The sequence below is a fragment of the Pleurodeles waltl genome, chromosome 5 (genome assembly GCF_031143425.1).
Source record: "Pleurodeles waltl isolate 20211129_DDA chromosome 5, aPleWal1.hap1.20221129, whole genome shotgun sequence".
Lineage (NCBI taxonomy): Eukaryota > Metazoa > Chordata > Amphibia > Caudata > Salamandridae > Pleurodeles > Pleurodeles waltl.
The window spans coordinates 76300814-76877529 of NC_090444.1; the positions used below are offsets into that span (position 1 = coordinate 76300814).

At 46.3% G+C, this 576716-nt stretch overlaps 2 protein-coding genes across 2 annotated transcripts; one reads left to right on the top strand and one right to left on the bottom strand.

The window, feature by feature from the left end:
* The first annotated feature begins 111355 nt into the window (after nt 1-111355).
* LOC138295370 (cGMP-dependent protein kinase 2-like) lies at nt 111356-367867 on the top strand. The gene is made up of 21 exons (XM_069233613.1): nt 111356-111462; nt 240645-240764; nt 244387-244516; nt 249722-249888; nt 251195-251308; nt 264577-264682; nt 268688-268751; nt 270313-270390; nt 271670-271758; nt 274990-275055; nt 290719-290766; nt 292763-292816; nt 300552-300678; nt 316218-316360; nt 317901-317990; nt 323755-323896; nt 325894-326057; nt 346414-346533; nt 355536-355598; nt 358902-358977; nt 364805-367867. The coding sequence occupies exons 2-21, from the start codon at nt 240647-240649 to the stop codon at nt 364889-364891; spliced, it is 2046 nt and encodes a 681-aa protein (XP_069089714.1). The 5' UTR covers nt 111356-111462; nt 240645-240646; the 3' UTR covers nt 364892-367867.
* Nucleotides 367868-526764: 158897 nt separating this feature from the next.
* On the bottom strand, nt 526765-559447 carry LOC138296989 (EMILIN-1-like). Its single transcript, XM_069236506.1, has 5 exons — nt 559300-559447; nt 536800-536817; nt 535499-535516; nt 530731-530865; nt 526765-527965 (listed from the first exon to the last, which is right to left on the bottom strand). The coding sequence occupies exons 1-5, from the start codon at nt 559445-559447 to the stop codon at nt 527637-527639; spliced, it is 648 nt and encodes a 215-aa protein (XP_069092607.1). The 3' UTR covers nt 526765-527636.
* Nucleotides 559448-576716: the final 17269 nt, after the last annotated feature.

Here is a 576716-nt window from a genome sequence, read left to right on the forward strand (position 1 = left end):
TAAGAGTCCAGTCTATTTGTATGACAGGTGCATTGTCCAAGGGGGCATAGGAAGGGGAGCAATGGCAGTTCAAGGTGGACAGGGTGACAGAGTGGGACACAAGGGTGACAATCAGGTGAGTCTCATTTCCTGGCGGGGGTCTTGGCAAGTGTCTCTGGCTTCTGCCTGGATCACAGGGAACGTTTGCGGGGTCATTCTCCTTCTTCAGGGGAAGGGGGGCTGGTGGCCTGTTGGTCCTGTGGTGGGGCATCCTGTCCACTAGCGGCAGCGGAGGTGGAGGGCTATTCAGTGGTTTGGCTAGTGTTAGGGGCCTGGTGGTGTGCCACTGCCTCCCTCATACTGTTGGCCATGTCTGCCAGCACCCCTGCAATGGAGACCAGGGTGGTGTTGATGTCCTTCAAGTCCTCCCTGATCCCCAGGTACTGTCCCTCCTGCAGCCGCATGTTCTCCTAGAACTTTTCCAGAATCTATCCCAGTGTATCCTGGGAATGTTGGTATGCTCCCAGGATCATGGTGAGTGCCTCCTGGAGGGTCGGTTCCCTGGGATTGTCCTCCCTGTTGCACAGCAGTCCTCTCAGCTTCCCTGTTGTCCTGTGCCTCTGTCCCCTGAACTGTGTGCCCACTGCCACTGACTCAAGGTCCCTGATTGTCCTGTGTTTGTGGGATGCCCTGGGGTCCCTTTAGTGGTGGACACTCTGCTGATTGACGTGTCCTGGGGACAGAGGTATGGGCCTGCTGGGTGGCTGCTGTGGTGGTGTTTCCTGAGGGGGAGGTGCTGTGGTGGTGTGTGAGTGTGCCTGGGTAACCGACTGTCCGGAGATCCCAGATGGGCCAGGTTGGTCATCCAGATCCAGGCGACCAGAGCTGCTGTCATCACCGTGGGCCTCTTCTGTGGGGGGACTGGATTTTGCTGGCACCTCTTCGCCGGTGACATTGGCAGAGTTACCTGTGGAGATGTAAATGAAGTGTTATTGTTTCTGTGTGTGACATATTGTGCATGGGTGTGTTGCCCTCTTTGGTTGAATTTGCCCTGGCAGCTTTTCCTTGTGTGAGTTGTTATGTGGTGGGGTAGGTGATTCTCTCTAGTGTGCATACTGTGGTGGCAGGTGTCCATGCAGGTCTGTAAGGGGTGTCCATGCATTGGTGTTGCATGCAGGTCTTGGCATTGCGATGAGTGGGTTGTGATGGTGGGGTGTGTGGTGGTGGAGGAGTGATGGGAGTGAGGGTGAGGTATGTGATGGCATGTAGGTAGGGGGGTGGTAGTAATAGAGAGTTGACTTACCAGAGTCCAGTCCTCCTGCTACTCCTGCCAGGCCCTCAGGATGCATGATTGCCAAGACTTGCTCCTTGTTGTTAGTTGTGGGGGAGGGGTGGAGGTCCACCGCCAGTCCTCTGTATAGCTAGTTGGTGTCTTGCTGCAATGGAACGTACCTTCCCCCAAAGGTCGTTCCACCTCTTCATGATGTCATCCCTTGTTCTCGGGTGCTGTCCCACAGCATTGACCCTGTCCACGATCCTCCGCCATAGCTCCATCTTCCTAGCAATGGATATCTGCTGCACCTGTGATCCAAATAGCAGCGGCTCTACACAGATGATTTCCTCCACAATGAACATTAGCTCCTCCTCAGAGAACCTGGGGTGTTGTTGTGGTGCCATGACTGTGGTGTGAGTGGTGTGGGTGTGTAGGGTAATGTGTTGGGGTGATGTGTTGTGAGGTGCGTGGGTGGTGTATAGGTGATGGTGGAATGTGGCTCTGGTTGTGTGGGTGCTCTTGCTGTCTCTCTGCTGGCAATGGTTAGTAGTCGTAAAGGGTTATGGGTAATGTGGGTGTGTGTTTTATAGTGGTGTGGGTGTGTGGGTGTGGTGTGTGTATAGGTGTCAGGTGTGTGTTGTTTGAATTGACCGATGTAGTGTTGTTTCGTTAGGTTTTGTGTATTTTGAGCACGGCGGTATGTACCGCCAATGGTTTACCGCCATTGAATGTCCGCCGTGGTGATTCGTGGGTCACAATGTTGTGAGCGTAGTTCTGTTGGTGTAACGGTGTGGGTTTGGATACCGCCAGTTTATCACTGACCTTTGGGCTGGCGGACATGTGTGTGTGGCTGTATAGTGACAGATTGGTATGTGTGTGTCATAATATAGTTGGCGGATATCCGCGGCGGCAGAGGTATGTTGGCGGCAGTCGGCATGGCGGTAAGTGGAATTTACCACCAATGTCATAATGAGGGCCTTTGTGTCCTATGAGTGCTGAGGAGACCAAGGTTGCCAGGCCTCCCTCTGCGTGACCATATTTACTGGAACTCGTTGCTGGGTTGTGAAAGGCGGTGTACCCAGACACCGCAATTGGCTCTAAGCTCCAGGTTTCCTGAAGTAGGATGATGCCATAATCCTGGAGAAATGACTGCGCTAATGGGTCTTGTAATATTGATTCAATGTCGTGGACATTCCATGAGCAGATGTTGACGTATGGACTGAGTGAGCGCTGGCCCCCGGGCTTTTGACCGTAGTCAGGGACGATTTTGGGAGATAGGGGGCTGGAGCTCTTTGGAAGCCCAAAGAATGTGGCCTATGCCTGTTTCACCAACATGCTTCACTACCATTAGATTTTCCATGGCCAATGCAATTGTGTCTGCTCCTGTTGCCCCTCTTAGTATTGATTTGTTGCGGTGCATTAGAGCCCGCAGTGGGCCTGGGTATCGAGGGTGATCTACTTGTCGCAGTTCGATGCCCCATGAATGAAAGGTGCCAGAAAATGAGACCAGTGGATGTACTAGGCCTGCCGTAGTCCATGTAGTAAGTGTGGCCTCTTCGTTGCTCCTTAGTGGGTAAAGTTTAAATTTGACGGAAAGTAGGTCTGCCGATGAGACATGGGATAGATCTCTTATTTTCCCTATCCGTTTTAAGATGTTTTCTCTGTTGAGGATGTCCAAATTCCCCTCTGACCTAAAGTGTGGAATGATGTGACGGGTGTTGGAACCACCACTGAACTTTCCCTACAAGGGATCAGTGGGGGTCCATTAGGACACACTGCTAGGTGATGCTGGGGTGATTGGTTTAACTGCAAACTGATGCTGGGTAAGCTGATCACTTTCACTCTTTGTTCCTCCTTCTCCTGATTGGTATAATCTGTTGTTATGGACTGTCGAACTATTGGACTACGGGGCTCTGCGCTTGTGGAGAGGCGCGCTAGGATGCATTCTGTGTGGGCTGGCTTTTTCCTACCTGGCGTGCAGGTCAGATCTGCCTCTTTCTCCTCGGTGATTTTTCTTTTCGCCAATTGTCCAAAAGTGGTGCTTTGAGCCTAACTGCTCTGACCCCCATCGGCAGAGGGTGTAAATGAATTTAGGGAACTTGGACCGAAGTTGGGCCATTCCTTTACAGTTGTCATCTGTTTAAGGTCTGGTGGGGAGGATGATTTTGCACTGGTATTACTAGTATTAGGCGCAGCTGACTGATTCTGTTGCGAGAAAAATTGCCAAATGCTTTTCTGCTTATCCGTTCTTGCTTTTTTCCGTGCTTTCCTTTGCTTCTTCTTTTCCCTTTTTGATTTTGGTGGCGTTGGGCTTTGTTAGGCGCTGTGGAGGGCGTTCACCTCTGTTGTTATGGTGGTACTTGTACTTTTGCGGTTTTTCTCTGAGTTGTGAACTCCTTCCTTTGAGCGGGTCGGAGACCTTCCGGGTTCTGTGTGCCCTGATGACTGTGGGGATTTTAACATTGGTTCCCTTGGCGACTGATCCATGAGCGTGGTCTTTGCTTCTTGTTCGTCAAATTCTGCGACTCAGAACCTTCCCCTTATGTTTAGGGCCTGGGTCCTGACTTCCATAGGTATTTCATTGAGGATAGGGGCGATGACCTGAGACTTGTTCCCCGAGGGAATGCAATCGCACATAACTTGCTGAACATCGTTGTGCTTTTGGTCTCTGAGAACCAGATCATTGAGTGCCATGATGTTGAGTAAGTCGACTTGGATATCTTTGTTTGTCTGCCTGATGCTTTATTGCAACTGCCATGACATCAAGCTTCGACAAAAGAGAGCCCCATGTGTTGACTGGCACCTCCATTTGTAGCCGAGAATTTTGTGTGCCATCCTGGAATGGGTTTAAAGAAAGTACAGTGTTTGTGGATTCCACTTCTTGCTTTTGGATGGTTTCTAGGGGAAAGCTGGTAATTTCCTGCACCATACTGACCTTCTCCCAGAGTGAGTCCATATCCAAGGGATTCTTTGGGGGGTGGTTGTAGGAGCTGATGTGGTCCGGGTGGATTGGATCCTTCCTTGTGCCTGGACTTGGGGACTGCTCCTCCCAGCTACTAAAATCCAAGACTGAGGTGAACAATGGAGCAACCGCTCTGTCGGATGCGGCCTTCAGACTCCCTGCTGTAAGAGGGTAGTGTACATTTTGGTTATTACTAGGAACTGACCATTCAAGCTCTTGCAGTTTAGTAGTTTGACTTGTGGGGGAGAGGACCGTTTCGGATTCTTTCTCTGAGTTCGTCCCTGATGCTGAGGCTATTGGTTCTGTTAGTTCTTTGGTTCCTGCGAACCTGGGTGCCAGGCGGTTAAAAAGTCTGTGATTTTGTACCCCACTTTTTTTGCTGGTGGTGCTGAAGAAGATTTGGAAGCATTCTCCCTCTGTTCCATGAGCTGATCTCCTTCGTATGAGCGCTGACGGTGAATTCGTTGGGGAACTTTGCCTTCTTCTGTTTTTGTGGCCGTTTCCTCCTGCCATTGAGTCCCCCCGGGGCTTGCCAGATTGCATTGCTCTTGCCTGCTAGATCAAGAGTTGAGGGATCAGCGGCGGTAGACGTCAACTGTGAACTTGTTGGAACTTTCAGATTCTGTTCCTTGGGAGGACAAGACCGCTGCTTCGGCACACGTACGAACGTACGGATTTGGTCCACTCCTGTTGGTTCTGAGGTTGGGATATGGAGATATTGACGGCTTTTAACCAGCGAATAACTGGAAAGAAGACTCAAAGGAGGCATCCGGGCGGGGGGTACCAGTGGGTCTCACTAGGGGAATCACAAGCCGCACCCAGACCTAGCTGGGCCGCTTCTGTGATTCCCCAGGGCTCGCACTCAGCAATGGCTGGCCACAGCCGCTGTGCTCAACTAGCCCCCTCGGGCACCTCCACGCCTAATTTGTTTGGAGTCCTAGCTTCCTGGTGCTGACTGTAGCATTGTATGCACCGCTGCAGGACTGTTGAGGCTTTCCCTTTTCCTCCGCTATCCTTTGGGATAGGAGCGAGGGGGTGTGGTGCAATTTGGCAGTGAATTTTGGGGCCTCCCTGGTGGTCTAGGGAGTTGGCCCGACAACCCCTCCTGCAGGGGATGTGGGGAGCATGAGAAAAAAAACAGGGGGCAAGGTCCAAGGTCCAAAGAGGGTCCAATAAATAGGCCGGCTGGGGCAGGTGATAAAACCTTTAAAAGAATTAAGGCAAGTTTACCTCCCCCGCTGCTACCGCTGTGCAGCTGTTGGAGCTGATTGTGCAGCTGTGCTGTTGTGGGAACGCCGTCTAGAGGTTAGGTCCATGGAAAAGGACCTCCAACATAATTTTTCTTTTGGAGTCCTTGGCATGCGTTTCCCAAGGGGCCCGATCTCGAATTAAGGGTGGGCGACCTTGTTTTGACTCAACCAATTTCCTTGACGTAAGTGACTGATCTGTAAGCCTAAAATTTGGGTTTTCTCTTTACTTCTATTTTTGATTGTATTTTTGTACTAATTGGAGAAGAAGTATTGTTGTTTGGTCCTGATGAAGCGTCAATGGATCCTGTTGGACCGGAAGACGCGAAACATGTTGACCCTAGTTTAGAGGTACCTCAATTGTCGTAGTCCTCTGTGGGTTTTTGCTCTTTGAAAGTGATTGAGCATTACACTCAATTCATGACTTTCATGGTCATTTTTTAATCCTGGTCTTCATTCCCTGACTGAACTGATTAAAATTTTGATGGATTTTTTGGGATGAATAACCAATTTTATTTTCATAGTTCTGTTTCTCTCCACCAGTGCTGGTGCCTGAATGCAGGCACTTGTGTCTTCATAATTAAAACCGATTAGCTATAACAAATTTAATACGGTTAAGAGCCCCCGTCCAGGGATCCCGTCAGGTGTTGAAGCGCCGGCCTGGCGTGGAGCATTCCCGATGATGATGCCAGTCATCCAATGTGATGCTTGAGGGTTTCTGCTCCTGAGACATCAGGTCTCCTAGAATGTTAGTATAGTTTGGAACAGTGTACCTTTCGTTTATATCAGCTGTTGTGCCATGCCCCTCTGCACCTCCCTGTGCCCTGAGCTCTGTGCCGCTCCAAAGGCTGTGTTGGGTTGTATTGGGCGGGGCAGGGCTGGGCGGATTGAATCTCGCGGATCGGGCAGTCAGGGCGGTCGGGGTGGTCAGGCGGGGGTGGGCCGGGTTGGCAGGACAGCCTGGCCCAGCCTGGAAATAACCCCCTCTGGTTCCCTCTGATCCACCGTCAAACGCCGCCGGTGCCGATGCTGTGCCGGTGCTGCGCTCCTCCCGGTTCCTCACGGCTCAGCTGAGCTCAGCGGAGCAGAGATCCTCTCGGCAATCGGCTCCTCTGCTTGCGTTCTCGCTGCATCCTCGCTGCTCTGAATCACACAGTCAAACAGTTTATGATACTGAGCACCAAGTAAGCTTCAATAAACTGAATTGCGTTACCCTAACTCGACATGCGAAGCACTTGGCATGACTGCTTTTCACAAAACATAGTAAAATTATTAAAGTGTTGGCATGCATTACTTTTCTATCTGAATACTACAAGGGACTATTTGAGACCCTTGGGGTTGCACAACCACATTTTCCTGAACATCGCGATCAGGGCAACAGGATACTCAGGAAATGAAGCATGTGACCTACATGCAGTGTCCTAGATAGATTGAGCCATAAAGTAGACAGTGTAGTGTTCCTGCTGAGGCCTGCATTTTGTAACCACCTGTGGTCCAAGCCAGCTTCAGAGGACCAGCAGTTGCTGGTTGACTTCTGATGGAGAGTTGCTAGAGGTACCACTTTCCAGGGAAAAAATAACAGCCATTTGATGTTGTTTTAGGAGTTTGCAAAGGCCCGGGCTTGATACTAAATAGGACTTCAAACAAAAATTTATGTATTCATTTGTAACATACATTTTCTGCCTTTGTTTATTTTAATTTCTAGTCAGGGATCATTAACACGGCTCTAGAATGCATTTAAAAGTGCTCTCTGTTTATATTTGTTGTTTGAAGTATGTGCGGATAAGCACTAGAAATACAGGCTTTAGGTGATTTGCTTATTTTTGTACCAACTGGGACATTAAAATACCAGTAGCTCTGGTAGGAAGCTGGCCAGGTGGCAACCCTAACAGTAGCTTGCCCGGAGGCATCTGCGGCCTTGGTGGGCACATGAGGCCTCATACTTGCAAACTGGCCAGATTCAGCCGGTAGACTCCCAATTTCTGAAGCCAAAAAATGACTTTATTTTGGCTGTCTCATGCCTAAAATTGTCTCTGCCTCAATAGAAGTCAATGAGGGAAATACATTCTCCCGAATATTTTTTTAAAGCCTCTCACTTTCTTCTTCTAAAATGTTGGCATGTATGCAGAAACAACATAAGGGTTTTGTGCACCCCTGCATGAATGATACAAGCTTCATGAGCAGGGAGTCAGCCTTGCTGTACCAAAGGGCAGGGTAGGAGGCAATGCACCCAGTTTCACATTCCACACTTCAAGAGGAACCAATACAATGGTAAGAGGAGCAAATCTGCTATCCTGCACATCCATAGCATTTTACTGCATACACTTTTTGAGCTGTTTCCTAGCAATCTGATGGGTGAGGGCCTTATTTAGAGCTGGCTGATGGGGTTCCTCTTTCACAAATGTGATGGATATCCCTCCTGCCGTATTATGATTCCATTGTATCCTACGGAAACTGTAATACAGAGGACAGAGTAACCCATCCGCAAAGATCTAAACCAGTCACTTAGTCACAATTCTCTGTCTCTGAAACAGTCTATTATGGCCATTTGATCGGCCTGGGAAGCCACAGCGGTATTCTGACCTGAGGCAGATGGCCGGACACCTCTTCTAGGAGTCAACTTCACTGCAGCATTTGAAGCGGCAGGAACTTTCGCTCTAGAGATAAAAAAGCAGTGTCTTAGCACACAAGGCATGCAGTCTACCTCCTTCTCCTTCTTTCCCAGGAACAGGCAAATTGCACTGTGTTGAAGGGCATCCAGGATTTCATTACAAGACCGGAGGCTACCATTATACATTAATCTTTTAAATGCCACTCCACAGCAGCACTTGAAAGTATATTACATCATAAAGAAAGATAATCTAGAAAGGAGCCATAGCAGCACATGAAAGGTCCATGAATAGAACAATCGTCCTCTTTTGAATGCTGCTCTTTAACAAGATAAGTAGCACTTTATTCTCCTTCATTAGAGAGTATTACTAACAACTTCTTTTTTACTATCCTACTATATTTATTTGCCTTGGGACAGCTACATTCTTCGTGTTAGATTCCAATTTATAGAGACATCGCAGAGCAAATCTCCCTGACACTAATAGTTTTATCACATATTACAAAAGAAACCTAATAATTACCTGTTTTGCCATGACAGGCCAACTTGAGGCACAACGCGTCTTTTACACAGGGCCATGGCTGACTCGATCCAAACCATGTCTGCCGGGCTGCAGCTTCGAGAGTTGTTTGCGCTGAGCTGCGGCTCCGACTCACCTTGGAGATTTCTTTGCTTCCCATATTAGCACATATGCACTTTGATGTACACCTGCTCTCACTGGTTTCATTTTTACGAGGCCACGGGCAGGCACCCGGTTTCCTTTTTTACGAGGCCTCAGGCCTCTGTCATAGGGGGTGCATACTTTGAGAAAAGCTTTGGCCAAAGGCGATTCTCTCACGAGATCGCTGCCATCTTGCTTTGGGCATAAACCCTGTAGGAGGCTCGCCTGGTTTGTAGTGCGTACCAAAGGTACTTACACCTTTTACCAGGTCCGGTATTCCCTTATTAGTGAAATGTAGACAGTGTCTAGAACCCAGGCTGTCTAGGGTTAGCTGTAGCTGAGCAGCCAAGGCTTCATGTAGATGAGGCATACAACATCTCTGCCAAAATTTTACTTATGGATTTAGCAGCTCTAGACCTGACACAATTGATAACTGGTCCCAGTCATCTCAGAGGCCATACAATTGATCTGGTCTTTAGCAATCCTCCAAATCTATCAGCTCAGGAGGCCCCTCTTCCCTTGATCTGGTCCGATCATTTTTTAGTTGCACTCACGCTTCCCAAATCTCCTCCTCCAATCCACCAACCCCCTAGTAGGTTAATGGTACGCCAGTGGTCAAAGTTGAACAGTAAGGATTGGATGGACACCCTAGAAAACCTGCGTTTCTCCCCCTCTTTTTTTGAGCCTTATACAGCAGACAGTTTTGATAAGTGGATCTCCAAGTCCCTAGACATTATTGTACCAACTAAGACTATTCACAGGACTGCCCGCCAAAAGAAATCACCTTGGTTCTCTCCTCATCTGCTGCATTTAAAAAAAGAATGTATGCGGATGGAGAGAAAGTGGAGGAAGACTTACGACCATGTCTCGAAAATGGGTTACGGGAATGCAATTAGATCCTTCCATACGGAAATTAAGGTTGCGCAGGCATAATTTTATACCTCTCGGATAGAACAGTCCTCCCATTCCCCTAGAGAGATCTTTCTAATTTTTAAGGAAATGACTCAGTCTCCCTCCCCCGGTAATGTAACAGAAGGCTCTAAGGAACACAGTAATGAATTAGCCTGTTTCTTCCAAAAGAACATTTCTGACATTCAGACAAATTTCTCTAGCAATTCCTTGTATGAGGCTAAGTTAGCCCCTCATGTTGATTCCCAGTCTTCTAGAGCCTTACTCTCAGTTTTTTATTCCATGAGGGAAGACTTGGTAGGTAATTACCTTTGCTCGATAAAATCTGGATCTCCTTTCGACCCGTCCCCCCATCCATCTTAGCCTTTCGATCGGATGTTATAACGCCTGTGCTAACCAATGTTCTTAATGACTCTCTTTCTCTTGGGCATCTACCACAACACTGGAAACATGCTGTCGTCAAGCGCCTACTAAAAAAACCTAGTCTCAATACAACACTACTCTGTAACTACAGACCAATTGCTCTTCTCGCTATAGCATCAAAATAATCGAGAAACACATTAACAATCAAGTGTCAGGCTTTCTTGAGGAGCATAATCTTCTTCATAATACTCAAATGGGATTCAGACTACAACACAGCATGGAAACTGCCCTGCTGGCTGTTACTGAAGACACTCGACAACGCCTAGATGTGGGTGAGACTGTACGACGAAACAACGACTTCAAAAACAACTACTGCCTTAACAACGAGGTCGGAACACCGACCTCGTTGCTACTACTAATGATTTTACCACGAATGCCTTAACAACGATATTTCGTTGTAAAGGCATTCCTGATAAAATCATTAGCAATAGGCACCATTCACCCTACATCCCTCACCCCACCCCCCCAACCCCACCCCAAAACCTAAAACCCCCTGACCCCCACCCACTCCCCAAAACCAAAAAACGCCCCACCCCCCAAACCCCACCCCAAAACCTAAAACCCCCTGACCCCCCACCCACTCCCCAAAACCAAAAACGCCCCACCCCCCCAACCCCACCCTAAAACCTAAAACACCCTGACCCCCCACCCACTCCCCAAAACCAAAAATGCCCCACCCCCCCAACCCCACCCTAAAACCCCCTGACCCCCCACCCACTCCCCAAAACCAAAAACGCCCCACCCCCCCCAACCCCACCCCAAAACCTAAAACCCCCTGACCCCCCACCCCCTCCCCAAAACCTAAACCCACCACTTACCTTCGCCAACTCACTTCTTTGTACCTTAACCACGCATGTTCGTTGTTCAGAACATACGTAGTTAAGGCACAAAAAAACAGAGTCGTGGTTAAAAAAAGCATTGTTGCGATTTCGTTAACCACGACTTTCGGGAAAAAAAAGTCATAAAAAAGGATGTTTCCTGCGGGTGAATATGCAGCAATCATTCTACTTGACGTGAGTGCCGCTTTTGACACTGTGGATGATAACATCCTACTTCACAGAATTTCTCAAATAGGAATTGAGGGTACCAGCCTTAAATGGTTTTACTCTTATTTGAGTCAAAGGATTTTTCAAGTCCTTGATCGGACATACTTTTCTAACATTTTTCCACTCTCCTGTGGGGTTCCACAGGGCTTGTCTTTGAGCACTACACTTTTAATATTTATATGGCCTCTTTGGCAAAGATTGTGGAACCCCACGGTCTATCCCTTGTGTTCTTTGCCGATGATACCCAATTGGTCTTCTCTTTTTCCACCAACACCAATTCAGAACAGGCTACTTTATCATCTTGTCTATCGGACGTTGCCAGCGGACAACAAGCTTAAGCACAATGACAAGAAAACAGAGGTTATGTTGTAGGGAACTTATACCTCTTCAAGTCCCCTGCTCCTGTCCCAGTAGGATTAAAATACCTCCCCCCGCCTAAAGACAATATAAAAAGTTTAGGCTTTTGGCTGGACTCCCGCCTTACGATGGAATGTCACTCGAAAAAACTTGCAGCCACCTGTTTTAGTCTGTTAAGGACTCTCAGGAAAATATTTACATTCCTCCCCTTTCTGGCTAAAAGACTTATCGTTCAGGCTCTTATATTGTCACGTCTAGATTATGGGAATGTTCTATTTATGAACTCTCCATCCTATGTCTTAAAGAGATTGCAGGTGGTACAAAATGCTACTGCCCGCCTACTGATGGACATTCCCAGATATCATTCTGCCAAAGCAGCTCTGGCCTCTCTCCATTGGCTTCCCATTGAACAACATGTTAATTTTAAAGCCATGTGTTTTGTTCATCGGGCACTTCATAAAAAGGGTCCGGCCTTTCTTAGGCAGATCATAACTCCCAATATTCCTCAAAGATCACTTAGGTCCTCAACTGCTTCTTTAATTAACATCTGTTGTCTCAAGAAAGCAAGATGGGGAGGCAGTTCCTTTGCTTTTAAAGCAGCCAATCCATGGAATTCCTCCCACTGGAACTCTGCTTAGTGAACTCGGAACTTTCTTTTCGTTAAAATTTGAAGACTTTACTGTTCCCTCTATAGTTTTTCAGCTTTCTCTTTTTTTCTTCTTCTTCTTTTGCCTGTTTAATGGTCCTGCATCAGCGCTGGGAAGCCTCCGGGCAGCCATGCTGTAGAGAAATGCCTCCCTTGGCATGATTACCCCCTAACCTTTTGCCTTTTGTTGATGCCAGTTATGATTGGAAGTGTGCTGGGACCCTTCTAACCAGGCCCCAGCACCAATAGCCACCCTCAAGGACAGTAGCCATTGGCTACTGACCCCTGACCTAAACACACCACTAAATTTGGTATTTAGGGGCGACCCTGAACCCAAGAAATCAGATTCCTGCTACCTGAAGAAAGAAGAAGCACTGCTGACCTGAAAGCCCCGCAGAGACGACAGAGACGACAACTGACTTGGCCCCAGCCCTACCGGCCTGTGTCCAGACTCATAGAACCTGCACAGCGACGCATCCAGGGGGACCAGCAACCTCTGAGGACTCAGAGGAGTGCCCTGCACCCAAAGGACCAAGAACCTCCTGAGAACAGCAGCACTGTTCAGAAACTGCAAAAACTTTGCAACTTTGAAACATCTTTAAAGAGACTCTCCCTTCCCGCCAGAAGCTTGAGTCTTGACACTCTGCACCCGTCCCCCCTGGCTCGAGTCCAGGACAACAAACACCGCTGGGAGGACTCCCAGGCGACTCCGACAACGTGGAGACCCTGAGTCGACCTCGTTGCACCCCCACGGCGACGCCTGCATAGAGGATCCAGAGGCTCCCCCTGACTGCGACTGCCTGTAAAACAAAGGAATCCGACACCTGGACCAAGCACTGCACCCTCAGCCCCAAGGACCGAGAGGAACCATCTACCAGTGCAGGAGTGACCAGCAGGTCGCCCTCATCCTAGCACAGTCAGTGGCTGGCCCGAGAAGCCCCCTTGTGCCCTGCCTGCATCACCTAAGTGACCCCCGGGTCCCTCCATTACTTTCTATGGTAAACCTGACACCTGCTTTGCACACTGCACCCAGCCGCCCCTGTGCAGCTGAAGGTGTGTTTTGTGTGTGTCCCCCCCAGTGCTCTACAAAACCCCACTGGTCTGCTCCCAGAGGACGCAGGTACTTACCTGCTAGCAGACTGGAACCAGAGCACCCCTGTTCTTCATAGGTGTCTATGTGTTTTGGGCCCTCCTTTGACCTCTGCACCTGACCGGCCCTGTGTTGCTGGTGCTGTGGCTTTGGGGTTGCCTTGAACCTCCAACGGTGGGCTGCCTATGCCCAGAAGACTGACTGTGTATGTGCTTTACTTACCTGCAAAAACTAACCAAACTTACCTCCCCCAGGAACTGTTGATTTTTGCACTGTGTCCACTTTTAAAATAGCTTATTACCATTTCAACCAAAACTGTGTATACTAGCTACTGTTTTAAATCTAAGTTCTATACTTACCTGTGTGAGGTACCTTGCATTTTATGTACTTACCTCATATCTTGTGGTTCTAAAATAAATTAAGAAAATATATTTTTCTTTATAAAACCTATTGGCCTGGAGTTAAGTCGTTGAGTGTGTTTTCCTCATTTATTGCCTGTGTGTGTACAACAAATGCTTAACACTGCCCTCTGATAAGCCTACTGCTCGACCACACTACCACAAAATAGAGCATTAGAATTATCTCTTTTTGCCACTATCTTACCTCTAAGGGAACCCTTGGACTCTGTGCATGCTACCTCTTACTTTGAGATAGTATATACAGAGCCAACTTCCTACACATGCGCTCTATAAATCCTAATAATAATAATAATAATAATAATAATAATAATAATAATAATATCTAGGAGACATGCAAAGCTCTTGCAATACCACTGTAGTCACACAGTACTTACACACATGAAAGAAAATACTCAGTGGTGACACAATGCCAAAAATACCTTTGAGACTATACTCCCTTAGGAGGTAAGTAATATACACAGCCTATTCACTAGAATGCAGAAATAGCTGTAAAAACAGTTAGAAAACAGTGCAAATACCACCTAGGCAAGTGTATTGTGTAGAGGGGCACTGGGAGTGTACGAAAACACGAAAGGTAAGTAATAGAACCCACTCCAGAGCCCAGAGCCCAGGAAAACAGGAGTACATCACAGTAAGTTTCCTAGAACACACAAGCAATCGTGATAGAAGATTATGCAAGAACCAAAAGAGACTGCAAGACACCAACAATGGATTCTTGGACCTGAAGACCTGTGGAAGAAGGGGACCAAGTCCAAGAAGCACTGAAGAGTCAAGGGAGAACAGGAGCCTCTGCTAACCCGGATTACAGTGCAAAAGAACCACCGGTGAAGAAGAACAATAAGCACTGCACCCAAGAAGATGGATGCGGATTCCTGGTTAGTGCAGCTGATGTCCCATGCCGGATGGATGATTGGGGTCTGGTTTGCGTCATTGGATTCTGCCAATAAGCCTTGGCACACGCAAAGCTCACGGTTAGCGTAAAATGGTGCTGCCCGGGACCAGGAGGGACCTCGTAGCCTCTACCCAGGAGAGGGAGACAGAGGGGGCTCTTAGCAACTCAGAGAGCCCTCAGAAGACTGTGCAGCACACACAGGAGCCCCACAGCACAATCAGGAAGCTGTGCATCGCAGGAAGGAGTGCTGGGGGCCAGAGCTGTGCTGTCCATGAAGAACTTTGTGGAAGGTTGCACACAAGCTTGGCAACTGCAAATCATGCAGTGCATGGGGGTACTATCTTGCGTGGGGAGGCAAGCTCTTACCTCCACCAAAGTTGGACAGCTGGACCTTAGGACTGTCGCGACAACTTCAGTTCACCACCCGTGTTGCTGGATCCATGCACTTCATCAGGAGAGTAGACCCACACCACCGGTCGTTGCTGCAGTGGGGTGCCTGTTGAAGCAGGGAAGTGACTCCTTCACTTAAAGGGAGATTCCTTCATTCTTCTGGTGCATGCTGAAGGCAAGCAGTCCTCAGAGGATGCACGACCTGGAAACAGTTGCAGTTGCTGGCAGGAGCTGAAGATACAATGTTGCAGAAGTTGTCTTTGCTTCTTTGTTGCAGTTTGTAGAGTTCCTGAAGGGTCCAGATGCAGTTTCGTCAGTAGAAGGTGAAGTAAAGGATGCAGAGGATTCCTGCTGGAGTCTTGCAATCCGAATCTGAGGAAACACCCAGGAGAGAGTCCCTAAATAGCCCTGAAAGGGGGATTGGTCAGCTACACAGGTAAGCACCTATCAGGGGAGGGCTCTGATGTCACCTGCTGGAACTGGCCACTCAGATGCTCCTAGAGTGCCCCTCCACCTTGGAATCCAAGATGGCACAACCCAGGGACACTCTGGAGGAGCTCTGGGCACCACCCCTGGGATGGTGATGGACAGGGGAGTAGTCACTCTCCTTTTCTTTGTCCAGTTTCATGCCAGAGCAGGGACTAGGGGTCCCTGAACGGTGTAGACTTGATTATGCAAGGAGGTCACCATCTGTGCCCTTCAAAGTATTTCCAGAGGCTCTGGGAGGCTACCCCTCCCATGCCTGTAACACCTATTTCCAAAGGGAGAGGGTGTAACACCCCTCTCCCAAAGGAAATGCTTTGTTTTGCCTTCCTGGGCTTGAGCTGCTCAAGCAACAAGAGGGCAGAAACCTGTCTGTGAGGTGGCAGCAGCTGGGGCTGCCTGGAAAACCTCAGAAGGCTGGTATGGCAGTACTTGGGGTCCAATGTGGAGCCCCCAGAGTGCATGGAATTGTAAAACCAATACTAGAATCAGTATTGGGGTACAATTCCCAGATGTTAGACACCTTACATGGTCATATTTGTAATTACCATTGTGAAGCTGGACATAGGTATTGACCTATGTCCAGTGCACACGTAAAATGGCGTCCCCGCACTCACGAAGTCCGGGAAAATGGTCCTCAACGACGTGGGGCACCTCTGCTAGTGCAGGGGTGCCCTCACACACAGGTACTCTGCACCCAGCCTTCAGGGTTGGAAGGCCTGACATATAAGTGATTTATGAGTGACATGGTGCAGTGCAAATGGCTGTGAAATGGTGCATGCACCATTTCACACAGGCTGCAATGGCAGTCCTGTAGAAGCCTTTGCATGGGCTCCCTATGGGTAGACAAAGTAATGCTGCAGCCCATAGGGATCCCAAGGAACCCTAATTGCTTGGGTGCCTAAGTACCATATACTAGGGACTTATAAGGGGGCACCAGTATACCAATTTGGGATGAAATACCGGGTTACCAGTTTGTAGTGACAAATTTGAGAGGAGAGAGAGCATAAGCACCAGGGTCCTGGTTAGCAGGATCCCAGTGACACAGTCAAACACACTGACATCCGGCAGAAATTGGGGGTATCATGCCAAAAAGAGGATACTTCCTACAAACCCATTATCTTTCTATTATCTGCATGAGCGTGCAGTGGAGATACTGTCCAAACGTACAGTTGACGGATACAGTATATCCCAAATCAGCTGCTACTGGTATTTCTCTTCAGAATCATTATGCATTTCATATTTTCTCCTCTATCTCGCCCACATTTGAACAAAGTGAATTATTTTGGGGGCATTGCCAGCAGGATGGCAGACTAGATGTGCCCAAGTGAAGCTCCGGTCGGGACTACTATAAACCTGCATTGATCCGGAACCCCTGCCGATAATTGACCGCCCCCAAATGCCCTAAACTTGACCCTTCTGCACTCAAGGCATGATTCTGAAGCTGTGCCAGGCCAGGCACCTGCAGATCTGGTGAAACAGTCTACAGTAGGGATGGGCTGCACTGGGCGTGCAGGATGACACCCGCCCGACCATAACACCTGTAGCGGAGCATTCCTGCCTAGGTTCCGATGGACCAACGCATCGATCTTGCCCATTGTGACGCTGGGTAGCCTTACATAGCTTGGATCAGAGGTGACACTCTACTGCGGAGCTGGAGCAACAGGCCAGGACGGCCGCCAAACGAGGGTGGCGTCTGACGTCTCTGGAGAACGGAGGTGAGTGAATGCATTGATGGCGAGGCGGCAGCCTGGGGCCCAAGGAACTGTGCTCACCCCCTCTTCCACTCGTGGACAAAGTGAACTGAGAGGGTGGTGGTGAGTGATGGGGAAAGGAGTGAAAACAGATCCTGGAGTGAGAAACAAGAGAATACACCCCTCCCAGCACATGAGCAGGACAGAGCTGGCCCTGCTCTTCTAGAGGGAGCGGTGACTCCCGCAGGGGCCCGGCCTGCCGCCACAGAGGAGAAAACGCCCTGTGTGTGAGACACCTGATCGAGAGGGGGTGGGCTTGCCCCAGGGAGGATGAGAACAGAGCGAGAAAGCCGAGATAAAGTGCGACCTCCTCTTTCAAAGAATGCCAGCTACCAGAGAGGTGGCCATCAGCGTCGTCTGCCCTGTGGCAAAGCTCATAGAGCTGCAGGTTCAGGACATTGGTGGACAAGATGCACTTATCAGTGCTATTCCATGAAAGGACTACAATTCCCATGTTTTTAGAGGCAGCAGCCATCTTGGGGTGTGGCAGGCCTATAAAGCCCAGCCACACCCAAGCACGTTGCTCACCATTTTGAAGACTCTGATGCAGTCAGACCTCGTGGGGGATTCTCTGAAGGAGAGCAGAGTTCCTGCATGGCAGAGTGGCATCCGATCGAAGTATCCTTGTTTCAATGGTGAATTAAAAAAAAACGAGTAGTTCGTACTCGTAGCGGTAAGGCCTTGATGACTTCAATTTTGGAGGAAGTCATTGCTTACAGATGTAAAGCGCTCTAGGCACGGCAATTCAAGCGCTTCAGTCCACAGGTGTAAAGCGCTCTTGGCAGGATAATTCAGGCGCTTCAGTCCACATATGTAAAGCGCTCTTAGCACGATAATTCAGGCGCTTCAGTCCACATATGTAACGCGCTCTTGGCACAATAATTCAGGCTCTTCATTCCACATATGTAAAGCGCTCTTGGCACGGCAGTTCAGGCGCTTCAGTCCACAGGTGTAAAGCTCTCTTGGCACGACAATTCAGGCGCTTCAGTCCACAGGTGTAAAGCGCCCTTGGCACGACAATTCAGGCGCTCCAGTCCACAGATGTAAAGCACTCTTGGCACGACAATTCAGGCGCTCCAGTCCACAGATGTAAAGCACTCTTGCACGACGATTCTGGCGCTTCAGTCCACAGATGTAAAGCGCTCTTGGCAGTGCAGTTCAGGCGCTTCAGTCCACAGGTGTAAAGCGCTCTTGGCACGACAATTCAGGCGCTTCAGTCCACAGATGTAAAGCGCTCTTGGCACGGCAATTCAAGCGCTTCAGTCCATAGGTGTAAAACGCTCTTGGCACGGCAATTCAAGTGCTTCAGTTCACAGATGAAAAGCGCTCTTGGCACAGCAATCAAAGCGCTTCAATCCACAGGAGTAAAAGGTTTTTAGTACAACAATCAAAGTGATTCAGGTCACATAAGTAAAGCGCTTCAAGTTCAATGAGTAAAAACTTTTTGGCCTTTATAGTTGTGAATGTGAAAGTATTTCTGGAGATAAGCAAATCATAGTTTTCATTGTTTTTTGGAAAGCATAATATGTAAAAAGCATATTTAATTCTTTGAGATTTTCTAGGTCATGATCAAAGGTTTATGTTATAAATGCATAGATGTTACAGGATTGATATTCTGAGTATAATCATAGTCCAAAGCTCTTGCCATCTCTTGATTCTGAGGTCGTAGTTTATTCTTGTTCCATGATGATCATAGTCTAAAGCTCTTGCCATCTCTTGGTTCTGAGGTCGTAGTTTATTCTTGTTCCATGATTCAAAGAAGGGGCTTTGCCCTCACTTCAAAAGGGGTCTCCATCAGATATCGGAGACGCATTTGAGTCAAGAGTCTATAGATGAGTTATATTTCTATGAATGAGTTGTTCTAACTTTTTCTTTTCAGATCTCTCTCCCTGCTGTTCCCTACCTAATTCCCTTCCCCTGACTGGCTTCATCATAACTCTGTGCTGTAATAGCTTTCTGAGTTGGTGACGCCGGGAGGTGGGCCTTTTGTTCAGCAACGTGCAGATCCCGAGGAAAGGACACGGTGACAGAATAGTGAGCCCACGAGTTTTATACCTTCCTCTTGGTCTGTACGTGAGCTACGCAAAACGGCCACCCTAGATACCCTCATGCAAGTAGTCACTGAGATGCAAAGGGATTTGACAGACTCAAAAAATGCTGCAGCTGATTTAGTTAATAAAGTAACTCAGTTACAGAGTAAGGTGGATGGTTCTGAATCTGAGTCTCGTCCTATGCCTTCAGCACCTACTAACATAGCTGTGAACATGCCGACACAGATTCCTTTAGGTGCACCAGAGAGATTTTCTGGGGACCCCAATAAGGTTCAAATTTTTCTCACACAGGTGGAACTACATTTTCTGTGTCGGCCTAGTGCCTTTCCGGACGCACAATCTAGAATTGCATTCCTTATATCATATCTGAATGGTGATGCAGCTATTGGGCAGTGCCATTAGTCCGATTAGACAGTCCTCTTTTATATAACTGGCATTGTTTTGTAGAGGAATTTGTAAAGGTTTTTGACAGGCACGCAATAACTATGTCTGCAGACAAAGAGATACTAGAATTACGTCAAGAAAACAAAGACCTGATAACGTTTTTGTCAAACTTCAACCGGTTAGTAGTGGAAACCGCGTGGCCTGTGGAAAAAAGGTCAGCAGTATTTTATCAAGGGCTAAAAGACGAACTAAAAGATGTATTGGCCCAAGTTGAACCACAACCAGAAAGTTGCACTGATTTAATCAATCTAACCCTACGGATAGATCACAGGCTTTCTGAAAGAAAAGGAGCAAGGAAAAAATGGGAAAAAACTAATTGGCGAATGGAAAGTTCCAGACACCTTCAATTATCTTCAGATCCCATGATAGAACAGATGGATATCGGAACTGTCCGCCCACCACTGACCAAGAGGAGAAAGACATGCGACGAAAAAATGGTCAGTGTCTGTATTGTGGAAAAAAGGGTAATTTTGTAAAAGAATGTCAAAAGAAACCCAGAGGTAAAATTGATCCAACATTTGTGACTAAGAAAAAGATAGCGGTTGCTTTGGAAAATTCACAGGAAAACTAAAGTGCCCAAGAAAAAATGAAGGGGACCTCTTGTGCAAATTGACAATCCCTTCAGTGTGCTCTTGTACAAATCATTATGTCAAACATTTTCGAATTTTAATACAAATGACTGTGCAGGGAAAAAGACATAATGTACAAGTTCTAATTGATTCAGGGGCAACAGGAATTTTTGTGGACCAACAAACTGCACTAGACTTGCATATACCCAGTGTCAAGAAAAAGGTCCCAGAAGTTGTGTATGCAGTTGATGGAAGTGAGTTGGCAGGAGGTCCCGTTACTAAACAAACCTCACGAATACAAATGATTTGCAAAGATGATGAGAATCAGCACCACTATGAGATAATTTGCTTTGATATAATCCAAGCACCTCAATATGGTTTTATCTTAGGAATGCCATGGTTAATGTTACATAATCCATGCAAAGACTGGCGCAACCAGGTTTTGCATTTTTCTTCTTGTACAAAGAAATGTTTTCAATCAAGATGAAACAAAGAAGGAAATCTTCAACACTCTATTGCTACTGCAGTTGAGAAGAAAATTGATCTGCCATCCCAGTATTCAGAATATTCTGATGTTTTCAGTGAAAAGAAAGCAAGCTCATTACCACCTCACAGGCCGTACTATTGTCAGATCGACCTTGTACCTGGCGCCAGTATACCAAATTGTAGAATCTATGCAATATCAGAGAAAGAAAATCAAGTCCCAAGAGAATACCTTGATCAATGTTTAGCCAACAAGCTAATTCGGCCATCACGATCTCCATCGGCTTCTCCACTGTTTTTCGTACCTGAGGCCTTGTATTGACTTTAGAGCGATAAATAAGATCACAGTTAAAAATAAATATCCACTACCTTGTTAGACCAGGTAAAATCTGCCGTTATCTATACCAAACTTGACTTACGAGGTGCTTATCACCTAGTTCGAATTTGAGAGGGAGATGAGTGGAAGATGGCTTTTAAGACTTGTTATGGCCTCTTTGAGTATCTAGTGATGTCGTTCGGTCTATGTAATGCCCCAGCAGCCTTTCAATATTTCCTAAACGATGTTCTGAGAGAATATCTAGACATCTTTGTCATCGTTTATATTGATGATATATTAATTTATTCAAATTCTGAAGATATACACGAAGAACATGTTAAAAAGGTATTAAAAACTCTACAAAAACATAATTTGTTTCGTAAGCTAAGTAAATGTGAATTCCATACCAAAGAAGTTGAATTTCTAGGAGTCATTTTAACACCTGACGGCATGCAAATGACTGAAATTAAAATTCAAGCTGTATCCGAATGGCCCACACCAAAATCAGTACGTGATATTCAATGTTTTTTGGGTTTTGCGAATTTCTATCGATGCTTCATCCATCACTTCTCCCAAAAGGTGGCACCAGTCACCAAATTGCTAAGGAAAAAGGCCGTATTCAACTGGTCCCAAGAGACAGAGGAAGCATTTCAAGATTTAAGAAAGGCCTTTACTACTGCTCCCATTCTAGCTCACCCTAATGTGGAGGAACCATTCATCGTGGAAGCAGATGCATCTGATGTTGCTGTTGGGGCCATCCTGTCTCAACGTCATCGAGAAACTGGACAATTACACCTGATAGCATATGCATCAAGGAAATTGAATGAAGCAGAACAGAATTACACCATAGCAGAAAAAGAATTACTAGCAATTCGTAATGCTTTTAAAGAATGGAGACATTATCTATTGGGAGCGAAACACACCATAACTGTATATTCTGATCATAGAAATTTACAATTTATGAGTTCTGACAGACTACTAACTCCTAGACAACTAAGATGGATGCTATTCTTTGCAGAATTTGCTTTCATAGTGACTTTTAGACCAGGAGTAGATAATCGTAAGGCCGATGCATTATCTAGACAAGATTCTTCAATCACACTTACTGAACAAAAACCCATGCCTATTATAACGCCTTCAAAAGTGTTGTGCTTAGTAACTGCCGAGAAATTATTTGATCTCATTCGTAATCATTTTCACATTACTAAGTGGCAAGAGTGGCTACAACAAGACACCAAGAGGTCTATTCAACAAGGCTTACTTCTACATGAATCTCGAGTATTCCTGCCTACTGAGGAGTTAAGAGAGACAGCTTTTCATTGGTTACACAGTCATCCTCTGGCAGGTCACCCAGGTCCTCAAAAAACAATAGAACTCATGAAAAGGTATTTTCGGTGGCCTACATTCGTTCATGACCTTAAGCAAATGCTACAATCATGTGAAGTATGTGCAAGATGCAAAAGCTAACATAGCAAGCCCAAAGGTCTCCTGATACCCCTACCCATTCCCAATCATCCATGGGAACATTTCTCTATGGATTTCATTACTGGTCTTCCTCAAATAAAACAATTTACAACCATTTTAGTGGTAGTAGACAGTCTTACCAAGTATGCTCACTTCATTGCCTGTAGAGGACTCCCAACTTCTGACACCTTAGCGACTATCATCTTAGAAAATATAGTTTGTCTTCATGGACTCCCAAGAGTTATCCTCTCTGATAGAGGGACACAATTTTCTGCATGTTTTTGGCAACAATGGTGCAAAGCTTTACGAATTGATTCAACTTTGTCTACTAGTTATCATCCACAAACAGATGGTCAAACAGAGAGACTAAACCAAACTCTGAAACAATATTTGCGATGTTATGCAACAAAGTCTCCTAAAACCTGGCTGGATCTTTTGTGGCTTGCAGAACTGGCTTATAATAACTCTCACCACTCTTCAATAAACTAAACTCCTTTCTATGGTTTATATGGGCGTCATCCGCACATTTTACCAGTTACGTTACCTGCCTATAGACTCAAACCACTCCAGCAGACATGGACATGCTAACACACATGAAAAAGGTACACTCACAATTGCAAACAAATCTTCATCAAGCAAAGAAAAAATATAAAATGCAATATGACAATAAACACCAGCCTGGTCCTCAATATACAAACAAAGATAGAGTATGGTTTTCCACGAAAAACTTTGTATTAAAAAATAAAAATATGTTTCATCCAAAGTTCATAGGGCCCTATGAAGTACTAAGACAAGTAAAACCAGTAATATATTAGCTAAAATTACCAGCGTCTTTGAAAATTCATCCGGTGTTTCACACTTCGCTTCTTAAACCTGCTTCTTCCTCAAGCGTCACATAACCTGCTCCTCTATTAGTCCAAGGTCATTGGGAGTATGAGGTGTGATCTATTTTAGACTCTAAATACAGGGGTCTTCCCTTTGGTACTTGGTGTCCTGGAAAGGATACGGACCGGAAAATGACTCTTGGGAACCTGCAAGACATGTTCATGCACCACGTTTGGTGCGACGATTTCACCTCCTTCATCCTGGTAAACCGGGCTCTGGACCGCGCTTGAGAGAAGGGTGTAATGTCAGGAATAAGACGATGCGTGATCCAGGTCCCGCCCGAAACTCCGCTGCGCGGCTCTGCAGCGCTTTCTGCGCACCTCTTGTCATCCCCTCTTGCTCCAAAGGTGGCCATCAGCGTCGTCTTCCCTGTAGCAAAGCTCATAGAGCTGCAGGTTCAGGACATTGGTGGACAAGTTGCACTTATCAGTGCTATTCCATGAAAGGACTACAATTCCCATGTTTTTAGAGGCAGCAGCCATCTTGGAGTGTGGCAGGCCTATAAAGCCCAGCCACACCCAAGCACGTTGCTCACCATTTTGAAGACTCCGATGCAGTCAGACCTCGTGGGGGATTCTCTGAAGGAAAGCAGAGTTCCTGCATGGCAGAGTGGCATCCGATCGAAGTATCTTTGTTTCCATGGTGAATTTAAAAAAAACGAGTAGGTCGTACTCGTAGCGGTAAGGCCTTGATGACTTCAATTTTGGAGGAAGTCATTACTTACAGATGTAAAGCGCTCTAGGCACGGCAATTCAAACTCTTCAGTCTACAGGTGTAAAGCGCTCTTGGCACGATAATTCAGGCACTTCAGTCCACATATGTAAAGCGCTCTTGGCACAATAATTCAGGCGCTTCAGTCCACATATGTAACGCGCTCTTGGCACGATAATTCAGGCGCTTCAGTCCACATATGTAAAGCGCTCTTGGCACAGCAGTTCAGGCGCTTCAGTCCACAGGTGTAAAGCGTTCTTGGCACGACAATTCAGGCGCTTCAGTCCACAGGTGTAAAGCGCTCTTGGCACAACAATTCAGGCGCTCCAGTCCACAGATGTAAAGCGCTCTTGGCACGACAATTCAGGCGCTCCAGTCCACAGATGTAAAGCGCTCTTGGCACGACAATTCAGGCGCTTCAGTCCACAGATGTAAAGCACTCTTGGCACGGCAGTTTAGGCGCTTCAGTCCACAGGTGTAAAGCACTCTTGGCACGACAATTCAGGCGCTCCAGTCCACAGATGTAAAGCACTCTTGGCAGGACAATTCAGGCGCTTCAGTCCACAAATGTAAAGCGCTCTTGGCACGGCAATTCAAGCGCTTCAGTCCATAGGTGTAAAACGTTCTTGGCACGGCAATTCAAGCGCTTCAGTTCACAGATGAAAAGCGACGATTTCACCTCCTTCATCCTGGTAAACCGGGCCCTGGACCGCGCTTGGGAGAGGGGTGTAATGTCAGGAATAAGACCATGCGTGGTCCAGGTCCCGCCCGAAACTCTGCTGCGCGGCTCTGCAGCGCTTTCTGCGCACCTCTTGTCATCCCCTCTTGCTCCAAAGGTGGCCATCAGCGTCGTCTTCCCTGTAGCAAAGCTCATAGAGCTGCAGGTTCAGGACATTGGTGGACAAGATGCACTTATCAGTGCTATTCCATGAAAGGACTACAATTCCCATGTTTTTAGAGGCAGCAGCCATCTTGGAGTGTGGCAGGCCTATAAAGCCCAGCCACACCCAAGCACGTTGCTCACCATTTTGAAGACTCCGATGCAGTCAGACCTCGTGGGGGATTCTCTGAAGGATAGCAGAGTTCCTGCATGGCAGAGTGGCATCCGATCGAAGTATCTTTGTTTCCATGGTGAATTTAAAAAAAACGAGTAGGTCGTACTCGTAGCGGTAAGGCCTTGATGACTTAAATTTTGGAGGAAGTCATTACTTACAGATGTAAAGCGCTCTAGGCACGGCAATTCAAGCGCTTCAGTCTACAGGTGTAAAGCGCTCTTGGCACGATAATTCAGGCACTTCAGTCCACATATGTAAAGCGCTCTTGGCACAATAATTCAGGCGCTTCAGTCCACATATGTAATGCGCTCTGGGCACGATAATTCAGGCGCTTCAGTCCACATATGTAAAGCGCTCTTGGCACAGCAGTTCAGGCGCTTCAGTCCACAGGTGTAAAGCGTTCTTGGCACGACAATTCAGGCACTTCAGTCCACAGGTGTAAAGCGCTCTTGGCACAACAATTCAGGCGCTCCATTCTACAGATGTAAAGCGATCTTGGCACGACAATTCAGGCGCTCCAGTCCACAGATGTAAGGCACTCTTGGCACGACAATTCAGGCGCTTCAGTCCACAGATGTAAAGCACTCTTGGCACAGCAGTTAAGGCGCTTCAGTCCACAGGTGTAAAGCGCTCTTGGCACGACAATTCAGGCGCTCCAGTCCACAGAGGTAAAGCACTCTTGGCACGACAATTCAGGCGCTTCAGTCCACAAATGTAAAGCGCTCTTGGCACGGCAATTCAATCGCTTCAGTTCACAGATGAAAAGCGCTCTTGGCACGGCAATCAAAGCGCTTCAATCCACAGGAATAAAAGGTTTTTAGTACAACAATCAAAGTGATTCAGGTCACATAAGTAAAGCGCTTCAAGTTCAATGAGTAAAAAGTTTTGGCCTTTATAGTTGTGAATGTTAAAGTATTTCTGGAGATAGGCAAATCATAGTTTTCATTGTTTTTTGGAAAGCATAATATGTGAAAAGCATACTTAATTCTTTGAGATTTTCTAGGTCATGATCAAAGGTTTATGTTATAAATGCATAGATGTTACAGGATTGATATTCTGAGTATAATCATAGTCCAAAGCTCTTGCCATCTCTTGATTCTGAGGTCGTAGTTTATTCTTGTTCCATTATGATCATAGTCTAAAGCTCTTGCCATCTCTTGGTTCTGAGGTCGTAATTTATTCTTGTTCCATGATTTAAAGAAGGGGCTTTGCCCTCATTTCAAAAGGGGTCTCCATCAGATATCGGAGACGCATTTGAGTCGAGTCTATTGATGAGTTATATTTCTATGAATGAGTAAATGCATATTTGTTCTAACCTTTTCTTTTCAGATCTCTCTCCCTGCTGTTCCCTACCTAATTCCCTTCCCCCGACTGGCTTCATCATAACTCTGTGCTGTAATAGCTTTCTGAGTTGGTGACGCCGGGAGGTGGGCCTTTTGTTCAGCAACGTGCAGATCCCGAGGAAAGGACACGGTGACAAATATCCTTGAATTCATAAGGTACTGGCTAAGGATCACCTTCTCAGAGGGTGCATTCTCGACTTGCTTTATTAAAGAAAGAGCTCACAGGGCATTGGCAGCCCAGCCTGTGCCTGGCACCCCACCAAGAGCAATAATAGCACAATTTCTCAATTTCCACGAAAGGGACATGCTACTGAGAGAAGCCAGATGAATGGGAAAAATTACATATGAATACTCCAAGATTATGTTCTTTCCAGACTAGTCACGTGACGTGCAGAAGCAGCTTAGATCATTCGATGCTGTAAAGGCCAAGCTTTGCACTATGCAACTGAAATATATGTTACACTCTTCCCTGCCAAATTAAAAGTCATATTTAAAGACAAGTCATACTTCTTCATCACCACAATGGAAGCATGGGAGTGGATAGAGGAAAGGCCACAACTCCAGGGGCACAGTGATGAACTAGAAGATACATGAATAAACAGAGGGGGGGGGTGATAAATACCCGGCGAAGAAAGTAGGCCAACCTCTCCGGAATCCTACACTTAAAGGTTTACCTGTAATACCTGGAGGACAACCCCACCATTGCATGGTCCCGGGGGAACCTGGAGATGTAGGATTGGTGTGGATGACAGAGTGCTGCTTGCATTGTGTGAATGTAAGAGACAGCCCTGATACGATTTATCTCTGTACATTAGTAGTGCAGAGTTTCTTGACTGAAAGACTGGGATAAAGGGCCTTCAGTGTGAGTAAGTGTGTGGCACGTTTGGATGGAAAGAGGCTGGTAACTGGAGTGGTTGACCCAATATTGACTAATGCTCCCCAATATTAGTTTGGACTTTAGAGCGAATGTGAAAGTGTGAGTGATTGTCGTAGGTTAGATGTTTTGGGCATATAAATTCAAAAGTTAGGTTGGGGTGGGCTACAGATCTCTCAGGCCTCGTCCTGCAACGTAGCTATTTCGTAAGTTATGAGAGTGAATGCGTGTGGGAGGGCGTGAGGCAGGGAGGGAAGAGTTTCGTTTATGACATTAGTCCTTAGTTATAAATGGTTAAAACAGCAGAGAACACACTTAATTTTGCTGGAAACATTCTATGTGATAATGTTGTACATCAATTCACAAAATGGTAGACATGCTGTGTGATAGTGAATCGACCCACAGCTACCGTTCCATTCTTACGCGGAACGTAAATGGACTGGGTAGCAAAATCAAGAGGGGACTAGTAGCAAACTACATCCGACACATAAAACCTGATATAGTCCTCCTTCAAGAAACACATCTTCAAGGGACTAACTGTCAATTTCTTGTCCGAGGGTCATATACTCTTTGGCGCGTGCAGGGTACACATCGGGATCTTGGGGAGTTGCGATCTTGATTAGCAAGACACCTCCGTTTCACGTACAGAGAAAATGGGTCGACTAAGAGGGGTCTTATGTGGAAGTCCAGGGCCTCTGGGGTAGACAGAGTGCCACCATTGTTAGCCTATATGCACCCGAGCCTCTAATAGCCCACTCTCCACAAGGTGGCTGGAATCCTACTGGAGGCCACTTCCTCCCTTCATATCCTTGGGGAAGATTTTATTGATGTAATGTCCCTGGGGATGGATAGGTTCAGGGCTTCACCAGTAACAAATAAGATCACACCACTAGCCCGATTCGTGGAATCCCTGTGTGTTGTGGACCTATGGCGCCGTCAACACCCAGGAGAGAGAACCTACGCCTATTATTCCAGGACCCACAAAACCTCATCTAGATTAGACCATACATTCACCCCAGCAGGTGAGGAGGGAGCGATATTCCGGGTAGACTGTCTGGCTAGGGGCCTCTCAGACCACTCCCCACTATTGATCACGGTGAGAAAGAAACCCCGTAGGAAAGGCAGGGATTGGCGTATGAATGCCTGGGAGCCGCAAGATGAGGCAACTTTGAAGGAGATTCGAGTAGACTCTGAGCTTTATTTTGCAGAGAACCGGGACTCAGTGAATTTGGCGGTGGTCCTATGGGAATCATATAAAGCAGTGATAAGAGATAGAGTCCAAAACATTATTGCATATAAAAGGAAAAAGACAGTGAGTGACCTCGACGAGCCATAGTACTGCATCCTAGTGGCAGAAGATGTCCATGCAAAAGCATTGAACCCTAGAGCAAACCGAATACTTGAAACCCTCCGAGAAGAATAGAAAGTGCTGGTGACTGACGACGTGCACAAACAGATATTGGCGGTCCAACATCACCTCTAGGAGACATGAGATATGACAGGCAAACTGTTTGTCTGGTTGGATTGCTGTGAAAGAGAGAATCCAGGAGCACATTCTATCGAAGGAGCACGGGGTATCTTATAGAAATGGATGAAGATATAGCAAGAGCATTCACAACTTATTATGAGGCCCTTTATAAGGCACGCCACCTAGATCAACTTCAAATTGAGGGCTGCTTGACAGGCATAGCACTGCCAACCCTTCCTGCTGACGATAGAGAAACCTTAGAATCAGAGATTTCCCTGGCAGAAGTCCAGACAGCAGTAACCCACTTAAACTCAGGCAAGACTACAGACCTGAATAGGCTCCCGGCTAAGTTCATTAAAAAACAGGCGGACATTGTAGTCCCTCATTTTTTATGCCTGTACCAGCGTGCCTGTGAGGATAACATCCTCCCGCCCGACCTCCGCAGAGCCACCATAGTGGTTATTAATAAGGAGGGTAAACCACCCACTCAGGGTCGATCTTACTAACCAATTTCCTTATTTAATATCCAAACAAAAATACTGGCCACTGTGTTGGCTAATAGACTAATGAATATCATCACCCCCTTAGTCCACAAGGACCAATCAAGGTCAACCAGAGGCACCTATTCCTTTCAATTGATGCCAAAAGGCCTTTGATGGCGTACACTGGCCTTTCATGATGCAAGCTTTAGGGGAAATGGGATTTGAACCCCAATTTTTGAAATGGGTAAGCCTTCTCTACACGGGCCCTACAGCTGCGGTAAAGGTCAACGGAATACTTTCCATGGAATTCCCCCTAGAGAGGGGAGCCTGACAAGGTTGCCCCCATCACTTCTCCTGTTTGCCGTGGTACTGGAGCCCCTGGCCTGTGTAATATACAGTCTACCACAGATTTGGGGGTTTGGCCACACAGAGTCACCAAATACTCAAGAAAGAATTTTGTTAAATGCTGATAACATCATCCTCTATCTCACTCACCCTCAGGACTCATTACGCATAGTATTTCAAGTCTTTGATCGATACGGGGAGCACTCCAGATATACATTAATTGGGAAAAGTCAGTGGGATCTATGCCACATGGCATCAAGAGAGAAGTAGGAGGCACAATGTGCGCAGAATGCTCAAGGGTTTCCTGGCAAATGCAGAATGGTGGAAAGCACTCCCTCTTACACTCATGGGCAGAGCCACAATGTTTAAAATGATTACCCTCCCATGTTCCGCAGAACACCTATTATCGGTTTCCTGATGAGGTATTTATTAAGATTGATGAAGTTCTACGAAAATTACTATGGAAAAATGCTGACCCCTGAATAGCCCTCTGAACCTTGCAATGCAACCCATATAATGGAGGTATAGCCCTTCCAGATGTCCGGGCATATTATTGGGCCTCACAACTATTCTTCATAAACGATTGGGGACATATAGAGGGTGACCACCCACCCTATGCATTGGAAAGCTTCTAGTTTCAAACGCACTCTTATCACCACTATCTCTATGGGGGCAGTGGTAGGGTCCGCCTGTTACTTGCCACACAAGTCACCCTTGAGGCTAGGAATAAAGCAACCAAAAGCTTATGTTGGGCAAAGAGATTAACTCGCAAAACTCCACTATGGGTAGGGAGTAGTTTTAAAGAAATTGGGAAACTGAGGGGTTTTGCTGCGTGGGACCGCATAGGCATCTCGAAGCTCATGATTTACTGAAGGAAGGCACCCTGATGCCTTTCTAATCCCTATAAGCAGAATATCAACTTAGTAATACGCAACACTATAGATATTTTCAGCTTAGCCATGCATGAAAGTAGAGAGTATACCCTCAGATCTTCCAGAATATGCACCCCTGGGGGGAAGATTACTACAGGAAGCGATACAAGTAAAAGCAGTGTCCACTATATACAAAAACATCAATAAAAATATGCCCAACACCCTTCAAAAACTAAGAAATGAATGCGAGAACGACCTGGGAGAACTAGATCTAGACTGGGAGGCGGCCCTAATAGTCCAGTGAAAAGTAGCGATCAAATCACGGTTGAGGCTTATTGAACTTAAATCCCTACACCGAGTGTACAATGACAGGGGGCAACTATTCAAAATAGGTAGAGCCCGTCACCAGAATGTTTGAGATGTAGGAAGCAGATGGGAGACCTCTTCCATACACTCTGGATGTGTCCAGAAATACACACCTACTGGGATTAATTTGGAAATGGGCACTATATTGGGAACAAGGATGCAAGAGGACCAAAAGTATATTTTATTGGCCATCCTCAATGACATAGATCTTCTCCATCACAAACTAATATTCTGCAATCTGGGCTTGATATTAGCATAAAGGGACCTAGCGAAACATTGGGGTGTCCCTGAGACACAGGGGAAATGGGTATGGTCCTTTGTATGGAGGCAAGGGATGGCCACCTACAAGAGCAAAGGCTGCCCACGCAAATTTAACAAAATATGAGGTGACTGGATAGAATATTATGGTTTAACTACACAGGATGCAACTCAAGACATGAAGCCCGATTAGACCAACTCACCATCTGGGTTTGTGTCAACAATGTCATGTGGCTATATGTTGTCTATATGTTGTCTGTATGTATAACAATTATAAAGCCACCTGCAGTACAAATGTTCTCCCGCTGCTTTCTAATTTTTGTTCTGGGCACCTGTTGGTGCACTGTTTGTTACAGTCTACAAAATGCAATAATTTGTTAATTTTTTTATTTTTTAATTATTTAGTATTCTGCTCTTCCTAACTATTCGGATACCTTTCAAATACCTTTTCCAAAATCCCTTTTCTGAAATGAATCTTGTTTTAAAAAATCTATGAGCTTTATTTAGCATCACTTAAAATGACTGATCAAGCAAGGGACTGCCTTGTGATGCCCAAAGGCAATATTAATGAAGAAATAATTGAGACGTTAATACAGTATGAGATGCGTACATGCGTACCCAAAACTATTAACCAGGTGTTGACCAAAAAAAGACATAGCAAAGGTTCTAACTATGAGAGTTGGTCCTTTTCAGAAGCTGAGTCTAATCCCACAGACAAAGGAGGAAAAAAGAAAAGGAAAACCAAAGACCTGGAGAAACAGCCTATGGGGCTCATTATGACATTGGCAGTAAATACCGCCTACCGCCGCAGTGATGGTCGCCAACATACTGCCACGGCGGCTACCGTCTGGCCACCATATTATGTGCACTGCCTGACTTCCGCCACAATAAGGGTGGAAATCCGGAAGTGCCAATGCTGCTAACACCATCACTTCCCCGCCAGAAGGACTCCGCCAGCTGTATTATGACCAGTAATATTGCCTGGCGTTGTTCGGCTGGCGGGGCACTGCTGGTGGTAGCAGCGCCCCTTCCCGTTCCCTGCCGGACGACCTCCTCGCCGGATAAGGTAAGTCGGGCGTCCGACAAGGGAGGGGAATGGGAGGTTGGGGGGTGTTGTGTGTGTGTCTGAGTGTGTGCATAAATGTGTGAGTGTGTGTGTGAATGCGTCTGTGTATGCTGTGTTGTTTGTGTGGTTGTATGCGTGTGAGTGAATGCGTGTAAGAATGGTGAAGTGATTGCGTGTCTGCATGTCAGTGTGATTGTGTGTAAGAATGTGTATGAGTATGTCTGGAAGTATGCGTGTATGAATGTGAGTATGCCAGGGTGTGTATGAATGCGTGTATGCCAGTGTAAGTGAATAGGTGTATGCGTGGTGCGTGTGGTGCGTGTATGCGGGGAGGAGGGGTGTGGGGTGAGGGGCGCTGTGACTGTAGTGGGGGTGGGGGGAGGGGGGGGTGATGTGTGTGTGTGTGGCTGTGGAGGGGGGGTTAGTTGTGTGTGCGTGTCTGCGGGTGTGTGTGTGTATGGGGTGTGTGTGTGTGTGTGAATGTATCAGAGGGGGTAGGGGGGTGAATGAATGGATCGGAGGGGGTGGGGGTTGAGTGAGTGGATCGGAGGGGGGTTAGTTTGTGTATCGGGTGGGGGGTGAGTTTGGATGAAGGAGGGTTGGGGGGCGTCAGGTGAGTTGTGGGGGGTGTGGGGGATCTGCCTACCGGTGACAGGGAAGGAATTCTCTGTTACCGGTAGAGCCTACCGCCATGTGCCCAGTGCTCATACCGCCATTCAAGCAATTTTTCTAGGCCCCTTGCACTACTGTGCTCTACAGAGGATAAAAGCAAGAGCTCTCTGTTCAGGTTTATGGTATGGGGAAAAGGTTTCATTAGATCAAGCGGCATGGACAGAACTAACTTGTTGGCGTGCCAATTTAGATGCCTGGAACAGTCAAGCAATATTTGATTGTTCTCTGGATTTTGTTCTAGAATCAGAAGCAAGTATGACTGGCTGGGGTGCACGTTTGGGTGTACAGGAGACTGGTGGATTATGGTCAAACACAGAGAGACTACATCATATAAACTATCTAGAATTGACTGCAGGACTTTACGCTCCCATGAGTTTCAAACATTGCTTGCAGGGCAGAGCAGTTTTATTGAAAATGGACAATATCTCTGCTGCAGCTTACATAAATTGATTAGGAGGTACCAAATCCATGGTTCTGGCAATTTTAGTGAGGAAGCTTTGGCTTTTCTGTCTAGAACACACGTTCAGCTTGAAGGCAGAATATTTGCCTGGGAAGGCGAATGTTTCTGTGGATTGAAATTCAAGGTTTTTAATGGACTACAGCGATTGGAAACTCAACAAGGAATTTTCAGGAAATGATTCCAAGTTTGGGGTCCACTAGAGATAGATCTATCTGCGAGCAGACTGACTTTTCAACTGAAGAAATGCTACAGTTGGATGGCAGGCCTGGGTGCTCTGGCGGTGAATGCATTCCTTCGAAGGTTAAAGATGTGAACACATATGCGTTTCCACCCTTTGCAGTGATCGAGAGAGTTCTTCAGAAAGTGAGACAGGAGAAATACTCCCTTATTGCAATAACTCTGTTTTGGGTCTCACAAGAATGGTTTCCAATGACTTTAGAACTTGCTTGCGACATTCCATTTTTTCTACCTTCCACAGAGGGTCTGTTGAAAGACGCATATGGAAGGGAACACCCTCTGGTCCAGACAGGGACTTTGAACCTTCTTGCATGGATGGTGTCAGGCTATCTTCTGACTTTTCAGGCCCTTCAGGAAGAGTTGTAGAGCTCCTCAGGAATCCTGGGCTCCAGGGACCCAATGCAGATATAAAGGAATATGGAAAATCTGGATACCTTGGTGTTTAGAAAGGGACTGGGATCCTGTGGAGGCTCCTGTAGTTGAGGTGGTTAACTTTCTGGTACATTAATTTTATAGGGGGTCTGAGTTACAGGACTATTAATTGTTACAGATCTGCTATATCTGCTGGTCACAGTATGGTTAATGGTAGGAGTGTACGGAAGAATGTTTCGGTTTGTCGTGTTCTTAAGAGCATCAGGTTAAAAAGACCCCCCAGACCGAAATAACAAACTTTGTGGGATTTTAATTTGATACCTACCATGTTTTCTGGTAGACCAGGTAATAGATATTTAAAACCAAAGAAACTTACCATGAAGCTTGCATCCTTACTATGCTTAACATTGGAGGTGAGTAATAAAATGTAATACCCCTTTGGGGTCACCTTTGATATTATTAAAAGAACAAAGACTATGGGTCTGATTATGAATTTGGCCATCTGTCAACCGCCATGGCAGCGGTCGGACCACTGTTGGGTTGGTAGTTGCAGTGCCGTATTACAAGTCATGCGGGCCTAGGGAGCAAAGACCGCTGTGGTCCCACCGGCACGGCCAGGCAGCACAAACCTCCATGGTCATGAGGCACCACAAACAGGCCGGAGGAGACAGTGTTTCTGCCGGACACATAATGAGGTTGCACACCGCCAATGTGACCGTGGAGGTCCAACCATGTGTCAGCAGCTTTAAACGGACAGTATAAAGGGAGACACTCACCTGCTGCAGCCTCACACATCCGCTGCCACTATGGAGCCAATCACACACGTCCTTCCGCTGTTGTTGATCATCAATGGAGTACAAAACCGATGCTGACGTGGGCGCAACTGACCATATGTATACACACCTACCTGTGTTATTAACCCTAACAACAGATCATTGGGCCGTCATCCACATCATATGGGGGCCACGCTATGGGCACCAAGTACACATCTCATTGTGTCCCGATTCAGAATTAAACACAAAGAAGGACACATGCACAGTTACAATATGCCCCCTTTGGGGAGGTTACTCACACTGCACATCAACACTACACAAAAACACACGTCCACTCATCGCAGGCACAGGGATAGAGAAAGCTACACAACATTGTCTCATTCAACACCAACAACACACCAACATCACATTAACAAATACAACTCATACACTCACATTCCTCACAGGCCATTGACTGTTGTCACATACAACACACTTATGTATGGATGTGTCATGGAACACAGACGCCACTCCCATTAAGCAGTCCTTCAATAGACACACACATCACAGCACAATGGCATGCACAATAGACAGAGACACTATGCTAACAATACCTGCAAAATAGGGATGGGGCATCAGGAGCACCCAGGGAAGGAGGCTGCACTGGGACACATATCACTTTGCACAGGCCCCTCAAACAACATTTGTACAGGAAATGGCCCTACATGTGTCACAGGGACAAACAGTACTAGACCCAAATGATATGCCTATCTGCACAATGTGGAAGTGCAAGTCAACAAAGTACATTAAACTCCAACTGCATGGGACATACATCTACAGGAACTAGCTGCAAGGTACACACAGCTAAATGCACACATGCACACTCAAATGCATACAAAGCTAGTAAAATTGAACACTGTCCATGTCTTCACAAACAAACCTCTAGCTAACAAACATTAGATGATACCCATAATCCTTAACAGGGGGGCAAGTCTAACACCATGCATGCTCACATTGGACAACACAAGATGAAATACTTACCATAACAAACAGTACACAATGCTATGACACCACCATTGCATTTACACCCACATATCCATACAGTAAACATATACCTTTGTCTTGGGTGACACCAGCACTGCCATGAAATCAGATACTGCAAACAGCTGCAAATGGATCAACAAGCAGGCTGAAACACACCCAACCGTAGGCACACAACATAAGTTACTCAGGAACAACTTTAAGGTAGAAAAGGAATTGCAGCACAAATGTGTACCCAAAACCAAACAACTCTTTGGGTTTAGTAACTAGTGGAGAGGATAAGTACAAGGCCATTGGCCAGTCCATTAAAATTTTCCGCAATAGCACAGTGTTGTGCCAAAACGTGACTCTCAATTTCCAGGGAACTCCACAGGAAGTGGCATCAAGGGGGTAGGCAGGCACCTCAGGGATCATCCCTGGGGGGGGGGGGGGTGTTCTGATTTATGAGTGGGGGTTGGACTTGGGCTTGGGAGGGGTGGTCTGCTTTTTGGGAGGGGCAGGATTTTTAAGAGGGAGAGGTATGGGTGCTTGCAGGAGGGGCAGGGGAGGCCTTGGAGGTAGAAGGGATGGGCTGGATGGTGAGTGCTGGTCTCTTGTGTTTGGACGTGGTGGAGGGAACAGGGCAAAGGTTAAGGTAAAACGTCGGTAGGGGATCAGTGAGTGGTTGTCTGCTGTGTTGGTGTGAATGTCGTGGGTGCGTGCTTCTGGGAGCTATGCTTGTGTTTGTGTAATGTCTGTTGGTTGGGTGAGTGTGTGTTTTTTTTGTGTGTCTTGGGGGTCTGGGAGGTAGAGGTGCTGGGGGATCTAGTGGTGGATGTATATGTGGCTGTTGGGGTAGTGACTGCTGGTATGCTGGATGTGGTGGATGTATCTGTGTTTGCAGTTCTGGTGTCTGTGGGTGTGGTGCTTGTGGTGGATGTCTGGGGGTCTGCTGGGGTGGTATCTGTGGGTATGATGGGTGTGGTGGGTGTGTCACTGACTGCTGGTGTGGTACCTGTGGGTATGCTGGATGCTGTGTGTGTGATGCTGGGTGTGGTGGGGGTGCCTAGGGAAGTTGTGACTGTTGTTGTGTCTGGGGGTGGCTGTTGTTTGCTTGCGTGCCAGTGTGTTTTGTGGTGTTGTGCTCCTTTTGTGTGTTGATGTGGATGCATGTAGATCTGTCTGTGTTCTTTGGGTAGGTAGGGGAAGGGGAGATTTGGATTGGGAAGAGGGAGGTGGAGGGGGGGTAGAAGGTGGGGAGTGATTGGCTACTGTCAGTGTGGAGGCCAGAGCCTGAAAATATCTCTGTAGGCCAGACATTGCACCATGAATGCCTTCCAGGAATGCACTGGTCTATTGTAGCTGACTTGCCAATCCCTGGATGGCATTCGCAATGGCTGACAAACCCACAGAGATACTTCTCGGGAGGTCAATAGCCTCCTCACGGAGCACAACAGGGGTAACAGGTGCTGGTGCAGAGGTGCTTGCGACAAAGGAGATGTCCACACTCTGGGTGAGAAGGCACAGCCAACTTGATGGGGAGTAACAGGAAGGGCGGTGATAGAAGTGGGGTGGCAGAAAAGGATGTATAGGGATGTCCTGATGGGTCTGCAACCACTAGGGAATGTCCAGTGCAGGAAGAATCCAATGATAATGATGATGATGTCGTGGTCTCCCCCATGGCACTCCCCTTGCCCTCCAGGCCACTGGGTCCCTCTCTGTCGGTGGTGTCTTGACCCAAGGTCCTGTGGCCATATGCTTCCCCACTCACCTGTGCACTATCTGCTTTGCTTGCCGGTGCTGATGCTGCAAATACAAAGACAAATAGGGGTCATCACATGTCCATTATCACACTTGAACAACAGCTGTGATTAGCAAACAATACCATGAGGTCAAGTAGGCCCCAGCAACAAACTCCACCTAACTGGCCCATACGTGTGCCATACCATATGCATGCATGCCATCTGAACTGTCAACAGTTGTTCACAGGAAAATCAGGATCTCAGACAACTACAGTTGCATGAAGTTGTGCAATCACAATAACCATTCAACCATTAGGAGACACCCTCCCCCTCAAAGATTTGCCCCATGGAGCAGACCTCAGTTACCTGTTGGCATACAATAGTAGGCCAATGCAAAATGCATTTCTACAGATCTTACACAAGGTCATGCACACAACTATTTATCACATACATGATGACCCAACATTAAGAAATGATGATACAAAATCATGCAATATTGATGACAACAGTACAATATTCTGGAGAAGGTGACATTAAAATACCAATGTCACACTGGAAACATATCAACATTGCACACTTCACCAAGTGATATTTGTCCAAATAGAGCATGGACGCAGTATTAATGTTGCTCAGATAATCCCCACATGTGGCATGGAAATAGACACTGTAGACATCATGTGCAATATGTCAGGGAGAGATGTCCCCAAAATACACAACCCAATGAATCAGGAAGCCTCCTGGTAATCAACACTAATGCCTGGCACCCCTTAAAATGACATACTATGAGTGCATCAGTAGAAGCCATTAGTCATTTGTATGTTGGAGAGACACAGAGATTTGCAAGTACTTGTAGAAGGCTCTTAACATGTTGCCCAATGGGAACCTACATCGCTGTCCACATTTTGGTCAAGCAAACCCAGATGTCTGTCTGTGGATGAACGCCTGTATCCAAACACATGTGTTTTCAACAAAATTGCAAATCACTCCATGGTGCATGCCAACAGTCCGTACAGAAACCTTACCTGTTACACATGTGCAGTGCACTTTCCCACAAAATGCCACATCAAGGGCATGGATAGTCATAATGTGGCTCAAAACTCTGGGCCTACCTGTCATGTCCCTCATTGCTACTGCATTTGTACATGCCAAATGACATGCTATGACATGTGAGGGAATATGTCATCCAATAAACAATGGTGACACGCTCCTGTATGTGGCACGACATGAAATGTATCCCCATTGTAAATGTACTATTTCACAAACAATGTGCCATGCACATATATGTGATGGAATACAGACATCATCCCATCAACATAGGTAGGCCATGCATGAAACTACAGCTCACAAATGGTTTCTAAAGAGGGACACATGCTGACATGTAGGCGCAAGGAATGTTGGCAACAGTGATGACACATACATCATGGCAATGGACATTCCCCCCTAACCAAGGGAAAGATGTGATGTATAGCTGCATCCAAAGAACAATGTAAGCCCTGTTGCATGTGTGTTGGACATTTTCACAGTACATACTGCAGCGAGGCACAGCACCCATCATGTGCTGAAGACAACTAGCCTCTGGGTGGCAGGTGCCTACATGCACATTTACCCAGACACATGAGAGAGGACAGTGATCCATCACCTACTTACCTTTGGCCTGGAAGATTTAGGAGTAGTGGTCTGTTGCATAAAAATTACACCAACTACAACAACAAACAGTACTTGATTGATCAATGTACACAATCATATGTCATCCCTGCAAAGCAAGTGGTTTGTGGATTCCACCCAGTTGTGCCCTAGGCCCCTGGGCCAATAGGCAAGGCACATCAGTATACAACACATGACGGGTCTACACAAACAATCACTCATCTACTGTGTGACACATGGCTCATCCCTAATTGTCAGGGGGAGCTGTCAGAACCTAACTCAATCACTTGTCAATGGGACAGGCAGGAATATGCCCTGTACTCACCCCCGTGTGGCTGCTGTGCTGCCCTCAAATGCCCAACATGCTCCAGATAGGCCACTGCCAGAATGCGGGTCATTAGGGGGGGTCATGCTCTGAAGGCACCCCGCCCACGTTGGGAGGACATCCCCACCTGGGCCTCTGCGATCTTCCGGGCCCAGGTTCTCAGGTCCTCTCATCTTTTTCTGCAGTGGGTGCTCTGCCAGCTGTGGACCCCCAGCGCCCACACCTCCTTGGCAATGGCTCTCCATATTCCCTTCTTTTGATGGGCGTTGACCAGTATGGATGCAAAAGACAAATCAAGAGATCATGTTCACAAGTTTCATCACAAATGGTTGAGTCACATACATGGCAGTAGCATCAAGCTAGAACTTTCATATTTGTCAATACTCCCCAAGTGTGACATGTACAAGCCAAATAGTACAGGGACATGATTAACATAAATAAATTTCTCAATTGGCAGACTAACTACCCTGCTCAGGCCCTACAATGACTAAACAAGCTTACTTACTTCATGTGAGCCATGCTTTAGCAACCTGATGGAGATGTGAGCCACTATGAGCCACATCACACCTCTGTGGTTTCTGAAGGGTAAACTCCTTAGGCATGAATGGACCAACACATTCACAGTATGTGAGAATGACTCCCTGCATACAGTCCTTACAGGCTACTGCCAAAGTACAAACTTAAACATTACACATCGGTAACAATAAAGGGACTGGCATTGTGGGTAAAGAAAGTTTCTACCCTGTCCATGTCATGGTCATGTGGACTAACAAATGCAGACTCATGCCACTTCAGGTGGTGGGGATCTGTGGTATGTACCTGTACCACAGAACACTCCTTCGGACATATGTGTCCATCCTACAGAGATAGCATCCAACAAACAAAGACATGTGTTGTACAGTTTCTGCTATGTGACCAAGCTAATGAATCACATATCATGGCCTCCCAGGAATCAACACACTGTCTGCACTGTGGGACTGTCATTTATGCACTAAGCCTGCAAAGTATAAATTAAACCTGTGGGAAGGTGCCAACAGGCTGTGGGAGTAAGGGACCTGTCATGAGTCAAAGACACACATTGACAATGATGCTAAGTGCACACGTGGACTAGATTAGTAACTTACCATTGGACCTAACCCAATTCTAATCAAAGAAATGAGGCATTTGGGCATGATTTTACACCAGAACCTCATATTGCCCAGCATATGCTGGGTTATAAGGAGTGGCCACAGTGCCACAGTTGCATAGCCACAGTGACTCCATCCCCAGCCTAGACTAAGACCCATACTGGAAGATACATGTGACAGGCCCTGGTCTCTGCAGGCTGAGCAGACAGACCCTACATGACACTACATCCTCATCACTTCCATGCATGACAGTACATCCTGTAGCCAACAGCAAATTGGCATGTAGTGTATGTGGCAATATGAAAGGCAGAGTGAGCCATGCTATGCCTTCCAAAGAACAGTTTAGCAAAGGCATATGTGTAAGGAAATCACTGTGGCATCATATACATTGCTCACATTACTCACAACTAACTCATTCAACATGCATACTCAGCACATGCTGTCATGCACATACATATTGTAGGACATTTACAACAATAATGAGGAAAGAGATGTCATTGGATTGCAGTAATGATACCTCACTGAGTTGTGTACACTCAACACAAGGAGGATCTAAGAACCCAAAAAGTCCACACAACACAATGTGAATGAGCTTTACATATGGCACTGGCCACCAATACCTGTACATTGTAAGTCCCATTGATCCCACGCAGACTGCACCTACAGGCACATGAATAGTCACCCTGGTACACATGGGCACATTCTAGCCTGTGAGGAGGTGAAAGGATGGTGAAGTACAGAGAAAACTGTGCATATGAGGTACTTACCTGCTCCTCGGACGCACCCTAGAGCTGTTCATACAGGGGTAGGACCTCGTTCACTAGCCAGTCCAGCTCCTCTGGAGAGAAGGCGGGGGCTCTGTCGCCTGCTGGACATGACATGATTGTTCCCAGAAATGTACACAGCAGCTCAGGTAGGGGATGTCTTGCTGGCAGCAGTGTCAGGAATCTAGTGAGTGATTCTGCAGAACATGGCAGTCACGTCCACCACCTAAGCAGTCATCACCGCCGGCGGACACGGCCATAGGCCCGCAACCACCACTGGCAACAATGTTAGCCTATGGCTGTGTCTGCCAAGGTTGCAACCGCCTACCGCCATAATGACTCCCGGAGTAGGTCAGGCAGCCGCCATTTTAGAGGCCCGAAATGCGGTATTGGGCTTCAAAACTCAGTCACACCTCCCAAAATGTTGTTTTGAGCTCACAAGCATGCTTATCCTGTCTTGTTATGTAAGTCCTTCTACTCAAACACCATTGTAGAATGTTACAGGGCATAGATGGCATTTAACAGTGGGACGCAGTCCACCACTGTTGAAGTTCATTTTTGCGGTCAGGATATTCAGTAACATTTTGAGGGGCACATATTTGAGTTTGGTCCAGATTTATGTTGTGGACACATGTGGGGGAAAACCATGGGGGTCACATGTGACCCTTGTGTTATTAGCAGCTGTGATGTGTACTGGTTGCCATGTCTATCCCTTCTAAAATGCCTTGTCACATGATATCATCATGCATCATGTATGTAGCTGGGGGCACAATGACTAATGTTAGAACTCATTTCTTGTCATACATAGGTACCCAGGGAGAGTGAGGATGTGACAACCACCTGCCTACCGTCCATTGCCAGGCCTTCAGAACATGGAAGAACACATCATCCTCCTGTATCGTCTGAATCGGCAGAAAATAGTGGACTTATGTTCTCAGTTGGAGCTAGATCTGATGCCAGCTATTAGTTATCCAACCAGCATACCACTCATTGTACAAGTCATGTCAGTTTTCCACTTCCTAGCCATAGGGCCCTTCCAACATACAGTGGCCTTGTCAGCCAGCATGTCCTATGTTCAGTCTGGTGTTGAAGGATGTTCTCTCAGCAATGTTGAAACACCTGGACAGCTATACCCAGTTTCCCCGATGTTAGTATTTTGCCCATGTGAAGGCTGACTTTTATGGTTTTGTATGCCTCCCACATGTGGGAGATGGCACACAAGTTGGCTTGGTCCCACTACATGCCAATGAACAAGTATACTACCACAGAAAGAACTTCCATTTATCAATGTGCAAGTTGTCTGTTTGGCGGATCTATACATTTCACAAATCGGTGCCCATTATCCAGGTTCAGTCCATGATTCATTCATAATGCAGAACAACACTATACCCCAGCTGATGTCACAACTGTATCCAAAAAGGGCCTGGCTGGTTAGTAAGTAACATATGTCCTGTTTGTCTGTGTGAAATGTCTGGTGCTACAATCCTGAAAAGAGGGACTCATTGTTGCACATTTGTCCCATTCCTTAACAGGAGACTCTGCATATACAAACCATCCTTGGTTGTTGACGCCGATAAGGAATCTAACAACTCCAGGGGAAGTCCGCTTCAACGAGGCCCCTGGAAGAACACACATGCAGTGGAGCGGGCTTTTGGGCTCCTGAAGGCCAGATTTAGGTGTCTGGACTGGATAGGTGGAGCCCTCCTCTACTCATCCGGAAAAATGTGTCAGATCACTGTGGCATGCTGCGTGCTCCACAACATTGCACTGTGGAAGAATATCCCGTACATCCCAGAGGAGGGGGAGCCTGCAGTGCACCGAGGGAGACTCATGAAATGCCAACTGAGAATGATAGTGGTGAAAAGTAAAAAGCTGACTTGTGGGAAGATCTCATCAATAGCTACTTTTCTTGAGTGTAAGTATGTCATGTGGCGTAATGACTGTGACTGTAAGAGGAACTGTAGTTGTTAGAAAGTATGGAGTAGAGAGTTTTGGCAACAACTGGGGAGCTATTACACTGCAATATTCATTGAAAGGATGCTTGAATGGTTAGCCTTTGACATATCCCCACCTTGATGTAGCTACTTTGTTTGTTTCAGTCTCATTGCAATGTAGTTTCCTTTCCAGCTGCTTGCCACATGATTTGTGTAATAGGAATTATTTCAAGCCTATACGCCTTGTTTTGTCTTTGTACAGGTGCCTTCACCATGACATCCTCATGTGGGCATTTCAGAGTTGTGACATTGGCAGGTATCTGATGTAGTTCCGACATAGGAAGTGGACCTGGATTGTTCCAGGTAATGAAGGTCACAGATTTGGGGTGTATGAGACCTTTGCCAAGGCAGCTTGAACAGTGTTTGGTCAGAAGTGCACTTTGTGCTGAGTTGGGCCTGATTGCATCATGTGTGTGATCATGTGGTCATGAAATAAGTTGTCATCAAGTGCAAGCAAGGCATTCACCCTTCACATAGGCTAAACACTCTTCTTGTATGACCTGTATGTAGCTAGCTGTAGATGTGTTTCATCATTGGAGGCCGCTTGTGCCACAACACTAACATGTGTCGTACTATCAGATGCATGGTTATTGGATTATGATGGACCTGTGATCAGGGACTATTGTACTGCCCTCTGTCTGTACCTTGGTTTATGTGATGGTGGATTACTCTGGTGTGGTATGTGATAAGGTTCAAGCTGGTGAGACCATTTACTTTTCTGTTTGCGTATTCTATACAACATTGTCTAACAAGGCCCTTACTTCCAAGATCTGGGGGGCTGCACCTTGGTATATGTACTGTGAGGGGGCATTGCCACCTCCTGGAGTAGAGGGTAAAACCCGAAACCTCGGGCTGTCAGGGGAGTGTCCCAGGGGGACAGTAGAAGGTAATACGTAATCGCGCATAAGGGAGCAGACCGGCGTACAGGAGGAGGCGCGTGAGGAGGAGAAGCCGAAGGACGCACGAGAGAGGAGAGAGCCGGAGGAAGCGCGAGGAGAGAGACGGCCGGAGGAGATGCAAGAAGAGAGAGAGCAGGAGGAGGCACGAGAGAAGGAAGAGCCAGAGGAGGCGCACGAGGAGGAAGAGCCGGAAGAGAAGGGAACCAAGTTCACAGGACCAGAAGCCCGCCACGTCCCTGGAGGGATGTGGCTTTCCAAGGTATTTCCCTGTTTATGGGATAGGACAACACCATTCTGTAGGAGGGGAGGGACAGAAGGAGAGAGTGTGGGAATCGAGGAAGGAAAGCCCACCCGAGACAGGAGTGAGACTGAGTTACGAGACCCAGCCCACAACACCGAGGTGATGCTGGGCGTATGCAGGTTGATTTGGCACAGGACACAAAAACACAAATAAAAACAATATCACCAATGTCACAGTGCATGACCTCTTCCTTTCCACACACACACAAAATCCCCTCCCCCCTCCTTTGCATGCTTAGAAAAGAGTGTAGAGGAAAAAAGAATTACACTTATCTAAAATTGGTTCCTTTGTTTTTTTTATCTCCATTGGCCTGGCTGCTGAGACACAATGAAAACCGGAAGAGAACCTGGAAGGAAGTAAAAGAGATGTATAAGTGAAGGACAACTTATCAGAAGTCTTCTCCCTCCCCCAGAAGGGACGAACAGCCTATACACAAGAGCTTAACGTTGACCGATATTATTATTGAACCAAAGATAATGAGACTGTTGTGAGAAAACCAAAAGAGAGAGTTGGAATAAAGTAGATTTCGGTGCACAGAAAGAACTCTGACTGGCGTATATATATATATATATATATATATATATATATATATATATATATATATATATATATAGGTATATATTGCATAAGGCGTATAGAGGAGGGACCTCCCTGGACACTCCGTTACATGTACCTTGACACAATATGAGTCAGCAATTCTTGGCTATGACAATCTAAACATATGGACAGCCTATGTGCTGTACAGTGAAATAAAATGTTTGCTGTGACCAGACACTTGTAGCAATGTGTTTGTGTGTGTTTGTAAGTGATCCTTAGCCGGATACTGTACCTCTAACATATCCCCCTTGCATTAGTATCTTGTCTCTTCCTCATGTGCTTCACATGGTCTTACATCTCTACATAGACAAATGTGGAATAGAAGCAAGCAGACATTCACTTTGTGATAGGTGGATTTATTGACAATGTGTGCATAAAATATTATTGGGGCATGGTTGAAAAGAACAGTGAAGGGTTCAGTCATGGTGGATGACATCATTAGAGTAGATGCCACACCACTGGAAGTCCAACGTCCAGTGTACTCCTCCCATTGGAAATGAAAGGTGGTTGAAGAACATTCAACTTAGTGAACATGTGGCACACAAAGGAGGCCCTTTAGGAAAAGAGGTCACTTGCTGGCAGTGGTGGGTGTCTTGCTATCCTCACCTCCTGGAGTCTTTGCTGGACATCTCTGCTTGGAGGCGGGGTGGGTGTGGATTTGCTGCCACACAAGCAGGGGTGTCTGGGGCACGTTCTTCCCCTGACAGGGCCTCCCTTCCAGTGGCTGGCACTGATGAAGGCTGGTGTTGCTGCTCCTAAGGAAAGGGTAGAATGTTGTTGACGATCCCTGACCCTTGTACTGTTAATGTCATCCCCCTGTTAGGGAGGCTATGATGGTATTGTGAGCCTCCCACCGCTCACGCATATCCCCATGGATGTCCCTCTGCAGTTGCTTGATCTCCATGAGTTCTGCAAGTACCTGGCCCATCACACCTTGGGACTCCTGATAGACTCCAAAAACATGGATGTTTGTGTCCTGGCCAGGAGCATCCCCAGTGGCCTCACCCCGTTGCCCCACAGGATCCCTCCCACGCACCCTACCCTCACGGGCCTGTGCTCTTGCCACAGGGTGTCCCCTCCCACTGGTTCCAGGACCATCATTGTCCAAGGTGTTGTGCTGTGACTCAGGATCCTGGACTGGGGGGTACAAGATGGTAAACACTGTCCTAAGGACACATATTGGGGGGCGAATGGCAGCTTGTGATGTTAAGGTAACCAGGATGGGAGGTGTTGATGTGAGCACAGCGAGACTCACTGTTGGGGTCTGACCAGTTTGTGCAGATGGGCCAGGCCCGTCCTCCATGCCCAAATGTCTAGGAGTGTCTTCTTCACTGAGGGCTTCATCCAGGGGGGTAGTTGAAGTCTCTTATATGGCCTCTGTGTGCCCAGTGACAGGTCAATCTGTTGATGTGAAACATACAAAGTTACTGGTTGCATTGTGACATATACCTCCAAACGTTTACAGTGACATTTTGCGAAGACCTTGTTCTTAGTTGCATTGCAGGTTATCCTATTGTGACAGGTATCCATGGTATTGTTTGTATTGACCTGACATTTGTGAAACATGCCAATTCCATTTAAGTTAAGCAGCTGCTGAAATGTGCAGGTAATTAGCACTTGGGAGGATGGGCTGAGAATTACATCTTGCCACCAGTGCAGGCAAAACAGTGGCTAAGCAAAATGTGGCTTTGACCATTTTGAGGCCTAGTTGATTGTCATACAGGCAGACCCAGGACTTTGTTACAGATGTGATTGAAGTAATCATGTGACCAGTGCTTTGTGATTGTGTCTACTGCCAATACCATTCTGGTAATGCATCTTGAGGTCTTTGAGATCCTTGTTCTGCACACAAGGTCAGGTGTCCTTCCTGTCCTCAATATTTTCATCTTGGGTCAGCATGTCAAGATGGAGCTTGGTAGCCAGACACATTTCTGAGCTGAGCATGATTTTTATCTTCGTCACTCCCAGGTGAGTAAACTTCAATTGAGAGTTAGCAGGCAAGGGTTTTTGGACAAGTGACCACTGTTCTGGTGTTTGGAGTCACTTAAACGGTGCCTCCTTGGAGTTGTAGTCAGGCCACTCTCTCTACTTCCCAACACTTGACAATTGGTATGCTCCCAGGTGAGAACACTTTCTTTGAGAGTTCACTAACAGCTGCATTGGGGCAAGTGCACACTGGGCTGGTGATTGGAGTTACAGGAACAGGCCCTCGTGGGAGTTGCAGTCATGTTACTCCTGTGCTACACATAGTATACAAATGTTATCCTCCCAGGTGAGTACACTTCAATTGGAAGTTAACAAACAAGGGTATTTGGAGGTGAGGACAAAGGGCTGGCTGAGTGAAGTAACAGTAATAGTGCCTCCTGGCCTTAGCAGTCATGTCAGTCCCTCTACTACACACATTATGCATACGTTATCCTCCCAGATGAGTACACTACAATTGGGAGTTAACAAACAAGGGTATTTGGAGAAGGAAACACTGTGCTGGTGGTTTGAGCGACAGTAACAGTGCCTGCTGGGAGTTGTAGTCATGTCAGTCCCTGCACTGCACACACTTGACAAATGTTATCCTCCCAGGTGGGTACACTCCAATTTAGAGTTTAAAACAAGGGTATTTGGTGAAGAATACACTGGCCTGGTGTTTGGAGTTGTAGAACAGTGCCTGCTGGGAGTTGTAGTCATGTAACTCCCTGTAATACACAGATGTTATCCCCCAGTTGAGTACACTACAATTGTGAGTTTACAAATAAGGGTATTTGGTGAAGAGGGCACACGGCTGGCTGAGTGGATTAACAGTAACAGTGCCTCCTGGCCTTGGCAGTCATATATGTCACTGTACTACACACACTTGACAAATGTTGTCCTCCCAGGTGGGTACACTACATTTGGGAGTTCACAAACAAGGATGTTTGGTGAAGGATACACTGGTCTGGTGTTTGGAGTTGTAGAACAGTGCCTGCCTAGAGTTGTAGTCATGTAACTCCCTGTAATACACATATGTTATCCCCCAGGTGGGTACACCACATTTGGGAGTTCACAAACATGGGTATTTGGAGAAGGATAAACTTGTCTGATGTTTGGAGTTGTAGAACAGTACCTGCTGGGAGTTGTATTTATGTAACTCCCTGTAATACACACACTATACACAATTGCTATCTCCCCAGATGAGTACACTTCAATTATGAGATGCCAGACACAGGATTTTGGACAGGTGGGCACTGGGCTGGTGAGTGGAGTGTTAGTGAATGTGGCAAGAGGTGAGCAATGAGCATGCACGGCACAGCATTTTGGTGAAATTTGTAGTGTTGTGTCTTACCAGACACCAATCCCACAGGTATTCCTGTCAAGCCCTTAGGATGCAGGATAGCCAAGACCTTCTCCTTCCAGGCAAACGGTTGTAATGGGGCACTGGGAGGGCTGCTGCCAGTCTTCTTGGCCTGCAGATTGTGTCTGGAGACCAGGGAATGGACCTTGCCCCTGGGGTCATTCCACCTTTTCCTAATGTCCTTCCTTGTGTGCAGGGTGGTGCCTACAGCATTGACTGTGGCTGTCCTGTCCCACATTTCCATTTTCCTACTGAGAGTTGTGTGCTGTACTTGGGCTCCAAACAATTGTGGCTCTCCTCTTATGATTTCATCCACCATGACTCTTAACTCTTCATCTGTGAAACGCAGATTTTTTTAACATGACCTGGTGGAAAAAAAAATACAAATGGGTGACAGTGACTTACTAAAGGGGGGTGGTGCAAAAGGGTGTGACTGTATGAAACTGTGTTCAAGGTGTTCTATGGGATGGTGGTGAAAAAATGGTCGTACACAAAGGGAGAGTATAAGGGAGTAAGAAAAGGCACCCATCGTACTCGACTCCCCAAACACAATACTAAGTCACAAAAGAGAGTACAGGGTTTTTTGGAAATATAAATGGATTGGAAGTGTGCTAATTGCGTCACCATGCCAGTCCTAAGTCTCAACTAGAGATACAACGCGGGGTGGTTCACAGTCTGTGGAGGGAGATTTCCTTTACGGACTAGGTGGTCTCACACACTATATAGTGTCATGCTTCATCATATGACCACCTAGCCCCACCCAGGTAGGGCAATACCACCTGGGCGGACTCAACCTCGCTGTTAAAGGAACAGGAGGGAGTGCGTAAATTTAGTTAGATTTCTGGAAAGATAGGGATCCAGCTATGCTATGGGAATAAAAACACCTACTCAGATACCAGGGTGAGTTTTAATAGAAGGTTCTGTGTGGTGTGTTTAAAAGGAATGGGAGACCAGTGTGAGAACAATGACTCACAAGGTCACCTATCTAGCCGACATGTTTCTGCCCTTGTGATTGAGCTATGGAGGGTCTCTGGGCATTCATCAGGGCGTTGGATCCCTGTAGCGGATGCTAATAGCGCGCTGCAGTTTAATTCGCAATAGGAAAAAACGTGGGAAGGGAAGGAAGGGCCTACCTTAGCCAAGGGAATACCTGGGGAGAACCTATGGTAAATACAATAACAGACCAAAATTGGCAGTGAGAAAGATAATTCACGGCAAACCACGGCACACGTGACAAAATATCATGCATAACACAATAGTAATGATTGCAGGTAGAACGGTCGCAGCAATGCAGGTTATGCGCGGCGATCGGTAGGTCAGGGAAGACAAATCCTTACCCTAACAATAAAGGCTACTAGCCTCTGGTATCCTGGAGAGGGAGCGTCCCCTTATAGTCAGACTCTAGGGTTATAAAGGGGAGAGAGCAGAAAGGGAGTAAAGAAGAAAAATTATATATGAGAGAATAGGGATAAGACAGGGAAAAAAGAGAAAAGAAAAGGAGAAGAGAGGAAAAAAAGAAAGAAGAAGAAAAAGAAGAAGAAGATGAAGAAAAAAGAAAGAAGGAGGAAGGAAAAGAGAAGGAAAGAGAAGGGGGAACAAAAGGGAAAAAAGGGGGAAAGAAAAGAGAGGGAGGGAACAAAAGGGGGTGGGGGCAAAAGAATAAGAGGGCTGTAAAGCAAACGTGGAAAGGAAATTAAAGAGAAAGAAAGAGAAAAAAAGAAAAAAGGAGAAAGGAAGAAAAGAAAGAAAGAAAAAGAAGAAGGAAAAGGAAGAAAAAAGGAGAAGAAGAAAGAAGACAAGGGGAGACAGTTATTGGAGAAAGAAAGGAGGGCAAATAGACAGAAGAGCAGAAAAGAAAAGAAGAGAAGAAATTCTTATCTGTGTATCCATCGATGGTAGACTCACTGCATCAAAGGTGGGCGCTCGCTGTGCGCCTATACCGACCTCTCTGTCAGGACCGCTTGGGTAAAGTGACCTGAAAGTGGTTGGTTTATATAGTACTCATAATGGGGATAAATTGCCTGCAGCTGTAGATAATCACCGTCGCGGCCCGGGGGCCGGAAGTAATACGAGCTGTGAACGTTTTGTGCACCGGACTGGCTTGTGGTCCCTTCGGAGGTGCCGAGACCCGGAAATGGTCGTAAATGGCCCACGGAGTGTGGGGCACTTGTTAATGGCGTAATCACACAAGACCAAGCCCCCTCCGCGAGGGCCGAGGTTGCCGCGGTCAATGACCGCGGCTCTGTGAAAGCCCTGTGAGGGCGGGGGCGCGATCCCGCTAAGGCTGCCGGGAATTGTAGTTCCCGTGCAGCCATGCTGGTCGCCGTCACTCGTAAGCCGGGAAAAGAAGTGTCCCGGCTGCGTGTGAGGCTCGAGAGAGAAAAAGGGGTAACAAAGAGAGAAGGAGGGGGGGGGGGAGGGGGGTTGGTTGGAAGGTGAAGGGGTGAGAAAGGGAGAGGGGTGAAGGGGTGAAAAAAGGGAGAGGGGTGGGGGATGTGTATTCAAAAATTGTATTAAAAATAATAAAAATAATAAAAATAATAATAATAATAAAAATAAGAATAAAAATTAATAAGAAGGAGTGGGAGTGGGGGAGTGTAGGACAGAAGGGGATGAGAGAAAGAGGGGGAAAAAAGGGGAGAGGAGGACACAGTGAGTAAAAAAGGGGGAGGAAGGAAACGGCAGGGAACAAAGAAGAGCAACGGGGAAGGGGGAAAAAAAGGGGGGGGGGAAGAACAGGGGGAAGGAGGATTTCAAGGAGAGACTGCAGGTCGATAAGGAGAAAGGAGGGGAAGGGTGGAGAAAAAGAAGAAGGGAAACGTATGGGCGAGAGATAAAGACAAAGGGAGGAAAAAGGAACAGAGGGGAAGAGAAAGGAGTTGAGAGGCGGGGAGGGGAAGCAGCTCCGCCAGCGATGTGAGAGGGAGGTGGGGAAACAAGAAGGGGGTTCTAATTGTGAAGAGAGAACCACGGTATCTCGTCATTCAATCCAGCCATGTCGGTATGCAATCTCCAGATCCAGCGTTGTTCTGCCCTAAAAAGTTTATCGGACAAGCTGGGGGTAGAAGGAGAGAATTGTTCCAGGACCGTCCAAGACAAGTCATCTGGAGAGTGGTTTCTTTGTAGGAAATGGCTAGTGAGCTTCGTTGCATCTCGTTTGCACCTAATCGTGCTTCTATGTTCGCAAATTCTGGTGCTCACTTTCCTCGTAGTCATACCCACATACTTAAGTAGGCAAGGGCATTTGATTAAATAAACTACGTTTTTGCTGTTGCAATTTGTCAGCGATTTTTGCACCCATGGAGTTTTAAGGTCAAGATCGATGGTGGTGGATCTATGAGTGAAAGGGCAAACGCTGCAGTTGCCGCAAGGGTAATGGCCAGCGGGGGGAGGCATTTGCCATAGTGTAGTCTGTGTGGACCCTCGCTTCTCCATTGGTCTAGTGTGGACCACCATGTCCCGTATGCTAGTTGCTCTCTTAAATGCGTGCAATGGTGGTTCAAAAGGTAATCCGCCTGATGTCAAGACTTTCCAATTTTCTCTAATGATCTTCTGGATTTCATTGGAAAGGGGATTGAAGGTAGTGACACATACGATTTTATCCAAACTTGGTTTCTGTTCTCGGGGCTGGAGCAACAGGTCTCTGTGATTGTTACGTGCCCGTTTTTTGGCCCTATTAATCAAATGTGTGGGATAATCCTTGGTGTGTAGCTTGGTAGACAATTTCTCTGCATGTTTGCGGTAATCGGTGACGGATGAGCAGTTCCGTCTTAACCGGAGGAACTGTCCAACCGGAAGGTTATCTCGTAGGGCTCGTGGATGGAAGCTCTGGTATTGTAATAGATTGTTGCAGTCTGTTGGTTTATAATAAACTTCAGTCGCTAATCCGCCGTCTTGTTCAAAGATTAGTAGATCAAGGAAAGGTAGTTTATTGTCACCTATGTTCATGGTGAAGGTTAAAAACGGGTTGGCCCCGTTGAGCCAGATAGCGAATGCCTGGGCTTCTTCTTTACTACCGGTCCATATTAACAATACATCATCGATGTATCGCTTCCAGAGTTTAATCTGATCTCGGTGAAAAAATGGTGCCTAGTATCTGTGCAGTGTGGGGAAACGTTGCTCTGTCTTGCTGGGTCTTGCTGTGAAAATACAGAGGATTGTGGTGTGTGAAGGGGTGTGTTTTATGGTCCCCTTTGCTGGTTTGTCCAGTGTGTTAATGTGTGTCAGCTGTGTTGTTTTCAAATCCATCCAATCTACCCAATCCATCAAATGTACCACTGTGTATTACTTTGGTGTCCGTGAACCACCATAGGTGCCTCCACTGTGACTTTGGGCTTTAATACGGTCAGTGGTTGATCGCTGTGCTGTCGGGGCTAGAGGTCGGACTGCCTATTTCCAGGTCTCTGGGCCACTGCTGGTCTGCCTTTTTTGGTTGGCGGTCGGCAGTCCTACCTGTGTCACTTGTAATACAGCGCTCTGTAAGACTGTCAACATGGCAGTCTTTTTCAGACTGCCAACATGGTGGACTAGTGTTCCGACAGCCAGACTCGTAATGAGACCCTATGTCTGATACCATCTTTTATCCAAGATTTGATGCATGCAGGAAATTGTGTGTAGTTGATTGCATGAGGGAATATGATTTCTGTATGATTAAGTTTCGACCTGATGGTGTAAATCAATTATTGATCTCTTGTGTGAAACCCTTTCAAGTGATCACCACAGTAACAATTGCTAAATGGGTAAAATGTATAATGCCACAAGCTGGTGTTGATTTACAAAACTTTTGTGCACATTCGTTGAGAAGCGCTATGGCTAGCCAATCCTTTTAGAAAGGTAGAAGATTGGAGGACATTATCAATGTGGCCGATTGGTCTAATGCTGGTACATTTGCTAAACATTATTGTAAACCTATCAAAAACATGCCTGATGTGGTACTAGAAGGCTACCAAGATGCATAATGGTAGCCTCTGGGCATGTAATGAAATAGTGATTCTCAAAGTTTTAATGTCAAAAGAATCTGAATGTCATTAAAGAGGCTAACATTATTCCTCCCTCACCGCCTAGATAATAAGTTTAAATTAAAAAAAAAAAGAAAAAAGAAAAATGTTTACATTGAAATAAAAGGAAGTTAAATATTACTCATTTGGCATTCAAAATAGTATATGTATACTTTTAGTTATAGAAAGCTATTGAACTATGATAATTGTTTATGATATATACTTTCTTTGGTTCGATTGATCTACCAATTTTCTTTCAGATAATTCACAGTATTTTGGCTCTTCTGAATTTGTTTTTCATTTTGGTATTTTCCTATGTACTGTCTTCACAGAGAAAGAAGACCAAGTTTAGTTAAACAAGTTTCACATTTTGAAAGAGGGTGATTGTTCTATTCATGGACCTTATATGTGCTGCTATGGCTCCATTCTAGATTAACTTTCTTTATGATGTAATATACTTTCAAGTGCTGCTGTGGAGTGGCATTAAAAAGATTAATGCATAATGTTAGCCTCCGCGTCTTTAATGAAATTCAGATTCTCTTGACATTAAAACTTTGAGAATCGCTAATCCTGGCCATGGTCGTGTCCTGTTTGTTGGCTAGTGCGCAGGAATATCTTACTATAAAAATGTGAACTTACTACTTGGCTTACAGGGCCATCTTTTATTCCGAAAGAGTGGCCCCTGGTGCCATTCCCCACATGAACACATGCAGAAGGGATTCAATCAAATCTAAGTGCATCTTCTTTGAGCTACTGCTTAGTCATATGGTATTGCACATCCCATAGCATTCACAGAGCCTCTTGTTCCACGGTGTTGGTAGGCAGTAACACAAATCTGCTTCAGTGCTGTAGTCAGAGGTGACCGCTCACTCTCCCTGACCATCTCTCTCTTCTTTTCCCACCCTCTCAGTCCCCTAAACGTCTCCCTCATGTTCAGGAAGAAGTGAGACCCACTCAGAAAAGACTACACTGATTCACTGCGGAGACCCATTAGACTAATCTCCTCAACCTGAGATGTATATAGAAAGACCTGTATTCCACTATTAGAAATCACTGCAGCCAAGCATTATCCTAGACACAGGATCAGTAGCCACACGTTAAAAGGTGGTTCACTTAACCTCATCTCCAGTAGAGATGATTACACAGCTTGTGAGGAACTTTAATAAACATCACTTAGCACAGCTAAGGGGTTGATTTAGAATTTTGTGGACAAGGTACTCCATTGCAAATGCAACAGACCATCCTGTTTGCCAAACTTTTGAATCTGGCGGCCTCATTTGTAGATGTGTGGACCGTAAGCTTTCCGTTGACGGAGCCCCCATTGGCTATGTCAATAGAAAACTTCCCACGATAGCCCAAAAAAGTAGGGGCTGTTGGAAGAAGGGCCTTAGGACTTCTGCCCCTATTTAGATGTGTGATGTGATGTCCTTTTTTTCTGTCTTTGTTTTTACCTGTCTGACAGAAATAAAATAATTGCTCCCACACCTTGGGAGAAAACTCCATGGGTGGGGGAGTGTTTTTTCCTAAAACAAGCTCCAACTTTGAGAGTTTGTTTTTTAAATACATAAAATGTTAAAAGATTTGTGGATGGGCATCAGAACCAACGGCCACCATACACCAAACTTTGTACTTGGAAGGACATCACAGTAACAGTAGTTCTTTTCAACATACACAGATGACCGCTGAGCTAGCAGTCATCTTTAATTTGCCAGACAGTAGCCCATCAGGGTGGTGGAAGTAATGTCCTCTACCATCCTGACAGACTATTCTCCTATTCTCCGTCTATCAATCTCTAAATCGGCTCCTATGTGCCTAGTGCAGCAACCATACTGGGCCAGTCAGAAATGTTGAAATGAGCAATCGGATGACACAGAGCTGTTGAACATTTAACCTTACATTTTTTTTGCATCCTTCCTGACTTTTCTCTGATAAACATTGGACACAGGTTGAGCAACAACAGAGTAATCCTGCCAGACCATATCACGTTGGAATAGACATTGTCACTGGCTGAGCCTTCAGAGAGTGATTGAGTATATGCACATGAAAGACTGAGTGCCACCACTGAGAATATGTGTTGGTCTCTGTGATTTTCTATAAGGTGATGATTCTGTGCAATGCAAGGCAAAACATATGTAGAGCTTGATTTGAAGTTTACTTAGGTAGGCTTTGGCTGCTACAGTGAGGGTCATTCTCATAAAGCAGATGATGGAGAATGAGAGTGGACTTTGTGAACTGAAGAGACAACCATCTCCCAGAAAGAGTGTAGAACATGTGAATGATATGTTTGAAAGTTGTTACTGGAATGGCATTTCCATTAACTTCTGGAGATGGCAAGGACTTTTACCCAGACAATAAACATTGTCTGCATCATAGAGTGTGATTTGAAGCATTTATGTAGCCTGAGTTGCAGTTTGACTGTCCACATTTAGGTCTTTCAGGGAGTTCCATTTATGATAATTACAGAGGTTGGCTACTGAAAGACTGGAGTAATGTTTTTGTTAAACATAATTTCCCTTTACTGACCTGATCGTTACATATTGTAATTGTATTTATATAGCGCTTACTACCCCTGACAAGACGTCGAAGCACTTTTCAGTGCGTAGCATGCTACTCGGAACCCAAAAGAATTAGTGGTGGATTAGTAAAGGGAAATAAGAGTGTAGTATTAGTATAGAAAAATATTAGTTAATTTGAGTGGTGGACATGCAAGTCTCATAGTCGGATTGAATAGGATAATGGAGATATAGAAGAGGGAGCAACCCAGAAGTGTTAATTGGGAGATCATAGTAGCAAGATGATGTTTGGGATGAGTAACAAAGAGATGGAGGAAGGAACAGTCTTTAGGAAATCTGGTCTTCAATCTCACACAATATCACTCACTACCTGTCACTTGACTCTCACTCAACTTCACTCACACACACATGCTTACACATATAGACACACTTGCTCACACACATGCATGCTGTCTCTCACTTAAGCACACTCCCACCTAAGCACTCATACAACACACATTTTAAACTATTTTTACTTACTACACCTCCACCAAAGGTTCTAAGTGTGCTCCATTTTTTAATTACACTAATAGTGAATAATGTAGTATTATTCACAATTAGTATAGTGTAAAACTGCAAACAATAATGAATGTGCAGCCATTCCTGTGTACTTAGCACTGATTTCGACACCTCTGAAATCTGGGGTCACAAAGGCAGTCCCAGGGTTTGCAATGAGCAAGCCAGGGGTCGTTCCTGCGACCCCTAGCAACCCTTAAATGACATGCATGGTACAAAAAACTCATTGTTTTTCATGTTAACCTTGAAGTTAGTTTGCAAAATAGGACTCATGTGATTAGTAATAGAGTTTAAACCTTCATTTTCAGGAAGAACTTCCAGAGAGACATTGTTGTCTTAGATTTGCGATGCAAAGAAACGTTGGTTCAAAAAGACATTAACAAAAAGGTTACAAGATATGGGATATGTCAAAAAGAGCTGGCGATAGGTAACTCTCTACAAGTGGCCATGAATATAACACTCCCTCACTTCATGATCTCTATGTACTCAGTTAATACATTTGGATTATTTGTGTTTACCTAAAAAACTATCTCTATGTGTTAAATTTGTGTCTTCTAAACCATTATATTTGATAGTTAATTCTTTACTCTTAGTTGTGGGTGAATCTCATCAAACTCGTGAGATTAAACACAACAGCGAAACAACTAATATTATTGATATCAATAGTAAGAAAACAATGTATAATTTCGGGCAGCATTTCTGTTTATTGGTTGCCATGCTCCTTCTGCAAAACACTAAGGGAAAAAGTGAAAAATCAGAAAGATCTAACCACTGCAAAATCAAAACAAAAACGCAAAATAACTTTTTTTTAAAAGAATTTCAGTATTTCTCTACATATTCTCCATATATTGGAAGTTCAGAGAAAAATGTAATTTTGGTCTGGATACCTCGGTTACAAAATAAAACAGACCTAACTATAAACATGTTGTGCACAAAAATATCAAAATCTTAAAAGGGAATAATTTAATCACAAAACAGTATTTTACTTCATTAAAAGTCAGTCATTAAATTCACAGTAGTTCTTCTTTAAACATATATTGGCAGCAGCCTGTTTGATCATAAACTTCCACATTGTCACCTTCATCTTCTGGCTAAGGTCTTTGAAGTAGGTCAATTCAGTAGTTGAATTCTTTCTATTTGGCACCCTCCCTCAACAATCCTTTTTACTACTGGCTTCTCACTTTCACTATGGTCAGAGTCTCTTTCCTCTTCTTGTTCTGCCTCTTTTCTTATTGTTCCTGGTCTCTGAACTTTCTTGTACACATTTTTTTCTACCTCTGTCATGCTGAGACAACTTGTCTCCTTTATGCACATTGAGTTTCTTCTTGACTTTCAACAACCCCTCTGGATTCAAACACAAGCTTGACACTGAATCCATGGTTGTTGCTGGCACTTCTTCATCTGCAGTTTTCACTCTTTTCATGTGAGATGTATGGATCCACTCTGGCAAGCTGCCACACTTAAGAGGAGTGTTTGTCACAAGAATAACCTGATAGGGGGCCTTCCATCTGTGTTCCAAGATTGTGTTTGGACATGCTTCTTCACTATCACTCAGTCACCAGGCTGAAGGGTGCGGCACAATCCTTTCCTTAGTGATGGTGTTGGCAGATTCATCTGATGTGGTAGAGAATGCACAGCATCCGGCAGACTTTTTCAGTAATCTAGAACAATTTCATCACACTAATAGACATAAGTTCAGATGTCAGAACGCATGAAATCTTTGTGGCTCTACCCATCAGGACCTTGTGTGAAGAGAGACCTGATCTTCTGCTCTTCTTACACTCATTAGCACAAGACGAAGTGCGTCTGGCCATTTCAAAGACATTTAGGCACATACTGTCATCAGTTTGGACTTTAGCGTGCCATTCACTTTCTCAACAACTCCTGATATTTCTGGACTGTAGCTTAAATGGAACATTTGCTCAGTTTACAAAGCTGTGCACAATAGGTCTATGAGTTCATTTTTTGAAATGAGTACCTTTATCTGAGTCTGAACAAGTTGGCAAACTAAACCTAGGAAATAATTTCCTCATCAATAGTTTGGCTGCTGTGATGCTATCACCCCTCCTAGTTGGGTAGGCTTATACCCACTGAGAGACTAAACGTACTACTACAAGGACGTACCTAAGACCATTATGAAATGGTATTTTCAAGAAATCCAAGTGTACTCTGGTGAAAGGACCTTAAGACTCGCCTTTGTGACTCATACTTACTATGGTCCTTTTCCCTGGATTGCTTTCCTCACATGTAACACATGTTGGCATAAATCTAATGTAGGATTCTGCCAGCATTTATTAAACAATCTTACCATAGTGGCATGGCCAATATGAGTTAGACCGTGAATCGCCTACTCATAGGAAATTACACAGAATCAGGAAGTATGTACTGTTTTTCAGTTGTCACTCAAATATCACTTTGATCTTTTGTGCGACCTGCCATTTCTGACCTCTTTTCTCATTATTTGATGCTTCCACTTGGAGTGCTTTTTGTTCACTCAATGTTTGAATTTGTGTCTCTATAAAGCAATTCACACTTTCGTTTTCAGGTTTACTTTGCTCTTGTTCATTCAAATGAATCATGGGTGATTCGAGGGAGTAGTACTTACTTACTTCTCATCATACCTGATCCCAAGTGCCATTATATCAGAGCCTGATTATGCCACTGAAATGCCTATACGCAGTTGCAATGTTTCTGATAAATTTAGAAAGTATGTCTCATTTCAAATTGGACTATCAGAAGAAGTCATAAAACCCCTTTGTGACACAACTGCCCAAATTCATAGACCACACCAACACCATACTGGCTGTCAGTGTCAATTGTTATCCTCAATCCAATCTGCTAAATCACATGCTGTTGTAAGTGCAATCAGTTATTCGATTTGTGCTGAAGTTACGTCAGACAAGTATGATGCTTCCATGATATCTGATATAGTGCAAACTGCATGTGCCGCCCTTTATGCACCATAATGGTCTCTCTGACAAGAACCACCCATAAATAGCATCTGCTCATCCTGTTCAAGTGGAACATCAAGTATGTCAGGTCTTGGCATGGTGCACAATTCTGTCAAAACAATGCAAGTGTGGTCAGTCCCCATCATTTTCATAATTTTCATCATCTTTATTCGTGATTGGCAAAAAAAACGTACAGGATTCAGAGAATTACATCCTCTGATTGAAATGTTGTCAGATACCAAAATGATTGCTCATATTTATTAAGACACCTATTTGTCAGCTGCTGAGCTCATCAGCTAGTCAGCGAAATCCTAAATGAAGGAGGGACTAACACAATAAGTGTATAACCCATTACAATTCCCTCACTGTTTTCAATTGCAAGACAAATTGCTGCAACTGTTTTTAGATGCCACCATGAGGTCAGCAATATATTTGCACCAGCACTGAGTTACAGAGCAGTTGCAGTCTTTCTTTAGGATCTGTCTAAAATGTCAGGGGCACTCTCTATAACCTTGTTGGATACAACAGAAAACAAAGACTTCATTGTGAAATCTGAAAGCAAAGAAATTTTGGTTTTCTTGATAAAGAGGAATAGAGAAGAACACTTGCGACATGTTGATGACTATGTACTATTCTGCATTTATAGGAATCTCTAACAAAATCAAACCAGGACTCTGGACCATAGGACAGCATGGAACTACAATTTTGTTAATCTTTCTCAAGTCTTGGACCTCCCTCCATTTTCCACTCATTTTTTATATGCTCATCACATGAAAGTTGCATGGACTATTCAGCACTTCTCTTATAATTCCATGTTTTTATCATTTGTATTTTTTCCAATTATAGTTGACAGCCAAATACAGAAAAGATAAACAAAACTAACATACAACACATTGGTAGTACACTTATACTCAATATTCAGAAAAAAACATATACATGTAAAGCACACAAGAGTAGCAAATATAAAATCATGGTACATACATAGGTAATTTTTGTCTCTTCAGGCAATTCATGCGCTGGGTCAGGGGGAGACCTCCCAATCCCCACAGAATTTCCTGTTTAATCATTTTTTTTTACCATAGGCTTCATTGCCTCCTGTGCTTCCTGGGTGAGCTTGCATGGGGGGTTTGAGGGTAAAGCACGTTTAGTTTTATTGTACTCTTCACTGGCCTTGCATGCTTGATTAGTACTAGCTCCTTGGCTATAAAATCCCATGCTTTCTCTTTCACTATGTGTCTTACATCAGGAGGCAAATCATATTTTATGAGAACTGGGAACAAATGGACTCCAGACTCTTCTTTAATTTTACAGGGTAGGTCTTCATCTTGGGTTTGAATTGTGACACCATCTGGCATGTACAGTAAGTAACACAATTAATTTTACAAAGGAGAACTCTACCTAATAGTTTTACAGAACTCATATCACATATTATGAACTCATGATAATTTTTGAATTGTCCAATTTTTAAAGGGACATTGGCTGAGAATGGATTTGTAATTTGCCAATAACTTATACCAACAACTTGAATTTGTTTTTCTGAAAGGAGCAGGTTTGGAACCCTGATCGAATGAACATGGAGCGTGTAGCACTTACATCAATGTTATGTTATTTTATGTTGATTTGTAGAGGGCGCTATTCACCCGTGAGGGTGTCTGAGTGTGTGAGCAAGAGTGAAGGCATGTGGTTCCTGCAAGGTTATAAGAATGACCAGGCCTTCATCTTCTTGGGGAACTCAAGAAATGAGGAAGAAGGTTTGATGTGCTGTGGGAATTTGTTCCAAGTTTTAGGGGCGATGTAGGAAAATGAGCCCCCTCCTACTTTGCTTTTGTGACTGCAGGGGGTGCGTGGGAGTGAGAGTGAGCCTGAAAGTAGGTGTCTGGCTGGCTGGTGAAAATGTAGTTGTCTGCACAGTGCTGTGTAAGGCATTGTATGTAAGTATGAGGGGTTTGTATTGGCTGCGCTTGTGGATGGGAGGCAGTGGAGCTCTCTGAGATGAGGTGAGCTGTGGGTGCGATGTGCAAGGTTGAAGATAAGTTTTACGGCGGCGTTCTGAATGGTCTGGAGTCTGTTTGTGTGTGAGCTTCTTAGAGATTCCAGTATAGACTGCATTGCCGCAGTAGAGTCTGCTAGTGATGAGTGCCTCAGTGATGGTTCATCAGGCTTTCTGTGGCAGCCACTGAAAGTTCTTTCATAGAATGCAGAGGATGTGGAAGCAGGCAGTGCTCATTGCAATCAGGAATCATACTGAGTAGCCATTCAACTAACCATCTTCATTTCGGCCATTCTGGACTGACTCTAGGACAGCACCAAGCATGCAAACTTCTCCCCACCTCAAGCCTGTGAATTAGTCACATTTGCTGAAAGTTGTGAAAAGTCATCATCCATCAAGGTAAGGATTCTGCTGAATAACATGCATTTTATTTCAGGCATTTGGTTGTATGACTGGAGGCAGCTGGGCTAGGATCATTGACTGATGATGTTGTGGTCCACATTGAGCTAACTGTTTTGGACTTTGTTGCATTTGGGGAACAAAATCATTCTGAATTTGATATGGATTTGATCAGCATTCCTGTTTTCAGTGACCAAGATGACCACAATAATGGCAGGGAGTAGTCTTTTTCAGCATGTTAATGCTTGCAATCACTCCATTTGAGCCATTCATAAAACCCCTACTACAAAGTTTTGGAACAAAATGTGCATCGGAAAACTGCTTCCTTGTACATTCACACTCTGCATATCAGAATTTGCACAACTAACAAAACCAGAATCAAAACCCTAATCTATTTGCTAATTTCTAATGCCTCTCTGAAAATGCTTTGTCTGAGGAATCATCAGTTATTCTGAATTCCTCTGCTTTGCCTCAAAGCAGTTTGGTATTTCATCACTACTCCTACAGCCAACACATCATGCTCTGATAAAGATGAGATTTAAGCTCCGAACGCAAACCCAAAGCAAAAGCCAAAACAAAATCTTTGCTTTCTTTTTTAGGGTCCTTGACTCCACTAAACTTTCTATAAATCTGCATAAGCCTCTCATAATTTACATGTACTGACTCTTTTGGCTCTTCAGTTACTCTCATAATTTTTTACCAATTCACTACTTTCTCTGGAATTTTTTGCTTCAAGTGCGCAATCACTTGTTTGAACTAATCCAAGTCCAAAGCAGCTAGACTATTATGAGGAAGTTTCCTCGGAGGCTACGACTGCTTCACATTCTACCCAGAAATTGTTTGAAATCACAATTTCAAATAACATGTTCAAATCATCCCAAAGCACTTTTGAGATTGTCACTAATCTATCCACTTCCATTTACAACTTTTCTAATTCTTTCCTATGCTTTGGAAGGTTTGTTGTAAATACAAGAAGATCAGACTTCTGCCAAGGAACATACACATAATCACCTCTATGTATTTCTCACAAAGAAAACTCAGCCACAACCATTTCTTTTTCAGGCTCATTCACATGTTTCTTTCTCTGTGTTTGTCTTTTTGTGCCTAGTCTTTAGGCCACATTCCCAATTGATCTCTATGTTTCTTTCAGTTAATCCATTCCATGGTATGATTTGCTAATACTTTAATATGCCACTGTGGAGACAATAACTAATTTCTTCAATATCATTTTTGGTTATATACATTCTATAGGTTTCACATCAATCGTTTTGTCTTGGACAAATCAGTGCCACATTCTTCTACCAGTTTTTTTAAGCCTCTTATATACATCATGCATACAAACAGAGCTGGTTTTCTGCTCAGGTGTGTCAGTTCATCTTCATTATATCCAGTTAATCTATCTAAAGTAATAGTACCTCGCAAAATGTCTCCATGTTCAGTTTTTAGCTTGTAAATATCAACCTTGTTTCTTGCTGATTTTCACATATCAACAGTAGGTGTAGTAGCTACAACAGACACAGTAGGCACAGAGGGCACAGTAACAGACCATTACAATTAATAGCATTCAGCCCTGCTATTCTATTCCTAGGAGCTGTTAGAGTTTCTAGCAACGTATGTATATCAGTGCCAGCTGCACCAGGATTTTCTACTCTTACATGTAGGGAAAGGTGCTCTACAAGTCTCGATCTCTGATGATCATCATACAGAGAATGTCTTAAGTCTAATAAATCATCCAGAAATATATCCTCCTCATCTGACTTATTGTTAATATTTTGTTTTCTTTAATTTCAACAGTCCCATTAACATTTGTATTTTTGTCAGTATCACTCACTATTGCACGGAACACACGCAAATCCAGCAATGTGTCCTCTCTCCATGGCCTTTCTTGCATGCCCCATCTCGATATTAGCCAATGTCTCACTCCATCTTTATCTTAGCTTTTCATTCTTTTTTATTTTTCTCCATCGCAACACAAGCCTGTTCATTCACTGCCTCAAACTGTACAAGTTTAGGATGAGGCTTTCTCTTCAGCATTTTCAGCCTCAAATAATCAAGCTTTCTCACACTAAAGGTACCCTTTGATTTAAATTGCATGTTCTTGGCATCAGAAGTAATCCTAATCTATTCTATTATTTTAACCACATGCAGGAATGAAGACCTGAATTCAGCATTATTTCATAGGCGGAAGAATCTTCAGGAGAATTCTTCTCTCCTTCCAAAATGCTTTCTCAGTGTAGAACCTATTCTCTCTCAAGATGATTCATAACAAATCACAGAAAATACACAACACAATCCAACAATCCCAGAGCGGCTATGGAAAAGTCGACCAATCATAGCATCCAACCAATAACAGCGCAACTCAATGTGATGTCTCTCTAATCCAGCGCCAATTCTCAATGACAGTCAAGCAATTATATTGTGATTCTCCGTGACCGTGGCAAAAAGCCACTTACAGCGCAATTCACTAGAATTAAATGCTTTTCAGACCACAAACACAAATACACAAACAGACAAAATCATTGCTTCACCTAAACGGTGAAAGCAAGATGAATAAATCAATTTCACTTGGAGAGGAAATAATATCTTTCAGCACAATTAATCACACTACACTCCAATCTATCCCACTCCACTCCATTTTACCCCAATCTACCTCACTCTATTCCACCCAGTCTCCCCCAATTCACTCCACGTCAATATATCCCACTCCACTCCCATCTACCCCACTCCACTGTAATCTACCCCAATCTACCCCACACTGCCCCAATCAACTCCATTCCAAACTACACCACCCCACTCCACTCCAATTTTACTGTTTGCACTCTACTCCAATCTACCCGACTCCACTCCAATCTATTTCACTCAAATCCACCCCACTCCAATCTACCCCTCTCCACTCCAAACTACCCCACTTTAGTCTACCCCACACCACTTCACTCCAATGTGCCCCTATCCATTCCAATCTAGCCCAATTTAACCCACTCCAATCTACCATAATCTGCCCCACTCCAATCTACCCCCTCTACACAGTCCACTCCAATTTACTCCAATCTATCGTACTTCAATCCACCCCAATCTACCTCAAACTAACCCACTCCACTCCTCTCCAATGTACACCACTCCACTCTACCCAATCTACCTCCACTCTACTTTACCCCAATCTATCCCAGGCCACTCCAATCTACCCCACTCCACTCCAGTCTACCCCACTCTACTCCAATATACCCGACTCCACCCTACCCCACCTCAATCTACCCTATTCCAATGTACCCCACTCTACCCCATTCCAATTTACCCCATTCTAATATAGACCACTCCAATCTATCCCAATCTTCATCACTTCACTCTAGTCCACTCCAATCTACCGAAATCTACCCCACTCCAATTTACCCTAATCTACCACACTCCACTACATTCTACCCCAATCCACCTTACTCCACCCCACTCTTCTCAGTTCAACCCCACTCCACCCCATCCAACCATCTTCACTGCAATCTACCCCACCCCATGCCACTCCAATCTACCCCACTCAACTACAGTGTGCCCCACCGAATCTACCCCACTACACCCAATCCGTCCCTATCTACTTAATCCACCCCACTTTACCCCAATCCAATCTAGCCTTCCCACTCCATCCTATTCCCATCTACCCACTCCCATCTACCCAACTCCATCTTCCCACTCCAATCTACTTCACTTTAATCTACCTCATGCCACTCCACTCTAATATAACCAATTCCACCACACTTTGCTACAGTTTACCCCACTCCACTCCAATCTACCCCACTCCAAACTACCCTATTCCAATCTACCCCACTCCACCCCACTCCAATCTACCACACCCTACCCACTCCAATCTATCCCACTCTACTGCAACTGACCCCAATGTACCCCACTACACTCTAACCTACCCTCCACTCCAATCTACCCCAATCTACCCTACACCACTCTAAACTATCCCACTCCATTTCATTCTACCCCATACAAACCCAATCTACCCCACTCCACCATAATCTACCCCAATCCACCCCATTCCACTCAATCCACCCTACTCCTATCTACCCCACCCACTCTATACCACTCCACTTCATTCTACCCCAATCTACCATACTCCACTCCAATCTACCCCAATATACCCCACTTTCCTCCACTCTACTCCAATCGACCCCACTCCACTCCGCTCTAGCCCAATTTACCCCACTCCACTCCACTTCAATCTACCCCATTCTACTCCAATCTATACTACCCCACTCCAATCTACCCCAGTCTTCCCCACTTCGCTCCAATCTACCCCACTCTCCAATTTACCCCACTCCACTAAACTTTACCCCACTACCCCAACCTGCCCCATCTCACCCCACTCTAAACCACCCCACGCTAATCCACATCACCCCACTCAAATATACCCTGCTCCACCTCTAATCTACCCAATCTACCACCATCTACTGCAAGTCACCCCACATCAAACTACCCTACCTCACTCTACCCCATGCCAATATACCCAGATCCAATCTACCCCACTTCAATCTACCCAGCTCCAATCTATCCCACTCCAATCTACCCCACTTTACTCGATTCCAATCTACTCTACTCTTCCCCACTTCACTCCAATATAACCCCAGTCTACCCCACTCCACCCAACTCCTTTCCAATCTACCCCACTCCACCCCAATCCATCCCACTCCCATCTACCTCAATCTACCACACTCCAATCTACCCCACTCTACTCTACCACAATCTACCCCACTCCACCCCAATCTACCCCACTCCACCTCTTTCTAATCCACTGCACCCCAGTCTACCTCTTTCCACTACAATCTACCCCATTCTACCCCAGTCTATCTCAGTCCACTCCAATATATCCCAATCTAACCCTCTCCACTCTGCCCCATTCCACTCCAATCTACCTCCGCTCCTCTCCACTCCAATCTACTCCATTTCACTTCAGTCCAGTCTACCCTATTTAATTCCACTCCAATTTACCTCAATTCACCCCACTTCACTCCACCCCAATCTACCCAATCTACCCCACTTCACTCCGATCTACCCCACTACACTCCCGTCTACACCAATGTACCCCACTACACTCCTCTCAAATCTACCTCACTCCATTTCAAAGTCCCCTCCACTCCAATTTACCCCCTCCAATTCAATCTACCTTACTCCAGTCAACCCCAGTCTCCCCCACTCTCCCCCACTCCACTCCTCTTCAATCTACCCCACTCCACTCCACTCTACTCCAACCCACCCACTCCACTCCAATCTACTCCACTTAACTCCACTCCAATCTACCACACTCCACCCCAATCCAGCCCACTCCACAACAGTATACCCCACTTAATTCTACCCAAATCCAATGTACCACACTCCACTTCAATCTACCCCATTCCACCCGAACTTCCACTCCAATCCAATCTACCCTACTTCACTTCAATCTGCCCTAATCTCCCCATTCGATTTCTCTCAAATCTACCCCACTCCACTCTACCCCAATCTGCCCCATTCTTCTCTACCCCCCTACACTCCAGTCTACCCCATTTCACTCCTTTCCAATCTACCCTAATCTACCGCAGTCCAATCTACCTCACTTCACTCCAATCTACCCCATCAACCCCTCTTCTCCCCACTCCAATCTACCGCACTCCACCCCACCTAAATCTGCCCCACTCAATCTACCCCACCCACTCTACTTCACTCCAATCTACCCCCTCCAATGTACTGCAATCTACCCCACTCTACTCTAGTCCATTTTAATCTACCCCACTCCAATTGAATTTTCCCCATTCTACATCACTCCACTCTACTCTACCCAACCTACCCCACTCCAGTCCACTCTACCCCAATCTACCCTACTCTACTCCACTCTCCCCTACCTACCCCACTTCATTCCATTCTACCCCACTCCACTCCAATGTACCGCACTCAATGCTACTACAATCTACCCCACTCCACGCCAGTCTATACCATTCCATACTCCAAATCTACCGCAATCCACCCCACTCTACCCTAATCCACCCCACTCTACCCCATTCCAATTTACCCCATCCCACTCTACCCCACTCTCATCTACCCCATTCCAATCTACCCCACTCCAGTCACCTACACTGCCATCTACCTCTGTCCAGTCCACTCCACTCCACTCCAGTCTATCCCAATGTGCCCCACTCCACTCCAGTTTACCCCACTCCAATCTAACCCAATCTACCCCACTTACCACAATCTACCCATCTACTCCACTCCAAACTACCCTACTCCTATCTACCCCACTCCATCCCACTCCAATCTACTCCAACCAACCCACTTCACTTAAATGTACCCCAGTCTACCCCACTCCTCTCAGTGTACCCCAATCAACCCACTCTAGTCCATTCTACCCCAGTCTACCCCAATCCACTCCACTCTACCATAGTCTACCCCACTCTACTCTAATCTACCCCACTCCTCTCCAATCTACCCTACTCTACCCACTCCAATCTACCCCACTGCAATCTATCCCAATGCGTCAGACTCCACTCCATTCTAATCTACCCAACTCCATTCCAATCTACCCCATTCCTCCCTAATCTACCCCACTCCACCCTACTCAACCCTACTCCAATCTAGGTCACTCTTTTACCTCTAGCAAAATCTACTCCGCCCCATTCTGTACCATTCTATTCCAGTCTCCCCCACTCCAGTCCTCTCCAGTGTACTCCAATCTACCCCACTCCACTACAATCTACCCCAATAAAACCCCCCCACTCTGCCCCAGTCTACCCTACTTCCCTCCTCTCTACCTCAATCTACCCTACTCCACTCTAGTCTACCCCACTTCACTCCAATCTACCCCACTTGAATCAATCCCAATCGAATATATTCCACACCACGCTAATCTAGCCCAACCTACCCCACTCCACTCCAGTATACCTCATGCCACTCCAATCTAACACACTCAACTCACATCTACCCCGCTCTACCCCAATCTATCCCACTTCACCTCAATCTACCCTACTCCATTATACCCTAATCCACCACAACCCATCCCATCCCACCCCACTCCAATCTGCCCCACCCTACTGCATCCCATTCCAATCTACCCACGCCACCTCATTCATTTCTACCCCACTCCACTCCAGGCTATCCCACTCCATCCCCACTTACCTGTATCTACTGTGCTATAACCTACTTCACTCCAGCACAAACTAGCCCACTCCACCGCTTCTAACCCACTCCACCCCACCCCAATCTACCCCATTCCACCCCAATCTGCCCTACTGTCTCCATCTACCCCAATCTACCTCACTCCACTTCAGTCAATGTACCGCAGTCTACCCCACTTCACTCCAATCTGCCCCATCCACTTCCCACTTCACTCCACTCCACTCTACCCCACTCCAATCTACCTCATTCCACTGAACTAATCTCTAACCCACTATAATCTGCCCCAATCCACCTCCCTCCACTCCACTCTAATCTGCCCCTTTCCACTCAACTCCATCTCAGTTTACCGCTCTCCACTTCAATCTACCCCTCTACACCTCAATCTACTGGACTCCAAACTATCCCACTCTAATCTACCATACTCCACTCCAATCTACCCCACTCTACTCCAAACTCCACTCCAATCTACTTAACTCCACTCCAATCTACCGATTCTGATCCAATCTACCCCACTCCAATCTAACACACTCCACCTCTCTCCAATCTACCCCATGCTGTCCAATTCAAATCTACTGCACTCCAATCTACCACACGTCACTCCAATATGTCCACTCCACTGCAACCCACCCAAATCTACCCCACTTCACCCAAATCTATTCCACTCCACTCCAATCTACCTCATTCCACTCCGATATACACCACTCCATGACAATCCACCCCAGTCTATCCTAATTTACGCCAATCTATTCCAATCCATCCCAATCCATCCATTCCAACCTACTCCATTCCCCTCTACCCCACCCCTATCTACCCAACTCCATTCTACTCCACTTCAATCTACGCCACTCCAATCTATCCCATTCCATCTACCCCACTCCACTTCACTTCAATCTACCCCAGTCCAACCCAGTGTACTCCAATCTGCCCCAGTCTACCCCAATCCACTCTATTCTACCCCAGTCCCCTCCAATATACACCACTCCTCCCCAGTCTGTCCTGCTCTACTCTATTCTACCCCAATATACCCTACTTCACCCCAATCTACCCCACTCCACCCTATTCTAACCCACAGTATCCAAATCTACCCCAGTTTACACCTCTACCCCAATTTACCCAACTGCACACCACTCCAATCTATGCCAGTCTACACTACTCCACTCTACTCCAATCTACCCCATTTCATTCCACTACAGTCTACCCCACTCCACTCTACCCCAGTCCACCCCACTCCAATCTACTTAATCTCTCCCAATCTACCCCACTCAACTCTAACCTTCCAGATTCTAACCCACTCAAATCTACCCAACTCAATCCATCCCACTCCAGTCTACCACACTCCACTCCAATCTACCCACTCTACCTTTACTCCAGCCTAGCTCAATTCACTCCTATCTACCCCACTCCTCTCCAACCTACACCAATCTACCCCACTCCACTCAATCCATCCCGCTCCAGTGTACCCCAATGTACTCCACCCTACCAAACCCCACTCCACTAGCCATACTGAAGGGCAGCCACACTGGTGTACACCATTGCTAAAACACATTTCCAAAGCAAATAGTTCTGCATATGAGAGACCTATTTGCTTTGCCAATGCTTGTTTATAACAGCGAAAGGAAAAGCTTCTGACGATTCTTACCATCAAGGGGAAGGAGCAAAAGGTACTTTGTGGCTTTATTAGCCTTCCATATGGCCACAGGGTAGTTGGTTTCTTCACCACTATTTCTGTGTAGACTTTTTGTAAAACTTACTTTGATGGACATCAGATGCTACATTTGTGGCAGGTACAACGTATGTTTTGGGGAAAAAGAAATTGTTGGTATCTCTGTTTATTCTTAGTTGCAGTGATTGGTTCTTTTTGAGTAAGTAAGAACACCATTGGGAACACTGGGTGTTCTGCTGTAGCCTTACTATCATGGGAGTCAATTCACCAAAAGGCCAGGGGTAATGGAAGTGACATCACACACCATTTGACCTTTACTTTGACTCCCACACATATGCTTACACATACACACACATTCACTCTCTCTCCCATAAACAGACCCGCAAGCATGCATACAGCACACATTCAAAAGCATTTTTACTCACCTTAGCGTCCAGGTAGAGTCATAGGCCCTCATTCTAACCCCGGCGGTCTCAGACCGCCGGGGCCAGGGTCGGCGGGAGCACCGCCGACAGACCGGCAGTGCCCCGCAGGGCATTCTGACCGCGGCGGTTTGGCCGCGGTCAGAAAGGGTAAACCGGCGGTCTCCCGCCGGTTTACCGCTGCCCTATGAATCCCCCATGGCGGCGCACTCGCCAGGAACAGGATGGCGGTAGGGGGTGCCGCGGGGCCCCTGGGGGCCCCACAAAGTATTTCAGTGTCTGCCTAGCAGACACTGAAATACGTGACGGGTGCAACTGCACCCGTCGCACCTTCCCACTCCGCCGGCTCAATTCTGAGCCGGCATCTTAGTGGGAAGGTTGATTTGCCCTGGGCTGGCGGGCGGTCTTTTGGCGGCCGCCCGCCAGCCCAGGGCAAATCCCAAAATACCCTCAGCGGTCTTTCGACCGCGGAGCGGTATTTTGGTGGGGGAACTTCGGCGGGCGGCCTCCGCCGCCCGCCGAAGTTAGAATCACCCCCATAGTCTTCTTAATTATAATCCTTTTTTATACACTAGTAGTGAATTATAACAGTCACTATTTGTGTAATAAAAAATTAAAAGAAATCCAGGAACATGAAGCTTCTCTGCCCCTGTATTTCAGGCACTGATTTTGGTCCCTCTGAGGCCAGGGGTCACAGGCACAAGCCAGGGGTCGCAGCTGCGACCCCTAAATGACGTCCATGATTACTATTAGGGCCTGATTACGAGTGGGACGGAATAACGGGTTTGGTTGAATTTAATGCATTCAATAATTGTTGGAGGTGTTAGAAATCTCAACCTTTAATACATTTCGGCAGGACAAACCTTCCAAAATATAAGGAGAGAGTATTTACAGTATCATGGGTTAAACACCAAAGTCCATGTTATTCCCCAAAAACATATAAAATGGTTTTTTTTGTTATTGTTATTTATCACCTATACCCATTACGAGGCCTTACTGTTGCATTTCCTGCAGTATCTTTGGCTCTGCCACTGGCGTGTTTTTCTTGAGCCCCTGATTCCTTCCTATGGGTGTGGTGTCCCTCTGTTGAGCCTTCCTCCTAGGTTTGCCCCTTGGGTGGTGAGGGCATGCTTCAGGCGTGGCCATTTTTGCCTCCTAAAACCATATATATTCTTTATCTTTACAGCTCATGGTGACTTGCTTGGTAATTACGCCGCCACATTCAGCAGGTGTTTCTCTAATCTGTTGTTTAATAAGACGAGGTGGAGCAGAAGGGGGGAACACTCATATTGGTCCTACGCAAGTTAATGAACAACAGTGCATTGTAAATGTCTACTCTTATCTATTGTGTGAAGTGTGTGAATATAAATCTTGGTGTGTTTAGAATATTGATAAGGGAACCTGACTCTGTCTCTAGGCACACATTGTCCATGTACAAGCCATGAACAACAAAGGGTCTGAGTTTGATCTGGGTGGATGGAACACCGTCACAAACGGTATGGTTAACCACCCGCCGTATTACGTTCTCCGTAGGCTAATATGGGTTCAGAATACAGCAGACAGGATATCTCTCACGTTTGAGATGGAGTATTCCCCTCCGCCAAGATCTAAATAGGCGCTAAGTTTGCCATTGCTAATACGTAATGACCTGGAGAGTAAGCATTCCATAATGAAGCTGTGTTGTTCTGTATGTAGCTTGACTCAAGTCATATTTCAAAAAGCCACATCAATATTGAATTACTTTCCTAGGTCTAAGTTGGCCTTGCTGAGGAGGGTGCTGTCAGACATTGGAAGGTGTGGCTGGTGCAAATCCGAACAAGGCTCAGCCATTGAGGGTTTCATACCTCGTGGATGTGTAATGTGCAGCAGTGGAATCAAGTCAAACTCAAATCACACAGATTTTTAACTGATTCGTTTTTCAGTGAATCGTCAAGCTTTTTGGGTCTTTGACTTCAAGTTAGAGTACACCTTAATTTTGTCTCTGACTGTGTAATTATTTTACATACACTTTTGGAAAGTAAGAGCTAGGGTTCAGACCCCTCAAAAAGGCAGATTTATTGATGAAACCAGATTACATTTCTTTGCATAGTAATGTACCGCCCAATATAACAATATGTAATTAACCTACTCACACTATTGATGGGTTGATGCCGAGGACCCACATTCAGTCTCAAATTTATAATTTTTTCATGCAGCACAATGCAGCACGCCACCTTGCTGCGCTGTGCTGCGTGAAAGGGAGAGAGAAAAGACAGAAATGCAGCATGTTTATACAGAGCATGCCTGTCCTTTCCTAGTGATGGCGCACTATTGACTGCCTAACACCAACATAGGCACCTTTGGGACACAAAAACAATACTCAGAGGCTATGTGTGTTGCAGAATGCAGCACACATAGAAAGAGGAAAAATCAAAAAGAAATAAATATGTTTCTCCTCGTTACGCATCACCTGGGGGGATGTAGCATTTTGACGCATTCCCAGGTTTACTACTAATGGCAAATCTAGGAATGCACCAGAATCCATGAGTGGATACGTGGAAACACCCACACTCTGCCCATAGAACCGCTTTCTGCCGCAGAGTACGTAAGGCATCGATCGATTTATACTGCCTTGTGTTACTCCAGATTTGCAGGGCAAATTGGTTGTGCAGTCTTGCGTGGCTTGATAAATCTCACTTGGGTTTTGCGTCGCCCTTGAAGCCCATTGCGTGGCACACAGGTGATGCAAAACCTTGATAAATCTGGCCCTCAGCCACTAAAATCTGCCTCATGATACAGCGGATCCTGCAAACAGAAACAGCGAACCAGGACATTGATAGGACTCAGTGTGTCAAGTGATGACTTCAGTGAGGGAAGACCTAGTGGTTTATCATTCCCAGGTCAGGCACCTCTGTGTTCAGAGCTGATGAATTTGTCGCACGGAGACAGGGATCTGAAAAAATATTCCTCTGGATCATTCAGCTGTTGCGTCGACAGGAGAGGGGTCAATGACAATAACTTATCTCCTACTGAGAAGCAAACAAAGAAATACATATTTGAGACCAGCAGAGCACCCTGTGCACTCAACCCTCCAAAAATACCAGCGTTCACGTCTTTTTCACACATGGAAAGCCCCAAGGTTTGCATCGTTGTTACGGGCTTCAACCATCACCTTAACATGGCTTCCTTTGGTGCAGAAGAGGTGTAGACATGGCGTGGATGGCATGGTAAGGGGGTCTGGCTATGTTTCAGATGCATTATGGTCAGCGGTTGATCTGGGAGGGACACGGCTTGGCTCTGTATGGGCTGCCGTCTCCTTTTAAAGGATTAGGAATCCAAATGAGAAAGATTCAAACAGTAGACACCAGAGCCAAGATGATATCTTATCTAATTATATCTCTTCTAGAAGAGAATAAGGTGGTCATTCCAACCTCGGCGGTAAAAGGCGCTTACCGCCAGACAGAAGACCGCCATAACACCGCCGCGGTCGCGGTAAACCGCCACGGTCATTCTGACCCACACTAGGCAAACCGCTAAAATACCGCCATCCACAAAAGTCCGCCACACCAAAGTTCAGCGATAAACTGGCGATGACCAAACCTCCACCGTCACGCCAACAGAAATACGCCCATGCCATTACGACCCACGAATCCACGCGGCGGTCTTTCAACCGCGGTATTCTATTGGCGGTACACACCGCCGCGGTCGAAATACACATACACCTACAAAACACTACCACATTGGACAATTCGAAATACACACACCTGATACACATACACACACCACTCCCACACACCCAATACATTATAAAACACACACCCACATCACCCACAAACCCTTACGACCAGAAATTTCGAACGAAGACCAGAGAGAGACACCACAATCTACAAACAAGCATCCACAGGCACACAATACCAATACCCACAGAACTTCCACGCACCTCACACAACACACCACTAAATAGCACCCCACCTATCACTACACACTCCACCCCACACATCATCCACACCACCCCATGGCACCTCAAAGACACCCCAGGTTCTCAGATGCTGAACTCAGGGTCATGGTGGAGGAAATCCTACGAGTAGAGCCCCAGCTGTTCGGGACACAGGTGCAGCACACCACCATTGCCAGGAAGATGGAGCTATGGAGCAGAATAGTCGACAGGGTCAACGCTGTGGGACAGCACCCAAGAAATCGGGATGACATCAGGAAGAGGTGGAACGACCTATGGGGGAAGGTGCGTTCCATGGTATCAAGGCACAACATCGCGGTACAGAGGACTGGCGGCGGACCCCCACCTCCTCCCCCCGAATTTACAACATGGGAGGAGCAAGTCTTGAACATCCTGCATCCTGAGGGCCTCGCTGGAGTATCTGGAGGAATGGACTCTGGTAAGTCTCATCTTCACTACTTCATCCCCCCCACCCCACCTGCATGCCAACTCATACCCCCACCCTCACCCCCTTCACAACTACTACTTGCAAATGTCTCACCATCACAACCCACCCATCCCAAAACTTAGCCCTGCATGCGGCCCCAAAGCATGGACACCCATCACCAAAGCATGCCCAATGCACGTACCCATCACCCCCCACCCCCAAAACACCGTCACAACAGCCCCCACAAAGGAATGCCAGCACTGGGGTACACGGGCACCCACCCATTGCACGCCATTGGCACACACAGAAGCAATAACCATACGTTTATACCCCTGCAGGACCCGAACGCCAGGTCACCGCGCAGGAGGGTCCACAAATGTCCCCTCCACCCCCAGAAGAGGCCCACAGTGATGACAGCAGCTCTATCTCCCTGGATCTAGATGACCAGCCCAGTCCATCGGGGACCTCTGGACAGTCGGTTCCCCTCAGACAGGCACAGGCCACAGCAGACCTTCCCCCCTCTGGGAACACCAGCACAGCACCCACCCTGCGGGCCCATACCTCTGTCCCCAGGACACGTCAATCAGCGGTGTGTCCACCACTACAGGGAACCCAGGCTAACCCACCACACCAACAACAACAGGGACCTGGGGGCAGTGGTAGTGAGCACACGGTCCAGGGGACGGAGGCCCAAGGAAACAGGGGAACTGGGAGGGCAGCTGTGCGACAGGGGGTGGACAGGCCTAGGGAACCCACTCTCCACGAGGCCCTCTCCTCCATCATGGGAGCATACCACCACTCCCAGGAGACGATGGCGACGGTCCTGGCCAGGTTTCAGGAAATCCAGCTTCTGCAGGAACAACAGTATATGGGGTTCAGGGAGGAACTGAGAAACATCAGTACCGCCATGGGTACCATCGTAGTGGCCCTGAATGAGTTACCACATTGCGGACCACTGTGGCACCTCAAAGGGCCCCTGACACTAGCATGGATCAAGAACTGGCTACCACCTCCGCCGGCGCTAGTGGACAGGAGGCCCCGACAGAAGACCAACAGGCCACCAGAACCCCACCCCCTGCAGAAGGAGAACCACCCCGCAAGCGGGCCCTGAGATCCAGGAAGAAGACAGAGTAACATGTCAAGACCCCCGCCAGCAAAGGATACCGCCCTGATTGTCATCCCACTGTCCCACATTGTCACCCTGTCCAACCTTAAACTGCCCCTGCTCCACTTCCCACAGGCATTTGGACAATGCACCTGTGAACCTGATAGTCTGGACTCTACCATGGACAATCCTCCACCATCACCCATCACCGATTTGCAACCACCCATCCAAATTAGAGCACTTGAATAAACACACTTATTGCACATAAACAATCTGGAGTCTGTCTGTGATTTTAACAAATGCATTAGACATGACAGTGCCAAAATTGTTATTCACATTGTGATGCCAAAAAACCGCTGTCACACAGCTGTAGTCCATGGGGAAACTAAGCAGATGTCACGCAGTGGGGTCCACAGCTCTGAAAACGGAAGGGAAAGTCACAACACAGTTACCATACACTGGGGGAAAAAGTCAGACAGTAGAGAGGTAGGAGTCTTTAAGTAAATGTAATATGCCGGTGTCTACTCTTACCTGTGTGTCACTGAAAGTATTGCTCTATTACTGTGTTCCTGTTATCTATGTCGTCCTCTTCGGCTTCCTCTTCTTCACTCTCCACAGGCTCCACAGCTGCTACAACACCACCATCTGGACCATCCTCCTGCAGAAAAGGCACATGGCGGCGCAAAGCCAGGTTGTGAAGCATACAGCAGGCCACGATGATCTGGCACACCTTCTTTGGTGAGTACATTAGGGATCCACCTGTCATATGGAGGCACCTGAACCTGGCCTTCAGGAGGCCAAAGGTGCGTTCGATCACCCTCCTAGTCCGCCCATGGGCCTCATTGTAGCGTTCCTCTGCCCTGGTCCTGGGATTCCTCACTGGGGTCGATAGCAGGGAAAGGTTGGGGTAACCAGAGTCCCCTAATAGCCACACACGGTGCCTCTGGAGTTGCCCCATCACATACGGGATGCTGCTATTGCGCAGGATGTAGGCGTCATGCACAGAGCCAGGGAACTTGGCATTAACATGTGAGATGTACTGGTCTGCCAAACAGACCATCTGTACATTCATCAAATGATAACTTTTCCTGTTCCTGTACACCTGTTCACTTTCTCTGGGGGGTACCAAAGCCACATGGGTCCCATCAATGGCACCTATGATGTTGGGGATATGTCCAAGGGCATAGAAGTCACCCTTCACTGTAGGCAAATCCCCCACCTCAGGGAAAACGATGTAGCTCCGCATGTGTTTGAGCAGGGCAGACAACACTCTGGACAACGCCTCGGAAAACATAGGTTGAGACATCCCTGATGATATGGCCACTGTTGTTTGAAATGACCCACTTGCTAAGAAATGGAGTACTGACAGCACCTGCACTAGAGGGGGGATCCCTGTGGGTTGGCAGATGGGTGACATCAGGTTTGCCTCCAGCTGGGCACACAGTTCATGTATAGTGGCTCGGTCAAGCCTGTATGTCAGAGTGACATGCCGTTCCTCCATTGTCGACAGGTCCACCAGCGGTCTGTACACGGGAAGATTCCTCCATCTCCTCGCATTGCCAAGCGGACGGTGCCTAGGAAGGACAACAGCGAGCACAGAGTCAATCAACCCACAGGTACGTTCCCACAGCTTGCACACAACACGATTCACTATGCATTGAATGGTGTGTATGAGTGTTGAGGAAAGGCCTAGGTATGTGTGACGCAGTAGAAATTAAGCCATGTGGGCCCTTGAAATGGCGGCTGCCTGATCTGTGAAGTGTGACAATGGGATGTGAGGTCAATGCGCTGGCGTGGCACACCGTGGCGGTAGGCGGTCGAAGACCGCAGCGCAAAGCCGCATTGGTTCACATTGAATCCTATGGGTTTCAGGAGCCAATGACGATGTGCGCCGGCAGTCGCGGTACGCACCGCCGCAGTACGCACCGCCGCGGGCGTGACCGCCATTTTCTATCAGCTTAATCACTCGATACCTGATCTTCCACAGGAGAGGACCTACACTGCAAGTGCTGCTGTGACCTCGGTCTGGAAGAGACAATGGCTGCTGCGACTGGGGAAAGGGCCTCTGCCTTCACTTCTGAAGAATTGGAGAAACTCGTGGATGGGGTCCTCCCCCAGTATGCGCTACTCTACGGTCCTCCAGACCAACAGGTAAGTACACTGGGACCATGCTTTGTGGGCAATGCCTGGGTTGAGTCGGGTGGATGAAAGATGGTGGGGAGGGGAGCGATTGAGTCATGCATCAGACGACAGATGAGAGCATGTGCCACATGGCAAGGGTGGGGATGGGGGGCCACTCACATCGAGCATGCAGAAGGTGATGACAATTTTTCTCTCCCTGTACATGTCACATAGGTCAGCGCCCACCAGAAAATCGCGATTTGGCGTGCCATCGCCAAGGACGTCCGGACCCTGGGGGTCCACAACAGACGGGGCACCCACTGCCGGAAGAGGTGGGAGGACATCCGCCGCGGGAGCAGGAAGACGCCGGAGGCTCTGCTGGGGATGGCCTCCCAACGTAGGAGGGGTGTCAGTCGTCAATTGACCCCCCTGATGTCCCGGATCCTGGCGGTGGCCTACCCCGATTTGGATGGGCGCGTGAGGACATCACAGCAGACACAAGGGGGTGAGTACAGTCTCATTCTGGTGACTTTGCGTGCAGTGGAGGTGTCTGGGTGGGGGAGGAGGGCTGTGGGTCTCCCTAGGCCAGGGCGAATTCTGTAGGCTAGGCCCCTCCGTAAGGCATGGCCCTGTGCCCCCGCCCCCCACCTCTGTAGGGGGCCAAGTTCAGGTATCCATGGCCCTGTGTCATCTATGTGTGCAGTTGTCGTCGATAGGCTTGTAGGCCATGTCCCACGGATTGCGTAGTGGACCCCAAGTGCGCAGCGTAGTGCAGGGGGCTTCTGTGTCTGTCTTGTCCGCCAACTGTAGCGGTAATCCATGCACTCAACATGTCTTTATTTCCCCCCCCCCCCTTTTTTGTGGTCTTCCTGTTCATGTGTGCATCAGCATCATCAGGCGGAGGAGAAGTGGCATCGGAGCACGAGGGAGCTGCATCTCACATGGCCATGGCGGGCCATGCAACTGAGTCGGATTTCACCAGTGAGACGGAGGGCGAGGGGAGCTCCACAGCGGGGACTCGTGCTGATGTCAGTGGCAGCGACTCGTCCTCTGAAGGGAGCTCCCTTGTGGTGGTGGCAACATCCGTGCCCCTCGCAACAACAGGTACAGCCGCCACCCAGCGCACCAGCACCGCCCTCCCAGCAGCCCCTCAGCCTTCGCCCCGTGCCCGCTCACCCAGGAAGGTGGGCATCTCCTTCGCCCCAGGCACCTCAGGCCCTGCCCCAGTCACCCCTGCTGCCCTCACTGAGGAGGTCATTGACCTCCTGAGGACCATCATTGTTGGGCAGTCTACTCTTTTGAATGCCATCCAGGGTGTAGAAAGAGAGGTGCACCGGAGTTATGCATACCTGGAGGGCATTCATTCGGGTCAGGCTGCCCATCAGCGATCGTTCAACGCTCTGGCCTCAGCACTGACGGCAGGAATTGTCCCTGTCTCTAGCCTCCCCCCTCCAACTTCCTCCACCCAGACCCAATCCCCAGTACCTCTGCCTATCCCAGACACACCATCAGACCAGCCTGCACACACCTCAACGCCCAAGGGAAGCTCATCCAGACATAAGCACCACACATCACACAAGCATTCACACAAGAAACATCCACATGCAGACATACCAACAGCCACTACCTCCACTGTGTCCCCTTCCTCCTTGTCTCCCTCCTCCCTCCCTGTGACGTCTCCACTCACATTTGCATGCACAACATCTTCAGCCACTACGTCCATCACCAGCACACCCACCAGAACACTCCGCACACGTGCAGTCACCACCCCCACTACCATTTACACGTCCCCTGTGTCCTCTCCCAGTGTGTCGGTCACCCCCTCTTCCAAACCACACAAACGCAAGCAGCCACCCACCCAACAGCCATCCACCTCACGACAGCCTCCAGCCCAAGTACCTGCACCCAAAGACACCAGACTTCACACTCCTACAACCACATCCTCTTCCTCCACTCCCATACCCACTACACCTACCCGTCACTCTCTTTCCAAATTGCTTTTCCTTGCCAACCTTAACCTCTTTCCAACAACTCCCCCACCCCGTCCATCTCATAAGACTGCAATCAGCACCTCAGCCACCACCAAACCAGGACCTATCAGGACTGTTGTCCAAGGACTGTGGAGTCCCCCACCCTCAAGGGCAACAACTCCGGCGAGGAGCCAAGGCACCGCCAGCCCACCCCCGGAAAAGCACCCAAAAGTTAGCAGTGCCCGGCGCGAGAGGCCACGGACACCAGGGACCAAAATCCCTACCCTGGCTCCGTCTGGAAGTGGGGTGCCACCTGCCACACCACCAAAGGTGTCAGAGGGCCACAGACGACCAGGGAAGGGTGGGAAGGGCAGCACGCCCGACAAGTCCGGCAGCACGCCAGCTGCCCAGGAGTCCCCCACCAGCCCCCTCCCAGGTGTGCAGGAGGACACCCAGAGGCCCGGTACGGCAGCCCAGGAGGGCCCCGCAAGCCAACGGACAGATGGGCAGGAAGGCCCTGCCAGCCACATGCCAGGTGGCGAGTGACACCCATGCCTGGGCCGGAACCGCTGAACTGGGCCCTTTCAAACAAGCACCGCTGAACTGGGCACCGCCGTCTCAAGCACCGCTGAACAGGGCACCGCCGTCTCAAGCACCGCTGAACTGGGCACCGCCGTCTCAAGCACCGCTGAACTGGGCACCGCCATCTCAAGAACCGCTCCGCTGGGCACCGCCGTCTCAAGCACCGCTGAACAGGGCACCGCCGTCTCAAGCACCGCTGAACAGGGCCCTTTCAAACAAGCACCGCTGAACTGGGCACCGCCATCTCAAGAACCGCTCCTCTGGGCACCGCCGTCTCAAGCACCGCTGAACAGGGCACCGCCGTCTCAAGCATCGCTGAACTGGTCACCGCCATCTCAAGAACCGCTCCGCTGGGCACCGCCGTCTTAAGAACCGCTGAACTGGGCCCTTCATCTCAAACACCGCTGACCTGGGCCCTTCATCTCAAGCACCGCTGAACTGGGCACTGCCGTCTCAAGCACCACTGAACTGGGCACCGCCGTCTCAAGCACCGCTGAACTGGTCACCGCCGTCTCAAGCACCACTGAACTGGGCACCGCCATCTCAAGAACTGCTACGCTGGGCACCGCCGTCTCAAGCACCGCTGAACAGGGCACCGCCGTCTCAAGCACCGCTGAACAGGGCCCTTTCAAACAAGCACCGCTGAACTGGGCTCCCCCATCTCAAGAACCGCTCCGCTGGGCACCGCCGTCTCAAGAACCGCTGAACTGGGCTCTTCATCTCAAGCACCGCTGAACTGGGCCCTTCATCTCAAGGACCGCTGAACTGGGCACCGCCGTCTCAAGCACCGCTGAACTGGGCACCGCCGTCTCAAGCACCGCTGAACTGGGCACTGCCCTCTCAAGCACCGCTGAACTGGGCACTGCCCTCTCAAGCACCGCTGAACTGGGCACCGTCATCTCAAGAACCGCTCCGCTGGGCACCGCCGTCTCAAGCACCGCTGAACAGGGCACCGCCGTCTCAAGCACCGCTGAACAGGGCCCTTTCAAACAAGCACCGCTGAACTGGGCACCGCCATCTCAAGAACCGCTCCGCTGGGCACCGCCGTCTCAAGAACCGCTGAACTGGGCCCTTCATCTCAAGCACCGCTGAACTGGGCCCTTCATCTCAATCACCGCTCCGCTGGGCACCGCCGTCTCAAGCACCGCTGAACAGGCCACCGCCGTCTCAAGCACCGCTGAACAGGGCCCTATCAATCAAGCACCGCTGAACTGGGCCCTTTCAAACAAGCACCGCTAAACTGGGCACCGCCATCTCAAGAACCGCTCCGCTGGGCACCGCCGTCTCAAGCACTGCTCCGCTGGGCCCTTCATCTCAAGCACCGCTCCGCTGGGCCCTTCATCTCAAGCACCGCTCCGCTGGGCCCTTCATCTCAAGCACCGCTCCGCTGGGCACCGCCGTCTCAAGCACCGCTGAACAGGGCACCGCCGTCTCAAGCACCGCTGAACTGGGCACCGCCGTCTCAAGCACCGCTGAACTGGGCACCGCCGTCCCAAGCACCGCTGAACTGGGCACCGCCATCTCAAGAACCGCTCCGCTGGGCACCGCCGTCTCAAGCACCGCTGAACAGCGCACCGCCGTCTCAAGCACCGCTGAACTGGGCCCTTTCAAACAAGCACCGCTGAACTGGGTACCGCCATCTCAAGAACCGCTCCGCTGGGCACCGCCGTCTCAAGCATCGCTCCGCTGGGCCCTTCATCTCAAGCACCGCTCCGCTGGGCCCTTCATCTCAAGCACCGCTCTGCTGGGCCCTTCATCTCAAGCACCGCTCCGCTGGGCACCGCCGTCTCAAGAACAGCTGAACTGGGCCCTTCATCTCAAGCACCGCTGAACTGGGCCCTTCATCTCAAGCAGCGCTGGCCCAGTGGCGGAAGGGGCAGGCCCGCATCTGTGTCGGGCAGGGCTGCACGAGGCACTCTGGGCACTAGTCCCCCTCCAGTACCAGTGGAGGCTGTTATCCACTTGAGAGACTGTGGCTTTGCACTCCCCAGGATGGTACAGTGGGCAAGCCACCCACTGTAGAGACTTGAGAGACTGTGGCTTTGCACTCCCCAGGATGGCACAGTGGGCAACCCACCCACTGTAGAGACTTGAGAGACTGTGGCTTTGCACTCCCCAGGATATGGCAGTGGGCAAGCCACCCACTGTAGAGACTTGAGAGACTGTGGCTTTGCACTCCCCAGGATGGCACAGTGGGCAACCCACCCACTGTAGAGACTTGTGAGACTGTGGCTTTGCACTCCCCAGGATGGGACAGTGGCCATGGAGGCCCCTTGTGGATCTGGCGTTGTGTACTCATGTGGCTGAGGTGCTCCCCCTTCCCTTCCCCCTGAGGTGCCTGTAGTTTTTCTATCTGATGCCCCTGCAGTGTTCTCTCCGTTGGTGTCAGGTATCTTGTGTGGGCCTTGCCCATGTGATTTGGGCCCAGTGGTCCACGGACAATGACAGCTAGAATTATCGGACTTTTAATATTTATGTATATATTAGTTTTAAATGTGTGATATTTTTATAAGGCAATAATACAATATATTCGACTGTTTATGATCTATTCCTTTTGTCTTTGCATTCTTTCGGGGGGTTTGTGGGTTGTAACAGTGATGTATTGCTATGCATTGATGTGTGTGTTGTAGTGGGTGGGGGTGGGGGTGTCGCGTATGTGTGTCCCCGTAATATTTTCTCTTCCCCCCTCCCCTGTGTCGTAGGTGCAATACTCACCGTTGTCTTCTGCGCCGGCGTTCGTGCTCCTGGTAGAGGAGCAGGAATACAATAGCTGGTAGGATGTGTAATTCGGGTTCCATGCTGTCCAGATTCCTCGTGGGGTGTATGGAGGTGAGCGTTTTCGGTTTGAAATGTCTGTTTCCGCCGTGTTTTTATCGGCGGGGCTACCGCCCCAGAAAAGGTGATGGATTGGTGGGTTGTGATAGGGTGGGCGGTACATTGTCTCCCGCCTGTCTGCTGGCGGTGACCGCCGCGCTGTTTGTTTGTCCCGCCGTGGCGGTCGGAGTGTTAAAGTGGTGGTCTCTGTTGGCGGTTTCCGCCAGGGTCGGAATTCCATTGTTTTAACCGCCAGCCTGTTGGCGGGTTAGCCGCCGCTTTAACACCGACCACCAGGGTTGGAATGACCACCTAAGTGATTTGGGATATTGTATTTTGTTCAAATCCAGTGGATTTGTTTGTTTGTAAAGTGCATGAACATGAAATCTAAAAGGTTTCAAGCCACTGAGCACAAATTTCTACATGTGCTTCCTAATAGAAATGACCAGGAAACAAATACGCGTTGACCTTTTTCTTGAAATGAACAAAATATGACTACATCAACAAACCTTGAGTCAATTTATTCAGACTACTTAGTCTAAGGCCAAGAAAGGTCCATTGGCCAGCATTTGTTGGAGGAAACAGCATTGAGAGCAATTTTCAGGTCTGACCTGCTAGACAGTGCATGTACTGTCTGTTGCGAGACATATTTTAGCTAGGCTTAGAGCACACCCATTACTTACCATTGGTTGACTATGTCAATTTCATTTTTTTGCCTTTAATTCATTAGCATATGTGGGCTTTTCTTCTTCTTCTCTCACTTTTACAGTCGCTACTTTTATTTTGTTTAAGTAAGCACTTCACAAGAGTGCACATGTTTTTCAGCTGTCTCCCTAGTATGTTTCTCATCTCCTCTCTTCATTTTGTGATGCAATTGACCTGCTTCCTTCACTCACGTTGCTTTCTCACCAGTGCGTTACTACCCCATACCAGCTCCAACTGCTGTCTCTCTCTATTACCTTTTGATTTTCTCCCCACCCTTTGTGCTCCAGGTTGCTCTCCCTCTCGTCTGTTTGCTCCCCACCATATTGCTTCCCCCACTCATGCCCCCTGTTTTGTTTTCAGGCCCCTTTCGTTACTTCGGGCCATATGTACGAACACATTTTCCCATTGACACAGAATGGGAAAAACCCTTTGCTACATCTGGCCCTTCATCCCTCGACTGTCAGCCATGTTGCTTCTCAGCCCCCCCAACCCCGGTCTGAGTTGTTTCCCCTCCTTTGGCTTTGCCCTGTGTTGCTTCTGTACCCCTTGCTCGTGTCGCTTCAGCCAGGGCTTTAAGTGGGCCGGGTCCTGCCGGTGCTGAGGACTGGCAGTGCTGAGACGGATCCCGATCGGGCTCGCTCCATTTCGGGCTCTCTCCATTTTTGCCCTCACCCTCAGGGTGCAAAAAAAATCTTAAAGCGGCAGCAGTTAGCACCCCCGCGCTGCCTTTGATGTAACTTCAAAGAGACTCGTGATAGTTCATTCATAGTCTCATCTTTTCAGAACTGAAGCTTTTTCAATATTTTATACAACGAAGCCATTATTGTTGAATATTTATCTTATGCAGCTATCAGTTAACAAGAGCAATAGTCCTGGCTTGTTTTAGGTGTAATGTCAGTTGTAATATATATCTGGATGCAATCACAGAAGGATGCAGAAAAATACCAGTCGCATGGCACACTACATTAAGCACAGATTTTTAGCTTATTTGTTTTTATGCTACACCCTTTATCATACAGATCACTCCCCTTTGAGAGACCCACCATTTTGTTTCATCCCACTTAAAGCCCTGGCTTCAGTCTCCAACAGTTTTCGCAAAAGAAAAAACTATTTCCTGCATTTGTTGTTTTATTTGCCCATTTGAGTGGGATCGGCAAATGCAAAGAGGAAAAAGTGGCCTTATTATTTTGTACAAAACGACAAAATAGGGTTATTTTATTTGGCCATGCTGCACAAAATCGGGGATGGTTTACAGCATAGCTAAAAACCATCAACAAAGCCAGTAGACCCCTGATGAAGCTGAAATGAAGGTTTTACATTTATTAGCGCTTAAACGTAGTGTTGAAATAATCATGTGTGACTTTAACCGAACTAATAAAGATTGTACGGGGACAAAATGTGCCCTTAGAGTAGTTTGCCAACATTTATAAGCGTGCTTTATATAACGTGGTGTATTAGAATTGCACTAATCTGACATAATCATAAACGTGTGCTACGATTTGCTTGCTTGAAATGCTTTAGCTTAGCATAACTTTAGTGCAGGCTTCGGCCTAGTCGCCTGGTCTCACGGTTTAGATGCTCGTATTTTTTTCAAGGTGCTATTAAACGTGTATTTTTGCTTGAAGCTGTACTTTTCCACTGAGACCGTTCACATGCTTATCTTAAAGTTTCGTGCCAGCCTGGCATATTTTCTCTTTACTCCAAGGTCGATCTGCAGGTGCGGACAATGGAAGCTCTGAAAGTGAGTTAATTGGTATAAAATGTTGCAACTTGCGTACCCATCTCCAAGGATAATGTATGCTTAAGTAAAAGCTTGAGAACTGTCGTTTTTGATTGGACAATTTGAAGCTAACCTATGAACCCTCCAATGGAAGACCCTACTGGATTTGAACTGTTGTCTATAAAAACCAGGTGCACGAGAAGAAATTAGATCATTACGGCCATTACTGGACATCCCGCCATTTTGCAGACTTCGTAGCTATTATGGTCCACTTTGCTGCGACGCCATTTTGAGAGATACTTTGATGCTTTCTCTAATCGAGAGAAAGAGACTTTAAATGATTCTTGCCCTAGAGACTTTAACTTTGATCCCTTTGCATGAAGTAGTAGTTTTATTTTGCCGCCGTGAGGCAATTGCCCCGTCCACCCCTGCCCCTTTGCCCCGTCCCATGCTGATCGAGAAACGGTACCTGTGAGACGAAGACTTCCTTGTATGCTGATCGTAATTGGTAAATATGAAAGGAAATTGTACAATTGCATTGTGTTTCTTTTTAGGTAACCAACTGCTGATTTTTGACAAGATCCCTAGTTAGGAGTTTTTCCCAAATTAATGTTGCTAAATTGTTTTTGCATGAAGTCCCACATGCCGATGCTAATTTGAGGTTAGACGAGGATTCCATATGTCGCACGATGCAATTTGAGATCTTGCTATGCTGACTAAATGTATGCAATTAGCTCTTTACAGATTATCGTATTAGTGATTTGCATTGCTATTATCGAATGTCTTGTTATTCAAATGCTGCATAGATTGCACTTGTTTCGCCGCTATGGACAGCTATTAATGTTCATTTATGTTTATCATTTGGTGTTGAGACACATTTATATTGTGCTAGCTTTGTTAATATAGGGAAATAAATTCACTAACTTTGCAATAAACTGGTGTGGTTATTCCTGACTGAAAGGTCAGGGTTCGCCGAAATGTATTCTGGATTGATTGTTAAGTGTTATGTTGAGCAGGGTATTGCTTATGTTCGTTATTGATTCTTGATTTAATTAAATTGATCGATATAGAGTACGGAGAGTTCCACTTAGTCAAAAGATTCATCGGCCTAAAGAGCGTCCGAATACAGGTAAAATTACTAGTACGGACCGCTCTATCAGTAGATGGTAGCAGAGGACGGTTTCGCCTTTTGGGACCCTGTACTCTTAAAGTACATGGTGTTGAATTAACGGTTTCGACTTTTGAGATCCCACTCGAGAAGTTGAATTAGATTTTTCTTGGATAAAACTGATTGACAGAATGATGATGGGCTAGGTCCACCGCGACTTTCCCGGGATCTCGGAGCTTGCGAATGAACCGAATGGAGGTGTGGAATCGGCGTTGGCGGTACTAGTGACGGTATGAGTGAAGTTAGGGTTTTGCGCTTGCACAGCTTATTGCCGCAGGGTGTGTGAAGAGGTTGTGAGGAATTTTTTTCCTTTTTTTAGAGGATAGCGGAGGTGCGACTCCGAGTGTAGAAGTAGGGAAGTCGTCGAACTTCATAGAAATAGCGGAGGTGCGACTCCGAGTGTGAGAGTAGGGAAGTCGTCGAACTTCATGTGCGTGTGGCGCTTTGTGCATAAAAAGGTCCACATGGTTGTTGTTGTTGAGACGGGCCCTGCGAGGTCAAGAGACTCCGGAGTATGTTGATCCATGTTGTGGTCTGGGCGGTTTAGTAGGTTGATCGGGCGTGGTCAACGAGTCGGTACGTGTGTTAAGGGAGTGAAAGGAACTTCGACTTCGGGCTTTGACAAGATTCTAAGTGCACTAGAATAGATCATTGACAAGTTGAGAGTAGGTCTGCGGGTCAGATTTGCTTGCGAACGTGGGGACCGAGAAAGACGGAATAGCGGCCGAGGCTAGTGAAAAGTCCCTAAGGTCCTGAAGCGACTGTGTTACCCTTCCTGTAGTAAACCGACAGATCTGTTTTATTTTTGGTAGCTCGCGATACATGCAAGAAGTTGTTACGAGAGGAGCTGAGTGAAGGAGGACTAGCCGCGAGGCTTTGTCAGCCGCAGTGTGTGTGAGTGTGACGTCACTAGGAGCCGCGCTGGGATAGGTTGGTTGGAGAGAAGGGTCGCGCACGGATTGGACGCAGTCCGTGGGGCTCGATTGGAAGGGGAAAGGCAGGCGAAGAGTATTCCGGGAATTAAAGTCACCTATTGATTACAAACTTTGTGAAATAAAAGACGAGAAAATGAAATTCTTTAAAGCATTCAGGAGTGCGATGAAGGGGGAGTCTTACATTAAAGCGAGCGTAGGAGAGGAGACGCCGCCCGAAGGTACACCAGCTTACATTGTAATGGAGGAAAAAGGGGTAGCTCCGTGCCTTTGGCTAAAGCAATGGCACAAGCTGACAGAGAAGCATGGGAGCGTAGCGTTCCCGATTCATGGGACATTCAATATAAGGATCCTAGAGAATTTGAGATTCACGATGTACGACATGAAGGTACCTCCAAGGCCAGCACAGTTTGAGGCTCTAGCAATTTGGGAACTGATGGCTAGACAGCAACAGCAAAATAAGTTCGAGAACAGGATAAGGAAGGTAGAAAAGACACTAGCGGACGCTAGGTGGGATAATGCACAGAAGGTGTGGAGGTCAGATGTATTACAGGGGATAAAATTGTTTCCCGCAATTACTAAGGAAGAAGAGGAGACAGGTAAGAAAGCCACCTGTAAGACAGACAGGAAGTGTTCCAAGGATAAAGAGGACGAGGAAAAGTTGAGAAGAGAAGAGGAGTTAGAGGATGAGGAGTTAATAATGCAATTGCTGAATGACCGTCCACCACCTTATGCGGAGAGTGGACAAGGTCCAAGTACCAGTTCTGCCCCTCCGGCATCGGTACAGAACAGTGAAAGTCAGAATTCAGGAGCTTCATCGGGATCTAAGGACCCGAGTCTACTGTTCACCCCGCAAATACCGCAGGTTAGGAGAATATATCCAGATGTGCCCATGTTGAAACCAGCAGAAAATTATCAGCCGCAGGTGCCAGGGTACTACAGCAGTGACAACGGTACAGGAATGATTCTAGATCCAACCGTAAGGGGAGTACAGAATGGTCACAATCCAACAATGGCACAAGCTGAATCAACTCAGTTTCTGATGCCTCAAAAGCAGATGCAGGGGGGAACAGCACATGCTCAGATGACGGGGAGTCAGATGGGCATGCCGGCAATGATGACCCATGGTGTGGGAATGAACATGCCTCAGAACATGGGGAATGGACAAAACCCAGATGCGATATCACTACCCATTACTGTAGGTCCGCCGGTACCTCTGTACAGTCAGCCTAATCTAGGTATGAGCGGTCAGGGATCAATGCTGCAGAATGGGACAGAAAGGAGGTGCATAGAAAACACTCCAGGGATAACTCCGATAGCGGCTCAGCCAACAGGATCTGGGACCCTGATGGAGTTTAGTCCCATATGTGCTCAGTCGACACTGGTGAGGTCGAGTCCCCCACTGATAATACCTCTGTCATCGAACACTGAAAAGTTGCTGCAACCATCAATGGCAGTCGATGTGAACGCTACACTGATGGGGTTGAATGCGCAACAGCTGACACAATGGTTCAACAGTCTAAATTCCACACAAAGCTCGGACAGTGGGAAGGGAGAAGATTATGTGAATAGGATGAGGTTGAACATGGAAGCACAAGAATTGGTGGAAGGGACTATGGGTGTGAATAGGTTAGAGTCCTACTCGGAGGAAGAGCTGAGGTATCTATGTCCCAGGATAACAAAAGAAGTGAACAAGGTACACAAAAGCTTGCAAGAAGTAGCTGACAAAAACGGGGTTGATATAGACAAGATGAAACACTTGAGCAGGAGCTATAGGTTGGATTTTGGGACCACAGATTTTGAACACATGAGGTCAGCAGGCATGAAGGCGCACCTTAGAGAATTGCTGCAGAGTGCACAAGTGTGGAGGTGCTTAGACAAGTGGGAAAGCAGATGGGTAAAGAGGAAGGAAAAGAGGAGGGACAGTGCTACAGAGCTCAACGAGAAAAGACCACAGAGTAGCGAGGCAGTAACCATGTTACCAATGAGGGAGACAGCAGGGGGAAAATTAATACATGTACCATGGCACAGAAGCGACATTCAGTCATTTACGGATGATTTTCCCAAACTGAGAGAGAAGCCGATTGAATGGTATCAACAGACTGACAGGTTTGTGAAGCTTGCAAAATGTCTTTGGGAAGACCTGAACACTCTCTTTGAGATTGTAGTTCCAGCAGATTTGTGGGAGGATTGCAAAAGAGCTGTAGGTTGGCCGACAAGTGAACCAGAAAGAGACAGGGAGACGGGTGCACCATCACCTATGGTGATGAGCTTGTACTACAAGGTGATTGAGCATTTGAAGACGAAGGTTGCCGCGAAAAATGTGATTTGGCAGAAGATTGATCGAACGGCCCAAGAAGCTAAAGAGTCGATTCATAGTTACTATGAGAGATTGTTGAAGGCGTTTAAGAACTACAGTGGCACAGAGACAATAGAGGCGAAGGACATGCTTCATTTTGTGTTTAGATTTGTGGAAAGGTTGAGACCAGAGATAAGCCAGATGATAAAGTCGCATTTGATTTGTTGGCAGTCGAAACCGATTGATGAGGTGTTGAATTATGCGAAATACTGTAGCGACGAAATTGAAGTGAAACAGAAAAAGTTGAAAGAAAAGGTGAGGATGATGCAACTTAAAGCAGCTCAGACAGGTCTGCAAGGTTTGCAAGGGATGCAAGGGTTCCAACAGCAGGTACCGCAACCGCAGCCGCAGTTGCAGGGAAATATGATGTTTCAGCCACAGGGCAGAGGCAGAGCAAGAGGAGGTTTTGTGAATAATGGTCCGGATTTGAACACTGTTGTGACTGGTGTGCAAGCAATGAAGAAGGTGATGCCGTGTCGCGTGTGCGGAATTGTCGGTCATTGGAAACGCGAGTGCCCGATGGTGGTGCAGGAAGGTGCAAGTGCAGGTGCAGGTGTTGGTCAGCAAAACAATGATGTCAATGCATTTCAGACAATGAGAGGACCGAAAATGAGAGGTCCAAACCCAAATTTTCAGACCGTAAATCAGTTGCAGGGATTACAACCTATGCAGCCGCAGCAGATGCAGATGCCTCGTATGCAGATGACGCAAATGCAGCCAATGCAACAGCAGTTACCCATGGTACCTAATCAGCAAATGCAAATACCTTTGGCACCAATGAGTCAGCAGCAAGTGATGGTTCCTCCACAGGTCTCGGGTCAGGTAATGAGTACAAATGGCACAGTACAACAGTTCCCACTACACAGTGAGAGTGGAATAAACAATGTATGGGAGAGTGAAAGTTCAGAAGAAGAAGGAGATTGTGTGCTTGCAGCATCCTTGGAAGTTGATCAAAAGGGTCCGTACGTAGAGGGAAGAGTAATGGGTCATCGTGTTTCATTCTTGGTTGACACAGGAGCCACACGTTCGACTGTTAAGAGCAGTGAAGTACCAAATTTGCCCCTCTCAGGGAGGACAGTTCAAGTGGTGGGAGTAGCAAACAGGCACCTGACGAACCCAATAACTGATCCGGTACCAGTCAGCATCGGTAACTATCAAGGGGTGCATCAGTTTGTGGTATGTGACTCAAGCCCGATAGCACTATTAGGGAGAGACCTATTGTGCAAATTGGGTTGTTCGATAATGTGTTCGAACGAAGGAATAACAATCCAGACGAGCAGTGATGGGGAAGAAGAGGACAGTGTAGAGGGGGATGAGATGGAAACTGTCGATGAAGAGTATCCTCTGATTTGCCTTTTCCCGATGATAACTGAAGAGGATATTCCAGCCGAATTACGGGAAACAGTCGGAAAGGAAGTGTGGGATATGACAGGGAAAGAGGTGGGATTGATGAAAGGAGTGGAACCAGTGAAAGTGACTGTAAAGCCCAATGCAATCTTTCCCCAGACCCCACAATACCACATGGCACAAGATACCCTCATGAAAGTTGCCCAACTTATTGACGAATTTGTAAAGCAGGGAGTACTGAAAGAAGTGTTGAGCAGTCCATGTAATTCACCAATAATGGGACTAATAAAGCCAAGTGGAAAGGTCCGACTTGTGCAGGACTTGAGGAAAATAAATGACATCATAGTCAAGTGTTGCCCTGTCGTACCAAATCCAGCTGTGATAATGTTTCAAGTCCCTTGCGATGCCGAATGGTTCTCAGTCATTGACTTGTCACAGGCATTCTTTTCCGTACCTCTTCATGAGGACAGCCAATTCCTCTTTTGTTTCAAATTCCTAGACAGAGTGTACAGTTGGTGTCGAATTCCTCAAGGGTTCTCTGAGTCACCGTCAATCTTCAATCAGATTCTAAAGAAAGATTTGGAAGCATTAGAATTGCCATTCGAGTCAACCCTAGTACAGTACATCGATGACTTACTGATCGCATCAAAGACAGAAAGTGGCTGCACAGCCGATACCATTGCTCTGTTGAACCATTTGGGAAGGAATGGACACAAGGTGTCTCCTTCCAAATTGCAGTTCTGTCAGAAGAAGGTGAAATACTTGGGTCACCAGATAGAGAAAGGGTCACGGAGAATAATGAAGGAAAGAATAACAAGTGTACTTCAAATGAGTCCACCCAAGACAAGGAGGGAGGTGAGGAAGTTTTTGGGAATGGTGGGCTACTGTCGCCAGTGGATTCCCAACTTCTCGACTCTAGCAAAGCCTTTACTGAAACTGACCCAGAAGGATGCCTTGGATCAAATTGAACTGAAAGGAGATGAGATGGATGCTTTTGTTGAATTGAAAGAATGCATGTGCAGGGCTCCAGCTTTAGGTATGCCTGATTACACAAAGCCTTTCACATTGTTTTGTCATGAACGTGATGCATGTTCTTTGTCTGTCTTGACTCAAGCCCATGGTGGCGTAAACAGACCAGTAGCGTATTTTTCAGCTACTTTGGATCCGGTCGCAGCAGCACTTCCAGGGTGTTTGCGCGCCGTAGTAGCAGTTGGCATCAGCCTCACTCAGAGTGAAGGAATAGTGATGGGACACCCAGTAACAGTCATGGTCCCTCACTCAGTTGAGATACTTTTGACCCGCTCCCGAACGCAACACATGACCGGAGCAAGACTCACAAGGTATGAAACGATAATTCTGGGCTCACCGAACGTGCAGCTGAAAAGGTGCACTACGTTGAATCCAGCAACTTTGCTCCCTGGAGAAAATGTTGAAATTGAGAACGCTGAAGACGTCGAGCATGACTGCCTTCAGGTGACTGAATTTTGCACAAAACCTCGACCTGACATTAAGGACACTAAGCTTGATGAAAATGACCAAATTGTTTTTGTTGATGGTTCATGTCTAAGAGATGGGATGGGAATTTTAAAAGCAGGATATGCTGTATGTACTGTAACAGGTGTCTTGGAAGCGGGATGGCTTCAAGGAGTCTATTCTGCACAAGTAGCAGAACTTGTAGCCCTTACAAGAGCATGTCAACTGTCTGCATTGATGAAAGTCACCATTTACACTGATAGTCAGTACGGGTTTGGGATTGTGCACGACTTTGGACAACTATGGTCACAGAGAGGTTTCCTGACTTCTTCAGGATCCCCAGTGAAAAATGGGGAAAGAATAAGGGAATTGTTACACGCCATTCAAATGCCAGCCGAAGTTGCAGTGGTAAAGTGTAGTGCTCATACGAAAGGACAGGACTATGTTTCTCTGGGAAATGCATATGCGGATCAAGTCGCAAGATTTTGTGCCTTGAACTGTATATTACTCAGAGATGAATGGAATTCGATAAGTGAGCCAGAACTCGAACCAGCTGAAGCATTTGCCTTGAAGGTTGTAGATACAATCGATGAATTAAAAGCATTGCAGAATAACGTCAGGGAGGATGAGAGAGATTCCTGGATTAAATCACAGTGTATAAAGAGACCAGATGAGTTATGGGTTTCAAATGAGGGAAAATTTGTTTTGCCAAACAGTCTCTTATCACAGCTTGCGCGGTTCTATCATGGGCAAGCTCACCTAGGGAGAGATGCCTTGATAAGATTGTTCAAAACTGATTGGTTTAACCCCAGATTTCGTCAAGCTGCAGAGGCAGTTTGCCATCGATGTGTCACTTGCCAGCAGATGAACCCAGGAAAGGGAACAGTTGTGAACGCCAGCCACATTGGCAGGGCCAGTGGGCCATTTAGTCGAATGCAGATAGATTTCATTGAGATGCCTGTGCATGGAGGTCTGAAGTATGTGTTGGTGATTGTGTGCATTTTTAGTCACTGGATTGAGGCATACCCCACACGTAGAAATGACAGCCTTACAGTTGCAAAGCTATTGTTGAGAGAGTTGATACCACGTTTCGGATTCCCGATCTCTTTAGAATCAGATAGGGGAAGTCACTTCAATAACGAGGTGATAAAGTTACTTTGCGAAGCGCTGAACATTGAGCAAAAACTGCATTGTAGCTATCGCCCTGAAGCATCAGGACTGGTGGAGCAGATGAATGGTACACTGAAATCGAGAATGGCGAAAATATGTGCATCGACAAATTTGAAATGGCCTGACGCATTGCCCTTGGCCCTAATGTCAATGAGAAACACCCCTGATAGAAAGACTGGATTGTCTCCGCATGAAATTCTCATGGGCAGGGCTATGAGACTTCCTGCAGTTCCCGCAAACGCGCTTTTGAATATCACAGATGATATGGTGTTAGACTACTGCAAGGGTCTGGCTGACGTGGTTCGCTCTTTCTCTCACCAGGTGGAAGCAACCACCTTGCCACCGATCCAAGGTCCAGGACACGCACTGAAAGCAGGTGACTGGGTCGTGGTAAAGAAGCACGTGAGGAAGTCGTGTTTGGAACCCCGTTGGAAAGGCCCTTTCCAAGTGATCCTGACGACAACTACCGCTGTGAAGTGTGCGGGGGTTCCCAACTGGATTCACGCCAGTCACACAAAGAAGGTGTCCCACAGATGAGGAAGTTGAAGCGCTAAAACTGCCAGTGCCTGATAAAACAGTGCTGAGTGCTGAGACAGAACAAAACTGAACTGAACTGAACTGAAAGAGAACAGGCAGAAGCAGGAGAGAGAGAGATATTATTGGAGGGCGAAGAGTCCGACTCACTTGGGGACTCACTTGGGGAAGACCAAGGAGAAAGTTCAGACAGCGACGAAGAAGCTGAAGGTGACAAAGAGCCTGAAGCAGCTGAGGGTAGCTAAGAGCCTGAAGCAGCTGAAGGTGACAAAGAGCCTGAAGCAGCTGAAAGTGATACAGAGCCTGACGAAAGTAACGGTGACGAAGGGCTCGAAAAGGGTGAAAAAGCAGGAGAGCCTGATCAGAGGAGGGCTTTCCCAGAAGCAGACGATACAGGAAAAGAAAAAGAGAACGTGATCGATTCCCCAGAAGGAGGGGACAAGGCAGAACAGAACGCAAAGGTTCAAGCTTCTACAGAAAAGGTCGCAGGTCGATCAAATGGACATGGTGCAAAGAGGAGACTAAGTATATCACCAGTAAAACAAAGGACTGGAGAAGGTTTGAACGACGGAGAAAGGCCAAAAGTGAAAGAGAAAAGAAAGGAAGTGTCTGTCGTGGTACCAACCTCAAGTGAAGGAAAAGACTTGGCCAAAGAGGAAAGTACCAGCGAGGCAGAATCGAAAAGAGAAGCAAAATTGAAAAGGAAAAGGATACCGAACAGAAGATATTCCGGTCCTGAATGGGCATATGCAGTCAATGATGATTGGACTGACGAATTTGTATCTCTAAGCATCGAGAACGAAGAAGAAGAGATACCAATAGAAAAGAAAAGTTTTATGAACTCTGTTGATTGAAAGGGTGATAAACGATATCGCTTGCTACAATCTAACGTGAAAACAAACAACCAGCTGAGACATTGTTAAACCGGATGAGACATTTGCTAAACCGATAAAGACTGAGTTATTGCCGAATTGAGACAAATGCTGCTAACCGATAAGTGACTGGCCTCTTGAAGAAGACTGTGTGAACATTGCGCTCGTTCAGCTTTGTAACTGAATTGCTAAATAGTTTCTTTATAGGTGCTTCTAGCTCTCTGATTCTATACAGATCATGACGCAAAACAGTAGAAAGAAATATTGTAGATATGTGTGTATAGGCTTAATAATTGCATGTGTACTAATAATAATGGCAATAGTGCTTGGAATGCATGGTAAGGGTGAGAATGAGAAAATTGATGCTTCTACTTTTGCTCCTGTCACTGTCACTGAACTAACCGCATTGAAAAGATTAGAAATAGATGAGAGACTCTTGCATGATAAGAAGGAACTTTCGTATAATGTTTTCTATTGCTTGCTAACAGAATATGTTGAGACTATGGATGCGAAAGATTGTTATGTGTGTACACAGATACCGACATCAGTAAAGGAAGGGGTGACATATCACCACATGCCCCTTACATACGGGATTACATGTAGTATAGTAATGTCTAGATTTTATGGTCAAACTAACATACAGTATTTTTACTCGAATTATGATGTTACCTTTGCATATGTTCCTATAATAGCGCAGCTAAGCCAGATTGCTAAAGATTGGGATGCTAAAATAATGAGGGAATTTTTCGAGCCAATGCAACCTTTTGAAACGGCTCACGCTCATAGGGAAAACCTTACCTGCTCGCTCTCTGCAGTAGAAATAAGCTTTTTAGATCGCACAGATGATAGAAGGGCACAAATGAATGCGAAATTAGAAAAGGAGCTACATAAGAGGACTTCAGTAGATAATTATGATTTTGCTGCAATAAAGACACAAGGGTGAATAGCTTTAGATGCTTGGCATGTAGGGAAATTTTGTATATATCGAGGTGAATCTTATTATGATAACATTTTTGTAGGAGCGAGTGAGTGTAAACATACGTTTATCTTTAAGGCCAAATGGACATTCATGATGAACGGACTTGACCCTGTCATTCCAGGTGTATATTACATTTGTGGGTATAATGCCTATTATCGTCTTCCAAAGGGATGGTGGGGGAGATGTTATTTGGGTATAGTGTTCCCAAAGGTTTATCAACTGGATGACCTATCGATGATTCAAAAGACATCTGGATCCCATCGTATCCAGAAAAGAGAGACCGCAGCTGCTGTGGTAGGAGATATATTTGGAGCCATGATTCCTTCATTGGGAGTTGTGCTGAATTCCATCAAAATAAGAAAGTTGTCTACTATAGTGGATAACATGTTGACAAAGTTTTCAGGTGCTATAATCCTGATAGATGCTGAACTTGCAGCGGAAAGAGCTATGACTCTTCAAAATAGGCTTGCTTTAGACATTCTTTTAGCAAAGGATGGCGGTGTTTGCAAAATGCTTGGTGCACGACACTGTTGTACTTATATTCCAGACAATAGTGTGAAAATTAAAACTATGCTTGCTAATCTAACAAAAGAAAGTGCAGATTTGAAGGAATTGAAAGAACCGGGAGTGTGGGAGAAGGTTGGAAAAGGACTTGCTTCAGTGGGACATTGGATTGGGGGAATTTGGAATGGAATATTACTAAAAATAATAGAGGGAATATTAATTGTAGTGATTTGCGTATTTGGAATTTGGGGAATAAAAAGGGAAATAATAATGATTATGGAAAGAATTAAAAGAAGAAAGGAAGAGAAAATAATGAAAAGAATGGCAGAAGAATACAAAGCGACAACTAGGGGAACTAAAAGGAAAAGAGAACTGACAGAATTTTAATGGAATAAAATTAGTGGGCATGATTTGGTGTGATGACAAGTAGTCATCAGAGGAGGGATTGATGAAGCTGAAATGAAGGTTTTACATTTATTAGCGCTTAAACGTAGTGTTGAAATAATCATGTGTGACTTTAACCGAACTAATAAAGATTGTACGGGGACAAAATGTGCCCTTAGAGTAGTTTGCCAACATTTATAAGCGTGCTTTATATAACGTGGTGTATTAGAATTGCACTAATCCGACATAATCATAAACGTGTGCTACGATTTGCTTGCTTGAAATGCTTTAGCTTAGCATAACTTTAGTGCAGGCTTCGGCCTAGTCGCCTGGTCTCACGGTTTAGATGCTCGTATTTTTTTCAAGGTGCTATTAAACGTGTATTTTTGCTTGAAGCTGTACTTTTCCACTGAGACCGTTCACATGCTTATCTTAAAGTTTCGTGCCAGCCTGGCATATTTTCTCTTTACTCCAAGGTCGATCTGCAGGTGCAGACAATGGAAGCTCTGAAAGTGAGTTAATTGGTATAAAATGTTGCAACTTGCGTACCCATCTCCAAGGATAATGTATGCTTAAGTAAAAGCTTGAGAACTGTCGTTTTTGATTGGACAATTTGAAGCTAACCTATGAACCCTCCAATGGAAGACCCTACTGGATTTGAACTGTTGTCTATAAAAACCAGGTGCACGAGAAGAAATTAGATCATTACGGCCATTACTGGACATCCCGCCATTTTGCAGACTTCGTAGCTATTATGGCCCACTTTGCTGCGACGCCATTTTGAGAGATACTTTGATGCTTTCTCTAATCGAGAGAAAGAGACTTTAAATGATTCTTGCCCTAGAGACTTTAACTTTGATCCCTTTGCATGAAGTAGTAGTTTTATTTTGCCGCCATGAGGCAATTGCCCCGTCCACCCCTGCCCCTTTGCCCCGTCCCATGCTAATCGAGAAACGGTACCTGTGAGACGAAGACTTCCTTGATTGCTGATCGTAATTGGTAAATATGAAAGGAAATTGTACAATTGCATTGTGTTTCTTTTTAGGTAACCAACTGCTGATTTTTGACAAGATCCCTAGTTAGGAGTTTTTCCCAAATTAATGTTGCTAAATTGTTTTTGCATGAAGTCCCACATGCCAATGCTAATTTGAGGTTAGACGAGGATTCCATATGTCGCACGATGCAATTTGAGATCTTGCTATGCTGACTAAATGTATGCAATTAGCTCTTTACAGATTATCGTATTAGTGATTTGCATTGCTATTATCGAATGTCTTGTTATTCAAATGCTGCATAGATTGCACTTGTTTCGCCGCTATGGACAGCTATTAATGTTCATTTATGTTTATCATTTGGTGTTGAGACACATTTATATTGTGCTAGCTTTGTTAATATAGGGAAATAAATTCACTAACTTTGCAATAAACTGGTGTGGTTATTCCTGACTGAAAGGTCAGGGTTCGCCGAAATGTATTCTGGATTGATTGTTAAGTGTTATGTTGAGCAGGGTATTGCTTATGTTCGTTATTGATTCTTGATTTAATGAAATTGATCGATATAGAGTACGGAGAGTTCCACTTAGTCAAAAGATTCATCGGCCTAAAGAGCGTCCGAATGCAGGTAAAATTACTAGTACGGACCGCTCTATTACCCCCAAGGCGAGACTCATTGTCTGTGCCCGTGCTTGTCTCTAGAGGCTACCAGGGCCCTCATTAGGGAAGTTCCCTGCAGCCTGGCTCCTGCAGATCCCTGGTAGGAACTTCCTGCTCCCTCTCTGGAGTTACCCTCCAGCAGGACTTCTTGTTTCTCTCCTGCAGGATCTCTTACCTTTCTGAAGTGTCTCTGAGGTTACCCTCCTGCCGGATTTCTAGTTTCTCTCCTGCAGGCTCTCTTGCCCTTCCTAAGGCTGTCTGAGGTTACCCTCCCGCAGGAAATCTAGTTTCTCTCCTGCAGGCTCTCTTACCCTTCCGAAGGCTTTATGGGGTTACCCTCCAGCTGCATTTTTAGTTTCTCCCTTCAGGCTGTCTTACCCTCCTGGAGGCTCTCTGAGGTTACCCTCCAGCAGCATTTTTTATTTCCCCCTGCAGGCTCTCTTACCCTGCCAAAGGCTCTTTGAGGTTACCCTCCTGCAGGATTTCTAATTTCTCTCCTGCAGGCTCTCTTACCTTTCTGAAACCTCTCTGAGGCTACCCTCCAGCAAGATTTCGAGTTTCTCTCCTGCAGGCTCTCTTACCCTTCCGAAGCCTCTCTGAGGTTACCCTCCAGCAGCATTTTTAGTTTCTCTCCTGCGGGCTCTCTTATCCTTCTGAAGGCTCTCTGGGGTTAACCTCCCGCAGCATTTTTAGTTTCTCCCTGCAGGTTCTCTTCCCCTGCCGAAGACTCTCTGAGGTTACCCTCCAGCAGCATTTTTAGTTTCTCCCTTCAGGCTCTCTTTCCCTTCCGAAGACTCCGTGGAGTTACCCTCCTGCAGGATTTCCAGTTTCTCCCTGCAGGCTCTCTTTTACCCTTCCGAAGGCTCTCTGAGGTTACCCTCCAGCAGCATTTTTAGTTTCTCACTGCAGGCTCTCTTACCCTTCCGAAGGCTCTTTGAGGTTACCCTCCAGCAGGATTGCTAGTTTCTCTCCTGCAGGCTCTCTTACCCTTCTGAAGGCTCTCTGAGGTTGCCCTCCTGCAGGATTTCACGTTTCTCTACGGCAGGCTCTCTTACCCTTCCACGGGCTTTCTGAGGTTACCTTCCAGCAGCATGTTTAGTTTCTCCCTTCAGGCTCTCTTTCCCTTCCGAAGACTCTCTGGGGTTACCCTCCTGCAGGATTTGTAGTATCTCTCCTGCAGGCTCTATTACCCTTTCGAAGGCTCTCTGGGGTTACCCTCCTGCAGGATTTCTTGTTTCTCTCCTGCAGGCTCTCTTAACCTTCCGAAGGCTCTCTGGGGTTACCCTCCAGCAGGAATTTCTAGTTTCTCTCCTGCAGGCTCTCTTACCCTTCTGAAGGCTCTCTGGGGTTACCCTCCAGCAGCATTTTTAGTTTCTCTCCTGCGGGCTCTCTTACCCTTCTGAAGGCTCTCTGGGGTTACCCTCCAGCAGCATTTTTAGTTTCTCCCTTCAGGCTCTCTTTCCCTTCCGAAGACTCTCTGGAGTTACCCTCCTGCTGGATTTCTAGTTTCTCCCTGCAGGCTCTCTTGCCCTTCCGAATGCTCTCTGAGGTTACCCTACTGCAGGATTTCTAGTTTTTCTCCTGCAGGCTCTCTTTTAGCCTTCCGAAGGCTCTCTGGGGTCACCCTCCAGCAGCATTTTTAGTTTCTCACTGCAGGCTCCCTTACCCTTCCGAAGGCTCTCTGAGGTTACCCTCCTGCAGGATTTCTAGTTTTTCTCCTGCAGGCTCCCTTACCCTTCCGAAGGCTCTCTGGGGTCACCCTCCAGCAGCATTTTTAGTTACTCACTGCAGGCTCCCTTACCCTTCCGAAGGCTCTTTGAGGTTACCCTCTAGCAGGATTTCTAGTTTCTCTCCTGCAGGCTCTCTTACCCTTCTGAAGGCTCTCTGAGGTTGCCCTCCTGCAGGATTTCCCGTTTCTCTCCTGCAGGCTCTCTTACCCTTCCAAAGGCTCTCTGAGGTTACCCTCCAGCAGGATTTCTAGTTTCTCTCCTGCAGGCTCTCTTACCCTTCTGAAGGCTCTCTGGGGTTACCCTCCTGCAGGATTTCTCGTTTTTCTCCTGCAGGCTCTCTTACCCTTCCGAAGGCTCTATGAGATTACCCTCCTGCAGGATTTCCAGCTTTTCTCCTGCAGCCTCTTTGAGGTTACCCTCCTGCAGGCTGCCTTCCTGCACTCTCAGGCAGGTTTTATCTTCATTTGTGCCACGCAAGCCTCACGGTTACCAGTCTTAAGAGTATCCACTATGAGTCTCGTGCGCATCTGTGCTGCCTGGCCGGTGGTACCCTCCTGCACACACCTTAGACTTACTCACTTCCTACTTGGTGGCGCAAACTGTACAGGCGGCTCAGCATTGCAGTCATGTTGTTACCTCTCTGTAGGTGTTATAGGCCTTAATTCAAGCATGGGAAATGGGCCCCTACTCCCAGTTGGGTGGTACAGTAATTAATGGAGTACTGATGGGCTCCTAAAGCTCCGGAACTCCAGTGCCACTGCACCTGCTGCACTCTTGACAGCTCTGCCCTTCTTAGCCCTGAGTTCCCTTCCATGCTCTAAATGCTGCCACTATGTGTGATTGTCCTTCCTGCAGTAAAGCGCTTTGTAAATAAAGAGAAACAGCCCAGGCACTGGTTACTGGCAGCAGAGCCCTCCCAGTGATCGTTTTACTCCCTTATTAGCTGAGCATTCCTTGAAAGAGTTCTCGCCCTCATATGAAAGAGAATGGAGACATGCGGAGAAGTCCTTTCACACTCCTCTCAAAACGGAGAAGGGTAATAGTCCTCTTAAATGTAGTGCAGCTTTCTCTAGAAGACAACTAGAAAAAGTGGGGTTCTGAAAATACTGCTTATTCTCTCAGTAAATTAATCAATCAACCAGGATTTATAAAGCGCAGCAAATCACCCATGAGGGTCTCAAGGCGCTGGAGTTGATAGCTGCTTCGTGGTGCTCTGTTCATTTGAACAGCCGTGTCTTGCGTCCTCTTCTGAATTCCCGGAGCGATGTGGCGTTCCTGAGGTGCAGGGGAGGTTGTTCCAGGCTTTGGCTGCCAGGTGAGGGAAGGAGCGTCCTCTGCTGTTGGATCGGCGGATACGGGGGGTGTCTGCAGGGAAAAGGGAGATGGATGGCATGGATCTGGTTGGTTAGTGGAAGATCATTTGTTAGTTGATGTATGCTGGTCCTTCGTTGTGCAGAGCTTTATACGCGTGGGTCAGCGTCTTGAACTAGCATCTCTTCTGGATCGGGAGCCAGTGTAGCTTCTTGAGGTGCGGCGTGATGCGAGTGTGAGAAAGTAGCCTCTTTCTAGCCTTGTTACCCCCACTTTTGGCCTGTTTGTGAGTGTATGTTTTCAGTATGTTTGTTATGTGTCACTGGGACCCTGCTAGTCAGGACCCCAGTGCTCATAAGTTTGTGGCCTATATGTATGTGTTCCCTGTGTAGTGCCTAACTGTCTCACTGAGGCTCTGCTAATCAGAACCTCAGTGGTTATGCTCTCTCATTTCTTTCAAATTGTCACTAACAGGCTAGTGACCAATTTTACCAATTTACATTGGCTTACTGGAACACCCTTATAATTCCCTAGTATATGGTACTAAGGTACTCAGGGTATTGGGGTTCCAGGAGATCCCTATGGGCTGCAGCATTTCTTTTGCCACCCATAGGGAGCTCTGACAATTCTTACACAGGCCTGCCACTGCAGCCTGAGTGAAATAACGTTCATGTTATTTCACAGCCATTTTACACTGCACTTAAGTAACTTATAAGTCACCTATATGTCTAACCTTTACCTGGTAAAGGTTAGGTGCAAAGTTACTTAGTGTGTGGGCACCCTGGCACTAGCCAAGGTGCCCCCACATTGTTCAGGGCCAATTCCCCGGACTTTGTGAGTGCGGGGACACCATTACACGCGTGCACTACATATAGGTCACTACCTATATGTAGCTTCACAATGGTAACTCCGAATATGGCCATGTAACATGTCTATGATCATGGAATTGCCCCCTCTATGCCATCCTGGCATAGTTGGCACAATCCCATGATCCCAGTGGTCTGTAGCACAGACCCTGGTACTGCCAAACTGCCCTTCCTGGGGTTTCACTGCAGCTGCTGCTGCTGCCAACCCCTCAGACAGGCATCTGCCCTCCTGGGGTCCAGCCAGGCCTGGCCCAGGATGGCAGAACAAAGAACTTCCTCTGAGAGAGGGTGTGACACCCTCTCCCTTTGGAAAATGGTGTGAAGGCAGGGGAGGAGTAGCCTCCCCCAGCCTCTGGAAATGCTTTGTTGGGCACAGAGGTGCCCAATTCTGCATAAGCCAGTCTACACCGGTTCAGGGGACCCCTTAGCCCTGCTCTGGCACGAAACTGGATAAAGGAAAGGGGAGTGACCACTCCCCTGACCTGCACCTCCCCTGGGAGGTGTCCAGAGCTCCTCCAGTGTGCTCCAGACCTCTGCCATCTTGGAAACAGAGGTGCTGCTGGCACACTGGACTGCTCTGAGTGGCCAGTGCCACCAGGTGACGTCAGAGACTCCTTCTGATAGGCTCCTTCAGGTGTTAGTAGCCTATCCTCTCTCCTAGGTAGCCAAACCCTCTTTTCTGGCTATTTAGGGTCTCTGTCTCTGGGGAAATTTAGATAATGAATGCATGAGCTCAGCCGAGTTCCTCTGCATCTCTCTCTTCACCTTCTGATAAGGAATCGACTGCTGACCGCGCTGGAAGCCTGCAAAACTGCAACATAGTAGCAAAGACGACTACTGCAACTCTGTAACGCTGATCCTGCCGCCTTCTCGACTGTTTTCCTGCTTGTGTATGCTGTGGGGGTAGCCTGCCTCCTCTCTGCACCAGAAGCTCCGAAGAAATCTCCCGTGGGTCGACGGAATCTTCCCCCTGCAACCGCAGGCACCAAAAAGCTGCATTACCGGTCCCTTGGGTCTCCTCTCAGCACGAAGAGCGAGGTCCCTCGAATCCAGCGACTCTGTCCAAGTGACCCCCACAGTCCAGTGACTCTTCAGTCCAAGTTTGGTGGAGGTAAGTCCTTGCCTCACCTCGCTGGGCTGCATTGCTGGGAACCGCGACTTTTGCAGCTACTCCGGCCCCTGTGCACTTCCGGCGGAAATCCTTTGTGCACAGCCAAGCCTGGGTCCACGGCACTCTAACCTGCATTGCACGACTTTCTAAGTTGGTCTCCGGCGACGTGGGACTCCTTTGTGCAACTTCGGCGAGCACCGTTTCACGCATCCTCGTAGTGCCTGTTTCTGGCACTTCTCCGGGTGGTACCTGCTTCAGAGAGGGCTCCTTGTTTTGATCGACGTCCCCTCTCTCTCCTGGTCCCATTTGCGACCTCCTGGTCCCTCCAGGGCCACAGCAGCGTCCAAAAACGCTAAGTGCACGATTTGCAGCTAGCAAGGCTTGTTGGCGTTCTTTCGGCGGGAAAACACTTCTGCACGACTCTCCACGGCGAGAGGGATCCGTCCACCAAAGGGGAAGTCTCTAGCCCTTTTTGTTCCTGCAGAAACCGCAGCTTCTTCTGTCCAGTAGAAGCTTCTTTGCACCCGCAGCTGGCATTTCCTGGGCATCTGCCCATCTCCGACTTGCTTGTGACTTTTGGACTTGGTCCCCTTGTTCCACAGGTACCCTAGATTGGAAATCCACAGTTGTTGCATTGTTGGTTTGTGTGTTTCCTGCATTATTCCTCTAACACGACTTCTTTGTCCTTAGGGGAACTTTAGTGCACTTTGCACTCACTTTTCAGGGTCTTGGGGAGGGTTATTTTTCTAACTCTCACTATTTTCTAATAGTCCCAGCGACCCTCTACAAGGTCACATAGGTTTGGGGTCCATTTGTGGTTCGCATTCCACTTTTGGAGTATATGGTTTGTGTTGCCCCTATCCCTATGTTTCCCCATTGCATCCTATTGTAACTATACATTGTTTGCACTGTTTTCTAAGACTATACTGCATATTTTTGCTATTGTGTGTATATATCTTGTGTATATTTCCTATCCTCTCACTGAGGGTACACTCTAAGATACTTTGGCATATTGTCATAAAAATAAAGTACCTTTATTTTTAGTATAACTGTGTATTGTGTTTTCTTATGATATTGTGCATATGACACTAAGTGGTACTGTAGTAGCTTCACACGTCTCCTAGTTCAGCCTAAGCTGCTCTGCTAAGCTACCATTATCTATCAGCCTAAGCTGCTAGACACCCTATACACTAATAAGGGATAACTGGGCCTGGTGCAAGGTGCAAGTACCCCTTGGTACTCACTACAAGCCAGTCCAGCCTCCTACAGCGAGTCCGTCTAGCCGCTGAGTTTTTAATTGCCTGTAGTCTCTTCTGGATGTGCGGTGATTCCTATGTAGAGTCTTACCATAGTCCAGCCTGCTGGTGACGAGGGCTTGAGTGACGGTCCTTCTGGTGTTGACTGGGAGCATCTTGAAGAGGTTATAATAGGGAGCATGAGTAGTGTGCGGAAACAGGCGGACGAGACTGCGTTTACCTGTTTGTGCATAGATAACTTTCCGTCCAAGATGGTGCCGAGGTGCAGGACCCTGCTTGAGACATGCTAATATTCTTCTAACGAGAGTAGGGCATCCTTCCTAGACACAGCGTTTACTCCCTAGGAGCCTGTCTGCAACGGTGTTGGTGTGTTGAGAAGTGCTGATGTCAGTCCAGTGCTTAATTTGTGCTTGTTGTTTCCGGTGCTGAGCACCGGCACTTATTTTTGAGGGCCGGTGCTTATTCTTCGCTCCCAAGAATTTGCTGTGGGCAAAAGACACATATGGGAAAGACGGAGGAAGGGAAAAACGAAAAAGCGTCACAAAAGGAGAAAGTATAAAGCTGCAAGAGTGAGCGGAAGGGGCAAGGAGTGGCTTCATATGGATTGAAGACCCTTGACCCGAGGGTAGGTCGCTCCTCCTGCCGCTGCAGCTCCACCAGCCCAGGCTCCTGAAACTTCCCAGCAAGTCCTGCTAAAAAACAGTAAGTACTCCCCCCGCCCAGCCCCGCGCTACTCACCTCTTCTCCTGTACCCCTGTCTTCTGCCTTCCGCTCTCCCCTCCTACCTCTCTCCGCACCTCCACTGTCCTTCTTTCCTTCGCTCTCTGCTCCTCTTCTGCAGCCCTCTTGCTGCGTGTTCTGCTCTTCCTCGACCCCGCTCCTCTTTCTCACTGTGTTCTCTTCCTGCTTCTTTTTTCATCTGTGGTCTTCATCTGTGTCCTTCTTCTGTGTTCTTCATCTGTGTTCTTCATCTGTGTACTTCATCGGTGTTTCTTCTTTCTCCTCTGCACCGCGACCTGCGTGTGCTTTCTTCTTTCTTCATCTGTGTTCTTCATCTATGTTTCTTCTTTCTCCTCTGCACCCCGTCCTGCGTGTTCTCTCTTCTTCTGTCCTTCTTCCGTGTCCTTCATCTGTGTACTTCATCTGTGTTTCTTCTTTCTCCTCTGCACCGCGACCTGCGTGTGCTTTCTTCTTTCTTCATCTGTGTTGTTCTTTCTTCCGTGCACCCCGTCCTGCCTGTTCTCTCTTCTTCTTTGTCCTTCTTCTGTGTTCTTCATCTGTGTTCTTCGTATCCTCTGCTTCTCAGGTCTCTCCTCTTCTGCCTGACTCCTCTTCCTTGACTCTTCTCTCCTCCTCTTCTTTACCCTTCTTCTTGGCTCTTCTCTCTTCTGTTCTTCTGTTCTTGACTCCTCTCTCCTCTTCTTCTTTACCCTTCTTCTTGGCTCTTCTGGTCTTCTGTTCTTGACTCTTCTCTCTTCTGGTCTTCTGTTCTTGACTCTTCTTTCTTCTGTTCTTGACTCTTCTTTCTTCTGTTCTTGACTCTTCTCTCTTCTGTTCTTCTGTTCTTGACTCTTCTCTCCTCTGTTCTTCTGTTCCTGACTCTTCTCTCTGTCCTTCCTTACTCCCCTCCACCTCTGTAACCCCCCTCCCCTATCTTTCTTCCTTACTCCCCTCCACCTTTAACCCCCCCTCCCATATCTTCTCTACCCTCCCCTCTACCTGACCCCCCCACCCTCCGCTTTCCCGCCACCACCTCCTGCTCGGCCCGCCTCCCCTGCTCCCATTCGTCACCCCCCTCCCGCCCCCTGCCCCCAGCTGACCCTTCCTCCCCCCCCTCCTCCCTCTTATGGCGGCTGCTGCACGGCAGCGCCGCTGGCGCGCCAAAGGCAAGCCCGTCTGCGCCCGTCCGCGCCTGGACCGCACCCAGCGCCACGACCCCTGGCCCCCAGCACTCCTAAACCCCGCAGCACCGCTACGACCTCATCACCCTCCACGCCCTCAACTGGGGGCGCTCCAGCACCTGCTTCCAAGCCAACCCGAAACGTACCCACGGACCCTTCGCATGTCACACCTGCAAACTCACCTTCCACCGCGAAACCACCACGCCCGCCAGCCCACGCGCCAACAACCACCTCAAATGCATCCTGATCAACGCACGCTCCGTCCACAAGCACGCCGTTGAACTATGGGACCTCCTGGACTCCACCGCACCGGACGTTGCCTTCATCACTGAGACCTGGATGAACGCCTCTTCGGCCCCCGACATCGCCATAGCCATCCCCGACGGCTACAAGATCTCCAGGAGAGACCGCACCAACCAAGTAGAGGGAGGAATCGCCATCGTCTTCAAGGACTCCATCAACGTCACCACCTCCACCGAAGACACCCCCCTCGCCGCCGAACACCTGCACTTCCAGATCCACACCGACCCCAGGACCACCCTCAGAGGAACTCTCATCTACAGACCCCCTGGACCACGCGCCCTCTTCAGCGACTCTATCACTGACTTCATCTCCCCGCATGCCCTTGCCTCACCGGACTACATCCTCCGCGGTGACCTCAACTTCCACCTGGAACAGCTTGTCTCCACTCTCAGCGACAACCAACCCACCTTCTCCACCGACCCCAAAGACGCAGCCCTCAGCCTCACGCATTGGATCACCAACTGCGCAGACAACCTCGCTCCCCTCAGACACCTCCCAAGACAGACCAACACCAAAAAACCTCTCTGGTTCACAGACACCCTAAAGGAATCTAAAAGAAACTGCCGCACCCTCGAGAAAGCCTGGCGCAAGGACCACACCGCAGATAACATGGCTGCCCTCAAGAACGCTACCCGCGAACACCACCAACTGATCCGCGCCACCAAAAGAAATTCCTTCACAGACAGACTGGACAAGAACACTCACAACAGCAAAGAACTCTGCAACATTGTCAAAGAGCTCTCCAACCCTAACGCCAATGCCAACGCCATCACGCCCTCACAAGACCTCTGCAACTCCCTCGCCACCTTCTTCCATCGTAAGATCACCGACCTACACAACAGCTTCAGACACCAGACCCAGCCAACCACCACAGAACCTACAACCCCAGCCATCACCCTCAACGCCTGGACTCACATCAACACGGAAGAGACCAAAGCCACCATGAACTCCATCCACTCCGGTGCCCCCTCAGACCCCTGCCCACACTTCATCTTCAACAAAGCCGACGACATCATCGCCCCGCATCTCCAGACCATCATCAACAGCTCGTTTGCTTCTGCCACCTTCCCCGAGAGCTGGAAACACGCAGAAGTCAACGCCCTACTGAAGAAACCTACAGCGGACCCCAGCGACCTGAAGAACTTCCGCCCCATCTCGCTCCTCCCCTTCCCTGCCAAAGTCATAGAGAAGACCGTCAACAAGCAACTTACCAACTTCCTTGAAGACAACAACCTACTCGACCCCTCTCAGTCCGGATTCCGAGCCAATCACAGCACAGAAACCACCCTCATCTCAGTCACAGACGACATCAGAACTCTGATGGACAACGGAGCAACAGTCACCCTCATCCTCCTCGACCTCTCGGCTGCCTTCGACACCGTCTACCACCGAACCCTAATATCCCGCCTCCGCTCCACCGGGATCCAAGGACAGGCCCTGGACTGGATCACCTTCTTCCTCTCCAACCGCTCCCAAAGAGTCTACCTCCCACCTTTCCGCTCAGACCCCACCGAGATCATCTGCGGCGTCCCACAAGGCTCCTCGCTCAGCCCGACTCTCTTCAATGTCTACATGAGCCCCCTCGCTGACATCGTACGCAAACACAACATCAACATCACCTCCTACGCCGACGACACTCAGCTGATACTTTCCCTCACCAAAGACCCCACCAGCGCCAAGACCAACCTGCAAGATGGAATGAAAGACGTCGCAGAATGGATGAAACTCAGCCGTCTGAAACTGAACTCAGACAAAACGGAAGTCCTCATCCTCGGAAACACCCCGACCGCCTGGGACGACTCCTGGTGGCCCACTGCCCTTGGCACCGCACCAACCTCCTCAGACCATGCATGCAACCTCGGTTTCATCCTGGACCCACTTCTCACCATGACCAAACAAGTCAACGTCGTATCATCCTCCTGCTTCCTCACCCTCCGCATGCTCCGAAAGATCTTCCGTTGGATCCCCGCCGACACCAGAAAGACCGTGACCCACGCCCTCGTCACGAGCCGCCTGGACTACGGCAACACCCTATACGCAGGAACCACCGCTAAACTCCAGAAACGTCTGCAACGAATTCAAAACGCCTCCGCCCGCCTCATCCTCGACATACCCCGCCACAGCCACATGTCCGCCCACCTGAGACACCTGCACTGGCTTCCCGTCAACAAAAGGATCACCTTCCGACTCCTCACCCACGCACACAAAGCCCTCCACAACAAGGGACCCGAATACCTCAACCGCCGCCTCAGTTTCTAGACACCCACCCGTCAACTTCGCTCCGCCAACCTCGCTCTCGCCGCCGTCCCCCGCATCCGCCGCACCACGGCAGGTGGGAAATCCTTCTCCTACCTGGCGGCCAAGACATGGAATTCCCTCCCCACCAACCTCAGGACCACCCAGGACCACCTCGCATTCCGGAGGCAACTCAAGACCTGGCTCTTCGAGCAGCAGTAACCCCATCCCCCTAGCGCCTTGAGACCCGCACGGGTGAGTAGCGCGCTTTATAAATGTTTATGATTTGATTTGATTTGATTGAAGAGGCCCGAGATGGCTTCAGGATTACGAAGCCTCAGTATTTATTCTGTGTTCGCACAATTAATTGCAGCAGCCGAGTGTTTAACAGGAGGGCTTTGGGCACCGGCACCTTTTTATTTACAAATTAAGCACTGTGCCTCTCAATAGTGCAGCAGGAGCAGTGGCACTGAGGCCCAGCGGGTTTCAGGAGCCCATTGCAGTCCAGTTGTATCAGTTTGTTTACTTCCGAACCAGAGGATGGGGTGACATTTCCCTGCATCCATTAGGCCCCTGGCACTATGGCGGTGCCCCTAATCATACCTGTTTGACAAGCGCGCGTTCTTGGGACTTCCCTCTGAAACTGAAGACGAGCTGGCAGTGCCAGCCCCCTCTGATCCATAGACCAGGAGAGAGGGCAGCTGGCAGTGAACCCGGAAGTCGGCACCAGCCGGTGGCATATCTCTCCCATCGCCTCCAGGCGCCCTGTGACTCATGTAGTTAATAAGTGACTCTGAGAGGATGTGTTTTTCGACAGACAATGAGGCCCGTCAGTCTTTGATCCAGCCTAGGTGCTCAGCGGACCAGCGCTTGTTCTCTGAAAGTAGTCTTCTTGGCGCTGGACGAGAAGAGCACGAGCTCTCGCCCCGCTTCCAGGGCTGGGCTGAGGTAGGTGGTGATATACATACATATATGCTCAACCTTTCATGGTAACATGTTGTAGGCTCGTGGGCACTTGTGCCCGAGGGGGTGCGAGGCTTCTTTTATAAAAATGATGTCAGGTTACCAGAGCGAAAAGTCGGGGAAAAGAAGGGGTGCTAGGGCCAGGCCTATTTTAACATGCCTGCTGTCACCGTTTAGCAATAATGTCATATTTCACTGCACATATTTAACCCTTTGTACTCATGTTCTGTTAGTGACTACAGTACAGGTTTAATTCGGTTCAGTTGGCATGACAGATATGCTTTTTCAAACTGGACAATGTTTCTTAAAAACAGCAAGTTACATATGAAAAGGAAAGAGAAGATATTCATTTATGTAAGTCAAAATGTTGGATTTTAATGAAAGCTCCCTTCCTCCTTGCCTAAGATGCATATTCTGTCTGTATATTTTGGGGGTTTTGCAGTTGCTCTCTGCAATGTTCAGCTACCAAAAGACCACTTTTTGAAATTAGAATATTCAGGTTTTGTTTGCCATTCATTGGACAATGCTAATTAAATAAAGGGAAACACCAAAGCTGAACAGCATTTTATGATGTTTGCATAATTTTAAGACATTTTTATAGTTAAAGGCTGATTACTTTCTGAGAAAATAATCAGAATTCTAAACTAATGTTCTAGGTACCCCGTTGCTTGAACTCCACAAATCGTTGTATTAGGGCGATTCCACATTTTGTGAAACTTTATTCACCAGTATGATATAATACTTGTATACTATGAGCTTTGGGTGCGTGGACAACCAGCACACGTGATAAGAAAGTCTATGTGATGTTAGCAATCAAATGTTCTGGTACAAACCTTTCCCCTCCTTGAACGCTATGAAGTGGTTACAAAGTGGCATAGGCGCTATGCAAGAACCCCCAATAAAATCAATGACAATAAAATGTTATGTTCTCATGAGTTCATATAGCGCCCCACGCATCATTGGGCAGCTTCATGGTGCTTGTCCAATGTGGTGTTGAGGAGATCCTGACAACTGCCCAATAGTTCAACAGTGGTCAGTCACCCATCAGGCTTGAAACCTCTCTCCTGTGGGTCTCAAGCAGGGGGATGGTGGGGATGTTGTCTTTCTTAGCGCTCATATACAAAATGAGGTATTTTAAAATTTGATGTTCACAGAGACGTACAAATAGACCACAGGTGGCAGGTCTTACTCTCATGCGGAGTGTGGGGGAGGGGAGTAGCTTAATCAATGAGATTCGGGGTTGCACATCTCAAATTTCCCAAATAAAAAAGCAGTGGGGCGCAAGGTGGAGGGGGAGAGGACCAAGGTCTGGGGTGGACTGTTTTCAGGAGGAACAGGGTCTGTACTTATTTACATTAGGTGGCATCTGTCTAGAGAGGCACAGTGGGTGAAAACCAATGGATTGGAATGCTTCCCGAGAGCTTGCCAATGGTTGGACTATTTGCAAGCATTCGTCCCATACCTGTTAGGTGTTTGCCAGTAGTGTGCCCGGAAACACCTTGAGGCCGGAGCAGCTTTGCAAGCCTACTACTGCTAATGTCTGCAACGTAAAAAAAATAGTGCATTTGCTACCATTCAAGGAGTACTTCTACAAGTACAGATTTACTACTTTTTTTGGTAAACCAGCCACTACATACGTTTATGAACCTGATTAAAAAAATTAACAAGTTAACACTTCCTAGTGAAATGAGAACAATGAAAAATATTGACACAGACGTAGCAGACCCGACTAAGCACCCCCCAGGCCCACTGCCAATCCAAGAATACATGTGAGGGGTGTCCCACCCCAAAAACACCTGCTGAAGCTACGCTACTGGCTATTCCTGGGCCTGGTAGTTCTCCCTGGTAAATCATGACTACGGTCACGTACAACACAACGGACTGAAGTCCTTGCCCTAGGATCATATACAACACAATGGACTGAAGTCCTTGCCCTAGGATCACGTACAACACAACGGACTGAAGTCCTTGCCCTAGGATCACATACAACACAACGGACCGAAGTCCTTGCCCTAGGATCACGTACAACACAATGGACTAAAGTCCTTGCCCTAGGATCATGTTCAACACAACGGACTGAAGTCCTTGCCCTAGGATCACGTACAACACAACAGACTGAAGTCCTTGCCCTAGGATCACGTACAACACAATGGACTGAAGTCCTTGCCCTAGGATCACTTATTTGAAATGTAATTTCACTGCACACATTCTTCTTCTTTTCTGCTACAAGAAGCATCAATGGTAGAGTTGTCCAATTGGTGCATGTGTGCAGGACTTCATGTTTTGGGGTACCAAGTCTGAGTCTCAAAAAAGAGGCGGTGGGCAGACAAATTACCAGGGCGAGCCGAGCCAGAGCTGAACCATGGGTCAGACTTGGCTCCAAGAGTACATGCACAAGCCGAACCATGAAAACAATTGGCAAGCATATCATGCAACGAACATAACCTAAAAATACAATACAATCTCTTCAAATTGTAAAAAGTTCAACATACAGAAGCATTTCACTTTAGTGCATCAGATTATATGACTCCGTTAAAAGTGAAAGTTTTTAGAAATGTTCATGGCTCGCTCCCCAAACAACAATACCATTAGTGAGTTAAGAGGCAATTCAGCAGTCATGTAAACTCTAAACTAGGCCTGAATTCTTATTATAGATGGGGCAACATCAGAGTTTATTAAGTCAAACATCCTGAACTCAGGTATTCAAAAGTGGGCTCCTATGTCATATTACAGAAAAAGGAGGCTCTGTGAAATAAAATATTTGCCTATGATAGCATAACTTGGATAAACCGGGAAGCTGGTGTTGATTTCAGGTTATCTGATTTCACATTTTGAAATTCAGCCACCAGATGGGTATCTCTGTCTCTCTCTCCTGTTTACATCATGGGCCGATATTTTGTCTTTCATTCTTGGCTCAGGACAAGAAAACCTGAGACAGAGATGGCAGGCCTGACTCAGAGACCCCAGACCCAAGTACCAAGCCAAGAATGCATTTATTTGAGGGGGGGGAGGGAGGGCTCCACACTCTAAACAGCCCCCCTCAAGTTATGCCCCTGATCACATGTGAATCTGAACATGAACTTGTCCATTACTGTGCCACAGAAAGCTACAGCATGCCGACCTGTTTGTCATGGTGGCAGGGGATGCATGTCTGTCAGTGACTGTAACAGAGTACCTGTCTGTCAGTGACTGTAACAGGATACATGTCTGTCAGTTACCGTGAATCAGAATGCCAATCAGTTCCCATGTTAGAAGATGCACGCCTGCCATTTACTGTGGACCAGGATTCCTGCCTTTCAAGAACTGTGGTACACAGTGCCAGCCTGCGAGTTACTGTGCCACAGACAAATGCTTACCCGTCAGTTACTGGGATACAGAAAACCTGACTGTTAGCTCTTTGGCTAGTTACTACTTGTCTGTCAGTTACCGTAGTGCAGAATGCCTCCCTGCGAGTTACTATGGTATAGGATGCCTCCCTGCCAGTTACTGTGGTAGAGAATGCCTACCTGTCAGTTACTGTGGTGCAGAATATCTCCCTGTCAGTTACTGTGGTGCAGAATGCCTACCTGTCAGTTACTGTGGTGCAGAATATCTCCCTGTCAGTTACTGTGGTGCAGAATGCCTACCTGTCAGTTACTATGGTACAGAATGTCTCCCTGTCCGTTACTATGGTACAGAATGTCTCCATGTCAGTTACTATGGTACAGAATGTCTCCCTATCAGTTACTATGGTACAGAATGTCTCCCTGTCCGTTACTATGGTACAGAATGTCTCCATGTCAGTTACTATGCTACAGAATGTCTCCCTCTCAGTTACTTTGGTATAGAATGTCTCCCTTTCACTTACTATGCTACAGAATGTCTCCCTGCCAGTTACTGTGGTACAGAATGTCTCCCTATCAGTTACTATGGTACAGAATGTCTCCCTGTCCGTTACTATGGTACAGAATGTCTCCATGTCAGTTACTATGGTACAGAATGTCTCCCTCTCAGTTACTTTGGTATAGAATGTCTCCCTTTCAGTTACTATGCTACAGAATGTCTCCCTGCCAGTTACTGTGGTACCAAATGTCTGCCTGTCAGTTACTGCATTACAGAGTGCCTGCCCGTCAGCTGCTGTGCCACAGAAGAATGCTTGACCCTCGGGTATTGTGGTACAGAATGCCTCCCTGTCAGTTACTATGGTACGGAATGTCTCCCTATCCGTTACTATGGTACGGAATGTCTCCCTGTCAGTTACTATGGTACAGAGGGTCTTCTTGTCAGTTAACATGGTACAGAATGTCTCCCTGTCACTTACTATGGTACAGAATGTCTCCCTGTCAGTTACTTTGGGACAGAATGTCTCTCTGTCAGTTACCATGGTACCTGCCAGTTACTGTGGTACCAAATGCCTGCCTGTCAGTTACTGGATTACAGAGTGCCTGTCTGTAAACTGCTGTGCCACAGAATATAGTACAGAATGTCTCCCTGTCAGTTACTGGGATCTACAAGGGCCAGAATCCTCTTGTGTTTGAATGTCTAGGATGGGGGTTTCTTTTTCTTGTATGCCAGCAACTCCCAGATCTTACTCTCTTTGGGCTGTGAACTGGTTGTTGATGCCACCAACTGCTTCCAGCTCTAGGTATGGGAGGTCTGGTACTGGAGGAACAGCCATAATCTCAAGTTACATTTTTAAATAAATATGTATTTTTGTCAGTATCAAGAAGTTGTTATGGAATCTGCAGTTTTTGACCACCTAAACTCAAAGTCTTGAAGAACTGTTGTTGATGGTTAGGAACATGACATAGAACTTTCTGTGGGCTCTCAAAGTTTGGCTCTGTTGTTTAGCAGCTAAAGTACTTCACAAAATATGTCTTGCCTTACAAGTAAGGGCAGGCCAAAAGTTGTCACTGCCATGGTTGGGTCCAGACGTGCTATAGCAACTCACTGCCTTCCTGGTGGGCTATAAAATGTTCAAAATGCTGCTGCCCAAACGTTTGGTAGGACACCTTGATTTCACCTGCCCACCCCTCTTTTATGCTTGTGGCATTTGCATACCTGAGCGGACAGTATTTCCTTTAAGACATTCTACATTGTCCATCATTCCATGTGTGGCCAAGCACCCTTCTTCATGACAAAGAAGCTTCACAGATATTTCCCAGGTACACACTTTGATCCAAAAACCATGTCTTACAAAAGCATTCTTAGTTTTATAAACCAAGTAAAGTCAGATGGGTATAGTATGTTTTGGCCCCATCAGACAGGTCTGTCATACTTGAATTCCATCCAAGTACTAAGTTGGACTCTTGGAAGGACTTCAAGTCTTGCATTAGTTGTTGGACCATCTTGTGAAGTCTGTTATTTTCTACTGCCCCTAAAAATATTTACTTCGGATGTCAAGATGAAATGGAACTTTTCCTGGCATCAGTGCTTACCTTCCTGCTCCAAATTTGGAATCTCCTGGAGAACCTAGGGATGGATTTCATTTTAGATGAGAATGGATTGCATGCTGTTTCCTTCAACAGGCCAACAGTTCTCTATTCATGTTAGTACCAAGCATCATAGAGTTCTAACCTTACCTATGGCCATAGTACACTAATTGCACATTATCCCCTATAACTAGGTGCACCAGGCACAAGCAGGGACAATGTGCCCTACTACTGATAATGTGCTGCCCCAAGGGTAGCCGCAAAGTAGTGCTGCCCTGGAGGCGGGCATTAGTGAATGGTTTACTGGTTGATTGAAGTAGCCAGTCCACCTTTCCACTGCAGGCACCAATAGACCTGCACTTTCAATGGTGACAGAAATCCCCCTGCAGGGAGGTGTTGTGAGTGACTGAACCAGCCTGCTAGGGGATATCTGAGGGTGGTCCATGGGATCTCCTTCCCCTTCTCCAGAGTGGTGTCCTCACGGGGCACACTCTCTGTGCACCACCTCTTTGCGGCTCTTAGTCATTGAACCTGCTGACAGACAGTTTTTTTCTCTGCCACCGTAACCCTAATATGGCAAGGGCACAAAAGCGAAATGTTCCTTCATTTGCATGGGGCCACACCCACATGCACATAAGAGAAACTTATTTCGGCTGGGCATCAGCGACATCTCTATTACAGAAGGTGCCTTGGAAGCCTCTGAGGTTCCTTGTGGAATTCTAAAGCATTCAGAGGGATGCGGAAAGCCATCACATACACCTGTTATGCCCCCAGGACTCTTCACGTAATGTGGCCCCTGGTCTCCCAGGAGCCCTCTCCTAGCCCTATTATTTCCTGGCCTTAGCCTCTCTCACCCACAAACTAACAGATCTTTCTTAGGTATTAACTTGCTTGGTTATTTGCAGAAATTGACTGACTAACAGACCTCTCTGTCTCTCACCTGCCTATCTGCAGGTCTCAGAGTCAAGTGGAGAAGGGCATGAACACAAGCGTGAATATGGAGTGTAGGTCATAGCAGCAAGAGCTGGTGCAGGCCTCTGAACCCAGGTTGAATTGTTGCAGCTATTTCTGCCAACTACCCTGTTTCGGGCCTGTGTTTAACTAGATTCTCTCTAGAAAACTAAATATATCCCTAAAAATGTGAGGGTATTTTTATAATACTTCACTGCAGGGAGTCAAATGACCCACTAACCTACTAAAACCTGAATGGCCCGTCTGAAGCAGAGCTATGCTTCACTGGACCATTCAAGGGAAAATCATTTTAATATTAGACAGGCAACTTCCAGTTAAGCCCTATTTGGAATACCCTTTAAAAGTATGAGATCCATGTGTAAATGTTGCTACCTCCAATTATTTGCCTTCAGTGAAAGGAAATTGGTAAAAATAAATGTAAATGCTTTCAAAGATGGCTGCTATTGATGTACACCAGGCTTCTTCAACAAGTAGCTTGTGAGCTACTGGTAGCTCTCCAGCTACCTGTGAGTAGCTTTCCTGTGTACAGCCCAGCCAACTGAATAAGAAGCTTAGTTAATTTAATATATGTGTGCCAAAATTGAAAAGTGTGTACCAGGTGAAAATGTGTGTATTTTTAAAAAAAATACATTTTATTGAGCCTTTAAAAACACCATAACATGTTGAAAATAACGATAACCCTGGGGTCTGAGGTGTATCAGCATTACAGATATCAGTGAAAAGTCAACAGTCATGGAATGCCCTGGATTTGTGGCTCACGATGCTGATCCCTCATCCACTGTCCCATTCAATGATCTCCACCGTAGGCTTTCATTCCCCCTCTGTGCCCTAGGGGTGCTGGGTTTGTGCATATGGACTCCTTCCTGGTATGCAGACACCCCTTCTTACTCTTTATCACCACACTGCCATGAACCCCAAATTTTTGCAAACTTTTGAGGGCATCCCTTCGCCTGATATATGGGTTCTTTGGCCTGTCTACGCTACTCCATGTTGGCCGCTCAGTAACTCACAGAAAGGATATCTGTTCTGCCCCAGTACAGAATTATATCTCTTCTGGCCACTTCGAGGGCTGTGTTGCAGAAAAGGAGCGTGTACCTATATCAGGTCAAGTTGCCCCAAATACCCAGGGAAATCAGCCAGGGGGGCCCCAATAACATGTCGACTCCTGTGTGTATTCGTGACCAAAATCCCTCACTATTGTGCAGTCCCAGATCAAGGGCCTGATTTAGAGTTTGGGAGAGGGGATTACTGCATCACAAACGTGACGGATATCCCGTCCTCCGTATTACAATTCCATTATAGCCTATGGAACTTGTGATACAGCGGATGGGATATCTACCACGTTTGTGATGAAGTAACCCCCTCTACTAAACTCTAAATCAGACCCTATGTGCATTAACGTACCATGCTGGCTGCACTCTTTCTAGCACTGATCAGGATCTATCGTGCTCATAGCGTATATCCGTATCCATGTGAAATATGCTTGATGTCGTCATTTCTGATGGACCAACCTGAACCCAGCTCAGACAGCGACTTCCCTGGGGTACCCACTTGACGCTTTCCATTCATCGTCTTCGAGACTGCCCGGATGGCTCTCCCACTTCTCCCTCAGTGCCCGCAGGGGAGGGTGACTGTTGTTAAGAAATGTAGAGTAAATCTGAGCTATAGCATGTCTATGTAGGTGGGCCCCTAGGACCATGTATTCTAACGGGTTTCCACCTCAAGTTCTTGAGCCTGGTCAACCTGGCAGGCGAAGATCGAATGGAGCTGCAGGTAGTGTAGGAATTGGCCCCATTCAAGTCATACTGCTTCTGTAGGTCTTCAAAGGACAGCCACCCCGCTTTGTTTCAAAGGTACCCTAGCTTCCGAATGCCCAGGATATCCCATTGCTATATGCCTTCTCCCAGTGCAGCTAAACTAGAGCCTTTGAGTCAGCGTTTCTGCGTTCTATCATCAAGAGGGTCATCAAGAGGGTCGAGACCTTCCTCCACTACACCTTCGGTGATAACTATTGCTTCACAAAGAGCCCACAAAGAGCCCACAAAGAGCCTTTGAGTCAGCGTGTCTGCGTTCTATCATCAAGAGGGTCATCAAGAGGGTCGAGACATTCCTCCACTACACCTTCGGTAATAACTATTGCTTCACAAAGAGCCCACAAAGAGCCTTTGAGTCAGCGTGTCTGCGTTCTGTAATCAAGAGGGTCATCTAGAGGGTCGAGACATTCCTCCACTACACCGTTGGTGATAACTATTGCCCAATAAAGGGCCCCTCAGCCTTCTCTGGGACTCGCACTAGGTGCACATGGTTTCGCCGAAATCGCACTTCGGCATCATCCAGCTCAGCTGTGAGAAAGCCCCGATCTTTTTGCAGTTTGTGAAGTTTGGTCTCATGATCTGGACTGTGGGCTGCAGCTGTGTCACTAGTGACTCCTTCTTCACCATCCTATCAGAGATCTTTTGATTTGTGCATCGCAGTCCCATGCTGAGCACCACTGCCTCTGTCTTCTGTTCCAGCGTGTCTTTAGTGTTGCAGATTACCATCAGGATTTTGGGAGTGTGGTTCTCCAGGTCCATCTTGGCCTCCGCCTTGGCCTGTGCCTCTACGATAGTTCCTCTTTTGTTGTGAACTGACCCACAATGCTTGTCCAGACCAGGCACCAGGGCCTCTCCCACATTGCTCCCCGCAGCCAGTCAACCAAGGCACAAAGCGTCAGTCTTGGATGGTTCCACAACATCCCCGGTAGGTGTATCTCATGCAGTTGAGGCGAACACTGGTGTCTCAGGCATTCACCCCCATCCTCTATGGAGACACTCCCAGTGGTCCAGGACCCCCTCCCACCATATCCCTGCTCCAGGCAGGGTATCTGATATTAAAGGAGGGAGGCCTGGTCCAATTTATCCTTGGGGCCTTCATCCTCTCACCTTGCATGGTTGCTGCTGGTAGTGCAGTGGTTAATGGGTCATCCCCATGGCCACAGTGTGACAAAGGAAGAGCCTCCTCCAGGACCCACTTTAAATAAATAGGTGAGGTGAGGATGCTGCCCCCTCCCTGAGCCACATTCAGCTGGGGAACCTCATCCCTCAGGGCCCGATGCATTTAATAAGGGGAGGGGGGCTGTGCGCCCCCTTTTAGAAATTTTAAAATGCACTGGAAACCCCATCCCTCTGGGCCATTACTCAATTAAAAGGGAGGGGACCCATCCTACACTTGTGTTTGCTTCCTCATGGCAGGAGCATTTATGAATCTTCCACCAGACGGGAGCAAACATAAAGTTTGCTCCAGTGGTCGGGAGCTTTAAAAATTCTCCCACCAGTTGGGGGCAGACTTGGAATCTGTTTTCCTGCATATGCTGATGTGGGCAGGGAAACAGATAAACAGATTGCTCCCTGTGGTATATGGCTTGGGGTTGTACAGGACAAGGGTAGAATGTTCTCTTTACTCTGCTTCTGCCTGATGTCATCTATTACATCATATAGAACGTGGAGTGTTGATTTGGATTTGAGCAGAGCTGAGAGGAGAGCAGTTGTGTTGCCCTGCTGTGGATGGGATGCTCCAATAAAGGAGCTACAACACTTACTTGAATTTACTTCTTTCATTTACAACACTGGCGACGAGGATGGGATTCGAACCCACGTGTGCAAAGCACAATGGATTAGCAATCCCATCCCATTTATGGAAAGGTTTATGTTCCTGTTAAAGGTGATAGTGTTATAAGTTGGCCTCATCAGGAGAGTTTGAGAGTCATTCTTGATCCTAATTCTCCTTCTCCTGTTATGATCAAAGAAGAATATGAAAAGACTGTACATCGAATATGTGAGATAGAGACGACGAGACAGGAGCCTTTACCTGAATTTGTTGATGAGTTTAAAGAGGCTTTCAGTAGGAAATTAGGCTGCTTGAAAAAATACACTCATCAGATAAGATTAAGAAAGGGATCTATACCCGTTACAGCTAAAGTGCGTCCAATTCCTATCTCTCTAAAAGAAGATGTGGAAAGAGAGATTAGAAGGCTGTGTGATGAGGGCATCATCGAGTCAGTGGAGTCATCGGAATGGATTTCACCTATTGTTGTAGCAAGAAAACAATCTGGTGAATTGAGGTTGTGTGTGGACTTGAGGAACCTCAATAGATGTGTTGTCAGTGACCAGTTTCCTTTACCTAACATCACCGAAATGGTTACAATGTTATCAGGTTCCAAATATTTCACAAAATTTGATTTGACCTCAGCATATCACCAGATTAGGCTACATCCGGATTCACGTGATTATACCACCTTCATCACTCCATTTGGTACTTACAGATTCATTAGGATGCCTTTTGGGTTAGTTTCAGCAGCTGCAGTGTTTCAAAGGCTTATGTACAAACGGTTTGGTTCTGAATCTGGTGTCAAGTGCTTCCAGGATGATATTTTAATAAATGGGAGCACCATGATGGAGCATGATTTGAGAGTCAGAAGGGTTCTAGTTATTCTGAGAGACCTTGGCTTGACTCTTAAACTGAAGAAATTTTATTTTAGGAGAACCGAGGTGGAATATTTAGGTCATAAAATCACTGCAGAAGGGTTGCGTCCAAAAGAAGAACTAGTAGAAAACATTTTGCATTTACGTGCTCCAGAAAAAAAGGATGACTTGTTGTCTTTCCTAGGAATGGTTGAATTTCATGCAACATTTTTACCTGATCTAGCTTCTAAAACAGTGTGCATGCGTCAACTTTAAAAAACAAATGTTGAATTCATATGGGATGAGGCTTGTCTGAAAGAATTTGAGAATATCAAAGCAGAATTATCTTCCATAGGGTGTTTGGAATCTTTTGATCCAGAAAAAAAATGTGTGATTATGACGGATGCGAGTGTGAAGAGTTTGGGAGCTGTATTATAACAAGGAATTGACAATTTTGATCGTAAGCCAATAGTGTTTTGTTCTAGAACGTTACGTGGACCAGAATTCAACTACTCCACTATTGAAAAAGAAGCTTTAAGTGTACATTGGGCAATTAATAAACTCAGAAATTTTGTGTGGGGTAGGAAATTTGAGGTTTTTACAGATCACAAACCGTTGGTGGAGGTATTTATGAAAAAAGGACTAGACTCAATTTCTGGAAGAGTTAGTAAGTGGGTAATTAGTTTACAAGATTATGACTATACAGTACATTATGTTCCAGGTTCCTATAATAGAGTTGCTGATTGTCTTTCCAGATTAAGCTCAGGAGTTGAAGAGTCCACTGATGAGAAATGTTTGAAGGATGCTTCCGTGTGCAGTTTAACTAGCAGGATAGTAGAACAAGATGAATGGAAGAAGGCTGTAATGGAAGACATGGTTTTGCAGCAGGTGTGTGAAAAAATCAGATGTGGATGGGAACATAATGCTAAGCAGAACAAGGATTTGTGTGGCTTTTGGAAAGTGAAAGATGAATTATCTGTTGAAGATGTTTTTTTGTTACAGGGTCTAAGACTAGTAGTTCCTGTGGTTTTGAGAGAAAAAATTATTAGTCTTGGGCATGAGGGACACCAAGGGATGAGCAGGACTAAAGCTAGGATTCGTCTGGATTATTGGTGGCCAGGTATGGATTTGATGGTGGAGAGAGCTGTGAGGGAGTGTGCTGATTGTTGTAACAGCGATAAAATGTACAAGACGAGAGTTCCTCCTATGTGTATAAGAGAAATGCCACAAAAACCATGGGAAATAGTGGCAGTTGACATAGTGGGACCGGTGCATGGTAGAGTTGGTACCAACTATTTGATAGTTTTGATTGACCAATTTTCCAGATGGGCAGAAATTGGTATCTGTGGCACCGCAGAGACTAAAAAAATAATTGAGTTTTTAAAAGAAATTTTTGGGCGTGAAGGTTTTCCCAACACGATTGTTACGGATAATGGTCCACAGTTTATTTCAAGAGAAATGAAGGATTTCCTTGGAAAATTTGGCATCAGGCACAAGAGATGTTCTCTTTATCACCCTGAAGGGAATGGGACAGTAGAAAGGTTCAACAGATGTGTGAAAGAATGTATACAACTGGAATGTGCGTCAAATAGATATTGGAGAGATGGTCTGAAGAGATTTCTTTATGCTTACAGGGTAACTCCACATTCCACAACGGGCAAGGTTCCTTTTGATCTCTTCAGAGGTCGAAAGGCTAATACTTCACTTGCTCCTGCATGGGTGTGTTGGAGGAAAAACAATGTCAAACAAGAGAGTATGGTGAATGTGGGAAATGAGTATGAGAGAGTAAGTGTACAGAAGAGGAAGATGTACTATGACAACAAGAAAGGCACGCATGATTATGATGTAAAGATTGGTGATCAAATTTTGGATAAGAAACCGACTTTGTGTAAAGACAAAAGTAAATTTCTGGGACCCTTTGAAGTTGTTAAGCATTTTAGGAATGCAGTGAAGATTAAGGATGGAAGAGTATGGAACCTTAATAGAGTTGTTAAATCTATAGGAAGATGTTGATAGTTAAATCTATAGGAAGATGTTGATAATGTTTTCTTAGTTACTGTTTTATTGAAGTCTTTATTTATTCTATATTTATCTATTTATTCTATATTTATTTATTTCTTTTAAGATCCTTGTATATAGTTTCCTTGGGGCTTCTTTGTAAAGAGGGAGGTGTGTGGTATACGGCTTGGGGTTGTACAGGACAAGGGTAGAATGTTCTCTTTACTCTGGTTCTGCCTGATGTCATCTATTACATCATATAGAATGTGGATTGTTGATTTGGATTTGAGCAGAGCTGAGAGGAGAGCAGTTGTGTTGCCCTGCTGTGGATGGGATGCTCCAATAAAAGACCTACAACACTTACTTGGATTTACTTCTTTCATTTACAACACTCCCGCCCAGAGGGAGCAGCATAAATAGCTCTCCCTGCGAGCAGGAGCAATGTCGGATCCTGCAGTATGCGGGGAGCTGGCTGAAGCCCCGGGGTCCACCTACATTAAACACAAGCCCTGAGGGATGGGGTCCCTGGGCCCAAAATAGGCTTGGAAGGGGGGTTGCGTGGTCCCCCTGTCCGTTAAAAAAAAATACAACCCTGGGAGATGGGGTTCCCAGGGTCTAAAGAGGCTCGGGTGGGGGAATCACTTGGCCCCTCATTCCTTTAAAATAGATAAGCCCAGTGGAATGGGGATAGGTTCCTGAAGGGATGGGGTCTCTTATTATGTATGTTTTGGCCCCTGCGGATGGGGTTCCCAGAGCCAAAGGCCAACCCTGTGCTCTGCACGCCGAAGGCTGTATGTGGTGTGGGGTTGACAGTCAGCTGGGGGTTCGGCTACAGGGCCTGGCAGCAGGCTGAGTCCTGTGACTAACTCACTGTTGTGCATGGCCAAAGACTGCGGGGTATGGCTGCCTCTGTGTGACTGCCAGCAGGGAGTTGGACGCAGGGCCATGCCCTGCGGCCAACCCTATGCTGGACGCAAGAAAAAGCCCTGCGCAGCCCGAGGTTGTCTGCTTGCAGGAAGGATGGCTGCTACTTCTTTAATACTCCGTGGTGTCTTTCTCATAAGAATTTCACTGTCTGAAAACAGTAAGCTCTCTCCATGGAGTAAACACTGTTTACAATACTCATGTTTCTGCTCATATCAGCTTCATTTCTCAATGTAGGTTCAGTAACTGTGAGAGTTTGATACTGGTAAAAGCTGCCTGTAGTAGGGCATTAATTTTGGAACAGACATTGAGTATCTAGAGAAACGTGGCTTCCTCTGAACAGCTGTATACATATTGAACACCGCGCGTAAAGAGGGTTTGCCATATATCCGTGACGTGTATGGTGCACATAACACAATGGGATTGTGTCCGTCATGCCATTAATGATGCTTCATATTATTCTGAGCTATTTTGTGCTTACTTTCTAACACCATACTAGTTTACAGTTTTATTAGTAAAGAAGCTTGGATTCTGTCATCAGTGATGTCATCAATGATGTCATCAATTATGTAATTTGAGACATCATCATTGATGTCATAAATGATGTCACAATACATGTATGTCATGAGTGATGTAATCTATGATGCCATCAATGATGTGATTTGAAATGTAATCATTGATGTCATAAATGATGTCACAGGACATGTCATGACTGATGTAATATGTGAGGTCATAAGTAGTGCATGGGGCGCAAGTTATAGTTAGTTCTGCTCCCCATAATTGGTCAATGTCTGTGTTTTTTTTAGTTCAAAACGTTAATGTTGCCACAGACATATTCACCTAACTATAACCTAACTTTAACCTTTGTTTTTTCAGTGAATAGATAGATAGATAGATTTTTTTTTTTACAGCTTGTCCCTTCCAGTGAGGTTCTGAGTCCTAACATATATTTGAGAACCTACTTGAAAGGGAAAGATTGAAAAATGAAACAAGGTTGAACGTTAACGTATAGACAAACGCTATAAGAAATAACAGGCCTCTAGCAGTTGTATTTTCTGAACTGCCTGTGTCACTTACAGATTTATAGATATTTTTAATAGGATTTTGTGTTAAAAAATAAACAATTGTTTTCTCAAAAATATTTTTGGACAGGCAAAGCTACAATCTCCTGGAATGGCCAGGCTTAGTTGGTACACCATGAATGTATTGGAATATTTCAGAGTCTATTAATTTTTCGCAAATGAGCGGTGAAGTGCATTTTTTGGTCCAAACGCTCTACTAGGATCGCTGCCACTGCCTCGGACCCCTCCTTGAGGCAGGGGGACTGCTCTCTTCACTCTCTCACTGGTTGTAATTCGAAATACAGATCCCACCCCATCACATTCAGAGATCACTGGCCCCGGTGTGCCTCCTCTGCAGAGTGAAGTGCTCTCAGCCCTCTTCTCTTCCAGTGTGCCCACCACCCTCCACTGCTCACTTCTGGTGATGTCCCACAGGTCTTCCCCATCTTCGCCCTTTCCCCTCCCCCGGGAGCAGGCCCCTCTGCTCTCTAAAGCAGGAGTGACTGCAACTTTGGCTGCAAATGGGAATATCCCCCAAAACTGCTGTTGCTGCAGTTCAAGAGGATTTTTTTCCAAGTGAAAACCAAAACCACATGTTTAATGTGTTTAAGTTTAAGTCGGTGCCTTTCATTCTCGAAAAATAGATCCTATTTCAGTAAATCTGTTTGTTTATTAGAGAAGCAAAGGAAAAAGTCTTTGTTGTGTCACATCAGGCAAGAAGGACTCTCTTTCCAAAGAACTTTATGGTCTGCTTCGTCTGCATTCTTCTTGACAGCCAGTCAAGGGCCCTTGTGTATACACACACCCCTGCATAGACACAGAACGGGGGCAGCCCTTCGGTGCATCAGGGCCAGCGTGGGAAGTTCAGCTTCAGCTAAAGGCCTGAGACTGCAGAAAACAACTTCCTGAAGCACACGTGAAACGTGCTAACTTCTGAAAATGTGTGCAAATAATAATTACTTCCGGGTGAAAGCGGGGCTCTTCTTTTCCAGGAAGAAAGATAACACTTTATCGAGAAATTTTTCTAAATGCCCTTTAGAACCTGCAAAAGGCGCTGACTTGTTTGTTAGAAAGTTATGCAAGTTACATAAAAGTTGGGCTTGTTTGTTGCAAACTAAATATCACTTTTATAAGGTGATTTTTGGTTAAATGTATAAATAGCATTGAGCAGTTTCGAAGGAGGGGATGGTTTTAGCGAAATATCAATAACTTTTGTCTCTGTGATAAGTACGTTCTCGTTTGCTAAAATGTTATAAAAGTTAAGCGGAGTTTTTAAAACGTTATTGTTTATTAAAGTTCTTTCCTTTTTGTCGCAAAATGTTCTCATCTCAGATTCGTACTGCACTTTTCCCCACAAATATTTATTTACCAAAGCAGTAGACGTTATAAGATTCAACAAACTCAATTGTTATAAAATGTCCAAATTAGTAAAATGTAACTTTCAGAGCAGAAGATCTGTGCATCACTACTTACAGCCGTGAGGGAAGTTTTAGTGCTTCATTCAGGGTATTACCGCGATGGGATAATGTTACTGCGGGGAAACAGCCTTTACAATGCTCTCTTTACCACCCATGCCATTACCACGCATGCCTTTACCACAATACCTTTACCACGCATGCCTTTACCACCCATGCCTTTACCAAGAGGTAAGTACATTTAAGATAAGTGTGTGTATATAAGTAGCTATAGTCAGGTTTGCTTTTCCCATAAACTGATAGCTTCTTGGTTTGTTAATAACTTTGGCACCGTGTGAGGAATATTCACAAAACTTTCTGGAAAAAAAAGTTCACCAACCTCAGCTTCGACCTAGAACGTTTTGGGGTCATCCGTCAAGCTGGGGTTGAGAAACAAGGGGGGGGGATCCCAAAGCAAATAATTCCCATTTATTTCCATAGATATTTTTAGACAGCACTACAGCACAAACCGCTGAACGGAAATACACCATATTCGGCAGGAAGCTATATCTGGATCCAGAAAGTCTGCATTTTGTGATTTGGTGTAAATCCATTTGGACATTTTTGAGAAACTAAGGTTTAAAATTATTTGTATATCTGGATGGTTAGGTTCGAGGGACTCTTGTGAGAGTGCCTCAAACTCAATTTTCCTTGAACCCAGTTCTATAAAATAGAGCCTTCTAATTGGCTCAGGGCGCTTTTCTTCCCTTGGACCAGTGAACTCATTCGGAAGTCAGACTCCACGTGGGAGTGAGCGGTCTGACTGACTGAAGAAAAATTTTGCTGGCAGCCGTTTCAGGACTCGCACTCCTGCTGGCAGGGAATAGATATTGCTTAAGCCCAGAGGGAGCACCCGTAAATGGCTGCTCACTCCGGGTAGGAGCAATCCTGGCTCCTACACTCACTTGCGGTTTGCGGGGCCTACAGGGGGCGGGGTGGGGGTTATATTAATAAAATGTTAAAAAGTTAAAAAAATTAGAACTTACCTGCAAGATGTGCTGCTGCGCCTCTGCCTCTTCAGCCGCAGGCAGTCACAAGCTCCCAGCCTGCCCTGCGGCCAATCCCGATGCTGCTTTAGGATTGGCTGGGAGCACCCAGCCAGGCGCTCCCAAGCAGACCGGAAGTCTATGCCTGCAATACAGTGCCGGGCTGGAGAGAGCACAGTGCGCATGTGTGTTTGGCTGGCCCGAGACCAACATATGGCCCTGGGAGATGGTGGCCCTGGGGCACAAGAATGCTAGGGGTGAGGGGCCAAATGGCCCCTCCTCTTAATGGTGTAATTGGGCCCTGAAGGATAGGATCCTTGAATCCTAATAATGTTCGGTGAGGGGGGGAGGCTGCACCCCTCCGCTCTTTATTGCATTTGCCTCTGTGGGATGGGGTGCACAGGACTATTAAGGTACAGGGAAGGGAGCCCCCCTGCCCTCTTCCCTAATAATAGAATTCAGCCCTACAGGAAGAGGTCCCCAGGGCCCATTAAGGCTCGGTGATGGGGGCTGCGTGGCACCCTCCTATTAATAATAGAATTCTGCCTGGGGCTGGGGCCCCTGATGCCTAATGAGGATTGGACGGGGGGTGCATTTCCCCCCTTTTTAATGAGATGATGGGCCTGGGTATGGGGTCCTTGGGGCCTTATAAGGCTAAGGGAGGGGGTCATGTGCCCCCCTCCCCTATTATTTGCGTTCAGCCTAGAGGGATGGGATCCCCCGGGCACCTTAAGGCTTGAGGAGGAGAGTCATGTTTCCCCCTCCCTTTTTTTTAGTAATTGGCCCCTATGGATTGTGTCCCAGGGACTCATTTGGGATCGGGGAGATGGACCAGATGCCCTTTCCGAGAAAATAACTGATTATATTTTAGTTTACATTAAAACAAAACTTAGAAATTCACTGAAAAAAGCAACGGTTAATATGACATTATAGTTCGTTAAAAATGTCAGTGCTAACGTAACACTTTGAATTAAAACTAAACAGATAAATTCACCAAAGTTTTTTTTAAACTATTTTTTTATTAAGAAACACATGCATCTGCAGGTATACAGCATTAGTCAGTATTGGTAATCGATGTGAGCATAAATCAGGTGATCCAAATTACATCACATAGGGTAATCCTCCAACAGGTATTGCATCATATTGCTTGACACTGGAACAGTGGGGGCAGCAGCTCTACAAAGAGCATAATGATTTGCAACTATCAGTACACTTTTCTACATTAACAGCTGTATGGGTCCCCCTTGCCTTCGCTAGAGATATTCTCAGGTGCTAGAAACCGCTCACACAGTCCCGCCCACACCTCTACGTCTTCCTGTAACTTATCATCGGTTCTACTGGACTTCATATGAATTTCCTCAGCCAGTGTCCACTCAGTGACATCCCTTAACAAGTGGGTCAGCACTCCCATCCAGGTAATTGCCACCCACCTTTTAGCCATAACCAGTGCCAATTGTATGTACTTGTAGGGTATTTTTTCCCCTTGGGCCTCGTCATAATACCTAGCAAGCAAAAGTGAGTTGGTCGGGTCCCAGGCAATGTTGTGGTGTGCATGAGCTCATTGACAACCTGAGACCAAAAGTCATGCACTAAGGGGCAACCCCAGGTCAAATGCAAAAAATACACCCCTTCCATGTTGCATCGAGGACAGGAGGAGAAACGTCTGGATATACTCGACTTAATCTTAGGGGGGGGTCATGTATGTGCGATGCAGGAACCAATTTGAAACGCGCAATGCTAGAGACCTTGTGGATCAATGCGCAGTGGAGCCAGAATCCACACCAGTGGTTCTCTATGGAAGGGAGCTCTGCGGAGAACCACCCACACCATCCTGTGTCATGTCCTGGCCGTCTTCTGAAACACATACGGTAGGTCCATAGGAGCCCCGGCTCCCTGCATCATCCCCACAAGTGGGTCCTCTAGGGCTACGCGCCCAGCCAGTAAATGTTTCTCCCAATTGTCATCCTCTGCAAACCATCATGCCACATGCTGCAGCACGGCAGCAAAGGAGTAAAATTCTGAACGTGGGGCCTCCAGCCCACCTTGCTCATATGTCCTCATGAGGGTTCTCCTAGCCACCCTATTTCACCCGCCCGTCCATATTAAGGACATTAGGAGTGACTCCAGCTTTTTAAATACCCATGCAGGGAGGGGCCAAAGAGAATGTTGTATGGTGTACAAACAGCGAGGAAGTAACACCAACTTTTAAATTGCAATCCTACCCATAACTGAGAGTGGCAGAGTGTTCCAAAAAGCCACAGGTGACATCAGAGATTCCAAGACCCTGCCCGTGTTATAGTGCGTTTAAGATTTGTTTGAGTATGCCACCATGATTCCCAGATAACAGAACCTATCTAACTTCCACGGAAGGCCGAAGCCCAGCTGGGGCTCCCACCAGTGCAGCAAGAAGGAACATCATTGGCTTCTTCCAGTTCAGTTGTAGACTGATGACTGTGCCAAACTCATCAAAAATGCGTAGAGGAGGACCCAGTGACTCCCTCAGGCTCCTGATGTAAAACAAGGCGTCGTCTGTATACAGCGACACCAGGTGAGTCGATTCCCTCACAGATATGCCTGATCTATGCATGTCTCTACTGATTTGTATCACCAGGGGCTCAGGAGCCACAGCGAATAGCAAAGCGGACAATGGCCAGCCCTGCCACGTTCCCTGACGCAGTTCCCATGCCTCTGAATGTAGTGGGCCAAGCTGAACTGCACTTTCGGGTTCATATACAGTAGGCAGATCCAGGCGCAAAATTTAGGACCAGAGACATTTCTTCTTAGTATTTCCAGTAGGTATGCCCAGTCCACCGTATCAAACGCTTTTTCTATATCGACAGCTACCAGTGCCATTTCCTCATGTCTTCTACCCTCTGCCTCAAGCATTATGTGTGTGAGCCGTCTGAGGTTCATCTCCGTGTTATGGCCAGGGATAAAACTGCACTGGTACTCGCGGACCAAGCTACCCACCACTGGACCCAGACCGAGGGCAATCAGCTTGAACAGGATTTTTACATCTGTGTTTAGCAATGTGACTGGGCGATATGCAACTGGGTCCAATTCATCCCCACCAGGCTTAGATATCAGGCATACCTCTTCCTCCTTTGTGGTCGGAGGTGACATTCGCTTGTCTCAGGTTTCAATAAACACTTCCAGGAGCCCCCACGTGATGGCAGCTGAGTAGGTCTGGTAAAACTCTGGCGGGGACCCGTTCCCCCCAGGGGCCTTGTGTTTGGGAAGCAGCCACAGGGCCACCCATAAATCCTTCAGTGTATAATCTTTCTAATTCTAAACGCATCTTCTATGTCACTTCGGGGAGTGCAAGTCCACCCAGAAATGCTTGTAGCCCTGACCTTGTAATCCATGGATCTCTTCTATACAGGCCTTCGAGATGAAATTTAAAGGTGTCCATGATGGTCTCACGTGTAATGCCCAGCGTACCATCCTGGGCCCTCGAGTGAACAACAGACATCACTGCCACCTTCCGTTGCAAAACCCATGCCAATAGCCTGCCTGATTTTTTCCCTTCTCTATGGAGATGTCTATACTGCTTCAGTGTATTCTTATCTAGTCTATCCCAGAGCTCCGCTATACCATACTCAATGACCGTCTCCTCTCCCCGGGCCTCCTCCTCAGACTAATCACCAGCCTGTACTCCCGCTAAGTCCACCTCCCTGTCCGCATGCTCTCTCGTTAGTTGTCTTTTCACCCTGCATGTTAATCCGATGCAATGCCCTCTCATGACTGCCTTCATGGCCTCCCACCGAGTGGCTCTGTTGGCCGTACTTCCCCAGTTACGTTCCATGTATTCCATCACTTTTTGTGCCAGAGTCTCTTTTCCCTCTACAGCAAGGAGTATTAAAGTCCCACATCCAAAGTAACAGCATGTCTAGATCATGCTCAATCAGTTCTTGCACCCCATAGTAAAACTAAAATTTGTCAGTGTTAAGTGCATATATGTTGAGGACAAAGATCGCCCGACCATCCAGCAGACGCCGCTCATGCACATAACGACCCTCTACATCTGCCTCTGAATACTGCAATGAGAAGGGGACCCCAGGTGCCTCCCAAATCAATACCCCTCTAGCATAAGTGGAGAATGAAGCATGGTAGACCTATCTCTTTCATTTCTTAGCAAGTTTACCAGCCGCTTCATCATTGAGATGTGTTTCTTGCATACAATCTATTTGGACCTTGTGGCATTTTAGAAATGATAACACTCTGTATCCTTTTGCATTGCTACCCAAAACCCACACATTCAATGTCAAAATTGTTGTAATTATCCCCCATACAAATCTGTAAAAGGAAACATACTACATTCCATGCACAACCACTGCAACCTACCAGTACACTTAGGAAAGAATACAACCAACAACACCCCAACCAATAACATTCTCCCTCCCATGAATCCATATAGAAGCAACTGATGTCTACATACATCCACCCCATGAAAGTGCCAGGACCTACACTTCTACCTAAGACCCGTCCTATTGGGACGGATTCCCTATACTCAGCTCCACCCCACTCAGGCAACTCTCCACATTATCCACTGTGAGGACAAAAGTAAAAATGGTGGATCAGAGGAGATGCTACAACAAGAGGAGGGAGACCTGCTCCATCAAAGATGGAGCACTGAAGAGGGAAGAGAGGAGAGAAAAGAAGCCAACCAGAGCAAGATACACAGAGGGGAGGAGAGAGGTGCAGGGACAGACAGGGGAGAAAGAAGCCCTTGAGTGATCAAACTGCATCAGAGAGTCATCCTACATGATGTGGTAAAGAGCAATGCTTTATGATCTCTTCCCACGAGTCCTAAATGTCCGAAGGATATGCAGCATAAAGACCCCACACTCCAGACACCCCCGACCCATGCATTGTCAACAGCAGCAGTCAGGTCCATGTAGCTTCTCATAACACAGTCAGACAGAAAACCCATTTAATTGTTCACAATTCCTCCGCGTCAATCATCAATGGCTCGTGCACCGTGTCAGTCAGAGGTCCCTCAGCTGCATCGCCATTCTGCATGGTGCAGACCTCTTCATCCATCGTACCCTGTGACTCTCCCGCCGCCAGGAGCTGCATGGATCTGTCCTCCAGTATTATTACCCTTCTGGAAAGGGGGGGCGTCCTCCTCCCAGATCCCCGCAGTCAACCATCACCTACGCCTCGGCCAGGGCACGATCCAGGCCCGCACCACCACAACCCTTTCCGGTTTTCACAGAAGGGCCGTCCCACAGCTTCAGCCACTTCCACACCTCATCAGGATGCTCGAAGAAGTGTGCCCGTCCCTGTGAGATCACTTTTAGTTTAGAAGGATAGAGAAGCATATATTTCGATTGCATAGCCCACAACTTCTGCTTTATAAGTAAGAAGGATTTGCGCTGTTCCTGGACTCTCTTAGTGTAATCCGGGTATATGGCTATCCTGTGATTCTCAAACATGGGCGTCTTCTACTCCCTTGACACACAAAGAACACAGTCTCTATCCCGGTAGTTAAGAAATTTGGCAATTATCGCTCTTTGGGGGGCACCAGGAGGTGGCGGATGGGTAAGGGCCCAATGTGCTCGCTCCACCACAAAGTGCTTCGAGAGGTCAGCCGGCGCAGCTGTTGCCGGATCCAGTCCTCCAGGAATCCTTCCACCAAGGGCCCCTCCGTCTGCTCCGGGAATCCCAGCACCTGTATGTTGTTGCGGCGGGAACACCGTTCCACATCCTCCACCCTTCACTCCACCTCTCAGGACACTGATGTCAACGTGGCCATTTTTTGTTAAAGCTGGGAGACCTCGCCCGGCAGTGTTCAGATATTACCTTCAGCTTCTGTCCCTTTGTCTGCTACCTTCCTCTGGTCAGCCTGAGGTAAGTTGACATCAATAGAGACTGTTTCTATCCTGTGTACCAGAGCCATGCCAGAGCCCTGGATAGCAGCTAATAAGTCTGCATGGGAGGAGTCCCCCGGGCAATCCAGCGAGGCACTCTGGGAAACAGCCCTGGCCTGCCATGTGATCCTCTGAGAGGGCTGTTTAAGCACAAATTATGGTATGATATTGTTAGCAGCAGAGGAGCATGCTGCTTTATCCTTGCCCATGGTCCCCGTTCCCCAGCTGGGCACACCCATTGCTTGCAGTCCATCTGCTCAACAGGGCACGCAGGGGACTGCTGAAGCCAGTGTCCTCAAATGGCACCAAAGTTCCAGGGGCCACCAGGGACCAACTTGGAGGTTGTACCTTCCTCTCACCTCAATTAGCTCTTCCACAGGCCACTAGCAAGGTCCAACCTTCAGATCACCATCCAGGGCAGTAGTGTTGTCCAGCACCCAAGCCATTCTCAGCAAGGTCCTGGCTGAGCCACCACTCAGATCTCCTTCAAGCCAGCACCAGCAATCAGTCCACTCCCAGGTGACTTACTCCGTAATGCACTATGCCCAGGCTGCAGCAGCACCACAGTTGCACTCACCCCACTTCCCATGCACCCGCCAGGGAGGCCCACTTCTTTGGCTCCGGGGCCTCCCAAACACACAGTGCCTCAGACCATCAGATATTCATGCCAGGGGCTCAGTGCACTGGGGGCCTCCTACAAGTCGCACGCCTGCTGCCATCCAACATGGAAGGGCTCAGCTGCTCCTCCCAACCGTGCGCTTTCAGTCAATGTGCAGTCACCGAGGTCGGGCCTGGGGATGCCTGGCACAGCCAGCCACATGTGCAGTTCCCAGGAAGGCATCACTACAAGGCTGCCCAGTCTGGCCGTAGCTGCTGAAACCAGATATTCAGGTCATGCATCACTGGAGGGCCCGGGGTGTCCCACTGCAACTCCCCATTGCTCACAGGAACCAACCCGCCAAGCACCGCACAAGGCTGACTCTGTACTATACCCTGCTGAAAAGTTGGCCTGGGCGGAATTCGTGGAGTTCTGCTATGCAGAACTCCTTGAAGTGCCAAAAAAGCTCTATCACGCTATGCGGAGTTCCGCAAGCACAGAGTTTGGTTAAGTCGGGCTGTTCGCATTAATTTTCAGCCCCAGGAGTTTCTCCAATGCTGTAAAATCAGCACGAACTGCATCACGTTGAGTTTCTGCCGCTAGAGTATATTTTCTACTTGAGTGGCGACCGCCCGCATTCAGAAATCTCACTTGCGCTTGCCAACATAGTGATTTTTCTTGCCTGACAGCTTAACATTGGCGAGCTGCGCAAGAGGAATAACTCCACTCTGTGATGCTTTGCAGAGTTTTTTGGAATTCCGTGCGGAGCTCGGAGTGGGCAAAACTCTGTGAACTCCACCAGCGGAGCAGAATTCTTCGCCTAACCCTACTGGAAAGCCAGATTCAATATCATGCAGAAGAGAATTAAATTCCAGAAAAAGGGTAAGTTGTCTATTAACCGCCTTTTTCAACATTTCAGCTACTCCAGGTAAAAGAGAGATAGGTCTGAAGTTGCTAAGCATCTTGGGGGTCAGCATTTGTTTTTTTTTTGGTAACAAAAGGCCTCTTTCTCCCCTCTCGGTACTATAGTGGACTCCAAAGAAGAATTAATCAACTTGTTCAGAATCTGATTATCAAGCGGTGTGGCTAGTTTCAAAATATAAGGAGAGCAGCGATCGAGGAGCGAGCCAGGTTTACAATTGGCCCACAACAGCTGTCTAGGGAGATCCAGGATGAGTCTGACTGGTGTGCTGTAAGGTCCATAGTCATCAGAGGAGGTGAGCTGTGATCCCTGCATAGAAAGCGTTGCTGCAGTTCAGTTTGCTGGAGAGGAGGGTCTGGGTGATGGTGCGTCTTGAGCTTTGGTGTAAACATTTGAGTATCTTAGGAAGCATGCGGAGCATGAAGAAGCAGGAGGAGGGGTCAGAGTTGACCTGAGTCATCAATGTTAGCTTGTTGTCCAGAATGATGCCTAGGTTCCTAGTATGGTCAGTGGGGGTAAGAGTAGGTCTGTGTTAGACCTGACAGCCTTATGGTGGTCATCCTCCAACTTTTTTCCTACCTCCCTCCACTTTCCTGACACTGTTTTTGCTGGTTTTAGGACTCTGCACAATTTACCACTGCTAACCAGTGCTAAAGTGCATATGCTCTCTCCCTTAAACATGGTAACATTGGTTCATACCCAATTGGCATATTTGATCTACTTGCAAGTCCCTAGTAAAGTGCACTACATGTGCCCAGGGCCTGTAGATTAAAGTGTCCCTTAACCATGCTTCAGGCCTGCCATTGCAAGGCCTGTGTGTGTAGTTTCACAGCTACTTCGACTTGGCATTTAAAAGTACTTGCCAAGCCTTAAACCCACATTTTTCTGCATAAGTCACCCCTAAGGTAGGCCCTAGGGCAGGGGCTCTGTAGGTAAAAGGCAGGACATATATATGTGTGCTTTATATGTCCTGGTAGTGGAAAACTCCTAAATTAATTTTCCACTACTATGAGGCCTGCTGCTCCTTTCATAGGATAACATTAGGGCTTCCCTCATATACTGTTTGAGTGGTAGATTCTGATCAGAAAGGGGTAACCAAGTCATATTTAGTATGGCCAAAATGGTAATACAAAATCCTGCTTATTGGTGAGGTTGAATTTTATATTACTATTTTAGAAATGCCACTTTTAGAAAGTGAGCATTTCTCTGCACTTAAAATCCATCTGTACCTTACAGCCTGTCTCCAATCCACGGCTGGGCTGGCTGACAGCTCCCTTGTGCATTTTACCCAGACAACCACAAACAAAGGATACTCAGTCACACCTGCACTCATCTGCATACTGAATGGGTCTTCCTGGGCTGGAAGGGTGGAGGGTCTGACACTTACATTTCAAAAGCTAGTGGCCTGCCCTCACACAATGGACTACCTAACCCCCTACTGGGACACTGGCAGACAGACCTGTACTGAAATGGGACCTTGTGCACTTCAAAACCACTCTTTGAAGTCTCCCCCACTTCAAAGGCATTTTGGGGTATATAAACTGGGTCCTTGACCCCACCAAATCAGACACTTCTGGACTTGAACCTGCAAACTGTCAAGAGGAACTGCCTGGCTGCCCAAAGGACTCATCTGGACTCCTTTGCTGTGAAGGACTGATGCCCTGCTGTTGCCCTGCTGTCCTGCTGCCATCTGACTTTTTCTGAGAAGTGCTCTCCAAGGGTCTGGATTCAGCTTGTCTCCTGTTTTCTGAAGTCTCAGGGCCAAGAAGACTTCATCTCTTCAAGGAAACTCCTTGTGCGCTGAAATTCTACGCACAGCCTGCCGGAAAGGATGCGCAGCGTGCCCTGTGACGAGGAACACAGCCGGACCGGAACGACACAGCCCGACTTCCCGAGCGAAGATCAACACAGTGCCTGCGTTGCGACAGGAAATTCAACGCATGGCCCTACCGGATCGACACACAGCCAAGCCGGAACCACACATCCCGACTTCCTGAAAGAGAATCAACGCAGCGCTTGCCGTGCAACAGAAAATGTGAAGCATCGCCTACCGGATCGACGCCACGCCTGTGACTTCTCCCCGCATGCGAGGATTTTCCCCACATCATCCCTGGGCGTCCAAAGATCCCCACATTGCAGTGAGGAACCAAGATTGCACGCCCGAAATCAACGCAAAGTCTCTTGCAGCTTGGAAAGAAACAACGCATCGTCTGTGCCATGTCGGAAAATCAACGCACACCTTATTTTTCCATGCATCTCCTCCTCTGCAGTCTCTGTGAGTGGTAATTTCGACACAAACCAGGTACTTTGTGCAAACAAGAGACAACTGTTGATTTCTAAGATTTAAAACTCTTTTTAATCTTACAAAAGTGACATCTCAACTTGTGCTTATTGAATCTTTATCGTTTTGACCTTAATTCAACCAGATAAATATCTTATATTTTTCTAAACCTGTGTGGTGTATTTTTGTGGTGTTTTCACTGTGTTACTGTATGTTTTATTGCACAAATACTTTACATATTGCCTTCTAAGTTAAACCTGACTGCTTAGTGCCAAGCTACCAGAGGGAGGGCACAGGATAATTTGGATTGTGTGTGACTTACCCTGACTAGGACTGTGGTCCCTATTTGGAAAAAGGTAAATACCTCTGCCAACTAGAGACCCCATTTCTAACAGTCTGAGTTCTGAGGGCTACCAGGATGCGTCCTCTGGGGAGTTTTTGTTTCCGAAGATCAGTACCTCTGTCTTGTCCGTGTTGAGCTTCAGGCAATTGTCCTTCATCCAGTTGGTGACATTTCTCATGCAGTTGTGAAAGTTGACCTTGGTATTGGTAGTGTCTTTGGAGAGGGAGAGGATGAGTTGTGTGTCATCGGCATAGGATATGTTGAGTCCATGGGTTTTGGCGATGCAAGCCAGAGGTGTCATATAAGAGTTGAAGAGGGTGGGGCTGAGCAAGGATCCTTGTGGTACTCCTTGTGTTCAGGGGTGATGGGGAAAGGCAGACCTTTTTGCTTTGTTCTGGTGAGGAAAGAGGCGATCCATCTGAGAGCGGCTCTTTGGATGTCTATGTTGTGCAGCCCTGTGATGAGTGTGTGGTGGGAGAGTGTACTTAAGGCTCCCGAGAGGTCTAGGAGGATCAGAGCCACAGTCTCTCCTCGGTCAAGTAGGGCTCTGATGTAATCGGTAGCCGTGATGAGAGCTGTCTCGGTTCTTTTGTTGCTGTGGAACCCGGATTGGGAGGAGCTGGGTAGGATGTTCAATTCCAGATGTGAGGAGAGTTGTTGGTTGATGACTTTTTCTAATACTTTGGTCAGGAACGGGAGCAGGGAAATTTGTCAGTAGGTGTTCAGTTTGCTGTGGTCTGCTGATGGTTTCTTTAATAGTGTGTTGACTTCTGCATGTTTCCATTCTTTGGGGAAGGTGGCTGTGGCAACCGAGGTGTTGAATAAGGTGGTGAGTATGTGGCTAATTCTGGCTTCGCCTAGGTTGAAGATGTGGTCGGTTGGGGCTCCTGAGTGGACCGAGTTCATGATGGAGGCGGTGCCCTGTGGGGCGAGCCGGCTCCATTCGGTTAGCCGTCTGTCTGTGGTGGTAGTGGGGTCATTATGTTGCTTTAAGAAGTTGGTGGCCTTTGGCTGTGGCTTGAAGTTTCTGAAGATGTTGGCGACCTTATCATGGAAGAAGTTTGCAAGGTTGTCACAGAGTTCCTGTGAGGAGTAATGTTGTTTGTTGCAGCTGAGGGGTTGGAGAATTCTTTGACATTGTTGAAGAGTTCTTTGCTGTCATTATAGCTTGATTTGAAGTGTGAGGTTAAGGCCTTTTTCTTCGATTCTCTCAACTGTGGTACAGGTTGAGGGCTTTCTTGATGGTCTTGTCAGTTGTGTCCTCCAGCTAGCCTGCTTGGTGGACCTTTTGTGGGTGTTGTTGCTGATGGGAGTGATGCTGTCAGCATAGTTGGTGATCCAATTGTTGAATGTTCTGACATTTTGATCTAGGTTGTTGGAGGAGATGGGGTGAGTAGTGTTGAGGGCGTTGATCCATATGTCCTTTGAGACTTTGCTCCAGCTGCGGTGGCAGGGGTTGGGCAAAATAGAAATGGAAGTCTGTGAGTGGGTGATGTTGAAATGGATGAGGGAGTGGTCAATCGAAGTTAGTTCTGTGTTGTGGCTGTACCTGATGTGGTCACTAGAGGTGAAAATGGGGTCTAGTGTGTGGCCTGTCTTGTGTATGGGGTTGCAGACGAGTTGGGTGAGTCCGATGTTTACCATGTTGTCGAGGAGGTTGGTAGTGTTGATGTCACTGTGGACATCGAGATGGAAGTTGAGGTCACTGATGAAAATGTAGTTGTTGGAGTCTATGGCAAGGGGGGCTATGAAGTCAACTATGAAGTTGCAGAACTTGCAGGACAGTAGGCGAGGGTACCTGATGGTGGTTTTGCTGTCTATTTGGAGTCTGACGTTGAGGTGTTCCATGGCTGTTGTGATGTTCGGCATTTGTGGTGGTGCATTGGATGGATTCCTTGTGTAACCAGGCTTGTTGATGCAGTCTCACTGGGTGATCTTGTATACTTTGATTATTGCGGTGGCGATGTCAGACGCCGAAGTGGGGTTGAGCCAGGTCTCTCTGAGGAAGAGAACATCAGGTGTGAGGGTAGAGATGAGGACACAAACCTCGGTGTGTTTAAATTGTAAGTGTGTGTTGAGAAGGGCGCATGCAAGTTGGTGTTTTTGTTTAGGTGGTGTCTGTGGTGTGTTCGGGGTGGGGCTGGTGTGTGTGCTGGTGTGTGTGCTGTGGTAGGTAAAGTGGCAGTGATGCAGGTGAAAGGTCCTACTGTGGAGCATGGGTTGGCACAGTGGCAGTGTTTGTTGTAGGGGTCTAGGGTGTAGAGTTTGGCGATGGTGTATCTGTGTAGTTGGGAGGGCCATGCGCAGGGCACGGTCCAGGTGCGGATGGGCGTGGATGGGCTCGCCTTTGATGTGCATTTGACAGGCCAGCGGTGCATTCGCACTGCGGCCTGCATTAAGCAGGTTTAAGGGTGGATGGGGCTTCTGTTGGCAGGATGTTGGCAGGCTCATGTAAACGAGCGCGCAGTCAATACTCATGTAAACGATTGTGTAATAAAAATTTATGCAAACGAGCTTGCAGTCACAGACAACATGCGCACAGGTGGACGTGAGCACAGCAGTGCCAGGGTAACAAATGCTTGTGGGGGTGAGCTGGGAGTGAAACACTTGGGGCCATCTACAGACCTGGCTATGAAAGTGTCACGGAGATGTGTTGTCTTGTACACAAATCTTCCTGCATTAGTCACGTTGTCCGTGTGACGGCAGTGCGTGTGATAGGGTGACCAGATGTTCAGAACAAAAAACCGGGACAGCCATTGACATAGAAATAGGACTGAATGTTGACACTGCACTGACTAGTGCCAACATTTAGTCCTATTTTTATGTCAGTGGTTTTTCGATATATATATACATATATATAAATATATATATATATATATATATATATATATATATATAATATATATATATATATATATATATATATACATATATATGTATACAAAACAAAGTTGTCCACAGACCTGGGAAATGTAAAGAACTCTTTGAAGGTTTTGCTGCTTTCCGAAATAAAATGCAAACTGCAACCTGTTGGGAGTGCGCTTTTTGTCCGGGGACATCTTTGTTTTGTACATGATTGACGGCCTGTCAGCCGTGAAAGCAGCACCACTGCAGATAGAAAGCAGGTCTGTGTGACTTTACTATATCATCATACACTGGAGCAACAGGATGGAACAATTTCAGCCAATCTCTGTAACTTGCCTTTGAATTCGCCTACTAAGGTTTTCAAAATGTATCTTAATGTGTGTTTGGCAAGAGCAACCTACCAAGGCAAAGATGTATATCTACTAAAACGTGCAGGACTACCTTTACCAAAATGCAATGTGCAACTCACCAGACTATTTAATGAAGGAATCAGGTGCCTGCAATTATTTGCTCAATCCAAGCATGTGGCCTGTGATCAAGGACGAGATGTCTGAAACGCGTAAGGCCTGGGACATGTAAAGAATTCTTTGAAGGTGACTGGTTTTGCTGCTTTCTGAAATAAAATGCAAACTGCAACCTGTTGGGAGTGCGCTTTTTGTCCGGGGACAACTTTGTTTTGTATATATATATATATATATATATATATATATATATATATATATATATATATATATATATATATATATACTGTATATATATGGAATATATATATTTAGTCATAAATCATTACACAGCATCAGAGAGGCAATATTTACCAGATTCTCATGGCAGGAATGACGCCGTCACCATCCATCAACTTGAAAGGTAATTTATTTTTTTATTCCATGTAGAGTACAAAGTGCATAGTGCTATTCAAACAGATATGGCAACGCGTTTTGGCCTGAGCCTTCGACTGGCCATAGAGTTAGTTGTGAAGTTAGTGTATTTAAGTCATGTGATCTCCCAACATCCACCAATTAAAATCCATGATCATTACATATCATTGAAATGGCATTTTGTAGTCAATTTTTTAACCCAAAATAGAATTTGTTTGTCTATAATGGAGATCTATTTTAAACAGAAATATTTCTTATTAAATCAAGATATACATTTAATATGATTCAAAATCTGTTACCCAGTTCTTAGTTGTATCAATATATAATTACAATTCTATTTCCTCTATCTCTGTTATTTTTCTTCCTTTACAATTATCCTTGTTTAAGTAAAGTACTAATTTCTACATAATCTCATTACACAAATCTATGAAGTGCAAAAAAAGTTGTTTTTCCATTTCAAAGATACAACTATTCTATGGCGCTATACATCAAGTTTTCAGCATATATATATATATATATATATATATATATATATATATAAAGTGTGTATCAGGACAACCATATGGAACACACCACACCATGGCTAGGGAAGTATAATTTTCATGCTACTGAAACACACACCTCCGTAGCATGAAAATTAAAGACTTCCTCGGCCACTCTGCACAGTGTTGCAATGGGACCTTTGTTATTCTATTCTCGGGTGATGGGCTCCACAGGGGTTTATTTGCCCCCCATTAAGTCCTGCTGTGCTGCCTGAATTAAGTCAGGAAGCACAGCAGGAGAGTCTTTCAAACAAAACTCTGTCTGTGGTGTCAAGAGAGGGCTGATGTGAACATGAGAGTAGGAAGCTGGCCTGGTGTGTGGTGGGTACCTATGGTTCTTACACCTCATACCATGTCCAGATATCCCCTCTTAATGAAGTGTAGGCAGTGTTTAGAAGCCAGGCTCTCTAGAGGTAGCTGTGGATGAGCAGCCAAGACTTCTTTAGGAGACAAGCAAAGCTCATGCAATACCACTGTAGTCACACAGCACTTACACACATGAAAGAAAACACTCAGTTGTACAAAAATAAAGGTATTTTATTTTTGGGACAAATCACCACAAAATACTAAGCAGGTAACCCACTCTTAGGAGGTAAGTAATACACTAAATATATACACTAGCAATCAGAAATAGGCGTAGAAAAGGTTACAAAACAGTGCAGATAGCAATAGACAATAGTGACCCTAGGGGGAGCAAAACCATATGCTAAAAAATGGAATGCGAACAAAGTACCCCCACCTAGGTAAGTAAAATGTGTAGAGGGTAGCTGGCGGTACTAGAAAATCAGAGAGGTAAGTAACACAACACCCCCCAGCGACCAGGAATGCAGGAGTAAAACACTGGATTTTCCCCGAACCATCTAAAAGGAGGAAAAGAAGAAAAAGAAGACACCCAGAGAAGACTGCAAGAAAACCAGCGGTGGATTCCTGAAGAAAGAAGACCTATGGAGAGAGGGGACCAAGTCACAGTGGAGTCCAGGAGGAGTAGGAGCTACTATCCACCCAGCTGTACTTGCAGGAGTTTGTTGAAAGTGATGAAGAACAGGTCAGCACTGCAGCCCTGGAGCTGGAGAAGAGTTCCTGATGGATGCAGATAAAGCCCCAGCTGGAAAGAAGATTGCAGATGGGTGCCGGTGCAGGAATTCCACCAACAAGCCTTGGCAAAGGCAAACTTGCAGTTAGTGGAAAAGAGGTGCTACCGGGGACCAGCAAGGCCCAGGAGGACTCAACCCAGGAGGGGGAGTCAGAGGGAACCCTCAGCATTGCAGAGAGTCCACAGGAGCAGAGCCAGCACCCACAGAAGTCCCACAGGACAGGGCCACAGGAGTCACAGAAGAAGCCCATACAGCACTACAAAAGAGGATCCCACGCTGCAGGAGAACAACACAGGATGCTGTGCTTTGCTGAATGGAGTGTTGGGGGATAGAGCTACACATCGCCTGAAGATCCCTTGGAGGAGATGCAAACAAGCCTTTGCAGCTGCAAGAGACGTGGTGCACAGGGGTACTGTCTTGCGTGGGAAGGCAAAGGCTTACCTCCACCAAAGTGGGACAGCTGGCAGAGAGGACCAATAGCAATAGAACTACTCAGAACCACCACCCGTGATGCAGGATCCATGCAGCTCAGCAGGAGAGGGGTTCCACGCAGCCAGTCGTTGCTTGTTGTTGGTGCCTGCAGTTGCAGGGGAGGGACTCCTTCACTCCAAGGGAGATTCTTTCTTCTTGTGCAGGCTGAAGAGTTGCCGTCTTCTGAGGATGCACGGCAAGGGAAATGTTGCAAAGCTGGGAGGAGCTCTGGAAACAATGTTGCTGAAGAGTTGTTTCTTCTTGGAAGCAGCTTGTCGGGTCCTGGAGTTTCCAGTCACAGTTCCGGAGGCCAGAAGTCGAAGCAGAGGTTGCAGAGGAGTCCTGCTGGAATCTTACAAGCCTAATCTGAGGACCCACCCAAGAGAGAGACCCTAAATAGCCCTGAAAGGGGGGTTGGTCACCTAACCAGGTAGGCACCTATCAGGAGGGGGCTCTGACATCACCTGCCTGGCCTCGCCTCTCAGATGCTCCCAGAGTTCCCTGCCAACCTTGGAAACGAGAAGGCAGAGCCCAGGGACCCTCTGGAGGAGCCCTGGGCACGACCCCTGGGGTGGAGATGGACAGGGGAGTGGTCACTCCCATTTCCATTGTCCAGTTTCACGCCAGAGCAGGGACTGGGGGTACCCGAACCGGTATGGACTGATGTATGCACGGACGGCACCAAAAGGGCCCTTTAAAGCAAACCAGTGGCTTGGGGAGGCTACCCCTTCCAAGTCAGTCACACCTATTTCCAAAGGGAGAGGGTGTTACCTCCTCTCCCAAAGGAAATCCTTTGTTCTGCCTTCCTGGGCTTGATCAGGTCAAGCAGCAGGAGGGCAGAAACGAGCCCCCAAAGTGCATGGAATCATACTTCCAATACTTGCAACAGTATTGGGGTCATGAGTCCGACATGTTTGATACCAAACATGCCCAGGTTCGGAGTTACCATTATGTAGCTGGACATAGGTAATGATCCGTATCCAGTACACGTGTAAAATGGTTTCCCCGCACTCACAAAGTCCAGGAAAATTGATCTGGAGTTTGTAGGGGCACCTCTGCTAGTGCAAGGGTGCCCTCACACACAGGTACCTGCACCCTGCCCTCTGGGCTGAGAGGGCCTACCAAAGGGCTGACTTATGGTGACCTTGTGTAGTGAAAATGGGTGCCTGCAACCGTTACACACAAGCTGCAATGGCAGGCCTGAAGAACACTTTGCATGGGCTCCCTATGGGTGGCAAAATAACTGCTGCAGTCCATAAGGATCCCCTGAAACCCTAATTCCCTGGATACCTAGATACCATACACTAGGGACTTACATGGGGGGACCAGTATGCCAATTGTGGGAAGAAAAGCTACATTTTAAAGGAGAGAGCAAAACTACTTGGATCCTGGTTAGCAGGAACCAAATATACACAGCCAAACATACTGACAACAGGCAGAAAATGTGGGTAACCATGGCAAGCAAGACGGCACTTTCCTACAGTGAGCCTTCGAAGCACATTGATAAATGTGCCAGCTCACCCGACCCTCTCCCAAAATCAGGACATTTGTCTATTTTTATAACAAGTGTTGGGACATCAGGACAGTCACTGGAAAATCGGGACTGTCTGGGCAAATTTGGTACGTCTGGTCAATCAATCCGTTTTTGTAAAGTGCGGCTACTCACCTGTGAGGGTCTCAAGGTGCTGAGGTGAGGTGGAGGAGGGGGGCGAGGAAGGGTGGAGCCTCATCCGAAGAGCCACGTCTTAAGGTTCTTCCTGAAGATGGTGAGCGATGGGCTTTGTCTGAGATACAGGGGTAGGTTGTTCCAGCTCTTTGCTGCAATGTAGGTGAAGGATCGTCCTTTGGCAGTGGGTTTTTTAAAGTGAGGGATAGTGGCCAGAGCCAGTTGAGCGGAACGGAGGGATCTGGCAGGGATGTAGAAGGAGCACGGTGGTTCAAGTATGCCGGTCAGACGTTATGTATGGCTTGGTACTTGTGGGTGAGTAGCTTGAAGGTGATTTCTTTTTCTATTGGGAGCCAGTGGACGGTCCGCAGGTGCTGGGATATATGTTCTTGGTGTGGGAGGTTATGGACAAGTCTGGGGGCAGAGTTCTGGATGAGTTGCAGCTTTCTGATGTTTCTTGTCGGGGAGCTGGCTTAGAGAGTGTTGCCGTAGACAAGCTTGCTTGTGACTAAGGTGTGGGTGACTGTCCTGCTGCAGTCTGCTGGGATCCATTTGAAAATTTTCCAGAGTTTGCGGAGGGTGCTCCAGCAGGAGGAGGTGACTGAGTTTACTTGTCGGGTCATAGATAGGGAGGAGTTGAGGATGATGCCTAGGTTGCAGGCGTGCTCAGTCAGTGAAGGCGAGGTGCTGAGAGACGTGGGCCACCAGGAGTCGTCCCTTGCTGAGGTAGCGTTTCCAAAAATGATGAGCTCTGTCTTGTCAGAGTTGAGCTTGAGGCAGCTTTCTCTCATCCAGGTGGCGATGGCTTCCATTTCCGAGTGGAGATTCCTTTTGGCGTGTCTGGGTCTTCGGTGAGGAAAATGATGAGTTGTGTGTCATCGGCGTATGACACGATGTCCATTCTGTGGCTTCTGACGATGGCTGTGAGTGGGGTCATGTATATGTTGAAAAGAGTTGGACTCAGAGAGGATCCTTGGGGAACTCTGCAGCTGACTCCTGTAGGTTTAGATGTGTAGGGAGGGAGCCTGACCCTCTGAGTCCTTCTGGAGAGGAAGGAGAGGATCCATTTCAGGGCTGTTCTGTGGATTCCTACGTCGTGCAGTCTGGTGCATAGTGTGCTCTGGGAGACCGTGTCGAAGGCCGCTGAGAGGTCGAGGAGTATGAGTGCTGCGGTAAGGCCGCAGTCTAGAAGTGATCGGATGTCATCACTGGCTGCAAGAAGAGTTGTCTCTGTGCTGTGGTTGCTGCGGAACCCGGACTGGGAGCTGTCCAGAGAGCTGTCGACTTCGAAGAAATTTTGTAGTTGTGTGTTGATGGCTTTCTCCAGTACTTTGGCCGGGTAGGGTAGCAGCGAGATAGGCCGGAAGTTCTTTAGTTCTGATGGGTCGGCTGAGGGTTTCTTCAGGAGGGGGCATACTTCGGCATGTTTCCTGTCCTTGGGGAAGGTGTCAGTGTTGATGGAGCAGTTTATCATGTTCCAGGGCTCCGGGCGATGGATATGCTGGCTCTGATGTAGATGTGGTGCAGGAAAGAGTCCGTGGGGGCTCTGCAGTGGGTGCTGTTCATGATGCTTTCTGTTTCCTCTGTGGTGATCCTGGATCAGCTGTGGATGGTCTGGGTGGGTTCTGAGGGAGGGGAGGGGTCAGTCGTAGGTTCTGGTGCTGGGTTGGTTTTCCAGGAGTAAGCTGTCGTAGATGTCTTGGATCTTGCGGTGGAAGAAGGTGGTGAGTTTGTCACAGAGGCCCTGCGATGAGGGATGCTGGTGGCTTCGGAGGGGGGATTTGTGAACTTGTTTATGACTGAGAAAAGTTCCTTCGTGTTGTGTGTGGAGGAGTTGATGGATTCCCAGAGTGCGTTCTTTCTTGCATTCTTGATATGTCAGCAGTGGATGACGGTTGCGGCTCTGCAGGAGGCAAGGTCTTTGCTGGTTTGGCTATTCCTCCATTTTTTTCTCTAGGCACTTGCGGGTGTGTTTGGATTCTTGGAGTTCGGTGATGAACCAGCTGGCTCTCTTTGGTATGCGCTTGGCCGATGTAAGTTTGAGGGGGGCTAGAGTGTCGCACATTTTGTGATCCATGCATAGAGATTGCACGCTGAGGTGTTGGCATCATCGGAGAGAGGTGGGAGGGATTTGGTGAGAGTTGTAGTGAGTTGCTCCCTGGTTATTTTGTTCCATTTCCTGTGGGGTGCCCTGGGGGCACGGATGTGTGAAGTGCGGTGATGGTGAAGTGTAGGCAGCGGTGGTCAGTCCAGTCTGAGGTGGAGATGGTCTCAATGGTAATCCGTTTTTTTGAGGCGAAGATGGGGTCCAGTGGGTGTCCTTCGATGTGCGTGAGTGTGGTGATCAGCTCAGAGGCCGAGGGTGGCGGGGTTGTCGAGTAGAGCTGTGGTGTTTGGATCGTTGCGGTCCTCAAGGTGGAAATTCAGGTCTCCGAGGAGGAGGTAGTCATTGGACACCAGGGCCTGGGGGTGGTGATGTCTACAATGTCGTCGATGAATGCTGGGCGGGGGCCGAGTGGTCTGTAGACCTGGGTGCCACGGATGGAGGAGTTGTGATTGTTGTGGACTAGGAAGTGAAGGTGTTCCATGGTGGTGCACTGTTCTTCTGAGTTGGCCTTGATACGCAGTGAAGATTTGTGTACGATGGCGAGTCCTCTGTCCGGGCTGGAGGGTCGGTCCCTCCTTACGATGCTGTATCTATCCGGGGTGGCGTGGCAATGTCTGGTCCCAAGGTGGGGTTGGTCCAGGTTTTGGTAAGGAAGGCAATGTCCGGTCGTTCTGTGTCGATCAAATCCCAGAGTTCAGTGGTGTGCTTGTGGAGGGAGCGGATGTTCAGGAGGACGCAGTTGATGGGGTTGTGGTGTGTCTTGTTGTTCCTGGGTGTGGGGAGTACCTTCTGCTTGTTGTGGCCGGAACTGAAGTTGCAGTTCCTGCACGAAAAAGGTCAGTGGGTGTCCTTGGGTGATGTGGTGCAGCAGTCACTGAGACGTCAGGTGTTAAGGCGGTGGAGGGTCATGGCGTCGTAATGGATGCTGGCCAGGGGATGGCTTGTTGGAGATCCAGGATTTCTGGCGCTGGTCGTGGTCCGGGCGCAGACGGGCTTGACTTTGGGGCACCAGCGGCACACCTGCCGCGCGTGCCTGCTGTGTGGCCGTCTTGCAGCCATCATTAAGAAGGGGAAAGGGCAGGGGTCCGGTCAGCAGAGAGGCGGAAGGGCAGGAAGGACACTTCGCAGGGAGGGGCCGCAGGAGCGGCGCGGGACGGAGAGGGTTAAGGAAAGGACAGAAAAAGAGAAATGCCAAAAGTAAAAATTAGTGAAAGAAAAGGCAGAAGTATAGAAGCAGGAGTAAAGAAGAGTAAAGGTGAATTAGAGAGAGAGATACTTACTTGTTGATGGCCACTAGACCACCAGGGATGAGGCGCAGGCAGGAGCCTGTGGGTGGAGGGCCTCTAAACTTGAACTGAGAGTCAGGCAGGTTCTCAGTTTGTTTCCAGGCAAGGCACAGGCAGCAGCAGCCAGAGGAGCTGGGGAGGGCAGCAGACACTGACCAGGAGGTCAGTATAGTTGACCTCTCACCACGCTGCGGCCGCCATTAAGAAGGGGAGGGTGCTGAGGGTCCGGTCAGCTGGGAGGCGGGAGGGCAGGAAAGGCGCTTCGCCGGGAGGGGTGTGGGTCCGCAGGGGCAAGAGCGGCGCGTAAGGGAGAGGGCCAAGTAAAGGACAGAAAAAGAGAAAAACCAAAAGTAAAAATGAGTGCAAGAAAAGGCAGAAGTATAGAAGCAGGAGTAAAGGAGAGATAAAGAGAGATACTTACTTGTTGATGGCTAATTGACCACCAGGGATGAGGCGCAGGCAGGAGCCTGCAGGTGAAGGAGGGCCTCGAAACTCAAACTGAGAGTCAGGCAGGCTCTCAGTTCATTCCCAGACAAGGCAGAGGCAACAGCAGCCAGAAGAGCTGGGGAGGGCAGCGTGTGACCATGTGAGTGCGATAGTGTAATGGTAGCGAGTCTGATGTGGTGAGTGTTGTGCAAAAGATGCAACAGGAATTTGTGTGAAACAGTACAAGTGTGTTAGTGAAAGTGTGATGGCAGTGAGTGTTGATGGAACATAAGGACCACTCTTTTAAAATCAGTCCCGCGATGAGCATCAGTCACAACAATTCCAATCAACACTGTAACACATTAGACGACACAGTAAGGACCAGAAATCAGGGATAAAGTTAATGATTTTATTACAAGTTAACAGTCAGGTTCATGTAAATCAGTCTCAAAAACATGCTGTAAAGATGAAGTATCACTACAGGATAACTAAATCTCCTGAAGAAAGTTAGGCGCATCAACATAAGGCATACGAGAGTTCAGTTACAGCAATACAACAAATCAACAGTAAGATTTGGTGCTCAGACAACACATTTTGATTCCCTTGACTTAGCATGAGTAAAGTCCAAAGTCATATAGCTAGGGATCCAAATTTATAAAATTCCTAAGTTTAGGGAAAATCTCAAAGTCTGAAAAATATTAAGGGAAAGAAAATTATGAAATTCCAAAAGAGGAAAGGTGTCAGCACTTCAGAAGCTCAGTCAAAAAGCTTCTCAAATCAGGAAATAAGTGTCAGGCAATCCCACGCTCTGCAAAATGACAAACTGAAGGGCTAAGGATAGAGGTCTGTACCTCTCAAAGTCCAAAGTCCAAAGTCCAAAGGGAAGGATAGAGGTCTGTACCTCTCAAAGTCCAAAGTCCAAAGTCCAAAGTCCAAAGGGAATGTGCCTCACCAACAACCTATGTGAACACTAATTAATGTCACACAAATCTTCTTGACCAGCACCCCTTGTTCACACCATCAGGGGTCCATTGTTCTCACCATTCTCACCATGTAAACTAAAACTTTCGCCATTCTCCCAGAGCAGTCCTGAGAATGATGTTGTTCTTGGACACATGTATCAATCTCGGTACATGGACTGTCATCTCATGCTCTGTCTCTCCATGTTCTTCCATCAAGGTCTCTTTCTCAAGCTCACTATTACTAAGACCATACAACATCTATTCACAAACTAGCATTTCATATGAGCATTCCTGCAATGAAAAAGTCATATAAGCAGAAAAGAAAATAGCATCTCATGGCGAAAGAAATTCAAGCCCAGTCAGGACAACTTAAATGTACAATGCAATTGTGCACATGCAAAATGCGTGTTATGGTGCACATATGACTTCAAATAAATCAGAATGTCAGTACATTAATCCTAATTAATGTCATGTTACAACATAAGTAAAAGCCATTCAAAATACATGAATATGAATACATCTAGGAACTTCATTTAAATTCAGATCTGAAGCATTAGTGCACACGGTTACATGAATGCTTCTCATTTCTAAAGTAAATACAATTGATAATATGGGGATGGTTTCCTATTCTATCTTTAAGCTACATTTTATTTAATAAGATTAAGACACACAGTGTGCATGATTTCCTAATGTTATATGTGAATACACCTCAATATTGAAGGAGAACCATTGACAGCGGCACTTCTGCTTAACTGGAACGAGCCCAAGCTGTCCAGGCTGCCTCCACTTGCTAGATTTAATCTGGGTATTGAACAAGCAATGGACACGCTAGCACCCGTAAGAATCTCTGCTTCTCGCATTAGGAAGAAACCTAATCAACCCTGGTTTTCCCAAGCCCTAAAATCTTTGCAGAGGATATACAGGCAGAAAGAGCGCTGCTGGAAACTCAGCCCTGGTGTAACCGAGAGGGCGGATCTTAAGCTGGCACTCCACAACTACTAAAAAGCCTGTCAAGTAGCTAAATCGGTTTATTTCACATGCAAAATCAATGAAGCAGCTAACTCCTCCAGAGAACTATTTAAAACTGTCAACATTCTTACCACTCCGTCAGGGTTACCCAGAGTAGAAAATTCCCAAGATTTCTGCAACAAAGTAGCTAAATTTTTTGAAGGTAAGGTGCTAGACATGTATTCCAGCTTTAGGCTGGAGAAGACATTAACTAGCCCGTCCCCACGATTGAATGTTCTTCCGCACCCGGAGGGGTCTACTAACGGGGCGCCAGACGACCCATTTTTACTTTCTCACTTTAAGATGCCCTCTTCGGAGGTTCTGTGTAAACTGCTCCGGGAAGGCAAATCGGGCTCCCCTATGGATCCCTGTCCCCCGGCTATTCTCCAATTAGTCCCAGAGTTAGTGGTTCCTATGTTGACCCCTATTTTTCAGGAAGTGCTAGCATCAGGTCTTTACCTTAGGGTTTGGAAAGAAGCTACTATCATTCCGCTAAAAAAGAAGGCAGCAGGTAAACCTGATGACCTGACGAACTTACGTCCTATAGCCCTTCTTCCCTTTGCGGCTAAAATTTTGGAAAAACACCTTAATACGGAACTGGTGGATTTCCTATCGGGTTCTAAAGGCTTGGACAACTCTCAACATGGTTTTCGGAAAGCCCACAGCACCTAATCCGCTCTCATTGCATCATCTGACACCATACGTAGACTGGTGGATAAGTGGCAGGGTGTTTTTCTGGTGTTGTTGGACTTGTCGGCAGCTTTTGACACCATTGCTCCCCATATCCTGCTAGACCGCCTGTTTCAGGTAGGTGTTAGAGACCGGGCTCTTGAATTGATTGGTTCTTTTTTATCTGATAGGCGGGCCACAGTTAGCTGTGGTGATTTTAGGTCTTCCTCCTATGTTTTGCCGTGTGGGGTTCCTCAAGGCTCTTCTCTGAGCCCGACGTTGTTTAATGTGTACGTGGCACCACTGGCGGAGTTGGTCCGCTCTTTTGGCTTCATTCCTACCTCTTATGCGGACGACACTCAAATCATTATCCCTATTGATAATGATCTTGAAGAAGTGGCTATTCGCTTTAATGCCTGTATGACAGCAGTCAGTCACTGGATGAAGTCCAACTGGTTGAAACTCAACTGCGAAAAAACTGAGGTTTTGTGCTTCGGAATTGACAGGGTTCACTGGACCTCTAGCTGGTGGCCGGAAGAGTGTGGGACGCTTCCGGTTCCACGGTCTCATTCAAGAAATTTAGGAGTAGTATTCGATGAGCATTTGTCATTTAAACCTCAGGTTAATTTGATAATTAAGTCCTGCTTGTGGACAATGAAGAAATTAAAAAAAATTCTCCCTTTTATTCCTCAGACCAGTAGAGCCACCGTCATGTTGGCCCTGGTCATTTTCAGATTGGACTATGGGAATGCGCTTTTACTTAATTTGAACAAAGAATCGTTGCATAGACTTCAGTTGATGCAGAATACTGCGGCCAGGCTGCTACTAAAATTGCCTCGTGGGGCCTCTGTTAAGAGTGGCCTTAAAGATCTACACTGGCTTCCGATTATCCATCGGCTTTCTTTTAAGGCCCTCTGCATCACTCACAAAGCGGCTCATGGGATTGGGCCTTCAGCACTAACCACCAAGCTGAAATGGCATAAGCCTAATCACTTGTTGCGTTCGGCCGGTGCCTATCAAATTCAAATTTCCCCTACTAAGAAAGTAAAATGGGGAGATAGAGCTTTTACTATCGCAGCTGCTAAAATTTGGAACTCTCTACCATTGATTATAAGGCAAGAACATAATCATTTAACTTTCAGGAAACTGGTCAAGACCTGGCTGTTTCCTCAATAAGTTTGGGAGCTCCTCTGCTTAGTTCTTCATTGCCTCACCCAGTTAGCGCTTTGATGCCCTAGGGCCGGAATGCGCTTTACAAATGCTCAATACAATACAATACAATACAATACAATTTAGAGTTCAAGTGCAACACTTTACATTAACGTCACACAGAGTATATGGTACTAAGTGCAGATACATATTGGGGGTCATTACAACTTTGGCGGGCGGCTACCGCCACCCGCCAAGCTGTAACCGCCGGGCAGCCACCAATACAGCCGCACTCCCTCGGTACCCATTTGGACATCCCCGCTGGGCCGGCGGGCGGAAACCAAGTTTCCGCCCGATGGCCCAGCGGGGATGTGGGCCGCAACATGGGAGCCGGCGGTGTTGCGGCCGTGCGACGGGTGCAGTTGCACCCGTCGCGATTTCCACATGGGGCCCCGTCAGGGGGCCCCTGCACTGCCCATGCCAGTGGCATAGGCAGTGCAGGGGCCCCACTACTCCCGTACCGCCAGCCTTTTCAGGCGGTTCATACCGCCAGAAAAAGGCTGGCGATAGGGGACTCGTAATCCCCTGGGCAGTGCGGCAAGCAGCACTGCCAAGGCGGATTATCACCGCCGGGGCAAAAGTGGAGGAATACCGCCAGCCTGTTGGCGGTGCTTCCGTCATTTTAGCCCTGGGGGTCTCGGACCGCCAGGGTCAAAATGACCCCCTTTGTGTTTAATGATGTGCAGTGGTGTAGTCAGATTTATGCGTTACCAGTGTTATGGTGTGCAGAGGGTGTAACAGTGAATGGGATGTGGTGTGCGCGATGCAGTGTGTGAGTGCTGTGGGGTCAGTGTGACTGCTGTGAGTGTGTAGTTTGATGCTGTGAGTGCAAAGGCTTCATTCACTTTGGACCTGCCTGCGTATGATGTCTGATGAGCCCTGTTTTTTAAAGATCTGGGTCAGGTAATCTGTCTATTTCAATCAGCATGGCAGGTTATCACAACCTGCAAAATGTGCTAACATTTACAAAATGTATATTTTGTGATTGAAACTGGTTTTTGGGTTTACAGCTGAGATGCCCAAGGGTCTAATATGTGTATGTATTTTGCCACTGTTAATGTCACATTGGAAACAGCTTTACAATCCGTGGTAGCTTTAACATAGATGAAAGACAGCGAAGTACTGTACAGGGTCAAAGGTCACACAGTCAACAAGTGATTCTGAGGGGGGAGTGGGCTGCTATTGCCTGGTGATTTAGTGTTCTTTAAAGAGTTTTTTTTCCTCAATGAAAGCGGGTTGGGGTTGTCCTTATGGGTGCACGGAGGTCATCCGAATTCCTGGGTGCAAAGATGGCGAAGGCCTGTTGCCTAGGATATTAAAATCAGTTAAAAACAAAACCAGTCTGCATATGTTGGCTGATGTAGGAGGTTAGCAGAAGGGTTGTGAAGGACGACAAGGCCGGTTCTTGCACAGATGGCATTGTAGGTTTGGGCCTGGTGATCAAGGACGTCTGAATGGTGCGGTGACCTTGAGATGAGCATCTGAGACGTGCAAAAAACATCATGAAAAGCCCTGTGAACCTTCTGTGAAGTGACTGCGTTGTGGCTTCAATAAATGGAGTGCGGTAACAGAGGCTTACCATCAAAACACAGGACTACAAACAACCGACCCAACTCTCAGAATGCTCATGAATTTTGGAAACACCAAATTGATACCCTTCATTTGTTCTAATATTTGTCAGTAGGTGGCGCTCCTATGCAATATATGGGCTGCCCTGTTTTTCTAAGCGGTTTCATTTGCTGCCACAGGGCCAACGTCATAAAATAAAAGAGAATAGAAAACTTTCTACCATATGCAACAAGAATTTTAGATTCTGTTGTCACAATGAAACAAGCATTTTCAATGCAACGGGTCTCGCATTTGCTCGAGTTAGAGCTATTAGCGTTGTAAAGAAAAACAACGCAGCGATGGCGCTGCGTGGAAAATAAACGGATAAAGTAGTCCGGACTCCAGGCTGAAAACATCGAGCCTCGTATGTGTTTGGTACTTTACCGGTGCTGTGTAGACGGGCTAAACACCGGAAAAGGCATGACGCATGTATGCCTTTCACAAATGAAAGCAAGAGGATTTTAAAAGGCAAGCCCACGAACCAATGTAAGTGACTGATGTGGCATGGGCGTGGTTTGAAGCCCAAAGAGAGATTACTGAATGGACTGAGCGCTTTGCGATCGCCCATAAAAAGGAACGATGGGTTGGGGGACTATAGGCGACAGAAAAAAGAGTACTGAATTAAACCACAACATAATTAAAGATGGCATAACAGATTACCTGTCCCAAAGGGAGGGATAATCCTCACTCCAGGTCATTAATGGAATCTAAAATTCTTGTCGCGTATGCTAGAAAAGTTTCTATTTTATGTCAGGACGGGAGGCTTCTGATTATGCCGGTTCAAAGCTGACTTACAACAACAGAAGAAGCGAGCACAATAGGTTTATAATGAAACGCTTTAAACACGGAGCACATGAAATATCTTCTAATCTGGAACCTAATACAAAAGCTTTACACGCCATAGCAGCACGAGCAGCCTGAGCTCCATATAGAGAGACGTCAATACCAGGTTCTGCCGTGACCCAACGGACCCAACGGGAAAGAGTCGCTGCTGAGAGTGGTATAAATGTTTTTAGAAGAGCAAGGAGCAAAGAACCCAATGGATCTATTTGACAAGATAAAGTACAATCTTCATAAACTTTTAGGCATTTGGCCACACATGATTTCTCATTATGAGGAAAGGCCAGATGATCGATAGATCTCGACATGGTCTTAGTTCTCTTGGTTATAATTCAAGAAACACCTTCAGATGAAAATAAACATCCTGCCCAATCCAGAGCTTTAACATCTGAAACTCTCTGACAGGAGACCAAGCAAAGGAGTATGGTAAATTTTACTGAACGTTGGTTCATGGATACATTTGCATTATGCGACCAGGAGTCAAAAAGGGACAGAACACAACTTACAACTCAATTCTGAGCATATCTAGGCTTGGGCAGATTAGCAACTCTAATACCTTTGAGTAGTTTGCCCACTAAAGAATGTACACCTACTGGTTTCTCATCAGTATGTTCATGACCAGCCGATTAAGCTGATCGAAAAGTATTTACTGACCTTTAACATAATACTGAAACTACACATTCAGAAAAGAAATTCAGTGTGTCTTTCAGGGCTGAGCCCACTGGATCCACATTCCATTGATGGTACCAACTCAGCAACTTCTTCCAAGCTGAAGAGTATAGTTTGTCGGTGGATGGAGGCCAAGCTTGTCATATGAAAGTGGCAGCTGATGATGAAATGCCATTGACTTGCCCATGTCTCCCGATATTTTTCAGGCCATCAGAACCAGTTGGCCTTGAAGAAGAAGGGGATGCGGTCAGCTCATCGGATCTAGTAGGAAACATGGAAAAACTGGAAGAAGAAGAGGAGGTGCGACAGACAACTCCAGAAGGGCGAGGAATCATGGCTGAGTCTTCAAATAGGGAGTGACCAGAACAATTGTGCCAACTGTCTCCCGACTTGCTCTGCAACTCTGGAAATCATAGCGAACAGAGGGAAGGCATAATTCACCTGCTTGGACCAATCCTGTAGGAAGGCATCTATTGCCAAGGCCACTGGATATTTTCTCCAGCTGTAAAACCTGTTCAGTTGACAATTCAGTTTGGATGCAAAGAGATTCATTGACACGGGCTGAACGATTGTAGAATCATCTGGAAAACTTGAGGATGGAGCTTCCAATCGCTGTAGTCCACCAGAAATCTGGATTTCTAATCTGCCACAATGTTGTCTTTGCCCAGTAGATATTTCACCATGACTGTAATCTTCTGTTGGAGACAGAAATGCCAAAACTCTTTGGCTATGTTTGCCAGGAAACGCAACCTGGTTCCACCCAGATGGTTGATGTACCTGACCGCGGACACATTGTCCATCTGAAGGAGGATGCAACAGCTGATTTTCTTAGGCGAAAGAGACTTTATTGCAAAGGACCTCGCGAGGAGCTCCAAGCAATTTATGTGCATGCCGAGTTCGTCAGAAGACCATCAACCTCTGGTAGAAAAGTCCCTGCATTTTGCTCCACTACCCTAACAACTGGGATAGGATTCTATCACGATATCAGGGATGGCACTGAAAATTGCCCTGCCGTTCCAAGTTTTCATGTGTTGAAGCCACCAATGGAGTTCGTCTTCAGCTTTTGGAGACAAAGGAACTAAACAATTGTACATCAGACTTTTCTGAAGATAATGGATCTTCAATTTCTGCAAAGCCCTGTAATGAAGGGGATCTGGAAAAACTCATCTGAATAGAAGCTAGCAGACCCACATTCTGAAATAAGGATCTCAAAGATACCGTCTGCTTGCACAAAGCTGTCTTCAACTCTCTCTTGATAGATTTCATTTTCGAGGTTGGGAGAAGTAACTGAGTCTTGACAGAATCGACTTGAAAACCTAAGAACTCCATCTGTTGAGACGAAATAATCATTGATTTTTTTAGAATTGATCACAAAGCCTAATTGTTGCAGAAGATTCATTGTCCAAGACAGATGCGTGAGCAGAAGTTCCTTCTCTTGCACCATCAAAATCATGTCGTCTAAATAGACAATTATCCTTACACCCATTTCCCTGAGATGTTCGACCACTGGTATGAGAAGTTTTGTGAACGCCCAAGAAGCTGAAAAAAAGGCAGAAGGGAACACAGAGATATTCAAACCATTTGTTCTGCCATTGGAACTGAAGACATTTACGATGGGGAGAAAAAATGGGAACTGTTAAATAGGCGTCTTTGAGATCCAGGCGCACCATCCAATTGTTCTCTAGAACCAGATCTCAAAGCAAATGAATAACTTCCATTTTGAAATTGTGGTACACCACCCACTGGCCGAACTGTCGGAGATTGAGAACAAGCTTCTGACCCCCACCTTTTTTTCTGTACTAGAAAAACATTGCTGCAAAAAACATTGAGGATGTGTTTTCGCTGGGGCAATAGCCTGTTTCATCAGGAGTTCCTGAATTTCTATGTCTATAAAATTCATATCTTGTAGGGAAAAATGGAGAGGAGAAGGACGATTGGCCTGGATCGGGACCTGTGAAAGTTTTATGTGATAACCATGTACAGTTTCCAAAACCCATACACATCTGAAGGCATCTTTGCCCAGTTTTCAACAACATGATGCAGCCTGCCTCCCGAATGGAATGCCAGAAAAAAGAGGAGTTACCTGCAGATTGGACATTGAAGGCCTGCTCGCCTCTGTTGACGTCTTTGTTATAGCATCCTCTGAAGCCCCTAGATCTTGAGGAGAAGAAGTCTGCTTGTGAGGTGTGGGTTGCCATGCTCCTCTCCAGCAGAGGCCGTAGCCTTGTTGAGGACCTTGAGGGTTGAAACGGCCCACCGGTCATCCTCGACCGTGGCCGGCTCGCCCAAAAAGGGTGTTAAAGACCTTTTTTAAAGATTTCTGGGCTTTGTCTAAAGATGCAAAAGTGTTCACAAACTTGCCAATGTCTTTGACAAAATGATCACCAAATAATTACCCATCAGCCAGCGGGCCAGCTTCTGATGTGGCTAGTTCCACCAGTTTAGGGTCAATCCGCATGAGCACTGACTTGCGACATTCAGAAGCCAAAGCACAGTTCGCATTACCATGAAGACAAACTGCCCATTGTGCCCATCCCGCCAGGATCTCCGGGTTGATAGGGGTGCCTGTATCTTGGGCATTAAGGGCCAATTCTAGGATTTCCACTAAGGGCCCAGATATATCCAGCAGTTTATCTTGACATGCCTGAAGTGCCCTATCCATGCCTTTTTTGGGATATTTAGCATATTTCTCAGGAAAGTCAGCATGCTTTGGTCAATATCCGGGGTTTGCACCATTCTGTGGAAGTCTAGTCTGGGGCATTCCATCCTTAATGTGGAGCAAACTTCTTTTTCAAAGCTCTTGTGGAGGTGCGTCTGCATATACTCCGCTATAGCAGGGACTGTGACCCAATCAGAGAACCTTTGGTGAACAATATCATCAGGGTCAAAATTGAATGGAGTTTGAGGGAGAGAATGGGAAGAACTTCGGTGGGAGGAGGAAGATGGCTTCTTCTTAGAGGGTGGTTTGCTACTATCTGACACAAGGGAAGCTGAGGAATCAGTATCGGAGTTGAAAGAGGAGTCTTGTGTGTGGGAGCATGGGTGTTTGTTGACACTATATATGCTCCAAAGAATACCCTGGAACAATTTGGAAATATCCTCCGAATGAAGCCATTGGGAAGGTTTGGGGTCAGAGGGGTGTGGGGAGGAGCCCAAAGGCAGGGAAGGGGAAGGAACAGGATCAAAACAGCCAGAAAGTTCTTCAAGGCACTTAGAAATGGGTTGCAGGACAGAAGAAAGTGCCTTATCTAAAGACCGGTGGACCAAAGAGTTGATCACTTCTACCATGCCATCATCATAGGCTTCATAGCCTTGATCCAGGGGTTTGAAGTCAGTCATCTTGAGGAGAGGAGTTAGCTCTCGCAATCAAATCCCTAGAAGGAAGCAAGGGTCCACAGGAATTCAAGAAGTGGCCCAACACCAATTATTGCTGCCCAGTAAGACTCTACTAAGCTGTGCGTCAAGGGAGCTTAAGGATCGAAAATAGGAAACAAGTCCAAAAATTTTTTGGGATGCTGTCCACCAGTAGGATAAACTGGCAAAAATATCAAAGCATCAAAATATTGAAGTTCAGGGTTTGAAAAGAGGCATGAGTGTATATATATATATATATATATATATATATATATATTTCAACTGCTCCTGCTGTTCTTCCAATGCTGGCCTTACGGAGCTGGTGCACCATTATGGGCGCAGGACCCATATTTAAATATCTCATTTTGAATTGTAGAAAAACGGCACTCCCAACAATTGCTGAATAATGAGGAGATTTATTTACAAAGCCATTCTACAAGGCTTGTCAAGCCTGGACGCATTTCGACCATAACGGTCTTTGTCAACAGCCAAAGTCATTATAACAATCTCCCCTCAACCTTTATAGCCTAGTGCATCAACATAAAAGAAATACTATGAAAATTTCATGAAGGGAGGGGAGATTGTTATAATGACTTTGGCTGTTGACAAAGACCGTTATGGTCGAAACGCGTCCAGGCTTGACAAGCCTTGTAGAATGGCTTTGTAAATAAATCTCGTCATTATTCAGCAATTGTTGGGAGTGCCGTTTTTCTACAACATATATATATATATATATATAGATATATATCTATATGTACACACACACATGCATACATATGTATATATATATATATATATATATATATATATATATATATATATATACGTATATATATATATGTATATATATATATATATATATATATATATATATACGCAAGGTTATCCTCCCCTGTTCTTGCAACCTGGGGAAAGCGACACCAAACACAGTTGATCGTCTCCAAAAAACGACTGAACTCTGAGAAGTCACGTTGGCAGTTTAAGAGTTTAAGAGAGGCTATGCGCAATTAGACCTATTGGGCCATGTGCGCGTCCTCATTCCCAAAGACTGGTCGACGCCTATGCGGCAGCACCGTAGCACAAAAAGACCCAGGAGACACAATGACAGGGAGGGCAATCTAAGCGCAACTGATGCTCAATATTCTAAGGGGTGGGCACACGCAGGGAAGCGGGAGCATGACTTGAAGCGGGAAAGAAACGGAAAGGTGAAAAGCGGCAATATCAAACACGCTGCATACACAACAGTGACAAGTATCAATTGAAACATGTGATATATATAGTGCTCAGTGTGCGCAACGGTACAGTGAATTACAACCAGAAAAAAACTGTAAAATAGTTAAGAATGTAACAGAAAAAATAACCTTCAAGTATAGAAACACTATAATTATTGTGATGACTGAAAACAGAGAGACATTTATCTTGACTGCAGAGAAGCAAAGAAAGAGGTAATCAAGATGGTGTCTTTCTGTTTTATATATGGAAAGTACCTGTGAGTGCTGCACCATTGGGGCATGGGTCAAAGCCTTTTGGGAAATGTAGTTTGTATTTACCTCTTTTTGATTGGCTGCTGTTTGGAGTAGTAAAGATAGAGAAAGCATAATCAGAAGCCTTCAGTCCTGATAAAGAATTAAAGAGAGGAGATGCCTCTAGTTGTTTTCCTGTCAGCCCTGCCGCTTGCCATGCGGACACAGACATAAAGGAAACAGGCATTGGCAAAGTCACTAGGTCTCACCTTTAGATTGCCAATGCTGATCCAAAGGCTTTTCTGATGCTTTTTGCTGATGCTATGGAGCATCGTTAAATACGGTGGAGCACAATGCATGATGCTGTGTACATGTGCATGCGTCATCACATGTGCTGTACATGCTAACGTTTTTCACAAGAAAAGTGGGAGATTTTAAAAGATATAACCGGGCGAATGTATTTCTCCCATTAACTTTTACTGAAGCAGAGGCAATTTAAGGTGTGTGACAGCCAAAGTAAAGCCATTTTTGGCTTCAAAAATTGGGACTCTCCCACCTGAATTGGGTGGAAGTATAAGCTGCAGCAGCCCAGTGTGATGAAGGTTAGATGTTTAAGTCATCTCCAATGCACGCATACAGGGCGTGACGCAGAGGCCATTTTGTTTTATTATTTATCAATCCAAGATGTAAGATGCCAGTCAAGGAGTGGTAAATAAAAATGATAACATAAATGTGTGTGAAAGTGCACTTAGAGAAAGGAGTAGCTGCCCAGCAAATTGTGGATTCTGGGCCCTCCAAAATATTTAGAAAAGGATGGTTTTAAAAAAAAAAATAGAATGCTTTTACTTGATGGCAGAGGCGTCCTCAACCCCTCGCTTTAGCAGCTGCAGTAGGGGTGGGACTCTTGATGGGCCTCCTCTATGTGTGAGTGAAAGGGTGGATGGATAGATTCATGGATGACCGAGGTAAATGGAGGAATGATCGATGGATGAATGAGTGAAAGTGTGAATGGGATGCATGAGTGAAAGAGGGGATGAATGATAAGAGAAAGGATGGATGGATAGATACGTGAGCTGAAGGATGAATGGGTAAGTGAAAAGGTAAATTGATAGATGAATGGATGAATGGATTGATGGATGGACAGATTGAAAAGGGTGGATGGATGGATGTAAGGATGGATGAGTAAAAGAATGGATGGATGAACGGAAGGGAGGGTAGATGGATGTCTGGATGTAAGGGGGTGAATGGATGAGTGAACGGATGACTGGATAGACGGACAAGTGAAAGAGTATTGGATGGAGGAGTGAGGGAAGGGATGGATGGATGAAAGGGAGATGGATAGATGTTTAAGTGGATGGATGGGTCGATAGGTGAATGGATGAGTGAAAGTATGGATAGCTGAGTGAAAGGGTTGCTGGAAGGACGAATAAAAGGAAGGATGGATGGATGACGGAGTGAAAAGGTGGATGGAGTGAAAGAATGAATGGATGAATGAAAGGATGATGTCTGAGTGAAAGGATGGATAAATAGATGGATAGGTTTCATGAATAGGTTTGAAGATGGATTAATAGGTTTGGATGTGGATAGACGGATGGAGGGACGGATTGGTGACAGACTGAATGATGGATGAAAGATTGAATGGGTGACAGAATGTAAAGGTGCAATGGTGGATATCAGCATGTAGCTGGAAGGATGAAAGGATGAATGGGGAGATGCTTGGATGGAAGAGACAAGCACGCTCTTCTGGGGAGGGTGTCAATGACTTGCTTCGCTTGCTTGGTGCCATTAGAGCTTTGGTTCAAAGTGGGCGGTATTTTACTTTTCTGGCCACTCCCTAGCTTGACTGTACGGGCAGGACTCAACAGAGAAGAGGATGGGGTGAAATCTACGTGGGAGAGCTAGATAGAATCATGAGGTAGGGAGGGAGGAGAATAAAAGTAGGAAGGGTGTGTGCCTCTGGGAGAAGAGGGAATGTGCACTCGAGGAACAAAACACATGCATTCCCATGCTGACAGAAATGAAAAAAGTATTTTCCTGAACATGAACAGTGGAAGCATGCAGGTTATTCAGTCAAAAGGATGGTAAATACTATGCTCCAGGGGAGAAGAAGAGGAAGGAAAGTATTAAACAAGAAGCAAGCAAACGAGATTGACAAGAAAACTAACCATTAAGGAATGGGCTAGCCCAAAGCCCACTGTAAGTACGGGTATTGTCCACAATAGGTCTTCAGTAAGTAAGGAGATGTCTGCAGGCAAGGTCTACAACTGGGGTCCCTCACACGGCCTGGCCTTTCAGACAACGACTGGTAGTGTGTCAGCTGATCCAATATGGTATGTGACTCTGGCAATGAAGCCAATGGCCAAACGTGGCCGACCCAAAGTTCTTCTACGTACAAATTATATGCGATTCTTATATTTGTTTTTAAGCCGTCTGACAACTCTAGTTGTCTGTATGTCAGACTGAAAAATTGGTACCCTACATGCAACCACAAGAGCAAAGTAACAAGAATGACAGGGAACTCTCTGGAAGACATAAAGAAATTAAGGTGGCAAAGACCTCCAGGTGAGCGGCCCTTCGTAATGCATTGAGCCGAGCTGACACAGTAAGTCACTCTAGAAGAGCATAGGAGATTGGAACAGGTGGGGCAGCCATTCTAAGCTGCACCAATCTTTACCATTTACATGTATTTGTAACTTTTATAAAGCACTATGCACTATAGAGGAGAACAGAAGAGTACAGTTTAATAGGATCAAGGGGCCGGTCTGTGAACTCTCCCTTCTGAGTAAAAAGGTTCCTAATAGCCAGGCTGCAAAGTTATGACAGTTGCATGTTCTTTAAATATCCAGTTATTATATAGTGCTTGATGGTGACAAGATTCAAAATAGCAATGAAAGAAATACAGTCAATGAGAAGAAAGAAAACAACTGGCTTAAAAAGGGAGTAAGAGATCAGTCATTTTTAGGAAAACCAGGAATATAGAAGGTAAAAATATAGCTCAATTCAATAAATCATTCATAAGTCATAAGGAATCAAAAAGGCGCTCATTAATAGAAACAAATGCAATACTGAGCAAAATCAGGAAAAAGTCCAGAGTGTTCCACAAATCGACAGTCAATCGGGCAGCATCCCTAGCAGAGATCCAAAATGATCGGGCTCATCCCAAAATTTGAGGGCTTAAAAAATATTTTCTGCCATAAAAAGCATTGGAGCTTTGCACAGTCAATATATGATGAGCGAATGTATTTTTTCATTGACGAATCACAGTACAGTATTGTAAAATGTCATATGTAGGAAGCTGGCTCTGTATATGCTATATCAAAATGAGATATAGGGGGTCATTACAACCCTGGCGGACGGTGTTAAAGGTGCGGCAATACCGCAAACAGCCCGGCGGACAAAAAAAGGGAATTATGACCCTGGCGGAAGCTGCCAACAAAGCCAGCCACTTTAACACACCGCCAGCCACGGCGGTACAGACAAGCAGCGCGGCGGTCACCGCCAACAGACAGGCGGAAGTCAATGTACCGCCCATAGTATCACAACCTACCAATCCGCCACCTTTTCCGGGGCGGATTCACCGTGGATAAAAACACGGCGGAAACAGTTACTGCAATGGGAAAACGCTCACCTGAACACATCCCACGAGGAAGGAGGACTCCATGGAGCCGGAATTACAAATTCTACCGGCCCTTGTATTCCTACTCATCTACGAAGAGCAACGCCGGCGCGGGCGAAGAGAACAGTGAGTACTGCACATACGACATAGGGGAGGGGGGAGGCAAAAGTTAGGGGGAGACACACGAAACACCCCCACCCCCACCCTCGCAAATTACAACACACACATCAATGCATTTACAAAAATCACAGTAACAACCCACAATCCCCCCGGAAGAATGCAAAGACAAAACGAAATCAGTTCAAACATTGTAATGTATCAATATACATGTTTCAAAAATATACAGATATATCATAAAATCATTCAAAAATATATACATTACGAGAAGTAGTGCAGATATGCACATATCAATGTCCGTGCACCACTAGTCCAAAAATGCATGGGCGAGGCCCACAACAGATACCTGTCCACAATCGGAGAGAACACTGCCGGGGCATCAGATAGAAATACAACAGGCACCTCAGGGGGAAGGGAAGAAGGGGGCACCTCCTCCGGATGAGTGCAAAGCCAGATCCACAACGGGGCTCCATGCCCATTGATGTATCCTGGGGAGTGCAAAGCCACAGTCTCTCAAGTCTCTACAGTGGGTGGTTTGCCCACTGTACCTTCCTGGGGAGTGCAAAGCCACAGTCTCTCAAGTCTCTACAGTGGGTGGTTTGCCCACTGTACCATCCTGGGGAGTGCAAAGCCACAGTCTCTCAAGCCTCTACAGTGGGTGGGTTGCCCACTGTACCATCCTGGGGAGTACAAAGCCACAGTCTCTCAAGTCTCTACAGTGGGTGGGTTGCCCACTGGACCATCCTGGGGAGTGCAAAGCCACAGTCTCTCAAGTCTCTACAGTGGGTGGGTTGCCCACTGGTCCATCCTGGGGAGTGCAAAGCCACAGTTTTGCAAGTAGATAACAGCCTCCACTGGCTCTGGAGGGGGACTGGTGCCCAGACTGGATTGGTCTCCCCGTGAAAGTTCCTGTCCCGTCACTGTCCCAGCTGCACATGGGATGACGATGCTTGATGTGGCGGTATTTTCATTCTTCCCCAGTGCATGCCCTGTTCAGCGGTGCTTTGCCATGGCGGTGTCTGGACTGTTCAGCGGTGCTTAGCCATGGTGGTCTCTGGACCGTTCAGCGGTGCTTTGCCATGGCGGTCACTGGACTGTTCAGCGGTGCTTAGCCATGGCGGTTCTGGACTGTTCAACGGTGCTTTGCCATGGCGGTTCTGGACTGTTCAGCGGTGCTTTGCCATGGCGGTCACTGGACTGTTCAGCGGTGCTTAGCCATGGCGGTTCTGGACTGTTCAGCGGTGCTTTGCCATGGCGGTTCTGGACTGTTCAGCAGTGCTTTGCCATGGCGGTTCTGGACTGTTCAGCAGTGCTTTGCCATGGCGGTCTCTGGACTGTTCAGCGGTGCTTTGCCATGACGGTTCTGGAACGGCCATTGGTGTGTGGCATGACGTTCCCTCATAGCCCAGCGGGGCTGTGGCATCCGGGGCCCTCCTGGGCACTGACTCCGGCGGTGGTCTCCCGACCAGTGACAATACTTGGGCCCTCCTGGGCACTGACTCCGGCAGTGGTCTCCTGACCAGTGACGATACTTGGGCCCTCCTGGGCAATGACTCTGGCGGTGGCGGTGGTCTCCTGACCAGTGACGATACTTGGGCCCTCCTGGGCAATGACTCTGGCAGTGGTCTCCTGACCAGTGACGATACTTGGGCCCTCCTGGGCACTGACTCCGGCGGTGGTCTCCTGACCAGTGACGATACTTGGGCCCTCCTGGGCAATGACTCTGGCGGTGGTCTCCTGACCAGTGACGATACTTGTGCCCTCCTGGGCAATGACTCCTGCGGTGGTCTCCGGACCAGTGATGACGGTGCTGGCGGTGGCGTCCTGACCACCGGGAAGGATGCCGCCCTTCTCCGCCGTGATGCTCACACCAGGCTGTGCAGACTTCCTCTGGCCCGTCCCCACCTTTGGAGGAGTCACAGCTGACTCTGCAATCCCCCTGGGACCCCTGTGAGTTGTTTTGCCTCCAGGAATCTTCACAAGGTCCCGTCGGCCACTTTCCAATTTCAGAGCCTTTACAGGGGGTGGGATGCCTGTGCCTTGGCTCCGGGTCACACTGCCTGCCCTGGTGGCCGGTGCACTCCACACACCTTGAACAGCCACCACTGGTATTGGAGGCTTTTTGGCTGAGGCGCTACGACGGGACTGATGAATTGGAGGGGGGGGGGGGCAAAAAGGTCAACTTTACAGAGGGACAGTTTCTGACGAACACTGGGATGGGTAGTTTGAGGGGGCCTGGGAGTGGAGGAAGAGGAGGTGGTTGTAGGAGGTGTCACTTTAGGTGTTTTGGGTGCAGGTGCTGGAGGCTGTCATGAGGTGGATGGATGTTGGGTGTGTGGGTGCCCGCGTTTGTGTACTTTGTGAGGGGGCGTCACAGACACACTGGGAGAGGACACAGGGGACGTGTAAATGGGAGTGGAGGTGGTGAGTGCAGGTGAGCGGGGTGTGGTGCTGGGTGTTCTGGTGAGAATCCTGGTGCCTGTAGATGTAGTGCATGCAGGTGAGAGTGTAGACGACACTGGGAGGGAGGAGGGAGAAGAGGAGGAGGGGGACACAGTGGAGGCAGTGGATGCTTGTGTGTATGCCTGTGGGTTGTGTGGTGCCTATGTTTGCCTGAGCTTCCCTTGTGTGTTGACTTGTGTGCATGCTGGTCTGTAGGTGTGCTTGGGATGGGCTGGGGTACAGGGGATTGGGTCTGGGTGGAGGAGGTTGGAGGGGGGAGGCTAGACACAGGTACAATGGCTGCCATCAGTGCTGAGGCCAGAGATTGCAGGGTTTGCTGAAGGACAGCCTGACCAGGATGAATGCCCTCCAGGAATGCATTGCTGTGTTGCAACTCCCTTTCTACACCCTGGATGGCATTCACAATGGTAGACTGCCCAACAGTGAGTGACCTGAGGAGGTCAATGGCCTCCTCACTGAGGGCAGCAGGGGTGACTGGGGCAGGGCCTGAGGTGCCTGGGGCGAAGGTGATGCCCACCCTCCTGGGTGAGCGGGCACGGAGCGAACGCTGAGGGGCTGCTTGGAGGGCGGTGCTGGTAGGGGAGGTGGCGGCTGTACCTGTAGAAGTGGGGCGCACAGATGGTGCCACCACCACAAGGGAGCTCCCATCGGCGGACGAGTCTGTGTCGCTGCTTGGTGATCCGGTGGCCGACGTGAAGCTCCCATCGCCCTCCGTCCCACTGGTGCATTCTGAGTCCGTGGTGTGGCTCTCCATGGCCATGTGGGATGCAGCTCCCTCGTGCTCCGGTGCCACTGTACCTCCGCCTGATGATGCTGATGCACAAAAGAACAGGGAGAGCAGAAAAAGGGGGGAGGGAAGACAGAAGAAAGACAGGTTGAGTGCATGGCATACCGCTACCATTGGTGGACAATACAGACACAGCAGCCTCCTGCACTACGCCGTGCTCCTGGCCTCTGCAGATGCAATTTCTGGGATCTGGCCTACATGGCTATGGTGGACATCTGCACACATGGATGCCACAGGGGCATCTATACCTGTACTTGGCACTCTACTGCGGTGGGGTGGAGTGCCACATGGCCTGCATTACGGAGGGGCCTAGTCTACGTTTTTCTGCCTGGCCTAGGTACACCCACAGGCCTCCTCCCCCACCCAGACCCCTCCACTGCGCGCAAAGTCCGCTGAATGATGTTGTACTCACCCCCTTGTGTCTGCTGTGATGCCCTCAAGCGCCCATCCAACTCCGGGTATGCCACCGCTAGGATCCTGAACATCAGGGGGGTCATGGGGCGACGGGCACCCCTCCTACGTTGGGAGGCCATCCCCAGCTGAGCCTCCGCCGTCTTCTTGCTCCAGTGGCAAATGTCCTCCCATCTTTTCCGGCAGTGGGTGCCCCGTCTCTGGTGGACCCCCAGGGTCTGGACGTCCTTGGCGGTGGCACGCCAAATGTCCTTCTTCTGGTGGGCGCTGACCTACATGACATGCACAAGGGAAGAAGAGAAGTCATTACCAACTGCACTGTCGATGTGAGTGGCCCCCCTCACTACTCTAGCCATGTGGCCCATTCATTCACATGCATTCATGTTCCCTGAACTCTGCCCCCTCCCCTCTTACAACCAGCCCTCTCCACCCAGGCCTAGCCCATACAACGTGCTCCATGTGTACTAACCTGTTGGTCTGGAGGACCGTAGAGTAGCGTGTACTGGGGGAGGACCCCGTCTACCAGTTTCTCCAACTCCTGAGCAGTGAAGGCAGGGGCTCTTTCCCCAGACGCAGCAGCCATTGTCTCTTCCAGGCCGAGGTCACAGCAGCACTTGCAGTGTAGGTCCTCTCCTGTCGAAGATCAGGTATCTAGTGATTGAACAGATAGAAAATGGCGGTCACGTCCGCGGCGGTGACGTCCGCGGTGGTGCGTATCATCACCGTCGGCGCACCTGTTCATTGGCTCCTGGGACCCATAGGGTCCTATGTTAACCAATGCAGCATTGCGCCGTGGTCTGCGACCGCCTACCACGACGGTGTGCAACGCCAACGCAGTTACCCCACAATCCCATTGTCCCAGTTTAGAGGTCAGGCAGCCGCCATTTCAGGGGCCCACATGGCTTCACTTACTTCTGCGTCACACATAGCTAGGCCTACACTCAACACACATACAGGAAGGGTCTTGTGTTTGGTGTCGTCTTCTGTGTAACTGTGGGTACATACCTGGAAAAGAAATTGACTTGATCGTCGCTGTTGTCCTTCCTAGGCGCCGTCAGCTGGGACATTTGAGAAGATGGCGGAATCCTCCGGTGTACCGACCGCTGGTGGACCTGTTGACAATGGAGGAGCCTTTCAGGCTCGCGTTCCCGGGTAGGTGCTCGGCTGGACTTCAGGAAGCTTTCAATGCAACTTCCTTTGGTCTGAGGTTTACGCGTCCCTATGATGCCCTTCCTCCACATGGGATGGGCGACCCACCACGTGACTGACTTTGACGATTAGTCTACGTATAGTAAGTGACCTTCTAGCACTTACTTCTTTTTCTATAGGAGAAGTTACTAACCTGATGAAGGTGCCAATGGATCATTGTCTGACCGCACAGGCGCGAAACATGTCGACCCCTAAGTGTTAGGATAGAGTATTTCTCTTCCTTCCCCCTTCTTTTTTTCCAGGAGTACTGGTAGCCATTATTGCTCCTAAGTACTCCTCTCTTGTTTTTTAGTCTTGGCCTGACCACATTTTGAGTAATTAAATTTTGCGTCCTAGTGTCCAGAGCCAATTTTAACTTTCTTTTCACTCTCCTTACCCTTCACTGTCAGCCTAAACTGTAGAGTCTATCGGACTCACGATTCCACCTTCGGTAGAGTGTCAGCACCATCTGGGTGGTGACCCGTCAGACATTGCAGTGCCGGTCTGACGAGGAGTTAGCCCAATGATGACGCCTACCGTACTTTATGACGCTTGAGGGTACTCCTATCTTAACACTGACGCTTGTCCTCTGTTTAGACAGTTTCTTTTGGAACGGTGTACACTTTTTCTTTTTTTGGCTTATATCCAGGGAGAACGTACACTGGACCAGTAATCTCCTGGTCCCTCTATTTTTTGACAATGGAGGAGAGACATTTAATCGTCACCTACAGATTTGACTGTGCCACAATCCAGGAACTATGTACCCAGTTGGAGCCAGACCTGATGTCACCAATCCGCCATCCCACTGGAATCCCCCCTGACGTGCAGGTGCTGTCAGTGCTCCATTTCCTTGCAAGTGGGTCATTTCAGACAACAGTGGCCATGGCATCAGGGATGTCCCAGCCTATGTTTTCCAACGTGTTGTCCAGAGTGTTGTCTGCCCTGCTGAAACACGTAAGGAGATACATCATTTTCCCTGAGGTGGAAGATTTGGCTACAGTGAAAGGTGACTTCTATGCCCTTGGACATATCCCCAACGTCATAGGTGGTATTGATGGGACCCATGTAGCTCTGGTCCCCCCCCACAGGAGTGAACAGGTGTACAGGAACAGGAAGAGTTATCATTTGATGAATGTATAGATGGTCTGTTTGGCAGACCAGTACATCTCCCAGGTTAATGCTATGTTCCCTGGCTCAGTGCATGACGCCTACATCCTGCGGAATAGCAGCATCCCTGATATGATGGGTCAACTCCAGAGGCACCGTGTGTGGCTATTAGGGGACTCTGGTTACCCCAACCTGTCATGGCTCTTGACCCCAGTGAGGAATCCCAGGACCAGGGCAGAGGAACACTACAATGAGGCCCATGGGCGGACTAGGAGGGTGATCGAACGCACCTTCGGCCTCCTTAAGGCCAGGTTCAGGTGCCTCCATATGACAGGTGGTTCCCTATTCTACTCACCAAGGAAGGTGTGCCAGATCATCGTGGCCTGCTCTATGCTTCACAATCTTGCTTTGCGACGCCAGGTGCCTTTTCTGCAGGAGGATGGTCCAGATGACGGTGTTGTGGCAGCTGTGGAGCCTGTGGACAGTGATGAAGAGGAAGCTGAGGAAGAAGACAACGACAACAGGAAGTCAGTCATACAGCAATATTTCCAGTGACACACAGGTGAGAACATTTTCATTTTTACCATTGCATTCACTGTCACAAGTCCTCCTCTATCCTGTGTGTAATTTCATGGGATTATTTGGTAACTGAGTTGTTTCTTTCCATTACGGTTTCACAGGTGTGGTTACCAATGTGTGTCATCTGCATGCATCCTTGAGGGACATGTGATGTGTGGCATTGGTATGTTGCCTTTACAACTAATACCGCTTTTTGACGCTGTCATAGATATTACATTTTACCAATTCATAGACTGACTCCAGATTGTTTTGTGTTTCAAGGGTGTTTATTGAAGTGCTAAAAAATGGAGGGGGGTTGTAAAATGGTGATGGGTGATGGCGGAGAAATGTCCATGGCATAGTCCAGTCTATTAGTCTCACAGGTGCACTGCCCATATGGGCATAGGAAGTGGAGCTTGGGCAGTTTAAGTATGGACAGGGTAACAAAGTGGGACAGTGGGGGGACAATCAGGGTGGTCTCATTTCCTGGCGGTGGTCTTGCCATCTTGCTCTGTCCTGTTCCTGGATCTCAGGGACCGCTTGCGTGGTGGTTGTCCGTCTGCAGGGGGTGGGATGCTGGTGTGGTGGTCCTGTGGCGGGGCGTCCTGTCCACTAGCGCCGGCGGAGGTGGTGGGCAGTTCATCGTCCATGCTAGTCTCAGGCCCCCTTGGAGTGCCACGGTGTCCCTCATGGTCTGCTGTATGTCCTTCAGCACCCCTACGATGGTGCCCAAGGCAGAGCTGATGCTCCTCCCTGAACCCCAAATACTGGTCCTCCTGCAGGCGCTGGGTCTCCTGAAACTTGACCAGGACCATCACCATCGTCTCCTGAGAGTGGTGGTATGCTCCCATGATGGAGGATAGGGCCTCGTGGAGAGTAGGTTCCCTTGGCCTGTCCGCCCCCTGTTGCACAGCAGCCCTCCCAGTACCCCTGTGTTCCTGTGCCTCCGTCCCCTGGACCGTGTGCCCACTACCACTGTCCCCAGGTCCCTGTTGTTGTTGGGGTGGTGGGTTATCCTGGGTTCCCTGTAGTGGTGGACACACAGCTGATTGACCTGTCCTGGGTAGGGAGGTTTGGGCCCGCTGGGTGGGTGCTGTGCTGGTGTTACCAGAGGGTGGAAGGTCAGTGTTGGGCTGTGCCTGTGCAAGGGGAACCGACTGTCCCGAGGCCCACGATGGTCCGGGCTGGTCATCAGGCTCCAGTAGGGCAGAGCTGCTATCGTCACTGTGGGCCTCTTCTGTGGGTGGAGTGGAGTTGTCTGGACCCTCCGGTGTGGTGACGGTCCTTCGTGATCCTGCAGGGGCATAAGAGCATGATTATTGCATGTGTGTGTGTGATGGTGTGCAATGGGTGGGTGTGCGTGTACCCCAGTGCAAGCATTCCTGTGTGGGGGCTTGTGTGATGATGGTTAGTTGGTTGTTATGGGTATGTGCAGTGGGCATGCTTTCGTGATGGGTGTCCATGCTTAGTTGTGTCATGCAGGGTTTGGTGTTGGGATGTGTACTTTGTGTTATTAGTATATTAGTGAGGAGTTGGGGTGATAGGGGAGGGTGTGAGGGTGGGGGTGTGTGATAGCATGCAGGTAGGGTGGGGGATATGATAGTTAAGAATTGACTTACCAGTGTCCATTCCTCCACCGACTCCTCCGAGGCCCTCTGGATGCATGATGGTCAAGACTTGCTCCTTCCATGTTGTTAGTTGTGGGGGAGGAGGTGGGGGTCCGCCGCCAGTCCGCTGAACCGCGATGTTGTGCCTGGAGACCGTTGAACGCACCTTCCCCCGTAGGTCGTTCCACCTCTTCCTGATGTCCTCCCGATTTCTTGAGTGCTGTCCCACAGCGTTGACCCTGTCCACTATTCTGCGCCATAGCTCCATCTTCCTGGCTATGGATGTGTGCTGCACCTGTGAGCCAAATAGCTGTGGCTCTACCCGGACAATTTTCTCCACCATGACCCAGAGCTCCTCCTCGGAAAAGCGGGGGTGTCTTTGGCGTGCCATGGGATGGTGTGTGTGATGTGTGGGGCGCTGTGAGTGTTGATGTGTGTGGTGATGTGTAGTGGTGTGTGGTGTTTTGTGCGTGGATGTTGTGTGGGTGATGGTGTTGTGTGCCTCTGTGTGGTGGGGTTGTCTTTGCTGTGCTGTCTCTCTGGCCTTCGTCTAAATTTCTGGTCGTAAGGGTTTGTGGGTGATGTGGGTGTGTGTTTTATATTGTGTTGGGTGTGTGGGAGTGTTGTTTGAATGTATATCAGGTGTGTGTATTTGTAATTGTCCAATGTGGCGGTGTTTTGGAGATGTGTGTGTATTTTGAGTGCGGCGGTGTGTACCGCCAATGGAATACCGCGGTTGAAAGACCGCCGCGTGGATACGTGTGTCGTAATAGCATGGGCGTGTTTCTGTTGGCGTGGAGGTGGAGGATTTGTTTTTGCCAGTTTATCACTGACCTTTGGTGTGGCGGACTTGTGTGGGTGTCTGAATTTCGGCGGATTCCGAGATGTGTGTCATAATACCTGTGGCGGGATTCCGCGGCGGTGTATTGGCGGTCTTCTGCACGGCGGTAAGCACCTTTTACCGCCAATGTTGTAATGACCCCCATAGTGTGCACAGAGTCAAGGGGTTCCCCAAGAGGCTTGACAGAGGCAAAAATAGATAATACTAATGCTCTATTTGTGGTAGTGTGGTCGAGCAGTTAGGCTTATCAGAGGGTAGTGTTAAGCATTTGTTCTGCACGCACAGGCAATAAATGAGAACACACACTCAATGACATAACTCCAGGCCAATAGGTATTTATATAGAAAAATATTATTTTCTTAATTTATTTTAGAACCACAAGATTCAAATTGCAGGTAAGTACATCAAATGTAAGGTACTTTACAAAGGTAAAGATAGGTCTTTGAATTAAAACAGTAATGTACACTGTTTGGCATTAAATGGCAATAAGCTATTTTAAGAGTGGACACTGCAAAATTCAACAGTTCCTGGGGGAGGTAAGTACAGGTTAGTTTTTGAGGTAAGTAAAGCACTTACAAGTTCAGTCTAGGGGACATAGGTAGCCCACCGTTGGGGGTTCAAGTCAACCCCAAACACCCAGCACCAGCAACATAGGGCCGGTCAGGTACAGAGGTCAAAGAGGGACCCAAATAACATAGGCGCCTATGGAGACTAGGGGTGCTCCGGTTCCAGTCTGCTAGCAGGTAAGTACCTGCGTCCTCGGGGAGAAGACCAGGGGGGTTTTGTAGAGCACTGGGTGGGGTCTCAAACAGGCACACAAAATACACCATCAGCGGCACAGGGGCGGCTTGGTGCAGTGTGCAAACAAGGCATCTGGTTTTGTATAGAAATCAATGGAGGGACCCGAGGGTCACTCAGACGATGCAGGCAGGGCACAGTGGGGCTTCTCGGGCCAGCCACCGACTGGACAAGGGTGAAGGCCGCCTGCTGGTCACGGCTGCACTGGTGGTTGGTTCTTCACGGGCCTGGGGGCTGCAGGTGCAGTGCTTCTATCAGGCGTCGGGTTTCTTTGTTACCGAGCAGTCGCAGTCAGGGGGGTCCTCTGGATTCCCTCTGCAGGCGTCGTCGTGGGGGTGCAGGGAGGTCGGCTCAGAGTGGACACGTCATTGGAGTCGTCTGGGGGTCATCTCTGCAGCGTTGGTTTCTCTGGACAAGGGCCAGGGGCGTCGGGTGCAGAGTGGTGGGGACTCACGCTTCTGAGAGTCCCTTTAAAGATGGTTTCTTCTTCTTGCTTTAGACAGGGCTGCTGTCCACGGGAGTTTCTTGGTCCTTTGGAGTTGCAGGGCAGTCCTCTGAGTCGGCAGAGGTCGCTGGGCCCGCAGAATGCGTCACTGTTGCAGGTTCTTTGAACCAGGAGACATGCCGGTAGGGCTGGGGCCAGAGCAGTTCTCGTCTTCCTTCTTCTCTGCGGGGTTTTCAGGTCAGCAGTCCTTCTTTTTAGGTTGTCAGGAACATGATTTCTCAGGTGCAGGGTCCGCCCTAAATACTAGATTTAGCGGTGTGTTTAGGGCTGGAGGGCAGTAGCCACCGGCTACTGTCCTTGAGGGTGGCTACACCCTCCTTGTGCCTCCTCCCTTTGGGGAGGGGGGCACATCCCTAATCCTGTTGGGCTAAATCCTCCAAAGTAAGATGGAGGATTGTCTAAGGAGGGGGTCATATCAGCTCTGGTCACCTTAGGGGTGGACCTGGCTGAGGGGGTGACTTCTCCTTGTTTTTCTCACTATCTCCCCGGGCTTGCCGCCAAAAGTGGGGGCTGTGTCCGGGGGGCGGGCATCTCCACTAGCTGGAGTGCCCTGGGGCATTGTAACACCAGGCTTGAGCCTTTGAGGTGCACTGCCAGGTGTTACAGTTCCTGCAGGGGGCAGGTGTGAAGCACCTCCACCCAGTTCAGTCTTTGTTCCTGGCCACAGAGTGCACAAAGGCACTCACCCCATGTGGCCAGAAAGTAGTCTGGAAGTGGCAGGCTGGCAGAGACCGGTCAGCCTAGCACTAGCAGTTGGGCTGGCATGCAGGGGGCATCTCTAAGATACCCGCTGTGTGCTTTTCTCAATAAATCACACACTGGCATCAGTGTTGATTTATTGTGCTGAGAAGTTTGATACCAAACTTCCCAGTTTTCAGTGTAGCCATTATGGAACTGTGGAGTTCGTGTTTAACAAACTCCCAGACCATATGCTCCTTATGGCTACCCTGCACTTACAATGTCTAAGAATTGGCTTAGACACTATAGGGGCATAGTGCTCATGCAGCTATGCCCTCACCTGTGGTATAGTGCACCCTGCCTTAGGACTGTAAGGCCTGCTAGAGGGGTGACTTACCTATGCCACAGGCAGTGAGAGGTGGGCATGGCACTCTGAGGGGAGTGCCATGTTGACTTAGTCATTTTCTCCCCACCAGCACACACAAGCTGTGAGGCAGTGTGCATGTGCTGAGTGAGGGGTCCCTAGGGTGGCATAATACATGCTGCAGCCCTTAGAGACCTTCTCTGGCATCAGGGCCCTTGGTACCAGGGGTACCTTTTACAAGGGACTTGACTGTGTGCCAGGGCTGTGCCAATTGTGGAGACAAAGGTACAGTTTTAGGGAAAGAACACTGGTGCTGGGGCCTGGTTAGCAGGGTCCCAGCACACTTCCAATCATAACTGGCATCAGCAAAGGCAAAAAGTTAGGGGGTAACCATGCCAACAGTGTCATTTTCCTTCATCATATAAACCTAATATTCTACTAGTAGCCCTTAATATGACTATATTTAACTGATTCCAACCTAATGGCATTAGAGGTAGCAAGGAGCGTGTTACAAGAAACAATGGAAAGACTCATGAATGTTCAGTCTACAGATTGGAAGTAGCAAAGGTTTACTTCAGTGTTCTTGAAAACATCATATCATTACAAAACAGACAGTGCACATTCTGCTGATTGTGGTGTCGTAATAAGAAAATAAGCACGCAGTGATTATTATGAGACAGCAGCAGACATATTTTTTAAGATGGAGACAAAGCCTAGTGTTGGCCTTGTTAAGCATAGGCAGAAAAATGCATTTCAGTGTTTTTGTTTCAATTACAATAGGTTTATTTGAATATGGACGTATAATTCTAGTCAGAAAATCTCCCCAACACTAATATCCAGCACATTTTGGTGACAGAGTATTTAGAATAAATTGATTAGGGACATACAATTTGGTAAAACAAGGCCAACAGACTTCAAACTCTGGCATCTTGGACCATCCATCAGCATTTACCCACTGTGAAGATCCACAACTTTATGAAGGGCTCCTGGTTTTATGATATTCATGTTTTCTAGAAGTTCTGTCTGTATTTATCCATATTTATTTAGTGTTTTGAGAATTTGTGGAGTTGTAAAATGTTAGATTTCCGTACTTATCTAACTGATAAACATGCACTCAAACGTTGATGCATGTACATTTTAGGAAATTAAGCAACCACATATAACAAAACACTACACCCACAAATAAATATCAGCATTAAATATAAATATATGTTAACATATATCTGCATGTAAAGACATCTCACCGTATTTTTTAACTCCCCATGCTATCTATCTGTTCAGAGGTTGGCCTGGAATTCAGAAAAGACAGCATGAAGAGTCTCTCTTAAGAGCATATTTTCTGTATTTTTCTGCTTGTAAAAATAAATACAGACAGTAAACACCCTCTTTTCTGTCTGTGTTTATCTGTAAAAATCAGTGAAAAGGGAAAACTGGGAGCCTTAGTTATATGCCAAAGAAAGAGCATTGGTTCGTCTGATTACTGGTTATTTTTTAAATTGCTTTATTGTACAAAGAAGGAACGTTTGTTACACTCAAACTCAATTGCCGTTTTGTAAAGAAGGTGGTGCTTCTCCAAGTAATTGCTTAAAAATTAGTTTTTCTAAATTCTTCCTGAGGGACCCTGGATGGGCAAAGTGTCAATCAGAGAATATACGCCGTCACAGATCCCTCAATGTAATCCAACCCTAACTTCATATTTAATAATTTGGGAATAAGCTGCAACCCTCTCAACCATCACTGAGATTCTTCACACAGTTATTATATCATTTTAAAGTATTCCATAATAATTTGCAAGATAATAGAAAATAATAATGGAGTTAACAATGCACATTAAAAGTTATCATAAAATCATCATAGAGCAGTTCACACTCATTCTTAAGTTATTGCAATGTAATCCTCGAGTAAATGCAGCCACCCTGAAGTTGTCCTGGAATCATCCTGATGTGATTAAGACTCATCCTGAAGTTGTCCTGGAATCACCCAGGAGTAATTCCCACGCATCCTGAAGTTGTCAGTTAGTATTCCTAGAGTAGTATCAGATCATCTCACACTTTAATTTGAAGTAATAAGAAGCTCATACTGGGTAGTTTAAGTGATGACTTTAATCATTTCGTTTAAATATTTCACCCTATACACATACTTCCGGGTGTCTTAGGATGACTTCTCTAGGTAATTATAGGAATAGCTCAGCTGAAGCCATCGGATGACTTCAGAATGACTTCAGGAAGATCTTCCTTTTATACTTGGGGAAACCCAAACAGACAGCATCACACCGAGAAACATTCTGGAATACTTGGATGGTGAGAGCCAGCGATCCAAGATTGTTTTTAAAGGGGTCCTGCATGAATGATGTCCCAGTACGTTTTGAAAGCCAACCCAACACAACTGGAAATTCTGTAATCTTTATTGTTGGCGAGTCTATGTTATTCAGGAGAGTTTGAAAGGATCTTCCAGTGAATGATGGCATGACAGAGTGTTGTGGGACCCTGGTCATGGGGATGAGGCTGCTGGATTCAGGCGGCAGTACCACCGTGGGTAAGGGATTGAGTCTTATCCCACACCGTATGACAGCTGTCGGCCTAACCCTTTTGGCTAGCTAGCAGCACCCCACTCAAGAGTAAAGGTGATTTATGGCAGCCTGACACATGACACTCTAAGACTTCTCAGGGAAGTCACACCTTCTCAGGGATCTACCCCTTTTTCTGAGTTATACATGCCTCACACATGCAAACACAGATAGAAGCAGGATTTGGTTCAATACTTTTTTTGAAGCAACTGTATTCTATGAGAAAGGGCATGCATTGTGGTTATTAGGATCATGGAACACAACATTATTATTGTGATGACCAGGAAGGTGAAACAGATAAAAATTCCCACCACACTGTCACAATAGTGAATCTAAAATCCCTACCTGCACTGCTAAAAATCTACCTGAGAGCATTAGCAGTGCTAGGCCCAACTCCCATCTAGTCTCTGCAAGGAATCCCATTCCTCATTCCTGAGCAACAGGTAGAGAAGAGTTACGTTAGTCTGCAGGGAGTTCTCCTACGTGGATGGAGCGAAGACACCGAACTGCGTCAACAAGGTGCAGAATAAGATGGCTGGCTGACTTTAATGTCCCCTCTGGTTTAGTGTGGGCAGTGTGTTGTTCTATAATAAAACATGTTGTTGTTCTAAGAACTGCCCTGATGTGACAATACATGTTTTTCTGTGCAGGGTAGACATTGTACTCCTTGGACCGGCAATGCCTGGTAAACTATTGTGTGCAGCCTTGGGTAGAGCACAAGATGAAATGTTGTGCAAAATAACTAATAACAAATTCTGCATGAAAGGGCAACTGATAAAAATAATAAAACATCACCACTGAAATGAAGCTTTGCTAAAATAATAACAGGAATAAAATTATATGCGGCTAGGTGAAAGGGCACAGGCCTCAGGCCCAGAGCTAAGATTAAAATGCTAACATAACCTGAGGACATTCCTGCTTTCTCCCCAGTATGTCTCTTTCCCCTTCATTTGCTTCCCCTCCCCCAGCTCATCTGTTGCTTCCCTGGCAACTCCCCATCCTGCTGGACCTTTTACTTGGAGGTAAATGCTGCAGTGTAAGGCCCTCTTTACAACTTCGGCGGTCTTGCAAAAAGACCGCTGAAGCCGCGGGCGCCACAATACCGCCAGTGCTGGCGGTATTGGTGGTACCCTATTTTGACATTTCCGCTAAGCCAGCAGACGGAAACAGCGTTTCCGTCCGCTGGCCCAGTGGAAAAGTCACATCAACATTGAAGCTGGCTCATAATAGAGCCGATGGCAATGTTGATGTGCAGCACCCGTTGCGAATTTCACTGCCCGAAATTCGGGCAGTGAAATGCACAATGGGGCTGTGCCTGGGGGCCCCTACACTGCCCATGCCAAGTGCATGGGTAGTGCAGGGGCCCCCAGGGGCATCCCGAGTCCCCCTTACCGCCAGCCTTTCCATGGCGGTGTTTACCGCCATGGACAGGCTGGCAGTTGGGGACTCATAATCCCCAGGGCAGTGCTGCTTGCAGCGCTGCCCTGGGGATTATGACCGCATGGCGGAAGCCTGCCGGTATAGTGGAGGGGCCGGCGGTATGGCCGTGGCTAATGCGCCATGGTCATAATACACTGGTGGAACACCGCCAGCCTGTTGCCGGTGTTACCACCAGTGTTCCACCGGCCGCCAGCGTCGTAATGACCCTCTTAGTGTCTTCAAGTGGTAGGGTCCAGTAGTGAGGAAAATTAGCTCCAACAAAAAAAAATACAACATGTGGAGCATGTATGTGCAGTGTGGCCTCTGCTGATTGCAAATGACATCAGAGAAGTTGGCATGTTACTAAGTATTTTCCACACCTCAAACATGTTCTCAAGCAACCAATACATCCAAACAGCTATCCAAGCCTTGTCAAACTGCCACCACTCTAGAGTTTTCACTTCCCCTCTAAATGTTCTAATACTGCAAGCCTGAAACCTACATGTATGATCCAAACCCCCAGGATATTCTCAAGGAAATGCTATGCATGAAATCTACCCCATATGTAGCCCGGATGCTTACCAGTCTTTCCTTTATGTTTAATACCATGTCAAAGGAACTCAAATGTGTGTTCATTAAACCACTCCTAAGGAAACCCTGAAAATTACAGAACAATAGCAAACTGATGTTTACTGGACAGACTGATAGATACCCAGAAGCTGGAATTTATTAAAAACAGCACTATTAGGTCTCGGCTGGCTTTTCTCCCTTCCAGTTGGCCAGGATCTTCCCTAGTCTCACCTACTGATGAGCGCAGAGCACAGGTTGACTGTAATTGGGGGAGATGATGTGATTTCACTAGATGTCTCTGCTGCACTCAACACCGTCTCTCACTCAGCACTACTGAACAGACTCCAGGATGTGAGACTTCACGCCAGAGGCATTGGCTAATGTTGGAGGAAATGATGGGCAATGATATAATTGAACTATGGTAACCCCGGGTGTCCTCCACCGCTGCTCCGAAAGCCGACATGGGAAGTATGAGCAAATGTTCTCTCACAATTTCTCCTAGTTCAATATCAATGATATGGTAGTGATGATGGACAAGGAAGCTCCTTTGAGAACCTGCCCACCAGAAGATTAATATCCTTCTGCGCTGCAAAGACTTGATGGCAGGAGCGGTGGACATCAGACTGACTTTCATCAGCCACCTCTTTAGTCTACAGAATGATGGGTAGTGATTATCAGAAGGGTGGGATTTACTGCATCTTCAGGACGATACATCCATCTTTGCAAGACATCAGAGGAACTGCAAGGCTCTGGGTCTGGTGCAGATGGCTGCGGCTGGGAGGGCTGGGTCTGCACCAAAGTGCACTGTTTTAGTGCAACGATATTTGGCGTAATTCAATTCTGAAGACAGAATACTATCAACAGCATATTTTGGTAAATTATTTAAAGGGTCCAAATGTGAAAGAACAAGGATCAGCTGCCCCAGTTTTTGGGATTAAGTGGATGTTAAGATGAAAGCATCCATCACATTTCTTTAAAACAGGACTGATTAAAAAAGAGAGCTTCCAAAGAATTTAGACGCCCTGAGTAAGGCGGTCTAATTATTAGGGGAGATACAGGGAGTGTTGTTGAAGGAACTATATACAAGCTTGTAGATGGACAGACACAGACCATCACCACAGTTAGTGCCAGCTCCTCAGTGTCTAGTGTGATGCTGTCACAGAGAAATAACACTACAGAGGCACAGAGAAGGGTGGGGGGTTATATCCTGTTCACCCAATACCTCACAAATGACCTACTTGGAGATTGAGAATGAAACACTGGTTGTGGGGGTTATTGAGTATCTATGTGTGGGGGACTGTAGCAGTTTTTTTGCCCTGCACAAAGGTCTGTTGAGGCTGCTAAAACCAGAAAGCCTTACACAGCTTGTGCATGAATGGAACTGTAATTAAGTGGGGGGGGGGGGGAGCTTGTCAGGTTTTCCGCCCTAGAAGGAATGCAGGATCTGGTGGTGTGGGCTGCTGCTGTCCATGGTGCTGGCACCAAGGCTGCTGCTGTCCATGGTGCTGGCACCAAGGCTGCTGCTGTCCATGGTGCTGCACAAGGACAGATGTGGCTGAAAGTAACGGTGATGTTGTTGCCACACAATAGTAGCTGACCACAAGGAAGAGTGATTATGGAGTGGAACTGGTCGCTGGACATGTTGCACAAAACTGCTATAGAGAAGAATTTAGACAGATAATTTCAACATTTTTTTAAAAATTCAGGAAGGTTTCGAGGATGAATCCAGCTTTTTAGCGGAGTGGAATGTATTGTGCGTCAACTAAAGCTGTATGAGGGCACTGGATATTTGTGGCACATGGTGATCTGTTAGGACAAACCCTGACGAACGAAGAGGTAAGAGGAATGTTTTGGTGGCTTAGAAAAGATAAAGTGGGTCAGGAGTAGATGGGCTAAGAAATTGAGAAAATTTTGATAACTCATTTTGTGCTCCTGCATAGAATGAACTATTCTGACCTAGTGCCTACGGTGCTGTGCAGTTTGAAACGCGCTTTCTCCCCTTGTTGCATGTTCTTTTATTGCTGCATAATCTGCAAAATGTATTTTCTCTGCCATGTGTCTTCCTCCTCTCATATTAAGGGGCTTCTTATAACTTTCTTTTTACTACAAGTTTCGATAAGTTATACATTTATGCTCGCGGTAGCGCCACCGTTTTACCTTTTACTGGCTTCCCAGCGCTTTGTTGTACATACAGCATACATTAATACATTGCTAATACAAAAGTGTTTGCAAAATAGTGTCTGGTGGATTAATAGTATTAGAGAATTTGTTTGAAAACTCTGCTTTGGGGTACTTATGAAGCAGTGAGGTAGTTATTGGGGTGAAAAGGTCGATGGTTGCTACAGTTGTGTGGTTTTAGAGTTCATTGCCTGGTCTGGCGCTGCTGTGGTGCTCGGTCACGTCTTTTTGGGGGGTCAGAAAGTTCTGTGTTTAGCAATGTCCTTCGGAGTAGACGGTTCGGCTGTTCTTTCAAGGGTGGGCTCAGCCGGTCCCAGAAATCTGAGCCCAGAGGTCCAAGAGGTCCCCACCGTGTTTTTGTGGGTTGTTTTTTTGTTGGCAGGCAGGGGGTTTGTGTGTTACCTGTACTCAGGCGGCTCACGGGCATGTTTAAGGCCTGGACCTACCTGCCTGGGCCCTGTTCAGAAAGTCCAGCGCGTGGCAAAAAACATTCTGAATGTAATCCTAGGCTCAGCATGTGTCGTTGGGATGGTTTTCAAGCAGGATGGCTGAGATTGTGTTACTTCCGGTTGGGACCAGTCTTGTGGTCTCCTGCACTGTGGTTTGCACTAAAGCCATTCGAGTAAATCTACTCTAATAAGCGTGAAACTCAGCTTTACTGCTCCATGACCTTTGACCCCTCTAGTCCCCATAGGCCATTCTGTGCCTTTGCATATCAATTTCTCCTTTTTTACGATTGTTAACCATCTTGAATATTGTTTTATTTTATTTAGGCATAAATGCATTCAATCGGAAGAGTTTTTTGATCTGTTTATTTCTATGAATTATCGATTTTTTTATGTTTATATCCCCAAAATACCCCAGGTATGCTCCCCTTCCTATATGAATGTTATCTCATCCACAGATATGTTATCCGCTCCAGATCTGCCGAAGAGCTGTTTCTAATGAAACATTTAAGCCATGCAGGCCATGTATATATAGGCCAAGTATGCCAACAGTATGCCAAGAATAGGCTCCATTATGCCAGGACACCAAGGAAGAGGCTACGTAAGCACTAGGATGTTGAGGGCTGCATTCATTACACCCAGGATAAGGACTCCTAACCCTTGTGCCAAGGAGGCCCCAGTTCGAGTGAAGACATTTGTAATATGCCAGTGATACCCAGCATTACTCTACGAGTAGTCACCATTAGGCCAAGGATGCCTCAATATGCCAAGAATGATCAGCATTGTTCTAGGGATCCCATTATGCCAGGGGTGGTCACCACTGTTCTAGAGTAGAACACTTTTGCAAGAGGGGTACCAGATGCAACTGGTGTTCCTAGATGCAGGGGCTGCTGGGGGAAGGACATTGTCTGCCTGGGACAAATGTCACTAACCTTCTCTCCTGATGTCTAGGGCCAATTGTAACCCTGACTCCACAGCCCCAGCTCTGGCCCTCGCCGGCCGTACTCATGGGACTTCAGTGTAGTACGCAGTGCTTTACAGAAACCCAAAGAAATAAATAAAATGGTGATTGGTTATGTTTCGATTGACTCTGTCCATCACAGGGTGTGCATGGGAGGGAGGGGGTTGAATGAATGTGGGGCCTTGCCATTGGTTTGCCTTCCTGCCACTCAAAGGGTCTTGAGCTGGGTGGGGCTGCCTGCATGAATGGGATGACCTCCATAAGCCACTGATAGATCACAATGAATACCTTGGAAACATTGCTGTCCATCTGAGGGTCGATTACCAAAATGATGGGAACCCTCTCTGAAGAAACAGTCCCTTGATCCTCCGCACACATGAAACCACAGGACAATGTCTAACTAGAGTTTGTAGGAGAGGACGGTGGAGAAACAACCACACCAATGTATGGAGGGGGGGTCCAGGGCAGCAGCCGAGGGGGTGGAACAGAATCAACCTCAGTGGGCATTGGCATCTGCCGCTGATATCAAGGACAGGTTGTGGGACAAAGCTATGAGATGTCAGCGGCCTACACTTTGAGATGCTTTCAGCGACCACCTACCATGCACGTCACACAGCCCAGCCTGGCAGACATGAAGAGCCTTAACTCAAGTTACCAGACCTTCTCCAAAAAGAGCATCTATGCATTTACTGCTTGCTGCTACGAGGTGCTGAATCTGGCCTTTAAATTACTTGAAAGTAGCGAAGAGAATGGCAGAAAATACATCTCCAGCTAGCGAAGGGGAGGTTTGGGTTTACACGAGCAGGGTATGGGTGGGACAATTTTTGTCAATTATAACCCCTGTGCTGGAGGGAGTTCAATTGAAAGCAAGTCTAAAATGTTCTGTTTTTAAGAATTTCCTGAACCCCATGGGATTGGGATTAGAATTTCAGTTAAGGGTTTAGGGCGTTCCACAAATCGCTGTGAATGGAAGTATTCCAAGGACTTGCCTCTTGAGCGACTGTTGGTAGATCACATTTGCATTAAGGTTTCTGGCTGGGACATATTGTGGTATCTGTTTCTGGCAGTGTTCTAGGCCTTTACCCAGTAAACCTGGTCCTTGCATCTGCAGGAAGCCAGGGGAGATCTTCGGTGAAGGTTTGCCATGGCCGTGCCTACAGATGTTTCAGCAGAGTCTGACTACTTGGCCATGAAGCCCTTGAGAATATGGCGCCCTGCTTGCCTCTCCTGCCCTATTGCTGCCAACTAATGTCAGCTTTATAACACATCAAACAGGGTCAGGGAGTCGGTGGTGGCTGCAGGCAAAGTTCGAACTGTGAGTGACAAAAATGAGATAAGGAAAGAGAGCGTCAGTTCACGAGTGACCCTGTGGGTCGGTGACAGTCACTGATATGTGCCACATATCACATGCATTGTAAAATATCAAAGAGAAGCTTGTTTGATACCCGGCCCTGTATTATGTAACCGGTTAATGTCGGTGTTTGCACTGCTGTACACTGTTAAACAGGTGCGTCGGGCACAAACAGTGCCAATGCTCCCTATTACAAGTAACAGGCCCAGAGGGCGGACGTTAGTGAAAGACGGAGCGGCTGTTTGAATCCTTTCTATGTGCAGGTAGGTTCAGGAGGGTGTTTGGGGAGTTACACCCCTCTAATAAATGTATTTTATGGTAAATAGTTGGGTGCAGGTGCTTTCAGTCGGGTATGGTGAAGTCACCTCAAGCGGTCCAGTGAGGGGACGGATTAGGCGCACAGCGAGTGCCTCCTTTGGAGTTTGTGCGACTATAAGGGGACACTTCCCCTCCTGGAGTCCTAGGGCTAGTAGCCTTTAGGTTTAGGGCCTCCACAAGGTAGTTCCTTGTTTCAGGTGGGCCCCATATCACTTTTTACACCATTCCACCTGCACTCCCATTGAACGGAGCAGGTTTTCCTTGCGTTGCATGACTTTGAGGGATCCTAGGCCCTGAAGAATGCCCTTGGCTCATTGCAGAGGGCAGAAACATGTTGGCCATTTACCTTTAGATAGGTGACCCAGTGAGTCCTTACTCTCACAGAGGTGTTCTTATCACACCAGCAGACATCACTATTAAAAGTGTACTTTCACACAGGTGACTGTCCAGGTGTTTTTATATTTACACTAGTTCAGCTGGATCCCACATTTTCCAGACAGTGAAAATTTATGCACTCCCTCCTGTTCTTATAACGGTGAGGTCGAGTCCGCCCAGGTGGCGCTGTCCTACCTGGGTGGGGCTAGGTGGTCCCCTGTGTGCAGCTCCTTATTATAAGTGGCGGTTGCTGCGCGTGGAGGGTGAGCGACCTCTGACCTGCCTTTGGTCAGGAGATCGCTCCCCCATGTCCGCAGCACCACCAAGCTGTGCCCTTGTCCTTGACCCCGCACATGCTGCCACTCGCGTGTTCGAGGCCCTCCTCCACCCGCAGGCACCCGCCTGCGCCTCATCCCTGGTGTCTAGTGGGCTCTGGTAAGCGTCACTAGACTTGTGCTTTGTACCGTTTTAAGTTTTGTGACTCGTTTTCTGTCCCTTGAATTATTGTGCCGTTCACGTAACAGTGACTCGTTTTCTGGGCCTTGAATTACTGTGCCGTTCATTCCTCAGTTTCCTTCTGTGCCTTTTTTCTGTTTTTTTCTGCTGCTTTTGCCCGTTGTGCGCTCCCGCTTGCCGGCTCTCTGTGAGCCGCTTTCCCCGCCGCTGCCTCCCTGCGGCCCGCCCCCCTCGCGCCCACATTCGCCGCTCCCTCCCGCCTCCCAGCTGCTCCTCCCACCCCCCTCCCTTCTTAATGGCGGTTGCTGCGCGTTGAGGGTGAGCGACCTCTGACCTGCTTTTGGTCAGGAGATCGCTCCCCCACGTCCGCAGCACCCCCAAGCTGTGCCCTTGTCCTTGACCCCGCACACACTGCCGCTCGCGTGTTCGAGGCCCTCCTCCACCCGCAGGCATCCGCCTGCACCTCATCCCTGGTGTCTAGTGGGCTCTGGTAAGCGTCACTAGACTTGTGCTTTGTACCGTTTTAAGTTTTGTGACTCGTTTTGTGTGCCTTGAATTATTGTGCCGTTCATGTAATTGTGACTCGTTTTCTGTGCCTTGAATTACTGTGCCGTTCATTCCTCAGTTTCCTTCTGTGCCTTTTTTCCATTTTTTTCTGCCACTTTTGCCCCTTGTGCGCTCCCCCTTGCCGGCTCTCTGTGAGCCGATTTCCCCGCCGCTGGCTCCCTGCGGCCCACCCCCCTCGCGCCCCCATTCGCCGCTCCCTCCCGCCTCCCCGCTGCTCCTGCCTCCCCCCTCCTGATGCGCAGCGGGCGCACCGCTGGCGCGACAGAGGCAAGCCTGTCTGTGCCCGTCCGCGCTTGGACCGCCCCCGGCACCACCCCCCCCGGTCCGCGAGACCTCTGCACCTCCAGACACCACTACACGCCCGACCAACTCAACGCCCTCAATCCCGGCCGCATCACAGCATGCTTCCAGGCCTCACCAAGGAACACCCACGGACCCTTCTCATGCCGCACCTGCAGATTCACCTGCAACAGAACAAGGAAACCAACAAAGACCGAAACTAACCACCTCCACTCCATACTCCTCAACACCCGCTCCGCACGCAAGCACGCCATCGAGCTCTGGGACCTGCTCGACTCCACCGCCCCAGACGTAGCCTTCCTGACCGAAACCTGGTGGAACGACTCCTCGGCGCCCGACATCGCAATAGCCATCCCGGACGGCTACAAGATCATCCGAAGGGACCGCACCAATGGAATCGGAGGAGGAATAGCTATCGCCTACAAATCCACCCTCAAGGTCTACACCCACACTGATGACACCCTCAAGACCGCCGAACACCTACACTTCCGCATCCACACTGACCCCAAAACCATTCTCAGAGGGACGCTCATCTACAGACCTCCCGGACCATGAGCACCTTTCAGCGAATCCATCGCCGACCTCACCAGCACCCACGCACTCACCTCAACGGATTACATCCTCCTCGGGGACCTAAATTTCCACCTGGAGAACAACAACGACACCAACTCCATTACTCTGATCGACAACCTCACCAACCACGGCCTCAGACAACTCGTAAACACACCAACCCACATCGCCGGCCACACACTTGATCCCATCTTCTCCTCAAGCGCCCACGTCACCTTCAACCACACCGCCGTAATCCACTGGACCGACCACCACTGCATCCACTTCACCTACAAGAAACATACCGAGCACCATCGCACCCAACAACCACCCCGCCGATGCTGGAGCAAAGTTACGGAAGACCAGCTTACCAACACCCTCGCCCAGAACCCACCCTCACACCTCACCGACTCAGACACCGCCGCCTACAACCTCACTCTGTGGATCAACGATTGCGCCAACACCCTCACGCCACTCAAGAAACCCAAAAAACTGAACTGAAACTAAAAAAGGAATGGCTCCTCAAACGCACACCTGACAGCCTCACAGCCCACAAGGACGCCACCCGCAGACACCACCAACTCATCAGACAAGCCACACGATCCCACTTCAAAGACCGCCTGGACAACAACGCACACAACAGCAAAGAGCTCTTCAGCATCGTGAAAGAACTCTCCAACCCCAGCGCCAGCGCCAACGTCAACGACATCCCTCCATCCCAAGAACTCTGCAACGCACTGTCCACCTTCTTCCACCGGAAGATCACTGACATCCACGACAGCTTCAACGCCACTCCCACGCCAGACCCCACCCGCGAAAGTTCCACCTATGCAAACCGCCGGACCTCCTGGACCAAAGTCAATGACACGGGGACACGCAAGATCATGAACTCCATCCACTCAGGATCACCGTCAGACCCCTGCCCCCACCACCTATACAACAAAGCCGACTCCACCATCGCCCCCCAACTATGGAAGGTCATCAACATCTCCTTCGAAACAGCGACTTTCCCGGAAAGTTGGAAGCACACTGAAATCCGCGCCCTCCTCAAGAAGCCCAAAGTAGATCCCAACGACCTCAAGAATTTCCGACCGATCTCCCTACTCCCCTTCCCAGCGAAGGTGATTGAAAAAATTGTCAACACACAACTAACCAGCCACCTCAAAGACAACGACATCCTGGCTCCCTCCCAATCCGGCTTCAGACAAAACCACAGCACTGAGACCGCCCTTCTCGCCGCCACAGACGACATCAGACGTCAAATGGACAACGGCGAAACATCAGCCCTCATCCTCCTGGACCTATCTGCTGCCTTCGACACAGTCTGCCACCGCACCCTGGAATCACGCCTCCACGAAACTGGAATCCAAGGAAAAGCCCTCGACTGGATCATCTCATTCCTCTCTGGCAGAACTCAGAGAGTCCTCCTCCCCCCCTTCCGCTCCGAAGTCACCGACATCATCTGCGGTGTCCCCCAAGGCTTATCCCTCAGCCCGACGCTGTTCAATATCTACATGGCCCCCCTCGCACAAGTGGCCCAACAACACAACCTCAACATTCTCACCTATGCCGACGACACCCAGCTCATCCTCTCGCTCACCAAAGACCCGCGCACAGCCAAAACCAACCTCCACGAGGGAATGAAATCCATCGCCGAATGGATGAGAAGCAGCCGTCTGAAACTCAATTCGGACAAGACGGAGGTCCTCATCCTCGGACCCACCCCCTCCGCCTGGGATGACTCCTGGTGGCCTACCGCACTAGGAACCCCACCAACACCAACCGACCACGCACACAACCTGGGCTTCATCCTCGACTCCTCCCTCACCATGTCTAAACAGGTCAACGCAGTCTCCTCCTCCGCATGCTCCGTAGGATCTACAAGTGGATCCCGACAGAAACAAGAAGAACGGTGACACAGGCCCTCGTCAGCAGCAGGCTAGACTACAGCAACGCACTCTACACAGGCATCCCAGCAAAAGACCTACTATGCCTCCAACGCATCCAAAACGCCTCCGCCCGGCTGATCCTTGACGTACCCCACCGCAGCCACATCTCCCACCACCTGAGAAACCTTCACTGGCTCCCCATGGACAAGAGGATCACTTTCAAGCTTCTTACCCACGCTCACAAAGCGCTCCACGACACCAGACCAGCCTACCCGAACAACAGACTCAGCTTCTACACCCCCACCCATCAGCTCCACTCTGCAAACCTTGCCCTCGCCGTCGTCCCCCGCATCCAACGAAAAACCTCAGGCGGCAGATCCTTCTCATACCTTGCCGCCAAAACCTGGAACACCCTCCCTACCAACCTGCGACAGACCAAAGACCTACTCACCTTCAGAAGACTCCTCAAGACCTGGCTCTTCGATCAGTAACAACAGCCCCCCCCCAGCGCCTTGAAACCCTCACGGGTATGTAGAGCGCTTTATAAATTCAATGATTGATTGATTGATTGAACCCCATCGTCTTTTGTGTTTCTGGGTATGGTGAAGTGCCTGTCGGATTTCACCAGGATTTTTAAATAAACACAAAGAAAAATGTGCACACACTCTTCCTGTCTCTGTTTTGAAAGTCTTCAAAAATATTAGTTTTTTTGTTCTCTTGCCCCTACAAATGCACATTCCTCTCCCTTTCCACTGCCCCTTAGATCCTTCTCAGGAGCCCTGCTTGTCATATAATGCATTTTAACATTATATGCCAGCCTGATTGTTAGAAAATCTGAAGCTCCCCCCCCCCCAATATTACTGACCTACACCCATGCCTGTCCGTCCTTTGAAAAGGTGACGGAGAATGCCCGGGGGTAGTTTCAGGGTTATCTTTGAGGGCGGTCCATGAAATGCCCCGTCCCACCTAGCAGGGCTCACACTCGGGGGGGGGGGCACTAACTGAGCACCGCCTTTTTGTGGCTCACAGGCAGCGTGCCTCCTGATGGCCTCCTTGCCACTACCTCCATGTCCTTAATAGGGAGCAGACACAGAGGCAAAGTGTTTCCCTCATTAGGAGGCGGCTACACCCCAATGCTAATGAGGGAACGCCCCCTGCAGATAGCGCTGGTGCTCTATTTGCATTGGGACTATCTGTAATACAGAAGAGGACACACACTTCTGTGCCTTCTTCTGTAATACTAGAGTTACTCGGAGGCAGAGAGAATGGACACACAAATCCTGTGGTGCACCTGGGGCACTGTTTGTACAGCAGCCCTGTTGTGTCATAAAATTGTTCGTGAATGTGACATCTAGGTTAAGACTTTTGAAATGAACAGTGCAGTTTACAGGTGGAAAAGTTTCGGGTTGCAGACACACTTGAATCTTCCCTGGACATCAAACTTGTATGGGAAACGTCCTAAACAACGCATTGAAAACACGCAAGCACAACAACGCTTGCTGGAACAACGCATGCCTTTTTCTCTGCCTTACCCACGCATGAATGAAACTACGCATATGTGTGGTTAAGGCAGAGAAAAAGGCAGAAAGCTCGGGAGAGGACGTGCTGAGGTAAGTGGGGTTGGGGCAGGGTTTGGGGTGGATTAAGGGCTTAGGGTGGGTGGGGTGGCTGTCTATACTTTTTGTTTTTAGAGGCGGGGTGGAGGGGTTTAGGGAAGTTTAGCTTTTAGGGCCTAGGGTGGGTGGGGGGACTGGGTAGTTTATTTTTTAGGGGTTGGGAAGGTTTAAGGAAGTGGGGAGGAGGGAGGAGAGAAGAGGAGGAACAATCGGGGGAGGATGCAGTGAGGTAAGGGGGGCTGGGGCAGGGTTTGTTGGCTAAATTTTAGCGGTGGGTGGAATTAGGGCTAAGGGTGGGTGAGGGAGTCGGGGTAGTTTATTTGTTAGGGGTGGGAGTGGATGGTGTTGGGGTAGTTTATTTTTAGGGCTTAGGGTGAATGGGGAGCCGTGATAGTTTAGTTATTAGGGGTGGGAGAAGGTTTTAGGGCTCAGGGCGGGGGGAGGCTGTCTGGGTAGTTTAATTATTAGGGTTATTAGGGGTGGGGGTAGTTTTGGACCTCAGGGTGGGTGGGGGATTGTATGACAGCACCACGCATGCCATTTCCACATATGCCTTGACTAAGCATGAAATTCATTGTAAAGGCATGCATGGTAAAGGCATGCGTGGAAAAGACGCGGTTGTGGTTCCGACCGCGTTGTTAAGACATGCGTTGTTCTGGTATGTGTGGTTCTGTCATACAACCAACTTGTATTCTCTCACTCAAATAACTACTCTTGGCCTTACATATATTCTAAGGACTTTAACTCGCCCCTAGAACAACAACATAGTCTATCTGTACACTGAGCACGGAAGTCGTTACTTGGCAATCATTATAGATGGTCATACCTAGCCAGCTCAATGGTGCTCATCACATCTTCTTCAGAGGCATGTAATGCTGAATGGACCCACCAGGATTCAGACCTGTGGCACTTTGAAAAAATACCTACCTTGGAGTGGGCACACTGGTCCACTGAACTTTCAAACTAGCAGTCAGTCTGGAGCGACTAACACCAGCCTGGTTTTATGCATTTGTAAGGAACAACCAGCCTGAAGAAACAGGGGGCAGATGTATCAGCTTTCTTGACATTTGCAAACCGTCTGTTTCCCTAATTCAGAGAATTTGCATTGCTGAAAAGTATTTTTGGATGTACTAAACCCACTTATCGATTCAGAAGAGTCTTCCTGAATCAGTAAATAGCTCTAGAAATTGGTTCCGAATAGCAGTTTGGAAGCTGGGGTCCACAACTTGATATAACAATGGTTTGCTGCCCTGATTTCGATCTCAAACAATTGATCAGTTACCGACTCCCAAGTTCGGGTGCCAACTGATTTGGAAAGGGAATCAAGGTAGAAACATCTCGAGTGCAAACAGTTTAAATTTCTCGAATTTGAAAACTTTTTGTTTTAAAAAAGTGTTCAGTTTTGAAATGCAAAGATGGGCATGGTGGTCTGCTAACCCTTGTGTGTCAACACCCCTGTCTTCGCAGCCGAGTGCAATGAGCCATAATTTGTGATCAGCCAATTAATATTCAGGCCAATCTGCGACTTGCTCCAATTTCCTATTTTGTAAACAGGCCAATTAGTTCATAGCTCAATTTGCAAAAAATCTTACTGGTAGCGAAAAGTTGGTGGACAATTTGTGGCTACCCTCTGCAATTATTTTTTTTAGCACATCTAGCCCATGGTTCTGAGAAATCGTTTTCATTGAGCCTGCTGGGATGAATGTTACACAAAGAATGGCTTTCACCAGGCAACAAAACCAACCTGGTGAGTAGCCTTCTTGGTAAAATTTACTATCAGGTTAGTTTTTGTTAATTTTTTCTTTCTTTTTTATGTCCTCCCTTTAGCTACCTTTTTCCCCTATTTTGTTCTTCCCCATTCTTTTAAAGGGAGAATGGGGCTTAATGGCCCTACCTTTTTTCTTTCTGTACTTTGGGTGATGGTTTCTCTCTCTCCCCTTTAAACCTTCTTCTTTTCTTATTTCCTCAACCTCTCTCCTCTTTGACTCCCCTCTGACCCTCCTCCCTCCTGGAGATGCTGCCGCCCTCTCTCTCTGTTCCCCCTCCAAGCCTCCTCCATCTTTATCTGTATTTACCTTCGCTCCTTTCCTCTTCTGTTTTCTGTCCCATGATCCTCTGCGCACATCTTGTACTATCCCTCTCGCTCCTCCCACATCCACAGTTTCCTGCCTCTACGTATTCTTCAACCCTTAGATGTTTTTCACTTTTGACAGTGGGGACCCCCCTTGCTCCTCTCTGCACCCACCATTGTTTTTCCTCCTGGCTCTTGCATGGCTGAAATGGTTCCTGGCCTTGATGGCAACCATTTGATGTGTTTTTTAATTACTAAAGGGAATGACCATTTCTTAGGCAATTCAAGGGCGATACAACTAAGTACCACCAGCGCGGAGAGCCAGATTGCCCTGAAATTCAGCAACCACGTCCTCCTCAGGAGGCAGACAGCAAAAACCCTCTTGGTCCAAGACTCCACGCCTTGGTCCTGTGACATGCCCTCAGGGCGTTGCATATTATTATTGAGTTCTGTAATGCGAGAGCATGATGGCCACACTTCTGAAGCAGATCTCACAATCATGTCAGAAGCCCTGATCCAAAAGATGATGGCGCACAACATATAGCATGAGTTTTTAAATCTGCAGCTTGGGGGAGGGGGTACATGATGCAGTTGATTATCCTTGATCTTCCCTAGGCCAGGGTTCTGCAAAGTCGGTCCTGGAGAGCCGGGTCCATGCCAGGTTTTTAGCATATCCACATTTAGAAAAAATATGTTTCAGAAATCTACATTTTTCTAAATGTGGATATGCTAAAAATCTGGCATGGACCCGGCTCTCCAGGACTGACTTTGCAGAACCCTGCCCTGGGCAATGGCTTTGAGGAAATTGGACTTGCATGTGTTTTGCAGCAAATGTGCAGAGGAATGCCTTGTTTGTGTGTGAATGAGCAATCTTTGTCCCTCTAGACCTCACCAACAATGTCAATGTGCTGTTAAGCACTGGGCCGCGACTAGGAGGGGTTAGATATCAGATGGTACAAGAGGGTACACTGGTAGATTCAAAATGATGGAAGATGATAGAAGGGACATAGGAAAGGGACATAGAACAGAAGTTGAGCAAGATACGAAAACTCCTAGGAAAGGGGTGGAGGACCAGTAGGCCCAAGTAGGTGGCCTCATAGTGGAGATTGAGACTAACATAATTATATTAGTTGATTCAGCATTCCAATATGGATACCTCTGACCACATTATGTTGCTGGTGACGCGGGTTCAGTGATTTTCCATTTCACGATTTCGCATGCATGGTACAATAGCACCACCCTGTGCACACATTGCAAGACAGATGCACTGGCATAACCAATGCTTGCTATTGATTTTAAAAGCATTTTAAACAGCTTATAGGGTGTGCCTTTGTGGTAAGTGCAGATCTCTCATATTAAAAAATCAATTTTTCACAACAGTTGGGCATTTGTCATGACTGTACTGTCAAGGCAAAAGTCAATAAATAGTTATTGTCTCCATATTCTAACAGGAAGGCCTTTTTCTTGATGAACAAGAAAATATTGCATTCCACATTAAGGAGTCAAGCTCCTGCTCCAACAGCCTGAACTGCATATCTCAGTGGGCAAATGTTCTTGTGGCTGATGCCTTCAGAGTTGAGCTATTGTGACACCTTCGCCATAGAGTCGGAAAGGCAAGAAGACAGGTCCTAAGGGCGTATGTTAGAATTACAGCGCCAGAATATTGCTTGACACAATTGTTGTAAATATTATTGTAAATATCATTTATAAAAATATTGTCCCATTGCGTGTAAATGTACCATTATTTACTCCATAGGGCGATGTTTTTGTAAACTATATTTAGAACACAATATTTATGCCTAAGGTGTTCTGACAACCCTATTCTGGTACCATACTGGCTTTAGAACCTAGCCTTAAAGCACTAAGTGAAAAAGCTGACTCTGAAGGTGGTGCTACTGAACATTTTCCAAGAGGAGTGGCTACACAACAAATTGTTTGGAGAGTGCCATAAAGAAATACTTCTTCAGAAGAAGAGCATGGACCCACCTTTCAACAAGAGGTGTGGGTAGTAGCAGACCTTAAAGGGCCTGAAACTGGAGTAGATGTTTTACAAAGAAAAACAATAGCATTTGCAATACAAAAGGTCTCACATTTCCTTGAGTGAGAGCTATTGGCATTGTGAATGCAGAACTGGACTTTCCTTGCCACATAAAGTGGTCATCCCTGCCATATAATTTGGTCCTCTCTGCCACATAATTCCAGTGACCCAGCATATAACTAAAGCACTTCCATTTACCTTCTTCTGCAGCAAAAAAAAAATGAAAATATTACCATTTTTTATTATATTTTTTATATCATTATTACTTTGCCTCCCCAACTTGGGGGGGGGCCCACTGATGACATAGACAGAAAGAGCATGTCATGCTGACCGTTTAGATGGTGGCCTCATTGTCCTAGGACCACCATACAGTGTGTTATGGGTAAAACTGTTTTGTAAATGGAATGCCCTGCAAAGCATTATGGGGAGAGTTTCTGAGTGCAGTGAATATTGTAGTAGCTTAACTGTAATGCTATGAAAAGCCGCCATAAGGCACCATAATAAAAATAATATTTGTAAGAAACATGGTCATGTACCCATATAGTCAGCCTCTAGAGCCCATTACAAGACAAACTACTCCCAGCTGTAAAATAAAAATTCCAGCCATGAGAGAACTTAAAAAGACACTGAATGGTGGGGGGGGTTATTGTTTTGGGGACCCCCACAACCTGGTATGGTGCCCCAGAGATGACCTAGACAAAACCATTGCATTGTACTGAACATTTTGATGGTGGTCCCATTTTCCTTGTGACCAATACATGGTGAGTTATGGGCAAATATGTTTTGTAAATGGAATGCCCCACAAAGCATTATGGGCCGAGTTTCTGAGTGCAGCAAACATTGTAGTATTTTGACTGTGATGCTCAGAACAACCCCTAGAGGACATCACAATAAAAATAGCATTTGTAAGAAACATGGTCATGGAACCATATGGTCAGCCCCTAGAGAGCATCACCACCTGAAAAGTGAATGACAGAAAGTAATGCAATGTAACCATGTATTTAGCCCCTAGAGGGCATAGCACAGTGCACATTTTAAAGGACTATTTGAATAGCATTACAAACAAGGCTCTTAAAACACAAACTACTCTCAGGTGTAAAACAAAAGTTCCAGGCATGAGAAAACTTAAAAAGACACTGAATGGTGGGAGGGGTTATTATTTTGGGCCTCTCCCAACCTAGTGTGGGGACCCAGAGATGACTCAGACAGAAAGACTGTGTTGTGTCGAACATTTTGATGGTGATCTCATTGTCCCAGGACCACCACATTGTGAGTTATGAGCAAAAATGTTTTGTAAAAGGAATGCCCCACAAAGCATTATGGGGTGAGTTTCTGAGTGCGGCTAACATTGCAGTATTTTGACTGTAATGCTCAGAACAGCCTCTAGAGGCACCATAATAAAAATAGCATTTGTAAGAAACATGGTCATATAACCATATTGTCAACCCCTAGAGGGCATAACCACATGAAAAGAATGGCAGAAAATAATGCAGTGTAACCATATATTTAGCCCCTAGAGGGCATAGTGCCTTACACATTTTCAGGCCTAGCAAGCCTACTTCAATAATATTACAAACAAGGCCCTTAAAAACACAAACTACTCCGAGCCCTAAAACAAAAATTCCAGCCCTGAGAGCTTAAAAAGACACTGAATGGTGGGTGAATTTACAATTTTGCCCCCCCCCCAACCCAGTGTGGGGACCCAGAGATGGCCTGGACAGAAAGAGTGTGGCATGCTGAAAGGTTAGGTGGTGGTCCCATTGTCATAGGACCACCAAAGACTGAGTTATGGGCCAAAATGTTTTGAAAAAAAATGCCCTGCAAAGCATTAAGGGGTGAGTTTCCCAAGTGTATTGAATGTTGTAGTAACCAGCTCTCCTACTGTGCCGGGAGAGCTGCATTGAGGATTTTTGTTTTTTTTTCTGTTTTTTTATGTGCCAGTTTGTATATTTTTCAAATGTTAAACTTGTGGAACTCATGTAATTCCTCCGAACGAGTTCGCACTGTATGAAACTTCACGTACGTAAGTGGTACTCATGTAAAGTGCACCTCCGATTGAGTTTGCGCTATATTAAACTTCACATATGTAAGTGGTAGTCATGTAAAAAATAAATAAATAAAAAAGAACCCCCCTCCAGCTTGCAGCCTCTGGGCGCAGACACTGAAAAGAAACAGCAGCATGCCCAAAAACAAGGAAGAGGAAGAAACAACATATGACCATGGAGCACGAAGCGGAGAGGCAAAAGAAAAAAGTAGTGCACCACACTAAGGCCAATTGTGCAATAATCCATGTAACAGGCTCAGTCTCCAAGGCGGTAACAAAGCAGCCTCAGGCGGGACAAACGTAAAGCATTTACCTATGAAATCAGGGAATTTTGAAAGGCAAGCCATGGAAGGAATGAAAGTGATGGGCGTGTGATGGGCGTGGCTAAAGCCCACAAGAGTAGGTTAGTGTAGGAGGCTGGACTGGCTTGTAGTGAGTACCAAGGGGTACTTGCACCTTGCACCAGGCCCAGTTATCCCTTATTAGTGTATAGGGTGTCTAGCAGCTTAGGCTGATAGATAATGGTAGCTTAGCAGAGCAGCTTAGGCTGAACTAGGAGACGTGTGAAGCTACTACAGTACCACTAGTGTCACTTGCACAATATCATAAGAAAACACAATACACAGATATACTAAAAATAAAGGTACTTTATTTTTATGACAATATGCCAAAGTATCTCAGTGAGTACCCTCAGTATGAGGATAGCAATTATACACAAGTTATATGTATACAATACCAAAAATATGCAGTATAGTCTTAGAAAACAGTGCAAACAATGTATAGTTACAATAGGATGCAATGGGGACACATAGGGATAGGGGCAACACAAACCATATACTCCAAAAGTGGAATGTGAACCACAAATGGACCCCAAACCTATGTGACCTTGTAGAGGGTCGCTGGGACTATTAGAAAATAGTGAGAGTTAGAAAATTAGCCCTCCCCAAGACCCTGAAAAGTGAGTGCAAAGTGCACTGAAGTTCCCCAAAAGACAAAGAAGTCGTGATAGAGGAATAATGCAGGAAAGACACCAACCAACAATGCAACAACTGTGGATTTCCAATCTAGGGTACCTGTGGAACAAGGGGACCAAGTCCAAAAGTCACAAGCAAGTCGGAGATGGGCAAATGCCCAGGAAATGCCAGCTGTGGGTGCAAAGAAGCTTCTACTGGACAGAAGAAGCTGCGGTTTCTGCAGGAATGAAAAGGGCTAGAGACTTCCCCTTTGGTGGACGGATCCCACTTGCCGTGGAGAGTCGTGCAGAAGTGTTTTCCCGCCGAAAGAACGCCAACAAGCCTTGCTAGCAGCAAATCATGCGGTTAGCGTTTTTGGAAGCTGCTGCGGCCCAGGAGGGACCAGGAGGTCGCAAATTGGACCAGGAGAGGGAGGGGACGTCGAGCAAGAAAAGGAGCCCTCTTAGCAGCAGGTAGCACCCGGAGAAGTGCCAGAAACAGGCACTACGAGGATGCGTGAAACGGTGCTCGCCAAAGTTGCACAAAGGAGTCCCACGTCGCCGGAGACCAACTTAGAAAGTCGTGCAATGCAGGTTAGAGTGCCGTGGACCCAGGCTTGGCTGTGCACAAAGGATTTCCGCCGGAAGTGCACGGAAGCCGGAGTATTTGCAAAAGACGCGGTTTCCAACAATGCAGTCTGGCGTGGGGAGGCAAGGACTTACCTCCACCAAACTTGGACTGAAGAGTCATTGGACTGTGGGAGTCATTTGGACAGAGTTGCTGGATTCGAGGGACCTCGCTCGTCGTGCTGAGAGGAGACCCAAGGGACCGGTCATGCAGCTTTTTGGTGCCTGCGGTAGCAGGGGGAAGATTCCGTCGACCCACTGGAGATTTCTTCGGAGCTTCTAGTGCAGAGAGGAGGCAGACTACCCCCACAGCATGCACCACCAGGAAAACAGTCGAGAAGGCGGCAGGATCAGCGTTACAGAGTTGCAGTAGTCGTCTTTGCTACTATGTTGCAGTTTTGCAGGCTTCCAGCGCGGTCAGCAGTCGATTCCTTGGCAGAAGGTGAAGAGAGAGATGCAGAGGAACTCTGATGAGCTCTTGCATTCGTTATCTAAAGTTTCCCCAGAGACAGAGACCCTAAATAGCCAGAAAAGAGGGTTTGGCTACTTAGGAGAGAGGATAGGCTACTAACACCTGAAGGAGCCTATCAGAAGGAGTCTCTGACATCACCTGGTGGCACTGGCCACTCAGAGCAGTCCAGTGTGCTGGCAGCACCTCTGTTTCCAAGATGGCAGAGGTCTGGAGCACACTGGAGGAGCTCTGGACACCTCCCAGGGGAGGTGCAGGTCAGGGGAGTGGTCACTCCCCTTTCCTTTGTCCAGTTTCGCACCAGAGCAGGGGCTAAGGGGTCCCTGAACCGGTGTAGACTGGCTTATGCAGAATTGGGCACATCTGTGCCCAAGAAAGCATTTCCAGAGGCTGGGGGAGGCTACTCCTCCCCTGCCTTCACACCATTTTCCAAAGGGAGAGGGTGTAACACCCTCTCTCAGAGGAAGTCCTTTGTTCTGCCATCCTGGGACAAGCCTGGCTTGACCCCAGGGGGGCAGAAACCTGTCTGAGGGGTTGGCAGCAGCAGCAGCTGCAGTGAAACCCCAGGAAAGGCAGTTTGGCAGTACCAGGGTCTGTGCTACAGACCACTGGGATCATGGAATTGTACCAATAATGCCAGGATGGCATAGAGGGGGCAATTCCATGATCTTAGACATGTTACATGGCCATATTCGGAGTTACCATTGTGAAGCTACATATAGGTAGTGACCTATATGTAGTGCACGCGTGTAATGGTGTCCCCGCACTCACAAAGTTCAGGGAATTGGTTCTGAACAATGTGGGGGCACCTTGGCTAGTGCCAGGGTGCCCTCACACTAAGTAACTTTGCACTTAACCTTTACCAGGTAAAGGTTAGACATATAGGTGACTTATAAGTTACTTAAGTGCAGTGTAAAATGGCTGTGAAATAACGTGGACGTTATTTCACTCAGGCTGCAGTGGCAGGCCTGTGTAAGAATTGTCAGAGCTCCCTATGGGTGGCAAAAGAAATGCTGCAGCCCATAGGGATCTCCTGAAACCCAATACCCTGGGTACCTTAGTACCATATACTAGGGAATTATAAGGGTGTTCCAGTAAGCCAATGTAAATTGGTAAAATTGGTCACTAGCCTGTTAGTGACAATTTGTACAGAGAGAGCATAACCACTGAGGTTCTGGTTAGCAGAGCCTCAGTGAGACAGTTAGGCACCACACAGGGAACACATACATATAGGCCACAAACTTATGAGCACTGGGGTCCTGACTAGCAGGGTCCCAGTGACACATAACAAACATACTGAAAACATAGGGTTTTCACTATGAGCACTGGGCCCTGGCTAGCAGGATCCCAGTGAGACCGTGAAAACACCCTGACATACACTCACAAACAGGCCAAAAGTGGGGGTAACAAGGCTAGAAAGAGACTACTTTCTCACACAACCCCCCCCCAAACGAAGGACAATAAGGCTAACCTTGGCCAGTTGAGACTTTATTGTCTAAGTGGTGATAAGTAGAGAGTAGCTCTGCAATAGACTGGTTACTCCCTTTATCATCCACTATATGGTTACTTCCTTGTGGGGATGTAAACCACCCTGTTTGAAGTTTTTTAGCTAAGCAACAATGTGAAGATGTATTTTCAGAGTTTCTATCAGTAAGTTTTAGTTTAGAGCAGTGGGAATTGTCCACTGAACCTATTTGTAGTGATGGAAATGCCAGACAGGGATGCTGTCTCAATAAAGCCATAGCTGGGCAAAAACTTTGTCCATATGGCTGGAAGAGAGAACAGGGATGCTGTTTCTCTTGAGTTGGAGCAGGGCAGGGATGCTGTCCTATGAGCTCCACACTAGGGCAGGGATGCTGACCTAAGTGTTGTGAGGTAGTGCAGGGTTTCTGCACTAAAGTTTCTCTGGGAGGGTTGGAGGGATGCTCCATGTTAACTAAAATGGTGCTCTTTTTCTCACCAATGTTAGTTATCCCACAGAGAGGTACTTCCACCTCAGGGATTACAGTTTTGCCAACTGATGATTCCCTTGGAACAGGTGCCACCCCAGGAGAGGTTTCTCCCACCACAGGAATGGTATCCTGAATGGTAGGGTGGTTAGGGGATACTGTGATACCCTTTTTACCTGTTGATGGAGAGGGATCCTGAGTTTTCAGGCCTTCTCTCCTTTGCTTTTTCATTTCAGTTGAAATGAGAGGGAACAATTCCTCTGGGATGCCCAACATGGCTGCATGGGCATAAAACTCTACATCAGCCCAACCTGAGGCCTCTAGGTCATTACCTAAGAGACAGTCTACAGGTAAGCTAGGTGATACCACCACCTGCGTAGGACCAGTAACTCCACCCCAACTAAACTGAATTATAGCTAAGGGAAGAAACTTAGTGGAGTTATGGACATCAATAATCTTGTACTGTTGTCCAATGATGTGTTGTTCAGGATGCACTAGGTTTTCAGTCACCAAAGTGATACTGGCACCTGTGTCCCTGTAGGCCAAGGCCTCAACACCATTGATTGAAACTGTCTGCCTGTACTTATCCATTGTAAGGGGACAAGCAGCCAGTGTGGCAAGGCCAGTGCCACTAGGTGTGACAGAAACTGTCTTGGGAGTGACTACCCCAGTTTCTACTATGGACCCATAAGTGAACCCAACTACACCCTTAGCTTGACTGTTGCCAGCAGTCCCACCACTAGTACCACTACTGCTAGGGGCACTAGAGCTTGATGTATTAGTGGTGGTAGGCTCAGGGGGTTTACCTGGACAGGACTTATCCCCTGGCCTATGGCCTTTGTTTTTACACACAAAGCACCAAGGCTTTTTAATGTGTGTGGGTTGAGAAGAAGAGGAAGAATTTGTTTTATCCCCACCCTCTGAAGAGTGTTTAAGATTTGAAGAAGGATCTTTGGTTTTACCCTTATCCCCATGCTTATCTTGAGATTTTTCACCATCTTTCTTCTTATTGCCATCTTTGTCACCCCCTGTATGAACTTTTCTGTTCACCCTTGTTCTGACCCATTTGTCTGCCTTCTTTCCCAATTCTTGGGGAGAGGTCAGATCAGAGTCCACTAAGTACTGGTGCAACAAATCAGACACACAATTATTAAGAATATGCTCTCTCAGGATCAAGTTATACAGGCTGTCATAATCAGTAACTTTACTGCCATGTAACCACCCCTCCAAGGCCTTCACTGAATGGTCAATGAAATCAACCCAGTCTTGTGAAGCCTCCTTTTTGGTCTCTCTGAACTTTATCCTGTATTGTTCAGTGGTTAAGCCATAACCATCCAGGAGTGCATTCTTAAGAACATGGAAATTATTGGCATCACTTTCTTTCACAGTAAGGAGCCTATCCCTACCTTTTCCACTAAATGATAGCCATAGGATAGCAGCCCACTGCCTTTGAGGGACATCCTGTACAACACAGGCCCTCTCAAGTGCAGCAAGCCACTTGTTAATGTCATCCCCCTCCTTATAAGGGGGAACTATCTTGTGCAGATTCCTGGAATCATGCTCTTTTACAGGATGACTATGGGGAATACTGCTGCTGCCACCATGGGTTTCAAAACCCAATTTCTGTCTTTCCTTCTCTACTTCTAAGGATTGTCTATCTAAATCCAGCTGTTGCTGTTTAAGCTTCAGTCTGGATTGCTCCACTCTCAATCTATTGAGCTCCCTTTCTAACATTCTGTCATCAGGGTGGGTGGGAGGGACATTCCTAGACACAGAAGTATGGTGAGAATGGACAGAAGGAGACCTGTCCCTTACAGAGGGCACCCTAACAGCTTGGCTGACAGTGTAATGTGAGAGCCCATCATCTGTATGATGTGACTCCACCTCAGTACCAACTATGCTAGACTGTCTTGTAATGGGAAGGCTAAGAAGGTTCTTTCCTGAACCTTTACCTGGGGGTGTCCCTGGATCAGATTGAGAACCATTTGCTACTTTTTCAACAGATGTGGCCACCTTGGCCTTATCTTGTTCTCTAAGCATATTAAGCAATAGTTCCAAGGAAGGATTCTTCCCTACACTCAAACCTCTCTCTACGCAGAGACTCCTTGCTCCTTTCCAGCTAAGGTGATCATATGCAATCTTAGACAAGTCAACATTTTGGCCTGTGCCAGACATTTTTAGAGAGAGTTAAAGTGATAGAAAAAGAGAAAAAAGTTTTCAGAACTTTTTAGAAAGACAGAAAAAAACTTTTTAAACTTTTAAGAACTTTTTGAAAGTTTAGAAGTACTTTTCAGCACTTAGAAAAGAGTGAAAAGAGGAAATGCAAAACTTTTTAGCACTGTGTACACACACTGAACCTGTTTTGTATATTTTTCTCTTATGAAAAGTACAATGACAAGAGTGGTAAGTAGTCTCAAAGCACTTATCCCACTGCTGCACAACCAATGTAGGAGGCTGGACTGGCTTGTAGTGAGTACCAAGGGGTACTTGCACCTTGCACCAGGCCCAGTTATCCCTTATTAGTGTATAGGGTGTCTAGCAGCTTAGGCTGATAGATAATGGTAGCTTAGCAGAGCAGCTTAGGCTGAACTAGGAGACGTGTGAAGCTACTACAGTACCACTAGTGTCACTTGCACAATATCATAAGAAAACACAATACACAGATATACTAAAAATAAAGGTACTTTATTTTTATGACAATATGCCAAAGTATCTCAGTGAGTACCCTCAGTATGAGGATAGCAATTATACACAAGTTATATGTATACAATACCAAAAATATGCAGTATAGTCTTAGAAAACAGTGCAAACAATGCATAGTTACAATAGGATGCAATGGGGACACATAGGGATAGGGGCAACACAAACCATATACTCCAAAAGTGGAATGTGAACCACGAATGGACCCCAAACCTATGTGACCTTGTAGAGGGTCGCTGGGACTATTAGAAAATAGTGAGAGTTAGAAAATTAGCCCTCCCCAAGACCCTGAAAAGTGAGTGCAAAGTGCACTGAAGTTCCCCAAAAGACAAAGAAGTCGTGATAGAGGAATAATGCAGGAAAGACACCAACCAACAATGCAACAACTGTGGATTTCCAATCTAGGGTACCTGTGGAACAAGGGGACCAAGTCCAAAAGTCACAAGCAAGTCGGAGATGGGCAAATGCCCAGGAAATGCCGGCTGTGGGTGCAAAGAAGCTTCTACTGGACAGAAGAAGCTGCGGTTTCTGCAGGAACGAAAAGGGCTAGAGACGTCCCCTTCCTCTTGCCGTGGAGAGTCGTGCAGAAGTGTTTTCCCGCCGAAAGAACGCCAACAAGCCTTGCTAGCTGCAAATCGTGCGGTTAGCGTTTTTGGAAGCTGCTGCGGCCCAGGAGGGACCAGGAGGTCGCAAATTGGACCAGGAGAGAGAGGGGACGTCGAGCAAGACAAGGAGCCCTCTTAGCAGCATGTAGCACCCGGAGAAGTGCCAGAAACAGGCACTACGAGGATGCGTGAAACGGTGCTCGCCGAAGTTGCACAAAGGAGTCCCACGTCGCCGGAGACCAACTTAGAAAGTCGTGCAATGCAGGTTAGATTGCCGTGGACCCAGGCTTGGCTGTGCACAAAGGATTTCCGCCGGAAGTGCACGGAAGCTGGAGTATTTGCAAAAGACGCGGTTTCCAACAATGCAGTCTGGCGTGGGGAGGCAAGGACTTGCCTCCACCAAACTTGGACTGAAGAGTCACTGGACTGTGGGAGTCACTTGGACAGAGTTGCTGGATTCGAGGGACCTCGCTCGTTGTGCTGAGAGGAGACCCAAGGGATCGGTCATGCAGCTTTTTGGTGCCTGCGGTAGCAGGGGGAAGATTCCGTCGACCCACGGGAGATTTCTTCGGAGCTTCTAGTGCAGAGAGGAGGCAGACTACCCCCACAGCATGCACCACCAGGAAAACAGTCGAGAAGGCGGCAGGATCAGCGTTACAGAGTTGCAGTAGTCATCTTTGCTACTATGTTGCAGTTTTGCAGGCTTCCAGCGCGGTCAGCAGTCGATTCCTTGGCAGAAGGTGAAGAGAGAGATGCAGAGGAACTCTGATGAGCTCTTGCATTCGTTATCTAAAGTTTCCCCAGAGACAGAGACCCTAAATAGCCAGAAAAGAGGGTTTGGCTACTTAGGAGAGAGGATAGGCTACTAACACCTGAAGGAGCCTATCAGAAGGAGTCTCTGACGTCACCTGGTGGAACTGGCCACTCAGAGCAGTCCAGTGTGCTGGCAGCACCTCTGTTTCCAAGATGGCAGAGGTCTGGAGCACACTGGAGGAGCTCTGGACACCTCCCAGGGGAGGTGCAGGTCAGGGGAGTGGTCACTCCCTTTTCCTTTGTCCAGTTTCGCGCCAGAGCAGGGGCTAAGGGGTCCCTGAACCGGTGTAGACTGGCTTATGCAGAATTGGGCACATCTGTGCCCAAGAAAGCATTTCCAGAGGCTGGGGGAGGCTACTCCTCCCCTGCCTTCACACCATTTTCCAAAGGGAGAGGGTGTAACACCCTCTCTCAGAGGAAGTCCTTTGTTCTGCCATCCTGGGACAAGCCTGGCTTGACCCCAGGGGGGCAGAAACCTCTCTGAGGGGTTGGCAGCAGCAGCAGCTGCAGTGAAACCCCAGGAAAGGCAGTTTGGCAGTACCAGGGTCTGTGCTACAGACCACTGGGATCATGGAATTGTACCAATAATGCCAGGATGGCATAGAGGGGGCAATTCCATGATCTTAGACATGTTACATGGCCATATTCGGAGTTACTATTGTGAAGCTGTGTGTAATGGTGTCCCCGCACTCACAAAGTTCAGGGAATTGGTTCTGAACAATGTGGGGGCACCTTGGCTAGTGCCAGGGTGCCCTCACACTAAGTAACTTTGCACTTAACCTTTACCAGGTAAAGGTTAGACATATAGGTGACTTATAAGTTACTTAAGTGCAGTGTAAAATGGCTGTGAAATAACGTGGACGTTATTTCACTCAGGCTGCAGTGGCAGGCCTGTGTAAGAATTGTCAGAGCTCCCTATGGGTGGCAAAAGAAATGCTGCAGCCCATAGGGATCTCCTGGAACCCCAATACCCTGGGTACCTTAGTACCATATACTAGGGAATTATAAGGGTGTTCCAGTAAGCCAATGTAAATTGGTAAAATTGGTCACTAGCCTGTTAGTGACAATTTGTACAGAGAGAGCATAACCACTGAGGTTCTGGTTAGCAGAGCCTCAGTGAGACAGTTAGGCACCACACAGGGAACACATACATATAGGCCACAAACTTATGAGCACTGGGGTCCTGACTAGCAGGGTCCCAGTGACACATAACAAACATACTGAAAACATAGGGTTTTCACTATGAGCACTGGGCCCTGGCTAGCAGGATCCCAGTGAGACAGTGAAAACACCCTGACATACACTCACAAACAGGCCAAAAGTGGGGGTAACAAGGCTAGAAAGAGGCTACTTTCTCACAGTTAGAACATGTCGAGAGACAGCGCATGCGTGCTGCCTAGGCTCGACCTAAATAGAGCTGGAGACTAATAGAGAGAAGAGAGTTGGTAGTGCAGAGTCACAGCAGACAGACTAGATGGGCATGGTGGCCATTTTCTGCCTTCGATGTCTATGTATGTTGTGAGGGAAGGGCACTACAGTGCCCATTCCCTGGCAGCCTCCGTTTACTGCACTTTATCTGGCCATAAAGATTGTAGGGGTCATAAATAGAGGGGAGTGTGTTTTTCCAGGAGCTGATTACTCTTGCACTCCTGCCTGTCACGTGACTCCATCATTTTCATTAATAATTCACCTGTAAGAGGAAGCTTGGTGGTTAGGGCAGGGTTACTGAGGGTCACATAAACCATTGCAGAGAACCCGCTATGTTATACAGTGTTATAGAACTTCGTACAGTGTGCTTTTTGCTGTTTGTATGGCCTTGCATCACTGTTGGAGTTGAGGCACTTTCACACCTTTGTCTCACAGAGTCTGTAAGAGACTTGTTGTTGTTGTTTGGACACACAGTACTGTGGGTGTGACTAAGATGCTGTATTTGTGTGCATGTTTGGTTGTATGTGTGTTATAGAGGGGTTTAGACTATAGTGAGCCTAACTAGAAGCTTATGCCAGTTAGAGAATATGTCATGAGGGATAAGTGGCATATCTATTCTCGGCTTGAAGTCTGTGTCTGAAGCAAGCAGGAGGATGCCATCTTGTTAGGTCCACAGTATCCCTTCAAGCAGACTAACAGTGGGGTGTTAGTGTTGGGTTAGTGTATTATGTGGTGTTATGGGGGCAGTGTACTGAGGAGGTGATGTGGTGAGCTGAGTGAGATTCCATAAGGTGCCTCTGATCTGTGTTGGATGCATGAGCAGTATTCTGTCTAATGTGTTCTTTTCTTTGTTTTGTGTTGTTTGTTAGTGGAAGGTTGTATGCACAATCCCATCCAAGTACGGTTGCATCAGGGGAGTAGCTTCAGGAGGAATGCTTGGGGTGTTATACTCCCCCTAATAAATGTTTTCACTAGTAAATAGTTGGGTAAAGATGCTTTCTGTCTGTTACGATGAGATGGCTGTCGGATTTCACCAAGCATTTTCACATGCACACACAGACAGAAATATATACACACACAAACTCACTCCTCTCTGCTATAAAGTTCTTAAAACGGTTAATCATCTTACAACATATTGGCCCATATTTACGAGGCCCTTGCACCGCTGTTGAATCACTTCTTGTGAGCAAGGGGGCGCAAACCACTAAATCATATTTATGAGGCCACGCAAAGCCACATTGCATGGCTTTGAATGGCCCCATAGATATGGAGTGAGGTAAGGCAGCGCAAATCGATGTGTTGCCTTACTCTGTGCAACGGAGGCATCCCATGGGCTTTACAATGGATGTTCCCACGCAACACCAATGGATTTTGATGCACCTCAGATTTACAAGACCCTGTAAACATGAGGATGGGCCAAAACCTCACGCCACCCCAGGGGAGGAGCAACAAGGAGAAATATCTTTATTTTTCCTTGTTTTTTCTTCTTTCTGTGGTGCATGCCTCCCAGAATTATTTTTTGTGCAGGAAGGTGTCCCTTCCTGCACAAGATAATCCTGCCTACAATGCAGACACCCTTGAACAATGGTGCAAGGGGGCTTGCGTTGGCACTAGGCTGCTGAAATGGTGCTAGCACAGGGGGAGGAGACAGGAATGCCATAGGTACAGCGCTTTCATGCCTTTTCCCTTTAACGCAGGGCAGCGCAGTAAGGGAACATGCTTTCGTGCACGGAAATCCCATACATATGGGCCATTGTCTTTTAAGTAACCCAAACAATTGCACTCCCATACCTTCGCACTACCCCTTATGCCCCCTCATGCTCTGCTTCCCAATAATGTACTCTTCCATGATATGCCAGCGTGATTGTTGGGAAATTTGAAGCTCACATCCCCCCAATCTTACTGACCATGCTACGCCCCTGTGTCGCATCTGGCCTGCACCGCGCTGTACGCAGCTCCGCCCAGTGAGCTCCGCTGTACGGGTGTTGTTTTACCACGTGTACTAATGATGTGAGCATGCTGATAACTAACTATAGAATCTATTTAAATATGTTTCCCACCTGTATGCTGTATCTACCAGGTGCTGGATGCGTGTGAGGTGTGCTAAGGTTTCCTATTGGCTGCGAGCCCAGATGTTTAGATGTCCCACCTGCCAAGAGTAGCTGGATGTAAGATACTTCTGTTAGTGGAGGGGAAATTTAAACTCAAAGCCAAGATCTCTGTTTACACCAAAGGAGCAAACTCACTGGAGGCCAAGCCTTCTAGACTGAAGGATGCTCAAGGCATGACAACTGCCAAATATGTGAAATGATGCCAAAATGGGCAAAAATAGTTTAAACAGAAATCAAAATTAGTGGCACTAGCAAGAGCCATGCAGCTTTTTACAGGCAGGGGTACTGCTGGCTGGTCCACAGTGCACCTCATGACTGCGGGAACACCTATGGACTGGAAGAGCAAAGCCAGATCAGCAAATACACAATCTTCGAAAAGCTCAGGTTTCACCTTCGTGGCTGAAAGAAATCGAATTTTGTGCCGGGGTTCTGCTACTGGTGAATATGAAGGATTAATGATAGAGACAGCCTATTGCACACACAATTTGTGAGTACTGGTGTTAAGGTCTTTCTTTTCTTTTCACATCTCTCTCTCTCCACACAAACGTTTCTCAGCAGCCTTTGTGCATCCTGATTCTGCACTCCTTTCACCAGGCCCGCTTCTGCATATTTTTTCACTTAAGTCTGCATTCATGTCCAGGGGACCCGATCTGGGTGACTTCATTCAGACACTACCCAGTGCTCAATCCAGCCTGCAAGTCAGCTGGGCTGCTAGCAGAACAAGCATTGGCAAGGTCTATGTCAAATCTATTTTCTTTGTCAATGTTTTAAGACATGTTGCACAGCAGCATGAGCTGCTGTGCAACATGGCTTAAAGTCAAGAAAAAAGCACTATGACACACCCAGTGTTGACTGTGTCATAGCATGTTTTTTAAGCCATGTTCCACAGCAGCCCGCGCTGCTGCACAATATATTTTAAAAAAGTAGAGGGGGAAGCATCTCAAGGGACGGAGAGGGGGACGCAGCAGTAATGGACAGAGGGAGAAGAGGGTATGGGCAAAACAAGGGACGTGCAGGGGAGGGAGTCCCGGATGGGGGCAGGGGAGTGGGTGGAGGGAAGAAAAAATAGTGCCTCAAATACAGTGAGAGCGGCAGAACGCACTAATTATGCTGAATCAATCTGTACTTGGTCCATGCTCTACAGAAAGGAACAGAAGTGATGCTTGGCCTGCGCTGGCCTATTAGGAAGCTGCAAGGCGAGTGAAACTGAAGCCAACAAATGGTAAGAAATGGGAGAGCCCCAAGCCTAAGCGAGGGAGCATGCAGTGAATGCGCTGTGCAGGCTCGACCTAATGGCTGACTTTCACAGTCAGCGTCTGCATCCTTGCTAGTCTGTATTGACTCTGTTAATAACTGCCACTGTGTGGTAAAGTAGGAAATCTGTTGCCAGCTAAAACATCTGTATTTTCCACAGAACAATCTGCACAGCAAATGGGGACTGTCCCTTCATCCAGTTAATCCTTATCTACTTTATCTACTTTCAAATTTCTTCATTCCAGAAACTTGGAGTGACATTCCCAGGACACGTTATCCCTATCTCCCCCAGCGCACTCCTAGGCAGCTGTGCACAGCTCATACACATGCTGACATCTGTACAATGTAGCTGCTCCCACTCCAGTGTTCACACTACTGCCTGGTGGAGGGAAGTGCCTGCAGACAAAGCAGATCACCCAGAGAACTGTTTCACCGCTTAAGCTCAGCCACAAACAGTGGAATGCAACCACCTTTGACTGACCACCTCCATCCACCAGACTGAAGTACTTGTGTATCCCTCATTAGTTTCTTCCTTCATAGTGCACAACCACACAAACAATATTTACAGTGTGTGAGATTCTTAAATTAGGCGTCCACTGTCACAGGTGAGCTTTGCAAGGCCAGGTATGCGGCCTGCTAAAGAATAACAAGCATTGGCAAAACCAATAGTTCTTGGCTTTAGAAGACTGAGCTCTTTGTCGTTACTGGCATGTGAAATGCACGCTCACGCATGCCAAGCAATCTTGGAATAGGTTTTCTATTAAAAGAAATGTTAGAGTGATAAATTAAAATGTTAAATAATGAAAGACAAAGTGTAAGCGAATTGTGAAAAAGGAGGCGAGTGGCCTGGCAACACTTTGCAGCAGTCAGGTCCTCATAAAAAAAAAGAAAAAAGTTAAAATAAATAAATTGTACAACCAGCTTGGGATTTGGACGGGTGATCATGAGGCACTTGTGCCAATGGGATGGGGATAAAGAAGAAAAACGGGGTGAGAGCAAGGAAGCACATGCCCTCCACTGGTGTGCTCCATTAGAAATAAGATAGCTCTTTGAGGAGACAAAAACAAGAACAAGAAGGAAAGACATTGAATCAAGAGCAGACAACTGTGACAGACAACAAAGCCATCCAATCATGTCAAAGGGGTTAACCCAAAGCCAATTCTATGTATATGACTTTGTAAACAACAAAATTAATGCCTACAGCCAATTTTTAAGATAGACATAAAAGACAAGATGGTGCCCTCTGGTGGCACTATGAAGCCACAACCACCAAATGTAGTCTCATTCCATGTTCACTGGTGATACAAAGAAGGTTATTGAGCTCAATATGTTATTCTTTCTTTGTAAGATTTACAAAGTAATCTGAATTAGATTTTTACCATTATAAAAAAAGTAGAATACATGCTATGTATTTTTTACATCTTTTATAAAATAAATACATTTGCAAAAAATAAGTGGGCTAGAGGTATATAACAAGCATACAACAAAACTGAACAAAAAAGCCTCTTCTGTAATTACATAGTAATAGTCAATTCCTGTGTCAATGTTTAGGCCTTCTCGCATGTCAATAGGACCGTCTTCAGGACAATGCATCAGTTTTCTTATCACACTCACAGTCACCTAGCATACAATGGGAATCAATGATAATTATTATAATGGTTTCTCAAGCAAATTAAGAAACAACAGTAATATTGTCTCATGGGCTAGTTAATCATCACACTCAGGTAATGACACAGGATAGTAAAGACCTGGCTGATAAGGAACCAACAGTTTCTCGTACGCTGCCAATTCATATTTTGACTATATCTTCATGGAAAGTGCTGAAACATTCCTTTGATGTTTTTACATTTCCATGAGAGGCAGCTTGTTTTACTCATAGCAAACTAATAACAATGCCAGGATAAGTAAATTAAATCAAGAATATACAGTACCATGAGAAATACAATGAGTTTAATTTATTATATGTTTTTTAGGACGCTGCACACACGTATGCATTACTCAAGCCACTTGGAAGCTAAATAGGTTATGTTCATGGATGACTCTGAGCAAGTGCTTTACAAAGACTCAAGGTATTTGTTATGGCCATCTCTGTTATGTGATGTGATTTGTGGAGTGCGTTAATCAGCTTTGAGGGTATCCAGGCATTTGAGCAGACGTGAAGTCTCAACATGGTCAATCGAATAGCAAGGTCTTCAGCTTCTTGCAGATCTCAAGAAGAGAGGAAGGGGCTCTGATGTGCTGTGAGAATTTGTTCCAGACTTTAGGTGTAATATAGGAGAAAGAACGCCCTCCTGCTTTGCTTCTGTGGATGTGGGGAGCATGTACGGGTGAGAGTGAGGCTGGGCATTCTGGTCTGGCTAGCCGGTGGAAACGTATTTGGCTGTAAAGGTATGTTGGTCCAGTGTTGTGCAGGACTTTGTATGTGTGCATGAGGAGTTTGAATTGGCTGTGTTTGTGAATGGGAGCGGCAATGGAGCTGTATGAGGTGAGATGTGGGTGTGATGTGGGAGGTTGATGATGAGTCTTGCAGCCGCATTCTGGATGGTCTGTGTGTGACCTGCTTGGAGATTCCAGCATAAAGTGCCTTGCCATAGTCGAGTCTGCTTGTGAGGAGTGCCTGCGTGACAGTTCATCTGGTGTTCTGTGGCAACCATTAGAAGATCTTTCAGAGCATGCATAGGATCTGCAAGCAGACACTGCTCACTGCATTGGCTTGTGCTGTCATGTCGATCTTGTCATCCAGGGTGATCCCCAGGTTCCTGGCCTGGTCGGTGGGCATAGGAATAGGGTGCGATCTTAGCTTAGTGAGCCACCAGGTGGTGTCCTATGGGGAAGTGTTGTTCTGAAGACTAATACTTCTGCCTTGTCAGAGTTGAGCTTCATGCAGTTGGTTCTCATCCATTCTGCTACTATGGTCATACAGCTGGTGAAGTTGGTTCTGGTGGTGTTAGTGTTGTCCATCGGGGAAAGGATGAGCTGGCCGCTGTCAGCATAGGAGATGATGTTGATGCCTTGGCATTGGGTGGTATTGGCGATTGGTGTCATGTAGAGGGATGATCCCCAGGGGATTTCGCAGATCCCTCAGAGACTTCGCAGATCAGGTTGTTGAACTCTGATGTGAAGGGTGGCAGTCTTACGGCAGTCTGACGTTTTGGGTTCTACTCGTTATGAAGAAGCAGATCCATATGAGTGCATGTCCTTGTGGTTGATCTCATGGAGTGTTCTGATGGGTATGTTGTGGGAGACTGTATCAAATGCTGCAGAGAGTTTGAGCAAGAGGTCTGCTATCTCATCAGCACAGGATGGTCCTGATGTTGTCAGTGGCTGCAATGAGGGCTGTTTTGGTGCTGTGTTTTTTTCTGTTATCCATCAGGTGGTGTAGCTCGAAATGGGTCATGGGTTACTTGTTGATGGCCTCTTCAATCACTTAGGCTGGGTAGAGGAGCAGGGGGATCGAATGGAAGTTACTCAGCAGGTTCGGGTTGACTTATGGTTTCTTGAGGAGGGCGTTGACTGCTGCATATCTCCATTCTTCAGGAAACATGGCGGATGTGATGAAGGTGTTGATGATGTGGGTGAGAGTGGTGCTGATTGAAGCTGCTCCAAGTTTATATATGTGGTGGGGGGGCAATCTGTAGGGGCCCCAGAGTGGATGGACTTCATGATTGTCACTGTGTCCTTTCTGTTGGGTGTTTTTCACTCATGGGGTGTGCAACTTATGTATCCAACCGGTTTCTTTATAGTTCCATGTTTTATCCACAGTTTCCAGCGCAACCCACTTCGTATCTTTCTATGTGTATTTCTCTTTATTGTCGACATCAACCAGAGGGGCATGACATATGCTGCATTGGATCACTGATTATTCTTGCTGGATCCTCCTGCATACTATTCAAGTTTTTTACTGCCCTTATTCTGAGCTGATGCAGTGATACATCCCATGGAATTATGATACTACAAAATCCTGTAGTTCCTGCATGTGGTACTATTTTTTGGGACTGTTTGCAAGTGTGTGTGATTAGCCGTAGGTGTCCTGGTGCTAAAGAAGAACCATTAGTCATCTGATGAAATTGACCTTTGCTGAGATTTCTTGGCCATGGGACCCTCTTGGAAATGAGTAGATGAGGAGAGAAGAACTCTGGTTCCTACCAAGAGGTGTTTGTGTTCAGGGTATTCTAACACCTACATATCTGTGCTGGATACATTTGCTACTTTGTGCATTGAAGATCCATAGTGTGCAATTGTTTGCAAGGCACATCTCGATTCAGATGTCTGCTAAATGAACTACACACGGACAAGCCGGCATTTGCCTAGTACAACCACCAACGCTGCTGATTTGCACTACAGGGCTCCAGTATGTGAAGCCTCGGGCCTCAGGTCTTGGAGTGAGTGGGTGATTGTGGCTGGACTCACACATGTCCCGTGTCTCAGCACAGAGATATTTTAAGTCCTGGAAAAAGTAGAGAACTGCCCAGGGTCCCCACCTTCCAAAGAGCTCCCTGGGAAAGTAAACTTTCTTTCTTGCTGTGTGTCTCAGCTCTGTCTATTTTGATATCTAAACCTGTCTTCTTCTTCTCTCTCTCACCAGTCTCTACCACTGTCTCTCTTTGCCTAGAGACATTGTAAAGATTTGTGGGGTCCTCGAAAAGACATATTTCAAATATAGTTGAAGGAAACCATTTTCGAAAGTATGTTTGGCAACCTGCAAGCCACAATCAGCAAAAACGTCGGTAATAAAATTCAAAGATGTTCTAAACATGGGGGGGCCAGAATATGTCTTGCCCTGGCCCACAAAATTACTTAAGACAACATTGTCTCTGCATTGTCCATGCCAGGCACGTGTGCGGGATCTGGAGTTTGTTTACCTTCATTGTGGCTGGCTGGACGCCTGGCGGCACACCAGTAGTGGTCAGTATTCTCTGGCCTTCACTATGTCCCTAGGACAGTAAGGGTGGGATGGGCCTCTCTTCTCTTGGAATGCCACTCAGACATCCCAGGACTCAGGTGTGGCACATCGCAGGGTGGCACTTGACAGCTATGTCCAGTCCTCCAAGCCAGAGGCGGCTTGAGGCTATTGTCCCCTGTGTAAGGTGACCACACATCCTGGGTTTCCCCAGACAGTCCCGGTTTTCAGAGGACTGTCCCAATGCTTTTTAAAAAGTTTAAATACATTTCCAGGTTTTGGGACAAAGTTCAAGTCATCCTGCAAAGCAGAACTGAAACCTATGCTCTTGATACAGCGTGTGTCTCTAAAGTCTGAAATAATTTACTGAATTAACCTGTTTGTTTCCGACAACCAGGACGAGAATGGCTTCATGTTACCAGCAGGGGGAGACAGACTGGGCAGGAGGGTAGGAGGGCTCGGGGTGGTCGTCCTGTCATAGCTACTGCTATGTAAAGCTTTACATAACATTAGCTATGGCTGTGCCTCAACCCTCAGTCCCCCCCTTGTGTGCGTGTGCCTTTGTGTGTGTGTATGTGTGTCTATCAGATACAGATGTAAGACTAAAGGCTTTAGTCCTATTTTTATGTCTGGCCTGTCCCAGTTATTCCTTCTCAAATTCTGGTCACCCTACCCTTTCATGTGTGCTTCCTCACTGTCTGCCATTTTTGATGCATCATAACATAAGTCGTGACATAAAGCAACATAACAAACGTCCGGGCTTGGGCGAGTGCCACTGTGGCACACATGAGCCTATAAAGTCTTTCCGTGCTGCTTTGCTGGCAGCGCTTTGGTGGCTGGCCCTCCATGGCACAGCGTTCTCCTCCAGGAGGCTCGGCTGAGAGGAATGTGGTGCATTGGACACTGTTTTCACTGAGGAGGCACCTTTAAGCCGATCACCTCCAAGATAAGTCCGCCCTCTCTTTCTTTTTCTACTTTACAACTTGCCCCCAGGCTCTTATCTCATTTGACTAAAAATGAAAAAGTAGTCCCTAAAAGTGGGCAGTGAAAGGATACATTAAAATGAAGGTAAACAGGGTAAGCCCCAGGGAAAGTCTAATAGTCAAGTTGCTGACCTTGAACTAAGGAACCTGGTTCAACTTCAGGACGCGCTCAACATTCCGTGATTTTGGGAAAATCGTGTAATCTTTATGCGCCTACAAAAAAAACAGGTAATTTAAACAAGCAATTGTGTAAAGCACTCCAATGTCCTTGAGCCCAGTTCACGCTGTATAAAACTGCAAAAAGTGAAAAAGCAAACACAAGAAGAGGAAGGAAGTCATTAAACAAGAAGAGTGACAATAAATTCAACCAATGGTAATCAATGGATGGGGTGTAAGCCCACTATCAGTTCACAGTAGATGTTTCTCAACTCAACAACATAGACAAGACCTAAAAAAATTGTTTGGTTGTATGCTACTGATAGAGCGTTCCGTATTAATAATTTACCTGTGTTCGGACGCTCTTTAGGCCGATTAATCTTTTGGCTAAGTGGGACTCTCTGTACTCGATATCGGTCAATTTAATCAAATCAATAATCAGTAACGAACATAAGCAATACCCTGATCAACATAACACTTAACAATTAATCCAGAATACATTTCGGCGAATCCTGACCTTTCCAGTCAGGAATAACCACACCAGTTTATTCAAAGTTAGTGAATTTATTTCCCTATATTAACAAAGCTAGCACGATATAGATGTGTCTCAACACCAAATGATAAACATAAATGAACATTAATAGCTGTCCATAGCGGCGAAACAAGTGCAATCTATGTAGCATTTGAATAACAAGGCATTCGATAATAGCAATGCAAATCACTAATATGATAATCTGTAATGAACTAATTGCATACATTTAGTCAGCATAACAAGGTCTCAAATTGCATCGTGCAACAAAAGGAATCCTCATCTAACCTCAAATTAGCATAGGCATGTGGGACTTCATGCAAAAACAATTTAGCAACATTAATTTAGAAAACTCCTAGCTAGGGCTCTTATCAAAAATCAGCAGTTGGTTACCTAAAAGAAACACAATGCAATTGTACAATTTCCTTTCATATTTACCAATTACGATCAGCATACAAGGAAGTCTTCGTCTCACAGGTACCGTTTCTCGATCAGCATGGGTACCGTTTCGATCGGCATGGGACGGGGCAAAGGGGCAGGGGTGGACGGGGCAATTGCCTCACGGCGGCAAGGTAAGACTATTACTTCATGCAAGGGATCAAAGTTAAAGTCTCTAGTGCAAGAATCATTTAAAGTCTCTTTCTCTCGATTAGAGAAAGCATCAAAGTCTCTTTCAAAATGGTGTCGCAGCAAAGTGGGCCATAATAGCTACGGAATGGCGCAATGTCGGGTAATAGCTGGTAATGGCTACTTTCTTCTCGTGCACCTGGTTTTTATAGACAACGGTTCAAATCCAGTAGGGTCTTCCATTGGAGGGTTCATAGGTTAGCTTCAAATTGTCCAATCAAAAACGACAGTTCTCAAGCTTTTACTTAAGCATACATTATCCTTGGAGATGGGTACGCAAGTTGCAACATTTTATACCAATTAACTCACTTTCAGAGCTTCCATTGTCCGCACCTGCAGATTGACCTTGGAGTAAGGAGAGAAATATGCCAGGCTGGCACGAAACCTTAAGATAAGCATGTGAACGATCTCAGTGGAAAAGTACAGCTTCAAGCAAAAATACACGTTTATTAGCACATTGGAAAAATACGAGCATCTAAACCGTGAGACCAGGCAACTAGGCCAAAGCCTGCACTAAAGTAATGCTAAGCTAAAACATTTCTAACGAGCAAAATCGTAGCACACGTTTATAATTATGTCGGATTAGTGCAATTCTAATACATCACGTTATATAAAGCACGCTTATAAATGTTGGCAAACTACTCTGAGGGCACATTTTGTCCCCGTACAATCTTTATTAGTTCGGTTAAAGTCACACATGATTATTGCAGCACTACGTTTAAGCGTAAATAAATCAAAACCTTCATTTTCTGCTTCATCAATCCCTCCTCTGATGACTACTTGTCATCACACCAAATTATGCCCACAAATTTTATTCCATAAAAATTCTGTCAGTTCTCTTTTTCTTTTAATTCCCCTAGTTTTCGCTTTGTATTCTTCTGCCATTCTTTTCATTATTTTCTCTTCCTTCCTTCTTTTAATTCTTTCCATAATCATTATTATTCCCCTTTTTATTCCCCAAATTCCAAATACGCAAATTATAACTATCATAAGTCCCTCTATTATTTTTAGCAATATCCCATTCCAAATTCCACCAATCCAATTTCCCACTGAAGCAAGTCCTTTTCCAACCTTCTCCCACACTCCTGGTTCTTTCAATTCCTTCAAGTCCGCACTCTCTTTTGTTAGATTAGCAAGCATAGTTTTAATTTTCACACTATTGTCGGGAATATATGTACAACAGTGTCGTGCACCAAGCATTTTGCAAACGCCGCCATCCTTTGCTAAAAGAATGTCTAAAGCAAGCCTATTTTGAAGAGTCATAGCTCTTTCCGCTGCAAGTTCAGCATCTATCAGGATTATAGCACCTGAAAACTTTGTCAACATGTTATCCACTATAGTAGACAACTTTCTTATTTTGATGGAATTCAACACAACCCCTAATGAAGGAATCATGGCTCCAAATATATCTCCTACCACAGCAGCTGCGGTCTCTCTTTTCTGGATACGATGGGATCCAGATGTCTTTTGAATCATCGATAGGTCATCCAGTTGATAAACTTTTGGAACACTATACCCAAATAACATCTCCCCCACCATCCCTTTGGAAGACGATAATAGGCATTACACCCACAAATGTAATATACACCTGGTATGACAGGGTCAAGTCCGTTCATCATGAATGTCCATTTGGCCTTAAAGATAAACGTATGTTTACACTCACTCGCTCCTACAAAAATGTTATCATAATAAGATTCACCTCGATATATACAAAATTTCCCTACATGCCAAGCATCTAAAGCAATTCTCCCTTGTGTCTTTATTGCGGCAAAATCATAATTATCTACTGAAGTTCTCTTATGTAGCTCTTTTTCTAATTTTGCATTCATTTGTGCCCTTCTATCATCTGTGCGATCTAAAAAGCTTATTTCTACTGCAGAGAGCGAGCAGGTAAGATTTTCCCTATGAGCGTGAGCCGTTTCAAAAGGTTGCATTGGCTCGAAAAATTCCCTCATTATTTTAGCATCCCAATCTTTAGCAATCTGGCTTAGCTGCGCTATTATAGGAACATATGCAAAGGTAACATCATAATTTGAGTAAAAATACTGTATGTTAGTTTGACCATAAAATCTAGACATTACTATACTACATGTAATCCCGTATGTAAGAGGCATGTGGTGATAAGTCACCCCTTCCTTTACTGATGTCGGTATCTGTGTACACACATAACAATCTTTCGCATCCATAGTCTCAACATATTCTGTTAGCAAGCGATAGAAAACATTATACGAAAGTTCTTTCTTATCATGCAAGAGCCTCTCATCTAATTCTAGTCTTTTCAATGCGGTTAGTTCAGTGACAGTAAAAGGAGCAAAAGTAGAAGCATCAATTCTCTCATTCTCACCCTTACCATGCATTCCAAGTAAAATTGCCATTATTATTAGTACACATGCAATTATCAAGCCTATACACACGTATTTACAATATTTCTTTCTACTGTTTTGCGTCATGATCTGTATAGAATCAGAGAGCTAGAAGCACCTATAAAGAAACTATTTAGCGATTCAGTTACAAAGCTGACCGAGCGCAATGTTCACACAGTTTTCTTCAAGAGGCCAGTCACTTATTGGTTAGCAGCATTTGTCTCAATTCGGCAATAACTCAGTCTTTTATCAGTTCAGCAAAAGTCTCATCCGGTTTAGCAATGTCTCAGCTGGTTGTTTGTATCACGTTGGATTGTAGCAAGCAATATCATTTACTACCCTTTCAATCGACAGAGTCCATAAAACTTTTCTTTTCTATTGGTATCTCTTCTTCTTCGTTCTCGAGGCTTAGAGATACAAACTCGTCAGTCCAATCGTCATGAACTACATATGCCCATTCAGGACCGGAATATCTTCTGTTCGGTATCCTTTTCCTTTTCAATTTTGCTTCTCTTTTCAATTCTGCTTCGCTGGTACTTTCCACCTTTGTCAAGTCTTTTTCTTCACTCGGGGATGGTACCACAACAGTTACTTCTTTTCTTTTCTCTTTCACTTTTGGCCTTTCTCCGTCGTTCAAACTTTCTTCAGTCCTTTGTTTTGTTGGTGACATACTTAGTCTCCTCTTTGCACCATGTCCATTTGATGGACCTGCGATCTTTTCTGAGGAAGCTTGAACCTTTTCGTTCTGTTCTGCCTTATCCCCTCCTTCTGGGGTATCGATCACGTTCTCTTTTTCTTTTTCTGTCTCGTCTGCTTCTGGGAAAGCCCTCCTCTGATCAGGCTCTCCTGCTTTTTCACCTTTTTCGAGCCCTTCGTCACTATTACTTTCTTCAGGCTCCTTATCACTTTCAGCTGCTTCAGGTTCCTTGTCACCTTCAGCTGCTTCAGGCTCTTTGCTACCCTCAGCTGCTTCAGGCTCTTTGTCACCTTCAGCTGCTTCGTCGTTGTCTGAACTTTCTCCTTGGTCTTCCCCAAGTGAGTTGGTCTCTTCGTCCTCAGAGAATATCTCTCTCTCTTCCGTTCCTGCCTGTTCGCTTTCAGTTCGGTTTTGCTCTGTCTCAGCACTCAACACTGCTTTATCAGGCACTGGCAGTTTCAGCGCTTCAACTTCCTCATCTGTGGGACACAACACTTTCTTTGTGTGACTGGCGTGAATCCAGTTGGGAACCCCCGCACACTTCACAGCGGTAGTTGTGATCAGGATCACTTGGAAAGGGCCTTTCAAACGGGGTTCCAGACACGACTTCCTCACGTGCTTCTTTACCACGACCCAGTCACCTGCTTTCAGTGCGTGTCCTGGACCTTGGATCGGTGGCAAGGTGGTTGCTTCCACCTGGTGAGAGAAAGAGCGAACCACGTCAGCCAGACCCTTGCAGTAGTCTAACACCATATCATCTGTAATATTCAAAAGCGCGTTTGCGGGAACTGCAGGAAGTCTCACAGCCCTGCCCATGAGAATTTCGTGCGGAGACAATCCAGTCTTTCTATCAGGGGTGTTTCTCATTGACATTAGCACCAAGGGCAATGCGTCAGGCCATTTCAAATTTGTCGATGCACATATTTTCGTCATTCTTGATTTCAGTGTACCATTCTTCTGCTCCACCAATCCTGAGGCTTCAGGGCGATAGCTACAATGCAGTTTTTGCTCAATGTTCAGCGCTTCGCAAAGTAACTTTATCACCTCGTTATTGAAGTGACTTCCCCTATCTGATTCTAAAGAGATCGGGAATCCGAAACGTGGTATTAACTCCCTCAACAATAGCTTTGCAACTGTAAGGCTGTCATTTCTACGTGTGGGGTATGCCTCAATCCAGTGACTAAAAATGCACACAATCACCAACACATACTTCAAACCTCCATGCACAGGCATCTCAATGAAGTCCATCTGCATTCGACTAAACGGGCCACTGGCTCTGCCAATGTGGCTCGCGTTCACAACCGTTCCCTTCCCTGGGTTCATCTGCTGGCAAGTGACACATCGATGGCAAACTGCTTCTGCAGCTTGGCGAAATCTGGGGTTAAACCAATCGGTTTTGAACAATCTTATCATGGCATCTCTCCCTAGGTGAGCCTGCCCATGATAGAACCGCGCAAGCTGTGATAAGAGACTATTTGGCAAAACAAATTTTCCCTCATTTGAAACCCATAACTCGTCTGGTCTCTTTATACATTGTGATTTAATCCAGGAGTCTTTTTCATCCTTCCTGACGTTATTCTGTAAGGCTTTTAATTCATCTATTGTATCTACGACCTTCAAGGCAAATGCTTCAGCTGGTTCGAGTTCTGGTTCACTTATCGAATTCCATTCATCCCTGAGTAATATACAGTTCAAGGCACAAAATCTTGCAACTTGATCCGCATATGCATTTCCCAGAGAAACATAGTCCTGTCCTTTTGTATGAGCACTACACTTTACCACTGCAACTTCGGCTGGCATTTGAATGGCGTGTAACAATTCCCTTATTCTCTCCCCGTTTTTCACTGGGGATCCTGAAGAAGTCAGGAAACCTCTCTGTGACCATAGTTGTCCAAAGTCATGCACAATCCCAAACCCGTACTGACTATCAGTGTAAATGGTGACTTTCATCAATGCAGACAGTTGACATGCTCTTGTAAGGGCTACAAGTTCTGCTACTTGTCCAGAATAGACTCCTTGAAGCCACCCCGCTTCCAAGACACCTGTTACAGTACATACAGCATATCCTGCTTTCAAAATTCCCATCCCATCTCTTAGACATGAACCATCAACGAAAACAATCTGGTCATTTTCATCAAGCTTAGTATCCTTAATGTCAGGTCGAGGTTTTGTGCAAAATTCAGTCACCTGAAGGCAGTCATGCTCGACGTCTTCAGTGTTCTCAATTTCAGCATTCTCTCCAGGAAGCAAGGTTGCTGGATTCAACGTGGTGCACCTTTTCAGCTGCACATTCGGTGAGCCCAGAATTATCGTTTCATACCTTGTGAGTCTTGCTCCAGTCATGTGTTGAGTTCGGGAGCGGGTCAAAAGTATCTCAACTGAGTGAGGGACCATGACTGTTACTGGGTGTCCCATCACTATTCCTTCACTCTGAGTGAGGCTGATACCAACTGCTGCTACGGCGCGCAAGCACCCTGGGAGTGCTGCTGCAACCGGATCCAAAGTAGCTGAAAAATACGCTACTGGTCTGTTTATGCCACCATGGGCTTGAGTCAAGACGGACAAAGAACATGCATCACGTTCATGACAAAACAATGTGAAAGGCTTTGTGTAATCAGGCATACCTAAAGCTGGAGCCCTACACATGCATTCTTTCAATTCAATAAAAGCATCCATCTCAGCTCCTTTCAGCTCAATTTGATCCAAAGCATCCTTCTGGGTCAGTTTCAGTAAAGGCTTTGCTAGGGTCGAGAAGTTGGGAATCCACTGGCGACAATAGCCCACCATTCCCAAAAACTTCCTCACCTCCCTCCTTGTCTTTGGTGGACTCATTTGAAGTACACTTGTTATTCTTTCCTTCATTATTTTCCTTGACCCTTTCTCTATCTGGTGACCCAAGTATTTCACTTTCTTCTGACAGAACTGCAATTTGGAAGGAGACACCTTGTGCCCATTCCTTCCCAAATGGTTCAACAGAGCAATGGTGTCTGCTGTGCAGCCACTTTCTGTCTTTGATGCAATCAGTAAGTCATCAATGTACTGTACTAGGGTTGACTCGAATGGCAATTCTAACGCTTCCAAGTCTTTCTTTAGAATCTGATTGAATATTGACGGTGACTCAGAAAACCCTTGAGGGATTCGACACCAACTGTACACTCTGTCTAAGAATTTGAAACAAAAGAGGAATTGGCTGTCCTCATGAAGAGGTACAGAAAAGAATGCCTGTGACAAGTCAATGACTGAGAACCACTCGGCATCGCAAGGGACTTGAAACATTATCACAGCTGGATTTGGTACGACAGGGCAACACTTGACTACAATGTCATTTATTTTCCTCAAGTCCTGCACTAGTCGGACCTTTCCACTTGGCTTTATTAGTCCCATTATTGGTGAATTACATGGACTACTCAACACTTCTTTCAGTACTCCCTGCTTTACAAATTCGTCAATGAGTTGGGCAACTTTCATGAGGGTGTCTTGTGCCATGTGGTATTGTGGGGTCTGGGGAAAGATTGCATTGGGCTTTACAGTCACTTTCACTGGTTCCACTCCTTTCATCAATCCCACCTCTTTCCCTTTCATGTCCCACACTTCCTTTCCGACTGTTTCCCGTAATTCGGCTGGAATATCTTCGTCAGTTATCATCGGGAAAAGACAAATCAGAGGATACTCTTCATCGACAGTTTCCATCTCATCCCCCTCTACACTGTCCTCTTCTTCCCCATCACTGCTCGTCTGAATTTTGATTCCCTCGTTCGAACACATAATCGAACATCCCAATTTGCACAATAGGTCTCTCCCTAACAGTGCTATCGGGCTTGAGTCACATACCACAAACTGATGTAACCCTTGATAGTTACCGATGCTGACTGGTGCCGGATCTGTTATTGGGTTCGTCAGGTGCCTGTTTGCTACTCCCACCACTTGAACTGTCCTCCCTGAGAGTGGCAAATTTGGTACTTCACTGCTCTTAACAGTTGAACGTGTGGCTCCTGTGTCAACCAAGAATGAGACACGATGACCCATTACTCTTCCCTCCACGTAGGGACCCTTTTGATCAACTTCCAAGGATGCTGCAAGCACACAATCTCCTTCCTCTCCTGAACTTTCACTCTCCCATACATTGTTTATTCCACTCTCACTGTGTAGTGGGAACTGTTGTACGGTGCCATTTGTACTCATTACCTGACCCGAGACCTGTGGAGGAACCATCACTTGCTGCTGACTCATTGGTGCCAAAGGTATTTGCATTTGCTGATTAGGTACCATGGGAAACTGCTGTTGCATTGGCTGCATTTGCGTCACCTGCATACGAGGCATCTGCATCTGCTGCGGCTGCATAGGTTGTAATCCCTGCAACTGATTTACGGTCTGAAAATTTGGGCTTGGACCTCTCATTTTCGGTCCCCTCATTGTCTGAAATGCATTGACATCATTGTTTTGCTGACCAACACCTGCACCTGCACGTTCCTGCGCCACCATCGGGCACTCGCGTTTCCAATGACCGACAATTCCGCACACGTGACACGGCATCACCTTCTTCATTGCCTGCACACCATTCACAACGGTGTTCAAATCCGGACCATTATTCACAAAACCTCCTCTGCCTCTGCCTCTGGCCTGTGGCTGAAACGCCATGTTTCCCTGCAGCTGCGGCTGCGGTTGCGGTACCTGCTGTTGGAACCCTTGCAAACCTTGCAGACCTGTCTGAGCTGCTTTAAGTTGCATCATCATCACCTTCTCTTTCAACTTTTTCTGTTTCACTTCAATTTCGTCGCTACAGTATTTCGCATAATTCAACACCTCATCAATAGGTTTCGACTGCCAACAAATCAAATGCGACTTTATCATCTGACTTATCTCTGGTCTCAGCCCTTCCACAAATCTAAACACAAAATGAAGCATGTCCTTCGCCTCTATTGTTTCCGTGCCGCTGTAGTTCTTAAACGCCTTCAACAACCTCTCATAGTAACTATGAATCGACTCTTTAGCCTCTTGGGCAGTTCGATCGATCTTCTGCCAATCTACATTTTTCGCGGCAACCTTCGTCTTCAGGTGCTCAATCACCTTATAGTACAGGCTCATCACCATAGGTGATGGTGCACCCGTCTCCCTGTCTCTCTCTGGTTCACTCGTCGGCCAACCTTCAGCTCTTTTGCAATCCTCCCACAAATCTGCCGGAACCACAATCTCAAAGAGAGTGTTCAGGTCTTCCCAGAGACATTTTGCAAGCTTCACAAACCTATCAGTCTGTTGATACCATTCAATCGGTTTCTCTCTCAGTTTGGGAAAGTCATCCGTAAAAGACTGAATGTCACTTCTGTGCCAGGGTACATGTATTAATTTTCCCCCTGCTGTCTCCCTCATTGGTAACATGGTTACTGCTTCCCTACTCTGTGGTCTTTTCTCATTGTGCTCTGTAGCACTGTCCCTCCTCTTTTCCTTTCTCTTTACCCACCTACTTTCCCACTTGTCCAAACACCTCCACACTTGTGCACTCTGCAGCAATTCTCTAAGGTGCGCCTTCATGCCTGCTGACCTCATGTGTTCAAAATCTGTGGTCCCGAAATCCAATCTGTAGCTCCTGCTCAAGTGTTTTGTCTTGTCTATATCCACCCCGTTTTTGTCAGCTATTTCTTGCAAGCTTTTATGTACCTTATTCACTTCTTTAGTAATCCTTGGGCATAGGTATCTCAGCTCTTCTTCCGAGTAGGACTCTAACCTATTCACACCCATAGTCCCTTCCACCAATTCTTGTGCTTCCATGTTCAACCTGACCCTATTCAGATAGTCTTCTCCCTTTCCACTGGCTGAGCTTTGTGTGGAATTCAGACTGTTGAACCACTGTGTCAGCTGTTGCGCATTCAACCCCATCAGTGTGGCGTTCACATCGACTGCCATTGATGGTTGCGGCAACTTTTCAGTGTTCGATGACAGAGGTATTATCAGTGGGGGACTCGACCTCACCAGTGTGGACTGAGCACATATGGGACTAAACTCCATCAAGGATCCAGATCCATTTGGCTGAGCCGCTATAGGAGTTATCCCCGGAGTGTTTTCTATGCATCTCCTTTCGGTCCCATTCTGCAGCATTGATCCCTGACCGCCCATACCTAAGTTAGGCTGACTGTACAGAGGTACCGGTGGACCTACAGTAATGGGTAGCGATATCGCATCTGGGTTTTGTCCATTCCCCATGTTCTGAGGCATGTTCATTCCCACACCATGGGTCATCATTGCCGGCATGCCCATCTGACTCCCCGTCACCTGAGCATGTGCTGTTCCCCCCTGCATCTGCTTTTGAGGCATCAAAAACTGAGTTGATTCCGCTTGTGTCAATGTCTGGTTGTGACCATTCTGTACTCCTCTTACGGTTGGATCTAAAATCATTCCTGCACTGTTGTCACTGCTGTAGTACCCTGGGATCTGCGGCTGATAATTTTCTACTGGTTTCAACATGGGCACATCTGGATATATTCTCCTAACCTGCGGTATCTGCGGGGTGAACAGCAAACTTGGGTCCTTAGACCCCGATGATGCTCCTGAACTCTGAGTTTCACTGTTCTGTACCGGTGCCGGAGGGGCAGAACTGGTACTTGGACCTTGTCCACTCTCTGCATAAGGTGGTGGACGGTCGTTCAGCAATTGCATTATTAGCTCCTCATCCTCTAACTCCTCTTCTCTTCTCAACTTTTCCTCGTCCTCTCTATCCTTGGAACGCCTCCTGTTTGTCTTACAGGTAGCTTTCTTACCTGTCTCCTCTTCTTCCTTAGTAATTGCGGGAAACAATTTTATCCCCTGCAATACATCTGACCTCCACACCTTCTGTGCATTATCCCACCTAGCGTCCGCTAGTGTCTTTTCTACCTTCCTTATCCTTGTTTCGAACTTATTTTTCTGTTGCTGTCTAGCCATTAATTCCCAAATCGCTAGAGCCTCAAACTGGGCTGGCCTTGGAGGCACCTTCATGTCGTACATCGTGAATCTCAAATTCTCTAGAATCCTTATATTGAACGTCCCATGGATCGGGAATGCTACGCTCCCATGTTTCTCTGTCAACTTGTGCCATTGCTTTAGCCAAAGGCACGGAGCTACCCCTTTTTCCTCCATTACAATGTAAGCTGGTGTGCCTTCGGGCGGCGTCTCCTCTCCTACGCTCGCTTTAATGTAAGACTCCCCCTTCATCGCACTCCTGAATGCTTTAAAGAATTTCATTTTCTCGTCTTTTATTTCACAAAGTTTGTAATCAATAGGTGACTTTAATTCCCGGAATACTCTTCGCTTACCTTTCCCCTTCCAATCGAGCCCCACGGACTGCGTCCAATCCGTGCGCGACCCTTCTCTACAACCAACCTATCCCAGCGCGGCTCCTAGTGACGTCACACTCACACACACTGCGGCTGACAAAGCCTCGCGGCTAGTCCTCCTTCACTCAGCTCCTCTCGTAACAACTTCTTGCATGTATCGCGAGCTACCAAAAATATAAAACAGATCTGCCGGTTTACTACAGGAAGGGTAACACAGTCGCTTCAGGACCTTAGGGACTTTTCATTAGCCTCAGCAGTTATTCCATCTTTCTCGGTCCCCACGTTCGCAAGCAAATCTGACCCGCAGACCTACTCTCAACTTGTCAATGATCTATTCTAGTGCACTTAGAATCTTGTCAAAGCCCGAAGTCGAAGTTTCTTTCACTCCCTTAACACACGTACCGACTCGTTGACCACGCCCGATCAACCTACTAAACCGCCCAGACCACAACATAGAACAACATACTCCGGAGTCTCTTGACCTCGCAGGGCCCGTCTCAACAACGACAACCACGTGGACCTTTTTATGCACAAAGCGCCACACGCACATGAAGTTCGACGACTTCCCTACTCTCACACTCGGAGTCGCACCTCCGCTATTTTCTATGAAGTTCGACGACTTCTCTACTTCTACACTCGGAGTCGCACCTCCGCTATTCTCTAAAAGGAAAAAAATCCTCGCAACCTTTTCACACACTCTGCGGCAATAAGCTGTGCAAGCGCAAAATCCTAACTTCACTCATACCATCACTAGTACCGCCAACGCCGATTCCACACCTCCATTCTCTCCATTCGCAAGCTCCGAGATCCCGGGAAAGTCGCGGTGGACCTAGCCCATCATCATTTTCCCAATCAGTTTTATCCAAGAAAAATCTAATTCAACTTCTCGAATGGGGTCTCAAAGGGCGTAACCGTTAATTCAACACCATGTACTTTAAGAGTACAGGGTCCCAAAAGACGAAACCGTCCTCTGCTACCATCTACTGATAGAGCGTTCCGTATTAATAATTTACCTGTGTTCGGACGCTCTTTAGGCCGATGAATCTTTTGGCTAAGTGGGACTCTCTGTACTCGATATCGGTCAATTTAATCAAATCAATAATCAGTAACGAACATAAGCAATACCCTGATCAACATAACACTTAACAATTAATCCAGAATACATTTCGGCGAATCCTGACCTTTCCAGTCAGGAATAACCACACCAGTTTATTCAAAGTTAGTGAATTTATTTCCCTATATTAACAAAGCTAGCACGATATAGATGTGTCTCAACACCAAATGATAAACATAAATGAACATTAATAGCTGTCCATAGCGGCGAAACAAGTGCAATCTATGTAGCATTTGAATAACAAGGCATTCGATAATAGCAATGCAAATCACTAATATGATAATCTGTAATGAACTAATTGCATACATTTAGTCAGCATAACAAGGTCTCAAATTGCATCGTGCAACAAAAGGAATCCTCATCTAACCTCAAATTAGCATAGGCATGTGGGACTTCATGCAAAAACAATTTAGCAACATTAATTTAGAAAACTCCTAGCTAGGGCTCTTATCAAAAATCAGCAGTTGGTTACCTAAAAGAAACACAATGCAATTGTACAATTTCCTTTCATATTTACCAATTACGATCAGCATACAAGGAAGTCTTCGTCTCACAGGTACCGTTTCTCGATCAGCATGGGTACCGTTTCGATCGGCATGGGACGGGGCAAAGGGGCAGGGGTGGACGGGGCAATTGCCTCACGGCGGCAAGGTAAGACTATTACTTCATGCAAGGGATCAAAGTTAAAGTCTCTAGTGCAAGAATCATTTAAAGTCTCTTTCTCTCAATTAGAGAAAGCATCAAAGTCTCTTTCAAAATGGCGTCGCAGCAAAGTGGGCCATAATAGCTACGGAATGGCGCAATGTCGGGTAATAGCTGGTAATGGCTACTTTCTTCTCGTGCACCTGGTTTTTATAGACAACGGTTCAAATCCAGTAGGGTCTTCCATTGGAGGGTTCATAGGTTAGCTTCAAATTGTCCAATCAAAAACGACAGTTCTCAAGCTTTTACTTAAGCATACATTATCCTTGGAGATGGGTACGCAAGTTGCAACATTTTATACCAATTAACTCACTTTCAGAGCTTCCATTGTCCGCACCTGCAGATTGACCTTGGAGTAAGGAGAGAAATATGCCAGGCTGGCACGAAACCTTAAGATAAGCATGTGAACGATCTCAGTGGAAAAGTACAGCTTCAAGCAAAAATACACGTTTATTAGCACATTGGAAAAATACGAGCATCTAAACCGTGAGACTAGGCAACTAGGCCAAAGCCTGCACTAAAGTAATGCTAAGCTAAAACATTTCTAACGAGCAAAATCGTAGCACACGTTTATAATTATGTCGGATTAGTGCAATTCTAATACATCACGTTATATAAAGCATGCTTATAAATGTTGGCAAACTACTCTGAGGGCACATTTTGTCCCCGTACAATCTTTATTAGTTCGGTTAAAGTCACACATGATTATTGCAGCACTACATTTAAGCGTAAATAAATCAAAACCTTCATTTTCTGCTTCATCACTACCAGTATAATGTCTTTAATCTGCACTGGAGGTTTCACTGTTATAAGTAAGGGGAGGGGTTGAAACTTTGCCTGACATTTCTTTATATTTGTCTATTTAACTGAGCACATTTCTAGCTATCTGAATCACTAGTATGTGGCACTTCATGTTGCTTCAGCTGGTTCGAGTTCTGGTTCACTTATCGAATTCCATTCATCCCTGAGTAATATACAGTTCAAGGCACAAAATCTTGCAACTTGATCCGCATATGCATTTCCCAGAGAAACATAGTCCTGTCCTTTTGTATGAGCACTACACTTTACCACTGCAACTTCGGCTGGCATTTGAATGGCGTGTAACAATTCCCTTATTCTCTCCCCGTTTTTCACTGGGGATCCTGAAGAAGTCAGGAAACCTCTCTGTGACCATAGTTGTCCAAAGTCATGCACAATCCCAAACCCGTACTGACTATCAGTGTAAATGGTGACTTTCATCAATGCAGACAGTTGACATGCTCTTGTAAGGGCTACAAGTTCTGCTACTTGTGCAGAATAGACTCCTTGAAGCCACCCCGCTTCCAAGACACCTGTTACAGTACATACAGCATATCCTGCTTTCAAAATTCCCATCCCATCTCTTAGACATGAACCATCAACGAAAACAATCTGGTCATTTTCATCAAGCTTAGTATCCTTAATGTCAGGTCGAGGTTTTGTGCAAAATTCAGTCACCTGAAGGCAGTCATGCTCGACGTCTTCAGCGTTCTCAATTTCAGCATTCTCTCCAGGAAGCAAGGTTGCTGGATTCAACGTGGTGCACCTTTTCAGCTGCACATTCGGTGAGCCCAGAATTATCGTTTCATACCTTGTGAGTCTTGCTCCAGTCATGTGTTGAGTTCGGGAGCGGGTCAAAAGTATCTCAACTGAGTGAGGGACCATGACTGTTACTGGGTGTCCCATCACTATTCCTTCACTCTGAGTGAGGCTGATACCAACTGCTGCTACGGCGCGCAAGCACCCTGGGAGTGCTGCTGCAACCGGATCCAAAGTAGCTGAAAAATACGCTACTGGTCTGTTTATGCCACCATGGGCTTGAGTCAAGACGGACAAAGAACATGCATCACGTTCATGACAAAACAATGTGAAAGGCTTTGTGTAATCAGGCATACCTAAAGCTGGAGCCCTACACATGCATTCTTTCAATTCAATAAAAGCATCCATCTCATCTCCTTTCAGCTCAATTTGATCCAAAGCATCCTTCTGGGTCAGTTTCAGTAAAGGCTTTGCTAGGGTCGAGAAGTTGGGAATCCACTGGCGACAATAGCCCACCATTCCCAAAAACTTCCTCACCTCCCTCCTTGTCTTTGGTGGACTCATTTGAAGTACACTTGTTATTCTTTCCTTCATTATTTTCCTTGACCCTTTCTCTATCTGGTGACCCAAGTATTTCACTTTATTCTGACAGAACTGCAATTTGGAAGGAGACACCTTGTGCCCATTCCTTCCCAAATGGTTCAACAGAGCAATGGTGTCTGCTGTGCAGCCACTTTCTGTCTTTGATGCAATCAGTAAGTCATCAATGTACTGTACTAGGGTTGACTCGAATGGCAATTCTAACGCTTCCAAGTCTTTCTTTAGAATCTGATTGAATATTGACGGTGACTCAGAAAACCCTTGAGGGATTCGACACCAACTGTACACTCTGTCTAAGAATTTGAAACAAAAGAGGAATTGGCTGTCCTCATGAAGAGGTACAGAAAAGAATGCCTGTGACAAGTCAATGACTGAGAACCACTCGGCATCGCAAGGGACTTGAAACATTATCACAGCTGGATTTGGTACGACAGGGCAACACTTGACTACAATGTCATTTATTTTCCTCAAGTCCTGCACTAGTCGGACCTTTCCACTTGGCTTTATTAGTCCCATTATTGGTGAATTACATGGACTACTCAACACTTCTTTCAGTACTCCCTGCTTTACAAATTCGTCAATGAGTTGGGCAACTTTCATGAGGGTGTCTTGTGCCATGTGGTATTGTGGGGTCTGGGGAAAGATTGCATTGGGCTTTACAGTCACTTTCACTGGTTCCACTCCTTTCATCAATCCCACCTCTTTCCCTTTCATGTCCCACACTTCCTTTCCGACTGTTTCCCGTAATTCGGCTGGAATATCTTCGTCAGTTATCATCGGGAAAAGACAAATCAGAAGATACTCTTCATCGACAGTTTCCATCTCATCCCCCTCTACACTGTCCTCTTCTTCCCCATCACTGCTCGTCTGAATTTTGATTCCCTCGTTCGAACACATAATCGAACATCCCAATTTGCACAATAGGTCTCTCCCTAACAGTGCTATCGGGCTTGAGTCACATACCACAAACTGATGTAACCCTTGATAGTTACCGATGCTGACTGGTGCCGGATCTGTTATTGGGTTCGTCAGGTGCCTGTTTGCTACTCCCACCACTTGAACTGTCCTCCCTGAGAGTGGCAAATTTGGTACTTCACTGCTCTTAACAGTTGAACGTGTGGCTCCTGTGTCAACCAAGAATGAGACACGATGACCCATTACTCTTCCCTCCACGTAGGGACCCTTTTGATCAACTTCCAAGGATGCTGCAAGCACACAATCTCCTTCCTCTCCTGAACTTTCACTCTCCCATACATTGTTTATTCCACTCTCACTGTGTAGTGGGAACTGTTGTACGGTGCCATTTGTACTCATTACCTGACCCGAGACCTGTGGAGGAACCATCACTTGCTGCTGACTCATTGGTGCCAAAGGTATTTGCATTTGCTGATTAGGTACCATGGGAAACTGCTGTTGCATTGGCTGCATTTGCGTCACCTGCATACGAGGCATCTGCATCTGCTGCGGCTGCATAGGTTGTAATCCCTGCAACTGATTTACGGTCTGAAAATTTGGGCTTGGACCTCTCATTTTCGGTCCCCTCATTGTCTGAAATGCATTGACATCATTGTTTTGCTGACCAACACCTGCACCTGCACGTTCCTGCGCCACCATCGGGCACTCGCGTTTCCAATGACCGACAATTCCGCACACGTGACACGGCATCACCTTCTTCATTGCCTGCACACCATTCACAACGGTGTTCAAATCCGGACCATTATTCACAAAACCTCCTCTGCCTCTGCCTCTGGCCTGTGGCTGAAACGCCATGTTTCCCTGCAGCTGCGGCTGCGGTTGCGGTACCTGCTGTTGGAACCCTTGCAAACCTTGCAGACCTGTCTGAGCTGCTTTAAGTTGCATCATCATCACCTTCTCTTTCAACTTTTTCTGTTTCACTTCAATTTCGTCGCTACAGTATTTCGCATAATTCAACACCTCATCAATAGGTTTCGACTGCCAACAAATCAAATGCGACTTTATCATCTGACTTATCTCTGGTCTCAGCCCTTCCACAAATCTAAACACAAAATGAAGCATGTCCTTCGCCTCTATTGTTTCCGTGCCGCTGTAGTTCTTAAACGCCTTCAACAACCTCTCATAGTAACTATGAATCGACTCTTTAGCCTCTTGGGCAGTTCGATCGATCTTCTGCCAATCTACATTTTTCGCGGCAACCTTCGTCTTCAGGTGCTCAATCACCTTATAGTACAGGCTCATCACCATAGGTGATGGTGCACCCGTCTCCCTGTCTCTCTCTGGTTCACTCGTCGGCCAACCTACAGCTCTTTTGCAATCCTCCCACAAATCTGCCGGAACCACAATCTCAAAGAGAGTGTTCAGGTTTTCCCAGAGACATTTGCAAGCTTCACAAACCTATCAGTCTGTTGATACCATTCAATCGGTTTCTCTCTCAGTTTGGGAAAGTCATCCGTAAAAGACTGAATGTCACTTCTGTGCCAGGGTACATGTATTAATTTTCCCCCTGCTGTCTCCCTCATTGGTAACATGGTTACTGCTTCGCTACTCTGTGGTCTTTTCTCATTGTGCTCTGTAGCACTGTCCCTCCTCTTTTCCTTTCTCTTTACCCACCTACTTTCCCACTTGTCCAAACACCTCCACACTTGTGCACTCTGCAGCAATTCTCTAAGGTGCGCCTTCATGCCTGCTGACCTCATGTGTTCAAAATCTGTGGTCCCGAAATCCAATCTGTAGCTCCTGCTCAAGTGTTTTGTCTTGTCTATATCCACCCCGTTTTTGTCAGCTATTTCTTGCAAGCTTTTATGTACCTTATTCACTTCTTTAGTAATCCTTGGGCATAGGTATCTCAGCTCTTCTTCCGAGTAGGACTCTAACCTATTCACACCCATAGTCCCTTCCACCAATTCTTGTGCTTCCATGTTCAACCTGACCCTATTCAGATAGTCTTCTCCCTTTCCACTGGCTGAGCTTTGTGTGGAATTCAGACTGTTGAACCACTGTGTCAGCTGTTGCGCATTCAACCCCATCAGTGTGGCGTTCACATCGACTGCCATTGATGGTTGCGGCAACTTTTCAGTGTTCGATGACAGAGGTATTATCAGTGGGGGACTCGACCTCACCAGTGTGGACTGAGCACATATGGGACTAAACTCCATCAAGGATCCAGATCCATTTGGCTGAGCCGCTATAGGAGTTATCCCCGGAGTGTTTTCTATGCATCTCCTTTCGGTCCCATTCTGCAGCATTGATCCCTGACCGCCCATACCTAAGTTAGGCTGACTGTACAGAGGTACCGGTGGACCTACAGTAATGGGTAGCGATATCGCATCTGGGTTTTGTCCATTCCCCATGTTCTGAGGCATGTTCATTCCCACACCATGGGTCATCATTGCCGGCATGCCCATCTGACTCCCCGTCACCTGAGCATGTGCTGTTCCCCCCTGCATCTGCTTTTGAGGCATCAAAAACTGAGTTGATTCCGCTTGTGTCAATGTCTGGTTGTGACCATTCTGTACTCCTCTTACGGTTGGATCTAAAATCATTCCTGCACTGTTGTCACTGCTGTAGTACCCTGGGATCTGCGGCTGATAATTTTCTACTGGTTTCAACATGGGCACATCTGGATATATTCTCCTAACCTGCGGTATCTGCGGGGTGAACAGCAAACTTGGGTCCTTAGACCCCGATGATGCTCCTGAACTCTGAGTTTCACTGTTCTGTACCGGTGCCGGAGGGGCAGAACTGGTACTTGGACCTTGTCCACTCTCTGCATAAGGTGGTGGACGGTCGTTCAGCAATTGCATTATTAGCTCCTCATCCTCTAACTCCTCTTCTCTTCTCAACTTTTCCTCGTCCTCTCTATCCTTGGAACGCCTCCTGTTTGTCTTACAGGTAGCTTTCTTACCTGTCTCCTCTTCTTCCTTAGTAATTGCGGGAAACAATTTTATCCCCTGCAATACATCTGACCTCCACACCTTCTGTGCATTATCCCACCTAGCGTCCGCTAGTGTCTTTTCTACCTTCCTTATCCTTGTTTCGAACTTATTTTTCTGTTGCTGTCTAGCCATTAATTCCCAAATCGCTAGAGCCTCAAACTGGGCTGGCCTTGGAGGCACCTTCATGTCGTACATCGTGAATCTCAAATTCTCTAGAATCCTTATATTGAACGTCCCATGGATCGGGAATGCTACGCTCCCATGTTTCTCTTTCAACTTGTGCCATTGCTTTAGCCAAAGGCACGGAGCTACCCCTTTTTCCTCCATTACAATGTAAGCTGGTGTGCCTTCGGGCGGCGTCTCCTCTCCTACGCTCGCTTTAATGTAAGACTCCCCCTTCATCGCACTCCTGAATGCTTTAAAGAATTTCATTTTCTCGTCTTTTATTTCACAAAGTTTGTAATCAATAGGTGACTTTAATTCCCGGAATACTCTTCGCTTGCCTTTCCCCTTCCAATCGAGCCCCACGGACTGCGTCCAATCCGTGCGCGACCCTTCTCTACAACCAACCTATCCCAGCGCGGCTCCTAGTGACGTCACACTCACACACACTGCGGCTGACAAAGCCTCGCGGCTAGTCCTCCTTCACTCAGCTCCTCTCGTAACAACTTCTTGCATGTATCGCGAGCTACCAAAAATATAAAACAGATCTGCCGGTTTACTACAGGAAGGGTAACACAGTCGCTTCAGGACCTTAGGGACTTTTCACTAGCCTCGGCAGTTATTCCATCTTTCTCGGTCCCCACGTTCGCAAGCAAATCTGACCCGCAGACCTACTCTCAACTTGTCAATGATCTATTCTAGTGCACTTAGAATCTTGTCAAAGCCCGAAGTCGAAGTTTCTTTCACTCCCTTAACACACGTACCGACTCGTTGACCACGCCCGATCAACCTACTAAACCGCCCAGACCACAACATAGAACAACATACTCCGGAGTCTCTTGACCTCGCAGGGCCCGTCTCAACAACGACAACCACGTGGACCTTTTTATGCACAAAGCGCCACACGCACATGAAGTTCGACGACTTCCCTACTCTCACACTCGGAGTCGCACCTCCGCTATTTTCTATGAAGTTCGACGACTTCTCTACTTCTACACTCGGAGTCGCACCTCCGCTATTCTCTAAAAGGAAAAAAATCCTCGCAACCTTTTCACACACTCTGCGGCAATAAGCTGTGCAAGCGCAAAATCCTAACTTCACTCATACCATCACTAGTACCGCCAACGCCGATTCCACACCTCCATTCTCTCCATTCGCAAGCTCCGAGATCCCGGGAAAGTCGCGGTGGACCTAGCCCATCATCATTTTCCCAATCAGTTTTATCCAAGAAAAATCTAATTCAACTTCTCGAATGGGGTCTCAAAGGGCGTAACCGTTAATTCAACACCATGTACTTTAAGAGTACAGGGTCCCAAAAGACGAAACCGTCCTCTGCTACCATCTACTGATAGAGCGTTCCGTATTAATAATTTACCTGTGTTCGGACGCTCTTTAGGCCGATGAATCTTTTGGCTAAGTGGGACTCTCTGTACTCGATATCGGTCAATTTAATCAAATCAATAATCAGTAACGAACATAAGCAATACCCTGATCAACATAACACTTAACAATTAATCCAGAATACATTTCGGCGAATCCTGACCTTTCCAGTCAGGAATAACCACACCAGTTTATTCAAAGTTAGTGAATTTATTTCCCTATATTAACAAAGCTAGCACGATATAGATGTGTCTCAACACCAAATGATAAACATAAATGAACATTAATAGCTGTCCATAGCGGCGAAACAAGTGCAATCTATGTAGCATTTGAATAACAAGGCATTCGATAATAGCAATGCAAATCACTAATATGATAATCTGTAATGAACTAATTGCATACATTTAGTCAGCATAACAAGGTCTCAAATTGCATCGTGCAACAAAAGGAATCCTCATCTAACCTCAAATTAGCATAGGCATGTGGGACTTCATGCAAAAACAATTTAGCAACATTAATTTAGAAAACTCCTAGCTAGGGCTCTTATCAAAAATCAGCAGTTGGTTACCTAAAAGAAACACAATGCAATTGTACAATTTCCTTTCATATTTACCAATTACGATCAGCATACAAGGAAGTCTTCGTCTCACAGGTACCGTTTCTCGATCAGCATGGGTACCGTTTCGATCGGCATGGGACGGGGCAAAGGGGCAGGGGTGGACGGGGCAATTGCCTCACGGCGGCAAGGTAAGACTATTACTTCATGCAAGGGATCAAAGTTAAAGTCTCTAGTGCAAGAATCATTTAAAGTCTCTTTCTCTCGATTAGAGAAAGCATCAAAGTCTCTTTCAAAATGGCGTCGCAGCAAAGTGGTCCATAATAGCTACGGAATGGCGCAATGTCGGGTAATAGCTGGTAATGGCTACTTTCTTCTCGTGCACCTGGTTTTTATAGACAACGGTTCAAATCCAGTAGGGTCTTCCATTGGAGGGTTCATAGGTTAGCTTCAAATTGTCCAATCAAAAACGACAGTTCTCAAGCTTTTACTTAAGCGTACATTATCCTTGGAGATGGGTACGCAAGTTGCAACATTTTATACCAATTAACTCACTTTCAGAGCTTCCATTGTCCGCACCTGCAGATTGACCTTGGAGTAAGGAGAGAAATATGCCAGGCTGGCACGAAACCTTAAGATAAGCATGTGAACGATCTCAGTGGAAAAGTACAGCTTCAAGCAAAAATACACGTTTATTAGCACATTGGAAAAATACGAGCATCTAAACCGTGAGACCAGGCAACTAGGCCAAAGCCTGCACTAAAGTAATGCTAAGCTAAAACATTTCTAACGAGCAAAATCGTAGCACACGTTTATAATTATGTCGGATTAGTGCAATTCTAATACATCACGTTATATAAAGCATGCTTATAAATGTTGGCAAACCACTCTGAGGGCACATTTTGTCCCCGTACAATCTTTATTAGTTCGGTTAAAGTCACACATGATTATTGCAGCACTACATTTAAGCGTAAATAAATCAAAACCTTCATTTTCTGCTTCATCACTACCAGTATAATGTCTTTAATCTGCACTGGAGGTTTCACTGTTATAAGTAAGGGGAGGGGTTGAAACTTTGCCTGACATTTCTTTATATTTGTCTATTTAACTGAGCACATTTCTAGCTATCTGAATCACTAGTATGTGGCACTTCATGTTGTAGCTCATTGTTTGTCCTTTCAAACATCTTAAAGGATTATTTTTTCTTCTCTGACTTTTAGTTTCCGAATCCTTCATGAGTTTGAAGGCTTTTTGTAGGGGTGTTTGCTAATGCAAGACGGACCTCACCAATAGTTGTCAATGTTAATTTGACGTGTACAAACTAGACAGCAACATTTTAAATGTTAGACTGGCCCTTTAAATCCCAGAACCACAGCAAAAGCTTGTATCACCACCTGCCTCTCAGTACCCACAAGTTTGTAGGGGCTGCTACGTCAGTGGTCTCACTGGTTTCTCAAGGACAACCCATTCATTGGGAGGGTGTTCACTGGAGTATGTCACATGCACTACAGAGGTGCTCACTGCTTGTGTATCTCACATGGGGTTCCTGTTGGACTCAGTTGTCTTTCCTTGTTCCTTCCAGTTATGGAGCAGCAGCTGCGAGAGGTCCGCCGGCTACTAGAAAAGCAATATCTGAAGAATGCGCCGCAGAATGACCAACAGGATGTTAGTAGGAAGCCAATGGCCAACAACCTCTTGCAGGGTAAGGAAAGCCAATGACATCTAACAAGTGTTTACTGAGTAGGTGAGCTTCCAGCAATTATCAGCTTAGTATAATCTTCTCCCCATCTGTTTACAAGTCATTTACCTGAAAACCTTTAAAAAAAACAATTAATTCCTTCAAATACATAAAAAAAAATAACCAAAGCCAAGCAAAAAGAAAATCCCATTAAGGAAGACTCACTGAGGAAATATGGTTCCGTCCTTTAAATTGGTGGTGGAAGTCAGCAATAGGTGGATGAAAAAACACTTCTTTAGTACCCCATGCACAGGTATAATGTATGCAAGGAGGGGTGTTGCCGCATTGGGGTGGGGGGGGACTGAAAAAATGGCGCAAAGAAATCTAAGAGATTTCTTTGCGAAATTTTTTGCGACATTTTTAACGCCTGCTCAGAGCATTCATTCATGGGGAATTTCTTAAGCGCATGGCTAACCAGAAGGGCCTCCCAGCGCTATGACAACCACGTACCATACAGACAAGATCACAGGTTAGAAGAGAGTTGTTTTCAGCAGTTTCCTGAATGCTAGTTCTGATTTGGTTTGTCTTAGGTTCTTTGGGAGAGCGTTCCAACGTTTGGGTACTAGGAAAGCGAAGGACTGTCCTCCACTCCTGGTTCTCATAATCCTAGCGACTGCAAACAGTTGCTGGTCGCTAGATCGCAGAGTGGGCCATACACAATACTTTAAAGTGTATCCTTTTGAGCACTGGCAGCCAATGGAGGCTCTCCAGGGCTGTGGGAGCTTGAGAATTCGGGTAACTGACAAATTTGAACACACTTAGGCCCATATTTATACTTTTTTAGCGCCGCATTTGCGCGGCTTCTTGATGCAAAAGCGGCGCAAACTTACAAAATACAATTGTATTTTGTAAGTTTGCGCCGCTTTTGTGTCAAACAAATGATGCAAAAGCGGCGCAGAAAAAGTATAAACATGGGCCTTAGAACTTGAACAAGCACAAATCACCTAGCAAATGTGCTTTCATCACATTAAAATTACTTTTAAATCGAGTGAACTAGAGAATGGTGCAGGTTTGCAGATGTATACTATTTCATAGCCATACCTTTAATTAGCTTGCTTTATTAACTAGCTCAGCCTTTAGGCATATTTCTAATAAACAACACACACTTGACTTAAAAAAAGGGACGCGCTTCCAATTGTGGTGTGCATCACTTTCAATTTTTTGCCTTTTGCCTGCATACAATTTAATGTGTTTACATGTTTGTGTTTACTCTAAGGCCAGAACACAAATTAAGTGAAAAAAGAAGTTAAGGCCATATAGTAAGGAATCCTTCATTATAGTCCTGCTTTTGGTTCAATGACATAGAAAGAGAAGCAAGACTATAATGAAGGCTTTCTTGCCATCCAATGGTTGTTTCACATAGAAATAGAAAAGGACTCTCTTGAATACAGCCTTGCTTTCCTACGGAGTTAAGTGAAGGTCAAAAAGCAGGGAGACTTCATTATAGTCCTGCATTTGTTTCCATGACATTGAAAAGAAAGCAGGGCTCTAAAGAAGCCTTCCTAATTGAAGTGTAGGCTGAAAAGCAAGGGAACCTTAATTATAGTCTTGCATTTTTTCCATGAAAGTGAAAGCCAGATTAGGAAGGGAGCCTTGATCATAATTCTGCTTTTCTTTCTATGTCACAGCAGTACTATACTGAAGGCTTCTATGCCAGAGAGGTAGGAACACAATCCAGGCCCTGCTGACAGTACAGAAAAGCTGTTGGGAGCTTTAAACAGTAATGAAATAGAGAAATACTTCTCCCCTTCAGCAGTGGCTAGAAGTCACCAGGAGCCTAAGAAAGGGAAAAAGTTGCTATCTCGCACTACTTTGAGATAACCATTTTGGGGTCAGGCTGCCTAAATGTGTAAAGAAGAAAAACAATTAGAAGGAAGCCAAGCTAGGGTTAGGCTTGCACTTGGGCCTAAAAAAATACATAAAAATATCATTGTTTTTTGCGCTGCAGTAAAAACAAAGCTTTTTGTACTGAATCCAAGGCCAACAACAAGGATCCAATGTGGCGAAAAGCGTGGAGATTCATTGTAGCTTTGAGAACAGTAATCCATCACACATTGCATGGAAGCGTGGAAGCGCTCCACAGGGGATGGACAGACAGAACAGAAGCCTAAACCATTTGCTGAGTAATCCTCCTCTGGAGCACATCAAACGCATATTTTTGGAAGAGTAGTGACAGAAATCATGAAAGTCAGCTGTGCCATGAAGTTAATCCCAATAAAAATTGCAAACATTGTCAATCGTAATGTGCAGTCAAGATTAAATATTTCCTAGTTTCAATCAATCCGTCAATCATTTATTTGTAAAGCGCGGCTTATCACCCGCAGGCGTGCTGTTCATTCGAATAGTTTAATGGAACATCAGTAAGCCCAGTGATAGGTTGCATACACAGCCCTTCTGGTTGTGTTTAATTTGCCAAGGAGTCTGTGAGATGTGAAGATGAGCATGAAGAGATGTACCAGTAGACAATTTCATGCTGACCAAGTTGCTGACTATAGAGCACGTGCCAAAGACCTGAGTTCCAATGTTGATGTGGCCACTTTATCAAATGTTGTCCCCCTAGGAACATCCCTTCATTTGGCTATCCCTGAGTTCTGGTGTCTGCTACCAGTTCCATCACTTACCTAAATCCATTTTGTATTCTTCCGAAACAAATGACATCATTTATTTTCTAACTCATATTATGGTATAAAAGGGTAATTGAGATCTGTAAGTTATTGCATTTCTGGTGGGGGTGGCTGAAAAGTTTAACTTTCCCCATTATAAAATATGGTGAAGGTTCCTGACTTCACTTAAGGCAAAGTTAAACTCTTCGATGTCCACTGCAGGGATGGAATTCCTGCTGTAATCTGGACTCATTGTCAGAGTAAAATGCTTTCGCTCACTCTCCAGCCACCTCAGTGGCGTGACACAAAATGAGGGGGCCCCCTGCAGAATTTGAAGAAAGGCACCTGAGTCCCCATATCGCACATATATTCATGGGCCGCTGGCTGAATAGGGGCTCCCTAGAGACTTGGGGCCCCCCTATTCAGGCTAGGGACCCCGCTGCATTGCAGGGGTTACAGAGGCCTGCGGTATACTCCTCAGATACCTGCTGCAGCACAACCCACATATACAACATGTGGAGGGCACTAGGGATGTATAGTGCAGGCGGCATGTGCCTGATTGGGGGATAGTGGTGGTGGGGCGGGAGCAGTGTTGCAAGCGGTGGGCAGCTTCTGTGATTCTGTGGGGTGAACAGAGAAGGGGATAGTTCCAGGGTTGGGGAGGGCACACAGTTGATCCCAGCCAAGGCAGCATCACTTGCTGGGTGCTAAATGTTGGTCATGCCTGGGGAAGTGCAGGCTGGACTAAGAACATCTTCTAGGCAGGGATTTTGAATGGGCAAGGTGGATATTGGTGAAAATTGCCCATTCAAACCTCTGTGCAAGAAGTGATAAGAGATGGTGAATTTTGTTTTGCCTGAGTTCTCTTACACATTACAATGTTAAAATTGTTTGGTATTCAAATGTGAATTAAATTAAGCTAGGGATTCCTCTTATTCTTTATTTCATACTCATGCTTCTTGTGTGTATTCTCTCTCTCCCAGCACGCAAGCCAGCCAGTATGCCTGTTAATGAAGCAGATTCAGCGAGGAAGACCAGGGCCTGCCAGATTGTTCCAGAACCCCTCCTTAATAGTGCAGACTTGCAAGTGCTAAGAATCCCAAAATCCAACAGGTGAGATCTTAGTTTAAACATTTACAACTGAACATGGGTGATTCAACAAGGTAAAATATGCAAATATAATATAATGAAGACTCATGATTGTGGAATTAAACTCACTGACTGAAAAGATGAATGTTAGACCTGGCATCCTTGGCGTCGTCTCCCCTGTCTTTTTTGTCTCTGCTTCCCATGTTTTGACTGTGTGCTAGACTCTGTTTTTGCTCTTTTTTGGTACTCTGGGCACTTTACCACTGCTGACCAGTGCTAAAGTGCAAGTGCTCCTGTGTAAAGTGTATGTGTAATTGGCTTTTCCATAATTGGCATATTTGATTTACTAGTAAGACCCTAGTGAAGTGCACTGGAGGTGCCCAGGGCCTATAAATCAAATACTTCTAGTGGGCGTGTAGCACTGGTTGTGCCAACCACATTAGTAGCCCTTAAACATGGCTCAGACCTGCCACTGCAGTGTCTCTGTGTGCAGTTTAAAACTGCCAATTCGACTTGTCAAGTGTACCCACTTGCCAAGCCTAAACCTTCCTTTTTTTACATGAAAGACACCCCTAAAGTAGGCCTTAGGTAGTCCCATGGACAGGGTGCAGTGTATGTTAAAGGTGGGACATGTACTGATGTGTTTTACATGTCCTAACAGTGGACTACTGCCAAATTCGGTTTTCACTGCGCAAGGCCTATCTCTCTCATAGGTTAACATGGGGGCTGCCTTTAAATATTATTAAAGTTCAGATTCCCTTTGAGAGCAGATAGAAATGTGGAGTTTGGGGTCTCTGAACTCACAATTTAAAAATACATCTTTTAGTGAAGCTGGTTTTTAGATTGTTAGTTTTAAAATGCAATTTTAGAAAGTGGGCATTTTCTTGCTTAAACCATTCAGTGACTGCCTATTTGTGGACTCCCTGACAGTTGGGTTGTTTGTGAATCTCCTCTCGACAGTGACACAAGGGGAGCTGGGGTGTAGCCTGCATATCCTGATGAGCCATCTGAGCTATATTGGATGGAGGAGTGGTCACTTACACCTGAATGGGCTGTGCCTGCCCTCATACAATGCAGTCTCCAACTGCCTGGTGTGTGTCTGGGGCCTGGCCTGGGCAAGGCAGTATCTTGTGAAGAACAGATACTTTCCTTTGAAGTTTGCGTACTTCAAAGGCAGAAAGGGGTATAAGTAGTGGACCCAACACCCCTGACTTGAGATCACTTCTGGAAGCAAGTGGAACCTCTGCCAAGGAGAAGAGCTGAAGAGCTGAGGAGAAGTGCTGCCCCTGTCTGTCACTGTGCTTTGTTGGGTGATCCTGCAGTTGCTGCTTCTGCCTGTGAAAAGGGACAAAGACTGGACTTTGTTGTACATTCCTGCTTGTGAAGAATCTACAAGGGCTTGAACTGAGCTTGCCTACTCTTTTGAAGTCTCAGGGCCATCAAATATGTCCTCTGCCAGCACCTGGACTCTCTGCTGAGACTCCTGCCCTGCCAAGTGGTGCCCTATCCAGTCCTTGGGCCCTAGAAAGGTGAAGTTGTCAGAACAAGGACTGAAGTCCACGCACGGAACACTGTGCAGGACATTTTCGACGCAACATCTGCAACGTGGCAGATAAACGATGCGCCACCCTCTTCGTGGCAAAGATCAACGCTCCACCTGCATCCCTGCTGGGAGATCGACGCATCGTGGCTTGAGAAACAACGCAACACCCACTTATGGCTGCTTATAATGACGCAAACCCCATGCAGTGTGGTTTTCTAACACTGTGTGACCGGGTTTCACACGCATTGTTGCTGGGCGTCAAAGTCATCGTGAACCTGCGCGGATCTGAGGTCCCCTGTCCGGAAATCGACGCATCGCTCTCTAGCGAGGGAGAAAAACAACGCATCGCTGACCCGAATGGAGAAGAAACGACACACAGCCTCACTTGCGAGTAAGGAATCGACGCATTGCTGACTTTTCTGACGTATGCTCACCCATGCAGCTTTATTTTTTACGCTAACCAGGTACTTTGTGTAAAATCAACGTTTCCATTGTTTTCAATGGAGTAAGACTGTTATTCTTTTGAAAATTCATATCTTGACTTGTGTATGTTGGAATTTTGTCGTTTGATTTAGATAAATATGACCTATTTTTCTAAACTGGTGTGGTGTCCATTTTGTAGTATTTCCACTGTATTACTGTGTGCGTTGGTACTAATACTTTACACAGAGATCCTTCTGAGTTAAGCCTGTCTGCTCGTGCCAAGCTAACAAGGGGGTAAGCGGGGGGTAACCAGGTGTGTTTCTCCTTTGCCCTGACTAGAGTGAGGGTCAATGCTTGGACAGGGGTAACCTGATTGCCAACCAAAGACCTCATTTCTAACAATGAAAATGTCTTCGATGGTTGAAACTTGGCTGCTTGTCCTAAAAGCCAAAGCAGCATTGGGTCTTTAGCGATTCCACTGGCAATGATGTAAAATACCAGTAATTGGGTGCTATTGAGCTGTTCTAGCCTGTATAAACTGCTCCCAGAACTCATCATTTATTGAAAAAAGAGTAAAATGGGGAGACAGGGCTTTTTCAGTGGCAGCTATTAGGTTATGGAACTCGCTACCAGTCAAAATTAGGGGTATCTCACCCCTCCTACCATTTCGAAATCAAGTAAAGACATGGTTATTTTCACTGTAGTTCTTTGAATCGCGTCAGCCTCTCTTATCTGTCTTGAGCTTCGATGCCTCTGGTCCGGATGTGCTCTGTAAGTAACACAAATATTGTGAGGCGGGAGAGGTACTTTAAGAGAGTACTCAGTGAGCTGAATTGCCACAAACAGTTAACCAACTGAGCTGTCTTATCACAGACAGTCATAGGAGGAAGCAGCAGGACATATTGAACATTCGATTAGCACAAACCAGAAGCTGACTGACTTTTGCTGCTTGAAATATGTTTGGGCAGATTAAAAGTTTAGACTGAGAGATATGCCCAGAGATACTGTTCTGCTCATTCACTAGTATCTTGGCGTTCCCACACCTGGGGGGTTATTTACAAGCCCCTTGTGCCACTGTAGCGTAATTATTTTGATGTGCCACATTTACAAACATGCATCAGTTTGTAAAGCCTTATCCTATATCCCATCTGCCGAAATATATATCCCATAGGAGATAATGGGATTTATATCTCAGTGGACGAGATATCCCTCAACGTTGTGACAGCGTAACCTGTCCACCAAAATCTACATCAGGCCCTATATTTCAGGTTTGCTTCTTGGATTTTTGACCAACAAGTTTGGTGAACCTCTACGAAGACCCTGCCCAAATGAATGGTAGGCAGAGGTGGAAATCTGTGGTGAATCCTTTAGCTCCCAAAAGGGGAAAAGATCACTTGCCACCTCTTCATCGTTCTCCCAAGCAACCCCTCCCACATGCGGGAACCCAGGGTCACCCTCATCGGTAGCAAGCATTCACAGTATGGGTATCCACGACGTCATGGGTACTAAGCACTTCTCTGGGATTATCCTTGTGTCTTGGGGTGCCTGGCTCCTGGGGAATCGCATACAATTTTCATGCAATCTCAATGGACAAAGCAAACACTGATGAAAGAATAAAAGAAAAAAACACATGCAAGCAGGAGAAAACTGTCCTTATGACTGACGATTAAAAATGTAAACACTGATAACCCTTGATTTTCAAACTTTCAAAAACACCGGAAAACACTGGAAAGCCAGACCAGAATTTACAACAAATAGAAACAGAGAACAGGAAAACACAGTAAAATATGAATATTTGATTTTTTGTTTATAATCTCTAAAAATGCCACTTTTGTGGTTGTGTGATTAATGAAACAGTGCCATAATCCTTGTCCATGTAAAATAAAGATTACCTATTAAAAACCAGAAGGTGGGAGCGTGGCCATGAGGATGACTGAGTGCTGGTCAAATTGTGGTTTAGTTAACTGAGGTGGTAAATGCCAAATGTAGGTAAATCGTGGTATCCTGGATGATAGTAAGCCAATGTATCAGGTTGGGATTAAGGGATGGTGAAAGCGTGGATGGATGTAGGGGAGGGACATGAGAGCAGGTGAGTGGTGGCTGCATGATTATGAGGCTGTTGGTAGGCAGGAAGGGATGAGTGAAGTTGCATGTTTGTAGAGTGAATTAGTTAACAGATGTTGAAGATGTTTATGAAAAGATGCCCACAATCGAGTTGCAGTGATGTGAATGTGGGTAGAGGGTTTTATGAAGGCATCACTCTTTACTTAGATGTGTGATCACACAGAAAATAAATAACATTTACACATTTGTAGCACCATTCATGCATTTCATAATTGTGTGTCTCTTTATAAGCAATGTGTTCCAGATAGCTGGATTCCTCCTCAGGGATATCATTGATGAGCTTTTGGCAATGAGCAATTTTGGCATTAGCCAATGTTAGCCAACACTAACCTCTCAAAGTAAACTCAATGGTATACATCGCTAAAGAATCTGCTAAGACGTAGGGGCATATTTACAAGGAAATGGCGCATTTACAATACAGTGCAACAAGGTGCACGTTAGCACAATAGCGTCAAACCTTTTGATGCTATGGTAGCGCTTTGCTGGACTACCACCAAAAATGTTTACACTAGCCCAGCAAACCTCAGGGAGGCCCATAGGAAATAGCCCAGCATCACTTTAACACCTACCCTGGGAAGGCGTTAAGAAAAGACACTAGAATGACACAGTGAAATCTTGTAAATGTCACTTTACCATTTTTTGGGGCCTCCCTGTGGGAAATGCCCTCCTTGCGCCACATTATACCTGGCACAGGTATAATGTGGCACAAGGGTTTACAAAGTGGCGCAATGCTAGCATTGCATGCCTTTGTAAGTCTAGTGCAGGGTGAGGGCCTGTTTAGCGCCGCCATAGTGTAACAAAATGACACTAGAGCAGCGCTAAGGGGCACACGGAGTTTGTAAATATGCCTTTTAGTTTACATACTAAATTACCCTACACACGTATTACCAATCACTCACACTCCTCGCTGTGTTGCTACAGCCAATATATAATCTGCTTAAACAGTGACAAACAGCTTCATCCATTAATGACATTACTCTGCTCTGATAATTACTCATGCGTTGTGCTGTTGTTTTGTAACCTGCTGGTGTGAATATACTTGGCTCAAACTTCAGTGCTGATCATTCAGCTGCCAGTGATGGCAAGAACTTGGCTTCTACTGCAGATTTCCTTGACTGCCCCTGTCCCTTGTGTCACAGTGAAATTAGGCAGATCATCAAAGCCATCCATTTGAATGACTTCCTGCGGCGACTGGATGAGCTGCAGGTCAGCGCCATGGTGGAGTGCTTCCGAAGCGTCAGCTACCACCCACGGGAGACGGTCATCAGTGAGGGCTCAGTGGGGACCACCATGTTCATCGTGGCAGGTGGAGTTGCAGTGCTTTCTTAACCTATTTCGGTAATGATGGAAGAAAATCATGAGTCTGAGTAACAACGGTAGTCTCAAGAAAGTCATAACTTATTCAATGTACAGATTAAGTATACTCATGTAAATAAATCATGGTTCTTGCTTCTGATAAACATTTCCACTGGCAGTTACTCCAAACAGTTGGTCAGCATTTTTGGGGAAAAAGTTTGTTACTATTCGAAAAACAGTTCCCTGCAGATAGCAACCAGCATGATCCAGTTAATTTACCAACACTCTACATTCACACTTCAAAGCTGGGACCAAACCCTGACAGCCTGAGAAAAACTGTGGGATAACCTCATGGCAAAAGTTTTTGTTGTGGATAAATATTTCAAGTTCAGAAAATGGCTACAAATTGAACTTTCCATTATGGCCAATGGGGGCGTGATTGCCACCATGTTGTCCTCGACCTCTCAGCTCCCATGATGCTCTTGTCTTGATCAATACCTTTGACCTGTAGCAGTCTTAGGAAGACGTTTGCTCCACCTTCTACGAGACACACATGGCATAAGAGTTTTCATCATTTTACTTTGTGGACATTATAAATAAATTGGCCTTTGATAAATTATGTAGATTTGCATCATGAGAAAAGTAGATAAACTATATTTTGCATCAATACGCAATATGAGTTTTCTCGGTTGATTTGTCTGAGGGCAAAGGTTTGTGCAGTATAATATATAGTTTCCTTCACTATATATCTTTTGGACAATATGTTTGTGTTTGATAATCTGGCATACAACCACTCTTAGTTTCCACGTTTAGCCTTTCTCTTAGCCCCTTAGCAGTGGGTTTCAAGGGAAGATGGATATTTTACACATACGCTGTCACCCTGGATTAGAAGTGATGGGGCAAAGCCAGTAAGAGCAGCCAAAAGGTTCCGGGCAGAAAAGGCAAGAAATTATAGTTCAGGACCAACCAAAGTTGGAGCAAAAACATAAATAGAGTCAGCGGTTTTGTGGCAAGAAGGAAACCAGAAGATGAGAACAGCACAATAGTACTTACCTGCTTTCACTACTCACTTGTTTAAGTAACACTATTAATAGCATTACTCTGGTTTAATGTGTGGACCTGATACTTTTCACACACTCAGATTGAGGGTCAAGGGTCCTCACAATTTGTGAGGCAATATCTCCAGCATACTGATGCCAGTGTTTCAGGGATTTGATGGAGCCTGCTGTACCAACCTCACCCTCACTCTTGTGTGTTCACTGTAGTAGAAGGATGGTGTCTATCCCGTTATATTTCCTTCGGTTCTTGTTTTTCAGAAGGGGAGCTGCTGGTGACCCAGTGTAGTCACCATCTACGAACGCTGTCAATGGGGGATGTGTTTGGGGAACTCGCCATACTGTACAACTGCAAGCGGACCGCTACAGTCAAAGGTAAGGGGTAGCCGTCCTCATGAAAGGTTGATGATGGTCATGCTTTACACTTGTTGACATGAGCTGGTGTTAACCACTATACAACTAACCCACCAATAAAGAAAGATGTGTCTATGAGGCAGTGATCATTAAAGAATACATCAAGTGTAGGAACATTGCAGTCTTGTTCTCACAGTTCTCTTAAAAATCACGACCAATATGTGTTCTAGGATGTTTCCTGGTTGGATGATGTTTGCTTGAGGTTTTGAGATGTACTGTGACATCATTCAGTAGAGCAGGCCTCACTAGCGAGTAGCTTGCGGGCGATTGGTAGCTCTCCTGTGTGCAGCCCAGCCCATAGAGGATTTGCTTGATTTAAATAATACACATATACCAAAATTGATAGTGTATTTGAGATGAAAATGTGTGTATGTTCAGAACTCCTAATCTGAGGTTTGCAGAAATTTAGCTGAGTTTCCAAAATCTTTTTAAGGTTAATATTTGTGTGATACCTCATGTGGCAATGAGGAGACTTATTAGTAATATCAATGCCTAAGTGCCAGAGACAATACCACTGTATCTGTTATTTATTTCCTCTATAGAGGACATTCAGAATTTACAAAACCATGTTTACATCACTGCTTGCAACCCTGCATGATGCACTGAGGTGATCGCTGCCGGTAATCTTGCAAGAGGTGGTCACAAATGTGACCTTCTCTGATGTGGTTTCTATTGCAACAAGTTGGTAACTCAGAGTGATTTTCATTGACCATAAGTAGCTGTTATTCCAGAAAAGGTTGGAGTCCCTTGCACTTGATGGCCCTTTTACAACTATGGCCAAAGAAAAACTGTAGGTAAATAACAGTGGTGATTACTAACTCACATGGGCTCATAATTACAAGGTGTGGGACACTGTTGCAGCTACATAATACCAACACTTGTGCAAGGAAGCAGGTGAACTCATCCAAATCCAGCACTGATGATGAACCACATGCAACATGTGCACATGGTGTCCTAGACAAGGGAGGGCGTCTAGCCTCATAGCGTTAGTACATTGTGACCACTAGCAACAACTGCAGTCCTTATATGAGATCCGTTCAACACAGGAACCCACCTACACTGCCTGACCGCATGTGCTCCCTCAAGGGCACCCAGCTGAATCAACAAAAATATTGCATGCAAAAAAGTTCAAACAAAACCATTAATAAAAAAATATTAATTTCACTTTACTTTGTCAAAATGAAGAAAAATATAACATAGAAAGCAATTATAATTTTTGCTTTTAATGAAACATTTTTGGATCAAAATGTGTAATTCAGCATAAACAACATACATGAGTGATTATCATGCTAAATTACAAGAAATTGAAAACATCCGTGGCGTTATTGCACAGGAAACGCAAAAATCTGATTGAAAAGATAGCCACTGTGGGAATATCATCATTAAAGAACAAGCAAATAACAAATGAAGCATTGGCAAAGCCAATAAGTCTGACTTGCATTTTTCGTTATAAACCAGACCTAATGATTGTGCCAGCACCACTGGGCACAGTGAATTTATATTTCAGCAGCTGCCCAGCGGCAGGAGCAGGGGAGCTGCTGATCGCCCCAAATTATAGCAGTTGTCTGGTGGCTGAATGTGGTTGCTAGGGATGCGAAAGCGTTGTTTCTCTAAAACTATTAGAAGAAAAACCTGTTGGCATACCTAGCAATTTATTTGTTTTGCTGTGTAGTGAAAAAATAACAAACTGGTTCACTGCTTTTTTGTGCGGCGCATGGATAGGATGCGAAAATGTGTGATGATTGTGTGTACTTTTTATATGTAAAATAGTCCTTCATGCTTTGCATTGGAATCACTTCCTAGGAGGCAGAATGATACACATAACAGCCAGTACCAGGAGTTGGGAGCTGTAGCCTCCTGTGGGCTAGTCCAAGATGTGATAGACACTATGTCAAGCAATGGCTGAAGTGAGTCTACTCAAATCAGTCAATGGTTGACTAGGATGAAGCAAAGTGCATTGTGTGTTTCTTCTTTATTAATAGGTCTTTAGATAGTGCTGTCAAGCCAGATCTAAAAAGGAAGCATGTGGGTGGAGGGGAAATGAGAACATGAGCAGGTGTCACCGTTTTAAAAAACACACAACCAATAGCACATGAGGAAGACAGTCAGAAAACACATGCAGTCTCATGGAGTGCCTAAGCAAAAAGAAAAAGTAGTTCCCCAAACGTGAGCAGAAGTGACACAAGAAGGGACGTATCCTCCGCTATGAGGGAGCAGCGATCCCCCTCACCCACCCTGCCAGCAGCAGCAGCTGCAGCTGCAAAACATTTACAAGGAAATAATAATAAACTATCCTGTTAAAGGGGCAGGGCCATGGGCTGTGACGAGCACGGAGGGGGAGTGCACCGCACTCCCCCTCAGTGCCCATGTATGTTTGGCTGGCTGTCTACGGCCGGCCAAACACACATGCACACTGGGCTCTCTCCAACCCAGCGACGCAGGCACTGTGTTGCTGGGTTGGAGACAGCAGGCAGAGACTTTCACTCTGCCTCGGAGCACCCTGGTGGGGTGCCCCTTCCAATCCTAATTCTGCTTTCATGCTGCTGGCAGCATGAAGGCAGAATTAGGATTGGATGCAGGGCAACCTGGGAGCCTGCTCTTGCAGTCGAGGATGGAGGAGCGGATTGGCGTAGCACTCTGAGGCAATAAAGGTACGTTTTTTTAAAACAATTATTATATATTATTATTGTTTTTCTCTCCCCTCCCACCACGCGCCCCTTTTTCCCTCCAGCGACCTGCCACGGAAACAAGTAAAGAGGATATGCTCCAGGGGAGGGGCAAACAGAAGATGGACAAGGCAAACCAGTGAATAAGAAGCAAGCAAATTAGAGTGATAACAAAACCAACCAATAATAAGCAATAACCAGGCTTTGAGCCCACTCTAATGTCTTCTTAAGCTGACAATAGACCTTTTGTTCAAGACAGCTTGAACGACTGGACCAACGGAGGAGATGGTTTGGGTAGAGACAAATTGGGTAAAAAACATAATAAAAGCTGAATGGGATTAATGGGTATAGCAATAGGTGCGCTGGGGGAACCATGGAGCGTGGGGGCATGAATACGAGTGGAGAGGGCGTACTCAGTGAGAGAGCAAGAAAACACATGCACTCCTTGGTGAAACAAAACAGCAGGAAAATGAAAGGAGTGGCTTGATTTAAAGATCAGGGATCAGTTCACCCAGTTGCAGGCATGGCCGAGGAAACTCCTACACCCCATCAGTGGATGATTGTCCCACCTCTTTTAACATTCTCCACCGCACGAATCGGTGTTTTCAACTGAGGCGTTTCCATCATATATGTTGATAGATCAAATGGGCAAAATCGATCTCACTACCATTCTGCAATTCTCAGGTTGCATTTTTGAGTTGCTGTCACAATTTCCATATTGAGTGACTCTCTGTCATGTTTTGGTAGTTGATCCCTCTGATAACCAGTGGTGTCCCTAAATCCCAGAGTGTGTGGAAGGGGAACATCAGAGATAAGGTACGTATGGAAAGGGGAGGATAAAGGCTGGACTGGAGTCTGCTGTACACTGGAATGGAGTATTCCTCGACTTGGACTCAGCACCAATCCCAGAATATGTTCTCAGTGACCGTACACACCAAGTGACCATAAGGTAACAAGACAACATCAATAAACTGAAAGAACATTCTTTAAACATCATTGTGTAGGTGTATTTAGACCTAGGATTCAAAGCCTCTTGGCAAGAGATGCTGTCACAAGCCCCAGACTGATAAATACATTTACTGCCTCCCTTTAAAGCAGAACGTAGACTTCTGAACCAAAAGGTCTGGCCTTAGGTGAGGAGATACCCTTGCCATATGTCCTCCTTCTGTAATGTAGGATGCTCCTCTTCTCAGTCTTCAAGATGCAGGTTTGTGTCCCTACATTCTCTTGTCCACCACACTGACTAATAAGACACTTTTAAGATTATATGTGATTGCTGTTTTTGGAGAAAATAACTCAGATGAATAAGTGTTCACATTTGCCAATTACTGGAAATGAATTATTATGTTTACGCGGATTTATTATTTAAAAGAGTAAGTAATATGCAGATCTGTCACTCCAAAATCCCATCACTTGCTTGAGCAATATGCATTTGCTTCCTTTATTTCATATATCAGGGCCTCATTTCACACTTAATCTGAAAGAGAGTACACCAAGAAACCAATCTCAGTCCACTTGCGCAAACATCACACCCACATTCTACAATCTGAAGTTCCTAATGTGTTTCTTCTTCAATATGACACCATCTCTTTAAGGAGTCTTAGTTTGTCACAGATGGTGGGCAGGGCCATGAGCATTGCCACAACTAATCTCCACAGTGTCTTCAGTAAACCACTAAGCTATTGCTCCTTTTAAGCGTTCCGTCTTTCTCGTGCTTCAAACAGCGCCCTCCCTTGAGTCTTACGCCCACGACGCTTCTCGCTCTACTACTCCACCCATGTGACATCTTTACCTCTTTTGACTTTACTGTCCATCTACTTACCAGTGACACACAAAACTTCTTATCCTTTCCAATCTTCTCGCCAAACCCCCAGTCAGGTATGTCCCTGACGGCCTCACTGCCATGTGCCATTGGTTGGCTCCAATTTGTCTTATAATAAATAACATTTTCCAAAACTGAGGATCACCATTGTCCCTTTTCACTAGGGCTCATTCCTCCATCCAGTTTCATCCACTGTCCCCAAGATCTTCACTTTCTCTTCCTCAGATAGATATCTTGTGGCCTGATTCACAAAGTTTAACTTAGACCTGAAGTCTAAGTTTAGACCTAAAGTCTAAGGTTAGACCTGAAGTCTAAACTTAAACTTCAAGTCTAAGCTTAGACTTCAGGTCTAAAGTTAGACTTCAGGTCTTAGTTTACCTTTGTGAATCGGGCCCTGGGAATACTACTCAGCCCCTTGATGAGCAAGTAAATGTTCATTACAGTCACTACTCAAAGGTACAAAGCAGTAAACATAGAGAAAAGACACCCAACTCTTCCATTCCACAGATCTAAAGCGTTGATCAACTCACTTGTACTTAGTAAACTGTATAACTGAAATAATCTGCTTGTGGGCTGCATTCAATTTTCCTATATTTCTCCCCTCACCTCCCCCCAGAAATCATGATTGTTGACTTGTGTACTCACACTTTATTCAGCCTTCCAAGTGCACACCAACCCCATCATTTTGACATGAAACCAGATAATTCACTGGAAACAAAACTGGTCTCTTTAAAACTCTTGACTACTTTTTCAAAGTAGTGTCTTCATCTTGCTGACATTTTGAGTTGCTCCCCTACTACCACCACGAATCAACAATCTGCCAGTGTGAATCTCCTGGTCACGCGAGACTAGCCCGTGCCACAAACAGGCTCCATCCTCTCCATCCACTGGGTACCTTTACTGAACCTCCCTGTGGGTCCACATCTGGACATGCCCCTCACTCAGGGAGTGTGACACTACCATGAATAGTAACCATTTGAAAGCAGAAAAAAGAATAACTAATTAGACTCAATTTATCTAACTTTTGAATGTCAATTATTTAAAAAATCTAAAACGCCCCCTATGAAAATCTTGTTTAATTAGTTTGTCATTGATATTTCCTTAACGCGCACAACACCTTTGTACAACACCTTTATTGTACACTCTGGATTGTGTTTCCCACCTATTCTTACTCTCAGGAAGTTTACATCCATTGTCTCTGTGCATAACATTTCTGATTGAAGTGTCCATAATGCATAAATGTATAAACAAATACACAAACACTGTGTCATAACAAACTGTGCACAAGACAACATGCAAGGAGAGGGCCAAGAAATGGGCAGACCTTGGATACCGAAAAAAGCTGCAGCCAAGCTCCGAACAAAAGGATTGCATAGAGAATCGAGTGGTAACAAACTGGACCAGGAACCCACAGAGGAGATCCCAAGAACTGAACAAATGGATGCTGCAAGGACTTCTTTGAGGCCATGGACAGGACAGACACGGCCCAAGGGGAGAGTAGGCACATATGGAGTGGAGCACAAAAGATAAAACAGAGAACTGAAGAACAGGAGATTGTGGCACTGGAAACTGGAGTCCTAAGGTCCCTGGCCTAGATTCAAGCAGGGTAACAAAGGAAGGCACTGCTGACTGGATATCTAACCCAGTGCACTGCCAGCAGGAATACTACAGGCACTGGAAGCTGCAGTACTTAAGGAAGTAGAGACAAGCAGCATCACCATGGGAGCAGGAGAGATAAGCCTCAGGTAAAGACGCACAGATTCAGATGCCTCGGTGTAGCTTCGACTGACCACGCGTACCCAAGTATGCCAAGGCGCAGTCATTTGAAGGCCTATTCTTTGACCAGGTTGGCACAATCTGAAATACACATTGAGGGCCTCAAGTAGCCACTCACAGCATTAAATGCCAGGCACAGCTCAAGTGTCTCTCAGAGTCCAAACATGGGCAGTCCCACCAGTCACACGACAAGTCATGGCTTCACATGTACAGTCACAGTGCTGCATCATAATGCACAAAAGGCCTCTTATGTTCAGTGTATGCCTAGGTATCCCAAGACATCCCGAGCACTGCCTCTAAATACTCATGCACCTAGCTCAGTCTCACAGTTTACATGTGTAAATCCATACTTTTAGTGCAGAATAGCAGTACCTCTAGAGCCCCTCTTGGGTTGTCCTGCCCCCTCTGGGCTCTGGAAGACCCAGGATGGTGGAACATGCAGTGGCTTGGTGTGTGGTACCCAAGCACTGGCAGATGCAAGGGAGGTTGCTAGTGCTGTGTCTCTTCGTGGACCTGGCACACACAAAGGCACCGTCCCCATCCCACACTACTGCACTGACTCTGCCTTCCTCTGATGAGCTCTTACCATTGTGTGCAAATGACCAATGCAAACAACGTAACGCAGGACGCAGCTCCAGAACTGACAGTGGTGTAACCTAGACCTTTTGCTCTGGCACTGAAAAATTATGTACTTAAGTATACAAAAAAGTGATGGATGAATGCTTGAATTAATCTCAGCCACTGGTAATAACACGGGCCATATCCCAGTCCTACATCATTTTGCACAACATTCCCGCCTCAGTTTGGACCCAGCTATATGCAAATCAGTCCGCAACTCAGGATAAGTTTCACCCTAGTTGGCGCTCATCAGCCAGGTATAGCCTGGTTCCAGTGACACAGTGTGCAAGGGACCCTCGTCTGTGCACTCCAGTCCCACTTAAGGCGACACACCAAAGTAGACAAAAAAAACATGGATAGAATGCTTGGATTAATCTCAGCAACTGGTAATAACTCAGGCTACATCCCAGTCCATCATACTTTTGCCCACCATGCTGCCTCAGTTTTGACCCAGCTGCATGCAAATCAGTCTTGACTGACAGAAGACCATGCACAGAAAACATGGGTCAACCTTGGGCGCCATCCATGTGGTAAAATCAGAGGAAAACAATACTCCTAGCAAAGATTCTTCACATCATCACTCTGGTCTCAGCAACTAATCCACCATTATAGAAGTAAGCAGCTCCTACAACTGCTGCATTCAATGGTAAACAAGCACTGGCAAAGCCAATACATCTCGCCTTCGGGACCTATTTGCTTTGCCAGTTGCTTTTAGTGGTGCTGCACAGTGTCAGGGCACTGTGCAGCATTGACAAAGTAAAAAAATGAAAAAAGACGCAACAGCTGTTGCAGCATTACATTGACGTGTGCCTGTGCCATAATGCATGGAAGCGCCATACAAATGACACAGGTGCCCTTTGGTTGAATTTTTTATTTACCAATCTTATTATTGAAAGCAATAGGACTGTAAGGTATGTGGGTAACAGATCATCAGGCAAGGGAAGGAAGGAGAAAAGCATCACAAGAAGCACAAGAGGGAGAAAACACCAGTGAAGCACATGGGAGAGAAAGAGCTAAACAAGAAGTGCAAAGTGGGGGAGAGAAGCACACAGACGAGAAAACAGCACGGAGGAGGGATGCACATAGATAATAGAAAGCAACCTGGACGCTGAGGGTGGAGAGAAACACACAAGGGAAACAGCTGGAAAATATAAGCTTGTGAAGTACTTAAGCAAAAAAGAAATGAATGAGAGCAACCTGGGGGATAAAAGCAGACAGACAAGAGATAGCAACATTGAGAGGGAGGGAGGATAGAAGCACGTGAGGAAGACAGCTAGAAAACATATGCAACCTCATGGAGTGCTTAAGCAAAAAGAAAAAAGTTGTTCCCAAAAGCGAGCAGAGGTAAGACACAAGTAAAGAGGATATGCTCCAGGGGAGGGACACACAGAAGATGGACAATGCAAATCACTGAATAAGATGCAAGCAAATTAGTGTGATAATAAAGCCAACCAATAGTAAGATATGACTAGGCTTTTAGCCCATTCTGAGTTCTTCTTAAGCTGGGAATAGGCCTTTTGCAACAAGACAGCTTGAAAGATTAGAGCAAAGGAGGAGATGGGTTGCGTGGTGACAAGTTATATATAAAAAAAAACAATAAAAGCTGAGTGGGGGTGGTGGGCGTTGCAACAGATGCACTGGGGTAAACATGGAGAGTGTGGGGTGGGGATATGAACGGGAAAGATGCTCATGGTGAGAGAGCAAAAAAGGGCATGCACTCCCATGGCGTGCTAAAGCCAAGAAAACATTTTATGCCCTGAAGGTGAGCTGTGGAAGGCTTCAAGTCATCCAGTCAAAAAGATGGTAATGAAACTATGCTCAAGGGGAGGAACAATCACAAGAAGAAGAAGGAAAGCCATCAAATAACAAGCTTTTGATGTTGGTTGGATTTGGCACTCTTTTGATAATTGGATGGCACCTAGAAGAGACTGCGCGGCAGATTTAAGAGGGCCTAGCTCCACCATAGTGCAACCCTAGCGTCATCTGTTTTACGCTAAAGCGGCACTAAAGTGGCATTTTCCCCACACCATATTTACAAAGTGGCGCAACGCATGCATCATGCCACTTTGTAAACCCTTGCCCCACATTATGCCTGCGCCAGGCCTAATGTATGCAAGGGGGCGTTACCCCATTAGGAGGGGGCAAAAAAATGGCGCAAGGAAATCCAGGAGATTTTCTTGTTCCTTTCTTTTTGGCACTTTTGATGCCTGCTCAGAGCAGGCATTAAAAGGAGGCTTCCATTATTTATAATGCACACCTATGTACCCTGCAAGTGTAGTGCCAAGATTTTGACGCTACTCCTGCAGCGTACATCAATAGTATCATAAAAAATATGCTATTGCCCCCTACCCTGCGCCATGGTACGCCATATTGCAAATACGGTGCACACATGGTGGTGGTAGGGGGGGCGCTAAGGGGCGCAAGGCGTGGCGCTGCACTAGGTGAAGCGACACTTTTCTTAAATCTGCCCCTACATGTTTACATAAGCTTTTACCTACTTAAATATATGTTTTTCTTTTTTACATTTAGCTCATGGTGATCTGGTACTTTTGTTGTAATTATGGTGCATTTACACTAATTTTAAAACTGCATGTCTTCTTAGCAGAGTTTGATATCGTTTCAAAACAAATTGCCTAGCCATCATTTTTCACAGATCAGATTTTTGTTCAACAAATTGAATCAGAACAAACCTTTATGCTGGCTAAAATACTAACCGCCCACCCCATATGTAGATGGGAACCTTCCTTCGAGATAGTGCATTTTTATATAACTTCACAAAACATTTTTCTCTTAAAATACATAGGTACTGTATTACTACTTCAAAGGTTACAGCTAAGAAGGAAAAACCTTAGGTTCCCTGCTCTAGATAAGTACAAGAGTCTGTGCAATCTCAGCTAAACAAGGTTTATTTTCTATTACTAGTTATGTTGTACTCTTGTCTTACGTATGGAGTACTCCTAGCTAACCAGGCCAGATTCAGTTTATTTTCTTTTAGTAGTTATGTTTTATTTTTCTCTTAGGCATGGAGTACTCCTGGGTATCAATGGCAGATTCACAGTTTATTTTCTATTAATAGTTATTGTTTACTCTTGTATTGGGTATTCAGTACTCGAAGGTAAACAGGCCAGATTCACAAAGTTTATTTTCTGTTAGTAGTTGTGTTTTACTCTTATCTGCCACATGGAATAATCCTACGTAACCAGCCAGATTTATGAGGTGTTTTTATATTAATAGTTCTGTTTTGGTCTTGTCTTAGGCATGAAGTACTCCTAGATAACTAGGCCAGATTTACAAAGACTATTTTCTATGAGTGGTTATGTTGTACTGTTGTCTTAGGTATGCGAAACTCCCAGGTAACCAGCCAGATTCACAAGGTTTATTTTCTATTAGGAGTTATGTTGTACTCTTATCTTTGGTATGGAGTACTCCTAGATATCAAGGCCAGATTTACAAAGTGTATTTTCTATTAGTAGTTATGTTTTACTCTTGTCTTAATGTTGGAGTACTAGGTAACCAGCCTGATTCACAACGTTTATTTTCTATTAGTAGTTTTGTTGTACTCTTATCTTAGGTATGGAGTACTCCTAGCTATCAAGGCCAGATTTACAAAGTGTATTTTCTATTAGTAGTTATGTTTTACTCTTGTCTTAGTGCTGGAGTACTCCTAGGTAACCAGCCAGATTCAAACGGTTTATTTACTATTAGTAGTTAGGTTGTACTCTTATCTTAGGTATGAAGTACTCCTAGATATCAAGGCCAGATTTACAAAGTGTATTTTCTATTAGTAGTTATGTTTTACTCTTGTCTTAGTGCTGTAGTACTCCTAGTTAACCAGCCAACTTCACAATGTTTAGTTATGTTTTACTCTTGTATTAGGCATGGAGCATTCCTAAGTAACCAGGTCAGTTTCGAATAGTTTATTTTCTATTACTAGTTATGTTTTGCTTTTTTCTTAGGTATGGAGTACCTCTAGGTAACCAGGCCAGATTTACAAAGTTTATTTTCTATCAGTAGTTATGTTTTGCGCTTGTATTTGGTATGAAATACTCCTAGATATCCCGTCTAGATTTGCAAAGTTTTTTACTTCTAGTACACGAGTTAGTCCGACCTAATCACGGATTGTGATGTAACAACTCACAGAAAAAGTTGATTGACTCAGGCTTAAAAACTGAGGTGTAATTCACTCCTAAAACAGGAGTAAGATATAACTACTCATAGATATTTTTTTGTGATTGAGCTCAATAAGGGATTCAGTGTATTGCCATGCTATGCGACGTTGTGAAGCCTGATGGCTCACAACTCTCTGCAGATTATTTAAAACGTTTGACAGATGAGCTAATTGTGAAGTTGATAAAGTATTAAAAAAGCCTAAAAAACATGGCCTGTGTTTGGCAGCTGGCCTTTCCCTGCTGCTGTGCTGGGATAGATATGACAGCGGCAGAACTTGCTTTGGAAAGCTTCCATTTTTTGTCCCAGAAGTCTGCCAGGATACAACATCTCCTGTCCCACATCCTGAAGTCCATCCAGATACTGGTGAGACACTTCCAAGGTCGGAGAATGGAAAGGGATATGACCAGCAAAAAAAATCCCTGAAATGAGATGCACTGATTAGGTCAATTTTAACTGAGCTGCATTGGGCATAGTCAGGGAACTTTGTACTTCTATGCAAAGTATAAAATTCCCTGAGTTTTTCTGACTCGGAAATCATTACTAAAAATTATTCCAGTGCTATTTCTCATATCTTGTTGATATGTCATTCAATGTCATGCCAGGTTATGCCACCTAAGAGAGTTTCTGTGATTATCACAATTGCAATAGGAGTTAATTGCATTTCGAGACCGAACCCTCTTGTTTTTAATATATCCGATAATTGAATTAAAAATCTTATGCGAAGATAATTGTATCTATTTTTTATGGGTCGAAAAGGTTTAGATGACACGTGTTTCGCATGAATACACAATTTTTCTATGTGCTTTATCAAGGCATTGTACAGTGAGGCTAAGATAGTACACGCGGGAAACACGTTTTTGGGGGTGGGGTGAAGGGCTCGGGGTGATTAGGGTTTAGGGGCGGGGAGGGGGTCAGGGTTTAGGTTTAAGGGGTGGGTTGGGGTGCTTTAGGTTTTAGGGGAGGGGGTTAGGGTTGTGGTAATTTTGGAGGTGGAGGTTGGGGTGGTTGTGGGGGTGGGGGGGTCGCGGTAATTTTTAGGGGTGGGGGGGCAGGGGTGAAGCATGCTGTAACCGTGCATGCTGATCACTAATGCCTTTACCAGGAATGCCTTTACAACGAAAAATCGTTGTAAAGGCATTAGTGATACCAACAAGTTTGTTGTTCCGAACTCGTTATTGAGCCATGGGTGCTTGAAGCACTTGTGATTTCAACATATAACCAGTACACGCATGATACTCCGGGTTAAATAACTTGAGGATCTTGGGTGATACTAGTAGTGTCCATATAGATTTCGATGCTGGGTGGTTTTCTTCCAGTCCCCGGCAAAGAATGCCTAACAGCCTAGTCCAACTCTTCTCATTGCATGTCATTAATGTTCACCATATGCACTAGAGTTGAACCAATATTGTTCATCTATTGCATAGATGCTCATATTAAACTTATTATAATTAAGGCTCCCAGTTTTCCGTTTTTACTGATTTTGGCAGGAAAATACAGACAGAAAACAACAAGTTTCCAGGCTGTATTTATTTTTAACAGTGGAAAAATACTGAAAATTCTTCTTCTTGAGGGTGATTGGCCATGGTGTCTTTCATGAATCACGGGCCAACAGCTTAACAGATAGACAGCGTTGGGGAATTAAAAACAAGTTAAGATTTCCCTAAATACAGGCATGTGTTAACATATATTTGTAGCATAATGCTGGTATTTACCTGTTGGTGCGAGGTTTTGCTATATTTGGCTGCTTAATTTGCTGAAACGTGACAGGCATCAAAGTATGCGAGCATATTTATCAGTTATATAAATGTGGAACTACACTATTTTTCAACTCCATTTATTTTCAAAACACAAACTAAATATGGGTAAATGTCAATAAGATGCCCCAAAAATAAAAAGGATAAATACAGGCAGAAATGTATTTAAAAAAATACTATAAAACCGAGATCCCTAATTATAGTATGCATGAATTGTATTTTAGAAGCACTGCATTTCACTTTATCGTGTATTGTTCCAGTGATTGAAAATGTATATTCCTATGTGCCTTAGGTATCAGAAAGCTGCAACAAAAGGGATAATTTCCAGTGCAATGTTTCTTGCAATTTGATTCCATATTCCGCCCGCTATTAAAATCATGTACACCAATGAACAGCTCGTTTTTTGTCCTCTCTCGGGGTCAGCAATAGGTCATGTGAAGCTCTGGGAGATCCATCGTCAAACCTTCCGGACCATCATGGCCAACAACTCCAGGCAGAAGCGGCAGGACACGCTGAGGCTCCTGAAAGAGTGAGTTTGTTGTGAATCTGTCAGAGAGAGAGAGACAGCCAGTAGAAAACTCTGTGGCCCACAGTACCAGACCTCTGGTCTATATCGAACCGAGGACCAGATGTACAAAGCATTTTTCCAGTTGCAAACGGCCCGATTCGCAGAAAAATGCAGGGAAAATGCATTTTAGGATGTTCAAAGTCTAAATTGCAATTCAGTAACTTGTTACATTTGAGCAAACTTGCAGCAAAAGGCTTTCCGTGGTGGGATGCCTGAGAAAGTGAACATCTGCCACATGCCGGTACTTTCCTGTCCAAGATGGGAATGGGTGCAGCATTGGTGGGTGCATAGGAAAAGATGTTGCTGTACATGGAAAAAATATGTTCCCTGGGGAGTAGAAAACAGAAAAATAAGGCAGACTGTTTCCCCTCATGTAAATGTACGCTTCTTATGATTCGTTAAGTCAAACTGCTTTTGCATGTCTGTCACCTGGAGGTTACATTCTGGAGTAAATATGAGACTTTTCAGAAATTCTAGAGAGTTCCTGGAATTCTACAATGAACCTGCAACAGTCGTATATTCCCAAGAGTAACTGCATGTGTGATCATTCATTCGTATGGAAAGCTTCACAACCATCTGTGGGGAGTCTGCTTCCCATTTAAAAGTGCATTTTCTTCTGCGCAGAAATATGTTCAGATGGGGAGCTACCTGCAAAATGTTGGTGAAGACATAAAAACGTGCAAGTTCACCATATTCGTTCACCAACTTTGCCAATCCACCTGTCCAGAATTCAATCTCTCTCGCATAACATATGAACAAACACGGGTAAATGCTATTTATGGGGGCAGAATCTCGACTTTTGATTTTGTTGAACTGGAATAGGGTTTAACTTTTGCTATTATTGGTGAACTTACGTTTTAATTAAGTGCAAATAGCTAAAAAACTGACATCTACAGTATTATTAGTACATTTTTATTTGATCGATTTATGTATATAAAATAATTTGCAATAGACAATGCAAGCAAAAAAGTTAAAAACACATTTGATTAGATGAAAAGAAGCATAAAAAATAATTACAACAAGGATACTAAAAATGCTAATGTCTCTCATGACACCGCTAAATAGTTGCAAGTGATAGTTAAAAAATTAATTACACGTACTATAAAACAATTTGATTGTCATTGAAAGTAAAATAAAATGCAATATTATATACAATTAAATTATATTATATTATATTAGCAGCTTTAAAAAAATAAACCTAGGTACTTTTTTGAATTTGCAGTAACTTATGACAGATACAGATAATATGTTCTGTAGTTTCATTTGTCTGCTTAGATAGATGGCCAGTCAATGTTTCTTTTCCTGCAGCAATCCAATGGCCCTCTTTTTGTAAGATTTGGATATAAAGTAGCCTGAATCTCAGATAAGATTTTTATGTGTCTGTATTGAGATTGGAATCCAGGTTGTACTGTCTAATGGGGATAAAGCAGGCACTCGTTCTTTTACGTGGTACATCGCTAGAATAGGACATTTCCTTTACCTTTTTGAGGAACAATTGTTTGTGACTTAATTTGTTGGGTTTGAATAATGGAGCTTATAGAGCTTACAGATGTAGGTCGTGTTTGTCAATGGTTGAGGCAGTTGTGGGGTTGATTGTATTAAAAAAATAAGTTGACATGTTTTTAATGAGAATTTAATCCAGACATTTGGTAATCTTGGTTGAAAAATCAGATTTAATTAAGAATTAGCAGCAGTGATTGGCCCATGACTCTTCCTTAATATGAGATAGAAAACTACCACTGCAATCTCTTTGCATCTTTTCTTAAGGTTCTGGAGGTGCCTTTACCGATGGTTAGTCCTAGGAATGGGCAAGAGTCGACCTAGTGTTAAACTATTGAATTGTTTATTATTTTATTTAAATGTTTAGTTGTTCTACTAAAGTTGACTATCTTGGGTTTTATGAGATTTGCAGTTAAGCTGTTGCAATTAAGTTGATGAAGAAGACCATGTTGTGTTTTGGTTGTCATAACAAGGTCATCTGCTTAGGCTACATCCCTGATTTTCTGTTGTACCAGCCTTGGCTGGAAAGCCTGTCAAGAATCAAGGTAATCTGTGAAATTATCTATGTACAGAGAATTGGTAAAGGAACTAGTATGCAACCTTTTTTAGACCCCTTGCTGTTGGAATTATTGGTGTCAGACTGAACCCTTTGCATAGTTTCACTTGTATCCAGGTTTCATTTGTGTAATTCCACTACAAAATGTAGCCACTTGTTATGAATCCCCCAAGCCTTTAATTTGTGCCAGAAAGCTGCAGTAGCTTCACATCAGTTTATGTGTACCAGCTAGCAACCTTCGTTTATCACACTACTAAGGCTGGAAGAACTACAGGGGATGAGACCAAACTGGCCTGCTCGCTGGGCTGTGGATGCTCCCCATCCTTCTCCCTGCAAAACCTTATCTTAGTCGCTGTCTGAAAGTGGGCGAATGAATGGTTGAACCAGACCCGGTCTGGCAGCATAGCCTGTTGAATGTACTATATACATCAATGGTTGGCTCAGGATCAAGTCAAAGTGTGGGAGGAGGGGGGGGGTCGAAGCTATTGAGTTTGAGAAGAAATGAAGATCTGGATGTAGCAGTTTTCGAGTTGTAAAGGTGTGGTGAAAAAAGAGAGCTACAAAGATACTGTGACTTTATAGAACAAGAACCATTGCTACTAGTACCATCTCGGCCAGAAAAGCCCTAGTCCAGGCTCTGGTTACATCCTGCTTGGACTGTTGCACTGTGTTGTACTTAGGACTTCGATCTCCCACAAGTTCTTCTTCGACCTCTTCAGACAGCTCAAAACTCTGCTGCTCGCAACCCCACACTCCCAAAACGTGTTTCAATTAGGGCGTTTTTAACCTTAGATGGAGCGTGGAGGTTGTAGCCGCGGATGGAGTCATTTGTATATCTTTTAGGTTGGGTGTTGGAGCCTGAGATGGATTATTGTACCTCGTGATGGCCACATGGTGTACCTTCTGGTACAGCACCATCTGCTTTGTGGGGGTTGGTTATTACATCTCTTTTGCATCATGAAGGTTGTATATTTGAGCCGTGTGTTGAGTCTTTTTGCATCTTCTGGGTAGGATGGTATAGCGTTGAGTTGAGCATCTTTCATTAGTCTAGCAAAATCAGACACTAGGGGCCTGATTGAGAGTTTGGCAGATGGTTTACTCCATCAAAAACATAATGCATATCCTCCGCACCTTATCACACGTGTGTTATATCCTACGGCACTTGTAATACGGTGGACAGGATATCTGCTACATTTGTGACTGAGGAACCCACCCACCAAGTTTTAAATGAGTCCCCCAAAGCTTATTCTAAGAGTTGTGTTGGCATTCCTTTCCTTAATAAAGGCATCTATTCATTTGCTTGGAACGTTGATGGAGGGAAGGAGGAGCTCCATAGTGTAATGCTGGCTAAGTGACAACCAAGCAGTATTTTCTGGTGCCTGGGGATCATTAGTGAGATCAGTGCGACTCGACTTGAGAGTCAAATTATTCTGACATGAATAGGCTTGATGGCTATTCTAATAAACGCAGTTTAAGCAGTATAGATTAATAATGCAGTGGATGTCGAAGCAGCTGAAGTAGCCTCTGGCTATAAGATGCCGCTGTATGAACTTTGCTGTTGAATCTTGAATAAGGGGAGCTCTTAGAGGTCATCCTTCAGAATCCCACATACTGCAAATTGGAGATACTGAAACAGGTTAGGGCAGATGCTTCAGACCTAAGACAACACATTACTAAAGTCAATAATACAAGGAAAGAATCGTGAAAATGAGGCTTAAGGAAAATATGAAGTTTTAGGGTTTTAGGAGTTACCTTTTAGTAGAACTGGTAACTAGCAAGGGTATGAGTTTCATGTGGAAGAGACTTCGTTATACTCGGGTGAAGAAGCATAGTCTAGAAGGATTAAGCAGATCTTGCTTTGGTGTAAAATTATTTTTCAAGATTTTTTTAACCTTTTCTTTGGTTTCCAGAACACAGACTCTCAAGCAGATGTCAGACGCACAACTTTCAAGAATCATCGACTCTATGGAGGAGGTACGGATCGGCTGAGGAGAGGGTGTCCTTGTAGTGGTCATTTCAGTGCTGATTAACCTCCCCAAGCGGACATGCTCTTAACTCACATGCGCAGAACAGAATATTACCCTCCTCGTTTTCTCTTCCACTCCTAAAACAAAATGGAACAGGCAGTTGTACAGATTTACATCAAAACCCCTTCCATGGAGGTGATTGTTGATGGGTTTGATGCTGGCCTTGGCAGGAGTTTTCACAAGAGCAATGAGTGCAAAGCAAGAGATGCTCAGTGCTGGTATCCATAGAGCATTAGCCTCGCTCGAGAGCAACGGAGCACTGAAACGTAAGGCTCCGAGGACAGAGATCTAGATAGTCAAAGGACGGTCCAGCATAGATTTGGCCAGCATACAAGACTGGTCCAGTCATGCTGCAATGAAGCAATTCAAAATTATGAGAGTCATAATAGCATCTTGTGACACTGGTCTTCTTCATCCTCCAATGCAGCTATACTTCCAGTGTCTAGATTGATCTGCTAAAGGTTGGATGGCCAATTTGTCTCTTGTAAGACTCCACCTTGGTCAGTGATCTTCCTTTGGCTCTTGGATCTACCATTAATCAATTCATTTTCTGGGCACATTAAACATCTCCCTCTCTACAGCCTAAGCTGGTTAGCATTATTTTGCCAGTGTGTCTTACAAATACTAAGGCCCATATTATACTTTTTTAGCGCTGCATTCGCATAATTTTTTGACGCAAAAGCGGCACAAACTTACAAAATACAACTGTATTTTGTAAGTTAGCGCTGCTTTTGCAGCAAAAAGCGGCGCAAATGTGGCGCTAAAAAAGTAGAAATATGGGCCCTAAATATCACAACATAAGAGTACAATACAACAAAACAAAAAAAGAAAAGAAAACACAACGTAACATCATACAGCCTATTTACTGCAGCTTTTATCTCAATATTACTGGATTTTTAGTGCTGCAATTAACAACTATTACACAGTTATCATTGTACTAGTGTAATTTCATCATAACCATGTGGGTTTGGAACAGATGCTGAGGAACCAAGCGTTTTCCAAAGTAGCTGTGCTTTGAAAGGGTGAAGAGAGTATCCCTGCCAACTACCTTTGAAAAAAAGCGCAAACAAACTTTTCAACAAAAATATTGGCTCAATAGCCTTGCATGAAATATTCCAAAAGGTCTGTTATATCACAGAATATCACTATTCCTCTACAGAAAAAATATATATGCGTTCCCTTCACAAAATGGCATCCCTATTAAGAGTACTGAACTAAAAGCCAAAAATGTTAGTGCCACAGTGGAGAAGTAGTGCCAGTCTGATAAGCCAGGTTCTTCTGGTTTCCTCCAGGGATGGGGTGGTCAGAAAAGCAATGGTTTCACTTCTGTTGGGTTAAAAGACTAGAGAGATGACTCCTTGGAAGCTTAGAGTCCTGAGGATTACTGGGGAGGACGCATGATGATCTATTGTCTATAAAGACAGAATGTACATCTTAGCTAGTTACTATGAGCACGCCATCTCTTTGTGCTTTAATAACAGAAGTGTTTGCTTTCCTATTTGATACAGTGCAAGTTCCTTCCGGGTGACCTCATCGCGAGCGACAATGGCAAGGGAACAGACTTTTACATCATCTTGAGAGGCGAGGTGGGTGTTGCATCTTCCAAGGACATGAGAGGCTTATGTGAGGGACGTGGATCATGATGTGGGTATATGTGGGTATATATTATAATATAATATTATATTTTATATATGTATACACTCTAATTTGTTTGGGAGCAGCAACTTATTTGCAATAAACAATATGAATGCTGAAGAATGCAAATATCTGATTTTTTCCTGCGATGCATGATGGAAGCTGTGAAATTGTACAGTGGTGCAGCTGTATGATGAGTGGAACCTCATCATTTTGGAAGATGTGTATATATATATATATATATATATATATATATATATATATATATATATATAACTATAATGTTATATATATTATGATATACATTACAAAGCAAACTCGGCTTTATTTCCATTTTTTCCTCTATTGTGTTGGCAGCCTTGAGGAACTCATTTGGGACGAAACACGTGTTGGCTGCCTACTTATCACTTGACTGATTATTATGAATTTGGGTTCTAACTTGTGGCATTGTAAATACAACTTATTACCGTAGTGAATATCTTATCTTATTAATGTCATTGCTGGAATAACAGGAATATGTGGCCTACTGCCTTTGTCTTGATTTCATGAGTGCTCAACCCCTTCTTGTGTGTGTTTCATCGACTCCCCTTGTGACTGCATCTGCAGCAGGTCACTGGACATTTAGCAGCTTCAACTTGACACAACTGGAAATTGATCTTAGGATGTGCAATATCGTGTCCATGATTCCTGATTTTTTTTAAAACAAAAAAAAACTATTTAGAATTGATATCAAAATAATGAAAAACAAAGTTTCCCAATTAAATCAATATTACTACCATTGACTGGGTGCTAAGATGTTAAGTTTGTTTACATTTCCATATATTTCAACAAGTATGTATACAAAGAGCTTTCAGATTATGAACACGTTTTGTAATTAAGGCTATTGGCAGCTGGTACTGAAGGAATCTGGTACTTGATTTTCTCTCCCAAGATGACTGTGCTAAGACCTTAACCTAGAGCTGTAACTCAGAGCCACTCTTTCCTTTAATATGTTTATACCTACCTCCAGCCCTACCATTGTATTCTGTAATGCGCATAAAGGTTACATTTTAATATAACTTGAAAGTCCAACTTCATTAACCATTGGCTGTGAAACTAGTGAATTTCCTCTAACTTTTGAGTTTATGTTTCTCTTCTATTGCCTCATACCAATAAATATCTGCAGGTCATCAAAGGGTTGTACATGCATGTGGACTGGACATGTCTCATACAATCTGGGTTTCCCCGCAGGTTCAGGTCACCCAGAGGATGAACGGGAAGGATGATCTGATTGGGATCATGCGCACTGGCGAGTACTTCGGAGAGCTGTCTCCCCTCCGGTGAGTGACGGGTGCTTGGCTCTGATGGTGGTACATGTCGCCTGCATGGTAAAGGAAGGTGTGGATGCAAGAAGAGATACCTGATGGGAGAGCAGGCATAATGGCTGCTCATCTAGCTGCAGGATGAAATAGGGGATGTTGGTGAAAGAAAATAAACACCCAGCTGGGCTTTCATAAGGGCAGAGACATGTCTTTGGGGTGGGACCATGGATTCCCACTGTGACACGCTCACCGATAATGCAACGAGGGCAGCCATGTCTTCTGTTTTGGTTTAATGTGACAATAATTTGTGCATTTTGCACTTTATTTCTAGGTTTTCATGTGGACTATTACCGGTGTAGGGAAATTGGATGTAATTCTCTAAGTATGTGCTAAAATCCTACAGATGTCTAAACACCTGAAGTCCCCAAGCTACTTGAATTGAATGAAAGGGACAGTGTGTGCCTCAGTAAGGGGAAAAGAGCACATAGGGTGAACTGCAGAACATCCCCAGGACAGGTAAGATGTCCAAGGCAGTCTGACAGAAGATGCCACCAGCATCTTCCTGGAGCCCTTGTACTGGGATCTGCAACAGTGTGGTGGGACATGATGCGTTGTTTTCAATCTTCTATTTCTCGCATGGCGCCCCTAGCTCAATGGCTCCCCCTTTCATCATGCAGGAAGGCGTGAGCTGATCTGTCCCCCCTCATGAAAAGAATAGGAGCCCCAATCACAGAACAGATAAGGGGTCTATTGAGGGAAGTAGAGCTAGGCCAAATCTGCAAGTTGCACCCTGGGGCTATTGCACAACCTTATTGAGTGCAAGATGCCTACAATCCAAACAGGCATTGGATCTGGTTATTATGCATGGAAATGCTGCACTTTACAGGCAGGAGCTACATATGTGTACACAGAGGCCATGCCATTGGGTCCTCGTCTCCTGAATGAGTTGGTACAGTTCTGAGCATGAATTATCCATACAGGTGAATTCCATATCTGACAAGGAATATGAGCGACGAAGAGAGCATCGTGATGTTATCTCAGCATTTATATTGATTTTCAGACATGCTTGAAGCCGCTGTTGGTCAGTATAGAATCTATGCTTTGGACAAGCCTCTCTATATGGTGGGATGCACAGAGATGCTTTGATGTTTGCATGGACAAATGTCTGATTGGGGCTTGACAAGGGGGCAGAATAAATCAATTTACAGTTAGATTGTTCCCATCAACAGAGCGATGCTTGATCCACTCTGAGGTTCTTCATTGTAGGCTCACTGGTGAAAGGAACTGATGCAACAAATGCAGCCCAGTCGTCAGTTTTAAGGGTTATCGAAGGCTGCTGGGGTTCTGTAATTCTGACAAACAGATAAATTCATGCTAATTTTGTTTATTTGATTCTATGCTATTGAGCTTGTGTTTGTTTTGAATTGCCATAGGTGTGATTATTATGATCAGAATGGCTCCATTTCTACTGTTGTGTATCCATCATTGATGGTATCAGTTCAAAGGCAACATGGACTGAATCACTTTTTTTTAAAATAAATGTGGAAGTCCTGTTGGAATTGAAGCAGTTCTTCTAATTGTGTGTATTACAAAACATCCTATGGGCCTGCTCTCCCTTGTGGGGTTCCCTCAACCCTCCAAGCTTCTCTTTGGCTCTTCCATTTCTCACGTGCAGTGAGTACAGTTTGTACTTTCTGTCCCTTTCGTACTATGATCTTCTGAGGGAGATTGGCATGTGGGCCCCTTGCAGATAGCTTGGGAGGCAGAGAGTGGGCAAAAGAGACCCGGGCATTTAGGAACTGTTATTGAGAAGGGAGGAATGAATGAGTGAGTGGCACCATGTATACAGCGTTTAATTCTGGGAACCTCTCTAGAATTGTAGGCTGAAGTGCTTAATTTGAGCCGATAGTTTCTGGTACTTGGCACCTGCACTTAATTTTCAGCACTGGCACTTATAACAGTCTGCCACATGGTGGCGCAGTCTTCCTGATTTAGACATCAGCACAACACGATTTGTTTGCTAATCAAATATACCTTTAACATGTCTAATACCTGCTGTCCACGTTTTTCTTATAGCTCTGGGGGCCTGGAATAGTCTGAATTGTCACACTTAAAGGAGTGTGAGGGTTAGTATTTGTCTTGGTACTTCCACTGGCAGGGCTGGAGGGGCAGTGGGTGGTGCCAGGTGCAGTGCCTGCCTGATGAGGGCTCTGGCACTTATGTTTTTTTTTTTACAAATTAAGCACTGGCGGGCCGGTGCGGGTTAGCCTTGTATGAAGGCCATGCTTTAGTCAGGGGTCTGGTGTGAGAGTGGGGTTCAGGGCAGCAGAGAGTAGGGTATACTTGGGGCTGCCACCTGCCTCTAGAGCTCATGAAGTGCGCACATGTGGCGCGTACTGCTGGGGACAGTTGACAATAGGATAGCCCAGTAAGACACCAAGGTTGGGCCTCGGCCTACACACCCTGCTGTAAAGTTGTGCTTCCCTTAGCGAGCTTTGCACGTGTTGTATTTGCAGTGTGCTGGGTGTGGGGGAGGCTGGCCATGGAGGCTGGCACTGGCTGCTTTGGTTTGGTGCCTGGTGCCTCAACAGTGGAGTGGTCTAGCTTTGCTCCACAAGCCAGGCCGTGTAGGAAGTCTGCTGAGGGCATGGATCTTACCTTGCCATGTCTGGCCTCCGGCTGATGCACAGTGGTAGGCACGCCTCGGTGCCGGTGTGAGGGGTCTTGTGGGTGCCCCTCACGGTGCACAGATCACTTGAGTGTGTCCACACAGGCCAGGCCGTGTAGGAAGTCTGCTGAGGACATGGGTCTCACCTTGCCATGTCTGGCCTCCGTATGATGCACAGTGGTGGGCACGCCACGGTGCCGGTGTGAGGGGTCTTGTGGGTGCCCCTTACGGTGCACACATTGCTTGAGTGTGTCCACACAGGCCAGGCTGTGTAGGAAGTCTGCTTAGGACATGGGTCTTACCTTGCCATGTCTGGCCTCCGGATGATGTACAGAGTTTCTCTGAGATACTGATGGGCACGCCTCGGTGCCGGTGTGGGGGGTCTTGTATGTGTCCCTCACGGTGCACACATTACTTGAGTGTGTCCACACAGGCCTTGATGAAACCATACCTTGGCAGACTTGTCTCCCACCACCATGCCCATGAAGAGGAGCCGCCCCCTTTCTATGCACGGATGGTGTCCACACCCCGTACACCCTCACACTCACTCAGCTCTCACTCTGTCTTCTTCTTCCCTGCAGTGACATCTACAAGACGACGACATTCAGGGCCATCGGAGAAGTGACCTGCATCACCATGACGAGAGAGTAAGTCTGCCGATGCCGCCTGATGCTGCTTTCTTGGCCTAGTCAATGCCATGTCCTGATAACAGCTGGGGTACCACCTCCCCCGAGCAGTTTCTGGGGAGGGGCCAACCCCACAACTCATGCTCGACTTCGCCTCAGAGGCGCCAAAAGCAGGGAAGGTGTCAGGAAATGGATCTGTGATCAGAAGGGGTTGACAGGATCATTCGGTATGAGACTGTCCATTGTCAGTCTTTGTTAGCTATCAGTTCCATTTGTTATGCACACGATAAGGCAGTTTGTTGCTCTGAATTCACTACGTGAAGAGTTAGACCCACAACAGGCAGTGTTCATCCTTCCCAGGGCGGTGATGCTGCAGGGCTGGTGTTTAGGATCCATGTCTCCCACAAGGCGCTTTTTTGGCCTCGAGGAGCTCCAGCGGCTGAAATCTGCACCTTTTAACTTTGCTGATGCTGGATACTGTGTAGTTAAAACAGATATTTAGTGTTGCTTTTGGTGAGACTGTGGAAACTCCGATTTTCTGTGGTTTATATTGTCTGACTGCTATTTTTCTGCTATTTTTGACTCAGTGTAGTTCGAAGGGTCAGGCTACGTTTTGTTACTTTAGCGCCAAGAAGCCCCAGTCTCCATGTACAGTAACCCAGGTGCATGCTTTCCATTCTTGCAAACTGCACATTTTGATACCATGGGAAACACTCTTAGTTGAATACTTTTATTTGAAGATATGATGCAGTATGGTATGCTGTGGTGCAGTGCAGTGGTATAACATCATGTGACCTTCCTGGCGGACCATTGCTTGAAGATATGACGCAGTATTTTATGCTGTGGCACAGTGCAGTGGTGTAACAGCATGTGACCTTCCTAGAGACTGTTGCTTGAAGATGTGATGAAGTATGTTATGCTGTGGTACAGTGCACTGTTGTGACAGCATGTGACCATCCTGGGGACTGTTGCTTGAAGATATGACGCAGTATGTTATGCTGTGGTACAGTGCAGTGCTGTAACAGCATGTGAGCTTCACAGGGGCTGTTGTTTGAAGACACAACACAGTTATATTATGCTGTGGTGCAGTGCAGTGGTGAAATAGCATGTGACAGTCCCAGGGGCTGTCGTTTGAAGACTTGACCCAGTTATATTATGCTGTGGTACAGAGCAGAGGTGTAATGGCATGTGGCCTTCCGGGGGACTGCTGTTTAAAGGCATGACACAGTTATATTATGCTGTGGTACAGTGCAGTGGTGTAACAGCATGTGACCATCCCAGCGCCTATTGTTTGAAGACATGAAACAGTTATATTATGCTGTGGTACAGTGCAGTGGTGTAACAGCATGTGACCATCCTGGGGTCTGTTGTTTGAAGATACGACACAGCATGGTATGCTGTGGTACAGTGCAGTGGTGTAACAGCATGTAATCATCCCGGGGGTGTTGTTTAAAGACATGGCAGTTATATTTTGCTGTGGTGCAGTGCAGTGGTGTAACAACATGTGACCATTGCAGCGCCTATTGTTTGAAGACATGACACAGTTATATTATGCTGTTGTACAGTGCAGTGGTGTAACAGCATGTGACCATCCCAGCGCCTATTGTTTGAAGACATTACACAGTTATATTATGCTGTGGTACAGTGCAGTGGTGTAACAGCATGTGACCATCCTGGGGTCTGTTGTTTGAAGATACGACACAGCATGGTATGCTGTGGTACAGTGCAGTGGTGTAACAGCATGTAATCATCCCGGGGGGTGTTGTTTAAAGACATGGCAGTTATATTTTGCTGTGGTGCAGTGCAGTGGTGTAACAACATGTGACCATTGCAGCGCCTATTGTTTGAAGACATGACACAGTTATATTATGCTTTGGTACAGTGCAGTGGTGTAACAGCATGTGACCATCCCAGCGCCTATTGTTTGAAGACATTACACAGTTATATTATGCTGTGGTACAGTGCAGTGGTGTAACAGCATGTGACCATCCTGGGGTCTGTTGTTTGAAGATACGGCACAGCATGGTATGCTGTGGTACAGTGCAGTGGTGTAACAGCATGTAATCATCCCGGGGGGTGTTGTTTAAAGACATGGCAGTTATATTTTGCTGTGGTGCAGTGCAGTGGTGTAACAACATGTGACCATTGCAGCGCCTATTGTTTGAAGACATGACACAGTTATATTACGCTGTGGTACAGAGCAGTGGTGTAACGGCATGTGACCTTCCTGGCTGCTGTTGCTTGAAGATATGATGCAATATGTTATGCTGTGTTACAGTGCAGTGGTGTAACAGCATGTGATCATCCTGGGGATTGTTATTTGAAGATATGATGCAGTATGTTGTGCTGTGGTACAGTGCAGTGGCGTAACAGCATGTGCCCACCCCGGAGGCTGTTGCTTTAAGAGATGACACAGTACTATTATGGCCTTCTTTCGGGGGTTGTGATTGGATGCCATGAAGTCTGAGGTTGTAGAGTCTCTTATTCAGTCCTCATACATGACTCCTTCTCAGTGGGACACGTGTGTTGTGCTCTGATAACTTTGCACAGAGGAAGCCAACCGGGTTAACTTGTACCAGTGTCTTGGTGACAGTTCATCTGCTGCGATGGGGAATCCCTGCCCTGAGCACCAGCAGCGACGACCCGTGCATTTCTGCAGAAAGAGCGAAAGACCTTTGTGGGACCTTTTTAGGGATCAGTACCCTTATCACCTGTCCTGAGCCCTTCACCCACCCCCTAGAACGGGGAGGGTCCAGTGACCCAGATCCTGCCACTCTCATGATGTGCGTTCATAGCATGGTTTAAGAGAGCCGAGCAGCGAGCCAATGGCGAGATTCGTGACTAGTCTGTCTCAGTGTGCAGCCCGCCCATTGGCCACCTTCATGGTTGGCGAATATTCATCATCAGTGCAGGTGCGGGTGGGCGTGGCTGTGCTCTTGTGTGGACAACAGGTAGCAGCACAATCAAGGCTGCATATCAGACCCCAGGTGTGATGAAATGCATTTTCCTTTCTTGGGCATTTCAGAGATGGAGACAGTAAGAAAGATGAAGGAGTTAAACATTTTTGATTAAGAAATGAGAAACCTAGGCCCATATTTATACTTTTTTAGCGCCAGATTTGCGCAGCTTTTTGACGCAAACGTACAAAATATAATGGTATTTTGTAAGTTTGCGCCGATTTTGCATCAAAAAGCGGCGCAAGTGTGGCGCTAAAAAAGTATAAATATGGGCCCTAATCTTTTCTCAGGTCCCAGGCCCAGCTCTGCCCCTGCTGCTGCATCGCTCTTGCTCCCTTCTGTTCCTTGCTTTTTCAGTGCCTTGAGGCCATCTTTACAATAGCGCCTCCTTGCGTCCTACTAACGTCATTTTTTTATGCTAATGTGGCTCAAGGAGGCAATTTTCATCACCCCATATTTACAAAGTGGTACAACGCTAGCTTTGCGCCACTTTGCGTCCTGCGTGTTCCATACCCTTAGCAAGAAAGTCTCATAGCAGTATGTCATACATCTGCACAGTGCTTAATTTGGGCCGGTGGTTTCCAGTGCGGGGCACAGGCACTTATTTTTCTGCCTCATGCATTTACTACGAGCAAAAGACACATATGGGAAAGAAGTGGGAAAATGACGTAAAAGCATCACAAAGGGAGGAAGCAGAACTCTGCAAGAGGGAGCAGAAGGGGCAGGGAGTTGCTGTAAATGGATTTAAGAGGCCCGAGATGGCTTCAGGATTACGCTGCCTCAGTATTCCATGTTTGCACATTTAGGCCCATATTTATACTTTTTGACGCTAAACTGCGCTAACGCAGTTTAGCGTCAAAACATTTTGCGCCGTCTAACGCCATTCTGAAGCGCCATGCGGGCGCCGTATTTATGGAATGGCGTTAGACGGCGCAATCAGACCGGCGCTGCCTGGTTTGCGTGGGAAAAAAACACGTAGACCAGACAGCGCCGGCGTAGGGGGAAAATGGCGTATGGGCGTCTTAAAATGGGGCAAGTCAGGTTACGTCGAAAAAATCGTCGTAACCCGACTTGCGCCATTTTTTTCCGACGCCCATCCCCCATCAACATGACTCCTATCATTGTAAAGATAGGAGTCATGCCCCCTTGCCCAATGGCCATGCCCAGGGGACTTCTGTCCCCTGGGCATGGTCATTGGGCATAGTGGCATGTAGGGGGGCACAAATCAGGCCCCCCTATGCCACAAAAAATTAAAAAAAAAATACTTACCTGAACTTACCTTAATGTCCATGGGATGGGTCCCTCCGTCCTTGGGTGTCCTCCTGGGGTGGGCAAGGGTGGCAGGGGGGGTCCCTGGGGGCAGGGGAGGGCACTCTGGGCTCATTTTGAGCCCACTTGTCCCTTAACGCCATGCCTGACCCAGGCGTTAAAAAGCGGCGCAAATGCGCCGTTTTTAGCCACGCCCACTCCCGGGCGTCTCTTTTGCCCGGGAGTATAAATACCACGTAAAGGCCTGGGAGTCATTTTTTAAGACGGGAACGCCTCCCTTGCATATCATTAACGCAAGGAAGGGGTTCACGCTAAAAAATGACGCACATTCCGGGAACTTTGGCGCTAGACGCCTCTAACGCCATAGTATAAATATGGCGTTAGTTGGCGTTAGTTTAGCGTCGAATTTGCGTCGAAAAAAACGACGCAAATTCGGCGCAAACGGAGTATAAATACGGGCCTTAATGCAGCAGCTGCGTGTTTAAGAGGAGAGCTTCGAGTACCGGCACCTTTTTATTTACAAATTAAGTGCTGCATCAGCACAACAATAAACTGTACACCCAAGGTAACACCTGGGAGCGCCCACATTCTCTTGGAAGTCTCATCTATGTTGACACTGCAACTGGGTTGCATTTATGGTGCTGAAAATGAGTCACAAAAGTCGGGTCCGACTAGCGTTTAATGCAAAATAGCCCACATCTGAGCAAAGATGGCAACTGTATTTTCCACTGGCTCTGGCCAGGAAAGGGTCAGATGGACCATATGGCTAAAAATAAGGAGCTTCTGTCAGGATCTTCTCCTCGAGGAAGAATATAGTTCATATTTCCAATACCAGTCTCATTATTCTTCTAAATCCTGCTTTCACCTGCCAAGTTTGACACCTAAGTTGTGCCTCTAGAAAATATTCAAATGTACAACTCAGGGCCTAGTGGCTTCGAGCCCTACTTAAGCCTAAAAATTGACAAAGACATTCAGTGCCACAGGAAACTTAACACTGTTATAAAATGACATCCATATTTGATTATAAAAATTAGTACATTCTTGGTGGTATATGTGGTGAGTAACACACAGGAAGGTGTGAATATGGCACATGGAGGATTTTAAGTCTTTACAACCTCTACCTTTTTTTCTAAGAGCACAAATTTCATATTACAACAGCTCGGCAGAACTCAGTCCCACCATTCCTTTTATTACATTTTGTCATTATTTCTCTCCTCACCACCCTGAGATGCAGCAAGCCTAAAAGTATTGACAGTCCATTTGTTTTAGCAAGAGAGTTGGATGATGCATATTAGTTTAATAGCAATATATATGACAGCTACAATTAAAACAGTGTCAATGATAGAGTGAAATATCATCATACCAGGAGGCCCAAAACCTTCCCAACCACTTCCAGGTGCCGTAGGACATAGGTCAGGGCCGCCTTAGATCTCATGTACTTTTTTCACTCTCTTTTTAAGGTTATCCAACTACTCATGCATGATAAGAAAGGTGTTGGGAAGGGAAGTGCCTTGGTATGGGTGTCTAACTGTTCGGTTACTAATCCTAAAGTTATTGATTCAAATTTGCTACTTGTTCTATAAGTTCTGAATTTCTTCCTATTTTGTCTAATAGAACAATCATTCCATAGATGGAAGTCAGAGCAGAAAAGGATCTAGAGATAGTTGAAACAGAACGTTCTATCCCTCGTTCATTTAAGGGTTACTCATCCAAATATCTTAATGGTGGAAGAATGTACCCTAGATAACAAGTCCCAACCCAGTCTAAAGGGAAGATCAGAGACAACTGTCAACTGTCCAGAGCTCCTGCTAGAACATGGTCAGTTGGAGCACAGAGCTAAAATACACAAAACCTAACCAGTATGTGCACACTTTCTATCAATACAAGCCAATAGAGCCTTATCACGCAACAGAAATGTGTTACTTTCAGAAAAAAAAGTATCTAATGAGCAGATGCCAGGATTTTGTCCTTGAGGGATGACTGGACGTCCAACTAGTTTTATTATTGTTCTAAATCCCTCTTTCAGTTTCCAGGTTCAAAAAAGAAGTTGCGCCTTTAGGAAATATGCAAATGTAAGGCCTACTTCAGCCCTGAAAATTAGCAAACACATTCAGTGCCACAGTAAACTTCAAACTATTAAAAAACAGCATTCATAATGAATTATAAAATATTACTACATTATTGGGTGTATTCGTGGCGATTACAACGGTGCTACACAGCAGTGTATGAAGATGATACAGGCAGGATTTAAGTTCTGGTCATGTTAATATAAAGATTCGAATTTTGTTCTAGAAAAACAGGGGAAAGTGACTCTGTTGAAACATGTGTGGCAGCATTAAGGGCACTATTAGTTTTGAAAATATATTTTAGGAGCTGATTTTGAGGGACCAAGTCCTTATGAAGTGAAAAAGTAAGAAGGTACAAGAAAGACTACGATTTTGTTCAGACTCATCCTTGAATGCAATGATACATCTTGCTAAGGGGATAAGCAAATTAGAACATTTTGTTGAAGAGATTAGAGGCCAGCTGTCCTCAGATGGCAGTGCCATAGATGGTCAAGAAGCACTGCAATACTAAATGATTATAGATTTGGGAAATCTAATCATCTGGGCCATCATAAAACTTGGCCTGTGTTGGAAAACATGCGTAATAGGCACAGAAACTGGGGCATTTCAGAAGAATTTATGAGAAGATTGACAACAGAAGGAAACAGGGAAGTAGAGAGATTGAGTAGAGTTGAGAAAGAGTTGAATCATTTGGCGGCAAAGGGAGGAATTTGTTGGAAGAAGGCATTACAAGCGACTCTACGAATTTGTTCCTTCGTGGCTGAAAGAGAAATGTGGGGGAGTCAAGATGGCAGTTGATTTCTGTGTTGTGAGAAAGAGGGTTGTGGAGTTCTAGTAGAAGACACAGGGCTTGATTTGGATCTTAGCGGACAAGTTACTCCTTCCACCGAAATCTCAAACCCATAGAATATAACTGGATTTAGATTTCTTTGAAAGTGGATATCCCACATCCTTCTCCACTGTGACTGAGTAACCCGTCTGCCAATATCTATATCAGGCCCACAGACTTAAATGTGACTCAGAAGAGGGAAGATGAGGTGATTGGACATTAAGGCCAGATAGATGGTTCGTATTAGGCTACTGATGTGTTCAGGGAGAAGTGCTCCCATGCGGTTAGATCTAGTAATTGTTGCTAATTTACTAAGCAATGTATAGAGAATTGAAGGAGGAAGGACGGTACTTGAGTATAATTTCTAGTTATAAGGGACGTTGCCAACATACTTGCAACACACAATATGTCAAAAGCAATGTTTATTGTGATGTGATGAGCAGTGAGTTGGTGTTCATTAGTGATAGTGGTACCTTGAACCCAAGAAGTGTGGTGGTAATTTCTTCTTCTTTGTAAAGAGGAAAGGTGTGTGGTGGTTTGAGTGTAGTTGTGTGTGATAGAGGGAAGGTGTGTGGTAGTTTGTGTGTAGTTGTGTATGATAGAGGGAAGGTGTGTGGTAGCTCATGTGTAGTTGTGTATGATAGAGGGAAGGTGTGTGGTAGTTTGTGTGTAGTTGTGGATGATAGAGGAAAGGTGTGTGGTAGTTCGTGTGTAGCTCTGGATGATAGAGTGAAGGTGTGTGGTAGTTTGTGTGTAGTTGTGGAGTGATAGAGGGAAGGTGTGTGGTAGTTTGTGTATAGTTGTGGATGACAGAGGGAAGGTGTGTGGTAGTTTGTGTGTAGTTGTGGATGACAGAGGGAAGGTGTGGGGTAGTTTGTGTGTAGTTGTGGATGATAGAGGGAAGGTGTGTGGTAATTTGTGTGTTGTTGTGGACGAGAGAGGGAAGTTGCGTGGTAATTCAGGTGTAGTTGTGGACAAGAGAGGGAAGGTGTGTGGTAATTTGTGTGTAGTTGTGAATGAGAGAGGGAACGTCTGTGGTAGTTCTGCTGTAGTGGTGGATGAGAGAGGGAAGGTGTGTGGTAGTTCGTGTGTAGTTGTGAAGGAGAGAGGGAAGGTGTGTGGTAGTTCTTGTGTAGTTGTGGATGATAGAGGGAAGGTGTGTGGTAGTTTGTGTGTAGTTGTGGATGAGAGAGGGAAGATGTGTGGTAGTTCGTGTGTAGTTGTGGATGAGAGAGGGAAGGTGTGTGGTTGTTTGTGTGTAGTTGTGGATGATAGAGGGAAGGTATGTGGTATTTCATGTGTAGTTGTGGATGATAGAGGGAAGGTGTGTGGTAGTTTGTGTGTAGTTGTGGACAAGAGAGGGAAGGTGAGTGGTAGTTCGTGTGTAGTTGTGGATGAGAGAGGGAAGATGTGTGGTAGTTTGTGTGTAGTTGTGGGTGAGAGAGGAAAGATGTGTGGTAGTTCGAGTTTAGTTGTGGATGAGGGAGGAAAGCTGTGTGGTAGTTCGTGTGTAGATGTGGACGAGAGAGGGAAGGTGTGTGGTAGTTCATGTCTAGTTGTGTATGACAGAGGAAAGGTGTGTGGTAGTTCGTGTGTATTTTTGGATGAGAGAGGGAAGGTGTGTGGTAGTTTGTGTGTAGTTGTGGATGATAGAGGGAAGGTGTGGGGTAGTTTGTGTGTAGTTGCGGATGAGAGAGGGAAGGTGTGTGGTTGTTTGTGTGTAGTTGTGGATGATAGAGGGAAGGTATGTGGTATTTCATGTGTAGTTGTGGATGATAGAGGGAAGGTGTGTGGTAGTTTGTGTGTAGTTGTGGATGAGAGAGGGAAGGTGTGTGGTAGTTTGTGTGTAGCTGTGGATGAGAGAGGGAAGGTGTGTGGTAATTCGTGTGTAGTTGTGGACGAGAGAGGGAAGGTGTGTGGTAATTTGTGTGTAGTTGTGAATGAGAGGGAAAGTCTGTAGTAGTTCTGCTGTAGTGGTGGATGAGAGAGGGAAGGTGTGTGGTAGTTTGTGTGTAGTTGTGGACGTGAGAGGGAAGGTGTGTGGTAGTTCGTGTGTAGTTGTGGACGAGAGAGGGAAGGCGTGTGGTAGTTTGTGTGTAGTTGTGGATGAGAGCGGGAAGGTGTGTGGTAGCTTGTGTGTAGTTGTGGATGAGAGAGAGAAGGTGTGTTGTAGTTCGTGTGTAGTTGTGGATGATAGAGTGAAGGTGTGTGGTAGTTTGTGTGTAGTTGTGGATGATAGAGGGAAGTTGTGTGGTAGTTTGTGTGTAGTTGTGGATGATAGAGGGAAGGTGTGTGGTAGTTTGTGTGTAGTTGTGGATGATAGAGGGAAGGTGTGTGGTAGTTTGTGTGTAGTTGTGGATGACAGAGGGAAGGTGTGGGGTAGTTTGTGTGTAGTTGTGGATGATAGAGGGAAGGTGTGTGGTAATTCGTGTGTAGTTGTGGACGAGAGAGGGAAGTTGTGTGGTAATTCGTGTGTGGTTGTGAACAAGAGAGGGAAGGTGTGTGGTAATTTGTGTGTAGTTGTGAATGAGAGAGGAAAAGTCTGTGGTAGTTCTGCTGTAGTGGTGGATGAGAGAGGGAAGGTGTGTGGTAGTTCGTGTGTAGTTGTGGACAAGAGAGGGAAGGTGTGTGGCAGTTTGTGTGTAGTTGTGGACGATAGAGGGAAGGTGTGTGGTAGTTCGTGTGTTGTTGTGGATGAGAGAGGGAAAGTCTGTGGTAGTTCTGGTGTAGTAGTGGATGAGAGAGGGAAGGTGTGTGGTTTTTCGTGTGTAGTTGTGGATGACAGAGGGAAGGTGTATGGTAGTTCTTGTGTAGTTGTGGGTGATAGAGGGAAGGTGTGTGGTAGTTTGTGTGTAGTTGTGGATGATAGAGGGAAGGTGTGTGGTAGTTTGTGTGTAGTTGTGGATGATAGAGGGAAGGTGTGTAGTAGTTTGTGTGTAGTTGTGGATGATAGAGGGAAGGTGTATGGTAATTTGTGTGTAGTTGTGGACGAGAGAGGGAAGTTGTGTGGTAATGTGTGTGTAGTTGTGGACAAGAGAGGGAAGGTGTGTGGTAATTTGTGTGTAGTTATGAATGAGAGAGGGAAAGTCTGTGGTAGTTCTGCTGTAGTGGTGGATGAGACAGGGAAGGTGTGTGGTAGTTCGTGTGTAGTTGTGGACGAGAGAGGGAAGGTGTGTGGTAATTCGGGTGTAGTTGTGGATTAGAGAGGGAAGGTGTGTGGTAGTTCATGTGTAGTGAATGATAGAGGGAAGGTGTGTGGTAGTTTGTGTGTAGTTGTGGATGATTGATCGAGGGAAGGTGTGTTGTAGTTCGTGTGTAGTTGTGGATTAGAGAGGGAAGGTGTGTGGTAGTTCGAGTGTAGTTGTGGATGAGAGAGGGAAGGTGTGTGGTAGTCCGTGTGTAGTTGTGGACAAGAGAGGGGAGGTGTGTGGTAGTTTGTGTGTAGTTGTGGATGAGAGATGGAAGGTGTGTTGTAGTTCGTGTGTAGTTGTGGATTAGAGAGGGAAGGTGTGTGGTAGTTCGTGTGTAGTTGTGGATGAGAGATGGAAGGTGTATGGTAGTTCAAGTGTAGTTGTGGATGAGAGAGGGAAGGTGTGTGGTAGTTCGTCTGTTGTTGTGGATGAGAGAGGGAAAGTCTGTGGTAGTTCTGGTGTAGTTGTGGATGAGAGATGGAAGGTGTGTTGTAGTTCGGGTGTAGTTGTGGATGAGAGATGGAAGGTGTGTTGTAGTTCGTGTGTAGTTGTGGATTAGAGAGGGAAGGTGTGTGGTAGTTCGTGTGTAGTTGTGGACAAGAGAGGGAAGGTGTGTGGTAGTTCGTGTGTAGTTGTGGATGAGAGATGGAAGGTGTATGGTAGTTCAAGTGTAGTTGTGGATGAGAGAGGGAAGGTGTGTTGTAGTTCGGGTGTAGTTGTGGATGAGAGAGGGAAAGTCTGCTGTAGTTCTGGTGTAGTTGTGGATGATAGAGGAAAGGTGTGTGGTAGTTCTGCTGTAGTGGTGGATGATAGAGGGAAGGAGTGTGGTAATTCGTGTGTAGTTGTGGACAAGAGAGGGAAGGTGTTTGGTAGTTTGTGTGTAGTTGTGGATGATAGAGGGAAGGTGTGTGGTAGTTCGAGTGTAGTTGTGGATGAGAGAGGGAAGGTGTGTGGTAGTTCCTGTGTAGTTGTGGATGATAGAGGGAAGGTGTGTGACACATGCGTATGTGTGCCTGGTGTTGCTATGTATTACATACGTGGAATGTGTTCTCGTAGGTTTTATTTTGGAGAGGTGTTTGAAGGCGGATGTCCACTCAACAAAGAAGTATTTATAAAACCTCATTCATTCTTAGATGCCACCTTCATCTGGTAACTTACCCGCTGTGCCACTTCCGCCGGCCTCTAGTCGCCAACAGTGATATAGATAGTAGTTATCGCGGCGGGATTTTGCATCTCTGTGTGACCTTGGGCGGGTGTCTTCGAGTCACAAGCGCTCAGCCTTTGATTAGGGCTCCTGTCTCTATAGCTCAAGGGACAGAAAGGGAGAGACAATTTGTTCCACCTACTTTCAAAGCATCTGACCTTTAATGAAGTATGAAACGCCCATCAGGATTTTGTAAACTTCAGTCACCCCCTCACCCCCACCCCCACAATTCTCACTCATCACTCTCTCCCTCCTCTTAAACGGAACACGCGATGCACTGTTTTATTGCTTTTTTAATACTATTATTTGTAAAACTATACTACACACTTAAAGATAAGTTCTAATTCAAGTCAAAGAAGTCTTTATTCGATATTTCATCATAAAAGACATGCTACACGTCATAATACTTATAAAATTGTCAGTGCTAATGATTATAACAATACAATATTTCATAAAAGCTACTAAAAACGTATTAAATCTATCTAATGCATCATTTGTTAAATATTTTAACATATTAATAAAAAGGAGTACATTACTTTAAAAAGGCTCAGTTCTAAAATTCAGGATAATTTACTTATCTAAAACATGTAGCTGTTTTAGTGATTCAAAACGAATTATCCATGCCCACCCCAGGAATTTGGCCACCCCTATTGCTATAGTAGGTGAAGGATCAGTTTTAAGGATCCTACAAGCAGTCTCGGCCGATTGAGTGCCCAGACTTTTGCATAGGGGTACCAACCACTTCTTCCTTGGGGCAGCATATAATGGACAAACAAAAAACAAATGGCTCACATTTTCCCGCATTTCAGTACACAATGGGCATTTATCTGGGCCACCAGTACCCCAGGTGGAGGTTAAACACCTTAATGGTAATGAGCCCACTCTAACTTGGTGATATAATTTACGGTCCATGGGTTTTGTTATAACATCCCAGTACTTTTCAATTGCAGAGGCATCTTTCACGTGTAAAAATGTTGTTGTAAGGGAACTACCTATAAGGGATGAGTGTCTTGTGCCTACCACCCATTCCCAATATAGTTGTTTCAGCACTTTTTTTGAAGGAAAGGTAGCTGAGTCAGGGTTGTGCCAAAGGGCACCTAGACCCATGGCACAAAGAGAGGTTCTAACACCCTTAAACCAGCCAATCTTATCAGATCCTAGGGTGTCCCTTACCTCGAGACATGCTTTCGCATATAATAACAGCTCTGGGGTAGACCACAACCTCCGCCAGAAGGCCAAGGGCCGAAATCTGGCTTGGTCTTCCACCGGTTGAAGCCCAAGGTCATAAAGGAGCGGAATACGTGGGGATGACCTTGGAAGACCAACCGCCCCTCTTGTAAATCTATTTTGGGCCAGCATCAGTCGGTCCAGATTGCTATAACCCCAAAGCTCTGCCCCATACAAGACTGAGGGAAGAATTTTTGACCCATAGATTTCCATAAGTGGGGACATCGGGCGGGTAAATGATCTTTTATATTCCTTAAGAAGGGCTCCGCCTAGTTGAGCATGTTTAAGTGCTTGGATATCAATCTGGGGTTTCCAACTAAAATTGTCACTAAAATGCACACCCAGATATGTAAATTCATTAGTTTGCTCAAGAATAGCACCACCCATTTTGACCCTTGCCACAGTTTGTGTTCGACCTCTTAGTACCATAAATTTTGTTTTAGAAACATTTACTTCTAGCTCATGCTCGTCACAAAATAACTCAAATCTGAGTAGGGCCTGCTGGAGCCCTTGCCTAGTCTTTGATAATAACAAGGTATCATCCGCGAACATGAGCAATGGTACTTTCATTCCCGCTATCTGGGGAGCATCCGTGGGATGTGTTGCAAAATATTTGGTAACCCCGTTAATAAACAGGGAAAACAAAGTGGGAGCCAGGACACATCCTTGTCTAACACCTTTCAAAACATGGAACCTGTCCGTAACCTCGCCAGGCTTACCCCAGCGGACTTGGGCATAGGTGTGTGCATGAAGATTCACTAGGAGTCGCACTAGAGCCCTGGGCATTCCCTGTTTCAGTATGCAATCCCATAATTTAGGCCTAGGAACCAAGTCGAATGCAGATCTTAGATCCACAAAAGCTGCATATAACTTGCCCTTACCCAAAAAAACTGTTTTCCAATATAAGAGGGCAAAACGAAAGGCTTGATCAAGGGTGCTTACATGAGGTCTAAAGCCCGCCTGCAACGGAGTCAAAATATCTGAGTCTGCTATCCATTCCTGTATCCTCCCTAAGACGAGGCGCGCTATAATCTTTTGGATCGCATCAATAAGGCTGATAGGCCGGTAGTTTGAGGGTACTGAGCGATCGCCTTTCTTGTATATAGGAAGGATTTCTGCCCCATACCATGAATCAGGAATTTTAGCGCCTGCAGCAACTGCATTCGCCAGGTGGAGTATATAAGGTACCCATAGGTCCTGGTCTTCCAAAAAAATGTCCGCTGGAATACCATCTGGGCCAGGGGCCCTCCCTTTGGGAATATTTTGCAGGCAATTGATAACTTCAGTAACAGCTCCGCGGGCTCAAGACGGTAGGGTATAGTCACTTCTACTGTATAACACTTAAACTGATCCTCAAAAAATGTTACCCACTGATGATTAGAGACAGATGCTGGGCTATAGTGGGCGTCCTGCGAGATAGCCCATCTCATGAGATACCAAAACTGTTGCATGTTGCGTTTACCACAGGCTTCTGACAGCATAAGCCAGCGTTCCTCATCCCACTTTTGTTTTGCTTTGCATTTTGCCTCATTATAGAGTTTTCTACAAGATCTAATCTGGCTATGATTTTTGTTTTTAATAGCCTCAAAGAGAACTCTTTTTGTCAAACTACACTCTTTATCAAACCAAGTAGGGGATGAGTATTTCTTGGGCCTAGGTTGTTTAGGGATATGTTTGATGAACAACTTTTTAAGTTCCTGAAACAAGTCAGAGTGGGTACGTATAAGTTCGCTGTTAATCTCGTCCTGTGAGCCACAATTGTTTAAAAGCTCCACAGAGCCAGACACTAAGGTTCTTATCGCCCTACGGGCCCCAGCGTCCACGGCTATTTTGGGCCAACGTACCCTGCGCATGTCATTGCTCACAATGACCTCTCGTGCTGTTATATTAGGACCACTACCCTCTGACCTCTGAAAGCTGGAATCCCTTAAGGTGAAAACCAGCGGGTCATGATCACTCTCTGGGCGTTCCGTAACTAGCATATCAACAACTGCAAACCACTGCCTCACATCGACCAAAATATAGTCGATACGACTACTGTGTCTGCCGTTGTTGAACGTATGCCTGCCCTTCCTATCTGACTTGACCCTTCCATTAACAGCTCTTAGACCCATATCCAGGCATTGTCCCTTGATATAGGTGGCTGAGCTCGACCACTTAGCAATCGAGGGTATCTCAAGTTGGGGAATACCCCAGGATAGATCCTCCTCCTCGGTGAGCGGGCCATCCTCAATACCCAAGGGCTCAAAACAAGTATTAAAATCCCCCATCACAATCTTGTGGCCATCGGTCGTTGATCCTGATAAAATGTCATCCAACAGGAGGAGGGTCGGGGAAACCCTTCCTCCCTGGAGGCCCCTGACATAAATATTAACCAACAGGATGTTTGTACCTTGGTTGGACTTTATCTTTAAGGCAATTATGTCTGGACTATCAATTGACACTTCTTCAACTCTTAGACCCGCACTTTGGCGGACCCAAATTGTAAGACCTCCAACAGGACGCCCTTTCTGGCCTCTAATTGCTGGCTTGCTAAAGTTCAGATACCCCACCCGAAATATCGGTGTGATAGCCCATGTTTCCTGGAATGCAATTATCTCGCCCTGATCAATGAAGTCCCTCCAGTCAGGAATACACTGGCTGGACTCCAGACCGGCTATGTTCCAGGATATATACCTTGATAACATGTCAACAGGCTCAGCTAAAGCAGTGGGTGAGTCCGTACTAAAATTGGGTAATGCAGACAATGTACCAACAGGGGAAATGTCAGGATTATTACTTGGATCTGTGGCAATAGCCTTCCAGCTTATATCTTCTATGTGGGGGGATTTCAATAAAGTTAAATTAACTATTTCTTATTTCTAAGTTCTAATTATTACCAAAGGCTGTGTGACAGACGCTTCTCAAGTTAACATGTCCCGATCTGCATCTTTCTTGGCAGGGATTTTGAGGATATGTACCCGTTTGATGCTGTGGAATCCTCTGACATGTAAGACTTCGGAACATTTAATTCTTTTTGGCGTAGTTAAAAGGCATAATAGTAAAACTATGTTGGGAACGGGTTCTGTAGAAATGGCTTCACCAGCCAGGGCGTAATTATGTGTGACATTGTAATTCTCATTTGGCCGGTAATTCTGATTACCACCTGAACTGGGATTACAAGATCTGCTGTAAATCTGGAGTACCATGCAAGAACATGTGGGGATTTGTAGGAAACAGCAATTATTGGGCAGAAAATCTCCCAACTGTTAATGGGCCCTGAGGTCTTCTCCGGTAGAGCATCCTTCCTGGGGAACTCAACCTCCGTGGACCTCCTAGTAATCACCGTGGACCCACAGACGTCAATTCACCGAGGTGCCAGGGGTAGCGGAAGTGACATCACGTGGCCTTCTGACCTACACTTTCACTCACACACACATAATTACACATACACACTTACATACACGCTCTCCTATGAACACACTCTTTCCAGCAAGCACACAACGTAAATTAAAAGCATTTTTTACATACATAAGCTGCCATGGAAGAGCATTTTCCAACTAACTGTGCTCCATTTTTTTACACTAATACTGAATACAATATTATTATTCACTATTAGTGTGATAGAAATTGACAGAAAACAAAAAGAGTGGAGCCCCAGCTGCCTCTCTGTTGCTGGCACATAATTTGCCAACTCTGAGGCCAGGGGTCGCAGAGGCAGTGGCAGGGGTTGCAAAGGGCAGGCCAGGGGTTGCAGCTGCGACCCCTGGCGACCCATAAAGGACGTCCATGGAGGCATTTTAAGACACGTTAGGTATACCTCAGGCCCAGACGCTCACCTTCCTAATCCCACCCTACACCCCCTTCGACTGGAGTGGTAGATCCCTTTGCTGATCTTTGCCTACATACAGTTTTGTGAGTGAGAAAGGGTTGTTGCATTGCTGACCGGACCCCACTTACAATACAAGTGAACATACACCTTTTTGGGAAATTAATTTGACTTTTCCCTTAGTGAGATTTGAAATATTATTGTTAGTTCCTTATAAACCAAATCAATACTGAGAAAAAACGAAAAACTATATGTAATTTGCTAATTTCTTTGTGTAGCGTTTACAAAGAGAAGCATTTGGAATTCTAGAAATATTTAGAGATATTATTTGACAGTTTTTCTGTAATAATAGTAAATTGTGTAACATCCGGCAATCTCTGGGTTACACAGACTTCAAGCTTGAGCTAGGCCTTCTTAGAAGCAGGTAGACCTGTGTGCACACTGGACGCACCAGAGCTGGACACACGTCTGTGGTCTTTGCCCTGAGTGTCCACACACCCCTAGTCTGTCTGCCCAATGTGTTTTTTAGAGCCAGACACAAGGCAACAGAGCTCTGAATGTAGGTATTATTTTGAGCTCCTGGTTCACTGGACTCTGGAAGATGGGCATTGGATGTCATTCTAACTTTCCTGTCTCCTGACTAGGAAGCGCCTAGGTTCCTAGAAGAGACATATTACATGGATTCCAACTCCGGAATCATACTACAGATAGGCTATTTTATTTCTAAACTACTCAGTGGCGCCCCCTGCCTTCAGGCTTCCTAATACTGACACCATATGATAAACTGATTATCTCTCTATGAGCCAACCATGTCTCAGACTCCCTCTGCAGCAGGATATCAGTTTAAAGTATTAAATGAAGGGTCTAGCATGGCTCCTTGCTGCCAAGTGAGCCTTTATTGAGTGACACTGTGGATTTCTGAACCCCATGTCCCTCGTGGACGCAGTGACGTCAGTGGAGATTACACGTAGGATACGTTCTCCTCTGGGCCCTCATACTCACTCACACATGCCCAAGTAGCACGGCCTGTGCCACGACATGCGCCCCCTGCAGTCAGCACCATTCACCAACCTAGATGGTAACTAACGGGGGGGTAACGTTTAGGTTTTGGTTAAACAATGAATTCAGAGAAATTGGACTGCAACACAAAATAACACAATTTTATTTTTTCTTAAAGAGAGTCACCGACCACTGAAGGCCTTGCCTTGACTGAAATAAGAAGATACAGCAGGTACGTCGACTCAGTGCTCCAATGACTGCTTGCCTGTGAAGTCTGACAAAGGTGTAATGTGCCTGTGAAGTCTGACGAGGGTGTAATGTGTCTGTAAAGTCTGACATTGATGTAATGTGCCTGTGAAGTCTGACGAGGGTGTAATGTGTCTGTAAAGTCTGACATTGATGTAATGTGTCTGTGAAGTCTGGCAAGGTTGTAATGTGTCTGTGAAGTCTGACAAAGGTGTAATGTGTTGATACAGTCTAACAAGGGTGTCATATTCTTGTAACGTCTGGCAAAGTTATTATGGGTCTGTAAAGTCTGACAGGGGTGTAATAGCTCTGTAAGGTCTGACAAGTGTGTAATGTGTCCGTGAACTGTGTAAAGTTTTCTATAAATTCTGACTAGGGTATGATTTGTCTGTGAAGTCTGACAAGGATGTAATGTGTCTGTGAAGTCTGACAAGGGTGTAATGTGTTGGTAAAGTCTAACAAGGGTGTAATGTGTCTGTAAAGTCTGGCAAAGGTATTATAGGTCTGTAAAGTCTGACAGGGGTGTAATTTCTCTGCAAGGTCTGACAAGTGTGTAATGTGTCTGTAAAGTGTGAAGGGGAAAAAACACAGACACAATGGATTCTGGAGTGCCAAAAACTGTGGAGAGCGTAATAGTGAAGCCATGGCCAGAGGTTGCATAGAGGAGGGACTTCACTGTTGATAGACTGCTGATGAGGATGTAGGATAGGAATGCTACAGAGGACACTGCCTGGTCCAACAGGAGGGAAGGATGGGAGTAATCAGGAATGATGCAGGGACTGGGGGCCTCAGGAGGAGCAGGACAAAGAGAGAATACTTGGGACAAATAGAGCAACAGAGGAGCTGGAGAAAAGCTAAGGAAATGTGAGGTTAACTGCTGGACTGGAGAGCAAGAACATAGCTTTGTCAATATAGAAACATGTTAATGCACATGCACCAAGCAATGGCTCTGTTCCACTGTGCATGCTCCTGAAGGAAGTCTGGATAACTCCCACTGACGGGAAGATGACATTCCCAACTTATCAGAGGCCATTGCCTCTGAGGTATTTACGGCCCAAACCATGTTAGCCCTTTTTCAAAAGGCAGTTTTTCTGAGTGCCTGACACTTTGATTGACAGATTGGCCACCCATTCTCTGAATGGCATAAGACTCCTGTAAGAGGGCCAAAGGATGCCCATATTACTGCTCTGCTCAGAGACACCATCACTTTCTTCTGTAATGTCATGTGTTCTTGAGATGTTTCAGTTCAATGACGGCTCAATGCATGACCCGGCTCTAGGCCTTTGACACTAACACCTTTGTGTAACTTGAAGTTAGCCCCTTCTCAAGTTAGTAACGTTGAGGCCTGTACATATTTTGGTAGCTGATAAAATGCTGTCACCATGACCAAAGTGTACCTATAATTCCACCCACCTGGCCTCCTAGTGTCCACAGCGATCCATTCCCAGGGCAAATTAAGGAAATTCATTTCGCACCTGGGTGGTCTCAATGTTCTTAAAGACATATTCAATCCCTCACATTTCATACACTCTCATTAATTATTCAATAGCTATATCCATACCAAGCCACTAATACAAACATTCTACAGTTGCTTGGTCTTAATGATTCCTAAATTACCTTCATGAATCTATCTCGTATTACTTATTATCAGACCACTGAGTGGATTTATTCTACGCCCAATATATTTTCCTTCCTTAGTAAACTCATTTCTCACTTCCAAAAAGGTTTAACCTTTCCATCCAGCTTGTCATTTTAGGGTCAACCTGCTTTAATATGCTCCATCACCTTGTATAGCGTTTCATCTCTTTCATACTCAGAATCCTAGATTTCTTCCTTGATGGCAGGATTACCCATCTCATGTACTGCATCAGTTTGATAGTCCTCCCATTCACCGGTCTCACACTTTATCATTTGACTGGCATCCTAGATAAAAATGCCTCCATTACCATCCCTCTGAGTTACCACTGCAGTCCCCACTTACTAGCGTCAGTTGTCATTACATTCATAGCAGTTGCAACAGAACCTTGAAGTGCAGAAGATTCAGCTTTATCATGCTTAATTCTTCAAAAGTCTATTTGATGCTCCTTGTGCTGTGCAAATTTGTGTTTATTCTTTAAGAATTGCCTCATGTGGAATGACTTCATAGAAAAATTTGGTACAAATTTGGCATAGACCTCTTCAGTGTGTGCAACTGTTCTAATATCCTTCTTGCTTCTCAGTGGTGGAAGCTTTTTGATGGCTTCAACCGCATGAGCACAAGGTTTCACACCATCACCACTGATCCCATGCCTTCTATATGCTACACTCGCAACAGCAAACTTACACTTGGCAAATCTCACAGCCAATTCTTTACCTCCCAACACTCACAATACTTCCTCTAAATGCTCATTGAGTTTTGCCTTCTCCTCCCGATCACCAAAATATCATCTTGAAAGAAATCAATATCTTGCAGCTTTCTGAACAATTTAAACAAAAGTCTTTGGGAAACTGTTGACGTGGACGCTACATCAAAAGGCATAAGTTTAAATTGGAAGCGACCATCTTGGGCAATAAACCTAGTAAATTGTTTGCATTCTTTATAGAGGAATTTGGTGATATTCTGAAGATAAAACGACTGTAGAAAAATATTGCAGCCCCTTAATCATGGCTTACATTTCTCCAATCTTTAGAAGTGGAAAGTGATTAAAATGTATTTTAATATTTAAGGGCCATATGTAGCAAAGTTTTGCGAGTCGCAAATGGCCCGAATCGCTATTTGCGACTGTGCAAAATTGGAAATGGGATGCAAAAATCCTATTTCCGACTCGCAAAAAGCGATGCGAGCCGTTAGCGACTCGCAAAGATTGCAACCCCATTTTGCGACCCGCAAATAGGAAGTCGCAATTTGCAATTCGCACATACTCGCAAATTGCAAGTCGGTAATTTCTTTGTACCTATATCTGGCCCTAAATGCCTAAGATCTAGCAACAAACAAATATTCCTATTTGCATGTCATGCAACAACAATGTGTGAAATCCCACTGGTCTCTTCAATAGGCTCAATGATATCAGCTTAAACATGTCTCTCCAACTCTGTGGTCACTTCTTGGCTCAATGAGATAGGACTGTTCTGAACTTTGTGCACCCTTAGTTGAGCATCATTTTTCAAAGCTATTCTATGTTCAAACCCCTTCAGTTTATGTATTTGCCCACTAAAAACTCTAGGGAACTTTTCTAACATTTTCTTTTCTGTTGTTTCTCCACCATCCATTAATAACACTTGTTCAGGACCAATTGGGGCTAAGATAATATGTAATTCCCTTGGTCGGGCCAACCCAAACAGATGGTTCTTTTTTGTGACACACAGTTTTCATAATGTCTTCCTTCTTTCTATCTAAAAATCAATGAATGGTAGTACAGAATTTTACTAGCCTCTCCGCCATATACATCCAGTTGAATATCTTATTCATATAACCTTTCTCCCAATTTTTCTACAAATGTCCCTTTCCAAATACTCTCTTCCACAGTTCTGTATGGTGATTCCAAATCTGCTATCACATCAATCATTACACCATCAACAGACAAATTGCATGTGGGTTTTCTGTGTCTCAGCTTCTCATCATAAATTTTGTCCATCACCTTTTTCTTTGTATTAAAAACATTGCTCTCATTTTTTATATCTATGGCCCTTTCCTGATGATAATTCATCCTACCTTAAAGCTACACAAACTGCAACAGTGTTTCAATGCAGGACACGTTTCATGACACGCCAAGTGACTACAACTATCGCATCAGTAGCACCTCTGTGAGCCATCACTTGAAAGGTGAACATTTTTATTTCTGCTTCCCTTTTCTTCACCCTGTGCATTGAGCTTTCCAACCCTTTCACACAAAACACTTGGAGCTCCAGACGTAACAGTTTTGGTAAGTCTGCGGAACAACTCTGCATTAGGTACAATTGTTAGAATGTCTTTCAACTCTGAACCCCCATTCACTCATACTCCTAGCATGCATCACAGTCTGATTCCTACTCAACTCATCCTGTGATGTTAGACATCTACTTTAATTGCCAATGTCTTCAATGCAGTAAGATATTCATCAATGCTTTAATTTTCTTCTTGTTGAAATATCTTGTACCTGGTTGTGGCAATACATACTTTTGATGCAAAATAGGCATCTAAATCTTTCAATTCACAGTCAAATACATCGCAATCCGTTGCACCTCCTTTCTTTGGTGCCTCATCATATATTTTCAAACTCTCTGAGCCAAGAGAATGTATTTGAATACTCTCGCAAAACCTTGTTCTCCTAGTCAGTTGTTCAAATGTAATTAAAAAAAATATTCTTTCCATTCTGTCCAATTTAAAGGAATTGAAGGCAGATTTACATTTATATTCTGAGTACACATTGTGTGGTGTGGGGAATAGTTCTGCGTCCTCTCTTCACTAGTGTGACTGGACCATGTCAGAGTCCACCCTTCACCACACACCAAGAGCAATGGTACACAAAAATACATTTTATGGAATCTGAAGTTATCTAATCCACCACTGGTAAAAAAGAAGCCTAAGCGTTTCATATTTCTCAGTCATTAATGATGCACATCATCCACTCATCCTAATATCTTCTCATTTTATAATTCCTTCTTTAGATTGCACAACACTTGAGGATGATGATGGAATACTTTAACTATGTTGGTGAGCTCATTACATGCTGCACGTGGTTTCCCCTTACACAAGTGCCCATCCTGCGCAGGGATGTCACTCCACAACAGCTGCTCACACGTGCCAATAATGCACCGTGCTCTTGAGGATCTGAATGAGCACTCGAGCCCAGCGTGACATTGGGAAACGGTCACTATTACTTGAATACAACTTAAATGTAGATTTTCTTAGCTTTAGTGAAAAAAAGTCTTGATTTTATTAAAGACACGGAGGTAAGTATTGTGCTCACTTTTCTTGCATTTATTTGAATAGCAGCCAAGATAAATGACAACTTCCAGCATGCTTGTTAGTACAACTACAAAATGCTGTCATAAAGAGAAAATAACCAATCACGTAAAGGTAATACTATAAATGTCTTGACTGGGAGCTACAGGTCCTCTTTTCTTGTCAAAGCAGTTAAGGGTATTGAAACAAAAATGCTATAATCATTGCAATAGAAAAGGCCAAGAGAATAGTAAACAAGGGCCAAATGTAGGTAGAAAGCAATTTGCGAGTTGCAAATTGCGAGTCCTTCCGACTCACAATTTGCAACTCGCAAATTGGTATGCAGAAAGGTGTCTCAGACCTCAGACACCTTCTGCGACTCGCTATGAGGTCGCAAAGACCCACCTCATAAATATATTGCCTCGATAGACTCGCTTATTTAGTTGCCAGATTGCTTAACTTTGGCTAATCTTTAAAAGGAAGCTTTTGCCCCTTTCCTGTGCCATTGCCAAATTGGTGTTTCCTAAAAGGCAGTTTGCTCTCTGAGCCCAGTTAGACAAGGTGACTGGATCTATTTTGGTGCCCTCAATCCTTGCTTCCTCTGACGGATCAAAGATTGTGGTATGAGGACATGTAAGATCTAACAAACTGTCCTGACAATTAGTCCACACTCTGCCTACGCCCTTCTTAGGATCTCTACCAAACTTTATAAAAAATAAAAGCATTTTTGGCTCTATGGTAGGAGTGGCAGTGATGTTTTTGGGTAAAGAAGGACGAGGACATTCAGAACTAATTCTGTTAGGTGATATTTTATCTAGAGGCTGTCTCAACTTGTTTGAAACATAAAGGGACACATATTCACACAGTTACCATTCTGTGGTATTTGGGTGATGGATTAAGAGTAGGATCAAACATCAGTTGACCTGCAAACTGAAGTAGCACATCAGCCCTATTATTACATTTAGATGACTCTCCCAATTCATTAAGAGACGTTTTACGCCTCTTCTCCACAGGACCAGACTAGATCATTATGTCTGGATCATCCTTATCCATATCCCTGTCAGAATCACCCACATCATCATATGCGTCCCGTAACTGTGTCACATTGAAATGAAAATTAAATTTTTTAGGACTACCACTAGCTTGCAAGAGATTGCAGAGGAGAGTCTTCAGATGCATTTAAATCATCTGCCACTTGTGTCTTGGACTTTTTGGAATTAATATCTGTAGCATCATTGGCCAATATTTTTTTCATGGAAACCTCAAATATTTTGATAGTATTAGACACAGAATTTGATACAGCCTGTTGTACTGAATCTTTGATAAAAGTATTTAAACGTTCTTTGAATAATTGTGCCTCACCGTCCTCAAAATAACTCTCTATATTTTTAAATACATAAATATATATATTTATATGGGTATTCAAGAACGAGGGCCACCAAATGAAATGTATGTATGTTAAAAATAATTTAGTACCAATATATTTTAAAATTTAAATACAAAATTATTTTGTAAAGAATCAAATGTAGTGAAATACAGTTACATTTGAACGTGGGCCTGAAAGTAAACAGTTACATTTAGCTGCCTAGAGCCATTGGAGTGAGCCAAGTAGGCAGGCGGACCTGAGGGTGTGTCAACGATAGTGGAGGCGGGCACTTGTCAAACACGGCAGGAAGAAGGAAACTGACCGTGGCAGTCTGAGTTGGCAGCCAAAGGAGAGAGAGAGCTGCAATGATGTGCGCGGCTAACAACAGGCCCAGCACGGCCTTCCAGGAAAGTGCACATCGAACACCAGGCCCAGAATGGCCTTCAAGGAAAAACGTACTGCCGTTGTGAAGGGATTCTCCTCAGTGCCGCCCGGTGACCAAAACAACGATTAGCGTGTGGAGCGAATGCTGGGCAAATACATTTTGACAAGTCATAGGTGAACCTCCAAACATCCATAAAAAACTTTAGATAAGCATAATAATAACATTCATGAAGTATAACAATTGTAAAAACACAATGAACAATGACTAAGAAAGATATGTGTGTGTATACTTATCTTGACTGCGAGCAGCAAGAAAAGAGGACTTGTTGCTCTTAGTCAAGACATTTATAGTATTATCTTTCCGTGATTGGTTATTTTCTCTTTATGACAGCATTTTGTAGTTGTATTAACTAAGCATGCTGGCAGTTGTAGTTTACCTTGGCTGCTATTCAAATAAATGAAAGAAAAGTGAGCAAAATAGGATCCTCTGGGTCTTGTAATAAAATCAACTCTCCAATATGGTGCACTTTTCTTGTTCTCTGAGGAACATTGACGTTAACATTTAAGCAATTTCTGTTCATGTAGCACACAATCCATGCCACTGTATTCCTCCATAATGGCTCAAGCTGGCCTTGCACTGAGGTTTCACAACACCAGCTCACTCCAAATCTTGTTGCCAAATCTTGAAGTGTAATTGGCCAGCAACTTTGCAGAAACTTAACATAAATAAGCAATTCTTTTATTGAAAACTCCAGCAGGATGGCTGGGTGTACACCCAGCCAGGGCCTTTATTTGTCAGTATCTGCCCTTAACATTCCAACTACACTCCATAATCTGTGAATATCTAACAATGACTAATTGCAACACAACAAGGCTCCAAGAAAACTGGTTACATATACATTTTCCAGTGCACAGTATTGTCTTTGTATCTACATTTGTAAAGCAGATAAACTTCTATAATACATATGTATATGAATTATAGAGGGTGACAGTAATACAAAATTATAGCTGACCATTAAACATCCATGAACTGTGTGTTTTTCCCCGTACATTTGACTTTTTCTACAGTGGTTTCATCCCAGATTGTAGCAAGCCCATCAGACTGACAGACCTGGAGCCAGTCGTATACCAAGATGGAGTGCACGTGGGGAAGGCAGTTACCCTAGGAGCTGGTGGCTATGGCAGAGTCGAGCTGGTAAGGACTGTTCTAAAAACGTTAGCATGCATGAACAAAAAAAATGCTAATATATTGATTGTTTATTATGTAATATTGACTAAATATGCTCTCTAGTGACTGGTAACTCAATTGGACAAAGAAAATACCACTACTGTAGATCAAAAACACAGTTCTCTTTGCCTAGTTGAAGGCTCAATGTAGTAACGAAGCACAGAAACAAGACAGATGAATAGATTTATTAGGCTAAGTAATGCACCACCTCAAGTACCGCTGACATTAGAGCAACTCTCAGCAACTGCACCAGGGAATGTCCAGCACACAGAGTTCCAAAGGGCTAAAGTAAGGAGAAGAGGATGGGGAAAAGGGAAGATGGCACAGGATAACAACTACACAATATTCTGTGTACAATGAATATAACACTGTATCAATCAGCATCAGTAGGCTTTACAGTATGTTCTTTGTGTTTGAAGATCTCTGCTTTCATGTAGAGACCTGCTGAGACCTATTGTTACATCATTCAGGGTGGCCCAATCAGAACAAAAGTATGCATTATATGCATTATGAAACAAGGGGATGTTCGGAAATCCTAGCTGTTATGTCTGTTTGTATAGCACACTAATCACCCGTGAGGGTATCCAGGCAACTTGCAGGTGGGTTGCAGCCGTCCTCCAAGGTGATATTATTCGAAACGCCATGTCTTCAGCTACTTGTGGAACTCAAGAAGCGATGAGGTGGCTCTGATGTGCTGTGGGAAGTCATTCTATGCTTTGGGGGACATGTATGACAGTGTGCGACCTCTGGCTCCATTTCTGTGTATGCAGGGTGCATGAGGTAGTGAGAGTCCAGCTGTGCAAAGGTGATGGAAGTGTATGCAGCTGAAGTGTTTTGTATGTTTGGGAAGAGTTTGAACTGAGTGCTTTTGTGTTTGGGGAGCCAATAAAGTTCCTTGAGGTGTGGAGTGATGGGGTGTGACGAGGTAGATTGAGGACGGGTCTTGCTGTAGCATTTTGGATGGCTTGGAGCCTTCTCAGGAGCTGTTTGGTGATTCCTGCATAGAGTGTGTTGCCGTAGTCAAGTCTGCTGGTTATCAGGGCCTTTGTGACAGTTTTTCTGGTATTCTCTGGTAGCCACTTGAAGATTTTTTGCACCATCCTCAAGATGTGGAAACAGGTGGAGATCACCGCATTTATCTTGGCTGTCATGTCAGGGTGGTGGGAGACTGTGTTGAAAGTTGCTGAGAGGTCGAGCACGATGAGGGCCATAGTTTCTTCTCTGTCAAAGATCATCCTAACGTTGTTGTTTGCTGAGATAAGTGTAGTCGTCTTTGAGCTGTGATTGAATCTGAAAACGTATTGAGTGGTGTCTAAGAGTTGGTGTGTGTTGAAGAAGTGGAGATTTGCTTACTAATGGCTTTGTCAATAACCTTGGGTGCGTAGGGTGCTAGGGAGATCGGGCAATAGTTTGCTAGCTGGGTGGGGTCTGACAAAGGTTTCCTTAGTAGTGCATTGATCGCTGCCTGTTTTTAGCCCTCTGGGAGTATTGCAGTGGTGAAGGAGATGTTCAGGATGCGGTTGAGTAATTCCCTCATTTGGGAGGTGCCCATGCTGTAGATGTGGTGGGTGATGGAGTCCTTCAAAGCTCAGGAGTGGATGGTTCCCATGATTTTAGCTGTTTCTTCCATGGTGGTTGTTTTCCATGTAGTCAGGGTGTTTCCGAGGCTTTTTGTGGGTAGGTTGGATGCTAGGCTATTTCAGTTGATTTTAATCCACCCAAATATCATCAAACATGATTCTGGAATCCTGATTGTTGGAACTGATGTTGAGTGCTGTTAATACTTGTATTGGAAAGCCATATCTAACTTGTCTTGACTCAATGAACAGTCAATGGAAATGTGCAAATCGCAAATTATCTTAGAAAACTTCAAAGGTTGGAATAGCTTTCTCCTTGAAACATTATTGTGACTGTCTCCTTCAGAGGTAGATAAGAGAAATTGGGCTTAGCAGTTCTTATTTATAAATCCATAGACATACAACAGATGTAGAGTCATGTGGCCACCAAGTCTGGCTTTAGCAACACACGGAATTTTGAGCAGAGACATTTTGGAAGATCTCAGTAGTCTGGTAGGCGTGCATCTACAGAGCCATTTGCTAAGGTAATTTGGAACCGTGCCATGGATACATTAATGTATCATACTCAGTACTTTAAAATTGACTCTAGTCTGAATGAGCCTGAAGCTATTGTACGAGAGACAGCATGAGAAAGCTTGATTTTGGAGAAGCTGTAATTTTTGAGTGAGATTCTTACTGATGCAGAGGTACATTGCATTACACTAATCTAGGTGGTCTCTGATCAAAGTGGAAACCACAGACCGAAAACCCTCAAATGTAAGAAAGGAACTACCTTGTGCAATTTGCCTAGCTGTTCGGTGTAAAACGACGTAACAACTGCTTCTTGAGAAGTTATTTCCAAATTAGAGTCAGTCTTAAACACCAGGGCCCATATTTATGAAAAACGGGGTGCATTAGAGCTGATGCACCACTTTTTCCGTGCTCCCCCCTACCAGCACTGAACAACACCATGGTTGTGTCTTATTTATAATACGGTGCATCATGGCAGTCGTTAGCACAATAGTCCTCTGAGCAGGCATTAAAAATGTCATAAAAAATGGCTCAGTGAAATCTGTTAAATTTCACTGTGCCATTTTTGCAGGCCTCCTAACGCCCTTGCATACATTATGCATGAATTGCACCACTTTGTAAATATGGCACAGCAATAAAGCCACTTTTTATCACCGCCTTAGCTGAAAAAAAATGACGCTATGGTGACACTAAGGTAGTGCTAGGGGCTCTCAAATATGGGCCAAGATTCTTTACTTCACCCGCTGGGCTGGTGTTAAGCTACGTTCTGTAGACCAGAAGGGGGAATTCCAGATATTCTTTTGTCACCGATCAGAAGAATTTCCATTTTTTTCCAGCATTTAATTTGAGCCAAATTTGTCCCGTCCAGTCCCTCACATCCAGTAGGCAGTTTCTCAAGAGTAGATGCCTGAATGCTAGGTTTGCTGAGCTCTATTAGGATCTGTATATTGTATACATATGTAAACCAGGCAAGAACGTGCCCATTTACCAAGCCACAAGAAGCCTGTCCAGCAGGATATCATGGCCGACAGTGTCAAACACAGCTGACAGATCTGTTACAATCAGTGCAATGACACTGCCCCCTCCCAGTCTTTGTAGTGGGTGAGTGCCTTTTTATCTACTGACACACTCTGGTGTCACTGGTTGCATTTCTGTATTACTCTATTGTTTGATTGTTGTGATGTGTCAACAATTTTTTAGTATGTCTAGTGGAGGCGCAAAGTGAAGTCATCATAGTGTTTAGAAATCGTCCCAACTTTTGCTGGTGCAGAAACGCCCACACACACACACACGTATCCCAGGCCGAGCTCTCTCTCCCTCACTGTCGGCTCCCGATCAGCCAGATTCTTGCCCTCATTGTGCTTTGTTTATTCCTTCTTCTAGGCTTTGTCTTTTGTACCTTTTTGCCCTCCGGCCCTTCCCTTTTGTGCCTACCTGTGCCTCGTTTTCCCTTTTCTCCCTCCTTTTTTTTCTGCTTGTTTTGCTACCGCCCGTTTCTCGCTCCCCCAGATGCGCCCACTGCCACACAGCACCAAGACCTACTTAATGGAGGGTCGAAGCGCACTTCCATTGAGCAGGTCCCAGGCCCAGCTCTCTCTCTTGCTGTTGGTCCCAGATCAGCCAGATTCTTCACCTCCTTGTGTTTTTTTTCTTCTTCTGGTCTTTGCCTTTTGTGCTTTTTTCCTCTGCCTTGGAACCTTTCTCTTTTATGCCTGCCTATGCCTCATTTTTCCCCTTCTTCTTCTCCCTCTTTTTTCTCCCTTCTTTTTCTCCCACTTAGTTTGGCACTGCCTGTTTGCTGCCTCCTGCCAATTTTGCCCACCGCCACCCAGTTCCCCATACTCCTCCCAGGACCTCTTTAATGGAGGCTGCAGTGCGGCCGCTTGCAGTGGGTGCACCAAAGGTGCACCAAATGCAGGCCCCTCTGCGTCTATCCATGGACTGTACCCAGTGCCAGGAACCCTGGTTCGCCTACACCCAGCAGCTACAACCCTGCTGAACTCCAAGCCCTGAACCATGGATGCCACGACAACTGATGCTGCCGAAACCTTTCCTCAATCCTGCATCCACTGCTCCTTCTGTTGCATCATCAGATTGCTTATTAACACGCCATCCACCTCCAAGTGAACCAACCAACACAACACCCTACTTCACATAAACTTGCCTGCCTCCTCCTCAACACATGCTCACTTTGCAAACATGCCACTGAGATCTAGGACCTCACTATCACCCACACCCCTGACATCATCTTCCTCACTGAGACCCGGCTCACACCCGCGTCTGCTCCTGACATCACCACAGCAACACCCGATGAATACAAGATCACACACTGAGACTGCATCAACAAACCCAGAGGAGGGATCGCCATTATCCACAACGAAAACATCCACTGCACCACTGAGACAGAAGACACCATGCAGACCATGGAACACCTCAATCTCAAGACATCATCCAGACCATGGAACATCTCAACTTCAAACTCCAAACAGATGGAAAACAACTACCAGAGGCACCCTCACCTACAGGCCACTGGGACCATGGCCCAGATTCTGCAGTGTGCTCCCCGACTTCACCGCCCCTCTTGCCATTGACTCCAAAGATGGCATCTTTCTTGGAGATCTGAATTTCCACCTCGACCATCTCAATGACACCAACACCACCAGGCTTCTCAACAGCATGAATAACACCGTACTCACAGAACTCATCACTGACCCCACCCGCAATACAGGACCCAGCAAGAGGGTCAAATACAGCCATGTCACCCTCCTCCACTGGGTAGGCTACGATCTTCTGTGACCTCTCAGCAGCCTTTGACACTGTATCTCATCACACCCTGATCCGAAGGATGCATCACATGGGTGTCCAAGGAAACACCCTTAAGTGGATTGCCTCCTTCCTCATCAGAAGAACACAGAAGGTCTGCCTACCTCTATTCACCTCAGAACCCAAGGACATCATCAGTGATGTCCCTCAAGGATCCTTTCTCTGCCCCACCCTCTTGAACACCTATAGGACCCCCTTGGCCAACATCGTCAGATCGCACGGACTAAACATCATATCCTACGCAGACAAAACCTAGCTCATTCTCTCACTCATAGAAGATCCTGCCAACACAAGAACCAACTTCCACAGGTGCATGATGAGTGTCACCAGCTGGATGAAGGACAACTGCCTGAAGTGCAACATGTACAAAGCAGAAGTGCTGATCTTCTTCAGCAGCATCACCCCTTAGAAAGACTCCTGGTGGCCCCCAGAACTAGGACCATCACCATCACCATAACCGATCGACCACGCCAGAAACCTCAACATAATCCTGGACAGCAAACTGACCATGAAGTCCCAGATCAATGCAGTCACTTCTGCCTGCTTTTGCACACTTTGCATGTTGGGGGAAAGCCTGGTGTTCAGGCTTCCTCTAAACACCAAACATACCATCACTCAAGCCCTAAAAACTAGCCAATTAGGCTACAGCAATGCACTTTAAGCTGGGATCACACTTTCTGAAGAGACTCCAGACCATACACAACTCTGCTGCCAGACTCATTCTCAACCACAGACAGACCTACAGACCCACATCACCCCTCAACTCAGAACACTCCACTGGCTCCCCATACAGAAGAGATGGCAATTCAAGCAGATGATCCATGCACATAAGGCTCTACACAACCAAGGACCAGACTACATCAACTGTCGCCTGAACATCCACCACTCTACCAGACAACTATGCTCTGCCTCCTTCTCACTCACCCATCCCCTGCAACCACTGAAGCAACAGAGGAGGAATCTCATTCTCCCACCTTGCGGAGAAATCCTGGAACAACCTCCCTTTACAGATACGGACCTCCACCTCTCTGCTGGAATTCCAGAGAGCACTCGAGACCTGACTGGTCGACTGAGTCACCTGAACCATCGTGATCCTCAAGCGCCTGGATACCCTCTCGAGTGATTAGTTGCACTATATAAATCCATTTGACTGATTGATTCTACACTCACATCGCTCATGATGGGGTACTACTCTTCCCCACATCCTTGACACCTGGACATGCACAACCAGCATGCATCTACACAACAATGTACAGATGGGTACTATACCTTCTACCCCCAAACTGCTTATTAGCCTCTACATGTCCACAAGGCTGAAAAATGCTCATGCAGTGAAGTTTGGGGAAGTGTAATGCCTGGGTTAATGTAGGTGTTAGCCACAAGGTTTGCCTGAGTCTTGTGGCTAATACCCACAATACTCAGGTAAACCTTGTGCCTATAACCCACAGTTCTCAGGTGAAACTTATGGCTACGACCCACAACCCCACAGGGTACTACTGTTCCCCACATTTTCACTCCATTAGGTACTTCCCCTTGTATTCATGGCATGGTACTTATCTTCTCCAACATCGCACCCATGCAACGTCTCACAACAGGGTGCTACTGTTTCCCAACTTAGCACCTGATGGGGTACTCTGCATGCATGTTCTCATGACAGGGTCCTAGTCTTCCCCAGCTTAGCACACCACGGGGCCCTCCCCACGCAACTTCTCATAACAGAGTACTAAACTTCCCCAACTTCACATACCATGGTGTATTCCACGCATACAACCTCTAGCGACTAGGTATTGATCCTTCTCTAGTTCGCACCAAACACATGCAAGACTTTTATGTTTCCCCATGTCCACAACACTCGGACACACAAAAGCAGAATATACTTACATAACAACATGAAGATGGATACGTAGAAATTGCTCAAACAGTATTCCCAAAATAACCAACAGGAGGATAATTTAAACTTCTGAATCTGTCTTGCAGTATTACGCATTCATCATACCATAACCATTAACATAAACTGCAATTCCCAAACAACACAAGTCAGCTCACACAGAAACTTACCCAATGCATGCATTACCAATAAGGTGTATAGGGCTCATGTCCGTATCCAAGCATCAGCAATCAACGTGTTCCCCAACCTAATGAACCTAACAGCTAATGAGAAACACATTTTGTTGATTGAAGCACTGAATAATATGAAGTCCATCAACTATTCCATTAATTAAACAACTGAAATTCATGTTTTAACATTGCAGTTGGACAAATGCCAGGCAGGTGATGTTTCGACTTTCGATGACTTTAGGTCACAGTGTACTCTAGAACAAGACAGTAACATATCTGTCTCCAGTGTTAATGGAGATGGTGGTAGTTGGACCTGGGCCTTTATCCAGGGTTATGCCAGAACATTTTGCTTTCTTTCTCCTATTTTTTCTGAAATATTTTGGTTGACTGTAGGACTCAGGGTACTTTACCACTGCTAACCAGTGCTGAAGTGCATATGCTGTCTGTCTAAAATGTATCAGTGATTAGTTTATCCATGATTGGCATATTTGATTTACTAGTAAGTCCCTAGTATAGTGCACCAGGTGTGCCCAGGGTCTGTTAATCAAATGCTACTAGTGAGCCTGAAACACTGGTTGTGCCACCCACATGTGTAGTCCTGCAAACATGTCTCAAGCCTGCCATTGCAGTGCCTGTGTGTGCAGTTTTACACTGCCACATGCACCTGACAAGTGCACACACTTGCCAGACCCAAACCATCCTTTTTACTGCATGTATGCCATCCCTCACGTAGGCCCAAGGAAGCCCAATGGGTAGGGTGCAGTGTATTTAAAAGGTAGGACATGTACTGGTGTATTTTACATGTCCTGACAGTGAAATACTGCCAAATTCGTTTTTCACTTGTCCAAGGACTATCTCTCCCACAGGGTAACATGGGGATTGCCTTGAAATATCTTTTATGTATAATTTCCCATTGGGAGCAGATAGAGATATGGAGTTTGGGGGCTCTGACCTCACAATTTAAAAACACAACTCTTGGTGAAGTTGGTTTTTGAATTGTAAGTTTGAAAATGCCACTTTTAGAAAGTGGACATTTTCTTGCTTAACCATTCTGTGCCTCTGCCTGTCTGTGCAATAGACATCTGGGTTAGGATGACAGTTGAGCTGTTTGTGAATTCACTCTAGACAGTCACTTAAAGGAAGCCAAGGTGTGCCCTGTATTTCCTGATGAGTGTTCCTGAGCTAGAGGGGTGAGAGGAGCTGACACTTGCACCTGAATAGGGCTGTGCCTATCCTTACACAAATAAGTCTCCAACCCCCTGGAATGTGTCTGGGTACAGGGTAGGGAAAGGTAGCGTCTTGTGCACTACAAAGACTTCTCTTTGAAGTTTGTCTACTTCAAAGACAGAAATGGATATAAGTACTGGACTCCTGAGCCCACAAAGTTAGAACACTTCTGGACTGAGGACATTCTGCCAGGAAGAAGAGATGGATGCTGTATGAGGGACTGCCACTCTGTCTCTTGCTTTGTTGTGCTGGCCTGCTGCTTGCTGCTTCTATCCTGGGAGTGAAAGGACTGGACTTTGCTTTCTACATCCTGCTTTCCAAGGTTCTCCAAGGCCTTGAACTGAGCTTGCCTCCTGTTAAGACGTCTCAGGGACATCAAAGACTTCATCTGTCAGTGCCTGAGCTCTTCTGCTGAGAGTCCTGACTTGCCAAGTGGTGCCAGCTCCAGTTCCCTTGCCCTTGGGAGTGTAAGCTGTTGACTTGAGGGAGGATATGCATGCACCGACGCACCACAGTGGAATACTCAAAACAGCCCTGTCTCATGGCTGCAGAATCAACGTAGCGCCTGTTTAACTGCGGCTCCATCAACACAGTGCATCTGGATTTTCGATGCATCGTCCCCGGGGTGTCAATTTCTCAATGACCCTGCACCACAGCAAGGAACTGAGGTTGCGTGTTAGGAAATCAAAGCATTGCCCTTCCTGCGAGTAAAGAATTGATGCATCACCTCCCCTGCCAGTAAGAAACTGTTGCATCACCTCTCCTGCAAGGAAAGAATCGACTCATCACGTCCCCTGCACATTAAGAAACCAACACATTGCTTTGCTTTTTGGTGCCTCACATCCGTCTTTGTTTTTGACACATCCCAGGTACTTTGTGCTAAAAAGACACAGTCATTGATTCCTATGGATTAAGACTCATTTCAACTTTTAAAAGCTGCTGGTGTTCCCAATGAGGTATTCTTTCACGTCGTGCCCCAAGAGAATGGGGCTGATTTGCGAGGGCACCTATGAGCCACCTCTTGTCAACTACTTGGCTCCTTCAGGGCACTTTGGAAGGTTCTGCGTTCGCGGGTGATCTTGCTCTTGAGGCTTCTGCGCACTGCTGCTCCATTGAGCTGTCTGCCAATCCTGTCATCGATCTGACGATGTGGAGTCATTCCTGGGTGCATTCACACCCAGTAGCTTACCAAGGTGCTCTACTTTGGAATAATCTCCCTCTCAAGTTGAGAGTTAATTCTCAAGAGTTGTTGTTCAGAAAGGAACTGAAGACCTGGCTATTTAAAACTTAAATCCTCTGAATAAATTCTTTGAGCAGTATGTCATCACTATAGCTGTATAAGCGCTACGAGGCCGTTGGCAGTTTGGCGCTATATAAATCTCTATAACATAACATAACATAACATTCGATGTGTTCGGAGACATTCTTCAAGACCATGATTGTTGTTAACTGATTTGACCATTGGTTTTATTCCAAAGTTTTTAAAAGTTTATGCCAAATTGTCTTCTTAGATAAGATTAGCTTTGGCCTGCTGTGCTTGTCATGGTTGACATTTTATCTCTTTATATGGTTTTAGCTGTTTTTAACAACTTTTATAAGGCTTTAGCTTCTTTTTTAGGTCAGAGCATTTTGGCTTGGACTCATACACCTTCTTTGGCATCATCATTATGGCGTCATTTCAGTTCCGGCAATGGAGAGGATGTAGTGGATCCTATTTAGTTTTAATGGGAATCAGGAGTTAGCTTAGCCTTCTGGCTTGCAGGCCTGTGCCCCCGTCACCTAGTGACTTTTAACTTACTTAGCTTGCTCTGTTTTAGCCTATTTATTTAATTATTTCTTTCAAAATGGCTGCTATGTTTCTAGTTAGTGAAATGTGTTGATTTTACGTTATCAGTGCCACTCTGAAGTCGTCACTATCAGCGTCAAAGTTAAGTGAGATACGTAGGTATTCACATCATGTCCTTTCCCCACTCACGTGTGACAGGAACATAATGTACATTTTGAGGGAATTGTTTATATAATTGCTGCCCCAAGCACGCCCCCCTTATCTACTTTTTAGAAACATATCTGCGTCAGGGGTCCTAGAAGATCTGTATAAATACATCTTGTGCAGACAAGGTTGGCAGAGAGATTCCTACCAGATGCTATCGACGCCATCTATGCTGCACGTCGCTTTGATGCAGACCCAGCCTTCATGTCACCACAGAGTATGGTCTAGAGACCTTATTCCAATGTAACAAGGGTTGAGGGGTGCTTCTCGTGGACCTGGTACTGGCAGATTAGGTTTAGCACACCTAGCTGTCTTTAGGTTAGAGATTAGGTTCTCCATCCTAGGGTTTTAGGGTATTTTACATCCCATGCTTATTGCAAGATGGTGGGGGTATTTGTATATACAACTCTCATCTTCACAATTCTGTTTCTTGCCTTGTTCATTATTCCAATCATTGCAGCTCATGCATTTAACAGTAGATTGCAGTCTTTTTAATAAACCTATTGAAAACTTTCCTGCATCTCCTTTATTGCCTGTGTGTGACTGAGACTTATTGCTAACATGAAAAAAGGGTAACTTCCGTTCCAACACGACTCCCCTGAGATGTTGCACTCTAGAGTCCATGCATAAAGGCTGCCAGAAATCACCTTTTACTGTTTGGGTTTTTGGTGAGGTACTGCTTGTGAGCTGGGAGGGTTGGGCCGACAGTTGCGACTTGTTGTAGGATTGGCCTAGTCACCTACAAACAAAAGTAATATCATCCCTAAACCAGCAGTCACGCCTTGGAGCGAGAGTCGAACTTCGACAATCTTTACTTGTGTATGTTGGATTTTGTCATTTTGGGCTTGTTTTATTCAGTTAACTATTGGCTATTTTTCTAAACTGGTGTGGAGACCTTTTGTAGTGTTTTCACTGTGTGTGTGTGTACAAATACTTTACACATTGCCTCTGAGCGAAGCCTGACTGTTCGTGCAAAGCTACTAAGGGGATGGGCAGAGTTATCTTCACTGTGTGACTCCCTTACACTGACTAGCGTGATGGTCACTACTTGGACAGGGTGCAAACCACTGCCAACTAGAGACCCCATTTCTAATAGTCCTACTTTTCTCTCTATATTAACCATGAGAACTTTTGTAGATCTTTTACAATGTCTCCAGACTTGTCCATATCAAACATCAGCTTACAACCCTCTTTCATGATGTCAAAGTCCATGCAGCCAGTCGCTCTGTTCTGACATCCGGGTCTGGAATCCAAGATATTAGTGAGTCTCTCCCATGAGTAGGCTGCACTACTATGCTCCCAAGCAAAACACCCTCTTCTTCAAATGCCGACTGACTCATGCGGAGTGGAAAGTCCCCTTTACTAGGTGCTGCTCATTGTCACAAGACTTTTGTCCAATGCCTTAACCACAGTGCTAACTGGAGCCATTTCACTCCTCGCTGGGCTCCCTAAAATATGTAGAATGCACATAGGACCCTCCAAAGGCATAAACTAGTCTGTGCACCAGTCAACCTAACAGAGAAATCATACTGCACACTCACAACTGCTACTCCTTATGTCACATTTGAAATTATGAATTCTTGAAGTGACATGGGCCATTTCAGATGTATACATACTTCAAAGGAGACTTACTGCCTCTTCCCACTGTCTCCAGAGTGATGTCCTTGAGCCTAGGACTATGAACTGGGACACATTTCCTCAGTTGATAACTCCCATCATCTGGTTCCTTGCCACACCTTTCTTACCCTCCTCACGGGGCTCCTCCTGCCCAACAGTCTGAGTTGACACCACTTGATGGTGGATTTGAAGGTGGGTGGCCTCGGACCAATCCTCCCTGATCTATGGGCAATTTTCCTTCTCGCAAATGGCTTTCTCCTCCACCAGATATGGCTCTCAAGTGCCACCAGTCTTGGGGCATTTTCATGCAAGTCATCACAGTGCTGTAGGTAGAGGGTAAGGTCTTTATGGACGAGCCTGGAGCCACTGAGATAGGAGGTGTGTTCTCTATTTCTTGTTAGACTCTTTGAGTACAATAACAGCAGGTATGTCCTGCCAGGGCTCTCTCCTTTCTCCATCTATCCCCATCTCATAGCTCCCACTACAGACAACACACCAACATCCTGTGACATCATTCACTCTCAGCATTCCAGACACCAGCTCAGACATGCAGGGAAGGGGGGCTCACAGGATACTACTCCCCCCCTGTGGTCAAGCTTCCTCTAGAAAGGTGATGAAAGTGAGCTACATTTACTATTAACCAGTAATGCTTGTGGTGTGGTGTGATGCTGGAAGCTAATCTGTTTATATTTAAGCAGGCTCCGGGGACTTAGATCCTTACTTGTGTTGGGGTGTATCGCTCCTCCTGCTCCCACCCCTCACCCTTCTGTTGTGTTACCCCGGGCTCCTAATATATTTGGTAACTGTTACTAATAGAGTTAAAGATGATAGAGCTCATGGAGGCATTAAGAACATCTGCATGATTCTGCTATTGTATCCTTAAAACTTGATAGTCACCCATCAAACAGAACACGGGCCTCAGAGCACACATCACAGCATCACATTATGTATCAGAGAAACAAACAATCAATGGCATGGTACAAGAAGCATGTTGTGAACATGAAGTACAAGAAAAGATGGTGTGAAGATAAATTACACCTACAACATTTAGGCCCTCATTACAACCTCAGCGGTCTTCTCAGAAGACCGCAGAGGCAGCGGGCACCAGAATACCGCCAGTGCTGGCGGTATTTCTGGCTCCCTATTTCGACTTTTCCGCTGGGCCAGGGGACGGTTACAGAGTTACCATCCGCTGGCCCAGCGGAAAAGTCACATCAACATTGCTGCCGGCTCGTAATAGAGCCGTAGGCAATGCAGATTTGCAGAGAGTGCAGTAGCACCCACTGCGCATTTCACTGCCCAAAATTCGGGCAGTGAAATGCGCGATGGGGCTATGCCTGGGGGCCCCTGCACGGCCCATCCTAAGTTCCCCTTACCGCCAGCCTTTCCGTGGCGGTGTTTACCGCCGTGGCCAGGCTGGCGGTCGGGCACTCATAATCCCCAGAGCAGCGGTGCTTGCATAGTGTTGGGGCCAGTGGTATGACCGTGGCTATTGCGCCACGGTCAAAACAGCTGGTGGAACACCGCCAGCCTGTTGGCGGTGTTACCGCCAGCTTACTGCCGGCCGCCAGGGTCGTCATGAGGCCCTTAATGTCCTTCACAATCAGTCAGTGTGCAGAAAGCCTCCTTAGTCCATACATTTAAAAATTAAACTTCTCTTACAGGGACTGCTCCCTTTTCTGAGGCTTTGGAAGAAATTGCAAAATGGAGATTGCTGCTGCTTAGGTCTCGGGAGTGGAAGGAGCTGTTTCTGTAAAATTATACAAAAAGGGACATAACCAACTGAGATAGAAGGAGATCCAACAGAGTAGCTTGTAAGCTTTACCATAAGGGTCGAAAGATTCATGTGTGAGTGGTTTCAGAATAGGAATGATCACAGCTCCTTAATTTGTCAATCAATCAATCAGGATTTATAAAGCGTGGCTAATCACCCGACGGGGCATCCAGTTGCTTGCAGGCCCCAGAGGTTTATTCGATCAGCCAGATCAAATTCCAGAAGTGAGGTGATGGTCTGGAGGTGCGTGGGGATGCTGTTCCAGGTTTCCTCTGTGATGTGAGGGGAGGAGCGTCCTCCACTTCTGCTTCAGTGGATGCGGGAAGTATGGGCAGGTGAAAGGGAGGGAGAAAATTATGTGGGGAACTGTGTCTGAATTACAGTATAGATCAGAAATGTGTTAGTGTACCTGCGTAATATGGTGTCAAGGGTTTTGTACAAGTGAAGGAGAGATGACCACCTTCAGATATGTGACAGGAGAAACCCTTGCAAGAGTTAGGTTAGAGTCGATGGTTTATAGCGGTGAATGATTCATTTTCAGAGGTTTCTAGGAGCAGGATAAGTTCAGAATTCTAGTGAAATATTATCAAACAGGTTTTAATTTAACAAAGGGTGATGTATTGGTTATCGATCAGGGCCAAGGACATCAGTTTGTGTGATGCTGCTTCATTATGGTCATGTGGGGTTGCGATAGGATAATGGAGTAATGTTTCAGCTTCATAGAATGGGTGTTCAAAAAAGACTGCAAGGACCAAAATACATACTTGTGGGTTACACAGTGAAGTAGGATACACTGTCATTCTATGAAAGAAAATAACTGAAAAACTTATATTGGTGCTAAATATGGTCTCAAGAATATAGGGCCTGATTTCTATTTCGGCGGGTAGCCCGTTTCACCGTTAGGGCAAAAGAGTAAATTACTCCATCGTCCTTATGGAGATGCTGCCTGCCAGATTTACAAATGACTGCCACGCTGGCTGGGATTTCTACGCAGTTTGGTTCAAGGCTCCGGCAACATAAGGGACCAAACTGTTTTCTTTTTCATTTCCAAAAAGAAAATTCTGAAGTGAGATTTTCTTTTGGAATATAAAAAAGAACATCCCCCCTCACCCCAAGAGTAATCTTCCATTTCCAGGAAGCGTATGGTGTTTCTTTACTTTCCCTACTGTCTGGGTATGCCTGGTGGTGACAGACATTAAAACAACAGCTATATGTCCTCCCACCTTAAGTGGGGGGACGGACGTAGAGCCAATTCCCTGACAACCGCTTATTCCATCGGGCTGTTGGAGTAGTTTGGTAAGGCGGTGATGAAGGAGTCACTGCCATAGCCGAACCTATGGCCGTCTGCTCCTGCGCTTAAATTGAGCAGAGGACCACTGCGTTGGCAGGGTGGGGACTCTGTCACTGATGCAATGGAGTTCCCTCTCAGCTGACATATAAATCGGCCACATAGTTTTTAAGAGTGAAAGGTGGTAAGAAAAATCTGTGCCTTGGAGGCAGTGCTCATGTATATACAGAGATGTGACTGGTAGAGGTTAGGTGTTTGGACAATGTTAGGCGTGTAGTCATTTAAAGAGCCCAGGAGGATCATTATTATGAGAAGAACTTAGGTTGTTGTGGATGTGCTGACAGGTACAGGTAAGTCAGAAGATGAAATGACCAGAATATTGATGACAGGTAGTGTGAGGAAAGGGATGAGGATGGCATAGTGATACCAAGGTATGTTGAGTTGAATGTAGAGATGAGAAATTTGCATTTACGTCTTTACGCCCTCTTTGAATACAACGCTTGCTGTGATGCAGCTTTGTTAATAGGAATAATTACAAATTTTTTAGATCTACATTTGCTCCTCAAGTGCTTAAACTACAAATTAAGTTTTTTTATCTGAGGAGATCTGCTGTAAAGAAACTCATCTAGTGTGAATTCTCAGGTCACGTGCAGGACATGGAGACCAGGAGGTTATTTGGCCCTCAAGAAAGTCAGCAAGGAGCATATCGTCCGGAGCCGTCAGCAGGAGCATATTAGGACGGAGCGGAGGGTGCTTCAGCGGAGTCAGTCGCCGTTCATTGTCAGGTAATGAGCACAGGCTGGGGGTGGGAGGTGGGGAAGTCAGGTGTGGAGGCTGTCGACAGGGAGCTCACAACTGAGACCTCAGCATACATCTCTCCCTACACCACCACAGCGTGAGCTTATTTGTAGAGGTAGAAATGTACATTGATGTCTCCTTCATGCACATCTGCGCTTCAAGAGCCAAGATGCTCTTTGTTAAAACTGTAAACTTCACACTTGTATAGCGCACTACTTACCCATTAGGGTCTCAAGGCACTGTACGCATACCACTAGGGGACCCCTCCTGGCTTTTCCCTGTGAGGTGCCCACCCAGGCATCCAAGCACTGTTGGGGCCATTGTGGAGATTAAGCAAGCTATTGCCCAGAGTGGGACCCATTCATTAGATTAGGCACAGAGGCGAGAATTATCTGTACCAAGGGAATTGAGCCCAAGACCTGCCAAGGCGGGACTTGAACCCTGGTCCTGGGCCAGATCTCTGCTTCAGGGTCTGCTGCTCTAACCATTGAGCCACACTTCTCCATCTGCATGGAAACGTCCTGGTTTGCTGCACCCTAAGATTTGCTGAGGAGTGAAGTTCTTTCAGGGCATTGGTTGGTTAGAGGGAAGCTCCTCACTCATTGTCATTCTCCTAATCCAATGCTTGCAGTTTCACAATATGCTGCTGTAGCTCCTACGCTGGAGTGGGCCATCTTGAATGCGGAAATTGAATGATCATCAATAGAAAATGGTTAATGTAGTTGAGAAGAAGCAGAAGTCTGACATGCTCTGCTTCTTTAAGGCTCAGCTTTGTTGTTGGCAGTCGCAACAGATAAGATTGAGGTGTGCAGAGCCCTCAGTGTCTACTTCAAACTTGGGTTCAAGTTAGCAAACAAATGCACAGCCCAGAACGTTTGCACGCGCCCTCATTAGATGCACCATCAGCAGTTCTGGGCCATGCCCACGAGGGAGTGTAGCAGGGAAGCACTGAGCGCCTTTTTAAGATGCGGATAAGTGTTTACCTGCATAAACACCCACGCTTGAAGGGTTATACCAGCTGCCAGCCAGGCGGTCAGGAGCACTTTCCTGCGAGTGACCTGAATCCCTCTGATCCAACTTTTGGGGAGTTCTTGGAATCCCATCTGTGTAGCCTCAGACACAGACCAGGTTTGTGCCTGGGCACACCTGGCTTGGGACAGAGGGAGGTGGGGGAAGCTCCTCATGAGGTGAGGGCAGTTCATGGGTGTCCTCTTGAAGAATCCCAGTTTTCTCTCAACCCCTTCTTAGAGGTCACACCTATCCACTATCCTCATCACATCTCCCAGGGCCCACATGCCCATACTTGGGGGCATGTCCGTCTGGAAGTGAGGAGGACACCAGTTAGAAGGGATGTGTTCTGGGGAAGCACTCGTGCCCTCAGAGGCTTTCTTGCAGTCCTTACTGGAATAAAGATGCCCTCCTTATTTGATAAAGTGAGCGCCTTTAGCAGTGGGGTCGCTGATTCCTTAATCAAGTCCATGTGATGGAAGTAAGACAAAGTCTGCTTACCTCTTTCTGTTCACCTAGATTGTTTCAGACGTTCAAGGACAACAAGTATGTTTACCTGGCCCTCGAGTTCTGTGGAGGAGGAGAGCTGTGGACAAAACTGCGGGAGGTGTAAGTCTCACTTGTTTTCTAACTTCAGATGCTGTGGCCAGTTCACAAATGTTTTCCCTGGTGCAGTTAAATTGCATGCTCAATGATTGATTTATTGCATCATTGATGGAATTTATGGGTGTATTGTTTCCTACAATTTGACCACTCCTTTCTAAGACATTGTTCAACATTACCCAGGTCTTGTAGGGTTAAGTGGGTAAACCCTTTCTCTTACAGTTTTGGAGATGGGCATGACCATTACAATTATGTGCCACGTTTTTACAGCAATGCATTATGGCAGGTCTTTGTGAATACATTAAGGGTGGTTGATGTTAATCTGAGCAGCTCCAGGTATGTTCACCATTGTGGTGCACCAGATCTGTGAAAGTATTTAATGAGACAGATTGTGTAGATCTGAGATGCTCCAGGAAAAATGTGTATCGTGCGCTGCCAGGTCTTTCTGAGTATTACATGAAAGAGATGGCGTAAACCTCACTTGCTCAAGGTATCTTCATCATTGTGCTATGCCAGATCTGTGGGAATATTCCATGAGATGACTGGCGTAAATCTCAGATGTTCCAGGAATAATTTGCGTTGTGATATGCCGAGTGTGTGAGTATTACATAAAACGTATGTTGTAAACCTCACCTGATCCAGGTATCTTTAGCATTGTGCTATGCCAGACTTGTCTGAATTTTTCATGAGATGGCTGGTGTAAATTACACCTACTCCAGGAATCTTTAGCATTGTGCTGTGTCAGACCTGTGTGAATATTCCATGAGATGGCTGGTGTATATTACAGCTACTTCAGGTGGCTTTAGCACTGTGCTATTCCAAGTCTGTATGAATATTCCGTGAGCTGGCATGTGTAATTTTTAGCTCCTGCAGGTATATTTAGCACTGTGTTATGCTTGGCCTAAGTGAATATTCCTTCAGATGCCATGTGTAATCCGAGCTGCTCCCGATATCTTTAGCACTGCGCTATGCCAGGTCTGTGTGAATATGTCACGAGACAGCATGTGTAAATCTAAGCTACTCCTGTTATCTATAGCACTATGCTATGCCAGGTTTGTGTGAATGTCATGAGAAGGCATATGTAAATCCGAGCTGCTCCAGGTATCTTTAGCACTGTGCTATGCCAAGTCTGTGTGAATATTCCATGGGACGGCATGTGTAAATCTCAGCTGCTCCAGGTATCTTCAGCACTGTGCTATGTCAGGTCTGTGTGAATATGTCATGAGACGGCATGTGTAAATCTCAGCTACTCCAGTTATCTATAGCACCATGCTATGCCTGGTCTGTGTGAATGTGTCATGCTACGGCATGTGTAAATCTCAGCTACTCCAGTTATTTATAGCACCATGCTATGCCTGGTCTGTGTGAATGTGTCATTAGATGCCATATGTAAATCTGGGCTGCTCCAGGTATCTTTAGCATTGTGCTATGCCAGGTTTGTATGAATATGCCATTAGAGAGCATGTGTGAATCTGAGCTGCTCCAGGTATCTTTAGCACTGTGCTGTGCCAGGTCTGTGTCAATATGTCATGTGCTGGTCTATGTAAATATGAGCTGCTCCAAGTAGCTTCAGCAATGTGTTATGCCAGGTCTGTAAGAATATTTCATGTGCTGGTCTGCGTAAATATGAGCTGCTCCAGTTGTCTTTAGTATTGTGCTCTGCCAAGTATGTAGGAATGTTCCATAAGATGTCATGTGTAAGTATGAGATGCTCCTGGTGAATGTTTCATGAGACGGCATGTGTAAATCTCAGCTACTCCAGGTATCTTAAGCTTTTTCCTATGGCATGTCTGTGTGTATAATCCATAAGATGGCATGTCCCACCTGCTCTAGGTATCTTTAGCACTGTGCTATTCCAGGTCTGTGTGAATATTCCATGAGATGACATGTGTAACTATGAGCTGCTGAAGGCATTTTTAGCACTGTGCTATGTGTGGCCAATGTGAATATTCCGTGAGACGGCATGTGTAATCTGAGTTGCTCCTGGCATCTTTAGCACTGTGCTATGGCAGGTCTCTGTGACTATATCATGAGATGGTATGTGTAAATATGAGCTGCTCCAGGTATCTTTAGCACTGCGATGCCAGGTCTCTGTGACTATATCATGAGACGGTATGTGTAAATATGAGCTGCTCAAGGTATCTTTAGTATTGTGCTATGCCACGTCTGTGTGACTATGGACCTGATTTAGAACTCAGCGGATGGGTTACTCTGTCTCAACGGTGATGGATATCTCGTCTGCCGAAATCCGAATTCTATAGGAGATAATGGGATTTAGATTTTGCCAGATGAGATTTCCATCACCGTTGTGACAGAGTAACCCATCCGCTGAGTTCTAAATCAGACCCAATGTCATGAGAGGGTCTGTGTAAATATGAGCTGCTCTAGGCATCTTTAGCGCTGTGCTATGCCAGGTCTGTGTGAGCATACCGTGTGATGGCATGTGTAAATCTCAGCTGCTGCAGATATCTTTTGCACTGTGCTATGCTGTCATGAGATGGTCTGTGTAAATATGAGCTGCTCCAGGTATCCTTAGCATTGTGCTATGCCAGGTCTGTGTGACTATGTCATGAGACGGTCTGTGTAAATAAAAGCTGCTCTAGGCATCTCTAGCACTGTGCTATGCCACGTATGTGTGAATATATCTTTAGATGGCATGTGTAAAATTAAGCTGCTTCAGATATCTTTAGGGCTGTACAGTGCCAGGTCTGGGTTAATATTCCATGAGACGGCATGTGTGATCTGAGCTGCTCCGGGTCTCTATAGCACTGTGCTACGCCAGGTCTGTGTGAATATATCATGAGACGGTCTGTGTAATCTGAGCTGCTCCGGGTATCTATAGCACTGTGCTATGCCAGGTCTGTGTGAATATATCATGAGACGGCATGTGTAATCTGAGCTGCTCCGGGTATCTATAGCACTGTGCTACGCCAGGTCTGTGTGAATATATCATGAGACGGTCTGTGTAATCTGAGCTGCTCCGGGTATATATAGCACTGGGCTATGCCAGGTCTGTGTGAATATATCATGAGACGGTCTGCGTAAATATGAGCTGCTCCTGGCGTTTTTAGCATTGTGCTATGCCAGGTCAGTGTGTATATTCAATAACATGGCATGTGTAAATCTGGAATGCTTTAAACAGCTACCTCAGTCATTGTGTTGATAAATCAGTGTCTTTAGGAAATAATATTTTCTTTGTTACAGATGCGGACAAGGGAAGGGGAAATATAACATAATCAAAAAGTGTAAAGAACATTAATAGATTTGTAACAACATTTGAACAATGTGTCACCAAGTGACTCAAAGAAATAGAAACTAGCTTTCATTGTCCTTACATTCTTAGTACCAAGTTCATGAGGTTTCTCATATTAAACGATGCACAGTAATCAGGATAAGGAAAGTGAAAATTAAAATACCTCTCTCAATGGAGCCAGACAGGTGGATTTAAAGCCTGGCTGACAGGGTACTCCATCACAAACCCTCAGTCCACCTGCCTTACTGTAAGCAGGGCACTCCATCACAAACCCTCAGTCCGCCTGCCCTACTGTAAGCAGGGCACTCCATCACAAACCCTCACTCACTCCACCTGCCCTATTGTAAGCAGGGCACTCCATCACAAACCCTCACTCACTCCACCTGCCCTATTGTAAGCAGGGCACTCCATCACAAACCCTCAGTCCACCTGCCCTATTGTAAGCAGGGCACTCCATCACAAACCCTCAGTCCACCTGCCTTACTGTAAGCAGGGCACTTCATCACAAACCCTCAGTCCGCCTTCCCTATTGTAAACAAGGCACTCCATCACAAACCCTCAGTCCATATGCCTTACTGTAAGCAGGGCACTCCATCACAAACCCTCAGTCCACATGACGTACCATAAGCAGTGCACTCCATCACAAACCCTCAGTTCACATGCCCTATTGTAAGCAGGGCACTCCATCACAAACCCTCAGTCCACCTGCCTTACTGTAAGCAGGGCACTCCATCACAAACCCTCAGTCCACCTGCCCCATTGTAAGCAGGGCACTCCATCACAAACCCTTAGTCCGCTTGCCCTATTGTAAGCAAGGCACTCCATCACAAACCCTCAGTCCACCTGCCTTACTGTAAGCAGGGTACTCCATCACAAACTCTCAGTCCACCTGCCTTACTGTAAGCAGGGCACTCCATCACAAACCCTCAGGCCACATGCCTTACTATAGGCAGGGCACTCCATCACAAACCCTCAGTCCACCTGCCTTACTGTAAGCAGGGCACTCCATCATAAACCCTCAGCCCACATGCCTTACTGTAAGCAGGGCACTCCATAAACAAACCCTCAGTCCGCATGCCCTGTTGTAAGCAGGGCACTCCATCACAAACCCTCAGTCCACATGCCTTACTATAAGCAGGGCACTCCATCACAAACCCTCAGTCCACCTGCCTTACTGTAAGCAGGGCACTCCATCACAAACCCTCAGTCCGCATGCCTTACTGTAAGCAGGGCACTCCATCACAAACCCTCAGTCTGCATGCCTTACTGTAAGCAGGGCACTCCATCACAAACCCTCAGTCCGCATGCCCTGTTGTAAGCAGGGCACTCCATCACAAACCCTCAGTCCGCCTGCCCCGTTGTAAGCAGGGCACTCCATCACAAACCCTCAGTCCGCCTGCCCCGTTGTAAGCAGGGCACTCCATCACAAACCCTCAGTCCGCATGCCTTACTGTAAGCAGGGCACTCCATCACAAACCCTCAGTCCGCATGCCCTATTGTAAGCAGGGCACTCCATCACAAACCCTCAGTCCGCCTACCCCGTTGTAAGCAGGGCACTCCATCACAAACCCTCAGTCCGCCTGCCCTATTGTAAGCAGGGCACTCCATCACAAACCCTCAGTCCGCATGCCCTGTTGTAAGCAGGGCACTCCATCACAAACCCTCAGTACGCATGCCCTATTGTAAGCAGGGCACTCCATCACAAACCCTCAGTCCGCCTGCCCCGTTGTAAGCAGGGCACTCCATCACAAACCCTCAGTCCGCCTGCCCTATTGTAAGCAGGGCACTCCATCACAAACCCCCAGTCCGCCTGCCCTATTGTAAGCAGGGCATTCCATCACAAACCCTCAGCCCACATGCCTTACTGTAAGCAGGGCACTCCATCACAAACCCTCAGTCCGCCTGCCCTATTGTAAGCAGGTGGTCCATCAGCTTTCTGTCGGTGGTGCTCCTGTTGGCTCCATTAATGAAAAGATTAGTCTGACAAAGCACTACCTGATGGAATAATGACATCACAGCGCCACCTCTATTTAGGGCAGGTGGTCTGATGCACGTTTTCCTGTTTCTCACCACCATGGAAAGCCTGGCATACATGAACAGAATCATTAAAATAATGACTCCCACGTACCTGGAAAAAAATACCCAAGTGTGGAGGTCATTACTTATTTGTTTTTCAAAAACAAACTCGAAGCTTAGAAGCTTGTTTTTTAAAATAAAAAGTTTGGTAGACGGCCGTTAAAACCAACAGTGGCCGCCCACCACACGCTTGGTACCGATGGAGGAACCATGTCACAGCGGTTCCTCTTGAAAGTAGAGAGCTCGCTGCTGGATCAGCGGTGATCTCTGAATATGGCGATCCTCTATCCATCAGGGAGGTGGACATGATGTGCTCCGTCTCCCCGAATGCCAGAGGTAAATCCGCCAAACCCTAAATCTGGCCCAGAGTCGAAATTTCCTAGATGTTCAATTAAAGAGTTGCTCATTTAAAAACCAAAACTGTGACTTGATCTGTTTTAGGAAGAAGTTCACTGAGGAAGTGGCTGTCTTCTGTTGTGCCTGTGTTGTAGAGGGACTGGACTATCTGCACGCCAATGGAGTCATTTATCGGGACCTGAAGCCTGAGAATCTCATGTTGGATAAGCACGGATACGTCAAAATGGTAAAGTCTTTATGAAAGAATGGACAGATGGTGTCTGCGCTATATGGCGAGAGGTCTGTATGGAGAGCGTGAGTGCCCGCAGATAGACTCCGTGTGTGATTCCATGCCCTGGAGACAGACTGTACGTGATGTTAAAAACTCCATCCTGGCTACGTGTAGTTTTAGGTTCTGTGGATCTGCTGAAGGTGTTGTCCAGTTCCCATGGAAAGGTGATCGGTCTAGATCCAGGCTGAAGGCATAATCTTTATGTGCAGTTCTAGGATCCAGGGACATGATTTATGCTTAAATCAGGAACAATCTGTGCAGGTCAGTGAGACCCGAAGGGCAGTATGTACATTCCACCTTCACAGGATCACTGCATGTATAGCTGTAAGACCTATGACAATATAGTTGTACAGTTGCTATTCCTTGGGTATGTGTGTCTAAGTATGTTCATAAGGACAAGATGGAGTAGTTCATGAGAAGTCAGAGAGTGGTGTTGGGGAGAGAAGAGATGGGTGGGGGAAGTGGGCTAGGTGGAGGAGACAGGCACGATAAAAAGAGGGGAATGGCTAGGCATTCCCACTGCATGGCTGAAGAGGGGGCCTCCATAGGTTTGGAGTTGGGAATGGCTGTGTGTGGGTGATCTAGGTTTGTATGTTTTTGATGACGTGAACAAGCTCAGTTACCCGTCTCCCACAATGTAACAAAAAGATCCCAGATTCCCCCGTGGCAGTGTCACACAAACCAATGTTGTCCCTTTTTCAGTAGAAAACCTTTCGATCTCAGGGATTCCAAGACTGTGCTCATTTGAGAAGGTAGTTTCTCAACTGCAGAAGTCCAGAGGCCCAAAGATTGCACATGCATTGTGTTTCTCAGGAAATGTGTGCATTGTGTTTCTTGCATCGGGAAACGTGGACACACACACGACACCCAATTCAGTATAATCCAGCCTCAGCTGGAAAAAGGAGTCTATCCTGTTAGGTAACACAGGTGCTGTTATCCCTGGTCCTGGTCATTACATTGGGAACTGCACAACTTCCACAAACAAGGCTCATTCTATTGCTAAGATAGACCCTGTGTGGGTGTTCAGTCCCTGCCCAGTGGAGTGAGGCCTACGGGCTGTTATAGCATGTGATGCAGACTCCACCACGGGATCATAAGGAGTGGCCAAAGTAGTTAAGATGGCGGGGGTGACACAAATGAACGTTGTCTTCTTGGGAAATCACCTGAGGTGTCATGTAGGTTTTGGCCAAGCAGGAACGGCACCATAGTTTGGAGTTACTACAACCAACAAAACTCATGGTTCCCTTCTCTTTTGAGAGGCGTGAGGGATAGCATGATTTACGCCAGCAGATCTTCCAATGGTTCTGCTGATGTGATGTGAATTTGTTTATTGAAAACAAAACAAACTTCTGGAGCAGGCTTAGCAAACATGATGCCAACTCACCAGGGTTCAGTCCCATTGTCTGGTAGGGATGTCTAAATTTGGTAGATTGTTCTCTGCAAAGGGGGCAAAGGCCATACCGATGGTCATAACCTCTGCTGAGCTTGTGATCAGGAGGGCCACCCACAGGTGTCTGAATTGAACTGGTAACTTTCAGTGTTGTTCTAGCTGATTCTCCCGGAGGATCAATTTCAAGTCTGATGTCATTCAGTCTGTCCTTCAAGTCTTTTAAGACTGTACGATGGCAGCAGCCGGATAATAGTCAAGTCAGTAAGTTATTCGACAAAATTGGTACTTTTGCCTGATGATATGTGATGTGAAGTCTCTAGTCGTGGGAAGGGAGCCTATGTTCACTGTGAGAACTTGGAAGCTTTTTAAATATGTCTCTCAAGCAAATCCAAGGGAACAACGTCATTGTCTAAAGCCATTGTCTAAAGCTTATTCTCTAAATATACCACAAAAGCAATGACTGAGATATGTAGTGTATAGACTGATTACGCATGTGTTTACGTCACCTTCGTATGTCATATCGTGAGATGGGTTTTCAGGTGCTAGTGTTATGTGCTTGCAGGTGGACTTTGGTTTTGCGAAGGAGTTACGGAAAGGGGAAAAGACGTACACGTTCTGCGGGACCCCAGAGTACCTGGCACCAGAAATCCTCCGCAACGAGGGGCATGACTTCGCAGTGGATTTCTGGATGTTGGGAATTTTAGCCTTTGAAATGATGGTGGGACGGTGAGTATCTAGACTATTATAGGGTCACGAACGTGGAGTTCAGAGTGAGACACTATTTGCTCTATAGTCATTGGAACCAAAATATAAAAATAAGTCATTCTTTATTGATATGTGGAAGGTTGGATCACTATAAAATGTACATCCTATCCCAGCCTTGCATGTACCTTTCATTTCCAGGCAATCTTGTTTCTTATTAGTGAAAGGTATGTAGAAGTCATTTAATTAAGTACAGCAGAGTGACTGTGGCGTGCCCTCTTAGAATCTACTCTTGAGATAGCTGCCAAAGGACAGAGAAGCAGACTTTAAATTCTGAATGGCATGCATGCCCAAAGGGTCTTCCTCTTTCCATGCCCAGGAGTGCAATCCTTCTTTATGCCCCATTTTAATGGACTTTTTTCAAAGTGCACGTGGTTCACGCCATGGACGTCAATTCACCAGAACGCCGGGGGTAGCGGAAGTGACATCAAACACTCTTTGCTTCACCCGATGATGTCACAGGAAATGGCATCACAACACCTTTGACCTCTGACATCACAGGAACTGTCACTGCATGGCCATTGGCTTGGCACCATCACACAAAGTGATGCATCTGACCTTTGGTTAGTTACATCAGGCAGAAAAGCTGGAAAATCTCTAGCTGCAAATGAAAGACTCTGTAAACAAACATAGTTTATACAAATCCTATTGAAAATACTGCTACATACATTGTCTGCATCAGGATAGTATCTTTAGATGCAAGGTTGAAATAATGCAGCGCTGGTGATAACCTATTGAATGGCGTACAACATTGGAAAATATGCTCGCGAAGTTGAAATCAGCCATTATCAATATCAAATAACATATACTGGGAAGGATGATGGCCCGAGAAAACTTAGCACAAGTCTGTTTTGCCATTTGTTTTAGAAATCAAGGGGCCTGTTTACAAGTCAATAGCGCCACCTGAACGTCACAAAAAGTGATACGCCAGTGCCGCTGTGCAGTGCGCCGTATTTACAAGGCGGCGTTAAACCACTTTTTGTGGCTTAACGCCACCTTGTAAATACGGCCCCTTCACACGCAGCACTTTGCTTGTAAGGGGTCTGCAATGGGTGTTGCTGTGGGCGTTCCACAGCAACACCCGTTGCATTTTGATTTTGCCCCAGATTTACAAGATTTCGTAAACCTGAGGCAGTGGCAAAAACTAACACCACCGCAGGGGTGACGTTAGCAGGGCGGAACGAGGAGAAATGCTTTTATCTCGGCTCGTTTCTTGCTCTTTATATGGGTGCTGCATTCTGCAGCACCCATAGAAAGAGCAAATCACCATCAAAGATTGTTTTTGTGCAGGAAGGTGTCCCTTTCTGCACAAAAACAATCTCCCCACAACGCAGCCATCCTTGCACCATGGCGCAAGCGTGGCTGTGTTGCACCAGGCAGCTAATTTAGCGCCGGCGGAGGGGTAAACACAGGGATGTGCCGTATTCTTTCAAATACAGCGCATCCCTGCATTTTAGAAGTGATGCAGGGTAGCGCTGCCAACTTTGGCACAGCGGCTGTGCTGCACCACTTCTTGTAAATATGCCCCTAAGAGTACCATATAATTAAAACTCAGTTTTAGAATGTAGGTCACCTCTTCCTTGCCATGATATGGTGTATATACTTTCCCAGCTAAGGAGCCTATGCACCTTTCCACGTTTACTATCATTAATTACTTCTACAGAAAAAAGGGCATCACCAGAAGAGTTCTTTGTAGTATGCTTGGCACCCTCAGCATCTTTACTGTGCTAGGAAAAGGTGGCAATAAGTTACTTACATGGAAGAAGCTACTGGCTGCCATGCTGATGTTGGATGACTAATAGAAGAGTACTTTGATAGCTGGAAATCAAAAGACTGACCTAAATGACTATTACTATCAGTCTGTTGCTTGGCATCCTTGAAAAGAAGAAGGCACCGATTGGGCAGTAAATAGTTGCCTGACTAACACAAAATAAGAGGCCAATATCGTCAGATGAAATACTATCTGCTGCCATGAATTACCGTGCTTCACATGATGGTTGTACATCTTGCTATAAAGAGACTGACCCAAGGGTAAGCTCATGCTCGATTAGTCTAAAATCTAGAAGATGGCTGAAAGTGCAGCAGGCACGGCTTGCAGATCTCTGAATAGGATACTAGTGGCTACAAAGAATAGTTGTTGTACTGACGCTTGATGAGAAACCACAACTCTGTGGACAGCAAGATTTGCTTGGCTACCTTGAAATCAAGGAGGCTACTAATGCTTTGCATTATTGTTTTCATAGCTCTAGCTGATGTGTTGAAGCTGCAGATCCATTGTGACAGGAACAAATTCATTAGACAGCAAGTTGGTGCTTTGCCAATAGTACTTGGAAGCGTGGTAGATGCTGTCTCCATGGACCTGCATAAGGTGCTAGCTTCTGCAATCACTGTTAGATGTTGTCAGGTGGTATTTTCATTAAAGTGAGAAAAGACTAACTGGAAAGCAGAAATTGCTTGCCGGCCCTTCAAGAGGAAGTTGGTACTGCCTGGCAATAAACTGCTTATCTGTCTCTCACACGTCCTCATTCATCACACTTTTAAGCGCTTTGTCCCATAACACGGTGGTCCTCACGCACGACATGGAAACACTTTCCACACAGGATCAAAACAAAGAGAAGGCCCATACAACTGCACACTTACAAGGAGTAAGCAAGTGCTACCACACCCCCTCTCAGGACTAGTAAGTGTTCTGCAGATGCTGCATGTTGTTGTTGTTCTTTTGAGAAAATAACCTCAGACTCTGAGGTGAGTGCCCTTACATTAGCACTAGAGCGGTGTGGCACCTCTTTGAACTACATGTCAAGATGGATACTTTCTGATATTTATCCCACTGCAAGAATTTCATTGCTTGTGTGTTTTTTTACTGGTGACACAAAATCACTCAAAGCGTCACAAATTAGGCAATAGAATGGTACACATAAGCGCAAACAATGGACATGTCATGCACAAGCTTTATCAGAAAATGGCAGCTGTGCACCCTGGCATGGCTTTTATTAAACCAATGCTACCTGGCTGGTATTTCAAAAAATGAATAATTAAGAATATAAAAAGCAATCATTTTCCTTTCACCTTCACTTATTCATTTTTTTGTGATTTCATACAACTCGAATTATGGGCTCGGGCCTCAAACATGAAAGTGGCCCATATCCCTCTGTTGCTGGATGTGGTTCTCATATGTACCCAATAGCTATGAAGGCTTCACCAACCTGAGATTACTATTTCATATTTATTTTTAAATAACATATCTGCTGATAGTTGTGCACAGCAGTCTGTGGGGTCCATTTGAAACACAGCGACTGCTCTTGTGTGATGTAGAACAGTGTGTTAAATTATGATTGCATTGGTGCTTAAAAATGGAAGTTCCAAACAATTTAATGTATTTTCTACAGTACAGCAACCAGAGACATTTCTTTATGTCCTTCGGGGGCTGGAACACTTCTGTGTTCTTCATTTATGTATGTGTTCCAGAGAATGGAAACAGTTATTCATTTAGATCATATAAACAATTAAAATAGTTTTTCTTTTGGCTTATGAGAGAATGGAACTAGTTCTTTGCTTAAGTTGAGCAGAAAAAGAAAAGTTGGTTTTCTTATACGAATCGATAACATATTTTTAATTGTGTCATAAATTAAGAAAAACAGCTCTTGGTCGTAAAACCAACCATTATTCTGCATGGAGCAAAATATTTTGAAAAACGAATAAGTTTTGCAATGCCTGCATGCTTTCTCCTGATCTTCTAAATAGAGTACCTGCTGTGCTGCCTAATCCCTGCCGCAGGCCCAGGCCTCCCTGCATGTGCATAAGCCGCGCAGTGTACAGCTCCAGGGCTGGGTAAAGAGACGCTGCACAGGCTCGGACACAAGTTAGCAACATGGAGTGCTTGGTGTCTCTCCTCTCTAGGAACAGTGGTGCTACAACTTTGCAAGCCAAGGGCACCAGCTACACCAGGCCTCACGCGCACTGACTTAAATACAGTGCCCCGCCTGGCCACAGCTGTACAAAAGCACATGTGTAGAACACAAATACATGCTGCAAATGTACGCCATGATGTTGCAATATGTTTGTATATATTACACTGCTAACTGTATCACTGCAACCTCACACAATGTTGTAAACTTCACGGAAGGCTGGAATTGTAAGGAAAATTGTCCAAATTTAATTGAAGCATCAACAGAGTGCATTATGTTTTTTAATCTAGTGGCTAAACAGGTGACCTGCTATTAGAAATGGGGACTCCAGTTTGGAGTCGGTTTGCACCCTGTCCAAGTACAGACCCTTATTCTAGTCAGGATAAGAGAGATACCCGCTCAGATGACCCCTGCTCACCCCATTTGTAGCTTGGCATGAGCAGTCAGGCGTATCTCAGAAGCAATGTGAAACGCATTTGCACATAACACACAGTAACAGTGAAAACACTACAGAAGGACACCACACCAGTTTTAGAAAAAAAGCCAATATTTATCTGTATAAACAAGACCAAAACAATAAAAATCCGACATAAAGTAATAAAGATATGAATTTTGAAAGATTTAACTTGAAAATTCAGTTCCTTGAAGTCGATAGCTCCACCTGAGACTATCACAGTTTTGTGATCAACAAAACCAACAGTCGCAGGCCAGCTATGGTGTCGGGAACACCCGCAAACAGTACCTTGGATTTGCAGGGCGTTGTGATCCTCGTGGTGAGCTCCAGAGAGTGGCGTTGCTGTCGTTGCCATGTCGGTTCCGGAGTCAGTGTGGGAGTCATCGGACCCTTGAAGTCACACGTGTTGCAGATCGAGCTCCGGGCTGATGAAGTCAGGAGAGCTGATGTGGATGGTGTCAGGGCTGCGATGCGCAGCGGGATGATGCGCCGTACGGTGCCCACAGGTCCCGGTGCAGGCAGCAGCTCGGTGATGTCATCCAGTGGTGTTGGTGAGACCAGGGCTGGTGTGTGAAGTGGGGCGGTGAGATGTGCAGTGTCATCAGGTCACGGTGCAGGCAACGGTGTCGTTGTTGCTGAAGCGCTGTTTTTGGTAGGTCCATGCTAGCAGGAGGAGACAGTGCTTCGTGACCCTCACGAGCGGTGTCCACAGGCCACGGTGCAGACGGGGATGCCTGGTGACAACACTGGAGTCGATGTCGCTGGCGTCGGTGGACCGGGGCTGTGGTGCGGGATGGTACTTAGTGGTCCTCTCGAACGGTGTCCACAGGCCACGGTGCAGGCAGCAGCGTCAATGTCAGCAGTAGCGGCATCGTTGGGGATGCCCAGGCTGTGGTGTGAACAGGCGATGCCGGAGTGTTGGCCCACCGGTCACGATGCAAGCAGCTGCTCGGTGAAGTAATCCGATGACGGCATCAGTGAGACCAGGGTCGCGGTGCAAAGTGGGGTTATGCGACTCTGTGCGGTGTCGGCAGGTCACGGTGCAGGCCAGTGGCATTGTTGGCAGCGTCACAGTGATTTTTTCTCTTGAACAGCACAAAACACACAGTTATCAGTGCTTAAGATTGAGGAAACTGAATGTTTGATATCCCTGAGACTTCCACCAGGAGGCAAGCTCTACTCCAAGCCCTTGGAGAACTCTCCCCAGCAGGGTACACAGCAAAGTTCACCCTTTGCACTCTTTTAAGGCAGAAGCAGCAAGTGCAGGCCAATCCAACAAAGCAACACAGCAAAGGGACAGTACTCATCCTCCAGCTCTTCAGCTCTTCTCCTTGGCAGAAGTTCCTCTTTATTCCAGAAAGATTCTAAAATTCTGGGGTTTTGGGTTCACTACTTATACCACTTTCTGCCTTTGAAGTTTCTAAGAGTGGCATTTTCAAACTAACAGTCTAAAAACCAACTTCACTAAAATATGTATTTTTAAATTGTGTGTTCAGAGACCCTAAACTCCAAGTTTCTATCTGCTCTGTAAGGGAATCTGCACTTTAATAATATAAAAGCAGCCCCCGTGTTAACCTATGAGAGGGACAGGCCTTGCACAGTGAAAACCGGATTTGGCAGTATTTCACTGTTAGGACATCTAAAACACATTAGTACATGTCCTACCTTAAACATACACTGCACCCTGCCCCTGGGGTGCCTTACATGTGAGAAAACGGAAGGTTTCGACCTCTCAAGTAGGTACACTTGCCAAGTCGAATTGGCAGTTGAAAACTAAACACACAGACACTGCAGTGGCAGGTCTGAGCCATGGTTACAGTGCACCAATTGTGGGTGGCACAAACAGTGCTGCAGGCCCATAAGTAGCATTTGATTTATAGGCCCTGGGCACCTCTAGTGCACTTTACTAGGGACTTGCCAGTAAATCAGATATGCCAATCATGGATAAACCAATCAACAGTACGATTTCTATAGGGAGCACTTGCACTTTAGCACTGTTTAGCAGTGGTAAAGTGCGCAGAGACAATAAACCAGCAAAAGTCCAGTATACCATAAAAACAGGACGTCAGAAGGCAAAAAGAGAGAGGTGACATGCCAAAAACCTGCCAGGTCTTACACATGTCCCCTCCAGCTGAGAGTAGGGGGAACTACCCAACCCCTGGGGAGTCCTCCTCACTAAGGTGGAAGAACTTGGACAGACCATCAGCGTTGGCGTGTTCAGTGCCACGGCGGTGTTCTACTGTAAAGTCCATCCCCTGTAGGGAGATGGACCACCTCAACAGTTTTGGATTCCCCCCCCCATCATCTGCACTAACCATCTGAGGGGCCTGGGGTCGGTCTGAACCCGGAAGTGAGACCCAAACAAGAAGGGTCTTAGCTTTTTCAGCACCCAGACCACAGCAAAAGCTTCCCTTTCAATTGCACTCCACCTCTGTTCCCTGGGGAGTAGTCTCCTGCTAAGGAGGACTACAGACTGGTCTAGACCCTCTTCATTCAGCTGTGAAAGTACTGCTCCCACACCATGCTCTGATGCATCTGTCTGTACAAACTCCTTGGAGAAGTCAGAGGCCAGCAGCACGGGCGCCGTGCACATGGCCTCCTTCAGGGTGTCAAGCACAGTCTGGCACTCCTCAGTCCAGATCACTTGTCTAGGCTGCTTCTTAGAAGTCAGCTCTTTCAAGGGGGCAACAATGGTGCCATACCCCTTCACAAACCTGTAGTACCCGGTGAGGCCTAAGAAGGCTCTCACCTCTGTCTGGGTCTTGGGGGGTGCCTAAGCCCGATGGCATAAATCGTGAGTTGTAGGGGCACCACCAGGCCGCTTCCTACCTGATGTCTCAATGACCTGCTCCATCTGGCACTTACTGGCCTTGATAGTGAGGCCTGCGGCCGGCAGCACCTTCAACACTTCCCACAGGTGGTGCAAGTTGTCAAGGTAGGCGGCACTGAAGTCTTCAAGCCCAGCCAGGACCTGATTGACCAACCTCTTAAAGGTGGCAGGGCATGACCTGGAACTGGAAGTGCCCCTCTGGTGTTGAGAACGCTGACTTCTCCTTGATCCCCTCGGTTAAGGCAATCTGCCAGTACCCAGACATTAAATCAAACATGCTGAGGAACTTGGCAGCCCCCAACCGATCTATGAGATCATCAGCTCTGGGGATGGAGTGGGCGCCCACTTTGGGGACGGCATTGAGCTCCCGGTAGTCCACACAGAACTGAAGTTCTGGTGTGGCGCCAGGTGCAGCAGGCTTGCATACCAAAACCACTGGGCTGGACCAAGGGCTGCTGGAGTGCTCAATCACCCCTAAAGCCAACATCTTGGAGACCTCCTCTTTGATGCTGGCCTTCACTCTGTCAGCCAACCTCTAAACCTTGTTTTTCACAGGCAGGCTGTCCCCGTGTCCACATTATGCATGCATAGATGGGTGACACCTGGAAGGAGCAAAAACAGGATTGCAAAGTGTCCCAGTAACTGCCAACACTCACTCTGCTGCTCTAGAGTCAGAGAAGGACTACGCCTCCTACTGAACCATCCTGCTCCTTGGCAGACAGGAGGTCAGGGAGAGGTTCACTTTCCTCATCCGCCCCATCATCTGTAGCCAGAAGCATGGTTAGCTCAGACCTCTAAAAGTGGGGTTTGAGGCGGTTCACATGTAGAAACCTCAAGGGCTTCCTTGGAGTCTGCAAGTCCGCCAAGTAGGTGACGTCACTCTTGGGCTCCTTCACCTCAAATGGCCCTGACCACCTGTCCTGCAGAGCTCAAAGCTCTACGGGGGCCATTACCCACACTTTCTGGCCAGGCTGAAACTCAACCAGAGTGGTATTTGGTTGTACCCGCGTTTCATGTCCTCCTGGCTTGCCTGTAGGTTTTCTTGTGGGGGCTTCCTAAAGCATGCGGTCTGGTTTCTGAAGGCCAGCATGTAGCTAAATACATCCTGGGGTGGCTTCCTAGGAGCTAGCTCCCAGCCTTCTTTCACCAGACTCAGAGGTCCTCTGACCGGATGCCCATACAACAGTTCCAAGGGGCTAAAGCCAATCCCCTTCTATGGTACTTCCCGGTAGGCAAACAGAAGACATGGTAAGAGGACGTCCCACTTACACCTCTTGGAGTCTGACAGACCCTCAATCATGCCTTTCAGGGTTCGGTTGAATCTCTCAACCAACCCATTACTTTGGGGGTGGTAAGGGGTGGTGAATTTGTAGTTCACTCCACATTCCTTCCACATGGCCTTTATGTACATGGACATAAAGTTGGTACCCCGGTCAGATACCACCTCCTTAGGGAAACCCACTCAGTAAAGATCCCCATCAGTACCCGGGCCACAAGGGGTGCCATCACTGTCCTCAGAGGGATAGCTTTCGGGTACCGGGTGGCATGATCCACCAAGCCCAGGATGAACCTGTTGCTTTAGAGCTGTCTTGGGGTCCAGAGGCCCTAGTATCTCAATGCCCACCTGCTCAAAAGGGGATCTCATGACAGGAAAGGGTTGGAGGGGGGCTTTACATTTCCCTCCACCTTTGCCACTTGCTTGGCAAGTCTGACAGGATCTGCAGAATGCATCGGAATTCTTTCTTATTTGGGGCCAATAGAAGTGGGTGACAAGCCTGTCAAAGGTCTTGCCATGCCCCAAATGTCCTGCTAGAGGCACATCATGAGCCAAACCCAGTAGGAAGGCTCTGAAGCGCTAGGGTACCACCAGCACACAGGCTGCCCCGGGCTCAGCAGCCTTAGGGTCACTATACAGGATATCATTCTCCCAGTAGATCAGGTGATTGTTGGGCTCAGCGCCAGTTGCCTGGTCTTCTTCCTGCTGCCTAAGACCCACAACAGTAGGGCACACCTTCTGCTCTGCACAGAATTCCTCCCTGGGGGGGCCCCCTTCTTGATGCCAATGGGTCAGCTCAGGTAGGTCTCCCAGTTCGGCCACTTACTCCCTTGTAGGTGCCGGGGCGTCCCCCTCGAGGTCAGCCTCCTCCAGCACCATGGAACGTCTGGGGCAGGTTTCCCGCGCCCCTTGCCCTTTCTCTTGGCAGTCACCTGGGCCACTGTTTCAGGCTCCAGGTCCATCTGATCACCCTGTCTGGCTGGCATTGACCCAGTGGTCACGCATGCCCACTCTGGCAACCCCAACATCCCCAAGTGCGACCTGAGCTCCACCTCCTTCCAGGCAGAAGTCTCCAGGTCGTTGCCCAGCAGACAGTCAACTGGCATGGTGGGACTCACCGCTACCCTCAAGAAACCTGTGACCCCCCCCCACTCAAAGGGAACCTGCGCCACCTTACATTGGCACTCTGTGTTTTCCACTGCAACTACTTGGTGGAATACAGTGGGACTATTTGCTCTTCAGACACCAGGTGACACCGGACCGTGGTCACACTGGATTGAGTATCTCTGAGAGTCTCTACCCTTTGCCCATTGATGGTCACCCACTGGCTGTATTTATTAGTCTTATCAGGCATTAGGTTTCTCTGGACCATTTCACAGTCCCCTAGTGAGACAAGGGTTATCTCTGTGGGATCCCACACCCACCTGGGACCACCTCCTCCCCAAGTGCTACACTGGCCAACCCCTTGGTCTGCCCAACGCTGGATGGCAGTGTCCACTTGGGACACTTGGGATCTCCCTTCATGTGACCCTCCTGGTCAAATGCAAAGCACTTACGGTGCCCTGAAGAGACCCATGTTTTCTTATCTCCTGGGGGGTGGGATTTCTAACCTGGGTTACTAGATTGGGGCCCTTTGGAAGACTCATTTTGTTTATCCTTGTCCCCCCCCACCCTGCTGCTGAGAACCCTGCCCACCTCTGGCAGAGTCTCCCCCATATACCTTTTTGTGGACTCAGGTACTCACCCAGCGGTCCGCCTCCATAGCAAGCTTCAGGGGGTCAGTCAGCTTACTATCCGTCAAGTGCTTGTGCAGCTCTGCACAACACAGACTAGAGAAGTGCTCCCATACAATTAACCACCTTTGTATGTTGTCACCCTTCTTATACTCTCTCTCTAAGTTCTTAGGAATGTGCACAAATGCTGCAGTGAGGTATTGCTGCCACTATCATTGTTGGACCTACTCCTCACATCCAGCTCCTTTACTTTAAGCTCATGCTCCAAGAGCATTTTCTTCTCCTCCATCTTCAATCCCTCCAACTCAATCTGGTACCTCCTGGCGTTTCCCCTGTCCTCCAGCTCCTCTGGAGTCAGGTTCTTAGAACCACCGCTGCTGCCTGATCCAGAGGGTATCTCCCCTCCTAGCAGCTCCTGTACCCTCAGCACATCTTCCCCTGGATTTGGGTCCACAGACTCCCCCATTGGATCCACGGACTGCCCACTGGCAGTTCTGGCTGCTACCCAGGCCCATAGCACCTTTTGTAGCTCCTCCTTTTTGTTGAGACCTCTGACTTGGACTTTGAGTTTTTGGCAAACTGCCGTCGGTTCCTTCGCAGTGTAGGTTTCCAACCTATCCTCCTCAAAAACCAAATCCTGGGATGCAACTGATGGTGCTCTTGACTGAGACATGATGTTGTTGAGGTCCACTTGAACTCAAGATCAAAAATAGGTCAAAGAGAAAAAAAATCAAAAACAAAAAAACTGTATGTGGCACGTAGTGGTCTGCGATATGGTAGTAGTGTACACTGATCACTGGGTCAAGTGCAAATGGAAGTCCTATCCTGACCGCTGACAACCAATGTTAGAAATGTTAGAAATGGGATCTCTAGTTGGCAGTCAGTTTGCACCCTGTCCAAGTAGGGACCATTTTTATAGTCAGGATAAGAGAGATACCCGCTCAGATAACCCCTGCTCACCCCTTTGGTAGCTTGGCACGAGCAGTCAGGCTTATCTCAGAAGCAATGTGTAAAGCATTTGCACATAACCCACTGTAACACAGTAAAACACTACAAAAGGACACCACACCAGTTTTAGAACAATAGCCAATATTTATCTGTATAAAACAAGACCAAAACGATAAAAATCCGGCATACAGTAATAAAGATATGAATTTTGAAAGAATTAACTTAAAAACACAGTTCCTTGAAGTCGATAGCTCCACCTGGGGCTATCATGGCGTCTTGATCAACAAAACCAACGGTTCAGGCCGGCCGTGGCGTCGCGGGCCAGCTATGGTGTCGGGAAGATCCACAAACAGTACCTTGTATTTGCGTGGGCGTCGTGATCCTCGCAGTGAGCTCCGGAGAGGGGCGTCACTGGCGTCAAGGTGTCGGTTCTGGAGTCAGTGCGGGAGTCTTTGGACCTTTGAAGTCAAACGCGTTGCAGATCGAGCTCAGGGCTGATGAAGTCATGAGCGCTGGCGTGGATGGCGTCGGTGCTTCGGTGCGAAGCGGGACGATGCGACGTACGGTGCCCCAGGTCACGGTGAGGGCAGAAGCTGGGTGATGCCGTCCAGTGGCATCGGTGAGACCAGGGCTGCAGTGTGAAGTGGGACGGTGTGATTTGCAGTGTCACCAGGTCATGGTGCAGGCAGCAGCGTTGTTGCTGCTGAAGCACAGTCGTGGGTAGGCCCAAGCCAGCGGTGCGGGACGGGACAGTGCTACGTGACCCTCACGAGCGGTGTCCACAGGCCACGGTGCAGGCAGGGATGCCTGGTGACGACACTGGAATCGATGGCACTGGGGTCGGTGGACCGGGGCTGCGGGACGGGACGGTGCTTCGTGTTCCTTATGAGCGGTGTCCACAGGCTACGGTCAGGCAACGGCGTCGATGTCAGCAGGAGCGTTGGCGTCGTGGAAGCCCAGGCTGTGGTGTGAGCAGGCGATGCCGTAGTGCGGGGCCCGCAGGTCGTGGTGTGAGCAGCGGCTCGGTGAAGTCATCTGATGATGGCGTCAGTGAGATCAGGGTCGCGGTGCGAAGTGGGGCAATGCGACTCCGTACGGTGCAGGCCAGCGGCATAGTTGGCGCCGTCGCAGTGGTTTTCCCTCCTGCACAACACAAAACGAACAGTTCCCAGTGCTGCAGGTCAAGGAAACTGAAGTCTTTGATATCTCTCAGACTTCCAACAGGAGGCAAGCTCTACTCCACTTTGGAAAACTTTCTCAAGCAGGATGTAAAGCAAAGTTCACCCTTTGCACTGTTTTCAAGCAGCGGCAGCAACTGCAGGCCAATCCAACAAAGCAACACAGCAAAGGGACAGTACTCTTCCTCCAGCTCTTCAGCTCTTCTCCTTGGCAAAGGTTCCTCTTGATTCCAGAAAGATTCTAAAATTCAGTTTTTTTTTTTGGTCCACTACTTATACTACTTTCTGCCTTTGAAGTTGTCAAAGTTAAAAAAAAAGACTCATTTGTTTGCAAGATCCTTCCTTGTCCAGGCCTGGCTCCAGGCACACTCCAGGGGGTTAGCGACTGCATTGTGTGAGGACGGGCACAGTCCTTTCAGGTGCAAGTGACCACTCCTCCATCTACTCCATCCGAGATACCTCATCAGGATATGCAGGCTACACCACAGCTCCCTTTGTGTCACTGTCTAGAGGAGAGGTGTGAACAGCCCAACTGTCAAACTGACCCAGACAGGGAATCCATAGACAGGCAGAGTCACAGAATGGTTTAAGCAGGAAAATGCCTGCTTTCTAAAAGTGGCATTTTCAAACTAACAATCTAAAAACCAACTTCCTTCACTAAAAGGTGTATTTTTAAATTGTGAGTTTAGAGACCCTAAACTCCATATTTCCATCTGCTCCCTAATGGAATCTGCACTTTAATAATATTTAAAGGCAGCCCCCATGTTAACCTATGAGAGAGATAGGCCTTGCACAGTGAAAACCGGATTTGGCAGTATTTCACTGTTAGGATATCTAAAACACTTAGTACATGTCCTACCTTGAACATACACTGCACCCTGCCCCTGGGGCTACCTAGGGCCTACCTTAGGGGTGCCTTACATATGAGAAAAGGGAAGGTTTAGGCCTGGCAAGTAGGTACACTTGCCAAGTCGAATTGGGATTTGAAAACTGCACACACACTGACACTGCAGTGGCAGGTCTGAGCCATGGTTACAGGGCTACTAATATGGGTGGCACAAACACTGCTGCAGGCCCACTAGTAGCATTTGATTTACAGGCCCTGGGCACCTCTAGTGCACTTTACTAGGGACTTACCAGTAAGTCAAATATGCCAATCATGGATAAACCAATCAACAGTACAATTTCCATAGGGAGCAATTGCACTTTAGCACTGATTAGCAGTGGTAAAGTGCGCAGAGACAATAAACCAGCAAAAACAGAGTCCAGTATACCATAAAAACTGGAGGTCAGAAGGCAAAAAGACAGAGAAGACACGCCAAAAAGCTGGCAGGTCTAACACCTGCTGTGTCCAGGTAAATGTTAATGGGAGCCAGGAGTTCCCCAATTGACTTCCACTGTTCACACCATCTTATGCTACTTTTCAATACTTTTCCTGTCCTCCTCTTGAAAGTGGAACTCCAACTTCTGCCTGCTCTTTCTTGGGCTCCAGATTTAAGAAACGCTGTATGTGCCACTGCTTTTCCCGGAAGCTCGCCTTTACAGCTGGACATGAATGCTACTGGGCAGATTGTGCAGTCAGACCAATTTCATGTCCTTCTGCCCCCTTAATATACATGGGGTGCACTGTCCCTGTTTGCGCTGTTGCATACCTTTTAAAGGGTGATGGATGAAAGTGCATGGTACATGGCTATTCTATGCTCTGGACACCAAGAGCATTGATGTAGGTGGAAGACTACATAATAGGACTATGATCTGGGCAAGCACACATATTTTCACTTACACCTAGAAGAGCCATTTAACCATGAACCACTCAGTTCCAGTGATCAGCCTAAATGCTGTCAAGGCTCAAATGTCAGCTGAGTGAAGTAGGTGAAAAGAAGATCTTCCTCTGTCCAGCAATTCTCAGTTCCATAGAGCCTGATAATTGTTGTTGAGTGTCTAAGCATGTTGCTTCGGTTGTTGCTTCGTGGCCTCAGAGCTGGGAAGCCATTACGATGCATGCGGTGTGGTTGTCAACCCCCAGGACTTGTCCTGAGACTGACCTGTTTACTGCATTGTACAACAGCTAACTCCATTTCGAGGTTCCCTCATGTACTGCCCTGTGGCATTTAGAGTCAATTGGACTCCAAGGAACCTCAAAGCGATTATTGAGTCCCTTGGCTCCCCAAAGCAGCCACCTTCAGGTTCCCCTGTACAAGCAGCCATACACACTGGGGAACAGATGATGGGCAGAGTGAACACGGTCACGGCTTTCAACCACTATGTTCTATCTCCCGGTGGCCACTATCCAACGGAACTCCTGCCACTGCCAGCACTGCTTCCGACACTGATGATTCTGGTATCAAGCAATGCTCGGGCAGCTGTATTCAGGCCGTCCGGTGAAGGAGCTCTAGAACTGTCAGTCCCATCCCTGTATGTGGCCCCTCGCTGATCTACACATCCCCTCCCCTGTAAGGTGCCTAACAAAGATCCTGATGAGGAAAGTGCCCTCTTGGGAATCCATTTCAAAGGTACATTTCATTTTAGGAATATGAGGTGAGTTGATGGTGTGCGTGATGCTGTAGGAGGGCACAGCTGTGGGTCCTCCTGTCCTACTGTCCCAGTGGAGACTGGTCTTCTTGACCCTGTTCTGACCTCAGGATACTACATGAGGTCAGTTGTACCCTTTTAGCAGATGACTTGAAGATCCTCACAGAGATCTGAGAGAGGCTTCACTATTGCCTGTGGTGAACAATATGATTGACACCAAGTGTAGACTGGTGCCAAAGGACACTGGCTCCACCAGCCACCTTCCACCATGGACAGGTGTGCTTTTAGAGGTGCAAGAACTGACCATCTTTATCTTTCACTCCACAAGATGAAGATACCAAATTCATGAACTTAGGTTTATTTCCTTGGATAATAAGTTCCAAGCAGGGGTAAATAAGACAATTCTAGCACTCCTCATGTCTCCTTTGAGGTTTGTGTCCCAAGCTGCCAAGGCCTTCTGGGTTTTTGAGAATGGAGAGGGAACATTTCTGATCACTTAGGGGAGAGTCACCCCATCCTGAAGCAAGTGGATCTGATGGTGCCGCACTGACACACTACTGTTTGCGATTATCTTCCCTTGGGCAGCTATGAGCATCTTCTTGCTCAGCTTCCATTTTGATGCAGTCAGCTCAGATGTACAAAATCTCAGACTAGCATGTTGTCCTTGTTGGGAAGTGATTATAAAAACAAGATCCCACTGCACACATGTATTAGAGAAGATCAGCATACAAGTGTGTATTCGCTGATCATACTTCAATCTCATTAAAAAATTCTAAGAAAACTTAAGTCATATTTAGGGACATCACTGTGATGGAAAGCTAGCTTCAAAAATCATTATTTCTATCCCGTCTGCTGTATTATGATTCCATTACTTCCAATGGGAATCATCACATGGCGGACAGGATACTTGTCACAATTGTGACGGAGTAACCCGTCCACCAAACTCTAAATCAGGCCCTCAGTGTTTCTCATTCCTGCCAAATCTCATGGTTTTAAAATCACAGAGGGAATCTTGTCTGGCTCTGAACTGCTGTAGATTCACTTTAACATGGTCAGAATGCCACAGGCAGCAGCTCAGCCTCAGACAGATCTGTGGGAACAAACATCTTGTGCAGCGAGTCCCTTCAGACTCTCTCTCTTACCAGTGTTCACTCTGGCTTTGGATGACTGGACTATGGTTCACCGTGGGATCATTTAACATAGTTAAAACAGGGACCTGGTCCTCAACTCTGCACAGGGCACAATCAATGTAACTTAATTTAGGCAAATGCAAAGGGTAGTTTTAGTGTTAGTCAATACTGCATACTGACAATTTGTGTCATTGTGCTCAAGAAAAAATCCCCCTCTTCCTATAGAGAACCTGCCCCGAAAGCAGTGTCTTCTTCTGACGTAGTTAGAACAACAACGTGCCTTGTTTCTAGTATCGTCCCAAGCCAAACCTTTCCCCAATTTTCACATCTTCAGCTGCATGGTACCTGCAGTTCAGCGTTTGAAGTGTGGGTTCCATGACTGATCCTCTGTAAAGACGATGAATACCGTCTCCTTCTCTGAAATCTTCCCCTTCTTTGAGGGCTAGCTGACAATCCGCCAATCACCGCCAGTGGGTTTTAACACTGTCTCTTGTTTCAGTGCAATAACACATGCAAGCAGCAGTTCTGCATCCCTGTCTTTAAATGCATTAACGATGAAACCCAGGCCTATTGGTTTCACCAGTGCTTGTTTTGTTTATTCACAACTCCAAATGGCTTTCCCCATATTGGCACAGTAATTTAAAAAAAATGACAGCTGCATCATGCTGTATGCGTACACATGCTTGGTGGCACACACATATGCGTACGCCATCATGCTTGGCCACCATAGTGTCAAGACCGGTACGTACACATGCACATCTACATGTTATTCCATTATTTTTTATTTCTTTCCTGATGCTACAGAGCATCAACAAAAAATCATTTCTTTTTGCTAATGCTGCACAGAATCAGCAAAAACATTGCAAAGCCAGCAGTTCACAAGACCTATTGACTTTGCCAATGGTTATTATGAGTAGAACCATCCTTAACTCATTGATATAAACGCAGTGCCAATAGGTGAAAAAGGTAAGGCGTTTACCCTACAGTCCATTAGCCTCAGCTCAGAAACTGAAAAGGACACATACAAATTAGATATGTGGTGACCGGACGTACTCCATTTTCGGTTAGTATTGGACCCACACATTGGTCTTTGTTTTTCGCGAATATAATAATAGATAATGAAGAACAACTTCATCAGAAGAAATTGGAAAATTCCACTTTTGTGCTCACAGTTGGAGATTCTTCAGAAATTGCAATCCCCCATTTTCCCAGTTTGAAAGTTACACATCTTTTATATACCTGATTGTAAGGAATTAAACTTTGTGGGTATGGCTTCCACCCTTTTTTGGAATGGTTTTGCTGGCACTAGGACTTTGTTTGCTTTGACGCTGCCAAATAGTCTCATAGCATGTGTGCTTCCCCTGAAAACATATTGTGAACCTGGTTAACCCTAACTTGCCTATTTAGCTTTCCGTTAAGACAGCTGTACATGGGCTCACCTAGTGCACCAGTGGTGTGGTAGCTAAAAGTCATATCTGGACTGCAATGTATATTTACACCAACCACATATATGACAAAAAAGTGTAGCTCCAGGGAACACCACTGTGTCCTGGCTGGATGCTGATTTAAAACCAATCCAGTACCACTTATCAGGGAAAAAGCTCTGTCATTTAAAAATCCTACTTTTATACTTTAGATAAGTTACACCTAAGTGTGTCCTTTAACCTCACAAAGCTGAGTGCTTTATGCATAGGAGTGGAACACACTAACATTGTGGAAAAATTCTTCCCAGCAGTGCACAGTTGTCATATTCCTTTCGACACAGTGTGGTAAAGTTAAATTTTACTTTGAAAAAGGTCTAATTATAAATAAAACTCTATTTTTACAATTGGGAAAATAGTATAAACTTCCTTAAAAGTTATATTTTACAAACATTAAAGTAAGGAGTGAATGTAGGTTTTTAGTATTTATTGTTTAAAAGTAACTTTTAAACAATAAACTTTGTTCAGCATGACAGCCAAACAAAATGGAACCAGTTCTGCTGACCTGCCTTTCCTATAGTGGCTGTAATTAACATTCAAATTAAGTTTGAAGTGCTGGCCTGCTAGGGACAATATGTCAAGAAGCCTCTTGCCATGCAAACAATGACCAGAAATGGGGCTCAGGTGACAGCCTTCAATCAAGAGAGGTCTCTGAGTTGAACCTCTGTCCATCACAGGAGGCAGCAGTCTAAGCTGTTTCCAAATCAGGAAAAAAGACTGCTTCCTCATTTTTGTAAGGGTGGATGTGAGAGTGGATTGAGGGCTCCTGAGAGTGAAGCCTGACTTGTGCCATTTTTAATAAGGGAGTCTGGGAAGAGTTGCAATTGAAAAACAAAAAAGTGGGGGACCATTGTGATTTCCCTGCCCAGGACCACTGCTTCTTGGATGGCAACTTTAGGAGGGGAAAACAAGTAGCAGTCACCCTGCCCTAAAAATGGAGGGGTGAGCACCACTGTGATCTGTCATCCTAGAGGCAGAAGGGCCACCACATCAGGAGTTTACAGTGATGATGCCAGCTGAGGCTCCACCAGTGCAAACCCAGTGTTTCCCTGACTCCAGTAGTGGGGGGAAGGAGACGCCAGCTTGGCAGAGGTGGGTGACCTTCTAATTAAGAAAGATCACCCGCTCTTTGAAATGCCCATTTGTAGCTTCTGGAGTAGTAGGACAAGGCACCAAAGTTCTCTGCAAAAGACACCATTGAGCCGGCTACCGGTGTCCATTTTGTCCCAAGGAATACTTTTTTATCTGGGGCTGGGGGCTCTGGGGTACTGCTGCAAAGAATTATCCAAGCCTATGGAGCTCTCATCTGCTGCAGCCTGTTGAGTGTCTCCCTGGAGATACCGACAACCAAAAAAGTGACTAAGCTTGAAAGTAGTACTTAGGTCAGGATGATGTAAAGAGTGCATCATAGTGGTGAAGAGGCGTTGGCGGCTACAAAATGTGACTTTGTCCCACTTGGAACTTGTGGCACCAAAACTGAAGGCTTCAGCAAGAGCTTGGTGATGACCTATCTGACTTAGAGGGACCCTCATTGGCTTCCTCATTGTGAGGTAATAATAGTAAATTGGCACTTTCCTTGACAACATTTTGGGAGTCGACATTGGTCACATTATATCAGTCAATCGATATTTTGATAGCGATATTATGACCTACAAACGCTGAGGTCAGGATGGTTCTGCTGCTCATTGTAACGTTGTATCTGCTCTCCTCTAAAGAACGCTCTGATTAGTTGTATGTGAAAATCACAGCAAGAAGCTGCAATGTCTTTCTTCCATTATCAACACAAAAGGATGATGGACGGAGTGCTGAAACTTTTCAAACACTCACACCCCCAGTCACAGATCTGGGTTTAATCCATCGTTCTTTTGCTCATAATGCCACCCCAGTTTGGACCCAGCCATATGCAAATCAGTCTTGACTCTGCTCCCTATGGGAACAGTCCAGCCTGACCTGCCAGGCCAGATCCTTGCTGGACCGGAAACAAGCATCCTGGGACCGGTTTCAGGGTATCACCCCTGATCAGCTAGGCTAGCTTGAATCCAGTGAGTACAGGACCTACATCTGGGTATACCCTGGCCAATAAGGGTGACTTGAGCAGCACAAAAGAATGATGGACAGAGTGCTGAAATTTTTCAAACACTCACCCCCAGTCACAGATCTGGGTTGTCTTCCATGATCTACTTTTCTGTCCACTTACTTAAACATTTAATAAGTAATTATGCTCCAAGGTACTGATCTGATTGTATGTATGAATTCAGTTTATAAATCGTTGCATCTCTGAAATATTCATAAAATGTTTGAAATGTACAAAAAGAAACTTTTGCGAAAGTGTGCCTCCTTAGATGCCAGTCACATAATTCTAATACTAATTAACATTATGTGCTTATGTTATTGCTGACATTACACTTATTAAGATGCAAGAAATCACTGTCTGTGTTCTTCATTGGGTGGAAGCATGAGTGTGGTTTGAAACATCCTAGCCCAGGATATTGCGACTAAAGGTGTGAGATATGGAGTCCATCAGGAATTAAGAGTACATTTATATAGGCAATAGCTTAATAGCTTCTGGGTGCTGATTGGGAAAGTTCCATGTCACTGGTATAATTGATGCTAGAGAGGTGACAGGCTCGGTGGAACTACCAGGATTGAGCTTTGTAACCTCCAGTTTCATCACTGGATCTATTAATCCACTGAGACATCTCACCACTTACTGCTCACCACATTGGATCACATCAGTAGGTTTTGTAGTTCTTATTTCAAGACCCACTCAGCTATTGATCGTAGAAATGTTGGAATATGTTGTATGACGTGGCGAGTCCTGTGTAATGGTTATCTTTGTCTCTGTCTCAGACCCCCTTTCTGCAATAATTCAGATCCGCGCACGATCTATGGCAAAATCCTGGACGGTGCCATCAACTTCCCCAGCTCCCTGAGTGAGGCTTCCTGCTCCCTCATCTCCAAGCTCTGCAGGTATGTCCCTGTCCCTGGTGGGAAATGCTCTCTTGTGCCTTCTTGGCGCTGTATTACATGCACTGCACCCGACTGAGCAATTATACACTGGTCCACAGTAGACAATGCCATGTATACATGGTGCACATGTCAGTCTTGAATTGATCTGTCAGTGCAAACGTCGTTGTAAATTTGCCTGGTTATGCGTACAACTGTCCTCGTTCATCTGGATGTAATCTGGCTCCACACTTTCATATGATCTTGTGAACCAAACTGTGGGCCTGATTTAAAGTTTGGTGGACAGTTTACTCCATCACAAACGTGGCGGATATTCCGTCCACCATATTACAATGTCTATAGGATGTAATAGACTTGTAATATGGCAGACAGGATACGCGTCACGTTTGAGATGAGTAACCCCACCACCAAACTCTAAATCAGGCCCTTTGTATGTAAGTGTGCATGTAAAGTTACCTATGTAGCACAAACCTAGCCGGGAAGCGACGAGAAGCAACAGAACTCTGCCCAGCGAGCGGAAACCAAAGGGAACGATTCACAATTGTTTACAACGAGGCAGATGTTTCACTCTTTAATCCCAATCCATTCCTAATGATTCCATTGAGGAAATAAGTATTTTTTCACACTATTGTCCAACGTCAGTTGTAAACAGTTACCTTCCCCAGGTGAATGGAATCACACCATTGTTGTGTATCACCAATTGTGCAGGTCTCCAACAAGAGAAAAATTGCAGTGAAAATATAGGGATTATCTCTTTATATTGATGTGAATCTGTAGCAAGTTGATCACACGTTTGGACAAAGGACAAGGTGGACCTTCAAATTGATGATACAACCACTTTCGGTTTCATTGAGATTGTTTTTGATATTTTTAATTCCTAGTGTCCTACACAGGGAGCAAGCAAAGGGAGACATCCAGAATGAGATCTGATTGTTGTGTTAGGACAGTAACAAATGTGGTTTGAGGGCAAAGTCAACCTGTCTGTGAACATCTACAATTCATGAAGATTCCCAGTGGTACACCTACAAAGCAGCACCAGTCACAGGGTTCCCTGTGTACTACTGGGATTGTCACGTGACATTTGTAGTTCCCACAATGCCGGGTTGTACGCAGGGGACAACGTTACATGGGGAAAGGCAGCCCGCCGTGCAAATGAACATTTGTTTTTCTTTTTCTTCTTTTTTCTCCATGGGGAGAAATACTTTAGAGATACTCCTTTGCTCTACATCCCCTTGAAGTTCGGTGGTGCTCTGTTCCCTCATCCCACCCTGGAAGGAGAGTTACTTCAGTCATTCACTGGAGGGATCCTCAACTATTAAGTGTGAAAAAAACAGAAAGTAAATTTGTCAGTGCCGGATCAAAATTGGTTTAGAAACTACTTTGCGAGTTGTTATTATGAATGATGTGTTAATTGGCACAAACTCTCACAATGGTAACTGTAAAGGGAAATTATCCCCTAAATTAGTTTGACTTGTGCAATAGCCAGCACAGAGTTTTAGTAAATGTTCTTGATATTCTCATAACGCTGTTAATCCTGTGTCTTTTTATGCATTTTTGTACCTGATTCCAATACTGAAGTATATTTGAAATATCCTAGGCTACCACAACCAAACTTCAGGCTCTTGACACTTGCATCACAGCAGTCCCACATGCTGTTTTAAAGGTCACAAATCTAGAGCCCACATTAGGTGGATGAGTTTGAGGCGCCAACATCCGATTTCCAGCTGCCAGGGTGTGAGATGCCAGCTCCCCAGATCCAAGTAGAGGGGTCTGAGATGCCAACTCCTGAGATCCATGTGGCCTAAGACGCTGGCTCCCAAGAGCTTGAGGTACTGGCTTGGCCAATCTGGTGTAAGGGCAATGCCAAGGTCATGTGGTTCGCCCATGTTATCTCATTCCATCTCTGCCCACCATCACATAGGGAATAATAACTCAAGCTATATCCTCTTCTACTTCTTCCAAAGGCTAATGTTCTTGAGTAAATTATTTGCACTTGACACAGTTGGACAGATACACACCCAGCCAATGCCAGAACAAAAGCATGAGCAAATCTTGGGGAAAGAATGCTGACTAAGTCAAATGGTGTAAATCAATCACCAAACTGCTTCTCTCAGGCCCATCACACTGCCATGATCTGGATTTCTTACCAGCTGATTTGAGAAAAACAATCAGGTAATTAGAGGAGTTGTGAAACCACAAGTAATGGCAGATGATCCAAAAGAAAACCAATACCCACAGGAGAGTATCGAGGTATACACTCAAGTACGTCCTCCTAATGTCTAAACCCTCTCACACAAGATACTTGAGTAGATAAAACCAGCTAGATAAATCAGCTTGTCCTGTATTGATCAGGGAACCATTGTACTGGGTCATAAAAAAGATATTTGAGAAGTTGTCTCACCCACAACTTATTGTGGCATGCTTCATCATTGGTGACCTCTCACACTGGGGTAGGACAGTGCCACTCCAGTGAACTCAACCGAAGTACGTAGACCTGGGTGTTGTTATATATCTATTTCAGGCTAACTTCACTGGTCCAGTTGAAGTCTTAAAGAATAAACATAACTAGGGGTATATCCCAATAAATCTCCTTGATTATTGAATACCCCTGGTATCGAGTAAAACCAGAAAGTGTGGTCAGTGGATAGAATATAATGATTCATCTGACCACCCAAAATACAAAGACTACCAACATGTTTTTACCTATATTTATTGCCAGCGGATGATCAGAGTTCTTCGTCAGGGCAATATGCATTTCCTAGGTGTACTGTTTATGCATTCCATGCAACAAAGTAGGGAAACCTATTTGATTGCATTAATACATTCTAACCTTTCCATATTAGTTGCGGGGTCATGCCCGCATAAATACACACTACCCAGTGGAGATTTTCCCTCCCCCACAACACTTACATAAAAGGCACACAGTCCTCTGTCTGTGTGTGGGGCGGGATGCCTTTACAGTGCTTAAAAATACTCTTGGGTACTGCCTTGTCTGCAAGGATAAAAAATACAAAGCAGTACCCAGCTGGTGCCTACCCTCTCAGGAAGGGCTAAAAAATGTGTTTACCTTGTAATTCGTTGGCTTGCAGCACAACTTTATAAAACTGTGGATTGTGCCACAAACGTCAAATCACCAAAAATGCAGGTGGTTGGCAGTTTTTCCAAACAGGTTTACCAACCCTTACTCGGGCCAGTGAATAGCTATGGACTGAAGAGAAGAGATTACGTGTGCGAAAATACTATAAGCTACAGGGGTTGTATGTGGAAAGGTACTGTAAGCTGTAGAGGTTGTGTGTTTGCATGTTGTAGAGGTTTTTTGTGAAAAGGTACTGTAAGCTACCAGGGTTGTGTGTGGCAAAGTACTGTAAGTTACCAGGGTTGTTTGTGCAAGGTACTGTAAGCTGTAGAGGTTGTTTGTGATAAAGTACTGTAAGCTACACATATTTGTGATGATGTACCTGAATGAGTAATAGCAGACTGTTTAGATCTGGCTTGACAGTGCAGCTGTCAACAGACCTTATATGATCAACAAGAAAGCGCTTTCAGATACTGCTAAAAGAGGGGCTTAGGTTCCACCTGCATGTTGGTTCCCCTGACTATAGGATTTGACTGGGCTGACGTTGTGTGCTTCTACTGAAAAGAGTAGCTTTATTGCGCTTCTTGACTTTTGGCAAAGCTTATACTAAAAAGAAAAGAAGGGCAGAATTGGTTAGGGGGTTAAGCCCATGGTCACGGCTACAAGCCTGACTTGTTTATTATGAAACGTTACCACGAAGGCAGTAGGCCTGATGTATTGATTGTGAAAACTATATGGTAACATCGATCCATTTAAAGGTGGACTGTTGTTACTCTATATGAAAGCCTGTGGAGAATTATTTTGTTACATTGAATCTCACAGATTACATGCTACTGTGTCTCTGGACTGCTACAATGGATCTTACCCCGCATTCATCAGTCCTGAGAGACTTCGGAGATGCCTCGGTCTATGGGTTATTTGTGCCAAATCATACATCTTCCCCCTCACTCAAGACTTACCTACAACACTGGTAATCCTAGGACACAGGGGCCTTCAGTGGGGCACACACTCTTAGATACCTAGGTATCTAATGTATCACACCTACTCCGATTGACTGGAAGGCAACTTGTGCAAAGCAATGTGTGCCTTTTGATCTCACAGGTGGCCTTCTGGGCCTCCCAGCCTCTCACAACCCCAGGACTCATAGCGGTGGCGAAATGGTGATCCTCTCTCGCCTTTTATATTACTTTCTTAACTTACTCCTGCTCATACCCATGGCAAGCATATTTGGGTTTCAAGACACCACAGGCTTAGATAATCTGAGGCTCCAGGCTGCCACAGGAGGGATGGGAGCTGCAGATTGTCAAGGCCACTGCTATGCAGCACAACGTCAGGGAGAAACCCAACTCAACGCAACCAAATTTAGAAGGAGGAACTGCATAGGCTACTATTCCATCTGTCATCCACCTCCTGGCATGGCCTTCCTCTGCTGCTTAAGATACCACTCCAAGTTCTGAAACACAACATTCAGTATACTAAATCGAAGATGCAATGCGCCCCTGCCATCCCATTGTTGGGATTTCCTGCAGCTCACCCTTGGGAAACTCAGACTGCGGACAGCAGCAGGGACAAATACTTTTGGCGACCACTATGATAGGGGCGTTATCCAATCTTTCCAAATATTAGCTGACACCACAGGACTTCTTGGGAGCCAGTTTTTGCTGTGTGGCATATTAATGCACACACTTCACCGGTTGTGGAGTGGGGACTGAGGGGACACCACTACGCATACATTGTACACAGTGGGGCATGGATGGCGGCTTATTACATGGATTTTAACAGGGCCATGTTGGAATCTACTGGTGTATCTCTACAACCACTCGGAGACTGGTGGAAAGAGTGCTCGGGATGATCCTACCAGGAGGAGTGGCAGAGAGCACAGCATGACTCCTGCAATGCACACTTTAAATTAATTCAATTTAGCATTTTACATAAGGCCTACCTCACCCCTTCCAGACTTCACAGAATTTACCCAACAGCAACCAATGCCTGCCCTCGATGCCAAAAGGCCCCAGCAGACTTTCCTCACAAGTAATGGTATTGTGCACCTTGCTGTCTGTTCTGGATGGGAGTCCTGAACTTAACTGGCAGAGGTGTTGACTTGCCCGCAGGTTGACCAGTTAGAAGCCTGCTTCTTAGGTATCTAACCTTGCCCAATAAAGGCCAACATATCAACCAAATTTCCAGGCTTGCCGTTAATAGTCACCAGGTGAGCCATAACCATGCGATGGAAAGCACACACTCCCCCTACACTGGCAAGTCGGAAACAGACAGAGGTAACCCAGGCGGAGGCAAAGAGTTAGAAGACAATCCGTGTTGTGCAGAATGGCCAGAGCAACATACTGGGATACCATGGTCAAGGAGTTCAAACACCATGGGACAGAGAGTAGACAAGCATCCCAAACACATGCCCCATCCCCTTCAGTGAACACTGCTCGACAATGCAACAGGTTCAAGGCATCTTGTCTGGTGTGACGGCATTTCCTTTCCTAATCCAGCCAACGACGAACCACACAAACCCCGATACACGTCACAGTAAATAGCCACCTCCCCAAAATAATTTGAAACCAGATATATCTCAAACAGGAGAAGTACCACCTTTGTGGCCCGGTTAACACGTTCTGTGCAGTGCCCAAAATACTGACCTATAGTTAGCCCCAAAAGCCACGAGGTGGGCACTCCTGGAGCGAGGGATTGGGGAGGAAGGTGGGAAAAGGGGTTGTTTTTCTTCTTGGTTGAATAAAAGGTACTATTTTGCTTATTCTTTGTAATTGTATGGCTATATGCCTGTTGGCTGCCTTGTGGGAAAGCTTAAACTCCATACAGTCGGTCTGAGTTGGTTATGATGACAAGCTATAACACTGATTGGTGCACTGGGAAAAGTTACGTCTGATGAAATAAGTCTGATATTCTTATTATGAAACGTTATAACAAAGGTTGTAGGCCTAGCTCGTTTATTGTTAAGAGCATTTGTTAAAGCCAGTAGGCCTTTAACAGTTGGTTGTTATTACACTGTGTTGCAGGCTATCGACAGGCATTTTGTTGTATGCAGTCTTGTGCATGACCATAGTAAACAAGGGCCACCCCCTCTGACACTGAGGGTTTTTGGTATGCATTTTCGAGAGTGTTTTAGATTGTTTTGCAAACTGAACTTTCTACATACGTGTATGTTTATAATTGTATGCATGATGAGTGGCAGGTTATGTGCACCTGACTCGGCCGGTGTTAAACCAATATTAAAGGCTATAGCCCTTATCGGTTCATTTTGAAACGTTATCTCAGATTCCATAGATTTGATCTGAATATTTTGAAATCTTATGACAAAGCCAGTAGGCCTGACTTTGTTAGTGTGAAACACGTGTTAAAGGCAATAGGCTTTGAAGGATGGAATGTTATTGCACTGTGTTAAAGCTTGTAGCCAGGCATTTTGTTACATGGAATCTCGCAGATTCCCATTGTAGGCTAGCGTTGTGGTGTTGGTGACCCACTCAGACAAACCGTGGGGATAGAAGTCGTGCAAGATGTGATTTTATGTTGTTTTGCCAGTACTTTTATTATGATGTACCTGATGGCTGCCTTGTGGGAAAGCTTATGCCCAACAGAGTAGTTCTGAGTTGGTTATGGTGACAAGCCAGTAATAAAAATTGTAGTCCTGATTGTTATGAAATGTTATAATAAACGCAGTAGCCCTGAAGTATTTATTATGAAAAGGATATATTAAGTTCAATAAGCATTTAAGGGTTACTTGTTATCATTCTGCATTAAATCCTACAGTTAGGTAGTTTGCTACACACATCTCACAGAATACTTTAGAAGCCAAGGAGTTTGGTGGTGTTCACCCCCTTTGACACACCAGGGGTGTTGAAGGTTTGCACTGTAAGCATCCTTGTTAGACCCTCTTAGGAGAGATAGTAGTTTGTTTTCCCAACTGTAATTCTGTATATTTTTGTAATGTTATGACTATGTGTTAGATTTGTGTACATGGATATTTTTCTGTAATATTAACTACGTGGTTTTATACTTGATGATGCATTCACACACTAATATAGCACTATTGACTTTCTAACGAATTTCCTATGGCATACAGAATTGTGTTTTTCTGAATATTGTAAACTAAGCCTTAATTTGGGCCTAACAACGATCTTGTTCCAAATGGATAACTCACTTGCTACATTCTGCAGTTTGTTGATTCTGCAGCACTCAGTCAAGCAGACTAGATGGTATTGGCATAGAGTGGACAATATGAATATTCATATATTGGGATATTGCTTAGAAGCTAAGGCCATATGATGCTTAATGAAGCTCTGCTCTGATTTGCTGAAAATGTAACATTTTCAATCACACAACAGAGATTTAGCAGTTTTAGTGATTTAATATGCAAACATAGTTATAAAAACCCTGTATTTGGGGGGCGAGCCAGGAGATTTTCCTGGATATTTAGCTTCTGCTAGGGATGCTGTCCATTTCTCTATTGATTTTACTGCCCACTTGAGACTTGAAATATTTGATTTTGCACTTCTCTGTAATAATGCATTTTCTGGGAGACTTCATGACATTGATTCTGTACTGCACTTCCTTTGAATTTTTGTAATAAACCCTTTGAACTATTCCACTGATCTAGAAGTCAGTTACTGAGTGTCCCTTTCACTTAATTGCTTGTAACTGTGATGAGCTGGGAGATGCCTTACCTGGGAGACACATTGCCTCATGAAATTAAGGTTTAACACGTCTTCAATCCATTGAAATGTGGGTGTTTTGTTCAGGTCATATTATTGGGGTTTCAGATTTTGGGGTTACCCTGCCCATATATGCCTGGTGGTTGCCTTGCACTAAAACGTATGCTCAACACAGTAGGCCTGAGTTGGTTATCCTGACAAACCAGTGACAATAGCTGTAAGGCTGCTTCACTAGTCAAAGGTTTTTCAGATGCCACACGTCTCAGCTGTTTTTCAATGAAAAGTTACAACAAATCCAGCAGGCCTGACTTATTTGCTATGTAACACATATGTTAAAGCCAAAAATCCTTTAAGTGGGGATTGTTTATCACCGTATTAAAGCTGGCAATCAGGTGTTTTGTTACATGCAATCTTAAACATTACCTTTGTAGGGAAGTATTTTGTTGCTGGTTGTAGTACTGCTCCAGAATGACCAACATGTTCTATCCTATCCTGTGTGGCCATGCTCGAACTTTAATAAATATCTAGACTATGTACAACACCTTGCAAGACGGACACCCACTGCTATGTTTAGTTTTGCTATTGAAACCATATTTCCGCTGTGTTCAGACAACACCATGTTTTCATTTTCTATTTGTATTCTAGTAATTTACATTGCATATGTTGTTGACCTTATCTGTGCTTTATTGTGGTTGTGGCCAATAGTGAATGCAAGAATGAATCTGCAGATGGATGAATAGGTGTAAGCGTGCAAAGATGAGTGTCAGAGCGCATGTATGATGACTTATTGAGTGCCTAAACCCATCGGTGACAGAAAAGGCACTTTAATTTATAAGCTAGATCTATTGTCATTGTCAATGTTTATTTCAGACTTGTTAGTGTCAGTTTTTGGGCTGATGCTAATGCTAATGCTCCAGACAACCACTAAAAAATGAACATTTATTCCACCAATAAAGCACACAGTAAGGCCAGATATTATGATATATTTTGACTCACATACGATTTTAAATTGCTAGCTGCTTATCTAAAGGAGGAACACTGATGCTGAGACAAGATGCACCATAAGGTTTATGTATGACTATTTAAAAAAACGAATACTTTAAGGTGGATAGAGGCACTGCCAGATATGCCTGTACTCATAATAATATGTGTTTTGGGTAACTTACAAATTCTCAAGAGTGGCTAAGGCACGTGCCACGAGGGCGGGCCCTGGCATGTCTTTTCACTTCCTTCCACTCTCATGTTATTTTCAGGCCTCGTCCGGGTCAGAGGTTAGGAAACAACAGAAACGGAATACGTGGTCTCCGGAAGCACAGGTAGGTGGGGCGGGTTGTCTTTTGTTTGTGAATTTATCACATGGATGATAAGGGTGGTCCTCTGGGATTATCAGGAGATCCCCCTTGTCTATCAAACGTGGTAAGGTTTGTAGGGCCTCTTCGCTCTTGTGTGGTCAGACGATGCACTTGAAATGCTGAACCTTCTTGAGTAACTCGCTGCATTGTTGAGCCCTTGGTAACATGTAGGGTCCCACTTCATGCTGCCTTAAGGATCTTTCAGAAGGTTGAGGAAGCCTCCTACAATATCAACTAAAAATCCCTAAAAACTGTAGCATCATGCAAAGCAGAAGAACTTGATGTACCTTCTTTATAAATTAGTTTTTATGTTTATTTTTCTAGTTCATCATCATTGATGCTGTCACAGTCAATTATTGAAATGCGATTTTGTCCCAGTTCCGATTTCCAGTACCATGACGTCACTGATCCGCAGCTGGTGGAACAAATGTCCACCAAGCCTCAAAACATGCTTCAGGATTCTTTGAAGTACCAATGGAGGATTTGGGAATCGTTACTTTTCCGTCTGCCCCTTGTCCACCAAGATGGACCTAAAGAAGAACATTAGCTTTGTACTGTTGAATTTACACTGTTCGCTACGTCCTCAGCCATGCCCTGATACTCTGGGAATCTTCAAGGCATCACTTTGCCTGCGAATTGCTATAACCACTCAAATTAAGAGATGGACTTACAGGTCCTGTGACAGTATATCATCCCCTGGCCATGAGACAAAAGGACAGGCAGCCAGGGCTGACTAAAGGGTGGAGACTAGGGCACTAAAACGTGGAATACGAGAACACCCAACTCTTGGGAGGGACTTTAAATATTTATTTTCATAAACAACTTGGAACTGTGGGATTTCAGCATACATCCAGGATCGGGATCTACCTAGATGCTTTCCAACAGGTCCATGCTCATTGGCTGTGGCAAGTCTCCTTGGAGATTGATTATGTATGTGCCTGCTCGATCCCGGCTGGGATCAAATCCAAGTGCATTTCCACTCAGGATAATATCCAGGATTCCATAGGTTGGGTTATTGGAGTTGTAGAAGGATATTCTGTTGCAAGGCCATCTATGCCTTCCGAACTCTCCTGTGCAAGCTGTATGGCACCCTTTGGTTCTTGCCTTAAAATCTAACTCAAAGAGAGAAATCTTTGCTGCATGAGTCCTCAGTCAAAAAATGCGTCTCTGACACAGTACTGCTTGAAATGTGTGGATACCACAGACAGCATCACTAAACCATAACATGTTGGGGAAAGCAGCATACAGTCTGAACTCTGGGCCTGAGCTCCTTAAGCTGTGCATGCTGCACGACTGATAGCCCCTCACAAAGAAAACAAGGTGCAAAAGAATGCCAAGTGCATGCTAACTCTTACACTGCTGCAACACAAGGTGATGGATGGAATGCTTGCATTATATCAGACGCTAGCAATCGCTCGGGCCGCACCCCAGTCCACTGTTTCTCTCCAACCATGTCACCTTAGTTTGGAACCAGTCATATGCAGATCAGCCTTGAGTGTGCCCCAGTAGGAAGACTCGAGCCCGAACTGCCAAGCCAGGCCCTCCTGTAACCGGAACACAAGCAACCCAGGACTTGTTTCACCCTGATTAGGGCTGAGGGAGGATTTGGCTTGTCAGTTCGGTCCAAACTCCAATGGCATGTTGAGCGAAAAATGATGGAGTGCGATGCAGTCCGAAAGATTGTCAGTGGCTGAGATTAATTCAAGCATTCCATCCATCCCTATGTTCTGATGCCCTAAGTGTGATGAGTGTGCCCTACTTGCTGATGAGTTCTAACGTGGGCGAAACCAGTCCTTGGTTGCTTGGGTTACGGGAGTGCCTGACTTGGCAGTTTGGGCTGAACTCTTCCTATTGGAGAACAATATAGGCTGAGTTGCATCTTGCTTGGTGCAAGTTGGCACGGCATGGTGGGCGATGCACCCCAAGCGATTGTCAGAGGATGAGATAAATTGAAGCATTCCATCCATCCCTTTGCTTTTGATGAACTCTTCCACTGCTGGCAGTACTGTGCTATGCTACACTCACACATCATCACTGCACATCCAGCCTTGGCCGTAAAGGAAAGGGCTGGATGGACAGACCTAGGCCTTCAGGAAGACCCATTGGAAAACAACATAATACTCCTCCAGTGGTCAACACTCACAGTGCACTCAACAACATTGGGTGCTATAGTCTAATGAGAAACCAGGGGATGGACAAAGACCCTGAGAAAACCTAACCATGCACTCCTATTGCCCACAATATTGATGCTTCCCTGCACGTGTATATCACAACCAGCACTGATATATTCCAAAGTTCAAATTTCAATGTTTTTTTTTATATCTACTTGATGAGTTCATCAACTTTAACCTGAATGCTAAGTTTCATGATTCCTATAACCATAGAAGCCATTTTATTTGAGGCAGTACATCTGCACATTTCCTGCATCTTGTGCTGAAGCACAGCATTCAATTCAATATTTGGGAAACACAAGTGTGAATTTAGGAAAATAATGAAATCAGCAGTATCTTCATCTTCTATGCAAGGTCCTCTCAGATTCTTTCCATGAGAAGATCCCGTCTCCTGCTCATGAGATAGCTTTGTTGAAGTAACAGTTTCTATCACATGTTTATGCTCCATAGATTTATATTGGGAGAAAGGTGTACAAAAACCATTCAAAACTGCACATGTTTCAGCATGACATGCCTTTTTGAGTGAGAGCTCTGGTTGGTTGAAATGGAAACAGTTGTGGCCTGGTTATGTGCTGTGCCTTTTGCTATTTTTGCATTCATCGCGTATTGGACGTCTAGGTCTCCTGGCGCTTTGTGTTTTATTTTAACAACCTTATCTACACATAGTACATGGCCCAGGTCACTGACTGGCTGGTAGCTGTCAACCTGTGCATGCAATATCTTCTGAAAGTAAATCTGCAGAGCACAGGATGCCTTGTTTGTTTGAAAATGTGGCCTCGGTGTCACCAGTGTTAAAGGCACAAGCAGTCAGGAGACCTGTCATTGTAGACTTGTGTTCACCGTGGTTCTGAGCAATCACAAACCAGACAGTAGGGAAGTCTTACTGGTTGCACCCGACATGTTCCTTTCAGAGTAGGTGATAACTGGTACCAGCTTTTGTGCTGGCACTAGAAGTATGTGTGGTCTTATTCTCTAATGTACTTAACACTTCTGTACATGTAAACATTATCACACTTCTGACTTCGCTTGACTTTTATTTATATACTATTTATATTCTACTTATGACATACTTGTTTTATTCCACACTAACTCCTAGATGGTTTAACAAAGTAAACTGGAAGAAGTTATCCTCAAGACAGCTTGATGCTCCAACACTTCCCTTAATTAAACAGGTATGTGCACTTTGATTTTAGCCAGGGTACAAACTTGCAGCTTACCTGTTTTGCACTGGATTAGCCAGATCTTAATCAGATAGTGCCCCCCCCCAAAAAAAAAAAAAATAGAATAGTAAATACTCACAAGTCTTCTTCTGATCTGCAAACATTCTTATTTAAACAATGTTTTGGATTAAGTGTTAACAGTCCAGGCAATTACCATGTCTTGCCTTTGCCATTGCCGGCCATAGCCATATTCATTTTCATTTTCTCTCCCATAAAAAAATTATTCATTCTAAAGCCACCTGGTCATAGGTGGAAAGGATTGGGACATACATTGTGAGACACTGCATCTTTTCACTCTGTTCCTCCAATTGTATAATTTTGTGTTTCATGCTGGTACAATGGAATATGATTTGGCTGCTTTACCAAGACCATCAACAGTAACATGATGGTACTGTGCCTCGATAAAGGGATTCCATTGGCTGGGCGGGATGGAGAAGAAGTCTGCTGGGGCAAGCCTCAGAGGATGCAGGCAAGCCCAGTGAAGGTTCAGTTGGAGTAAGAGAACCTTGAAGATGGAAACCTGCACTGTCCCTCCTCTTCGGTGCTGTGCAGAGCAAGATCCAACATTTCGAGCCACAGTACGCTCCAAATGAATCAGCAGCACACATGGAGGACAAAGTTATGGAGATGCAGTCTAATATATTTGAGTAAGAGTTTGGATGCAGTTACATGGATGTCAATGTCATAGAAACATTTGGGTGAAATCTTTTGAATTTGCATATTCTAGTAATCTATCAAAAAGAGGGACTAGTGATATTTGTGAGATTACTGGCCTGCAAAGATCACTTTCTCCACTTTAGAATCAATGCTGTGAACAATATGTAAGATTTGGGTGAATCCTAGAGTCGGTCATGCAAAGCTGCAAACAGTCAAACCTGACTTGGGAGGCAGAGAGGAAAATTCTTTGAAACCACTAGAAGGCGGGGAAAAAACAGTAAAATTAATGATAGTAATACATATCCCAAATTATATCAGTAATAATCATTGCCTCTGATGGGCATCGAACTCACTGATCCCAAAGAGTTTGGAATCAGCTTTAAAATTCACAGAAAATCCTGCAGAGGGCGATCATCAATAGACGGACACAATTATATCATGGCGGTATAGATACGCAGTTGCAATGGCAACGGAGTATCTATACCGCCAAAATAATGGTCCCCTGCCAAATCTAGATACGTGCAGACCTTAGGTTTAATCGAAGCAGACACTTCTCTGTCTCCACAGTGTTTAAACTCCTCCAGCGGCCCTGCAGAGTTCGGGTCATGCGAGACCCTCTAATTCCACCTATCTAATTTAGATGAGTGGAATTAGAGATCAGTTTTCACTGCCCATTATCACCAGGAAAGCCCTGGCGGTAAGGAGAGTGAACACTGCTAAATGCTCCCCCCACCATGGGAGACGACTACTATGGGGGGAGTATTTTCTTTTTTATTTTCAAAAAGAAAATCCAGCTACGGGATTTTCTTTTTGAAAATGAAAAAAGATAACAGTTTGGTGCATAGGTCCGTTATATTGATGGAGCTCTGCATCAAACTGTAAAGAGCATTGACAGGAACTTCCATGACAATGGTTTCTACCAAAGCTTTAGAAATGACCGTCAGCTTGAAGGTCATTTCTAAATGTGGCGGGTGGAGTAGTCTCGGATGTTAAGTCCTTCACCAGGCCAATAAATATTATCCACCTATTATGAATAAGACCCAGAGTTCTTCTGGATTCCCACTGATGAGATCAGGTCGATATAGAATTAAAATGTATTTTTTCAAAAGAGGGGAGTCCCATGACTGTTCAGCCAAAAAAGGAGACGGGCTCATAATATACATATGTATATGTGTACAATGTATAAATATTAGTGAGTGCTAATACAATGTAAAGACCTTGCAATTAGTGTGCATTTCCTTTTGCAATGTTTGTGTTTACTCTACCCTTTTTGAGAATTAAGAATTGTTTATTTCCCTTGAGACTGCACTTTGTTAGGATATGTTAATTAAGTTAACCTATCCTGGATTGTCCGGTGGGACCACTTTTTGTATGTATCGCAGTATACCCAGTTCCTTCGGCTTTAAGGGTAACCCCGTTGGTATGTCATAGGTGGGAAGGAAGTCACCATCCCTTTTTCTTCCCTATCTTTCACTCCTACTGAGGAATGTTATTCCATTATTGAGTGGGAAATGCTTGCATGTATTTATTGGATGGAACATTTTCAGTAATTTTGGAGGAGTTCTGGATTCACACTTTGAACTTATCATAAGCCAGTCATAAAAGTGTTGAGTTCTAAGCATATGCTTATGTCCACTCCAGGTATTGCAAGAATATCAATTTTACTGATTGATTACAGTAATTTAGTTGAATATGTTCTAAGCCAGTTCCCATTCCTGTATAAGAATGTACAAAGAGTAATTAAAAAGAGTTTGTGGTGGCCTCTGTAAGTTGGGCAGAACTGAGTGCAATCTTCAGTGAAGAACATGTCAATAGTTTCAGTAAGAATAGGTTTTGTGGAAGTGAGAAACTACATCAGAGATGGTTGGCCTGAAAAAAGTACCTTGACAATGATTTTCAAAGTTTCTAGGAAGTAAGGTCTGAACTTACAGATTAAGGTGTTTTTTTATTGAGAGGAGACATAATGAATCCCCCCATTGTTCTAAGGAAATGCATTCTAAATCTTAATCCAGAAAGGTGTTTATGGACAGTAAAAAGAAAGGAGAGTCACGGAGCTATATTGGTGGCGTGGGTTCGGCCACTGAGAGACATGTAAGAGAGTGTTCTGAGTGTTGTGGTGCAGGTTAATTACTTTCCATCCTTCCTTAACGCCCATTCTCTGTCCTGATTTGCCCTTGGAAACCTTGGGAATTGATGTTTTAGGACCCATTTCCAAGGGTGGAGAATGCTTTAAATACATGATTATATAGTTTGACTTATTTTCTAAATGGTCTGGAGTGAGTCTTGTTAAACAGGATGATTCTGAGGCTGTGAGGACTTTTTGGATGACATTTTTCAAGAGAAGGTCTAATGAGGTCTATTTTGAGAGATAATGGTACTCAGTTCCAACCTGGTGTTTTGAAAGGTTTCTTTTTGCAAAATGGTATAAAACACAAGTGCACATCTCTTCACCATTTGATGGGAAACAGCACTGCGAGCACTTAAGGAGGGTGATATTGTGTGTTCTCAAGATGTGATGGAGGAACAGAAACTACTGGGAAGTGGCAGCGCTGAGGCTGATTTGGGCAAACCATATTACTCCGATATGTACTGGTTTTAGTCTGTTTAAAGTCTTGAGAGGCGTTTCACTTAGGGCAATCTTGCTTGGAGGTCAAGCTGTAGACAAAAGGAGTTTTCTCTTAATGTTGTGAGAAGGAATATCAAAATCTCACATAATCGTTACAAAAGCCTACTATGACAGTAGACTTGGTGTTAAGTGAGTGGTTGCTAAGATAGGACCTTGTGATCATGGGAAGGATGATGTATGTGGTGGGAGGGGAAGTGGTATTTTTTCTCGTCTTTTAACAATTGCTGAATTATACTGTAATTCAGACAAGCTAACCAATGGTAAGGTGTGGCATCCCAACAAGTTGTCTTTACTTCCTGAACATGAGTGTAGAAGAATTGAAGAAGCGTAGGACCCAAGAGTACGTCTTCCTGAGCTCTGGTTCGATGATGTGACTCAGGAAGGAGCTGTTGATGTTGGAAATGAGGGTCGTAGTCAGGGTGGCGGAGCCGACATCCAGGAATCTACTTTATCTTGAGAGGTCCTCAGAGCGATGGTGCTGAGACTTCCAGTCATAGGTTGATTGTAATGGAGGCCGTGGGACCATTGTAACAACACCTGAAAAAGGTTGTCAAGCATCAGAGACCATGGTACGGAGTTAATCTTTCTTTTATCTTTGCTTTTGTTGTTAAGATTCTTATTCTAGAACTGGAGGTGAAGGGAATTTGTCAGTTGAGGTGATGATTTCTGTGAGTGGCTGCAGTTTTCAGGGTTTCCTTCTTCTAAATAAATCCTGAAGCTAATTTACCTGGCTTACGTCTCTTCATTACAGGCCTAGTTGTCCTCTATACAGGGGTGAGTGCAGAAATCGTTGGTAGGCAATCTGATCCAGGTCTTGGGATGGACTGTGTCTTGCATTCCTTTTATACCGTGCCATTTTTGCACAGGATGATCAGGGAGACCATAGATTACAAAGCTGCTGTGACCTTGGGAAGAGCTTACAGATTCTACAGATCTCAAACTCATTTCAGCTAGCCATATCAAGGTATACTATAGCATGTCACAAAGTAGGCCTTGTGCAGGTCTTATCATACCAGAAAGACCAACACGCCTCTCAACCACGTATTTGAGGAAGCTAATGACTATATGAGAGATTAGTAAATAACATAAAAATATATTTTCAGTAAGAACTGTCCAAATAGAGTAAGAAAATGAATCTGTGTGTAGAATACCCAAGTTTTATTCATTGATGAAAAGACACCTCATGGGAGCAGCAAGGGGGGGGGGGCAGCTGAAATCCTTCAACAGCCTCCTGGGCAGCATAAAACATCGATCACACTGAATCATGTTGACCTATATTACAGACATACACACAACTGGTGATTTTTATTAAGTGTGGCCTGGGATATTATTTTAGCTCTTTCTTACCTATATCGTCTACTCACTGATTGTCCCTTTCCCTCTCTCCCCATAGAGACAGGACAATAAATGTTAAGATTTTAAGGTGGTGCATTACTGGCACCTGGGAACACAGGGTTACAGAAAGAAGCCAGCCTAAGGGACAGGTCTACCTTGTGCATCCTCCCAAAGATCACACCAAAGACACCTAGGAGAGGGGGTGTTGGTCTATCTTGTGTACCGCCACCTGCAAATGTTCTTTTTTATGGTAGGCTACCTTTATCAAGATGGCAAGTGCATTTGTTCCTTATTTTAATTCCAAATTTCTATTTGTGCTGATTTTTAATTTTAATTTGCATCTGTCACTGTTCCTATCGGTGTTTTTCCCACTGCCTTATACCACTCATCTGCATAGAAGGTTGCACACACTGCATGTCTGAAGAGTTTATCTTGAGAGCTCGTTGGTTTTGAAGGGATTTTTTGTGTTAAAAAACCACCTCATTAGACTTTTATGAAAGCCCTCGGAGGGCTGCCCCTGCTTCTAATGGATTACAAACTCACACAAGAAATATAAGAATGTTATACATGCTTAAGGACAAATTATTTGAAAACAAGATTAAACAGTCTTGGGCTCTTGTGCCGAAGGACCAGTGGAAGGGTGTTGGTGGTTTCCCTCTGTGTACTGGTGTTCCAGGATGCAACACCTGGTGCTAGCAGGGCATGACCATATTATGATGTAGTATCTTTACTGAGGGCCTGATTCAGAAGGTAGAGCAAAAGTCTAACTTTACTACTTCTCTGTGTTCACAAAGGTAAAGTTTCTAGGCCAAAAGTCTTAGACCACAGTCTAACTTTACTACGTTTCTGTATTCACAAAGGTAAAGTTAGACCAAAAGTCCAATTTTACTAATAGTAACGTTACTAGTAGTAACTTAACTTTGTGAATACTTAAAAGTAGTAAAGTTAGACTTTTGGTTTAAGTTATACTTTTGGTCTAACTTTACCTTTGTGAATTCGCGCCTGGGTGTTCTCCTTAAAAGGGAAGTAAGATGCTGTGGAATGTGATATGATCCAGAGATCCTGCTCTCAGAGGGACAACACTGCCCCTCTTCCTGCAGTAATCACTGGTCTTCTATGCACAAACCGTACTAACCAGGGAATTTCTTTATTAATTTCCAGGGTCCGCCATACGTCAATTTCAAGAGGTACTCAATTGCCCAATGTTCTGCAGAAGAGGAGTTCTCTGGCTGGGATGAGGATTTCTGAACCTCTGTCATTTGAGGATATATTCCTGTCCAGTCAACGCCTCTGCAGAGTATCTCCAGTGGCAGTTGTGAATGTTCAGACACCTTAGTGGAGCTCTCGGTTCAGCAGTGGTTCCTTTTTCACAAAGGCTAGCAAGAGCTGATGGCTTTGGAGTTGGAATTCTTGAGTTGGAGGCCAACATCTGACCAGTGAGTTAAGTTCCTCTCATCTCGGTTAAGCTCCACGGTAATGGCATTAATATCCTGGATTGTTTTTCAATCGTTCAATCATCAATTGACTGTCAGTGACATTCGGTGCAGCTTTTGTGTTACCCAATAGAGTTCGAACTGAGCAGGATCATCTTGAAAGGATTATGCGTTTGCTGGAGTTGTGCATGTACCAAGGGGTCTCCTTGAGACATCTGTCTGTCTATAGGCATATGACATAGCAGGAGACAGTGATGAAATTAGGACCACTGGCTTGTGTACATTGTGACAAGGACACATATTCATTGATGGAGGACTGAAGGGTTGGTCAAAGAAAGCTTCTAAGATGCCCACTTTAGTCAAACTGTAGCATACCAGAGAGCACAAAGAGGTTTACTTGATCATGCAGCAAAGGGGCTCATGTCTTCACAAAGAGTGTGGGAGCTCAGTGCACAGTCACTCCATACCTCCACTCCTCTTCTTAAGGAGCAAGGAGGTTGATTGTAAGAATCAAAAAAGACTTAAGAAGAAGCCAGATGCAGACCACAATCATCATCATCTGAATACAGCTGATGTGCAGTTGGACACCAAAAGGAAGCTTGCCAATCCCACCAGCAATGCTGATAACAGGCCATCAGAGCTCAAGGAAATTTGTGATAATGCATGTCCAGGCCGGGTTGATGTTGCCTCCAATCTGGATGAAGACAGCACTGATCTGGGGGAACCTCCAACTTGCCTGGTCCCTTACCGACTCCTTTTTCTTGTTGATTTCCTATTTTAAGTGGAGGATGAGGCATTGGTTAAGAGACTGTTTCAAACTAATGGCCAATCCTTGTACTTTACCGCTGCATTTAATCAAAGCAAGAAGAGAGATATTTTAAGATCTGAATGCCAACAATACCCAAAGGGTCGTTTTGGGGATGAATTGCAATGAGTATAAAGAGTCTTCCCTTTCTGGGCAGAATCCAGAGGTGCTATCAGTTGAGTGTTTTGATTTCAGCTATTCTCACAATACTGGTTGTGATTATGGATGGTGCTGCCAGAGACACGAGATATGATTTGTGTCCATCTCTGTTGACATGAACTTGGTTAACCACCCTTTTGTGCTGGTCCACAATTTGTGGTGCCTCATTTGAGCATCAATAAAAGAATATTTCTTGTCTTCTAGTGATGTTCACTACAGTGAATGAGAATGTGTTTGTTGTACTTTGAGATTGAATTAATATAGCCCCCTGGAGGCTCTTCTAAAACTGTTATTAGCTGGAAAGAGGACAGGGAAAGCAGAGTGTGAGATAACCAAGAGCACAAGGTTTATGAAGCCTTCAGTGGACTCCGTGGTGGATCTCCATAGCAGTCACTACTGTGGGAGACAGATCTATTGAGATTGGTAAAAAAGTGAACCTGGTTGAGAGAAGAGTGTGCTTAGGAAAGGGCACAACATTGATCTTGGCGTACTGATACATGGGACTGCTTATAGGCACCGGCCTTGAAGCACGCAGAAGTGAGAACTTCGGCAGCATATGCAAGGTTCTGGGGCTCAATACAGCATTTCACACAGGTTTCATTATAAAAGCTCTGCTGGTTTCACTGCTGTGTACTTTTTGCAGTGAATTATTTACTTTCGGAGGTAAGCCAGGGTAAAATTAACTTGTCTAGGTCCATCTAGCAATGGGTAGTTTCTCTACCAAAAAAGCCAGACCTCCTTTAGGTAATGAGATGAGAGGACCTCATAGTATCTCCAGTCAGTCACCAGGGAGTAACCTAAACAGTTGACCCGAGACCCGAAGAACATGCTGGTGTGAAAGTGAATCCCAAGATGCCAAACTTAGGACCTTGAGTAATGGTATGCATAACGATCTATAGAGAATATCAGGTCAAGGATGAAAGAGCCCTCTGGGTTTAGGAGACACATTTTCATTTGCTGCATTTGAGGTTAAGAAACTTTAATATATTCAAGCGTGAATAGCACCCAAGGTGCAGAAATAACTAATGTTTCACAGATTCTGAAATGTAAGCTCTATTTATATGTCAAAGATGGGACTGTGTGCTTTCTGTTGGAAAAGATGCTTGACACTTGGTGTGACATCTGGGCCTCCAATGCTGTTTTGACTTTCCTGGGTAGCTTGGTCGAGCAGTGCACCATGGTCTGAAGGAGGCTGCAGGTCAGTTCATGAAAGGGTCCTCTGCTGATCTCACTTCACCACGGAAAATAAACATACAGGTGGTGTCATGTTCCAGGTAATTCAGTCTCCAGAGTACTGACTTGAAGAAGGAAGTATTTATTAACTTTTATTCACTCCTCAGACCTCAAAAAAACATAAGCATTTTACTAGACCTGCTTGTCGAGTCTCTTGAATAATCTACTCGACCTAATTGTAATGTCTCAAGTTGTGTGATTCTAGCCAAATATTTTAGTTAACAGTCGCCTTTTTCTTCATTCTCACGTATAAATGCACCTTCAAATATGTGAGTTCAGCATTTTTGCTGTACAAAAAAATATGTATGTTTGATTAAATAGACTAAACATTTGCTCAATGTACAATAAGAATCTAGCCCACAAATAGGGTCACATGATCCATGACTTGCCTTTAAGTTTACTAATAGCTTTGCCATCAGGGCAGCAGTGCTTCTCAGTTTTTGTTTAAACACTCACTTTAAATAAATATATGACTAAAGCATGATGTGGTAGCACACTGTCATTTACAGACAGTAAATGTACAAAGAAATGCCCAAAAACCTTCCCATTAACTTGCAGCTTTACTGATAAAGCTATGTAGTGTATTAACAATAATCTGTGAAAATTGGGTTTCAGAAAACATTTATCATTTGCACATCACCAAGTAAAGTGTTCTGATATGGATTCATCCTATTAAAATATGTTTTTCACCACACAGAAGTACAATAAATTGGGCTTTCACAACTACTGAAATATATTTTGAAATGTTTGTACAGTTTTCTTAGTTATTTAAATTTTGTGTGTTAGGAAAAACCTGACATACAACAGCCTTTTATTTCACTCTTTGTACAGCAGGTTAGACAGTTCACCTTACAAAATCCTGGAACTCTACCAGAGGGAAAATTAATTGTAAAAAGACAAACTGACTTTTGGCCTCTGTCTCTGAACAAAGAGCAAATGTCACAGGACATACACAATATTTAAAGGGGTCTTTAATGCTCCTCCACTTTCTGACTGACCAGAACACCTGTTCTTTGTCAACTCACCAGAAAGGGCGAGTAGGTCCTAAAAAAAGCTCGACCTGATAAACTATGACTCACCATAACAAGTACATTTTTCAAGGCCTACTCCCGACCAGTAACTACTTTCAAGGTTTATGCGCTTAGGAAATCAGGTGGGAAAGCTGATTTGCATGCCTTCTCCTGGCCTTCGAGACATGAATTTTAGGTTCAAACCAGACAATGGAAATATAAGACTCCTGTGGCCACTGAATCTGAAACCAGAACAATGAACAGGCAATTTTGCAGTCTCTTTCTGCACTTTTTAAAGAGGGGGTTTGGGCGCAAAGCTTTGTGTAGTTCCTGAGCTAGAGCAATGATTGATGAGAAAAGGCAGAATGCTGCAGGGAAGGGGGTGTTGAATAGGCATGCCCACCGGGCCAGACCTTCACAGGGCATGTTTAATCTTTTGGATTCACAGTCCCTAGCATATGGTACATCCCTTCATTACCCGAGTTTTCAAAATGCAATTGAGATGGGGAAGAACATTCATTGTACAGGAGATGTGTGGTCAAACGGTAGACCTCACTCTGGGGCTACAGCAAAAACGGCTGCACCCTAAAATATACAAATTGCTGCTACCAACTTGCATCCACTCACAAGGGATGGGGAACAGCACTCCCTCAAGGTCATGAACCATCCAGGAGGCTTCTGCTGGGTCCCTGTTCAACCACAGATAGATCCATTTTAGATTTTGTTTAAGGCTATCCCAACCCTGACACTAGTTTTATCCCCAAGAAATCCAGGTGTGATGGTATTATTTGCTGAAGCTTACTGCAAGTGGTTTCAGTATATGGTAGTTACCTTACTCAAGGTTACTACTAGCTGGGAGCTGTATAGTTTGACCACATCCATTGGGAACTTAGACCCTGGTTTATGCCGAAGTGGCACAGCGCGGTGCTACGCCAAATATAGCAGTGCCGCGCTGCGCCACGTTTGAAACAAACGAATGCACCGTATTTACAGGAATACAGCGCACCCCTGCATTTTCCCATGCGCTGGCGCTGAATTAAGCCTCTCTTAAATCTGCACCTTGGTTTTGGAATTAAAGTTGGTGTTTGGCTTACTTTACAAAAAACTGCAACAAAAAACTACATTTCTACTTACAGAAACTTGATTTAAATATGAAAAATGTTCCCATATTTGTCCCATGAGGGTGGACCTTCTCCGGGATCCATACACCCCATTTCCCAGTTGCTGCCCATGTATTTCAACATTACACCAAGCCCAGGTCGAGAGCTATCGGGGTGCGGAACCCCCATAAGGGAACATTGCACAGTTCTGGTCTATGGGACTTGCTTTGGACGACCGAACCACAAACCAGTGAACAGTTTTAGTTTAAAGCAGGAATGGCTCGAGACTTCAGTGTGCCTGTTCTTGTCAGGGTTACTGTACTGTAATTCTAAGCCGCTTCTCTAAGCACAGTCCCTTTTAAGAGAAATAAAACTGACTGGACACTGAACTTTATCGTGTGTGCACTATAGCGGATTTTCATTTTCAAAATCACGTCACCCTAGTGAAGATGCCTTATGCAATAAATATAAATAATACAACAGTGTCACAGGTCTCTGGATTTAGGGGTTGCGCCTCCTCTGTTTTCTGACAGTAAAACTGTGACTTCACTGACATGACGGTAACTTGCTATTTTGCGATATATTTGTCATTCACGTAAACACTGGTTTGATCTATAATATTGTTAAAGCAACAGTGCCATCGAGTGGTACGGCGCTGAACTGCAGTTACCCCACTTAGCTATAAAATCTACGGAAGGAACAAGCATTGGCAATGCCAATTCGTCTGGCTTTAAAAAAATGTTGTCTGTAAATGTGAAGCATTATATGTAAGTAACATAGGACTGAATATGTATTAATGTGGAAGCAAAGAACTGTAGCATAATATTGTGGGTTCAAAGGTTAAGGAACAGTTGCACTGGCAAGCCACACCTTAAAATCCATGTAGGTTAATGACTGCCCTCCTCCCATCTGTGCTGCTGCCAGAGAAGCACAACATAAATTACTAGTTATCTCAGATACCTTAATAGCATTCCAATGTAGTGGGTATCCCACTGAAAGTACAAGCTCCAGTAGTTGGATAAGTAAACAAAATGATCACAGCAGTGTGGCGGGCAAGCACTATTTTGTGGAAGCACACAACTTCTGCCTAATCAAAACAGGTACTCCTAGCTTCCAACATGTCAGCAGAGCCAAATCCCCTCTCCAGTAATGCCTACATAATTGTCTGGCGACAGCTGCACCGTCAAGCCACACCATAAAAATTGCACCATAAAATATTTTAGGTTACCTTTATTAAAGCAACCTTACAACAGTATGTACACATAGACTCACATCAGTTTAATATGAAAATACTCTAATCACATACTTTATATTTCAAATTATTTGTTGGGACTATAGAAAAAAATAACATGTATGCCCCAAAAAACGTTGCTTATTCGTGTACACTTTTAACATGTACTACAATATTTCTAAAATATATTCTCTCCTCAGTTAAATGCGCTGTCATAGAAGGGAAAAGGGGGAATGGCGTTGGGGGTGGGAAGGATTTTCCAGCAGGGTCACCAGAAAGGACTCTTCAATTATGGGATTTATATAACATATTTTAAAATTAGTTTTCTTCATTAACACTTTCCTATTAAATGTCTTTACTTCCTGCACACCTGCTATGAAAATGGGGTGCAGTAACTCAATTTCTGACACGTCCTGCTTTACATATCCCTGATTTATTCAGGTCTAAATTTAGGATTTCATTTAATGGCAGGAAAATCATTCCAAATGTTTGCGAATTCTCAAAGAGTTATGTCTGTTTGGGTGTTCAGCTCAATGGTGCTGCGTTTCTCAGACACCCTCCTAGAAACACTTGCTTCTAGGCATCTTAGCCAAATTTATGAATGCAGAAAGTCTGCATGATTATGGAAGTTCGACAGTCATGTCTGAAAACTTTCCATCTGAAACTTAGAAGTATTGCTCATTGCGAATCGTTTTTTAAGTCTTGCTAGCCTCACAACTTTAGACACAGGTAATTTTACTTGTGTGAGTCACACTTCCACAAAGTACTTCAGATAAACCCATTTAGATTTTTTTAACCCAGGAAAGGCCTCCAAATTGTGAGCAAGGAACCGAAACAGTTCCTGCAACTGCACTCTGTGTATGTTATGACCTTCAGAATTGGAATCCTAGAAGTATTCTTAAACTGGGAGATGTGCAATATTTTCTCCTGATGTACGTATTTATTTATTTACAACATTAACTACAGCACTGCGCTCTCACTTTATGGTCTCATCAGAGCACTGGAGAGAATTCTTAAATTAAAGAATACAGTAGCATAAATGGCATCATTTTGAAACAGGACATAGGGAGATAGTGAAAAAAACAGAAAATTAGGGAATGTATTTTCTCCATTGACTAACATTGAAACAGAGGCAATTGTTGATGGAAGACCTCTGAAATAAAGTCACTTTGGGCTTTCAAAATCAGGAGTTTCCTGCTGCCGAGCTGACAACCCCCACCAAGCAAAAGCAAGCAAAGTCTGGTTTCTGACAGCAGGAGCTGTCAAACATCTCCCGCTATCAGAGAGTGGAGTTTTCATCTGTTTCCCTGCACACAAATATGCGTGCAGGGAAGACAGATGAAAACATTGCTCCACCAAGCAGAGAGCTGCTATTTAAAGCAGCTCCCTGCTTGTGGGAGCAATGTCGGCTCCCACGGGATGCGGGGAGCCGGCTAGGACTGTGGGGGCATTCAGTCTCCCCCCCCCCCATGGTTATGGGATGGAACAGAGAGAGAGAGAGAGGAAGTCATTGCAATGGTCTCTCCATGCAATGACTTAACAGCATAGTAAAGAGTCATCTGTGGCATAATGGTTAAGGTCACAGACCCCCACAGTGAAAGGTGAGGGTTGAAGACCAGGTGTGCCTGTGGTCATTTTCCTACTTTAATTTGTTTTCAACTTAAAAAGTTTAAGGTTCATAATGAAAGTTGATCTCACTTTTTTTTATTGACAAATGCTTTCTTCTTTTCAATTTGCCCAGAAATATTTCATTCTCAGTATATCGTTCACCAAAGCGTTAAAAACTCTTTATCTCTCTCCCTCTCACTCTCACTCTCTTTCTCTCTTTGTCTCTCTCAATTTCTCTTTTTCAATCTCTTTCACCCACTCACACATCCACTCAGACCCTTATGCACCCACTCACAGACCCATTCAGACCCTCATGCATCCACTCACAGCCCCATTCAGACCCTCCTGCACCCACTCACAGACCCACTCAGACAGTCACACACCCACTCACAAACCCACTAAAACCCTCACGCACCCACTCACAGACCCACATAGAAACTGATGCACCCACTAAGACACTGATGCACCCACTCCCACACTCAGACACTATCATCCCCAGATACACCCTCTCACACCTATTTTCACACCCAGAGAGACATGCGGTGGAAAACGCCCACTGCGCATGCCTAAGGGCTGTGCACAGTGTGTGACTGGGTGGTTAGGGGGGTTGGTCGCAGGGTCTGACCGCAGGCCAAGCCCTGCGGCCAACAGGCGTCATGCATGGCCGAAGACCATGCGTGGTTGTGGTTGTGGTTGGATTAACGTATAGTAATAAAAATTGCTTTACTTAAAAAAAAACATAGAAATTCAGTGAAAAAAACAAAGGTTACAGGGCAATTATAGTTAGGTTCACATTTTAAACATACCAAACCATAGAAATTCACCTGTTATATAGTTAGAGTTGTTTCAAGTAACTGTAACTCGCACCATAAGGTAACTATAACTTGCGCCTTCGCCATGCACTGCTAATTACTTAAACAAATTACCGCACTCATTACATGTTTGATAACATCATTGATTATATCAATGTAACATTTGCAGTAAGATGTTTAACGTAAAAACTGTGCATGGCGGGGGAGCGAGTTATAGTTACTTAAGGGCACGAGTTGTAGTTACTTGAGATAACTCTAACTATAACAGTTGAATTTCTATGGTTTGGTACGTTTAAAATGTGAGTCTAACTATAACGTCCCGGTAACCTTTGGTTGTTTAAGTGAATGCCTAATTTACATTAAGTTTTTCTTTAATAGGCATATTACCAGACTCAAACATTTCTGTAAATCAGAAAAGGAAATATCAAAGAGTGTAAAACACAGCCTTTAATGAAGAAAAAAACTGTAAGGAAATGCACGGGCATTGTTATCAAATAGGCTGCATTAAAGCACAATCAAAGAGTACCAGCACCATCCTTTAAGACCTCCAGGACCTCCAGTATCCCATCATGCCCCAGAGGTGAGAGTGAGGTGACAATTGGGTGGCTGGTCAGTTCTTTTTTCCAGCTCCTTCAGTGAGGATCCCTGAGTGTTATCTCTTCATTTTTCCTGACTTTTAGTCAGTAAAATTAATTCAATATAAAAGATTTCACTTTAATTCGATGATTTTAAGTACCCTGGGTACTTTTAAAAATTTTACTGACTGAAAACATTTTTTTCCAGTCACAAAATGCCAGCTTAATTCAATAAATGCCCTTCCTGTGGCAGGAAAACTTTGTGTGTGTGGTGTGCTTTCCGCTGCCCTGACACCTGCTACCACTGTAAGAACTTTTAAAAAAGAACCTTAAAGGACAGGGAAAAGAGAAAACTGAATGCCATGCGGGAGAGATGAAAGATAAACCCTTCAGGTGGCTTTGGGGGAGTCTAAGACCTCCTTGAAAGAGCCCTCCTCTCATCACCACAGAGGGAGAACAGAGAAATCTTGTCAAAACCATCATCCATTACCGCAGTTGATGAGTAGAAAGACAGAGAGAAATACCAGTATGTTCCCCTTCAGTGTCGTCATCGAGGGCATCGGTTCCATCTCTGTCGGTGCGAAGGAAGCTGATAGTGGATCGATCACCATTGAGACACTCCTCAAAGACACCGTCGACATCAAGACATCACTCAGAGTCGAGACACAGGGCGTTGCATGAAACTTCAACGTCACACCAGGTTGCACCTCGCTCGACATTGAGTCACCCACCGCCGCATACGCACTCAATGTCTACACCGGCAACAGTACCTGTTATCCCAAATTCCAAACGATTATCGACATCGAGACAATCACCATCAACAGAGAGACGACATTGAACAGAGTCTCACTCGATGTCACATTCATGGATATCGACGTCGAACAGCCGATCCTTGACTTCAGAGGTCACAATAGTGCCCACAGTCAATGCTCATTCTCCAAGGTTGCACAGCTCTCAACATGCTCCACAGAAGCAGAGGGAAAGTTCAGGCTCTGAGTACTCCCTGACTTACTCACCAAGCAGAGTCTCTATGCATACACCTTCGCCTCCACGTACTCCACCTGGTACATTTTCTCCTGCTTCACCCATATCGAGGCCTAAGGGGCAAAGATTGACACCACCAAGACACAATTCCACAGACTAGGCATTCCACCTCGACACAGCACTAGATCTAGATCTCCACATAGGTCAACTACCAGATCTAGATACTCTCATTGTTCCAGATCTTGCAAAAGACATAGGACCCCTTCCTGGTCCACAACATCTCGTTCTTCACTAAGAGATTATTCACCCACACTGGTATGGTTTGTGGTAAACCTATGAGTAGGGTGGGGGAGCTAAGGGTGGAGGATCAAATTATTAGCAGAGTCCATGAGTTCCCATACTTAGGGGTCATTTTTGATGAGAAAGGATCTTGGAAACCCTGTATTGCTAGAAGGATTGAGCTTTTTCATGCAACAGTTTGTGCAACCTTTGACTTTGCGGCTAGGGTAGGGAGCAAACCTATCAAACCCCTGCTTGAAATTTATAGGCGGAAATGCCTACCTGTCCTTCTGTATGGTTCAGCACTTTGGGGGTTTAGGGATACCCGAGCCCTTATGGTGGAAGAAAATCGGTTCTGTAGAAGACTTCTGGGTGTTGGGCAAAATATTCCTGGATTTTGCCTTCACCTGGAATTGGACCTTGAGTATGTACAGGACACTACCCAGCTGGCTCCCCTTTTGCTATGGATTTCAGTGTGGAGTAACGAACATGCCTCTCTTATTAGGGATATCCTAAGGGATTGTCTGGCCTGCGACAATGTAAAGCATATTCCCTGGCTGTCGCATATAAGGAAGATGGCACATGACCTGGGGCGGCCTGAATTGTTTGATCATCCCGAGGACCTGACTAGCCATGATAAGAAATGGGCTAAGGAGAACTTTCAGAGAATCCAGGAGACCAAGAGGGAGGGGGAGGCTCTAAGGAAAAAATCGATCAGGGCTTTTACTATGCTAAAGATGTGGGTGGGTCCTGAGCGATATCTCTCAGAAATCAAGGATGTGAGGGAAAGGTCTCTCATAACTCGATTCCGCTTGGGGATCATTAGAAGTAATTTGTGCTTCCCCCTAGGTTAGTATGGGGAGAAATGTATTAGACCCTGCCCCTGTGATGGGGTGTCCCATCAGACCTTGATCCATTTTACACTGTTCTGTGTCTTTTATGCACCATTTAGAACCCGATTTCTACTACCGCTCCTTAGGCCCAAGGGTTTTGTACAATACCGTCCTGCTTTCATGTGGCTGCAAATGGCCTCAGATGTACTGGTATGGAAGGGCCTGGGATCATTCCTGAAGGGAGCAACTACTTTGGCGCAAAAATGTAGAATTTTTAGAATGATTTTACTTTTTTTTTTTTTGCCAGTCTTTTATGAATGAGGTTTTTATCTTCTTCTGTTTTTTATTTTTATATCCATATATATATATATATAATTATATGTACTTGTTTTTATGATGGGTGCTTTTATTATACGTGGTTTTTATTGGTACTTTTACAATATTTTGGTGATTATGTGTTGTAATGGATGAATTTTTTCATACCGAATAAAGCTTCTTCTTCTTCACCCACACTGTCTGATTCACCGCTGGCGAGGGTTTCTCAGGTGGACCACCTTATTACTTTTAATTATGTTCTTGTTATAGGAGCAGCGAAATAGAACATTGTCATTGCTTCTCCTCTGTTTTTTCTAGGCAACCTGATGCTAAGGGTATCTAGGGGTATCTTAGTAACCAATGCCTCTTCACAGGAATCCAGATTGTGGATTCCTGGGCAGAGAGCTGACAGATGCTGAGCAGGGTGGATGTCCAGGGGTTGTTGTCCTATACTAAAATAAATACTCTACAACTTTTCTCTGGAGTTAACAGTTTTGAAAATCCTCCTACTTTGTCTTCAGTCATATTTGAAATACTTCACCGTAGAACGGCCTCTAGACCTCCACTACCTCTGACCCTGGGTCTTTTGGAGCCAGCTATGCAAATTTATCTTACACCTGCCTTGATACAAGCTGTGCCGTCACGTATTCTAAAAAAATACAAGGCCTTTGAAAAGGATCCGCTTTTTCTATGAGCTGATCCTCCTCTGGATTCTGTGATCATTGCAGCAGCAATAAAAACTCAAGCCACAACCTCTTCTTCAACTGTACCTCCAGACAAAGACAGCAAACACACCGATTCCCTAGGCAAGAAAATGTGTAACACCTCTGCATCTTACATGAAAGTTGCCAGCGCCTCGGCTTTATTGGAGTGGTATGACGGAGATATGTGGGACTCTTTGTCTAGGTTTACGGATAAACTACTTAAGGGGGACAGGCAGGATTTTCACGGGAATCTGAATGAGGGCGGTCTGGTAGCAAACCAAACCATCAGTGCTGCTGATGATAAATCAGACCTCGCGGCTCAGGGATATGCGCAAGGCATGTGTGCAAAATGCTCATCTTGGCTCAGACTCACAGGCCTCACGCCCGAGGCACAGCAGAGGATATTAAATCTTCTTTTTACAGGCGTATCTCTGTTTGGGAACGCATGTAGATGATGATATGGCAAAAATGAAGTCAGAACTAGATACGCTTAGAGCAGTAGGCCTCAAGAAACATAAGTAGTCCAGATGCCAATACAAGCCCTGTGACCGCAGACCTTACCAGCAGAAGATTCAAACCCCTCACTAGTTACAGCATTCACAGCAACAATCCAGGTCACGCTACCATCTTTGAAGACAAGCAAGAGGAGGAGGAACACCTTGTCCATCAACCTCCTCTGCTAAAGCCCAGCCAAATCAATGATCTTTTGCTTTCTCCGTCCTTGCGTCCCGCTCCGGAAGGGGGAACCATTATGAAACACCTAAACGAGTGGAGAAGAATAACAACCGACAAATGGGTATTGAACATTGTTCAAAGTGGCTGCTCCATCAGGTTCAAATCCCCTCCTCCTGCTGTCCCTCCAAAAATAACATTGTCTCATCTACACAGCCTATTGCAAAACAAAGTAAATGCTGTGCTCCAAAAAGAACCTATAGAAAAGGTTCCATTTCCCCAACAAGGGAGAGAGATATATTCATTCTACTTTCTGATTCAGAAAAAAGGTCCAACTCAAGATTACAGACCAAGCCTAGACTTACGGCTTCTAAAAAAGTATTGCAAATAGAAATTCAGGATCATGGCTCTTCACCAGATCTACCCACAGTTCCACATTCCGATCGCCAGGAAAATTGGGTGTTTCTCCACTTCAGAGTGGCACTCAAGCACTACCAGTACAAAGTGTTGCCTTTCGGGCTCAAGGTAGCTCCTCTGACATTCTCAAAGTGCATGCCAGTAGTAGCTGCATACCTGAGGAAGCAGAAAATATTCATCTATCCATATCTGGTCGACTGGCTAATCAAGAGCTCCTCCCTAGGGCTAACCCAACAACACTATCGGGCCTGCCTAGAAATTCTGCAAGACCTGAGATTGCAAGTAAATTTCCAAAAATCAACAAATGTACCAACTCAACAGCTGCATTACTTAGGGACAACTCTGGAAACAAGCCTCGCAAAAGTGTATCCTTTGGAGGAGAAGATATCCTCAATCAAAATGAAATGCCGCAATCTTCTCCAGACTTCTCATCCATCAGCCAGACAAGTAGCGCCATTACTGGGATCAATGGTTTTCTCATCTTCATTGTCCCCAGTGCCAGACTGCGCATGAGACCACTGCAACAAGCACTGGAAGATCAGTGATTGCAGTATTCCAATCTAGGGGATGACAGAGTTGACATCACACAAGAAGCCAAGCAGTCACTAAAATGGTGGATGCAGAACCAGCACTTGCAGATAGGAGTTCTTTTTCATTAGGAACTCCCTACACAGACTTTGATTACAGATGCTTCTTTCCAGGGTTGCAGAGCTCACGTGCAGTCTCTGCAAGTTCTAGGCTTGTGGTCCGACAAGGAACAGCTCTATCATATAAACATTTTGGAACTTAGGGCAGTCCATCTAGCACTGAAGTCTCTCTACCCATCCATGGAGACACGCTCTCTTCTCATTCAAACAGACAACACGACCACAACGCATTATCTGAACAAACAAGGAAGGACTCAATCATGCCCCCTATCACTGGAAGCACAAGCCATCTGGAAATGGCTACTAGCCAGCGACCTAACAATTTTGGCCGTTCACCTACCAGGATCTCTAAACACCCAAACAGACTCTTTAAGCCGCACTTTCACAGAAGCTCACAACTGGGTTCTAAACGACGACCTCGCTCAAGCTATTTTTCATGTCTAGGGGTAACCGCAAACAGACCTGTTTGCAGATGAAACAAACAAAAAAAATGCCCAGACTTCACATCCAGGTCCTTCCAACCAGGGACAAGGGGGAATGCCCTTTTGATGAGTTGGTCAGTAGCTTTTCTGTATGTGTTTCCCCCATTTCTCTGATACCGAAAGTCATCAATGAATTCTATAGAGCCAGGACCAGAATGATCCTGATAGCCTGAGAATGGCCCCACTAGTCGTAGAATGCAGACCTGCTTTACCTCTTGGAAAGGCCACACAAGAGGTTGCCGTGCAGACCAGACCTCCTACACAAGCTCAGAGGGAAGATATTCCACCACAATCTTCCCTCGCTGAGCTTGATTGACAGCATGGCTCCTGAATTTCTGCAATATGAGCATCTAGGTCTCTCTCATGAGTGCATGAACATTGTAAAGGAATCAAGACGACCTTTTAATAGACGTTCTTATTCCTTCAAATGGAAAAGGTTTTACATGTGGTTATTCAGAATAATTACCATCCAATTCTAGGACAAGAGGAGGTTATATTAATGTATCTCCTTCATCTAGCAAAATTGGGACTACAGTTTTCTTCTATCACGGTACACTTATCAGCAATTACTGCTTATAGTAAATCATCTTCCCAAAAGTCGTTCTTTAAAATACTTGTAGTGAAAGATTTTCTAGAGGGTCTAAAGAAAGTGTTTCCTCCAGTATGTTCCCCCTCTCCTCCTTGGGAGTTGAACATGGTACTTTAAAAACTAATGGGTCCACCCTTTAAACAGATACATAAGTCTTCCTTACATCATCTGACCTGGAAGACTGGTTTTCTAGTAGGAATTACTTCGGCATGCAGAGTCAGCGAGATTCAGTCTCTCTGTGACAAAGAGTCTTACACTGTTTTTCATGCCAACACGGTTGTGATGCAGACTCATCCCAGTTTTCTCTTCCAGGTAATGTCTGTATGTTCGCATACCAGTTTGCTAACAAGCAATTGCCTGCCAGGCCCAAAGCTCACTCTACAAGAGGCAAGGCGGCAACAGCAGCCCTCCTAAAGAATGTCCCTATCTCTGAAATCTGCAAAGCTGGCACTTGGAGATTGGTGCATACTTTCACAATGTATTACTGTCTAGATTCAGATACTGAGGCAAACACCCAAATAGGGCAGGCTTCCTCAAGAGACCGCTTTAAATAAACATTCCAACTGCTTTAGCTTGGTCTTGGACATCCACAGGGCTATGGGATGGGCTTGCTACTCTATTCAGTGTTTATGACTATTGATGAGGATCCCCTGGAAGAGAAGGATAAGTTACTTACCTATAATCCTAGTTCTTATCCAGGAGAATCTTCATCAAAATCATAAGCAACCCGCCCTCCTCCCCGGATGAATCTAGCATGCAGCAGTTTATAAATGGTGGTGTGCAGTTCTGCATATTACTGTAACAAAATACTGACCTAACTGTCACCCACCTGTCACCTCACTCTCACCGCTGGGGCATGATGGGATACTGGAGGTCCTGTAGGTCTTAAAGGCATGGTGCAAGTATTCTTTGATTGTGCTTTAATACAGCCTATTGTGCATTTCGTTACTGTTTTTCTCTTCAATAAAGGCTGTGTTTTACACTCTTTGCTCTTTCCTTTTCTGATTTACAGAAATGTTTGAGTCTGGTGAGATGTCTATTAACCTCTTATTTGCTGGGCCTTCCCCCTCCGTGCTGAGCCCTTTTTTGGCTATTTGGGGTAGTTCGCGCTTAGGCCTTCATAACTTTTTGTCCACATGAGCTATCTACACCAAATTGCATCCTTTTTCCAACATCCTAGGGATTCTAAAGGTACCCAGAGTTTGTGGGTTTCCCTGGAGGAGACCAAGAAATTAGCCAAAATACAGCTAAAATTTAATTTTTTTCAGAAACATGGGAAAAGATGGCTGCAGAAGAAAGCATTTGCTTTTTTCACTGAAAATGGCATCAACAAAGTGTTTGTGGTGCTAAAATCACCATCTTCCCAGTTTTCATGAACAAGCAGACTTGAATCAGAAAACCAAATTTTTCAACACAATGTTGGCATTTTACTGGGACATACCCCACTTTTACTATTTTTTGTGTTTTCAGCCTCTTTTGAGTTTGTGACAGATCCCAGACAGCTAAACATTTCTGAAAAGTAAACAAAATTCTGAATTCAGCAAGGGGTCATTTGTGTAGATCCTTCAAGGTTTTCTTACAGAAAGTAACAGCTAAAATAAAAATATATTGCTATTGAGGTGAAAAAAGAGTCATTTCTAGCCACGTTTTCTTCTATAACTTTTTCCAGCTATGGCAGATTTTTTAAAGCAATATACCATTACGTCTGCTGGACTCTTCTGGTTGCAGGAATATATAGGACCTGTAGGTTCATCAAGAACCCTATGCACCCAGAGCCAATAAATGAGCTGCACCTTGCAGTGGGTTTTCATTATATACCGGGCATACAGCAATTCATTAGGTGAAATATGAAGAGTGAAAAATAGGTATCAAGAAAACCTTTGTATTTCCAAAATGGGCACAAAATAAGGTGTTGAGAAGCAGTGGTTGTTTGCACATCTCTGAATTCTGGGGTCCCCATACTAGCATGTGAATCACAGGACATTTTTCAAATAGACATCTTTTTTAAACACTGTCCTACATTTGGAAGGAAACAATGTAGAGAAAGACAAGGGGCAATAACACTTGCTCTTCTATTCGGTGTTCCCCCAAGTCTCCCAATAACAATGGTACCTCACTTGTGTGGGTAGGCCTAGTGCCCACGACAGGAAACGCAACATGGACACATCACATTTTTACATTGAAATTTGACATGTTTTTTAGAAAGTGCCTAGCTGTGGATTTTGGTCTCTAGCTCAGCCGGTACCTAGGAAAACCTACCAAACCTGTGCATTTTTGAAAACTAGACACCAAGGGGAACCCAGGATGGGGTGACATGTGGGTTCTGTTACCCAGAATCCTTTACAAGCCTCAAAATTTGGCAAAAGAAACCACTTTTTCCTCACATTTCGGTGATATAAAGTTCTGGATTCTGAGAGGAGCCACAAATTTTCTTCCATCCAGCATTCCCCCAAGTCTCCCGATAACAATGGTACCTTACTTGTGTGGTTAGGCTTAGTGCCCGAGTCAGGAATGGATCACACAATGGTCAATGGTAGTCCTCACTCTGGGGTGGGCCATTCCTGCCGCAGGCACTAGGTGCAGGCACTCAAGTGGGTTAGTGTTTTTATCAGGACAGGTGGGGAACCACTGGGTGGTTGTGGATCCCAGCATATTCCTGAAGTTTGTGTTACAGAAATCAAGACAAAATAGAGTTTTTATTCAACATTTCACCTTTGCAGGGTATTCTGGGTATGAAAACTTTGGGGAATCCACACAAGCCACACCTCTGTGGACTCCCTAGGGTGTCTTGTTTCCAGAAATGTCTGGGTTTGGTAGGTTTCCTGATATGGCCACCAAGCCCCAGACCAAAAATGCGGGTGCCTGCCTTACAAAATCTTGTTGTTTTGTGATAGATAATTTTGATGTCTCCACAATACAATTTGGGCAGTGGAATTTGGGTTGAACTAAATTGGGGAGCTCCCAAGAGAGTACGCTCTCTGTGCTTGCCACCACATTCACCTGCTCTCTGGGTTGGGCTGATCTGCTACTGTCCCACTGCACAGACTGTAGGCAAAGGGACAGCAGGACTGTCCTCATCACCTCCCTCAGAATCACTGGAAGAGGAGTTGTCGGAAAAATCGCTCCCAGAGTCTGCGCCATTGTCCTATCCCTCAGATGCTTTCTCAGTATCTTCTGTCTCAATCTCTTATCCTACGTCAGAGCAGTTCTCTATAACCCGAATTAGGGCTTGAGCAGCAGTCATCCAACAAGAAGCCATCTCTGTGACTGGCTATACTCTCGCTCTAAAACACTAGCCTACGTGGACAGTCACAAAACTGCTGGTGGGTGTTCGTGTGATGCGGGCAACAGTAAAGGTCACTCACCTTACCTTCACTTCTTCACTCAATCAAGACACTCAAAAAAACAAAAAAGACACACTATTACTTCACCTTGTCACATACCAATCGTCACAGTCTTTAGCACCTCCGGAGCCCAGTCCAACAATCATTATTGGTGCTCCCACTCCCATGACCACCTCCTCGGATTCCCTCACTACCACCCAGCAAAAGTGCCCTTCATCTCTCCATAGCCCCCGCACATACATTTCATTTGTATTATAGCGCAGATAATGGCTTACTTTACTAATCTACTCAGCTATTTACATAAAATACAGATTTGATCTTTGCAGTAGGCATAAACATGTTCTGCGCTGCTTTATGGCAACAAAACTGCCACTAGACAAAACTCATATCCTTTTGTAGCAGAAACATAATCAAAAGAGTTACTTGACTTTTTATTGCTGCCTAATAGCTGCAGTTGAAATGCGTCAGTAGAAGTATGTGCATTGCTTTGAAGACACAAGCTGCAACTGCAAGACAACTGGTGGCAAATATATATATATATCTCCACACTCTCCTCCTTCTTGAAGGAAGACAGGCACTCCACGAGTGGATGAATTGATAATATTATTTATTTAACCAAATGTAACAGGAACACGTTTCAGCATTGCTGCCTTTGTCAACCTGTTCAGCGCCATGTTTGTCTACTATTTATATTATCACATGACCACATCGGCAACATTCTCAAATCAAAACCGTTATTTTGATCAAAAGCATTGACATTGCATTGTATAACTGGCTATAAATTCATACCTAATGAATATCTAATAGATTCTGCAATAAATCATTCTTCTTAGAGTGCTCATTTGTAAAACGTCCAAATAATACATAACAAAGAGGATAGGTATAAAATTATACATACTGTGAATTCATATGGTGACCACTAATATACATAAATATGTTTTGCTCAAGTGAGCTCATTATATTTGGATCTTTCATCCATAAAAACATCAAAATAATGCATTACAGAAAAAATTATGATATCATTTAACTTAATACGAACACATGTGCTAGCAACAAATCTATCATGATTACAACAGTTAGTTCTTTCATTTGGGCACCTAATTATATTGCCATCAAAAGTTACATTAATCTATTGTGCAAATACATATGGCAGTCATCTGCGAAATCTATACTCATCATGCCCAAAGGGGCTTACTCTCTTAAGCCCACCCTCAACAGATCTACAACGGAAACATACTTGAAAAAACGTTAAAATATGCTCATTATCTGATATGCAAGATACAGAATAATGGTCTTATTATTTCAGATGTGTTCTTATCATTTCAAATATATATGCAGTTCTTCACTGCTATTCAGCCCATTCGGTTCTTTACTGTCAAGGGCTAATATATACCTTGACTTTAACATCCTCAATTTCTTCTCTCTATCTCCTCCTCTGATATCCTTTGATATTCCGTCAATAACACTATGGGGGTCATTCTGACCCCGGCGGTCTAAGACCGCTGGGGCCAGGGTCGGCGGGAGCACCGCCGACAGGCCGGCGGTGCCCCGCAGGGCATTCTGACCGCGGCGGTTTGCCCGCGGTCAGAAGAGGCAAATCGGCGGTCTCCCGCCGGTTTACCGCTGCCCTTAGAATCCCCCATGGCGGCGCAGCTTGCTGCGCCGCCATGGGGGATTCTGACACCCCCTACCGGTTCGCCCGCCAGGAACAGGATGACGGTAGGGGGTGCCTCGGGGCCCCTGGGGGCCCCTGCCGTGCCCATGCCAATGGCATGGGCACGGCAGGGGCCCCGTAAGAGGGCCCCGCAAAGTATTTCAGTGTCTGCTAAGCAGACACTGAAATACGCGACGGGTGCAACTGCACCCGTCGCACCCCTGCAACTCCGCCGGCTCAATTCTGAGCCGGCGTCCTCGTTGCAGGGGCATTTCCGCTGGGCCGGCGGGCACTCTTTTGGAGAGCGCCCGCCGGGCCAGCGGAAATGTTTAAATGGCCGCCGCGGTCTTTTGACCGCGGTGCGGTCATTCGAGGGCGGTACCTTGGCGGACGGCCTCCGCCGTCCGCCAGGGTTATAATCAGGCCCTATATTTTAGATCATTGGCATTCCCACCATGTACCTCATGGATATGTTGTGCGACCAGAGAAGTGTCATCTCTGCTCTGGATAGCTCTTATGTGTTGTAAGATGCATTTATTGACTTATAACTTGGTTCTTCCTATGTACATTTTCAGACAATTACATTTCAGAATATATATTACATGTTCACTTTTGCAGGTATAGAGTCCCTTGATCTTATGAACTGGTCTACCTCCTATCTTCACTGTTTTGTTGTTTTCACCATTTTTACATGCCTTACATTTCAAACATCTATTAAAGCCATTCCTCTGATTTAACCAAGTGTTACTATTTCCTCTCTCTCTGATGTCACTTCTCATCAATACATCTGTCATAGATTTCCCTCTTTGATAAGTAATTTGCAGACTTTTCTGATATCTTTCCCTTTAACGGGGTCACGTTTCAACATATGCCAATGTTTTTGTAGAATCACTCTTAAATGTGTATGTGCAGTATTGTAAGTAGTTATAAACCTTTCATTTTGCTGTATCCCTTTTTTTTCTTATTATGTTATGTATTAAACAATAGACTATCTTTTGAACGGGAACCTACCTTCCTGCTTGCATCAGCTAATATTGTACTGGAATACCCTCGCGCTCTTAATCTTGTAAACATATCTTTTTGAACTACTTCAAAATTACTCTCTGTCCTACAGATTCTTTTGGGTCGTAAAAGTTCAACGAAGGGGATACTCTCTATCAGTGGTTTGGGGTGAAAACTATCAGCATGTAATATGCTGTTTACTTCTGTAGGTTTTCTATGTACTGTTGTTTCCAATTTACCATTCTCTATTCTAATTTTAATGTCCAGAAACTCAATCTCTTGTTTATTAATGTTGCCCGTAAATATCAAATTGAGGTCATTTTCATCCATACTCTCTATAAACTCTTTGGCACTCTCCACATTTCCTCTCCACATAACAGAGATGGCATCTATATATCGCAGCCACATTGCAATATGATCATTCCAAACATCTAACATTGGGCTGTTAAGAACCTGCTCCTCCCACCAGCCCATATGCAAATTAGCATAACTGGAGACAAAGCAGGTTACCATAGCAGTCCCATACTGTTGTTCAAAAACTTCATTGTTGAAAAAAAGAATATTATGCTTTAGGCACCATTGTATCATGTTGATCAACATTTTACTGTGTTTGTAAAATCTAATAGGTCTTGCTCTCAAAAAAATATTCTACAGATCTCACTCCATCTTCATGTGGGATGTTAGTATATAGTGCTGTGAGGTCAAGTGTCATAAGTATCATATCTGTTTCCCAACCAACATCAAGCACACGATGTAGAAATTCTGTGGTATTTTTCAAATATGAAGACAAATGACGTACTAATGGATTAAAAAATGCATCTATATATTTTGGGATAAACACAAAGAGACTTTCTTGTGTTGCTATTATAGGCCTCCCTGGTGGTTTGCTAGCATTATTGTGTATCTTGGGGATCAGGTAAAACATTGGTAATTTTGGATGGTCTACTTTCAAATATGTGTACTCTTCACTACTAATCAAACCTTGGTCTTTCCATGACATTAATTCCTTGTCCAATTCTATTTTTACATTCTCCACATATGCCTCATTCACTCTTTTTGAACAGACATCATCATTTAATTGCCTGTAAACCTCACCCATATAATCACATAAGGGCCAGATCACTATATTCCCTCCTTTGTCAGAGTTCTGATTACTAATTCTGAATTATTAGACCATTTCTCCAATGTTCTATAGCTTTTCCTTGTCTCTGCCATTTTTTTCATTTTTTCTGATCTTATACTTTTCAAGTCTTTTATTACTGTTTCGCAAACTGATCTATCAAACCTACACAATAGGCAGGTATAGTCATAGATCTTGGTTTTAAACGTATTCCACCTTCCTCATCTACATTTACTCCTTCATATTATAATCTTTCAATTATTTTCGTCTCTTCTATTGGTTCTACTGCATCTTCTTCTAACTCCCATAGTTCTTTCATCAAAAAAAGTCTTTGATTAGTAGATTGTCATAATCACAATTTTTATCATAGTTAGCGTCAACTTCATTACATTGTGCTGCTTTCTTCTTTTTCAGTTTAGGAATTTTCATCAATTTTAATTTTCTCACAAAAAGAAAGATATCTACTCTACTTTGCACATAGTCAAACTCATTAACTTCACAAAAAGATAACCCCAGGGATACATTCTTTATGTCGTCCTCATCCAAATTAGAGTCTGATGGATTAAGTACTGTTTTGTTTTCCGTCAATAACGTTTGTTGCTCCAGAGTCACTTTTTCTTGTTCTTCCCTGTGGATTTCTTTTTCTCTTACCACCTCTTCTCGTCTTCCTTTGCCTCTTCCTCTTGGCCTGCCATTTCCCCGACATGGTCTGTGATTGGTCTTCCGGTCTCTTCGTAAAAAATTAAATTCCTCTTGTTAGGTGGTGTGTAATTTAATTCTTGTTGATTCATCCACATCTGTAACAGAGCTTTCACTCACAATATTTGTACCACTGGTTGTTGGATTGAATCCCATTGTGATAGTACCACTTAATTTCTGTTTCCTCCAATAATCAAACTTCTTTGCAAAAGTATAATTCTGACCGTTTCATAATCAATTTTGTCTCTGTTAAATTCGTGTACTTTTTAAAAATAATATCTTCTTCTGTTTTCGATCATCCATTGCTTTATTCAAGGACTCCACAAGTTTTTTATCTTCCCAAGAATCAATCTTTGTGGTTAATATGTCAATAATTTCAATCACTTTGTCTCTATCTATTTACGCATATTTTATCAGTATTTTCATCATACCAGCTGAACTTTGCGCATTGTGTGCTGCCCATTCTTTCAACATGTCGGGATTGGGGTCCTCATATGTTGGTGTGATCACAATTCTTAGTCCTTTAGGGGCTCTTCCTGCATCCAAATATCTCTGTGAGGGTTCACTTTCCCACCGTTTATTAAATTCTCTTTTCTTGAGTTTCTCCAGACCTTTAACTAAATTATAGATATCTATGCTACGTTGTAGTTGGTCAGGTACTTGAGGATTTTTAATCTTGTCCATGGGATTAGAAAAACTATTTTGTCTCTCTGTTTTCTGTCGCCACATAATTTCTGTATTCTGCTCTCCATATAATGGTTATTTTCAAATGAATATTTTGTTCAATTGCTCATGTGCCACTTTACAAATTTCCATATAAGTCTAATATAGATTTTTAACGCTGGCATCCGGCTCTGCATGCACAAATATAATTTCCACACGCTTATCTTCAGTCTGTATGTTTCCGACTCGGGGTCCCTCCGACTCTACCAGCAGGTCCATCCGCAAGGGGTGGAGTGGCAAATTCAACAAACACTTCTTCGGCGTGGCCTTCCGCACTTGAGCGCCGGTGGTGCCTAACGAGTGACACGCGCCACCGCATCTCAGTATCCACACTCTCCTTCTTTTTGAAGGAAGACAGGCACTCCACGAGCACATGAATTGATAATATTATTTATTTAACCAAATGTAACAGGAATGTGTTTCGGCATTGCTGCCTTTGTCAACCTGTTCAGGGTCATGTTTGTCTACTATTTATATTATCACATGATCACATCGGCAACATTCTCAAATCAAAACCTCTATTTTTATAAAAACCAATGACATTGCATTGTGTAACTGGCTACACAGTCATACTTAATGAATATCTGATAGATTCTGCAATATTTCATTCTTCTTAGGGTGTTTCATTCATAGAAATGTCCAAATAATACATAATGAAGAGGATAGGTATAAAATTATATGTACTATGTACATTTTCAGACAACTACATTTCAGAATACATATTACATATTCACTTTTGGAGGTATAGACTCCCTTGATCTTATGAACTGTCTGACCTCCTATTGCCACTGTTTTGTTGTTTTCACTGTTTTTACATGCCTTACATTACAAACATCTATAAAAGCCATTCCTCTGATTTAACCAAATGTTACTATTGCCTCCCTGTCTGATGTCACTTCTCACCAATACATCTCTCATAGATTTCCCTCTTCGATAAGTAATTTGTGGACTTTTTCTGATATCTTTCCCTATAACAGGGTCACTTTTCAACATATGCCAATGTTTTTGTAGTATCACTCTTACTTGTGCATGTGCAGTGTTGTAAGTAGTTGTAAACCTTGATTTAGCTACATCCCTGTTTTTTTCTTTTTATGTTGTTTATAAAAAAAAAATACTATCTTTTGAATGAGAACCTACCTTCCTGCTTGCATCAGCTAATGATGTACTGGAAAACCCTTGCGCTCTTAATCTTGACAACATATCTTTTTGAACTACTTCAAAATTACTCTCTGTGCTACAGATTGTTTTGGCTAGTAAAAGTTCGTCGAGTATATGTAAAGAGATCACTTTTACAGGTGGGGATCACAGCCCCCAGGGAAACCACACACACACTGATAAAAGTGATCTCTCGCTCTCTCTCTCTCTAAATATATATAAACATATATATATATATATATAGTTATTTATATATATATATATATATATATGAAGACAAAAAGAAAAAGAATATATATATATATATATATAGATTTATAGATATAAATATCTATATATAGATATATCTATCTATATAGATATGTCTATATATAGATCAACATATATATATATATATATATATATATATATATATATATATATATATATATATAAATATAGATCTGTATATATAGATCTGTATATATTTTTTAATAACTGTATGGTTGGAATCCATACAGCTAGTAAAAAAAAAAAAATGCCCCCACAGGGGTCGGCCCTGGTCAGGGGCGACCCCCTGTCAATTTAATTTTAAAAAATAATATATATATATATATATATATATATATATATATATATATTATTTTTAACTCCTGGGGGGGCGCGATCGCACCCCCCCCAGGGGTACACTGGCATTTATTTTTATAAAATGGCCAACCCCCCAAGTGAAATCCCTGGTGTCTAGTGGGGTTTCCTGGCCCTGGATCGCAGCACAGCTACGATCCAGGGCCTGGAAACCATTTCAGGAAGACCTCGTTTGAAAGGGGAGAATCTCCCCTTTCAGACAAGGCCTTACCGAATGGTGGGGAGGCCTGTTTGGGCCCGTTTTCCGCACCGGAGTAGGAAGTGGCCTTATCTGCTGCTTCCTGCTGGTGGGGAAAACAAGTGTGACATCAGCGCACCTCGTGGTGCGCTGACATCACAAAGGGGTGGGAGGGGGGTGGGAGGAAACACAGAAGCTCGAGGGGGGTGAGAGGAGATACAGAAGCTCTTCCGTGTCGCCAGATGGGGGGTCAAACTACTCCCTGGTGTTGGCCACTGTTCGTGACCCGCACCAGGGAGGGTGTGCTGGTGTCGCCGGTGGCTGACGCCCGCACCAATGGGGTTAAAGAACAACTTAATGCAAATTAGGCATTTATATAATGGAAGAGAACTAGGATTACAGGTAAGTAACTTTTCTTTACTGCATCGTTTTCTGCATGTTTTCCCTGAATTCTGGGCTACTTTCCAGGCATGATTCCACTTGACCTTTGAAGGTGAATACGTGCTTGGAAATATTAGAACACTTATAATCCAGTTTTGGGCAGAAATAAGACTTTGAGCTGAGCACAGAATTCCCTACTAACCTGTATTCTGTCCCTCTGCGCCTACCAGTACGTTTCCCGGGTAGCCCAGAGTAGATGATGCTACATACACACTGTTTTTAAGGATCAGATTAACAAGGCTTTAAATGAGGTTTAAGAAAAGAAAGGATTTTCTGTAACAAAGATATGGGGAGGGGAGGGCTTCTGAGTACTGCAGGTGAAGGATCAGCCTCAATGACTGCTAGATTTCGAACATCCTTGGTGGTGTTTCAGAGGGGCTCCAAAACAGATGGCTCAAAGGTTCAAGAACTTAGGGGCTTATTTACAATATGTTGGTGCAGGGCAGTGCTGCAAGGTTTCTGCATCAAAATAAAAGAGCAGGAATGCGCTGTATCTATGAGATACGGTGCATTCCTGTCGTCCTCCACGGCATTGATGCACAATTGGTAGTCATATGCCAACGCAGGCACCCTTGCACCGTGGTGCAAGGATGTCTGCATTGTAGGAATAATTGTTTTTGCGCAGGAAGAGATACCTTCCTGCACAAAAACATTCAATGGAGTATGTTTACTGCAGAATGCAGCATACATAGAAGGAGGAAAAACGAGGAGAAATACAGTTATTTTTCCTAGTTACACCTCTCCTGGGGAGGCGTAGGCTTTTGACGCATTCCCAGGATAACAAATTCTTGTAAATCTGAGAATGCATCAAAAATGTATGGGTGTTGCATGGGGAAACCCCCTGCAATGCCCATGGAACACCACTTTGACGCAGAGTAAGGCAACGCCGGGACTTGCACTTTGTTCCCTTACTCCATATTTACAAGGCCATGAAAAGCCACACAAAGTGGCTTTGCGTGGCCTTGTCCATATGGGCCGACAGCCTGCGCTGCCAGTGCATCAAAGAAAATGACGCAACTGTGGTGCAGGCCGCTTGTAAATATGCCCCTTGGTGTGGTCCCACCTGCTACTGGGATTTCAATTTTTGAGCCAGTATGACAGAAATCCTGGCTTTATCGATTGGTGAAAGTGATTGAAACATTTGCCAATATTAGAATGACTGTATAAATTGTTTTCTAGCATTTTGAGTGTTATCTGCAACATATCTGATGGGAATGTATACATGTTGAAAAGAAGTGGTGGACGAGGTGGACCATATGGGAAGCCGCCCAATCCACACTTGTGGACTGTGATGGGAGAGGGAAGAATAGATCATTTCCAAGGAAGCATCAGTCACTCCGACACACTCTTGAACCCTTGTGAGAAGAGTGGTGTGGTCCGCCGTATCTTATCCCACCGAAGGTTCTGGATGTAAGAGGGCAGCCTCTTTGTGGGAGACCTTCACCTGTGTAAAATATTCATGTTTTGCATATGGTTTCCCTGTAGTGGTCTTTTAGTCCTCCCCTCCATTTGCCCCACCCTGACTGGGCCTTTTACCAATAACATTGGCTGCTCTGCGTTACTTTTGCTCACAGAATCCACAAACCAAAAAGTTTTAGTAATTTACTCCAAATGTTGTTGGCATAGATGTAAGCATGCAGACTTTAAAAAAGTGGAATGACTTCCAGTTCCTTTGGCATTAAAGGCCAGATGTGCAAAAATTAGGAATGGTGATTTCCAAATTGTGATTTGTGCTGAACTGCAATTAGGAAATCGCAATTCCTAATGTACAAAAAAATGTTTTACATTGAGATTATTAGTGGAGTTGTAAATCGAACTACCTCATGAATTTTAACCTACTAGTTATCGCTGCCGTTACAGGCGTGGTGGCCTGCCGCGATCAGCAGTCCACTGGGTATGTGATTGCATTTAAATAAAGCAGTTTTTTAATGGAGCCAGTTCTCCTTAAAGGAAAATGGAATGCATTTAAAAATAAAGAAAATGACATTTTTAACTTTTATCTTCTAAGAGTAGGCTGTGATCTGGTGGACCACTGCCTGCTCTTAAAATTTTTTTTTTGACATTTTCAAAGGGGAATGTATCTCTTGGGGACCTCTTCTCAAACACTGATTTGCAAAGCTAATTTGTGATTTAGTAACAAGTTACTGAATCACAATTGGGCTTTTGCACATTACAAAATGCTTTTTTTGCAGTCGCAAACAGCCCGATTCTGCTAATCGGACTGTTTTCCGACTTCCAAAAAGTATTTATGTACAGGTGGCCCTCAATTTTCCCAAAATATTAAATAAAGCTCTGCTTGTGCATGACAAAGCTTTTGTGAATCTGATCCCAAACCTCGATCACTTTCTACATTTCTTTTTCCATCAGCTGTTTAGCACATTCAGCAAGAAGGCCTGAGCATGGCTGGCTCTTAAAGCAATAGCGACAGAGTCACCTGGGCTCCTCTGGGAGTCACCTCTGCAGGTGAGAGCATTCAGTGAGGGCTCCTCTCCTCAGACCACTCAACATCTTCTTTCATAAAATGATCACAATGTAAACTAAAGTTTAATTTGAAACTAAAAAAAAGTATTTTGTGACCCAGCACAACAACAAACACCTTACATTTCCTTTAAACAGCTGTTTCTTAATTGTAAGTCAACAACAAGTTCACAATTTTAAGACCTTATACTAGGGCTTTTTAAAAGCCCTTCATTTTGACAAGAAGCTACCCTGGAGGCTAGAGAAGATGGACAAGCCCTTTGTTTTTAATAACAGATTGCATTGAATTTCCTCATTATCTAGTCAACAGCCAGGTATAAATACAGCACGAGAACTTCCCAGGGTGAAAAGAAATACAGTGTGCCCCATCTATGCCAGACCTGTCAGAAGCACTAAACATCAACAGAATACTCACCAACACCCTGCCAATGACAATCATATCCTGAGCTCACATCATTAAAGGGAGGGTTTCCAGGCTATTGGTTTAACAGCCTGTTCCCCAAGAGGTGTCTCCCTTGGTGATTGTCCCTCTCTGCCAGAAAACCCACAGACTAAACACAGAGAGGGCACAACTGCACTGAAACACACCAGCAGTTGGAAGAAGTGTGATTGCTGATTTGTTCGCATGCATGGAACTGGTGGTTTTCCGGGGGCTGAGGCGAATGCACCAGGAAACACATCTCTTGCAGAAAGGGTTCAAAACAGTTATTTGGCCAATTATTCCTTGAGTGTGAAGCTACAAGCAGCTCATCACTTGTGGGACATGGATGCACTTGTGTCTCCTGGGCAAGACATGCCTCTTTGGAACACCGAGTTCTTATAACCACCGGCTGGCGATTTCCCCTTGATGCTCCTTTTTCCATGGTGGGCATGAGAACTTAACTGCTCTCATTTGCCGAACCACATGCTGGATATTCCAGGTACCTGGTGAATGGTAAAGGACTTCTTGTCCCTTTCATTGTGAGGATAGCTTTGTCCCCCTTTTCCTGTGTTTCTGGCCGTCGCCCTTCAGCATGAGTCTCTGGTGGCACCAGTCTGTGTCATGCACATGATGGCAGGATCAGTAATGGCTGTTTTGGTCTGTGACTCTTTCTGTAAGAGCCCACCAAAGCAAGCACAGAGACCACTACCAGGTTCCTCAGGAATGCAGAACTGATTTGAACTATGAATAATGTTGAATTATAAGTGGTACAGGTTTTGCCTACACCCCCAAAGGGAGAGAAATACAGGCAAACTTGAGACAGTAACTTTCTTGAGTGCAACTAACTGGAGGTCATGGATGCAGTAACTGGAGGTCATTGGTGCAATAACTGGAGGTCATGGGTGCAGCTAACTGAATGTCCTGGGTGCAATAACTGGAGGTCAGGGGTGCAACCAAGATGAGGTCATGGATGCAATAACTGGATGTCATGGGTGCAGCTAACTGGATGTCATGGATGCAATAACTGGAGGTCATGGGTGCAGCTAACTGGAAGTCATGGATGCAATAACTGGAGCTCACGAGTGCAGCTACAGCTAACTGAATGGCATGAGTGCAGCTAACTAGAGGCCATGGGTGCAGCTAACTGGAGATCATGGGTGCCGCTAACTGGAGGTCATTGGTGCAACCAACTGGAGGTCATGGGTGCAACCAACTGGAGGTCATGGGTGCAACAACAGGAGGTCATGGATACAATAACTGGAGGTCATGGGTGCAGCTAACTGAATGTCATGGGTGCAATAACTGGAGGCCATGGGTGCAGCTAGCTGGAGGTCATTGGTGCAGCTAGCTGGAGGTCATGAGTGCAGCTAACTGGATGTCATGGGTGCAGCTAACTGGATGTCATGGGTGCAGCTAACTAGAGGCCATGGGTGCAGCTAACTGGATGTCATGGGTGCAACTAACTGGAGGGCATGGGTTCACAGCCAGGAGCCCAATGTATTCATATTGTTCTGAATTTTGCTATCCATGTGGAATTTGCAGGAGACAAATATCTATCATACAAATGGTCAGAACCTATGTAAGGATTTACGGCCTGAGATTGTTTTCGTGTAAAAAAGATGTATAGATAGATATTCAAACATGATTGTATTGAAGGGCTTAAAACTGACAGTTCCTACTGGGGCTACATTTATTGAAAAATCCTGTTTGCCGTATGCATAATCCACATAGGTAATATAGAGGCGGCACAGTTTATAAATAACAATATAAGCATTAGTCAGCCCAGTTGAGTTTCATGAAGTTAAGGAACAATTAATGACTGTGAATGAACTCCATAAAATGTGTTGACACACAAAGGATGAAAGATGGAATTTTTATACAATGAAGTTACAGTCCAATCAATGAGCCAAGAATATGTGTGTGCCCACCAGGGCTGTCTTGTAGATATTAGCCATCTAGCCAATCGTGTTGAGTTTTGGAATGTTTTTTATGCGCATTGATTTGTCCTGATGAAGGCTTTTTAATTTTTAAGAGTTTCATTTTAAATGCACATCACTGTTTGGTTTATTATTGTTTATATATTAATTTCCGAGATTTTTGGCTTTCTAAATCCACAAGAGACAAGAGGTGACTGATGCAGTATGTCTTTTATGTTCACGTTGGGACACGGTGCACGTGATTAGAAATAGGGACACAAGATGGCGGTCACAAAGGCTGTTTCTTAGCCAAAACACGTAGAAGCAAACCTATGCTGAAAATAATTACAGCAGGAGTTGCACCAGATCCGCCGAAAATAAAAAAATAAAAAAATAAAAAAAGGGCGGGCTCCTGCCTTGTTTAAATGAAGCCCCTGGGATGCATTGAAATTTTGAATGCGACCCTGTGAAGCGCCACCTCCCCAGGGCTAACCTGTAATTAAATGTGGGGGGCTGGGGCAGAATATATAATGAAATGTGGGGGGGCATGTCCCCCCCTCGCAGCCCCAGGGACCACCAGCTCTCTGGGGCCAAACACAGTAGAATTAAATGCGGGGGGCCAGGGCAGAATATATACTGAAATGTCGGTGGTAGCACTCCCCACTGCAGCCACGGGTACCGCCACCTCCCTGGGCCTAAATTTAAATAAGAAAGGGGTCGGTTTCAGACCCTCGGCCCTGGGGACCACCTCCTCCCTAGGGATTATTAAAACATTAGAGGGAGACTGCACGGCCCCCCTCGAGGAGTCAGTGATGGCCCAGGGTTCCCATCCCCCGGACATAGCTGTTTGCTCTCACTTGGTGGGAGCTTTGACAGCTCCCGCCAAGTCAGAGCAAACACTCCGCTTACTTAAAGTGGGAGCTGTCCTGCTTGCAGAAAGCTGAGTTTTCATCTCTTTCCCTGCACACAAATATGCGTGCAGAGAAACAGATGAAAACATTGCTCCCACAAGCAGGAAGCTGCTATTTAAAAAGGCTTCCTGCTTGTGGGAGCAATGCTGGCTTTCGCAGGAGGTGGAGAGCCGGGTAGGATCACAGATGCCTTGAGGCTCCCCCCTGTGGTCCTATCACTCTCTCTTCCATCCCAAAGTAAGATGGAAGAGAGAGAGAGAGCTTGATATTGCAATGGTCTCTCCATGCAATGACTTCAAACAGTCAGACTAACAAGATGTTTGTTAAGAATGTTATAGTTATGTTTTGATGGTCAGCAGACCATGGTCACTTCTGGCCTAATGGTAAAGCTCTTGAACTGTCACTCAGTAGGCTGAAGGTTCAAATGATTGTATCTCATGACAGTGTGCCTGTTTATTTTCCAGTGTTTTGACAGTTAAACATTCCTAATGCTGTAACATTGAAGTCTTTTTCCACTCAAAATCTTTGGATTCAATGTCATGGCTATGTTTGGACACCACATGCTAAGGAGTCACATTTGGCCTTGTTGTTAAGGTCTCAGACCTGTACACTGAAGGTTGAGGGTTCAAGTGTATGTGTGTCTGTGGTCATTTCCCTGTGTCCCCAGGGCTGAAATTGGCGAAGGTAGGGGGCCACTGGAACCTGCAGCCAACTCTGTTACGCATGACCAAAGGCTGTGCGCAGCGTGGGATTGGCTGGTTAGAGGGGTTGGCTGCAGGGTCTGACCCTGAGACCAACCACCACCACGCATGGCCTTTGGTGGTTGGAATAATGTATAGTAATGAAAATTACTTTACGCAAAAAAACTATAGAAATTTACTGAAAAAAAACAAGGTTACGGGGATGTTATAGTTAGGAAACAGAATTTAAAAAACAATAGAAATTCACATAAAAACCAGAGGTTTCAGGGACGTTATATTTAGGCTCAGATTTTAAATGTACAAAAACATAGAAATTCACCTGTTATAGTTGGCTATGTCAAGTAACTATAACTCATGCCCTAAGGTAACTATAACTCGTGCCCTCTGCAGGCACTGCTAATTGCCCCACAATATATTTTGCACTCACTTCAGCTTTGATAACATCATTGATAATATCAATTTAATATTCGCAGTAACATTTTTTACAAAAAAAACATGCATGGAAGGGGCACGAGTTATAGTTACTTTAGGGCATGAGTTATAGTTACTTGAGATAACTCTAACTATACAGGTAAATTTCGATGGTTTTGTACGTTTAAAGTGTGAGCCTCGCTATCGTCCCTTTTACCTTTTGGTTTTTTAAGTGAATATATATATATTGTGGTTCAGAAAGAGCACTTTTTGTGATTTGGTGTGAATCTATTCAGTAGTTGTGTAGTTATTAAAGAGAAAGAAATATAAATATTTGGGCGGAACCTAAGCACAGTTCTCATGCTGAGATCTGATTGGCTGCCAGCACTTCAACCAGAAAGTGCTGGCAGACATTTTGGAACTCGGTCTCAGACGAGTCCCAGGAAAAACAGACAAGGGGGCAGGGTAGAGATACTGTGGCTTCCACCAGGGGGCAAAAAATGTTTTTTGTTAATTTGTGCTGCAAATCCACTGCAATTTTTTTTAAAATAAAGGCTCAGCTCTCCCTGTGCTGCTGCATTGCTTTTGAGCCTGTCTTCTCCTTGCTTTGCCCCATTCTCACTGCTTTCACTGTGCTTTTTCACCCATTTTCTGTGCCCACTCCTTGCTTTCCCCTCATTTTCACTGCTTTCTCTTGGTTTTTCCCTAATTTCTTGAATGCATTCTTCTAGCTTCTCCCTTGTTCTCACTTTCTCCTTGCTTTTCCCTCCGTGTTTTGTGTGCCTTTTTCTTTTCCCTTATTTTGACTGTATTCTCCTTGCTTTTTCCCAAGTTTTTTTAGGGCATTCTACTTGCCTTTCCCTTGTTCACACTGCTTTCACCTTGGTTTTTGACCTGTTGTTTTGTGTGCCCTCTCCTTGCTTTTCCCTCATTTTCACTACTTTCTCCTTGCTTCCCCCTTACATTTTGTGTGCCCTTTCATTGCTTTTCCTTCATTTTCATTGCTTTCACCCTGCTTTTCCCCGTACTTTGTGTGCCCTCTCCTTGCTTTTCCCTCATTTTCACTGCTTTTGCCTTGCACTTTACCTCATTTGTTGAGTGCCCTCTCCTTGCTTTTCCCAAATTCTCACTGCTTTCACCTTGCTTTTTCACCAATTTTTTGTGTACCCTCTACTTGATCTTCCCTCATTTTCACTGCTTTTTCTCTACTTTCTCACCCATTTTTGTGTGCCCACTTGTTGCTTTTCCCTGGTTTTCACTGCTTTCTTCTTACTTTTCCCCTCGTATTTTGTTGCCTTTTCTTTGCTTTGCCCTCGTTCTCAGTGCTTTCTCCTTGTTTTTCCCTTTTCCCCGTACTTTGTGTGTCGTCTTGATGCATTTTCCTCATTCTCACTGTTTTCACCTTGGTTTTACACCCATATTTGTGTACCCTCTCCTTGCTTTCCTTGCGTTTTCCCTGCTTTCTCATTGCTTTGTCACCTGTATTTTGTGAGCCCTCTCCTTGCTTTCCCCTCGTTTTCACTTCTTTCTCCTTGCTTTGCACCCGTATTTTGTGTGCCCTCTTCTTGCCTTTCCCTCGTTTTCACTGCTTTTTCCTTGCTTTTTCCCACATTTTTTGAGTGCTTGTTTTTCCCTTATGGCATGGGGCTCGAAGCACACAGGGTTTAGCCGCAGGGCCTCGCAGCAGGCCCACCTCTGCGGCCAACCGCACACTGCATTTAAAAAACCATAGATATTCACTAAAAAAACAAAGGTTATAGGGATGTTATAGTTAGGACTTACCATTTAAAACACCTTAGAAATTCACAAAAAAAAACAAAGGCAACTATAACTCGCACCCTCGCCTTGCACTTCTAATTACTCCACATATTACATCAGTAATAGCATTTTCTATGATATCATTGATAATATCATTGCAGCATTTGCAGTAAAATTATTGATCTGAAAACTGTGCATGGTGGTGGTGCGAGTCCTGGTTACCTTAGGGCATGAGTTATAGTTACTTGAAATAACTATAGCAGCTAAATTTCTATGGTGTTTGTGCGTGTACATTTTGATCCTAACTATAATGATTCTGTAACATATATCCATCTATCTATGTGTATATATATATATATATATATATATATATATACATATATCTTACTGGCGTTCACCAGTAGGTAGTTATGTTTAGAGCCTAGTTTCTATAGGAAGAGCGTTTTATTGTTGTGTCAATAACTTGGGTGCTACTTGACGAATCTTCACAAAACGTATACATCGGTGAGTTCAGCTGCTGTCTTGAAAGTTTCTGGGTAATCCGTCAAGTGGGGGCTGAGAAAAAGGGGGGATCCCAAACATGTTTTTTCCATTCATATTTCCATAGGTTTCTTAGACACACATACAGCCCAAACTGATTGTGGACAAAGAAGGGGGCCATCATCTCCCTGGGGCTAATATAATATGTTATGTGGGGGGCTGTGCATCCCCCCCAACTGCCCGGGGGACAACCTTCCTGGGGCAAAGATTTAGGTGGCTGTGTGGCCCTCCCACGGCCCAGGGACTGCCACCTCCCCAGGGCAAAGATAGCTGTGAATGCGGGGTGAAGATTTAGATGGGTGCAGGGGCTGTGCAGCCCCCACAGCCCCGAGGACCACCACCTCCCCGGGGCAAAGATTTAGATTTCTGCGGGGGCCATGCAGCCCCCGCAGCTCCAGGGACCATCAACTCCCTGGGACCAATATAAGGTGGTATTCGGGGAAGGCCTATGGCCCCCTCACCAGAGCCCCTGGGACCACCACCTCCCCAAGGCCAATGTAATATGGTATGCAGGGGCTGCTGTACACCCCACCACCGCTGAGGAGACCCCCACCTCCCCGGGGCAAAAATGAAACAATGAGGGCTGTCTGTTTTGGACCCCGGGGACCACCACCTTTCGGGGGCAATACACGTTAGAAAGGTGCCACGCGGCCCCCCCTTGTGGAGCCACAGATGGCCCTGTAGAGTGCCACCCCTAAAGGCCCCCTGAGGTGCCCTCCCAGGGACATAGCTGTTTGATCTCACTTGGCGGGAGCTTTGGCAGCTCCTGCCAAGACAGGGCAAACACTTCTCTTTCTGCAAGTGAGAGCTGTCAAGCAGCTTTCACTTGCAGAAAGTGAAGTTTTCACCTGTTTCCCTGCATGCAGATATGAGTGCAGGGAAACATATGGGCAGATGACATTATAACTTGTGCCCCAACCATGCACAGTTTTTTTGTAAACATTTTTACTGCAAATTTTCTATTGATATTATTAATGATGTTATCAAGGATATCATGAGTGCTGTAATTTGTGGGGTAATTAGCAGTGCATGGTGGGGGCACAACTTATACATACCTTAGGGCAAGGGTTATAGTTACTTGAGATAACTCTAACTATAACTGGTAAATTTCTATGGTTTGGTACGTTTAAAATGTGAGCCTAACTATAACGTTCCTGTAACCTTTGTTTTTTTTAGTGAATTTTTATGTTTTTTTAAATTCTATTTCCTAACTATAACGTCCCTGTAACTTTAGTTTTTTTCAGTGAATTTCTATGTTTTTTTTTAACTTATAGTAATTTTCAATACTATACTTTAATCCAACCACTGCCTCGGACAGCAACGGTTGGCTACAGGGCACAGGGCAAGCACAGCCAACCCCCTATAAGCACCCAACCTTGCACACTGCACGTCCCTTGCCCACCCACGCAAGGGTTTGCCAGCAAGGCCTGGCCTGCAGCCAGTCCAAACTCTGCACATGGCCCTTTGGCTGTGTGGGCCAGGTTGGCCGCAGCCTGTCTCTCTGGGTGTGAGAATAGGTGTAAGACGGTGTATCTAAGGATAAGAGTGGCAGTGAGAGTCTCTGTCTGGGTGTGAGAGTGAGTGGATCAGTGTCTTAATGGGTGCGTCGGTGTCTGCGGAGGTCTGTGAGTGAGTGCATGAGGGTGGCAGTGGGCTGTGAGTGGGTGTGTGAGAGTCTGAGGGGGTCTGTCAGTGTGTGTATGAGTGTATGAGTGTCTGAGTGGGTATGTGAGTGGCTGCGTAAGGTTTTGAGTGGGTGTGTGAGTGGCCGAAAGAGACTGAAAGAGAGAGAGAGCGAAAGAGAGTGAGAAGGAGCTAGAGAAAGAGTTGCCTTTATAAATGAAATACTGAGATTTCTGCACAAATTGGAAAAAAAATGTATTTATCAATTTAAAAAGTAAGATCACCTTTTGCTATGAGCCTTAAACATTTGCAGTTTAAAAGAAATGAGAGGAGGAAAATAACTATGCATACACCAGGAATCAAACCCTTAACTCTCAGTGCGAAGGTCTGTGACCTTCACGATTATGCTAGAGGGTATTTTTTCCTGTTCTTCATTTTTTTGCTCTTTATATGCTATCTGGTAACGCAGAGGGGAGCCTCAAGGCCCTTACTCCGTGGTCCCATCCGACTCCCGCTACCTGCTTGCTGGAGAAATGTTTTCATCTGTCTTCCCTGCACGTTTATCTGCATGCAGCTGATATCTGCACCTGTTTGACGGGTCCCGCTGTCAGAAAGCTGACATTATTTGCTGTGTCTTGGCTGCAGCTGTCAAGGCTGCAGTCAAGCCACAGCAAAAAGCTATGTTCTGGGGATGGGCACCCTGGGGCACAGCAGGGACTGGCCCTGGGGACTGGCGGTCCCCAGGCCCATCAGTGGCTTCTCGGGGGAAGGGGGAGGTTGCAGGGCACCCTCCAATGTGCATAGCCCTGGGGAGGTGATGGTTCCCAGGGCTTCCGGGGTCCGAAACTGACCCCTTTGAATTTTTTCAGGATTTGCCCCGGAGAGGTGGTGGTCCCCAGGCATTCTGACCCCCACACTAAGGCCCTCATTACAACATTGGCGGTAAATCCCTCTTACTGCCGTGCAGAAGACCGCCAACACACCGCCGCAGCGGCGGGATTCCGCTACAGCTATTACGACCCACAGCTCGGAATCTGCCAAAATCCAGACACCCATACAAGTCTGTCACACCAAAGGTCAGTGATAAACTGGCGATAGCAAAACCAACACCGTCACGCCAACAGGAATATGCCCACACCATCACGACCCACGAATCCACATGGCGGTCTTTCAACTGCGGTATTCCATTGACGATACACACTGCCACGCTCAAAATACACACACTTTTACAAAACACAACCACATTGGACAAATCGAAATACACACACCTGATACACATACACACACCACTTCCACACACCCATTACAATATAAAACACACACCCACAAACCCTTACTACCAGAAATTCAACCGAAGGCCAGAGAGAGACACCAACAGAAACAACACTACCATCCACAGGCACACAACATCATCACCCACACAACATCCACGCACCTCAGACAACACACACAAACACATCCCCTCACACATCACAACACACACCACCTCACACATCACCCACACCACATCATGGCACCTTAACGACACCCCAGGTTCTCTGAGGAAGAGCTCAGGGTCATGGTGGAGGAAATCGTCCAGGTAGAGCCACAGCTATTCGGATCACAGGTGCAGCAGACATTCATTGCAAGGAAGATGGAGCTATGGTGCAGAATCGTCGACAGGGTCAATGCAGTGGGACAGCATCCATGAACTAGGGATGACATCAGGAAGAGGTGGAATGACCTACGGGGGAAGGTGCGTTCCGTGGTCTCCAGACACCAGATCGCAGTACAGAGGACTGGCGGTGGACCCCCACTTCCTAACTAACAACATGGGAGGAGCAGGTCTTGGCAATACTGCATCCTGAGGGCCTCGCAGGAGTAGCAGGAGGACTGGACTCTGGTAAGTCAAATCTTAACTATTACATCCCCCACCCTACCTGCATGCTATCACATACCCCCACTCTCACCCCCATCACTCCAACACATCACAAATGTCCCACTATCACAACCCACCGATCCCAACACCAAGCCCTGCATGCAACACCAAATCATGGACACCCATCACCAAAGCATGGCCACACCAGATACCCACACAGACCCCAAACCAATTATCACACAAGGTCCGAGACAAGAATGCAAGCACTGGAGTACAGGGTCACTCACACATTTCACACCATGGCACACACAGATGCAATAATCATGCCTTTACACCCCTGCAGGACCCCTACCCAACGTCACCAGAGAAGAGGTTCCAGACATGTCCACTCCCCCCACAGAAGAGGCCCACAGTGATGACAGCAGCTCTGTCCAACTGGATCAAGATGACCAGCCCGGCCCATCTGGGACCTCGGGACAGTCGGTTCCCCTGACACTGGCACATGCCACCACAGAGCCTCCCCCCTCAGAAAACACCAGCACAGCACCCACCCAGCGGGCCCATCCCTCTGTCCCTAGGACACATCAAGCAGCAGTGTGTCCACCACTACAGGGAACCCAGGCAAACCCACCACCCCAAGAACAGCATGGACCTGGGGGCAGTGGCAGTGGGCACACGGTTAAGGGGACAGAGGAACAGGAAAACAGGGGAACTGGGGGACTGCTGTGTGACAGGGGGAGGACAGGCCCAGGGAACCCACTCTCCACGAGGCCTTCTCCAACATCATGGGAGCGTACCATCATTCCCAGGAGACGATGCCAACGGTACTGGCCAAATTTCAGGAGACCCAGTGGCTGCAGGAGGAACACTATCTGGGGATCAGGGAGGAACTCAAGTCCATTAACACCACCCTGGTCACCATTGCAGGGGTGCTGCAGGACCTTGTGAACACCAGGAGGGACACTGTGGCACAACAAGGGGCCCCTGACACTAGCCTGGATGATGAATAGCCCACCACCTCCGCCAGCGCTAATGGACAGGAGGCACCGCCACAGGACCATGACACCAGCACCCCACCCCCTGCAGATGGAAAGCCACCCCACAAACGGGCCCTGAGATCCAGGAACAAGACAGAGAACAATGCCAAGACCCCACCAGGAAATGAGACCCCCCTGAATGTCATCCTTCTGTCCCACTTTGTCACCCTGTTCAACCTTAAACTGCCCTGGCTCCACTTCCTATGCCCCTTTGGACAATGCACCTGTGAAACAAATAGACTGGACTCTGCCATGGACATTCCTCCACCATCCCCCCTGCCCATTTCATAACCCCGTCCCCACTCATTTCAACATAAATAAACACCCTTGAATCACAAAACAATCTGGAGTCAGTCTGTGCTTTCACAAATGTGTATTAACAAAAACTATGGAATATAGCAATGTCAATTTTATTGTCAACATACCAATTTAACACAGCTCTAGTCCATGAGGTAATATAGCAGAGGTCACACAGTGGGGCCCACATCTGTGAAATGGTAAGGCAAAGTTACAAGTCAGGGTCCATACACTGGCTGAAAGTAACAGACTTATGATAGGTCAAACCATTGTATGAGATGTGTAAGGCAGTGATATCTTCTTACCTGTGTCTCACTGGAAGTATTGCTGGCTAAAATTGTTTCTGTTGTCGATACCCTCTTCTTCTGCCTCCTCTTCTTCACTGTCCACAGGCTCCATAGCTGCCACAAGACCTCCAGCTGGACCATCCTCCTGCAGAAAAGGCACCTGTCGTCGCAAAGCCAGGTTGTGCAGCATACAGCAGGCCACGATGATCTTGCACACCTTCTTTGGTGAGTAGTAGAGAGAACCACCTGTCATATGGAGGCACCGGAACCTGGCCTTCAGGAGGCCGAAGGTCCTTTTGATCACCCTCCTAGTTCGCCCATGTGCTTCATTGTAGCGTTCCTCTGCCCTTGTCCTGGGATTTCTCACTGGGGTCAGTAGCCATGACAGGTTGGGGTACCCAGAGTCACCTGCAAATGTAGAGGGACAACTGTAAGACACACACTAACCCGTAGGGACAACCCCAGACCCAGATAACTATTCACAGGGTATAGGGTCCCTGCCCTCACCTATTAGCCACACACGGTGCCTCTGGAGTTGCCCCATCACATAAGGGATGCTGCTATTCCTCAAAATGTAAGCATCATGCACTGAGCCAGGAAACTTGGCATTCACATGGGAGATGTACTGGTCGGCCAAACACACCATCTGCACATTCATAGAATGGTAGCTCTTCCGGTTTCTGTACACCTGTTCACTCCTGCGGGGGGGAACAAGGCCACATGTGTCCCATCAATGGCACCTATGATGTTGGGGATATGTCCCAGGGCATAGAAGTCACCTTTTACTGTAGGCAAATCCTCCATCTGAGGGAACACGATGTAGCTTTGCATGTGTTTCAGCAGGGCAGACAACACTCTGGACAACACGTTTGAGAACATTGGCTGGGACATCCCTGATGCAATGGCCACTGTAGTTTGAAAAGACCCACTTGCCAGGAAATGGAATACTGACAGGACCTGCACTAGAGAGGGTATCCCTGTGGGATGGCGGATTGCTGACATCAGGTCTGGCTCCAACTGGGCACACAGTTCATGGATTGTTGCAAGATCAAGTCTGTAGGTGACTATTACGTGTCTCTCTTCCATTGTCGACAGGTCCACCAGGGGTCTGTACACCGGAGGATGCCGCTATCTCATCACCTGGCCCAGCGGACGTGCCCTATGGATGGGAACAGTGATCAGAGAATCAGCCAACACTGAGGTATTACAAAATGTATTTTGCACACATTTGTCAATCCGCAATGTGCCTGTTACTGTGTGTATGCAAGGCCTAGATAGGTGTGACACAGTTATTAATAATGCCATGTGGCCCCCTGAAATGGTGCCTGCCTGACCTGTAAGATGGGACAAGGGGATATGAGGTAACTGCGCTGGCATTCTACACCGTCGCGGTAGGCGGTTGCTGACCGCAGCAGAATCCTGCATTAGTTAACATTGGACCCTATGGGTCCCAGGAGCCAATGACGATGTACGCCGGCGGTGACGGTACGCACCGCCGCGGACATGACTGCCATTTTATGTTTGTTTACTCACTTGATACCTGACCTTTGACAGGAGAAGACCTACACTGCAAGTGCTGCTGTGACCTCAGTCTAGAAGCGACGATGGCTCATGTGTCTGGGGAAAGGGCCCCTGCCTTCACTTCGGAGGAGTTTGAGAAGTTAGTGGATGGGGTCCTCCCCCAGCACACGCTACTCTACGGTCCTCCAGACAAACAGGTGAGTACACTGTGAGCATGCTGCATGGGCAATGCCTGTTTGGGGTGGTGTGGACAGAAGATACGGGTGCGGAACTGAGCCCTGCATGAGCGGACGGTGAGTGTATGTGCGTCAGGGCAAGGGTGGGAACGTGGGCCAATGACTGTGACGGTCCGGACAGTTTTTCCTTTTCCCCTGTACTATTCCCGTAGGTCAGCACCCACCAGAAGAAGGATATTTGGTGTGCTATCACCAAGGACGTCCGGACCCTGGGGGTCCACCACAGACAGAGCACCCACTGCTGGAAGAGATGGGAGGACATTCGCCGCTGGAGCAAGAAGACGGCGGAAGCCCAGCTGGGGGTGGCCTCCCACATGGGAGGGGTTCCTGTGGCACCATGACCCCCCTGATGTTCCGGATCCTGGCGGTGGCATATCCGGAGTTGGATGGGCGCTTGAGGGCATCACAGCAGCCACAAGGGGGTGAGTACAGTCACATCTATCTGTCTCTGCGCGCATTATGAGGTGTTTCGGTGGGGGAGGTGGGCAGTGGGTTCCCCTAGGCCAGGGCGAGCTTTGTAGGCAAGTTCCCTTTGTGAGGCAGGATATGTGGCACCCCAACCCCACCAGTAGTAAGAGCCATCTACACCTAGTCAGGCTCCAGTGACTTCCATTTGTGCAGTAATCGGGCATAGGCCTTGTCCCCCAAGGCCCTGTGAATAATCTTGGAACTATAGATGCATGGCGTAGTGCACAGGGCTGCTGTGTTTGTAGTGTCCGCCAACGGTAGTGTCTTTCTTCTGTCCCCCCCCCCTTTTTGTGGTCTCCCTGTTCTTGTGTGTGTTAGCATCATCAGGTGGAGGAGCAGTGGCACCAGAGAAGGAGGGAGCTGCATCTCACTTGGCCCTGGAGGGGGAGACAACGGAGTCTAAAGCCACCAGTGGGACGGAGGGTGAAGGAAGCTCCACGGCGGGGACAGGAGCAGACAGCAGCGACAGCGACTCCTCCTCTGATGGGAGCTCCCTTGTGGTGGCGGGCCCCTCTGTGCCCCCGCATCAACAGGTACAGCCGCCCCCCCCCCTGACCAGCACTGCCCTCTCAGCAGCCCCTCAGCGTGTGTCCCATGGCCGATAACCCAGGAGGGAGAGCATCTCCTTTACCCCAGGCCCTGCCCCAGTCAGCCCTGCAGCCCTCAGTGAGGAGTCTATTGATCTCCTGAGATCCCTCACTGTTGGGCAATCTACCATTGTGAATGCCATCCAGGGTGTTGAGAGGCATTTGCAACAAACAAATGCATACCTGGAGGGCATTCATTCTGGCCAGGCAGCCCAACAGAGAGCATATCAGGCTCTGGCCTCAGCACTGATGGCAGCCGTTGTCCCTGTGTCCAGCCTCCCCCCTCCAACTTCCTCCACCCAGACCCAATCCCCTGTACCTCAGCCTATCCCAAGAACACCATCAGAGCAGCATGCACACACCTCAACACACAAGGGTGGCTCAGGCAAACATAAGCATCACACATCCCACAGGCACTCACACAAGCATCATACCCATGCAGACATACCAACATCCACTGCCTCCACTGTGTCCCCCTCCTCCACGTCGTCCTTCTCTCTCTCTGTCTCGTCTCCACTCACACCCGAATGCACTACATCTTCAGCCACTACCTCCATCACCAGCACGCCCATCACCACACACCGCTCACGTGCACTCACCACCCCCACTACCATTCACACATCCCCAGCGTCCTCTCCCAGTGTGTCTGTGATTCCTCCTCCCAAAGTACACAAACGCAGGCACACACACACCCAATAGCCATCCACCTCACAACAGCCTCCAGCCCAAGCACCTTCACCCAAATCCTGCAAACGTACACCTCCTACAACCACTACCTCTTCCTCCACTCCCAAACCCCCTCCAGCTACCCATCCCAGCGTGTCTAAAAAACTTTTCCTGGCTAATGTTGACCTCTTACCTACACCTCCCCCCCGCCCGTCCCCTAGGGCCAGGCTTTCAAGGTCCCAACCCAGCACCTCAGCCACCACATCACCAGGCACATTGGTGCCAGCAACTGCGGGCTATTGGAGTGCGCCAACCATCAGGGCTGCCAGTGTGCCACGGAGCGAGGGCAAGGACATTCCGCCACCTGCCAAGCTACAAAAGTTGCCTACATCCCAGAGGGAGAAGCACAAAACCCCTGCCACCAAGGGCTCAGGGAAAACGAAAGGGGATAGTGGCAAGACAGCAGCGCCACCATCCAAGGTGTGGAAGGGACAGAAAATGAAGGGCAGGTCAGGAGAGGGCATGGTGGCACCGAAAATGGGACTAGTGTCACACCCTCTGTCCACGTCGATGCCAACGGAGAAGACCGCCACCAGCACTGCCGCCACAGAGCCCTCTGCCAGCACCGATGCCACAGAGCCCTCCACCAGCACCGATGCCACAGAGCCCTCCGCCAGCACCGATGCCACAGAGCCCTCCGCCAGCACCAATGCCACAGAGGTCACCGCCAGCACCGATGCCACAGAGCCCTCCGCCAGCACCGCTCCCACAGAGGCCGCTGCCAGCACCGCCGCGACTGACACCGCCACAAGCACCGCCAGCGGCCTGCGACATCCTGAGCCAGTGGCACCAACGCAGACATGGCTGCCATCCCCAGTGGTCAGTCGTCCGACACTGGTGGTCAGTTCCAGGAGCCTGGCCAGCTTCCATGATGCACCACTTTCAGTGGAGTATCACATCCACTACCTATGTCCTTGGCAGGATGAAGCACTGTGGGCACAAAGCCCCCTCCAGAACCAGTGGAGTATCACATCCACTACCTCTGTCCTTGGCAGGATGAAGCACTGTGGGCACAAAGCCCCCTCCAGAACCAGTGGAGAAAGGCATCCACTACCTCAGTCCTTGGCAGGATGAAGCACTCTGGGCACAAAGCCCCCTCCAGAACTAGTGGAGAAAGGCATCCACTTGAGAGACTGTGGCTTTGCACTCCCCAGGATAAAGCAGTGGGCAAACCACCCACTGGAGAGACTTGAGAGACTGTGGCTTTTCACTCCCCAAGATAAAGCAGAGGGCAAACCACCCACTGGAAAGACTTGAGAGACTGTGGCTTTGCACTCCCCAGGATGGAGCAGTGGGCCTGGAGCCCCCTCGTGGAGCAGTGGCATCATGCATTCATCAGGCTGAGGTGGCCCCCCTCCCCCTGAGATGCCTGTTTCCTTTTGATCTGATGCCCCTGCAGTGTTCTCTCCGTTTGAAGTCTGGTGTCATGTGTGGGCCTCGTCCATGCATTTTGGGCCCAGTGGTCCACGGACAATGATTGGTGCACTATCCGGACTTGTGTAGTTGGTGTACATAATTGTATATACTGTATTCAGAGTTTTTAGTACTGGATTTGTATTGATTACAATTGTTCTAATCAATTCCTTTTGTCCTTGCGTTCTTCCTGGGGGCGTGGGGGGGTGTATGTGTAATGTTGCAGCATGTATTTGTGTGTATGTTGTTGTGGGTGAGGGTGGGGGTGCTCTCTTTTCCCTCCCCCCTCCCCTGTGTTGTAGGTGCAGTACTCACCGTGGTCGTTGCCGCCGTCTTTGGTGCTCCTGATAGAGGAGCAGGAAGGCTATCGCAGGGAGTATCTGGAGTTCTGGCTCCATGGCATCCTGGTTCCTCGTGGGGTATGGAGAGGTGAGTGTTTTCACTTCCAAGTCCTGTTTCCGCCGTGTTTTTGTTCGCGTTGGTTCCGCCCCGGAAAAGGTGGCGGATTGGCATCTTGTGATAGGGTGGGCGGTACTTTGTTTCCGCCACGGTCGTGATTCCTTTTTTTTTTCGCCGGCCTGTTTGCGGTATTACTGCCACTTTAACACCGACCACTAGGGTTGTAATGAGGGCCTAAATGTCTTCAATGCCTTGGGTCCCCCACATGCATCATTTATAAGCCCCGGGGAAGCGGGGGCGTGCGGCCGCCTGCATATTAGTTGTAAGCCCTGGGGAGGCAGTGGTCCCTGGGGCAGTGGGAGGGGGTTGGGGGCCCCCTGCATTAAAATATAAATGCCCCAGGACTTGGCCAACCCTGGGGCTTCTCAATAATGAAGCTCCGGAACCTGTGCTTTGTATTTTTTTAAAGAAAATTGCAGTGGATTCGCAACCTAGTTGCGATTCTGCTGCAAAATATATATTTTTTAATGCTCTTTGGCCCTGGGGGAGGGGTTCCTCTGGGAACCCACCACCAGAGCTAAGGGGTCAAGGTGTCTTGTTTTTTTAAACCTTTTTTGTGGGACTCGGCTGAAGGTGAGTGCCAACATGGCTGCCAACACTTCCTTGTTGAAGTGTTGTCAGCACGAGATCTGGAGGTGTCCTGAATCCTTTGTGTCCCTATATATACACATTTAAACTTTAATTTCTCTAAAACTACTGAATGGATTCACACCAAGTAACAAAAAGGACTCTTTCTAAACCAAGAGCTACCTTTCTGCCAAATTTGGTGTCATTCCATCCAGTAGTTTTGGCACTATCACAGTTCAAAATCCCTAAGGAAAAATGAATGGGGAAAAATGTTTTTGGTATCCCCCTTTTTCTCAGTCCCGGCTTGACGGATCACCCTGAAACTTTCCAGACAACAGCTGAAGTGAGCATCATATTTTCTTGGAAATGTTCGTGAAGATTCATAAAATGGCGCCAAAGTTATTAGCAAAACAAAAATCTCTCTTTCTATAGAAACTAGGTCCTAACTAAAACTACCTAGTGGTGATATATATATATATAAACACACACACATACGCATAATGTGTACAATACTAATCACTATTTTGTCTTCTGTCTACTCATGCCTCATTATGGGAGTGGGGAGGGATCAACAAGTCTAGCTACTCTACTACACACCTTCACCCACTAAGAACCAGAACACAGTCCTTACTTGCTTAATAAAATATCTTCTCACGCACAAAGCTGAAGGAGGAATCATTGTATTGGCATTCATTAACTACAGGTACAGAGGTAAGGTGTTTTACATACCCATCCTAAAAGTCCATTGAGTCTGGAGGAAGGAAAACTGCATGTACCAGTTATGTGTTCTACATGGGGAAAGACAAGGTTACTTATCTGTTACAATTGATTTGCAACGGGCAGAGTTTGCCAAGCACCAAGATAGCCGCTTAGGTCGTAAGTTCCTCGAGCCAAGGACATAATCCTGCAAAATCCTGGCACCAAGGACGAAAGAAAACACTACAGACGCCTGAGTGTGGTGTAGCAGCACACGACGATCCAGAGGAGCCCACTGATTTCACAATCCACAGGCGGAAAATGACAGTGAGGCCTACCCGACCACCGGTGTGAGTGCAGAGCCATGAAGGGGAGTGCTGTCAGGCACATCCGCGGTGGTTGTGCGAGGAGTGGAGGTGGGTGATTGGACCCTAATGCAACCTAGCGGGAGGCAGCAGTGAGCCTTGGGGGTGTCGAGGGCGGCCCACGGGGGCCATGAGAAGCGGTGAGGCCTTGCGGGCTGGACAGAGCGCATTGTGCCCCTGGGGCATACCATGGGGCAGGACTCTGCCCAGGCCTCGGAATAGGAGGCGGGCGGAGAGCGGCCCAAGTGCTGAATCGGAGGACTCCACCGGGGTGGGTGTTGAGTGCATCATGAAATAAGAGATTGAGACCAGAGACATTCTAAAAGAAGGATATCGTTCGCACCAGGGGATGCAGAGAGCCTCTGGGGAGCCGCAGAAGGTGATGCGGTCAGCCATGACCGCAATGGCTCTTTGAGGGGCGGTGGCTACGCCAACCTGCTGGGAGGCAGTGGTGAGCCCAGAGAGGATTGGGGCGACCCCCCTGGGGGCCATGAGGAGAAGTGGGGATCAGACGAAAGTGCATCGCACACCTGATGCGTGCCATGAGATAGGACTCCGCCCCGGCCTCGGAGTAAGAGGCGAGAGTAGAGCAGCCTAGGTGACTGAACCGGAGGACTCCGCTGGGGCCACCAGTGGTGCTCAGACGGGGGTGAGCCTGGAGGGGGTGCTCAGTGCTCAATGACAACGAGTGACTGAGCCCAGAAGGACTGGGTGTGACCGCGGAGCGTCCACTAGCGCCATGGGCAAATCAGACAAAATACAAGCCAAACTACAATTTGAGTAGCGAAAGACACATCAAATACGGAACGAAGGAGCGAGCGTGCCTGCAGATACGCCAGAAGACCTCAAGGGAGAGACGCCTTCAGATTTAAAGCAAATCCTGACAGCTATGCAGCACAGCCTCACAAAAATCAACCGGAAAATAGATGCTCTGACATACAGGATGGATCGCATGTTGGACAGGCTCGATGGGCATTCAGAGTGTCTGGACCAGGTGGAACGAAGGGTGTGAGAGGCTGAAGATGAGCAAAGTGCACTGGGGGCAACCCAGAAGAAAGTAGATAAACTTCTCCTTACGCTGCAAGTCCAAGCAGAAGACTTAGAGGCGCGCTTTCGCAGAAATAACGTGTGCATTTTGGGTGCAGCAGAATCGACTCGGATAGATAACATGGAGAAGTACGTGGAACAAATATTGATCAGTTTGCTGGGGAGTGAGACTTTCTCAGACTTATATGTAGTGGAATGGGCCCACTGCTTCTTGGCACCGCGCCACCCTCCGGGGGCTTCTCTGCACCCCATCATTGCGATACTCCTTAATTACAGGGACAGAGATGCAAGCACTCTGGAAAACCCGAACCCCTGGGGGAGCTGCGACACAAGGGCACCATGGTGTCGCTCTTCCCTGATTTCCCCCAGCAGGTCCAGGAGGCGAGACGTCAGTTCCTATAGGGTAAGCGGAAGCTAAGGGACCTGAAGTTGGAATATAATATGCTGTACCCAGCGCCACTGAGAGTGATAGTAGCCGGGAAGCCCCTGGTCTTCACAGATCCACTGAAATTTCAGCAGTTCATTCCCATGAGAGAGGCCAAGGGACGAACAGCAAAATATGCAAAAAGTTGAAGAGGAGGACGCTTTGGGAGGCATGGATGATGTGGAATGACATTGGGGTCGCAGGCGAGGAAGCCTGGATCATTGCCGGTGTGGACAGGGCTAGTGGTACCCGCACTGCCTCTGGGCCCTGTCTGCTCTGTATTGGATTCGAAGGTGATGAAGCAGAAAAAGAAAGACTAACAAACATTCAGATATCATGTAACAAAATCGTATAAGACAATGTGATTTTAGCAAAGAAAAATAATGTGTGTAGAAAATGTGCCCACGAAGTAGTTCGCCAATTAGTATAAACGGGCTTGATTAATCATGAAGAATCGATAATGTAGTAATCCGTCATAATTGCAGAAGTATTTTATGATTTTCTCGTTAAACTGTTATATGCTTAGCTTAAATTTAGCAGAGGCTTTGGCCTAGTCGTCCGGTCTCAATTTTAACTGCGTAGTTTTCACTTGTATTAACAAAGAAATGTCGTATATATATATGCAAAGCTGTATTTTTCCAGTAGAATGACTAATACACTTATCTCAAGGTTTCGTGCTAGGCAAGTTTCATCCCCTTTGAAGCAAGGCCAGTTTCTGCAGGTGCAGACAATAAAGACTCTGATACAGAAATAATTGCCAAACTTTGTTGCTACTTGTGTTCCAAAACTCCAAGGACACCTTATGCATAAATGCGTACTAAGAGAAAGACACTATTCATTGGTCAAAGAGAAACCACCCCATGGACCCTCCAATGGAAGACCCTGAAGAATTTGGAACGTTTCCTTACTTAAACCCACCGGACAAAGAGAAGCCTGCCATTTTCTTTGATGCCATTTTGAAGCCAGATTCAAGACGCCATTTTAAATGACATTTTCATGCTTTTTCTCTATCCCAGAGAGAGAGACTTTTAAAGAATTCTCACCCTAGAGACTTTAACCTTAACTTTACCCCGTCTTGCCCATACGATAACTTTTGCCCCATATTCCTTGCTGCCGCAAGGAAAACTTGACTTAACCTTTGCCCTTTTGAAATCTGCCCCATGCTCATCAAACCGGTACCTGAAGGACGAAGACTTACCTTGAATGCTGATTGTATTTGGTAATTATGAAAGGATAAATGTATTATTTATTGTATTTTCCTTCTTAGGTACCAACTGCTTATTTTGACAGAGCCTAAGCTAGAAGTTTTCTAAATTTATGTTGATTAAATTCTTTTGCATGAAGCCCCACATGCCAATGCTAATCAGAGGTTAGTTGAGGTATTCATTTGATGCACCATGCTGAATTGAAATCTTGTTATGCTGATCAATGTATGCAATTAGTCAAAATCAGTTACTTATATTAGTGATTTGCATTGCTATAACCGAGTGTATTATAATCCAAATTTTGCGTAGATTGCATTTCTTCCATCGTTATGGACAGCTAGTAATGATTGTATGCGTATATCATTTGATTTTGAGACTTACTTATATTGTATTAGCTTTGTTAATATAGGGAAATAAACTCATTAACTTTTAATAAACAGGTGTGGTTATTCATGACTGAAAGGTTATGGTGTGTTTAATTACTGATTTTCTGTTTAACTAATTTGTTGATTGATTACTAATCGAATATTGGTTATTGATTATAAATGGTTATTGATTATCGATTTGAGGGATCCGACAATTCTTTGGATGAGGAGAACCCAACCCGGTCAAAAGGTTCACCGACCTCTGGCGTGTCCAAGCATAAGTAATTTAGGAGGACTGGACGCGCTATCAAAGGTCAAGAGGTCCTGTACAGCTGAATATCGAAAAACAAGGGCTTTGCCTGCCATTGTAATGGTACAAACTGGAGTATATTGGATTAGCAACACGAAGGTGGAAGTACAGTGGTGAGGGGTCTGCAGAGATGCACAGTGCAGTATTTGGGGAGCCCCTACGCGTGGGCAGCACAAAGCAGGATTGCAATGGGTTAACCTAAAAAGAGACCCTTAGTGCATGCAGGACTGGAAAATGAGAATACAGCTCACATGATGGATATGTTGTGGATGAGATGCTTGGCTTTATCTGCCCCTGAGTGTGTACCACGTTTCAGTTGTTTGTTGTGGAGTGTAAAGGGGTTAGGGCGGAGAGAGAAAAGATTGCACACGTTAGGGAGAAACCAGTGTGGGAGGGGGAAGGCAGTTGGGGTAGGTTCAAAAGTAATCCTAGTCGGCAGATGACCTGTGCTATGTTAGAAATTTGTGCCCATTGAACAGTGCAACAGTATAAGATATTGCATGCTTGGGGCCACATGTACGAAATATAGGTTTTGCGACTCGCAAACTGCGAGTCAGAGTGACTTGCAATTTGCAAGTCACAAAACCTTATGTTCAACAGTGTCAATGACACTGTTTGCTATTCGCAAGGGGGTCGCAAATGACCTACCTCATGAATATTCATGAGGTAGGTCGCAATTTGCAACGCCCTTGGGAATGCCCACCCTCACAGGGATGCTGGCCTGCTGGAGACAGCAGACCACCATGTCTGTGACTGCTTTTAAATAAAGCAGTTTTTTTTTTAATGCAGCCCATTTTCCTTAAAGGAAAACGAGATGCATTTCAAAAACAAAAAATGAAAAGTTTAGAGGCCGAAATAGCGGAGTTGGAAGCCAGGTAGGTAGAGGTGGGGATAGTTGAGTGCTGCATGCTATACGGGACAGGATGACAGAATTCCAGGAGGTAGAACAGGCAGAGGTAACACATAAGGGGAAATATGTGGTAGCCCGTATCTATGGTGAAGGGGAACGACCTGGAGCTACACTAGCATCCACTTTTCGCCCTCGCCATAAGGATAATACAATATCACAAATACTGGACGACGATGGCGGTGTGTGGAGTGATCCCCCTTCGATGGTACAGCAGTTCCATGATTATTAAACAGGTCTATGTAGATCACGTTCACAGTTAGATGAGATGGCGGTTGGGGACTATCTAGCCCATATCTCCATATCATGGCTTACAGACGAACGTAGGGTTCGATTGATGGGCCAACTGCAGCCAGAGGAAGTCAAGCTCACTCTGGCGTGTATGCTGACAGGTAAAGCGCCAGGCACAGATGGACTAACGTGGCCTTCTATAAAGTCTATCAAGACATTCTTATACCGCACCTGGTGACTCTTTTCGAGGAGATGGCAACTGACAGCTCTATGCCTCCGCCTGTACGGGAGGCCCTGTTGGTGGTCCTGTTGAAGCCCGGGAAGCCGGCGGATCACTGCTCCTCATACAAACAACTGTCCCTTATGAATCTGGATGCTAAGCTGTATGCCCAAATCCTAGCGAATAGGCTGACTCCTCTTCCCCCCCATTTGATAGGTGTGGAACAGACTGGGTTTGTTCCAGGATGTAGCCTATCGTATAACCTGCAAACTTTCTTTGCCGCAATGCAGCATCTAGATCCCGAAGTTAAGGCAGTGGCTGTGTTTCTAAATATCGAAAAACCTTTTGACTCCGTGGTGTGGGGCTTTATGCGGGCAGTCCTGCACCAAGTGGGAGTTGAAGAAATATTCATAAAGCTGACTGGGGTGCTGTATACTCGGACGGTTGCCAGACTAAGGTTAAATGGTAGGGTGATTCCCCCAATTTCAATAGAGAGGGGAACGAGGCTGTGTTGCCCACTTTCCCCCTGCTCTACGCGTTAGTAGTTGAGCCGCTGGCATGCGCACTGCAGGACCATTCCCATAGACGGTTACATTTTACTCATTACACACTTATAGTGTCCGCGTATGCAGACAGAACATTACTATACGTCAGGGAACCAGTGCGGAATCTCGCGCCCATTCTCCGAGAAGTGGTGCTGTTTGGAGGCCATGCTGGGCTCCACTTTAACTGGGGCAAATCCAAGGTGTTCCCTCTCACTTCTGGCACCAACAGGGTACCCATGGAATACCCACTGCAGTGGACAGAAGAGTCGGTGCGCTATTTGGGGATTAAAATTCACTCTGATCCAGCTATCGTCCTCTGAGATAATTATGGTGTGGCTGTACAACGGCTGTCGGACTCGGTCGAACACTGGATTAAACTTCCTCTCTCTCTTGCTGGGAAAGTGGTCATCATGGAAATGGTGCTGCTGCCACGCTTTCTCTTTTGGTTCCTTAACATCCCGATCATCCTCCCATTCTATTTTTGAGAGGCTAAGGGGTCCTTTGAGTAGATTGGCCTGGGCAGGTAAACATCCCAGGGTGCGTTGGCTGACAATCACTCCCCCATATGATATGGGAGGCCGAGTTGCCCCAGACCTGGAAGCGTACTATCAGGTCACTCAAGCGCAGTTCGCTCACTATTGGGTGCCTGTGCCCCAGCAGTAGCCCCATCTCCGGCTGGAGCGGGGGATGAGGACTTTGTGTATTTTACCCCGAGTCCTCTTTGATAAACCAAAATGACGATTCGGGAAACTGGATTCGATAAACACGACTTCCAATGCCTGGCAGAATTTAATGGACAGGCTGGTGAGTTCCTTACTATATGCACCGGAAGCACCGCTAGCCTGGTACACATGGTTTCCAATGTCACAGGAGAGGGGAGTAAGTAAGGCTCTCTAGGATTTGGGCGTCGTCAGTGACATGTTTGAAGAGGGCAGGTTGCGGAGCTGGGAAAAAGTACAATATGGAGGGGCTACAGTCACACCTCTCATCATGTTTCACTACCACAGGGCATGTGCCGGGATGCAGGAATTATTAGAAGGTGACCTCCAAGAGTCACCCACAGTCCCTCCTCTCTCGTCACTACTGCGGAACTCCACGCCAGGTCATGTTATATCCAGGCTGTACGCCATTACGCAGGAAGCACATAGACTGGAGATATCTATAGCGCGATTAGAATGACAAAGAGATTTGAATGTCATTATAGAGGACAATCAATGGGCATACTGCCGTTCTAGGACCAAGACTATGGCCCTCATTATGAGTTCTGGCACCCGCCGAACTCATCCCACTGGAAGACCGCCAGTGCGGTCATGACCCCGCCGGCCCTATTATGCGTTCACCGCAAGCTTGGTGGGCGGAAACAGCATTTCTGCCCACCGGCCCTGCAGTGAACAGGGCCTTTACATTGACACAGGCTCCTAATGGAGTCGGCAGTGCGGCGGGTGCAGCAGCACCCGTCGCGCATTCCACTGCCTGTAATTCAGGCCAGTCACCCATTCCGCCAGCCATTCCCTGGCGGTATAAAACACCATGAAAAGGCTGGCAGAAGGGGAGTCATAATCCCCAGGGTGGCGCTGCAGGCAGCGCCACCCTGGAGGATTACAAACGCTGCGACTGGGGCCAGCCTGGCGGTCGCGGCGTTTCGAACATGCTGGGCTCACCACCACAACCGCGGCGCCAGATTCATAATGAAGGCCTATATCTCTCAATGGACTTCATAGACTCTTACATTTTAAGTATCTTAATCAGGTCTACTATACTCCGTCCAGGTTGTGCAGGTATGGTCTTCATGACAGTGCAAAGTGCTCTAGATCCCTGGAGGAGGAAGTTGTGTTCCTACATATGTTGTGGGGTTGCCTGGGAATTCAAAATTTTTGGCAGGCAGTATTCGGCGAATGGAGTTCAATCGCAGATGAACGGATAGCTTCGGACCCTCAGCTGGCCCTGGTGGGCGATGACAAGCAATTGCCCCCGACAAATGGGTCATTAATAGCAGTGGGACTACTTATGGCAAAGAGACAAGTAGCTGTGCGCTGGGACAGGGGCCCTTTACCAACAATTGGGGAGTGGAAAAAAGATATGACATAATGGGGGTCATTACAACCCTGGCGGACGGTGTTAAAGGTGGGGTAATACCACAAACAGGCCGGCGGACAAAAAAAGGGAATCATGACCCTGGCGGAAACCGCCAACAAAGACAGACACTTTAACACACCGCCCGCCACGGCGGTAGAGACAAGCAGCGCGGCGGTTACCGCCAACAGACAGGCGGGATACAATGTACCGCCCACCCTATTACAACCCGCCAATCCGCCACTTTTTCCGGGGCGGATGCACCGCGGATAAAAACATGGAGGAAACAGCTTTTGCTATGGGAAAATGCTCACCTGAACACATCCCACGAGGAAGGAGGACACCATGGAGCCCGAATTACAAATCCTACCTGCCCTTGTTTTTCTGCTCCTTTACGACCAACAGCTACGTAGGTGCAGAAGATACCGGTGAGTACTGCACCTACGATACGGGGAGGGGGGAGGCAAAAGTAAGGGGGACACCCACCAAACACCCCCATCCTTGCATATCACAACATACACACCAATGCAGTCACAAAAATCACAGTAACAACCCACAATCCCCCCGGAAGAATGCAAAGGCAATGTGAAATTCGGGCAAACATTGTAATGTGCCAATATACATGTCATACAAAAATATACAGATATACATATCTCAAAATCACTCTTATTTACACATACAATCCGAGAAGTAGTGCAGATATGTACACAACAATGTCCGTGCACCAACAGTCCAAAAATGCATGGGCGAGGCCCACTATAGATACCTGACAAAATCGGAGAGAACACTGCCGGGGCATCAGATAGAAACACTACAGGCACCTCAGGGGGAAGGGAAAGGGGGGCACCTCAGCCAGATGAATGCGAAGCCAGATCCACGACGGGGCTCCATGCCCATTGATGTATCCTGGGGACTGCAAAGCCACAGTCTCTCAAGTCACTACAGTGGGTGGTTTTCCCACTGTGCCATCCTGGGGAGTGCAAAGCCACAGTCTCTCACTTCACTACAGTGGGTGGTTTTCCCACTGTGCCATCCTGGGGAGTGCAAAGCCACAGTCTCTCAAGTCTCTACAGTGGGTGGTTTGCCCACTGTGCCATCCTGGGGAGTGCAAAGCCACAGTCTCTCAAGTAACTACAGTGGGTGGTTTTCCCACTGTGCCATCCTGGGGAGTGCAAAGCCACAGTCTCTCAAGTAGATGCAGGTCTCCACTGGTTGTGGAGGGGGACTGGTGCCCAGACTGGATGAGTCTCCACGTAAAAGTACCTGTCCTGTCACTGTCCCAGCTGCACATGGGATAAGGATGCCTGATGTGGCGGTCCATTCATTCCTACACGGTGCATGCCCTGTTCAGCGGTGCTTTGCCATGGCGGTCTTTGCCCTGTTCAGCGGTGCTTTGACATGGCAGTCTTTTCCCTGTTCAGCGGTGCTTTGCCATGGCGGTCTTTGCCCTGTTCAGCGGTGCTTTGCCATGGCGGTCTTTGCCCTGTTCAGCGGTGCTTTGACATGGCGGTCTTTTCCCTGTTCAGCAGTGCTTTGCCATGGCGGTCTTTGCCCTGTTCAGCGGTGCTTTGCCATGGCGGTCTTTGCCCTGTTCAGCGGTGCTTTGCCATGGCGTTTCAGGACTGTTCAGCGGTGCTTTGCCATGGTGGTCTTTGCCCTGTTCAGCGGTGCTTTGCCATGGCGGTCTTTGCCCTGTTTAGCGGTGCTTTGCCATGGCGTTTCAGGACTGTTCAGCAGTGCTTTGCCATGGCGGTCTTTGCCCTGTTCAGCGGTGCTTTGACATGGCGTTTCAGGACTGTTCAGCGGTGCTTTGCCATGGCGGTCTTTGCCCTGTTCAGCGGTGCTTTGACATGGCGTTTCAGGACTGTTCAGCGGTGCTTTGCCATGGCGGTCTTTGCCCTGTTCAGCGGTGCTTTGCCATGGCGGACTTTGCCCTGTTCAGCGGTGCTTTGCCATGGCGGTCTTTGCCCTGTTCAGCGGTGCTCTTACATGGCGTTTCAGGACTGTTCAGCTGTGCTTTGCCATGGCGGTCTTTGCCCTGTTCAGCGGTGCTTTGACATGGCGTTTCAGGACTGTTCAGCGGTGCTTTGCCATGGCGGTCTTTGCCCTGTTCAGCGGTGCTTTGACATGGCGGTTCTGATACGGACATTGGGGTGTGGCATGACGATCTCTACACTGGGCATTGGTGTGTGGCATGACGATCTCTACAATGGGCATTGGTGTGTGGCATGACATTCCATCATTGCCCAGCGGGCTGTGGCATCCTGGCCCCTCATGGGTTGTGACTCTGGCGGTGGTCTCCTGACCAGTGACGATACTTGTGCCCTCCTGGGCTATGACTCTGGCGGTGGTCTCTGGACCAGTGACGATACTTGGGCCCTCCTGGGCTGTGACTCTGGCGGTGGTCTCTGGACCAGTGACGATACTTGGGCCCTCCTGGGCTGTGACTCTGGCGGTGGTCTCTGGACCAGTGACGATACTTGGGCCCTCCTGGGCTGTGACTCTGGCGGTGGTCTCTGGACCAGTGACGATACTTGGGCCCTCCTGGGCTGTGACTCCGGGGGTGGTCTCTGGACCAGTGACGACGGGGCTGGCAGTTGTGTCTGGACCGCCGGATATGATGGCGCACTTCTCCGCCGTGACACTCACAACAGGCTGGGCAGACTTCCTCTGGACCTTCCCCACCTTTGTTGGAGTTATAGCTGACTCACCAATCGCCTTTGATCCCATGTCACTTGTTGTCCCACCAGGAGTCTTAAGACAGTCCCGTCGTCCACTCTCCATTTTCAGAGCCTTTACAGGGGGTGTGCTGCCAGTGCCTTGGCTCCGGGTCCTACTGCCTGCCCTGGTGGCCGGTGCACTCCAAAAACCTGGAACACGCACCACTGGTACTGGATGCTTTTTGGCTGAGGCACTACGACGGGACTGATGAATTGGAGGGGGGGGGGCAAAAAGGTAAATTTGACAGAGGGACAGTTTCTGACGAACACTGGGATGGGTAGCTGGAGGGGGTCTGGGAGTGGAGGAAGAGGAGGTGGTTGTAGGAGGTGTCACTTTAGGTGTTTTGGGTGCAGGTGCAGGTACTGGAGGCTGTCGTGAGGTGGATGGATGTTGGGTGAGTGATTGCCGGCGTTTGTGTACTTTGGGGGGGGCGTCACAGACACATTGGGGGAGGACACAGGGGACGTGTAAATGGCAGTGGAGGTGGTGAGTGCAGGTGAGCGGCTTGTGGTGCTGGGTGTCCTGGTGCGAGTCCTAGTGCCTGTAGATGTGGTGCATGCAGGTGTGTGTGTAGACAAGACTGGGAGGGAGGAGGGAGAAGAGGAGGAGGGGGACACAGTGGAGACAGTGGATGTTGCTGTGTCTGTATGTGGGTGAGGATTGCGTGAGTGCCTGTGGTGTGTGTGGTGCCTATGTTTGCTTGAGCTACTTGTGTGTGTTGACTTGTGTGCATGCTGGTCTGTAGGTGTGCTTGGGATGGGCTGGGGTACAGGAGATTGGGTCTGGGTGGAGGAAGTTGGAGGGGGAGGCTAGACACAGGGACAATGGCTGCCATCAGTGCTGAGGCCAGAGATTGCAGGGTTCGCTGAAGGACAGCCTGACCAGAATGAATGACCTCCAGGAATGCATTACCGTGTTGCAACTCCCTTTCTACACCCTGGATGGCATTCACAATGGTAGACTGCCCAACAGTGAGTGACCTGAGGAGGTCAATGGCCTATTCACTGAGGGCAGCAGGGGTGACTGGGGCAGGGCCTGAGGTGCCTGGGGCGAAGGTGATGCCCACCCTCCTGGGTGAGCGGGCACGGGGCGAACGCTGAGGGGCTGCTGGGAGGGCGGTGCTGGTAGGGGGGGGTGGCGGCTGTACCTGTAGAAGTGGGGCGCACAGGTGGTGCCGCCACCACAGGGGAGCTCCCATCGGCGGACGAGTCCGTGTCACTGGTGGGTGATCCGGTGGCCGACGTGAAGCTCCCCTCGCCCTCCGTCCCACTGGTGCATTCAGAGTCTGTGGTGTGGCCCTCCATGGCCATGTGGGATGCAGCTCCCTTGTTGTAATTTAGCAGTGATTAGATTAAGCCTTAGCAGAAGACATCTTGTATTTAGTAACTATTGTGAACATTTTGCGGAATCCATTTTGTATTCATGGCAGCCATTTTCTTTGCTACATGCTGCCATGTGCTCACCATGTGCTCTGTCCTACCTTTCTGTTAACTGCTCTTGAAATCTGCCTAGTGACAAGTTATATTTAGCATCTCTTACTTTCGCACATGCTCAGTAAGGTCTGCAGCTGTTAGTCCTTGGAAACTGTTAGCTCCTCCTACCTGTCGACTGTGCATTTTCCACATTACCTTACATGTATACAAGTCTTGTTTCCATAATAGTACCATCTCCTTTTAGCCCCTGTGTGGGTATAAAAGGACCATGCTCTCTCAGTTCAGTGTGCTACTTCAGACATTACCCTAGGGTGCTGTTTGAACTGTAGTACCACCTCATGAGGTTAATAAACTTTTGTCTTTTATTCCAGTTTCTGTGCCAACTTCTTCCTACATGGTCTGAGGACTTTGTGCAGAGAAAGGTGAACCCCTTGCACTAGTAGGCCTTGCTGAGGCTTACTTCAACAAATTGGCGCCCGAACAGGGACTCATCGGCGACTCGGATGCGACTTGGTCGCGACGAAGGATTGGGATTTCGCTGCGGACGATCAATGCCTGAGGAGACCCGAGTCTTGGCAACCACGGCGTTTTTCCCTTCTTTCTGATTTGACCATCCAGGTGGCGCCGGTCCTCGACTGAGATCCTTTTTGTTCATTCGTCATGCAGTGACCATTTGGTCGATTTTAGAACTTGGCAGTTGGAACCTGGACACCCTGTGATTGGTAAGAGCCGTTTTACAGCACTTGCTGTGGGTTTTGATGCCTGTGTTTGGTAATGTAGTTTAGCACTACTTACTGTGGCTCTCGTGATTTGGGTGACTAGTCAATTTGTATTTTTTGGACTTGATATATAAATTGCAATTTATATAGGCAGGTAATGAGGAGAATTTTCTCCAATTTAATTTTGATTTGAACGGCACCTTAAGTGCTACTTTGATTCTAATATTGCATATTCTGCACTATTTATGGCATGCCTGTTTTTAGCGCACTTCGTAGGATGTGTTGCTTTTGTAATGGTACAAATTTGAGACTGGAAGAATCGCAACCAGCACCCCCAGAGAGGACGCCAAATAGAGATATGTATGTTAAACATGGTCTTTCTTCTATAATGTACAGCACATTATGGAATAAATACACCCGCGCGGATCCTGAGTTACGTTGGCCTATGCATGGGTCATTTGATTTGCGAAAGATTGAGTATGTGGAACAATGTATGTGTAAGTGAAAGTCTAGGCAAGATATGTTTGACTGTGTACGAATGTGGGAGAAAGAAGCGCGTGGACGAGTGAAGCGTGAGCAAGCCTTGCTTGAGAAAGAGCAGCGGAAGAATGTATATGTGAAAGCATTGGAAATGAGAAAGAAAGAAATAAATGACTTAAAGGAGCTAGAAGAGAAAGAACGTAAGCTACAGGTAACTGGCCAATACACTGTTAGGCAACCTCTCTATCCTATCCTTAATAAACCACATGATGATTTATTGTTACTAGATCGCCCTCCACCTCCGTATGTCGTCCCTTCTGCCCCTCATGAGTTACCTAAAGTCTCCAGTTCGGAGCAACAGAAGATGCGGGACAGTCGCTCTATGCTGCCTGCTGACCGTGCGTCTGAGCTTAGATCTATTGCTCGTAAAACAATTCGTAGCGTTGTTTCTGCTTCTGAACTTTTAGACAACATGAAAGGGTGGACGGAAAAGGAGCAGCTATATTTTACTGAGGCATTTGGCTCAGAAGTTATTGAACTATATCGGAAATATTCTGATGAGTTAGAGCCCGATGATGTAGCAGCTGATCATAAGCAAATGCGTGATGGTCTTTTTGTTTTCTCCCAGGTGGCTGATGCAATCAGGCGTTTAATGAAATTATGTATTGTGGCAGTCCGTTTGCAAGAAGAGAAAAGGGCTGCGGACGCAGTTGCACGAGCATCTCAGACCGAAGGGGCGCAATCTTCCATCTTTGAAACAGATAAGACTATGATAGTTCACGCGAAACCAATGCGGGAGGCCGCGCCTTTGTATGTTCCTCCTAAAGGATTGGGTACAAATGATGATAAAACTTCTGTTGATGCTAAGCGTTATTTTATTTATAATTGGGTGTATACTCCTTGGAATAGGGCAGATGTAATGGCACTTAAAACAGCATTACCTGACCCGCGGAAAAATCCAGCCGCCTTTTATGAGGAAGTTGAGGGAGCAATTAGTTCTTGTACTATGACTTTGGCTGACATTGATTTATTTTTCGGATTGATATTACCGCCAGATATGTGGAGAACTGTTCGTAAAATTGATGATCGTACAGTTTTTGGGGCATCATGGAAAGAAATAGAACAGATGGACGGGGATAGGGAAACTGCGAAAAAGCCATATCAGTTGATTCTAGATCTTCCTGCAGCCATATTAGCTAAGTTGAAAACGATTATTCCCCCTAAAAAGATAGATTGGACTGTTTTAGCGTCTTGTAAACAAAAGGCAGATGAATCGGTCTCTGATTTCTTTACACGCTTTGAAGAAGCATTTCATGATTTTAGCGGTCAGTCATTGTCAGATGATACGGGCAGACATTTGTTCGTCAATAAATATGTTGCAAATCTGTTACCAGGAATAGCTAGTCGTCTAAAAGCTAGTGAAAGTTCATGGACTACCTCTACTCCGGTTTCTCTTTTGACTATGGCTCAGTATTATGAACGACAGGAATTAGAAGCAAAAGGTAGCGAGGAGAAAAAGATTAAAGAATTAAAGACGAAGGTTATGTTGGCTCAAGCTTATGGTCCGCCTTTTAGAGGTAGTGATAGAGGTGGACGTGGAACTTATGGTTCTTCTTACACTCGTTCAAATTTGTCTGATGATCAGTGTGCGTATTGTAAGAAATTTGGGCATTGGGCTGCTGATTGTCCAGCACTACGTGTTCAGCAGTGTTCACGTGGTCGGGGACAAATGAGAAATCGCTCAGGATATTCAGGACCTAGAAGAAGCACAAATGATCATGCTAGGGTTGATGCTAATACACGAGGGCAGGATGGGTTTAACACTTTTGATAGACGGAACCAATACCAGATGTCTGACCATGTGCAGCCTGATTTCCAAGATTCTGCTTATGCATAGGATTGCCTAGGATGGGGTAAGGAATCAGTTGAAGTTCCAGTAGATCAGAGGGGTCCCTATGTTACAGCACATGTTTTGGGTCTTACTGATCAGTTTCTGGTTGATACAGGAGCTACTCGTAGCGCCTTGTCTAAACAATTGATTCCAAGGGCTCCCCTGTCTGGCTTAACCATTACATCAATAGGTTTCGGTGGAACACCTTCCCCTAGCCCATTGTCACAACCACTTGCATTCCATGTTGATAAATTTACTGCTCCATGTCCATTTTTGCTTTCTCCAAATACACCAGACAATATTGTGGGTCTTGATATGCTCAAGTATTTCAGGGCTACAATACAATGCTCTCCTGAAGGGGTGCGTGTTATTTTAAATGATAATCATCCTGTGATGGAAAGAGTTTGTCTTGTTAAAGAGGATGTTGCATTAGCTTCACTCCCTAGTACTTTGTGGGCTACTTCAGATACTGATGTGGGACAAATGATTATTCCACCGGTACATATTAGTGTTAAGGAGGGAGCTGTATTGCCACGTTTGCCTCAATACAAAATTTCACAGGAGGGCGAAGAAGCACTCACACGAATTGTGCATGATCTTATTGCAGTTGGAGTTGTCGAGGCAGTTCTGTATAATGTTTGTAACAGTCCGATTCTTCCTATTCTGAAAAAGGATACTGATACTAGGATTTACCGATTCATTATTGATTTACGAGAAGTCAATAAGATTGTGATACCACAATATCCTGTGGTATCTGACATCACGACACTCCTTACTTTGGTTCCCCCGACAGCAACTACGTTCTCTGTGATAGACTTGAAGAATGCTTTCTTTTCGATCCCTATTCATCCTGACAGCCGATATTTGTTTGGTTTTACTTTGAATAAACTATCATATAGATTTTGCAGAGTTCCTCAAGGCTATACGGAGAGTCCAAGTATTTATAGTCAGGCGTTAAAACGACAACTTGATTCTTTTGTTTTGCCTGAAGGTGTGGCTCTCATACAATATGTTGATGATATTTTGTTGGCAGCTGATACCCCGGAGCAATGTGAAAAGTGCACTTTGTCCTTACTTTCTTTTCTTGCTTCACACCATCATAAAGTGTCACGAAAGAAATTGCAATATTGTAGACCAAAGGTAACCTATTTAGGTCACCTTTTGTCTAAGGAGGGCCGTGCACTTACATCAGATCGTATTCAAGCAATTTTAGACACACCAGTACCCTCCACTCAGAAAGATGTTCGTGCATTCCTTGGTCTTACTTCTTTTTGTAGGCAATGGATATTAGGGTTTTCACACATTGCCAAACCTTTGCTAGCACTTTTGACTAAAAATACTCCAATGCCCCTCCCATGGACAGATGAATGTGAGACTGCTTTCCGGCAGTTACGACAAGCCCTTTGTTCTGCACCAGTGTTAGGTACTCCAGATTACATGAAGCCTTTTGCACTTTACGTACATGAGAAAGATGGATGTGCATTGTCAGTTTTAGTACAGACACATGGCGATAAGCAGCGTCCCTGTGCATATTTTTCAGCAGTACTTGATCCTGTCGCTCGAGCGTTGCCCGGGTGTTTTCGTTCAGTTGCCGCAACAGCTGTCTCAATACGTCAGAGTGAAGGGATAGTTTTGTCACATAAGCTGTTGGTGCTAATACCCCATGCGGTTGATGCTCTTTTAAATCAAACAAAGACACAACATTTAACTAGCGCCCGTATGACAGGTTATGAGTTGACATTGTTGGCTCCTCACATTACACTGAAGAGATGTGCGACACTAAATCCAGCTACTTTGTTGCCATATCCGGTGACTCAGCCTCAGTCACAAGAAACACATGACTGTATATTCCTTACCGAAGAACAGACAAAGGGTCGTGTTGATTTACAAGATACGCCCCTTTTAGATGTAGACGGGGAACTGTGGGTTGATGGGTCTTGTTTGAAGTTGCCAGATGGTACGACCTCAGCTGCATATGCAATCACCACAATACACACGGTAGTGGAGACAGCTCGTATACCACAGAAGTCAGCTCAAGCAGCTGAACTAATAGCTTTGACACGAGCATGTGAGCTTAGTACTGATTTAAGTGTGAACATTTACACAGACAGCCGCTATGCTTTTGGAGTGGCTCATGATTTTGGTTTGCTTTGGAAGGAGAGAGGTTTTCTCACATCCCACGGGATGCAGATAATGCACGGAGAATTAGTGCATAACCTCTTGACTGCATTGACATATCCAAATAAACTAGCTATTGTGAAATGTAGTGCACATAAGAAAGTGACCGATAAGATAGGGCAAGGTAATGCTCTTGCAGACCGTGTAGCACGTGAGACTGCGATGCAGCGAAGTACTACTTCTATGTATGTAGTGAAGTCACAAGCTGAACGTTGGCATAATGCTAGACAAGACGTATTAGATATACAGAAATCTGCTTCTGTGAAAGAACGTGAGCAATGGTCTAAAGATGGAGAATTGGATGATGAGGGCTGTTGGCGGAATAAGCAGATGGATAAATGGAAATTGCCTATAGCTTTTGTACAACCTATGGTTCAGATGGCACATGGGCTGGCACATGTTGGAGCTTCAACAATAACAAAGTTGCTTACGCAAGTTTGGGAGCATCCAGAAATTTCCAGTACAGCTAAGAGAGTAGTACAGTCTTGTTTGATCTGCTTACAATACAATCCTGGAAAAGGGACACGTACTCCTGCAGGAGGGTTTGCTACACCAACTGCACCTTTTGAAGTTCTACAAATGGATTACATTCAGCTTGAACGCTGCAACAATTTAAAGTATGTCTTGGTGGTGGTTTGTGCCTTCAGTAAATGGATAGAGGCGTACCCCACAAAGGATAATACTGCCATTACCACAGCGAAGGTGCTTTTGAAAGAATTTTTCCCTAGGTTTGGTGTTTGCAGACTTTTATGGAGTGATAACGGGGGGAAGTTATTAAGTATGTCCTGAAAGGATTAGGGATCAAACAGAAGTTCCATGCGGTTTTCCACCCACAATCAGCAGGGTTGGTGGAAAGGTATAATGCTACATTGAAGCTGAAATTAGCGAAGATACAGGCTTCCACATCCCTTACTTGGCCGGATGCATTACCATTGGCATTATTGTCTATTAGGTCAGTGCCACACTCCCGACTTGGCCTTAGCCCCTATGAAGTAGTATTTGGGAGACCAATGAATATTTGGGGAGTTCCTAAACCAAAATCTGTATATCATGTACCTTGTGTCCTGATGAATGATTATTTGGCACAGTTAACCGACAAATTGGTTTCTATTCATCAACAGGTTCGAGAAGCACTTCCTGACAGATCTACAGGTGAAGGCCATGAACTCCGACCTGGTGACCAGGTGATGATTAAGTCTTTTGAAAGATCAAGCAGCTTGGAACCAAGGTGGCGAGGCCCAGAACAGGTGCTCCTTGCGACAAGGACAGCAGTTCGAGTGACGAACCGAAAGAATTGGGTCCATAGTACTCACTGCAAGAGAGTGCTACCTACCTTGGTGGAACCTGCTGTGCTGACCGATCATCGAGAGATTTTGACTACGGAGAAAGGCCGTGCTATATCACCTGACGAATCTGCAGAGGTCTTCCCAGACCATACGACTTCTGGAGTGTCGCGATATAATTTGAGACCAAGGAAAGAATCTGAAAATTGTTTTGAAAAGACTGGTTGAGCTACCGCCCTGGGTTAGTGAAACGGAGAACCAATGTGGCAAGGAGGGTGGATCAGCCGTGCATTAGAGTAGTGACACCCGTCTTGGCCCGTGGTGAAGAAATCAGCGGCTGCCCAGGGATAAGAGCTCCAACGATTGTTTTTAATTCATTTCTGAAAGGGTCGATTATCACTGTTGCTAAAATGAATAACAAATTGATCATTAGTATTATGGGGTTTGTTGTTGTTTTGGTAGTTACAGCAACAATCACCTGGTTTATTGAAAAGAAGTCTCCTGCTCGTGAGTTTTTTGTTGCCACTACTCCAGTACCAGAGGATCACTATTACTTTACGCTTCCCTATCAGGAGCAGAAGCACCGTCAATCGTACTTCAATAATACTTTCATTCAGATGTTGCATCATACTCATAATGCTACAAATACTACTAACTGTTGGGTATGTGGAATGATACCTGCGCATCAAAAGAAAGGAGGAACACCTTTCATTACTCTTCCTTTTTCACACAATGGTTCTTGTCAAGCTTGGTACATGCTTTTGTTTACATCTGGAAAACGTACAGAGGGCGGACTTCTTTTTCGCCTTCATAAAGTGTGCTACCAAGACAAAGATGGGTATCCCCAAGCTAAAGGAACTAAATGGGAATCGGAAGAGTATCAACCGGACAATGTTTCAATACCATATGTCTTCACAAATATACGAGACTCTGACAAGAAAGAACAATTTGTGATTTCTGTTACAAAAACCAAAGCAGATTTATGTATACGAAGCATTGGACGAATTCCAGTAGGGATAAGCGATTGTACCTTGATTTTAACTATTGAGAGTGTAAATAATAGTAGTTTTACAGCTTCACATAATACATATTTTGTTTGTGGTAACTATGGATATTACCAACTACCTGTTGGGTGGTCAGGTGTGTGTTATGTATCTTTTCTATTACCCCCTGTGTTTTTGGCTCATGCATCATATCACCGAGATTTAAAACTGTTCAATGACATCATTAACAATAGATATAAAAGGGAAATAAGTACAAATGAGGTAGACCAAACGGATACTAGCCTGCAACAATATGTTGATTTTAATTTAGGATTGTTCCCCTTTGTAGGTGTTGCGTTAAACAGTAGGAAAGTGAGACAATTGACTAGGGTTGTGGAAGCTGTTACCAATCAGGCAGCTCTGGCACTTGGGAATATTACTGAGGAGCTCCAAGTTGCGAGGATTGTAGCGCTCCAAAATCGTATGGTACTAGATGTGATATTAGCTGATCGAGGTGGTGCATGTCGAATCATCGGTAGTAGTTGTTGTGTTTTTATCCCAGATCACTCACCTTCAGTATATGATGCAATATCTAAATTGCATAAAATTGCTGCAGATATCCACACAGAGACTGGTACTTGGACTTTTTCTGGATGGTTTTGGGCTCTTGTTTCCGCCTGGGGCTGGAAACTACTGACTATCCTGTGTGTAATAATTGCAATATTTTTTACATGCTGTATCTTTATTCAGTGTGGTCCAATGTTCTGCTCCATGTGTATTACTGCTTGTATGCCTACCAAAAGAAATATTACAGAAATGAAGGCACAACATATGTTAGATAAGGAAATAGCTGAAATGATGAGCATAAATATACAGGATGAATATTTAGATTATCCCAGAAAGACGAATGTCTTCAGCTAATGCTGAAAGGGTCATCTGTTGTAATTTAGCAGTGATTAGATTAAGCCTTAGCAGAAGACATCTTGTATTTAGTAACTATTGTGAACATTTTGCGGAATCCATTTTGTATTCATGGCAGCCATTTTCTTTGCTACATGCTGCCATGTGCTCACCATGTGCTCTGTCCTACCTTTCTGTTAACTGCTCTTGAAATCTGCCTAGTGACAAGTTATATTTAGCATCTCTTACTTTCGCACATGCTCAGTAAGGTCTGCAGCTGTTAGTCCTTGGAAACTGTTAGCTCCTCCTACCTGTCGACTGTGCATTTTCCACATAACCTTACATGTATACAAGTCTTGTTTCCATAATTGTACCATCTCCTTTTAGCCCCTGTGTGGGTATAAAAGGACCATGCTCTCTCAGTTCAGTGTGCTACTTCAGACATTACCCTAGGGTGCTGTTTGAACTGTAGTACCACCTCATGAGGTTAATAAACTTTTATCTTTTATTCCAGTTTCTGTGCCAACTTCTTCCTACATGGTCTGAGGACTTTGTGCAGAGAAAGGTGAACCCCTTGCACTAGTAGGCCTTGCTGAGGCTTACTTCAACACCCTCGTGCTCCGATGCCACTGTACCTCCGCCTGATGATGCTGATGTACAAAAGGACAGGGAGAGCAGGAAAAGGGGGGGAGACAGAACAAAGAGAGTTTTAGTGCATGGCATGCCGCTACCTTTGGCGGACAAGACAGACGCAGCAGCCCCCTGCATTACGCCGTGCTCCTGACCTCTGCACATGCAATTTCTGGGACATGGCCTACATGGCAATGGTGGGAATCTGCGCACATGGATGCCACAGGGGCAACTATACCTCAACTTGGCACTCTGCTGAGGTGGGGTTGAGTGCCACATGGCCTACATTACGGAGGGGCCTTGCCTACCTAGCTCGCCCTGGCCTAGGGACACCCACAGCCCACCTCCCCCACCCAGACCCCTCCACTGCACGCAAAGCCCGCTGAATGAGGTTGTACTCACCCCCTTGTGTCTGCTGTAATGTCCTCAAGCGCCCATCCAACTCCGGGTAGGCCACCGCCAGGATCCGGAACATCAGGGGGGTCATGGTGCGACGGGCACCCCTCCCACGTTGGGAGGCCATCCCCAGCTGATCCTCCGCCGTCTTCTTGCTGCAGCAGCGAATGTCCTCCCATCTCTTACGGCAGTGGGTGCCCCGTCTCTGGTGGGCCCCCAGGGTCTGGACCTCCTTGGCGATGGAACGCCAAATGTCCCTCTTCTGGTGGGCGCTTACCTACATGACATGCACAAGGAAAGAGGAACAGTCATTACCAACTTCACCGTCAATGTGAGCGTCCCCCTCCCTACTCTATCCCTGTGGCCCATTCATTCCCATGCATGACTGTTCTATGTACTCTGCCCCCTTCCCTCATCCACCCAGCCCTCTCCACCCAGGCCTAGCCCATACAACGTGCTCCCTGTGTACTAACCTGTTGGTCTGGAGGACTGTAGAGTAGCGTGTACTGGGGGAGGACCCCATCCACAAGTTTCTCCAACTCCTGTGCAGTGAAGGCAGGGGCCCTTTCCCCAGACGCATCAGCCATCGTCGCTTCCAGACCAAGGTCACAGCAGCACTAGCAGTGTAGGTCCTCTCCTGTCGAAGGTCAGGTATCTAGGGAGTGAACAGATAGAAAATGTCGGTGACGTCCGCGGTGGTGACGTCCGCAGCGGTGCGCAAAGTCACCGCCGGCGCACCTGTTTATTGGCTCCTGGGACCCATAGGGTCCAATGTTAACCAATGCAGCATTGCGCCGCAGTCTACGACCGCCTACCGCGACGGTGTGCAACGCCAGCGCAGTTACCCCACAATCCCATTGTCCCAGTTTAGAGGTCAGGCAGCCGCCATTTCAGGGGCCCACATGGCTTCATTTACTACTGCGTCACGCATAGCTAGGCCTATACTCAACACACATACAGGAAGGCTTTTTTGTCTGGTGTAGTCTTGTGTGTAACTGTGGGTACATACCAGGAGGAATAGTGACTGGTTCTTCACTGTTGTCCTTCTTAGGCACCGTCAGCTGGGACATATGAGAAGATGGCGGAATCCTCCGGTGTACCGACCGCTGGTGGACCTGTTGACAATGGAAGAAAGACATATCATCGTCACCTACCGGTTTGACCGTGCCACAATCCAGGAACTATGTACCCAGTTGGAGCGAGACCTGGTGTCACCAATCCGCCATCCGACTGGAATCCCCCCTGACGTGCAGGTGCTGTCAGTGCTCCATTTCCTTGCAAGTGGGTCATTTCAGACAACAGTGGCCATGGCATCAGGGATGTCCCAGCCTATGTTTTCCAATGTGCTGTCCAGAGTGTTGTCTGCCCTGCTGAAACACGTAAGGAGATACATCATTTTCCCTGAGTTGGAGGATTTGCCTAGAGTGAAAGGTGACTTCTATGCCCTTGGACATATCCCCAACGTCATAGGGGCCATTGATGGGACCCATGTAGCTCTGGTCCCCCCCTGCAGGAGTGAACAGGTGTACAGAAACCGGAAGAGTTATCATTCCATGAATGTCCAGATGGTCTGTTTGGCAGACCAGTACATCTCGCAGGTAAATGCAATGTTCCCTGGCTCTGTGCATGACGCCTACATCCTGCGGAATAGTAGCATCCCTGATATGATGGGTCAACTCCAGACGCACCGTGTATGGCTATTGGGGGACTCTGGTTACCCCAACCTTTCCTGGCTATTGACCCCAGTGAGGAATCCCAGGACCAGGGCAGAGGAACGGTTCAATGATGCCCATGGGCGGACTAGGAGGGTAATCGAACGCACCTTCGGCCTTCTTAAGGCCAGGTTCAGGTGCCTCCATGTGACAGGTGTATCCCTATTCTACTCACCGAAGAAGGTGCGCGACATCATCATCGCCTGCTCCATGCTCCATAATTTGGCATTGCAACGCCAGGTGCCTTTTCTGCAGGAGGATGATCCAGATGACGGTGTTGTGGCAGCTGTGGAGCCTGTGGAGCCAGTGGACAGTGATGAGGATGAAGCTGAGGATGAAGAAAACGACAACAGGGAGTCAGTCATACGTCAATATTTCCAGTGACACACAGGTGAGAAAATTTTCTGGTTTAACATTACATTAACTTTCACACGTCTACCTCTATCCTGTACCTACATTTCACTCACTATTTGTTAATTGAGTTGTACCCTTCCATTTCAGTTTCACAAGTGTGCTAACCTACGTGTCAACTGCTTGTATCCTTCAAGGGCTTGTGATGTGTGACATTGGTATGTTAGCCTTACAATGGGTAACCCATCATGACACTGTAATTGATAATAGAAAGTTCCAAATCATAGACTGACTCAAGATATTTTTGGCTTTCAAGGGTGTTTATTTAAGTGCTAAAAAAATCAAGGAAGGTTGTAAAATGGGGATGGGTGATGGTGGAGGAATGTCCATGGCAGAGTCCAGTCTATTAGTCTCACAGGTGCACTGCCCATCTGGGCATTGGAAGTGGAGCTGGGGCAGTTCCAATCTGGACAGGGTGACAAAGTGGGACAGTGGGGAGACAATCAGGGTGGTCTTATTTCCTGGCGGGGTCTTTCCATCTGCTCTGTCCTGTTCCTGGATCTCAGGGACCGCTTGCATGGTGGTTGTCCGTCTGCAGGGGATAGGGTGCTGGTGTGGTGGTCCTGTGGTGGGGCGTCCTGTCCACTAGCCCCGGCGGAGGTGGTGGGCAGTTCGTCGTCCTGGCTAGTGTCAGGGGCCCCTTGGAGTGCCACGGTGTCCCTTAAGGTCTTTTGAATGTCCGTCAGCACCCCTACGATGGTGCCCAGGGCGGAGCTGATGGTCCTGAGCTCGTCCCTGAACCCCAAATACAGTTCGTCCTGCAGACGCAGGGTCTCCTGCAACTTGTCCAGGACCGTCGCCATCGTCTCCTGGGAGTGGTGGTATGCTCCCATGATGGAGGATAGGGCCTCGTGGAGAGTTGGTTCCCTTGGCCTGTCCTCCCTCTGTCGCACAGCAGCCCTCCCAGTTCCCCGGTGTTCCTGTGCCTCCGTCCCCTGGACCGTGTGCCCACTACCACTGCCCCCAGGTCCCTGTTGCTGTTGGGGTGGTGGGTTAGCCTGGGTGCCCTGTAGTGGTGGACACACCGCTGATTGACCTGTCCTGGGTGGGGAGGTTTGGGCCCGCTGGGTGGGTGCTGTGCTGGTGTTACCAGAGGGTGGCAGCTCGGTGTTGGGCTGTGGCTGGTCAAGGGGAACCGACTGTCCTGAGGCCCACGATGGTCCGGGCTGGTCATCAGGATCCAGTGGGGCAGAGCTGCTGTCGTCACCGTGGGCCTTTTCTGGGGGTGGAGTGGTGTTGTCTGGACCCTCTGGTGTGGTGACGTTCCTGCGGGTTCCTGCAGGGATATAAGAACATGATTATTGCATGTGTGTGTGTAATGGTGTGCAATGGTTGGGTGTGCGTGATCCCCAGTGCAGGCATTCCTGTGTGGGGGATTGTATGGTGATGGTTGGGGGGGTGTTCTGGGTACGTGCAGTGGGCATGCTTTAGTGAGGGGTGCCCATGCTTAGTTGTGTCATGCAGGGCTTGGTGTTGGGATGGGTGCTTGGTGTCATGGGTAGATTAGTGAGGATTTGGGGTGATAGGGGAGGGTGTGAGGGTGGGGGGGTGTGATAGCATGCAGGTAGGGTGGGGGATGTGATAGTTAAGATTTTACTTACCAGTGTCCCATCCTCCATCGATTCCTCCGAGGCCCTCAGGATGCAAGATGGTCAGGACTTGCTCCTCCCATGTTGTTAGTTGTGGGGGAGGAGGTGGGGGTCCGCCGCCAGTCCGCTGCACCGCGATGTTGTGCCTGGAGACCGTTGAAGGCACCTTCCCCCGTAGGTCGTTCCACCTCTTCCTGATGTCCTCCCTATTTCTTGGGTGCTGTCCCACGGCGTTGACCCTGTCCACTATTCTGCGCCATAGCTCCATCATCCTGGCTATTGATGTGTGCTGTACCTGTGAGACAAATAGCTGTGGCTCTACCCGTACGATTTCCTCCACCATGACCCTGAGCTCCTCCTCGGAGAAGCGGGGGTGTCTTTAGCATGACATGGGGTGTTATGTGTGATGTGTGGGGTTGTGTATGTGTTGATGAGTGTGGTGAGTGTAGTGGTATGTGGTGTTTTGTGCGTGGATGTTGTGTGGGTGATGGTGTTGTGTGCCTCTGTGTGATGGGGTTGTCAATAGCTGTGCTGTCTCTCTGGCCTTCTCTCAGAATTTCTGGTTGTAGGGGTTTGTGTGTGATGTGGGTGTGTATTTTATATTGTGTTGGGTGTGTGGGAGTGGTGTGTGTATGTGTATCAGGTGTGTGTATTTTGAATTGTCCAATGTGGTGGTGTTTTGTATATGTGTGTGTATTATGAGCGCGGCGGTGTGTACCGCCAATGGAATACCGCGGTTGAAAGACCGCCGCGTGGATTCGTGGGTCGTAATAGCATGGGCGTGTTTCTGTTGGCGTGGAGGTGGAGGATTTGTTTCCGCCAGTTTATCGCTGACCTTTGGTGTGGCGGTGTTGTGTGGGTGTCTGAATTTCTGCGGATTCCGTGATGTGTGTCATAATAACTGTGCCGGTCTACCGCGGCCGCGGTAAGCACCTTATACCGCCAATGTTGTAATAACCCCCAATGTAATTTACAATCGATACTTATGGAGAACTTCTCCCACAGTGTAGTTGCCCATGGGATATCTGGGGGCCTTTCCAAACCTACTTACACCGACTGGGAGACGAAGGGGAAGACGGGCACGACTTACATGACACAGCACAGCCGACCGCAACGCCTTAAGCCTATGGTCGGAGATGGGTGCCTGGCTGCAACCCCAATGGAGATGGGAGGCTGGGGTTCACTGGTAATAGCGCAGCTGGTCATTAAGTGCCAGCAACAGGCTTGAGGGGGGAAAGGGCTGTATTGAGTGGCTGAAAAGGGGCGCAGGGGAATGATAACTACAATGCTGTTGGAATGGCTATGTACTTAAAAGGAAAATGTAAGAAAGGTCACTGCCTATGTATACTACCGTAGGATGAGTTTATGTAATGTCATATACGTTGTGACTTTTTGTATGTTTCTAAAAACCTAATAAATAAAATAAAAAATAAAAAACAAAAAAAAACAATTGGTTTGCAGCTGGCAGTGTTGACAATTCCAATGCTGTTCACTCTCCTGCCATCTAGTGTAAGATTTGGAACATTCCAATTTGTGTTTTTTTCAAAGTGTGTTTCAGTTTCAGGGTGCATGGACTGACTCATGATCGAATTCCCCGAAACACTCAATGAACCAGGGCACAGACTCCCCCTCACATTATTTTACTGTTGCTTGTTGAAACATGTGTGTCTCTGAATGCCTGCTTGGTAAAAATGTGTTTGCAATGTAAATAATTCCAGTAGTCCTTTCATGCCTGAGGTGGGAGGGCTACACTTGGCTCTATAACACTATAACTGCAAACTGATTATTACAAGTTAGCGGTTATATCTCAAAATATCCAAAATCAAAATGTCGAGCGACAGATAGTTCGTGCCATAATATGAAGTCCTAAGCTGCTCTGCTAAGCTACCTTTTCTATCAGCCTAAGCTGCTAGACACCCCTCTACACTAATAAGGGATACCTGGGCCTGGTGCAAGGTGTAAGTACCTCTTGGTACCCACTACAAGCCAGTCCAGCCTCCTACATTGGTTGTGCAGCGGTGGGATAAGTACTTTGCAACTACTTACCACTTTGTCATTTTGTACTTTTCATAAGAGAAAAATATACAAAACAAGTTCAGTGTATGTACACCTAACCAAAAAGTTTTGCTTTTCTCCTCTTACTCTTTTACTAAGTGCTGAAAAGTACCTCTAAACTTTCAAAAAAGTTCTTAAAAAGTTTTGCTCCTTTAGGCTCTCTCTTCCTCTCCTTCTTCTCCCTCGTCTCCTAACCTCTGTCCCCCGTGTCTCTCCCACCTTTACATCCACAATCCCTTTCTGTTTGTCGCTGCATCTATCTTTCCTTTCTCTCCTGTTCTCTCGCTTGCTTTTTAATTTTATTGTATATTCTTTCTCTCCCTCTCCTCATTTTCTGGAACCTCTTTCCTATATCTTCTTCCTACTTCCCAATCTTTTTTATCCTCCTCTTTCTGTCACCCTCCTCCCAGATCATGCACACAATCTTATGGTGTTGTATGTTCAGCTGACATAAATATCATGTCCTAAGTACTGAAATGTCTTTCCGTTGAGTGTAGGATTTCTCTTATTGAATCCAAAGAGCTGATATTTTGGTAGACAACATTTAGGACCTAATATTCATGTCAGAAGATGTTCTGCTAGCAAACTTGTCATCGGTCCTCATTGGTCTCTTTTCCTATTGTGATTTGTCTTATGACAAGTGGGAGTATTAATCTCTTCCAGTCTCTACTCCTGTTGCCATGGAAATGACAGCACAGCAGATGCTCATTATGGCATCAGGTTTTCAGGCAATAGGTGGACTTCATGACACTTCAGCCTTACTTATTCTTTATCTTGCCCAGAGTCAGTGCCAGGGGCATGGACTTTAAGCAGTTTCAGATACTAGCATGCTCCCCTTACAATTACAGAAAGGTTGTGCCTGTGATGCTGTTTATAAGGAGACCTTGTCAGACATCCATCAGGAAACAGTAGGCATAGTAAGGGGTAGGTGATTGTGGGAGCCTCGGATGGGTCTATTTGAGGCCTCTGACCTGGGTGAGGACACTAGTTCCATATTGAGCCAGGGGAAGCCTCAGATAGACAGACAGCAGCACTGTCTCTCAGGCTCAGGGTGTTGGTTTCACGGTTTGCATCTAGGACCCCACTTTGAGATGACCTCTCTCCTAGCTGCTGCTTGCATTCTTCCCCCAGTTTGGATGCTGTGGAATTCTCAACTTCAGGAATAATGGGCATTCTTCTCTTTTTTTGCATGCAATTGACTTCTTGCCTAGAATTCTTGTGGTCACACCCTCTGGGTGCCCAACGTTGCTTGGACAAGCATAGCCCTCTCTGAGTGGTGAATGTTGAAAGCATGGACGATTGCTATGACTTCTAGATATGGAAATTATTGACTCGTCTAGGGATTTTTCAGCTGGCGATAAAGGTCAGGCTTCATGGTATGAAACATTTAAGAGGCTGCCATATTTGAACGTACAATAGTAAGTCAGATCACCTTCAAAATAAAAGTTGCACTTTTCAGCAAGTATGCTATACTTTCTGGGGTCTATGCCAGCAAATCTAGACATGGCTCATATACATTAAAATAGACAGCATCAGTACTTCTCGCCAACTGCATATAGTAGCAAATAATGGAGACTCGGAGGGGGTGGGTGTCATTACGCAATTAAAAAATAAACAATGTGAAACTACCTAACGCAATCTAATGGAGGTGTATGTACAGTATACAGAAACATCATCTGAAATAAATACGATGTCTTAAATATTGAAATCTCTTCCCATTGAGTGTAGTTTTCTATTACCAAGTCCAAAGGGCCAATATTTTGCTAGACAACATTTGGGGATCTAATATTCACATCAGATGATTTTCTGCTATCAAGCCTGTTATGGGATCCCAATTGCCCTCCTTATCTATTTAAATTTGTTTTCTGCCAGGTGGCAGTCTCTACACCTGTTGCCATGGAAATTTACAGCACAACAGATGCTCATTATGACATCACAATACCAGGCCAGAGATGGACTTCATGGCGCTTCAGCCTTACTTATTCATTGATCTTTGTGCCTAGCAAGAATGCCAGGTGCACAGACTTTGAGCAGTCTCAGACACTGTTATGCACCTCTGACGGATATAGACAGATTGTGCCAATGACGATGTATAGAAGAAGACCTTCCTCAGATATCTACCAGCAAACAGGTAGGCATGGTAAGGCGTAGGGGATTTTGTGAGCCTGGCATGGGTTCATTTGAAGCCTGATCCACTTCCATCTTAAGGAGCCTCAGATAGACAGACAACAGCACTACCTCTCAGGCTCAGAGTGTTGGTTTCATGGTTTGCATCTAGGATCCTGCTCTGCGAGCACTTCTCTCTTTGCTGATGCTTGCCTACTGCCTCCCTTTGGATGCTGCGGAGTTCTCAGCTTCCAGAAAGATTGACATATGTCTCTCTTTTACATACAGTAGGCTCCTTGCATAGAATCCTCCAGGTCGCACACTCTGGGTGCCTAACTTTGGACAAGGATGTACTTTTTTGAGTGGTGAATGTGGAAGGCATGGAATCTTGCCATGTGTTCTAGAAATTGAAAATATTTACTAGGCATGGGGTTGTTCAGGTGCAGATCCAAGTCAATCATGGTATGAAACAGTTAAGAGGCTGCCGTATTAGGCTGTGCCCTACAATGTTAAATCACCTCCAAAACAGAACTTGCGCTTTTCACCTAGTATGCTAGACTTTCTGGTGAATATACCTGCAAATCCAGAAATGACTGATATGCGTTAAAAGAGAAGTGATGCACTTCTCACCAACTGCGTATAGTACCAAATAGGAAAAGGGGGGTGTCCATTATTAAGCAATTTTCAAAAAAGCAATGTGGACTGAATAATAATGGTTAGTTTTTAAGAGGTCTTTAAAGACCACTTTGGAAGGTGATTTATAGATCTTAACCATCGTCCCTGGGAGAAATTAAGAGCACCTTTGTGCATCAAAACCACAGAGTGCAAGGTGCATTGGTTAAAGCGTGGTAATCTAAAAATCCCATTTAAAATCTCTAATCACGTTTTCCCCATATATATCTAGACCTCGTTTTGCTCCTTTAGCCTCTCTCTTACTCTCCTTCTTCTCCCTTGTCTCCTAACCTCTGTCCCCCGTGTCTCTCCCATCTTTACATCCACAATCCCTCTCTGTTTGTCGCTGCATCTATCTTCCCTTTCTCTCCTGTTCTCTCGCTTGCTTTTTAATTTTATCGTATATTCTTTCTCTCCCTCTCCTCATTTTCTGGAACCTCTTTCCTCTATCTTCTTCCTACTTCCCAATCTTTTTTATCCTCCTCTTTCTATCACCCTCCTCCCAGATCATGCACACAATCTTATGGTGTTGTATGTTCAGCTGACATAAATATCATGTCCTAAGTACTGAAATGTCTTTCCGTTGAGTGTAGGATTTCCCTTATTGAATCCAAAGAGCTGATATTTTGGTAGACAACATTTAGGCCCCAATATTCATGTCAGAAGATGTTCTGCTACCAAACTTGTCATAAGTCCTCATTGGTCTCTTTTTCTATTGTGATTTGTTTTATGACAAGTGGGAGTATTAATCTCTTCCAGTCTCTACTCCTGTTGCCATGGAAATGACAGCACAGCAGATGCTCATTATGGCATCAGGTTTTCAGGCAATAGGTGGACTCCATGACACTTCAACCTTACTTATTCTTTGATCTTGCCAAGAGTCAGTGCCAGGGGCATGGACTTTCGGCAGTTTCAGATACTAGCATGCTCCCCTTACATTTACAGAAAGGTTGTGCCTGTGATGCTGTTTATAAGGAGACCTTGTCAGACATCCATCAGGAAACAGCAGGCATAGCGAGGGGTAGGTGATTGTGGGAGCCTCGGATGGGTCTATTTGAGGCCTCTGACCTGGGTGAGGACACTAGTTCCATATTGAGCCAGGGGAAGCCTCAGATAGACAGACAAGCAGCACTGTCTCTCAGGCTCAGAGTGTTGACTTCACGGTTTGCATCTAGGGCCCCACTTTGAGATGACCTCTCTCCTAGCTGCTGCTTGCATTCTTCTCCCAGTTGGATGCTGTGGAATTCTCAACTTCAGGAATAATGGACATTCTTCTCTTTTTTGCATGCAGCTGACTTCTTGCCTAGAATTGTTGTGGTCACACCCTCTGGGTGCCTAACGTTGCTTGGACAAGCATAGCCCTCTCTGAGTGGTGAATGTGAAAAGCATGGACGATTGCTATGACTTCTAGAAATGGAAATTATTGACTAGTCTAGGGATTTTTCAGCTGGCGATAAATTTCAGGCTTCATGGTATGAAACATTTAAGAGGCTGCCATATTTGAACGTACAATACAAAGTCAGATCAACTTTAAAATAGAAGTTGCACTTCTCAGCAAGTATGCTATACTTTCTGGAGTCTATGCCAGCAAATCTAGACATGGATAATGCACATTAAAATAGACAGCATCAGTACTTCTCACCAACTGCATATAGTAGCAAATAATGGAGACTCAGAGGGGGTGGGCGTCATTAAGCAATTAAAAAAAAACCAATGTGAAACTACCTAACACAATCTAATGGAGGTGTATGTACATTATACAGAAACATCATCTGAAATATCATGTCTTAAATATTGAAATCTCTTCCCATTGAGTGTAGTTTTCTCTCACCAAGTCCAAAGGGCCAATATTTTGCTAGACAACATTTGGGGATCTAATATTCAGATCAGATGATTTTCTGCTATCAAGCCTGTTATGGGATCCCCATTGGCCCCCTTATCTATTTAAATTTGTTTTCTGCCAGGTGACACTGTCTACACCTGTTGCCGTGGAAATTTACAGCACAACAGATGCTCATTATGACATCACAATTCTAGGCTAGAGGTGGACTTCATGGCGCTTCAGCCTTATTCATTGATCTTTGTGCCTAGCAAGAGTGCCAGGCGCACAGACTTTGAGCAGTCTCAGACACTGTCATGCACCTCCTATGGATATAGACAAATTGTGCCAATGACGATGTATAGAAGAAGACCTTCCTCAGATATCTACCAGCAAACAGGTAGGCATGGTAAGGCGTAGGGGATTGTGTGAGCCTGGCATGTGTCCTTTTGAAGCCTGGTCCACTTCCAGCTTAAGGGGCCTTTGATAGACGGACAACAGCACTACCTATCAGGCTCAGAGTGTTGGTTTCATGGTTTGCATCTAGGATCCTGCTCTGCAAGCACCTCTCTCTTTGCTGATGCTTACCTGCTGCCTCCCTTTGGATGCTGCGGAGTTCTCAGATTCCGGAATTATTGACATATGTCTCTCTTTTGCATACAGTAGGCTCCTTGCATAGAATCATCAAGGTCGCACACTCTGGGTGTCTAACTTTGTTTGGACAAGGATGTACTTTTCTGAGTGGTGAATGCGGAAGGCACAGAATCTTGCCATGTGTTCTAGAAATTGAAAATATTTACTAGGCCAGGGGTTGTTCAGGTGCAGATCCAAGTCAAGTTTCATGGTATGAAACAGTTAAAAGGCTGCCATATTAGGATGTGCCCTACAATGTTAAATCACCTCCAAAACAGAACTTGCGCTTCTCACCCAGTATGCTAGACTTTCTGGTGAATATTCCTGCAAATCCAGAAATGACTGATATGCGTTAAAAGAGAAGTGATGCACTTCTCACCACCTGCGTATAGTACCAAATAGGAAAAGGGGGGTGTGCTTTACTAAGCAATTTTCAAAAAAGCAATGTGGACTGAATAATAATGGTTAGGTCCTAATAGGTCTTTAAGGACCACTTTGGAAGGTGATTTATAGATTTTAACCATCGTCCCTAGGAGAAATTAAGAGCACCTTTGTGCATCGAAACCACAGAGTGCAAGGTGCATTGGTTAAAGCGTGGTAATCTAAAAATCCCATTTAAAATCTCTAATCACCTTTTCCCCACATATATCTAGACCTCGTTTTGCTCCTTTAGCCTCTCTCTTACTCTCCTTCTTCTCCCTCGTCTCCTAACCTCTGTCCCCCGTGTCTCTCCCACCTTTACATCCACAATCCCTTTCTGTTTGTCGCTGCATCTATCTTCCCTTTCTCTCCTGTTCTCTCGCTTGCTTTTTAATTTTATTATATATTCTTTCTCTCCCTCTCCTCATTTTCTGGAACCTCTTTCCTCTATCTTCTTCCTACTTCCCAATCTTTTTTATCCTCCTCTTTCTATCACCCTCCTCCCAGATCATGCACACAATCTTATGGTGTTGTATGTTCAGCTGACATAAATATCATGTCCTAAGTACTGAAATGTCTTTCCGTTGAGTGTAGGATTTCCCTTATTGAATCCAAAGAGCTGATATTTTGGTAGACATCATTTAGGACCCAATATTCATGTCAGAATATGTTCTGCTACCACACTTGTCATCTGTCCTCATTGGTCTCTTTTTCGATTGTGATTTGTCTTAAGACAAGTGGGAGTATTCATCTCTTCCATTCTCTACTCCTGTTGCCATGGAAATGACAGCACAGCAGATGCTCATTATGGCATCAGGTTTTCAGGCAATAGGTGGACTCCATGACACTTCAACCTTACTTATTCTTTGATCTTGCCTAGAGTCAGTGCCAGGGGCATGGACTTTAAGCAGTTTCAGATACTAGCATGCTCCCCTTACATTTACAGAAAGGTTGTGCCTGTGATGCTGTTTATAAGGAGACCGTGTCAGACATCCATCAGGAAACAGCAGGCATAGTAAAGGGTAGGTGATTGTGGGAGCCTCGGATAGGTCTATTTGAGGCCTCTGATCTTGGTGAGGACACTAGTTCCATCTCGAGCCAGAGGAAGCCTTTGATGGGTAGGCAGCAGCACTGCCTGTAAGGCTCAGAGTGTGGTTTCATGGTTTGCATCTAGAATTGTGCTTTGTGATGACTTCTCTTTGATGCTGCTTGCATTCTTCCTTCAGTTTGGATGCTGTGGAGTTCACAATTTATGGAACTGTGGACATTCCTCTCTTTTGCATCCAGTAGACTTCTTGCAGTCTTCAAGGTTGCATCCTCTGGATGCCTAGTGTTCCTTGACAAGCATCTGCTGTTCTGAGTGGTGAATCTGGAAAGCATGGAAGCTTGCCATGTGTTCTAGGAACTGAAAATATTTACTAGCCCCAGGGAATGTTGAGGTGAATGTAAAAGTCAGGCTTCATGGTGTGAAACAGTTACGAGTCTGCCATTTTTAAACACTACAAAGTCAAATCACCTCCAAAATAGAACTTGCACTCCTCATCAAGCATGCTATACTTTCAGGTGACTATCAGCAAATCTAGACATGACTGATATGTGCTAAAAGAGAAGGCGTCAGCCCTCCTCCCCGACCAGTGCTTAATTTGTAAATAAAAAGGTGCCGGTGTCCAAAGCCCTCTTCTTAAACACCCAGCTGCTGCAATTAAATGTGGAAACACAGAATACTGAGGCGGCGTAATTCTGAAGCCATCTCGGACCTCTTCAATCCATTTAAAGCCACTCCCTGCCCCTTCAACTCACTCTTGCAGCTTTCTACTTTCTCCCTTTGTGACGTTTTTTCGTTTTTCCCTTCATCCGTCTTTCCCATGCGTGTCTTTTACTCTCAGCAAATGCTTGAGGCAGAAGAATAAGCCCCGGCCCTGAAAAATAAGCACCGGAAACAACAAGCACAAATTAAGCACTGTCCCCGACTGCATACAGTAGCAAATAGAAAATAGGGGGGGTCTGTTGTTAAGCATTTCTTCAAAAAGCCACATAGAGCAAGTAACATTGTTTATATGTTAAAAGGACTTCAGAAACCACTTTGAAGGTGATTTATGGATTTCACACTAAGTTCTCTTCTAGAAAATAACTGAAAAATTGTGCATTGAAATCATAGAGGGCAAGGCATACTGGTCGAAACATTTTAAGCTAAAGATCCCATTTAAAAAACTCTAATCACCTTTTCTCCATGTAGCTAGATCTCGTTTTGCTCCCTAGCGGTCCCTCTTACTCTTTCTCTTCCCCCATCTCCTAATCTCTGTCTCCTCTGGCTCTCCCGCCTTTTTTCTGCACTTCCCCTTTCTGTTTGCTGATTCATCTGTCCATCCTCCGTTCCCTGTTCTCTCACTTGTGGTTTCCATTAACTCTACATTCTTTCTATCTCTCTCCTTCCCAGTCTTAGACGGCTTGCTTTAGCCCCATCCTTCACAGACCATGCATAGAAGCTGAAACTGTTTCATGGCTGTGCAAGGCCAGGAGCAGTAGCTGCTACACGGATGCTGTGCAAGGCCAGGAGCAGCAGCTGCTACCTGGACACTGTGCATGGCCAGGAGCAACAGCTGCTACCTAAACACTGTGCAAGGCCACGAGCAGTAGCTGCTACCTAGAAACTGTGCAAGGCCACGAGCAGTAGCTGCTACCTGGGCACTGTGCAAGGCCAGGAGCAGCAGCTGCTACATGGACGCTGTGCTAGGCCAGCAGCAGCATCTGCTACCTAGACACAGTGCAAGGCCAGGAGCAGCGGCTGCTACCTAGACACTGTGCAAGGAGGCCAGGAGCAGCAGCTGCTACCTGGACACTGTGCAAGGAGGCCAGGAGCAGCAGCTGCTACATGGACGCCGTGCAAGGCCAGGAGCAGCATCTGCTACCTAGACACAGTGCAAGGTCTGGAGCAGAAGCTGCTACATGGACACTGTGCAAGGCCAGGAGCAGTGGCTGCTACCTAGACTCTGTGCAAGGAGGCCAGGAGCAGCAGCTGCTACCTGGACACTGTGCAAGGAGGCCAGGAGCAGCAGCTGCTACCTAGACACAGTGCAAAGCCAGGAGCAGCAGCTGCTACATGGACTGTGCAAGGAGGCCAGGAGCAGCAGCTGCTACCTGAACACTGTGCAAAGGCCAGGAGCAGCAGCTGCTACCTGGGCACTCTGCCAGGCCAGGAGCAGCAGCTGCTACCTAGACACAGTGCAAGGCCAGGAGTAGCAGCTGCTACCTGGACACTGTGCATGGCCAGGAGCAGTAGCTGCTACCTGGGCACTGTGCAAGGCCAGGAGCAGCAGCTGCTACATGGACGCCGTGCAAGGCCAGGAGCAGCATCTGCTACCTAGACACAGTGCAAGGTCAGGAGCAGCAGCTGCTACATGGACACTGTGCAAGGCCAGGAGCAGTGGCTGCTACCTAGACTCTGTGCAAGGAGGCCAGGAGCAGCAGCTGCTACCTGGACACTGTGCAAGGAGGCCAGGAGCAGCAGCTGCTACCTAGACACAGTGCAAAGCCAGGAGCAGCAGCTGCTACATGGACTGTGCAAGGAGGCCAGGAGCAGCAGCTGCTACCTGAACACTGTGCAAAGGCCAGGAGCAGCAGCTGCTACCTGGGCACTGTGCCAGGCCAGGAGCAGCAGCTGCTACCTAGACACAGTGCAAGGCCAGGAGCAGCAGCTGCTACCTGGACACTGTGCATGGCCAGGAGCAGTAGCTGCTACCTGGGCACTGTGCAAGGCCAGGAGCAGCAGCTGCTACATGGACGCTGTGTAAAGCCAGGAGCAGCATCTGCTACCTAGACACAGTGCAAGGCCAGGAGCAGCAGCTGCTACCTGGACACTGTGCATGGCCAGGAGCAGCAGCTGCTACCTAGACACAGTGCAAAGCCAGGAGCAGCAGCTGCTACATGGACACTGTGCAAGGCCAGGAGCAGCGGCTGCTACCTAGACACTGTGCAAGGAGGCCAGGAGCAGCAGCTGCTACCTGGACACTGTGCAAGGAGGTCAGGAGCAGCAGCTGCTACATGGACTGTGCAAGGAGGCCAGGAGCAGCAACTGCTACCTGGACACTGTGCAAGGCCAGGAGCAGCAGCTGCTACCTGGGCAATGTGCAAGGCCAGGAGCAGCAGCTGCTACCTAGACACTGTGCATGGCCAGGAGCAGCAGCTGCTACCTAGACACAGTGCAAGGCCAGGAGCAGCAGCTGCTACCTGGACACTGTGCAAGGCCAGGAGCAGCAGCTGCTACATGGACTGTGCAAAACCAGGAGCAGCAGCTGCTACCTGGACACTGTGCAAGGCCAGGAGCAGCAGCTGCTACATGGACTGTGCAAGACCAGGAGCAGTAGCTGCTACCTGGACACTGTGCAAGGCCAGGAGTAGTAGCTGCTACCTGGACAACTGTGCAAGGCCAGGAGCAGTAGCTGCTACCTGGACACTGTGCATGGCCAGGAGCAGCAGCTGCTATCTGGACTGTGCAAGGCCAGGAGCAGTAGCTGCTACCTGGGCACTGTGCAAGGCCAGGAGCAGTAGCTGCTACATGGACACTGTGCAAGGCCAGGAGCAGTGGCTGCTACCTAGACTCTGTGCAAGGAGGCCAGGAGCAGCAGCTGCTACCTGGACACTGTGCAAGGAGGCCAGGAGCAGCACCTGCTACCTAGACACAGTGCAAAGCCAGGAGCAGCAGCTGCTACATGGACTGTGCAAGGAGGCCAGGAGCAGCAGCTGCTACCTGAACACTGTGCAAGGCCAGGAGCAGCAGCTGCTACCTGGGCACTGTGCAAGGCCAGGAGCAGCAGCTGCTACCTAGACACAGTGCAAGGCCAGGAGCAGCAGCTGGTACCTGGACACTGTGCATGGCCAGGAGCAGTAGCTGCTACATGGACACTGTGCAAGGCCAGGAGCAGCAGCTGCTACATAGACGCTGTGCAAGGCCAGGAGCAGCATCTGCTACCTAGACACAGTGCAAGGCCAGGAGCAGTAGCTGCTACATGGACTGTGCAAGACCAGGAGCAGTAGCTGCTACCTGGACACTGTGCAACGCCAGGAGTAGTAGCTGCTATCTGGACAACTGTGCAAGGCCAGGAGCAGTAGCTGCTACCTGGACACTGTGCATGGCCAGGAGAAGCAGCTGCTACCTGGACTGTGCAAGGCCAGGAGCAGTAGCTGCTACCTGGGCACTGTGCAAGGCCAGGAGCAGTAGCTGCTACATGAACACTGTGCAAGGCCAGAAGCAGCGGCTGCTACCTAGACTCTGTGCAAGGAGGCCAGGAGCAGCAGCTGCTACCTGGACACTGTGCAAGGAGGCCAGGAGCAGCGGCTGCTACCTAGACACAGTGCAAAGCCAGGAGCAGCAGCTGCTACATGGACTGTGCAAGGAGGCCAGGAGCAGCAGCTGCTACCTGAACACTGTGCAAGGCCAGGAGCAGCAGCTGCTACCTGGGCACTGTGCAAGGCCAGGAGCAGCAGCTGCTACCTAGACACAGTGCAAGGCCAGGAGCAGCAGCTACTACCTGGACACTGTGCATGGCCAGGAGCAGTAGCTGCTACATGGACGCTGTGCAAAGCCAGGAGCAGCATCTGCTACCTAGACACAGTGCGAGGCCAGGAGCAGCAGCTGCTACATGGTCTGTGCAAGACCAGGAGCAGTAGCTGCTACCTGGACACTGTGCAAGGCCAGGAGCAGTAGCTGCTACCTGGACACTGTGCAAGGCCAGGAGCAGCATCTGCTACCTGGACACTGTGCAGAGATACTATCTAGTTATCTGCGACACTTTACTAACATTCCAATGTCACTGTGAGCCCCTGAAAGTTCAAGCTTAGGCAGCTGGATAAATAAACAAAATGATCACAGTAGCCTGGACCTGACGGGCAAGCACTTTTTTTGTGGAAGTACACAAATTGTGCCCAATCAAAACATACTTGTGGCTTACAACATGTGAGCAGAGCTAAAGCCCCTCATGGAGATGCTCACACAATTGTTTGACATCAGCTGCCAGACTATAAAAACTAGAGCGCGCTGATGAGAACTACGCACCACCGTCCCTTAACAGCTATGGGCACTCTTCAACACTTTACTCTCCCAGTTTAATTTGCCTTGTCTCAAGCTTAAAATATCGACCACTCTTGTTCTCTTTCCGTATCTATCTTTTGCTGTCATGTGTTCCATTCTTTCATTGCTTCCTCCTGATTTGCTCCTGATTTTAATAAATCTGTCTCTCTTCCTCCCTCTGTACTTATCTTCTTTTTCGATATTTGTCTTTTCCATGTATTTCTGTGTCCCCCTCTAGCTTGCTCCCTCTGTATCTTGTCACATTGGTTTTCTCTCACTTCACTCTAACTTCTTGTTAGCTGCCCCAACCCCCTCTTCTCTGGGTACGGGCACACTTTGGGTATAATATATGTTGAGCAGAGCCTTTTGCCCTGATAGTCGAAAAAATAGAACACGTCTAGTTGCAGATCACTGAACACACAGGCGGAAAGCACAGACTCAGTCAAGCTAAGAGAGAAAAGGGCAGCATGATACAGCTGCCCACACACTGTGGGGGACCTTTAAGCCCACACATTTTCTGGTACCTCTAAGGTGGCCAGTATCTTTTCCAGCTTGGGAATTACCTGTGGTGTGAGTCTCACAAGCTCTCATTCAGGGGACTGTGAATAAGCATCCATGCCATCAAGAGATACCCTACATTGGACAAGTTGCAAACTTTGCACTCTGGCTTCACTCTGCGGAGCCTATAGTCTCGTCGCCTTGTCCTGTGGCTTGAGAGACCATGCGCCTGTCCATTGTCTCCTCACTATCTTACCCACCCCAGGAATCATATCCTTTCTTGGATTCAGTCTTGATGTCTCCTAGGCACTAGCTGCATAGCCCTCTGAGCCAGGTGTTCAAGCATGGTGATGCCAGTCCCATGCAGTAGAAATCTGTCTTTATTAGGATGACTAGCTCCCGACAAACGTTTGTGATCCCTTGAAGACTTGTCATGGGTTTGGATGTTTAATGTGACTCTTCCTGCTTTGAGATTATTCCATTTGTGGCCCTGTTGAGTTTGCATGGCCGCGTGCACGTCCTCCTCAGATTGGGGGCCCTGCACAGTCCATTCTTGGATGATGGCTTTCGGCTTGAGTAGATTAGGTTATCATCACTGCCATTTAGGACACTCGGGCAGCTACCCCTTACCCCTCTGATAGCACTTTGCAATATAATTCCTATCTCCTGGAGTCTCTAGTACAGGGAAAGATTTACCGCCTGCTGACTTGTATTTTGGAAAAAAAAACAAGATATGTTGATGAGCAGAATTTATTTATTGAGGGTTTTACAAAAGCTCTTTAGAGTCTTAGAAGAAGCAAGAGTATATTGAGGAACACGAGGCAAGGGAGGATGGTCCTGTTTGAGGGGTATCATCCATATGGGATCTTCTTTGATTGCGACCCTTATACAGCGAGAAGTGCTACTACAAGGCAGGCGTAAGAGTGTTCTGAATTGTAAGTAGTTAGGTGCAGATCTCAGTGATGGATTTGTGGCATTCTGCAGTTTAGAACCCTACACTTCCAAGGATATGCCCTGGAGTTCTGGCCACCATTGTACGCTTTTAAGTGCTAGATATAGGAACATAGATTATGATCTGTCATACAAACCCTGCATTCTGTCTTGCATGCATTATATATTCTGAATACTGAGGGCCTGATTTAGATATGGGCGAACTCTAAATTACATTTTGTCCCATGGGATTTATATTTCTATGGACGGGATATCCGTCAGCGTTGTGATGGAGTAACCCTTCCGCCAATATCAAAATCAGGCTATAAGTCAGATATAGTCATGAATATAATCCTTAAACATGTGTATCTTTCACACTATCCTTTTACAGTTTTTTATGGAATATATGGCTGCAGCCTCCTACATGCAGGAATTCTACCAAACCAACTGATATCATTACACACCAATAGCCCCAAGATGCACCTAGAATCATTTTTTTAATAATTCAGTAGGAGCTCAAATACATGAATGCCAGTGGAGACATTTTTAAAGTGCCAGCTGGAATTTCCCTGTGGGTAGGGCTTGGAGTAGACAACTCGCCTAAAACCTATGTGTTCATGTAGCCATGAACTTCTGCAGTACATAGAGGAGTACGCACACCTAGGAATGTGTTGTGGTTGGGGTGAGTGTCGTTGACATTGTCCAGTTGTCGCATTTAAATGTTCATAGTAGGCAGCTGTTTGAAGCACAGTCTTTCTTGGGGTGGATGGATGCAAATTCCACACTTTGGGAGGATTTTGCCATTACTTTTTAGTTTTTTGTTAGTTCATCTTTGCTGCACAGTGAACTGGTGCTACCTGACATGGGAGGACATCTGTCCACTAGAAAGTAACTCTAGTGAAGCTACCCAATCCTATGTCAGGTTGGGATAGCAGAGCAATGTGTTTGTTTAAAACCTTTTATGGCATGTGGCTCATTATTGTCATTTCTGCGATTCTATATATCACAAACATGGCCGAAGGGAGTCATTACCCTTTACTGTGGAACACACAAGTAAATTGCTTAAATATACAGGTAAATATCCTATGAGCATACGGCTTATCGAAATATACATTAAACAGATAAAATAGTGATAACAATTACAATATGATGAAGCAACTATATTAAATACATGAAACTCTCTACAAAAGTGTGTAATAAAAAAATGTATGTATGCAACGAAATCGAGGGGAAGGGAGGAGGGGAGATACAGACAACATTCTCCATGTTGAATGCAGTGTAATGAAAGTGAACTGAGTATGTCACAGCAATGTGGAATAAATTGAACATTAAAATGTGTAAACAAATGATTACACTTAATATGAACTCAGCTAACTAAGTAGGAACACTACTTACAAAAGGTTTTTGAAACTTCTTCAGAAAAGGGCTGAAAGCAGATATCTAGGGGGGGAATGAGTAAAACCCATTAAGTAGGCCTGAAGTTCCTGTGACACCAGGAAGTTTGAGCTCTTTGGTGTAGCAGGTAGACACGGGGGCGATTCCAGCCTTTCGATGGTGACGTAGACCCTCCTTGCCATGTTAGATAGTATACGCTCTTTCACTTCTCCTTGCAGGTCCACTCATGTGCCTTCTCTCCTCCTCCTCCAGGTACCACAGACGCCATGGATTATATGGACGTCGAGTCGTCTATCACTTTTTCACGGTAAGCGGACAGGCATGTCCTAACTTTTGACACCTCATCATAGGAAGGAGTAAGCTTCAGTTATCTGCAGCATGTTTGCCCTTTGATGATGCATTTCAAGGGCAACTGCAGCCCAGCAGGCAGGGCTGGGAGTGAGGCACAATGTTGTAGGTGACCAACCTCAGGGAAACCCTTGTAGTTTTGGGGTACATTTTCTAGAAAAAAATGTTTTACCAATATATTCATGAACTTGCAGTCAGCAACTAAATACATGCGGAACAAGTTGTGGTCCAATCTGTCTGAGTTGTGGCCCCACACGCCCGGCTTCTTGTACTCTACCCAGGAGGTAGTGGTGGGAGAAGACAGCCAGAGCCTTGACTCTGGGTGTAGCCCTTGTGTGGTTGTTTTCACAGTTCTTGCTGTAGCTCTCTACCAGTACCTGCATAGGAACTGAAGCCCAACTAGTCCCCTTTTGAAGTGCAGGAGTGTGCTTATTTTAAGGGGTAAAAGGAAATTTTAACTATGGGGGGGGGCAGTGGGGGATTCAGAGGAGCATGTTGTAATTTTTGGAGGCCTCTTCAAATCTCCCCCAATCGCTCACTGGTGCTTTCCATCCCTCCTTTTTCCTCGCTGTGGTAGGCCTGTATCTCTCCCTTTCTCCATTGCTTGTCTTTGAATCATTTGCTTACCGGTTGTCCCACCTTCGACTGCCCCCTGTTCACGATGGTTCTCTTTGCAAGAAGTAATGTCAGATTCAGGAACCTGGGTTGGGCCTTGTTCTTCATGGGGCCTGGGAATGCTCATAAAATGCCTCATTCCATTGCATTCAGGTCTGATCCAGAGCTTCTCTGGCCACTCTCCAGGATCCCACAATTGTGGGACAGTGGCATGACGTATGGACAAGCCTTGCCTGCTCCAAGTCGCTTCGTGAACAGGATGGTTCAGCGTTGGTAGTCAGCTTTCTCAGCATTTTGATGAATACGGGGGTCATATGCCCTGTGCAGGATATTAAACTGTAGATCCCCCACCACAAGAAGCTTTATTCTACAATTTTATTGAACTCCTTTTCATGCAGTCCACTACCAAGGCTTTTCTAGCATATGTCTTTTTGACCTTCTAAAGAAACCCCAAACCCTTCAATATTGTTCTGTAGAGGCATGTTTTCAATTTCCTCTGATTACCTATGGTGGATACTACTTTTACACATTCATGTGTAGGGGGTTCCATGTCTGTCATGCCCCATATTCTGCATATCCTGGTTATCATTGCTGTGTGGTTAGGAGTTGTCTAACTGTCCATATTCCTCCATCCTTATCTCAAACATGGCTAGTGCACCATTTTGAAAGAGATCCCCTATCTTGGTGTCCCAAGCTATCTTCCACATTTGTCGTTCCCCGGAGGAATGAAGACCCAGATATACCGGCAATCACTTCTAAGGAAGTTCTGGAGTTTGTACCACCACTGGAAGATTGAGCAAGTAGTATTATAGACAGGGAAACATCATCATTTTAGCAACTGCTATTGTACCAGGCACTGCTAGAGGTAATGTCTTCCATACCGAAATGTGCACTCGCAGAGATGCCGCAGTGGTCCTTAGATCCCAGACAAGCAATCCTTGATCTGTATAATCTGTCCGCACCTATAAGTAACAGAAGGCAGCCATTTAAATCCCACTACCTCTGCCTATTTTATCCATCTCATGTTATCCCTTCATCTCAGCACATGTATGGGCGCAGGGCACAAGTTTCTTTCTTTTCTTCCCTCCCTGTCCCCTGGGCATAAGTAGATACATCCTCCACCCAACATCAACCCAGAAATATCAATTTTTGTTTTCTCCTTGTCCAGGATATAGGTATTCTGAGGGGTTAGCGTCAAAGTCTGTGTACCCGCTCTCACCTATTCTGCTACCCTGTAAGAGCCATGTATGAGTCCTATAACATCGCTCACCCCATATATTTCTGGCATATTTATCTATTCTTCCACTGCAGACGTATCTGGCTATCGCTTCCCTTCTCTCAGGCCCATCCTGTATCTTCAGTGGTGGATGACATTTGCTGCAGCAGGGAACACTTCCAGTGTGTCTTCCTGTACTTGCTTAGAGGAGGGGCTAGTATCCATCTGTTCCCTCTCTGGTGTCTCCATCTACGGGTCCTCCATCTCCATTGGGGCGATTGGTCATTATGGCGACTGACTGCCGTCTCCTTCTGTTGGCTCATATTTCTCAACCCCTTCCTGCTTCTTAAGGGCCTATGAGAAAGAAAGTACATTGTCCTGTGATAATCTTCAACTTGGGTGGGAGGAGTAGTGCGTACTTCAGGTTTGGATCTGGTAGTCTCATCTTCATCCAGGGAAAGTGGATCTTCCGTGTAACCCCTCAGGCCTGTACTCTGGAAAAATCAATATTTTTGCTATTCTTTGTAATGAATTGACCATCTATTTCTGCAGCCCTCAGTATTAGATCCCGGACTCTATGACGTAGCAACTTCACTGCTATGTTTGCATTAAGCAATGTCACATTTATTTTGTTACTTTAAGCACGGTGAGATTAAGTGATTTGCCCAGAATCCCAGGATGTTGAGCCGAGACTCGCTTCTGGTTCTCAGTTCCAAAGTCAGCCCATCCTCTCCCGCCACACCTCACACTCTTCACCTATCAAGTCCAACAAAGCTCACACCGTAAGACCACCTCTTCCACCATACTCCCTGAAAGTCGCGCAAGCAGTTGATACAAATTGTAACACTTCAATGTCTTTGTCACTGATGTGAAGCGGTGCATGAATGATTAAACCAGACCACCCAGAACTGTGCTTTAGGCCTTGTGAGGGACTGGCTCAGCGCTACATAAACAGTACAATTTTTTTCCAAAGCCCAATCTACATTTTTTGAATTCTCACATTGAGTCCCAAACCCTAACTGCTTTTATGCTTTAGTTTATCTTATCAGTAGCCCAATTATATTGAATGTGCATTGCATTTTAATAGCAATCTGCAGCTCATGCATCCCTGAAAGGGATTCTTGGGTCCAGCCTATATTTCATGCACTCCTGTATTTTAATTTGGAGCTTAGACCCTATCCCAAATTCCATGTATTATACTCATGAATTGCACTGATGAATTGAAACACAAATGATCAAAGCCTGAAATCTGAGTGTTTAAATGAAAGAGGAAAATATATTTGGTCATCGTCGTAGAAAGAATCTTCAGCTTTTTGCTTAAGAAATATCTATTCCTACCCAGAGCAGACTTTAGCCTGCATACTGTACTTCTTCCGAGAAGAGAATGCCTGGAAGGGGCTGAGCATTCCTTTAAAAAATATCCTCTCCATCATCCTACTGCCAGAAATTTTAAGAGGGGCCAAGCATCAACATGGGGGTACCTTGCCCCGCTGGGACCCCCATGGCTGCGTGAAAACTCTACCTCTGAGATCTGCATTTCCCATTAATCTGCAACCTCAAGACCTGTTCTTGAGTTAGAACAGTACCCCAATCTCAGAAGCTCCCCCTCTCCCTGGCTTGTTGGGACATCTATGATCCTAAACCAGACGAGGGGCATAAACAAATGAGGCAGATTCCTATGATCTGATAGCTGGTCCATACCCCACCAAGTTTATGAGACATTGTAGATGACGTGCCCCATGAGAGTTGAGAATGGAATGAACTTCATACTCAGATACCTCACTGTCAGTGACTGGTGCAGGAGGTGGAACAGAACAGAGTGGCAAGAAGGGAGCGGGTTCTAATTAGTAAACATGGAACACTGAGTGTATGTACCAATGCTTGAGTAATAAGAGTTGTACTGTTTCTGGACCGATAACCTGTGAAATTGAGAAGGGAGCAGCAAATCTAGGCTTGAACTTCACAGGGTATCCTCGAAGATGTAGCTGATGGGTGGAGATCCATACAGAATGTCCCACTTTAGAAGGTCACTGATGTCGATCAACATAATGCTTGTAAGTTCTTTGGCTGCATTCGGGTGTTGTTGAATGTTTAGGTGTTGTATAATGTTCTTTTGTACCTAATACATTGATGAAAACAGACCTTTTCTGGAGGGAACTGGGCTCCAGGATTCCTGAATGGGTAACATGCAAGGGTAACATCCATAAAGGCAATACAATGGTGATGATTTCAAGGAACTATTTAGTGAGTTGTTCTAAATTAATCCAGCAAAGGGAATTCACCTGTTCCACTCCTCCTGGTACTGGGTCACACTGTATCCAAGATACTGTTCTGTGGCCTGGTTCCTCATGGAGGATGAGAGCTACTGAATGTATGTGACTTTAATTGTAAGAGGTTTATTGAAGCAGACCTGAATTTAGAAGTAAATTGTGTCCCTTGGTCTGACATGATATCCGTTCAGACAAACTATCTCCTGCATGAAGATTTTAGCCAAACTTGTGCTGCGGCGACAGATGCTATAGGTATGAAATGCCCCATCTAAGTGAGTGAGTCAGTTACCAACCAAAAAGCTGTAAATGTGTTGAGGGTGGTACGTCCACAAAGAAATCCGCAGATATGGCTGACCACGGCAGAGAGGGCAGAGAAACGTAAAGGGCGTACAGGTTGTTCGTAAACATTTCCCAAATGTAAACAAACAATGTACTTGTGGATAGATTTTAGCATTTTTGGCTACCAGAATGAACATGCAATGAATTTTTCAGTGCATCTATTCTCAGGATGGGTGGTTAAATGTGCATTGTGACAGAGCGGCAGAGTCTGATCTTACAGTTCCTTTATCAGTACAAAAAGTATTTTTTCTCTTTAGAGGATGCATTGTTCACCGAGTCCTTGTCTCTGTGAACAGTGCAGTCTTCCAGGAAGACTGTGGGTGTGATAGGTCTAGTGTGCAGCACAGAAAGGACTTCAGGTGGAGATGATTCCTCAATGATTTTGCCATTCCTTGCTAAACTGTCTGCTTTACTGTGTATACTTCCTTTCATACAATTAATGTGAAAGTGGAAATAAGAAAAGAACAGCATCTATTGTGCATCTCTGTGATTTTTCCATGCCATTGACTTGAGAAAACCAAGGTTTTTATTATCTGTCTAAACTTCCACTTCATGGTTGGCTCCTTTGAAATTGTGTTTTTAATCTCCAAATGTACCTTTGATGGACAATAACTCTTTATTGTGTATACAGTATAAATGTGTTCATTCTCTGATAAAATTAAAGAAAAATAGGCCTCTGACTGCAAGGCCTCTATCTGCTGGTCTCTTTGAGACAGGATAGGTCCAAAGGTTTTTGAGGGGGCATCATTTTATATAATAAAAAGATAACCCCATGCCTCCCTGATCCCTACGATCCTCCACACATATTTAATGACCACAATTACTTAGAATCCAGTTCTTGAGAAATAGAATAGGGGAACAGAAAGGGAGAAACACTGGAGTGCCAGCTGCATGGAGCTCACTTTCACCACCTGTAAACAAAAGGCATACAGATTCAAAGTTTGAAAACACACTAGAAAATGAGCAAGTCAAAACCATAAGTCATTGGCTGTTCCTTTCACCACCTGAGGGTAAAGAGACAGTTTTTCCAACAGGATGAATCTGGAGATTCTAAGATTAAAGGACCTGAATGAGGAACAGAGAGAACTAGGTCGCAACAGCACAATGACTCCTGCATTGCAAAGCTACACACAAGAACACAAGAACATAAGAAAGGTGCACACGGGAGATCAATTGACCAACCTATGCACCATTACCAAGCAAAGACTGATTTAGAATGCATCCCTTAAATACTGTTCCGCCAAGCATGACCTGGAACAGGAACCTTGTTGTCGCCTCGATTTGGTCTGACCAATATACCGTACACTGGAATCCCTTCCAACTTGACCCCTTCCAACTCGACCCTTGACCCTCGGGTAGGTCACTCCCCCGCCGCTGCAGCTCCACCTGCCCAGAGCTCTGCCACCTGTGTGTAGGTCTTGACTCCACTCTGCGTCTTGCATCCGTTCTGCCGCTCTCTCTCTTGTTGCCTTCTTTCTCCTACTACCGTGTACTCCCTTGCTGCCTCTTCCATCTTGTTGCCTTATCTCTCTTGTTGCTGCCTTTCCTTCTCCTGTTGCTGTTTCTCTCCTGCTGCCTTCTTGTATCTCGCTGCCTCTCCTTCTCCTGTTGCCGTTTCTCTCCTGTTGCCTTCTTGTATCTCGCTGCCTCTCCTTCTCCTGTTGCCGTTTCTCTCCTGTTGCCTTCTTGTATCTCGCTACCTCTCCTTCTCCTGTTGCCGTTTCTCTCCTGTTGCCTTCTTGTATCTCGCTGCCTCTCCTTCTCCTGTTGCCGTTTCTCTCCTGTTGCCTTCTTGTATCTCGCTGCCTCTCCTTCTCCTGTTGCCTTCTTGTATCTCACTGCCTTTCCTTCTCCTGTTGCCCTTTTCTCTCTTGTTGCCAATATCTATCTTGTTGCCTTAATCTCTCTTTGCCTTTTCTATATTGCTGCCTTTTCTATCTTGCCTTAATCTCTCTTTGCCTTCTCTATATTCTTGCCTTTTTTCGCCTGTTGCTGTCTTCCCCCTAGTTGCCTGTTTTGCGCTCTCCCGCCTTCCCGCCTTCCCGCCTTCCCATTCTCCCGCTCTCCCGCCTCTCACTTTCCCACCGCTGCCCCCGTGCGGCACCGCCCCCGCTTCCATTCGTTGTCCCCCCTCCCGCCTCCCAGCTGACCCCTCCTCCCCCCCTTCCCTTTTATGGCGGCCGCTGGCACGCCAAAGGCAAGCCCGTCTGCGCTCATCCGCGCCTGGACCGCGTCCAGCGCCAGAACCCCTGGCCCCCACCGCACTCAAAATACCCGTCTTAGATATGACGCCGCCTCCCTCAATGCCCTCAACCCCGGACGCACAGCCTCCTGCTACCAAGCCAGCCCCAAACGTACTCATGGACCCTTCGCCTGTCAAGCCTGCAAGTATACCTTCCACCGCGCCTGCAGTCCTTCCACCGGCACACGCTCCAACAACCACCTCAAGTGCATCCTCCTCAACACACGCTCCGTCCACAAGCACGCCATCGAACTATGGGACCTCCTGGACACAACATCACCTGACGTCGCCTTCATCACAGATACCTGGATGAACACCTCTTCGGCTCCCGACATCGCCTTAGCCATCCCAGACGGATACAAGATCGCCAGGAAAGACCGCGCAAACCAAATCGGGGGAGGAATCGCCATCATCTACAAGAGCTCCATCAACGTCACAACCTCCACCAAAGACACCCTCCTCGCCGCCGAACACATGCACTTCCAGATCCACACCGACCCCAGAACCACCCTCAGAGGCACTCTCGTCTACAGGCCCCCCGGCCCTCACACCCCATTCAGCGAATCCATCACTGACTTCATCACCCTGCACGCCCTAGCCTCGCCTGACTACATCCTCCTCGGGGACCTGAACTTCCACCTGGAGAAGAACAACGACACCAACACCGCCACCCTGCTTGCCAACCTCGCCAACCTTGGACTCAAGCAACTGGTGAACACCCCCACCCACAACGCCGGCCACACGCTCGACCCCATCTTCTCCGCCAGCAACCATGTTATCCTTCACCCACGCCTCTGAGATACACTGGACCGACCACAGATGTGTCCACTTCACCTTCAAACGCGAGACCCACCACCTTTGCACACAACCAATCACCCGCAGACCCTGGAACAAAATCACCACCCTGCTCGCCAACCTCGCCAACCTTGGACTCAAGCAACTGGTGAACACCCCCACCCACACTGCCGGCCACACGCTCGACCCCATCTTCTCCGCCAGCAACCACGTTATCCTTCAGCCACGCCTCTGAGATACACTGGAACGACCACAGATGTGTCCACTTCACCTTCAAATGCGAGACCCACCACCTTCGCACACAACCAATCACCCGCAGACCCTGGAACAAAATCTCCACAGAACAGCTACCCTCCACTCTAAACCAGAACCAACCAGCCATCACCACCGACGTCAACAACGCAGCCCTCAGCCTCACACAGTGGATCACCAACTGCGCCGACAACCTCGCCCCTCTCAGAAGCCACCCAAGAGAGACCAACATCAGGAAACCTCCTTGGTTCACAGACACCCTCAAAGAATCCAAGAAAACCTGCTGCAAAGAACACACTGCAGAAAACATGTCAGCCCTCAAGACCGCCACCCGTGAAAACCACCAGCTGATCCGCTCCACCAAAAGAACATCTTTCAAAGAGAGACTGGACAACACCACTCACAACAGCAAAGAACTCTTCAACATCGTCAAAGAGCTCTCCAATCCCAACGCCAGCTCCAACACCATCACGCCCTCACAAGAACTCTGCAACTCCCTCGCTACTTTCTTCTATCGAAAGATAACTGACCTACACGACAGCTTCGGACCCCAGATCCCGCCGACCACCACTGAACCTACAGCCCCAGCCATTACCCTCAACGCCTGGACCCCCATCAGCTCCGAAGAGACTAGAATCACCATGAACACCATCCACTCCGGCTCCTCTTTGGACCCGTGCCCCCATCACATCTTCAACAAAGCCGACGCCATCAATGACCCCTACCTCCAGAGCATCATCAACAGCTCGTTCGCTTCTGCCACCTTCCCCGAGGGCTGGAAACACACGGAAGTCAACGCCCTCCTGAAAAAACCTACTGCGGACCCCAACGACCTGAAGAACTTCCGCCCCATCTCGCTCCTCCCCTTCCCGGCCAAGGTCACCGAGAAGGTCGTCAACAAGCAACTGACCAACTTCCTCGAAGACAACAACCTGCTCGACCCCTCCCAATCTGGTTTTCGGGCCAACCACAGCTCGGAAACCGCCCTCATCGCAGTCACCGACGATATCAGAACCCTGATGGACAACGGAGAAACAACCGCCCTCATCCTCCTAGACCTCTCGGCTGCCTTCGACACCATGTGCCACCACACCCTAATAACCCGCCTCCGCTCCACTGGTATCCAAGGACAGGCCCTGGACTGGATCATCTTGTTACTCTCTGACCGAACCCAAAGAGACTTCCTCCCGCCCTTCTGCTCAGAACCCTCCAAGATCATCTGCGGCGTTCCACAAGGCTCCTCGCCCAGCCCTACCCTCTCCAATATCTACATGAGCCCCCTCGCCAACATCGCTCGCAAACACAACATCAACATCATCTCCTACGCTGACGACACCCAGCTGATACTCTCCCTCACCAAAGACCCGGCCACCGCCAAAACCAACCTACAGGAAGGAATGAAAGACGTTGCCGGATGGATGAAGCTCAGCTGCCTGAGGCTGAACGCAGACAAGATGGAGGTCCTCATCCTCGGAAACTCCCCGTCCGCCTGGGACGACTCTTGGTGGCCCACGGCCCTGGGCACCGCACCAACCCCTTCAGACCACGCATGCAACCTCGGATTCATCCTGGACCCCCTCTTCACCATGACCAAGCAGGTCAACGCCGTCTCGTCATCTTGCTTCCACACCCTTCGCATGCTCCGAAAGAACTTCCGCTGGATCCCCGCCAACACCAGAAAAACAGTTACCCACGACCTCGTCACAAGCCGCCTGGACTACGGAAACACCCTATACGCAGGAACCACCGCAAAACTACAGAAACGTCTTCAGCGCATACAGAACACCTCCGCACGCCTCATCCTCGACGTACCACGCCACAGCCACATATCCGCCCACCTGAAACACCGGCACTGGCTCCCCGTCAACCAAAGGATCACCTTCAGGCTCCTTACCCACGCACACAAAGCCCTCCACAAAAAGGGCCCCGAATACCTCAACAGTCGCCTCGCTTTCTACACGCCGACCCGCCAACTCCGCTCAACCAGCCTTGCTTTCGCCGCTGTCCCTCGCATCCGCAGAACCACTGCTGGAGGCAAATCCTTCTCCTACCTGGCAGCCAAGACATGGAACTCCCTTCCAATTCACCTCAGAACTACCCAGGACCACCTCACCTTCAGGAAGCGCCTCAAGACCTGGCTCTTCGAGCAGCAGTAACCCCCCCCCCTAGCGCCTTGAGACCCTCACGGGTGAGTAGCGCGCTCTATAAATGCCTTGATTGATTGATTGATTGAACTTAGAATGGGTAAAATGCCAATACTTGCGTCCACAACTCCCAAACCTCCATTTACCCAACAGCCATAGGCGCCATACCACCCTTTGGTTTTTAAATCTCCCATGGCTCTCCAACCCCCTGAGATCTGCTCTCGAGTAAGTCCTGACACTAGCTCTTTTAGGCAGGTCTGCACTCATCTGACTTTTTGTGCAGTGCCTTACATAGATTCCTTCCCTGGGGCTGACTGGCAGGCCTCCAGCCAATTCATAGTGGTATGTTCATTCTGTGGTGCAGTCAGGGAGGGAACACCACACCTGGGTCCCTTCCCAAGGTGTAGAGCTCTTCGCCTTCAGACTTTATTGGGAGAGGCCACTGAACCAACTGACCCCACTTGACCAGTGTAGAAGAGGTGGTGTCAGTCATGAAATGAATGCCAATTAAGGTTAACAAGAGATATCAGCTGATAATATTTTGTTTGTCCTTTTATACCCCTGCTGCGGCCCTTGTTACTCCTGGTCATGGGAGTGAGAGGAACTGAAGGTGAACTGTGTTTAAGGGCTTAGTTTTCTTGCGGTAGTTTCCACTCCTGGCTGTTCCTCTTGCCCTTCAGCAGCAAACAGAAGGATGTTGAGTAACTAAGAGCAGGACCTTGGGTTAACCTTCTGAGGTCTGCAAGGGGCAATTCAGCTAACCACTGCATTTTGGTGAATAAGCGTCCAAGGATCCATCCTTTTTTGTGTGTCTGTTGTCCTTTGCTTTTGGGTCCTTGCTGCCCAAGTGGCCTCTACGAGGTCTTGGCTTTTGGAAAAGCTGACACACTCCCAGGGAGTGATGCTGCAAATGTAGAACACTAGTGTGGAGCTCCCTAAAGGATCCCAACTCTAACTGCACCAGGTGTTGATGGTTCTATAATAAGTGCGAATAATAATGGTGAAAGAGAGGATCTCTGTAGCGTGCCTCACCTATAAACTCTGACCAAGGGTAGGCGTAGTGAGTGCCGACAAAACGGATAAAATAGGGCCTAAAATTCATTTTAGGTAGTACCTGATGCGTCAATGACCCCAACGCACTGTATCAAAAGACTTTTGTGGATCCGGGGAGAGTAAGGCTATGGGTCCACCAAGTTCCCTCACTCAGGAAAGTACGGTATGCAGGCGCCAGAGGCAATGTTGTGTACTCCTGCTGGCATGAAGCTGTTTTGTTCCTTGTGTATAACCATGTGCATTACACTGTGTAGTCTCAAAGCAGTATCTTAGCAAGGGTTCTAGATTTTATATTAATTTTGGGAAGTCAGGCAATATGAAGTGCAGAATTCTGGGGACTTCTGCGATAATTGCCCCTCGCAGATATTATGGTAATATTAGCTTCTCATAAGCCTCTTCAAACAGCGCTTTCAATTGTGATGTTACAAGGGAGGTGTATTTCTTGAAGAATTCGAACTGGTATCCATTGGGTCCTGGTGTTTTCTCAGTGGCCTTTGCAGCCCATTTGATCTCTTCTTCAGTAGTAGGAAGATCAAGCTTTTTCTGTCCTCCCTTTACAGTTTCCGCAGTCAGAGAGCCCTAATAATGGGGTTCTGAAATTCATCATGGGGAGATAGGACATATATGCACAACATTCTATAATAGGAAACAAACACCTTTTTAATTTCAAGCAACTCCACAAAATATGCTGCTCTCTGCTGATGACGAGCAAAACCCAGAAGCACGTGTCCAGAGATACACAGCACTTGCTGCACCTACTAAGGGGAAAGACTTTGATTACTTTTGTTAATGTAAAACTAATCTGACTGCATTTACCAAGATGCATTGGGGCTAACTTTTTGCTGGAGTGTGAGGCAGTGTGCTCCCTTTTTTGCACCTTTGCAATTTCTACCGAGGCTGTACACAATTTGCATGCATCTTCCCATCTAGATAGGCGGTCACGGCTCGCGGAGATTCTTGAGGAGCGGGATGGCGCGCAGGGAAGGGAGGGTAACTAATACATTTACTTTTATTAACATAACATTAAAAAAAACATACCTCCTCCACCGCGCGCGTTCCTCTCTCCCGCATCGTTGCTGTAAGCAGGCACAGGCTCCCAGCCTGCCCTGCGGCCAATCCTGAAGCTGCTCAAAGTAGCGTTAGGATTGGCTGGGAGTGCCCTGGCGGTGTTTCTGGGCTGGAGAGATCCCTGTGTGCATGTGTCTTTGACCGGTCCAAGACGGCCGGCCAAACACATATACACTCTGAGGGGAGTGCACAGTGCACTTCCCCCTGCTCGTCACTGACAACGCCCCGCCCCTTTCACAAGGAAGGGATAATAAATAGTTTATTATCCCTTCCTTGTGAAAGAATTTGCAGCGGTTGCTGCTGGCGGGGGTGACGCTCCTTCACCCTTATGGAGGAGCCGCCCCTGTAGATGGGACAATTCACGAGACATAGGGCCCGATTTAGATTTCAGCTGACGGATATTCTGTCTGCCGAAATATAAATCCCATTGTAAATAATGGGATTTATATTTTGGCGGACAGGATATCTGTCATCATTGTGACAGAGTAAACAGTCCGCCAAAATCTAAATCAGGTCCATAATCTTTAATTGCCGACCAATACAGAAGTTTCCCCGCCTTGACATCCATTTCAAATATTCTACTTCATTAGTATAACCAGCCATTCAGCGCCGTATTGAGCAACTTCTGTTTGCCAGAGAAGACAATCCCTATCTGTAATTAAAAAGCCTGGCCCTCCCTCCCCATATGGACAATTTCTTTCCTCCTAGTAGTCAATTAGCTGCCAATTTGGCTCATAGCATAGACCCAGCTAACCAGTTTAAAGGCCTGCCATACCATTGCCACAGAGGAGACAATATTCAACAATTTTACCCCTCAAATACTCCATGAAATCATCATCTTAAAGCCACCAGGTGTTTATTCACAATACCGCTGGTGCACTCTGCAATCGACGATAGATGGTTGACTGGATAAGTGAGTGACCTGAGAGCCCCATGGGAAGTATGACGCAGGAGGTCACCGTGTGACGCTTCATAGCCGGTATTCAAACGTAATCTATTTGAGAATGCATAGAACGTGCAAAGCAATGGTATGTAAATTGCTTAGTTGTCGCATGGTGGCAACAAGTCCCATTGGGGTGATCCACAGAGAGCAATGAGCAGCATGATGAGTTGCAGGGGCACCACTTGTGTCCAAAAAAAGAGTCCACACCACATTAAAGTCTCCTTCCATTACTGTCATACCTGATGGGGAGTCCCCCAAAAGAGGAGTCAATGCAAGCATCTTAGCCTTGGTAAAAAAAAGGGGGGGGGGGCAAGGGTTGTCCTTCAGCGTCCTTCGCATGGCCAAAAAGCTCTAGATTGGTAGATTCTACCTTTCACACCTCAGGTTAGACACTTCAGTTAATCATCTAGGGAAACCGTTCATCCTCTGGGGGTCAAAATATGCACCTCGACCTCTGTGACGTGGTCATCTACCTGTTCTAGATTCTGTGGGAGAAGTGTCACATCACACCCCACTGTGCTGATTTAGGTCTCCGATGCCTTTCCCGTGTAAGCAATTGCTCATACAATAACTTCTGTGGAGCTTTTATCACAAGGACCTGTGCTTGGAGTGTGCTGACGAAAAGCCTCCGCGGGTCCTGTTTGGGGTGATCCACAGAGAGCAATGAGCAGCATGATGAGTTGCGGGTCCTGTTTTCTTGCCTTTGGCTCAGGGGGCCTTGATTTTTGTGATTTTGTCCAATTTGAACTGTCTCTACATGGACCTATTTTTTGTCATCTCTGATGCACCAGACAGGTGTAAGTGCATAAATGAAGGTACCCAAGGAGGTTGCAATCCATCCAGCCATCGAAGAGAGGGGACCAGTAAGCAGGCACCAACCACCATAGACACCAATGGAGCCTACCAGCTGTGGATAGCAGGGCGGGAGGAGTGGCTCACAATGATGTCCATAGGCTTCCAGCTAGATGCGGCCTCTAAATGGCGAGCAGTTCAGCGACTCACACCAAGGTAATTGTGTCCACGGAGGTCCAGGCTTCCAGGCCCCCCTTAAACTTGAAGCCCAGCGGTGAGAGCCTGCTGAAGCACATAACAGGCAGACAGTCCAACACTTCTCAGGCACAGGTCTTAGCCTCACTTAGGGTCCTTCACCATTGTCCGTGCAGTGGTTTCATGTACCAGTGCAGACCATGGGGCCCACAAATGGGAGGCCCATGGCCCTGCCCTCTCACGGCCCCTAGGGAGCCAATCAAGTCAGGTCCCTGATCATCCTACGCATCCTCCCTGGTGACGCCCACCTCAAGGCCACAACAGCCAACAGGCCCAGGACGCCCAGGTCAAATTGAGCAAACCAGGACTCCCTCAGCCTAGCCCCGGTGGTCCAGTCACTGCTCCTCCTTCATGGCCTTGGATTAGCGTCCCCTTCAAGGGGGCACTAGCATCCCAGAGTCCACCGCTACCATCAGCAGCTCCATGAGAACCATCCCAGGCAAGAGCATCCCATGCCCACACTCCTGGCCTCCGCAGCTCAGGACCCAGCCACCGCTGCGGACTGCACATCACCGCCTCCACCACACAAGTGATACTGCCCCGGTCCTGAGTCTCCCCTGCCATCAGTGGAAGCAGGAATGCTTCATTGTTAAGGGGCTAAGGAGGGGTGGAACAAATGATTAATCTCCCAGGGATGATTTCAAGGAAACACGTCTGCCATCTTGCAAGCTCTGCCTGCCCCCTCCCTCAGGGTTATTTATATTTCATACCATGATTTATGGTATTCCACTGTTATATTTAAATAGCAGCTATTTTGTACCATTGCCAGTATACATCATTTGTCTATGAAGAGTTAAGATAGTTAAGCATGTATAAGAGTAGCCACGTTTTACTATTAAATGTATGTAAACGGACCTGTCTTAAAAAGTGCTGCTGTTGTATAGTCTGTTGTATTTTCTATGAGAGTTTATGACATGTTATAAATAGCGAACTATGACCTCTGGAGTAGGAGGAGCTTGTGAACAGGGAAGGCATGCCCTCTGCTTAGTGGTATGCCAACCAGTAAAGATTTACAAAATGTCAGGAAGGCGTGAATATCGCTCTGGGCTTAGGCTGAACTGCACTGTGTGTTGTGTCATCAGTTTCTTTGCCATCTGTTGAAGACTCACATCTTGCTTATTCCCTCACAGGGTGGCAAGTACGCTCAAGAGAGCATTTGGATTGCTGAAGAAGTATATGGGAGGCCCCCTGGAGACAGACACGTGCCAGCTCTGCGGAAACGCCTTCTGCCAGGAGTGCCGACTTGTGCTCCATTCTGATGGACTCCCAGATGGCCTAGATGTCGAGAGTACAAGAGCCCGGCGGGGCTCTTCGAGGAAACTGAGGCAACGCAGTCTCACGTCCAGCAATCGAGGCAGTGGGAAAGGCGTGCCCAAAACCAGTAATCCGTCATCCCAATCGATCCATCATTCAGTATCAATGAGCTCCTCAGATGAATCAATATACGGATCTTCGCTTCGCTCTGCTTACCCGAGGAAAAGGAGCATCCTGGTTGACTGCCGGGACAGGGCTTGTCCCAGGAACTGCTGCTGCTTTGGAACCAGTGCATGGAAACGGTCTTGCGGAATGGCCACCTCTCGCCCATCAGATAAGCCAATGAGAGAGCGGCGATCCAGAGGCAGGAAAAGGTACCAAACAGACAGCTTGCAGGTTTCCAGGTGTCCAAGGAGCACCACCAATCAGAAGAGGAACAGTGACACCAGCTACCTGTCCAGCTCAACCTCTTCCTCATACAGGATGATACCATCTCAGCAAAGCTTGCCTACAGATGCATCCAGCCGACGGCTTTTATTGCCGGGTGACACATCAGGACGGCTCTCCAGTAGTTCTGATGATGACTTGATTCAGTCATGCCACAGTGGCCATACAACTACATACTCTGGGAGGTCCACACCACATTCTGGCACATCTTTGTATTCTGATATATCAAGCATGGAAAGTGCACGGCCATTGGAGTCGAAACCTGCGGTCCCTATATCCTCACTCTGTAATGATGAGGCATTTTCCCTCTCCGGTGTTTCACAAACCCTTCCTCCATATGCCAGGAAAATATCATTTCCACAGATCGTCGACATTCCAGACAGCGAAGAGGACTCTTCCCGTGTTTCCCATTTCAGTTGCCTGCTCCAAGAAGCTCAGTCAACCAGAATTGCACATCTGCTGAGACAAAAAGTTCTACACCCTCTGTATGGCTTTCCCGAACCTGTAGCAAAGTCACAAAAATGGGCAGAGGAAAAGCAAAAAACAAATGAAAAGAAAATAAGCCAATGCCCTGGGAAATTTGTGCCTAAAATTCAGATTAATGACAACATCTTGACTCCACCAATGAAGGAGGATGGAGAAGGTTTAAGGAGTGACCCCAGCATGGAGACATCATTTCTTAGCGACGCAATAAAGGAAAGGCTGGAGTTGCACCTCAACAACAAGGCCTTACAGAATGTCTGTGGTTTGCCAACCACTGTCCAGAAATCTCAGGAAATGTTCATGCCTTTAGCCCCCAAACCTATCAAGCCCACACCATGTAGAAATTGTGTCAAAACAGTGCTTGCATCTCTCGTGAGCTCGGAGGCCCAGCAACTTCTTGAGGCACACCTCCAGAAGAAGGTCCAGAAGCATCATTCTACACTTCTTGGAAAAATATCAGAATCTGCGCAAGAGGTTCTTCCTTCAGGGTCCCCAAGACCAGACCATGAGAGCTTAAAGGACACTGCTGAGATGAACGAAGGGCCACCCATCAAAATCACAACTCAAAAAACGGACAAAATGAATAATCAGCAAACAGAGACGTGTGTTAGTACAGGAATGGAACAAATGCCTTCACAAGTGAAAGAGTTTGGGCAAAACCATGTTTTCTTGGCAAACTCTAACCTTCCAAAATGTGTTTTCAAGGGCCAAGGAATTAAAAGGCCAAGAGTCGGAAACATGCCATCCTTAAGTCACGACGTCATGCGCAGCCTAGAACAGAACCTGAGCCGCAAACACCATGTGCTTTTTAGTGGGCCTTCCCCCCACCCCACAAATTCACAGCCTTCTCTGCCGGTCGAGTCTGGAACATCCTCCATTATGCTGAAGAAGAAAGAGGCAGGTTTTGTAAAGTCCAAAACAGGACATAGCAGGGAATTATGTGGCCAAAAAAAGCTGCTGCTTGCCAAGGTGACACTGCCAGTCAAGCGAAATCAGTCATTCTCTGTTGCATCACCTCCTCCTCCCAAAATGCAACAAAAGCAAGGAGTGAAAACATCACTGTGGCCAAGAGAGCAGAAAAATTCATCCTCTGTGCCTAAAACCACATCAAGTACAAGTTCACTAGGGAGTAAACCCCGTGTAGCAAATGGAGGCAGTAAGAGGAGGAGGAGGAGGAGGAAGTGTCATCCAGCTGTGACTAAAAGGTCTCAGCAGATGTTAATTAAAGGATTGGAACCATGCTCGCCCAAACCTCTCATCACAGTGAGCAAGTGCCTGCTTCCCAGGCCATGCCCTAGTCAAGAGAAATTTAGATATGTACAGACGGATGGCTTGGAACCATGCTCGCCCAAACCTCTCATCACAGGGAGCAAGTGCCTGTTCCCCAGGCCATGCCCTAGTCAAGAGAAGATTAGAAATGTACAGACGGATGGCTTGGAACCATGCTCGCCCAAACCTCTCATCACAGGGAGCAAGTGCCTCCTTCCCAGGCCATGCCCTAGTCAAGAGAATATTAGATATGTACAGACGGATGGCTTGGAACCATCCTCGCCCACACCTCTCATCACAGGGAGCAAGTGCCTGCTTCCCAGGCCTTGCCCTAGTCAAGAGAAGATTAGAAATGTACACACGGATGACTTGGAACCATGCTCGCCCAAACCTCTCATCACAGGGAGCAAGTGCCTGCTTCCCAGGCCATGCCCTAGTCAAGAGAAGATTAGAAATGTACAGACGGATGACTTGGAACCATGCTCGCCCAAACCTCTCAAGCCAACACCATGTAGAAAGCGTGTCAAAACAGTGCTTGCAGCTCTCGTGAGCTCGGAGGCCCAGCAACTTCTTGAGGCACACCTCCAGAAGAAGGTCCAGAAGCATCATTCTACACTTCTTGGAAAAATATCAAAATCTGCACAAGAGGTTCTTCCTTCAGGGTCCCCAAGACCAGACCATGAGAGCTTAAAGGACACTGCTGAGATGAACGAAGGGCCACCCATCAAAATCACAACTCAAAAAACTGACAAAATGAATAAGCAGCAAACAGAGACATGTGTTAGTACAGGAATGGAACAAATGCCTTCACAAGTGAAAGAGTTTGGGCAAAACCATGTTTTCTTGGCAAACTCTCACCTTCCAAAATGTGTTTTCAAGGGCCAAGGAATTAAAAGGCCAAGAGTCGGAAACATGCCATCCTTAAGTCACGACGTCATGCGCAGCCTAGAACAGAACCTGAGCCGCAAACACCATGTGCTTTTTAGTGGGCCTTCGCCCCACCCCACAAATTCACAGCCTTCTCTGCCGGTCGAGCCTGGAACATCCTCCATTATGCTGAAGAAGAAAGAAGCAGGTTTTGTAGACTCCCAAACAGGACATAGCAGGGAATTATGTGGCCAAAAAAAGCCGCTGCTTGCCAAGGTGACACTGCCAGTCAAGCAAAAGCAGTCATTCTCTGTTGCATCGCCTCCTCCTCCCAAAATGCAACAAAAGCAAGGAGTGAAAACATCACTGTGGCCAAGAGAGCAGAATCATGCATCCTCTGTGCCTAAAACCACATCAAGTACAAGTTCACTAGGGAGTAAACCCCGTGTAGCAAATGGAGGCAGTAAGAGGAGGAGGAGGAGGAGGAGGAGGAGGAGAAAGTGTCATCCAGCTGTGACTAAAAGGTCTCAGCAGATGTTAATTAAAGGATTGGAACCATGCTCGCCCAAACCTCTCATCACAGGGAGCAAGTGCCTGCTTCCCAGGCCATGCCCTAGTCAAGAGAAGATTAGATATGTACAGACGAATGGCTTGGAACCATGCTCGCCCAAACCTCTCATCACAGGGAGCAAGTGCCTGCTTCCCAGGCCATGCCCTAGTCAAGAGAAGATTAGATATGTACAGAAGGATGGCTTGGAACCATGCTCGCCCAAACCTCTCATCGCAGGGAGCAAGTGCCTGCTTCCCAGGCCATGCCCTAGTCAAGAGAAGATTAGATATGTACAGAAGGATGGCTTGGAACCATGCTCGCCCAAACCTCTCATCGCAGGGAGGAAGTGCCTGCTTCCCAGGCCATGCCCTAGTCAAGAGAAGATTAGATATGTACAGAAGGATGGCTTGGAACCATGCTCGCCCAAACCTCTCATCGCAGGGAGCAAGTGCCTGCTTCCCAGGCCATGCCCTAGTCAATAGAAGATTAGATATGTACAGAAGGATGGCTTGGAACCATGCTCGCCCAAACCTCTCATCGCAGGGAGCAAGTGCCTGCTTCCCAGGCCATGCCCTAGTCAAGAGAAGATTAGATATGTACAGAAGGATGGCTTGGAACCATGCTCGCCCAAACCTCTCATCGCAGGGAGCAAGTGCCTGCTTCCCAGGCCATGCCCTAGTCAAGAGGAGATTAGATATGTACAGAAGGATGGCTTGGAACCATGCTCGCCCAAACCTCTCATCGCAGGGAGCAAGTGCCTGCTTCCCAGGCCATGCCCTAGTCAAGAGGAGATTAGATATGTACAGAAGGATGGCTTGGAACCATGCTCGCCCAAACCTCTCATCGCAGGGAGCAAGTGCCTGCTTCCCAGGCCATGCCCTAGTCAAGAGGAGATTAGATATGTACAGAAGGATGGCTTGGAACCATGCTCGCCCAAACCTCTCATCGCAGGGAGCAAGTGCCTGCTTCCCAGGCCATGCCCTAGTCAAGAGAAGATTAGATATGTACAGAAGGATGGCTTGGAACCATGCTCGCCCAAACCTCTCATCGCAGGGAGCAAGTGCCTGCTTCCCAGGCCATGCCCTAGTCAAGAGAAGATTAGATATGTACAGAAGGATGGCTTGGAACCATGCTCGCCCAAACCTCTCATCGCAGGGAGCAAGTGCCTGCTTCCCAGGCCATGCCCTAGTCAAGAGAAGATTAGATATGTACAGAAGGATGGCTTGGAACTATGCTCGCCCAAACCTCTCATCGCAGGGAGCAAGTGCCTGCTTCCCAGGCCATGCCCTAGTCAAGAGAAGATTAGATATGTACAGAAGGATGGCTTGGAACCACTCTCGCCCAAACCTCTCATCACAGGGAGCAAGTGCCTGATTCCCAGGCCATGCCCTAGTCAAGAGAAGATTAGATATGTACAGAAGGATGGCTTGGAACCACTCTCACCCAAACCTCTCATCACAGGGAGCAAGTGCCTGCTTCCCAGGCCATGCCCTAGTCAAGAGAAGATTAGATATGTACAGAAGGATGGCTTGGAACCACTCTCGCCAAAACCTCTCATCACAGGGAGCAAGTGCCTGCTTCCCAGGCCATGCCCTAGTCAAGAGAAGATTAGATATGTACAGAAGGATGGCTTGGAACCACTCTCGCCCAAACCTCTCATCACAGGGAGCAAGTGCCTGCTTTCCAGGCCATGCCCTAGACAAGAGAATATTAGACATGTACAGACAGATGGCTTGGTACCATGCTTGCCCAAACCTCTCATCACATGGAGCAAGTGCCTGCTTGCCAGGCCATGCCCCAGACAAGAGAATATTAGACATGTACAGACAGATGGCTTGGAACCATGCTTGCCCAAACCTCTCATCACAGGGAACAAGTACCTGCTTCCCAGGCCATGCCCTAGTCAAGAGAATATTAGATATGTACAGACGGATAACAAAGACACCCATGCCAAGTTGCCCTCTAAGCCTCACATGAGCTATAAACAATACTACTCCAAGACGGCTGCCAAAGAGACACAAATGTACATGGAGAGTGAATCAGGAACAACCACAAGGTTCGTCAACTGTACGTGCACTCCATTAGTTCAACCTAATGCCATGCAGGATTTGGAACCAGACAACACCAGAAAGACTCTGATACATGAGCAGCGGTTCACAGCGAAACCTGAGATGCCTCGGGGGGCCTTCATCCCTTCAGTCCCACTGCAAAGGCCACCAGCAGAGAGTTCAAAGAAGAAAGAAAATATACACATTAATCTGGTAGATGTCACACTTTTAAATGAGAATTGTAAACACTTATCAGAACTACACATAACGAGGAACGTTACGGAGGAAAATCATGAATGCCCAAGCAGCATAAGCAGTAAAACTGTAGACAAACTCATGGCCCATATGCAAAAGGTTAGTGCAACCAGCCAATGTCAAACGCAGCCAACAAACCGCAATTTGCATACATCAGTGATTAGCATACGATCAGACATATATCAGAAGGACGCTAATCAAGAAACTCATAGCCTACAATACAATGTATTTGTGTCCCACTTTCACAAAAACCCATACATGGTCTTCCAACACAGACATCAACTACAAATGAAGCACACAAAATCAGAGTTTAAAGTTCACACAGAAGGCCTTCTGTCCATGGAGAAGGTCTTATTTCCAAAACAGAGTCATCTTGGTGGTCGACATTTAAAATCGAGAACTACGTTTCTGCCATTTGCAGAGCATAACATTATCGATACTGTTGACTGGAACCTTAGACACAAGCTTCGTAGACATCTGTGGGGGTTAGCGCCCGTACACCATGATGACTACAAAAAGAGTAACACCAAAGATTTGCTTCGTCCACCACCTCTCGCGAAGGTGACTGCCAACACTGAGGTCTCTGAGGTTAAAAGTGATTTTCTCATGCTCACACAGAGGGCCCTTCTCGAGCAGCACATCCAGATGAAGACGATGCACTCTGGATGGGGTTTTCCTACTCTTTTGCGAAGTTCTCTCCAAGCAGTCATGGCTTCATCTCCAGAATGTAGTAGCATTGAGGCATGTCCACAGCCTGAAGATGAAATTGTTATGATTGGAGAAGAAGCATTCTTCAGTCCTGAAACAACTAGAAAGTGTGTTGAATCGCATGCCAAACAGCGATTAATGCTTCAGGATTTTGGACTTCCAAATACAGCAGAAGAATCTTTAGCAGAGTTTTTTCCACCCTCAACTTGCAATGAGGCATTGGCATCTCAAAAGGAAGCCACTGTTGATGTTCTACGATTGCCAGCTTCTCCAGCATCGACCAAAGAGTCTGAAGCCAATGACAGTGCTCTTCTTGTAGCCACATCTAAAAAACAGAAGGGTATGCCGTACAAGATACCCAAGGATGCACCTGTCCAAATCAAACCACCGATGTCCAAGAAAAAAAGTGTTCAGAAAAAAAGAGGACTGCCACAAAAAATTGTGGACTTTTTTAAAGCTCTCATTGTTTGCAAACCACTCAGGAGTGAAGAAACAGTCGATTGTTATAGAATCAGCTCTGTCCTTGGTTGTCCATCTTTCTCTGTACAGATTGGAAAGGGCCATATTGAACTGTTCAACAGCATTAAAGAGTTAACCATCTATTCCTCTGATCTCAGCAAGATAGCAAGAACCAGTTTCAGAGTTCTGCACAAGCACAATGACCTGTACATACAACTAATAAAAAGATTATGTGAAACTGGACACAGAACAATTCACTCCTCGTTAATAGAGTCCTGGACCGTCTTCGGCACAAGTCACAAATTGTCTATTCGCACACCACCTGCAATATCTAAAACATGTCTAAGAAGATTTAGAAAACTGATGTTTTTCGTGGAACAAGATGCTATTGACTGCATAGAGAAGAACCTCCGGCAGAAACATCTCATGTCTAAATGGTGGTTTCCTAGCCCACATACAGATTCTGCATGTAAAATGGCACTTGCAAGGAAACCTGCGCAGCAACTGACACATCGTTGCAGAGTTGCCATTGAGTCCCCTTCAACAAAGATCCTTTCTGGGGACAGTCTACACCAACTAGAGCTCCAGATAGCCAAAAAATGTATAGAAGTGAGGCTAGGGGCTATACCTCTTGCGGTGAAAATATCCTTAAAAGCGATGTATTCTGTGCAGAAGGAGCCCCTCCCCAAACAAACAACTGTTTGCAAATCTCTAAAATTTAGAAACAGTGCACCGATATTTGCAGAACAAAGGATCCTTGAGCCTATTGAGATGAACCTCAAGAAGAAATATCTTGCGAGTCTTTGGGGGCTGCCGCCTCTTTACGTAAACTCCTTGATGGCAAAGTGGCTACCACTTCCACCTAGTGCAGTCCATGTCGGTGGGATTAACACTGTGTCCAGCAAAGAAAAGCTATTCCTGAATGAGGAGATTAGGGAGTTGATAGAGTTGCATGTCAGGAAGAAGAGACTTCACCAGGAATTGGGTCTGCCTTTCAAACTCTGGAAGATTTTCAATTGGTTTACACCTCGGCCTTCAGCACTCTCTGGCCCCAAGAAGACCAAGGTAAACAGGGTTGTCCTGACAAAAAAGCTGTTCTTTATAACCCAGAAGACACACCTTTGCCTGGATTATCACATCAAAAGAGTGCAAATGCAGCAGAGGGATGGGCTTCCTGAGAACATAATCCAGTCTTTAAAACACTTTATGCCCAGTGCACCTGAGATTCCTGAGTCTACCCCTCACTCTCCTATTGAGGAATGTAAAGGACCACTGCGTGACCCTGTGAAAGGGTTGAGTGAGACAAGGGATGCTACTACAAGAGCGTTGGTAGATGCTTGGGACCCAAAGCAGCATAGCCAGTCCAGTAAACAAATGAGTTCCCCAAGAGAAACACTTAAAGAAAGCAAACAAACTGAAATCATTTTTCTTCAACTACATTTGGTGCAGAAGTATATTGAAATCCACCTACAACAGTTCCCTTCTCGTGTCGTGGAGTCTTGGAATTCAGTACAGACTTCTGAGATTGATGAATTAGCAAAGACTGTTCTTTCTAGCCGGATTTCAAACTTGCCAAGACCCACACACCTTACATTTATGGAACAGTTTGCCATAGAGCAAATCAATCAGAATTTGGTACACAAGCATTTGATGTTGATGTCGGCAATGGCTGAGTCTTCAAAGACCTTAGCGCCGCAAGCATGTACTTGGTCCACAACCCATACAAGACCCAAGCGGGCAGTCATGGAGTTTGTTGACATGCAAACATCATTCCTTGCAGGTGAAAAAAGGGATGCCCTAAAATGCCATGTTGACCCAGAGAGGCTGCAGTACGACCCTACACTGCCTTTTGCTAGCCAGAGAACCACAGTTCTTTCCCCAATGCCTGCAAAACTCACTGTAACAAAACCAAAGTTTCACACTGAAGTTAACATCCGCCCAGTTGAATTGACATTCATAGAAAAGGCCACTGAAGAAAAACTGGTGTCAAGCTCAAGAAGCAGTCTTGCCTCCCGGGCATGTGGTCTTTCCATTGATAAGGAACTCAAGCCCCAAAAACTACAGATGAGCAAGCAAGAGTCTCCAAGCAGAGGTCGAGGCCCAATGTTTGTACTCGCCAAAAAGAGAAACACTAATATATTTAAAAAATGGACAAAACAGAGACGTGCTAGAGCCATGGAATCCAAGAAACACAATGTAGGAACCATTCGTCAGTGCAGTGTCCTAGACACACTCGCTATAGGTGCAAAATGGGTAGACCTGAACATGAATTTAGAGAACCCGCCCTCTCTCTGTGGTGTCCTGTCTCCGAGCACCAATCTCTTTCCTACAACAATCCACAAACCCTGTTCTAGAGGTCAACGGTTTAACCTTGATGGACCTTACATTGAGTTATCAGCAATGGAAACGTCTTTTCTTGGGTGCAAAGTAAGAACTCACCTAGACTGGCATGTCAGGAAAAAGAGTTTGCAGCAAGAGTGCAGCCTCCCACAAGTAGTACAGAATTCTCTGCAAATGTTAATTCAACCAACTCAACATTTATTGAGATCGCCATACCACAGAGAGGCCAAGTTGAAAATCCTGCCGCTGATCTGGAAACTGGAATTCATTGATGAAGGAATAAAGGAGCAACTGGAGTTCCACATTCAGAGGTTGATTGTGCAGAAGAGATTTGGACTGTCCAGACACATCCAAGATGAATTGAAGCAGAGCCTTCTTTCCTTTCCCACCTCTGATGTGCAGACTTCGGATGACCAGGAATCTGTGGGATCTTTCTCCACGCGCTCAAAGGCGTCGCTCGCAACAAAAGGAAGTATTGCGGCTGAAGATAAACCACAGCAATTTACCGATGCTTATGCAACAACAGCATCTCAATTCAATAATCAGCTAGAACAGCACCTCCCCAGGAAATGCTTGGGAGTGAAGACAGGAGTGCTCCCCTTTTTGGCTGAGAGGTCTTTGAGAATTACCTCATCTACCACGAAAACTAGTCTACCAAAACAAATCATCCAAAGCCCACACGTCAAGCCGAGAGCCACACTTGTGCATTTTCTAGAGGCTGAGAATGTTCATCAAGTTGATATGAATATCAAACACAAACACTGTATGTCGTTCCAAGTCTTGAAGTCTTTGGCATCTCCTTCAAGAAGACACCCTCTGACTTCTAATGAGAAAAGTGACCCGCCATTCCAACCACAGTCTGTCTTCAGACTCTGCTCTAAAAATGTGACCAAAATTCCTCCTCCAGTCAAACATGAGGACTCATTGTCTCCTGAAGAAGATTTGCACCATCCAAACTTACTATTTGGGAGGCCTGCCCTCAGGCTCACACCCCAAAAGGATAACCCAGGTGCAAGATGCAAACATCAACAGCAGATGGCCAAGCATTCAGATTCGTGGCAAGTTGATTTGTCATTGCCCAAACCGCTCGCCCAAATGTCCAGGGTTCAAAAGTATCAATATATGACCTGGAGACACAGAGACAGAAATGTGTCCCCTTCAGCTGCAAAAGCTAATCCTCTCTTAAGAAAGACACAGCACACTACATCCACTGAAAGGGAAGCACATTCCCTTGGTTCTTTGCATCAAAATTCCCCAAAGAGAGACGTTGTTTCTGGTGATAATGACTCTCTTCCTGATATTAATGACTTTCAAGATATAGCTAAGGCTATCGAGCTACATCTTCAGCAGAAATTGGTGCAATCGATGCTGCCTCATTTGCAAACCCCTGCTAGCAAGTCAGTTACATTTTCCACATTCACAAAATCTCCAACATCCCTAGAGGAAACACATAAAAAATGTTCAACAGTCTCCGATGCTATTGTAGCTTACTTCAAAACACCACAAAATATTTTAGAACTAATTTCTATTGTTAACTTTCACCTCAGAAAGAGGAATTTTGAAATCCCTTTTAATCCCCCTTGTCCTGTCCATGAGTCCCCAAAATTGGAACCTCCTCATATTGATCATGATATCAATGCTGTGCTGGCTTCTGAGGACATCACACAACATGATACCCCAAAACAAAACTTGTTTGTATTGGAACAAATTCATAACATGAATCAAACCCCTATCAATACAGCTAAAGTGAATAAAAAACAGATCATGCATGATCTGGAGAATAAATTCAAACGCCAAATGCTTAGAAAGGCCTTTCCTTGGCCATCGCAAAGGCGCCAAGTTCTCACCTCCCAGTTCCCGTATCATAGTAGCCAAGGCTGTGGTTTGGATTACTATAGCAGCATGATTGACACGCAAGGATTGGAAAGTTCCAACCCTGCCTTGTTCCAATCACTGACCCCAAGGATGGCGCATAAAAAGAAGGTGAATTTTCAAAACAGTTTGGAGGGTCAGGATACACACTGGAGTGTGAGACGGGAGGTGGGGCTGGAAGCTGCCAGGATATCTTCCAGTGAAGGGTCTTCGCTATACACCGCAAGCCAAATGGCTAGTCCTAGGGCACCTTCTTTCTTGGTTCCAGTAACCAGGACCAGTGTCTTTAATTGCTCTGATAATATAAAAAGAACTCTTGCTGCACACTTACAGCATAAAATTATTATGAATGCTCTCACACTGCCACTCTGTGTTATTAATTCTAGGAGCATTCACCAGGAGTTGCTTACCCACAGGAAAAGAGAAGCCACTCACCAAATCAGACCATATGGAGCCAGGCTAGGCCTGGAGACAGGGATTACATACAACTCCCTCGGACTAAACAGACTTGATCACAACGGAAATGAAAACCTTCTTATGCAGCTTCTAGATACTAATGAGAAAGAATTGAGAGAAGAAAAAAGGGAAATACTGACCATGAGGGACATCAGCTGTCAGACTCTAGATGCGTGGGACCTACCCCTTGGGACATCAACGCCAATAAATACAGTAAGTGGTTCTGAAAGAAATGTAGAACAAAAACCTTGTAACAGAATAGCTTCATTATTTCAGGCAAGCCATGGTGAAAACAGTCCAGCAATGCCTAAGCAAGCAGGCAAGGATATTCCAAACACCAGCACTGATGCCTCATCCAAAATGGCAGCTCGAAGAGCAAGCAAAAGTGATTGCATTGCTTCTCCAGTACAGAGAAAAGCCACATTTCTGCAAAACTTGATGTCAAAACTCAAAAAAAGCATATTCAAATATGGACAATGGAAAATAAAGCCCGAAAAGGGTGGAGTTGAAGTACACGGACCATCACGGGAGAGTGGGTTATCTTTAAAAAAAAACACAGCTCAAAACCCCACCAGCAAAGTGAGGGGAAAGGAGAAAGTAACAAAGAGGACCCCTAAAATACCAAAGGCCAACACAAAGACATCTAGCAAGATATGCCCTGTTCATTCCACACCTAAGCCTGCTAAGCCAATCAAGACCATATCATCACCATTTTCAATTGGAGACACAGCTTCAAGCGGCCAGAAGACAAGTGATAGAGAGACTCACAAGGCTGAAGATTTACTGGAACAAAATTTTAGACTAGATCTGAAAGACATCCAGGATGGGAGAAAGTCACTGAAGGAAAGGAGAAAATCAGAGCATGCGGCATCCACACCTATTGCTAAAGAGGACACGCACTCTACTAAGCACACATTGTATAAAGAAACCTCAAAGTCTACCCAGGAGTGGGAAGCAAACTGGGAACTAATGTCTGGCAGGACAGCAAGAATAAAACAATCCTCTTCGCCTGAGTGGAATGTGCAGCCTAGCACAGCTAGTACATCAGCTTCGTGTGTGACAGTAGAGTATGGGCTTGATTCCACTAAGACTCACAGGGAATCAGGAGAAGTGATGAGCCTGGATGTCATTGCGCCAAGAGGAAGGCGACACAGAGGGGTGAAAACCCCCACTATCCAGGGCAATTCATCAACTGACAAAAGCACTAGCTTGATGAGTTACTACCCTGTGACTGGAAAGAGACATGCTGATAGGGGGCCAGGATTTTCCTCCTTGTCCACAAAATCTTCAAGCAGCAGGCACAAAATGTTCTGCTGGAACATCAATGCTGAGGATCACATCTGAGATATGGATTCTGAACAACGCAGTCCCAGGAATACAGCTGAAGATTCAACAGCAGGGACCATCCCTAAAAGCAGATGTGTATATTTAGAATACTCTTGTTGATTTGCTAACGCAAGAATTAATAAATGAATAGTTCATATGCCGTCTGTGTTAAACATGCTGTGCTATCTGGGGGGGAGGAGAGGGGTAGTGAGCTTCCTGTTAGTGACACCTGGAAATGAAATTTTGACACCAGGATAATGTTAGCAAAGTTCCATATTTCATACCTTTTAAACCCACCTGGTATTTGCATCTACCCGTTCAGCGTCCTGGACCTTACATAAATACTGCCTTTTTCTATATAAGACCTATGCAATGCGTTAGACACTGAGAAAGAGGCTTTGTCTTTCCTTGTCACCCACAGCATCAATTCCTAAGTAACCTCTTTCTGTCAGACCCCACTTTGTGGAAAACAACTGGGGAAAGAGATTACAGCAAAGGGGAAAAGGGAAAAAGGTAATGACTCTCTTGTCAGACCCCGCCTACTAGATCACCTATTTTGACAAAAAAGTTATACCTTCACATCTCGTCCACCTTGTCAATTAGACACAGCGAAAGAGGTTATGCTGATCATATTAAACCCACTAGGTATACTGTTGAAAAAACTCTTCTCTAAAATTTACCTGGTAGAAAAGACATCATGTCCTGTAGAAAAAGAGGTTGTTCACTTCTTTGTCGACTCCACTAATGCCAGTGCATAAATAAAAGGTTCTGCTCTTTCAGGCCATCAAAATGGTAAAAGTGTTTAAATTCCCCAGAAGATTTTCAACCTCCTATCAAATGCATGCTATCAATCACTCAATCAATCAAACATTTGTAAAGCGCGCTACTCACCCGCTAGGGTCTCGAGGCGCTGAAAGGGGGGTTGGAAAGGACTGCTACTGCTCGAATAACCAGGTCTTGAGGCATTACCTGAAGGTCAGTGACTGAATGAGAAAAAAGATCACCTACCACCTTTCAGACCCATAATATCTTACCTATTGGGTGACTAGTCGATGAGTGGACTGGGCGGATATGTATGAGTGGTTTGTGTCTGCATGTTCGTGGTTCAAGAGCTGCATAGGTCTCTCAAGTTTCCTTCTAGCTTGCCCGTAACAGAGTTCACTTACCTGACTAAGGGATCCCATGACAGGCTGGTGAAGAGGGAAGTCTATCGGGAGTCCTGGAAATGGAAGAAGGACACCATGAAAAAGAAGTAATTGAGATTTCCTTAGCTTTAGTAGGGAAGGGAAGTCTGGATTTTATGAAGAACACAGGCAAGAATTATGCATTCTTTTTTGCTTTAATTGTAATAGCAGCCGAGGACACAAGAACTACATTACCCAGAAACACTAAGTAAAAGACAAACAATATAATAGCACAATAACTCCACCAACTCAATAATTATCTTGACTAAGAGAAACAAGCCCTCTTTAGACATTAGACATTATGATTGTAACATAGGATTTATAATCATCAAAATAGAAAAGGCCAGAAGAAGATTGAAGAAGTCTTTAGCCCAATTCTTAGATGAGTGGATGGCAGATTTCCAAAAATCTAAGGAAAGTCAGAAATCCACAGGGTTCCTTTCAGAACATGTCTGGAAAAACTGGTGTCTAGTACCATCCATCGAAATAGCAGATGCCCTTGAAAACGTCTTAGGTGGAGGAAGTTGTTGCCAGAGTTGGCACTACAAAAAACAAGCATGGGAGGGATAAAACAAAAAGTGGTGGGATAAGAGCCTGTGTGTCGTTAATACAACCAGACATCCATTCACTAAAGCTAGGGAAATCTCCATTTTATTACAATACCAGAGGCTTCTATTATGCTTGTTCAAAGCTTAGGCACAACAGTACTAGTCATATCAACAATTGGTTTACAATAATAGGTTTTGAAACGATTCTCATTTGCCTATCCACCAATCTGAGTATGTGCATAAGTCCAACACAAGCACAAAAAGCCTTTGAAACCATGACTGCTCTAGTGAAATGAGCTCCAAAATTGTTAATGCCAATACCCGCTAGGTTCATAACCCATTTGACCCAACGAGCTCAATTAGTGGAAGACACAGGTTTAAGAGGTTTTGGTAAAATAGCAGAAGTTGCACAGAGGAGGACATTCACAGATCTGCTGTTGCCATCATGTAGGCTTTTAGACAATTTCCTACACATAATTGTGGTTGTGATGGAAAATATGGATCATGAACAGAAGATCAATATGATTTTCTCCTTCTAGAAATCCGAAAACGTACCCCAGAAGAGGTTTACTGTACAGAAGAAATGTCTGAATCTCTGACATCTGATATATATTCCAGCAATACCAAGCAGAACAAAACTGTCAATTTTGCAGGCAAATTTGTTTTAAAAAAAGTTTGTCAGTACCCTGCACAGACAGAAACAATTGCAAAACTAAATTAACATCCCACATATGGTTACACTTTGGAAAAGGAGAATTACAAAATGTTACTCCCTTTAACAAACAACATATTAAATGATGGTCACCAACTGGTCTTCCATTTACTCGGACATGTTCCACTGAAATAGCTGATCTATATGTGTTAATCATTCTATAAGCCTTCCCTTGAGAGGCCAAGGAGGCTAGGAAATTAACAATTGAAGTCACACTCTTCAATGTCTACATGAGCCCCCTCGCCGACATCGTACGCAAGCACAACATCATCATCACCTCCTACGCCGACGACACCCAACTTATACTCTCCCTCACCAACAACCCCGCCAGAGCAAAGACCAACCTACAAGATGGTATGAAGGACGTCGCAGATTGGATGAGGCTCAGCTGTCTGAAACTGAACTCAGACAAAACGGAAGTCCTCATCCTCGGCAACATCCCGACCGCATGGGACGACTCCTGGTGGCCCACGGCCCTTGGCACCGCACCGACCCCCTCTGACCACGCCCGCAACCTCGGCTTCATCTTGGACCCTCTTCTCACCATGACCAAACAGGTCAACGCCGTGTCCTCCGCCTGTTTCCTCACCCTCCGCATGCTCCGCAAGATCTTCCACTGGATCCCCGCCGACACCAGAAAAACCGTGACCCACGCCCTCGTCACTAGCCGCCTGGATTACGGCAACACCCTGTATGCTGGGACCACCGCAAAACTCCAAAAACGTCTGCAACGTATTCAAAACGCCTCAGCCCGTCTCGTCTTTGACGTACCCCGCAACAGCCACATCTCCGCCCACCTGAGACACCTGCATTGGCTCCCAGTCAGCAAAAGGATCACCTTCCGACTTCTCACCCACGCACACAAAGCCCTCCACGACAAGGGACCAGAATTCCTCAACCGACGCCTCAGCTTCTACGCCCCCCACCCGTCTCCTCTGTTCCACCGGCCTCGCTCTCGCCGCCGTCCCTCGCATCCGCCACTCCACGGCGGGTGGGAGGTCCTTCTCCTACCTCGTGGCCAAGACTTGGAACACCCTCCCCACCAACCTCAGGACCACCCAGGACCACTCCATATTCCGGAGACTCCTCAAGACCTGGCTCTTCGAGCAGCAGTAACCCCTTTCCCCCTAGCGCCTTGAGACCCGCACGGTGAGTAGCGCGCTTTATAAATGTTAATGATTTGATTTGATTTGACATCACCTGAAACGGGATCTGAATCCCTCTCCATACACCAGCTTGTCCACAAAAGCCAGGCTTAACTTGTACTGTGTAGTTGTTGCCAGTGCCCAAGCCTGTTTAATGTATTGAGCAGCCTACAGTGAAGTACCTAGGGTTCTCCAGGCTGACCCAAAATCCTCAACCAGTTTCAGGGAGTTGTTGAGAATCATTTTGTGACAAAAACCTACAGGATTCAGAAGAAGATTGAGAAAAGATGGAAGAAGAATTGGGTAATTTATGGACAAATCTAGGACTGTGGGGCACCAAGGCTGTGCTTGCTAAAGAGGAGTTATCAACACTAGAGGGGTTTGTTGAAGACGCACCTGTGCCAAGCCTCGAGCAATCATAATAAATGGAGGAAAAACATAGTATAAGTGATTGGGCCATACCTGAATGAAAACATCTGTTGCTGATTCCTGATGGTCTGGTTTCTAACTGTAAAAAGAGGAAGCTGTGGGTTTAGCTGGGATGCAAAGAGATATATCAGCACTTGACCAAACTTTGAGAAAATCTTGTTGAATAAAGAACAATGAAGATGCCAATTGCTGGAATCCTGACAATTTCTGGATTACCAATCAGCAAAAGTGTTAAGGTTCCCACAAAGGTATTCTACTTGAAGTGAAAGTTTCTGCTTGAGACAGAACTCTCAAAAACTCTTGGCTAATTCCACTAAGGGTTTGGACATTGTCCTTCCAGGCAACGTACCGTACTGATGAAAGATTGCCCATTTATAACAGACTCAAACAACCTATTCTATTCTTGGCAGAGGTTTGAATTGTGAAAGAACCTGCAAGTAATTTCAAACAGTTTATGTGCTATAAAGATGCCCACATCTTGCACCCCAACCAGATCGCCCTGGCATTAAGTTCTAAAATAAGATCTGGAATGGTAGAAAATATTGACCTTTCCAATCCTTTAGGTGATCTAGCCACTATTCCAGCTCTTCTCAAGATTCCAGATCTAAAAGAATTAATTCTGAGTAAAAAAGACCTTGGCAAAGCAGACCTGCTAGAATATTACAAACAAGGCCCTTAGAGCGCAAACTACTCCCAGCTGTAAAGCAAAAGCTCAGCCATGAGAGAGCTTCAAGAGACATTGAATGGAGGAAGAGGTTATGGTTTTGCCCCCCTCCCAATCTAGTACGGGGACCTGAAGGATGAACTGGACAGAAAGAGCACAGTGTGCTGAACATTTTGGTGGTGGTCCCATCACCCTAGGACTACCACTAGAGTTATGGGTAAAAATGTGTTGTAAAAGGAATGCCCCGCAAAGCATTATGGGGGAGTTTCTCGAGTGAATATTGTAGTATCAGCTATCCTGCTGAGCTGTAGAGAGCCGTGTTGGGGGTTTCCCTTGTGTTTTTTCTATTTAAAAGGCACCAGTTTGTATATTTTTCAACTGCTAAATTTGGGAATACTTTAGGATTGGGGCTGAAAATTTAACCAGTGCTCAAATAAAGAGCTCCAATCTTCTGGTCTAAATTCACCCTATATAACACTGCAAAAAAAAAAAAAAAAAAGAATCCCTCTCCAGCTTGCAACATTTGTCGGGCACAGACACTGAAAAGAAACAGCGAGATCCTAGAGAAAGTAATCACATACTGCCATGAGCACAAAGTGGAGAGACAAAAGAAAAATTTGTTGCACTGAGACTAATGTATGTGGTCAATCGTGCAATAATCCATGTAACAGGGTCAGTCTCCAAAGCTGTAACAAAACATTTCAAGGCGAGACAAAACTAAAGCATTTACCTAACAAACCAAAGAAATTTTGAAAGGCAGGCCAAGGAAGGAATGAAAGTGATGGGTGTGTGATGGGCGTGGTGAAAGCCCACAGAAGTAGATTACAGCAGGTCGAAACAGCGCATGCATGCTACCGAGGCGTGACCTAAAAAATGCAGTTGCTCCTCCTAGGGGGTGTTTTTAAAAAAAGGATACTGTAAGGGAATGTTGAAGAGAAAAATAAGGCATGTGTCTCAGATAGAGGGAAAATAAGACCCATCCTCAGGGAAGAGAGCTGCATCCAAGTGAAGAAATGGTAGCTGTGTCAGGAAATTGCAGAGTGGCCGTCTTCAGAAAGCAAAAGGGCATGTGACTGAAGAGATGCCCTTGTAATGCAGCTGTCTAGGATGTGAGCACTCAAGCCAGAGAACAACAAAGAAAAAAATGGGAAGTGGAAGCCGCACCACCGATAACAAGCAGTCAAAGTCCCAAAGAAGTAGAGTGCGCCTCTGAAGAGATATTTCCGCTAGGACCATTTTGAAGGCCCACAAGCACATACAGGACAGTGCACGACAGTGAGAGGATTCAAACGAAAGCTGATGTTAGGTTAAAAAGAATAACCTTATACCACCACTCACAGACAATAATATGGCCATCATTATGACCGGTCAGGGTTAATATGGTGGTAGTACTGCCAACAGGCTGGCGGTACATACCGCCATATTGTGAGATTGGCGGGTTGGCTGTAGCCAATCCGCCACTTCTCCACTCTTATCGCCATGGCGGTATGAGCCGCTGGGCCCGAGATGTCTTAAGTAGACTTAAGGGGAATTGCTTCCAGTTATCTGGTAGCATGATCCACTCCTACAGGTATGTACTGATTCCCTGAGCCTGTGGGTGGCTCAAGTGAACCCATAATGTCCACACCAACCCTTTCAAAGGGAACCCCCACCACAGGAATTGGAATGAGGTGGGGATTTGTGTGGCCACCTGCCTTGCCACTGGCTTGGCAGGTGACACAGGATTACAAAACTCCTTCACCTTCTTGGACATATTGGGCCAATAGAAGTGGTTGACAGCCCTACTCCATGTTTTTGTTTGTCCCAGGTGCCCAGCTAGGGAGGTGTCATGGGCCAAAGTTCGGATAAACTCCCTAAACTGCTGAGGCAATACCACTCTCCTGGTTGCACCAGATTTGGGGTCTCTGGCCTCAGTGTAAAGGAGTTCATCTTCCCAATAGACCCTGTGGGAGCCACTGATATCTCCCTTTTCCTGCGCAGTAGCTTGCTGCCTCAGGCCGTCAAGAGTGAGACAAGTCTTTTGTGCCTGGCACAGCTGTTCCCTCGAGGGTCCCTCTGGGCCCAAGAGCTCTACCTGGTAACAATCCAGCTCCATGGACTCAGTTCCCTCAGCGGATAAGACATCTTCCTGAGAAGAGAGGTCTTCTTTCTTGTGCTGCTCAGAAGGTGGTCCCCCAGTCTTCTTGCCTTTTCTCTTAGAAGGTTGGGACATCATTTAAGGCTCCATCACTTCTTTTTCACCTATGCTCCGCTCTGTGCTCTTATTTTTAAACATACAAGTTCAGGGATACCCAGCATGGATGCATGGGGTTTGAGTCCTACCTGAGCCCATGCTGAGGACTCCAGATCATTCCATAGCAAGCATTCTGCTGAGACTGCAGAAGAGACCACTACCTGTTTCAGGCCAGTAACCCCTCCCCATTCTAAGGTCACCATAGCCACAGGATGGACCTTAGTTACTTTGTGAACATGAGTAACTGGATATGTTTGTTCAGCCAAATACTGTCCTAGGGAGGCCAGTTTTGATGTCACCATGGTGACACTGGCATCTGTATCCCTCAGGGTTTCTACCTTTGTGCCATTAATTAAAAGGTGCTGTCTGTTTGTTTGCATATTAGGGGGCCAAACAGAAAGTGTGGCGACATCTACCCCACCCTCAGAGACTAAAGTATTCAGTGTGAACCTTGATTTGCTCTGGGTACACTGTTGATCCCACCTAGAGACTGGCCAGAACAGTACTAATTGGAGCAGTGCTAGTGAGATTCTTTTTGGGACACGCCAAGTCTCTAGTTTGGTGTCCATGCCGTTTACAGTTTTGACACCAAACCATTTTGGGATCAAGGCTTTTATCCTTGTACCCATTAGAGGACTGTAAAGAGGCTCGGAGCCCACCCTCCTGTGCAGGGTTTTGGAGCACTTGTGAAGACTCTTTGCTTTTTGACCTTAGGTGTCTCACCACCCTTTCCCTGGGGAGACTTTGTGACCCCTTTCCTTTGGTCACCCCAAGTGGAAGTCTTGCTCACCCTAATCTTGACCCAATAGTCTGCCTTCTTTCCCAATTCTTGGGGAGAAATTGAACCTAGGTCTACCAGATATTGATGCAGCTTGTCATTGAAGCAGTTGTTCTTTCATAAACAAATTATAAAGCCCATCATAGTCTTGCACTCCACTGCCAGTAATCCACCTATCTAGCGTTTTTCACTGAGTAGTTTACAAAATCAACCTATGACTGGCTTGAGGTTTTTTGAGCCCCCCTGAACCTAATTCTATACTCCTCAGTGGTGAATCCAAAGCCCTCACCCAGGGTAACCTTCATGTGCTCATAGGATTCAGCATCTGCACCAGTGAGCATGAGTAGTCTATCCCTACACTTACCAGTAAACAGTTCCCAAAGGAGAGCACCCCAGTAAGATTTGTTTAGTTTTCTGGTTGTGCTAGCTCTCTCAAAAGATGTGAACCATTTGGTGATATCAACACCTTCATATTTAGAGACAATCTCTTTGGGGATTTGTAGGACATCAGGACTGCTCTCTGACCCTATTCACGATGCTGCCACCATGGATGGGTGCTAAGCCCATTTCTGCTCTCTCCCTCTCTATAGCTAGGAACTGTTGCTCCAAAGCTAATCTTTTGGCCATCCTTGCTGAAGGATGTCCTCTTCATTGAGGCTGCCCTCAATGTTCCCAGAGGAGCTGGGCTTCCCTGTGGAAGATCCAGGTCCTGTGAGCACTATCCTTGGAGATAAGGGTCTTGGGGCTCTGATCTCCCTAGTTAGGTGAGGAGGGGGGAGTTCATCCTCCTCATCTCCAACATCTTCCCTATCTGAGGGGAGGTCTTCCTCCTCAGCAGGGTGGTCCCTGGTATACTCTGCCAAGAGCTCCTGAAGCTTGACCTTGGTAGGGTTGGAACCTGTTCTAATATTTTTCAGCTTACAGAGGGACTTTAACTCTCCCATCCCTAGATGGAGGTAAGGGGTGAGATTGAGTTCCACAACCATTTCCTCTGAGCTGGCCATTATGTTACTAAAGTTGGGGATTATTTGTAGAAACTAAAAACGAATTCTAGTTACTAACCATTAACTTAAAATAATGTTTAAATCTAAAATGAAATGCTAAAGGGGACTTAACTGAGGCCCTAGCAGGACTTAAAAAGTTTTAGAAAAATTTGTAAAATTTAAAAAGTGAGTTACTAAAGGCAATTTTGGAATTTAGTCATGTGATCAGGTATTGGCTGAGTAGTCCAGCAAATACAAAGTTGTAGACACCACCACTGATCCACAAATTTAGGAAGCTACCTCAATATATACTATATCAAAATGAGCTATATTGTGCACAGAGTCCAGGGGTTCCCCAGAGGCTTAACAGAGGCTAAAGTAGATAATACTAATGCTCTTTTTTGGTAGTGTGGTTGGGCAGTTAGGCTTATCAGAGGGTAGTGCAAAGCATTTGTTAGACACACAGGCATAATGAAGCACACTCTCAATGACTAACTCCAACTCCAGGCCAATTGTTTTTATATAACAAAACTAGATTCAAGTTGCAGGTAAGTACATTTGCAAGTAAGTATCCAACATATGTATCAATACCACTTTGTTTCAAAATGGCAAGTTATACTTTTTTTGAATAAATAGCAATAATCTGTTTTAAAAGTTGACTGCAATTTTCAGAAACAGATCTTGGGGAAGAAAAGTTAGCACAGTTTTGAGATAAGTATGAGACTTACAATTCCAGTCTCTGGGGGTTAGGATGTCCACAGGGTGGGGTTCAAGTTAACCTCAAACACCCACCACCAGCAACACCAGGCCGGCCGGGTGCAGAGGTCAAAGTTGAGGTCGTTTTGACATGGACTCCTATGGAGACTGGGGCCATTCGGAATCAGGCCTGCTTGCAGGTACGTAGCTGCGTCTCTGGAGGGCAAACCAGGGGGGTTTAGAGGAGCACCCGGGGGGCCACAGGTCAGCACCAAACACAACCTCAGCGGCGACCGGGTGCAGGGTGTAAACACAGCACCAGGCTCCCAATGCTTTCCCGTAGGGGGATCCCAGGGGTCACAAAGACGCTGCAAATGGGTTGGTTCAGGGAAACCAAAGGTTGGACAAGGAGGAGGGCCACTTGCCGATGTTGCTGCACCAAAGGTCAGATTCCCCACGGTCAGAGGGCTGCAGGTGAAGGGGTACCTTTTGGCATTTGGAATCTTCGTCTGGTTCTGTGGCAGTCAGGGGAGGTCCTCCAGATTCAGGCTGAAGGAGTCATCATGTAGGACAGAAGGGGTCAACCCAGGGTGGGCACTTGCTCAGAATCACCTGGGCACCAGTTCTAGCCATTTGGACCACCTGGACATGGGCCGTGGGCGTCGGGTACAGAGTGGACATGACTTGCGGATCTGGGTAGGCTCTGGAGTCCTTGGATGAAGTTTCTTCTTGGACAAGGCCACTGTCCACAGGAGTTCTTGGTCCTCTGGGGTGCAGGCAGTCCTCTTTAGGCTTTCCAGAGGTTGCTGGTCCTGCAGGATGAGTCGCCTTCTTTAAGCAGGGCTTTAGAAGCTGGAGACAGGCCGGTAGGGCTGGGGCCAAGTCAGTTTGCGTCTTCAGTCTACTCTGCCGGGGGGGGGGTCTCAGCTTTCTTCTTGTGAGGTCACCGGGAATCTGATGAGCTAGGTTCAGGGGAGCCCTTAAGTCCTGGATTTAGGAATGTTACAGGGATCAGAGAGCAGTAGACAATGGCTACTGTCCCTGAGGGTGACTACACCCTTCCAGTCTCCACTCCCTTTTGGGAGGGCAACCCAGACCTAACCCTATTGGTCCCTGTCCTCCAAACCAAGATGGAGGATTTTGCAAGGAGAGGGTCACTTCAGCTCTGCACATCTTAGGGGTGGTCCCAGCTGAAGTGGTCACTCCTCCTTGTTTTCCCTAATTTTCCCGTCTGACTTACCGCCAAAAGTGGGGCTTTGTCTGGGAGGCGGGCACCTCCACTAGCTGGAGTGCCCTGGAGCACTGTAACAGAACGCCTGAACCTTTGAGGCTCACCGCCAGGTGTTACAGTTCCTGCAGGGGGAGTTGTGAAGCACCAAGTGCAGGCTTTGTTTCTGGCCACAGAGAGCACAAAGGCTCTTACTCTATGTGGTCAGAAACCCGTCTGGAAATGGCAGGCTGGCACAGACTGGTCAGTCCAGCCCTAGACCTTTGGCTAAAATACAGGGTATATCTCTAAGTTGGGCTCAAGGTGCATTTTTCAAAAATCCAACACTGGCATCAGTGTGGGTTTATTGTGCTGGGAAGTTTGATTTTGGAGCTGTAGAGTTTGAAATGACAGACTCCCAACCCATATACTTTATCTGGCCACACTGCACTTACAATGTCTAAGAATGGACCTAGACACTGTAGGGGCATATTGTTCATGCAGCAATGGCCTCACATGTGGTATGGTGCACCCTGCCTTAGGGCTATCAACAGACTTATATGTACACCATGCCACAAATATATGCCAATGGCATACGTATACTGTTTTGGTGGAGAGACGTCTGGCTGCCACGATGATCTTACAGACTTCGGGCAGAAGGTTGAAAGCTGTCAACTGCAGCCACACAATCTCCACACAAAAAAAGCGGAGAGTGGACAGGTTTGGGTGGAGGACCCTTCCCTGCTGTTTGAGACACAAGATTCTCCCTAAGGAGCAGTCTGATCGGAGGATCGATGGCCATGATCTGCAGCTCAGAATAGCAGACTCGTCATGCCCAGTCAGCCACAAAGATCACTTGCGACCGGTCATTCCTGATCTTCTTGAGAACTCTGGGCAGAAGTGGTATGGACAGAAAGGCATACAGGAGGCCTGAGCTCCACTTGAGACAAAAATCGTTGCTGAGTGAGTGCCGCCTTGCAAACTCCAACGTGCAAAACTTCTGACATTGTACGTTCTCTGCGAAGGCAAACATATCTAACCAAGGTTCTCCATACTGCTGAAAGAGACCTTGTGCCACCTCTGGATGGTGATGCCATTCGAGATTGACCAGGCATTATCGGCTGAGTTTGTCCTCCCTGACGTTCAGAGACCCCGCCACGTGTTGAACCACCAGGGAAATGTCCAGCGGCGCAGTGCCTCCTGATAAAGGGTTCACGACCCCACCCTGCTTGTTGCACTACTACATGGCAGTGCTGTTGTCCATGAACACCTGCACTGCTTTCTCTTTGAGAGAGGGAAGAAATGCTTTCAATGCCAGTCACATCGCCTGGATCTCCAACAGGTTTATGTGGAGTTCAGATTCCTCCGAAGACCAAATGCCTCTGATCACCGCCTCTCCCAGATGGCCGCCACAGCCCAGGAGTGACGCATCTGTCACTACTGTAAGATCTGGTTGGGGAAGGGAGAGGGATCTGCCTGTGACACATTCGCATTTCATGAGCCACCACTGCAGATCCTGCGCAGTTCGCTCTGAGATCTGGACCATGTCGGAGAGATTCCCCTGATGCTGCACCCACTGGAACTTTAGGTCCCACTGCAGAGCCTGCATATGCCATCTGGCATGTTGCACCAGCAGGATGCAGGAGGCCATGAGGCCCAGCAGCCTCAGAGTAATTCTCACCAAAATCCAGAATAGAGGCCGCAATATCAGTATCATAGCCTGAATATCCTGGACTCACCGTTCAGGATGATAAGCCTGAAACTGCACTGTGTCCAGAACATCTCCAATAAAAGGGAGCGTCTGAAAGGGAGTCAGGTGTGACTTGGGCAGATTGATAGTGAACCCCAGTGAATGCAGGGGTTCTGCTGTAGTCTGGAGGTGGGACAGGACAGCCTGAGGTGAGCCCACCTTCCACAGCCAGTCATCAAGGTAGGGGAATACTGAGACCCCTAACCTGCACAGATGAGCTGCGACCATCACCATCACCTTGGTTAACACCTGAAGGGGGCTGGTCAGGCAGAAGCAGAGCACAGTAAACTGAAAGTGCTTGTGGCCCACCATAAACCGCAAGTTACATCTGTGGGCAGGCAGGACGCGAATGTGAAAATAAGCCTCCTGCAAGTCCAATGCTACCATCCAGTCTCCTGCATCCAGGGCAGATAAAACCTGAGTCAGAGTAAGCATTTTGAACTTCTCCGTTTTAAGGAAGAGGTTGAGGGACCAAAGATCTATGATAGGGCGGAGGCCCTTTTCCTTTTTGAGCACCAGAAAGTAGAGGGAATAACAACCACGGCCTACTTCTGGCACAGGGTCCCTCTGTATTACTCCCTTGGCCAAGAGAGCCATAACCTCACGGCAAAGTGCTAAGTGATCCCCCGTCACCCAATGGTAGGATGGTGGCAAGAGGGGCAGTCATGAAGGAGAGGGAGTAGCCCCTTCAAACTATTTGCAATACCCACCTGTCCGATGTGATGGGCTACCAGCGGGGCAGGTGATGGTGAATCCTGCTGCCGAATGATCCCTGGTGGGGAAGGGCTGGACTTGGAAGGTTTGGAGGCTGTGGGGGTGGTGGACTTGGCAGACCGCTGGCTCCCTGATCCATGACAACAGTAGTCCCTTGCCATGCGGAGGCAGGGCAGGATGTGTGGCACATTGGCTGGAGGGGAACGGACATGAGGGGACACCCTTTCTGTAGCCATAAAAGGGGTGAAAAGCAAACTGAAGGGGGCGAGGTGCAGCTGCGAGATCCCGGGATCTGGCCATAGCCTGAGAATCTTTGAAGCGCACAAGCGCCGAGTCTGCTTTGTCTCTGTTGTGACGGGTGCTATCAAAGGGCATTTCCATAAGGGTGGATTGGATATCCCCCGAAAAGCCAGACATCCTCAACCAGGTGTGGTACCTCAAGGCCACCGTCGATGCAATTGCTCTGCACAGTGAGTCAGTCGTGTCCAGCACACATCTGACTGTGAACTTCATTCCGTCTTTCCCGTCAGCAACAGCTTGGGGGAGGATGGCCCAGGCCTCCTCTGGGACCTGTTATGACACTTGCGCAACCGTGTCCCATAAAGTATGGGTGTAATGGCCCAACAGACATGCAGTGTTCACAGACTGCAATGCTAGGCTGGAGGAAGAGAACATTTTCTTCCCAAGTTGGTCCAGCCTCTTGTATTTCCTGTCTGAGGGTGCGGCAGGGAATGCATCCTGAGACATAGAGGCTTGGATAACCAGGCTCACGGGGTGGGGTGTTTTGCGTTAGGAATGCTGAGTCATTAGTAGCAGGCCTATGGAGGCAGGTGATCGTACTGTTCACAGGAACCCTGGTGCTGCGTTTGGACCAGGGACCCAGTAGGACATCTGTAAGGGCTTAATTAAAGGACAAATGGGGTTCAGAGGAGGAAGCCCCAGGCTGAAACACCTCTGTCAGAATGTTGGTCTTGACTGTCACTGAAGAAAGCCTGAGGTCGAGGAACTTGGAAGCCCTTTGCACCATCATGAAAGAAGACGCTCCCTCCTCTCTAGCCACAGTAGGGGGAGAAAGCATGCAAGTGTCAGGCGAAGTGTCGAGACCATTGGCATTACCCAAGTCCATCTGACAGTCCTCCGATTCCTGCAGCTGGCATTCTAAAGGGTCCAGTGACCCCTCCCAACCTTCACTGTGCCCCAACCCTTAGTTAGGATAAGGGGTCAGGATCCAACATAGGGGGCAGGCCTCTGCCTAAGTCAGAGTCTGCATCGCACAATGCGGATCCAGCTCTATGTCGGAGTCGGCCATAAGGATGGGGTCAACCACGCCCAGGGCACGGGAGGCGTCATGAGCGTCAACATCGGAACCTGAGTTGGGGAAGGTCGAGGTGGCACGACCAACACCGGTTCGGATCCGGGAACAGATCCATTGGTACCTCCGGAGTCGAGACTGAAGTCTCCAGCGTGGAACCCGAGTAGGCTCTTTCCAACCCTGTTGGGTCCGAAGGTACAGCACTCAGGGGCACGAGCAGCATTGGTAGCATTGACTTTGGAACCAGCATCGTGGAAGGTTGAGTTGGTACGACCGACTCCGGATCGGATCACTGAATGGATCCACGAGTAACCCCCCCCCCGGAGCCGAGCCCATGCCACTGGAATGGAACCCCAAATGGGCCCCTACCAACCCTCTGGGGCCCGAGGGTGCTGAAGTGGAGTCGGACTGCTGAAATATGCAGCGCATGACCTCATAAAAGTCTTGCAGTTGAGATGGGGTGGCTTCGGCTCCTGGAAAATCTGAGAAGCGCGGAGTCGACAGGCTCTGAGGATGGAGGCCTAGAGCGCTGACGCTCCTTCTCCCTCGTCTCATCAGTCGATGGATGAAGTCGAACAATGCTTGCTCTTCTTTTACTTTTTCTTGTGCCTCATATCTGATCATCCTGGGGACTTAGAGAGGGACGATGAGGAGTGGGGGATCCACAACCATTCTTGACCCTCCTCTCGACCGAGATCGGGAGTGACGCGGAGCAGAGCATCAGGCTGCCAGAAGCTTTAGGGACCACTGCCTCAAAGCCTTGGGATTCATAGCCTGGCACTCAGAGCATGACTTCTTCACATTCCAGACACCACAAGCACATGAGATGAGGATCCATCACAGAAATCATCCACTGACAGGATCCACAGGGCTTGAATCTGGTCTTCCGTTAAAGACATTCCTTGATGTACCAGGAGTGTCAAGAATCAAAAGGACTTTGACAAAAGTCGAAAAAGGTTCAGTCAAACAACGACTGAAGGGTAGCTCTTCTTCGAATCTGCACTAGGCTGGCGCGGAAAGAAAAGAACTGCCATCAGCGCACCAGGGTAGGGCCTGTATAGGACCCGTAACATCATATCCGACATGCACAATGCCAATAATGGGCGCAGAACCGAACGACACCACCTGATGGTGCATAGAGGTACTGCTTGAGAAGTCTCTCTGGATGCAAACTGACACCTGGCGGAAATTCTAAGGTAAGGAACCTGCAACTAGAAATCTCAATCAGATATAGAAATCACACTAGAAAGAAAGCAGGAGAAGAAATAGATATAAAGGAAGGACTAAAAAGCGTGAATTTCCAGAGACAGGTTGGGAGAACATGAGACAGAAAGGACGATCAGGATCATGAGCAGAGGAAAGATGAGAGAATTGCAGAACCGGAGGGGGCAGTAAAAAATATTACTGTGATGGTAGGAGAAAAATCATCTGGATGGGCAGAGAGAGAATGCCAGGGACTGGACTGAAAGCAATGAAGTCCACCTCCTGAGACCCATGAAGCCCCCAAGCATGCCACAGTGCTTAAGGGCTGTGGCTTTGCCAGGTGATTGATCAGGCAGGAGCAAGTCTCTCAAACCTGCTAGAGGGGAAACAATCTAGAGGTGTAGAAAGAGGGTAGGGCAAGGGAGGAAAACCCAGGAACAATTTCTTGCAATCATTTTTACTGGTTGAGGCCATCCCTCTTGTAATCATTTGAGCAAGAAGAAGAAATAGCTGTGATAGTCCAGCACAAAAGAGAAGGTTTTATTTTTCTTATTTTTCCTCTCCCCTACCTGTTTGGGGGAGAGTAAATTAGATGCCTGGTACTAGAAATTAGTTTCAATCAAGGGTTGAATAATAGCAGAAAGTCAGGAATATTGGTTATGAGGGCAATACAGTCCCAAGTGGAGAAAAAAGACACCAGAGAGTGGGAGAGGGGATTAAAGAAAACACACAATAATCCTAGAAAAAAATACATAGTTTAATTTCCATTTTTGTGCCAAATACTTACTTACTTAAGGTTTTTTTCCTTAGGGGGACCATCAGCTCAAATGGAGGAAGAGAAGTCATGCCTGCAAAGAAACACAGACCAAGGGTTTTAAGATGGTTTGGCTGTGAAGTCTGAATACAAAAGTATAGAACTGACAGTGTGTTTGATCTACTCGGCACAAGGAAAAGAAACAGTGTGCACATCTTGTGTGCGGGTCTATTTAAATACCAACCCTCACACATCCCAAAAAGTCAGAGTGCCATCATGCACTTTATATGCATGTGAGAAGTGTGAAGGGTCTCCTAAGAGGGTCCCATTTAGAAGAAAAGTAAAAAGACCTTTGGCAATCCTGGTGATCCTAGATTGTAGATGATGGAGTACAAGGTTTGATAAGCAAAGTAGCAAAACTACCCTGAACTGGGGTGTAGACAGAGCCAGACATAAGACCTTCAAAACTAGATACTCAAATAAGGAATCCAGATGCAGAAAATAGACAGAGCCAGACATAAGACCTTCAAAACTAGATACTCAAATAAGGAATCCAGATGCAGAAAATAGAGCAGGAATCAGAATAAAGCTTCAAATGGCTGATGAATGAGGCAAACAATTAAACAAATGTGTTGTCTCAAAACAAAGCCTCCTTATGTGGGTGAGGCAGGACATGATATCACAGGAAAAGATGTTAGTATCATTTTAGACTTCAAACTTCAGCCAATAACACTGGGCACACAGCCATCTTGAAATGCCGTAGACCTGTCAGCCTTAGGGTGGTCTTCCTCCCGACTGTTTGCATGCTTGCTTCCATCTTATCTGCATTTTTGCTCTGTTGGCCTTAACCGGTGCTAAAGTGCATGTGCTCACTCCCCTAAATAAGGCATTATTGGCATAATTAATTTACATGCAAGTCCCTTGTAGAGTGGTCTGTAAATTAAATGCTGCCAGTGGGCCTGCAACACTTTTTGTGCCACCGACTTAAATAGCCCCTTAAAACATGTCCCAGCCCTGCCATTGCAGCCTGAAGGCAGTGCCCCACTGCCATGTCGACTAGCATTTAAAACCCCTTGCCAAGCCTTAAACTCCCCTTTCATTACATGTTAGTCACCCCTAAGGTAAGCCCTAAGTAGCCCATAGGGCAGGGTGCTCTGTAATTTAAAGGTAGGACACGTACTTGTTAGTTTTACATGCCCTAGTAGTGAAAAACTGCCAAATTAATTTTCTCACTACTGAGGGGCCTACCCCTGCAATAGGGTAACATTGGGGATTCCTTATTAAAATTAATAAGTTTTAATTCCTAAACCAGAGGTGGTAGATATGTCATGTATGGTACAGATGAACTTGCAAAAATAAACCATCTTTAATGGTAAAGTCGTATTTATTATTACAAGTCAACCAGCAACCCAATATGACACAGATTTAATGGTAATGATGCATTCTGCAGGATAATGGTGTCTTTCAGGCACAAGAAGAACCTTCCGAACGTTTTCCTTCTTTCCATGCTTCTGCACTCTCCCCACTGCTCTTCAAGGCTGGCGCTCCACACAGTCCATAAAACAGCCATGCACAAGGACCAGAGAACCTCTACTTCCTCCATGAACAAAGAGCCTCATTACCACGCTGTTGGATGTGGTGAATCCCATGTGTAGATGTAACATGGTGTCTTCCTCCTAAAGCTCTGGGTTTGGCCTGATGCCACTGAACAACGTACCAGCAAGTGGGCATGAACTGAAGAAGCATCTTCTCAGGAATGTTCACTAGCTGGTAATCTTTCCAAAGGATCAAAAATTGAAAACAACATCGAAATATGTGAGAATTCAGATCACTTGACCCTCATATTCCAGTTGCACTTGTACCATAATTGGTGGTGGTGGATCAGAGGGTAGACAATAATAAGAATCAGAAACATATGTCTTCAATTATGAAGTATGGAAATCAGTTGAATTGAGGACCAGAAGCATATATTTTCAGTTGTGTAGTATGGAAAGTAAGATGAGCTTTCCAGGTATGAGATAACTTCAGACGAACAGCTGCCGGATTACCTCGATGAGAGACAATCAGCAATTCATTTTTTTTTAAAGTGCCAGTGCCCAAAGTTTCCTTCAAGGAAGCTGCTGCCCAGTTCCACCACTGGTGTGGCCCACTTTCACTACTTGAGCAACACACACCTTGGTACATGACAGTGATATACTGATTGTATAACAATTTTTGAGGTTATGCATCCTGTACATCTGAGATTCCTAAGTGCCTTAAATAACAAAAATTACTATTACCCAATCTATGGTTCTAGATTTATTGATCTCAGAAGGATAAAAGCCTGACTATAGTATTGCCTGCAAGGATTCACACTCAGAACCTTCGGTATGCACACAGACAAGGCAAGTGGTAACATGCTGCTCAATCAGAACTGCAATTGACACACTTCTAGGCACATAAATACCACTTTGCGAGAGGCATGGGAGATAAACAAGTACAGTGCATCTTGATAATACACACTGAGACTAGCTGTACTGCTGCCCACGCTATACGTCACCTGTGTGCAAGGGAAGCTGCCACTGCTGTGGCTTGTGCTAAACGATTTGGAGCATATTTACTGATTTGTGGCGCAGAGCAACACAGCAAATTACCTTGCTTTACTGCCCTGCATCACAGGGAAAGTACAGGAATGGCATACGGTGCATTCCTGTCCTTTCCCCCTGCACTGGTGCTGTTTCTGCAGCCTATCACCAACGCAGGCACCCTTGTACCACAATGCTAAATTGCTTGTGTTGCATGCACAATTGTGTTTGTGCAGGAAAGGGACCCTTTCTGCTCAAAAGCTATCTTGGGAGGCTTTTTACTCTTTTTATGCATGCTGCAGAGTGCAGCACTCGTAGAAAGAGGAAAAAACAAGAAGAGAGATGTTTCTCCTCATTGCTCCTCCTGTGGAAAGACGTATGGTTTTGGTGCATCCCCAAGTTTACAAGTTCTTGGAAATCTGGGGATGAGCCAAAATCCATGGGTGTTGCGTGGGAGCACCCACCTCAATGCCCCTGGAACGTCCCTGTAGCACAGAGTAAGGCAAGGCAGTGATATGTGGTGCAAGGGCCTCATAAATATGGGCCTTGTTTGCTGGATGAAACTTGTGTTGTCCGGGCTGAACCTCAGTGTGTGAGAGAAGCTTGGATTTCTGCAGCCCATGGCTTTCGTCTTGATGAGAAAGTTGAGACCTTGCTGTACTTGTCCTCCGGGTCACTATAGGAAGCTGGCTCTCTATTTGATGTACTGAAAAGAAGTACGCCATCTAGAGAGTCCAGTGGATCCTCAGTTGGTTTGCAGAGGCAAAAGCAGATAGGGCTAATGCTGTATTTTGTGATAGTGTGGGCAACCAATTAGGCTCATCAGAGGGTAGTGCTAAGCACGGGTTGTACTCACAGAGGCAATAAGGCAGACACACACTCAAAGAATAAGTCCAAGACCAATTAAAAAAAATCACACTTCTTTTTATCATACTTTAAACCTAACTTTGTTCTAAGGTAAGTACATTTTTAAGCATGAATACTTTTCACTTGCAAAAATCGACACAGCGCAATTTCAGAGCTCTTCAAGGTTAGGCTATGGAAGGAAAACACATTCAGCAAAGAAGCACCTTACAATGATTCACAGGACCAATCTTGTAGACTTAAGGTGAGTACTAGGCAACGGTCAGGACAACACCAACAGGTCACTCTGGGCAGCACTGGGGCAGAGGGTGCAGAGATGCGGTAGGGGGTCATGTGCCCAATGTGTTTCAATGGGAATTGATCCCCTTTGATTCAGGCTGCAGGCTCTGGCTGGGGGGCCAGTCAGGGACAACCAACAGGTACGTTGTAAACGTGGGCTACTCGGGGATGTAGGTGCACCTTTGGTCCTCTTCACAAAGGCCCAAGGGCAATGGATTCAGGGGTGTCCTTTGGCATCGGGTTTCCGTGTCCAGGAGTACTTGCAGTAGGGGGATCCTGTGGTATGAAACCACAGGTATCATCGTGGAGTCCAGAAGGGATGAAACCACAGTGGAGTCAAGCTCAGGAAAGCTGGGGGATGTCATTGACACCAGGGGTCTACTTCAACTCAGGCCAGAGGCATTGGGTGCAGTGGTTGCTTTAGGTGTTGGTTTCTCTCACCTCAGAGGCTGTGGAAGAGGGGCCTGCTTGCAGAGGCTGCAGATGACTTCAGGGAGTCCAGGAGGGGTGAAACCACAATGGAATTGGACTCTGTGGACAGCAGGGGGACCTGGTTGGCACCGGAGGTCCACTCCCACTTAGGTCAGAGATGGCGGGTGCAATGGTGACTTCACGTGTAGGGCCTTTGCAGTTTTGGAGACTGCAGAGTCCTTTCTTTAGGTTTTGTTGGAGAGCAGGTCTGTTGCTCACAAGAGTCTTGAGCCTTTAATGAAGGCAGGCAGTCCTCCTGGGTTTCTGGAGATTCCGCTGCAGGCCAGTGGGGTTGGTACCAGGTCAGCTTGTTTTTCTTCTTTTGTGTGGGTGCGACTCTTCTGTGTCTTTGTCTTCTTAGGTCATCAGAATCTGAGTTCTGGGGTTCAGGGGTGCCACCTAAATACTCAACTTAGGGGCATTACAGTGAGTGCCACATGGCAGACAATGGTTGCCCACATTTAGGGTGACTATACCATTTCTATGACCACTTCTGTGGGGAAGTGAGCATAACCCTGACCCTAGTGGCCTAATTCCTTCCAAACCAAGATGGAGGAATTTAAAAAGTGGTGTCCTCTTCAGCTCATCTGTAGGGTGCTGGCTTGATATATGGTGTACAGCTATAGATGAGGTACCCTGTACTGAGTCCAGGCAACCCTTAGTGATAGTGTTAGTGGTTCCAGATAACGAAAGCTCTCATAGGGTAGCTATGGAGAGCAGCTAAGGCGTATTGGAGAGGGTGTAAAGCAGTTGCAAATACCACAGAAGCCAGTCAGTAATGTCCACACAGGATAGAATCACACCAGTCTTAGAAAAATAATGTATTATTTATTACAACACAGGCACTGAACCAACTTTGGTTAAGCTCCTAAGCAGAAGGGGCGTGGCCAAAATGGCGGCAAGAGCAGACACTTAGGGCCATATGTACGAACACTTTTTCCCATAGACACAGAATGGGTAAAAACCTTTGCTACATCTGGCCCTTAATCCGAGCTCCGCTCGTGGCCCACCAGTTATCCGTCTGTGAACCTGCTCCTAGGGCCGCCAGGATAGTCACCCTGATGCCGCAGGACCACTGAGTACGCCCGACGATCGCCGCATCGGAGCGGGAGGCGTGGCGAGCTGAGTGGGGGAGACGCAGGACACGCGCCGGGCTCGCGCGTCGTTCGAAGCGGAGCGTCTCTTCCGCATTGCCGGGAGCTGCCGGGCCCAGGGACTCGGGGAGAACGGGACTCCTGAGGGCTGTGCGCCCGAGAGTTAGAAAGGACACGGCGAAGAGACAGAGGGGGCGGACCCGGCCCCCTGCAAGGCCAGGAAGGCTGGAGCGAACCTAGCTCACGCGCGCTGGACTGAGCGCGAGCAGGCAAGTGACTGAAACGCCAAGCCGTGCTGGGAAACACCGGTACTGCCGCGAGGCCCTGCAGAAAAGCGAATTCTGCTGGTGCCCCCCCCATTTCCCCTCCTCCCCCCTGACAGAAATTATAACCGGAGCAGGCAGGAACCAGGGGAGGAGGGAAAGAGCAGCAAGAAGAAGAAATAAACAGAGGGGAAAAGGAGGGGAGGAGAAGAGAGATGAAGAACTTGAGTCAGCCACTGGGAATTACTTGCAAATAAAATTTTAACAATACCACAGAACAGTAAAATAAATAAGGACGTCCTCAAGTGGGTCAAAGGGATCCTCTCGGTGGAAACAAAGAAGGGACTGTGATTTTTTTTTTTCCCATCCTCCATGCCCTTACTCGCTTGAATCATAGTTCTCGGCATACGGGGCCACCGAGAGAAATCTAAGCCTTTCTTCTGATTTATATATACATCCCAATCAAATCTCAGTGTCACGAAACAGAGAACCCAAAGATAAGTTCAACACTACTCCTGTCCGTTGCCTTCCAGAGACGCAAGTACAATTATCACCACTGATCAGTGTAGTAGTAGGGAAAGTTGCGGAAGACATTGTAACGCAAAGGGTTAATTAGCTTGAACAGTGTAGATGAGCGTGATGCCTGCCGAAGCCAGAACAACGTGAAAGAAATTCACGATGTTCGCTTTCAAGCTTGTTTTCTTTTGACATTCCGTAGATAAACTTATTCGCACCTGCATGTGTGAGAAACAGGCTGTAAAGGAGAGTCAGTCTCAACCTTGAGAACGAGACCACAGTAAAAGATGGAATGAAAACAATGGCCAGGGAATGACAAGGCAGCCAAGAGACATGTACTGATAACATAGCTAGAAAATACTGGAAGGGGGTAGAATTCAAGCTTCAGGTTATTTAAATACTGAAAGGTGGGTGAGGGAATTTTGAAGCTCGCAGATGGAGTTATGAAACTGTCATCTTCAGACCCAGAGCTGCCTCCCTGTTTTGCTGTTCCAAGACCGTGACGCTCGAGGGGGAGAGAGGTTCAAGCGGGCGGTAGAGGGCTTCCCAGCACTCGTGGACTAAGTTAAGTTCCACCCAGGGATGAAAGGCTTTTCGATTCTCTGCTCTATTATTATGATTGATTATTATATTTGCACTGTGTTTATAATCTGAGAAATTCAGCTCGTTTATAGTTTTTTCCTGCTTTACTGAACATCGTAGTGTAAGTCTGCCACAGTAATTGAAATGTGCATTTTAGTGTGCAGTAAATCAAAGCTTATCTGAAGCATTCAACTCGTTAATATTCTGCTCCCTGAACATCATAGTGTATTGCATGTTGGTATACAGTTATTCAAAGTTTATACCTGTCAATGAACTCTTTACTCAGATGTATGCATAGATGCTCTTTGTAGTGTACTTATATATAAACATTTATATAGATATTTTTTTTATTTACTATTCTTACTCTGTCAATGAACTCTTTGCTCATTCGTATACAGAGATACTATCTGTAGTGTACATATATATGAATAGATGCTTTTCATCGCCATTCTTATTTCACTATTGTTAATGTGCTAAATGCCTGCATTTATCTGAAATTATAGTAAAGCTTCATTTATTCATAATTGGCGTGTGGTCCTTCATTGAGCGTCCTTATTGACTTATACCGAACAGGTGTCAACCAGCCACCTGGATAGAACATTTGGTACCAGAAGTGGGGCATAAGTCAATAATGCCTCTTTGGGGACGTAAGAAAAGTGAGGCAGAGAGCGAAAGGCAGCACGGGTCAGAAGCCAGATCCATTCCCGGGTGGTTAGCAACTGACCCGTTCTCTGGTGTGGCAGGGCTCCTGAACCGGTGGGCAGGGCCGGTGTTATGGGAGACATTAGATGAGAAAGTGACTCCCCTTTTAGTGGAAGATGCGGTTGAGAGTGTGAAGCTAAAAGGGGCAAAGCTGGAGCTGAAAGCAGCAGGGCAAGTGGGATGGCTTTTCCTGTCTGTGCTCCTTACGGTATACAGGAAAACATTAACACAAGATGCAGAAATAAGAAAACTACGGGATGAGGTTGCAGCCTTGCAGGAAAGGCAGTTACTTATGAAAGAAACTATCGAAAGTGCAGTGAATAGGGGTGATCAAATGGAGGCACGGTGCACCGCATTAGCAGTTCGAGTAGCAAAACAGAAGAGTAGGCAGAAGCCTAAAATACCCTCAGCTGTGCAAGTGAGGGCATTGGTACGCAAAGAAAACTGGGATCCTTGTACTTGGGATAGATCAGTTTCAGATAATGATGATGACTGGAATTGGGAGGATGAGGTGGAAGTACGTGTAGCAGAACTAGGTGGAGTTGAAAGTGGAGAAGGACGTGCAGGTGAAATTGAAGGTGAAAGGGGAAGTGTAATGGAGGTTCGGCCACTCGTGCAAAATAAATCAAAGGGGGTGAATGGTGGGCAAATACAGAATTCACGTTTGGTAAGAGATTATACACAGAGTGAATTGTTAGAAATAACTCGTATGTTTAGACAAATGCCTACAGAGCCCTTGTTTAAATGGTTGGTGAGATTGTGGGACACTGGAGCAGACAGTACATATTTATCACCATCTGAACTTTTGAAAATGGGATCAGTAACTACACACGCTATGTTAGGGCAACGGTTACGCGGTGCACAGGGGCAACAAGCTTTCTCTCTAATGGGTTGGTTGATGGAAGGAGTGAAGCAATTGTATCCAACTGCTATAGATGTGGAGGAGAGTTGGGGTCCTTGGCATACGATTTCAGAGGCAAATGAACAACTGCGAGAAATGGGGATGCAGAACACAGTATACTCCCAGCAATTTTTAGGACCTGATGTTGAACCCGTAACAGCAGGGATCCGGGCACGGTTAATCAGAAATGCCCCTCCGCATATGAAAGGTGCCTTGTTGGCCCTTCTAGGACCCGCTCAGGGAAGACCAGTGGGGGATGTGGTATTATTAATGGCACAATTAGAAGGGCTTGATAGACAAAAATCAGCAAGAGCAGTGGGACAGGACAATAAGTATAAGGGAAGAGAATCTACAATAAAAGTGACCAGACGACAAATGTGGATAGATTTGTTGAATGCTGGGGTGAAGAAAGAGGAGATAGATGGAAAGCCTACCCCTTATCAGCTTAATAAATGGAAAGCATTGCAGCGTAGACAGAAAGAGAAAGAGGCAGTTGATGAGAAACAGCCCTCAGCACCACCCATGGAAGAGTCTGAAAAGGAAAAAAAACAGAATCAGGGAAAAATAGGAAGCTGCCTGTCTCAACTCTATATCCTGACTTGTCCAGCGATGGCTGGGAAGTCCCAGACCCCTTATTATGAAGGTCAGGCCTAACCCCGGGGGTCAGAGCAGTGCAAGAGGTAAGCCCCGGGGACAGGCGGCCATATGTACCTCTCATCATTTATTGGCACAAAGGAACAAAACATGTTATGGCGCTGCTCGACACAGGTGCAGAAGTAACTTTGATAAATGGAAACCCTAAGAGGCTGCCAGGGAAGGGTGTGATTGTTAATGTTTACGGGGGTGCAGAGACAGAGGCCAAACCTGTTAAGCTTAAATTGTCAATCGGTAAAGGACCCCCGTTCACGGCAGAAGTTTTAATAGCTGAAGTACCAGAATACATTATTGGCATGGATTTGTTACTAGGCAAAACTATTGATACGCAATGGGGAACATTTACTTTTGGTGTGAGGAGCGTACACATAAAGAAATCTAGGACAGTTCTGGTTGGGCATGCAAAGTGGAGTCCATTACATGTGCCTCCTCCAAAGAAGCCGGTGTGCGTTAAACAGTACTGCATACCCGGAGGTCATAAAGAGATTTCAGAAACCATACAGGGGTTGCTAGATGCAGGTGTGTTAAGGCCGGCTGTAAGCCCATTTAACTCTCCCATATGGCCCGTGAAGAAACCAGATGATACATATCGAATGACTGTCGACTATCGACAACTGAATAAAGTGGCTCCATCTTTGGCAGCCACCGTCCCAGACATCATCACACTGGTGGAACAGTTGAGTAAAGATGTGGGGGAATGGCATGCCGTGATTGATCTAGCAAACGCCTTCTTTTCAATTGATATCGATGAGGCCAGTCAAGACCCATTTGCAATAAGCTGGCAGGACAGACAATTCACATTCAGAAAGTTGCCCCAGGGGTACGTGCATAGTCCCACATTGTGTCATGGGCTGATAGCCAGAGATTTAGCCAATTTCTCAGCTGGAGACACCCGACTTGCACATTACATTGATGACATCATGATCACTGGGGACACTAAAGAGCAAGTCACAGACACGCTGGAAAGATTAATTGAATACTTACAGCAGAGGGGATGGGCTATTAACCCAAAAAAGGTCCAAGGCCTGGCACAAGAGGTGAAATTCCTGGGCGCTATTTGGTCAGGACCAGTAATAAGAATACCACAGAAGGTGATTGATACGGTACAGCAGCTAAAGACTCCTTCAACTAAGGCAGAAGCACAACGATTTATTGGTTTGATGGGATTCTGGAGACAACATATCCCTCACTTAGGATTAATATTGAGACCACTATATCAAGTTACACGAAAAAAGCACCCTTTCCAATGGGGACCTGAACAGCAAGAGGCCTTTGAGGGAGCAAAAGATGCATTACAGAACTATTTTGCGTTAGGTCCCATCACAGAAGGAGACCCGTTTGAGCTGGAAATGATAGTACAGGATGATGTAGTGATGTGGAGTTTATGGCAGAGGCAAGGAAAGAAGAGAGTGCCACAGGGATTTTGGTCGAAGAGATTAACTCCCTCCATGAGCAATTACACCCCGTTAAAAAGTTATTTCTTATTCTGTCCCTTAAACTCTTGTCTATCATGTCTGGTACAGGCCAAACTCTTGATCTGGCCAGCATAGCTTACGACAACCTTAGCTGGAAGGAAGCAAGGAGTCTCAGCATAGATAGAGGTTTAGGGATAGGGAAGAATCCCTCAAGACAACTGTTAGTTAATATGCTCATTGAACAAGATAAGACCTTAGGTGGCACTTCTGGTGAGAAATTAGCTGATGGTTCCTACTCTGATTCTGGGGCACCCCCAGTGAAAGATTTGGAAGGGAACCTTTCCAACCTGCCCCTTAGCAGGCCACCTAGCATAGATGGTACTAATGTGACTTCACATCACAGTAAGAGTGTTACTTCTCATCACAGTAGGAGTGTTACTTCTGTAGGCCAGAATGTTAGAGTGCCATCTGTTAGGGACAGGTCTCCCTCTGTTCATTCACACCATTCTTCTGTGTCAAGGCATGCCCAACCCACCCTCCCTGAAGACAGAATGTTAGAAAGGGAAATCAATAGATTGAGAGTGGAAGAGCCCAGGCTGAAGCTTAAAAAGTAACAGCTGGATCTAGACAGGGAAGCATTTGACTTAGAGAAAGAAAGACAGAGGTTGGGGTTTGGACCCCATGGTGGCAGCAGCAGTATTCCAAATAGTCATCCTGCAAAAGAGCATGATTCTAGGAATCTTCACAAGATAGTTCCCCCTTACAAGGAGGGGGATGACATTAACAAGTGGTTTGCTGCACTTGAGAGGGCCTGTGTTGTACAGGAGGTCCCTCAAAGGCAGTGGGCTGCTATCCTATGGCTATCTTTCAGTGGAAAGGGTAGGGATAGGCTCCTTACTGTTAAGGAAAGTGATGCCAATAATTTTACAGTTCTTAAGAATGCACTCCTAGATGGTTATGGCTTAACCACTGAACAGTACAGGATCAAGTTCAGAGAAACCAAAAAGGAGTCTTCACAAGACTGGGTAGACTTTGTTGACCATTCAGTGAAGGCCTTGGAGGGGTGGTTACATGGCAGTAAAGTTTCTGACTATGAAAGCCTGTATAACTTAATCCTGAGAGAGCATATTCTTAATAATTGTGTGTCTGATTTGTTACACCAGTACCTGGTAGACTCTGATCTGACCTCTCCCCAAGAATTGGGAAAGAAGGCAGACAAATGGGTCAGAACAAGGGTGAACAGAAAAGTTCATAGAGGGGGTGACAAAGATGGCAATAAGAAGAAGGATGGTAAGTCTTCTGACAAGGGTGGGGACAAATCTAAAAATGAGTCTTCATCAGGCCCACAAAAACACTCTGGTGGGGGTGGTGGGCCCAAATCCTCTTCAAATCAAAACAAAGAAAAGAAACCATGGTGCTATTTATGTAAAATAAAAGGCCATTGGACAACAGATCCCAGTTGTCCAAAGAAAAGCACCAAGCCTCCTACCACTACAACCCCTACTGCTACACCTAGTGTCCCTACTAATAGCAGTGGTGGTGGGAGCAAACCTACTAATAGCCAATCCAAGGGAGTAGCTGGGCTCACTATTGGTAACTTAGTTGGGGTTGGTCTGATTAGGGAGACCACAGAGGCTGTGTTACTCTCTGAGGGGGCTATTGATTTAGCCACCTTGGTTGCTTGTCCCCTTAACATGGATAAGTACAAGCAACTACCCCTAATAAATGGTGTTGAGGTTCAGGCCTACAGGGACACTGGTGCCAGTGTTACAATGGTAATAGAGAAACTGGTCCACCCTGAACAACACCTACTTGGTCACCAGTACCAAGTAACCGATGCTCATAACAACACCCTTAGCCACCCCATGGCTGTTGTGAATCTCAACTGGGGGGGTTACTGGCCCAAAGAAAGTTGTGGTAGCCTCAGATTTACCTGTAGACTGTCTATTAGGGAATGATTTAGAGACATCAGCTTGGGCAGAAGTGGAGTTGGAGGCTCATGCAGCAATGCTGGGCATTCCAGGGCATATTTTTGCTTTGACCAGGGCTCAGGCCAAAAAGCAAAAAGGACAGGGTGACTTGGATCCTGGAAGAATGGACCAAGTGCTCCCTAAAGCTAGGGCTAGTAGAAGTAAAGCACTACCTACTACCCCTCCCTCTACAGTGGATTCTACTTCTGAGGAAGAAGAATTTCCACCCTGTGCAGAACCTACACCAGAGGAGCTGGAAGCAGACACTGCTGAGCTTTTGGGTGAAGGGGGGCCTGCCAGGGAGGAGCTGAGTGTGGCACAGCAAACCTGTCCCACACTAGAGGGTCTAAGACAGCAAGCTGTCAAACAAGCAAATGGGGATGTCAGTGACTCTCACAGAGTTTAATGGGAGGACAACCTCTTGTACACTGAAGCAAGGGATCCAAAACCTGGAGCTGCCAGGAGACTGGTGATTCCTCAGGAGTACAGAAAGTTCCTCCTAACTCTTGCTCACGACATTCCCTTAGCTGGACATTTGGGGCAAATGAAAACTTGGGACAGGCTTGTTCCCTTGTTTCATTGGCCTAGAATGTCAGAGGACACAAAAGATGTTTGTAAGTCCTGTGAAACCTGTCAAGCCAGTGGCAAGACAGGTGGCACCCCAAAGGCACCCCTTATTCCACTGCCTATGGTTGGGGTTCCCTTTGAAAGGGTAGGGGTTGACATAGTTGGCCCCCTTGACCCTCCTACTGCTTCAAGCAATAGGTTTATCTTGGTGGTAGTGGACCATGCCACAAGATACCCTGAAGCAATTCCTCTAAGGACCACTACAGCTCCTGCAGTTGCAAAGGCCCTCCTGTGAATCTTTTCCAGGGTGGGCTTCCCAAAAGAGGTAGTATCAGACAGGGGAAGCAATTTCATGTCTGCTTACTTAAAGGCCATGTGGAAGGAGTGTGGTGTGACATACAAGTTCACCACACCCTATCATCCACAAAGAAATGGACTGGTGGAGAGATTTAACAAAACACTCAAAGGCATGATTATGGGACTCCCTGAAAAACTCCGCAGGAGATGGGATATCCTTTTACCATGCCTCCTTTTTGCTTACAGGGAGGTACCCCAGAAAGGAGTGGGCTTCAGCCCCTTTGAACTTCTTTTTGGACACCCTGTGAGAGGTCCCCTAACACTTGTTAAGGAGGGTTGGGAACAACCTTTAAAAGCTCCATAGCAAGACATAGTGGACTATTTACTTGGCCTCAGATCAAGGTTGGCTGAGTACATGAAAAAGGCCAGTAAAAACCTTCAGGCCAGCCAAGAGCTCCAAAAGCAATGGCATGACCAGAAGGCTGTTTTGGATCAGTACCAACCAGGGCAGAAAGTGTGGGTCTTGGCGCCTGTGGCCCCAAGAGCACTCCAAGACAAATGGAGTAGACCCCACACAATTGTTGAGAAAAAGGGTGAAGTCACCTACTTAGTTGACTTAGGCACTGCCAGGAGTCCCCTTAGGGTGCTCCAAGTCAATCGCCTGAAACCCTACTATGACAGGGCTGATCTCACCCTGCTCATGGCAACTGATGAGGGACAGGAAGAAGACAGTGATCCTCTCCCTGATCTCTTCTCTTCCACAGAACAAGATGCTCTAGTGGAAGGTGTTGTACTGGCAGATTGTCTTACTGCTGAGCAGAAAGACCACTGCATAAATCTCCTGGGTCAGTTTTCTGAACTCTTCTCTACTGTGCCAGGTACCATTTCTTGGTGTGAGCACACTATAGATACTGGAGACAGCTTGCCTGTCAAAAGTAAGATCTATAGGCAGCCTGACCATGTCAGAGACTGCATAAAACAAGAGGGGCAGAAAATGTTAGAACTGGGAGTGGTTGAGCACTCTGAAAGTCCATGGGCTTCTCCTGTGGTACTTGTACCAAAACCTCATTCCAAAGATGGAAAGAAGGAAATGCGGTTTTGTGTAGACTACAGAGGTCTCAACCAGGTAACCAAAACTGATGCTCACCCTATACCCAGGGCAGATGAGCTCATAGATACACTGGCATCTGCCAAGTATCTAAGCACTTTTGATTTGACTGCAGGGTATTGGCAGATCAAATTATCAGAAGATGCTAAAACTGCATTTTCAACCATTGGAGGCCATTACCAATTCACAGTAATGCCTTTTGGATTGACAAATGCACCTGCCACTTTTCAGAGGTTGGTGAACACAGTCCTGCAAGGGCTGGAAGCTTTTAGTGCAGCATATTTGGACGATATAGCTGTCTTTAGCTCTAGCTGGGATGATCACCTGGTCCACCTATGGAAAGTTTTAGAGGCCCTGCAAAAGGCAGGCCTCACTATCAAGGCTTCAAAGTGCCAGATAGGGCAGGGGAAGGTGGTTTATCTGGGACACCTGGTTGGTGGAGAACAGATTGCACCACTTCAGGGGAAAATCCAAACCATTATAGATTGGGTTCCCCCTACTACTCAGACTCAGGTGAGAGCCTTTTTAGGCCTCACTGGGTACTATAGGAGGTTCATAAAGAACTATGGCTCCATTGCAGCCCCTCTTAATGACCTCACTTCAAAGAAAATGCCTAAAAAGGTATTATGGACAGCAAACTGTCAGAAAGCTTTTGAGGAGCTGAAGCAGGCCATGTGCTCGGCACCTGTCCTGAAAAGCCCTTGTTACTCTAAAACATTCTATGTCCAAACTGATGCATCTGAATTAGGAGTAGGGGCAGTCCTATCACAACTTAATTCTGAGGGCCAGGATCAACCTGTTGCTTTTATTAGTAGGAGGTTGACCCCTAGAGAAAAGCGTTGGTCTGCCATTGAGAGGGAGGCCTTCGCTGTGGTCTGGGCACTGAAGAAGTTGAGGCCATACCTGTTTGGCACTCACTTCATTGTTCAGACAGACCACAAACCTCTACTTTGGCTAAAACAAATGAAAGGTAAAAATCCTAAATTGTTGAGGTGGTCCATATCCCTACAGGGAATGGACTATACAGTGGAACATAGACCTGGGGGTACCCACTCCAATGCATATGGACTCTCCAGATATTTCCACTTAGACAATGAAGACCCATCAGGTAATGACTAGTCTTATTGTCCTTCGTTTGGGGGGGGGGGTTGTGTAGGAAAGTACCATCTTGCCTGGCATGTTACTCCCATTTTTCACTGTATATATGTTGTTTTAGTTGTATGTGTCACTGGGACCCTACCAGCCAGGGCCCCAGTGCTCATAAGTGTGCCTGAAAGTGTTACCTGTGTGATGACTAACTGTCTCACTGAGGCTCTGCTATCCAGAACCTCAGTGGTTATGCTCTCTCATTTCTTTCCAAATTGTCACTAACAGGCTAGTGACCAATTTCACCAATTCACATTGGCATACTGGAACACCCTTATAATTCCCTAGTATATGGTACTGAGGTACCCAGGGTATTGGGGTTCCAGGAGATCCCTATGGGCTGCAGCATTTCTTTTGCCACCCATAGGGAGCTCTGACAATTCTTACACTTAGGCCTGCCACTGCAGCCTGAGTAAAATAACGTCCACGTTATTTCACAGCCATTTACCACTGCACTTAAGTAACTTATAAGTCACTTATATGTCTAACCTTTACCTGGTAAAGGTTAGGTGCAAAGTTACTTAGTGTGTGGGCACCCTGGCACTAGCCAATGTGCCCCCACATAGTTCAGGGCAAATTCCCCTAGCTTTGTGAGTGCGGGGACACCATTACACGCGTGCACTACACATAGGTCACTACCTATGTGTAGCTTCACAATGGTAACTCCGAATATGGCCATGTAACATGTCTATGATCATGGAATTGCCCCCCCTACACCATCCTGGCATAGTTGGCACAATCCCATGATCCCACTGGTCTGTAGCACAGACCCTGGTACTGCCAAACTGCCTTTTCAGGGGTTTCACTGCAGCTGCTGCCAACTCCTCAGACAGGTTTCTGCCCTCCTGGGGTCCAGCCAGGCTTGGCCCAGGATGGCAGAACAAAGGAATTCCTCAGAGAGAGGGTGTTACACCCTCTCCCTTTGGAAAAAGGTGTTAAGGCAGGGGAGGAGTAGCCTCCCCCAGCCTCTGCAAATGCTTTAATGGGCACAGATGGTGCCCATTTCTGCATAAGCCAGTCTACACCGGTTCAGGGACCCCTCAGCCCTGCTCTGGCGCGAAACCGGACAAAGTAAAGGGGAGTGACCACTCCCCTGACCTGCACCTCCCATGGGAGGTGCCCAGAGCTCCTCCAGTGTGCTCCAGACCTCTGCCACCTTGGAAACAGAGGTGCTGCTGGCACACTGGACTGCTCTGAGTTGCCAAGGCCAGCAGGTGACGTCAGAGACTCCTTCTGATAGGCTCCTTCAGGTGTTGCTAGCCTATCCTCTCTCCTAATTAGCCAAACCCTCTTTTCTGGCTATTTAGGGTCTCTGCTTTGGGGAATTCCTTAGATAACGAATGCAAGAGCTCATCAGAGTTCCTCTGCATCTCTCTCTTCACCTTCTGCCAAGGAATCGACTGCTGACCGCGCTGGAAGCCTGCAAAACTGCAACAAAGTAGCGAAGACGACTACTGCAACTCTGTAACGCTGATCCTGCCGCCTTCTCGACTGTTTTCCTGGTGGTGCATGCTGTGGGGGTAGTCTGCCTCCTCTCTGCACTAGAAGATCCGAAGAAATCTCCCGTGGGCCGACGGAATCGTCCCCCTGCAACCGCAGGCACCAAAGAACTGCATTACCGGTACCCTCGGTCTCCTCTCAGCACAACGAGCGAGGTCTCTTGAATCCAGCAACTCTGTCCAAGTGACTCCCACAGTCCAGTGACTCTTCAGTCCAAGTTTGGTGGAGGTAAGTCCTTGCCTCCCCACGCCAGACTGCATTGCTGGGAACCGCGACTTTTGCAGCTACTCCGGCCTCTGTGCACTTCCGGTGAAAATCCTTTGTGCACAGCCAAGCCTGGGTCCACGGCACTCTAACCTGCATTGCACGACTTTCTAAGTTGTCCTCCGGCGGCGTGGGACTCCTTTGTGCAACTTTGGGTGAGCACCATTTCACTCCTCTTTGTAGTGCCTGTTCCGGCACTTCTGCGGGTGCTGCCTGCTTCTGAGAAGGCTTTTTGTCTTGCTCGATGTCCCCTCTGTCCCCAGACGCAATTGGCGACATCCTGGTCCTCCCTGGGCCACAGCAGCATCCAAAAACCCTAACCGCACAATTTGCAGCTAGCAAGGCTTGTTGGCAGTCTTTCGGCAGGAAAACACTTCTGCACGACTCTCCACTGCGTGGGGGATCCATCCTCCAAAGAGGAAGTCTCTAGCCCTTGTCTTTCCTGCAGAATCCTCAGCTTCTACTGTCCAGTAGCAGCTTCTTTGCACCCACAGCTGGCATTTCCTAGGCATCTGCCCATCTCCAACTTGCTTGTGACTTTTGGACTTGGTCCCCTTGTTCCACAGGTACCCTCGACTGGAAATCCATCGTTGTTGCATTGCTGGTTTGTGTCTTTCCTGCAGAATTCCCCTATCACGACTTCTATGTCCTTTGGGGAACTTTACTGCACTTTGCACTCACTTTTCAGGGTCTTGGGGTGGGCTATTTTTCTAACCCTCACTGTTTTCTTACAGTCCCAGCGACCCTCTACAAGGTCACATAGGTTTGGGGTCCATTCGTGGTTCGCATTCCACTTTTGGAGTATATGGTTTGTGTTGCCCCTATCCCTATGTGTCCCCATTGCATCCTATTGTAACTATACATTGTTTGCACTGTTTTCTAAGACTATACTGCATATTTTTGGTATTGTGTACATATATCTTGTGTATATTTGCTATCCTCATACTGAGGGTACTCACTGAGATACTTTTGGCATATTGTCATAAAAATAAAGTACCTTTATTTTTAGTATATCTGTCTATTGTGTTTTCTTATGATTTTGTGCATATGACACTTGTGGTACTGTAGGAGCTTTACTCGTCTCCTAGCTCAGCCTAAGCTGCTCTGCTAAGCTACCATTATCTATCAGCCTAAGCTGCTAGACACCCTATACACTAATAAGGGATACCTGGGCCTGGTGCAAGGTGTAAGTACCCCTTGGTACTCACTACAAGCCAGTCCAGCCTCCTACAGTTGTGCACTGATTTCCTATTCAATACTCTATTGGGAATTTCTTCTTAAGAGATCAGTAAACTCATGGTACACTCATATGACATCTTCCGCCGGAAGATATATCTGATATCAATGAGCCCAATGACAACTTCATTGTGTTATCTGGGGCAACTGAGGCAAATGGGTGCCTCCTTGCTTCTGGATGAAACAAAAAGGTTAACTTACCTGCAGGAGTAGTTTGGCAACTTAAAGACTTTTCTGGATTCATATGCTGTGCTTTATTCTGCTGTCTCTTAGTTGGGCCTGGAGTGGTCTCGGATTCTTTCTTTCTCCTTTTGCCATCGCCGACCATTTGGCGGCTAAATCTATTCCTCAATGACACCAGACATAATCCACCTTTTGGGTGACTTTTTATGGACTTATTTACCCTCCTGTGATGTATCAACCATCTGATTCCTTGATTATTCACACTTCTTGTATGGGGTAGAGTCTGGGAGACTGGGATAAAGGTTCACATGGGAATCCAGAAAATCCTTTGAGCTGCAAAACTACTCCGATAGGTAAGTTAACCTTTTTGGTGTGCAGTGTGACTCTTTTGGATTCACATGCGGTGCATTGGTTATAAAGGAACATCCTCCCCGACAGGAAGACTGGCTTGAAGTGAGTGTGAATATGTGAGCATGTGTCTTATGACCTTTTATCCTACCTGTGCTTCTGTACTAGCCGGTATATCAATGCAGTAGGGTTTTGTAGAGTTGTGCACTGAAGACCATGTTGCCGCCACGAAGATGCCATTCTAGGATATGGTGACAATAAATGTTAGTGTGGCCTCCTTTTTTCAGGTTAAGCATTTTCTAGGTGTCTCTCCTAATGGCACCCCCTTCCTTAGAACTTATTTAAGTTGTCTAGAATATATGCTTTAGTGACTGTCAAAACTTTGCTTCCAGGTACGAAGGACACAGAAAATTGTTTCACTTTACTGTATTGGTTTGTGTCCTGTAAGTAGTACATGACTGACCTTTTCACATTGTGCATGTCGAGGGCTCCTTTGGCCTGTTATGTTGTCTGTTGGAAGAAAGTTGGCAGTTGTACTGCTTGGTTTATGTAGAAACATGATATGAGCTTTGGTTAGAAGAGTGGGTGTATGCTCCTAATTATCCCATCCTTATGTATGTCTAGGTATAGTTCCTGCTCTGTGAGTACTTCGCTGACCCTTCGCAGGGATGTGATAGCATTTAGAAAGTCTGTCTTCATTGTTATAAATCTGAGTCTTGCATTGTACATGGGCTTGAACTGTGCTTTAGTTAACAGTGTTAATACTAGATTAAGGTTCCACCTGCTGGGGGGTGCTGACCTAGGTGGTGCCATCCAGGAACCTTTTAACAAGTGTTCAAGTGTTCTTGTAAAGTAGCTTTTCCATGTGGTGCTTCTGGTGTTAACCACTTTAGCTGCCAGGTGTGCCTTGGTTTAGACCCTCATCGAGTAGGCGTGTCAGGTATCTGACAACACTAGTGTCCCCGTGTGTGATGTGTTTTTTCTTACACCAGTGGATGAACCTATTCCTCTCGGCTGCAAAGCATTTTTGTGTCCTTCACTTCCTATCTTCCCTGAGTATCCCAGGCATCTCTGTGGTAGACCCATGGGTCTGTACTCTATGTATTGAGTGGCTACGCTGCCAGGCCGAGGCTGACTGGTGACAGGTAGCATACTTGCCCCCTCTGCATGGTGAGTAGGTACTGGTAAGGGGGTATCTTTATTATTCCAACTTGTGCAATCTCCATCATGTCTGAGAACCACGGCTTTCTGCCCGTTTGTTGGGGTGAATAGTATAATTGACATATGTCTCTATTTGCACCTGCTTACCACTAAAGGTATCAGTGGGGCTGGTGGAAAAGCATATGCAAATATCTCTGACCAGTTTATTGACAGAGTATTCAGGTCTATGCCTGGTTCTTCCCATTCTAGGAAGGGGTGGTTGAGCTATGCCTTGGTTGAGTCCCCATTTGCGTGAAGTTGCTTCTTGTCTGCTTACTCTGTCTGCCTGTTTGTATTGTACGTCTGGAGGCTGTATTGCTAGCACTGCTATTTTCCTCTGTACAACCCATCTCCAGATGTCCTGTGCTAGTTTCAGTAGCTTGAAAGACCTCTTTCTCCCCGGTTTGTTTGCATAAACATGGTTGTCTTGTTGTCTGGCTGTTCCTGTACTGTCCTTCCCAAGGTCTGTTTGTGGAGGCTCTTAGTGCTTGAAAACACTTTGGCCCAAATTTAAGAAGGGCCTAGCACCAAGTATCGCCACATTAGTGACATTTTTTTTTGCTAATGTGGCGATAGTGTGGCAAAAACGCTGTGCAATATTTAAAGTGTTGGAATGCACGCATTGCACCCCTTTGTAAACCATTGTGCCACATTATTCCTGGGCCAGACATAATGTATGCAAGGGTGGCACTCCCCCGTTAGGGGGCCCGCAAAAATAGCGCAGTGGAATGTATAACATTCCACCGCGCCATTTTTAGCAGCATTTTTAACACTTGTACAGAGCAGGCTTTAGAAGGAAGCACACCATTATTTTTAATGGGCCTCTGTGTACTTTGCAGGATTAGAACCAACATTTTTAGGGCTAATCCTGCAAAGTACAACAATAGCGTCAAAAATTATGATGCTACTCTCCATTTTCCATGCCACAATATGTAGGCTCTTAAATTCTGGTGGTGGCCCTGTGGACAACGGCGTGTTCTCTTCTGGGTTGTTGCCACGAAGATGGAGGCTGCTGGGGTATTGGCCTGATACACGTGCGATCCTGGGTGGAATGTCTTCTCTCTTCTCAGTGTCATGGCTTCAGGAGAAGCTGGCTCCTGGAGAAGGCCCGTTCCTTGGCCGATAATGCCTGGTAGCATTGATAGATACATATTTCTTCTACGTGCTAGGAACAAAGACTCCATGAGGCAGCAAGACTTGCTTTGTTCCTCCTCCAGCTGTGCTCTGTGCAGATGTGGCACTCTCTGGATCAGGGCAGTATACACCGAGATGTCACCTGGAGGCGAACGTCTGGATGGGTATGTATCGATGCGTCTTGTTGGAGAGTCTGCCTTCAGATCTCCCCAGCCTCCTGTTTCTAGAAGAGTTCTTCCGCCTTCTTCATAGGCTTCTGGAGTGGAAGGTGGTTCCATCTCTTCTGTCCCCTGGCACCTGTCTTCTCCCTCTGGCTCTTGCTAGGAATTCTGAACTTCTTGAGGGAGTTGCCAATTTTTTTTTCCCTTGTATCAGAGCTGCCATTTCTGGACTTTTGTTTTTTGATCCTCACCATGCAGCAGTTGGGGCTTCTTTTAAGAGTTAGAGTGTTCTTGCCCTTTGGCTGTTTTCCTGATCTCTATCCCCTTCGGAGTTGTGTAACATTTTGAAGGTTTGCTCCCAACAGTGCCTTTACGTTTTGACTGATGATGCTCTTTTGCTCTGTGCTTTCCCTCAGCTGCTGGTTATTTTAGGTGTAGGGTTGTCTTCAAGGGCTTAGACTCTGGGGCTCTTGGTGTTGTACCTGCTTTAATATGTAGCAGAGTCTGCTTCCTTGGCTCTATCTCTGGTGCTTTCCTCAGTGTTGCTTCTTCCTCGACACCAGACCTCTCATCCTGAGGCCCCTCTGCCTCTTCCTGCATGCCCTCATCACTGGATAATCCCAGTTGTTTGAGGGAATCCTGTTTCGTTTGTGACTGGTCCATGGCATAGTGTGCCCACCTCTGTTTTTCACTCACCTTCAGAGTGCTTTGGAGGAATTCTTATCAAGCATGGCTCCCTTCAGCTTTGTGGTCCTTGGATAGGAAGAGGTTGCACACTTTGGGGCATATTTATACACTGTTTGCGCAGACTGTGCATCAATATTTTTGACGCACATTCAGCGCAAACCATGCACCATATTTAAACTTTGACGCCCGAGCCCGCGGACGTCAAAATTCCTCTGTGTGCGTCATTTTTTGGATGCAGGAAACTGCCTTGCGTTAATGACATACAAGGTAGGCATTCCCACCCAAAAAATGACATTAAGGCCTGTGCGCCTTATTTACACTCCAGTGTCATTTTGATGCACAGGAGGGGCAGGCGTTAAGGGACCTGTGGGCTCACTTCCATGGTCTCTGACCATGGAAGCAGTTCAGAGGTGCCCTTCCCTGCCTCCAGGGACACCCCCTGCCACCCTCGCCCACCCTTGGAGGACACCCATGGATGGGGGGGACCCATCCCAGGTAAGCACAGGTAAGTTGAGGTAAGTATTTTTTAAAAAAAAATTAAAGTGGCATGTGGGGCCTAATTTGGGCCCCCCTACATGCCACTGTGCCCAATGACCATGACCAGGGGACAGAAGTCCCCTGGTCATGGCCATTGGGCAAGGGGGCATGGCTCCTGTCTTTCCTAAGACAGCATTCATTTCAATGGGGGTTGTGCATCATAAAATGGTGCAAGTCCGGTTTGAGGCATGATTTTTGCTTCAAACCTGACTTGCACTATTTTTTGACGTACAACCCCCATTTTCCCCTACTCCAGCGCTGCCTGGTTTGAGTCATTTTGTTTTACTCTGACCTGTCCACAGCGCCGGCTAACGTCATTCCTTAAATAAGGTGCCGCATGGGCATAGGAATGGCATTAGTCGGCAGCAAAAATTTTGACGCAAACCAGCGCCGGCGCTGGTTTGCACCAAAAAGTATAAATATTGCCCTTTGTGCTTGTCCTTCTGGGCCAGTGAGGAATGGGAGTTTGGCCAAAACAAAAAAGGGTTTTCCTCCATATCTCAGGCTCAGTGCCAGCTCCCTGGCATGAAATCTCTGCCCCGCGTGGTTGAGTCTCAAGCTGGAGGTACCTGATCTCCAGCAGTCTTGTTCAGCACTAGTATGTTTACTTCTGTGTTTTCTGATGGTCATTGGTGAATATTGTGTAGATTCTCTTTCCTTCTGGGTGATTTTGCAATTCTTTTCGGTGCTATCCGGGTGTTGTTCCTGGAGCATTGTGTCCACATGGCAGAAAAAATAACCTGAAGATGGCAGTAGGGTGTCCACACTTTCAGGAGAAAAAGACCGGGCCTTTTTTCATGTTCTAAGAAATTGCAAAGACCCAGACTTTTAAGAAAATCATTGGCATTCCTTTGCACCTTGACTTTACTGCCTCTGTTTACTTTAATCATTAGTCAGGGATCGTTAATGCAGCCTGTAGTTTCTGTTTAGATAGGGATCATGTACAGGGATTTCAGATCTGATGTCATGGAGGTGGACACAGCCACCCAAATTACTAATGACACCAAATGGAGAGAAAAAGAGAGGCAGTTCCGAATTCACCCACTGGGTGGCAGAATATTGTACAGCATGTGAATCCAGATAAGATTGACGCTGCAAATAGATGGTTATCATGGTGACACCACCAACCAATGCAAATTTGTCTTCTATGTCTGTCCATGTGATGAATGGTCATTTGTGGCTCGTGTGCAACCCATTCCAGTGGTGAGGCATTCACCGTAACAGTCATCTACGCTTGAAAGTTTGCGCTGTAATAAGCTAGTCTTGCCCCACCAGCAAATTCTGTGTACTTTGTCCAGTGGGTGTCAACAATAGTATATCCTCCCACGTCCCAGCTGCTTGTGGCCACTGACAGAGGATATATTTGTTCATACACATATGGAATCAATGCAATGCGCAATGCAATTGTTTCCAACCTTGTTGTCTTCTTCCCCTGTCAGATTAAGGGGCTGATTACTATCTTGGCAGATTCCGGTTCACCAAATTTCAATTTCATTATATCCCATGGAACTTGTAATACTGCGGACAGAATATCCGTTACGTTTGTGATAAAGTATTCCATCCACCAAGATCGTAATCAGACCCTAAGATACGTGTTAAGGGGAAGTATTTTATGAAATGCCAATACTCTCTCCAAAGTTGGCTGTGCTTTGGCATTCCCCGAATTGAGAGTGAACCATAAGAGGTTGTGAATCTATTGCAATTGAAATCTGTTTTTTTTCTGTTCATTACAAATCCAAGGTGGCACAGCTTCTGAATCTTCTGCTGCCCGTGAGCTTGGCATATCTGAACTATTCCCTTTTATTACCAGCCACCTACATAAGAGTAGATATGAAAAGCTTGATGACTCAGATGTGCTGCTACAACAGAGAGACATTTCATAAAGACCCTCACGCGGATTTTACCCTGAAGGGGAGTCCCTTGAACTGAGAATGTGTGCTACTTACCACAACTATACTCCCAAGTTATTTGTAAATTGCCACCTCAAAAGTCAACCTTTTTTTCTTTTTGTGCTGTGGTAATCCATTCAGTGTACCTGCTTGCCTTTCCACGATTGTACAACAATATATCCACTTTGTGGGTTGGCAAGAAGCCTTAAATGGCACACACCCGGTCCTCTTTTGAGCTTTTAAGATCAGAAGAACTTACCATTTTGGAGTCAGAAACCAAAGCTTTGGATTTCTCAGGATCTGCTGTGGCTTTTTGAGGCTGGCTATTCTCTTGAGGTTGGTAATCCTTTCAAAGTTGAAATTTGCTTAGTATGACTGTGGCACACATTTCATCACTGACCCTTAGTATTGAGAGTCCTTCCAGGACCAATCCTCTCGCCTTTTACCAACCCCTGTGAGTGGAGTAGATGTGTCCTTTCTATCAGATATTGTCATCACTAGTTGTTTGTTAGTCTGTTGGTAGTGTCTCTGCTGGAAAGTGTAAGGTTGTCTGGGAGATCTTCAGAAATTCAAAGTCTCTAGTACCAGAGAGCACTTTGAATAGAAAATGAGTCAGGTCCATTTCATCTAAGTCAATGACACTGGATGTTCCTGCTCTCTCTCCACCAGTTTCAAAACCTTCATCAAACTCCTCGTCCCTTGCGGGGACTACCTGGATGCTTTTGGGTCCACATTAGCACAGTGTACCCCGAGCCCGACCATGTGCTGCTGAATAGGTCTTACACTGGAACTGTTTCCATGCCAACCAGTGTGATTCTTTGCAATCCCTTGATAAATACATAACTGCCCAGGGAAATTCGGGGGTACAATTTAGACAGTGTTTAAATGTTGTGTTTTTCATTACCACCCTCTATGCAAATCCTCCTCATCTGACCTGTCTTTTCAATGTCTTCTTAAAAATATCAACTTAAACCTCTCTTGCAATTTTAGTTAGGTCTATCATCTAATTACTAGGGTCAGAAACAAAACTTATTTTTCTCTCTTTTAAAGTTGTTTTGTCTCTACCAAACGAGTGTGCCAGTCTGGAACCTGTGTCTGGCCCCTCTTTTAATGTTTATCCGCCTACAATTTATCACTTTTCAGCCTCCCTTGTACAAATCTTTCAAATCAAGTGCCTATTGAATGCTATTCAAATGCATGTCTGCCTGTGTGGAAATCACAGCGGGGCAGAAAAACAGAGAAGGAACTCACCAATATCCAGCTTTTAACTCTATCTAAATCTCTATTAATGTCATCCTGTGAAGCTTGTTTGAACACTGGAGCATAGTTATACACATAAGAGCATTTTTATTCTACCAGGAGGTTTCGTAACTGGGTACTCCATTGGCCTCAAGCATCTTTAGTTTCCAACCTAACCTAACAAACCTAAACGCATTTTGCTGTGACATCATTCATTTCTAAAGTTCTTGCTCCTTTAAGGTCTTATACAGACTCATGTAAAGTGCCATTAAATGGCCTTCACTATCCATCTCTACATTCTTATATGTTAGGACACTTTAACAGTCCTTTATTCCAGTGTCAGCTCTCCACTTAATGAACCTTAAATGCTATTATTGTTATCAATAGTGTCTTAAGACCTAGAGCACATCTAGCTGGTTCACTGTGTGTATACTGAGAAGACCTCATCCAGCCATGCATGGAGATCAGCAGAGTGTGTTGCCAACCACTGCAGCCATGTACACCTTAGTTCACTTGTAGGATGGAGGCCTCTGCAAGCAGGGTAACATATGGATTCTGTCTCTATTGGTGAATACTATGGTCCTCAAACAAATGGCCTCTCATAATGTGATGCTGAGAATTCCCTTTCTCATGGTGAATCGACAAGTCGCGGCTGAGTTGAATGCAGGGCATGATAATTCCCGTCGTCTGACATCTATCTTAAGGAAGCTGCCCCGGATCCAGATAGACTCCGGCTAACGTTTAAGATATTTTCACTTGCCTTGAAATGGTTCGCCTTGGAACCCAAACTTAGCGGAAAAGCTTAAAAAAATCAGTAAGGAGTCAGAACATCAGAAGCAGTGGTGCTTTGAGACTGGAGATTACAAGATTGGAATTGTTTAGAACTACACAAGTCACTGGAGAATGGCCACTGTGTCAACACCACTGAGGCTGGAGAATTATCTAATAACTTTCCTTTACAACATTAAGAGGAGTGTCTTGCCTGGACTTCTTTAGAATTGTTAGGCTTTTCTGCTGTTTGATCTGATTCCTTTTGTGTTTTGTGTACAGATAGATAAATTAGGCGGTAGTTGCCTTCTACTCTGCTTATTTCGTTGTCCAATGTTTCAAAGCCCTTGGCTTTATGTCGACATTTGGAAAACTATTTAAAACTGACATTTTAACTACAAATTAACAGAATACAGCTACAGTGAGGCTTTCTGAAGCGACAATGAGACCTGCCCTCAAACTGATTCATCTTTGGCCAAGTTGGATCAGGGTTTTACCACCGGTCATCTGCAATCCAGTCTGCATTACTACTGGCGGCTTAATGGTGGAAGGCGCAGTCATCCGCGAGGTGAATTGTTATTTCTAATGCTACAACTTCATCCCTAGTCCACTTGCAGATGATGCTCTGTGCAATATGAGATGGAGGCTATGTAAAAAAAACAGACAAACAAGGTTTTCTCAAAAAAAAGAGGTGATATTTTTATTTAGGAATATTTTTAACAATGCAGGAATGAACAACAAATGAGGAGACGTGTCCCTGGGTATTCGCCATTGCTGTGTTTGCAATGCATGCCTGGTGCATGTGTGCATCGCATTATGGTGTACATTGGGCATGCAACATATGGCCCATGGAGCTATCATGATAAGCCATGTGTTTGGACAATGCAAGGAAATTATGCATCTAGATTTACAGGGCCCCTGCTTCTCCAGCAGGCTGAGTGGTTAGTGGAAGTTGTGCAAGCAGTATGGTGGCATCCTTTTGGGTTCAAGCCCTGACTATAAATTCAAATCGGTTTTACAAGTGAAATTACCTTATAAAACCTCTAAAACTCTTTGTTGCGGCCTAACTGAAACAAAGGAGAAGATCACATTTTGGGTATAAAAAGTTGACTCTACCAGGGATCAAGGCAGGTCAGAAGTTGGGGCAAGGCTATGGATCCACTAATACAGTGAAGCAGTCTTGGTGAGGGTTAAGGCATGTACATCGGTGGTGACACGATGCTGACATACACAACAGAGTGGCTGAATGATCTATAGGTAAGCTAGCAGCGACACACGAATGAACCATGAATGGCGGATTTGACATCAATCCTTGAGGTACTGCTTCAAGTCACAGGGAATATCTCAGACACAATCTTGCATGTTTTCCTAAGCTTGCCCGTGCCATTACAGAGATGATAATGGCCTCTTGGCTACTTTTTAACTTAGCAAGGAAGGTAAACATGTCATATGTGTGTTATACAATTATAGAGCACCCTGCTTACAGAATTGTTCAATCCTTCACACATATTTATATCTTCCTGTAACATTTTGCTCACCTGCTAAAATTTGGAGAGAACGCAGGTTCATGTATTGAGAGCTGCAATACAATGTGACCATTTGTGTTTCATATAATCATGAATTTCAAATTTTGATTTAATTAGGATTTTTCAAATATTCTTGCAATTTCCAAATCCCTTGTCTCTTCTCTGGATGAGCAGAGAGTGGTGTCTATGCGCTCTACTGCCATGTCTGAATGAACTGCAGTGCAGTCCCTTGATAAGATATTGTCTCCTAGCTTTTTTGCATTGCTGAGTTGATCACATGTTTTACCTTCTTTGACAGTGTAAATTACAGTTCAGTCACACCATACCATACTTTTCACTTACTGCCACCAAGGCAACACACTAAAACCACACTGTGGGACACAGGTTTAGGAGCTCAATAAGTGCTTCTCCCTCTCTCACCACAACTTGCCCCCTGCCATATGAAATATGTTTGCAAGCTAGAGTGGCCCTATATCCTGCCCAAGCCTATCTTGAAATTCAAAATATAGAATTGATAAGGCACACTTGTAAATCTGAAGGCCTTTGCCCCAACCTGGCCCTGGAGCATGATTTCGGCCTGCTCGGTGTGTATTCTGAAAATCACTGCTCCGATTCAAAGGTGCTGCCTTCAAATCATTCCTACAGCACACCAGCACAGCAGACACTGATATAGGTGCAACATTCCCCCCCTTTTCACAGTGATGCCACGTGACACTAGTCTGCCACTCCCTTTCAGTGTAAGCATACCAGAAAATAGCTTTTTATTTAAAAAAAGTTATGTTGTTTGCACTTGTAAATGGACCCGCTGAGGCGTATGCGGAGTGCCCCATACTCCAAACGTGATGGTGCAAAGAGTAATGTCACCACCCGTTGTATTAAGACAAACATTTATGTACTTCTGTAAATTTGTGGTCAACCCCAATGCGGAAACTCTGGCATGCGCTGTGTGCATCATGAGTGCCAGCGACACAGGAAATGCAAAGACAGTGACCTCCCCCTGCTGGACACATCTGAGAGGACAACTGGAAGACTACACTGCTCAACCAAAGACTCAAGAGGCCCCAGCAGGCGAACACCATTCGATCCACATTTGCATAGGAATGAGCGTATGTCCAGACGTGAGCACTGGGGTGAGATAGCTAATGTGCCATTAAGCACACAGGCCATGCAATGTCCTCTTTGCCTATGGTTGGATCAGAACATCCTGTCTCAAAGTGCCAGGCCATTGGGGTGCTGAGGCCAAGAGTGTTGGCAGTGAGAAAGTTTGGCAACTTTACGGTGTGCTCTTACAGAGCAGAAGGGTGGACAGTGTGGATGAATGCTGCACCTCTACAGAGGTCCAGTGTCGTTTTCAAGCAGTGGAAAGCATTGGTGATCACTCCTCTCATAGCCAAAGACAAGCTTCACACAGTCGACGAAAATCTTAGAAAGTTCATCCACAGTAGAGTGTCCTTCCTTCCTAGCCCCCGCCTCCCTTCCCTCTCCATTTCACCTCAGTTAAAAAGAGTTTGGTACTCCACGATATCTCCAGCAGGCACATAGAAAAAAATAATTAAATAGATAGTCAGAGGGAGGCCGGAGTATAAACAGTTCCCGTTCTACTCCTCTGCTCCTTCGTAGAGTAGGGTGGCGCTGAAGACGGTCAGCGGCTCGTCGGAGTGTGCTAGCTTGCCCATCACCAGGTCCACACAGACCGTGTCCCCCACCTTCAAGGGCAGGATGATGTTGAAGATGCCAAGGGAGCCGGTGTTGGGCTTGTTCTCCACCATCGGCTTGTACTCGAGGCCCTCGGGCTGGTAGCCAGCAGAGTCCACCCGGGCGATGGCAACGTTAGACTTGGAGAGCACGGCTTCCACCTTCTCGTTCTTGTGACCCGTCAGGATTGCGCTGATGAAGTAACGGCCATCGTAAGGTGCAGTGAAAATACCTGAGGGTAAAAAAAACAAAAGTCATGAAATAAAAATGGCAGCATTAACACAAAGAGCTCAGAAACAAAGGCCCAGATTTAAGAAGGACTAGCGCCTCCTTGTGCCACATTAGTGTAATTTATTATGACGCTAATGTGGCTCAAGGCAAAAATTGCCGCGCCACTTTGTAAACCCATTGAGCCACATTATGCCTGCACCAGACATAATGTATGCAAGGGGGTCATTCCGGCATTAGGAAGCCCAGAAAAATGGTGCAGTTAAATCTACAAGAATCCACTGCGCCATTTCTAGCGTCATTTTTAATGCCTACCTAAGGCAGGAGTTAAAATGAGGCCCCATTGTTTTCTATGGGCCTCCTGTCACTTTGCAGGAGTAGCGTCAGTATTTTTGGTGTTAATCCTGCAAAGTGCCAAACTTGCGTCAAAATTGATGATGCTAATTTCCTAACGTGCGCCATGGTGTGCCGTATCATAAATACGGCGCACGCATGGTGGTGTTGGGAGGGCGCAATGGGACGCAAGAAAAGTGGCGCATTATGACATGATGCCCCCCTTTTCTTAAATTTGCCCCAAGGTATTTACCTCTAACAAAAATCTTGGAGACTATTTTAGGTACCCATGATGTGGACTGTTCTGCCTCTAGCGGTTGGGCACAGAAAAAAAATCTTTTATTTTGGATGTAGATCATAAAAGACACATTTCTATGCCACCACTATTTCACGTCTTACACATACTGAGCAATCCATCACTCGGCAAATGCAAACCTCTTGGGCTCACCATGATGTATCAGAAGACTTGACATAGGACACAAAAGTTCTCACTAGTGACATGCCATTATCTCATTATTATATTATGAAAGACACTACTGTGGACACATCTGATTTGTGTGTGAGTTGACACGTAAAGTTGTAGTTTGAGGTCCTCCTATTTATTGTTACTAATGCAGCATTTGGTGCATGAGTTGTGGTTTGCATGGGAGGGTGGAGAGGAGGCAGGGTCAGGCACAGCTAGGCCCAGTCCACGGACAGCATGACACAAGCAAGACTGTGGGAGGGTCCAAGTGGGGGTCGCGGACGAGGGTACACAATGCACTTGTGGTGAGGGAGCCTGCAGCAAATGATGGGGCCAAAGTTTACTATCTTCAATATTGCCCCAAATTTTTGATATCCAGGAATACATAGAGTATAGCCTTTGCTTAACTGTGATTGCTGTTGTTTTGACTCTGACCTGTAAACAGATTCTGGCTCCAGTTGAACTTCCCAAACATACCCAAAACTTTATCTTTTGCATTCTGAAAGTGTGCATCTAACCCAATTGTGGACAAACAGCAATTTGAAAATGATAGCCATGTACTGAGGCATTATGGATTCAGAATCAGTGTCATCAGTACTCACAGAGCCGCCTCCTAGCGTTGACTCTCAAAACAAAACATTCATTTTTAGGAAGCGTGTTTCACGGTTCCATCATTTAGATGGGTTAAGAATGCACAGCTTGTGAATCTAAAATCCATTGCATCCTTTGTGGTGTTTATTTTTATATATTGTTTCTTTAAAGTACAGGATTGTTTCTTACAAGTGCAGGGGGCTTCTAGGCTGTAATAGAGCTCTTCAAATAGTTCACTGTATCTGTGTAGTCTTGAGAAGGTGACAGAGGGCATGGGGTGGGAAGGGCCATGACAGATGATGCTATCCAACTAACATGTCAATAAATCAATATTTTTTTTTTAATTAAAACCTGAAAATACTAACATATTTCTGAATCTGCAAATACACTTTGTAGTTAGAAATTGTACAAACTCCACTCTGTTTTATCAAGCCTTTCAATATTTTTTGTAGATGTAATATATTTTTTTTAATTAAACGTTTTTATAGATTTGTGCTTATGGTCTGTGGGTTCACAAACTTATATCCTTATCTTTTTCCATGCTAAATATAAAGCTACCATTCAGGTTCACATAGAGCTTTCTTCTGCTTCGTGACACCTCCAGTTTAGCAGAGGAAGGAACAGAGTGGGACAAACTAGATGGCCCACTCAGGAGCACTTTAGCACTTGCAGATCCAGATAAAATAGGCTGTATTGGTGCAGTTTTTCAGTGATACTTGGTTACCTTCTCAAGCAGGAAAATGTAATTTATGCTAACTGGTCTTTCAGTCCAATTGTTGGTTAAAGATTCACTTTTTTTTCAATATAAATACAGGATTATTGAGGTTTAAACAAATCAAAAAATGTTTATACAATCCGAAAATACACAAAACAATATTTCTGCATTTTCCCTCTCTCTTCATTTTTCGCAATTACATGAATTTCATTTATTCAATTAATGTTCCTGATACAATTAAAAATGTTCTGCTACCAGGACCCTATCTTCTACATTGTCTCGTAACAGTCTGCCATCTAGTTTAGTGGTTCCCAGCCTGTGGCCCGGGGACCCCTGGGGGTCCGCAAAGCCTCCTCAGGGGGTCCGCGACTGCTTAGAAAATTAAATAATATTAACAGATTAGGTCCCCAGCATTCAGTAATGACTCAGTGGGGGTCCCCGGATTCCAATAATGATTCAGTGGGGGTCCCGGGTTCCAGTATTGATAAAGTGGAGGTCCCAGGAAGTCAAAAGGTTGGGAGCCACTGATCTAGTGCAAATATATGTCTATGCAATGAATCTGACTTTTTACATTTGTTCCCTGTAGTTGGATTTGAGTTAAAATCTAATAACAGACATATGTTTAAAAAATAAGGGAGACAAAGGTGCATGCATTATTCTCACTCACCAGTGTAGGGGTCATAGTAGCTGCCGTCATTAACAAGCACTTTATCGAATACAACCGTTCCAGGGTCCACCTGAGGGTAGGTGAGGGCTGCACTGAAGGATACGCGGGGAACTCTCGCTGCCTCGCCGACCAGGCCTGTTGGTTGGACAGAAAAAGGATGTGTTACGTCCATGTTTAAAGCATAGTGGGCCAGTAAATGGAAGGGTTTAGAAGGGCATCATCTTTACACATTAGCCAACCCTCTCAGAGATCTGGTGTATTAAATAATTCAGCTCAAGGTAAGCAGTCATTTCATTGAATTCATAGGGGCATTGAAGGTGGAATCACATGCTCTTTAATCCCCTAAGACATCACAGGATATGATTCTCTTCAATAACATTTCATGGTCTTTGACCTCCCAGTGCCTCTCATATCATCACAGAAAGTGCCATTACACCCTTCTTGAAATCTTGGCTTTATGACTTGTGGCTACAAAATGTTAATAAATTCTGACTCATAAAAAATGAGCTACTTACCTGTAACAATAGTTTTGAGCATTAAACTCTTCTAAATTCATCTGGTGTCTATTATTCTATCAACAGGTTGTGGATCTGGACTTTGTTTGAGAATACATTGGGGTCTACTTAGAAAAAGTTAAATATACCAATGTACATTTAGACAAGTATACATTTACTACTACACCTAAATGCAACCCTATACTTTTGAGCTATTCGCCATTTCCAAGTTACATTTACACCTCAGTGCAGACGTACAGGAGTTCACTCCTGCAAATCAGGGGGTGTAATGTCATACAATAGAATTTTAAGTGTAGATTTAGTACTAGAAACTTTGCCCCATTGGTGGAAATCTCTGCCACTAAGGCTGCGATCTCCATAGGGGAAAGAATAAGGACAGTTATTACGTTTAATCATCTTTAAAAAACATAATAACATATTTTAATGTAAGGTATACATGTAAATTAAATTAAATATTTAACTCAGAACTAATCAACTGAAATGCTCACATATATTTTCATTTTCACTTAATATTTAGTAAGTTTTGTACAAAGCTATGAGCTTAATCAATTAAAAATATGTCACCATTTTTAATAAAGTTTTTTATATTTTTTATTTAATCATTACATTTTAAAATTATTAATTCATAATTATATATATTCTGGGACTAATTTAATAATAATATAAATCATGTATTCTATTTAACATTAGTTCCTATAGCGTGTTGTTTTAGTTCCCTGCTTCCCTTGTTTTCCAAGGACGTGTGTTGCATGTAGTACCTGTGAGTGACCATGCATGGTGCTTGATTTACTCCAAGGCGGGGTTTACACCTATCCCGACACTTTTAGGGCTGCAATAAAGGCTTTGGAAGTGTAGTTTTTTAATAGAAATTATCTAACTCTTTTGGTTATGTGTGTTTGTAATTGCATGTCCTTCTCTAAACCCCTCCTTAAATGTTCCTAAACCCTTTCATTTAGTAGCAGATATTCCCCATTATCCAGACACTCCTCCTTGTCCAACCCACATTTAGTATAAAAACGTACAGACGTGCACGGCGATCCCCACCCCCTTGGTGGAGATCTCTGTACGCAAAATATACAAGGGTTGGAGGCAGTAGATGGTCGGCCGGAGGCTTGTGCACTGCATTTTGCAGCACGAGTAGTACTGCTGTAGTATGTACCACTACTTTATGTACCACCAAATGTGTTTGTTAATAAGATTCAACCATTTACATTTGGACATAAAGTATAGATGGATCCCATATGACTCCTGAGTGTCAGTGCTTATTCATCTGCTTGCTGTTTCTGTAGTATCCAGTGGCTACTCCCAGTGAAGTTGATGGGAGAATTAGCCCAAGATGACCTTTTCCGATACTTGACAGTATCGTATTTGCAGAACCGACTGAGAATATTGCCCAATTGTAAGGATCACCCAAGTGACCGTCATTTGGTGAGGCTAATACAGTTTTCCCTCGCGGTTGAATTTCTTTCTTTCAACGTGTCTATTTTATCCTGAAAATTACATGTGGGACCCCAGCAATAATAAAGGGAATGCACTGAGGCTTAGCTCAAGTTCTCTCATCATGAGACATCCCAATTAACATTTGTCATATCCATTATGGAGCTGCAACAGTTTTCCAATCACTCTTCACCGAAACGTACGTCAGCACTTCCACACCGGGACCAAGACTTTGGATCGGATTTGTGTCATCACTGCCACAAAGGAGACTGACTTAAGAGACAATATATCAACACATAAAAGAAAAACTGTTTTCTGTTTCTATATATGAGTCGCAATTTGTATCTTTGATCAAACATTACTAGGAGGAAATTGTTGTTCTCGACCTATCTTGGTGTATTCTGGTTTGTTTTTAGAGTGTGGTTGAGCCTGTATGATTGTGAATTTTTTTATTGCTTTAGTATAGGGGGTATTTTGACTATGTTTTCTCTGTAAGCTTTTGTGTTTTTTTATCGCTTGATTAGATAAAGTATATATATTTAATTTATTAATTAATCAAATGTATTAATTGTCTCTTTGCTGTATATGTATAGTTTGTTTTGGCTTTTTTTGGTTATTTTTGTGGTTAGCTCTGTAGTCAGAGCTGTATAGGGATTCTGGTATTTTGGAACCCTTAGCATGAAGTTGGGTTGTTTTCATTTCATTTGTACTCCCAGTGAAGCTCCACTAAAGCCTGGGAAACTGATTGAGATGTACGTATTGTCTCTAGGAGCTGCGTGCTGCATTCCGTACGAGCTAGGGTAGATTTATGGAGCATGGATGAACAAGTGGCTTCTCCGCATAGTGTGCAAGGCTCCACTTTTTACCCGCAGCATCCAGCTGACTGTTCGTCTTACCTGGTGGCGGCCACTGGCAGCTTCTGCATTCTGTGATCTCTTTCGTGCCGGAGCTATTTTGAATGAGACTGATGCTATACACATCTTGATCTACAGAGGGGCCTGTGAGGATGCCCCATACTTTTTCTCAACTCTTGAATGAACAGGACCAGCAGTGGCTGGATCTTACAATACAATAAAGTGCACACAATGTGCTCAACTATTGATGCACACTTTCAAAGGCAAACCAGGATGAACCCAAGAGGTGTCCTCTTGTCAACAAAATCCTCAAAATAAAGTTGAAGTAAACAGAGAAAAAGGTGCAACCATTGGATCTGGACTTCCTATGATTGAAAAGTTGATCCTAATCTCCAGTCTCCAGTATACAATTTTCGGGTGCCAACCTGCTTCCGAAGTTGACAAACAGAATCCTCTGCAGGCAATAATGTTTTTCCTGAATACAGAAGGAGCGACTGACTAGCAAAACAAATTATCTCAAAATGGTGGCCACACACTGTGGGATTATGAGTTTACAGGTGATATTATCATGCTAGCTCCACCTATGGTTGTCACCCAAAAATAAAACTTTCTTTTTTTAAGAAAGATTCGGGATCCAGCCACTAGATGTTGGAATAACACACTGAAAGAGAATCTAGAATAGGTCCCGCTGCAAAACAGAGACAAGCAATCAGCTAACAAAGCTTCGAAAAACTAAAGGTCTAATTAAGGCCGGATTTAGAAGAGTCTGATGTCATAATCCACCGAATGCCAGAGTTTATGTAACTTCCTCTACAGCTAGCGATTCCACCAGCAAGTTCTCCTCTGGAGGAATTACCACTGATGAGAAGGATTATACTTTTCCACCCATCTCTAAACCATCTTTAAGAGATTGGTAGTCAGTTTATTAAATGATATAAATTGCCATGCAGTCCAGATGGGTTTTAAGCCGCTACGTGGGGAAGCCACTGCAAATCCTAGTTACCTTCAAATGACATCCATGCTCTGTTAAAGTCCATTCTAACTGCTATATGTCACGATAAAGCACATCAAGGGCTTGATCAGAGAGCATAGAAAAGACTGTATCATAGGAGACTTCTTCACTGTGTTATCCACAAGCATCTCAAGTGTGAACCAAGTATGAAGCAAGTGTGAAACATGGGGGGTTATTACAACTTTGGAGGAGGTGTTAATCCGTCCCAAATGTGACGGATATACCACCAGCCGTATTACGAGTTCCATAGGATATAATGGACTCGTAATACGGCTGGTGGTATATCCATCACTTTACCGTCACTTTTGGGACGGATTAACACCTCCTCCAAAGTTGTAATAACCCCATGGTCATCAAACAGGTGGTGAAGACCACTACCATTTCTCCGGTCAATCTTATTTATGATATGACAAATCACAATTGGGCAACAGAGAAGAATTATGAAGTGTTCATGAAGGGCAAGTGCACTATACATGGGAATGATGGAGGCAATACTCAGCTCTATGTGAACTACGGGCGTGCAACCCTTACATTCTGCTTCGAGGAAGTAATTATAGCCTAACCAATGACATTTTGATCATTTATGACACCTGTATTGGGCAGTGAGGGCTGCCATCACAACACCCAAGAGTGGCTGCTAACACAGTGGCAGGATCTTGCATACTTTCTTCAAAATTATTTTGTTCTCAGGTGCTAGATGCCCAACATCTTGAGCTGTATATTGCATATATTAATGTGATGGTGACCACATGTGGTGCTCAGTCAAGTTCAAATATTAATGTTTGGATATTTCTTGCCATCTCATAAGAAGGCCATTTGAGGCCATTTCTTGCAATCTGGTGCCCTCTTGGGGTGATTTGCTCTTGTGTCTTTAGGCAGCTGCCTAAAATGCACCAGGGCTCCTGAATGGAGCAAAGGACAATTATAAATAAACAAAACATGGGACTTACCTTGCTCTCCTCGCATACCTGTTGGTGAAAGAAAAAACAAGAGTTAACGACTTAAAATGCAATGCTCCTCGTTAGAAATCTGCTCGTCAATACTCTGCTTTTCAGTAGAGAGAGGCACTGCATTGTTATATTATCTGTATGTAACCAAGCAAGTCAAACATAATTCAGCATTTACTGGTTTGCTGTTGGTTGATCATGGAAACCACCTGATTTCTTGAGCAATTGCTAAATCTAAAGGAGAACCCAGGGGAGGAGACCTAATCACAGGATGGGTTACAGGAAATTCCACCTCCTCTAGATCAGTTCCTTGTTATGGAGAAAAGAAAATGTCACTGAAATGTGGATTTGAATTTTACATTAGCACATTACAGACATATTACAGGAGCGCATTTGATACTCACAGAAAGTTAATGTGATCCATTCATGAGGGACAAAAAAAACTCTAACAGCTCTAAAATCTCTCTAGAGCTTGGAAGAGTCATCCAGCACTGAACTATGCCGTATGGTCTCACGCACGGTGTTGTAAGTCATGACAATGTGATTTTTTTTCTACATTTCTAGCGAGCTTCAGTTCTGCCCATTTAATGGTGGAATATCTGAACGTGGACCCCCCTCTGAATTTACCACTTAATTCAGAAATTAGAAGCATTTTTCCTGACCTTCCACTGAGGAGTATGTTGGGGGTTTATAAGATTTTAGATCAACATGCCAAGCTTATTTAGATTCCAGTACTAAACCATGGGCCAATAACATCTGTGTACAGTAATTACATTACCATACAGTGCTACTGTGGAATTTAGAACAACAGAAGTAACCTGGTCCAGTGATCACGCGTGCTACAGTACTTTGCAGTTATCATAGGTCTTTACATGGCGAAATTGTGTCACAAGACATGCTTGATTCAAAGTGGTATTTGCACTACAATCACGATTTCCATAAAAAATATGTCGAATAAACCGCCCCCACCACTCTGCCATTATTGTTCTGCCATGTTCTAACTCTAAATATCTGGCTAGGATGTACTGAACCCTGTGCTATAGTACTGTCTTAACTTTAGCTGATATGTTTGAATGAAATCCTTTTAATTCCAATATAAATGTTGCTTTCCATAAATCTATTGTTTGTGAGTGCCAATCGTTTGGGCCAGTACACCCATTAAAAATAGTGATATTTGCTCCATTTCTTGTCTGCTTTAAAATATGCAGTTACAAGTCTCCGAAGAGGTGTCTAATGTTTCTAAGGCAAATTGGGTTGCAAGGCACAGAACAAGTATTTAAATATAAAGTTAGGCAAGGACTTACCCGTCTCACCACGTAGACCTACGAAGAAGAGAGGGAGAAATAATAAAATCATGAAGACTTTAAAAAATCACATTAAAGACACGATTCAACACAATTATCTACCAATACTTCTCTATCCCAACTGCATGACTATATCAGCACAATGACCATATCACATGAACCGTAACTACACAGCATCGTCCCATCTCAACATGATCAAATGAAAATACCATTGAAAGTTACACCATAAGATCAGAAGAGCATCAATGACATACCAGCACACCACAATACTATCACACCCCAAGATCCTGTCATCTCAAAACCATCAAATCACAGGACCATATCTTCACAAGCCCTAACAATCACATCTGAAAATGTATCATCACAGGAGTATCTCATATCATCAATATAGCAGTCCATAACAATATCCCACACCACACAGGCCATGTCACAAAGAACATCAAATCACAAGATCATATCATCGCAAATTAATAAGATTACAAGATTGTATCATCACAAAAGCAGACCATACTATCAAAACAGAAAAAGATACAACACCACATTGTTCCCTTAACACCCAGCCACCCTTCACCACTTTATCAGAAGAATATTTCATCACACCACCATATCCCACAATCCCTTTTATTGCAGAATGCTGCCACACCATGCTATTAAATCACTTCAACTGCCTGAATGGGTTTGTGTTACATCTATTCTGTGAGAATAGCATAGACTGCAAACATTCAGGACAGTACAGGGTGCCCCGCGCTCACCTTAGGCTGCATGTTAATAGACGCTAAGCTCAGACCAAGGGTAAGGTTCTTTGCTGCCTAAACTGCACTTGTGTTTTTTGCGTGCACGGTCACACTGAGGGGTGTTCTGCAAACCTCACCCAACGTCCAGGGAGAAGAGCTGCAGTGGGATTGCAAACATTAGCACTAGGGAGATTATGAAAACTTGGGCATCTTCTTGGTGTGCTCAACCAACCCATGAGTTATAGAGAAGGGCCAAGTCCACAACTTATATACTGTCCAAGATAGTGGTCTGCCCGGATATTTCTATCTGAGGTTCCCAGTCCAAGAACATGCAGAGCATGTTCTTGTGATGTCAGTTTGTGTTTGAATCATCTGTAAGGAGGCGTTTACTAGTGATGACTGCATCACAACACATTAACACCCTTCTTTTTTGTTGTGTTCTTGATCTGATATCCTTGGTTGGCTCTTTCCTCTTTACTGTCATCAGATGAAGTTTGGGACTTTGCTAATAAGAGCTATATTGCCAAGGAAGATTTATAACCTATGTGTTTTTCATCTTAAGTGGGCCCCTTTTATTGAGCCACTTGACACCATCCACACGTCTTATTAAGTGCATGATGGCGCCATGGTTAATGGGAACTGTCACCCTGTCCTCTTTCATTGGGCAAAATAAGAAGGCTCAACAGACCTCAGAATTCATACTGTGACATACTGAGATGCCAATTCGTTATTTGGTTTGATTACGCTATGGATCTATCCTGGCACCTAGCACAAGAGGTACAACAATCACACCTTGAAAATTTAGCACTGAAGAAGGCATTGGTGTTATGGTTTGAAGACATCCGAGCAGAACTTTGTGATTCTATTATGGGGCTTTTGCCTTTCTCCCTGCAGAGTTTAGTCAAAGGTGAGTGAAGGTTGGTTACTCGATTGGTTGCCTCACTGAATCTGCATTGACCTGTGAGATTCCTTTAGTAACAAATGTAGGTATTTGTTTGGAGACATAGGATACTTTGCAGCTAGCATTTTAGAAGATGTTTAAATCTTCTGACTTGCAGTATTCTGCAAAGGGAGCATTGGACAGTAGTCAGCGACATGGAATGGATGTGTTGATTTATTTGATTTGTTTTTTTTGTCAATTTGTAGCTGAAACTATCTGTGTTGAAAGAACTCAGATGACACTTTTTTGAAGTGGTTTAAAAGAAGAAATTATTGACAAGTCAGTCCTTTCACAGCTTTCTGTTTCTTTTCATGAACATAATGATTAGGTGCTGTAGGAACTCAGACAAGACTGATGAATGGAGAGAAGTCCCAAGAAAGCTATTCTAATTCATCTTAGATTTGTTTTCGCCTGGTTGATCGGATGTGTCAATGGACCCTTTGCATCAAGAAGAGTCGATTCTACTAGGGACAGTATGGTAACTTTAAAAGAAAAGAAAAAGCTATATCAGTAAAAGGCTGGGCTGTGCCTATACTCTGGGGATGATGGACATTAGATCCAGGCCTTTGTTAAACTCACTAAGAAAAATGTAGGAAGAACCCAATCATCTCTTAAGAAAGAGAAGAACAGAGGAGCACTTTGACTTCCTTATATTGTATGTTCAGTTTATAACACTTCTACCGATTGCTATGAGAACAATAGAAGGAACAGTTCTTAATACCTCTGAATTTGTGGATAGTGGCACCTGGGGAATATTCATTAATCAAGACTTGTTTGCTAAGAATAATGTACCTAATAAAGGTAAGAAGACTCCTGTCATACAAACTGTTAAGGGCTCACCAATAACAACAGCTCAGACATGAGAGGCCTCTTTTCCAAATCTCATTTGGAGAGCACAATGAAGTGTCATCTCTTTTCATTATTGCTTCTCCTAATTACGTTGTAATTTTTTGGAGTTCCTTGGTGAAAGTGACTTAATAAATACGTCAGTTGGTCTACTCGAACAATATAATTTCATCACATTTTTGTCATGGTCATAATCATAGTCAATTTTGTTGTGATTTAGAAAGTTGTTAGTCACTCAGTGATGAAATAAAGGTTTTGCATGTCCAATTTAATAGTGATTAATATAACTTCTTTGCCACTGCAGCACCGTGAGTTTTCTCCATGCGTTTATTTCTTAACAGAAAAAAAGAAGGGATACTGAAGGCTTATTTGTAGGGGTATTTGCAAATTCATTTAATTGTACCATTTTCAAAACTTCCAAGGCCCTTCCTTTTTTGCTCCAAAGAAAGACCAAGATTATTGACCTATTATTGATTACAGAGGTTTAAACCTGGTCAAAGATGGATTATCTTAGCTGCTTATAAAAGACGTATTAGAGTCAGTCCATGGAAGACTTTACTAAACTTGATTAGTAAAGTGCTCATTATCAGTTGTGTATGAACGAAGGTGACAAGTAGAGGACAGCCTTCTGCCTCATTTGGGCATTATGAATATTGTATACTGCTATCTATGTTTTTCAATGCTCCTGACATTTTTTTAGAATTGTATGGATTCAATACTTTCTTATACAATTAATCAGTCTTTATTGGTCTATCTGGATGATAATCTAGATTTTTCAAAGCCTTTTGGAGAACATCTGAGCTTGGTGCTATCAATACTTCAGTGACATCATGTGTCTTACAAACCTGAGAAGTGTGAGACTGAGAAGGAAAAAGTTGAGTCTTTAGGAGTTGGAATGTTTCTGGTTTTTCTTTAGGGATTCCTAAAAGGTTTCAGCTATTGGGGACTTGCCTTCACTTACTAATGTCATAGTGAAAAAGTATCCTTAACATTGCAAATGTTCATTTTTATTTATTAAAACTTTTTCAGAGATAACCAGTGACATCACCTGTATTTTGGAAAAATAAAATATCAGAGAGGTTTTGCTGGGATGATTAAACTAAAAGAGGGTTTAATACACTTTCAAACAGATTTTTGTTCAATCACTTCTTATGCCATCCTAATACTTCAAGGATGTATATTGAGGAAATGGGTGCCTCAGAAAGAACCAATGAGACAAGTGCTTTACAAGACCAAGAATATGATGGGTAAGTAAATCCTGTCTTTTGTCAAAGTTTGGATATAACTGCTCAGTTCCTAGAGAAAGCTTTAGCCGTGACAATGGCTTGTACTGAATAGAGGCATATTTTGATGGGCACTAGTGAACCACATGAACTTTGAACTGTTCACCAGAATTTGCAGTGTTTGCAAAATCTTCAGTGCAGGAATAGTTGTCAAGCTACATGGGCATTTTTCATCTTTCTTACTTATAAGCCTGGTTGAAATAATTTTTTTGTGATCGCTTTAAGTCATTGTTATGTGAGTCCTTACTTATTTATGACTAGCTTGAAACTGTCTCTCAATCTGCGAATGGAATAGTTCAGTCTATTTTAGACAAGGTTAAGATAGATCAAGAACTAGTAGGTGCAAAGGAACTATAGTTATCTAGAGACTCCTTTAGATGATTAAATGGATTGTATTTTAAATAAAAAGTTATCTCTGTGCTGACTGCAGAACTATGGTTGGATGTATTGAGAATATTTCATGCTTTTGTCATTTCCAGTTATAGAGGAGTTCAGAATATGTTTGATTTAATTTTACAATATTTGTTCTTGCCTATCATACTTGTGCTCAACATAAATTGTTACATTCTAACCTGCTGCCAGTGGCTACTGAAACTTTGCATACGATTGCTACAATTTATAATAGATCTTCGGCTTTAAAAATTATATTGTGTAATAATGCTTGTAGTACACACTTTTTCAAAGGTAGCCTATTTTTCTCTGCTGCTGAAGAAATGGTCCAATGCTTTAACTAATATTTTAGTCACTGTGAATTACCATTATTTCTAATAGAGGTACTCAATATCTTCCGCATTTTTGGAGAGCTCTTTGTAAGTCATTGAGAGTTGAACAAGCTCTTTCTTTTAGCTATTTTTCGCAGCAAAATGGGCAAGCAAAGTGAATGAATGAAAGTTTGATTCAATATCTTCAGTGCCGCTGTAATGAAACTCAAGAGAATTACAGTTCCTGTTTACCAATTCCAGGACTGTCTTGTAACATTGTAACTCATAGTACCGCCCAGGTGTTACTTATCTGATGTATACAAGGATTTGATCCACACATTTTTCATGTTCTCCTCACATATATTAATTGATTCAAACACCCACTTAATATTTAAATCAGTTACAGGAGCATAGGCAACTTTTTTTCTGAAAGTTTACACTGACCTTAGGTCAAAAAACCCACATATGCTGATATAGCATGATAAATTCTTCGGCTCATAGAAACTTGTCTATTGTCTTATTTTTTTCCTGTACATATATTGTCAGTTACTTGATCTTCAGGAACGTCTGTATAGCAGCAGTGCATTGGGCCACAAATAGAAGAAGATTACTTTGATAAATTAGAGTCAAAATATGTTGATCCACTTGTGTTGTTCACGTACCTGGTGGGCCCTCTGGTCCAATGGCTCCATCTTTTCCAGCAGGTCCCTGAGGCCCTGGAGGGCCTTGAACACCTTGCTTCCCAAGTGGGCCTGGTGGACCAGGAAGAACTGGTGGTCCTTAAAATAGATGACAAATGCAGGCTTGAATATTGTGATGAAAATACCCAACCTCATTGCACATTAATGCGTAGCACTCCCAAGGATTAAAGTTAATGCAAGCATGATCCTAATCTGTTTATACAAAAATGTCATGAGTGTTTTGGGTGAGTTATTTTTTTCATTCTGTGAAACAGGCAGATAATGGGGACAGAGATCTACTGAACTGCCCAGTTACATTCTGCACATTGTTCTGTATTCCTGCTGAAAATAGAAAGTAATATCTGACTTTCTGCCTACACCGCAAAACAAAGAACAGAGGGATTCACTTAAAATTTACAGAATGGATCCTGTGCTAGCAGACAGAGGCAGGAAAGTGCAAGAGTTTTTAAATCTTTAGCCATCACAAACCCTCAGTCCGCCTGCCTTACTGTAAGCAGGGCACTCCATCATAAACCCTCAGTCCACCTGCCCTATTGTAAGCAGGGCACAACATCACAAACCCTCAGTCCACATGCCATACTGTAAGCAGGGCACTCATCACAAACCCTCAGTCCACCTGCCCTATTGTAAGCAGGGCACTCCATAACAAACCCTCAGTCCACATGCCTTACTGTAAGCAGGGCACTCCATCACAAACCCTCAGTCCACCTGCCCTATTGTAAGCAGGGCACTCCATCATAAACCCTCAGTCCACATGCCTTACTGTAAGCAGGGCACTCCATCACAAACCCTCAGTCCACCTGCCCCACTGTAAGCAGGGCACTCCATCACAAACCCTCAGTCCATATGCCTTACTGTAAGCAGGGCACTCCATCACAAACCCTCAGTCCACCTGCCCTATTGTAAGCAGGGCACTCCATCACAAACCCTCAGTCCACATGCCTTACTGTAAGCAGGGCACTCCATCACAAACCCTCAGTCCACCTGCCCTATTGTAAGCAGGGCACTCCATCACAGACCCTCAGACTGCATGCCCTATGGTAAGCAGGGCACGCCATCACAAACCCTCAGTCCGCATGCCTTACTGTAAGCAGGGCACTCCATCACAAATCCTCAGGCTACATGCATACTGTAAGCAGGGAGGTCCATCACAAACCCTCAGTCCACCTGCCCTATTGTAAGCAGGGCACTCCATCACAAACCCTCAGTCCATATGCCATACTGTAAGCAGGGCACTCCATCACAAACCCTCAGACTGCATGCCCTATGGTAAGCAGGGCACTCCATCACAAACCTTCAGACTGCATGCCTTATGGTAAGCAGGGCACTCCATCACAAACCCTCAGTCCACATGCCTTACTGTAAGCAGGGCACTCCATCACAAACCCTCAGTCCACCTGCCCTATTGTAAGCAGGGCACTCCATCACAAACCCTCAGTCCACCTGCCCTATTGTAAGCAGGGCACTCCATCACAAACCCTCAGTCCACATGCCTTACTGTAAGCAGGGCACTCCATCACAAACCCTCAGTCCGCCTGCCCTATTGTAAGCAGGGCACTCCATCACAAACCCTCAGTCCACATGCCTCACTGTCAACAGGGCACTCCATCACATACCCTCAGTCCGCCTGCCCCATTGTAAGCAGGGCACTCCATTACAGACCCTCAGTCCGCCTGCCTTACTGTAAGCAGGGCACTCCATCACAAACCCTCAGTCCACATGCCTTACTGTAAGCACGGCACTCCATCACAAACCCCACATCCACCTGCCCCACTGTAAGCAGGGCACTCATCACAAACCCTCAGTCCACCTGCCCTATTGTAAGCAGGGCACTCCATCACAAACCCTCAGTCCACATGCCTTACTGTAAGCAGGGCACTCATCACAAACCCTCAGTCCACCTGCCCTATTGTAAGCAGGGCACTCCATCACAATCCCTCAGTCCACACGCCTTACTGTAAGCAGGGCACTCATCACAAACCCTCAGTCCACCTGCCCTATTGTAAGAAGGGCACTCCATCACAAACCCTCAGTCCACATGATTTACTGTAAGCAGGGCACTCCATCACAAACCCTCCGTCCGCCTGCCTTACTGTAAGCAGGGCACTCCATCAACAACCCTCAGTCAACCTGCCCCATTGTAAGCAGGGCACTCCATCTCAAACCCTCAGTTCACCTGCCCTATTGTAAGCAGGGCACTTCATCATAAACCCTCAGTCCACATGTCTTACTGTAAGCAGGGCACTCCATCACAAACCCTCAGTCCACATGCCTTACTGTAAGCAGGGCACTCCATCACAAACCCTCAGTCCTCCTCCCTTACTGTAAGCAGGGCACTCCATCACAAACCCTCAGTCCACCTGCCCCACTGTAAGCAGGGCACTCATCACAAACCCTCAGTCCACCTGCCCTATTGTAAGCAGGGCACTCCATCACAAACCCTCAGTCCACCTGCCCTATTGTAAGCAGGGCACAACATCACAAACCCTCAGTCCACATTCCATACTGTAAGCAGGGCACTCATCACAAACCCTCAGTCCACCTGCCCTATTGTAAGCAGGGCACTCCATAACAAACCCTCAGTCCACATGCCTTACTGTAAGCAGGGCACTCTATCACAAACCCTCCGTCCACCTGCCCTATTGTAAGCAGGGCACTCCATCATAAACCGTCAGTCCACATGCCTTACTGTAAGCAGGGCACTCCATCACAAACCCTCAGTCCACATACCTTACTTTAAGCAGGGCACTCCATTACAAACCCTCAGTCCATATGCCTTACTGTAAGCAGGGCACTCCATCACAAACCCTCAGTCCACCTGCCCTATTGTAAGCAGGGAACTCCATCACAAACCCTCAGTCCACATGCCTTACTGTAAGCAGGGCAGTCCATCACAAACCCTCAGTCCGCCTGCCCTATTGTAAGCGGGGCACTCCATCACAGACCCTCAGACAGCACGCCCTATGGTAAGCAGGGCACGCCATCACAAACCCTCAGTCCGCATGCCTTACTGTAAGCAGGGCACTCCATCACAAATCCTCAGGCTACATGCATACTGTAAGCAGGGAGGTCCATCACAAACCCTCAGTCCACCTGCCCTATTGTAAGCAGGGCACTCCATCACAAACCCTCAGTCCAAATGCAGTACTGTAAGCAGGGCACTCCATCACAAACCCTCAGACTGCATGCCCTATGGTAAGCAGGGCACTCCATCACAAACCTTCAGACTGCATGCCTTATGGTAAGCAGGGCACTCCATCACAAACCCTCAGTCCACATGCCTTACTGTAAGCAGGGCACTCCATCACAAACCCTCAGTCCATATGCCTTACTTTTAGCAGGGCACTCCATCACAAACCATCAGTCCACAAGCCCTATGGTAAGCAGGGTACTCCATCACAAACCCTCAGTCCACCTGCCCTACTGGAAGCAGGGCACTCCATCACAAACCCTCAGTCCATATGCCTTACTGTAAGCAGGCCACTCCATCACAAACCCTCAGTCCACATTCCTTACTGTAAGCAGGGCACTGCATCACAAACCCTCACTCACTCCACCTGCCCTATTGTAAGCAGGGCACTCCATCACAAACCCTCAGTCCATATGCCTTACTATAAGCAGGGCACTCCATCACAAACCCTCAGTCCGCCTGCCTTACTGTAAGCAGGGCACTCCATCACAAACCTTCAGTCCACATGCCCTACTGTAAGCAGGGCACTCCATCACAAACCCTCAGTCCACCTGCCCTATTGTAAGCAGGGCACTCCATCACAAACCCTCAGTCCGCATGCCTTACTGTAAGCAGGGCACTCCATCACAAACCCTGAGTCCACCTGCCCTGTTGTACGCAGAGCACTCCATCACAAACCCTCAGTCCGCCTGCCCTATTGTACGCAGGGCTCTCCATCACAAACCCTCAGTCCGCCTGCCCTATTGAAAGCAGGGCACTCCATCACAAACACGCAGACTGCATGCCCTATGGTAAACAGGGCACTCCATCACAAACCCTCAGTCCACATGCCGTACTTTAAGCAGGGCACTCCATCACAAACCTTCAGACTGCATGCCCTATGGTAAGCAGGGCACTCCATCACAAACCCTCAGTCCACCTGCCCTATTGTAAGCAGGGCACTCCATCACAAACCCTCAGTCCACATTCCCTATTGTAAGCAGGGCACTCCATCACAAACCCTCAGTCCGCCTGCCCTATTGTAAGCAGGGCACTCCATCACAAACCATCAGTCCACATGCCCTATTGTAAGCAGGGCACTCCATCATAAACCCTCAGTCCACATGCCTTACTGTAAGCAGGGCACTCCATCACAAACCCTCAGTCCATATGCCTTACTGTAAGCAGGGCACTCCATCACAAACCACCACTCCACATGCCCTATGGTAAGCAGGGTACTCCATCACAAACCCTCAGTCTGCCTGCCCCATTGTAAGCAGGGCACTCCATCACAAACCCTCAGTCCGCCTGCCCTATTGTAAGCAGGGCACTCCATCACAAACCCTCAGTCCGCATGCCTTACTGTAAACAGGGCACTCCATTACAAACCCTCAGTCCACCTGCCCTACTGGAAGTAGGGCACTCCATCACAAACCCTCAGTCCATATGCCTTACTGTAAGCAGGCCACTCCATCACAAACCCTCAGTCCACATTCCTTACTGTAAGCAGGGCACTGCATCACAAACCCTCACTCACTCCACCTGCCCTATTGTAAGCAGGGCACTCCATCACAAACCCTCAGTCCATATGCCTTACTGTAAGCAGGGCACTCCATCACAAACCCTCAGTCCGCCTCCCTAAGTGTAAGCAGGGCACTCCATCACAAACCTTCAGTCCACATGCCCTATTGTAAGCAGGGCACTCCATCACAAACCCTCAGTCCACCTGCCCTATTGTAAGCAGGGCACTCCATCACAAACCCTCAGTCCGCATGCCTTACTGTAAGCAGTGCACTCCATCACAAACCCTGAGTCCGCCTGCCCTGTTGTACGCAGAGCACTCCATCACAAACCCTCAGTCCACCTGCCCTATTGTACGCAGGGCACTCCATCACAAACCCTCAGTCCGCCTGCCCTATTGTAAGCAGGGCACTCCATCACAAACCCTCAGACTGCATGCCCTATGGTAAGCAGGGCACTCCATCACAAACCCTCAGTCCGCATGCCGTACTTTAAGCAGGGCACTCCATCACAAACCTTCAGACTGCATGCCCTATGGTAAGCAGGGCACTCCATCACAAACCCTCAGTCCACCTGCCCTATTGTAAGCAGGGCACTCCACCCCAAACCCTCAGTCCACATACACTATTGTAAGCAGGGCACTCCATCACAAACCCTCAGTCCGCCTGCCCTATTGTAAGCAGGGCACTCCATCACAAACCATCAGTCCACATGCCCTATTGTAAGCAGGGCACTCCATCATAAACCCTCAGTCCACATGCCTTACTGTAAGCAGGGCACTCCATCACAAACCCTCAGTCCGCCTGCCTTACTGTAAGCAGGGTACTCCATCACAAACCCTCAGTCTGCCTGCCCCATTGTAAGCAGGGCACTCCATCACAAACCCTCAGTCCGCTTGCCCTATTGTAAGCAGGGCACTCCATCACAAACCCTCAGTCCGCATGCCTTACTGTAAACAGGGCACTCCATCACAAACCCTCAGTCCGCATGCCTTACTGTAAGCAGGGCACTCCATCACAAACCCTCACTCACTGCACCTGCCTTATTGTAAGCAGGGCACTCCATCACAAACCCTCAGTCCGCACGCCGTACTGTAAGCAGGGCACTCCATCACATACCTTCAGACTGCATGTCCTGTGGTAAGCAGGGCACTCCATCACAAACCCTCAGTCAGCCTGCCCTATTGTAAGCAGGGCACTCCATCACAAACCCTCAGTCCACCTGCCCTATTGTAAGCAGGGCACTCCATCACAAACCCTCAGTCCGCCTGCCCCATTGTAAGCAGGGCACTCCATCACAAACCCTCAGTCTGCCTGCCCCATTGTAAGCAGGGCACTCCATCACAAACCCTCAGTCCACATGCCATACTGTAAGCAGGGCACTCCATCACAAACCATCAGTCAGCCTGCCCTATTGTAAGCAGGGCACTCCATCACAAACCATCAGTCCACATGCCCTATGGTAAGCAGGGTACTCCATCACAAACCCTCAGTCTGCCTGCCACATTGTAAGCAGGGCACTCCATCACAAACCCTCAGTCCGCCTGCCCTATTGTAAGCAGGTCACTCCATCACAAACCCTCAGTCAGCATGCCTTACTTTAAACAGGGCACTCCATCACAAACCCTCAGTCCGCATGCCCTACTGTAAGCAGGGCACTCCATCACAAACCCTCACTCACTCCACCTGCCCTATTGTAAGTAGGGCACTCCTTCACAAACCCTCAGTCCGCATGCCGTACTGTAAGCAGGGCACTCCATCACAAACCTTCAGACTGCATGTCCTGTGGTAAGCAGGGCACTCCATCACAAACCCTCAGTCCGCCTGCCCTATTGTAAGCAGGGCACTCCATCACAAACCCTCAGTCCACATACCCTATTGTAAACAGGGCACTCCATCACAAACCTTCAGTCCACATGCCCTATTGTAAGCAGGGCACTCCATCACAAACCCTCAGACTGCATGCCCTATGGTAAGCAGGGCACTCCATCACAAACCCTCAGTCCGCATGCCGTACTTTAAGAAGGGCACTCCATCACAAACCTTCAGACTGCATGCCCTATGGTAAGCAGGGCACTCCATCACAAACCCTCAGTCCACCTGCCCTATTGTAAGCAGGGCACTCCATCACAAACCCTCAGTCCACCTGCCCTATTGTAAGCAGGGCACTCCATCACAAACCCTCAGTCTACATGCCTTACTGTAAGCAGGGCACTCCATCACAAACCCTCAGTCCGCCTGCCCTATTGTAAGCAGGGCACTCCATCACAAACCCTCAGTCCACACAGTGGCGGCCGGCAGCTTTGGGAGGAGGGCGGGCGGGGCACACACACAAACACACACACAGACTCATTCTTTCACACCCAGACACGCACGCACGCACGCTCACCCATTAACAACACTCATTCCATTCAAACATGCACGCACGCACCATTCATTTTACAAATTCACACACATTCATTCTTACACACACGCACGCAAGCACTCACATCCAGTAACAACACTCATTCCATTCAAACATGCACGCACGCACCAAACATTCATTTTACAAGATCAAACACATTCAGTCTTTCACACACACACACGCACGCACGCACATCCATGAACAACACTCATAACACTCAAACATGCACGCGCGCACCAAACATTCAAAGGAAAACATAACACACATACACAGACACACACATGCACTTACCTTCAGCCTCCAGGTCCCAGGAGGGTTGGGACTGCTGCCTTCCCTCATTGGCTGACCTTAGGTCAGCCAATGAGGGAAGGCAGCAGTCCCAGCCTCGTCACAGAGTGGGATGAGGTCAGTGAGACTGCTGACCCCACCTCACTCTGTGACGAAGCGTCACTGATTGACACTCGCCCTGGGCACTTCAGGGCTTAAACCTGAAGCGCCCAGGGAGAGTGTCAATGGGTGACGCTTTCCACGTCACCCAGGGGAGGACCTTTGCTGGGCCGAGGAGATCACGCCCATAAGGGTCGTGATCTCCTCAGCCCAGCAAAGTTCAGCTCAGGCAGCTAGGAGTCTGCGCAAATCGCGTATGTCTGCTCCTGGCTGCCTGAGCTGAACATAAAGAGTGTCTGTCAGGCTGACCTTTGTTCAGCCTGACAGACACTCTTCATGGGGTGGGGGAGCGTGGCCCCTCCGCCCTAAAGGACAGGCCGCCACTGAGTCCACATGCCTCACTGTCAACAGGGCACTCCATCACATACCCTCAGTCCGCCTGCCCCATTGTAAGCAGGGCACTCCATCACATACCCTCAGTCCGCCTGCCTTACTGTAAGCATGGCACTCCATCACAAACCCTCAGTCCACATGCCTTACTGTAAGCAGGGCACTCCATCACAAACCCCCATTCCACCTGCCCCACTGTAAGCAGGGCACTCATCACAAACCCTCAGTCCACCTGCCCTATTGTAAGCAGGGCACTCCATCACAAACCCTCAGTCCACATGCCTTACTGTAAGCAGGGCACTCATCACAAACCCTCAGTCCACCTGCCCTATTGTAAGCAGGGCACTCCATCACAAACCCTCAGTCCACACGCCTTACTGTAAGCAGGGCACTCATCACAAACCCTCAGTCCACCTGCCCTATTGTAAGCAGGGCACTCCATCACAAACCCTCAGTCCACATGCCTTACTGTAAGCAGGGCACTCCATCACAAACCCTCCGTCCGCCTGCCTTACTGTAAGCAGGGCACTCCATCAACAACCCTCAGTCCACCTGCCCCATTGTAAGCAGGGCACTCCATCACAAACCCTCAGTTCACCTGCCCTATTGTAAGCAGGGCACTCCATCATAAACCCTCAGTCCACATGCCTTACTGTAAGCAGGGCACTCCATCACAAACCCTCAGTCCACATGCCTTACTGTAAGCAGGGCACTCCATCACAAACCCTCAGTCCTCCTGCCTTACTGTAAGCAGGGCACTCCATTACAAACCCTCAGTCCACCTGCCCCACTGTAAGCAGGGCACTCATCACAAACCCTCAGTCCACCTGCCCTATTGTAAGCAGGGCACTCCATCACAAACCCTCAGTCCACATGCCTTACTGTAAGCAGGGCACTCATCACAAACCCTCAGTCCACCTGCCCTATTGTAAGCAGGGCACGACATCTCAAACCCTCAGTGCACATTCCATACTGTAAGCAGGGCACTCATCACAAACCCTCAGTCCACCTGCCCTATTGTAAGCAGGGCACTCCATAACAAACCCTCAGTCCACATGCCTTATTGTAAGCAGGGCACTCCATCACAAACCCTCAGTCCACCTGCCCTATTGTAAGCAGGGCACTCCATCATAAACCCTCAGTCCACATGCCTTACTGTAAGCAGAGCACTCCATCTCAAACCCTCAGTCCACATACCTTACTTTAAGCAGGGCACTACATCACAAACCCTCAGTCCATATGCCTTACTGTAAGCAGGGCACTCCATCACAAACCCTCAGTCCACCTGCCCTATTGTAAGCAGGGCACTCCATCACAAACCCTCAGTCCACATGCCTTACTGTAAGCAGGGCACTCCATCACAAACCCTCAGTCCGCCTGCCCTATTGTAAGCAGGGCACTCCATCACAGACCCTCAGACTGCATGCCCTATGGTAAGCAGGGCACGCCATCACAAACCCTCAGTCTGCATGCCCTACTGTAAGCAGGGCACTCCATCACAAATCCTCAGGCTACATGCATACTGTAAGCAGGGAGGTCCATCACAAACCCTCAGTCCACCTGCCCTATTGTAAGCAGGGCACTCCATCACAAACCCTCAGTCCATATGCCGTACTGTAAGCAGGGCACTCCATCACAAACCCTCAGACTGCATGCCCTATGGTAAGCAGGGCACTCCATCACAAACCTTCAGACTGCATGCCTTATCGTAAGCAGGGCACTCCATCACAAACCCTCAGTCCACATGCCTTACTGTAAGCAGGGCACTCCATCACAAACCCTCAGTCCATATGCCTTACTGTTAGCAGGGCACTCCATCACAAACCATCAGTCCACATGCCCTATGGTAAGCAGGGTACTCCATCACAAACCCTCAGTCCACCTGCCCTACTGGAAGCAGGGCACTCCATCACAAACCCTCAGTCCATATGCCTTACTGTAAGCAGGCCACTCCATCACAAACCCTCAGTCCACATTCCTTACTGTAAGCAGGGCACTGCATCACAAACCCTCACTCACTCCACCTGCCCTATTGTAAGCAGGGCACTCCATCACAAACCCTCAGTCCATATGCCTTACTGTAAGCAGGACACTCCATCACAAACCCTCAGTCCGCCTGCCTTACTGTAAGCAGGGCACTCCATCACAAACCTTCAGTCCACATGCCCTATTGTAAGCAGGGCACTCCATCACAAACCCTCAGTCCACCTGCCCTATTGTAAGCAGGGCACTCCATCACAAACCCTCAGTCCGCATGCCTTACTGTAAGCAGGGCACTCCATCACAAACCCTCAGGCCGCCTGCCCTGTTGTACGCAGAGCACTCCATCACAAACCCTCAGTCCGCCTGCCCTATTGTACGCAGGGCACTCCATCACAAACCCTCAGTCCGCCTGCCCTATTGTAAGCAGGGCACTCCATCACAAACCCTCAGACTGCATGCCCTATGGTAAGCAGGGCACTCCATCACAAACCCTCAGTCCGCATGCCGTACTTTAAGCAGGGCCCTCCATCACAAACCTTCAGACTGCATGCCCTATGGTAAGCAGGGCACTCCATCACAAACCCTCAGTCCACATGCCCTATTGTAAGCAGGGCACTCCATCACAAACCCTCAGACTGCATGCCCTATGGTAAGCAGGGCACTCCATCACAAACCCTCAGTCCGCATGCCGTACTTTAAGCAGGGCACTCCATCACAAACCTTCAGACTGCATGCCCTATGGTAAGCAGGGCACTCCATCACAAACCCTCAGTCCACATGCCCTATTGTAAGCAGGGCACTCCATCACAAACCTTCAGACTGCATGCCCTATGGTAAGCAGGGCACTCCATCACAAACCCTCAGTCCACCTGCCCTATTGTAAGCAGGGCACTCCATCACAAACCCTCAGTCCACCTGCCCTATTGTAAGCAGGGCACTCCATGACAAACCCTCAGTCTACATGCCTTACTGTAAGCAGGGCACTCCATCACAAACCCTCAGTCCGCCTGCCCTATTGTAAGCAGGGCACTCCATCACAAACCCTCAGTCCACACAGTGGCGGCCGGCAGCTTTGGGAGGAGGGCGGGCGGGGCACACACACAAACACACACACAGACTCATTCTTTCACACCCAGACACGCACGCAGGCACGCTCACCCATTAACAACACTCATTCCATTCAAACATGCACGCACGCACCATTCATTTTACAAATTCACACACATTCATTCTTACACACATGCACGCAAGCACTCACATCCAGTAACAACACTCATTCCATTCAAACATGCACGCACGCACCAAACATTCATTTTACAAGATCAAACACATTCAGTCTTTCACACACAAACACGCACGCACGCACATCCATGAACAACACTCATAACACTCAAACATGCACGCGCGCACCAAACATTCAAAGGAAAACATAACACACATACACAGACACACACATGCACTTACCTTCAGCCTCCAGGTCCCAGGAGGGTTGGGACTGCTGCCTTCCCTCATTGGCTGACCTTAGGTCAGCCAATGAGGGAAGGCAGCAGTCCCAGCCTCGTCACAGAGTGGGATGAGGTCAGTGAGACTGCTGACCCCACCTCACTCTGTGACGAAGTGTCACTGATTGACACTCGCCCTGGGCACTTCAGGGCTTAAACCTGAAGCGCCCAGGGAGAGTGTCAATGGGTGACGCTTTCCACGTCACCCAGGGGAGGACCTTTGCTGGGCCGAGGAGATCACGCCCATAAGGGTCGTGATCTCCTCAGCCCAGCAAAGTTCAGCTCAGGCAGCTAGGAGTCTGCGCAAATCGCGTATGTCTGCTCCTGGCTGCCTGAGCTGAACATAAAGAGTGTCTGTCAGGCTGACCTTTGTTCAGCCTGACAGACACTCTTCATGGGGTGGGGGGGCGTGGCCCCTCCGCCCTAAAGGACGGGCCGCCACTGAGTCCACATGCCTCACTGTCAACAGGGCACTGCATCACATACCCTCAGTCCGCCTGCCCCATTGTAAGCAGGGCACTCCATCACAGACCCTCAGTCCGCCTGCCTTACTGTAAGCATGGCACTCCATCACAAACCCTCAGTCCACATGCCTTACTGTAAGCAGGGCACTCCATCACAAACCCCCAGTCCACCTGCCCCACTGTAAGCAGGGCACTCATCACAAACCCTCAGTCCACCTGCCCTATTGTAAGCAGGGCACTCCATCACAAACCCTCAGTCCACATGCCTTACTGTAAGCAGGGCACTCATCACAAACCCTCAGTCCACCTGCCCTATTGTAAGCAGGGCACTCCATCACAAACCCTCAGTCCACACGCCTTACTGTAAGCAGGGCACTCATCACAAACCCTCAGTCCACCTGCCCTATTGTAAGCAGGGCACTCCATCACAAACCCTCAGTCCACATGCCTTACTGTAAGCAGGGCACTCCATCACAAACCCTCCGTCCGCCTGCCTTACTGTAAGCAGGGCACTCCATCAACAACCCTCAGTCCACCTGACCCATTGTAAGCAGGGCACTCCATCACAAACCCTCAGTTCACCTGCCCTATTGTAAGCAGGGCACTCCATCATAAACCCTCAGTCCACATGCCTTACTGTAAGCAGGGCACTCCATCACAAACCCTCAGTCCACATGCCTTACTGTAAGCAGGGCACTCCATCACAAACCCTCAGTCCTCCTGCCTTACTGTAAGCAGGGCACTCCATTACAAACCCTCAGTCCACCTGCCCCACTGTAAGCAGGGCACTCATTACAAACCCTCAGTCCACATGCCTTACTGTAAGCAGGGCACTCATCACAAACCCTCAGTCCACCTGCCCTATTGTAAGCAGGGCACGACATCTCAAACCCTCAGTGCACATTCCATACTGTAAGCAGGGCACTCATCACAAACCCTCAGTCCACCTGCCCTATTGTAAGCAGGGCACTCCATAACAAACCCTCAGTCCACATGCCTTATTGTAAGCAGGGCACTCCATCACAAACCCTCAGTCCACCTGCCCTATTGTAAGCAGGGCACTCCATCATAAACCCTCAGTCCACATGCCTTACTGTAAGCAGGGCACTCCATCACAAACCCTCAGTCCACATACCTTACTTTAAGCAGGGCACTACATCACAAACCCTCAGTCCATATGCCTTACTGTAAGCAGGGCACTCCATCACAAACCCTCAGTCCACCTGCCCTATTGTAAGCAGGGCACTCCATCACAAACCCTCAGTCCACATGCCTTACTGTAAGCAGGGCACTCCATCACAAACCCTCAGTCCGCCTGCCCTATTGTAAGCAGGGCACTCCATCACAGACCCTCAGACTGCATGCCCTATGGTAAGCAGGGCACGCCATCACAAACCCTCAGTCCGCATGCCCTACTGTAAGCAGGGCACTCCATCACAAATCCTCAGGCTACATGCATACTGTAAGCAGGGAGGTCCATCACAAACCCTCAGTCCACCTGCCCTATTGTAAGCAGGGCACTCCATCACAAACCCTCAGTCCATATGCCGTACTGTAAGCAGGGCACTCCATCACAAACCCTCAGACTGCATGCCCTATGGTAAGCAGGGCACTCCATCACAAACCTTCAGACTGCATGCCTTATCGTAAGCAGGGCACTCCATCACAAACCCTCAGTCCACATGCCTTACTGTAAGCAGGGCACTCCATCACAAACCCTCAGTCCATATGCCTTACTGTTAGCAGGGCACTCCATCACAAACCATCAGTCCACATGCCCTATGGTAAGCAGGGTACTCCATCACAAACCCTCAGTCCACCTGCCCTACTGGAAGCAGGGCACTCCATCACAAACCCTCAGTCCATATGCCTTACTGTAAGCAGGCCACTCCATCACAAACCCTCAGTCCACATTCCTTACTGTAAGCAGGGCACTGCATCACAAACCCTCACTCACTCCACCTGCCCTATTGTAAGCAGGGCACTCCATCACAAACCCTCAGTCCATATGCCTTACTGTAAGCAGGACACTCCATCACAAACCCTCAGTCCGCCTGCCTTACTGTAAGCAGGGCACTCCATCACAAACCTTCAGTCCACATGCCCTATTGTAAGCAGGGCACTCCATCACAAACCCTCAGTCCACCTGCCCTATTGTAAGCAGGGCACTCCATCACAAACCCTCAGTCCGCATGCCTTACGGTAAGCAGGGCACTCCATCACAAACCCTCAGGCCGCCTGCCCTGTTGTACGCAGAGCACTCCATCACAAACCCTCAGTCCGCCTGCCCTATTGTACGCAGGGCACTCCATCACAAACCCTCAGTCCGCCTGCCCTATTGTAAGCAGGGCACTCCATCACAAACCCTCAGACTGCATGCCCTATGGTAAGCAGGGCACTCCATCACAAACCCTCAGTCCGCATGCCGTACTTTAAGCAGGGCACTCCATCACAAACCTTCAGACTGCATGCCCTATGGTAAGCAGGGCACTCCATCACAAACCCTCAGTCCACATGCCCTATTGTAAGCAGGGCACTCCATCACAAACCCTCAGACTGCATGCCCTATGGTAAGCAGGGCACTCCATCACAAACCCTCAGTCCGCATGCCGTACTTTAAGCAGGGCACTCCATCACAAACCTTCAGACTGCATGCCCTATGGTAAGCGGGGCACTCCATCACAAACCCTCAGTCCACCTGCCCTATTGTAAGCAGGGCACTCCATCACAAACCCTCAGTCCACATGCCCTATTTTAAGCAGGGCACTCCATCACAAATCCTCAGTCCGCCTGCCCTATTGTAAGCAGGGCACTCCATCACAAACCATCAGTCCACATGCCCTATTGTAAGCAGGGCACTCCATCATAAACCCTCAGTCCACATGCCTTACTGTAAGCAGGGCACTCCATCACAAACCATCAGTCCACATGCCCTATGGTAAGCAGGGTACTCCATCACAAACCCTCAGTCTGCCTGCCCCATTGTAAGCAGGGCACTCCATCACAAACCCTCAGTCCGCCTGCCCTATTGTAAGCAGGGCACTCCATCACAAACCCTTTAGTCCGCATGCCTTACTGTAAACAGGGAACTCCATTACAAACCCTCAGTCAACCTGCCCTACTGGAAGTAAGGCACTCCATTACAAACCCTCAGTCCATATGCCTTACTGTAAGCAGGCCACTCCATCACAAACCCTCAGTCCACATTCCTTACTGTAAGCAGGGCACTGCATCACAAACCCTCACTCACTCCACCTGCCCTATTGTAAGCAGGGCACTCCATCACAAACCCTCAGTCCATATGCCTTACTGTAAGCAGGGTACTCCATCACAAACCCTCAGTCCGCCTGCCTTACTGTAAGCAGGGCACTCCATCACAAACCTTCAGTCCACATGCCCTATTGTAAGCAGGGAACTCCATCACAAACCCTCAGTCCACCTGCCCTATTGTAAGCAGGGCACTCCATCACAAACCCTCAGTCCGCATGCCTTACTGTAAGCAGGGCACTCCATCACAAACCCTGAGTCCGCCTGCCCTGTTGTACGCAGAGCACTCCATCACAAACCCTCAGTCCGCCTGCCCTATTGTACGCAGGGCACTCCATCACAAACCCTCAGTCCGCCTGCCCTATTGTAAGCAGGGCACTCCATCACAAACCCTCAGACTGCATGCCCTATGGTAAGCAGGGCACTCCATCACAAACCCTCAGTCCGTATGCCGTACTTTAAGCAGGGCACTCCCTCACAAACCTTCAGACTGCATGCCCTATGGTAAGCAGGGCACTCCATCACAAACCCTCAGTCCACCTGCCCTATTGTAAGCAGGGCACTCCACCACAAACCCTCAGTCCACATGCACTATTGTAAGCAGGGCACTCCATCACAAACCCTCAGTCCGCCTGCCCTATTGTAAGCAGGGCACTCCATCACAAACCATCAGTCCACATGCCCTATTGTAAGCAGGTCACTCCATCATAAACCCTCAGTCCACATGCCTTACTGTAAGCAGGGCACTCCATCACAAACCCTCAGTTCGCCTGCCTTACTGTAAGCAGGGTACTCCATCACAAACCCTCAGTCTGCCTGCCCCATTGTAAGCAGGGCACTCCATCACAAACCCTCAGTCCGCCTGCCCTATTGTAAGCAGGGCACTCCATCACAAACCCTCAGTCCGCATGCCTTACTGTAAACAGGGCACTCCATCACAAACCCTCAGTCCGCATGCCTTACTGTAAGCAGGGCACTCCATCACAAACCCTCACTCACTCCACCTGCCCTATTGTAAGCAGGGCACTCCATCACAAACCCTCAGTCCGCATGCCGTACTGTAAGCAGGGCACTCCATCACAAACCTTCAGACTGCATGTCCTGTGGTAAGCAGGGCACTCCATCACAAACCCTCAGTCCGCCTGCCCTATTGTAAGCAGGGCACTCCATCACAAACCCTCCGTCTGCCTGCCCCATTGTAAGCAGGGCACTCCATCACAAACCCTCAGTCTGCCTGCCCCATTGTAAGCAGGGCACTCCATCACAAACCCTCAGTCCCCCTGCCCCATTGTAAGCAGGGCACTCCATCACAAACCCTCAGTCCCCCTGCCCCATTGTAAGCAGGGTGGTTCATCAGCTTTCTGTCGGTGGTGCTCCTGTTGGCTTGATTGACAAAAAGTTTAGTCTTACAAAGCGCTGGCTGGTGGAATAATGGCATCACAGCGCCCACTCTATTTAGGGCAGGTGGTTTGATTCACTTTTTTCTGGTTGTCACCACCTGGAAAGCCTGGCATAGATGAACAAACACATTAAAATAATGACCCCCCACACCCACAGAAAAAATACCCAAGTTTGGAGGTAATTTCTTATTTGTTTTTCAGAAACAAACTCCTAGTTTGGAAGTTTGTTTTTTTAAATAAAAAGTTTGGTAGACGGCCATTAAAACCAACAGTGGCTGTCCACCATACTGTTGGTACCGATGGAGGGAGCACCTTCCCAGCGGTTCCTCTTGAAAGTAGAGAGCTCACTGCTGGATCAGCGGTGATCTCTGAATATGGCGATCCTCTATCCATCAGGGAGGGGGACATGATGTGCTCCGTCTCCCCGAATGCCAGAGGTAAATCCGCCAAACCCTACATCTGGCCCAGAGTCGACATTTCCTAGATGTTCAATTAAAGAGTTGCTCATTTAAAAACCCAAACTGTGACTTGATCTGTTTTAGGAAGAAGTTCCCTGAGGAAGTGGCTGTCTTCTGTTGTGCCTGTGTTGTAGAGGGACTGGACTATCTGCACGCCAGTGGAGTCATTTATCGGGACCTGAAGCCGGAGAATCTCATTTTGTATAAGCACGGATACGTCAAAATGGTAAAGTCCTTATGAAAGAATGGACAGATGGCGCCTGCGCTCTATGGCGAGAGGTCTGTATGGAGAGCGCGCGTGCCCACAGATAGACTCCATGTGTGATTCCATGCCCTGGACACAGACTGTACGTGATGCTACAAACTCCATCCTGGCTACGTGTAGTTTTAGGTTCTGTGGATCCGCTGAAGGTGTTGTCCAGTTCCCATGGAAAAGTGATCGGTCTAGATCCAGGCTGTAGGCATAATCTTTATGTGCTGTTCTAGGATCCAGGGACATGATGTATGCTGAAATCAGGAACATACTGTGCAGGTCAGTGAGACCCGAAGGGCAGTATGTACATTCCACCTTCAGGGGATCACTGCATGTATAGCTGTAGCACCTATGACAATATAGTTGTACAGTTGCTATTCCTTGGGTACGTGTGTCTATGTATGTTCATAAGGCCAAGATGGAGTAGTTCATGAGAAGTTAGAGAGGGGTGTTGCAGCAGGGAAGAGATGGGTGGGAATGTGGGCTAGGTCGAGGAGACAGGCACGATAAAGAGGGGAATGGCTAGGGATGCCCACTGCATGGCTGAAGAGGGGGCCTCCATAGGGTTAGAGGTGGGTATGGATGTGTGTGGGTGATCTAGGTTTCTATGTTTTTGATGACGTGAACAAGCTCAGTTACACGTCTCCCACAATGTAATAAAAAGATCCCAGATTCCCCGTGGCAGTGCCACAAACCAACGTTGGCCCCATTTCCGATAGAAAACCTTTCGATCTCAAGGATTCCAAGACTGTGCTCATTTGAGAAGGTAGTTCCTCCACTACAGAAGTCCAGCGACCCAAAGATTGCACATGCATTGCGTTTCTCAGGAAACGTGTGCATTGTGTTTCTCGCATCGGGAAACGTGGACACACACACGACAACCAATTCAGTATAATCCAGCCTCAGCTGGACATAGGAGTCTACCCTGTTAGGTAACACAGGTGCTGTAATCCCTGCTCCTGGTCATTAGATTGGGAACTGCACAACTTCCACAAACAAGGCTCATTCTATTGCTAAGATGGACCCTGTGTGGGTGTTCAATCCCTGCCTAGTGGAGTGAGGCCTACGGGCTGTTCTAGCATGTGATGCAGACTCCACCACAGGATCATAAGGAGTGGCCAAAGTAGTTAAGATGGCGCGGGTTACACAAATGAACATTGTCTTCTTGGGAAATCACCTGAGGTGTCATGTAGGTTTTGGCCAAGCAGGAACGGCACCATAGTTTGGAGTTGCTACAACCAGCAAAACTCATGGTTTCCCTTCTCTTTTGAGAGGCGTGAGACATCACATGACTTACGCCAGCAGATCTTCCATTGGTTCTGCTGATGTGATGTGAATTTGTTTATTGAAAACAAAACAAACTTGTGGAGCAGGCTTAGCAAACATGATGCCAACTCACCAGGGTTCAGTTCCATTGTCTGGTAGGGATGTCTAACTTTGGTAGATTGTTGTCTGAGAAGGGGGCAAAGGTCATACCGAGGGTCATAACCTCTGCTGAGCTTGTGATCAGGAGGGCCACCCACAGGGGTCTGAATTGGACTGGTAATTTTCAGTGTTGTTCTAGCTGATTCTCCCGGAGGATCAATTTCAAGTCTGATGTCATTCAGTCTGTCCTTCAAGTCTTTTAAGACTGTACGATGGCAGCAGCCGGATAATAGTCAAGTCAGTAAGTTATTCGACAAAATTGTTACTTTTGCCTGATGATATGTGATGTGAAGTCTGTAGTCGTGGGAAGGGAACCTATGTTCACTGTGAGAGCTTTGAAGCTTTTTAAATATGTCTCTCAAGCAAATCCAAGGGAAAAACGTCATTGTCTGAAGCCATTGCGTAGCTTATTCTCAAAATCAGTGGTTCCCAACCTTTTGACTTCTGTGGACCCCCACTTTATGATTACTGGAACCCGGGGACCCCCACTGACTCATTATTGGAGTCACACTAAGTCATTACTGTAAGCTAGGGACCTTATCTGTTAATATTGTTTAATTTTCTAAGCAGGCACGGACCCCCTGAGGAGGCTTTGCGGACCCCCAGGGGTCCCCGGACCACAGGTTGGGAACCACTGCTCTAAATATACCCCAAAAGCAATGACTGAGATATGTAGTGTATATACTGATTACGCATGTGTTTACGTCACCTTCGTTTGTCATATGGTGAGATGGGTTTTCAGATGCTAGTGTTATGTACTTGCAGGTGGACTTTGGTTTTGCGAAGGAGTTACGGAAAGGGGAAAAGACTTACACGTTCTGCGGGACCCCAGAGTACCTGGCACCAGAAATCCTCCGCAACGAGGGGCATGACTTCGCAGTGGATTTCTGGATGTTGGGAATTTTAGCCTTTGAAATGATGGTGGGACGGTGAGTATCTCGACTATTATAGGGTCACGAACGTGGAGTCCAGAGTGAGATATTATTTGCTCTATAGTCATTGGAACCAAAATATAAAAATAAGTCATTCTTTATTGATATGTGGAAGGTTGGATCACTATAAAATGTACATCTCATCCTAGCCTTGCATGTACCTTTCAAAGGTAATCTTGTTTCTTATTAGTGAAAGTTATGTAGAAGTCAGTTAATTAAGTACAGCAGAGTGACTGTGGTGTGCCCTCATAGACCCTACTCTTGAGATAGCTGCCATAGGACAGACAAGCAGACTTTACATTCCGAATGGCATGCATGCCCAAAGGGTCTTCCTCTTTCCATGCCCAGGAGTGCATTACTTTTTTATGCTCCATTTTAATGGACTTTTTTCAAAGTGCACGTGGTTCACGCCATGGACGTCGATTCACCAGAACACCAGGGGTAGCGGAAGTGACATCAAACACCCTTTGCTTTACCCTATGATGTCACAGGAACTGGCATCACAACACCTTTGACCTCTGACATCACAGGAACTATCACTGCATGGCCATTGGCATGGCACCATCACACAAAGTGATGCATCTGACCTTTGGTTAGTTACATCAGACAGAAAGGCTGCAAAATCTCTAGCTGCAAATGAAAGACTCTGTAAAAAACATAGTTTATACAAATCTTATTGAAAATACTGCTACATACATTGCCTGCATCAGGATAGTATCCTTAGATACAAGGTTGAAATAATGCAGCATCTGTTGATAACCTATTGAATGGCGTACAACATAACAAAATATGCTGGCGAAGTTGCAATAAGCCATTATCAATATCAAATAACATACACTGGGAAGGCTGATGGCCCGAGAAAACTTAGCACAAGTCTGTTTTGCCATTTGTTTTAGAAATTAAGGGGGATATTTACAAGCCCCTAGCACCACCTGAGCGTCACAAAAAGTGATGCTCCAGTGCCGCTGTGCAGTGCGCCGTATTTACAAGGTGGTGGTAAACCACTTTTTGTGGCTAAACGCCACCTTGTAAATACGGCCCCTTCACACGCAGCACTTTGCGTGGATGGGGCGTGCAATAGGGTGGTACTGTGGGCATTACACAGCAACACCCATTGCATTTTGCTGTTGCCCCAGATTTACAAGATTTCGCAAACCTGAGGCAGCGGCAAAAACTGCATGGCGCAACGAGGAGAAATGGTTTCATCTCTCCTCGTTGTTTGCTCTTTCTATGTGCACGGCATTCTGCAGCACACATAGAAAGAGCAAATCACCATTGAAGGTTGTTTTTGTGCAGGAAGGTGTCCCTTCCTGCACAAAAACAATCTCCCCGCAAGCAGCCATCCTTGCACCATGACCCAAGCGTGGCTGTGTTGCACCCGGCAGCTAATTTAGCGCCGGCGCAGGGGGAAACACAGGGATGCGCCGTATTCTTTCAAATACAGCGCATCCCTGCATTTTAGAAGTGATGCAGTGTGGCGCTGCCAATTTTGGCGCAGCGGCTGTGCTGCACCACTTCTTGTAAATATGCCCCTAAGAGTACCATGTAATTAAAACCCAGTATTAGAATGTAGGTCACCTCTTCCTTGCCATGATATGGTGTATATACTTTCCCAGCTAAGGAGCCTATGCACCTTTCCATGTTTACTATCATTAATTACTTCTACAGAATAAAGGGCATCGCCAGAAGAGATCTTGTGTTCATTGTAGTATGCTTGGCACCCTCAGCATCTTTAGTATGCTAGGAAAAGGTGGCAAGACGTTACTTACATGGAAGAAGATACTGGCTGCCATGCTGATGTTGGATGACTGATAGAAGAGTACTTTGATAGCTGGAAATCAAAAGACTGACCTAAATGACTATTACTATCAGTCTGTTGCTTAGCATCCTTGAAAAGAAGAAGGCATTGATTGGGCAGTAAATAGTTGCCTGACTAACACAAAATAAGAGGCCAATATCCTCAGATGAAATACTATCTGCTGCCATGAATTACCGTGCTTCACATGATGGTTGTGCATCTTGCTATAAAGAGACTGACCCAAGGGTAAGCTCATGCTCGACTGGTCTGAAATCTAGAAGATGGCTGAAAGTGCAGCAGGCACGGCTTGCAGATCTCTGAATAGGATGCTAGTGGCTACAAAGAATAGTTGTTGTACTGACGCTTGATGAGAAACCACAACTCTGTGGACAGCAAGATTTGCTTGGCTACCAGGAAATCAAGGAGGCTACTAATGCTTTGGATTATTGTTTTCATAACTCTAGCTGATGTGTTGAAGCTGCAGATCCATTGTGACAGGAACAAATTCATTAGACAGCAAGGTGGTGCTTTGCCAATAGTACTTGGAAGCGTGGTAGATGCTGTCTCCATGGACTTGCATAAGGTGCTAGCTTCTGCAATCACTGTTAGATGTTGTCAGGTGGTATTTGCATTAAAGTGAGAAAAGACTAACTGGAAAGCAGAAATTGCTTGCCGGCCCTTCAAGAGGAAGTTGGTACTGCCTGGCAATAAACTGCTTATCTGTCTCTCACACGTCCTCATTCATCACACTTTTAAGCGCTTTGTCCCATAACACGGTGGTCCTCACGCACGACATGAGAACACTTTCCACACAGGATCAGAACAAAGAGAAGGCCCATACAACTGCACACTTACAAGGAGTAAGCAAGTGCTACCACACCCCCACTCAGGACTAGTAAGTGTTCTGCAGATGCTGCATGTTGTTGTTCTTCTTTTGAGAAAATAACCTCAGACTCTGAGGTGAGTGCCCTTACATTAGCACTAGAGCGGTGTGGCACCTCTTTGAACTACATGTCAAGATGGATACTTTCTGATATTTATCCCACTGCAAGAATTTCATTGCTTGTGCTTTTTTTACTGGTGACACAAAATCACTCAAAGCGTCACAAATTAGGCAATAGAATGGTACACATAAGCGCAAACAATGGACATGTCATGCACAAGATTTATCAAAAAATGGCAGCTGTGCATCCTGGCATGGTTTTTATTAAAACAATGCTACCTGGCTGATATTTCAAAAAATGAATAATTAAGAATATAAAAAGCAATCATTTTCCTTTCACCTTCACTTATTCATTTTTTTGTGATTTCATACAACTCGAATTATGGGCTCGGGCCTCAAACATGAAAGTGGCCCATATCCCTCTGTTGCTGGATGTGGTTCTCATATGTACCCAGTAGCTATTAAGGCTTCACCAACCTGAGATTACTATTTCATATTTATTTTTAAATAACATATCTGCTGATAGTTGTGCACAGCAGTCTGTGGGGTCCATTTGAAACACAGCGACTGCTCTTGTGTGATGTAGAACAGTGTGTTAAATTATGATTGCATTGGTGCTTAAAAGTGGAAGTTCCAAACAATGTAATGCATTTTCTACAGTACAGCAACCATAGACATTTCTTTATGTCCTTCGGGGGCTGGAACACTTCTGTGTTCTTCATTTATGTATGTGTTCCAGAGAATGGAAACAGTTATTCATTTAGATCATATAAACAATGAAAATAGTTTTTCTTTTGGCTGATGAGAGAATGGAACTAGTTCTTTGCTTAAGTTGAGCAGAAAAAGAAAAGTTGGTTTTCTTATACGAATTGATAACCTATTTTTAATTATGTCATAAATTAAGAAAAACAGCTCTTGGTCGTAAAACCAACCATTATTCTGCATGGAGCAAAATATTTTGAAAAACGAATAAGTTTTGCAATGCCTGCATGCTTTCTCCTGATCTTCTAAATAGAGTACCTGCTGTGCTGCCTAATCCCTGCCGCAGGCCCAGGCCTCCCTGCATGTGCATAAGCCGCGCAGTGTACAGCTCCAGGGCTGGGTAAAGAGACGCTGCACAGGCTCGGACACAAGTTAGCAACATGGAGTGCTTGGTGTCTCTCCTCTCTAGGAACAGTGGTGCTACAACTTTGCAAGCCAAGGGCACCAGCTACACCAGGCCTCACGCGCACTGACTTAAATACAGTGCCCCGCCTGGCCACAGCTGTACAAAAGCACATGTGTAGAACACAAATACATGCTGCAAATGTACGCCATGATGTTGCAATATGTTTGTATATATTACACTGCTAACTGTATCACTGCAACCTCACACAATGTTGTAAACTTCACGGAAGGCTGGAATTGTAAGGAAAATTGTCCAAATTTAATTGAAGCATCAACAGAGTGCATTATGTTTTTTAATCTAGTGGCTAAACAGGTGACCTGCTATTAGAAATGGGGACTCTAGTTTGGAGTCGGTTTGCACCCTGTCCAAGTACAGACCCTTATTCTAGTCAGGATAAGAGAGATACCCGCTCAGATGACCCCTGCTCACCCCATTTGTAGCTTGGCATGAGCAGTCAGGCGTATCTCAGAAGCAATGTGAAACGCATTTGCACATAACACACAGTAACAGTGAAAACACTACAGAAGGACACCACACCAGTTTTAGAAAAATAGCCAATATTTATCTGTATAAACAAGACCAAAACAATAAAAATCCGACATAAAGTAATAAAGATATGAATTTTGAAAGATTTAACTTGAAAATTCAGTTCCTTGAAGTCGATAGCTCCACCTGAGACTATCACAGTTTTGTGATCAACAAAACCAACAGTCGCAGGCCAGCTATGGTGTCGGGAACACCCGCAAACAGTACCTTGGATTTGCAGGGCGTTGTGATCCTCGTGGTGAGCTCCAGAGAGTGGCGTTGCTGTCGTTGCCATGTCGGTTCCGGAGTCAGTGCGGGAGTCATCGGACCCTTGAAGTCACACGTGTTGCAGATCGAGCTCCGGGCTGATGAAGTCAGGAGAGCTGACGTGGATGGTGTCAGGGCTGCGATGCGAAGCGGGATGATGCGCCGTACGGTGCCCACAGGTCCCGGTGCAGGCAGCAGCTCGGTGATGTCATCCAGTGGTGTTGGTGAGACCAGGGCTGGTGTGTTAAGTGGGGCGGTGAGATGTGCGGTGTCATCAAGTCACGGTGCAGGCAACGGTGTCGTTGTTGCTGAGGCGCTGTTTTTGGTAGGTCCATGCTAGCAGGAGGAGACAGTGCTTCGTGACCCTCACGAGCGGTGTCCACAGGCCACGGTGCAGACGGGGATGCCTGGTGACAACACTGGAGTCGATGTCGCTGGCGTCGGTGGACCGGGGCTGTGGTGCGGGAAGGTACTTAGTGGTCCTCTCGAACGGTGTCCACAGGCCACGGTGCAGGCAGCAGCGTCAATGTCAGCAGTAGCGGCATCGTTGGGGATGCCCAGGCTGTGGTGTGAACAGGCGATGCCGGAGTGTTGGCCCACCGGTCACGATGCAAGCAGCTGCTCGGTGAAGTAATCCGATGACGGCATCAGTGAGACCAGGGTCGCGGTGCAAAGTGGGGTTATGCGACTCTGTGCGGTGTCGGCAGGTCACGGTGCAGGCCAGTGGCATTGTTGGCAGCGTCACAGTGATTTTTTCTCTTGAACAGCACAAAACACACAGTTATCAGTGCTTAAGATTGAGGAAACTGAAGTGTTTGATATCCCTGAGACTTCCACCAGGAGGCAAGCTCTACTCCAAGCCCTTGGAGAACTCTCCCCAGCAGGGTACACAGCAAAGTTCACCCTTTGCACTCTTTTAAGGCAGAAGCAGCAAGTGCAGGCCAATCCAACAAAGCAACACAGCAAAGGGACAGTACACATCCTCCAGCTCTTCAGCTCTTCTCCTTGGCAGAAGTTCCTCTTTATTCCAGAAAGATTCTAAAATTCTGGGGTTTTGGGTTCACTACTTATACCACTTTCTGCCTTTGAAGTTTCTAAGAGTGGCATTTTCAAACTAACAGTCTAAAAACCAACTTCACTAAAATATGTATTTTTAAATTGTGTGTTCAGAGACCCTAAACTCCAAGTTTCTATCTGCTCTGAAAGGGAATCTGCACTTTAATAATATAAAAGCAGCCCCCGTGTTAACCTATGAGAGGGACAGGCCTTGCACAGTGAAAACCGGATTTGGCAGTATTTCACTGTTAGGACATCTAAAACACATTAGTACACGTCCTACCTTAAACATACACTGCACCCTGCCCCTGGGGTGCCTTACATGTGAGAAAACGGAAGGTTTCGACCTCTCAAGTAGGTACACTTGCCAAGTCGAATTGGCAGTTGAAAACTAAACACACAGACACTGCAGTGGCAGGTCTGAGCCATGGTTACAGTGCACCAATTGTGGGTGGCACAAACAGTGCTGCAGGCCCATAAGTAGCATTTGATTTATAGGCCCTGGGCACCTCTAGTGCACTTTACTAGGGACTTGCCAGTAAATCAGATATGCCAATCATGGATAAACCAATCAACAGTACGATTTCTATAGGGAGCACTTGCACTTTAGCACTGTTTAGCAGTGGTAAAGTGCGCAGAGACAATAAACCAGCAAAAGTCCAGTATACCATAAAAACAGGACGTCAGAAGGCAAAAAGAGAGAGGTGACATGCCAAAAACCTGCCAGGTCTTACACATGTCCCCTCCAGCTGAGAGTAGGGGGAACTACCCAACCCCTGGGGAGTCCTCCTCACTAAGGTGGAAGAACTTGGACAGACCATCAGCGTTGGCGTGTTCAGTGCCACGGCGGTGTTCTACTGTAAAGTCCATCCCCTGTAGGGAGATGGACCACCTCAACAGTTTTGGATTCCCCCCCCATCATCTGCACTAACCATCTGAGGGGCCTGGGGTCGGTCTGAACCCGGAAGTGAGACCCAAACAAGAAGGGTCTTAGCTTCTTCAGCACCCAGACCACAGCAAAAGCTTCCCTTTCAATTGCACTCCACCTCTGTTCCCTGGGGAGTAGTCTCCTGCTAAGGAAGACTACAGACTGGTCTAGACCCTCTTCATTCAGCTGTGAAAGTACTGCTCCCACACCATGCTCTGATGCATCTGTCTGTACAAACTCCTTGGAGAAGTCAGAGGCCAGCAGCATGGGCGCCGTGCACATGGCCTCCTTCAGGGTGTCAAGCACAGTCTGGCACTCCTCAGTCCAGATCACTTGTCTAGGCTGCTTCTTAGAAGTCAGCTCTTTCAAGGGGGCAACAATGGTGCCATACCCCTTCACAAACCTGTAGTACCCGGTGAGGCCTAAGAAGGCTCTCACCTCTGTCTGGGTCTTGGGGGGTGCCTAAGCCCGATGGCATAAATCGTGAGTTGTAGGGGCACCACCAGGCCGCTTCCTACCTGATGTCTCAATGACCTGCTCCATCTGGCACTTACTGGCCTTGATAGTGAGGCCTGCGGCTGGCAGCACCTTTAACACTTCCCACAGGTTGTGCAAGTTGTCAAGGTAGGCGGCACTGAAGTCTTCAAGCCCAGCCAGGACCTGATTGACCAACCTCTTAAAGGTGGCAGGGCATGACCTGGAACTGGAAGTGCCCCTCTGGTGTTGAGAACGTTGACTTCTCCTTGATCCCCTCGGTTAAGGCAATCTGCCAGTACCCAGACATTAAATCAAACATGCTGAGGAACTTGGCAGCCCCCAACCGATCTATGAGATCATCAGCTCTGGGGATGGAGTGGGCGCCCACTTTGGTGACGGCATTGAGCTCCCGGTAGTCCACACAGAACTGAAGTTCTGGTGTGGCGCCAGGTGCAGCAGGCTTAAATACCAAAACCACTGGGCTGGACCAAGGGCTGCTGGAGTGCTCAATCACCCCTAAAGCCAACATCTTGGAGACCTCCTCTTTGATGCTGGCCTTCACTCTGTCAGCCAACCTCTAAACCTTGTTTTTCACAGGCAGGCTGTCCTCGTGTCCACATTATGCATGCATAGATGGGTGACACCTGGAAGGAGCAAAAACAGGATTGCAAAGTGTCCCAGTAACTGCCAACACTCACTCTGCTGCTCTAGAGTCAGAGAAGGACTACGCCTCCTACTGAACCATCCTGCTCCTTGGCAGACAGGAGGTCAGGGAGAGGTTCACTTTCCTCATCCGCCCCATCATCTGTAGCCAGAAGCATGGTTAGCTCAGACCTCTAAAAGTGGGGTTTGAGGCGGTTCACATGTAGAAACTTCAAGGGCTTCCTTGGAGTCTGCAAGTCCGCCAAGTAGGTGACGTCACTCTTGGGCTCCTTCACCTCAAATGGCCCTGACCACCTGTCCTGCAGAGCTCAAAGCTCTACGGGGGCCATTACCCACACTTTCTGGCCAGGCTGAAACTCAACCAGAGTGGTATTCTGGTTGTACCAGCGTTTCATGTCCTCCTGGCTTGCCTGTAGGTTTTCTTGTGGGGGCTTCCTAAAGCATGCGGTCTGGTTTCTGAAGGCCAGCATGTAGCTAAATACATCCTGGGGTGGCTTCCTAGGAGCTAGCTCCCAGCCTTCTTTCACCAGACTCAGAGGTCCTCTGACCGGATGCCCATACAACAGTTCAAAGGGGCTAAAGCCAATCCCCTTCTATGGTACTTCCCGGTAGGCAAACAGAAGACATGGTAAGAGGACGTCCCACTTACACCTCTTGGAGTCTGACAGACCCTCAATCATGCCTTTCAGGGTTCGGTTGAATCTCTCAACCAACCCATTACTTTGGGGGTGGTAAGGGGTGGTGAATTTGTAGTTCACTCCACATTCCTTCCACATGGCCTTTATGTACATGGACATAAAGTTGGTACCCCGGTCAGATACCACCTCCTTAGGGAAACCCACTCGGTAAAGATCCCCATCAGTACCCGGGCCACAAGGGGTGCCATCACTGTCCTCAGAGGGATAGCTTTCGGGTACCGGGTGGCATGATCCACCAAGCCCAGGATGAACCTGTTGCTTTAGAGCTGTCTTGGGGTCCAGAGGCCCTAGTATATCAATGCCCACCCGCTCAAAAGGGGATCTCATGACAGGAAAGGGTTGGAGGGGGGCTTTACATTTCCCTCCACCTTTGCCACTTGCTTGGCAAGTCTGACAGGATCTGCAGAATGCATCGGAATTCTTTCTTATTTGGGGCCAATAGAAGTGGGTGACAAGCCTATCAAAGGTCTTGCCATGCCCCAAATGTCCTGCTAGAGGCACATCATGAGCCAAACCCAGTAGGAAGGCTCTGAAGCGCTAGGGTACCACCAGCACACAGGCTGCCCCGGGCTCAGCAGCCTTAGGGTCACTATACAGGGTCCACATTCCTTCCACATGGCCTTTATGTACATGGACATAAAGTTGGTACCCCGGTCAGATACCACCTCCTTAGGGAAACCCACTCAGTAAAGATCCCCATCAGTACCCGGGCCACAAGGGGTGCCATCACTGTCCTCAGAGGGATAGCTTTCGGGTACCGGGTGGCATGATCCACCAAGCCCAGGATGAACCTGTTGCTTTAGAGCTGTCTTGGGGTCCAGAGGCCCTAGTATCTCAATGCCCACCCGCTCAAAAGGGGATCTCATGACAGGAAAGGGTTGGAGGGGTGCTTTACATTTCCCTCCACCTTTGCCACTTGCTTGGCAAGTCTGACAGGATCTGCAGAATGCATCGGAATTCTTTCTTATTTGGGGCCAATAGAAGTGGGTGACAAGCCTGTCAAAGGTCTTGCCATGCCCCAAATGTCCTGCTAGAGGCACATCATGAGCCAAACCCAGTAGGAAGGCTCTGAAGCGCTAGGGTACCACCAGCACACAGGCTGCCCCGGGATCAGCAGCCTTAGGGTCACTATACAGGATATCATTCTCCCAGTAGATCAGGTGATTGTTGGGCTCAGCGCCAGTTGCCTGGTCTTCTTCCTGCTGCCTAAGACCCACAACAGTAGGGCACACCTTCTGCTCTGCACAGAATTCCTCCCTGGGGGGGCCCCCTTCTTGCTGCCAATGGGTCAGCTCAGGTAGGTCTCCCAGTTCGGCCACTTACTCCCTTGTAGGTGCCCGGGCGTCCCCCTCGAGGTCAGCCTCCTCCAGCACCATGGAACGTCTGGGGCAGGTTTCCCGCGCCCCTTGCCCTTTCTCTTGGCAGTCACCTGGGCCACTGTTTCAGGCTCCAGGTCCATCTGATCACCCTGTCTGGCTGGCATTGACCCAGTGGTCACGCATGCCCACTCTGGCAACCCCAACATCCCCAAGTGCGACCTGAGCTCCACCTCCTTCCAGGCAGAAGTCTCCAGGTCGTTGCCCAGCAGACAGTCAACTGGCATGGTGGAACTCACCGCTACCCTCAAGAAACCTGTGACCCCCCCACTCAAAGGGAACCTGCGCCACCTTACATTGGCACTCTGTGTTGTCCACTGCAACTACTTGGTGGAATACAGTGGGACTATTTGCTCTTCAGACACCAGGTGACACCGGACCGTGGTCACACTGGATTGAGTATCTCTGAGAGTCTCTACCCTTTGCCCATTGATGGTCACCCACTGGCTGTATTTATTAGTCTTATCAGGCATTAGGTTTCTCTGGACCATTTCACAGTCCCCTAGTGAGACAAGGGTTATCTCTGTGGGATCCCACACCCACCTGGGACCACCTCCTCCCCAAGTGCTACACTGGCCAACCCCTTGGTCTGCCCAACGCTGGATGGCAGTGTCCACTTGGGACACTTGGGTTCTCCCTTCATGTGACCCTCCTGGTCAAATGCAAAGCACTTACGGTGCCCTGAAGAGGCCCATGTTTTCTTATCTCCTGGTGGGTGGGATTTCTAACCTGGGTTACTAGATTGGGGCCCTTTGGAAGACTCATTTTGTTTACCCTTGTCCCCCCCCACCCTGCTGCTGAGAACCCTGCCCACCTCTGGCAGAGTCTCCCCCATATACCTTTTTGTGGACTCAGGTACTCACCCAGCGGTCCGCCTCCATAGCAAGCTTCAGGGGGTCAGTCAGCTTACTATCCGTCAAGTGCTTGTGCAGCTCTGCACAACACAGACTAGAGAAGTGCTCCCATACAATTAACCACCTTTGTATGTTGTCACCCTTCTTATACTCTCTCTCTATGTTCTTAGGAATGTACACAAATGCTGCAGTGAGGTATTGCTGCCACTATCATTGTTGGACCTACTCCTCACATCCAGCTCCTTTACTTTAAGCTCATGCTCCAAGAGCATTTTCTTCTCCTCCATCTTCAATCCCTCCAACTCAATCTGGTACCTCCTGGCATTTCCCCTGTCCTCCAGTTCCTCTGGAGTCAGGTTCTTAGAACCACCGCTGCTGCCTGACCCAGAGGGTATCTCCCCTCCTAGCAGCTCCTGTACCCTCAGCACATCTTCCCCTGGATTTGGGTCCACAGACTCCCCCATTGGATCCACGGACTGCCCACTGGCAGTTCTGGCTGCTACCCAGGCCCATAGCACCTTTTGTAGCTCCTCCTTTTTGTTGAGACCTCTGACTTGGACTTTGAGTTTTTGGCAAACTGCCGTCGGTTCCTTCGCAGTGTAGGTTTCCAACCTATCCTCCTCAAAAACCAAATCCTGGGATGCAACTGATGGTGCTCTTGACTGAGACATGATGTTGTTGAGATTCACTTGAACTCAAGATCAAAAATAGGTCAAAGAGAAAAAAAATCAAAAACAAAAAAACTGTATGTGGCACGTAGTGGTCTGCGATATGGTAGTAGTGTACACTGATCACTGGGTCAAGTGCAAATGGAAGTCCTATCCTGACCGCTGACAACCAATGTTAGAAATGTTAGAAATGGGATCTCTAGTTGGCAGTCAGTTTGCACCCTGTCCAAGTAGGGACCATTTTTATAGTCAGGATAAGAGAGATACCCGCTCAGATAACCCCTGCTCACCCCTTTGGTAGCTTGGCACGAGCAGTCAGGCTTATCTCAGAAGCAATGTGTAAAGCATTTGCACATAACCCACTGTAACACAGTAAAACACTACAAAAGGACACCACACCAGTTTTAGAACAATAGCCAATATTTATCTGTATAAAACAAGACCAAAACGATAAAAATCCGGCATACAGTAATAAAGATATGAATTTTGAAAGAATTAACTTAAAAACACAGTTCCTTGAAGTCGATAGCTCCACCTGGGGCTATCATGGCGTCTTGATCAACAAAACCAACGGTTCAGGCCGGCCGTGGCGTCGCGGGCCAGCTATGGTGTCGGGAAGATCCACAAACAGTACCTTGTATTTGCGTGGACGTCGTGATCCTCGCAGTGAGCTCCGGAGAGGGGCGTCACTGGCGTCAAGGTGTCGGTTCTGGAGTCAGTGCGGGAGTCTTTGGACCTTTGAAGTCAAACACGTTGCAGATCGAGCTCAGGGCTGATGAAGTCATGAGCGCTGGCGTGGATGGCGTCGGTGCTTCGGTGCGAAGCGGGACGATGCGACATACGGTGCCCCAGGTCACGGTGAAGGCAGAGGCTGGGTGATGGCGTCCAGTGGCATCGGTGAGACCAGGGCTGCGGTGTGAAGTGGGACGGTGTGATTTGCAGTGTCACCAGGTCATGGTGCAGGCAGCAGCGTTGTTGCTGCTGAAGCACAGTCGTGGGTAGGCCCAAGCCAGCGGTGCGGGACGGGACAGTGCTATGTGACCCTCACGAGCGGTGTCCACAGGCCACGGTGCAGGCAGGGATGCCTGGTGACGACACTGGAATCGATGGCACTGGGGTCGGTGGACCGGGGCTGCGGTGCGGGACGGGACGGTGCTTCGTGTTCCTTATGAGCGGTGTCCACAGGCTACGGTCAGGCAACGGCGTCGATGTCAGCAGGAGCGTTGGCGTCGTGGAAGCCCAGGCTGTGGTGTGAGCAGGCGATGCCGTAGTGCGGGGCCCGCAGGTCGTGGTGTGAGCAGCGGCTCGGTGAAGTCATCTGATGATGGCGTCAGTGAGATCAGGGTCGCGGTGCGAAGTGGGGCAATGCGACTCCGTACGGTGCAGGCCAGCGGCATAGTTGGCGCCGTCGCAGTGGTTTTCCCTCCTGCACAGCACAAAACGAACAGTTCCCAGTGCTGCAGGTCAAGGAAACTGAAGTCTTTGATATCTCTCAGACTTCCAACAGGAGGCAAGCTCTACTCCACTTTGGAAAACTTTCTCAAGCAGGATGTATAGCAAAGTTCACCCTTTGCACTGTTTTCAAGCAGAGGCAGCAACTGCAGGCCAATCCAACAAAGCAACACAGCAAAGGGACAGTACTCTTCCTCCAGCTCTTCAGCTCTTTTCCTTGGCAAAGGTTCCTCTTGATTCCAGAAAGATTCTAAAATTCAGTTTTTTTTTTTGGTCCACTACTTATACTACTTTCTGCCTTTGAAGTTGTCAAAGTTAAAAAAAAAAACTCATTTGTTTGCAAGATCCTTCCTTGTCCAGGCCTGGCTCCAGGCACACTCCAGGGGGTTAGCGACTGCATTGTGTGAGGACGGGCACAGTCCTTTCAGGTGCAAGTGACCACTCCTCCATCTACTCCATCCGAGATACCTCATCAGGATATGCAGGCTACACCACAGCTCCCTTTGTGTCACTGTCTAGAGGAGAGGTGTGAACAGCCCAACTGTCAAACTGACCCAGACAGGGAATCCATAGACAGGCAGAGTCACAGAATGGTTTAAGCAGGAAAATGCCTGCTTTCTAAAAGTGGCATTTTCAAACTAACAATCTAAAAACCAACTTCCTTCACTAAAAGGTGTATTTTTAAATTGTGAGTTTAGAGACCCCAAACTCCATATTTCCATCTGCTCCCTAATGGAATCTGCACTTTAATAATATTTAAAGGCAGCCCCCATGTTAACCTATGAGAGAGATAGGCCTTGCACAGTGAAAACCGGATTTGGCAGTATTTCACTGTTAGGACATCTAAAACACTTAGTACATGTCCTACCTTGAACATACACTGCACCCTGCCCCTGGGGCTACCTAGGGCCTACCTTAGGGGTGCCTTACATATGAGAAAAGGGAAGGTTTAGGCCTGGCAAGTAGGTACACTTGCCAAGTCGAATTGGGATTTGAAAACTGCACACACACTGACACTGCAGTGGCAGGTCTGAGCCATGGTTACAGGGCTACTAATATGGGTGGCACAAACACTGCTGCAGGCCCACTAGTAGCATTTGATTTACAGGCCCTGGGCACCTCTAGTGCACTTTACTAGGGACTTACCAGTAAGTCAAATATGCCAATCATGGATAAACCAATCAACAGTACAATTTCCATAGGGAGCAATTGCACTTTAGCACTGATTAGCAGTGGTAAAGTGCGCAGAGACAATAAACCAGCAAAAACAGAGTCCAGTATACCATAAAAACTGGAGGTCAGAAGGCAAAAAGACAGAGGAGACACGCCAAAAAGCTGGCAGGTCTAACACCTGCTGTGTCCAGGTAAATGTTAATGGGAGCCAGGAGTTCCCCAATTGACTTCCACTGTTCACACCATCTTATGCTACTTTTCAATACTTTTCCTGTCCTCCTCTTGAAAGTGGAACTCCAACTTCAGCCTGCTCTTTCTTGGGCTCCAGATTTAAGAAACGCTGTATGTGCCACTGCTTTTCCCGGAAGCTCGCCTTTACAGCTGGACATGAATGCTACTGGGCAGATTGTGCAGTCAGACCAATTTCATGTCCTTCTGCCCCCTTAATATACATGGGGTGCACTGTCCCTGTTTGCGCTGTTGCATACCTTTTAAAGGGTGATGGATGAAAGTGCATGGTACATGGCTATTCTATGCTCTGGACACCAAGAGCATTGATGTAGGTGGAAGACTACATAATAGGACTATGATCTGGGCAAGCACACATATTTTCACTTACACCTAGAAGAGCCATTTAACCATGAACCACTCAGTTCCAGTGATCAGCCTAAACGCTGTCAAGGCTCAAATGTCAGCTGAGTGAAGTAGGTGAAAAGAAGATCTTCCTCTGTCCAGCAATTCTCAGTTCCATAGAGCCTGATAATTGTTGTTGAGTGTCTAAGCATGTTGCTTCGGTTGTTGCTTCGTGGCCTCAGAGCTGGGAAGCCATTACGATGCATGCGGTGTGGTTGTCAACCCCCAGGACTTGTCCTGAGACTGACCTGTTTACTGCATTGTACAACAGCTAACTCCATTTCGAGGTTCCCTCATGTACTGCCCTGTGGCATTTAGAGTCAATTGGACTCCAAGGAACCTCAAAGCGATTATTGAGTCCCTTGGCTCCCCAAAGCAGCCACCTTCAGGTTCCCCTGTACAAGCAGCCATACACACTGGGGAACAGATGATGGGCAGAGTGAACACGGTCACGGCTTTCAACCACTATGTTCTATCTC

Bases quoted from the DNA above. Each gene is read 5' to 3' on its own strand.
- LOC138296989 (XM_069236506.1), bottom strand. From the start codon at position 559,447: ATGTCCCTGGATCCTAGAACAGCACATAAAGATTATGCCTACAGCCTG. The intron at 527,966-530,730 runs GTGAGTGAGAAT...TTTTACCCTCAG, and splicing joins CTACTATGACCCCTACACTG to GTATTTTCACTGCACCTTAC.
- LOC138295370 (XM_069233613.1), top strand. From the start codon at position 240,647: ATGGAGCAGCAGCTGCGAGAGGTCCGCCGGCTACTAGAAAAGCAATAT. The intron at 316,361-317,900 runs GTAATGAGCACA...CTGTTCACCTAG, and splicing joins CAGTCGCCGTTCATTGTCAG to ATTGTTTCAGACGTTCAAGG. The intron at 358,978-364,804 runs GTATGTGCACTT...ATTAATTTCCAG, and splicing joins CACTTCCCTTAATTAAACAG to GGTCCGCCATACGTCAATTT.